We start from the raw sequence: 474,315 nt of genomic DNA, 5'->3' as shown, positions 1-474,315 counted from the left end.
CACCCTCTCGTGCCTGGACGTTGCACTGGCCTCTGGACTCTTCTCTTTGGCTGGTCCACATGCACATGCTCCCAGATCTAAACTTTCTGGAGCACAGCCCGGGTCATACCATGCCCCTTCCTAACAACACCCACAGCGATGCCTCCTTAGCATTCATAGGGCCCTGGACACAGATAACCTCAGGTAGTCCTTGCAACAGTCCTATGAGGGAGGTACTATCATTCCCATTTTATAGATTAAAAAAAAGGCACAGGGAGATTTAGTGACTGGATCCAAGTCACATGCTTTTTAAGTGACAGAGTTGGGCTCTGAGTCCTGGCACTGTGGCTCCTGAGTTCAGGTTCTAACCATTTGAACACTTACAGCTTTCTTTTAACTTTTTTACAATTTTTTTTCATTTGCTCTATTTATTCATGACAGTAGAATGCATTTTGATACAACATAAATAAATGGAGCATAACTTCTCATTCTTCTGGTTGTACATGATGCAGAGCTACACAGATTGTGTAATTGTACATGCACATAGGGTAATAATGTCTGACTCCTACCTTCATGCCTCCTCTTCTCCCCTTCCTTCCCTTCTCTCCCACCCTCCAGTCTAATCCAAAGTACCTCTATTCTTCACTAGCCCCTGCCCCACTACTGAAAATAAACATCCCCATATCAGAGAAGACACTTAGCCTTTGGTTTGGGGGGGGATTGGCTTCTTTCTTTTAGCATAATAGTCTCTAGTTTCATCCATTTACCAGCAAATGCCAAAATTTCATTCTTCTTCATGGCTAAGTAATATTCCATTGTGTATATGTAGCAGAGTTTCTTTATTTGTTCATCTGTTGAAAGGCATCTAGGTTGGTTCTATAGTTCAGCTATTGTGAATTGAGCTGCTTAACATTGAAGTGGCTGCATCACTAAAATTCTGATTTTAAGTCCTTTAAGTATAAACTGAGGAGTGAGATAACTGGGTCAAATGGTTATCCTAGTTTTCTGAGGAATCTCCATACTGCTTTCCAGAGTGGTACACATACAGCTTTCTTAGGATGCTTATGGCCTTCTACGTCCACAGACCAGAATCCCTAGGCTGCTCACAGCCTCCGGAATCCAGGTCCAGTCCCCCTGACCCGTCACTCACTCTTCCCATCCAGACGGACCTTTCTGTTTTCTGGAGAACCTTCACCTCCTGCCAGCAGCTGTTCCCTCCGCCTTGCTTTCCAAGGGAATTCCTGGAGTGGCCAGACTCTGAACTGATTAGGTTGTCATTGATTCATTTATTCATCATCATTTAATAAATATCTACATATCTCCTCTGATGACACACCATGCAGAGCAAACAAGACAGATGTGCTGCCAGCCATATGCCATAGCCTGTAATCACAGTGATTTGGGAGGCTGAGGCAGGAGGATCTCAAGTTTGAGCCAGCCTCAGCAATTTAGCAAGACTCTGTTCTCAAAATTTAAAAAAAAAAAAAAAAAATTAACTGGAGGTGTAGCTCAGTGGTGAAGTGCCCCTGGATTCAAGCCCCAATACCAAAAAATAAGAGAGAGATGCTAGCAACCCCATGTGCTCATGCACTGGTGACCTCAAGCCTTGCTAGCTTCTTCTAACCTTCCCAGTTCAACTCCACATGGAACTGTCCGTATTGCCTCCCGAACTTTTGTAGGGTGTTGACCCTCTGAAACCATAATCCCTGCGAGGACGTGCTAATCCCCCTGCGGCAGTATTGTCCTGAAACCAGATGTTATAAGAAGAGAGAGGGGAATGACACTCCCTCCTGCGAATGATAACCCCCAGCCCCTTTCTGCTCAGGAAGTAGTGATTCAGTGATGACAGCCAGCAGTAAAGGGAAGACTTTGAACTCCAACCTGCTGCCAGGCAAGTGCCTCTTATGGACATCATGACAACCTATCGGGTAGATACTAACCTGTCAGGTAGATGCTATGGTTATCCCTACTTTATAGAAGAGGAAACAGAGGTTCCCAGAGGTTCCCAGGTAGGATTCAAACTCAGCTCTGACTCTGAAGTATTCATTCTCTCCACCCACAACATCCTGCAATATCCATGTTCCTTTAACTCTCTCTCCCCCAGGCCACACAGGCTGGAGGGAGGTTAAGACCAGTGTCAGTGAATCAGTGTTCTTTTTAACACCACCACTATTGTTTCCAAAAAAAATCAAAAGCTGAAACTATGTTTCCCCTTGAATTTATGTATCCTGTATTTCCTTAGTTCATGCCAAGCAGAGGGGAGGTGTGGGGAGGCTATTCTTCCCTGGCTAACAGAAACTCTGAAATTGAATTTCCAAAATGTAACACAACTCCAAAAGCCTCCCAGGGTGCACTCTGGGCCTTTTCTGGCCAAACACCTGGCTATTTGGGGAACGCTGAGAAGAGGCCTGGCGCTGAGCACCGGAAGGAACCTCGCCCCCCCCTCCCACTGAGGTAGCCGCCATGGCCTGGGGCTCAGGCCTCCTTTGCACAGAGAGCAGGAGGCAGGCTGTGCAGAGCTTCTGGGCTGGAGCTGGTGGGGAAGGAAGAGCCGGGGTCTGGGCAGGCTGGGGGAAGGGGCCCAGCAGTGACCCCATGGACCAGTGCTGGGCCCAGGGAAAGAGGCCTGGCTCACTGGGGTCTCACAGCAGGCCGGACACAGTTCAGGAAGGTGTATGAGGGGTGGGTGGGTAGGAGGAGGAGCCCAGCAGGTGGGGCCACAGGTAGCAAGCAAGGCTGGAGAGCAGGGAAGTGGCACCGTTCACACAGGGGGCTGGCCTGCTCTGGGACCTCAGAAAGGGGACCGGCCAGAATTAGGGCCTTCGGAGCCCACTGGGGAAGTGCCATGCAGGCCACCAAGGCAGGAGTTCAGGTCCATGAGCTGGACATGAGCGCCAGGGAAGAGGGTGCGGCCATCAGCCACGCTCTGAATCTCTAATAGCAGGACTGTCCCTGGTCTGCCCAGCTAGCCCATCTGGGGACTGGCTCCCGAGTCTGCAGCTGACCACACGGTTGAAGCCAGCAATGGGGAACTGGAAAGATAAGATGACAATAATCCTGACATGGTCCCTGCGGGCCCCAAGCTCTGCCTAGGGACACACAGCTCCTTGGCAGACCCTGTGTCACTGAGGGTCTCTGTTTCCTCAGTTCTTGACTCAGGTTTACTGCCACCAGCCTCTGTGTAAGTGCTGTTTGAAAAGCTAAGGATGTGGCATCTGTGCATGTCCCCAACAGCCCTCTGAGATCGCATTTCAAAATGGAATCCTAAGGGCAAAAATAAAGCGATTCGCACGCAACTACCACCTTCCCCTCTGATTCCCAGCGTGGAAACTGGGAGTGAGTTGGGCAGCTGGAAGCTGGACTCAGGAGAAGTCCCGGGAAGAGAGTAAGAAATACTTTATAGGCACAGCCACACCCTGCACCTCTCACTGAGAAGCAGGGAGCCTGGGCTCCAGCCCTAGCACTGGCCACTGTGCGACAGAGGGCAAGCTGCCTTCTCTGAGCCTTGCTCTATCCACAGTGAGGACGAGAGGGGGCGCGTCACATGGTGAGCACTGGGCTGCTGGGTCTGAAGGTGTCACGCCCTCATCTCATCCCCCTGAAGCTGTGCCCCGACTACAGTAATAACCACCCCAGGTGGGAGGACCATCCTCCTACCCAGTGGCCCTCAAGGGGACCAAGTAAGGACGTCAGCACCAAGTGTGAACCCAAAAGCTCTACTGCACACTTGAGCTCGCGCAGTTCTCGTTATTCCTGCCCACATCAGACCAGGCTGGCAGACAGAACCCTTCCCACTGCCCCTCACACACCTGTGGCTGACACTACTAATCCATCCAGCACTCCTTCCCCACAGATCGACTAGTGATGTCTGCAGGGAGTGGGAGGGAGGTGGGATACTACAGGAAAGCTACTTGCCATTGTGATTGGGTACAAATTGTCTATCTTACGACATCAATAATAAAAGACTCCCAAAAAAAGTGCTGGATGCCCACCCCGGAAACAATTAGTCATGCCTGGGATGGGAATGGAGGCAGAATCTATAAGAAGGTCATAGCTACCATTCAGACTACATATTGAGAGAGAAGAAAACATCTAGTAGAATGTTGACCTGCCCAGGGAAGCCCCTTCCCTGAGTTCTGACAGCAGCACCACACCCCTGTTAGACATGAGCCAGCAAAACTAGACAGGTTGAGTGGGGGGCCCAAAAGAAAGGTGTAGAGCCCCCAACTCCAGCTCTCCTGCTTCTTACTTTGCGGCTCGGAGGCAAAGACACCACACACACACACATACTGCCCAGCCAACCTCACAGAGGTGGCAGGGGACTGGACCCAAGCAGGTCTAGTATGACCCCTGCAGCCAGAGAATGGCTCTGAAGAGTGGGCTCAGGGAGCACTTGGCCAGGTTCTAAGAGCGGAGGAGCAACCACAATGAAATCCAGAAGGCTCTTTGGAGAAGCCTGCCATTTGGGATCTGCTAAGTCATAAATGCTTTGAATTCCTCAGCTTTTGCCTTCCAAATTTCTGGCAGCCCCAGGCAGTAGACAAGTATTCATGGACACATTCTGAATTCTCCTGCACTGGGAAAGGCCAGGTCAGGCCAGGCTCAAAACCCAGAAGCCAACAGACAGAGGCTGGACTCTAGAGAGGTCTAGAGGCGGAAAGGGCTGGTGCAGTGGTTCCCCACCTCCCTCAAATCCTGCCCAGGGCCAGGCCTCTCTAACTCCCTCTCTCCGCTTCTCCCACAGCTGCCTCCCACTCCGTCCTGGGCCTCTGCCCACTCCGTCCTGGGCCTCTGCTAAAATCAGCCACCCAGCCTAGTAACAAGTCCACACATCCTCCCTGGGACCCAACGGCTGGCCCGTCTTACCCTCGTGTCACATTAGTCTCTCTGTGTCATTCAGACACTGTGGCTGTGACGGGTGCCCCCAACCAGTGTCTGCAGCACCCTGACAGGTGATCCCACGCTCATGCCCCCATAACCTCCTGATGGCTCCATCTCAGAGCCTGTTTTCTGGAGACCCTACCCAAGGCCGCTTGTGAAGTAAAGGGAACGAAGATTCCTGGGGGCTGTGTGCCCAGAGCGCTTAGGCACCATCGAATCCAGCCCCACACCACTCAGGGGGACCCAGCTCACCCCAGGTGGCAGAGCTGATTAGTGACAAGACTGGCATCAGGGGCCTTTGACCCCCTTGTCTCCTTCTTCGTGGAGTGATGATAGCATTGCTGGCCTGGTGAAAGGCCGTCCGCTCCCTGCTGTTCACAACCACGCTGTGAGGTAGGTCTGACCTCATTTCTTACAGGCTCTAAGGGGTCATAAAGGAGCTGCCCGAGGTCACACAGCTTGGCAGCAGCGGGTAAAAGCCAGCCCACATCCGTGCAAGCCCTGAGCGCATGTCCTTCCAGAAGCCACAGTGCCTCTGGCTCTTTTGGTCTGTTTATGATCCAAGCTAGACCTGCTTGGGTCGGGTCCCCTGCACCTCTGTACAGTTGGAACCCCCAGGGAGGGCCTCTGGGGAGGGTGACACACCACACACCCACGTCTCTTCAGGCCCTGCCCCAAGAGTGTCCTGTGTGAGCTGCTCTTCAGCATGTCAAGTTCCCACCTCTTCCTCGGGGGCAGCCTGAGGCCAGCACCCAGGGATCCAGAGGTCGTAGAGACGGGACTGAAACCCAAGGCCCTGCCACTCCCAGGTATGTGCCCAGGGATGACAGGAATGTGTCCCATTCATGTTCTATACACAACTCAGAACTGGGATGGTCTAAAATGTGGCACATTGAGGAGGCACTAGGAACCTTCCAGAATGATGCCCAGGAGGAGACATGAGCATAAGGACAGTGTGGGGACACGTACAGTTCACAATGCATTGTGTTTTTATGAATAATCAGGAGGGAGGGGCTCAGGGCTCCGAACACCAAGTCATGATCAAGAACACGGAGATGGAAACATTAGTTACCCTGATTTGATCCATACCTAGTGTATATGTGGATTGAAATATCACCATATCCCCAGCACCACAAAAAAAAAAAAATAGAAATATCACTCTGTATCTCATTTCTAATATAATGATGACGTGTTAAATCAAAACTTTTTAAAAATGCTTAAGAAACGTTAACTTCCCTGATTTGATCATTACACATTGTGTTCATGTATTGAATCATGACGCTGTCATCCATAAACATGTACATTTAAAACACTAATATGAAAATTAATGTAAAATAAAGAAAGACTTACTGTACACCAGCCAGGGGACAAGAGAAAAGAAGTGGGGGAAAGGAGGAGGAGAGACCTGCCCGTCCCCACAACCCTGCACCGTCTGGGCATCTCTAGTAATGAGGCTCCCACTGGCAAGTTCTCTGCGCTGCCGTTCCTGAGTCATAGGAACCTGCAGTGACCACAGCACCCAGTGCCGTTATGTCCTCAAGCCTGGTGGCTAAGGCCTGAGAGGCCATGGACCCAAGCAGCAGCCTCTCTCCCTCCCAGTGCACTGAAGCTGCTGCCTCCTTGGTCTGGCCTGGATCTCCTGTTTCCCAAAGGACCCGTTGCTGTCCCTGGGTCCAGACTTCTCCACTGAGGCTCTGATCCCAAACTCAGCTCTCGGCTTCATCCTCCAAAGGGCTAGGCATGGGGATGTCGGTATTTATGCTCCAGAATCCGACCATTGGTGGTGGATGGAGATCCCAGCATTCTGCCACCGTCATTGGCATCAGAGGATGGTATGAGGGGAGCCGTGCCACAGGGCTTCTGACGCCCAGACAAGGTTTGGATGGAGTGGGCCTGCAAGAAATAATCCTGGAGGCAGACGTGGTACCCAACATCAGACAGAAAGTAGGGGTTCTGACCACCTGCTACCGGTGGACAAGGAGTTCAGCTCATTGGAAGCTACAAAGATGTCCCCAGGTCAAGATGATCTGAGCAAAAGTGTTCAAGCTAGAGCCTGGGACTGGTCCCAGGTAGCACACTGAGATGATCGTTGGAAATGGAGTCCTGAGATTTGTGTTCAAGAGCCAGCTCCCAGGTGCTAGGTGACCTTGGGCAGGTCACTTCACCTCTGTCTTAGTCCAGTCCCTGCAGGAAATGGACAGACCACTAAAACAGGAGGAGAAAAATTAACAATGAGACTGTTAATGCAACGAAAGGGCTATTTTCAAAGCAGGGACAGGGTTAAGGGACTTCGTGCAAAGAGATGATATGGCCCCGGGGGATCACAGCCATGGGCAGCTGGTATCCTGCCAGAGGCAGAGGACTGGAATTAAATCCAAGATCAGTAGCTACAAGAAAGGGCCAGAGGACAGGAGCTGTGACTTTGTGGAGGAATCTACTCTCTGCTGCTAGATGGGGAGGGAGCAGGGTCAGAAACACCCCTGACCTTCTCCAACCCTCCATTTCCTGCCAGTCTCTTCAAGGGAAAGCCAGAGGCCAGGGCACCCAGCTATTGCTGTCCATAGGTCAGCCTCCTGAGACACCGGAGGAGTTGAGAAAATCTACAAGTGGAACTGTGGAGCCAAACACCCCTCTGCAAACATTTCTCCATCCAAAAAGAAAGAGGACTCAGTGTCTGTCAGGCTCACCTCCCCAAAGGCTCTAAGAATCTGTAGGAGGTTCAAGCCCTAGGAGCAGGGGAATGGTCTGAAGTCCCTTTGGGATTCTCAGTAAGTAAAATCACTGGAAAGAAGGAGCGGGATTCTGCCTGTCCGGGGAGCCCAACAGACCCAGCCTAGAGATGCAGCAGAGCTCAGTGTGAACTGGAGCATGAGAAGTCACCACAATTGGAACCAACTTCCTAGGGGACATCTCCTCAGGAGAGGGGCAATCATGAAGCCAGGCCCCCTAGAAGAGGACCAGGGAAGGACTGAAAGAACACCAGAAGGGCTGAAGTCAGGGACCATAAGACTAAGGTGCCATGATGTCACCATACAGAAAGGATCTACTGCGTTTCCCACAGGTGGTATATTAGTCAGTTTTCCATTACTGTAACAAAGCACATTACTGTTCCAAAGCACATCCCAGACAAAACCCCAGGTCCCCATGGCAGCTGATCTACGATGTCTTGGCAAGCAGGTCCCCCAGTGGTTGGGACAGGTGCAGAAGGAAGCCCCTGAGCGTGTGCTGTGCCCTGGATGAGGGCCCGGCTCCTCGCTAGCTGACTGAAGGACATGAACTGGGCGCTGAGGAAAGCCCCGGATGCAGAGCCAGCAGTTCCAGACTGGTTACCAGCCCTGACCTGGGTGCAGCCTCTGCTTGAGTCTCCTTTGAGAGTACAGAATAGGAAGGATGATGTCTCCACTTTACAGAATCACCGGGAGGGCTCAGCAGGAGCACGGGCAACAGGTAAGAGGGTGGCGTGATCAGACAGCAGTGCCAGGCGTTGCCCACGCCGAGGGGCAACAGGTAAGAGGGTGGCGTGATCAGACAGCAATGCCAGGCGTTGCCCACGCCGAGGCTGCTGCAGCACAGTGGAGAAGCCACAGTGGAGAAAAGACTCCCTCAAAGACAGGGAAGAGCTCATCCATCCCAACCCTGGAGCAGGAGGGGACTCACACCAATTGACATCCAGACCTCAAAATTCTGGGGCCAGGGTCACAGGGAGAAAAGTTCTTCGGGGGCCTTGAGGTAGGGCAGGTGGATTAGACAGATGTGACCTCCATGGTAATTAACTCACCAAGACTACTCAGCAAACTGTGCCACTGCGGAGATTGAAAATCCCCTGCATATCCACAGAAGGAGCTGCCTAGGGACACATGGGCAAGGCATGAGATCCGGGACAATAGGAGCTGAAGGAGAGGAATCCTGCCTGAGCCAGGACGACAAGACTCCCTTTGCAATTCTCAGGTCTCCTCCTACCTCCCCACCCCCACCAGTGTGCGGGACGCAGGGTGGGCTGGGTCATTTATTTATGACTAAGGATACACACTATAAAGCACTTCAACGTTTTTTCCTTTGATCCTTCTCCTAAGGCAGGGACTGCTTTTATCCCTGTTTTGCAGATAAGCTCCCTGCAGAGCTGGGATCAGTCACTCCCAGCACACCCTTCTCTTAGCCCTACAGGTGCTCTCCAGGTACCGGCAATAAGGGGAACCAACCCAGGGAGACCCTCACCATCAACTTAATGAGCCTGGTTCTCAGTATAAGCCAATCCACCAAGCTGCTCACTTCCTACTCTTTGTCTGCAAAGATGGTGTCATGGAGACTTGGCCCTCTCTGGATACCAGGCCCAGACAATTTCTCTAAGCCCAGAATTGATGAGGTCAGGTGTGACCATGCAAAGAGAGGAGAAGAGGCCCTGCCCGCTCCCACAGCTCCTGGAGCCCCCAGGCAGCAACACTCCACACCAGAGTCTGCCCACAGGCTCAGAGCCCAGCTGCCAGCCGCGGGTCAGGGCTCTCCAGCACAGTTCACCCACGTGGTCCCCTTACTATTCTTTCTGGCATGATCAAGAGACTTAAGTGACCTTGTTGGAGGTCCCAAAGGCACCCAGATTTCAGGATGGAATACAAACGTCAGGACACTAACCTTGGACACAGGCTGATTGCGTCCCAACCCCCAATGCCCGTGAGCTGGGTTCTGTTTCTGCACAACGGCTTTGCTCACTGTGGCAAGGGTGCAGTGAGATAATGTGTGTCAAGGCCACTTGTGTGGCCTGAAGATCCAGAAAGAGGTCAGCTAATGCTCACTGACCGTGAACCTGACCAGCAGTTCAGGTTTGGGTCTCGGCAGGAGGCAGCTCAGCAGGCCCAGCCCAGCAGGCCAACAAAACCCTTAACAGGCAGAAATCCGAGGCCCACCAGGGTTCTGCAGACCATATCAGGCAGTGCTCTGACCCCTCTGCCGTCCCCAGGGTGGGAGGAACTGGAGCTCCACTCCAAGGATTTGCAGGCTATTAATAGTGGGTAGCAGCAGGTCACTGTCCAAGGGACTCCGTGGCCTCTCCCCTCTGTTCTCAGCTGCTATTCTGTAGAACGACCTAGAAGGAGCTGGGCTGTTTGGCAGAGCTGATAGGAGAGAGGTCATGAAATGCCCCCTAGAGAGGACCTCTGCTGCCCCAAATCGCGTTCCAACAAATATCCGTGTATTTTATCTCTGTTTCCAGCAAGATACACAAAAACTTTACTTTCCTGCTCTTGTTTAGCTTCATGGGTTTTCTTTAGAGTAATTATTTATGACTAGGGGTACACACTATAAAGCACTTCAACGTTTTTTCCTTTGATCCTTCTCCTAAGGCAGGGACTGCTTTTTTCCCCATTTTGCAGATAAGAAGCTTGAAACCATGGGAGGACGTGTGTTTGGGGGAAAGCTGCAAGACTTGAAAGGAATTGCCAGGACCAAACTCAGGATTTCTGTCTCTACATCCTTCACTATTTCCAGTTCTCCATGCTGCCTGGCCTTCCCCTAAGGAGCTCCCTCCAATGGAGCTGCTCTATGAACAACTCAGAGCAGAAAACACCAAAGTTTGAAAGGATCTACTGCATTTCCCACAGGTGGTGTATTAGTCAGTTCTTCACCACTGTAACAAAATACCCGAGACAGGCTATTGATCAAGTGAAGAGAAGTTTATTTTGGCTCATGGTTATGAAAGTTCAAGTCCAAGATCAGGTGACCCCACTGGCTTAGGGTGGCTTGTCAAGGCAAAAGCACACAAAAGAGTGGGTACTCACATCTTGAGCCAGGAAGGAGGAAAGCAGTAAAGTGAGGGACTAGGGCCTCAAGATCCCCTTGGAGAGCATGCCTCCAGTGACCTAGGGACCACCCCCTAGGCTCTACCTCCCCATACCACCACCCCAGGGACCAAGTCTGTTTATGTAAACCTTTGGGGACACTCATTCAAACCACAACAGGCAAGAATTCCTCCTATAATATTCCTGGAAGACGATTTGTCCTGCTTCCCAGGAGACATAAGGAGGAGAACCAGTGTATTGTGTGGGTTGCCTTCGTGTACGAAAGTCGACGTTTTAACTTACCTGGCCCAAACTGTAAGAAAAAAATCACCTCCATAACAAGAATTCCAGGGCAGGTTAATCCAGAAGCTCGGTGATGTTGTCAAGGACTTAGGTTCCTTCTAACTTTCAGCTCTGCTATTCTTAGAGGGCTGGTCCACATAGGCTCAATACAGCTGCTCATTTCCAGCCATCACAGGTATCCTCACTAATAGCCAGTGATAAAGGAAATAATGTTTTGTGTGCATCTCTCCCTCCTATATGTCATCTTCTTCCTCGTGTTTAAAGCAACAAAATCATTCTTGGCAATCTTTAGCAATCCTCATGTCTCTTTGTCCAGAACAGAGCTTCATGGTCAAGGTCCTAAACCAATGTCAGGCAAATGGAATGACATCACCAGACTGACTAATGGGGTAATGAAGATTTGCCCCTGCAGTACAGGGGAAAGACCTGGTCCCTACACACAAGCAGGGCTCAACCACGCCAATCAGGAAAAAGGGCAGAACACGTTCTGACTTACCTGGCCCAAACCTTAAGAAACAGTAGTAGACCAGCTCTCACTGATCCCAGCAGTGTCTCTTTTCTCCATTTTATGGGTGGAGAAACCAAGGCTCAGAAGCGCTAATTGACTTGGATTCTTATCTGTTGCACTTACTGGTTTCTCATTTGCTTCTCTAACACCAGGAGTATCTGAAACAATTATTTACACACATGCTGTGCTCAGCAAACCACAGCCTAATGCAGCAAGCATTAAGGGGTGGCCTACTAGGTGCTGAGAAGTTTTTGGGGTGCTGGGGTCACAAAGATGAAAAAAATCCATCATCCCTACAACCTGGTACCTTCTGGCTATTACTATTTTTACATTATCTATTTTTTTTCTATATTTTCTTGTCACTATTCACTAACACTTACTTAGCCCACTAAGGCACTAGGAATTTTGAAAAATATGTGATGTTTGTGTCAAGATTCAAGATAATTACTTGTATTCCATTGTCAGATAAGAAAGTGACATGCGGGGAGAAGTAACTTGCCCACAGTCACAGAGCTCATTAGTGTCACACCAAAAGCAAATTCAGGTCCATGTAACTCAGAGCCACGGTTCCCCTGCGAATCATGTTCTGAATGTCTCTCACCCTGCCGGCTGTCCCAGATCATAAATACAGTCCAACACGAAGCCAGTATGTGGATATGTGGGTCTCCAAAGTGACTGTCCACTCCGCTCAGCGGAGACTTTCCTACTAAGAGAGTCAAACTCGGGCAGCGGCATCTTTTTCTGCTGCTCCGGACTATCTGAATGCTGTGTGTTAAGTTTCCAACGAAATAATTCAATGATGAAAGTGTCTCCCGTCCCTTGGAGGGAGCCATCTTCCAGGGAGAGCCCAGGGTCATGGAGCAGGTGTGCGATGCTTCTTCTCTCTCCCCGTTTTTCATAATGGATTTTCCCCAGGTCAGGATCACTGGTGAGTGTTTCCAGAATCCAGCATTTCCACCCTTGTAAATGCCAGGCCTCTGTTTCTGCCTCTAGGCCTTCTGGAGTTACCTCGGGGTGAGCCACAGGCAAAACCCAAAGACATCTGTTGGCCAGCTCTGCTCAGAAGTGTCCCTCTGGCCATGCTGTGGGGTTCAGGCTACTGGAGCCTGCTGAGGCTGACTCTGCTCAAAGTCCATCACCCCACTCTGGGTTGAGGCTTTGTGCCCTAAAAACATCCTTCTGTCATCTTTTTGGCACCCCACAGTCACAGTGGGTTGGGAGGGCTAAGCACAGAGACCCCCTCCATTCCAGGATGTCTATGTTAAAGGCATTACAAAAACATAATAAACCTCTCTCCCTAAACCCCAGCGAGTCACACTGTAGGTTTCTCTATGGCCTGGGACACAGTATCCAGAAACCCGAACCCCAAGAGAGCATGAGTACTTCCTTGTTGAATGTACCCAGGAAGGTTTCTCCTGACCCTTGAGGTTAAAACACAAAAACTTCAAGTCAGATACAGTGGTGCACACCTGTAATCCCAGTTGCTCAGGAGGCTGAGGCAGGAGGATCACAAGTTAGAGGCCAGCCTGAGCAACTTATTAAAAAAAAAAAAAAAACGGATTCAAAATTAAAAAACAAAAAGGGCTGCAGATATAGTTCAGTGGTAAAGTGCTCCTGGGTTCAATTCCTGGTATAAAAGATAATTAAAAAAAAAAAATCAGAGGCTTAGAAGTCAAGGAGGGACTGGGCTAAGAGGCAATGAAGGAAGAAGGATGCTTGAACCCACACTGCCTTTGGCTCAGCCCAGAGTTGAGGGCAACCTGGAATCACCAATTCCCCCACAGCAGCTGGTCCCAACTAGACCTGCCAGAACCGCTTAGGGGCCAGATCTGGATTGCAGTGATAGCTGGGCCTGCTGAGAGGCAAGGAGAAACTATTTATCTGACATTTTTTTCAACCTCAACCATGAATTTTCTTTGGCTCCAAATGATGTTGAGACCGGTTTTCATTTGCACGGAGCTCATTTGAGGATCTGCGCCTCTGACAGCAGAAACTTCTTAGAAAGACTTCCATTCCCCTGCCTCCTTTCCACGTGTGCCTTGCTCGTGATTCAGGAATAATTATTCATCCGGGAAAGCTAATCCTCGGGTCTTATTTGTGTTTGGATGGCACCGGAATCTCACGTATAAGTCCCCCCTAACAGCTCCGTGAACAGCCTAAGCAGGCTCGTGCTTCGGCAGAGATAGCCACCAAGGGCCATCTGCCCTCCTTCCAAATTGGCAACCTTCATCTAATTGAACCCATGTTAACCGATGTGGCACATTTTAATACATTTCACTGTTTCAAGCTGTGGCAGCAAATTAGAGTGTGAATCTTCTTAACAGATGCTTCTAGAGTGGCTGTCTGGAATCTCTGCATCCTTGACTCTCTGCTGCCAAACACACACACACACACACACACACACACACACACACATGTCCATTTATTCTACATCTTAGAAGGGTTTCAAGACAGCTATGCCTGGACTATAATGCCACCATTTTTATAATATTGTTACATAGACTTTGCACCTTTCAAATAGGTAGCTTCTGGGGGTGACATAAGTAGCCTAGCAGTAGAATAGGGAGAAGTTTTTTGAGAAAACATCTAGGATGCAGCCAATCACATCAGGGATTTTTCAGTTTCCAAGCAATCACCTTATTCCAACGACATTTCCAGGAACAGCTACAAAGAGCCTATTGTATTTCTTGGGTTTGCTATTTTTCTTGGATAGGAAGTAGTCGAAGATAAGCACAAGAAAGGTCTCTATCATGGTTTGGATTTGCACGGTCCCCCAGAGGCTCATGTGTTGAAGGCCTGATCCGTGGTGCAGCAGTGTCCAGAGGTGGGTCCTTGGGAGGTGATTGGAGCATGAGGGCTTTGACCTCATGAATGGATTCGGCCACTGATAGGTTTGCAGCTAAGCATGTTTGCAGGGAGGGATTTTGTTATAAAAGCACCTTCTGTCCAGGCCTCCTGGCCACTACAAGCTGAGCAACTTTGCTCCATCCTGCAGTCTGCACTGTGACATTCTGCCTCATCACAAGCCCAGAAACAATAGATCCAGTGACCATGGTCTGCTACCTCTGAAATCATGAGCCAAAATAAATCTTTCCTCATCTAAGTTGGCTTTCTCAGATATTCTGTCACAGTAATGCAAAGCTGACTAACGTAGTCCTTGCCACATTGTTATCATGGCCAGTGATTAGACATAATTTAAATATTCATTTGTAGAAGAGTGGCTAAGTCAATTATGATACATCCACTCTATGGACTGCTATGAAATCATTAAAAGAAATGAGCGCTAACTACCCAACTTCAAGGAAATCCCTATTGAAACTCCAATGGCATCTTCCATAGAAATAGAAACAGCATTCCTAAAATTCTCATGAACACCAAAGACCCTGACTAGCCAAAACAATCCTGAAAAGGAAGAATAAAGCTGGTGGCATCACACTTCCTGATTTCAAAGTGTGTTTCTCAGCTAGAGTAATCACAGCAGTGTGGTCCTGGCACACAAGAATACAAGGACTGACAGAACAGAACCAAGAACCAAACCCCACCTTGACTAATGGCTGACAAAGGTGTTAAACACTTAACAAAAATTCATGGATTAAAGACATATATATAAAGTCTGAAATCACAAAAGTTCTAGAATAAAACCTAGGGAGAAAGTTCCTTGACAATGGTCTTGGCAATGACTTTTTTTTGGATACAACACCAAAAGAACAAGCAACAAGTTCGAAAATATACAAGTGCAACTACATCAAACTAAAATGCTTCTGCAGAGCAAGGAGACCATCACCAAAATTAAAAGACAACCTACAGGAACAGGAAAAAATATTTTCAAACTATATATCTGATGAGGAGCAGATATCCAAAATATGTACGGAGCTCATACCATTCGATGTCCAAAAGTGCCCAAATAATATGATCCTAAAGTGCAAAGGTACTGAGAGAGATTTTTAAAGTCTACAAATAGCCAACAGGTGCATTTTTAAAAAGATGCTCAATATTACTAATCATCAGAGAAATTCAAACCAAAAAACAATGAGGTACCACCTCACGTTTGTCAGGATGGTTACTATGAAAAAGACAGGCAGTGTTGGTGAGAAAGGATGTGGAGAAAAGGTTTTTCCTTGCACACTGTTGGTGGAATGCAAATTAGTACAACCATCATGGAAAACAGTACAGAGGTTCCTTTAAAAATTAAAAAGATTTCATTGTCATCTAATTTCTTAACACCTTCAGTCTCATATTTAGTGTCACCCATACTCACAATAAAGCAATGATTTTTCAGAAAGTACATTCAGAATCTAATCTGGAAAATAAAAAAAGAGTCAAACAAGCTATATAACTGGAATGATTATAATCCTAAGAGCTCTCACGTGCTGAGCATTTATCTGGATCCACCTCTAGTGAAGGCTACCAACTACATATTTCATCTGATTTTCTCCTCAAAGCAATCCTAGGAAGTTGATTTTACCATCTCCAGTTTAGAAACAAGGACCCTGTGAGTCAGAGAGTCTAGGAAACTTGCCTGAGGTTACACAATCCACATCAGGCTGCGCTGAGATTCAAACCCAGGTGGGGCTAACTTTTTCCACTGGTCCCCAGGAAGCCCTATGATCAGACCCTCAATGTGACCGAATCTTCATCAATGCTTTATCCTCAGGGACCAACAGAGTGCTTGGCACACGGGAGGTGCCGAAGAGATGCTGAATGAATGATAAACAGAGAGAAAACAATGAGCAACTGGCCAGTGATTCCCTTAAAGGAATCTCACGGGCGTTTGGGCATCTTGGATTGCCGGGCAAGAGCCCAGTGAGATTACTTGGAAGCCACCACCTTCCTTTGGATGGCTATATTATGACGTGCTCACTTGGAGGAAAAAAAAAATAGTCACATTGCTTTTAGTCACACCTCACAAAGCCTCTTTACTTCAAAACACCCTTCTCCTAGAGGAGGATTTCATAACAAACCAAAGAATGTAGTTTTCATTAGGCTACCTTTAAAATAGTTGTTTTTTTTTCAGATGGGATCCTAGGAATAAATAAATATTTCTGCTTTGTTTTACCTTCCTTTACCTTTTACTTTGTGTTTATGGAAAAAGTCCAAGAAGCCTGATGATTGCTTTCAGGGAGAATTTGGGACCCAAAGAGTTAAGCAACCAGCCAACTTGGCTTTCCCCTGCCTCCCAGCCAAGGAGATGAATGGAATGCACATGAGGTCGCTTGGCAGGCGTCCACATTCCTATGGGAACATTGCAGCAATGAGAGCTTTGGGACATTAAGAAGCAAATGTGTGGGAGTTATGGGGCAAACTGCAAATGATCCAAAGTCCTGGAAAAATGCATGGAGCCTCTTTGGCCCAACGATGCTCCGCAGAGGGCCAGCTCAAATCTAGGTTGGGACAGGACCCAGCACTGTCCTGAACTTTCTTACAGATGGCCAGGCCTTGAACTACACGGGCCACTATAGGACACTGGCTGGGAGTCCACCAAAAGCCTCTCACGGAAGAATCTACTCCTCCAACTCACCTTCCCACTCTTTCCTTTAGATCTCATACTCAAGAAAATGACAGGAATTTGCCCCTCTTCCTTTCACCTTCCCTCCCCAGCGCTCTCTGTCATTCCCTGTGAAAGTGTACTCGAACATTTCTCATTTTCCTCAAGTACTTCCTCTTACAGTTTCAAAGGTGCTTTGGAACCAGGTGAGCGCATTAGGATTCTGCATTACAACGCTCTTCAGCTTTTAGGAAAGGCTAGGATGGATGGCGAGGATGGTGACAGAGGTGAATTTTCAGGTTAAAATTAGAAACCATGATCTTTGCCCATCTTCCCCCTCAGAGCTCATATAAGTTTCTTTGTAACCACTTTTAAAAAGCGGTTTAAGCTGGGCATGTAACTGAGTGTGGGGGTGCTCACCCAGCATGCACAAGGCCCTGGGTTCATCCCCAGCACCTCAAGAAGGAAGGAAGGAAAAAGAGAAAGAGGGAAGGGAAAGGAAGAGAAAAGAAGCTTGAGCCTAGAATTTTCCAACCACTCAGACCCGGGGCTGGGGCAAGGAATGGGGTGGGGGCAAGACACCTCCTATGCCAGTCATCCTGAGAGTGCTCCCCACTTTGCAACCCCTTGTTCTGATTCACCTTCCCACTAGGTGGCAATGGCACCTGGGAATTGTAAACTTTTTAGACAACTGTCTCTGCAACTCTGGTTAAGGCTGTTTTACCTAGTGCCATTTAGAGCTGGGGAGTTTATTTTTCTATTTCAAATCTTATCCTCGGTGTTTACAAAAAGACACATTTCCATTCCATCTCCAGAGACTGAGAGAGGAGTCACTAGGTTGTTGACTTGGTTTGAGAAGTTGTGCCTAATTAATGCCCTTGACAGCAAAACTAGTTAAATCCTCCAAACTTAGCAAGGCAGTCTGAGAAACCTATGCGGGGGGGGGGGGGGGGACCATTTGGGGGACAAACAGTCGTTTCTTAGGGCGGGAAGGGGCATCCTGCTTTTGTTGTTACCCCAGGACACCGAAAGCTATAGGCCTTGAACAGAAAGGATAGAGGGGATTAGGTGACACAGAGCTGTCTCATTCACCTGTAACCCCAGCTACTCCACAGGCTGAGGCATGAGGATCACAAATTTGAGACCAGCCCAAGCAATTTACGGAGACCCTACCTGAAAATAAAAAAGAAAAAGAGCCATGGATATACAGCACCCCTGGGTTTAATCCCCAGTACCCTCCTCCCAAAAAAAGAAAAAAAAAATCAGCCAATTGATCAGGAGTGGACACCTGACCCAAACAGAATGAGTCAGATTCTCCCTCCCAGGAGCACAGATTTGGGATTCAGAGATGTTAGTCGTCCCTATGGTTCCCCTGAACTAAACAGATATGACTTGGTCACAGTGGGTGGCCATCTTCTATCCTAAAATTGAGAAGCCTGAAGTCCCTCTAGAGAGGGAGAAGAAGGAACCGAGCAGGTAAACAGAAACAAAATTAGAGAGAAAAGGACCATGAGGCACCACCGAGAGCCCCTCACCTTGGCTCCCGAGGGCATTCTTACACAAGTCAGCCACAGGTACATTCTCATAGCAAAGTTTCAAACAGCATAAAAATATATAGAATAAACACGGAAGGGTCTCATTGTACTCACCTAATCATATATCCTCCCTCCAAGCTAACCTTGCCAGTGAATGCCACATTTTGTCTAACATGGAACACCACTGATGGTAAGATACAGCCCAATCTCAGTGTAAGGAGAAATCAGACACAGTGGGTATTGGGTCCCTTGCCAAATATTTTTCTTGACATGCCACATGCCCATGATTTTTGGTATGGCCATTAGTTTTCATCAGTAACAGACTCATTCTATGCACATTGTTTTGCAACTGCCTTTTTAATATTTCTTGGAACATTTTCCTTTCCAGTAAGATTCCTTTTTATCTACCAGTGCATCTCCAGCACTGAGACAAAGCCTGACACGGAGGAGAAACTTAATAAAGTTTCTAAGCTAGATAAATAAATTGATGAATGACATGATTCTCAAGAATACATGACTACATGGTCTTCAATAGTATTTATTTAAACTTACCCCACTAAAGCAATGATTTGGGTTATTGCCCATAAATTTTTTTGACCTTTACAAACAATGCTATAGTGAACACTCTAGCTCCGTTGTGTTGGCATAATGGTTACCATCAGTGCACACTGTGATACAGATGCAGATCTAAGCGCTCTGTTCGTTTTAACTTACTTCATACATCAGCTATCCGAAATGGGTGTTTTCAGATGACAGTACTGCAAAAGAGTGAGCTTACATGATTTGGAGCAGAGAATGACAAGAAAGCAACCCTGCTCCAAAGGCCAGTTTCGTCTCCCTGTGCTCCTATGTTTGAATGAGTGTCTTGAAATTGAACTGTGATGTCAGAAGGAAAGAACATTTCACTCCAAAAAATACGACATCAATTTACACCCTGTCAGTGTTGGGGGGTACCTGTTTCTCAAGATCTTGGCCAATAATGGTTATTATCAGGCTTTAAAACATAGGTTTAAAAAGTGTCATCATTTATTTAAACTTTAATTGAAAATATTTTATTGTTCATTTGTATCCTCTGCTTAAGGGAAATATTGGGCTTCTTTCCATTGATCACTAGCCATTTGTATTTTTCCTATGAATTTCCTGTTCATTTTCTTCGCCCATTTTTTCCTACTGGGCTCTTTGTTTTTTTAGTCATTGATTATTTACTTTATAAATGTGGCAAAAAGCTTCTTTGATTTCACCATTGGAAAAAAATTTAATGTGATCAAAGTCATCCTTTTCTTTCTACGTATGGTTTCTGAGTTTTGTGGCCTTTCCAGTCCACAATATTCCATTTTTTCCCCACTAAATGTTTTACTTTTATGTTTAATTCTATATTCTATCTGGAATCTATTTTGGGGTAGGTATAACTTGGGCTCTCATGGAAACCCAGTGTTCTCATCACTATTCTGTGATGTGCTGTTTCTCATATATTAAATTTCCATAAATACAAGAGTCTATTTCTAGATTTTCCATCTTGCTTCATGGTCCTGTTCATCTATTCCTGTGTGCCACAACACGTACATGAAGCACAAGGCTCAGTCAGCACATAATTAACGTCAGCTATCTCCCTCGTCTCTTTTCAGTCTTTCTAGATGCTTCCCACAGTTTCAACCTACAGAATTATGCCAATGTTATTTTTTACCTTTCATAATCCCTCACCCTAAATTCTAGGGTACACATCTGACTACTCTCATGTCTAATGAAATGAGATGATGAGGTCACTTAACTAAATCACTTCTAAAGCTATATGGCTCTGTGTGTGTGTGCGCGTGTGTGTGTGTGTGTGAGACTTCCTTCCAATCCTATTAAACTAGCCACTCTTTGTTGATTGGACTTAACAGAGTTGAATTTTTTCAAGTTGTGTCTTAGCATTCCTGAAGATGAAATCATGTCCAAAGCTGCTGTCAATCATGATGCTTGTCAACAGAGACCTGCGGTTTTGGGAAAGGACCAGAGAGAAGATTGCCCATTGTGGCCATGCATGCCACCTGTGCCTTTTCTCTCGGTTGGGTCAGGATGGCATCATTCAGTGTCTCCCATGGCCATGTGGTCTGCCATCCTTGTCCCTTCTCAGGGACTGTTCCCTTTTAAATAAAGTGCCTCTTCTGTTGTTATATTCAAGTCCAGTTCCAGTCTCCACAGTGCCAATGACACAATTAGATCCTTCCCAAATAATAAATAAATAATCTCATTTTTTTCCCTACAAGTTACCCATTTTGATATTTTAATTTTGGGGGCTATAGTACTCCATTTTGCCCCTATCCCAATTGTCTTTCATATAACACATGTGGTCAAGAGCATGTCATTTGCAGCAATATGGATGGAATTGGAGGACATCATGTTAAGAGAAATAGATCAGGCACAGAACGACAAACACGGCATGTCTTCACTTACAGGTGAAAGCTAACATGTTGAACACACTGTTTAACTAGAGTTAAACAGTGGTTCACCAGAGCCTGGGAAGGGTGTAGGGGAGGGAGGGAAGGAGAGAGGATGGTTAATGGGTTGATGAGGATACAGTTGGATGGGAGGAATAATTCCTAGTGTTCTGTAGCACAGTGCAATAATTGCGGTTGACAACAATTAACTGAATATTTCAAAATAGTAGAGGGGATTTTGAATGTTGCCAAAACAAAGAAGTCATAAATGCTTGAAGTGATGAATATGCAAATTATCCATAGCAGATGATTGTACATTGTATACGTGTATTGAAATGTCACACTGTACCCCACAAATATGAACAACAACGTGTGTCAATTAGAATTGAAGATTTATATATATATATATATATATATATATATATATATATATATATATATGTATATGTGTGTCTTTGTATATTTATAATCATATAAATATAAAGAACCTGGCCCTGAAGCCAATCTGCTGTGTCTGAATCCCAGCTCCTCTCCCAACTCCAAAGAAACCAGCTGTGCAACCTCAGATCACTGGTATCTCAGTTTCCTCATTTGTAACATGGGGGTGACAGTGATGACATACCTATCTCATAGGGTTGTTGTGAGACTAAATGAACTAATATAATAACTTAAAACTACTTCAAAACAGTGTCTGACACAGTGCAATGCTGGAAGCATTAGTTAAAATAAATGAACCAACCCGTCAAGCCTTTCCTGTGTTCTCATTAATCTCTCTGTCATTCCCTTGTTCCACATAACAACTGGTTTGTTCATGTTTCTCTCTCCTTAAATTTTCATGCGAAAATATGCTCTAATTAACTAGGCTCAGAACATACATGCTTTTCCCCCTTCCTCTGTACAGCCCTGTAGAGTTCAATGAGTCTCACAGAAATAGTAGCTTAAGTGATGATATTACTAAAGGAATTTCCAAGTCCTATAGGAAGAAATTTTAAACCCTCCTGAAGGACACCAAAGAAGATTTGACTGAGTAGAAAGACAAACCACAGTCATGAGTGGAAAACCTCATGTCATAAAAATGTCAATTAGCCCTCCGTTAATTAGTAAATTAACTCAAGAAAAATACCAAGGAGTTTTTCAGAACAAGACAAAGTGATTCTGAAGTTTATATGGGAAATCATAACAGAAATATCCAGGGAAACTTTTTAAACTAAAAGACACAGGCAAGGAACTGAACTCAGCAGATTTTTAAATTTTTTATAAAGCCTCAGTAATTAAAGCGCTGTAGTCTCTGTGCATGAATTCACACACTGGTCAGTGGAATGGAGCAAGAAGGAAGCCCGTAGGGTAGGATGGAGGTGATATATCTCCCATCAGTGGGGAAAATGGGCTATCTCAGTGATGGTATCAGGGAAGCTACCTTAAGAAAACATAGTCTGTTCTCATGAACAGTTGTTCTCAAATACAGAATTAGTGGATGCTGAACTGTGACTGCTAGGGAAAGGCAGGGCTAGGTTTCTTTGAGCCTCTGGTCACAACAGTGTCATCAACTGATCAACGCAGAACCTTGTTTTGGGTGTGTTCAAAGACATCTTATTTAATATGTATTGTTGATTCATTCACATCAAACTCTTGCCAACCTCTCTATAACTTGTGCCTGAACAAAGTTTACTATTACGTTTTTCTGTAAGGCACACCAAGCCTGCTTATAGTTAAGAATACAAGATAGCACTCCAGCACTAGGCTTGGGCACCAATGAACAGCATGAAGATGTGAAAAATGTGGTACTAAATGCACTGTGAAAAGGACACTTGCTTAAAGAACAAAAGCTGAAACACAACTGTGGAGCCCGGCTCAGCTTCAGCTGGTAACCTAGACAACAGGCACGTCAAATTCCTCGTCACTCCTCATACACCTGAGAACGCCTGCAAAGGTGCCACAGGTATTGAATTGGGGTGATAAATAAATTTTAGCAAATAGGTAATTTTGTAAATACAGAATCTGTGAATGGTGACGATAGACTATAGTTAGAACTGTTCCCCGTTTGGTAAACTGGAATGGATTCCAAAGGCTCAAATCTGGAAATATAAAAGAGTCGAGCAAATAGTAGAGAGTTTTGGGGGTTTTTTTTGTGACCCCGGAACAGATGAGACTTTTAATTGAAACAAAATCCAAAAACCACAAATGAAAGTTGTTAAATTTGACTTCAATGAAAAAACAAAATTAATTCTTCAAGGCAAAAAGAACTATTATAACTAAAGTCCGATTGAATTTATTAAGTAATCAAAATAGCAAAAGATAAACAACAAATCAAGAAAATATTTTCAATTTATATAAGAGCAGAGGTTTAATCTTCCTAGGATATGAAATGCTCTAGACATGGATAAGAAAAGCCTAAAACTCCAGTAGAAAAAACCAAAGAAAATATATGAAGAAGGCACAGAAAAAAATGAACAACTCATACAACATATGATAAGATGCCCAACTTTATTTGTAAGAAGAGTAATACAGGGCTGGGATATAGCTCAGTTGGTAGAGTGCTTGCCTTGCATGCACAAGGCCCTGGATTTGATCCCCAGCACCACACATGCACACACAAAAATTGAGTAATACAAATTAAAGCTCTAGTTAGATATTATTTCTCACTCATCAGACTGGCAAAATCCCTCCAAATTTTGGAAAAGTGTGAGGCTTCCATGAGAAAACATGTCCTTTCACCCATTTTTATCAGGGGTTTTAATTGTTGCAATCTCTAGAAGACAGACTAGCCATAATTACCAGAATTCAAATGGGCATAAACTTTGACCCAGAAATTCACTCCTTGAGATTCATTATATAGTTGGGCACATGCAAAGTGACCAATGGACAGGGTTGTTCATTGCAAAATTATTGTCAGTAGCCAAAAATTAGAATGACTGTCAATAAAATCAGGATTAAATAAAATATGGCTATTCATACAAGGGAAAACCTCAGTTGCAAAAACACATGAAAAAGCTCTATGGATTGACATGAAAAGATTACCATGATATATACTCAAGTGAAAAGCAAGATGCAAAAAAAAAAAAAAAAAATGGCTTTCTGTCCCCTATGTATAAATGAGAGAGGAAAAACATCATATGCCCTTGACTGCATATGAATAAAAATCCAAAGAAAGGATTATTAAGAAAATAATAACCATAGTCACCTATTGTAGGAATTGGTCAAACTCAGGAATGAGGCTGGAAGAAGACTTAGCAGCTAGCTAAGTCCCACTTCAGAAAGATATGATAGCACATATAGCCTGGATCCTCATCACTGAAAGCCCCTTTGGACTGTGTGTGTGTGTGTGTGTGAGAGAGAGAGTGTGTGTGCGCGCGCATATGGGCGTGTGTACACATACACATGTGTATATGTATGAACAGCATCATACTGCTAGAAAATAACCGGAAATTCCAGAACAAGAAGTTCATTCAAAAACACGATAATAATCTCACCCTCACACTTGTTTCTCACAAGAATCATATGTGGTTTGTACACCTAAAGGAGGCAGCATACAACCCTGAACAAGTCATTTTAATAAATATAAATGTATGTGTATATGTAATAAATACAAAAATGTATAAAATATAGTTTATGCTATATATTTTATCTCTTTTTGTAAATATATATAAAATCTTCCAATATCTACTTTTTCTGTATCTATTTCTTTATGTAAAATTATTTATACATAAATTATATATGTATCTATCTACATACATATACAGTTTTAAATTAACTAGCTAATACAATAAGAAACAAGGAGACATTTCCATGTCTTAGAAATGAAGGACAATCTAAAAATCAGAATAATAAATATGGAAACTGACTGTGAAATTTCTACAGTAAGGGAAGAAACACAAGTTTCAGTAAGCTAGGGATTCAGATATCCACTCCCACATGAGGACAGAAAAGCCACATGTAGTGCTGGGAGCTGAACCTGAGGCCTGGCACCTTCCCAGGTGGGGCAGGGATCAGTGCACAAGATTATGAGGAAAGTTGTCTGTCGTTTCTTAGGTTCTGGGTTGAAAAAAAGAAAAGCCTCTTTTGGCAATTTGAACACATGGACCATCACCACCTGTAGGTTGGGACGTTGAGTTTACACCCTCCGTGTTATCTGAGGACATCAATGATGTCCAGTGTCTGAAACATTCTGTCATATATTTTGTGAGCTCTTCGTTAATGGGTTTTACCTATGAGAATTCAGTGCAGTTGAGAAATTAACATGATCTGTTAGATGGAAAAACCAAACTACTCCAGAGAGACACACCCTCAACGCAGAGCATGCAAGATTCTGATAGAAAACAAAAATCACTCATGAAGAGCTAACAATAAAAAATAACTAAAGCTAAACATGGCAAATTCATTCACCATGAGTGAAAACTAATATGCACCATGATATAATCAGTAAGAATCTCTGATGTAGTCAGCATCCATAAAATAGACACTTCAGCTATTAAAGATGAGGACTTCTGCCAGGTGCAGTGGCACATGCCTGTTAATCCAGCGGCTCAGAAGTCTGAGTCAGGAGGATCTTGAGTTCAAAGCCAGCCTCAGCAAAACAACTCAGTGAGACCCTGTCTCTAAATAAAATATAAAAATAGGGCTGGGGATGTTGCTCTGTGGTTGAGTGCCCCTGAGTTCAATCCCCAGTACCAAAAAAATAAATAAATAAATAAAAAGAAAGAAAGAAAGAAATGATGAGAACTACTTCTTTGGGCCAGTGGAAAATAACAGAGATAGGGCTTGACTTCTCAACTCAAACAACCAACATACATTTAAAAAATGGTTTTCAGATACTGGACATCAGGCAGTTCTCGATAGTGACAGTTGAGAGAGGGGAAACAAAAGTTTAGCCCAATAAGGTCACTACACGGGAAGAGAGAATCCAGGCAGAGGCTGCTGTCTCCTTGAGTAGGGGAGAGAGAGCTGGAAAGAAAGCCTCAAATGGCAGAGTACCAGAGGAGCGATGGATGGACCAAGAGAGCTCCAGAGACCTTCAAAACTCTCGAGTCTTCAGCAGAGTAGATCAAAGCATAAGAACAAGGATAGAGAAAGCAACCCTCAAAAAAAGCATGAGGAACAATCCCCCCAACTCACACAGAGCCAGAAACAGTTTAACCCCCATCCACCTAGCCAGCATGGAAATCCTCCTAACTTAAAAGGTATCATCTCATCAGTGATACCAAGATTTAGAACAAAGTAAAGAGGCACACATAATATTACTAGTACTATTACTAAAAAAAAGGGGGGGGGGGCGGGGAGGGTAGATTCATCAAAAAAAATAATCACTTTTGAATTGAGGAGATGTAGCTGAGAGTCTGGGAGACCAAGGCAGCTAGCATTTGCAGGACAGAGTACCAAAGAGTGTATCACGGAAAGAACTGCAGGATCTTCAGCGGGAAACCTGAGAATCCAGCTGGGTATGATAAGCACATGCGTATGAGAAAACTAGCAAAGGTTGAGGAAAGAACCGCCTAGAAGATTTAGAAGTAACACTGCTTCATCTCACACACAGTGAGGTATGGTTCCTGTTCCTAATAGACTGAAATGCCTTGATTCTAAGACTTGCCTCAATAGTGGAGTCTTAACCTCAATAGTGGAGAATACTTAATTAGTTTACTGCTGAGGACTGTTCTAGCTTTGCCTAATATAACTTTTTTTTTTTTTTTTGGTAGTGGGGATTTAATCCAGGGATGCTCTACCACTGAGCTGCAGTCCCAGTTCTTTTTATTTTTTATTTTGAGACAGGTTTCCCAGGCTGGCCTTGAACTTGGAATCCTCCTGACTCAGCCTCCTGAGTAGCTGGAATTACAGACAACTTCCACCACACCTGGCTTGCTTAAAAAATCTTAAAGCAAAACCTGAAAAAGACCAAACTGTTTTAACTAAGTGGACTGTATCCAGAATGAGGGGTAAGAACATTTTATAGGAACACAAAAATATTCAGCATCATTAAAGAAAAATTTACAATGTTTGGCATCTGACCAAAACTTTCCAAATACCAAAAATGAGATAAATACAATCTGTAATAATACAAAATAAGCAAATTGAAACCAAACCATAACTGACAATATAGCAAGCAGAATCATTAAACCAGTCGCTGTAACTACAAGCCACATGTCTTTAAAAAGCTAGAGATGTGGAAGCTATAAAGAAATAACCAAATAAAACTTCCAAAGGAAAAAAAATCTATGATGGGTGGGACAATACATTGGAGAGCACTAATGGCAAATTAGATCTTTTTAAAATATTTATTTTTTAGTTATAGGTGGACACAATATCTTTATTTTATTTTTATGTGGTGTTGAGGATTGAACCAGTGTCTCACACATGCTAAGTGAGTGCTCTACTTCTGAGCCACAACCCCAGCCTGGCATATTAGATTTTGAAGAAGAAAAAATATTAATGAACCTGAAGGTGTAATAATCATGTTTTTTTTTTTAAAAAAAAAAAAAAAAGGGAAAAAGAACTTCTTCAAATGCAAGTCATGAGAAAACTTCAAGTGGCCTAAAATACTCCTAATGAAATCTATGAAGAAAAAACACAGAAGCAGAAGAAACATTTGAAAAAAATAGTGGCTATAATTTTTTTCTGAATTTCTCAGTTGGATCTAATTTCCACAGATCCAAGAATCTTAACAAATTCTAAGCACCAAAAACAGGAAGAATATCATACCAGGGCCCATGGTTGTCAAATTGTCCAAAGCCAATGATAAAGAAAAAATTTAGGAGTAGCCAAATTTAAAAAAACAAAACAAACAAAAAACCACTCAGATCTGGAACAAAAGGGGGAACAAAGATAACTCACTAGAAACAACCCTGGAAAAGGGGGGTTCTGGCAGTAAACCTGTTCAATTCAAACTGTGCATTCAGCTTCATCTCCTCAAACTGTGCCTCTGATGTCCACTGAATTTTTAAAGACTTTACTATGCTCTACTGTGCTTGCTCCATGCCTGTTCCACTCTCTTTTGTTGATCCAGAACCTGGGCTGTGGATTACACTGTAGTTCAAAACCCGTGCTCTCCTTCTTTGGGTCCCTCTGAGGGATGACATGGGCTGGGTAACTAGCAGATGCTCTTCCCACTTCTCTTCTCTCTCAGAATTCCTCCTCTACCCGTTCTAGGAGCCAAGATCCTACCTTTCTTTGTTTCTTTGACCAGAAATACAAGTTTCTCTCTTTTAACCTCCTGAGTTTTCATGCAGTTTTACATGACTGGGGCCACATCCAGAATGAAAAGATGAGAGAAAATGGAGGAAGTTTGTGCCTCTCCTAGACCCCCGGAAACTTCTTCCAGGTCAGAGAGAGACCTTTCCTCTCGAGGTTGTAAGTATCTGTGCCACCACTGCTACAGCAGAGCAGCTTTGTAAGTGGGACTATCCTTGGGGAGGAACCAGGAGGAGGAAAGAGACGAAACAGGAAGAACCCTGGACCCTCCCCTGGCTTGCCAAGATCTCCTCTTTAGATTTCAAGTCACAAGGAATAGATTGTCTCTGCGTTTTTGCTGTCTGTAACTGTCATCGTCCTGCAGCTGGGGCTACCCTTGGGTCAAAGCTGGGAGATAAAGAAGGAAACAAAACCAGGAAATTCATTCTTATTCAGGTTGTTCTGCAAGATTTGACTTACCTCCCAACCTGACTACTATTAGCATCTTCAGGTGATTTGTGTGTTTTCGAATTCCATCCAGAACTACCAGTAGTACTCTGTGAGAAAGACAGACAATCATGGACTTTGTTCTTCTTGGCGGGCACCAGAAGTCACAAGTAAATTGTTAAGGCTGGCAAAGGTTGTAAATATATGTTGAACAATGACAGAAAAACATAATGTCTGATCGACTCCTGAAGATGCTTTGACCTTCACTTATAATCAGGGAAATGGAAATAAATGTAATACAATTTATATACAGCAACATGGCAAATCTTTTATCATTGGATAACATCAAGAGTAGAAGATGATGCAAAGAAACAAATTCCATTATATTTTAGGCAGAACTATAAATTTCTTAACCAATCCTAACCAAACTAATAAAGAGTAAAAGAATTAAGAGAATCACATCCTACTCTATAGCCACAAATGGTAAAATCTACAGAAAATAACTTCCTAACAAGATTAAAATTACTGACATTAACCTAAGAAGCAATAAGGTTGAATAAACCAATTATTAAAACCATTGATGAATAACAAGAAATCTACCACTGAAAATTGCAAGAGTTCAAGTGGGTTTAGAAATGAGCTTTAGCTAAGCTATCAGATGAATTCTTATAATGCTATTGACATTATTCCATGATACATTAAGTCTAGAAACTTCAACTAATTTTAATAAGCATTTGAATAACCAAACTGGTTGAAGATGTACAAAACAAAAAAAGACCACGTTAAGTGGTACATATTTAGAAAGAAAAATTTAAAACAAAATATTAGCAAAAAATTCAGCAGTATAAAAACCAGCAGTAAAATATGGCCAAATGGGGCTTATTTCAGAGATTCGAAGATGGCATGATAACAAGAGATTGATCGACATGTTCCATTATATAAAGAAGTAAAAGGACAAAAACTGTGTCATCATTAGGCATTATTTGTCAAGATGTTCACAATTAAGAAGCACAGTCAAAGGAGAGACCTCCTAATTCTCTTTTTAAGTTCCTGAATTCTAGTTAAGTATGTTAACTCTTCATATCAACCAACACAATTTTTTTTTCTCCTAAGCTAGTTTGAGTTGGAATGCTGTCACTTCCAATAAGAGCATATAACTAGTGTGAGCATCAACAGAAAAACAATTAGGTAGTAAAACAGTGTATACCATAAACAAGTTACCTACAAAACAAATGTTTTTAATTCCATGGAGAACCTTCACGCATTGCTGATGGGAAAGTAAAAATCGAATAACCATTTGGAATCCAGTATGGCAGTTTCTCCAAAAGTTAAATGTAAAATCTGCCATACAACCTAACAATTCTACTTCTAAGTAGCTACCCAAGAGAAATGAGAACATGTCCACACAGACTTCATATGAATGTTCATGGTAACATTAACCATCATAGTTCAAAAACTGAAAACAGTCTAAATATCCATCCTCCATGAATGGAGAGACAAAATGTGGTATAACCACACACTGAATACTATTATTCAGCAGTAAAAGAAATACTAACACATGCCACGTCACAGATGAACCTTGAAAGACATGCTAAAGAAAGCCAGACACTGAGACTACACATTGTAAGACTCCATTTACATGAATTGTTCAGAAAATCTATACAGAATGTAGATTGCCATTGACCTGAGAAGAAGAATGGGAATTGGGATTAACTGCAGAGAGGCATGAAAGATCTTATCAGATAATGAAAAAATATTCTAAAACTAATATGTGGGATAGTTGTACCATTTAGCCATGTTACTAAAAATCACTGAATTGTACTTTTGAAGTGGGTACAATACTATAAATATAACTCCATTAAATTTTTTAAATTAAAAATAAAGTAATAGATTCCTGGTAGACAAACAATAGCCAAGTAAAATAAAGATTGAAGAAAGCATTTCATTCAGAACCATAGAGTCTCCTAAGTTATATGGAAATAATATAACAAGAAATACTTGGTACTTATAGGAAACTATAAAAATTCTATCAATAAATATTAAATCTTGAATAAATATTTATTTCACTCGTGTAAATTTTTCCAAATTTAAACCATAAAGTCAATGTTTTCATAATTGAAATCCCAGTAGGATTTTTTTTTAGAAGAAACATGAAATGATTCTTAACTTCATGTCAAATCAAAAATGTGAAAAAGGCCAAGAAAATCCTCTACAGAAGAAGAGGAACAAGAAATGGAAACACTTCCCTAAATGCTTTATTATCATAAAGCTACGATGCTTACGACAGTACAATAGAATTTATAGATATATCAACAGAACAGAAAAGTTCATAAATTAGCGAATAAGTATGTAAACTTGATGCATTATAAATCAAATTTCAAAGCAAAAAGAAAAAATATGAAATATTCAATACGTGGTGTTTGGACCGGTGTCAAATCATTTGGAAAAATATAAAGCATGATTCTGACCTCACTTCTTATACCCAAATAAAATCCAGATGGATTCTATTTTTATAATAGCTGAGTGGGGAAGACTTTTTTAAGCATTTCACAAAGATCAGTGTCTACTGGAAAAAAAAAAGATTATAAACTGAATTGCCTTTCAGCTAATAGCATCTGAGAGCTTGCTCCATATGGGGTACTTCTTTAAGCATCTTGTTTAAGTACAAGTATTTACTTGACAGCACAACCCCCAGGAGGTGAGTCCTGTGGGGAGCCTCGTGAGCTGACCTCCCTTGTACACCTCCTCAGGTCCTCTCAGCCTTACCTGCAGCCATTGGCTTGGCCTCACTCACCACCTCAACCAAAGGGAAGCAGCCACCTCAAGTCTCTGCTCCCTCCATGATCTCCACTCGCAGGTGAAACACCCCTCCACAGGGTATAGGACTGACTACTAGCCACTGCCCACCACACTCCAGAGCTGAGGGAACCTTAACTCCCATTGGGGCAAATGCTGACCAGCGATAGACAAAACCCAGGGGAACCCAAATCTCTCTCCTGCCACAGACAGTGCTGAGACCCAGATGATCCTGCTATCTCTGGGGAGACTTTGTGGATGAATGACTCACCTGCTGAGCAGCTGGTTATGGCTGTGTAGCTAATCCAAGACAGCTGTTGGGCCAGCCCAGTAAGGCTCATCCCTGCGTCCCTCCCACAACTCCCTGTCTTCCTTTCCTTTTTCACTCATTCCTGTTGGCCTAGGCTTGCACCTCTCACCTAAATCATCAGCACTTAATCTTAGTCCCAGTTGTCTATTTATTATAGAATCTAAAGTAGGACATTCCTTTAGGGGCACTTCTCTAAGCATCTTGTTTTAAGTACAAGATGAGAACACTAATGAGCAGAGAGGTAAAGAAACTTACTAAAGATCAACCAGGTAGTTATTCATGAAGTTAGGGTTCAAACATAAAGAAATCATCAATCTTACAGAATGTAATACAGAGACAAAAAACTAACAGCAAACATTATACTTGTGATTGAACTAGGGAACATTATTTTGGGGATTGAGAGTGTATTAGTCAGCTTTTCATCACTATAACAAAATATCCAAGACATTTAACTTATAAAGAAAAATTTTTTTATTTTGTCTTGTGCTTCTGGAGATTCCAGTTCAACAAAAAATAGCCTCAAGTCATTGGGCCTCTGATGATGGTGGCACATCATGGTGGGGGTACACAGCAAACTTCTCACCTCATGAGCCAAGAAGCAGAGAGGAAGAAGAGACTGGGGTCCCATAATCTCCTTCAAAGCCATGCTCCCAAGAACATCCCACAATGGCACACCTTCACCACTTCCCATTAACACCACCCTGGGGACCACGCCTTTGAACACATGGGTCTTTAGGGGACACTCAATCTAACCATAGCAGGGAGTAAGAAAAGACTGCCCATTATTATCACCTCTATTATACTGGAAATCTCAGACTATGCATAATGACAAACAAAAGCAAAACTGATATTACTCAGATTTTATGATTGTGTGTATAGAAAAATTTTGAAACCTACAGATAAATTAGAAATAATATGCTTGAATTAATAAAATGTTGCTGATTGCAAGGGCAGTCGACAAACCTCAATTGTATTTTTACTTATAGGCAACAAATCACAAAAATACAAATCTTTTTTCTCCCCTTTTAGTACCAGGTATTGAACACAGAGACACTCTACCACAGAGCTACAAGCCCAGCCCTTTTTATTTTTAGGGTCCTGCTAAGTTGCCCAGTCTGGCCTTAAACTTGTGATCCTCATGCCTCAGCCTCCTAAGGATCAGGATTACAGAACTGTGTCAATGCACCTGGTTCAAATGCTACTGCTAAAAGCATAAAAATATCCAGAAATGAATCTTACAGTAATACACTTAGAAAAAAAACTATACAAAAGAAATGAATAAGAATTCCAAAATCAAGATAAAACTTCCATTAATGGACTATGAGACTCAACACACAATGATGTCATTTCTCCTCACACTGGTCTATAGATGCAATGCCACCCTAATCAAAGCTCGAGCAATGTCTTTGGGTGGGAATTTTGTGTGTGGGGGGAGGATAAATGTATACAAAGGGCCAAGAATAATCACAATGGCCTTAAAGAAAATAGGGAAGGACTTGCTATAACAGTTTCTTAGCCTGGATAGAGATTGCACCAACGTTCACTTAATTATAATTTATTAAAATGTACACCTCCATTTATAACACCTTCTGAATTTTCACATCACACCATTTTTAAACAGTGAAAAAGGCAGGTTGAGAGCAATATAATCTCATTTAATTTTCATATTTGTATGTGTTAAGTGCATATCAGTAGAAAAATTCTGGAACCTTACATAAACTTTTATTTATGGGGTGCTACCTCCGGGATTTTGAGCTCTTAAGTCTGTAAGATATTCATAGCCGATGTTATGAGAGTTTTTACAATAAGCACATATTACTTTGTAATTCGTTAAAATAAGTAACAACAGAAAAGCTATGCCAGGAAAAAAATGCACTAGGTATCCAGGCTAGCCAGCTTCATCCAAATGATTCAAACTGAACGACTCCATAAAGTTTCATACTCTTCGCCATATTGCCTGGGTTGCTGAGAATCAGATTTCAAAAGCCAACTAAAGTTCTTGAGGAAAACCTTCCATACAAGCACAGCCAAAATACTGGTGTTGACAGTGACTAACTATAATCCCACTATCACATCCCATTCACAGTTAGCTTTTTACCTCTTGTGAATAATTCTCAGCTTCTGTAGACAACATCCCAGACCCTCTTCCAAATAAAGCAAAAAGCCATAAACCTTCCAAAAACTTCACAAACATCTTAGAGTTTTCCATAGCCCTGGGCAAAGTAGTAACAAGTTGGGAGCAGGAGGGGCAAGTGTCAAATGGGTAAACATCAATCAAACCTCACACATCACCTCCAAGTTCAGTTAGATCAAAAAGAAAAAAAAATAGTCTCATAATCCCATCTGTAACAACTTAATATACTAATAAGATCACTAGTCCCTAAAACAATTTGGTGTTTTTTGTCATTGTTGTTTTCAGTGCTGGGGATTGAACTCAGGTGTTCGCACCTGCTGGGCAAGTGCTATGCCACTGAGCTACATCCCCATCCCTTCCTTGTTCCCTAAAAATTTTACCAATTAAATTTATGTTAATAATATCTAATTTCAACTTAATGACTACATTCTCATTAGCATCTTTTAAGATTTCAGGCAATTTTTTTCTAAAATTTTTATACCTTTATTTTATTGATTTATTTTTATGTGGTGCTGAGGATCGAACCCAGCACCTCATACATATGAGGCAAGTGCTGTTCTACCACTGAGCCACATCTCCAGCCCATCAGCATCTTTTTGAACCAAAGGATACCTATGCCAATTTTTTTTACTATTAAAAAATTAATTTAACAAAGTTTAACATGAAAATGTATATGACTGAATGTTTACATCATAGTAAACAGGCCCTTTGGAGAGGAGCCACAGATTTCCCTACCAAGCAGCCATTAGTTACGCTCATTCCAGAGCTTCTAACATGATCATTCTCTTTCCTCTTACTACCACCATTCCAATGTTGTTCTGTTGCCATTGCCGCACATTCATCTGTCACAGGATTCACACAGGGGTCAAATCCCCATGACATTCCTTAGACATATCTGTCACCTTTTGACTTCAATGATAACCTTTTGTCCATAAGTTTTTTCTCATCTCAGGGAGGGTGAGCTTTGCTCATGCTGTCTACTTGGCAGGCTCAGAGCTCCTTTCTAATGTTTCGATTTGTAATATATCAAACCCTATTCTTCAACCCCCTGACGGCTAGCTGTCCCAAGTAACAGAGGAAAACAACCACAGGCCCCTGATATTTTAATCTGGCCCTTGACATACCAGTCTGAAGTTGACCCTTTCCCCAGGGATTAAACCAGTGGTGTGCTGATGGTGACCATCAGCTTTCGGGAGGGTGGGAGCCATCCACAACCCTTGCCCATTTCCATGGTGCAAACACTACACAATACAGGATTTCAAGCTGCCATGTGTCATTCCTGGGAAGCAACGCACAGGGGCATACCACTGTAGAGAATTTTCACCCTTCAGTTTCAGCAGATGTAAACAACTCAAGAGCATAGATAAGAGTGAAATGTAATAAAATAATCAGGAAGTGACATGTTTGGGGTGTTTGTCACCTTCGCTTTAAATATAAAATTCTGATTTTAAGTTTTTAAGACTGCATCTGGGGCTGGGGATGTAGGAGAGTACTTGAGGAGGCATATGTGAGGTCCTGGGTTCAATTCTCAGCCCCACAAAAAATAATGATGATAATAATGACTCGCATCTAATAATCAATTTATAAATCTCCTGAGAATTTACCCGTCAGCTCTTGTGAGCTGGCACAGCACTGGATTCCACCTCCCAAACTTTCTTATGACTCATATTCACATTTAACTTCCCACAAAGACCTCTGTCGGGTCCTTGCAGCTAGGGGATACCCACGCTCCACGCTGGGCCTCCCAGGGGCTGCCCTACCCTTGGACCCTTGCTTAACTTACCTTCCACCTAGGCAAGAACATTCCCTGGAGATTTTCTGATATTTACAACTTAGGTCTTCTCTCTCTTCTTCCTGTGAGTTAGAAAAGGGGGAAAATACATTACACTTGAAATTAGTTTTTTATAAATACAAGTTAGTTGATTGACACACACAGAAAACCAGGGGTCTTCATCTTTGCTTTACTGCATTATGAGCTATAGGTCATCATCATTCAACTGCTCTGAGTTTCAGGTCCTCATTAGTAAAACGAGAATAACGACCATCTCTTAGGTGGTTGTAAAGATGAAATAAAATAACGTCTATAAAACAGCACAGTGCTTGGCAGGGGGTAAGTGTTCAACAAAGGGTAGCTGTCATTATCTGTTTCACAAGGCCACTTTTATGTGGTTCCATGTATGATGCAGCTTGCAAAAGTTTAGAATAATATCAACCTGATTGACCAGCTCATTACCAGAGCAAAGTACCTTCCATTATGTCAAAATGCCAAATCCCATTATCTTGATATTCACAAACATGAAAATCAGGAATATGTTCATTAACCACCAAAACTACTCAACCTGCTTTTTCATACTAATGAGTTGGAAAGGTGCATGCGTTTATTAATCTAGTTTTCCAGGCATGGGAAATACAGCATCTAATGAAGTAGACGTTAATTTTTACCCTCATGGAATTTATGGTCTAGTGGGGACAAAGACATAGAGCATAATTACATTAATATATAATTTCATTCAGCGATCAGTGCCAAAAAGAACAAGAAAACGATGTCGTGAGAAATTATTTTAGGTAGCTCTTCTGTAGCCTGGAGTCTTAGGGGAGATTTCTGTTAATAAATTAGTGCTAAGCTCTAAATGATAAGCAGGAGTTGACCAGCCACAGAGATTTGGGGCGGGCGGGGAGCATCTATGAAAGGGCTCAGCCTTTGCTAAGGCCTTGAAAGGGAAAGATCTTGGTATGTTCTAGAAACTGAAAGATACGAGCTACCTAGTGTAGTAGCACTTTAAAAAAACCTATGTTTGTTATTAACGTAAACTGTACTTGTATTTCTCCCTCACTCATCCACTTACTCCCCACATCCAGCACTTGCTGAGAGGGTGGGTCCTCGACCTAGATAGCCCTCTGGAATTCGTTTGACTGCACAAATTTAGAAGGAGACATTGTGATCAAGCTTCATGGCTCAGCATATTAATGCAATGAGGTGTTTAAGGGTGACCCAGAGAAAGAATAATATCAACCTGATTGACCTGCTCATTACCAGAGGAAGCAGGTAGCCAGTGAGACTGGGGGGGAAAAATATAGTAGTAGGAAAAACTTAAAGATCAGAAGCTAGAAGGGAGGAGAAGCCAAGAGCTTTCCCTCCTGCAACAACTCTATCTCCACTGTGATTGCAGATCCTGGCAGACAGCCCCCCCACCCCCGACCTCAGCCCCGCGCCCATCAGGAAGCCCTGGGCCCATGACAAGCTAGCACTCCCTGCCCTGAAACAGCTTCTTCCCAAGTTCCTTCAGTCCTAAGGGAAGTTTTGGCTTCCTGCTATTGCTAATCTCTGGTTTTCCTAACTTCTTCTACCTCCCAACTATTCAAAATATGGTTCAGGGACCACTAGCACAGACTTTCTCTGGGAATGCTGAATCTCACCGGGTGGTGCACACCTGTAATCCAGCAGGTGGGAGAATCACAACTTCAAAGCCAGCCTCAGCAACTCAGCAAGGCCCTAAGCAAGTTAGGGACACCGTGTCTCAAAATATAAAAAGGGCTGGGGATGTAGCTCAGTGGTTAAGTGAACCTCTGGGTTCCATCCCTGATACCAAAAAAAATTAAAAAATGCTGAATCTCAGGCCCCACACCCAAACTATCAAATTTGAATCTGTATTAAAAAAAAAAAAAATCCCACGTAGGTGGGGGAGTAGCTCAGTGGTAAAGTACTTGCCTAGCATGCATATAAGGACCTGGGTTTAATCCCCAGCACCACAAGTAAAAATATCCCACGTGATTTGAATACACATTAAAGTTTGAAAATCAACGCCTGCTTTGTGTCTTCAGGAAGACCATTTCCCTAAGTAAGTGGCTTGTGTTAAGTTCCCTCTGTTTATCTGCGATTTCTTTTTCCCAGCAGGAGGCTGAGTTAATGTTCATGCGTTCACCTGTTTTTCGGTGCTTATCACCTATTCAACTGTGTTACAGTTTAACATTCTTGAATTTCAATTCCCCTCTCACTTGATTTCTTGGGTCACATTTTTTTTTCCTTCAAAACTACAGATGCGTTGCTCTATTTTCTTAAATTATTCACGGTTGCCAAAGAGAAATCTGATTTTTGTTCCTTTGTTGATAATATGTTGGTTTTTTTTGTCCTATGGTTTGTTGCATGGATTCTTATAAAAACTTTATTGTCCTCAAAAATTTAAAACTGTCACTTGGAATAAATACTAATGTCACCTGGAACATACCAAACCATATTAATCTCCAAACACTATCCTTTTCTCTCATAAGTTTTAATAAACTTACGTAATTATCTTTATCCTGTTTTAATTTTGCCTACAGAACACTTCCATTTTATAAGATCATGTTGCACATCCATGTGAATGTGAGTCCTGCTCTAGGTGTTGGCTCTGGGCTCCTCTTCCTCTCTCGCTATTTTATGTGAATCCTTTTTCAGGGAGATCATGACATCTTTTTTAAATAGCAATTTTTAAAATTTTGTTTTAGTTGTACATGACAGTAGCTTGGCATATTATACATATATGGAATATAACTTCCCATTATTGTGATTATACCTGTTTTTGAGTTACACCAGTCATGTATTCATATATGAACATAGGAAAGTCATGTCCAATTAGTCTTTCTCATTCCCATCTCCCCTCCCTTCCCCAATTCACGCCTGTCCAATCCAGAGAAACTCCTCCCATGCCTATTTTGAGTTCAGCATACGCAAATCAGAACATTCAGCCTTTGATTTTGGGGGGACTGGCTTATTTCATTTAGCATAAGTGCCTCCAGTTTCATCCTTTGCTAGCGAATACATTATTTTATTCTTCTTTATGGCTGAGTAATATCCCATTGTATATATGTACCACATTTTCTTTATCCATTCATCTGTTGAAGGGCACTTAGGTTGGTTCCATAGTTTAGCTATTGTGAGTTGAGCTGTTCTGAACTTTGATGTGGCTGTGTCACATCACACATCCTTTGGGTATGTGCTGAAGACATGGGTAACTGGGTCAAAGGGTGGTTCCAAGTTTTCTGAGGAATCTCCATACTGCTTTCCAGAGTGGTTGGACCAATTTGCAGTCCCACCAGCAATGTATACATATGCCTTTTCCCCCACATCCTCACCAACATTTGTTACTTGTATTATTGATAATTGCCATTCTGACTAGAGTGAGATGAAACCTCAGTGTAGTTTTAATTTGCATTTCTCTAATTGCTAGTGATGTTGAACATTTTTCATGTATTTTGTGACCATTTGTATTTCATCTTCTGTGAAGTGTCTGTTCAGTTCCTTTACCCATTTGTTGATTGGGTTATTTGGGGTTTTGTTGTTGTTGTTGTTGTTTTGTTTGTTTTTGGTGTTAAGTTTTTTTGAGTTCTTTATATAACCTGGAGATTAATGTTTTATCTGAGATGCAGGTGGCAAAGATTTTCTCCCATTCTGTAGACTCTTTTGTTTCCCTTGCTGTGAAGTTTTTTAGTTTGATAACCTCTCATTTATTGATTTTACTTCTTGCACTTTCAGGGTCTTGTTGAGGAATTTGTTCCTAAGCCAACATGATGGAGAGTTGGGCCTACTTTTTCTTCTAGTATGCTCAGGATCTCTGGTCTAATGCCTATGTCCTTGATCCACTGATTTTTTTTAATAGTTGTAGATTGACACAATACCTTTGTTTATTTTTATGTGGTTCCTGGAATTGAACCTAGCGCCTCATGCAAGCTAGACAATTGCTCTACCACTGAGCCAAAACCCCAGCCCCCTTGATCCACTTTTGAGTTGAGTTTTGTGCAGGGTGAGAGATAGGAATCTAATTTAATTTTATTACATATAGATTTCTGGCTTTCCCAGCACCAATTTGTTGAAAAGGCCATCTTTTCTCAAATGTATGTTTATGGTGCCTTTGTCTAGTATGAGATAACTGTATTTTTGTGGGTTTGTCTCTGTGTCTTCTATTCTGAAGAATGGTCTTCAGGTCTGTTTTGAGTGCTGTACCATACCTTTTTTTTTTTTTTTTACTATAGCTCTGTAGTATAATTTAAGGTCTGATGTTGTGATGCCTCCTGCTACAATTTTGTTGCTGAGGATTGCTTTGGCTATTCTGGGCCTCCTATTATTCCAAATGAATTTAATGGCTGCTTTTTGTATTTCTATGAAGATCCTCATCAGAGCCTTAATAGGAATTGTATTACATCTATATAGTGCTTTTGGTAGTATGGCCATTTTGACAGTATTAATTTTGCCTATCCAAGAACATGGGAGATCTTTCCATCTTCTAAGGATCTTTCCATCTTCTAAGAGTTCTGTAGTATTCATTGTAGAAGTTCTTTCACCTCTTTTGTTAAATTGATTCCCAAATATTTTATTTTCTTGAGACTATTTCTCAATGGGGTAGTTTTCCTAATTTTTCTTTCAGTTGATTCATCACCTGTGTATAGAAATGCAATGCATTTATGGGTGTTAATTTTATATCCTGCTACTTTGTTGAATTCATTTATGAGTTCTAGAAGTTTTTTGGCAGTTTCTTACTGAAAACAACAAGCAAATGTCTTCAAAAGAGTTTGACTTTGTAGTGAGTACTTTTGAGAGTTACATTTTTCCCCTGAGTCTAGACAATAAAAATTTCCCATTTTCTTTATGCCACAGTAACTTTTTTATAGGGTACTCATTTACTGTTGACTTATCTTTGAATAGAACCCAATTTATGCCAACAAATAGAGGCCATGGGATCTCCTTGGTTTCTCTCCCTGCCCCCTTGGGTGCTAAAGTATTCTTTAAAATTTTGATTTATAGTTGGAGTGGATATGTTCAGTCTAGGCCTGGGCTGGGCAGACAATCATCTCAGTTGACTGCACACGTCTCCAGTGAACCTCCTCTTGCTATGTTTGGGTCAGATACATTTAGTTCTTGTTGGGAAAACATATAACGGCAGCAGCACCCCAGAGAAAAACCCCAACATGGCGCCTAACAACCCTCTTTCTCCTCTTTTTTTTTCCCACTGGCGCGAAACGTTCCCGCCGGTGCCAATGTTCAAATCCTGCAGGTGGAAAACCTTAGCCCCAATAAGAATTAACTTCTTGGGCTCCGGAACTGACATATGGAAGAGCTTGTCAATAAATAGGCGACCTGTTATCTACCTCAGTCCTGCTACCTGTCCTTAGACCTATATAAACACACAGCCTTTTGTAATAAAGCAGAACCTCTTCAGTGATCTGTGTCGTGTGGTGTCTCCCATTCGTAGCGCAGTGAGGCGTCTTCCAGTCTTACAGTGGTGCCGAAAACCTGGGAGATGGTGTGCTCAACAAACCAAGCCCTGTCTCCGCCACCGCCATCACCAACTACACATTTTGCCCTTGTCTGTCTTTTTGGGCGCTGGCTCCCTGCACTCACCACTGATCAGGTTTAGGTAAGTTCCCCCTCCCCCCCCCCACTCGCCAACTCCCTTCAGGCTAGCAGCTGGCGACGCGACCGTGATCCTCTGGCAAGCTCCTGACGCCCAGTAGGGAAGAGTGAATGCACCCCACTAAGACCTTCATTGGTTGCAGTAGACCCTCTGGCGACCGCTTCCCTTTGGGGCGTGAGGCTTCTGGGTTTACACGAGAGAGGCTCCCTGGTTTCTTCCTCCTCCGCGGAAGCTGCGTCCTGCGGGAGCTGCGTCCCATGGGAGCCGCATCCCGCCAGAGCCGCGCCCCACCGGAGCTGTGTTCAGCCCAGAGCTGAACTTCCGGCCTGGAGCTGCGTTCTGCTGGGGCTCTTTCCTTCCTTCCTTGACTCTCTCTCGTTCTGGTGGAAAAATTTTCCTGGGGAGTTCATAACCCACTTGAATCAAATGTGTGAAATATGATATGTCAAGAACTATGTAATGTTTTGAACAACCAATAATAAAAATTTTAAAAAAATAAATAAATAAATTTAAAAAAAGAAAAATTTTCCTGACGGCAGATTGCCCGTGGCCTGGACCTTACAGGGTCACACAGACTGCACTTCGTCGGTGACAACCGAGCTATGCCCTCTGTGCCTACTCGCAGTGGACTGGTCACTTTGGGGACGCCCACATGACCCTCCATCTGCTCTACGCTCTCAGAAAGCCCCTACGGCCGGGTTAATTCTTTTTCTCCCTTTGCTGTCCCCTCCTCCACTCTCTAACTATGGGTGCCTCCTCATCTATACCAGAAACCTCACCACTCAAGTGTCTCCTTAAGAATTTGGCTACTCTTTCTCTCCCCGGACCTCAAGCCCAAACTTCTTATCAGATTTTGTACCTAAGATTGGCCTACATATCCACTAGATAATGACAATCATTGGCCTCCAGAAGGCTCGTTAGATCCAAATTTCCTCCGGGACCTTTTAACTATTGCCGGAGCCTGAAAGGGTAGAAAGAGGTTCCCAGGTCTCCCTGTCCTGCCTTCTGCTCTCTGTTTCCAACCTTCCCCTCTGTGCCCTTCCCTCCGCTCTTCATGTCTGCTCTCCCTCCCAGCAGTACCGCATCCACGTCTTCTCCCTCTCCCTGCTGCAGCCGCCGCCCGCGGCCCTGCCTGTGCACTCCCCCTCCTCTTCCTCCATGGAGACATCCCCCTCCCCTCCCTCTTCTTCCTGTCTGCCGCCGCCGCGGCCAGTGGGCCTGTCTGTGTGCTTCCAGTCTGCCTGGCCACCAGACACGTGCACTGGTGCTCCACCTTCCTGGTGCGGTGGGCGAAACGGGCCGGTAGTGCACCCTCGGCAGCCTGGAGAGGCTTCGGGATCCCACCTCAGCTGGTGGGTGAGCCGCTGTCCTTCACCTTCATTGCTCCACAGCAGCTTTCGCGCGAGCCCCCGACTTGCGTGCGCTTCCCTTTGCCGCCAGGTTCCAAAGGGCAGGCAGGATGGGTCCCACCTGGCTGCAATGGGTGGGATCTGCAGATCCCTCCCAGCCTCCTCACCCACTCTGCTCACCTCTTCTACTGATAAGCCCTTCCCCTCCCCCTACTCATGCCTCTCTTCTCATGTCAGTGCTTTACTGATCCCTCTTATCAGATAACTCACAGTTCCTTTGTCCTCTCAGGGAAGTAGCTGGTGCTGAAGGGATAGTCCGCGTGCATGTCCCATAACTGAACCTAACTGGGACTGCATGCAAGCAGTTTCTAATAAGGTAGTTAACTTTGATAAACTGAAGGACATTACCCAGAACCCTGATGAAGATCCATCCTTATTTCTCAACCGCCTTACAGAGGCCCTAACCAAATACACTAAGCTAGATCTTGAGTCTCCCATCAGGGCTACAATGTTAGCAACCCATTTCATTACTCAATCGGCTCATGATATTAGAAAAAGCTCAAATGAGCTGAGGAGGCCTCTCAGACCCCTATCTGAGATCTGGTGAAAATGGCTTTTAAAGCAGGCTCCATTGCAGAAAAGAAGGTAACACCCCAAACTCAGGCCTTGACAGCAGCCCTGAGGCCTACATCTCCAGCAAAAGTTTCAGAGGGGAACCAGCATTCCTCTCCACCAGAGGCTTGCCTCAAATATGGATGCGAAAGTCACTGGGCTCGCCAATGCCCAAACCCACGGCCTCCTTCCAGGCCATGCGCCACCTGTAAGCAGACAAGACATTGGAAGATTGACTGCGCGGGGCTGGCCCTTCCTCGGCGCCTCTACGCAGGGGTATGACCAGTCAGGCAGTCCCTTCTCCTGAACTTTTGGGGTTTGCAGAAGACTGAAGAATCCCAGATTCGAAGAACCCCTCAGCCCTCTCTGAGCCCAGGGTAATGTTCCAGGCAGCAGGTAAGTCCATAACCTTCCTTGTGGACACGGGGGCTACCTATTCTGTCTTGCCTGCCCATTCTAGGCCTCTGTTTCCTTCCCAGGTCTCAGTTATGGGGATTGACAACAAATCGTTCCCCCCAAACAGAACTATAAAGCTGGCCTGTGCCCTGGAGGGACACCCATTCACTCACTATTCTGGTTATTCCATCCTGTCCAGTTCCTCTCCTCAGCAGAGATGTTCTCCAATTATTAGGAGCCACCCTCCAATTACACCCCAAGAATACTACCACCCATCTCCTTTGGCCTTTAACTCTTACCCTCTCTAATGACCTGACAGTACCTACTGTGCCATTGCCCCCTGATCCCTAGGTCTGAGACATCTCCATGCTGGTTATTGCCTCCCACCACAAGCCAGTCCATACCCAGCTGAAACACCAAACTAAACTTCCTTGTGTTCCCAATTTCCTATCTCCAAAACCCATAGGGAGGGATTTAAGCCCATTATACACCGGTTACTGGCCAAGGACTCCCAAACCTTACTGACTCCCCCTGTAATACTCCTATATTTCTGGTACGCAAACACTCAGGAGCCTATCACTTAGTCCAGGAACTCCGCCTAATTAATGAGGCAGTTATTCCCATCCACTCGGTGGTTTCCAACCCTCATGCTTTTCTTTCTCATATCCCCCTTTGACCATTCACTTTACTGTCCTGGATCTTAAAGCTGATTTCTTTACAGTGTCTCTGCATCCTGACTCTTATTACCTCTTTGCCTTCTCATGAGAAGTCCTTACATTCTTTAGGTTTCAACAGCTGACATGGACAGGCCTAACCCAAGGCTTCAGTGACAGTCCCTACCACTTTGGTCAGGCCTTGACACAGGATTTAACTGTTTGTAATTTGGGGATAGCACTCTCTTACAGTTGGATAGAAGCCTTCCCTACCTCCAGGAAAACTGCTGACACCATCAGAAACTGCTGACACTGTCGCCTCAATCCTCATTGAGCAGATCATTCCTAGGTTCTAACTTCCTGCCTCCATCCAGTCAGACAACGGTCCAGCCTTCACTTCTCAGACTGTTTAACTAGTTTCCAAAGGCCCTAACAGCACTTGGAGGCTCCACATCCCCCACTGACCCCAATCCTCAGGTAAGGTTGAGAGGCCTAATGGCATTCTCAAGGATCATCTCACTAAACTTGCTATTGAACTCAGACTGTCCTGGCCCAATCTTTTTCCATTGGCCCTCACCCAAATTCGGGCAACCCCTAGAGCCCCCTCAGGCCTTAGCCCCTTTGAGCTGTTCTATGGATGCCTTTCTTAATCAACTAAAACTTTCCTGTCACTCCTCCTCCCCTTGTGTCCTACCTGCCCTATCTCATGCTTCTATACAAACTCCTAAGAGAACACGCAGACCAGTGTCTTCCTGCACCATCTGTTACTTCTGTTCCAGCACAACCTGGAATTAAATAGGACCCTCTTCAACCGGGTGATGCAGTTTTACTTCGAGAGCTACATTCTCAGTCATTGAAACCTCGCTGGACAGGACCCCATACAGTCATATTTCCACCATGCTGGGGCCCACAAAACTTAAAGTTTCTCGCCAACCCTCTCCTGTTACTAATCATTAATCTCTCTCAAGCTTCTATCCCAACCCACAGATGGCGCTTCTACATCCAAGCGACATGGCAACAGGATGGCACCATCAGCTCTCAGTTTATGGGCCAAGGCAATTGCCCTTTCACTGGCTGTAATCGGGCCCTTAATGTTACTGGATTCAACTGGGCCACCTCATCCCACTTATGTTCAGCAATGCTATGCTTCACAGCAAATCAAACTGAGGAATCCTGTTGAAGCCATATCACCAGGAGGCCTCCCCATCTGCTGACGACAAGACTACCACAGAGGAGCCTCAAGAGTCACCCCCTAGACCTCCCCTTTACTCCTGCTCTCCACATCCCAACTATCCTCTAAAGCTTCGCCTGTCTCGCGTAACCGCCCATACTCCATCATGACTCCCACCCTTCTCCCGGGGACATCATTGTCCTCTTCTTATACTTGGAGATTCAAAGTCAGAGAGACATATGTCCAAGGCAGCACTCATTACACTCGCCTAGTTTCTTCAGTTGATTGCGCCCCTACGGGATGTAATGCATCTATCTTCCTTCCCCTCTCCTCCCAGAATTCTGAACTTTTAAAAACAGCCACTAGGCCTTACCTTTGCTTCTTATATGATCAGACAGAGGATTACTGCAAATGGTGGCCCGAAACCTATGGGGGGTGCCCCTACTGGTCATGCAACATTCATAACCCACGTGCATGCATCGGGGATTCCTGCATTGGAAATTTCAGATTGATCTCGGGGGGCTATCAATTGGCTATCACTGACCCTAACCATCCACGCTGGACCTCTAGGGTAAATGCTTCCTTCTACTGTGACATATCCTCTCCCACCCCCTGTGGCTCCATCTCCATCTCCCGAGAGCTTCAACCCTCCCAGCCCTCAGTAGCTATAATCTCTACTGTCATAAAGCATTCCGAACAGCAGTTGTTAGACTCCATACAGGATCCATATGAGCCTAATGTCAGGAGTTCACCACAGTATTCATGGCTACGACTACTTACTGAAACTGTAACCTTCTTAAATCTAACCCTCCCCGCCATCACACCAACTGATTGCTACTTATGCGCCTCTCTGACTCGACCTTTGCTTGCAGCGGTTCCCTTGAACTTCTAGGCTTCTGACCTCTCAAATTTCTCCACTCCATCTGCCCCCGTTCTCTCCGAACGCTTTCACCTGATGCTCCATTATGGGAGCCCGAGGAGTCTAACCATACTGTGATTCCCCGGCGCTGCCTCCTGGGCTTGGGTGTCTCCCAGTCAAAGTTTTGCCACTCTAACATCACCTTTAACTTCACCCTCTATGCACCACCTGGCTCATTCTTCTGGTGTAATGGTTCTCTCATCACTATCTTATTCACCAACACCTCTACCCCATCTATACTGGTGACGCTTGTCCCACAATTGATTCTCTATACCCCAGCTGAAGTGCAGGCCCTCTTGTCTCCCCCAGTGCGGAATAAGCGGGCTGCTTCCCTTCCAATACTGGTGGGTCTCTCACTGGCTGCATCTGCGGCGGGAGCAGGAATTTCTGGTGGAGCTCTAGGACACTCCTTATGGGCTGTACAGGATTTAAGTTCTAAACTTGAACAAGTGCTCACTTCTACGGCAGAATCTCTAGCATCTTTACAAAGGCAGGTCACATCCTTGGCTCAAGTTACTCTTCAAAATCGACGAGCTATAGACTTACTCACAGCCGAAAAAGGTGGAACCTGTCTTTTCTTGAGGGAAGAATGCTGTTACTACATCAATGAATCAGGCCTTGTGGAAACTAATGTAGTCAAGCTCACCGACTCGGCTACCTCTTTGAAAAATCCACCAAACCAAAACCCATTTGCCACCTTCTTTTTAGCCCACTTCCAATTGTGGCTGTTGCCTCTTTTAGGGCCCATATGTCTCCTTTTCCTGATGTGTCTGTTCCTGCCCTGTCTGCTTCGCTTCCTACAGGGCCAATTACGGAAGATCTCTAACCAAACTTTCAACCAGCTTCTGCTTAGACACTACCAGCCTCTGATGACCAATGAACCCCCAACATCTTCAAGAGAACAGCTCACCCATTGCTGAAGCTCACTACAAGGCGCGATGGAATGCAATGGACATCGGACAGTGGGAGACAATGAGCCCGGAGAACCTCTTAATCTGCCATCCTGGATTCTTGAGCCTTTATGTCCTTTTAAACCTCCTCATGGCCCTTGGCCTCTTCTCTGTCAGTCCCCCGACATGGAACTTCTGCCAAAAACTGACATTTGCTTTAATTTTTATCTTCATCCTGTTTTTGTTCACTCTGATTTTCTTCAGTTGCTGGTGACGCCATATCAAGGCAACGCTTCCAGTATTTCCTAGAGTCTTGTTACAGGACCAGTGGCTGATACTGACTATTTCCTCCATCCAGGACTGGTCCGACGCCATCAACGACTTGTGGTTTCAGGGAACCTTCATAGACTTCACCCCTACAGAAGTAGCTGTCTATAGCCACTGGATTTTATTTCTGGTTGCCATGATATCCCCAGACCTGCCCCCCCCGAACATTACTCCACTTCCCCTTCTAGGCCCTACGCCGCCCCCGCACAGCCGGAAGCAGCCAGATCTGACCAACAACGCCCCAATTCCTAAGAAAACATAAAGGGAGGAATGTTGGGAAAACGTATAACGGCAGCAGCACCCCAGAGAAAAACCCCAACATGGCGCCTAACGACCCTCTTTCTCCTCTTTTTTTCTTTCACTGGCACGAAACGTTCCCGCCGGCATCAATGTTCAAATCCTGCTGGTGGGAAACCTTAGCCCCAATAAGAATTAACTTCTTGGGCTCCGGAACTGACATATGGAAGAGCTTGCCAATAAACGGCGATCCATTATCTACCTCAGCCCTGCTACCTCTCCTTAGACCTATATAAACACACAGCCTTTTGTAATAAAGCGGAACCTCTTTGGTGATCTGTGTCGTGTGGTGTCTCCCATTCATAGTGCGGTGTGGCATCTTCCAGTCTTACAGTTCTCTTGTCAGATGGAGCATTAAAAGACCACATCCTTGTTGGGGACCGCAAATCAAGTCAAGATGGCACCTGGCAGTTTGCCAGGAGGAGTGGTTTGTAAGGCAACACCACCGAGCCATTAAGTTGATGGAGATTCCTTATTGGCTGACTGTGGTAACTGGATGATGCTAATTGAATCAAGCTGTGTGTAACCAGTTAGGTATATATACCTCTGCTGTTTTGTAATAAGGCGGCTCCTGCTAACTTGGGTGCCTGCTACCTTGAGTTCGCGCTCAGTTCCTGCTGAGTTTCCCCGCAATAAAGCAGTTCCCGCTTCAACCTTCAAGTTGCTTGTCACCTCCCGGTTATTCTGCCCAGCCGGACTGCAGCACATCCTTTTCTCCTGCCTTTTCCTCCATCAATGCCCCTATCTATTGTGCTTCCCTTGGAAACCTACCGTTTCTACCGGATGTCTTTCCTTAGATAGCTACTCACTTCAGGATGTAATGCATCACATATCCTGAAAACTGTAGTTTCTGATTGTGTGCAAAGTAGAATTTATGAAAGTGAAAGGTGAAGACCTCTTCTATCAAGCTCAAAAGATGATACCCCACAATACATGTACGGATGTAGTTATATGATGTTTGTGGATATTTCTGATCAGTTTAAAGCCCTACTTTCCAAAAAGGGGTTGAATGCTTTCTAAAAAAGAATGTTACTGTTTTAGTGAGCTCTTTTGCTGATGGGACCAAAAGACCAGACAGTAAGAATTTTAGAGAAGGAAATGTTTATTTGGTGCTCATGGTTTCAGAAGTCTCAGTCCATAGACTTCCAACTCCATTGCTCTGGGCCCAAGGTAAGGCAGATCTGATATCATGGTGAAGAGATGGAGAGGATAGCAGCTCAGGACATGGCAATCAGGAAGCAGAGAGAGTGTTACATTCACCAGAGACAAAATGTATACCTGAAAGGCATGTCACCACACTACTTGCCTACAGTTAATCCCCATCAGTAACGCACTGATTAAGCTAAGGTTCTCATAACCCAATAATTTCACCTCTGAACATTCTTGCATTGTCTTACACATACGCTTTTGGGGAACACCTCATGTCTAAACCATAGTAGTCACCCAAAATGAGTAGATCTATGGAAGGGCTGGAAGAAATTCCCTGAAGTCTTTGGCATAGGATCTTCTCTTTAGCCTTCAGTGTGTTTATTTCTTTTTATTTAATTATTTTTATTTTTTAGTTGTAACTGGACACAATGTCTTTATTTATTTTATTTTTAGGTGGTGCTGAGGGATCGAACCCAGAGCCTCACACGTGCTAGGTGAGTGCTCTATAACTTAGCCACCCTCCCATCCCCTCCAGTGTGTATATTTCATGGCTTCAAGGCTATGTTGATGAGAGGACCTCCAACAACATATAGGGTCCTGCTAATTATTGCCAGGGAGTATTTACTATGAACAGGCCCTGTGCTTAGTACTATGTATATATTACCTCATGTTGAATCTTCACAAATCTTTGCTGTAGGTGTTAGAAGCAACTCCCTGCCATTAGGTTTCATGATTCCATGTGGTATGAAGGCTCTCCATTGGAGTAAAGCTCTTAGTTTTTTGCTTACCTTCTCATTTTCCCTGGGAAGAGTCCCTCATCCCATTGGTTACTTGGGAAGAGGAAACCAGCCACACTTGGCTCAGCCACCTCTTGGGTCATCCCTGGAGCCACCTGCCTAGAGAAAGAATGTGCTCTGGTCTGCTCACTAGGCTCAGTCAGACTTAGTGCTGAGAGACCTACAATTTATACTTCTGCCTGTCCCTCCTGGGGATGGTTAATGCTGGCTACATGATAAGGAAGCCCATCATTTCTAAGCATGAAAGTTTTCTATACTGTTTTAGTCATACTAAGCTGACATTTTCATACCTATCAAACTTCTGCCCTCTCAATTAGTTCCAAACCTAAATGGGGAAGATGGTAAATTAAGTATTGATCCCTTAAAATCTACAAAATAGAGTAAAGGTGAGCACTGAGCCCCCCATTCAAGATTCCTCAGCTCCTGGGGGCATGGATTCTCACGAAGTTCTAACTAGAAAATGAACATGTACCTGGGGGTGGAGGTCACGGTAACTTCACCTCCCACAACTGAGCTCACAAAGCCTCATCACATCTCTAAGAGCTGGAGCTGACACCATTAGAGGAAAATCTGACCTTACCCTTCAAGAGGTTTCTGTGGGATCTCTTCCAGTTCTTCGAGCAGAGTTAGTGACTCTGTCCTCAGTGCTCTTTTGTACAGAGCAAAGATCTGTGTCCATGACTGATTTATGTGTTTACCTCTCTAATGTTTGCATCCAGCACAACATAGGTGCCAGTTCAATTTTCTTAAGTTATTATTCACTGGAATGCATAAAAGAATACCAAACTCTTCAAAGCAACCACTTCAAGCAATGACATCTCTACTGATTCCAGGATGGATACGGTTGCTCTCCAGCAATATTTAAATGAAAGAGCCTGTTTTTGTTCCATTTAGGTTTGGGGTTTGGGGATTTTTTTTTTTCTTTTTGTCTTCCCTCAACCCGCTGCCAGGGATTGAACCCAGTGGTGCATAATCCCTGAGCCACATCCCCAGCTCTTTTTATATTTTATTTAGAGACAGGGTCTTGCTTAGGACCTCACTAAGTTGCTGAGGCTGGTTTTGAACTCACAATCCTCCTGCCTTAGCCTCCCAAGTTTCTGGGATTACAGGTGTGCACCACCACACCCATGTAGGTATATTTTTGTGTGTGTTTTTGTTTTGTAAATCCCTCCTACTCTTGTGTTATGGGTTGATGTAAGGTGTACCCCAAAAGCTCATGTGTGAGACAACACAAAAAGGTTTACAGAAGAAATGATTGGGTTATGGGAGACTTAACCCAAGCAGTGAATTAATCACCTGATGGAATTAATTGAGTGGTAATTGAAGGCAGGTGGGGTATGGCTGGAGGAAGTGGGGCTTTGAGGCACAGCTTTGGGGTATATATTTGTATCTGGCAAGTGGAAATCTCTGTCTCTGCTGCCTGATCATCACGTGAGGCACTTCCCATCACCACCACATCCAGCCTCCCCTTGAGCCACGGGGAATGGAGTCTGCTATCTATGGACTGAAACCTCTGAAACTGTGAGCCCTCAAATAACCTTTTCCTCCTCTAAAATTGTTCTGGTCAGCTTTTACTCACAGCAGTGAAAAAGCTGACTAAAACACCTTGCTTTCAGAAGATGCTATCCCGGAAAGCATTTGATTGGCAACATACAGGTTGTCCATCCGCATTATTTGACTGCACTACTACACCTCATCTAACCTTACCCTAAAATGCTGCAGGACCCCCAAATAATTACAATGTTAATAAACATGGAAACAATAACAATGATGCCTACTATGTATCAAGCACCTGCCCTGTGCCAGACATGGTGATCAATGCTTTTACCCAGAAGTCTTTGAGGTAAACATCACCATCCCCCCTTTTCCAAATGAGAAAATCAAGGCTTGGTGAGCTGAAGACATTCACCCACCGCCACGCACCAGTAAGTGACAGAGCAGGAGCGGAATCGGTGCTGCCCGGCTCCAGAGCTGGCTCTCTTTCCTTTATTCAGTGCCCTCTGGAACACATCGCAGCTGTTGTGATGATTAGAAAAGATAATGGGTAGGAAAGTGCTTGGAAAACTCCACTGAGAACCAAGCATGTAAGAGATGATGAAGACTTGTGGAGAGCTTTGGCAGGGGCACTGTGATAACAGCCCTGGGGAGGGGGAACAAATTGATCTGGCCGGGGTTTAGGGATATTTCCTATTATGTAAGTGCTCTGAATTCAGTATTTCTGAAGTCGTGGAGTTGCAGCCCATTTTTTCTTTGTGAAGTCAAGGCTGCAACTCTGGGAACAAAGACAGGAGAGGTTAGTTTGGCTTAAACCATTTTTGTTGTTGTTGTTGTTGTTGTTGTTCTTTCAAGACAAACGGAAGAGTGAAGGATGAGTGGTGGTGTTATCCACTTGCTGTTGGGTCCTAGACATTGATTGATTCCGGACCCCACTCTGAGTAAGAGCAGTAACTTACAACACATGCTGAATATTTTTCCATTTAAGAAGCATTTTAAAAACACAATAGGCCTGCATGTTTATTCCCCGAAATATAGCACAACAGCATGCACAGATTGTTGCATATGTTCTGAATTTTTCACCAGACTCCAGGGGCAGAGAAAAGCCTTTGTACTCTCATTCGCCCAGCAAACAGTTATTGAATGATTTCTAAGTGGGAGGCATTGTACTAGGCACCAAGGAACAAGACCTGGTTCCTCTTGTTGAAAAACTAAGGCTACCATAGCAAAGACAGACCTATGAGCTAATTTTTAAAAATATTATGATGTACCATAGTTGCAATAATAGCAATACACACAAGGCCAAGAAAATGGAATGAATGATAGTCAAAACAGAATGTGTCTCTAGCTGTAGACTCTCCTTCCAAGAAGAGATGTCTGAGCTGGTTTTTGGTGATCAATTAGAAATATTAAACCCAAGTCATCTTAGGTACACTGTTCTTTACATAGATAAATCTGGTGCTTGAAAACACACTAAAATGTTGTTTATTATTTTAATACCCAGAAACTAGTCAACACCATGTTGGTATTTGTACAGCACAAATAATAATAATAAGGTACGGTTCTATTTAAGTTATCTAAACAGACTATATTTGAGAAAACAGGACATGCTCCAAAATAATCAATAAGTGAATAATGGGGAAAGCATTTAACCTTACACTGGCTATCAACGATGAAGCAGGCAAAATGTAAATCTGAATCAAATAGCACAGCATGGAGTCAATGACCTAAGCTTCCACTTAAGAAGCTAGAAAAAGGAGAACAAATTATATCCAAAATGTGTAGAAGGAAAGAAATAGTGTAACTATGAGCAGAAAACAATAACAAAAGCAAATGAGTAATAGGCAAAAATCACTGAAAGCAAAACCTGCTTCTTTAAAATGATCAATAAAATTAATAAAACTCTAGCTAGACTTCTCAAAAATAAAAAAGTAGACCAATTGCTAATATCAGGAATTAAAGAGGGAACATCACTATAGATACTTCAGCTATTAAAAGGATAATAAGGAAATATGAAAAACAATGTCAACACATGAGAAAACCTAGATAAAATGGAGAAGTTCCCTAAAAGAACATAACTTACCAAATTGACTCAAGAAGAAATAGAAACTTCGAATAGACCTATTTCCTATTAAATAAATTGAATTTATAATTAAACATCTTCACACAAAGATATTTCAGGGGTCAGTTGGCTTCCCTGGTGGATTCCACATTCAATGTTCAAAATTTCAAGAAGATATAATACAAAACCTACCCAAGTTCTCTTAGAAAATAGAAGGTGAAGTCAGTATTCCCTGATAACAAAATCTTCCAATGACATTACAAGAAAACAAAATTATAGACCGCTGTCTTTTATGAACATAGATACAAAATCATTCAAAATCAAGTAGCAAATTTTATCCACAATTTTTTTTAAAAGGAGAGTAAATCATAATCAAGTGGGGCTTACTTCTAGAATACAAGTTTGGCTTTCTATTGGTGAATCTATTAATCAATTTATTAGTAGGATATGGTACACTTCTGTAGATGTAGGAAAAGTGTGACAATATTTAAACTCCATTTATGATTAAAAACTGCTAAGTGAAGTTGGCCAATCCCCAAAAAACAAATGCTGAATGTTTTCTCTGATATAAGGAGGCTGACTCACAGTGGGTAGGGAGGGGGAGCATGGGAGAAATAGACAAACTCTAGATAGGGCAGAGGGGTGGGAGGGAAAGGGAAGGGGCAGGGGATTAGCAAGGATGGTGGAATGTGATGGACATCATTATCCAAAGTACATGTATGAAGACACGAATTGGGTGTCACCATACTTTATATACAACCAGAGATATGAAAAATTGTGGTATATGTGTGTAATAAGAATTGTAATGCATTCTGCTGTCGTGTATTTAAAAAAATAAAATCAATTAAAAAAACTCTCAGCAAATTAGAAGAAGGAATTTCTTTCATATGAAGAAGGAAGAGGAAAAGAGGAAGAGGAGGAAGGAGAAGGAGAAAAACAACATATTTAATGGTGAAAAACTGAATATTTTTCCCATAAAATTTGGAATAAGGAAGTATATTAGAGATCTTAAACAAACAAACCAAGGGCATACAATTTAGAAAGAAAGAAGTAAAGCTATGTCTAATCATAGATGACATGATTATACCTAGAAAGTCCTCGAGAGTCTTCCTATAAGAACAAATAAGTCGGGGCTAGGGATGTGGCTCAAGTGGTAGCGCGCTCGCCTGGCATGTGTGCAACCCGGGTTCGATCCTCAGCACCACATACAAACAAAGATGTTGTGTCCGCTGAAAACTAAAAAAAAAAATAAATAAATATTAAAATTCTCTCTCTCTCTCTCTTTAAAAAAAAAAAAAAAGAATAAGTCAGGTTAACATGAATACAGGACACAAGACTCCAACATACAAAAATCAATTATATTTGTATATATTAGCAATAAATATTTAGAAAAGGAACTAAAATATCATTTATAAAAATATTCAAAAGAGGAACTACTTAAGAATAAATTTAATATTGTTACTCTTCCCAAATTAATTTATATTTTTACTCAATCTCTTTCCAAATCTCAGAGATTATTTTGGGTATTGATGTGCTTATTCCAAAATTAACAAAAGAACATAGGAGAGTCAAAGAAATTTGGAAAATAACTATGTTTGAGGGCTTAGACTACCTGGTTTCAAGATTTTTTTGTTAAGCACTGGGCTCAGTGGCACAAGCTTGTGATCCTAGCTCCTTGGGAGGCTCAGGCAGATTATAAATTCATGGCCAGCCTGGACAAGTTAGTGAAACCCTGTCTCAAATAAAACTAAAAGGACTGGGGATGTGACTCAGTGGTAGAACATACATGTAACATGTTCCCAAGCATTGGAACAACTGCATATTCCATTGGAAATCTATGACCTCAACCCTTACCTCAAACATACACAAAAATTAACTCCAAAATTGTCAGGGCTGTAACAAAGAGGTTAAAATGATTAAACTTCTAGACATGAGAAAATCTTTGCAAACTTGGAATCATCAAAGTCTTTGATGATCTTCTCCCTCCCCCACAAAAGATATTAAGCACAAAAGAATAAAATTAATAAAATGCACTTACTCAAAACTAGAAACCCCTGCTCTTTAAAAGACATGGTTCTTAAATATGAAGGCAAATTTCAAATGTGTATAATGTATAGGTGCACAATTATTCATGTGTATATACATTTAGGTATATCTATGTAGAATTTTTATACACAGACACATATATATTCATCTGACAAGGAATAGAAAAAACTCCTAAAAATCATTCAGAAAAATTTAAATGGCCCAAATTTTTTTAAAATGAGTAAAATAGTCACTTCACAAAAAGTGAAGTGACTATTTTATTTATGTAGCCAAATAAATACGTGAAAATTATGCTCAACATCACTAATGTTCAGGGGAACACAAAGTAAGATCAGAGTGAGAAATCACTACATATAAACTAAAATTTATGTGTTAAGGCTAAAATTTAAAACACCAATGATACTAAGTGTTGACAAGGAGGTAGAGCAACTGCAAGTCCATCAGCACCAGTAGGAATACAGGATAGGACCACTTGGGAAAACAATGGAGCACAGGGTTGGGGTTGTGGCTCAGTGGTAGAGCGCTCACCTAGCATGCATGAGGCACTGGGTTCGAGCCTCAGCACCACATAAAAATAAAACATATTGTGTCCACCTAAAACTAAAAAATAAATATTAAAAAAAAAAACAGTGGGTCAGTTTCTCAAAATGTTATACTTTGCATACAAAAAACAGACTCATTTATAGAAAATAAAGCATATGTCTAAACAAAATATACAAAAATGTTCACAACAGGATTTTTCACAACAGTTCAAAACTGGAAACCACACAAATGTCCACCCAAAGGATTAAAGAAAGAATAAGCAAATTATTGTATATGGACATGAAGGAATACTACTGAGCAATAAGAAGGAACAAACCCACCAATATATGCATCAATATGGACAAATTGCAAAAGATCATACTGAGCCAAAGAGCCCAGACTCAAAGTGTACATGTTGTATTATTTCATTTATATGAAATTCTAGAAAAGCGAAAATTAAATAATGGAAAGCAGGTCAGCAGTTACCTGATTTGGGGGGTTGGAGGAATGTGTGGAAGTGACCACATAGAGGCACAAGGGAAATTTTTAGGGTAATGGAAATATTTTGTATTTTGATTACAGTACTGATGGCAAGGATCTAAATTCACACGGCACACTTAAAATGGGTACCCTTTACTGTAAGTTAATATTATCTAACCAGAAATGACTTAAAAAGAAAAACTGAAAATGGGGAGAAAGAATAATCACAGGAAGTAGATGATAGACGCGTAGTCAGACAAACCAGGTTCAAATCTCAGCTCTCCTATCTCAGGAATGCAACCTTGGTCAGATCACTTCATCTCCCAGATCCTTAGTTTTCTGTATACTAAGAATTTGCCTACCTCGAAATTAACTTATAGATATGTAGTGTAATTTATTATGTATACATATATATAATTTGTACAAATATATATATATATATATATATATATATATATATATATATATATATATATACACACACACTCAGAATATGATACTTAGTTTGGCTCCAGTAATGTCACTTCTCTCTATTTAACTTCCATCAAAGAGATGAAAGACACAGAAAGTTGTGGTATTTCTTGGAGATGGGTAGCCAGTCCTTTGGACCCAAACAGTCCAGAAGTAATTATGGCCCTGAGTTACAGATCAGGCCAGCAGACACTACTTTCTTCCCTGGATAATAAGACAAAACATAGGAAGCTGTGGCTTGGCAGTGGTTCTTAGATAAAAGGCAGGCTTGTAGAACAAACCATAAAGACAGAGGCAGGGAAGGACAGAGGGAGACGGGTAAGAGTCAGGGAAAGGAGATACAAGCAGAATTGTGGACAATGAGGCTTTTGCCTTCTGCTGTGACTCCAAGCTTTTTCTTCGGTTCTGTGATTGATGGTGTCTGTAGGTAACAGACAGTTGCTATGTTCAGTCCGGGGTAGCCTGGTGGAAAGAAAACAGGCTTTGAAGTTCTCAGAAGTAGGGAGCTTCCATGCCAGCGTGCATGTGATCCTTGGCAGGAGAGTCGGGATCTCTGAATTACAGTCTCCTTACCCCTAAGACAGGGAAAATGAAAGAATCTAGCTCACAGGGTGTACTGGCTATCACAGGGCATAGGCGTCCTCTGACATCTATTAGGGACAGGGTTCTGAAAGACTGGCATCTGGGTGATCAACACAGGTACAGGCTGCACAGAGCTCAGGAGTAGTCTCTAGGGACAGGCCAAGATTGGACAAGAATGTTCTCAGTCAAGTCAGATAAGCACTGTGGCACTATGACCCCCCCCCCACCCCCCGAAAGGGGATGTGGGTGAGCTACTTCACACTGAGCAGGGTCCTTAAAGGCCTTGACCTCTGCCCTGTTCCTTAAGCCATTTTCCTCCTGGAAGGCCTCAGCTCTGTCCCCTACCAGTTTATCCTCTTGGCCCCAGAATCTCCTAGAGCAGAATGAGTGCATTCTCCCCCTGGGGAAGGATTGCATCAGAATCTGGGTACATTCTGTGAAGTGTTTGTTCTGCTTGGACTTAGTAAATACAAACAGCTGCCACCCTGTGTCTTGACCCCTCTTCCCCATGGGCACCAAGGCTTCCTGTCCCAGTTGGCACCAGGTGCTTTTCCCCAGTAGCCACTAGGGGGAGCCTGGGCAGGAAGCTCTGGGAAACCAGGTGGTTGTGGTAGGAAATCCAGACATGGAGTTAGGTCAATGCCTGTGAGGACCTTATTCTAAATAGACCAGGATTGACAGAATGTTTGAGAAAGGAAAATCATCCAACCCTGAAGGAAAATCACATCTCCGCTTTACCTTCATTGGGCCTGCTGTGAATGTCCTCTGAACAGTCGAGGCTGTGTAGTCGTGAGAGAATCAGAAGTCATGAATTCAAGACTGTTCTAGACTTCTCTGGTCATGTGAATTTGGGACATGCCTGAATGAATGAGCAAAGGCTCAGGAAAATAACATCTGTTACCATTGTCTCTTATCATGTGTCATACTGCCCCAGATGAGCACATTTAATCCTCACAACAACTATAGGAAGTGCTTGTTACGCCCATTTTATAGATTCAAAACTGAGGCATGAGAAATAACTTCCTGAGAGATTTAATCTAGTACAGTTGTTGAGATCTTTCTGACTCTGGATCATGCTGAGACCCTCTTCCCTCTCCAGGATACTGTCTCACTTTCCAAATGAACCTTAATAATAGTAGGGCTTTACTTGAAAGTTTTATATTCAGATTTTCTTGCTACGTGTGTTTCAGGGTCTACCATGGACTGAATATTTGTATCCCACCAAAATTCGTATGTTCAAATCCTAATTCTATTGTGATGACATGCGGAAGTAGAGTTTCAGGGAGGTGATTAGGTCATGAGTATGAGTGTCCTCAAGAAGACAATTTGTGCCCTTATAAAAGGGACCTCAGAGAGCGTTCTCACCTTCTTCCATGTAAAGATTCAACAGGACAACAGCAGCCTGCAACCCATAAGGGACCTCACCATGCTGTATTCATATCTGAGAATTCCAGCCTCCAAAACTGTGAATAATAAATGTCTGTCGTTTGTAAGTCGCCCAGTCTATGGTACTTTGTTATAATAGCCCAAACTAAGGCAGGGTCCACAGGTAAGAGGGCTGAGATATGGTACATAAGAAAGAGACGCGAGGAGAGGGCTTGAGGCCAGACCACGATCCTGAGCATCACAAGAGCCCATCCTGGGAGCACACAGTCAGGGCAGCTGCCTCACCCCTCCGCCTCTCTGCTTTCTCCTGTCACCTGGCACTAGCACCGGGATATATGGGACAGCCCCTACATCCTTGATGGCCATTCTTCTGCCCTGGAGCAGAGGTTCCCAGTTCTTCAAATACAGAGTTCCTGAAACAATCCGCTCACCTGGGCTCAGCCATCCAGGCTCCAAGTAGCCCCCGGATGGATTTGTTCTTTGGAAATCCGCTGCTGCTCCCCAACAGCAGGCCCTCCCATCTACTCATCCTCCTCCTCTGTTCCCCTCATCTCCACCCACCCCAGGTGCTGTATGAAAGCAGAAACTTGAAACAACTGAACTGTCCATCCACAGAGGACTGATTCAGTAAGACATGCTCTATCCTCGTGATGTTAGATAGCCACCTAAAATTCCATTTCAGTTGAAATGCATATTGCTCAAAATACCTACAGCCAAAATATGGGATCACTGGCTCATGTGAGTGAAAGTTCCAAAAATCTACACCTTCAGGTCCAGGAAGATCCAGGTTTCAAACAATGTTTTTAGGATCCTGCCTTTTTTCAATCTTATGTCTCTACTTTCTTTGTATCAACTTAATTCTCAGGCAGCAAAGATGGATGTCATGTTTGGATGTGTTTTTTTCCACAAAGTTTCATGTGTTGGGAGCTAGGGTCCCAGAGTGATGGTATTGAGAGGTATTCAGGAACTTTAGGAAATGGGTATAGTGGGAGATTCTTAGGTCATTGGGCTTGTACCCTTGGAAGCGACTGTAGGACTCCAATCTTAGTGGGTTCCTGTTTGGAGATGTGATTTTCTCCTCACACACGTTTCCACCAATGCTATCTGCCATAAGGTGATGTGGCCAAGCGGGGATACTTTCCAGATCCTGAGTCATGCTGCTTGGACTTTCAGTCTCCCAAACTGTGAGCTATATAAATCTCTTTTATTTATAAAGTTAACCTGCCTCGGTTATTTTGTTATAGTAACGAGGAAAGGACTAAAACAGTAGCCATTTACATCTCTGGGCTTTAATCTCATAAAATTTACCACTCCCCAGAATCCTGTGAGTGCCCATTTTTGGACCAATCTCTGAGACTCAAATCAAGCCCTGTTTTAATCAAGGAACTAATATAACTCAAAGTCTAGACCACTACACTGCTAAGAGAAAACATGAGAATGTCTTTAGAGCCTTAGGATAGGCACAATTCTCTTATCTAAGACACAAAAAAGCACTAATCATAAGAGGAAAAAAAATTATAAATTGGGCTTAAAGTTAAAAACTATTCAACAGACCATTTATAAATGAAAAGGGGAGACCTACAGAGAAAACAAAAGACATCTCTCACACTATAAAATAGTTCTTCCACTGTTTTAAAAAAATGACACGAGTCTACGTATACCAATATGAAAAAAATTTTAGAGAGAAGAATTTACTTCTGTTTTATTCTCTACTATCTAAAATAATGCCCTTGCCATGTGGGGTGGTGCACACCTGTAATACCAGCAATGAGAGGCTCAGACAGGAGGATTGTGGATCCAAGGCCAGCCTGGGCAACTTAGCAAGACCCTGTCTCAAAATAAAAACTAAAAAGGACAGGGATATAGCTTAGTGATAAATCATGCCTAAATTCAATCCACAGTAATGCTAAATAAATTAAATAGTGCACCACAAATATTTACTGAATCATAAATATATAATTAAATTTAGAAGTATAGACATTTTATATGATTAGTATTACATTTTATATAAATATTATACAAATTATATGTGCTATAATTTACATATATACATAATTTTTTTGTGGGCAGTGCTAGGGATTAAACCTAGAGCCTCACACATGCTAGTCAAGTGCTGTAACACTGAGGGTATAGTTACACCCTCAATCCTTCAAAATATATCATTAAAAAGAATGCTATAGGACTGGGGATGTGGCTCAAGCAGTAGTGCGCTCGCCTGGCATGCGTGCGGCCCGGGTTCTATCCTCAGCACCACATACAAACAAAGATGTTGTGTCCGCCAAGAACTAAAAAATAAATAAATAAATAAATATTTAAAAAAATAAAAAAAGAATGCTATATACAGATTTTTTTTTAGTAAAAGGCTTTTGTACACAAGTATAAAGTAAAAGTCCATCTTTTGAGAAAGATGGACTTTTACTTTATACTCCTTATATTTACGTAGAAACTGAATTTTATACTAAAATAAATTTAAAATATTAAAAAATCAAAATCATCAGGATATCTGAAGCCCTCAGACCACACCATGGGTGGCATAGAGTAGCCACATCTAGAGGTTCTGGGAATTTCTCCAGACCCTGCCTCCTAACCCCCTTCAACATTCACTCACGATTGATTTTCAAAATTTTAGTCCAATGTGTGCACAACTGAGCTGCTTTAATGTGACAAATTGACGACCTCACTTTAAAGTGGCCTTTCCCGCCAAGATACTGTATCACTGGCCATTCCTCACTCCACCATTCCACCTCTTGAATGGATGATGCTCCAACCTGTCATGGACCTAGGCTCCCTGGACATTATATCCCACTACAGGAAGGTCCCCCGCAGACTGAGTGCAAAATTAACCTGACCCTCCAGCGGGGCTGAAAGCTTGCAAGATGCCTTGGAATCACTGGGATTGTGAGAGATATAAGAGCAGGAGGAAAACTACCATGTGTTGAGCATTTTGCTGTTATGACCAAGTATGAATAGAGAAGATTCCTTCATTATTCCCATTTGAAATAAAGAAAAGAAATGGAACCACCAAGTTTGAATAACACATCACATGGCTAGTGAGTGGCTCGGGCAAGTCTCTATGACTACAAAGTTCACTCTGTCTGGTTTCACTACACAAAGCTCCCTTCAGGAGCAGATAAAAGGATCTTAGTTATTCCCAAATTTCCCAGGTAAATTTGGAACTAATAGAATCCTTCAAAAATGAAGAAAGTTTCTACTCTGATCTTGTTCGTGGGGACCATATAGATGATGATGCTTTGAGAAGTCTGTTATTAATCATCCCTAAGCAAAATGGACATCCCATCATCTGAACTGTGTGCCAAGTTGGCCTTCTGAAAACTTTTAAGTTCCTCAAGATAAACTGATTACTTCCCCACTTACCCAAATCAAGAGGAGTGGGGTTCCCTGGAAATATAAAGATTTCAGAACTTTCAAAAGTGCTTCAAGTGCCAGGCGTGGTGGTACATGTCTGTAATGCCAGCAGGTTGAGAGGCTGAGACAGGAGGATTGCAGGTTCAAAGCCAGCCTTAGCAATGGCGAGGCACTAAGCAAATCAGGGAGACCCTGTCTCTAAATCAAGTACAAAATAGGGCTGGGGATGTGCCTCAGTGGTTGAGTATCCTTGTGTTCAATCCCCAGTAGGCCCCCACCTCCTGCAAAAAAATAGTACTTCAAGTAAAACAAGTTAAGAAGTAAGGGTGTGCCTTATGAAGACCATGTCCATAATTTCTTCCCATGCAATATTCTCTTGGAAAAATATATTCACCTCACAGCAAAAGTGTCACCTCTAAATACCATGTGACCAGGTTCCCTAATCACAGTTAATTGGACCAGAGATGGACACCAGAAATTGAGCTGATCAACTCTGACCCCTACTTGAGATGATCTAAATTCAGGGAGCAACTCAAGGTCAAACATTGGCCCCAATATTGAAGAAATAAGAAACAAGTTATCACCCTGAATGGTGAGTTCTCCCAGGACACTGGCAGCTAAGAGAATAATCCTGCTCAAGAGAAAATAACTGCATATACTGACATTTTCATATTCCTCCTCCCTAGAAAATATCAAAGTTAGTCCTGATCACTAAACATAAACAACTTCTTCTCTCACCCCTCTTTCCTACACACACACACACACACACACACACACACATATACACACACAGGGTTTAACAGACATTTGAAGAAAGACTTTTAGCAACAGAGTAATACAAAAAAAATGAAGAAAAAGAACAGAAACAGAGAGAGAAGAGAAAGAGGGGAAATAAATTAGAAACAATTCAAGAAATGAACAAGCTTAAAATTTATAATACACACAAGAAAATTCCAGATAAGGTCACTGAATAATACAGGACTCAATAATACAACAATTTTTCAACTGAAAACACCTACAAAGTTTGAATTTTTTAAAAAAGTTTTAAAACTGACTTAAGAGTGATGGAGAGCCTAAAAAGCAGTTAAGAATTGGTGGTCCAACATACATAAAAAGATAGAAGTAGCATGAAATTTGGAATCCTATTTAATTCAAGACAATTAACAATTCCAGAAGAAGTTTAGTGGCCTTTTGGTAGGCCTAGGGACAAAAAGGGATGTCCAGGGCCTGCTAAGAGACAAGCTGATCCACTTCCTATTCATTAAGTTAGGATCCTAAAGAACTACAACCTAGAAGTACAGATAAATCAGAAGGCAATTCAACTGCAAAAATGAAAGTCAAGCTTCACATCGTCTCATATGCTGAATTCGACTAAGGTTATCCCAGATTGCCAGTGGCTCCATAAATTTTGCAGAAGAAAGCAAAACTCCTCTATAGAGGAAAAAAACAATTATCATATCCTCACAAATATTTAAACATAATTTTTAAACAAAGTCTGACACAAAATTTAAGACAACTATGCATGCCATGAGGTAAGGCAACATAAATAAGAAACCCAACATAAATTACGTAGAAAAAGACTCACAGAGATCACATATTTAGACAGCCTTTCAAATAATTTGGATTTACAATAGACAAGATTAAGATTGAAGTAAAAATCTAAACCATGGTAGGACTGTAGGATTTTGACTGCATTTATGAGGAACTCTTTTTTATCAAACCAACCTTTTGCCAAAACACCTAGGAAATATGGTGCTTTAAATTTTTCAAAATATTGTTGAAGACAATGGAGAGCTCCCAACTTGGCCAAGATGTGAAGAGATATGAGCCCAAAAAAGTTAATTGTATAATTGGTCATGCATTTTCCCTTTGAATTTGCTGATGGATAAGTAGATGCAACAACACAAAGTAGAAAACACTGGATTAAGGGGTATGAGATTAAGTAGAGCCTTTTGCTATCCCACATACTAAAACAAATTATATTTTAACATTTGCCAGATTGTCAACAATTTTTTAATAAGTACTTCTAAGAAACTATACCTTAGAAATAAGGGCAAATCAGGAATACACAAATCCTCAAAAGTTTAAGACATATCTTGAAATAAGCTCAATTCCCAAATTAAAGATTAGAGGCATCTGAAAAAAGGATTGGTGAACTGGAAGGTAGGTCAGTAAAATTCACACTAATGCAAGGAGAGAAAAGAAAGGGCCAAATAATATGGAAAAATATGAGATTAAGAGTACCAAAAAAAGTTTAATGTATGCATAATTAGAACATAATTACCAGTGCATTTTGCTGATCTGAAAATATAATTGAGTATAGTTTGTTTTCATAATTTCTTTGCTTTTCTATAACTTGGATGTGAAATACAATGTTATGAAATGTTAATTATTTTATTGAGGTCAAGAAGTGTTTCCTTAAAACAACAGTTGTAATGTTTAACATACATTGATACTTTTTCTCCTGGTATAGTTAATAAAATCATAGATTAAAAATATATTAGAACTAAACATAAAATTATGATTTTAAAAAAGTAAATATTAAGTCTTCAAAATTGACAAAAAAAGAGGGAATGGAGGAAAAGTAATACTACAGAAAGCAATAGCTATAATTTTTTATTTTTTGTAAAACTGACTAAAAAAATTACAAAATCAATAAGTATCATGAATGCTAAGAGAGGATAAAGGAAAAAAAAGTAAAATCCATACATATTACATTAAAAGTACTGAACGACAAAATCATAAAGAAGAATTTGAAAGCAATCAGGGTCAGAAAAGTGAGAAGACCTGATCCAATAAAACCCTGCAACAAATTAGACTTACAGCTGACTTCTCAGTTGAAGTTATGAAAGCAAAAAGTCAATGGAATGACATGTTCAAAGTGTCAAAGAAAATTAAGTTTCCGTAGAAATAGAAAACAAGAGAATTCTTGTCAGCAAAATAATGTAAATCAATAATACTAAAAACAATAGGGAAAAAAGTAATGAAGTCAAAAGCTGATTAATCCAAAGGTCTCAATATAATTGATAAGTTTCTGGCCAGACTCATTAAGAAAAAAATGAGGATACATTTCATGCTTGTATAATTATGTCAAAATGGATTCTACTGTCATGTATAACTAAAAAGAATCAATAAAAAAATGAGAAACATAGTAGGATGTGGATATAACTACAGATCCTTCAGATTTAACAGGATAATAAGAATACTATAAACAACTTTATGCTGATATATTTGATAATATAGATAAAATAAGTTCCTGAAAATTGTGAACTGTTCCAATAACACAAGAAATAAATGACACAAAAATCCTATATCTATCAAAGATATTGACTATGTAGTTTAAAAAAAAAAATAGAGCCCCATAAAGAAAACTCCAGTCCTGAGAGCATTACTAGTGAATAACATTTTAGGAAAAAGTAATAATATCAATTCTGCACAAAATATTACAGAATATAGAAGAGGAGGGATACTTTACAACTCATGCTGTAAAGCCAGAATTTTTCCTGATTCTGGAACAAGAAAAACATATACAAGAAAACTGTACTGCAATTTCCCTCATAAATATAGACACAAAAATTTTCAACAAAATAATCATTCTCTAAAGGCAACATATTGTATAATTTCATTGATGGAAATCTAGAAAAGGCAAACTCTAGAGGAATAAATCAAATCAGTAATCCCTGGGTACTGGATAGGAGAAGAGGATTAATTTAAAAGGGGCCCAGAGAACTTATGATGATGAAAAAGTTATCTATATTGCAGTAGAATTTACATGACTATATATTTGTCATATATTGTTGAACTGTACCCCTAAAAAGGGGAGATTTTTAAAGCAGCACTTAAAAAACTTTAAAATTTATACCAGTTAGAAGTATCACTCAAATTGGTCATTTTTCACTCACTGCCCCCTACTTTCCAGAGAGCCACATCCACTGCAGTGGGGGCTTTTGTTGATAATGAGTGGAGAAAGTATTTAAGAAAAATGTACTGACTTTAATAACCTTGTTCTGTTTGTAAATGTTAAAATTACAAGCACTTCATATCAAAACTTTGACTTTTGCACATGTCCATTAGTGATTTGGGGAAATGATAAGTGAGCACATACTAAATTTAATGGACACTGGATAAGTCAGTTTTCTCTGAAGGCTTTTGTCTCATCTGTGATCTGCAGAGCATGACAGTATAACTAGTTCTACTCTTTGGCTGATGTCCAGGATGTAGCTGGCTCACTCAGTGATTCCCTCAGGTGAGGTGTGTATTTTTTTTTTAAAGAGAGAGAGAGAGATAGAATTTTAATATTTATTTTTTAGTTATCGGCAGACACAACATCTTTGTATTATATGTGGTGCTGAGGATCAAACCCAGGCCGCACGCATGACAGGCGAGCGCGATACCGCTTGAGCCACATCCCCATCCCAATGAGGAGTGTATTTAACCTCACTATCTCTATCTACACAAATGGCCTTGGGACCTCACTCTATTGTGATTTAGCAAACAATACAGCCAGCAATCTGAAACAGTTGCCTATATAAGTAATAATGCCACTGGACTGCATCTTTCTATGTGACACCTAAAATTAGTACTTCCTTCTGTTATGATTAAAATAAATAAGTAATCTTTATTGATTGCAAGAAGAAGTGCCTGACATTAATACATGATTACTTTCAAACTAAATTGAATACAGTATTATCCAGAATTGATTATTCTATTAAAGTGACTTTAGTCCATGAGATAGAAAGAAATACTGTCATAGACAATATCCAATAAACCAATAACCAAACTGTACTAATGCATTAAACATAACTAGCCTTGATTATTTTTCAAATGTATTTAAAGGCAAGGCTAACTCATCGCCTGGGAAGATGCTGCTGTGATTGCCAAGAGCAGCAATAAGTCACCCTGTATATGAGGCAGACAGAAGCCCAGAAGGGAACACACTGTTCAAGAACAAGGCTGAGGGCTGGGGATGTGGCTCAAGCGGTAGTGTGCTTGCCTGGCACGCGGGCGGCCCAGGTTTGATCCTCAGCACCACATACAAACAAAGATGTTGTGTCCGCCAAAAACTAAAAAATAAATATTAAAATTCTCTCTCTCTCTCTCTCTCTCTCAAAAAAAAAAAAAAAAAGGCTGAGGTAGTGATCATCTTCTTTTTTGTTCCGTTTCCACTCATTCAGGTCTTTGTCACCAAACATAGATTCCTTTTTCTAGGCTGTGCCTCCAGCCATCTGTGCTACATGCCACAAACAAAACTAGATCCATCCTTTACCAACCTGAAATTCCTTGCCTCGGGATGGGTTAGATTAGGTTGAGGCAGCAAATATCTCCAGGTCTTAGTGGCTTAACATAAAACAAACAAACAAACAAAAAACTATTTCTTGTTTATTCTATATGTTCAATGCTGGTTACCACTGGGGCTGTATTATTTGTAAGTACTCAGACCTGGATGGAGAAAGGCTTTAATGGGTCATGGTCCCCACAACCAAAAGAAGGAACAGGGCAAACCCACACTGAAATTTTAATCTGCCTAAAAATGCCCTCCATGATGGCTACACATGATGCTTGGGCCAGGGCAAATCACATGGCCGTTCCTAACTTCCTACCATGCGCTTGCAGAGAGAAAGGGGACATTTGTGGACAGTTCAAATAGCTCTTACCTCTATAATAGAATTCATCTTCCTTATTATTGTTCTGTTTTGCAGTACTGGGGAGCAAACCCAGGGCTGCGCACACGCTAGGCAAGTGCTCTACCACTAAGCCACACCCCCAATATATAGTAGGAGAATTCAAATATAAGAGATATTTAACCTTATGAGGAAGTGCAGTGAGGACTTAATATTTTTAAGCTTTCGATAAAAATAAATTAATTCAGCACATCAATTTTTTGGGGGGGTTTGGTTTTGAAACAGGGTCTCACTCTAATGCCAGGCTGGCCTTGAACTTGCAATCTTCTTGCCTCAGCCTCCTGAGTGGCCGAAATTATAGGCATATACCACCACACATGAATTCCTTAGTTTTTTAAATATATTAATTTGGCAAGGAGTCTATACAAGTAATTTTCTGTCATTTTGATTTTCCCTATGGAAAATTTAAAATTTCTCTTTTCAGTAGTTTTTGCATTAGCCATATATTCCTTTTGCTTAGTAGTAAATATAATGTATGTGAAAGGGTTTCTTTTTCCTACTAATTGTATTCCACTAAATGTCCTATTTTATTCTTAACTTCTTATGGTGACAAAAAATATGTATTTTCAAATATGTTCACAGTACAAAATGATATACATAATTTTATCTTTAATAACTCAAATTGTATACAGAAGATAGTAGAGAAATAGCTAGAGTGGTTTATGGCTTTTAATTCACATTTCTGCACCTTTAAAAATTTCCATCAGCCTCCCATTCAGATCCAAACCCTAATCTTGGGAAAAGATGACTAGCTATTTACCAAAAATTAGAAACTTCCCCTTCCTGCTTCCATAGTGTGGAGTTGTCACTGGGAAACAGCTGCAGTATGAATCCCATACTACCTGCCAGGTAGAGATGAGTGGTTGACAAATATGAACATTATCTAGTGGGCATACCAATGCTGTAAGTTAAGTTCTATTATTGCCTATGTTTTACAGATGGGGAAACCTAGTGTCAGGGCAGCGGAATAATAAAGAGGAACAAAGCAAATAAGTGGCAGAGATGGGATTCCTGCCCAGAAAGTCTAATTCCATGTTCTAAACTCTTAGTTTATGTTATGCTTCTTCTTGGGCCAGGGAACTAGAAAATGGGGGAGGGGGTCTCCACACTCTTGTATCTACTCTGTGGCCTCAGGGAATAGCAGAGCCTCACAATTATAAGAGATTGGGTTTGTGATTAGAGATAGAGAAGCAAGCTGTCCACTGGCTATGAAATCTCACATGGAACTGCCACATGAATGAAATATAACTTCTGTTGAGCCAGACACTGAAATGTGGGGGTTGTTTGTTACAGCATCTAGTGTTTCCCCCTGCTAATGCCCATGGCACCCAAGACCCACCATAATTTTCTTGGTCTAGGATCAGACCTGGATTCTAGCCACTCTGAAATCTATGACTTATTTGGTAACCTTAAGCAAGCACTTCCTCCCTCGAGGCTGAGGTAGAAAGTGAGGGGTTAGATGAGACTGACAATTTGTGACCTGAATCCCTCAGGTCACTCTTATCTTGAATGTGTTGAACCTTCTTAAAAATCAAAACTCCATGGACAAAGAATGTGGGGAAATTCTAGATAATACATCTTGCTTTGGAGATTCATAATGCATGTTCATTTAACAAATGCTTCCATGAGAACTTTAACAGTGTTCACCAGATGAATTTGACTACAGGACCACTTTTCATTTTTAATTGGAGTTTTCCTCAATCTGATAGAGGACATTTGTGAAAAACCCACAGCCAACATCATACTTAATAGTGAAAAAGAGCTCTGCCCCTAAGGTCAGGAATAAGAACAGGATATCTATCTTACCACTCTTATCAGCATTGTAGTGAAGACTCTAATAAAGAACGCAGGTAAGAAAAAGCGATGAAAGTCATCAGACTGAAGAGGAAAAAGTAAAATTATCTGTATTTGTAAATGGAATACTTAGGAATAAATTTTAAAAAAGAATGGAACCAACCTAAGTGTCCCTCAATAGATGAGTGGATAAAGAAAATACGGTATATATACTCAATGGAATATTACTCAGCTTTAAAGAAGAGTGAAATTATGGCATTTGCCGGTAAATGATTGGAGTTGGGGAATATCATGCTAAGGGAAATAAGTCAATCTCACAAAACCAAAGGCCGAATGTTTTCTCTAATATGCGGATGCTAATTCACAATAAGGCGGAGGGCACTAGGAAAGAACAGCGTTACCTTAGATTAGGTAGAGGGAAGTGATGGGAGGGAAGGGAAGGGATGTGGGGATAGGAATGATAGTAGAATGAAACAGACATTATTACTGTATGTATCTACATGACCAATACGATCCTGCAACATGTACACTCAGAAAAATGAGAAAATATATCTGATCTATGTATGATATAGCAAAGTGCATAAATGCATTCTACTGTCATAACTAATTAAAACAAATTTTAAAAAAGTTTAAATCCCTCCCCCCCGCAAAAAAGGAGACTTGTACACTGAAAACTACAAAACATAGTGAAGAAAATAAAAGAAGAGACAAAGAAATTCCATGTTCATGGATATGAAAATACAATATTGTTAAGATGGCAACATTATCCAAAATGCTATACAATTTCAACACACGCATTATCAAAATCTCAACTGGTATTTTTCAAAAATTAATAAACTGATATTAAAATATAGGAATGCAAATAATCTTGAAAAACAACTAGATATTCTTGAAAAATAAGAGAGAGAATACTTCAAAACTAACTATAATAATCAAAACAGTGTGTTACTGATATAAATATAGACAATTAGACCAATGGGATAGAATTAAAGTCCAGATAAATCATATATCTATGGTCAATTGATTTTGGAGAAGAGTGCCAAGACCATTCAATGTAAAATGAAGAATATCTTCAACAATGGTCCTGGATATTCACATGCAAAAGCATTCAGTCAGCTTCTTCCCTTATACCAGACATAAAACATTAACTCCAGATGAATTAAAGACCCCCATGGAACACCTAAAACTGTGAAACACTTTGAAGAAAACAACAGATTAAATCTTCAAAACTTTGGATTTGACAACAGATTATTAAATATGACCCGAAAAACATAAGTAACAACAGGAAAATACATCACTCTTCACCAAAATTTTAAAAATTGGTGCATCAGAAGATACTATCAAGAAGTAAATGGACCATCCAAAGAATGGGAGAAAATACTGCAAATTATATATCTGATAAATACCTAGTATTTAGAATATATTAAAAAAAAATTACATCTCAATAACAAAAAGTAACTCAATTTTTAAAAAGGGTAAGACATTTCTCCAAAAAATACATACTTATGGCCAGCAATCACATGGAACTATGTTCAAAAGTTGTCATTTTTCTTTAAGAAATTACAAATCAAAACCACAATGAGATACCACTTCATATCCACTGAAATAATTACCATGAAAAAGATAACATATCAGTAAATATGGAGAAAATGGAACTCTCATATATTGCATTGGGAATGTAAAAAGGGTAAAGTCACTTTGGAAAACATTTTGGCAGTTCCCCCCAAAGTTAACCATCATATTATCATATGAATAAACAACTCTACTGCTAGGTATGCCCAAGAGAATTGAAAACATATATCCACACTGAAACAGGTTCACAAACCTTTAGAACAACTGTACTCACAACAGCCAAAAAAGCAGGAACAACCAAAACTTCCATCAACTGATGAATGGATACTATATCAACATGATGGGCTATCATTGATCCATACAATGGAATGAAATACTGATGTACGCTACAACATGAATCCTGAAACATTATGCCACATGAAAGAATTCAGACTCAGAAGGCCACATATTATATCATCTGATTTATATGAAATATGCAGAAAAGGCAAACCCATAGAAACAGAGCAGATTAATGGTTGCCAGGGACTGAAAGCAGACAATAGGGAATGACTACTAATGAGTATAGGGATCCTCTGGGGTGCTGAAAATATTCTGGAATTAGTTATGCAGAAGTGATGGCTGTACTTCTTTGTGACTATACTAAAAACCAATTAATCATCCACTTCAAAAGGTGAATTTTTTTGTATGTGAGTAAATTAAAAAGTAATAACAACACAGAAGATGTACCCACTGCTTGGAAAGAATCCCAGCAACTTGTCAGAGTGCAGGGTAGCCTTTCAGAGCATGCTTTCCTCATTTGCCAATCAGACACAACATCATCAGCCCACTTACAGTACTGCCTGAAACCTAGCCTCACCATCAGATGTGTTTTTGGTTCTGTGGTTTTCTTTGTTTTTTGTTATTGTTGTTGTTTGGGGTTTTTTTGTTTGTTTTTATGTTGTTTGTTTGTTTGTTTTTTAAATAGGGCCTCTGTTTCTGAAAATCCTGGGCATGGAGATTAAGTCACAAGTATTGAAGATCTGTCTTCTGGCCTAAAATACCATATTTAATCTAGACCTTCCTACAATGCCATACCCTAAATATCTTCATTTCTACTTTACAGGGAAGGAAACTGAATCCTGATTTTCAAAAATTCCCCCGAAGTCCTGCTGTTAAGGGTATGGATATTGGATTTAGATGGGCCCAAGTTCAAATTTCATGAAATCTCCAAAAAGTTTCCCCAAGCTTCTGCATTTCAGTTCCTTGTCTACAAAGTGAGCACAATAGGAGACAAAGTGGAATTATGGGATGGTTTTGAAAATTTAAGCAGCCAGGCATGGTAGTGCACTCCTATAATCCCAGCAGCTCAGGAGGCTGAGGCAGGAGGATAGGGAGTTCAAAGCCAGCCTCAAGGAAATTAGGCCCTTAGCAACTCAGCGACACCTTATTTCTAAATAAAATATTTTTAAAAGGGCTGGGGATATGTCTCAGTGGTTAAGTACCTCTAGGTTTAATCCCTGGTACCAAAAAAAATAATAATAATTAAATAATATAGAGTATAGACTTTGCACAGACCCTAAATACTGCATATAATACTTGACAAACATTAGCCAATATTACTCTTACATGGAGCCAACTGGTAGCTAAATGTGGGTTAAAAACTAGATTTCTGGTGTTTGAAAGCTTTCTGTCCCACTTCCATGTGCTGCCTCTTTCCTCTCTTCTCTTTACCTGTCCAAGCCACTCACCTTATCAACAAGAAAGTATGTGTGAAAATGTAAGTCATCAGGGACAACTGGGGGACAAATTATTAATAGACATGTGCATCCAGTGTCCCTAAAACTTCAGTTACAGCAGTTTCTTCAGGGTCTTCAGGGATGCTTACCAAGCTCACACACACAGGCACACGCATGCACATCTACACACACACACACACACACACACACACACACGGGTTTTCTTGACATTCCTCAATAACCAACACTGATAGCTTCTTGGAAAAAAAAACAAAAAACGAATGCAAGCTTGATCCAGATGTTCCATGGAACATCCCCCGAAAGTCTCACTTCCTTGGTCTTTCACAAAAGCTCCAGAACATGTTTTAAAAGCTTGCCCAAGCCTCTCCACTCCCTCCATGTGTCCTCGTAAACCCTGGCTTCTGGCCTCTCCTAGCTACATCGGGCCTGGATGGAATGTGCTTATCAACCCGACTCTGGAGAATGAGGCCAAATTGCCTGGGACCCTGGTAGCTGAGGAGGCTTGTACAAGCTTGTGACATGTCATCAACAAGTGGGCTGACACAGGATTTCAACTTCTTATCTCCTGGTAACTTCCATCAGACTCAGAACACCTCCTCCCCACGTGCACCCACCCTTCCTGACTTGGTGTCCCCTATTTTCCCAGTCTTACTTTTCTGATCAGTCCTATCAGCATTAACAGAGTATTAACTCCCATGGTGATCATTATGGACTATCACTATGACAGCCCACAGTAAGCAGTGACCCAGCTGGGCTCCCTGTATAACTCGGCCATAGAATTTGCCATTCCCTAGGGCAACAGCTTGAAATAGGGGTGGGTTTGGGTGTTGGACAGGCCTGGCTTCCCTCTGTCAGAACTTGAATAAGGTCCTTCACTGCTCTGAACCTGTTTTTCTCATTTGTAAAGGCAGCTATTTATACCCACCTAGCCAAGTTATAGGTGGGAATTAAATGAGGCGATATAATAGTCACCATGGTAGTTATTAATGTTGTTATTATGGTCATTGTTATTGCTCTTGGCTGCCAAGAACTACATGATCGGAATCCAGTTCAAATCATACTCTTTTGAAATGTACTACTTTGTTGATAGATAATTAACTGTGGGGTGTGGTAATCTTTAGAGTATACACGCTCAAGCTGGGCATGTGGCTTATGGGTAATCCCAGCTACTTGGAGGCAGGAGGATTGCGAATTTGAGGCCAGCCTGGGTAATACAGAGAAACCCTCATCTCAAAAAAAAAAAAAAATCAATCACACTCTTTCTACCCAAACTCTCAACTCATGGGACCACATCCAAGTGTATAGAAAAATACAGACGAATAAATAAGAAAATAACCAAAGTAGCTAGTCTCACTGTACTTTTTCAGTTGTATTTTCTAAGTTTTTATGATGAAAATATTGAGGAAAAAACAGTAAAGGTTTGTAGTAGCTTTCAATGGAACAAAACATACAGAAAAATCACACAAATTCTTGAGCAACATGATTAAATTTTGATAGTGACCTGATGACTAATCACACAGGTGTGTTCACAAGATAATTCACCAGCACCCAGAAGCCAGTCTTTTGTCCAGTACTAGTCACTACCCACTCCTAAAGATATCACTTCCTCTGATTTCTAACTTTTTTTGGGGGGTGGAGGTACTGAGGTTTGAACCTAGGGACACTTGACCATGGAGCCACATCCCCAGCCCTGTTTTGTATTTTATTTAGAGACAGGGTCTCATTGAGTCGCTTAGTGCCTCACTTTTGCTGAGACTGGCTTTGAATTTGTGATCCTCCTGCTTCAGCCTCCTGATCTGATTTCTAATTTTAAAATTTATTTATTTATTTATTGTAATTAGTTATTTGCAGCATAACTTTTCATTTCTCTGATTGTACTCGATGTAGCGTCACTCCGTATGTGCAGTCATACATGTACCTAGGTTAATAACGTCCATCTTGATTTCTAATTTTTAAAAAAATTAATATATATTTTTAGTTGTTGGTAGGCCTTTATTTTATTCTTTTATTTATATGTGTTGCTGAAAATTGAACCCAGTGCCTCACACATGCTAGGAAAATGCTCTACCATGGAGCCACAATCCCCACTTCAATTTCTAATTTTGTAGATTTTTTTAGTACTTTAAATATGGAACCATCCCCTATGTTTTGTGCCTCTTTTCTTTCATTCACCATTGCCAGTGACAGTCATCCATGCTGTCGCATGTAACTAAAGTTCTATCCCATGAACATACAATTCATTCATTCTTCTATAATTGTACATTTACATCATTATTCCTTTTTGATATTATGGATATTACTAGGAACATTTTCTAGACAGTCTTTTGATGAAATGTCTGGCTATAGAAATCTTAGGATTTCTATACTTACTGTCAGTTTTCCAAAATAGTTGTTCTAATACACATTTCTAATAGAGTATGAGAATTCCTGTTGCTTGTCAACACTTGATATTGTCTGGTGTTTTTATTTTAGCCATTTTAGTGGCATCACATTAAAGTTTTAATTTATATTTCTCAAATAACTAGTGGAGTTTAACACCTTTTCAAACATTTATGGGCTATTCAGATATGTTTTTTGTGAAGCACCTTTTCAAGATCTTCTATTGGGTTATCTGCTTTTTAAGAATCTGGCATGGAAGAATTTAGAATTCATATGTTCTGTACACATCACATTGGATGCATGTATTGCAAATGTCTTTTTTCATTATGTCAAGTATTTGGGGAGAGACTACTGAGGATTTGAGGATTGAATATAGGGGCACTCAACCACTGAGACACATCCCCAGCCCTATTTCCTTTCTTTCTCTTTTCTTTAAAAAAAAAAAAAAAAAAAAGACACAGGGTCTCACTGAGTTGCTTAGCACCTCACTTTTGCTGAGGCTGGCTTTGAACTCACAATCCTCCTGCCTCAGCCTCCTGAGCCGCTGGGATTACAGGCATGTGTCACCGCACCTGGCAACTATGTTTTAATCCCTTAATAGTATCTTCTGATGAAAGAGGGTGTAAATGTTAACGCTCTATGGTTCATTCGAGCTCTTTCTTGTCCCCTTGGCAAGAGTAAGCTCCTGATCTTATCACCTGCCACACCATACAGAGGCAGGAAAGGCACACTCATGCTCAGAATAGGTATTTATTCCTATGAGGACCAAGGTGGAAAAGGGCCAGTCGTGCCACTACCCATTAACAATACTACTTCTATTAGTCTGAGTCCTTGAGAAGGATGCCAAGATGGTGCAAATATTTTATTGGAGAAAATGGGGAAAGAGTTTAAAATTCTGGAAGAGCTATCAGACCACAAGTATAGGAGATCCCCAGGCATTGAAGTTAAAGGGGAAAGATTGGGGAAAGCCTCCTAGACTGTCATGTGGTGTGTGAAAGATTCCACAAGGCAGGAAGTCCTTGAGCCAAAGTCCATATTTCCCAGTATCGACTCTGCCTCGGTATCTTTGCCAGGCTCTAGCATTACTGGGATCAAGCAGCCCTGGGAAACATGGTCTCGGCAGCCAGTGATGCATTTTAGAGCACAAAACCTGGATAACTACATCCTTTGCACTTGGAGTTCTGCTAGGTACACTCTCATAGCCACGGCACGAATATAGAAAATATGGGAAGAAGAGGAGGAGGAAGAATAGGGGTGAATTGGGGAAGGTGACTGATGTGTTCACCCCAGGGACATATTGAGTTTGATAAATCTTTTTCTCTTAGATATTGCACATCCAACCAAATATACAAGCCCAGAATTCAGCTAGGGGAACTGCTTTGCTCAGGAAGGACATGAAGGAGTGACCCCTATAGGGAACTTATGAGAAAAGGGGTCTAAAATATCTCCTTAAATGGGACATGACAGTATTCAGGGTCTCCAGGGACTTCAGTGACTTCCTGCTCTTTCTGCCCAAAGAACTTAGTGGAAGAGGGGGAGAGCAGAGAAAAAGGTAAAAGAAAGAGGTCCCGCATGGTAGATCATAGGGCCTTTCCCAGACTTGGGCCCCTCGTTACTAACTCTTCCCCAAGGGCCGGACGGTATAGCTCAGTGGTAGAGCCCTTGGCGAGCAATCTGAGGCCCTGGGTTCCATCTCCAGTTCCACAAACACTTCCCCAAAACATGGCAGCCAAGGCTGGCTGACACATTCCAACTATATTTGTCTCACCAGAGAAAATTGGCTTTTCCCACCTTAAACCTGAATGTAGCCAAAAGTAATTTGTATCTGTATTTCAATAAGAATTTTAGAGGAAGCCAATGTGCATTCATTATACACATGAGTAAACTTGCATGAATGCTTCTACAAACACACACACACTCACACACACACACAGCCAAGGATGTGAGGAGTCAGATGTGTCAATCACAGAATCTCTGCTCCCCAACCTGGGAAAAAGCACGTGGGGCCATGAATTGGGATTAAACACCATAGCGACCAAGTCGCTGAAGCTTGCAGAGTCAGGCAGCAATTTCTGCTTAATAGAGCCCTTAGGTCTCAATAATTACTTTGAAATCCACACACATCAGCATGCAGTTCTCATACCTAGAGAAGACAGAAACCCAAGAGTGAGACCTGAACTGATAGTGGCTCTTATATACAAGTGAGGTGCAGGAAAGGTTCATGGGTCTGCCTCCTACCAGTGAAGGTCCATCTGAGACTATCTTTTTGGTACTGTCCAATCCCCTCTGCTCACCTGCAGGAGTTTCATGGCAGACTGGGATGGCTTGCGGACAAGAAAAAGATATTGGTCCTAAATTATAATTCTATATTTTCTTATAGCTGCTACTGACTCATATAACCAACCCGAACAAGGTCCCTTACTGGAAGACACTTTTCTTCCATTTTGTTAAAACCATTTGCAACTATCTTACAGAAAACTTGTAATCAATATGAAAATTAATGTCTGCTTTATGAATGATACTCTCCTAGAAGTAGCAGTATACAACCTAGATAACAGTACATGGTATCTTTCTCAGCAGTACACACAAACCACTCCAGTATCCAGGTATGTCCTTCCTCTGCCCTTTGTTTTTACACTATTAAATTTAAGACTACATGGTGCTCCACTATCCACTTTTGAAGGAAAATAGCTATTCCAAAGAGCCAGGGTCTTGTGCCAGGAACTTCACAGCTGAAGGCATTTATGGTCTATGTGGAGTAGCAGGCAAAGCCCTGGAGAGAGAAGAGGCAAAGACTTCTTGCAATGGAGACACTCGAGAAACCTCAAGCAACCTAGGAAGAGTGTTTAGTAGCCTAGAGCACTGTTCCCCAAGCATCTACAGCCTAAAGCCTGCTCTGTGCTGGGCTTCCCTCCCCCGCCTCCATATTTCTGGCTACTCCCAAAACTCCCATTCTTCTTCTCCTCACTCTGGGTTCCTCTGCTGCAGCAGCCAATGTGGCTGTTTCAACAGGCTGAGGTCTTTGTTGAAAAGCAGTGCCAACTGCAGAGAGCGCGCTCGCCCCTGCTCTCCATGCCAGTGGATATGGCACCGTGGGGCTGAGCCCACTGTGGCCAGAGTGTCTGGGACAGGTGCTCCTCACTGTGCAGGAGCTTGAAAATTTTTATTTATTTTTCATGTTTATAAGTAGTGAAGGGCTGGGGATAGGGGATAGGACCCAGGAGCAGGGTGCTTGCCTAGCACATGCAAGGCCCTGGGTTCCATCCCAAGTGCTGCAAAAAAATAATAATAAATAAAAATAATACGAAACTATTACAGGGACTGGGGTTGTGGCTCCGTGGTAGAGCACTTTCCTAGCACGAGAGAGGCCTTGGGTTTGATCCTCAGCATCACATAAAAAAAATTAATCAATTAAAGATATTGTGTCCAACTACAATTAAAATAAATTATATATATATAAATAAAAGAAACTATTATGGAAAAATACCAAAAAGAATGGAGAAGCCAATACGTTTTCTTTAATCTTATTAACTGAAATTAAGCTGCCTGGTTCTTGTTCTGACTATAGAAATATATATAATAGAGTTGCAGAAAATCTGCAAGACAAAAATATAATGGGAAAAAACTTAGCAATCATTCAGTGTCACTTTGGTGTGTTTTCAGTCCTTTTTGCAATGTACATTGCGTTTAATACAAATGAGATTATGCTATAAATATGGTTCACTATGGTATTTTTCCATCTATTTTTATACCATGAGCATTGCCCCAGTAATTTTTAAATGTATTTGTTTTGTTTTTTGTTGTTGTTCTTTTTCTTCTTGAGGCAGCGTCTCACCCTGTTGTCCAGACTAACCTCAAGCTCCTCACCTCAAGCGGTTCTCCTGCCTCGGTCTCCCAAGTAGCTGGGACCACAGGCTAATGCTACCTTGCCTGACCTCTACCTCTTTTCCTTTACTTTTAAAATCAATTTTTTTAAAATCAATTAAGAATAGATGATATGTTTATATGATAAAAAATTTGAGAAATACAAAAATAAAAAATAAAAAGAATAATACGTTTTCCCTTCGTTTCTACTCCCCAAAGGGACTACGAGTGTTAACAGCTTTTTATATGTCCGTCCTGAGATAGTCTATAAATTTTTACACACCACAAACTATTTAACGCATTTAGGACTCAGTTCCACAATAATAAAAAAAATGAGTGAATGCCCTCAAACTTTAACAGCTGCCAAGATGGTCCCAGGAAGCCCCACCTGGTTTACATCCCTCAATCTCCTTCCCACATGGAATCAGAACTGGTCTATGTGACCCACAAAGGGTAGTGGAGATGACTATAACCTCTGAGGCTAGACCATAAAAGGCATTCTGGCTGCCATCTGTCTCCCAGATAGCTCAGGAGAAAGCCAGCCCCCATGTCATGACAAACCACATCACAAGAAAACCCTGGGGAAGGCCCCCAAGGGGAGAAATGAAGATCTTCTGCCAGCAACCAGATCGACCCACCAGCCCTGTGAGTGAGCTGTGGTAGACAGCAGTGCCTACCTTCAGTCAAGCTGTTAGGTGAGTGCCATCTTATGGGCCACTCTCATAGATGGCTGGAAAGATCAGTCATGTTGCTCCAAAATGACAGACCTACAGCAAATTGAGAGACAATAAATGTTTGTTTTTTTTTTTTTTTGGAGGGGAGGTACTAGGGATTGAACTCAGGGGCACTCAACCATCGAGCCACATCCCCAGCTTGATTTTATATTTGATTTAGAGACAGGGTCTCACTGAGTTGCTTAGTGCCTCACCATAGCTGAGGCTGGCTTTGAACTTGAGATAATCCTGCGTCAGCCTTCTGAGCTGCCAGGATTGCAGACATGCACCCCCGTGCCTGGCTGTTGTTGTTTTAAGCCACTATGTTTAAGAGTAAGTTGGTTAACTGCAAAAAAATAGAGTGCACGAAAGTTCCCATTTTTCTCTTTTTCAACAACAGTTTTCAAGCCTTTTAGTATTTCACTAGTGATTATGGCTTCTCGTGTTTTAATTTGCATTTCTCTTACTGAGGATGAACACCTTTTCATGTATTTAAGATTAGTATTTTCTGTGAATTGCCTATGTATTTTCTTTATGTCATTTCCCCCCAGAGGCATAATATTCTACTGTATGAATTTAACACAGCTTATTTAACCATTTCCTTATTGGACACTTATGTAAATATCCATGTTCTGCTATTAACTACACTGGGACAAACATCCTCAATCTTTGTCCCTAATACCTGGTCATTTCTTGAAGAGGGATTAATCTAAGGGGAATCACTGAGCCAAAGTACATTATGATAAAAATATCTATAGTTGGAACTGTCTCAAAATCTAGTTTTATGATTCTTCAAACTGATGAACTTCTTAATATACATAATAAGTTTTATTATATATATTCTTACTTGCAACATTCATCTCTCTTCCTTCACCAAAGTGAATATCATTATTTAAAAAATAAAATAAAAAATTTAAAAAAGGTTGCTAGTCTCAAAAACAAAGCAGCCTCATCCTACCAACACTGCATTTGGAAGTATCCTCAGCAATAACCCTAGAAGAACTTGGGGTTGCACCAAGGCATGACTAGTAGAAGTCTTTAGGGCCTCTGGCATCATAGATTTCCATTGTCACCTGCCTGTCACCCCAAACAAACCTAGCTTGGATAATAATGGTAATAAGCAGCAGCCACTGGGTTTAATAGGCCCAGAGAAGTTGGAGTCCTACAGCTCAGAGCTTTGACCACAATGGATGTCAGGTTTCTGGGATAGCTCTGATTATATATATTCTGATCATAATTCCAGAAGCACTCAAAACCTGCTCGTTAGACCTTGTGTTCCCAGAGTGTGGAAAATGTGGGTGCACATCTTATTATATATGCATTTCCTTGGCCCACAGTCCCCAACCTAGAAACACCAGGGCAGACCATGGTTGGGAATCAGAACATTCCTACAAATGGAAGGGTGGTTCTAGCCCAAGGTCTTGTCTACCAGTCCAGGAGCAAATGGCTCCTGGTAGAGGATCCCGGGCCCCCAGGGCTGTGAATTTCCCCTTCCCGGAGGTTCAGAATTCTCCATGCTATTTGATTAAAATTTTACACCCATGGGATGTTATTTATGCTGCAGGCTCCCTTCCTGTCCGGTCCCACTCCTGTGCTGCTGTTCCCTCAGGATGCTGCCCTCTTATCTGACATTTCCTCTCAACCCCACCCTGAACACTCTCACAGGCTCACAGCAGCCTGTTTTCAGCATGTCACAGCCCCAGTCACTCTGCCTGCCTTCCTCACTGGGAAGCATGGATCACAGACTTTCCATAAGACCTTGGGATATAACAGAAGGAGGAAAACAGCCTGCTTCCCACACCTCTGGTTAATCCAGGCACCTTAGCAAAGGCTCCACTTTCCGGAGACAATGGCTGGGAGGCAGAGCCTCCCTAGCCCATACGGTGACCACATTATCTAAACAAACCAATCAGGACACCTAATAAAATTGGGCTACCTCTGATTGTGCTACTTCAGAAAATTCTCAGAAAGATAAGAAATGGTTTAGCAGGCTGCTTTTAGGTGGGAAAGATCACTTAGGAATAAGGGAGGAAACGATCTCAAAATATTGTTGTCTTTCTTTCCTTCCTGGAACTTCCTGACCTTTTACCTAGCAAACTAGGTCATCCGTTGTCTGGAGAAGCAGGGAAGCCCTTGAGGGGATGGGTTCAGGAGCTTGAGATTTGAGCCCAGAAAAAAGAGGGTGATAAGGCTGGTTCTGCTGCAATCCCCTCCCCCATTCCACCCCAATAAATGCCAGTAGTTGCCCCAGCCACTCCACACAAACATACAATTTAAGTTATAATTGAACTACGGGTGAAAACTCAGCTTCTAGATCATTTTCCCTGCCCCCTTCCATCTTCCCAACAAGATTGCTCCTTCTATACAAATCTCTTCCTGCTCCAGGTGCCTACCCTACCCCAAAACAGCCAGCAGGACTATAATGATTGAACATCTAATGGTCAAACATGGCACATGGCAGGCATTCTGTTAGCTGGACCTTTGTGTGCTGGTCCAACTTCTGCCTCGTTCTGCTTCATAGAACTTTTGAGACTTAAAGACAAACAAACAACTGACTTTCAAACACTTATCGAAACTACTGAATTATTTCTCGAAATATTCTCTAGTCTAAAATTCCTAATCCTTCAGCTCTACTATATGTGATAGTCACTCATACATTCATTGAATTGCCTACTCTGGGTCAAGCACCATGGCAACGTGACAATCAAATAACACCTCGTGAAATACACGGTGACAGTGAACAAGACTCACTACCGCAGAGCTAGTGTCTACATCTCATTAAATCAAATAATTTTAAATGGAAATAGAAGCCAGATTTTGGTGGCACACACTTGTAATGCCAACAATTCAGGAGGCTGAGGCAGGAAATGCAAGTTCAAGGTCAGCTTCCGAAATTTAGCAAGATGAGATTCTGTCAAACATACACACTGAGAGAGAGAGAGAGAGAGAGAGAGAGAGAGAGAGAGAGAGAGAGAGAGAGAGAGAGATACTAACTAGAGATGTGGCTTAGTGGTTAAGAGTCCCTGGGTTTATTCCTGGTACCAAAAAAAAAAAAAAAAAGTAACTCAGAAAGCACCTCCAAACTACTCCTATCTGGTGTGTTGTGTAGGTAATTCTGAAATCCACAGGTAGGTATGATGCACTTTAAGATCTGCTTGTTAAGCAGAATTTGCTTTGTCCATAGGCAGAAAAAATGGCACATGTGGAGGTGGCTCTTCTACCCCCTAGAAATCCAGTGAAGAAAGAAATCCATACTGAATCCAACATGCTAGACATTTGCACTGAATTCAGCTACCAGGCATTCTGTGGCCACACTTGAGGTTATTACACCAAACAGGAAAGCAACAACACTCAATAAGGAAATGTTTACTTATTTTGCAAGTCCTCAAGGATAAGCAAGTATTGTTCATTCATTCTTTCAAAAATAATTTATTGGATTTATTAAGACAAGAAAAAATTTAGCTGGCAACATTTGCAGAAATTCTGAAAGGTACTGCCGGCCACTCTCAAGGCCTTCAGAGTTCTGCTACCTCTTTAAATGACATATAGTTTCCCTGCTGAAGTCACCATTCTCTTTTCCTTGACACAGCTATACTACTGCAATATTTCAACAGTGAAGGGTGCATGGCCATTTGGGGAGCTGTAAGACAAACAGAATCAAGATTGTTATTGAGAAATTGACCAATGATAACTAGGCGAAAGTTTTATACAATGGAAGGAAGTTGAAGAGTCCACGCATGTGACTGAGATAATTAACTAGGTTCTGGAAAAGAAATGAAAAGAGGGATTTGTTGATTTGAGGCATCATTTATTCACCTGTGCCAATAAATAAGACAAACATATTTTCATCATTCTATAGGAATCAGAGGAGGTGATGGGAAGAGGGGAAAGTCAGGCTCTTTTCAGACCTGGTCTCACAGGTTCCTGTCAACCAGAAGGCCTCATTTGATTTCAGGAAGGGATCTGGGGAAGGAGCAAAGAGCAGCCTTCCCTGTTTGTGATGGCAGGACCTGAGGTATGCTACCGCTGTGCTGCCTAACTCAGGCACCCAAACAACATGCAGACCCAAACATGGATGCAAAGGAGTCTACATGCGTTGATCAAAACACAACTGCCTTAGAAGAGGTGCAGAAATTGTGAGATGAAACATATAAAATAAGTTTCATACATGTAACTGTTTTATTCTCCCCCCCACCCCACCCTGTGTTATACACTAACCCTGCATAGTTCACCAGGCATTGGGGCACTGCAGAGGATCAGTCTATCTATTGGTCAAGTCTTTGCTGGGCACTGTGGAAGTAGAAAGGATAGAAATCCCTCAGGGAGATTATGATCAAAAAGAAAATAAATTATTACATAATAGGTCAAATTATTCTGGCTGTGGAAGGGAAGGTCAAAGTTCCAGTGGGGCACTGGACCTATACAAGTCAGGAGACAGAGTGGACCTTGCTGAAGAGTGACACTTAGACGAGTTCTGGATGATGAATAGAAAGGAGCCAGGTAAAGAAAGGATGAAACACCTTTCCAAGCACCTGAAAGAGGCACAGGAAGGTGACGAGGCAGAAGAGAGCCTGGTATTTTAGGGGACCTGGGGGAGAGACCCATGGTCAGTGGGAGAAGAATAATAAAGAAATTGGCTCCAAATGAGGATAGAGGGGTAAGCTAGATTGTACACATTGACCAGGTGAAGAATTTTAAATTCTACTCTAAAAGCAATGGGGAATCATTAAATGGCTTTATCCCATTAAGTCTCAAGTTTTCAATTGTGCAAATTCTCAATGAAATTGACACAGGTGCATTAATTGACACAGGTTGAAAATCATAATCTACAGCTTGTATACTGTACTAATTAATATTAATTATCATGCTATAATTACATAATTTTATTATTGTCTTATATAATTATGTCATTACATAATTATGCTATATAATTATATATTATATACTATATTTAAGTTTTTATAGGTGTTCCACATCTGGGACAATGGGACAAAATGGTTAAGTTAGACAGTAGGAAAAGCTTCAGGGCAGAAAATTCATTGTTGGATATCCATTTTAAAAGATCACCTTAGGTGCAGGACTTCCGAAATGACAGAGTAAAGAACTCAGAGACCCCCATTCCCCAAAAAAACAAAAATTTTGCTGGTGAAAATTATTTTAAGAAAATGACAATTTAAAGTCTCTGGAAATTGTCTTAAGGATATATAGCAAAACAGAGAAATATTCATTCAAGAAAATCTACTCAATCTTGATGAGTCCTCACCTACTCTTTTACCCACCCCTACCACCATGGTTCTCTGGTCCAGGTGGAAATAGCTGTCAAGAAGCAATCAAGTCAGGCATGATGGCACATGCCCGTAATCCCAGAGATTCAGAAGACTGAGGCAGGAGGATCTCAAGGTCAAGGCCACCTCAGCAATTTAGTAAGATCGTGTCTCAAGAAATAAAGGGGCTAGGGGTATGGTTCAGTGTAAAAGTCCTCTGGGTTCGATCCCCAGTACAAAAAGAAAAAAAAAAGAAGAAGAAGAAGAAGAAGAAGAAATCAAGTCAGGTGTGGAGGCTGGGGCTTGTAATCCCAGCTACTTAAGAGAAAAGAAAATAGCAAGTTGGAGGCCAGGCTTTAGCAAGATGCCATTTCAAAATTAAAAAAACAAAACAAAACAAAAAAACAAGCTGGGGATGTAGCTCAATGCTACAGTAGTTGCCTACCATGTGTGAATCCCTGGGTGAGATGCCTGGCACGGTGTGTGTGTGTGAGGGGGGGTGCATTATCCAGACAGTGAGCTCCCTTTTCCCCCATCTCCCTGCCAAAGATTATGGGTTCTACCCGGGAGAGTCAGGCTGCTAGGACTTCTCATCCACCATTCTCCACTACCACTCAGCCTTGCACTGTAGAAGTTCTCTTCTAGGCAGACATGGCCAACAGGACCAGGGCTCTCTTCCCTCTAGTCCTTACTCGTAGGGCAGAAACAACTCCAGGCATGGCAAGCTGCAAATTCTAGTGGTCCAATTTCCTCCTGTTCCTACTCTGTGTTCTCATAGGGAATAATTTCCATATCAGGAGGGTTCAGCAGGAAAATAAGGGAGTGCCACCCTCTTATCCCACCCTGCTTGTGTTCAGAGAGCAGAGGCTGATAAAAGTGGGTCTCCACCACAGTAATGGTACCAATAGCTCAAGAATCCTGCCCAGAGGGAGAGGTAGGCCATGAGATGAACAGCTCTGCATTTCTGCCAGAGAGGACCAGCTATTTGGAACAGAGGTGAGAACTCCTGCTCAACAATGTTGACCTCATGAAGATGAGATGGAGAACAATTAAGAGGAGGATGTTAGCTACATATCTGAACAAAATAGCAGAACAGACAAGTCTAATAGAACCTGGGGAAAAGATGGCCAAGAAGAAGCATTGTAGGATCACAGTCAGCTCTGGGGGTGAGGGAGGTCGTGAGCATGCTGCACAAAGCTGCCCCGCCACATACACCCAGGAGCAATCAGAGCGGATGTGGGGGTGACTTGAAAGCATTCCCTAAGCTGTGCATGGACTCTCAATACCAGCTGAAGTTTCACTGGAACATGGAGCCTCTGACCACATGCTCACTGAACAGTGAGCTACTCTGCCCCACAGGCAAAGCCTAAGTAGTCAAGCTTGAAAATAAAGTCACACTCATCCCTGGCATCTGGAAAACGGTGTGCGCACACAAGATTGTACCCTCTCGGGAGCAATCAGAGAGGAGATTTCCAAGTTATAAGTCCCTGGTCAAATGTGGAGCAAAATATGTAAACTTCCTGAGCTGGGCTGGTGGACTGCAACCCACCCACATACCCAACGGGAAGGTAACAGCTAACAGGAAATTTCTGGTCTGGCATGTAAGAAGCATGGAAGTCATTACTCTGTCTAATAATAATAAAAAGCTGAACAAACTAAAAAAAAAAAAAAATCCATACTTTTTCCTAGATCCAGTAGGGGAGAGAGGTCACAGTGCAAACCTCTGCCCCAAAAATTAGAGAGGTTGAAGGGTTAAGACATAAAATCACAACTTACCAGAGCAGAAGCGCATAGCCACAACATTCTCAGAACCAGTGTCAGGGCAGGGAAGAACCAAACCATAGTTGACCCAATGCTGGCAGCTCCGAGTGGGCTCTTCTTAGAGTTGGAAACTCCAGGAGACCCACTCACTGGGCTCCCTCACTTCTGTGAGTTTTACCTCCCTGAGCTCTAATAGGTTCTCACAGTGAACATCACAGAAAAGTCCCCTTGTGCTCCTGGCAGAGAGAGAGGGTGAAGGATCCATTTTGAAAAACACCAGTGCATTCCATTCTTCTTAAAAAGTACTGCCCTCAGGAGAAACTATTTAACTAAAACATAACCAGCTGGAGTTTTAGCAGAGCCTAGTTAATCAGGCGAAAGGGAAACACCCAACCTCAGCTTGTTCTAGCCTTCCAGATAGAGGAAGAAAAATGCCTACCTCCAGTCCCCTCTAACTTCCACATGGGGGGAGAGAAACCCCCACTCCAGCCCACTCTACTAATCCTGCCCACCCAGGCTGGTGGCCCAGAGAAGCACAGGTTTAAGTTCACAGGCTCACTCTACAACTGGTAGCTAGTCATGGACCTCTAGGATGCTCTCCCACCCCCAAAACTTACTACCACCTTATTGGAGGTCTATTTGGGATAGTTCCTTGTACCCAGTTATCAAGGAAAAATTACAAGGCAAACTAAAAGTCAAAGAACACAGTTTGAAGAAACAGAAAGCATGGGAACCAAATCCAAAGATGGCAAAGATATTGGAATTATCAGAAAGGGAATTTAAAACAACTGTGACTAATGTGCTGCAGGCTCTAATGCCTAAAGTAGACATCAAGCAATCACAGGTGAGCAATAAACTGAGAGCTAGAAATTCCAAGAAATAGCAAAAGGAAATTTACAGACCAAAAACACTGCAAGAGGGCTGGGAGGTAGCTCTGTGGTAGAGTGCTTGCCAAGCACATGTGAGGCCCTGGGTTCAACTCCCAGAGTGCAAAACAAACACTTTATGTATAAAGATACATAAATATTAGATGGAAATGGATAGAGAAAGATATGCTGTACTAAAAGTAATCAAAAGAGAGCTGAGGTAGCTATATTATTTTCAGACAAAGTAGACTTCAGAGCAATAAAAGGTATTAGGGATAATTCAGGGCATTGCATAATGATAAAAGTATGAATTCCTCAAGAATCTATAAAATTCCTTAACATGTGTGCGACTAACAACAGCATCAAATCACATAAGCAAAAACTAGATAAGCAAGGAGGAAAAGATGAATCTATTATTATAGTTGGAGGCTTTAATATCCCTAAATTTGAAATGGACAGAAGCAGTATACAGAAAATCACTGAGAACTTAGACAAACTTAACATCATCAATCAGCTGATTACAACAGACATATAAAGACTGCTTTATATCACAACAGCAGACTATACATTCTTCTCAAGATCACATGAAAATTCACCAAAACAGAATACATTATGGGCCATAAAACGCACCTTAACAAATTCAAAATATTAGAAATCATACAATGTCTGCTCTCACCTCAAAAATCACATAGAACTCAATAACAGAAAGACAGATTTAAAAATCCCAAGATGTTTGAAGATTAAATGACCCACTTCTAAATAATACTGAGTAAATGAAGAAATCTGAAGAGATATTAAAAAATATTTCAACTAAATGGAAATTAAAATATCTCTTCAAAATGGATGGAATGCAGAAAAGTAGGGCTTAGAGGGAAATTTGCAACACTGAGTGCATATGTTAGAAAAGAAAATATCTACACCTGGCATGCCTATAATCCCAGTGACACAGAAAGATTACAAATTCAAGGTCAGCCTTAATGAGGCTCTAAGCAATTTATCAAGACCCTGTCTCATAAGGCACAGTGGCATATGCCTGTAATCCCAGTGGCTCATGAGGCTGAGACAGGAAAATCGCGAGTTCAAAGCCAGCCTCAGCAAAGGTGAGGTGCTAAGCAAATCAGTGAGACGTGAGACCTTGTCTCTAAATAAAATATAAAATAGGGCTGAGGATGTGGCTCAGGGGTTAAGTGTCCCGGGATTCAATTCCTACTGCAAAAAAAAAAAAAAAAAAAAAAAAAAGAAAGATCTAAAATCAGTCTCCTAAATTTTTGCCTTAGGAAACTAGAAAGAGAATAATAAGTTAATTCCAAATTAAGCAGAAGAAAGAAAAAACAAAAATTATAGCAGTGGGGCTGGAGATGTAGCTCAGCGGTAGACCATTGCCTAGCATGTATGGGGTCCTGGGTTCCCAGCACCACATTCACATACTCACAAATGATAGTGGAAATCAATAAAATTGAAAACAGGAAATCAATAGAGAAAAATCAATGAAACCAGAACTTGTTCTTTTAAGAGATGAACAAAATCAGCAAGGCTTTATCTAGCCAGGTGAACTAAGAAAAAGACAGGTCACAAATTCCTACTATCAGAAATGAAAGGGGACATCATCACAAACAATAAAAAAAGAAAATAAACACTATGAACAATTTTATTCACACATATTTATAACCTAGAGAGAATAGATCAATTCTTCAAAAGATAATTGTCAAAACTCATAAAGAAGAAATTAACAACCTGAAGAGACCTATATCTATTAAATAAATTGAACAAATAATCAATTTCCAAAGCATCTGGTCCAGTCAAGTTCTGCCAATTCTGCCAATTCAAGGAAACTCTGCCAATTCTCTATAATCTCATTCACAAGATAGAAGCATCTATGCACTTCTTGTGCACATAGATGTAAAAATCCTCAACAAAACATTAGCATATTGAATCCAATAAGGTATAAAAAGAATTACATGTCAAAACCAAATGGGATTTATCCCAGGTGTGCAAGACTGTTTCAACATTTAAAAAATCAATTAATATGGTCCATCATATCATCAGATTTAAGAGGAAAAACTATATGCTCATAGCAAAAGATACAGAAAAAACATTATACAGAGTCCAGCATCCATTCATAAAATTTTTAATAATTAAGAATAGAGAGTGGGGGCTAGAATCGTGGCTCAATAGTAGAGTGCTTGTCTGGCATGTGTGAGGCCCTGGGTTCAATTCTCAGCACTGCATATGAATAAATAAAAGATCCATTGACAACTAAAAAATTTTAAAAAAGAAAAATGGGGCGGGGCTGGGGTTGTGGCTCAGTAGTAGAGTGCTTGCTTGCCTGGCATGTGTGAGGCACTGGGTTCGATCTTCTGCACCACATTAAAATAAAATAAATGGGCTGGGGCTGCAGCTCAGTGGAAAAGCGCTTGCATCTCTTGTGAGAGGTACTGGGTTCGATCCTCAGCACCACATAAATAAAATAAAGATACTGTGTGTTCATCTACAACTAATAAAATAAAATAAATAATATAAAGGTATTATGTCCATCTACAGCTTAAAAATATATATATTTTTTATTGGTTATTCAAAACATTACAAAACTCTGGACATATCATATTTCATACATTCAATTCAAGTGGGTTGTGAACTCCCATTTTTTACCCCAAATACAGATTGCAGAATCACATCGATTACACATCCACATTTTTACATAATGCCATATTTTAATTTTTTTTATTTTTTAGTTTTCGGTGGACACAACATCTTTGTTTGTATGTGGTGCTGAGGATCGAACCTGGGCCGCACGCCTGCCAGGCGAGCGTGCTACCGCTTGAGCCACATCCCCAGCCCCATAATGCCATATTAGTAACTGTTGTATTCTGCTACCTTTCCTATCCTCTACTATCCCCCCTCCCCTCCCCTCCCATCTTTTCTCTCTACCCCATCTGTTGTAATTTAATTCTTTCCCTTGTTTTTTTTTCCCCTTCCCCCTCACAACCTCTTATATGTAATTTTGTATAACAATGAGGGTCTCCTTCCATTTCCATGCAATTTCCCTTTTCTCTCCCTTTCCCTCCCACCTCATGTCTCTGTTTAAAGTTGATCTTTTCCTCCTGCTCTTCCTCCCTGCTCTGTTCTTAGTTGCTCTTATTATATCAAAGAAGACATTTGGCATTTGTTTTTTAGGGATTGGCTAGCTTCACTTAGCATAATCTGCTCTATAAAAATATTTTTAAATATTTATTTATTTACTTTAGTTTTAGGTGGACACAATATCTTCATTATATTTTTACGTGGTGCTGAGGATCAAACCCAGTGCCTCATGCATGCTAGGCGCATGCTCTACCTCTGAGCCATAACCACAGCCCTACATCTTAAAAATATTAAAAAAAAAAAAATAGAGGGCAGTGCCAGGTATGGCAGCATATGCTTGTAATCCCAGGCATGGAAGCTGAAGCAGAAGGATTGTGAGTTCAAAGCCAGCCTCAGCAACTGAGGTGCTAAGCAACTCAGTGAGACCCTGTCTCTAAATAAAATACAAAACAAGGGCCCTGGGGATGTGGCTCAGTGGTTAAGTGCCCCTGAGAGCCCTGGTTTCAAAAAGAAAAAAGAATAGAGGGGAAGGGCTGGGGTTGTGGCCTAACATGCGTGAGGCACTGGGTTCCATCCTCAGCACCACATAAAAATAAATAAAGGTCCATCCACTAAAAAATATTAAAAAAAAAAAGAATAGAGGGAACTTCCTCAACTTGACAAAGAACATCTGCAAAACAACTATAGCTAACGGTAAGTAACTTGAAATTTTATGACTAGAATCAAGACTTGGCAAGGATGTCCCCTCTCACCATTGTTATCTTGTTCATTTTGTTTGTGGTACTGGATATTAAAACCATGAGTATTCTGCCACTAAGCCACATAACTAGCCTTTCTTATTTTTTATTTTGAGACCGGGTCTCTTTAAATTGTCAGAGTGTAATCCTCCTCTCTCACCCTCCTGAGAGCTGGGATTGCAGGCATGCACCTACCCTGCCCCGCTCATCATTGATTTTTGGTATTTTACTGGAAGTCTTAGCTATCACAAGAAAAGGTGATGGGAGTTTCATAGATTAGGAAGGAAGAAATAAAACTCTGTTCACAGATGGCATGACCTTCTACGTAGGAAATCCAAAATAATTGACAAAAAAAAAATCCTGAAATTAATGAATGAGGATATCAGTGTAATAGATACAGGGTTAACATTCAAAAGTCAATCAGTCAATATGCCACAAGTAGAATTCCCAATATGAACAAGTAAAATTTGAAATTAAGAATACACTGCTATCTACCTTAGCACATGAAATACTGAGGTGTAAATCAAACAAAATATGTGCAAAATCTACATGAGAAAAGCTTAAGAAGCTCTGATAAATGAAATGAGAAAACTAAACAAATGGAGACATATTCCATGTTTTATGAATAGGATGATTTAATGTTATCAAGATATTTGTTCCTCCTAACTTGATCTACAGATACAAAGCAATTTCAACCAAAATCTCAGCAAGTTATCTTGTAAGTATCAATAAACCGATAAACATTTATATGGAGAGGCAAAAAGACTCACAATAGCCAACACAGTATTGAAGGAAAAGAAAGAAGTTGGTGAATTGACTTTAAGATTGACTCTAAAGCTATAGTAATCAAGACAATATGGAATTGTCAAAATAATAAGAAAAAGAGCCCAGAAACAGATCCATGTGAATATGGTCAACTGATGTTTGACAAAGGTGCAAAGGCAATACAGTGGAGAAAATAAAATCTTTCAACAAATGGTGTTAAGACAGTTTGCCATCCACATACAGAAGAATGAATCTAGACATGAACCATGCATCCTTCACAAAATCAAATCACAATAGATCACAACCCTGAATGCAAAACACAAAATTATAAAATTTCTAGGAAACTTAGATGAACTTGAGCTTGACAAAGACTTTTCAGATATGCTATTGTCAATATCCAGGAAAGAAAGAACAGGTAAGATGGATTTAATTAAAATTAAAATGTTATACAATTCAAAAGACAATCTAAAGAGAATGAAAAGATAAGCCACAGAATGTGAGAAAGTATTTTCAGACACACATCTGATAAAAGACTTATCAAAACAAAAACCTCTTAAAACCCCCAAATGAGAAAATAACCAATCTAAATAAAAATGCATCAGAGCACTAACGGGCATCTCACCACAAAAGATGAACAGGTGGGGCTGGGGCTGTAGCTCAGTGGTAGAGCACTTGCCTTGCATGTGTGAGGTACTGGGTTCAATCCTCAGCACCACATAAAAATAAATAAATCAAGATATATTGCACACACATGTCATCAGGGAAATGCAAGTTCAATCAACAACGAGATACTACTACATGATTACTGTGTGTAGTGTGAATGGCTGACTATTGGGTGAATGGTCAAAATACAGAACACTGACAACACCAAATGCTAGGGAAGATGTGAAGCCACAGAAACTCTCATTCATTTCTGGTGGGAATGCAAAATAGAACTAACACTAATTTGGCAATTTCTTAGAAAGCTAAGCATACTCTTACCCTATGATCCCGAACCATTACTCCTTGGTATTTATCCAAAAGAGCTGAGCACTTATGTCTGTACAAAAATCTGTTACCAAAACTTGGAAGCAACTTTGGTCAATATGTGATTATCCAATCTTCAATGAGCAAATGGAGAAATAGGTGATGGCATATCCAGACAATAAAATATTATTCAACACCCCAAAATAAATGAGTTATCAAGTCACAGAAAGACATGGAGGAAACTTAAATGCTTACAAACTGAAAGAATGGTCTGAAAAGTTTGCATGCTATAAGATTCTAAGCATGTAACATTTAGGAAAAGGCAAATGTATGGATACACTAATCCGGCTGAAAGATAAAAGACAAGGGGCGGGGGAAACCTGAGCAGGTACATTAGAGGCTGTACACTAAAGAGGAAATAGAATTCACATAATTAACTCAGCAAAGTCATGAAAGAAATATGCAAATGACCAAACAAAGAAATAAAGCAACAATTACCTGGGAACTAGACAATAAGCACCCAAGTTGCAACAATAAGATATCTACAATGACCAATGTTCAACAAAAAAATTAAGAGATGTGAAAAGAAACAGAAAAATGTGACCTATATACAGGAAAGAAAACATGCAATAAAAATTACTGTCCCCGGGACCCAGATGGTGGGAAGAAACAGAAAGACTTCAAAGTAGTTATGGAAAATATGTCCAAAGAACTAATGGAAACCATGCTTAAAGGATTAAAGAAAGGTGTGGTGCTGTCTCTTCGAATAGAGGATATCAATAAAGAGGTAGAACATTATAAAGAACCACAGGAAAACAATGACTCAGTTGCTTTTCTAGGAAAAATTACGAAAGATGGAAGACAATGGAATATCTTCAAAATGGTGAGATTTTAAAGACATCTGCCAACTTAAAATTTCATGCTTCAAAATTAAGGTAAAGCTTTTCAGGCAAACAAAAACTAAGAAAAGATGTGACCCGAATACTTGCACCAAGGGAATTCTTCAGACTGAATTGAAATGAGCCCAGTCAGAAACATGAAACTGAAGTAAGAAATAAAGACCCCCACAGGAAAGGATAAATATGTAGGTTAGTAAATGAATTCTTACTGTCTAAATAATAATAATGCCATGTAAGGATCAAAACATATGGATCAAAACATATGGATTAATAAATTGTGTGACAACATAAATTATGAGGTGATAAATGGATAGACTGTTGTAAATATCTTGCCTGGTTCAGGAAGTAGCAAAAGTATTCCTTTAAAGTAGACTTTGATAGACCAAGGATCGTTTGGTCTATCTATTGTCATTTACTTGGTAAATGCTGAATGAAGAATAAGAGGATTTATTATTCAAAGGCCAATAAAGAATAAAACGTAATAATAAAAATATTTTATTGATCCAAATACAAATGAGAAAAGATCAAGGAAGAAAACAAGGTAATAGAATGCATAGATAGAAAATAAATATGCTAATAGATTTTAAATTCAAATACAGAAACAATAAGAGAAGAGCGACTGACATTCCAGTATCACCTTCATGGGCACACCCCCAGCCACCCAACTTTTCTCCAGGAGGCCTCACATCCTAAAGGCACCAACACCTCCCAATAGCACCACAATATAGTCACCAAGCCCAAGCACATAGGCCTCTGGGGAACACTTATCCAAACCGTAGCACTTAGTGCATTTTTGTCTGGTTGTTCTATCATTTCCTGAAAGAGACTTACTATTTCCAACAATAACTGTGGGCTTGTGTAGTTTTTCTTTTAGTCCATGGATCTTGACTTCATATATTTTGATAATACATCATTGAGTCCATGTGCATGTCAACATGAATGTGTATATAGGTGGATATGTGTTTTTCCATAACTATATTAAAAACAAAATGAGACAGACCCTAAGGAAATAACAAATATTACTAAAGTTAAACGGGGAAATTTAGTATATCAAAAGATAATCAGGAAGATTAAAAAACTTTTAAACAGGAAACATTAACAAATATCAGGAAAGGTAGAACACATAGACAAAAACTCACTAATGATATAAAGTATTTGAAAGTTTGATTAACAAACTTGATAGACGTTTATAGAATAGCACACCCACATCCATACTGCTCAATGCACATTCCCACGTTTCACTGAATCACTGTCATAGATTTTATGCAAGAAACATGGGACACAACCATTATGTAAAGCTTGGTTTTTTTTTTTTAATTATGCCAGTATTGCTTTAAAATCATTTGCCACTAAACTGTCTTTGGTGCAAGATTAGGACGCACAGAATTCTTGCATATATATATTAATATAATAATGAAAATTATGTGGTGAAATATGGTTATTTTCAAGTACACATAGATTTAAACTGAATAAAATTTAAACTAAATAAAATTTTATAAACAATTACTAGATAATCCTTAGAAACCTTTAAATTACGTACTCATTTTTTTAAATAGCCCAGCATCAGAGAAGTAATCATGACGGATGCTAGAAAATATTGCATACTGAATAAAGAGGAAAAAAATGCTACATATAAAAACTTTTAGGAAACACTAACGTGGTACCTAGAGAGGAATTTACAGTGCTCTATGTATGTATTAGGTAGAAGGAAGAATAGGTTGAAAATAATTCATAAAAGCCTTCAACTTATGAAGCCATAAAAAGAACAGGAATTCTACCTAAATAAAGTAGGATAGGTAAGAGAAAAAAAAAAAACACAATAAGACAGGAAGCAGGGACTAGGGTTATGGCTCAGCGGTAGTGCACTCGCCTCAGCACCACATAAAAATAAATAAAATAAAATAATTGTGTCCAACTACAAAAATAAATGTTTAAAAAAATAAGACAGGAAGCAAATATTAAGTGGAGAAAGTTAATAAAGCCTAAGGTTGCTCTTGGAAAAGATTATTAAAATCATTAAGTACATAAAAATGTTGGTGTGAGAGTACAAATTATAAATTTTCAAGAATTCTATGAATCCTATAGATATAAAGATAAAAATAATATCATGAAATTCTTATAGAAATGAACTTGACGATAAGGATAAAATGGTTGTTATTGCACACCAAAATTTAACAAAATTGAAATAAGAAGAAATAGAAATTTTGAATAGTCTCACATCTATTAAAAAAATGGTATTTGCCATTTATAAACTAGATTCAGAGAAAGCCCCAGGTTTAAATGTTTTCATTTGTGAATGCTTCTAAGTATATAAGAAAGAAACATTGCTATCTTTACAAAAACTCTCAGGGATGATGAAAATATGATACTTCCAAACTCCTTTTATGAACTGGTATAATCTTGAGACCAAAACTTGAAAAAGACACTAGGAGAAGGGAAAATGATAGCTCACTGTCTTTTATGAACTTTAACAAAATAATTATATTTTAAATAATAACAAATTTAAATCAGGAATGTGAAAAAAATGCTTAGGTAGGCAGAGTTGTGCACGCCTGTAATCCCATAGACTCTGGAGGCCAGGGCAGGAGAATGACAAATTCTAGGCCAGCCTGGGCAACTTAACATGACCCTCTCTCAAAATAAAAAAAACATAAAAAGGACTGGGGATGTTGCTCGGTGGTTAAGTGCCTCTGGGTTCAAGCCTTGGTACCAACAAATAAAATAAAACAAAGAATAATACAAAAGGACCAACTGTATTTATTCCGGGAAGGCAAGGGTATCAGTTACCTTTGTGTTGCTATAACAAAATACCTGAAATGAACAACTTAAGAGGAAGAAATAACTGGGCTCATGGTTTCAAAGATTTTTGTCCATAGCCAGTTGGTCCCATCGCTTTGGACCTGTGGTGAGGCAGAACATCTGGCAGGAACACATAGTTGGGCAAATTTGTTTATCTTATGGCAGCCAGAAAGAAAAAAAAGAGTGGATGGGGCCAGGTTCAATAACCTAACTCTATTCCACTAGGACCCACCTCCTGAAATTTTCAACCTCTCCCAATAGACCATCAGCTGGTAACCAGGTTTTTAAGATATGGCCTTTGGGGAACATTTCAGATCCAAACATAATAGCAAGGGAATTAGTTATCGATCACTGCACAATAGATTGCCTCAATTCTTAATGATTTAAAGCAAAAAAATATTTATGATGTCATAGTTGTTTTATTGTTGTTGTCTGCATTAGTGGGGATTGAACCCAGGAGTGCATTGCCACTGAATTACCTTTTTATGTTTTATTTTGAGTGTTGCTCGGGCTGTGTTGCTGCGGCTGGCCTCAAACTTGTGATCCTCTTATCTCAGCCTCCCCAGTTGCTGGATTACAGTAGTGTAACACCACACCCTACTTGATGTAATAGTTTTTGTGGGCCAGGCATTTGGAATTTGCTCAAACAGGTAGATTTGGCTCTCAGAGTCTCTCACGAGACTGCTGTGTCAGTATGTGAACTGTGTAAGAAGGGACAAGACAATTTTCTTCCAAGATGGAGTATGCATAGTTATTGGCAGGAAGCTCAGTTCCTTGATATGGGACACAAAATTTATGATTTTAATTCATATACAATTTCTAAAAATGACTCAATTATACAGATAGAAAACTAGGCCTGTAAAAGTAATAGTGTTGAAATCAAAAGAAGAACAAGTTTTGAGGTGAAACTTGTAATAACAGTAACAGTATAAATTGATAAAAACTCATTAAACTGTATTTATAAAATGGGTAAATTTAAAATAAATGATGCCCCAATAAATTCGTTGAAATATCCATCAGTAAAATTCACTTACTTACAAAATATGTGAGAATTACACAAGGGTCTCAATAAATGTAGAAAAAGTGATAAAAATGAACTCCCTTGAATGATAAAGTCCCACAGCAGATTAGGAATAGAAGGGCACTTCCTTAGTCTAAGAGAAAGGTTATTAAAGGGAAAGGAAGGAAGGAAGAAAAGCTAAAATGCAAAAAGACTAACACCAAATGTTGTGGAGGATATGGGACATTTGGTACTCATATATGACTAGCAGTAATAGAAAACAGCACTATTCCTATAATAAACTGTTTTAAAGTATTTTATAAAGTTAAACACAGACTTAATCTGTGACCCAACATTTTCCATCTTAGGTATTAGCTCGACAGAAATTAAAATTTAGGTTTCTAGAAGGACTCATGTGGAAATATTTATAACAGTTTTATTTATTATAGGAAAAAAACTAAAACAGAAATATTTTTCCTATTTTTTTCATCAAATAGAAAAATAAACAAAAATTTGTTATGATAAAAAGATTTTGTTGAGCAAATAAACCCAAACACAAAAGAATGTATGCTCTATGATTCCTGGTATGTGGAATTTTAGAATGGACAGACTGAATTAATGACAGAAATCAGAATGATGGTTGCCTCATGGGCATGAGCAGTGGCTAAATTCAGGGAGGCAAAATAAAAATGGGGGAAGATATAAATAATTCTATATCTTGATGGCTATAGGGGCATATTAAAATTCATAAAATTTGTGTTTTTTTATGTATGTAAATCTTACCTTAATCAATTTAAAGCATATTAAAATTTTAATTTAAATATTTGCTGCATTCTCACTCATAGTGATGTATGACTATAATCCCAGCAGTTCAGGAGGCTGAGGCAGGAGGATCATGAGTTCAAAGCCGAACTCAGCAACTAGTGAGGCCCTAGGTGAGACCCTGTCTCCAAATACAATACAAAAAAGGGCTGTGGATGTGACTCAGTGATTAACTGCCTTTGAGTTCCATCCAATCTACCAAAAAAAAAAAAAAAAAAAAAAGTAAATTACAGAACTGGGGATGTAGCTCAGTTTTAGAGCACCTGCCTAGCCTGTTTGAGGCCCTGGGTTCAATTCCCAGTACCATAAAAGAAAAATACAGTATATTGCTTATTCTCTGTGAGTTATATTTTATAACTAGCCTTTGAGTTTACAAGGGCAGATCTTGATAGGTTATGTGGGGGACTGAAGGATATTTCAAAACATTGATTCTGATTTTTGCACATGGAGAAAAACAAAAATCTAGGTCAAAACCTGTTGAGAGGTACAATATCGATTATTTTCTCACATTATTATAAAAAATAATACAAGGATGTCTACCATTCCCACTTTTACTGAGTTTGTACTGGATATCCTAGTCAGTGTAACAAAGCAAGAAAAATAAATGAAAACTGAGAGTGGTGGTGCATACTGTAATCACAGTTCAGCAGGCTGAGGCAGGAGGATGGCAAGTTTGAGGCCAGCCTCAGCAACTTAGCAAGGCCTTAAGCCTTCTGAGACCCTGTCTCAATATAAAAAAATAAAAAGGGGGCCGAGGTTGTGGCTCAGTGGTAGAGCGCTTGCCTAGCACACGTGAGGAACTGGGTTTGATCCTCAGTGCCACATAAAGATTAATAAATAAAAATAAATAAAATAAAAATGGCTAGGAATATAGTTTAGTGGTAAAGTGCCTTAGGTTCCATCACCAGTACCAAATAAATAAATAAATAAATAAGAAGAAAGAACTAGGGCTATTATTATTTGTAGAAGTATGATTGAGTACATAGGAAAGAAAAAAGAATCTATATAAAAACCATCAAAATTATTAAGTAAATTTAACAAGTTTGCTAGATAGAAAGATAATATGTAAATTAATTTATTTTAAAATCCTAATAACAAACATTTAAAAATAAAATTAAAGAAACAATTTCATTTACAAATAAAGCCTCAAATACATAGGTATACGTCTCATCAAAGATCTTTAGGTCATGGTGGCACATGTCTGTAATCCCAGCAATTTGGGAGGCTGAAGCAGCAGGGTCTCAAGTTCAAGATCAGCCTCAGCAGCTTAGTGAGACTCTGTCTCAAAAAAAATAAAATAAAATAAAAAGGGCTGCAGAGATAGCTCAGTGGTACAGTACCCCTGGGTTTAATCTCCAGTACCAAATAAGCAAATGGATAAATGTTTAAAATCATCATATTAATGACCTAATAAAGAAAAACCACATGATCATATCACTTGACACACACATACAAAAAAAAGAGCACTTGACAAAATTTATTTCCTGTTCATGACAAAAACACTCAGCAAACTAGAATAAAGGGGACCATCTCATTTTGATGAAGAACTTGCACAAAAAGAAAGAAAGCCATGCAGCTAATATAGTACTAAGTGATGAAAAACTGAAGGATTTTCTTCTAAATTCCAGATGTTAATTTTCACCATTCTTTTTTCAGTACCAGGAATTGAACCCAGTGATGCCCTACCACTGAGCTACTTTTTTATTTTCACTTTGAGACAGAGCCTTGCCAAGTTGCTGAGGCTAATCTTGAGCTTGTAATCCTCCTACTTCAGCCTCCCTTACAGATAGGATTACAAGCATGTGCCTGCACACCCAACACTCTCACCACTTCCTTCACTAGAGTTCTAGAAGCATTGGCCATGCATAAAAGGAAATAAAAGGCAGACAAACTAGAAAAAAAAAAAGACAACGATTTTAGTGATAATTCCAGTTGCTGTTGTCTTAGATGAAAAAAGGTACCTATTGCTTTTGTAAAATCGACAAAAGCAACAACAAAAAACTAAGAACTATGATGATTGTGAAAAAGTCACTGAAAAAGGAAAACTTGGCATTATGATCAGTAAGACACTAGTGTGTTAGCCATTTTCACATTACTATAACAAACACCTGACACAATGAAGTTACAGAGAAAAGATTTATTTGGGCTCATGGTGTCAGAGATTCTTGTCCATGTTCAGATAGCCCTGTTACTTTCAGGCCTGTGACAAGACAGCACCTCATGGGGTGAATGCATGTCTGAGCAAAATCTCTCATCTCATAGCCCAGAAGAAAAAGGAAGAAAGAGGAAGAAGCCAGGGTCCACTCCCCTCTTAAGGGCATCCCCCATTCATCTCAGAACCCCCCACTAGGCCCTACCTCCTTTCAGCAGCCCCACACTGGGGACCCAGCCTTAATACATGGAGCTTTGGGGGATACTAGAGACCCAAACTATAACACTAAGTGTATGAACATCTGGAACATCGCAATATTATTAGTGATTTTGCTGAAATGGAGGTAAGGAAAGAAAATGCTGTGGAGAATATCTAATTGTGCATAAATTACACATATTTTAGTTCATTTTTCACATTCTTTATTGGTACATTATAGTTATACGTGATGATGGGATGTGCTGTTACATATTCATACAGGCACACAGTATAACAATATAATTTAGTCAATATCATTCTCCAGTATTTCCCTCTTCCTTATCTACAACTAAAAATTTAAAACAAAAATTTTGTCTAAAAAATTAAATTAAAATAAAATGAAATATTACAAACCTAACCACAAAATTCTCACACATATACAATAATAATTACAATTCGATCATCTCTCTTATTTATTAACTACTTAGTCTTAAAAAATATTGCTTTATGCTTTTCTGTGACAATATGTTTGCTGATATAGAAAGATAGAATGTAACAGACTCCTCTCTGATCTTAAAAAATTAGTCATAAAACATGTGGGCCTTTATTTGTAATCTACAGTAGGCTCTGAAAATGGAAGCAACTATCTATAAGTAAATATGACAAAATGTTAGCAATTTTCAGTTTTGAGATGTGGAAGCACACCTATTTGTTATAGTAATCTATTTGTTGTGTTCTATGGATGGTTCAAATTTTTTAATTTAATTAATTTATTTTTTTTAGTTGTAATTGGACATGATACCTTTATTTTACTTATTTTTTTTTTTTTAATTTTTTTCAGTTGTTGATGGATCTTTATTTATTTATTAATTTATATGTGGTGCTAAGAATCGAACCCAGTGCCTCACACATGCTAGGCCAGCGCTCTACCACTGAGATACAACCCCAGCCCCAAGTTTAAATTTTCGTTTGGATTATTGAGTGGTTACTTTTAGGATATGCAGTGGGTGACACTTAGTTTCTTCTTTATATTTTTCTCAATTTTCTAAATTTTAATTTGATTACCATGTCTCCTCCTCCTCCTCCTCCTCCTCCTTCTTTAATGAAGAAAAAGGAAAAGCATTCTAAAATTACAAAGTACTATGCGGGGTTGGGGGTATAGCTCAGTGGTAGAGTGCTTCTCCAGGGTTTAGTTTCCAGCACTGGAAAAATAAATAAATAAATAATAAAACAAGAAAGAGAGGAGGAGGAGAGGGAGAAGGAGGGGAGGGTGAGGAGGAGGATCTCAAGGAGGAAGACTATAGAACTGTGTTGGAATGAGGAGGATTTTAAGAATCCCATCCTTGTGTGGACCTGTTAGACTTTCTAATATTTAAAGAAAAACATGACCAAACAGGTCATGTCAGTCTTTCAAAGATCTCTGCTGTATCAACTAAGATGGAATGGGGCAGGGGCATGGGTTTGGGATGGAGAATTTAAAGGGAGAAGGTGAGAAGACATCTAGTGTTAGAGTCTGTAAACAAGTCAGGATGGCGCCTGGCATTTTGCCAGAGAAATGTTAGGGTCTCTAAACAAGTCTGGATGGCGCCTGGCATTTTGCCAGAGGGAGTGATTTGTGAAGTAACGCCAGCGAGCCATTAAGTGTGGTGATTCCTTATTGGTTGACTGCTGTATCTATTTTATGTTAATTAAGATAAGCTGTGTGGAATGTATATATACCACTCCTGTCCTACAATAAATGGCTCCCACTCCTGCTGTATCAATCTACACAAGTTGTTCGTCACCCCCCGGTTATTTTGCTGCAGCCGGACTGCGGCAATCTAGACAGATCAATGCAAAACAAGTTGCAGCACAGCCCTGTAGGGATGGATGATGGAAAAGTGTGTTGGCTGTTGGGCGGCAGAAATCAAGGGGGACCCAGCGCAGGGGGACCCAGCGCCCAACTTGTATGATATGATTGCACAGTATTTTAATTCTATCCAGTGTGCCTCCACAAATCAATCTTTGTTTTTAAATTTTTTTCTGTTGGTTTAGAGTTAGTGACATGTTTACAAATATCTTTGTTCATGCCCTCAGATTTCTATGCAGGTTTATTTTCCTTTGGGCCAAAGTACTTCTTTTAAAATTTCCTTTAGTGGAGGTCTGTGGTTTATTCAATCGCTCATAATTTTATCTGAGATTTTAAATTTCTAATCCATTCTTGAAATTCTTTGAACTTGTACACCCGTGGGTATGTGGTTTACAGTTGTAGTTTAGCTGGAATGGTGTTGCTTGCCTGTTATCCCAGCAATTTGGGAAGCTGAGGAAGAAGGATTGCAAGTTCAAGGCCAGCCTCAGCAACTTAGTGAGACCCTGTCTTTAATAATAAAAGGGGCTGGGAGTGTAGCTCAATAGTAAAATGCCCTTGAGCTCAGTCCTCAGTACCAAACAAACAACAAAACTAAGCAACAAGGAGAAAAGAAAATAGAAAAATGAAAAGAATTATTGTCTATTTTTCTCTCAGCACATCGAAGATAACTATTCTACATCTAGTTACCATGTTTGCTGTTGAGAAGTCAGACAGCAACCAACAGACCTCTATTAGGTAATGTTGTTTGTTTCTGGATACTTTTAAAATCTTTGGTGTTCTTCAGTTACCCACTGAACTGTATAGATTTCAGTTTTGTTTTTATTTATCTTGTTGGGATTTATTAGAATTTTTGCATTTAAAGATGTATGTTTTTAAGAGTTCTGGGACATTACCAGTCATTATGAGTTCAAATATTAACTCTTCCCTATTTTCTCTATCATTTTTTAAAATATATGTTTTTAAGTTGTCAGTGGACCTTTATTTTACTTAGTTATATGTGGTGCTGAGAATCAAACCCAGTGACCCACACATGCTAGACAAGCACTGTTCCCCTGAGCTACCACCCCAGCCCTCTCTATCATCTTTGAACATCAGTTTTACTGATATATAATTTATATACCACAAAGTTCACTGGTTAAAAGCCTCAATGATTTTTAGTATACATGACCAAAATCTAATTTTATTTTTAAAATTTATAACTTTTACTTTAACTGATACATTAAATCTAATTTTAGAACACTTTCATCATTTCAAAAACAATTCTGGAAGCTATTAAAGGTCACTCCACATCTCTATCCCATCTTCTCTCACCTTATCCTTGAAAAACATCAGTCTTATCTGTTTTTCTATGCCTTTGCTTATTTTGTTTTTTTTTTTTTTTTTGCTTATTTTGAATATTTCCTAGATTTGCTTACTCTGGAAATTTTGTATAGATAGAATCCTAGAGTATGTGATCTTTTGTGATGGTCTTCTCCCAGTTACCATAATGATTTTGAGAGTCATTCATGTTTTAAGATTAATCCATACTTTATTCCCTTTATTGACCAAAAATACCTTATTGTAGGGACATGCCATATTTTGTTTATTCATCATTTCACTTGTTTCTACTTTTTGTCTTTTGTGAAGATGTTGCAATGAATATTTGTGTCTAAGTTTTTTGTGTGGATTATATTTTCATTTCTCTTGTATAAATACCTAGAGGTGAAATTTCCAACTCATATGTTCACGCTGTATTTAACATTTTGAGGACGGGCCAAACTGTTTTTCAAAGTGGCTGCATAATTTTACATTTCAAACAGCAATGTATGAGGGTTCCAATTTTTCCATCCCCATTATTTTCAAAATATAACTAAACACATGTTAGACATTCTCATTATACCCATCATTTCTCATATTCCTTCATATTTTCCATCACTTTATATTCCCCATAAATCCATTCGATCTGTCATCCAGTTCACTGATTCTCTCTCCAAGAGTGTAATCTGACTTTTTTCAATAAATCTTTTGCTTTCAACCAGTCTGGATTGCATTCTCCCAGAGAGGATTTACAGTCAGTCAACTAGGGGCCTAACAATAAGAGACCTCTTTAAATAATGTCATCAGTTTGCATTTTTCTTTTTAGAAAACACTGTAAACTCATATGATGGTCTGTGTGTGGCATCAGATTTTCAGATGATTTCTTTTCCTCTAATATCCAACACCAGTCAGGACATGGATGCAAGGTTTTTTGTTGGTTGGTTGGTTGGTTTTTTTTTTGTTGTTGTTGTTGTTTTGTTTTTTTCTATCTCCTTTCTTTGATGTGAGGTTATTTTACTCACTATTATCACTATACCCTGAAGGTCTCACATTGGATTCTTCACTTTTGGTGGCCTTCAGCTTTGCTTTCTATGGCCTCCCCTCCACATACACACATATTACATGGTTATTAAGATAGTATCTCCAAGCAGGGCATGCTGGTGCACACCTGTAATTCCAGAAATACTGGAGATCCTGAGGCAGGAGGATCACAAGTTTGATGCCAGCTCAGCAATTGAGTGAGATCTTGTCTCAAAATTAAAAGGGCTGCGGTGTAGCTCAGTGGCCCGTTTCTCCAGTGTTTTTCTCTATCTCCAGTGTTTTTCTGGTCTCTCAGTGTTCCTTCTCTATCACTTAGTGTTTTGTGAATTCTTTATGTGTTTACCTAGCTCAGAGAAATGGTTTTAAGGGGCACAGTGGTGTGCCTGAGCCCTGGCTTCTTGGTAGGTGAGGCTAGAGAATGGCTTGAGCCCAGGAGTTCAAGACCAGTGAGACCCCTCAAAGAGAGAAAAAAAAAAATGGTGAAAGTGTGTTTTCAAATAGCATTTATGAGGGCTGGGGATGTAGCTCAGTGGGAGAGTATTTGCCTAGCTTGCACAATGCCCTGGGTTTCATCCCCAGTACCACAAAAACAAAATTAAAAAATAAAATAGTATTTACCAATTCAGTTGGGAAAGTATGGCTAGTTATCACAGTAATGGCCCCTGGGAAATTATGCCCTGTGCTGTGCCAGTTCTGGTCATCAATAGGTAAGGGCAATATTTGCACCCCTTGAATTCATACTGCTTGACTTCACCCCTGTGACTTGCTTTGTTGTTATTTTAAATTTTTAATTGTTTTTTTTAAATTTTTTTTCAAAAATTTTTTAACCTTTATTTTATTTATTTATTTATTTTTTTATGTGGTGCTGAGGATGTAACCCAGTGCCTCACATGAGCTAGGCAAACGTTCTACCACTGTTGTTATTTCCTATTAATTATTATTTTAATTATACAAATTTGGTAGTTAACATATCTATCTCCTTAAATATTTTTAAAACTTTTAACACATTGTACATATTTCTTTTTAAAAATATTTATTTATTTATGTATTTTTTTTTTTTAGTTTTAGGTAGATACATTATTTTGTTTTTATATGGTGCTGATGATTGAACCCAGTGCCTCATGTATGCTAGGTGAGCACTTTACCACGGAGCCACAACCCCAGCCCACATTGTACATATTTCTGAGATATAGTGTAGTTTTTTAGTCCACATATGCAATGTGTACTGATAAAATTAGGGCAATTATTGCATCCATCTTCTTATTACTTTGTGTTTGAAAATTTTGAGCTCTTCCCTTCTCGTTATTCATAAAACATATAATAGGTTATTGTGAACTATAATCACCCACTGCTGTGGCTTGCTTTGACCAGTAGAACACAGTATAAGTGACATCATGTGACTTAGAGATTTTGGCTTTGAGGTTTGTTTGTTTGGTTTGTTTTTTTTTTTTACACGTACAAATTTTTATATTATTGAGGTTCTGTGTGACATTTCAATACATGCATACAGCATGCCCTGATCAAATCCAACTCCCTTTGTCCACCCTCCAGCACTACCTTCCCAGTCACTATTCTACATTCTGGTCAATGTTTTTTGTTTGTTTGTTTGTCTGTTTTATCAATACTGGGGGTAGAGCCCAGGGGCATCGAGCTACATCCCAGTCCTTTTTATTATTTTATTTTGAGACAGGGTCTTGCTAAGTTATCCAGGCTGGCCTTAAACTTGTAATATTCCTGCCTCAGACCCCAAGTCTCTAGGATACCAGGTGTGTACCACTGCAACTGGCTTCAGCTTAAAAAACACAAACAACAAAACTTCTACATGTGAAAGAGAATATGACATATGCAGTATTTGCCTTTCTGTATCTAGCTTATTTCACTTAATATAATATTCTGCAGTTCTATTCAACTTGGTTCAAATGACAGGATTTCATTCTTCTTTATAGCATTTATATATATTATCAGCCATATACCATATCCATTCATCTGTTGATGGTCACCTAGGCTGATTCTATCTTAGCCATTGTGAAGTATTGCAGATATGTCTTTGGGTTTTGCTTTCCTGTAAGACTTCCAGTGTCATGTGAAGAAGTCCTAGATGAAATACATGAGGAGAGAGGCTAAGCCATCCCCACCATCTACTTGTGGCCCATTGATGGAATGCAACTTCTTTAGTTAGCTCAGGTGACACAAGTAGGACCTCTCAGCCAACCCAAGAATTATGAGAAATAATAAGCCATTGTTGTTTTAAGATGCTAAATTATGGTAGTTCATTACACATCACTTGGGATATCTAATTCACCATGTTGCTGGAAAATGTCTCTGGAGTAAAGCATCAGAACCTAAGAGGGGAGAAGACAGCATCCATGTGGAGAGCAGGGGTGTGGTAAGTGGTGGGGAAAAATTGGTTACGATAAGGAGATTAACTAAGTAATATATTTAAAGTAACAAAAGCCAGTTTTCTCACTATTGGTGAAAAGAATGAATCCAAGGGTGTTTCACTGGAATTGGAGGTACCAAAATAAATTCATGATTGTGTGTGTGTGTGTGTGTGTGTATATATATATATATATATATATATATATATATATATATATATACTTACACTATACACATAGTACCTAACTACCCAGTACTTCAATAAATAGCATCCCAAGAGCAATGAGTATAACTTGCACTGGATCTTGACTTCAAAACTTTTCACCAGTAAAAGGGATAATAAAAGAAATGGCTGATTTGCGGATAGCTGAGGAAAACAGTAGATATGTTTGGAATATGTTTGGTGCCAAAAGTTGCAAAGTGCTCTAAAAATGATGGAGAAATTTCAAAAGGACACAGAAGCTTATTGAGGGGCTCTGATAGGCCAGATATGACAGGATGTGATCATCAAAATCAATAGTTATAGTAATGGATTATAACTCATTGAATAAAATAGGAGTCCAAGCATCTATAGATACATAAAAAAAATTAGTGAACACACTGATGAAATACAGTACATTTGCATAGTATCACAGTAAATCTACCCACAAATGATATATTATACACATGAACATAGAGGAACTTTACAGTGGAGGAGCATGGCAGCTATCACTTTAATGAAGTGGTTGAACTTAACATCCCCAATAAAACTAAAGGTTGAGATTGTGCAGGACACGGTGGGGTGCAAGGAGAACACCATCACCACCTGCTGTGCCTGGCAAAGATGGTACCTTGATGAGGAGGCAGAAAAACCTGTAAGCTGGCTATTGCTATGCATAATATTACCTCCAAATGTTATGGATTAAAACAATTTATTCTCTTTCAGTGTCTGTGGGTCAAGAATTTGGGACCTTGGCTTAGGGTCTTTCTCAAGGTTGCTGAAGAATCCACTCCCACCGTAGTTGACTTGCACAGCAAGCAGGTTGGTGCTGGCAGCTGATGAGGGCCCTGAACTGTCACCATGTGGGCTCTCTGGGCTGTTTGGTTGTCCCCATGATGCAATGGCCAGTTTCCCCAGAGCTCTGCCTTGGTCTCTATGGAAAGATACTCATATCTGTAATTTTTTTTTAAAAAACTCAGATATGTTTCTTAGCTGACCTTCTCTATAAAACTCACCATACTTTAAACTTGAAAAACACAGAAAAGGCCAAAGAAAACTATTTTGAAATCACCTATGATCTAACAACTTGTCAATATTTTAGCATGTAACCATCTGTTCCTTTTTATATGCATACATATGTATCTATATATTTAAAAATTACAAATATGATAGCACACCATTTATATTTTTTATTTTAAATGTCCCATAAACATTTCCTCAGACTGATAACCTTTTACAATATAGAAAGAGATCCCTTACATGCTGTCAAACATCAAGTAAGCAATGATGCTGAGATTCAACCAAGTTTGCCTGACGCTAAATCCTGTATTTTTTCTCCCTGCTCCCTTTTCTACCTCAAAGCATGAAAAACAGTACAGATTTTTCCTCTACTCATCAAAATGTATCAATAAGAGCAAGGATACTTGTCATCTGAGCACTTCTTTGCAGTTCCCAGCACCCTTTCATATTGGTCATCCCAATGATCTTCCAAGAGGTGATTCTTTTTTAATGCATTATCTTCATCCATGGGAAATTTACATAACATATAGTTGTGACAGTCTCTATTTCATGATATTCTTTTCAAGAGGTATATTTAAAATAGTGCTGCATAGTTTGCATTGGCTCTTTTTGAGGTGATGTTGGGATATGTCAGTGTATTAGTCAATGAATATTTGAACAGCCACTGTGCATAAAATTCTGCACCTGAAAACTCTTGGGAGTGCAAAGATGTGAATACTAAGTCCTTGCCAGGAAGCACTCTGAAATTCAAGCTGGGTGGAGGAGACACACATATTTACACAGTAGCATTAGGCAAGTCAGTGTTGCCAGAGGAACAGAGGGCACAAGAAGATTTGATTTATCCTTAGAAAGACTTCTTTAAGCTGGGCACAGGAGCATATACCTGTAATCCCAGTAGCTGGGGAGGCTGAGAGAGGAGGATCGTGAGTTCAAAGCCAGCCTCAGCAATGGCAAGGCACTAACCAACTTAGTGAGCCTTTGTCTCTAAATAAAATACAAATTAGGGCTGGGGGATGTGGCTCTAGTAGTTGAGTGCCCCTGAGTTCAATCCTCTGGTACCACCCCCACCCCCAAAAAAGAAAGACTTCTTTAAGATGTAGGAACTTGAGCCAGGTGTGGAAGCACAGCAACATGGGAGGCTGAGGTAGGAGGATCATATATTCAAGGCCCTAAACAACATAGCCAGACCCTGTCTCAAAATAAAGAAAGGCTAAGGATGTAGCTCAATGATAAAATGCCTTTGAGTTCAATCTCCAGGACCAAAAAAAAAAAAAAAAAATGTTTGGGGAGACTTGGAGCTGAACCTCCAATAATGGGTGGCATGTATATGAAACAAGTATTTCTGGCAAAAGAAATTATATTAATAAATATACCAGGACAGGGCTGTTTTAGACATGTGAGGTGGAGAGTGACAAGGTGCATGTGATTAGAAGGTAATGAAAAGAAAAATGGATAAGTAGTTAGACCAGGGACCACTCATGGAGAACTTTCAATGCATAACCAGAAGAGATTTTATCAGATGAGAAGTAACTGAGTCATTGAGAGCCAGTCCTCAGCAGGGCGATAAGTACATAGAGCATGTACAGTCGTTTTGTAGACAACCCCCCAGAGCCAATCTGGAAATAGGGGAAAGAAGGGGAAGATAGGAGGTAGACTCTAAAAGGGCAACTAAAGTTATTAACAATGTCAGGGAAATTGTGCATCCTTGAAAAGCAGAAGAGACAGATCTAGTGGAAAAGGAAAGATGGAGGATGAGAGAGTGAAGCAAGTTCTCCAATGAGGTGAGGGGCATAGAAGTCAGAGCACATACATGGATGGAGATGTAGGGGGAAGAATTATTTTTGAGTAGAGAAATCACATACTCTGAGACAGAAGGGATGAAGACCGGTTGAATTGTTGAGATGAATAGTTTTGAAGCATAGAGGAGAATAAAAGAGATGTCCTGGGCTAAGCCTAGGGTCAGCGGGTTCAGGGTAGCAGAACATGAATAATCTGTCTTATATAAAGTGAGATCAGTAGTTCAAATGGAAAAGAGGCAGAAATGCTGGTGAGAATACACAGACCTGCAGAGGAGAATCTATGCCTCAGGCCACTTGATTAGAGACCATTCCCACAGTGGAGTTGGTGCTCTGTGTGGAGTGGATAAGTCCTTCCCATTCATGGGGAGGGCTGCTTCCATAACTTAAGTTCTCTGGAAGCTGTGTATAGTAGAATTTTCTATAATGTCGCATTTTAAGCCCTTGAAAATGTGGCTCGTGTGAACTAGGAACTGATTTTAAGTTTTATTTAATTTTAATTAACTTAAAATTTTAAAACAACAAGTGACTAGTAGCCACATTCGTTAGGCGTACTATTGAATGATCCCAGCAAGAGACCAGATGAAGGACTCACTGTTGAAAAGCACTCATTTTCCTAATGACTGCACTGGCTGTGCCAAGAGTGGGTTTGTAGTTTGACAAACTCCACATTCTTGTCTCTTTGCTCATGATGAGCAAACTCACAAAGATCAATCATTTTGGGAAACTTGTTTTTTTTTCTTTCTACTAGATTCTGAGTATTCTCTCACATTAGGGATAGTCCTGTCTTTAAAATCATGTACCTGTTTTTTTTTTTGGAGGGGGGGAGGGAGTACCAGGGATTGAACTCAGGGGCACCTAACCACTGAGCCATATCCCCAGCCCTATTTTGTATTTTACTTAGAGACAGGGTCTCACTGAGTTGCTTAGTGCCTCATCATTGCTGAGGCTGGCTTTGAACTTGCAATTCTCCTGCCTCAGCCTCCAGAGCTGCTGGGATTACAGGTATGCACCACCACACCCAGCCTCCCAAAGATTCTTTTTAAGGAAATGTGGAAACAAAGAAGAACATTTCACTAAGGCCAAAGCAGCTTCTGTTCCTCTTTTGTGGTCACAGGGAGGAAGTCTGGAGTCCTAGAAATAGTCCTGGCTTAGATGTGACAGATCTGGATTCAAATTTTGATGCTAAAATAAATTACCCAACCATTTGGACTTTCCACTTGACATCTGAAAAATGGAAAGAAAAATGCCAACCTAAAAGTGCTGTTGTTGATGTTGCATACAATTAATAATATTTGTATTTATTCTTTTCTGATGTGCCAGGTCATATATTAGATTATGAATAAAATGGTGGACAAAGCAAATAAGATTCTTGTTCCAAAAGAGTTCATGTTGTAGTGTCGAGAGACGTTACTCAAATAATCACACAAGTATATCCTATATCTTTATATTATAATTTGTTACATAAAATTACAGACTTCCATAAGTCCAGGATGGAAGAGCAGAGGTGAGGTAATCTTTAAAATATGCCTGCAGATTTTTTGACACTCTCCTTCTAAAAGGTAGATTCTAATCCCCCTTTAATTGAATGTGAGCCAATCTAAGTGATTCATTTCTAAGAAGTAGAATATGTTAGAAATAACACTCTCTGGTTTCTGAGTCTAGTTTTTTAAAAAGAATACACCTTCTTTCTGTGTTCTCTCTCTCTCTCTCTCTCTCTCTCTCTCTCTCTCTCTCTCTCTCTCCCTCCCCCCCCACCCCTCCCCCTCCCCTCTCAATCCTTGACTCTGAGATCAAGTCAACAGGATCTGAGGAAGCCCAGGAAAATGGAGAGGCCTGTGAAGAAAATAACTGAAACATCTTACCAACAGCCAACACCAACTTACCAGCCGTATGAATGAGCAATCTTTTTTTTTGTTTGTTTTGGAACAGGGATTTATCTCAGGGGCACTTTACCACTGAGCTACATCCCCAACCCTTTTATTTTTTTATTTTGAGACAAGATCTTGCTAATTTGCTGAGGACCTCACTAAATTGCTGAGTCTTGGCAATTTAGTAAAACACTTTCTCAAATTAAAAAATAAAAAGAAGAGGCAATGGCTCAGTGTAAAGTGTCCATGGGTTCAATCCTCAGTACTAGAGGGGAAAAAAAGTTATTCAGTGTGGAACAAACACAATTGAGAGATGCAAGATGCTTGAAAGGGAATGGGGAAGCAGTTAGACCTCAGAAAGACTTTATTCTAAATGTGGCTTATGATAGTCTTGAAGGGTATTCACCAGGTAGGGATGTATCAAGTCTGATATCAATCTAGATTTCAGGTGCTTCTTCCAGAGATGGGAATGCCTAAGTTTAACATTTTTTATTGTTGTTGTTTTAATATTTTTAGTTGCAGATGGACACAATGCCTTTCTTTCTTTCTTTCTTTCTTTCTTTCTTTCTTTCTTTCTTTCTTTCTTTCTTTCTTTCTTTCTTTCTTTCTTATAAAACTGGAACAAGACTGGAATGCCCTCTTTTACCAATTCTATTTAACATAGTTCTTGAAACTCTAGCCAGAGCAATTAGACATGTGAAAGAAATTAAAGGGATATGGATAGGAAAAGAAGAACTCTATCACTATTTGCCCATGATATGATTCTATACCTAGAAGATCCAGAAAACTTCTAGAACTAATAAATGAATTCAGCAAAGTAGCAGGATAGAAAATCAACACCCATAAATCAAAGGCATTTCTGTACATCAGTTGACAAATCCTCTGAAAGAGAAACTAGGAAAACTACCCCATTTAGAGTAGCCTCAAATAAATAAATAAAATACTTGGGAATCAACTTAGTGAAAGAGGTGGAAGACCTCTATAATGAAAATCACAGATCGCTAAAGAAAGAAATTAAAGAAGACCTTAGAAGATAGAAAGATCTCCCTTGTTCTTGGATAAGCAGAACTAATATTGTCAAAATGATTGTACTACCAAAAGCACTATACAGATTTAACGCAATTCCAATCAAAATCCCAATGACATTCCTTATAGAAATAGAAAAAGCAGTCACGAAATTCATCTGGAAACATAAGAGACCCAGAATAGCCAAAGCAATCTTTAGCAAGAAGAGTGAAGCAGGTGGTACCACTATACCAGATCTTAAACTATACTACAGAGTAATAGCAACAAAACCAGCATGGTTTTGGCACTAAAATAGAATTGTTGACCAATGGTAGAGAATAGAGGACACAGAGAAAAACCCACAATAATATAGCTATCTCATGTTAGACAAAGGCACCAAAAACATACATTGGAGAAAGGATAGCCTATTGAACATATGCTGGGAAAACTGGAAGTCAATATGCAACAAAATGAAATTAAGCTCCTATCTCTCACCATGCACAAAACTCAACTCAAAATGGATCATGGACCTAGGAATTAAACCAGAGACCCTGTGCCTAATAGAGGAAACAGCCCTAATCTTCATCATGTCAGATTAGGCCCCGATTCCTTAATAAGACTCCTATAGTGCAAGAAATAAAATCAAGAATCAATAAATAGGATGGATTCAAACTAAAAAGCTTCTCAGCAAAAGAAACAATCAGTGAGGTAAATAGAGAGCCTACAGAATGGGAGCAAATCTTTACCACAAGCTCATCCAATAGAGCATTAATCTCTAGATATATAAAGAACTCAAAAATTTTAACACCAGGGCTGGGATTGTGGCTCAGTGGTAGAGTGCTCACCTAGCACGGGCGGGACGTGGGTTTGATCCTCAGCACCACATAAAAAATAAATAAAGGCATTGTGTTGTGTCCATTTACACCTAAAAAAAAATAAATATTAAAAAAAATTTAACACCAAAAAACCCCAAATAACCCAATCAATAAATGGGCCAAGGAGCTGAACAGACACTTCTCAGAAGATGATATGCAATCAATCAACAAATATATGAAAAAAAAGTTCAACATCTTTAGCAATTAGAGAAATGCAAATCAAAACTACTTTATAATTTCATCCCACTCCAGACAGAATGGCAGCCATTAAGAATACAAACAACAATAAATGTTGGTGAGGATGTGGGGAAAAAGGCACACTCATACATTGCTGATAGGACTGCAAATTGGTGCAACCAATCTGGAAAGCAATATGAAGATTCCTTAGAAAACTTGGAATGGAACCATCATTTGACCCAGCTATCCCATTCCTCGGTTTATACCCAAAGGACTTTAAAACAGCATACTACAGGGACACAGCCACTTCAATGTTTATAGCTGCACAATTCACAATAGCTAAATTGTGGAACCAACCTAGATGCCCTTCAGTAGATGAATGGATAAAGAAACTGTGGTGTATATACACACAATGGAATAGTAGCATTAAAAGAGAATAAAATCATGGCATTTTCAGGAAAATGGATAGAGTTGAAGAATATGCTAAGTGAAGCAAGCCAATCCCAAAAAACCAAATGCCTAATGTTTTCTCTGATATGAGGATGCTGATCCATAATGGGGATGGGGAGGGGGAGCATGGGAGGAATGGAGGAACTTTAAATAGGGCAAAGTAGAATCAGGGGAAGGGAGGAGGCAGAGGGTAGGAAAGATGGTGGAATGATACGAACATCATTACCCCAAGTACATGTATGAAGACAAGAGTGGTGTGATTCTATTTTGTGTTCAACCGGAGACATGCTCTATATGTGTACTACGAATTGAAATGCATTCTGCTATCATATATAACAAATTAGAACAAACAACAAACAAACAACACCCATGATCCTTAAAAGGTTACACACGAAGTTGCCACATGATTCAGAAATTTCATACTTAAATGTATGCCCAAGAGAAATGACAATATATGTCCACACAAAACTTGTATGAGTGTTCATAATAGCCCAAAGTAGACACAACTCAAAGGTCCATGATGAATGGATTAAAAAATAAAAGCGCATATCTATGTAATGGAATGTTATTCTGCAACAAAAAATGATTGAAATACAAGCCCATGTTACAACTTGGATAAATGCTGAAAGTATTATTCTAAGTAAGAAAGAGGCCTTTAACAAAACATCACATGTTATATGATTTACTTAATATGAACTGGCCGTATAGGTAATTCTATAGAGGCAGAAAGTATATTAGTGGCTACCTAGGGAGGGATGGTTGGGGGTAAAGAGACAGTGAGTGCTAATGATTATGAGGTTTCTTTTGGAGTGATGAATATGTTCTAAAAGCAATTATTAAACACATCTGTAAATACATTAAAATCATTAATTGTACACTTTAAATGGGTGAGTTGTTATTGTATGTCATGCAAATTACATATCAAATAAAGCTATTATAAAAATGAAAAAAATTAGGTACCACTAAATGTATCATTGTCTAATTATTTTCTCCTCAGGGAGCAGACCAAACATTGATATATATATATATATATATATATATATATATATATATATATATATATATATATATATATGAAATTCCAAGAGAGTTATGGATTGCTTGTGCCTGTTTAGAAGACAACAGCAAATGGCCATTGAAACCAAATTTTAGTGAAATATCTTAGCTGGAGGCAGGCTACAAAGTGAGAATAGACGAAAGCCCATAATCCACAAGTACAAAATTTAATAGCTAGCCAGAGAAGACTGGATCAGCAAAGGATAAAGAGAGCAGCCAGAGAAGCAGGAAGAAATAGAAGAAATTGTTTCAGGGAAATGATGGTTAGTACTGTCAAATAGTTCAAATAAGATGAGGTGGATGAAAGACCTACACTAGCTACACTGCACCACGAAGGCTAGAAGGACAGCTGTTTTGATGGAGTAAGAGATGAGTACAGAAGCCCAGTTGGAGAGGAATGGATTCCAGGTGAAGACAGGTAGGCAATGAGGTCAGACGATTCCTTTCAGTAAGTTTAGCTGTGAAAGGGAAGGGAGAGGACAGTAGCTGCGGATGACGTTAGAAAAATGGAAGGTCATTTGTTGTTGTTGTTGTTTTTAAAATGGGAGACAGACTTGTGCATGTTTAAATGTTCATGGAAAGGATCCCGTGTAAAGTGAAGTAGATCTGGAAGAGAGAGGGAATGATGGATATAGAAAGAATTAGGAAAATGTGAGAGAAGAATGGGGGTTAGAACCAAGCGAAGCCCCTGGTACATGGGAAGAATTGGAAACTTGGCATGCATATTTAACTTTTAAAAAAATTGTGAAATAAAACAGATATGTAGAAAAGAGTACTCAAAACAAATACATAGCATAATGAATCATTGCAGGGAATATCCATGTAGCCAGACAAAAATAGAACATTGCCAGCACTCCAAAAACCTCATTCCCATTTTCCCTTCCCCATCATATTACCCTACCCCTACTGATAGCCACAACCCAGATTTACTGGTAATTACTTCCTGTTTTTTAATCTAATTTCCCCCTTCTTTTTTGTTTTACTTACTTAAATACATAGTCTAATATGCTGTTAAATATTGCTTATTTTAGCATTATATAAACACAATTATACAGTGTGTATTATTTTAGTTCATACTTATTTTACTCTATATTTCAAGGTTTCATTCAAATTGTTGCAAATAATTTTTGTCCTTGTGTAGTAATCCATGGTATGATTATATCACAATTCATCTGTCTTTTCTAAGTATTAGTGGACATTTGGGTTGTTTCTTATTTGGGGTTATTGCAAAAATGCCCTGTAAGTATTCTTGTACACATGTCCTGGTATACACATGCCAGGTTCTCTTGGGTATATTCCAAAGAGTGAAACTTCTGGGTCATTGAGTATGCATGTCTTCACTAGCCAATATCAAACATTTTCAAAATGCTCAAGCCAATTCTCACACCTATAAGGAAAGGTGCTCAATTTAATTAGAAATGAGCCAAACTGTACTATTATTAATAGGCTTTTACTTGCCTTTGAAAGCAATGCCTTCCTGATCCAGGTGCTTCCTCAGATAAGTTCTAACTGGCTGGTTCTTTTCTGGCTTCAGGCAGACTGAGTTTCTTTCTCATCATAATTTGTTACCATTTAGCAGATCACTGTTTCTCTTGTATGTTACAAGTTAGCTTTTTCCTTGGTAAGCTTGGGGGTGGGGCTGCTGCAAATTCTCTTGTATAGTAGAGATACACATGATTGTTACATTATATCTCAGGATAAATCTTGGGTTGAGTCACTCCTGCAGATGATGGATCTGTCTGACATGTAGTGCTGCATTTGGGCATCCCGGCGGATGGCTAGGAGCAGATATGACCTCTGGAGCTGGACTGGCTATACTTACTGGTTAAACGACCCTGACCAAGTTATTTCACTTCTCAGGTCCTCAGCTTGCTAATCTATAGAATGAGAGTAATAAAGTTCTGGCTCATAAACTGGCTATGGGCATCAAATGAGGCAATATAAGGAGAGTATTTTGAACAGTGCCTGCCATTCTACTAGGGTTTTGATTTATATCTGTTTCAGCTTTAGTGGCAATAGATAAAGGGTTATGAACATAGGTCAAATATATAGGTCAGAAGGAATTCAGGTCCTGGCTGTATTCTCTCCTGGTTCTGTGACCAAGAACAAGATGTGCAACCTCTTTGCATCTCAGTTACTTTTCTGTGTAAACTGAAGTAATAATTTCTACTTTATAGAGGTGCTATGAGGTGAGGATTAATTGAGATGGCAAATGCAAAATTCCCAGTGTTAAGTATGGGCCCAAATACATGGTAGCCACTGTTATTTTAGCAGGAGGCAGCTACTGTCCTGCCTTCAAATGCTGGCATGGAACAGCTCATGGACCCTAAACCTATAGGTCTTATGCATTGACCAATGTGAGGCTAAGGAAAACGAAAATATATGGAACAGTAGGGTAGAGAGACGACAATGAGTCATTTCACACATGTGAAGAGGTCTTGAACAAGACCCAGCCACTTTCTAGGAGCTAATAAAGGTATCATTGGTAATAGGCAGAAAACAAGTAGTATATACGGAACAATGACCTCAAGGTCGTAGGAAGGAAGTATCTAGTTGAGCAGACTTTCCCGAGGAAAAGGTTTTAAGATGAATATCAAAAAATGGTGTACATGGGAGAAGGTGGAGAAAATGCTGGTAATGAAGTTAGACCATGTCATGAAGAGCTTTGAATCTAGGCCAAGGAATTTTTCCTTAATTCAATAAGGAATGAAGAGACATTATACTGCCACAGGGCTGTAAGTCAGGAATTAACATCTGAAGGGTGCAAGGGTATCCCAGTCCAGACAAATAGTGGATCAGAAATCCTATTCACAGGGCTGGGGATATAGCTCAGTTGGTAGAGTGCTAGCCTTGCAAGCACAAGGCTCTGGATTCCATCCCCAGCACCAAAACCAAAACAAACAAACAAAAAGAAATCCTATTTACTAGCTGACTGGTACTGCCATCAGACTTTACTGATGCTTTTAAAAGCTAATATTTAGAGACAGATATGTCTACTACAGTTTTAATGTTAAATCAATTATGTGTTTTCTAACACATTTCCAAAAACTAGTTCCAAGGTGGCTGGGTCAATATTGTAACCCTCATGATATCACCCATTATTGCATATAAACTGGAGATAAAATGTGCATGAATTGACTGTGGTGAGCAAATTGTAAGGAAGGAAACAGAAGCACACAAAAATGAGAACAGGCAAACTGGACAGATCTGAATAAGATTGGTGGGTGTTGTATAATGTCAACTCCTGTTTGTGATATTATAGTTTTGGAAGACATGAGTTTGGGGAGAACTGGGCAAAATGAAAAAAAGGATTTCTTTGTACCCTTTCTTTTTTTTTTTTTTTTTTTTTTTTTGGTACTGGGAGTTTGAACCCAGGGCCTTACCCTTGTTGGGCAACATTTTAATAGTGAACTACATTCCCAGTCTTTTGTATTATCTTTTACAACTGCATGTGCCTCTTCAATTACTTTGACATAAATTAAAATAAAAAATGCATTAGTAAAATTTACACTTTTGTAGAAAACGTGCTGCAGTGAGTAACATTCACATTCCTTACTGATCCATATTTAAGAGTTCCTGGGGCATAAAACAAGTACAATTACTTATCCTGAAGCCCCAACTGGAAAAGAAAGCCAAGTGTCTAGAAGGAACGAGGTCTACAATGTAGGAATTTATATTGAAATTGAAGATTTCCTCTCCCCCAAACTTTAGACAGTTCAGTCCACCTTAAGTCAACTTTATCCATTTCTGTTTTATCAAACCAGCGTCACTATTGCCAGAAGCCATGTTAAAATAACTTTTATTATTGAAATTAACTTTCTTCACAAAGAATGGGATGCCGGGATGCCATGAAATTGCCATGCCAGATGAAGCATATGACACAGTTTAGGAGTTTTTTTTTTTTTTTCCCTGGACCCAGTATTCTAAAAAGTACAACCCACATGGATAAGTGAAACATAACTTCTTGAGTGACTTGAAGACCATGTTAGCACAGGGATCATTATGAACTCTGTAATTATCCTTTTCTGCTATGCCAAAGATTCCCCTTCCCGACAGCAGGGCAGTCTTTGACTTGCGCTAGAGCCGAGAACTTTTATAAAGCAAAAGGGCGAGCGGAGGAAAATGGCAGGCTGGGAATACCGCCCGGGGTAGGCGTCCACCGCGCTCCACAGCAACAAGCTGAATTTCCAGAAAAGAACTTCTCTACACTTGCAGTCTTCCGTGAGTCCGGATCGCTCAGCCCGATAGCCAGAGCTTCTGCACCCGGAATGAGGGAAACTAAGGCACAAAAGGTACCGCGCGCGCAGCCGGGGCCTCGGCGCCCGCTTTCCGGAGGGAACCCCGGCTGCTGGAGCTCGGCGCGCGACTCCAAGCCGTCCTGCTCCCTCCGCCCCGCCCCAGCCCGGGACAAAGCCCGGAGTCCGCCCCGGGAGGGGGAGGGCGGCTCCCGCGCGCGCCCCGTTTCCCGGTGGGCGCGAGACTCCGCCCTGCTGTCCCTCCGGGGGGAGCCCGCGCCCCAACGGCAGGGCGGCCCCGCCGGGCCCGCCCCGAATCCCCATGACGTCACCGGCGGCGGCAGGCCCCGCCTCCGGCCCCGGGCGGCAGGCCGCATGACGTCACCGAGGCCCCACCCCTCCGGAGCGAGTTCGGTCCTGGCGTTCATTTCATTCCTGTCCTCATTCCGAACATTCTTAGCATCGCTCGCGCTGCGCCGCGCCGCCCGAGCCGAGCCGAGCCTCTGCAGCCGCCGCCGCGGCCCCGCCGCCCGCCGCGGGCGCCCACCAAGCACTTTGCAGACTCGCTTCCACCCTGCGGGCCAGTCCGCGCGGCGGGGTCCGGGCCCGGGGCGGCCGGTTCCGGGGACAGGCCATGCAGTGACGCCCCCCCCACCCCCCGTCCACCTTTGCCCGGAGCGCGGGCAGCAGCCAAGCGCACCCAGCCGGCCCCGGGGCAGGAGCGGTGCTAGGCAGGGGTGGGGTGGCCCGGCTCGGGGATCGGGAGCCCGGGAGGGAGCACCGAGCGGAGGACGGGGGAAGCGGCGCCGAAGTTTGCTTTGGACTCCCCGGGCGCTGCGGCGGCTCCAGTGTTCGAGGTAAGTTGGCTCGCGGGGCAGATGCAGGGGTGCGGGGCGCGCGGGGCGCCGGGTGGCGGGGGGCTGGTGGCTCGTCCCGCGCGAGCGGCTCTTTCTCTGCGGGCTGTGCTTTGTGTGAACCCGCGGCGAGCCGCCGCCGGGCTCCGCACCCGCCTCCCCGCGCCCCCTCCTAGGTGAGCGGCCCGGCGCCGCTGGGCGAGTTGCCGGGACGCCAACTTGGGCCGCGCGCTGGGAGCCCGCGCGGCAACAGGCGGCCCCCGGCGGCGGCCCCGGAGGCTCCCGGCCGGCGGCGCCGCGCCCCCCACGTCCCCTCTCCAGCCGCCGGCACGCGCACACGCACACACCCTCAGGCTCTTTTCACGGTGTTCGCCGAGAAGCCAGAAGTTCGGAGCGAGCGCGGGCGGGGAGAACTGCCGTCGCCTCGGAGCCGGCCTGAGACCCCCGTGCCACCTCTAGACTGCCCCCACGGCGCCGCGGCCCCCTGAGGCCCGTCTGGGGACCGTGACGACTAGTGCTGCGGCTGGGGGCTTCGTTCCTTCTTCCCAAAGATGAAAGAGGGCACGGTCGTCTTTACCGCCTCTCCAGGACTGTTGCTGCCGCCGCCGCTGCCGCCGCCGCTTCATTGCACATTCAAGTGGAAAATTTTCAGGAGTCAGCAGAAACATTGTGTCCAAAAAAGACTGAGTCGCTGTTACCACCAAACCCAGGAGGAGACTCTCCCTGGAAAACTTCCCTTTGGTAGGAAATACTGGGGGATTTGTTTGTTTATTGGAAGAGAAATAATCCCCAGGAGGGAAAGAAAATCAGGGTACACTTTTAGCCTTTGTTCGTAGCAGCAACACTTGTTTTCAAAAGTCCAGAGGCCCGCTTTAAAGAAAGTTCAACTTCTGTGTCTTTTTTTTTTTTTTTATTTTTTTTTAACAGTATATTTTTTAAGAAAAAAACCCGAGCAACATTTTTAAGGAATCTAAAACAATGAGGGGTTTATATCTCCCTTGTCTTCCTCCCACGAAAATAAAACCTAGATCAGAATTTTCTTCGCTCTTTAATTGTCCTTCTTTTTAAAGATTTATTTAAAGTTGAATGGTGTCACTGTATAAAAATATTTATGAAACAATGAAATACCAGCCACCGGCGTTTCTCAGGAGGCTTGTTAACTTCTTAGAAGCAAGTGGCTGCCTGTGATTTGCAGAAATGAAAATTGACCTCAGCGAGCACTGGAAACAGACAGATGATGTTCCAGGAACTGGGAATGTAAAAGGCCGGGTTTAAAAACAGTGCCTGGGAGGGGAGCCCAGGTCCTGAGACATAAAGGTCTGAAAAGCCTATCAAATTTCAAAATAGTGAGAATTTTTTTTTTTTTTTTTTAATTGCTACAGATACAGCAAAGGGGCAGACTGTCCAGGACAACCACTTATTTCTCCCCACTTATCACCTTGATTGTTTTTGGAAGTTTGGGGTCTGATTGGGGTTTGCTGAGTGCCTGCAGGTGGTTACTAGCAAGGACAAATCCTTTTCTTTAAAGTACCAGTATCATCAACTGCATTGTCAAAGCTGGGAGTGGGCTCCTTTCTCTGCAGCCTATCTTGATGGTCTCTTCAGCGAGGTGGCTTCTCTGCCAGGGTACTGTGAGGCAATGGTTGGGGAATAGTCTTCAAGCTGTGCTGGGTGGTTTATCCTGTCACTGTTGGATTTGGGTCCAAGCACTACTGAATGCTTTATAAGGGCCAGACTTAGGTTCAACTTTAGTAAGAATCTTTCCTCTTTAGAAGGAAATAGTAGAACTAATTACAAAGTGACTCCAGAAAGACAAATGGGTTTTGTTGAACCTTTGTCAACAGTAAGGTTTTGAATTTTTGATTATTTTGGGGAGAAAGGCTTATTTTTCTAATCTCACTATTTCCATAAATGGTCACAGATATTTTTGTTTAGTATTTCTTTGTGTGTGCAACTCTGTGTTGAGCTCTTAGGTTTCAGGTTTTTAACAGAGTTTACAATTCTTTTATTTGTTGTTGGTATTAAAAAATGAACTGATAAGCTGTATCCATTACTGGTTTTTGCTGATGTGCCAAGGTAGACCATTTTACATTTACTTTAATGACAAGTATTATTTGATCTGCAGTTTTAGGGAAATACTAGAATACTTTTTACTTTTTAAAATGACTTTGAACAAAACTGACATGACACTTTGATTTGGAAAAAAGAGTAAAAAAAAAAAATTATAGGAAAGAATCTGTGTAGATTCCTTTTCTGTGTGATCTTTATAAATAAACTTTAGGGGATATGTCAGATTATTAGTTTTTTTTTTTTTTTTTTAATTTCCCCCCCAAAACCCCAGGACTCACCAAAGATGAATAGATAATAAGATTTAATTTGAAGGAGGACATCCTAGCTTAGTTTGTGCCAGGCTGAAACGCATCTCTCACTGAGAAGCTCTGCCTTGCACTGTGGGACAGTGTGTGCCTAGGTCCCAGCAGCAAACTAATTACACATGAGGGTGGGCTTGGGAGGGTAGACTGGGGAGGCAGCTTCCTCCTCCTCTCCTCATTTCCTCCCGCCATTTGCTGAATACAGCAGGAATTATATATGCATATACTTAGTTTGGAAGCTGGTGTCCCCTTCTATTTAAGAAGAAGACACATAAGCCATGAAGAAAAAATGTTTTGAGTTTTTTTCTGCCTGAGCTCCAGCAATTTACAAACAGTTTTGAGTTTGTTGTTTCTGACTACAGAGAAGCAAGTAGAAGAGGGCTTTTTTTTTTTTAAATGGGAAAAATTGGGAGACATATACTTGTAGTGAATCATTTGGGTCTAGATCATACTTGTTGTCATATTTTCAGTAGAAAAGTGTGTAACATGAACAGTTAAGAGAATGTAGATCCAAAATATCAGATGGGCCTTTGAAGAAATGAGCTGTGCCATTAACAGCATTAGCAGGTTGCTTCCTTAAGAAATGGATTGCTCTCTCATATATGGCGGTCATATGAGAGCCTGTACATTTGTAAGATTAGTTTTCTCTCCAATCTCATGTGTTGTTATGTGTTAATTGTGAGCATAATTATACTGCTTGCAAATGGAAATTGTGATGCCTTATCACTCATACAAATAACTGTATGACCCGGTGAACTTTAAAAAATGGTCATATTCATGCATAGATTGTAGGTTGATAACACTATTAAGCTTTTATTTTGGCATTTTATTCTGTTCCCAATAAAGAAATTAGGAAAAAAAGAAAAAAAAAATAGATGTGTATGTGTGTGTATTTCTGAGCTAAAACTGTGTGTAATCTGTTTTGTGATAAAACTTTTAGGGTCTGTTTTCTCCAAAGGATTAAAAATACTGGCTAAAGCAAGTGTCCAGCTTTCTCTGTAAAACTGTGAAAAAAAAAAATCAGTCATTCTTTCTGTTAATGCAGGCATTACAGTTTGCCTTTGGAGTTCAGTGACTGGAACTGCAGCCTGTTAATGTCCTACTTCTGAACTCAGCAAGAAAAATATATTGTAAGCTTATCCCCCTTTGACAAACTTGGGCTCTGCTGTTGGGCTGCTTGGGGACTGATGGCTGGCATAATCTTTTATAGCTGCATAGTGCTTTTTCTTATTTTATCTGTTGAAGGTACAGATCACCTTGTGGTATTTAAATAAGATTCTAAATCATGTTTGAACAGTACCTGTGATATATTTTCTTCTTTCAGATTCATCAAGGTGATAAAATCAAGCATTTCAGGTCTATCCTAGCCCTGAATGTTTCTGGGTTGGGTTTTTTGACAGATACCTAATTTAGACCCTGTTGAATTGCAATCACTGTATACATCTGAAACTAGGAAACTTTATGGGCCTTCTCTCTTTTGGGATGGTTTGTGTAATGCTAGAACATTTGGATCTAAAATTTTGGAGTATTTTTGTGTGGATTTTTAAAATCTTATTTAAAAATTGTCAACTATTGCTAGTCCTCAATCTGTAAGATTCTATTTACAAACTTCCTTAACTCTATACCATACTTGAGTTTGGGATTGACATTCAACCATTCAAAAAAAAATCCTTTTTTTTTTTTTTCAGAAATGATCAGGTTTTGTAATGTACAGGAAATATATGAAATATGTATTTTAACGAGTTCAAACAAATGGGGTTCTCTGTTGAAGGGGGTGCAGGGTTTCAGGACAGGTTTCCTACGGGGTGGGTTACTCTCAGCTCTTAAGTTCTTTTGTCTACTGGCTTTTGAAATAGTTGGGAGGATTCTTAAAAAATGGTTTCCAGTCTGGGAGTCCTGGGTGATGGAAGTACACTGGTCTATCTTCTGAATTGGACAGTAGTGATGGGGTTCCTCCCAAGAGACCTGTTTTTTCTATTTTTGTGACAGGCCAAGGGAAGGCTGGGATCCACTCCCCCGCACTCCATTTAAAACCATTTTACTATCCTGATATGATGGTTTTTACCATTTTTTCATGATTCATATTAGTTTTAAAGGTTCTATCCAAGTATTTCATTAGCGTTTTTAAAATGGGTAGGAATAGGGCCCTGGAAAATGAATTTCAAAGAAAAAGCTGATGAACAGATTAAGCATCTGTTATCTCCAGTGGGAAATTCTGCTTGCTTTTAGGCATCTGACAGGTTTAGATGTGTGGGTAAGGTGACTGCCACACTATTGACTAGGGGTATACAACTATAATGAGTACTGTTGTTTTTACTGATACATAAACCGAAAAACTGCTGCTAATGGTGGGAAATGTTAATTATGTGAGAACATATTGAACTTATATGCTCTGGCATGAACTTTTAAAAAAAATGCATCAACCGTGCTTTTGTTTTTTTTTCTTTTTCTTTCTTTCTTTCTTTTTTTTTTATAGGCACAGCTTTCTAATTATCATAATTCAGTTCAGCTCTGTTCTTGGATGGAGTTCAAGTGCAATCTCAATTTAACTTGATATTTTTTTTTAACTGAGAATGTTTAAGAAAATTTGAAAAGTTCATCCAAGAATGTTGTCTGCTTAGGTGTGGATAACTTGGGCAAAATGAAATGAGTATCTTGCACTGTAATAGTTCTGGAGCTCTGAATATTAAGAAATTGTTTGCCTCTTTTTGATTTGCACTTTATCCAAATCTGCATTTTGTGCATTTTTTTACATAACCTGATGCTACAGCTGCTCAGTTCTCTTTAAAAGCCAGTGTCTTTCTCTAATAGTGAATAGATAAATGAACATTTTATCAGTATTTGCAAAGATAAGCCTTTAAGAGAATTGAGAGAAAGAAGTGCAGAATTCTTATGAATTCATTTGACCAAAAAAAAAAAAAAAAAAAAAAAAAATCATGGTCAATCTTTTACACCAACCAAGCCTGTGGAAGGTGATAAATAGCCTTATCTGTTCTTTACACTGTGACTTGATGGCATTTCATGAAGGGAGTTGTTTTTGACAACATTCCTTCCAGTGCCAGATGATCCTTTACTTTTTCTATGATCTGAACCTCTTTTCAAAGAAAAAAAAAGTTGATGAAACCTAAGTGCCAAATCCTCTGGGAAATCAATTTTAATTGTAAGAAAGAACAACTGAGATGGACCCTCCGACTTTCAGCCAGTCTGACTCCAGCTGCCGAAATGCAAAGAGAGCCCGCGGAAGCCAAATGACTTCATTTGCTCTGGCACTTAAGAACCGAATTCACTTCCATGGTGGTGAAATAAAAGGAGCCAAGTGTTTTAAATAGCCACTCCCCGAGGCCCGCCCGCCTGAGTGTTTTGAGAAAAGCGCATTGTCTGCTTGCTGCTCTAGCTGGGAGACTGCCTGGCTTGCCCTCCCCCACCGGGCAGCTCCATTTCTGAAGTTGACATCTGGTTTTCTCTCTGTTCACCTGATCTGTCCCCACACATGTGCACACACGCGCAGTGGGCACACACTCATTACGCAGGTAATGCAGATTTTTGACACTGAATGTGTGTATGTGTGTTTCCAGTCCCTACCAGGACAGGGGGAAGCATGAAGCTTAATGGCACAAAATAAAATGTAAACACAGTGGCTGCCCCACATGCCGCCGCTGCTGGGTTTCTGTCCGATGGTGCTTTCTGTGTAGGCGTGCCTATTGTTGTGGCAGCAACAGGCAGCAGAAGTTGGGGCACCATATGGCGGATGTGGGCCTCAGATAAGCTGTCTGGTAATTTAGCTTATCAATAGCATTTTGATATGCTTCGTTTTCAGATCACCCAACACGGGGGATGGGGGTGTCTTGGGGGTTACTGATTCTGAAAACCATTGTGAGCGGATGCTTCCTTTGGAGGAATCTCTTTCAGTCCTTTCTTCTTCGCTGCCTTTTCATCTCCAAAGCCTTCGGGAGACAATGCTAGTTAGAGTCAAAAAGAGAGCCCTATCAGCCGAAGAGACCATCAGCCCCATCCTGAAATAGTCCTCAGGTATTGAGAGAAAAACAGAAAGTAGGCTACTGAATTTCATATTGGCAGAAGTAAGAAATTCCCTTAATTCAAAGTTGGCTTTTGTTTTAAATATCAAAGAAGTAAAGTCAGTATATTGTACTTTTGTATTCTGATAAAAAGTTTCAATTTTTTTAAAGAATTCAGAATATCTTCCTAATTCTCTTTCATCTTTAAATTTTACCTTAATCATAGAATGCAAACGTGATCGACATCTTTATGTAACTTGAAAATCTATGCCATCTGTGATTTGGAGGCAAGAAACAGCTTCTTTGAATGACCAGAAATTGTTGAGTGGGAGAACACCTCTGGCACACTACCCTCGTGTCCAATAATGCTGAACCCAAATCATAATCCCTCTCACCGATGAAAGGGGAATCTCGATGGAGCTGAAACCAGCTCTGGGATTCTGTGCACCAAAGGTGGTGATACTCATGACCATGTGCTGATCAGCCAAGTAAATCTCCTTCATCAAATACTTGTGACCTGGAAATGTGCCAGGAAGCTGGGATGAGACTGTATGTCCCTCTCCCAGCACTTCCATGCCTGCGTGCTCTCACTCGGCTTCCCAGGTGTCTCACCTGTTCTCACATTTTGACATTTGGGTTTGTAATTCACTCTACACAGATTTGTTTACACAGTGAATTCAGGACGGTTCAGCTTCAGATCCAGGTGACCCTCTTTCTACTCCTGTCACCTACAGCCTGGACACCACTACCAGTGGAGACTTAGGAGGGGTTAGGTGGGTGCACTGTTAGTATATTCCAAAAAATCCCCATGATAGCATCTGCTCTTGGTAGAGATCCACTGTTCTAAATAATCATTCTAATTTTTATGCTGTGTTCAAGTTAGATTAAGTTTAACCACTATTCCTAGGCGGATATATGTGTTTTCAGTTAGTTGTGAGGTGGTGACCTAGGAAGTTATACAGTATCTTTGTGGAAGTCACTAAGATATTCTTGGTTGGTTTCAAAAGTAAGGTTGCACAAGAATAAAGTCTCACCTTTCCATGCAGGAAAAGCAATAAAATGAACCCAAACCACCTTCTCTGGGCCTGGCACTCACCTGTTACTCTTGGCAGTGCAACCGTTGTTTCCAGATGTGATTACAGCTGTGTGAGTCGGACCTCCTAGTGAGGGGTTTGAGGACCAAGCTCTGTTCTGGCTGCACACCACCCCCATAGTGGGTTTTGAGTAGTGGGGATTCTCCTAGAGCCCCCCTCCCCCCCATGGCATCCCTGGACACTGGGGAGTGAAGGGAAAAGAAGAGTGATCCTAATACCCATATCAACATACCTGTGGATAAAAGAGCTTACTTCTCTCTTCCTTTCACTCTGGACACTTCAGAATCTAGATTATCTGATTTCATGAAGCTACTACTTGCCACTGGACATTTAAACATTTTCTGGTGCTACTTTTTGCTAGGGATTTGGTGATCAGGAGAAGGTAGCCAACGAATGGTGATCTGTAAAACACTTCTGCCCCTGCAGAGTTTATAGATCAGCAAGGAAACAGGCATGCAAAGTGGTAATCATGATTTAGTGGGGGTATTACGTACATCTTACTTCATGAGGGTTTTGGATGTTTTGGATATTTTTGGTACTGGTGATCGAACCTAGGGCCTTGCACATGGTAATCACATATTCTTAACACTGAGCCACATCCCCAGCCCAAGGGGCACGTTTTTTACATACTTGAACATTTTTGAAACTGGATGTGTTGAACCATCATGACTGGCTAGGTGGTCATGACCTTTGATGTGATTATCCAAGCCTGTAGAATGAGTGCTATCCAACCTGTAGAATGAGTGCTTCCGGAGGAAGAAAACCCCAAAGTCAGTACCGGGCACACTCATGTCATTGAAGGTGATGTTGTGTGAGAAAGTGTGGATGTTCATCACTGAGTGAAATTGTTTTGGGTATATCCTACTCAATTTATTTAGCTTACAATTTCCTTTTTATATATGCACAAAGATAGACAAAGGGTAAAAGTTTCAGTATGTATAAAGTACTATTTCTAAATTGTAAGGAAGCAATCTGGCATCGTTTTTTTTTTTTTTTTCCCCCAACTGTATGTCTTAGAAGTAAAATCAAGCTGCATTTTAAGTTGAGTGGTGTCTTAGGGTTGGTCAAGTGCTGATGAAACGCATTTGTGTCTCTAGCCAAAAAGGACCTGGGAGATTATACGCTATGATAATGGTTGCTTTGAGGGAGTGGAATGGTGTAGGCTTTCATTTTTTTACATGTTTGTACTTTTTAGAAGCATGCATATCTTTTCGTAATATCGTCATAAAGGGGTAAAAGCTCAGTGGGGCAAGTGCTCATGATATATCAAAAGAACTGTGTTGCCCAGGGGTGGGACTAAGGAAAGCTTTGCAGAGGAAGTCATGTTGGAACTTTGAAAGAAGAGGTTTCATCTATCTGTCTATCTATCTATCTGATGCCATTTTGGGAGTGGAGTGAGACTCAGTTGTTAAAAAAAAAAAAAAAAAAAAAAAAAAAAAAAAAAAAAACCAACCCCAACTATATTCTGAGTAATAATCTCAGTCCTCAGATGTCGATAAAGAAGGTTATTGCCCAAAACAGGCTAATATAGATTTGAAACTTGGCTGTGAGCAATTAATTGAAAAGCAATTAATTGAAAGGATGGAGGGAATGGTTGACATGAAGGGTAGGATGTGTCCTGATTTTGGTTTGGGCAAAGTAGGCAGGATAGTATGGGTTTGCCAACAGATTTGCAATTGGCTATGCTTTGGGCTCATTCTGGGCTCAGCCACTTGCTAGTGTGACCTTGGATAGATTGCTTCCTTTCTTCAAGCTTCAGTGTTCCCATCTACATTCATTCATTCAATCAGTCATCACTCAATCAACCAATCTTTCTCTTTTCTTTTCTCCCCCCCCCCTTTCTCTTTTTTTCTTTTTCCCTCCCCCACCTCCTTTGTACTGGCTATTGGTTTTACCACTGATCTACATCCCCACCCTTTTAATAATTTATTTTAAGACAAGGTCTCACTGAATTGCTGAGGCACTCACTGAGTAGCTGAGGCTGGCCTTAAACTTGGAATCCTCCTGCCTCAGCCTCCAGAGTTGCTGGGATTATAGATTTCAGTAGAGTGCTTACTGTATATTGGATATATGGTGTAAGTGGATAGTAACTGCATACCAGATCTTTAAGGATTTCCTGCTGAGTCAGCCTGGACTGTGACTCTGGAGGAACAATCAAGACTGAGGCATTTGTAGAAGAGCCTGGCTTCTGGTCTCAGGCAAATGGATTGAAATCCAGGAAAGGTTGGGGCAATCCCAAAAGTCCCTTGACCCTTCATTGCTTTGAACCATACTTCCCTCATGCAGTAAGTGGAGGAAATCCATCAGCAAATACACAATATTTGAGGTTATTCCTTGCCAAATGGTAGTAATGAATTAAATGGAAATGCTTCAAAAAAGTAGGTAGCATGGTACAGCTTTATCTGTCCAGTAGAAGACCCTTTTATCTGGTTCTGTGTGTTCTTTTCTGTGGCGATGGCTGGGACTCAGACATTGCTGAGGGCATTGGTCGCCCACTTCAGGTGACCGAAAGGAAAGTGCCACCCTCCTGCCTTTGCTGCCCTCATGGCACCTGAGCTCCTGCTAAAAGGCAGCCTGCTGAGTGAGCCCGCATGCCTTTGGTTTCCTAATCCAGAAAGTGGGGATGACGTTGTGGACTTTGGGGAGTTGCAGTCAAGTTTAGATAAGTGCTAGCTCTGCAGGCTGGAGCGGCAGCTGTGCCACTGTTACAACCTAGCAGGTCCTGTTCCTCCAAGGACTCCAAACTCTGTAACTAAATCTTTGTCCTTTCATAAGACTTCCTTTCTCTGGGCCTTAAATATGATTCCGATGATCATTCACCCTTGGGTGTGAGGGAATGGTAGCTCTTCTTTTTCCACCAGTGCATTTGCGTATTTAAAAGGCTGTTTACTAACCCCAGTGGAGTGTGTAACTCCAGGTAAGTCCTGGGGAAGTGACCTGGATCCAAGAAAGCTTGTGAGTGGAAACTAGAGTTTTCAGTCAGCTGCTCTGAGCTGGTCCTGCTTAGCTGATTCCCAGCTACACCACTTCAGGGTGTGTCCATGTCCTGTGTGTTTAGACCCTGGCCATTTCCATGACTGGTCTGAGCAGTGAAGATTGCTTTGTGTGAGCTTGGGCGAGGGACCACCCACATTTTTATTGACTTATTTTCCTGTTGCTCAAGCAGCTGCCCAGAAGGGTGGTTTACTCTGATTTCCCATTCTTTTTTGGTACTGGGGATTGAACCCTAGGGCACCCAACCACTGAGGCCACATCCCCAGCCCTTTCTGTATTTTATTTAGAGACGGGTCTCACTGGGTTGCTTAGGGCCTTTCTAAGTTGCTGAGGCTGAACTCGGGATCCTCCTGCCTCAGCCTCCCTAGCCTCTGGGATTACAGGCCTGTGCCACTGTGCCTGGCACTGATTTCCCATTCTTAAAGTTAAAACAAAAAATTGTGGGATGGGAGGCCGCCTGGTTGATAAGAGGTTTTAGAGGTAGCAGATTGACAGCTGACAAAACATTTAAAAACAGATTCACAGCCTGTGAACCTCTAGGAAGCCACTACATTGTATGTTTTAAAAGGGTAACTTTTATGACATGTGAATTCCATCTTATAAAAAATAAAATACGGAATCTGGTTCTCACCCCATGCTACCTTTCACTGTGCCTGCCATGGTAACCCCGCCTTCCCCATGCCTGGGTCTTTTAAAAAAAAAAATTTGGTCGCCAGGTGATTAAGATTGATGTGCAGACCTAATGAGAAGAGCTTGCGTTTCTGTTAGTTTGCTGGGTTTAGTGAGGACATAGGGAAACACATAGTTCCTTTCAAAGATACCCATTAGAAGTGTTTAAAATTGAAGAATCTTTTCCCAAGTTTCAGTGATGTGGAGTGACTGGCTTCCAAATGATGAACACTTGTGGCTTATTATGCTTTAAATAGTCCAAGAACTTAAGTCATGAAGGAGAAACCAGGAGATGAGGGGAGGATCAGGAAGGCACCGGAGGCCACAAATAAGTTGTTGCATCTGAATTGTAAATTGATTGAAGATGGAGAAAGGAACCCCTGAATCAACTAAATTTATACCTCGAATTTCAGGCTCTCTTCTGTCCAGCTTCTTCTTTCTTTGTTAATTATTATTATTATCATTATTATTATTTTGGTACTGGGGATTGAACCCAGGGTTGCTTAACCACTGAGCCACATCCCCAGCCCTTTTTGTATTTTATTTTGAGACAGGGTCTCACTAGGTTGCTTAGGGCCTCCCTAAGTTCCTGAGGCTGGCTTTGAACTTGCCATCCTCCTGCCTCAGCCTCCTGATCCCCTGTGATTATAGGAGTGTTAGGAGTGGGCCACTGTGTCTGGCTTCAGTGTTTTGTTTTTTTCTTTTGGTACCAAGGTACCAAGGATTAAATCCCACCCCTTTTTAAAATATGTTATTTAGAGACGGTGTCTTCTGAGTTGCTTAGGGCCTTGCTAAATTGCTGAGGCTGATTTTGAACTTGCGATCCTCCTGCCTCAGCCTCCCAAGCCGCTGGGATTACAGGTGTGTGCCATTGCGCCTGGCCAGTTTTTTCTTAACATGAACTTGGTCTTTCTTGTGTCGTCCTGCCAGATCCTGACTGCCTTCCTGTAATAGCCATTTGTGTCTGCTTTGTCCATTTGTATTTCCTGAAGGTTGTCCTTTATCCTTCCTCCTACCTGTGTGCTGGTTACAGCCCTGGTTTATGCTGCTTGTCTTGGCAGAATCCTTTATTGCACCCTCTTTTACTTTCCAAATGCTGCAGTTTGGATGATACATTATATGGTCATTCTAATGGGAAATTGGCCGACTCCCTTTCATTAAGCAGAGTAGAGAGAAAATTCGGGGCAGGAGGTATTTGTGGGCATCCTGGTATTGAGCTCAGGACAGTATGATTCTTGAAGGATTGTCCCAGGCTCTTTCTGAGCCAGAACTACAATAGAGGGGAAATTTAGAAAACATTGTTTCCTACAGACGGTATTAGTTTCAGCCAAATGGCTTCAAATCCTGTGCTAGGCTGTGGATCAATTCATAAGGATTTAAATAAAAGAAAAGTTTCTCATCATTCATCGGAGTGATTCAGCCTTGGTTCATTTCCTTTTAGACCAGCATAGTTTAATTTAGAAGTTTTTTGTGTTTTTTTTTTTTTTTTCCCTCCCAGTTGAGTTCAGAAAGGTTTGTACTTTGCAGAGGGTGTGTGGTGGTGGGGGTGGGGTGTTCCTAGGTTTCAAACTCACCTTCCTCTGTTCCTTTGGAGTTGGTGTCCTGATGTCCTAAGGTGAACTTAAATATATAGAGTAGGGAAAATCAGGCGGAAAGTTGGAAATTATGAAAGACATTTTTAGTTCTTTGCCCCATACCAAAAGTAATTGGGGTGACACTGCTCAATTCCTGGTGGTCCTTTTGACAGCACTATTTGGTTATTTAATCTTGTGCTTTAGACAACAACTTTGGGCAGGAGCAGAGGTGTTCAGTCCAGTAGATTAACTCTCAAGTCCTGCTGACCCAGCAGCTTTCAGGCAGCCTTTGAGAGCTCCTTGCTGCGGCTCTGTCAGGAGAGGGCACTGAGGCCATTCAGGTGCTGGCATCCTGATGCCTCCTACAGCTGGTGTGCTAGGAAGGCCTGGCTGGGGCCATTGATTCCCCTGATCTTGGGCAAGTGTGATTTTTTTTTTTTTTTTTTGGTGGAGCTGGGGATAGAACTCAAGACCTCACATGTGCTAGGCAAGTGCTCTTCCACTGAGCCACATCCCCAGTCTGGTGGGCAAGTGTCCTAAAACATTTTGTTTCCTTTCTGGGAAGGTGATGCTGGGCTCTAGCTGCTTTTGTGCTGTGCTTTGGATTATTAGATAAAATGTGTGAGCCTAGAAGCCCTTGGGCAGAAAGGTCCTGGAGAACTCTGCTATTAGATTTGTGTCATTCCTTCCATAAACCCCCAGGTTTCCCTCCCAAAGCATTTGTGGAGGAGGAGCAGCACTGCTGAATTCACTCTATAACTCTGTTTCTAGTTGTGCTAATTCCTGGCCTCCAGTGGGAGAATTTGGATAGAAAAGGAAAGTTGACAGGCTAGGTTCTTTCTTATGCAAATTCTTCCGCATTGATTCATTTAAGCTAAATAACTCCATTTGTAATTGAGGAAAGCAAAGCTCAGAGAGGCTTAGTAAACTGACAGAGAGCACACAGCTAGTTTATGACTGTCAGAATTTGAAACATCTTCCTATGTCTGTGGCTCCATAGCCATCAGACTAACAAAGGACGGCACATTAAGTCACCTATCAGATTTCATTGTGGCATTTGAATGAGTTAAGGTAGATTATGATGTTGAAACAAATCCTCTGGGTGGATTTGCCCAGGAAGAGGGGAATGTTATCTGTGCAGCCCATTTTACTCTATCTTCAATAAAAACACGTGGCTAAGATAGTAAAAAGTTGGGTGTGACCTGTTGAACCTTTCTTTTGTCTTGTAGGGAAAGGGCAAAGGTCAACTCTCCCTTTTGATTTCAGTTCTGTGGGGGACCCAGTGCCCCTCACTCCCTGACAGGTTACACTAGCCTTTGAAAATGAGAGGGTGGGATATTGGGGGCTGGCTTGGTGCAGACCGCTGCACAGGCGTGCGCATGCATGTGGGTACATGTGTGTTGGGGGATGGGGGCTGGTGTGGTCTTGTCTGGGAAGCTGGAGGCAGGCCTGCCGGTCCATCTGGTTTTGCTTTGGAATGTGCTTTGTTGGCAGTCTGTCAGAAGAAGTTAGCCCCCTTCACCACCTGAAGGCCCAAAGTGGAAATGTGGAAATGGCTGGGGCTGGGGGGCAGATGATAATGGGAGTGTTTAGGAAGGAATCTTTGAGATGGGTGGGTGTGTCTCCTCCCCACCCAGATGATTGCTGGAAAATTTATCTTAACCTGTAATATGTGATACTAGTGGGCAGGGGGCAGTAATCAGGCCTCTGAAAAGACAAGGGCTTTGGAAATGGGGTGGGCAGTAGGGTTGACACCCTTCTTGGCATCTTGGTTGATTTTTAATGGAAGGGCTCTCTTTTTCTCCTGGCCCCTTCCTTCTGGTTTCTGTGGGCCAGAAATTGTAGGGGTTCCCTCATTGACATTTGCTAGGACCGTGTCCTTGTCCTCCTTCATCTTCTTGGTTATCTCTCTTGTATTTCCGTATATATTTTTTTGGGGGTACTAGAGATTGAACTCAGGGACACTCAACCGTTAAGCTACATTTTTTTTTTTTTAAGAGACAGGGTCTCACTGAGTTGCTTAAGGCCTCGCTCTTGCTGAGACTGGCTTCGAATCCGCCATCCTCCTGCCTCACTCAGCCTTCCAAGCCTAGGGGATTACAGGCGTGTGCCACCTTGCCGGCCCTCCATATTACTTTTAGGTGCTTCCATTCATGACTGGTTCGTTTTTGCCCTTTTGAGGTCTCTTTCGTGATGAATGTATTTAGCAAAGTGGTCTAAAATCGTAGCTTTGCCTTCAGATATTGTGGTTCGAACATAGTTCTGCTTATTAGCTGTGATCCAACCTGGGTAAGGCAGATGCTCTCTCTAGGCCTCAATTTCCTCATTGGCAAAGTGGAAAAATCGGTAGGACCCATCTGGGTGTGTGTTTCAGTGAAGCCTCGTGGCTGGCCCACAGAGAGCCTCTCCGTCTCCAGCCCATTCAGAAGGTGGCTCCCACCACTTCTAGCTCAGGGAGCAAGCAGTGTGCAGATGTGCTTCTCCTTTGGCTCTGATTTTAAGCATTTCCCAGCTTCTTCTCAGGCTGGAATTCCTACTTTGTTGTTTTTCTCTCTCTCTTCAGGCAGTTTCTCTTTTGCTTTCATATTTTCTGTTGTCTCTCCTCCCCTACCCCAAACACACACACACACTGGCCCTCTGTTTCAAGCCCTCTCTTTTCTCCCTTTTAGTTCTTAGGGACTCTGCTCCTGCAGTTTTACCCTAGGTTTCACCAAAAATGGTCATCAGAAAAGCACCACTTCTCCATTCTGTTCTCTCTCAATGCTGGATGGAAGCTTTTGACTTACAGAGTTTCTGGCACTCTGAGCAGAGTTTTGCTATTTTGAAAAGACATAACTCATTCTGATTCTCATTGAGCTCATGGACCTGTGGAATTACATTTCCTTCATTTGACTTATCCCTGAACCTTGGCAACCTCATTAGTACCTGTAAAATGGACATAAGTGTTACCTTCCTTGCGGCTCTAGTGAGATTGAATGAGAGTGAGTATAATACTTGGTTGAGAAGCCAGTGTCTCATGAATGTCAGCTGCTGATTGTGATTAGGGTTGTGATTACTGTCACCCAGTAGCTGAGGACAGGAGCGGGCAGATACCTCTTCATTGCATTGTTCTCTTTGAAGGAGGGGGACAAGAATAGTCTTTTGAAAGAGAAGAAAGTTCAGAGGCTGAGGCTCAGGGCTAGAGCGTTTGCCTAGTACATGTGAGGCACTGGGTTCAGTTCTCAGCACTACATAAATATAAACAAATACAATAAAGGTATTAAAAAATACAATAACATTTAAGAAAAGAAAGTTCAGAGCTTAATTCAACTAGTATTTACTGAAACAGATGTGATGAAAATGGCCCCAGTACTGAATCAACGATATAAAGATTTTCAGTTTTTGTAATGGGAAAATTTATAGTCGAGATTAATCGACCCCCAGGGACCATGACCACCCAGCAGCACACCAGCTCCTGGCCATGCTGGTACTTCCAGAACCCCGGCTTCTTTCCCACCAGATTGTTTCGAAGTAATTCTAGATGTCACAGTGCTTTAGCTTTCAGTACGTCTTTCAGATTTGTGGCTGATTTTTAAAAAAAACACCAACTACAATTTCATTGTCGTACCAGCACTTCAGTTCCTTGATATCAGAGATCTAGTAACTGTTTTGATTTCCTTGATTGTCTCATAAATATTTTCTCATAGTTGGTTTGTTCAAATGAGGGTCCAGACGAGATCAACAGGTTATGCTTGGTTGCTGTGTTTCTTAAAACACTCTACAGATATTCTCCCTTGTAATTGATTGCTTGCCTTGTTTTCGGAAGAGTCCCTTCATTCTGAACTGGCCCTTGCCAGCCTTGGCGCTGCATGCCCTTCATTCTGGATTTTGCAGGTGCATCCCCATGGTGCCGTTTCTCGTGTTGTCATCTACGGCAGGTCCAGTAGATGGGAATTTAGATCTGGAAGCTTCATCTAATTCAGGCGTATTTATTTACTTTTTTCAGGAGGCACAAAATGTCCATTGTGTCTCTCTTTGTGAAGGAGTTCGTTACCCTGTTTGATGAACTCTGCCCCTGTGTATTGTATCATGTAGGCTTTGCAAATTGATGGTATTATAGTTCTTTTTATTAGCTAGGATACTTTCATATAGAGAGGAACTTTCATCAAGTATTTGGTGAGCCTGACATAGAATTTGTACACGAAAGGCAGGTTTTTTTGTTTTTTGTTTTTTCCTTTTGGATCTACCATTATGCAATTATGGATTTTAAATTATTGGATATGTTTGAGTCATTCTAGTTCCTCCTCCCATTGATGCTCTGGTGGTCTCATTCTGGCCAGTAAAAGTTTCTTTAGTTGGCTCCTGTGTCCTTTGGATGTGACCCTTTTGTCTTTGATGCTTTTTTTTTTTGATGTTCAGTCTCTTGTTTATTCTGAGGCTGAGAATGAACACCTTTGGAGAGTTTTGGTTTCTTTTAGTGGGAAATTATATTTGCATGCTACATTGTGTATGATAGGATCCCTGCTCACCACCCCCCGCCCCTATTCTCCTTCAGTTGAAGAAGCCCCTGTTTCTCATTGGAAATGGGTCCTTACCTACTGCTGCCACTCTGATCCCTGGTACAAGCTTTTCTTGTACACTTGTCTCATGCCTGGCCCCTTTGGCTCCCATTTACCACTTCCACGCCTGTGCTGGTCACCTTGTCCTGTCCTTGGTTTGACTCTGCTAAACCGAACATTAATTTAGGCTTCATGGAAGCCCTTAGTGATTGCCGTCACTCATGTCTACCTGATAGTTTTGTTCCTCCTCTTGTGAAGGAGGTGAGAGATTCCTTATCTTATTACCACTCTGAGCCATTCAGACTGCAGGCTTTACTTTGTTGATATAGTACTAGGGCCATTTACACACATCTGTTTCAGTAAATACTTTCTTGTCTTTCAATGTGTTTAAAATAGAATATATTTAATGTTCCAGTCATTTAAAGAATTTATCACTAATCCATTATTTTTATAAGCTAAAAAAACGTTAACGCTTTGTAGTTTTAGGCAGATTTATGCATTGGAGTCCTAGGGAACTCTGCTATTGTTTTGCTGCTGTGGGAATATGATAGTAAGCCTGTAAGACTAAAATGAGTGTTTTTTGTTTAACAAGTCTGCTATTAAACTTATTTTTAGTAATTCCTGCCTTTGCTTCTTGGAAATTATTTCATGCCCATGTTGGAGTATCATAGAATATGCACTTAGGCAAAGGGGGGGAAAAAGGCTCATTTTAAAGACAAGCCATAATGCTCTCTTTAGAGGTTCCCTTCTGGCCTGGAGTTTCAGCTTTTAGTAGTACTTTTTTGTTCTATGGGTGAGACAAAGCCATTCGCATTCACAGTCTAGCCAACACAACCTCAGAACAGCATGAGTGAATGGTCCTGAAATTATCATCATTCCTGACACCGCTGAGAAATTAACCAGTATCCTGGCCTGTGAAATTTTTAATACATGGTGAATGCCCCCACCCCCACCTTGGCCTTTTTTTTTTTTTTTTTTCTTTCTCTCTTTAAAGGCAGCAAGCTTCATTTAATGGTTCCTCTGTGTTAAGGAGAGTACAGTATTGTAGGGGTTGCTCCCCTCCCCTTTCCTCGGGGGTGCACCAAGAGAAGGGTGAAGAGTCCTGTAATTCACAAGGCAGGCCTCTGTGCCCCGAGGTAAACTTGGTTTCACAAAGGGAATTTTCATTATGGTCCTGTGGCTCCCTAACAGTGGAGACTTCAGGAGGCAAGTGGTAAAAGCTACCAAAGAAAAATCTGGACTGGAGCCACTGACGTCATGTCAGTAAATCTGTTGGAGGAGCCCAGCCGTGCAGCGCCTGCCAGCCAGCCCCTGCACTTTGGCCTCCCTGGTCACTGTTCTGACTGCTTCCTCCACCCCCGCCCCCCAGGCCAGCCTGTATTCTTGTTTTCTTTTTTCTTCTTTCTCTCTGTGCAACTGGGCTTGTGTTGAAACCTGAAAACTACCCCTGCAACCTGCCCAGTGCTCTTTGCCCTGTGTTGGGGGCGGGCTAAAGAGGCTTGAGAACCTTTCCCCAGGGGGTTTTCTCCTTGATGAGTACATCCCTGGGGACCACGAGGGGAACAGCCAAGAGGTGCTAGCTCCCGACACTGTACTTGTAGAGAGCTGTGCTCTTCAGTGCAGCGCTGTGTGTGTGTGCACTTGTGTGTGCCAGCGTGCATGCCCGTGTGTTCTTGTGCATGTGTGTGCGTGCATGCCTACAGAGGGAGAAAGTGGAGGCTAGTCAGAGCATGAGTGGAAATATAGAGTTGCAGTCTTGCTGCGGAGGATGATTGAAGAGAATAAGTTCTAGGGAGTTCTTTATTGCTCATTACTCATTGGTCAGCTAACCCTGCACTCTCCCTCGTTTGCAACTGGAAGAGTTAAATCTGGAGCCACATGCTTCTGTACATCTTAGTTATTTGGAGTCACAACCCCAGATGGTCCTGAATTAAAATATTGCGGTGCTGAATCTATTTTTATATCTAAGTGAATGACATCTAAAAATAAACCCTATCCCACCTGTTATCCTCTTTTGGAAAGTTTGGATGCTATCAAGTCCCAGCCCAGGGATTAAGCTTTGATCACAGCTCCCCATGTGATACCCACATTCCACGTTCCCTACGGTTGGCATGATGTTTTCATTGTTGGAGTAATTGTTGTCCTCGTTTATTTTGCTGTGAATGTTCAGTGTGAAAAAGAGTGGAGCATAGGTTCAGATTGGTTTTGAAGTTCCTGAGTCTTCTGGTCAGAAACATATTAAAAGCAGTATCTTATCCATGAATCATGGGATGAGTCAGTTCCTGAAACCACTACAAGCCTCATAGTTCTTGGCTACAAGCAAAAGCAGGAAATCCAGGCTTCAATAACTTCCTTTCCCAGTCCTGGCTGTAGCCGCGGTGGTGGTTAGGTTCTGCTGCCTGCTTTGTAAAGCGGTAGGAAGATGTATGTCTGAGGAACAAAGGCTCTCGAGTCCATTTACTGAAACTGTTTATAATTTGTGGTCTTGATCTGAACGTCAGGCTGCGTTGGCACACCCTGTCTGCTGAGCAGCCCTGCACAACCCGGCCAGGAGAGGCGGCAGGCTCAGTCCAGGAGTTGCCACGGTGCTCGCACACACAGTCCGTGAGGTGTCGGTGTGCCAGCGAGTCCTAAAACTTGGGGTCTTGCAAGAGAATGGGAGGCAGGGGACGCCCTGAATTCTATATGCAGAGTTGCCCTGTGGACTTCTTTTGTTTGTCCATCCAGTTGGGAGTGGGAGATGGAGAGAGGGAGAGAATGAACCAAAGACCCTGCTTGCCAGCCGCCGCCTGCCCGGGCTCTGGCCTGCCTCTCGCTTTTACTTGAATCTACTTCCTTGTACACAGAGTCTTTTTGTTGGTGGTGTCCCTCTTGGAGTGCTTCAGCCAGCCTTCCTGACTGCAGAGTCACTTTGATAACTGTTCCATGGTGTTTTAAAGAGTAAAGGAGAAACACCAAGTGGTTGGTGGCCTCCCGGTGTTGGGGGGGCGGGGGGGTGGTGTCAGGGGTCGTGGGTCTGCTGGGACTTTTCTCCTTTCGGAGCAGCTTTGTATTTGCCAGGGCAGACCAGGGTGGGTGCTTCTGTCTGAGTGGGGATGGTCCTCACTGTTGCTTTAGGCTTTATTTGTGAATTTATGGACTTTTTCAATCTTGGAGAAAAAGTCAAAATTGAGTGGCGAGTTTTTGTTTATTGACTCTTGTGTTTTCCTACGCTAGTGAGTGTTAGCTATGGGATTTTAAGAAAATGGGACTGAAAGGAGACCCCCCCTTTTTTCCTACCAGAGGATTTTATGGAGTCATTGGAAGTTCTGATAGAGTTCTAAAAATAGAGTGGGTAGACAAGCCTGTGAAAAGCCACTGAGAAATAAGGGGAAAAATTGAGATGATGAGCAGTTATATACTGATGCTGCCTTTTAAATGGAGCTTGTTTCCAATTCATGGCTGGCAATTGCTTAGAAAGGTCAAATACTATTTCAGCCTTTGTGAAGAATAAAAGAAAAGCAAATGAAAAAGTTTGCCTGGCTTTTTAATGAAGCATGGCCAATTCAGCTCACAGCCAGGCTGTGAGCCGCTCTGCTCCTACCTGTTGTTTGGATTTTGCATGTGGGTAATTTTCTGTTCAACTTCAGTCCAGATTAAAAGGTTCTGATAAACTGTTAAGAAAGACAGGCTCATCTGGATTTTAGAGGTTTGCCTGATAATCATAATTTCTGGTAGCAGCTTTCCAGATTGCAGACCGGTTCAAAAACCCCTGAGTCTCATGTGAGTTTGTAAATCACTGTGAAAATACGTTCCTTTTATCAACGAGTGAAGGGTTACTTCCTAAACTTGGAAGATATATATATTTTTTTTCCTTATGTTGCAAGAGGCACAAATCCAATTATTTTTATTTGTCTTGCATTGATCTGAGAGTTAATGTCTTTTGAATGTAGATTTCAGACTGGGATTAGAAACTGAATCTTGAATTACTCACCCTCTCTGAACCAAGTTGTGGGGGGCAGGGATTGATTCGTTAATTAAAATCAATGTAAATGGATTTGTAAGCCTCCTGTAACAGATTATCTTATTAGCAGCCACACCGAGCAGCCCATGATCTGTGAGGAATGTACTTGCTGCCTTAGGTGAAATGGACCTGGACTGGTGGACTCTTTTCATAAAGCTTTGTGATCTTTACTTAATCTTTACATGGAACAGATTTTTTTCTATGAATGGAAAATTATTTTCCAAGTCTGCCCCAGAATGCTTGGGTTCCCTGTGTGTTATGTGCGTGTCTTCACCGTGCGTCTGCCTTCCCTCCACCTGTGCCTTCATGCTTTTAGGATCTTTTTATGTATTAGCCAGCTTCTGCCCTTTCCCTAGCAAGATTTCTTCTGAGAACCCTCCTCTAAAGAGAAAAAGAGGAACCAGGAATAAATTCCTATTTGATAACAGCAAAACGCTTTTTTCTCTGATCCAAGCAACCAACAAACAAGCTACAAAGAAGATGTTTATCTGTTATTTGAGGGTCTGGCTGTACAGCTGTGCTTCCTTGGAGTGATGATAAGAAGACAGGATGATACCTTTGCAAAACCCTGTGGCTTTAAGAAAGGTCAGAGTTCATTCAGCTGCTGTCAGTTATATTATTTTTTTGTAATTGTGTTGGACAGGTAGATACTGTCAATAGTAAGACCAGCTCACCCACCTTTTCTCTGATGTTTGGATCAAAGGGGGACTTCTGACCCAAGCCAAGTTAAACTCTGCCTCCTGAGCATTTTGGGATTAAGGCAGTTATCCCGGTTTCTTTGATGGTCATGGCTGCAGTTCAGGGAGACGCTAACAGGGGAGGTGATGTTTGACCCATGGATGTAGAGATGCATTGGTGAAGCTGCTTGGCAGAGGGGCAGACACAAAGCAGTTGTGCAGAGGAGGAGAGGAGACCTTGGGAATGACTTTTATTTGCCAATGGGTTTCCATTTACTGGTTTTCCTCTCATAGGAGGACTGGTTACTGTTCCTGATTCAGTGGTCTCCTAGTAGACCCCTTGGCCTTATAATAAATCCATATTCCCTTTCCTTTTTTCTTCCTTAAGTTAGTGGGAGTGACTTTCTGTTAATTGGAGTCTAATGGTCTCTGGCCAACTAACTTGTAGGGAAATAAGTGCCGCCTGATGTTCTGGTGAGGCCTGTTCAGCCAGGGCAGCACTGTCAGGTAGCACACGGCTTCCGCTTAGTCTGTCCTGTGGCGTTGCTCCCTCAAGCATCTAAGGCTGTCCTGGACCCTGTTCTCCAGTAGGCGTTGGTCAAGGGGACATCATTTTGGTCTCTGGACTGCTTACCTAGCTGGGGAATAGCAAGAGGGACTAACCCCCACCCAGTGTTTTAGACTGGACCATTTCAGCATCTTTCTTCATCCTTTCTGCTCCCTGGGGTGCCTCGTGGTTTTAGGTTGTGTGCTAGGTTTGAGTGTGTGTGGCAAGTGAAGAATTTCCCGTCAAGCCTGGGGCCTCTAGAGAGTTCTAGTTGACTGAGCACCTGGAAAGAGGCAAGCCAGGTGTGTCATTAGACCTGAGTGTCCTGCCTGGTGGCCCCACCTCCCACTTCCTCCCCTCCCATTTCTGAGCAATGTGGAAGGCATGTGCTCTGTGGCCTTTGGCAAGTGCATCCTGATGATAAATCTGATTAATATATAGTGCACAGGCTGAAGCCTCCTCTGTCAGGGAATCTTGGACATTCAGTGGAAGTTATTAGCAATTGGATTCAATAGCAAATGCCTCTTTCAAGGACACCAATAAACATGGTGCCCACGGGGACAGTGCTAGAAACAAAATGCCTGTTTCCTTCGCTGTTCCCCGGATTGGGGAGGCGGTGGTGGTGACAGTGTATGAGGAGAATTCAGAGGAGACTTTAAAATTTTGAAATAACAGAGTAAGATTATTTCAGAGGACAGATTTTATTTATTTTTTTGAAAACTCTACATTCACCTTATTTGTTGGCATCTTTTGCAAATTTGAAACTTTTTTTAGTTTAGTCTTTATGACATCATGTTTTTACCTGTTGTGCTCATGAAGTTTAGCTTGCATACATGGAAAGTGGAAATAATAAAGTTCTTTTTTTTTTTCTTTCATTGAGTTGAGAAGGACACAGGAAAGAGGAAGGACGTGGAAAGTTCTTGGGAGGTAAACGTGAAGGGTTCAGACTTTGGTGTGTGTTTCCAGCCATCACATAATCCACTATAGAGTGGCTGATATCCGTGTGATGTTTGCAATGTGCATGGCTTTTTCTGTAGGTTGACTCATTTCTCCCTCACAGTGGTTTGGCTTTTGTAAGTGAGTAAGTAGAGTCTGAGAGTACAGGAGGCTTGCCTAAGTCCACGCAGCCAGCAGAGCCTAACTGGAGTGGTGTTCTCCAGGCTCCTGGCCCTCTTTGGTGTGCTTTCTCCCCTTTAGATGGCCTGTGTTGTGGGGAAAGGTGACTTGGGGTGGGAGACAGGCAGTGGGATCTGCCAACATTTCAGGAATGGTTTTCAACTACCAGTTCATACAGTTCTCTTTGTAGCACTCAGAGCACAGAAAGCGAGAAGGGACTCACTCAGATGGTCTTCACTGGTGTCTGAGTTGGGCTAAATAATTCAGATCTGTCTCTCAGGGAGTCTTTTTAAAAAGCACCAATTCCTACTATTCACCATGGATCTTCTAAATGGAATCTCCAGTGAAGTTGGAGGCTTGCATGGTCTGCGATCTGATACCAGGTGATTCTGAGGTGGTGTCTGAGTCCCACTCATTTCTAACACTGTGCACCATTACCTAGGAAAGTTGCATAGGATTCAGCTATTTGATGTTTGCTGAGAGCTTGTTAGAGCTCACGTGGTGTTATATCCTGCCCCAGGCCTGCTGAATTAGAATCTGTGTTTTAACAACAGGACTCCAGACTCCAGGTGATTGGTATGCACCTTAAAATTTGAGAGCAGTACTATAAAGATAACTCGGGGGAAATGTCAGGGAACACAGGGCGGAGGGATTAGGTAATTGCACATATTCTTTTCAGGTATGTCATTTGTCTTTCAAATAACATATCCATGCAGAAATTATTCTAAGTCAGATTTATCATTTCTTCCTTTATGGTTTCTAAGACTACTTAAAGACTTCTGTACTATGAAATTGGAAAAATTTCTTCCACTTAAATAGGCAATCATAATATACTTCATCTTTTGGATATGTTTAGAATTTGTTTGGGATGGTATGAGAAGTGAGGTAGGGATCCAGACTGAAAGGCTGGTGGCACTTATCCTATTCTTTTTTTCCTTACACTGACTTCTTTTTTTTTATCTGCACACTAACTTCATGTATATTCCAGTTATCCACCTGTGCGTTAATTACTCTAACTCTGTAATGTGTTCCAGCATCTCATAGAGCTACTCATTTCTCATTACTCTTTTAAAGGTCCCCCACCCCTGCCTTTTCTCATCCGTTTATTTATTTAATGAACTTTAGAAACAGTTTATCTGGTTAAGAGATTTCAAAAGCTGTTTTTATTGGGCTTACATTAAGTTGTAGATTAGCCTTACTCTACTTTTTTTTGTGTGTGTGCACAATACCTCTATTTTGTTTATTTATTTTTATGTGGTGCTGAGGATCGAACCCAGGGCCTCCAACGTGCTAGGCAAGCTCTCTACCACTGAGCTACAACCCCAGCTCCTCACTCTACTTTTTAATATTTTTGTCTTTTCTAAATTATATGCAGTAGTGCTTCAGAACATTTTCCAGTAATAGTCACATCAACCCTTGAAATAGATATTTTGGAAGTTTTATCTTCTGTGGGGTTTCAGATTAGATAGCTTTCCACTTGCTGTTCTGTATCATTGCACCCTTTTTATTTCTTTCAGTAAAATTAGTCTATTATCTGATGTACCATCTAGATTGTAAGCCTCACAAGGGAAGGTTCTGTGTCTGTTATTTACCAATGTAATTGCTCAGTATCTACAAAATCTCTGTCATGTGAATGCTTCATGCATATTTTTAAATGGGTTAGACAAAATGGAACCTCATAAGGCAGAGCCTCTGGCCGTCTAGGTGAAGATCTGTGACATGTAGAATTGTGTAGACTTAGATTCAATTGCCTTCAGGATTGAACCCAGGGGTGCTTAACTCCTGAGCCACATTCCTATACCCTTTTTATATTTTATTAGAGACAGAGTCTCTGTGAGTTGCTTAGGACTTCCCTAAGTTGATGAGACTAGCTTTGAACTTGGAGATCCTCTTTCCTCAGCCTCCCAAGCCCCTGCGATGACACTGTGCCCAGCAGGAATGTTTTGAACTATGAAGCCTGACAAAGTGAAGTGAATTCATTGTGCAGAGTGGTGATTGATGACCCAACACAGGCCTGACCACCTGCAGGTCCTTGGGAAATAATGCTTGGAATCGCATCCTGCCACTTTGGGTTTAGAAACATCTCCCCGTTTTTAGATTGTTCTAGTGTTGTTCCTATTATTATTATTATTTTTAATTAGGGAAAATAAATAGTTTTGTAAAAAACTTTTTTTTTTTTGTAAGTGGATATCCCCAGAGAAATCAGCGTCTCCTGTTAAAATCCTTTCATTTTAGGTACAAAGTCCCAACTTGAGCTCCTTGTGGACTGGAATGGAATCTTCATTTGTTTTTATAATCAACATACAGGTGCTCAAAGATAAATTGCTCCAGTAGCGAGAGAAACCAAATTATAAATATATAGTGCATTTGAAGTTATAAACAGAAAATGTACCATTATATCTGCAAGGTAAAGGGGAAATAAGTTTTGCATATATTTTAGTTTCTGCTAGCATTCCTTTTTTAGGTAGGGGGGAGGTGGTTTACTGCGGATTGAACTCAGGTGTGCTTAACCATTGAGTCATATCCCCAGCCCTTTTTATTTTATTTTTTAATTTGGAAACAGGTCTCACTAAATTGCTGAGGCTGGCCTTGAACTTGGCAATTCTCCTGCTTCAATCTACCGAGTTACTGAAATTATGGGTTGGTGCGGTAAGGCTCTGCTAGCATTTTTCAAAGCCATGTGATCTTAGAAACCTTTCCTCTTATAGTGGGAGAATTTTTTAGAAATTGTCCTTCTTGCCTCTCATTTTTCTTTCCCTTACCCTGGGACGAGAAGTGTAGGATATTTGGATGGAGTTGGTCAGTTATTTTACAGTACTATTGCTTTTTTCTTCTTAGTTTACAATTTCAGCTCTGTATGTGGAATGAAATGAAACTCTAGTAGTATTTGAGGCCTTTGATTTATAAGGTGCCATGGACTTTGGTTTGGAAGATTATAAGTAGTTCAGTTGATTATTTTTTTTTTTTTCCAGTAAAAATCACTTTGAGGTCAATCATAGTAGCTCCACTGCAGGGTTTTGTAGGCATCTTGCTCCATTTGAGGTTCCACGGGAGAAAGAACCTTGGACAAGATAAAGTGGGAGTCTCTTAGGCTCCAGCACAGGACTGCCTGTAGTTAAGTATTTGAGTCAAGGTAATGGTGGCCCCTCCCTGGGGACCCTGTTCCACCCCTTCTGATTCTTCATGTGTACAGTGTACAATGTTTGAAGAGTGTTTGTAAGGCTGTTATGTTTTCTTTAATAAAAGTGCATTTATCCTTGTGTGGACAGATTGTGTTCTTAGAGTATAAATTCGTTGAGAACAGTGGGAACTGTTGACTTAGATTTTTTTTCTCCCCTTTTCTTTAAATACAGCCTTCTTCCATTTTATCAGCTTTAAAAGTATTGAAAGTCAGCCAAAAAAGTTGGTTGAAGGAGAAGGCAGGATTCTGGAGTGTTTTGAATTTTAGTATCTGTATTTGGAGAATGGTAAGTGTTCTTACTTTTCCAGAAAGTTTAGCAAACAAAACAAAAATCAAGAAGTCAAACCTAAAGTAGTCCTTTTCTTTTTATTAAGTAGGAGTTTTAGAAAATCAAACAGGGCAGTCTTAAACAAATGAGGGGCTGCTGTGTTGAAAGTCTCTTCTTAGGGAGTAGTTGGGGGGGGCGGGCGGGGAGGTGTCATGCCTGAGGGTTCTTACCCACTGTCTTTAGTTCTATAAGGTGGTGTTAAGTTTCAGTCCATTGTGCTGTGTGGTGGGGGTTCAGAGAAGATTTAGAACTCCAGGCATCAGTGGTAAAGGGAGTTGTGTCAGAAGGGGACCATTCCAGTCCACAGTGGTGAGTGATGTGACTGGGAGCAGTGTAGCCTGCCAGACTTGGGCTGGGGGTCTTGAATTCCTACTGAAGCTAAAATAAATAAAATCGCATGGGGAATGTGAGCTCCTGATGGCCTCCCGGGCTACATGAACTACACTCGACATAAAAAAGATGAATTTCTATAAGAAAACGATTTCCAGCGTGTGACAAGATAATGCAGGAAATGTAAACAGACATTTGGTTACAGCACACTGCTGGAGGGCTGCCTGCCATGGTACTGGTAGACTTGCTGTCTCATCCCCAGCTCCCTCTGGCTGGCTCCAGAACCCTTCTTTTGATCTGCTCACAGACTTTATAACTTTATGACTGCAGAGCTGGAGTAGATAGAGCCAATGGTGTTATTTTTCTGTGTACTTCCTTAATCCCTGGTGTGCCCTGCGGTGGTGCATTCTGTTGCTGGCAGTTGGGGTTGCCTCTTGAACACACCCTTTGTATGTTCTCCCCATGGTGCCATGGCAAGCTCAGGTGCCAGTGGTTCTAGGTAGTGCAGGGAGAGGATGTGGGAAGTGGATCCTGCATGTTACTGTCTGGAACATCACGGACAAGGTTAATTGGAGTTTCTCTTTCTCCCTGGGCTCATTCCACAGACTAGTAGTACCTTACTATAACTCCCCCCCTCCTTTTTAAAAAAATATTATTTTTAGTTATAGGTGGACACAATAACCTTTATTTTATTTTTATCTGGTGCTGGGGATCGAACCTAGTGCCTCACACGTGCTAGGCAAGCGCTCTTCCGCTGAGCCACCACCCCAGCCCAACTCCCTTATTTTGCATTATGGTTTTCATCTCTAGAGTGCTTTATGTCTTGAACCTACTCTGCTGGGCTGGGGGTGTAGCTCGGTGGTAGAGAAGTGACTTAGCACATACAAGGCTGGGCTCAATACCCAGTATCTCTCTCTCTCTCTCTCTCTCTCTCTCTCTCTCTCACACACACACACACACACACACACAGATTTAAAAAAAAAAACAAAGCACTATGGCCAAGTTCTTCTTCTTGAGCTTCATAACTGTGTTGGGCAAGTATTATTAGTTGCATTTTGGAGATGGAGAATAGAAGCACAGAAAAATGCACCTGGATATGTAGAGTCCAGCAGAGACTGTTGAGTCTTTATTGAGTGCTTTTGTGGCCAGGGGCTCCTGCAGCAGCATTACTTTTCTCCTAGGCTGCAGTCCTGGGTGAGACTCTTCTCCATGCACGTTTTCCTGTGTCAAATCAGTTGCTTCTTTGCATTCCGCCTGAAGCTATGCTATCCTCCACTTGTCTGTGTTCCTCCAGTTGCTTCTCAGATAATCTCCTGGCTCCGTATATCCATCATCTCTCATCTGGTTAATTAAATTGCTGCATCATCCTCACCATCATTATCTCATGATACTTATTTAGCCATTCTTGTGGACTGGCACTTTTCTTATTGCTTTGTAGTTCATTTAATTTTCATAATTATTTGCTGCAAAGTAGGTAGTATTATCCTCCTCATTCAATAGAGAAAGAAGAGGAGTTATGGAGAATTTCTACATTGTTCAAAGTTACACAGCTATTAGTGATTGGAGCTGGGATTCAAACCCAGGCCACCTGGCTCTAGCTCTCTGCCACTCCACCTTAACCCAGGACTGCCGTTCTCCAAAGATTCCTGTGTTCTGCTTTATCACCCAACCAGTGGGTGCATTCTCAGGGTGGTCTCTGTATACCTTTCTAACTTGGTATTGCACAAGCCGCCCTTCCCACACAACAGACTCTCACCGCTTCCCAAATGTGTGCTCTACTCTTGACATTTCCTTCAGCAGGACAGTTACCCTCAGTAGAGAAGAAGGGCTTTGGTTCTCAGCTCTGCCACCATGCTGGTGATACATATGTGATATGCATGGACTTGGACAAGTCACTCAAGTTCACTGAGCTGGGCTTCCCTATCCAATTTGTGGGGATGTTGGCACTTAACCTGCTGGTTTGCTGTGAGATTTGAGTGATGCAAGTCATCAAAAAAAGACTATTGGGCTGTGGCTGTGGCTCAGTGCTAGAGCGTTTGCCTAGCACATGTGAGGCACTGGGTTCAATCCTGGGCACCACATGAATATGAAAATAAATAAAATAAAGCTATTTAAAAGTTGTTTTTTTTTTCCTGTCAAAACCTCTCTATAGTTTCCTTAAAGCATGCTCCTCCAGGAAGTCTTCTCAGGTCTTTCCCTTCTTCAACAGAAGGGGTCTTTACTGCCTTTGGTCCAAAAGTATAACAGTGGTACTTTTACCATCCAGAGTATTTTTACTATCTTTTATCTTCCTGCTTCCTCCTAAACTATAAGCTTTTCCAGGGTGGAGTGTGTGGCATGAACATCTTTATATTCCCCATAGTACTTTGCATATAATAGACATTCAGAATATCTATCTATATGAATATATATGAATATATAAACGTATAAGCATACATAGATACATGTATATCTTCATGGAGCAGGTGCATTAGAAACCATGAGATTCAGTTATTTGCTCCATTAAAGAGCTCTGTGAGTGATGCCCAGCCTGAGTTGACCTGAAAGAGCATCCATGGGTTCTGGGTTTTGCTTTTTATTCTTTTTTATTCTAGCTGGAGATTGCCCTCTACCTACTTAAAATCCAGGCTTACAGGGTAGTGCAAATTTGCTAACCATCTTCAAAGCAGATTGCCTAAAACCTAAATCCCCTGTAAGCACAGTGGCCCTGGATGTGTTATTTAAAAAAAAAAAAAAAAAATGGCATGGATTTTAGAACATGGACAAAGTTATGTTGAAAGAACTTGACTTCTGCCAAGTTAGAGACATGTATTATATTTATCTTCTTTTTTACGGCTAAGTCAGCATTGTGGTTGGCATGTTTGGGAGATTCTTTCTAGGTACCTAGAGTAGAGTGAGATGACAAGCCTCCTGCTCGGGACAGGGAGAATATGTTGAGACTATCCAGTTTAGTATGTAGAATTTGCTGGAGGAGTCACTTTTTTTCCTGAGGAGTTGCAGACAGTCTAAGTGTATGAGGTGAAGTGGCCTGCCTCGCATTAACCATGCAGATGGGAAGGTCTCAGTTCTCTCCTGAGCCTCTTGGTCACCCACCCCTCCATCACACCACACACAGTTCCTTCCACCTTTTCCAGGGTGGAGTGTGTGGCATGAACACACTAGGGATGTAGCTCAGTGGTCCGGTGCCCCTGAGTTCAAGATTCCCAGTACCAAAAAAAAAGAGAAAAGGTGAGTTTTCTTCCATATATGTATCCTTATGGGATACCCCTCCTAACATTCCACAACGACAGACTAGCTCTTGCTTCTCTCCAGAGGTATATACTCCAGAGGTATATATATGATTTAGAAAAGCATGCCCCGCTCCAGCAGCATGGTACAACAAGCCTTCCTCCCAGTCCCTTAGTTCTCCTTACTGTTCTTTGCATCAGCACTTCACTCTGTGTTCTGTGTGCTGGATTTACCACATTCTCTCCCTCTGAGCCCCTTGAGGGCAGGAACTGGATCTTATCTTTGTATCCTGCCTGGTACACAGGAGCTCAAAAGCATGCTTGCACAAGTCAAAGAATTTAGACATGATGATGGCGAACATTGACCTAGTGCTGTGCTGTTTTATTAACAGAAATAAGTCCTAGTTCTGGTGTTGCTCACTCATCTTTGGTTATCTTCAAGTTGCCTTTGTGGCCAGTCTCCCAAGGAGAACATGCAATTGAGTCCATGGATGCCCTGTGTTGGCCCTGTTCTTTGCCTTGTGTAGTAGATGTCTGGGGGAGATCTGTGGAATGTCTGAAGGAGTGAGTGGATGGATGGAAAGAGCCTCCATCCTCTGGGAAAGAAAGAGGTGGACTGGGCTAGACATCCACGTAGCTTTTGAAGCTGAACTTGATTAGCTTGAAGGAGGGATGAAGCAAGGGCGAAGCTGACAGACACTCTCTGGGAATCCACCTTTCTTTTTAGTCATTTCTGTTTTGGAAAACCAACAAATTTTCTGAACCGTCCTGCATTTTCCTAGATCACAAGTTTTTACCCTGCTCTTCGGAATCCTTGAATTCTGCCACTAAGTTTCAGTCTAAAATGAAAATGGTCTTGTGGCGTCAAATGTCTCCCTTCCAAATCTGCTTATAAAAATAGTTGGTGTCTTTGTAAAGTGATGCATTGTAGAAAAGAACCCCAAACACTTAACCTGGTGAATGAAAACCCACTTGCTAGATTAGCAAATACGAGGAAGAACAATCCTTTCAAATACTTGACACATACAGAAATGAAGAAAATTTATCCATTACCGAAATAGTGGTAGAAAGGATCACAGAAACCATGGTTTGTGTACCCGCTGTTAACAAAAGTTGTGTGATACACATACAAATTCTGTTTATGATGTAGCTAGCCTTTTGAGAATGGAGGCAAGCATACAGTATACAAAGTATGCATTATATGAAGATGTGTTTCTCGTTTTGCTTTTTATGCTCTTTTTATGTGGTCAATAATTCTTATGCTCTTACTTTTTCATACCAGTTTGTTGACCACTCAAGGAAAAGTTAAACTACAAATATTTCAAATGAGGTGATAAATCCGCCCCCCCCCCCCAGTGACTCAAAGAAACTTCATTGTTCTATACCTCTCAAATATGACATTGCTTTCACTTGTGTGTCTTGTAGAATTTTAAAAAATTAATTGAGTGAGTTCCATTAGGCAATACAGGCTGTTCTTACTATGCTTACGAAGGCTGATAGAGTATCAATGATGAAATTGAAACTTAGCGATGAAATTGAAACCTAGTTTGACCTTAATGTGTGAAACAAAATAAATTTGGACCTTTTGACATTTTGTATGGGTATCTGTTGGAGCCTAGCATCAAATGTCTGGGGATGTTTAGAGCTGATTTCCTTGGACATTGAATTATAAGATACATTTTAACAGTATTTTTCTCCAGAAGTAAAAAGTTTACACTGGTAGAGGAAACCACTCTTCAACTCCCTCTTAGTTGAACATTTCCTAATAAAAAATACTATTCAACTAAAATTTCCTGTTGCTCTGCCTTTGAGAAGGGTTTAGGTTAGTTTAATTGAATGGATTCCTGAAGCTACAAGTAAAAGGTTAAATTGATACCATTTGCAACTTGTAATCTGTACATCAGGGTTTTCTGTATAGTATTAAGTGGACAAAATAGAATTATTAGAAGTTTGATTTGTGGTTTAAGCTATGTTCATGAGAAGAGTCTTTATTGTATTTGTAATAAATACTGTTTTGTACACTGGGATTTATGTGTAAGATTTCCTTTGACAGGGTGATCTGCTTAAATTGTTTGAAAGCTATCATCCTCAATATTCCCAGTGCAGTGGAGCGCTGGGCTGCAGCCTGCTGTGGGTGAATTGGAATCTTGTCATTGAGTGCCTCCGACCTGGCTCCTTGTGGAACTCTCAGGATCCTCTGGTGTGGCTGGACATGTCCTGCTGGCTTTGGTGAGCTTCCCATGCTTGAGTGGGAGGGCCACCAGGCAGTGTGGTAAGGGGAGTCTCCCCCTCCATAATGGTCTTCCTGGAGAGGGACAGGTGTTATCCCCATTTTACATTGATGGGAAAAGCCAGCCAGAGAAAGGCCACATAGTGGGCCCAAGGGCATCTCTTGACCTTGACACTAGCACTCTTTGCAACATGCTGTGTTACACTTGTGTATTAAATTGCTGGACTAGGAAGAGATCTCTGATTTGTAAACTTTCTCCAAGTTGATGAGCATTTGAGATTTTTCCAGAAAGATCAAACAAGGAAAGAGCTACTTGTGGCCCTTGTTTTTAGTGGAACCCTCAGCCAGGAGAAGACTTGCTTGCTCATGTGGCTGGTGTTTAGGTCTTTTTCTGTGGAGGAATGCAGTTGGTGTGTTCCTGTAAACACACTGAGCTGAGACCTGGGATTCCCCCTTCCACTCCTCCTTGTGCTTTTTGCTTTGGCGGTCTGCCAGCTGCTTGCTTCTATGCCTCAAAAACATCTCTCCACCCAAGGACATGGTGGAGCTGTCGAAGCCATTTTAAGGTGCAGGTTCAGATTTAATGAGGGTATCGGAATTACTTTTCACAAAATCTGTGCACCAGAACTCTACTACTGCACTCACAGGCCTCCTTCTGAAACTCGGCCACCTCACAAAGAGGTGATTCTTGCCAGACACTACCAATGTATTTTTAATGCATTTGCAATTCTAACCTGCTTAATTTCTGCTTTTTAAAACACAAATGCCTAGAAAGTAGAGGGGGGGGGGGGTGTTTGCTGGAGAAAGACAGGGTGATACATGATAAGGTAGGGCACATTTAGAAAGCACATTAAACTGGGTTCCTTAGTCCTAATGCTCTCTTTGGATCAGAAGGTCAGTGCTGTCATCTAGCACAGCAGGACACTGGTTGTTCACATTGTGACTTATGATCTTTAAGAAGCATCGTATGCGTCTAGTGAACTCTTTTTTAAGAGGAGTTCTCCTTGAACTCTTAAGAAATATTGAAAGAATTAAAAGTTCGTATGTTCAAAGTATTGATTAGTATTCACACTGGAGGACAGTTTTTCTGGAAGGTTACAGGCAGCATGGACTTTCATGCTACACTGCTGGATAGCAGTGCTTTTTTATTTTAAAGAATTATTGAAATCTGTGCTCTTGGCCCCAGCTCTGTGCTAGCAGTTCCCAAAGTCCCTTAGAGGATGATGAGTGAGGATACAAATCTCGGCTCTGGCAGCTACTCCCTCCTAGGTGTCTGTCTGTGGAAGCCTTTGTGGGTGTCAGCCTTGTGGCTTCTCATGTGAGGATCAGTGCTACCTGTGATCAGCTGGCCTTGTGGTCAGAGCCCGGAGCTCCAGCCCTCTCCGTGGAAAAGGCATCTTCAACCGGCGTCTGAGCAGTCGTGTGCACCTCTTATGGATTTCAGATTTTACTCTGGTGAAGCACTTGGACCCTGAGTGAGAACCTAACATGCCTGTTATTTGTTAAGAGCCGGGATTGGTGAGGGGAATAGGGATTAGTGCCAAGGACAGTTTTGTGGGTCAGAGACTCTATCCTGCTGAAGGAATTAACTCCAGTGATCGAAAACAGCTTTGATTGGGGTGGGGGTGGAGGAGATTTTCATACGCTGTTGGCAGGAGTCTAGGTTGTACAGCTTTTCTGGAGGGCATTCTGACAATAGGGATTAATGTGTCAGATGTGCATATTCTGTGACCTGACAGTTCCACTCCACAGAATTTATCCTAAGGAAAGAAGTGTGCGAGTATGTGCAAGGATGTTCCCCACCACACTTTTTTATTGTAGTGAACAATAGGAACTTTATTAATAGAGCAATAGTTAAGTAACTTCCAGTAAAACCATACAAAGGAAGATTGTAAAACTGATGAAAAGATGAGGCCAACTGATAGGTGTTGTGGAATGAAAGTGAAGCAATTATGTAAGTTATATAGGTCGATGTGTCTAATGTGACCCTATTTCTAATATGTGTGCATGTCTAAGGTGAGTACATATATAATGTTTAATGTGCATTCATTTTAGGAAGGGAAGTGGGTGCATGAAATGCTAATAGTGACCATCTATTCAGGATTTAGTATTATGTGAAGACTCATTTTTTAGTTTCTACATCTCTGTATTGTTTACACCCTTTATAAATGTAAAACTTGAAAAAAAAATTTTTCATTTCTGTTGGTTTGAACACATAGGCACTTTGTCACCAAGCTATATCTGAGAACTTTAAATTTTATTTTGAGATGGGATCTTTCTTGCTAGATTGCCAAAGCTGGCCTTGAACTTTTGATTTCTTTTACCTTGGCCTCCTGAGTGGCTGGGATTTTAGATTTTTGCCACAATACCTGGTAGAAGAATTTATAGAAGCCAGTCATCCCAAGACCCTTTTTAAGGTCTTCTAGTTTTGGGGCTTCCTGTCATCTTTCTGATTGCTCCTTTTTAAAAAGAAGCCTCTTCGACCTTTTTAAAAGTAGTGAGCATACCTACCCCCACCCCAAATAGTAATGAGCAAAGAAATAATACAATATTAATAATTAAAGAAAAAAAGAATTTGTGTGCGTGTCCCTTATGAAAATAATGTGGCAGATACCATTGGGCATCTCTATATATCAGGTATTTGGGGTTTAAGGATGAGTAAGACACAGCTTCTGTTTCCCAAAGAGTTCATAGTGGTGTTGCGAGTGTAGTTATACTGGTAAAGGATCCAACTTGGATATGGGTGCTCATCCAGTGAAAGGGGAGCTACATCTCCAGGATAAGGAGGGAGCACCTTACCTGACCAAGCACTGTTGGAGGTACTGGGATAGCAGTGAACAGGTATGTAGGGTCCTTTTCTCAGGGAGCTTCCAAGTGAAATAGACACATCAAGAAGAGCATGATCAGCGGGTGATGGAGAGGAAAGCTAATGACAGCTGAGGGGGACGTGGCACATGAGTTAGAGAACAGCACCCCTGAGAGAGGAGAGGGCAGATGCAGGAGAGGGCAGATGTTAGTACCAAGGAAAGTTTCGGAAGTGATGGAGATGACATTCTAAGCAGGTTCAGCTGGTGCAGAGACTTAGAGATGGGAAATGGCTTTATCTGGAAAGCCCAGCCATTGTGGTGAACAGCAGGACCAAGATGGGATTTCCAGACTCTACTTGCCAAAGCCATGTTTGGAATTCAGGATTGTGTGTCTTGGTGATTGGCTGACCTGCTGGTCTTTACACTGGAAGGAGACACAGTTGTGTCAGTGGGTTAAGTTGCCACTGACTTTTGAGTCAGGGTGGTCATTGTGGGGGCCACTGCAATGGCTCAGGAAGGAGGTGGTCAGGTGTAGCAGAGAGGGTAGAATAAAGAAAGCAGAACATGCAGGACTAGGTGATTGTAAGATGGAGGTAGTGAGTTCATCTTTGTTTATTTGAATCCAGGTTTGTCTGATATCTCCTCAAGATGTCCTCATAAGAGTCACCAGTGAGGGCTGAGGAAATAGCTCAGGGGCAGAGTGCTTGCCTAGTGTGCTGGAGGCCCAGGGCTTGATTCCCAGCTCCACAGAAATCACCAATAACTTCCTAAGGCCCAACCCTGGGCTTTTCTCAGCTCACCTTCACCTTGTGGCCTGGGATCTTGCCTACCTTGAACCTCCCCAGGAACTGCAGAGAAGCTTTCCTGGGGGTCTGTGACTGGTGTGGCTGAGGCTTGGAGGCCGCACCAAGTCTTCCCTTTATGGCTGCCCACAGCCATTTCAGTCTTTCAGTGCCCCTTTCAACCTGTCTGGGGGCGCAGTAAGGCACAATTTCCCATCTTCTCCCTTACTTGTCCCCTAAAGCCTAGCAAACAGACCCTTTACCCTCTGAGAATCACTGAGAGGAAACTGATAAAGAAGAAAAGGTAACAGAGTAACAAAGGTAAAGTAGCAAAGACAGCAGGGTTACAAATTAACAGCAGAAACAATGAAACAAGCAAGGCTCCCTCATTATTAGGTTCTCCTCCTCTTACAAAGTCATTATCCCTGACTCCTGGTTAGGTCCTATCAGGATTCCCAATCTTATCTGTTATTCCCCAGGGTTTACTGTGCCAAACTCTCCTCCACTCCCCTTCTCCAGCTCCTTCTTACCTCTGTCACCTCATTGATAACTTTTATGAGGACATCTTGAGGAGATATCAGACAAACCTGATTCAAATAAACAAATATGAACTCGCTACCTTCATCTTACAATCACCTAGTCCTGCATGTTCTGCTTTCTTTATTCTACCCTCTCTGTCTCCATGAAAGTTCCTCAGCTCAGTGCTTGGTATAAAGGTGTAATGAGATACTCAGGGATAAACTGAAGTTTCCATTTCTGGGCCCACTTGGATAGTGTGCATCTTTAAATATATGTGTATGTATGTGTGTATATAATATATATATATATATATATATATATATATATATATATATATATATATATATATATATATAATATATATTAGTAAAAAAAATATTTGTAGTTGAACACAATACCTTTTTTAAAATTTATTTTTATGTGGTGCCTCGCACGTGCTACGCGAGCACTCTACTGCTGAGCCACAACCCCAGCCCTAGTGTGCATCTTTTGAGTGACATTCTCCATAGTGGTTCCCAGGGGTAGCCTTTCTCGCCTTCCCATCCATCCATCCATCCACCCATCCATCCAGTAATTTGAGCTCCTTATTGGAACAAGTCACTGTTCTTAGCACTCAGGATGTAAAAGTACTCTCATGTTCCCTCCTTCCACCACTATTTTGTCCCTGGAAACTTGACCCCCTCAGCCTCTCCCTGTGAGACCCATTGACGACGACGACTTCTTTTTAATAGAGGATTTTTTTTGTGTGTGCTTTTATTTTATTTATTTTTATGTGGTGCTCAGGATTGAATCCAGTGCTTCACACATGTGAGGCTAGCACTCTGCCATTGAGCTACAACCCCAGCCCTCTGCCCCCATTGACTTCTTACCTGAATCAGAGCTTCACTTGGCATCTCTGTGCCATGACTGGTATCCCAGCTCTGCTATTTGCAGGCAAGTTGTTCAGACTCTGTCCTCCGTTGGTAAAATGGGAATAATAATGTACTTATCTAAAAGGTTGTTTTGAAGATGATGTTAATAATTCATGCAGTGTATTTGGCATACTTGCTAGAATAGATTAACTGCTAAAGTGTTATTATCATCACCACCATCATTAGTATTTCTGCTATCAACACCACCAGTTGATTGGAACATACACCAATCATGTGGGAGTATGAGGAAAATAATTATTTGTGTGAGAATAAATCAAATCCAGTATTCTTCGGATCAATTTGCAAGCATTTCAGGCAATTTCAGATTGTCTCTCAGAGAAGAATTAATGGTAAGAGGTGAGCCTTAGATCTCATTGGACTTGAATTAACCAAAAGTGGCATCAGGCTTGGACTCACACTAGATTTGGGAAGGTCTTTGGCCTTTTGTCTAGGTGGAGGATTCTTTAGTTGGGTGCGTGGTGTTTCTCAGGGGTGGCAGAAGCTGTGCAGTGAAAGTTCTGAAACTTTGCCAGGTTTATACCAGGCATTGGCTGTAGGCTCATTTAATGTGGTATGTGTTGTCTATGGTTATGTCTGAGTTTTAAGAGTTTTTAGATGTGCCCAGATGTGTAAAATAAAAATATACTTGACGATGTTGCTAAAAGTCCTATTAGATTCTTAGTCATTGGATCCTAAAAGTAGCACTGCTGTTTGCTGTTTGATGGGTGGTCTGTTTTGTGGTTAAAAGTAGTTCTCAAGCTAGAGAAAGTTTGGAAGCATAGATTTTAAAGAAAAAAATGTTTTTTAGTTGTAGATGGACACAATACCTTTGATTGATTGATTGATTGGTGCTAGGCAAGTCACAATCACAGCACCATGGAACTGTAGATTTTTGTCTAATAAAATCGGAGAGCTAACCCTGGCAGTATTTTAATGCATGCAATACAGCTAGAGGGCACAGCCTGACTCGAAATGGCTTTATAAGAAGTACATCTTATGTCTCGTAGGACAGAAATTCCAAAGGTCTGGTGCTCTGAGAGTTGGGTAAGCCAACAGCTCAGTGGCCTCACCTAAGACCTGGTTCTTCCCATATTCTTCCTTGCTATCCTTCACGCTCTTGGCATGCTGACTCCTCCTCTCATGACTGGCAAATGGCGGCAGTAGCTCCAGGTATCACATCCCTACACTCAGTCCCAGAAGTATTTATTCCCTGTCTGTCTTTTTCTCAGTAAGAAAAGTTGCTGGTCAGCCTTCAAGCTTCCATTCATGCTTCATTGGGTACTAAGGACTAGACAAAGTACTCATTTCCTAGACAAAACAAGGGCCCAGTGAGTGAATTTACTATACCCAGGCAGGGTCATGGATCCTGTTGGAAGACAGAGCACATAGACTGGGATTAGGTCTCTGCCAGCAAGAAAGGTGGGGTGTGAGGTTAGGACGGGCAATAATGTGTGCGGCAGGTGAGAACCTGGGAAGCTGTTAGGCCAGCACAGGGTGATAGATGATAAGAACACTTCCAAGCAGTCACTTTTAGGGGTTATTCTCCTGTCACTCTGGTTGGATCAAAAAAACAAAACCAAAACCAAAAAAAACAAAACCCCAAAACCCAAGTAGCCCCCCAGCAGGACCCAGGGAACAATGGAAGGTGGGAGGGTATAAGGGTGTGGGTGGTCATAGCACTGAATCCATAGCTCTGTTCCCAATAGCTCTGGGCCTGGTCTACCTCCAGATGATGCTCTGGGGAAAATTGTAACCATTTCTCTTGGATTTATTTATTTATTTTTAGGTACTGGGGTTTGAGCCCAAAGGTGCTTTTACCACTGAGCTATATCCCCAGCCTTTTTTATTTTTTATATTGAGACAGGGTCTTGCTAAGTTGTGGCAGGTCTTGCCAGGTTTCTAAGGCTGGCCTCAAACTTGCAATCCTCACGCCCCAGCCCTCTGAGTCGCTGGGATTACAGGCGTGCACCACTGTGTCCAGCTTCTTTTGGCCTTGGAATTGAGCACCCGCCATGTACTGGCACAGGCCTAGAAGGTGTGGAATGGACAGGCATGGGCTCATCCTTCCTTCTTTCATTTGTTTGTTTGTTCATTCCTATGGTGGTTTCCCAGGGCTGCCATAACAAAACACCACAGACTGGAGGCTTCAACAACAGACATTTATTTTCTTGTAGTTCTGGAGGCTGAAAATCCAAGATCAAAGTGAGGTCTGTCTCTGTGGCTTCTTGCTGTGTCCTCACATGGCCTCCTATTTTCGTGTGTGCTATTGATATTTCTTCAGGTGTCCAAATGTGCTCTTAGAGGGACACCAATCTATTGGGTGAGAACCCACCTCATAACCTTATTTTAACTTTGTCAACTCTTTAAGGGTCATGTCTTAAGGTATTGGCAGTTAGGGTGTCAAGTTTTTTTTTTAAGGTTTTGGAGGGGTGATACAATTCAGTGCAGAACCACCCCTCAGGTGTCTGTTGAGTGTCAGTCTGTACTAGGCAAATGGGTTGTAGCTGTGATTAAAGCAGTCCAACACCCTCACCTTATGAAGCTGACCGTGGAATGGAGGTCACTTCCCCCTTTCCAAGCTCCTTAAATTACGTGCTCTGGGCTCATTTCTATACAAGAGACAAACCCCAGGGATGGAAACACCTTTGAGATCTTGGGTAACCAATAGAAGTTAGGGAGAGGAGATCCTGAAGGGGGGTTTCCTGAGGGATCAGAGGATGGAGTGGGGACCAGGGCTAGGTGTGTCTTGGCATGGGCAGGAAAAGGGAAGAATAGTGTTCTTTTGTCAAGGGCTGGTTGTGCTCCCACCAGCTGGGTACTGGGAACAGGTGCTCTGCTCCAGGAGAAGCTCCTTCTGGAAGCAACAGAAGATGGGCACCCCCGGAAGGTACAAGCCCGCTGAAGGCAGGACCACCAGCAGGGAGACCCCTCCTGCAGGGGTTTTGCCAGCAGGGGCTGGGCTCCACGAGTCACTCTGAATGATTTGCCTTCTTAAATAGGGTTGCCAAGTAAGTACAGATGCCCAATTATTTGCATATCAGATATACAACAAGTACTTCTTCGCTGAGTGTCCCATGGTTTGAATTTTGGAGAAACAATAGTTGGGACAAATTTTTACTATAAAATCAATTTTATCTGGCATTCAATTTCATTCTGTATTTTCATGTACTAAATTTGGCAAGTTCAACTCCATGGGTTCCCAGATCAATAGAGGTGGTGAGGAAGATGGAAAAAGGAGAAGATAAAGCAGTTTTAAAGATAATTCTAAATCTTTAATAAAACAAAAAAATAAAAACTTGGCAAAAAAGTTGGCAAACACTTCCTTTATCACCTTACCCATCTGCCCCCAAACTAAGGCTGTCATTAGCCTCTTTTTCACCAAGAAACCTCACAAAGTGGTTGGCCACTAGGGTGGGCTTCCTGTCTTTCTCTGGTTCTTTGTCTGTCTGCTTCCCACTGGAGGCCAAAAGGAAGGGCAGTCTGAACTCTGGCGAAAACCTCTTATTCTCCCTACCCTGCCCTCACTTTTGGTTGCACTGGGGCCTCAGGACAAGCTGAGAACCACTAGGTTCCCATCCAACTTACCCTGCTTTTAGAAAAGGCAGGTGGCCGGTGGGGTGGTGGGAGCTACTGGAGAGCCCCGCTGGGAATGCACAGAGGTTCCTGCAGCCCTCACAGTGACTATTTCCTGCTGATACCTCTTGCTTTCCTCCTGGGATGTGGAGGCAGGTGGTCTGGCCATCACTGCTTCTGGATCCCTGGACCTGAGTCATCCATTGGCAAGTAACCGTTTGTATTTTCCTCCTGGACTCCTTTTTGATTTTGTCAGGGTCTTATTCCCAGTGGTGCTCTGGCACTCACTTTTAAGTCAGGGGTCAGCAAACTTGGTAAAAGCCAGATAGTAAATATTTTCTCCTTTGCAGCCATATGGTCTCTGCCACCACTATCTGGCTCTGCTGAAGCTAGAAGCACTCGTGGACGACATGCAAACCCATGGCCATGGCTGTGTCCCAACAAGAATGTATTGTAAACACTGAAATGTGAAATTTGTATAATTTATTATTTTTTGGTTATTTTTCAATCATTTAAAAATGTTAAAATCAGTCTTTCTTCCTGGGCCATACAAAAACAGATGGTGGACCAGATTTGGCCTGTGAGCCATAGTTTGCTAACCTCTTCTAAGTCATCAGCAGAGAACATTACAGATGGGAAGTGTGGCTCTCAGCTCCCCACTTGGACTAAGTGGTGTCTCACTCTGAGGTCACAGCTTCTGCTCTTAGCAGGTGACCAACCAGGCCAGGATCCTAAGCAGTGGGTTTTAATCTTTTGGCTGCCTTCAGTGCAGGTAGGTAGAAGCCCACATCCCATAGAAGCCCATATCTGCTCCTTTGTGGATCTGCAAATCTTAAGAGAGAATGATCTATTAACTGTCAAGTCTGGCCAAAGAATCAGTATTATAATGAATGTAGTTTAGAATGGTTGCCGACTACAATATCCAGAGTAATTTTGGGCTAATAAATAATTAACCACCAGAAGTGAATATGGACCAGTTTTGTGTCCCTGCTGCAAGACTGCTTTCTACATCCATGCTTGGTATCACACGTGTGTTTAAGTGAAAAGATCAGATTAGATTGGACTTCCTTTAACCAGTTGGGTCTAGCTGCACCTGAAACAGAAGAGGAGGCTAAGCCTTTCATTCCTGAGTATCATGATGGATGGAGGCTTTGTGCTTTATGGATAGAGGATGTGCTGGGTGCCATGCACAATGGAATTACACCTCCACAGAAATCACTCCTGGACTGAGAATCAAGTTTGCATGTGTGCCCTGTAGCATTCATTCTTGCAGAATGCTGGGAGACGGGTGGTTATTAGGTTATGTCAAAGTAGTGTTTGCCTTAATACACGATCCTCTTGCAGTAACCCAATAATGGAAAGGGGATGGATGGAGGGAAGAAGACTGGAGGAGGGAAGGTGGTGACCTTATTTCTGAAAGAGGGAAGTATCTAGAAGTCCAGGTGTGTGGTGTTAACAGTAGTGTCTTAGGGTTCTGCACCCCATCTCACACCCCAGGGTCCGGCAACTGTGAATCCACTGACACTGGCAATGAGGCAGTGTAGCTCAGTGGTCAAAAGAACCACATCTGGCCCCACTGCCTGGCACTCAGCCTACCAACTCTCCGTCTTTGGACAAATTACTAAACCTCAGTGTTCACCGAATTGTCCAGGGGGGTATAAAGTGTCTGAAGTGCTCAAACATGAGATAGCATACTTTATTGCAGTGGTGGTGATGGAGGAGGAGGAAGCAATGGCTCCCTTTCCCCCAACGCCCTGCTGTGAGGTAGGGTGAGTACCCCTCTGGTAATGATGCAGAGTATGCTCATGGTTCATCCCCTCTTCCCACCATTTCCCACAGACTCACCTGACAAGCGTGGGGAAATGTCCTAGATATCCTTTGAGTAGTAGTCATGGAGATTTTTGGCCCTCCCCGAACTGAGGTTCCCAGACTAGGCCTTTTTTTGGATGAACTTATTGACATTATTCAAGTATGAAGTTGAGTAAGGAGAGTGTTTTGATTTTGTGTCAGGGAGTTAGTTACTTCTGAGTCTTCTTCTTTCCATTGCTTTTTTCTTTAAACTGCATTCTTTTTTTTTTTTTATCCCTGTACAGTTCTCAGGTACAGTCCAAGTTTAGTCTGTGTTCAGTGATGTTTTTATGTTTCTTATGTTTTCTGTGACCCCAGAGCAGAAATTTTGTTGAATCCCATCCACCTCCATCCTGGTGTGATCTCACATAAATGTCTCCTCTGCCCTGACCGGGGGCGGTAGTATGGACGTCACTCCTTTACATCTGTCATTGCACCTTCTTTTATTAAAGAGCAGGAAAACTTTGCTGGTGGGGGAGTGATTATTTTGGGGGGATGCTCCGTGTATTTTCTGAAGAACCACTTTTGAAATGTGGTTCTTTCTGGGAAAGAACTTAGGACTTAGGAAGCTGTTTCTTTTTGATATTTCCAGGAATCAGGAAAGGACTGTTACCCTTGTGGCCTGTGTCACCCCTGAGTTCCTTTCTCAGCATTTCACCAAGAACAGTAGCCCCTGTTGAGCTCACCCTGACAAGTCAAACAAAAGCAACGTTCAGAGGTGACAGCAGTGTTGGGAGGTTGTAGAAGGTACCTAGGGACCTTCTACTGTGACAAGAGGATGCAGGACTGTGGTGGCCTGTCCTATGGAGGAAAGTCCTTTTCTTACAGTGGGAGGTCGAAAAGGTGCCTCCTAAACACTTACCTTAATGAGGGTGAGATATCCCCTCCCCTAGCCTCCAGAGAAGGAAATACTCATTCTTGCCTGTTGCAGGCAGCAGACCCCATCCACAGCGTGTCCTCAACCTCATTGGGGCTTTGCTACTCGGTTGATTTCAGTACATCTCCATCTCTTCCCCTTTTTCCTTCTAGTTTTTAATGGTCAAGAAGCCAGACTAGAGACAAGATTGTTTTGCAATGAAAAAGACAAGTCCTGCTGAGATAAATCTTAGCAACCTTTTTAGAATTTGATCTGGGAGAATCTGTGAATTGGGGAAAGGGTAGGGGGGGGGGATTGTTTCAAACTGCTAAGAGCTTGGTGCTCTGTGACTTGAAAATTATGCTTGGGGACATAGCCTCCCAAAAGAGGGGGTGGAGGACAGAGTGAGAGGGAGAAGAATAGCAGGTAGTATGGTCTATAATGAACATTCAACCCCTTCCTCTTCACCGTAGGGTGTGTCCCCGGGATGGACGGGCTTCAGTTTGCCTTCTCTGTTAACATGAGGACATGACTGGGTCTTTGCCCTCTAGAGCCTGCTGCTATGCAAATCATTACTGGAGTGACTTGAGAAATTTCTTTTCTTAGACTGTAAAGGATCTTTGAAATCTAACTTCCTCATTTTGTGGGGTCCCTGAACACGCTGTGACCTTGAGGTCTTATAGCCAGTAATTGACCCAGGTGGTGCTCCAGCTTTGAGCTCCTCCTGGTGTGGGCATATCTCCTTGAATCATGTTGCTCTTCTAATTAAATCATGGATAATGTCTATGGCAAACTTCATTTCTAATTAGGCTACTTTATGGATCAATTTGCACTTAATGTTAAATCTAACATGGAAATCATTAAAAAGTTAGATACCTAGGGAGAGGAATAGGTGCTTATTCTGTTCCTATTAAAAATAACAAGTCTATGCCCAGTGTTAATATATGATACTTTTTATGAGAAATGAGGAAAAAATTAGTAGAGAATGCAGAACATATAGGTGAATCAGGAGAACTTCTAGTGTTCAGATGAGATTTCACAATGCTTGTACTGACTGTTGCAGTAAGTCTCATTTGCTGTGATTTTATTGTGTGCCAGGCCCTGTAGTAAGTCCTTTAAATGCATTAATTTAATTCTCATTATTTAATTCTCAGAAACTTCCATGAGGTGAGCATAATGACCCGCTTTTTAGATGAGGAAACTGAAGCTTGGGAATGAAGGTGTCTCAGTGAGCAATGTGAAGGCAGGATGTTTGGACTGTGAGGTGCTCCTGTGGGTGCCCACTAACTGTAACCAACAGAACTCTACAAGTGGTCTGAGCTTAAGTGTGTTTGATTCTGAGGTGTTTGCTGCTGCTGATTTGGGGGTGACATCAACTCTACCATTATTGTTTTAAGGAGGAGGTACGGGCCCTGAAGTGACAGCCTCAGGCTCTCTCCTAGCCTGCATTGGCCAAGGGACACTCCTTAGGAAGTGTGTCCTTGTTCATGACTTGTCTGAGGTCAGCTCAGGCGCCTCTCTGGGAAGTTTCTCCAAGTGAACCTATTTAGTACCTGGCATCTCGTGTGTACTGTGGGGTTTTCTTTGGGACATGTGTCCTTCACAGGCCAGGCTTAAATTTTTTTTATACTCTTTATTTTTCACAGTTTACTACTCTGTATTTGGGTATAATGTGGTTTTGAGTCCAGGTCTCCTCACGGATTGCCTGTGTCCTATGTAATCCTGGTTGACAACTTGTCTGCCCCTTGGTGCAGTTGTGAGGTTTCCTTGAAGGTAGGTAAGAGTTGAAATGTTACGGCCAGTGCGAGGTGTGCTTTAGGAAAAGAACTTTGTTTTTGCTTTCTCGTCTCGTCCCCTGTAGGAATGTGAGCCTTGTGTTGACCAGTCCGGTAGCACCCTCATTTTTCCTGGCTCTTGCTAGTGCCTATCATGCATTTATTCAATGTTCCCAAGGGCGGACAGAATATCTCAGCCCTGTTCTAGCAGCTGCAGACACTGTGTAGAATTGGAAGGAGAATCTGCATGCACCCTACCCCTACGATCTGGAGCTCACCCCGTGGTGGGGGAGACAGACGACTCGGCAGACAAGTGCTAAATACAGTTTCCTACAGATGCTGCCTCCAGCACACCCCGTCGCTCATTCACTTGCCCATTCTTCCAACAAGCGTTTCTGAACACTTGTTAGGTTTCCAGTGCTGTTCTGAGCAGGGGCATGTGGAACTGAACGATGTTTGTTAGCCCAGGAATTGTTTCAGCAGGAAAAAATAAAGGAGTTAGGAAACAGACCATCCTCTTGTGTTCTTCCATTTTAAACATTTTTAGCTCATTTGAGGAAGTACAAGCCTCTCCATACCTCCCCACCCTGCCTGGCCAGCCAGTATTTTCATGTGAGTAGGGAGATGGACATGAGAGTTTGGGTGTTTGTCTTTGGGAACTGGTTGCATGATTCTTCGACCAGTGTTTCTCAAGTGTCCCAGTGTGTAGGGATTGCTGCTTGTATTTGAAGCTGGTGCTTTGCTTTCAGATACTCTGGTTTATCAAGTCTGGGCTGGGGCCAGTCATTAGGGCTTTAATCTGCAGCATAGGTGAGTTGGATGCAGATAGATGGTCAGTGAACCAAACCCGAATGAACAAGGTCAGAGTCACACAATGCTGGAACAAAGTTTAATCTCTTCCTTTATTGAGGAGAGAGCTATTTTCTGGAGAGGGGAGAAGCCTTAGAATTAGGGGCTACTGTGGACAGGATGGACTAGGGATTTGGACTGGAAGAGATCCGGGGCCTCATCCCGTTTCTGCCATTCCATAGCCTCATGCAGGCAGCCTCAGATAGGTCTCCCAGCTTCTGTGAGCCACCCCTTCCTCCTCAGCTTCCTTGCTGTGAAAAGATAGGATAGAGTCTCTCTGGCTAGGTATCGGTGTATGCCAAAAAACAGCATATTGATATCCCAAACCCTGACTTATTCTTTGAATACTTGTTGAACAGCTGTAAACACACCCCGTGATTTCTATTTCATGAGAAATACTATTACTGCAATAAAGGAAATCAAACGAGAAGGAAGGAAACTAAGAACCTGTACCTACAAGCTCAGCACCCTAACACAGCTGTGTTCATGTCAACTTCTAGCCTTTGTCTGTGTGCAGGCATTTTTCTATAAAGCTGTAATCATGTGTAGACTCAATTTTGTATTCTGTACTTTTCAGTAAACCTTAAGTAAGTGCTTTCCAAATGGTTACATAGTCTTCAAGATTATTTTTAATGGTCTTACAATCTATCATCCCACAGGCTGAATTTATTGAACCATTCATCTCTTATTGGACATTTGGATTTTTTTCCCCTGTAGTTTGTGCTATTATAAATAATACTTTGAGATACGACTTCATCCTTATTGTAGATGGTTATTTCTTTAGAGTGAATTCCCAGAAGCAGGATTTCTGGGTTAAAGGATACATTTTTTTTCCCCCTTCTTGGTGGCTATTGCTAAATTGTTCTACTAAAGGGTTGTTGCACACTTTACAGTACCCCCAGCAGTGCATGAAGGTATGATTTCAACATCTTGGCCTGCATTAGACATTGTAATTCTTCACAAAGGTATGGCTAAATGGTGCATCATTGTTCATTTGGTCTTTCTTGGATTATGAAAAGTTGCATATAGCTTTATTATTCTTTTTTAAATGACTTTTTGCTTAATTTCTTTGCTTTCTTAACAGGCAAGTCCTGCTGGTTGATGTCAGATTATCTCTGTAGAATTTTTCAGATTCTTCGATTTTATAGTTTAAAAAGCAAACCAACTAAACTAACAAACCAAACCCAGAGCCCATCTGTATAATAAATACTTTGAGCATGTCTTATGATTGGATTAGCAGTTTGTGATCTTAACTTCCTTGTAGGTCACAAGTTAATAGAGTGCTATCTGGAAGTAGAGAGTCTCCTTTTTAAATTCCTCTTTGTTCTCCCCATAGGCCCCCTCCCCTATTTCCTGTCTTCCTCCTTCCCTATAAGCACTGTTTTTCTCTCTTTGGAGATAAAACATGAAAGGATCAGCTCTTAGTCATGTTCCTTCAACTTACATAAAATGCAGGTTTCCTAAATTATGTCTTAGGGAACAAGGATAAAGAAGATCACAGCATTGTAACAAATTGCCTGTGCCTGCATGGCGAGCACAAACGTCTCCCACGAAATCTTAGAAAGGTGTGTTTGAGGGTGTCATGTTAGCTGGTTGGTGCAGGGGAGTCCAACTTGTTTTTCAAGTTGGTCTTGAATAACTTTGTTCTTTCTGGAATGCTCACCATCCTCAGTAAGGCAGAGGCTGCTTGATGGCAAACTCTCTCACTGCTGCACTTAGAGTGGCCACTGAACTGGTTTGTTTCTTTGCCCCGGGCAGACAATTGAACACCCTTTCCTGTACAGCAGCACCCAGCATTTGATGGGTGACTCTTGTCCCCCAGTCCCCATGATGGCAATGCCAAACCCAGGTCTGGCCCCTGAGGTCACACCTCACCCTTCCCCTGTAAGGATACTCGCTCCCTTGGGCATGAGACAGTGTTTCCATCTTCTGGGTTCTCTCCTTGGGTGATGCTGCCCTAAAGGGTGCCAGGGAGGAGAATCTGGAGTTGGCAGAGTAGCTGGGTCTCTGTTCAGAAGGCAGCGGCCGTGGCTCTGTTTCAGTTTAATTTGTTAATGAAACAAGACGGAGCGCATTTTCCCCTCCCGCACACCTCTCGGGCTGTTTGAGATGAGGCACAATTAATTTATTTGTGCTGTCTGTGGAGGCGTATGCCTGCTAATGCAGTGCAAGAGCTTTTATCTTTAGGTTTGTAATGAAGAGGGGCAGGCTGCTGGCAAATTGACAGGGATTACTGATGACTCATTCTCCGACTGCGAATGCTTTCTTCCGAAATAATAAAATGTGCGCACACACGCGCGCGCACACACGCAAGCCCAGTTCCTGTTTGAGACGGACAGAACCAGTTTGGAAAAGTGCAGGCGCCTCTGAAACACGCAGGAGAAAGAAAGGAAGAAAAGGCGCGAAGGGAAGCTCCTCCTTGGGCTACGCTGCTGCTGGGGCCTGCCCTTTGGGGCTGGAACGCCCAGCTCGCCTCCCCCTCTTCTTGCAAAGCTGGCTTCTTTGTGCTCTTCCTTTGTGCTCCTGCAGACAACCTCCCCCACAACCACCTCCCTTGGGGTCAGGCGCCAAAGCTGCTCACCTGGCCAGGCCCTCCTCCTGCGGCTCCCTGGGCAGCGCCCTGCGTGCCTGGCCCAGTGAGGCCCTGTGTTCTGGGGCTGTTTGGTGCCGGTTGCTAGTATGCATGGGGTTCCCAGGCCTACGAGCTCTGCAGACCTGGGCCTCGGTGAAGGGTGTCTTGGTTGTGGGTTGTGCTGCATCACTCCACTTGGACATTGCCTCAGAAGTAGTTCACAGAGTAACTGACATTGGCCTTTTCTAGAATTCTGGCATTAAAATCATCATGTGAGTTGGATACATTATTTCCCTATCCTCATTAGGGATGAGGAAATAGAAGTTAAGTGACATGTCCATGATCACATGGACAGGAAAGGGTGATCAAGACCCAGACTTTGAAGTCTTAAACCCAACCTTAAACTCTTTTCATGACATTCATTCATTAAGGACAAAAATGAAACATTTTCCCTGTGAGAGATACATAAAGAGCTGGCCAGATAAGCTTTTCAAGAATTAGAATAGCAGGAAGTTCACAGGGTACTTTTTGGAACTTAAAAGCAAAAAAGCACTGGTCCAGAGAAATAAACTCTAAAGTGTAGGCTAAGTAGAGTTTCTTTCCTGGGTTGGATCCTGGGTAGAGCTGGTTGTGTAGGAGGCTAAGTGGAAGTGTCCGGTCCTTCTGGTCACTTGGTACAAGCACAAACTTCCATGCGTGGCCTTGCATACTCTCAGAGCCTCAGAAGGAATTGTAGACATTTTACCATGAGGAAATGATGGCCTTGTGAGAGACGGTTTCTGTTAGGAGGAATTCTGTTAGTTTATCTAATATGTATCGGACAAATAATTATTGAGACAGAGTTTGGGCTGTGAATGAAACACACACAGGCCTGTCTTCAAGAAGCAGGAGAAACAGGGGCCAGTGACACTGCCGAGAAGGGCAGCCTGTTAAGGGCAGTCATGAGTTGAAGGCAGGATCCCTGGGGCATGTAGCTGTGGGTCACAGGGAGGACTTCTTTAAGGAAGCAGTACCTACTGTGAAACTTGATGGATGTTGCTGAAAATCACTTAGAAAGAGAAAACCTGTTGACTGAAAACTGGGACCTCAATTCTCTCAAGTTCAGGTGAAGTTGGTGCCACCAGAAAGGCCCTGGGAGCTTGGAAACAGCTGGTGTTAGGATCTGTGAGACAGAAGCGTGTGTGAACAGTTGCTCGCTCCTGGCCCCACTGTACGGGAGCCTTCAGCCCTGAGTGCTGCTCAGCCTGGGAAGGTGGCTAGTCCAGGCCGAGGTGTAAGTACTCAGTGGCCTGGTGTTGAAGACTTGACCACGGGGGTGGAAAAAGGGAGGCAAAGTACCTCACTAACACTTTTGTTTATATTGATCACAGGTTGAATTGTCAAGTGTTGGACATGTTGGGCTCATAAAAGTTACTGAAGTTAACTTCCCCTGTTTCTTGTACCTTTTAAAATAAGGCTACTGGAAAATTGTGATGTCGAATGTATTTCTGTGACTGGTAAAGCTAGATGGAGAGTGAGCCAGGAGAGGAGGTGGGATTGGTGGGGACAGAGACAGTTTTAGGGTGAAGAGGTGTGAACTGGCCCAGGGGCACAGTCTGTGGAGGCATGAGGCTCTACCTGTATCTAACAGGACCTTAACCTGACACCTGCCGTGCAGCCTGGTTGAGAGTCAAGTTAGAATGCCCGTGAAAAGTGCTTCAGAAAAAATATGAGGTCGAATGCACTTCCCATTGAAAGCAGTCATTCTCTTTATAATAAAACAGTGAGGATTAACAATATATACCACACTGTGTGCTGATATTTCCAAAGTCAGACAAGAAATTTGGTCAGTTACGAGTAAAAATCTGGTGTGTGGGGGAAACATCTTCGGTGCACAATGAATTACAGGGTAAATCTGTGCATGATGCTGTGGCTAAGAAAATTCCTTTTCTGTTGCATTTGGTTTGCTCTGCTCCAGGAACTCCCTCACCTCTTACATCGAAGTTCAGACCAGACTTTCATAGTTCTTGTTCCTTGTTTAGTCTCCAGAGACAAGAATCTCTCCCCAACTCCCGCTTTCTTTCTTCAGTATTTAATGATTTGGCTTCTGTCTTTAAGTAGTTCAGATTGTATTCCTAAAACACATGAGATGTCTGATGAGCGAATTGTCATTCTGCTGCTATTTCCTGAAAACCTTGTATGGGTCAGTGATCTACTGGGCTGCAGGGCTTTGTGGTGAGCAGGACACAGTCCCTGCCCTCACGGTGCTCTCTGTTGGGAATACAATGTGACCAGGCCAGCACAGAGGTGAGCCAGAGCACTGCGGGAGACATGGAGAGTGTTCCTAATTGCTAAATCCTGTGATGACTTGATCAAAGACAGCAAAGGCGGGAGCTAAGGGACGTTGTGGCTGCCTGGAGTACACTTCTTGTCATTTCCTCTTGGATAGTGAGACGGAGGACCTGTGTTTACCCAGTACCCTACCAGCCCATGGGGTTTCCTGCACTGTGGCTGTTCAGTGTTAATGTTGCACCTGTACGTTAATTACACTTTTCACTGCCAGTTTACCTACCTCAGAGGTGGAGCCAACAGATGGTTCTTCCTGGTAGGGAGTGACATGGGCCGTCTAGAAGGCTTTCACAGGACCAGGGGCAGAGACAGCTTGGCAGGGCTGAGCAGGGAGTGCTTGAGGGGCGTGAGGTAGCTGTGACCTGGTGTGGAGTTGGCAGGCAGGCAGGCAGGCAGTCATGGGAGATAGCATCTGATACTCATCCCTTTGGGCTAGTCTTGTAATAGTGGCAGATAAATAAGCTGCCTCTAGTGTGTTGCCAGAATATCTCTGTCTGCAAAATATCTTTGAGGAGATGTTTGACTTGCAAGCATGTGGTTGATAAAATAAATACATTTTAAAAATGTAAACCTCTCTGTGAGAGGTTTTAGTCTTCTCTCCCCAGGGAAAAATAAGGCTCTTCCTTAACCTCTTTGCTTCCCTTAGTATAGAATTCTTGCCATGCTTTGTAAGGAGAAGCATTTTTGGAATGTAGCACCTGCAGAAATAGAAAGGGGCTCTGACCAAACCACTGGGCTGGGCTATTGTGTGGGTGGTGTCTTAGCTGCTTTATGAAGAGGTGTCAGCCGTGACACCTGCAAAGCATTTGTGGAGCTGGAATTCAGAGGCACTTCTGTTGCTTTTAGCTGAATTTTGAGGGCAGGTAATGGTAATGAGTGATTCTCTCTAACATAGAAGGAGCCTTACTGTTCAGTGACACTTGACTAGAACAGGATGTGGTGCTTAGAAAAGTACCTGGAATGATAGAGGAACTTAATATATAGTTCTTGAGTGGGAGATCACTGAGAAATGACTGAATGAATAGATGAGGTCCTCTTCTGGGCTTTCACAGGCTGGGCAAAAGGTTCCAGGGACCCCCCACCCCCATGTTTGTCGAGGTAGTCTGCGGACCAGCAGCAGCAACATCACCTTGTTAGTGTGTTCACATCACCTGGGCATCTTGTTAAACTGCAGATTTGACTCAGTGTGGATCTAGGGTAGAGTTGAAGAATCTGCATTTCTAAGAAGCTCCCAGGTGATCAGAATAGTGTCGGGCCATAGAAAACTACAATTAAATTGTCATGAAATCTTGACTAGGTGCCCAGCATGCGCGAGGGGTCGTGGAGGAAGGTGGAAGCCATGTACCTCATCTCAAGAAAATTTGTAGTCATAGTGAAAAATCAAGACTCATCCTCATAAACTGGAGAAAAGTCATTTGTTACTGTGTTGTGTGGTGTGATACGCGGTCAGGGGGAAGCTGGAGGACTGAAGAGCCTTTTCATGGAGGTGGTGCTTGAACCACAGCTAGAATCTTGGGATCTTGGAATTGGTTGTGCATGGCTCCAACCCAGGGGGATCCCTCAGCCTTGCTGATAGTCAGCCATCCAACTTCTGCTCAATACTCTCACAACAGGGAAAGTTCCAGGTCTTTATTTCTCTACTCAATGTTGCCAGCTTTTGATGTCTTCTGAGTGGTCCTAAGAATGGGGTGGTCTCCTTTGTTGAATAACACAGGGGGTGTGTTGCCTGATACCAGTGCGTTGCAGATTTCTGGTGCAGCATATCGGAGAGGCCCTGTGTAGCTTGCAGTGAGGCAGCCAGTTTAACTGTGCATTACCCACGGCCACTGGGTCCAACATCTGGACCACAACTTCCCTTCCATTTTATTAACGCACACTGGCAAACCCGTAGTCGGAAGTTCATCACACGGAGTCAAAATCATGCTCATTCATCACTGATAATTAAGTAGCCACTGTATACCAGTCGTTACAGAGGGCTACACACAGGAATAAATCATCATCCCTTGCTGTATAGCACTTGATTGTTGACAGAGCACTGCTCGAGAGAGGTTTTCTCTTGAGGTGTGTGTGGAACCTCGGGGAGTCGTGTAAGTTTTAGTGCCAGTCACAGTTGAGGAAACTGAGGCTCCTAGAGACTAAGTCACTTTTCCAAGGCTATATTCCTTCCAGGAGTACCACTGGGATTTGTAACTTTAAATTTTCAGTTGAGTTTTCTTTTAACTCTCCTCCATTTGGCCCTGACTTGGTGAGAGAGCAGAGATGTAGATCTTAAAATCTTGACTGAGGATTTGAACTTACATGACAGAAAGGAGGTATGGTAGGTTCTGGAGCAGGAGTGGCCCAAGCTGTGGAAAGGCCCAGGAGTGAATGGATTAGGGGAACCTTCCAGGCCCTTTGGAGAAGCTACCCCTATAGTGCTGACCCCATGGAGTTCTCTCCGCCAGTGTGTTCCTAAGTAGTTTTTATGCAGCCCAGAAGCACAGCTCACTGCAACACAGGGCTGTTTATTTTCTGTGTGGACTTCTCCTGTTGAGATTAGAGGGGGTCTTCTAGACTCTGCCTGTTAATCCTCTTGCCTCTTCTCTACTGGAGCCATACAACACAAGCCTAATTCCTCTTATCACATGCTAGCCCATTTAGGGTTTTTCTTTTGAAAAATCTAAAATATTTTTTCTTGCCAGATTAATAATATATGTCCATTATCAGCCATTGAAAAAAACATGGAGAAGCAAAAGTGAAAGTTTAGAACTTTAGTTCCAGGCTAATTTTAATGCAGCTTTTGAAGTGACTATATATAATTGCTGTTATGTACTTTTTTAATAAACAAAATGAATCATATTATTTTCATAATATTTTATAATTTCAGGAAAACATAATTTTATTAATATCTTTTACATCAATGAATATTTATAATGTTGCAACTAATAAGAGTTTTATAACAATATGCAATTCATTCCCTTTTGTCAGCTATTTTACCTTTTTTCTATTTTGGGGGGGCAGGAATAAATTATGCTGTAATTAGTATCCTGTATTGTAATATATAAGTATAATAAGTATGTCTGTATTGTAGCTTAGACAAACTGTATTTCTGTTATCGAGCTCTGGATGTGGAATAGTAAAGCCCAGGACTCTAGTTGGGGGACTCTCATGGGTGTCTAAGTTATTTACTCTCCAGCATCACTGTCCTCATTCCTCTGTAAGTGGCTTCACCTGTGTTCCTGTTCATTCTCTTAAATATGTTCATTTGTGACCATGCATCCCTCTGCAATCTCTGGGACCCAGATTCGAGTGACTTTCTATACTCTAAGGTTGCATTTCTGATTGGGACAGTCTGATGCTGCATTGGTGTTTATTGTAGCCTCATTACACTGAGTCATTGAGCTTGTGGGCAATCCAATCCCTTCAGACTTTTTTGTATGATCTTCTCCATCCAATGCTTGTGAGTTGATTTTTTTTTTTTTTTTTTGGACGTAAGTGCATGACTTGACATTTATCCTTATTAAATTTCCACCTTGTTAAAGTCAGCCGGTCATTATATCCTTTGATATAGTATCAGGAACAGACTCTTATCATCCTTCCTAATCACCATCTCTTCCAACTCACAGGCACTGGCAAATTCCAGTATCAAATGATTCAGCAAATCCCAGCAATCATTTCTATCTCTGTCTTCCTTACTAGATTGTAAATTATTTGAGGATCCAAACCATATCCTATTAGTTCTCTTTAAAACCCTGTCCCTATTTTTATTTTATCACATGTGACCTCATAAGTACCCAGGAAATGTTGCCACATGGATATTAGTTTTAATTTAACTTTAGGGATGAAATATTGGTGACAGTGGTGACAAATTTAGAGAAGGCTAGGCCTGGGTGGCTGGGTGAGGAGCTTACAGTGAGGACAGGGCAACAAAATGCCTGTCGGTCCCTGTGGTGTAAATCGAAATTCAAGGCCTCTTGTGATGGTACTTGGGGTCGTTAGGGCTTGAGCTAATTCTTGAGATGGAGCTTGGTGTTTCCAGAAGGATAGGCAGTGGAGGGACACTTCAGGTAACATCGGTGCATGAATGTTCAAGGCAGTAAACAATTGAGGTGAGACCAAGGGAATGGTAGAGGAGATGGTGTCTGCTGGGAGAGTGGATGACCAGAAACCAGCCACCCAGCCTTGGAGAAAGATGTGATCCCACGGAACGGTCTCATCTGCCTGTTCTCTGAGATATAGAACCATGTCACTGTGTCTTTTTCTTTTTACATTCATTGAGATTAAGACTTACAAAGACCTACTCATCCTTTGTCACCCTTAGATCAGGGGTTGGACTGGAACTGAATCATGGATGCAGATTCTTCTCACCCGGCTGCCCAGTCAAGGTGTGAGGGCTGGGCCTCTTTGGGGCGAGCCTTGGGCCCCTGGTATTTCTTAGTCTTGGGTTCATCACCTGGAAGAAGGGGAGTTCCACCCTGCATCTCTTCTGGGTTTATGGAACATGATTAAGATGGTGTTAGGAGGAGTCAGCTCTAAGCCCCGGTTTTCAGACACACCCGGTTCTAAGTAAGTGGCAGTGACCTTGGCAGTGTTTCCTAGCCTGAGACATTGAGTGATGGGAGCCTGAGAGTTCTAGCTCCCCTGGTGTGGCTGTGGTCTTTTCCAGACCTGCAGGTGGCTCTGGGCCCCTTTTCCCACCCCTCAGCATTTTTCTGCTCTCCTGGTTAGCTGAAAGGGAATATTCCCCTGAGGCAGGTTTGCAGTTCCTTTTTGGTTCATTTACTCTGAGTCTTTTCTGAGTCAGTTCTGGAGAAGGGGTTACTGTCAGAAGAATTAGAAAAGGAAGAGGAAGAAACAGAAAAAGGAATACTCCCATGGTTCTCAGTCATTTTGGTCCCTGCTCTGGGCTGAAAGTAGAATCTTTCAGGAGTAGGGGTTGGAGTGGGCACCTTGGCATACACAGTATTCTGGGCATGTCTTCTCATCACACCCTGGGGATAGTACCTTAGGCCATTGAGGCATACAGGTGTTCCATGCATTGCCCTGGAGCTTATCCGCAAAGGGGTGGCATGTACAGTCACACTCAGGTCTCTGTGTTAGGGCCACACTACCTAACGGTCTCCAGGGTGCTTGGCAGATCTCTACTTGCCTTCCCATCTTCCTTTGGTGCTTTTTCTCTGCTGCTGTGTCTTCCTCTTCCTCTCCTCTCCCATTCCCCCTACTATGTGTTGTGCATGCTCTGGATTCTGGGATCACAACTGTGACCAAGGCCCATACATGTTTGACCCATGTTGACAAGTCTGCATCCTCTGCAGCTCCATTTACTCCTGACATTCTCAGTATCTTCCAGTCATTGCATTTACTGGGATTCATGATCATATTCTGTTGATGCCTCTGTCTCTGAGCTCTTTGAGGGAAGAGCCTGGTTGTTACCTACCTTCATCTCTTCAGCATAGAACTTGGCCTGAAGTTGGCTGCATGCTTGTTGAAGCCTCATTGAATGGATGCTTGCTTGTGTTTGGTGACACCCAGCTGAGTTATGAGCAACCTGGGTCTCTGCCTATTCTGTGTCTCCATCTGCCCTATACAACTGGTACACAGGAGGCCACATTGGATCCTTCAGTTAGACTTCTGTTGAAGATGAGTAAGGCAGCAGTCAGTTCCTCGGACTTCATCATTGTATATGAATGAAGAGAACAAAAATATTAATATGATTGCCGTGATTGTTTACTCTGGCAAGTATTTTGTCTCTCTGATTCCTCTCTATGAATCAGCATGTAATACCCTAAAATTCCAAATGCATACCTTTCTCTTCCTCTCTGCTACTGTTTCACTCAAAAACTTTGGAATAAGTGGCTATTTATAGCCTTTTCATACCCAGGCTGGCTTCCTCCCTTCCATCCATCCAACCATCCATCCTTAATTCCTTCCTTTCTTCCTTGCCATTGCCCCACCTAAAACAAGCTGTTCAGGCAGATAACTTTGCTTGGTGGCAGTGTGTCTATTATGGTTGAGATGTGGTGTCCCCAAAAAGCTCATGTGTGAGACAATGCAAGAAGGTTTGGAGGAGAAATGATTGGGTCAGAGCCTTAACCTAGTCAGTGAATTAATTCCTGATGGAGTTAACTGAATGGTAACTGGAGGCAGGTGGGGTGTGGTTCAGTGGGAGCGTGGCTATAGGGTATATATTTGTACTGGTGAGTAGAGTTGCTCTCTCTGCTTCCTGATCATCATGGGAGCTATTTCCTTCTGCCATGCTCTTCCGCCATGATCTTCTGCCTTAGTTTGAGCCTCGAGGAATGGAGTCTGCTGCCTATGGATTGAGACCTCTGAAACTGTGAACCCCTAAATAAACCTTTCCTCCTGTACAGTTGTTCTGGTTGGGCTTTCAGTTGCAGCAGCGAAAACGTTTACTAAGAACAGTATCTTAAAATAAAAATGAATTAAAACTGGGTGCAGTGACTCACTCTTGTAATCTCAGCTACTCAAGAAGCTGAGGCAGGAGAATGGCAAACTTGAGGCCAGCCTTGGCTACTTGGCAAAACCCTGTCTCAAAATAGAAAGGACTGGGATGTAGCTCAGTGATAGAGCGCTTGCTTGGTACACATGAGGCCCTGGGTCCTATCTCCACGTCTACTTGTTTTGGTGGAGAGGTAAAGGGATGAGAAATAAAATTGAGAGCTACCTAAAAGTTGTATTTCAGTTCTCTTGTTTGCAGATGAGGAAACGAAGGATTAGGCTGGAAAAAAGGAATTGCTCAAAGTTGTATTACTGTTACATTTTGTGTTACTCAGCAAAAGTTAAGCTTCTCAGAGTCAAAATGTGTTTAGACATCTGTTTCCACAATTCACAAAGAATGGTTTCATTAAATAAATGAAAAATAGCAAAAAAAAAAAAAAAAAAAAAGTGATCATTATCTACATTAAAAATGCCCTCTGAATCCTAGCTCCTCTATCTCAAATCTTCTGATATCCTTTACCAATTTGAACAAGACTCAAGACCTAAGGTTTGTGCAAGGCCTTTGCTTAATAATTGAGGATGCCCTGACAATGCACAAGCAGGTGTGTGCCTTTCACTCACTGTTGTCACTTGTCACCCCAGGGTTACCTGTTTGGAGCTGCTGCACATCAGTTTGCCCTAAGTCATGCTGGAAGCCCTTGGAACTTTTCAGTTGTGGCTTTCTCCCCTGGCATCCTGCTGCACTGTGGGGTTCAAGTCTGGATGAGTCTATTTTATGCATGCCTTTTTTTTTTTTTTTTTTTTAAAGGGAGAGAGAGAGAGGAGAGAGAGAGAGAGAGAATTTTTTTTAATATTTATTTTTTAGTTTTCGGCGGACACAATATCATTGTTTGTATGTGGTACTGAGGATCGAATCTGGGACACATGCATGCCAGGCGAGTGTGCTACCACTTGAGCCACATCCCCAGCCCTTATGCATGCCTTTTAGCATCACTCTTATGGTTTGTTCAGTAACAGGAGGGAAAATAATTTTTTTTTGGCTCAGAAGCAAATTCAAAAGTTTGTTTCTCTTATGTGAAACAAGAGTCAACTTGGAGGTGTATATAGTGGAAGACTTTTAGGGATGATTAAGTAATTTATGTGGCAGAAACCTGTAGAAGAAGAAATAGTATACATGTACCAGCTCCTCACAGAATGGAAAATGGAATTAGTGAAGAAAGGCAATTACCACCCAGTACCTTCAGATCTGACCTCTTAGTATCGATAAAGGGTTAGCAGCTGAAAAGAATGTTTTCTAATCTTAGCCCAAAGAATAGGTGCCCAACAATGGATCAAAATGCAATTTAAACTTCTGTTCCTGCAAAAGAGGAAAATACTCCCTTGACCTCATGAGAATTGGAAGAGGTGATGTGTTTAAACCCCTGCACGGAGCCTGGTACCTGAGTGTTGCCCCAGGGCTGTCAGAAGATGACAGGGAACTTTAACTCCATGTGTGTGCAGATTCTGGAAATCACCTCGCTCACAAATTGCTCTTTCCCTCATAAAGGAGATGTCAGGAATCTGTCTGGGACTTCTCTGGATCCTTTCCCTTTCAGTTTCAGGTTAGACAATTTTTGCATTTTAACTACTCCTGAAGACAGCCCTGCATAGGACCTCTGATAATCAGGGCAGTACTCAGCCCTTCCCTTTCAGCAGTTATTTTGTGGATTATGTATTTATTAAAGGTGCTAGGTGTGGAGCCAGGTCATGAGGACACACCCTCTCAGCGACAAAGGTGCTGCCTTCATGGAGCTCCACGCTGGCAGGACAGACTTGTTGATAGCCAATTCCCAAGGCATGGGACTGTGCAAGGCCATGAAGCCTCAGGAGCATGCAGAGGGCTTTCCAGGCCGACTTGGACATCCACACTCCACGGAGGAGGGAATGTCTCTGGGACCTGAAGATACTTGGAAAGATGCAGGCAGGCAACAACTGTGTGTATGTTAGCTACTGTGTTCTTCAGCACCGAGTTACATTTGGATTCTACTGTAGGTATAATTCAGTTTGATCTGATTTATCAATCTGTCTTTTAAATTGTAAACTCTCTAGACAAAACTCTTCTCATTTGCAAAATTGAAACTTTCCACTTACAAGGCTGAAGCTCCTGGCAACCACTGTTGTACTCTCTCTCTCTATGAGTTTGACTGTTCTAGTACCTCATCTGAGTGCCGTATTTGTCCTTTTACCACTGACTTATTTCACTGAGCATTGTCTCTTTAACCTCTTCAAGGTTGCCGTGTGTGTCAAAATCATCTTCCTTTTCAAGGCTGAATAATATTCAAGCTCCCATTTTATTTTAACCCCAAGCATGTGTGAAATAGTCACCAACCAGTGGTTAGCTCTTGAATCCCTTTACTGAGAAGTCACTCATTTGTCCCCCTCTCCCTCTCCTCGATTACATTTTTTAAAAATATTTTTTCAGTTGTAGATGAACACAATATCTTTATTTATTTTTAATGTGGTGCTGACGATCAAACCCAGGGCCTCACGTGTGCAAGGCAAGCACTCTGCCAATGAGCCACAACCCCAGCCCTCCTTGATTACGTATTAGTTCCCAAACATCAGTGCAGTCACAGGGGTGGTGGTGGTGGGCGGGGGGGATACAGAGAGCACCTGTGCCTACTCCCCACCCCAGACCAGACAGTCAGGAAGATCGTCACTGTCGATTACTGCACAACGCCAGTGTCAGCATCAGTGTGTATTAAGTCCTGTGGGACTTCAGAGGATCCAGACAAATGCTACATGCAGAGCTGAGGAGGGTGTTACCACAGAGGTGGCAATTGAATTGACCAAGGGGAGGAAAGGCGTTTCAGGCCAGAGGAGCAGCGTGGCAGGGGCTGGGAGTCCCTGTGTCCATACATGCGGTCTAGTGTGAGAGCTACCAATTTAGACTTGAATCAGGCTGTGTGTTCAAATCCTGGCTCTGCCTCCTATCTAAGCGATGTGGGGCGATTCATTCTCTCATCTCCAAAATGGGAATAACTGTAGTACTTTTCTCAGAGGATTGATGTGGAGATTAAATGAGTTCAGACACATAAAGTGCTTAGAACAGGCCCAGGTACAGAATGTACACTACCTAAGTATTAGCTGCTGGTACTGTTGCCACCGTAATGTTTGGGGGAACAGCAGGCTGTCATCTGTGTGTTTGACAGTTGTAACTACACAAAGTTAGAGATTGGCTGGGCAGGTCTGGAGAGGAGAAGGATTCAAGTATCCACTTACTTCTGACCTCCGAACTTTCTTCTTGTATTCAAGTGCTCAGATATTTCAACTTAGGTCTGACATTTACTTAAATTTTCTTTAAAAAGAAAGAAGTTGGAATCGTTTCTTACAAGTTGCAAAAACAATAGAATGAGAAAAAGTCCGATACAAAACCCTGTAATGTTACTGTTCTAACGTGGTAGCCATTTCCTTTTCATTTTCAATTTACGTAGCTCCTTCCATAAAAGTAAAGTTATGGTCACTGTAGATACATAATTTTGTTTTGCTTTGGGATTTATTTATTTATTTTGTGGTACTAAGGATTGAACCCAGGGCCTCATATATACTCTGCAAGTACTCTCCTTCTGAGCTACATCCCTGGTCCTTTTTTAATTCTTATTTTGAGACAGAGTCTTGCTAAATTGCCCAGACTAGCCTGCAACTTGGTGTCCTCCTGCCTCAGCTTCCTGAGTAGCTGGGAATACAGGCATGTGCCACCATGCCTGGGTGCTTGTCCTTCCTTCCTTCCTTCCTTCCTTCCTTCCTTCCTTCCTTCCTTCCTTCCTTCCTTCCTTCCTTCCTTCCTTCCTTCCTTCCCTCCCTCCCTCCCTCTCTCTCTCGTGTGTTTTTGGTGTTGAGGGTTGAACCCAGGGCCTCATGGCTGCTAAACATGTGATCTACCTTGAGCTATATCCTCACCCCCTGTTTTGCTTATTAAAATGGGATATTGGTTGAGAAACTTTCCCTCCTGTTTCAGCCTATTCTTTATTCTTGTAAGTGAATGTCCAGTTTTCTTTTACATTGATATATGGTGACTTTCCTAGTCATTTTCCTATTCATAGTAATATATAGATGGTTCTATAATTTACAACTTTTGCTCATAATTTTTTTTTTTCTCCCATGTAATTTTTCCTTTTTGGTGAACTTCTGGGGTCAGGATTAGTAGGTCAAAGTATTCGAGCCTTTTGAGGCTCTTAGTGTAGCTAACTGGCTCTTCCCATCATACCAGGGCCAGCACACTCCTCACATCACATCACTACTGGGGATGTGATTATTGTCTTTAAAGGCTTGCTCATTAGTCAGTATGAAATAACACCTTACATTGTTTGAATTTGCCATCTTTCTCCCTCCTACTGAAGATGCTTATTTAGCCATATGGCTGTTCTCTGTGTGAATTGGTCATTTATCTCCTTTTCAGAAGTTTTGCAATGCAGAGGTGAGTCATTTAGTGTTAGTTTTGCACTGGAGAACCGTTCACATGCAGGGAGTTAAAAAGAACAGGCACTCCTTCCCTGCCCTGTAGTAGCAGGCTCTGGTTCTGGCCACAGCTTTCTGAAGAAGCAGAAAGTAGCACCAGCTTTTGCCATGTGCCAGCTCTGCAGGGGTCACAGCGGCCAGAGTTCAGACTCTGCAGCTGCCTTTTTTGGTAAGCAGAAAAACAGTGTGCCTGTTCCTGAGCTTGGCTCTAGCATGTGCTCACTTCATTCATAGGGGTCTCTCCTCCTCCTTACATCCCATGGGCACCTAATGCAGGGTCAGCCCACAGTGGGAAATTTTTCTCCCATCAGAGATCAGAGGGTGGAATGAAATTTCCCTGAGGTCTGTCTTCCCCTTCTGAGTCTCTGCATCATTCCTGTTAAGATCTTGTAGCCATTCTTTGATTACTTCTAGTGGTGGGAGGTTCACTATGTCACAAAACCGACCTTGGGCTCAAGGTGTTGTGGACCTGGGTTTGAATTGCAGTTTGAGCACCAACTAGGAGTATGATTTTAGGTCTGACATTTACTTAAAGTTTTTGTTTTAAAACTTTATTTTATTTTTCTGATAAGGGAGATAGTATTACACCTCTACCTCATATTGTTGTGATGAGGATTGAATAAAACAATGAAAGCAAAGTTCTAGAATATTAAAGAGTCAAACTCATAAAGTGGGGAGTAGGATGGTGATGGGGACAGGCATGTGGGGGAAGGGTACAAAGTTTCAGGTAGGAGGAATAAATTCTGGGGATACCTTACATGATTTGGTGACTACAGTTATTAATAATGTTTATTTCAACATAATTAAAAGAGGATTTAAATTCTTCTCACCACAAAGAAATGATTTAATATTTGAGGCGATGCACATGTTAATTAGCTTGATTTGTTCATTCCACAATACACGCATATGTTGGAACTCAGATTGTACCACACATACACAGTTATTAAAAAATAAAACTGAAAAAAAAGTGAAGCCCTAGGCCCCATGCCTCACATACAGTGTTGAATCAGTGTTAGCTGTGAGTATTAATTTCATGGATGGCTGCAAGGTATTTTCCTTAAACTTTGGCCGCTATGTTTGTTTTCATGAGCCCAACGGGTCTTTCGATCTATCAGTTAGGATCTTGCTCATTTGGCACAGAAGTTGTAGTTCAGCCTCTAGCTCCCTTAGTGGCTTGGGTCTCTTCCCTAGCAGAGATGTGGGTGGGTATTACCTTTGTACTTGTTCCAGCTTGGGCCACGACCCAGCTGCTGGGCTGGGCAGGGCTCTAATGTGTCCAGGCTAGCACCTTCTCCACTTTCAAAGACTGATTGTACAGGCCCCATGTTTGTCTCTTTTCCCTGTCTTGGCTGTTTTTATTTTATTTTATTTTTTCCTGCCTTGCCTTCCCTAGTACAGGATGGACAAAACATTTACAGGAAATGAGACGGTATCTACTTACTAGTTATCTGTACCTTTCCACAGAAAATAATTTTGTTTAGCAAAAAACAAATGGCAGAGATTGTGCTTCTGGGTGTGTAGCAATACACCCAGCCCCCTGACCGCACTCAGTCAGTACCACTTCCACTGGCTTTGCAGATAAGCCAGGAGGAGAGGGGTCCAGGGACCAGGGAGGCTCCAGCTCTGACACTTCAGTATTCATCCCTAGATTTTTTTTTTTTTTTTTTTTAGCATTTCATTATTTTTGCTTTAGCTTGCTGAGAATATAGTTGCTGATCTGAGAGTGCCTCAAAGCCTCCTGTGATTTAAGCAGATAGCTTTTATCCTTGGGGTACCAGCACCACTGATATTAGTTCTATGTTCATGATTCTTACTATAAAGTTCACATTTGTGTCTAATCCAACTTACCGTGCTTTGTAGAGAATAACTTAGGTGAAATGGCCCCCACTAGGTGCCTTTGTAACTGCTTCCTAATAACTGTCAATTTTGGTTTTAAAAATAAAATATTAGGAGCCAGGCACAGAGGCACAAGCCTGTAATCTCAGCTGTTCAGAAGGCAGAGGCAACAGGATTACAAATTCAAGGCCATTTTTAGCAACTATGAGAGATCCTGTTGGATATAAAAAATATAAAAAGGGTTGGAGATGGAGCTCAGTGGTGGAGCTCCCCTGGTTTCAATCCCCACTATTGCCCCCTCTTCCAAGTAGGGAATTCAGTGAGTTGAAGAAACAGTGTTGAAATGATGGTAAATAAGATTTTAAACGGTGGTCTTTGAGGGATTGGTTCATTTGGAGATTAACACGTTTATAAACTTGGATCTGAAAAACTGCTGTGAACACAGGTGATATTTTAAATATTTAACAACCAATCTGGAAGGGCAGTGAGACAACGGAAATCTCTGGAAGCTCCAGGTTTGCCGAGCGTTCACCCTTCACCTGTTGAACCATAAGACGACTGCAGAGTACTGGGAGAAAGGTGGGGCATTCGGGTGGCTTGGGACATTGATTAGACTCTTCCAGTTCTTGAAATTGTTTCAATATTTTAAACAACCACTTTGGGTCTATTGGTGGGGTCCTGTGGGGGTGGGTGGGGATAGCACTGAATTGCCTTTGGCAGGTGGTCAGAGGTGCTGATGGATCCGATGTTTGCCTTCTCTTCAACTCACTGCTGAGGGGACTTTTGTTGTGCTGGGCCTGATTGTCTTCCAACAGGTGCTTGGAAAGTGTCACCTTGTAATTTAGGGCTGTCTGTTTGGAAGCACTAGACATGCCTGCTTGTTCAGAAAGCACTTCATATGTACACTGTGTGAGAGGCACACTGTCCCTGTCTTCTTGGGGTCCCCATTCTGCACTAGTGGCTTTTAAATTGTTCTTGTATTTGGACTTTAGGGACTTGTCCTTAGGATGTTGGTCACAACAGGGAGAAGTTGTGCCAAATCCAAATGTCCAGCTATGGAGAAATGGAGAAATAAATAATATTCTGGTGTCTCCGACCCAGAATAATATAATCTCTTAAAATTATCAATACAATGAATTTCTTGGGACTAAGGAAAATGCTGAATGTGAAATCCCCAAAATTATAATGAAGAAAAACAGCAAATTATTAGTACAAGAAAACATCAAAATGCATGGTTAACACGGATTATTATTTGGTGGTAGAATGTGGGTATCTTTTGTCGTCGTCTTTGTGTGTTTCTCTGTTTCCACATGTTTTTGTCATCTGTGGGCATTAACCTTATGAGAGGTGCCCCAGAAATAGTCCATCTTAAAAATCCAATTAAAGGTTTTAAAAATGATTGTAGAGTTCATGGACAAATCTGCTGAGTTTAAACCTGGAGAAGCACAACTTGCAGGTTGTGTTTTTTTCCTATAAAGGAAGGTGCTGACTAGGTGGGATAAAAATAAGAGCCTAGGTCAGCCTCTCGCTGCTGCTGCTGCTGCTGCTGCTGCTGCTACCGTGGTCCAGCTCCCCCAGGCTCCCAGACGGCCAGGCTTCCAAGAGGCCCTAATGGGCTTGTTGAAAGGCTCCACTTGGCTTCTTATTAATGTCCCTCTCTGAGCAGCGCTCTGCTCTGCTGGCTAACCTTGTCAGAAGGTTACCCCGGCTCTCCAGGGCTCAGCTAATTTTAAACCTGGTCAGCCAGTGTGGTGGCATCACACTGCAGAGACACGAACAGCTCCCTGGGAGACACGGCTGGGAAAGGATGAGTTGAGTCCACTGTGTTTTCCTCCTCCTCCTCCTCCTCCTCCTCCTCCTCCTCCTCCTCGTGTAAGTGACCAGGCCCACTGAACAAGCAAAGAGAGCTGGGATAATAATGAGAGTGTTTATGGTAAAAACCAGGATTATTAGAGATCTTTTAGCAATGTCAATACTGGTTGGTAATTGCTTGGTGTGATGTGCCCGCATGCAGTGTGTTAATTCCGACCACACAGGGAGCAACAAGGTGAATGAGATGCTGTCTTCCGGGGAGCTAGACTTTGGCTGTTTTTAAAGACAGGATGAAAGCAGTGAATTTCACTATTTATATAGTATTCTTTTAAATTTATAGGACTCCCAAACTCTACTGATGATAGTCCTTTGTGGAAGCTTTTGATTGATTTGACTGGGAGAAGGCTCTTTCTTAAAAGTTACAATAAATAAATAAATAAAAAGGAAAAAAAGACAACTATACGGTTTCTGCCTTTCTGCGTGTCTCCTGCTGGTCTGTCTGCCACTAAAATTGTCACTGAAAGCCATTTGAGCACTTGCAATAGGCAGATTCTTGTTCAGAATACTGCTGCATCTTAGAACGCTTGTCATCCTGATATTTTAAAATGAAACATGAATCAATAACTACAAAATAACATGGCATCGGGGAACCTTTCCCCAATCAAATTAACTTAAAATAAAAAAAAAACAAACCTGAGTTTATTTATTTATTTTTTTCCTTCTCCCCCAATTACCTATCTTTCAGCATCTTTGGGCTGGGAATCAAATGTGCCATGAGAGGTGTTCCAGAAACATTAGATAGGTCTTCCTTGGCCAAACCATTCACAGCTTCTCTCACACCCACAGGTTGTGGTGGGAAACTTTCCTGGTCTTGGGATTTACCTTCCTGGCCTGAAGGAGGGCATCTTTTCTTGTAGCTGGGTCTGTACCCACCCACTTATAAAACAGTTGGTAGGAGCAAATTAAAGAGGCCCTGTTCATGGAGCAAACCAAGATGAAAGAACAGTGGATGGAGAATCAATAACATACTAACCCCCTACAGTGATTGAAGTGAACTTTATTTGAAATATCTAGGCTGCTCCCGACCACATCAAGTCAGCAGCGTTCCTGCACGAGGGTAGCCCAGGAGTGGACTTTGATTTCATTTTAGGGGGGAAAAAAGAACAATGAATACATGTTTTTTATTAGCCTTTTCTTTCTTGAAGGTCTGCTTCTCCTAGAGTAGACCTAATTAGCTCTGTCATGTTTGGCTTTAGTTTGGAGAAAATTAAAGATGAGTAAGGAATTTGTAGAGTGGGGATACTTGTTAAAATCTTCTTTGACCCAAATCTGACTTTTATACATAGTATTATCTAAGCAGGCTAAAGAATACCCCATTTCCAGCTTGCCCTAAAACAATGTTTTTAAAAGCACGTCCAAAGTGGTTAAGTATAATGTAAATACATTACTCTGATTGTCTGCCAAGTGAATGAGTTATTGCAGGGACTATCTCGGTGATGCTAAGAACATGGTGATGAATTTAAACTACATTTCTTAAAACTCAGCTCATGCCGGGCTTAGTATTGCACACCTGTAATCCCAGCTACCCTGGAGGCTGAGGCGGGAGTATCCCAAGTTCAAGGCCAACTTCAACAGTTTAGTGAGACCCCTATCTTAAAATACAAAATAAGCTCAAAGGGCTGGGAATGTAGCTCAGTGGTAAAGCATCCTTGGGGACAATCCCCAGTAAGGGGGAGAGGTGAGGGAAGAAATCCAGGCTATCTTTGACTGCAGTTTGAATGTCTTCCGATTTTCTTCCCAGGACTTGTCTTTCTCACCTCCTGGACACTACTCTTCTGCTCTTGGCTGGATACAGGCAGGCCTGCTGTTATTTTTGTGGTAACCTGATACTTGAGCTGAGCACAGCCCCCAGGTTCCTGGGGGTTAACTAGCCCATAGCTGAGCCACAGTTCCCCCAGGCTGAGCAGCTGCTGAGGCAGGGCTGGGCACCTGGATAGGCTGAAGTGGTGTTGGGGATTGGGGTGATTGGTGAAGGCCTCAGATTGTGGCTTAGCAGGTGGCAGGACCTTTCCTGGTTGGGGGCCAGCCTGAGATTCAAGAAAAACACAGTTGGTTATTAAGGCTAGAGGCCAGCTAGTTAGGGGTTTTTTGGAAACAGAAGGAATATTTTGAAGCCAGTGAATTTTTTATTTTGCTCTGTGGGTTTAGTTTAGGGTATGCCTGAGGCAACACTTGTACTTGCTTAAATAAGGGTTTCTTAAGAGTCACCAGCATTGTATTTCTTTTTATGTTCAAATAAATTGAATGTACTAGGGTTGGTGTGGGGGGTGCAAAAATGGATAGCACAGAGTTCCCACCTTCTGAAAATCAGTGGTATAATAGGGAAGGAGACATATTTAAGCAATAATTATTAATTATAATTATATGCATTTGTTCAATAATTACTTGAGAGCCTGCAGTGTGTCAGGCACGGTTTTAAGATATGTGCCTGCCCACACACTAATCTGTAAACATTCAGGTAAGATAATGTTTATAGTGACTGTCATGGAAACATCCTGTTAATGCTTTACCTTGGTCATCTCCTTTAATCTTTATAGCAGGTAGACAAAGTTATTCATTCCAGTTTTGAAAACTTAGAGAATTAAAATCCAAACTCTTTGGAATTAAAAAGCCTTATGTATTCCTGATGGGCTTACTGTGCCATATGGATTTATTAGATGTACGTGTGATCCTTGCAACCATAGGGATGCTGACCTAGGACAGCATTTAGCAGATATTTTGAGAGTTGAAGCAATCCATCAGGTACTGGGAAATATTATGTGAAGAAATGCCCAGAGCTTACTGATGACCAGGGAGACAATATCTTAAGAGAAGTTAGAATGAAATGTACCAGCTATGGTGCTGGAAGTGTGCTTGAGGTGCTTCGGGAACACAGAAGTGATCTCTCTGAGAGAAGCCAGCTAAGGCTTCTCAGATGATGAGTTGGTGGCTTTAGTCTAGAAAAAGATCAATAGACATTCAGTAGACAGGCTGCCAGAGGGAGGAGAAGCATTTGAGCAGAGTACGCTGGACACCTGAGGGGTGAAGAGGCAGCCTGAGTGTCCAGGCACCTGTGTGTGTGTGGCTGGGATGTAGGGCTCCTGGACAGGTGGCTGAGGAGCAGGCTGAGATAAGGACCATGGGTGCTATATTGTGCAGTGGAGTAGAAAAGGCATAGGGATCTGTTGAAAGATTTTAAATGAGTGTATGATCAAAGTCTTGTTCGCATTTTAGGAAAACCTGCGTGGTTGCAGGATAGGATAGGAAAGAAGCTTGCAAAAATACATCTCCTGGGAATTCCAATTCAGTACTGATGACACCACAGAATCTATATTTTCAGGAAACTACCTATATCACCTTCACATGCAACCAGCCTTAGGAGCCTGGCAGAAGCTTGCTGGCATTGGGAATGGTGGAAGGAGGCAGAGCCCATTTAGGGAGAGAAGGTGAGGTCCTCTCCTGAGACAGGAGCAAAGTTAGAGGGGTAGAGGGGTGGAGAGGAACGGAGGGGATATAGCTGGGAGATGGAGGAGGGGAAGCAGAAGCCTGGGCTGCTGACCCTCCCTGGGTGCCATTTCACCCAGGTTCTTGGAGAAGCAGCATCTCTGAGAGGGTCTATGGGATTGGGTTCCCTCTCCTTGGACCCAGGAAATCTTTTTTTAAATTTTCGTGGACACTTTTACAGATAGACTCTTAATTAGAGAAGTGACTTTGAAAGTATCAATGCCCAGGGTGCCAGATCAGTGTTTAGGTGATGGTTTCCTTTTGATGTCTCAAGTCCCATCATATGTGTGGAGTCACTGTTAGGCAGTTGGCCCTAGAGGGAGTCAGCTCTGGCAAATGTCCTTGGGAGGGAGGACTTTAGTGGCCTTTTGTAGGTATAATTGGAAATAGATTACATTTTAATTCAATGTAAGGCATTGAAGGTTTATCTTCCTAGTTCCTTTACCAGAATTAGCAGAATCTACAGGAGGAAATGGTCCTGGAAGGAAATATAGGCTCCCCACCCCTTCCCCAAAGACTCCTGTGTGTGTGCCCAGGGGGGGGGCTGCAAAAATGTGAATTGAATCAAGATGTGGCCTTTGTGTTTTTCCCTTGGTATAATTCCCTCATTTGTTTCAGGGGGAGGTGGTGTCAAAGGTGAGGAGCAAGGAGTCTGATGGATGGACACTGTGCCCTAAAGCACCTTGGGCCCCTGGGAGGTGAAGGCAGGAGCAGTTGGGTACCTTGATGAGTGAGTCCCTCAGTCTTTCTTGGGCTGGGGTCTTGCCCCACTGCATGCCCTTAGAGTTGGTGCCTATGGTCTGCAAAATGGATTTGATTTAGAAGTTTGGGTTCCAGAGCTGGTCTGTACACATTCTGGTTGCTCATGGAAATTGGTTCACTTGAGTGAATGGCTAATTGCTGATGTGGGAACAGGTTACGCAGGTATGCTGCCTCATCCAATCTCCAACCAAACCAAGGTTGTTTCTCCTGCTGAATTTGAACTTGGTATAAACCAAGGACTAAGTTTACATTTAGAGGACAGGGATTGGCTTGAGAGTAGGGCTTTAATTGGCCCCGAATTTGCATCCCTCTCAATGTGAGACCTGTTTTACAGCTGCTCCATCACTGTGTCATTAGTAAATTGCAGATTGTATTTCTCATTTGAAGGGTGGGGACTTGGTTGTATCAGTGTCATTGGGAACCCATGGGCATTTGTAAATAAGCAATGCTGTATCTTTTTGGTTAGTTTTCACATCAGCTTTTGTTGGCATTAGAGGCCTTTGCTGACTGTGTGTATGCCTGTGAGTGTCTGTAGGCACAGCAGCTGGGTCCCATGCTGGGTTGAACATGACCATGCTGTCAGCTCATAGCCTCTTTTCAGGGGCCAAGGAAATATGTTGAGTGTTTGAAGACAAAGTGCAATGAGCATTTATCAGAAGAGCTGAGTGACTGGGTATTGAGCACAGTTAATCCCATGACTCTGAGCTGTTTAAGCAAGCACACCTGTATAAACTGTCACTGTCTCATGAATTGTCACTGTCATGCCTTTATAAATTTGGAGCACTTAAGGGATGTGCCACATTGTGATACTTGAATTTATCTAGAGAACTATTCTGGCCTCAGACCACCCTGAAAATGGATTTGATTTAAAAGTTTGGATTCCAAGTTGAAAAAAGGTCTATTCTTCATCCTTTATGTACCTAAATATGCACGCATAACAACGTGCATGCTCGTGCATGTGCACACGCCTTCAGGAGTTATGCACACAGTCCTGGTGTTCCTGTCCATTCTGTGCCACAGTCCAGACCTTGGTCATGGCCTTCAAGTCCCCTTGTGACCTGGCCCAGCTTAACCGTTCAGCCTTTTTCACCATAGCTTGGTCCTTCCAAGGCTTTGTGCTCGGCCCTGTCCTTGCTTCATTTGCTCCACTAAGGCTCTTCTCTGAACGAACCTTCTCATGTTCTTCTGGTCATCAGACTGGTAAGGCCGGCTCAGCCTTCAAAACCATCTTAAAGGCTGTCCCAAAAATCTGACATTGACCTGAGGGACAGAATAAACACCTGGTTCTGTGCCCAGCAGAATTTCAAGTATTCCTCCATTGCAGCATGTGACATCTTGTAGTCATTCATGTATTCATTCCTGTATTCACATTGACTCATTAAGTATCTATTCTTTTATCATTTGTGGGGCAGCAGTTAGCATGTGGTAGGCATTCTGTTGGATCTCTAAGGAATGAGGAGTCACTAAAGGCATGGACTGAACCATTACAGGTCTCAGAAACCTGGGAGGGTGACAAACACAGACAAATTATTCTGTGTGGTGAGTGAGTTTATGTGCACTGGCCAGCTAAGGTGCTGTCTGTGGGGACACAGAGGAGGCAAGGAGGGATCAGGCCAAGCTTCCCAGTATGGCAGGCGGTGGTTTGGAGTCCTGAAGAATAATTAGTGTCTCCCTTGAGATATAGGATGCCTGCTGAGGGCAAGGGAGAACATTTTCACTTATGTCCATTTCTGGGGACTGGCACATCGGTGGGAAAACACAGCAGGTGTGTGTGGGGTTTCAGTAAATGCTGCACCACATTAAATTGAAACAAGTCACTAGAAGCTGAATTTCCCTTCACATTTATACCCCATCTTATTTCAGAATGAATTTAAGGCAGCTTGCAAGATTATAAAATAGCATACATTAAAGAAAGAAGGAAACCATGGAATAAAATTTAGGGAACTCAGTAAGGAAATCAGATTTGCAGATTCCCGGCCCAAGTCTTCTCCAAGGGGCTAGCCTATAAATTTAGGGCTGATCTGTTGACCACAAGGTAAAAACAACAACAACAACAAAAACTTGGTTTTGTTGTTATAGAACTTTCCTTTGGGATCTTTGTAAAGAGCAATCCCTGTGATGTGATGAATGACATCCTCAACACCTTTAGAGTAAGTCAGGTAACCAATCTCAAAGAATATTTCTTCTAACCCTGGGTATGCTGACAGCAGCACATAAAAGTATAATTCACTAAAAGCAAGTTAATTCAGAGGTCCTGGAATGAGTTTCCTCTGAGGTAACTATAGAATCAGAAAGGTGCTAAAACAAACAGGTTAGCTTTTTTGATTGGATTTTTCCAATTTCACTGAAGTACAACTGACATACAGAAAACTCATGGGCCATCAGTAGTGAGTGCCTGTATTTTTCCGTTGTGAGCACATTTGCATCTAGAGCTGTTGATCTGTATCAACATGACCAGCACCTCAGAAGCCTTCCTGTGCTGCCTTCTGTCAGTACTCTGTACCTGCAAAGGGGCATCTCCAGACTGACTTCTAATAATATAGATTAGTTTTGTCGGTGTCTGTGCTGGGTATGAATGGATGTTGAGTATGTGTTCCTCTAACAGTTTATTTCTCTCAACCTTACCTTGGTAGGATTCATCCATGTTGCTACTTATAAAGGCAACCCATTTGTTCTTATTGCTGTGTAACAGCAGTGTCCCCTAGGAAACCTTGTGTGGTGACGGAAAGCCTTTCCGCCTGTGCTGTGCAGTACAGTAGCCACTAGCCACATGTGGCTGCTGAGCTTGTGCAATGTGGCTAATGTGACTGAGAGGCTGAGTGGTGTTTTTTTTTTAATCTTTCTTAGTAATTTGTGTTTAAATTTGCCTGTGACTCTTGCCTATGGTATTGGATAGTGAAATTGTGTAACGTTCTATTTTGCGAATATGCTGTGGTTTATATATCCTATTGTTAATTTAAAAAATTTGGCAGTTCCTCGCTATTATAAGTAATGAATATATAAACATTCCTGTATCTGTCTTGGTGAAGATAAGCATGTGTCTCTTTGGGTTTTATATATATATATATATATATATATATATATATATATATATATATAGGGTTTGGAATTGCTGAGTCAGAAGGTATACACATGGTCAGTTTTTGTACGTAGATACTACTAAAGAGTTTTCCACAATGTGTCTACCAATTCCCCCTCCTATCAGCTGGCTTGAGAGTTCTAGATGTTCTACCTCCTTGGTGACACTGGTATTATTAGTTGTTAATTTTAGCAATTGTAGTGGCTAAGTAGTGGTATCACATGATTTTAATTTGCATCTGTTTGGTAAGTAGGTTTGTTCAGCAAACCTTCATTGGCCATTTGGTTATCTTTTATAAAATACTTGTAACTTTTTTCCTGTTGTGTGATTTCTTATTTTTGTAGGAATTCTTTAGTATCAACATTGAGTCTCTTGAATACATGGGTTGCGAAGATCTTCATTTTGTGGCTTGCTTTTTATTTTCTTAATGGTTCATTCAATGGAAGGAAGTAAATAAATTTTAATGTCTATTTTACCTTTTTTCTTTTTTTTTGAGACGGGGTTTGAGGAAGGTCTTACAATGTTGCCTAGAGTGGTCTTGAACTTTTTTAAAAATTTATTTTATTGTCTTTATCAATTGCTTCTTAACACAGACTTCTTAAATTTGTTAGCAAGATCAGTCATTTAAAATACACATGAGTGATCTGATACCATGGACTGATATTTCTTTTTCAAGATGAACATGCTTTTCTGAAAAGCTAACAATAAAACCTCTGTTCAGTGTTACAAATATATAAAATGACACATGTACGAAACTTTTTATGATAACTATAATAACCAAGTGAGTCTTGAATTTTTAATTTTAAGACTATCCTCTTTCCTCAGTACTCTAGGTAGCTAGAATTATAGGCACACATTAACCATGTCCAGTTACATTCTGTTCTTTCAAAGTAATATTTGCATTCTTTAATGACATATAGATAAATTTGCTGGATTTTCTTCTGCATTCTTTATTGTTTTGCTTTTTACATTCAAATTTAAAATCCATTTTTGATTGGTTGTATGGTATGGTGTGAGGTGGGGGTCAAGTTTATTTTTTCCTGTGGGTATCAATAAATGACAGTTAAAAACTGTCATTTATTCAAAGCAGTGCAGTGTTAACCTTTATCACAAATTAAGTGAATGTGTATATATATTTGTTTTTGTTGCAATCCATTGGTTTATTTTGTATATCTTTGCTCCAATACCATCCTATATTCATGAGTATACTTTATGATGAGTCTTAATTTGGGCCACTAAAAGTCATTCAGCTTTAGTATTTTTCTTTATGATTGCATAAGAACTGGATTTATTCTAATAGGTCAGTTTTACCTGTCTCTCCCCCTCACCCCCATCTCATTTTTATACAGTGTCCTAATGTTATGTGACATTGTCCTAAGTCCTTGAGATTACACAGGTTCTGTTTCTGTTCCCTAGGAGTTAAATTTATGATCATGTTTTAGAATTCAAAAAATACCTATGTATGATTTGGGTTGATAATTAGGATATGTACGCTTGGATCCTGAGATCCTAATACCCATGTTAGAAAGTAATAGTCGAATGGGTGGGAAAGGGGAAAAAAAAGCATCATGATGAACCAACCATATGATGATTACCTGGGGCTGAGAGGAAATAGGAGTTTTTTTTCCTTGTGGACATACAGGAGCCTAGATATTGGATCTTGATGCAAGTGGTGGTGAGATCCATGTGGATCAATTGGACCTTTATTTTATTTATTTTTTTAATTGGAATGGAGGTTGCATACACATCGTGCTCTGGTAGGGATCACAGTATATTTATTTATTTATTTATTTTTTAATGTGGTGCTGAGGATTGAACTCAGTGCCTCACGCATGTGAGGTGAGCGCTTTACCACTGAGCTATAGCCTCAGCCTCGCCATTGGACCTTTAGAGGACATTTGAATGCCAGCCTCTATGGAAGAGGAACCAAAGAGCTGCTTCTTTACAACTTAGTCCCTTAAAGTGCTCTCTTGATTTAAGTTTTTCTTGTTGATTGGCTTATGCCCAATGAGACTCCCCGACATTCAGCATCCCTGTCTAAATATCCAGAATAGATGGAGGCATGGCAAGAGAGAGAAGTATTCTAAGTCATGGATCCTGAAGGAGGCAGGGGGCCATTTTTGCACATAGAATAAGGCCATTTCTGATGCAACACAATTAGAATTCTGAATCAGCCCAGGAGCCCGCATCTGGGCAGGTCAGCTGCTGGGCCCTGGAGTGAGTCCAGAGCTAACATATCATTAAGTTAGCTGGCAACAGACTGTAACACTGGGTGGTGAGTCTCCACTGGCCTTTTGTAAGTAGGGGTGACTCCCTAGCACTTACCCGTAGACTTGCCACCCAAGGAGTGCACCCTCTGGAAATGGTTGTTATAGGGTTTGTCCAAACACAGTGCGTATATTTATATGGCGTGTTGTTGTCTTTTAAAATATGAGCTTTCTATGTTTAATTTTTAATTTATAGCCATTGTCATTAAAAATGCTAACATATCCTGATAATCTGATGGTGAACCTTACTGAGAAAGTGATATTATGCATAGGTTAGTGGCTAAGGAGGGTTATTTTTCCTGGTGTTTGTTTTCTTTATTTTTAGTAAGCATCATGGTTGGTTGGTCCACCTGGAATGTTCGTTCACTCTGTAAACCTATTAGAACCAGGGAGCTATTCTTGGTGTTTTGACTCGTGAGACAGGGCCTACAAGTTTGCCTTTTGAATTACTGACAGCTGCTTACCATGGACGCTGGTGTTTTGAAGCTGGAAAGAAGTTTCTGTTTGTGGGTGTGCAGTGTATTTCTGGGGCTTAATTGCCCACCTCTTGGGGATCCATAACTTGGGCTGCAGGTTCATCCAGCTCAGGTTTCCCTCTAAGGCTCCCCGCCTTGCATCAGAATGGTCAGATGAGTAGATTGCCTGGCACTGAGAATGGGGCTGTGTCCTGTTGAAGGAATCCACCAATGAAGGAGGACAGTGATCAGCTTGACTGGTGGTGATGATGGGGAGAAAGGAATGAGCAGGCTTTCTATTCTCAATGGCTGGCAGGTTTGTTACGGGGAAGGGGAAGGTAGTTCCCCTAAAAGCTGATAACAAAGTGGTTCCATCAGAGCTGCATAGCATGAAATCAATTAGAGCTGTTCTTGAGCTGTCACCTGGGCAAGTACTTAGGGCTGATCAAACTGAGAATTAATCAGGGAATCTCAGGATGGTAATGTTAAGTCCTCTACTGGGTGCTCAGAATTGGAGTCTTGGTGAAGAGGTATGGGCTTGTTGATAGTATTCTGTTGATACGGAAATGATTTTTGAAAATGAGGAGTAATTATCCGCTCCTTCCTGCTGAAAGTAGAGGGAACCTGTTGACAATTGGAGTATATGACACTGAGGTTCACTGGCTGCGTGGCAGATGTTGCTTCAATTCTCAGTGTCTGCATTCCCCGCGAGTTCTGCTCTCTGACAGGGACGTATGTTGTGCAGTTCCATTGATCTGGTGGTTGCTGGCATAATCTAGGCTGCTGTTCCTCACCTGTATTACTCAGGCCACTTGTTAGCAAGGTTGGCTAGCATCTGAAATGGTAGGAAAATAATTACATGCCCCACTTTACATATGCAAAAGTGATTAACCATCATTAGTGCCTGACATTCCTCCCAACTGCTCAGGGAGGTGAGTCAGTATCATCACTATTCATTAGCAATTAATTAGACTGTGTTCCATGATGTCAGTCATGGACAGAGCCGAGAATTCAGCTCTGCTACCTCCCACTGTCTAGTGAGGGTGTAGTGAGTTGGAAATTCCCGCGGAATACGCTTTCCATCTGAGAAAAGGCTCCTGGAAGTATATGATTTGGGTAACTGTGAAGTATATGATTTGGGTAACTTATTCAGATCTCTGGAGCCCCTAAGAAGGGGATAACACCGGGGGTGTCAAGCAGTGATTAAATAAGATTCTGTAGGCAAAAGCTTCTGTCATTGTGCTTAAGACCTGGTTCCCTGGGAGAAGGTGGTATTTGTATTTGAAATGCCAGGTCACATTGGGAAGCAGATCATCTTTTCCCCTAGTTGTGTCCACACCCCTCCCCGCTTTTTTTTTTTTTTTTTTTTTAGGGCAGCTTTTCTCTTAAGAGAAAAATCTGGGCTTTCATTAAGATCACAGTGACCTTCGAGGCATCAAATGCTCAGTTGAGTTGTGTACTATAAATATCATTCCAGCCGTGTGACACTCTCTGGACCCTGTAGCGGCTCCCTCCCGGCCCACTGCTGTCGCCTCCTGATCTTCGGGTTCCTAGCCGATCTCTGATCTCCCCGAGTGTTTCCCACTCACCACTCACAGGTTGGCTTTGGCCAGCATTCATCCCTTTGGATTTCTCCCTTGGCCGTTTCTTTGGCTTCTGGTCTTCGCACCTTTGCCAGTTTGTGTTCCTTAGAGCTTTCCTGTGGTTGCCTTCTTCTGGTTCTTTCCTTCCCCTTGTGGTCAAAAGAAAAGGGAAATAGAGAAGGTAAGATAGTTTCCTTACAATAAGGCTTGTTCTTTATCGAAGAGGCTTACCTCTTAGAGGACCCAAATCTGACTCACCCCTGCAGCATAGAAGGACGTTTGCTTGTCAGAAATCGCAGTCAGTTCTTAACGAGGAGCTGGCTGGCTGGTCCAGACTCTATCTCCCCTGCATCCTCCTGCGTCTTCCTCATGTGCTGATTTCTTTCAGGGCTCTTACTCTTCATGTGGAACTTTGGCCAGAGTCAGCGTGAGGGATGGGAAAGTAGCCCAAACCCTTCCCCTTCTCACTTATATATAATCTGGGGGATGAGCTCAGTCCTGTTGTTCTCAAGGACTGCCCATGTCATCTGGTTGTTGGTTCATTCTTTCTTTTATTGACTACTTGTGAGCCGTGTCCTGTGTCAGCACTGGGGGGCTATGGTGAGCCTAGTAGTCTCAGTTCTCCAGGACACTGGGGTGCAGGTGATGGGAGCCGTGGCCAACTCACCCAATTCTATTATGGGCAGAATCTGTGGGAACACAAGAGGGTAAGTGACTGAGTTGTCTCCTTTGGGAGTTTACAATGGAAACTGAGGCATACAGATACTACAAGGGCCACAGGGTTCTGGGTGACTTGAGTGGACAGAGAGTCCTAAACTCCCAGGGCTGCCTTATAGGATATGAAGTAAGACACCAGCTAAAACAGGGTTTTTTGGTGACCCTCACATTCAGTGGCATTTCATTGAGTCTTTTAACCATCTGAAAGTGGGTGAGATTCTTAACGTTGTGGAAGACTCACAGGAATTAAGATTCAGAGGGAGCAGACCCCTCCCATCTCACCCCTTGGCGGGTGCTCGCTGAGTGGAATTGTGTCAGGTATACAGGTATCTGAGGGTCTCCCCCTATATGCCTGCCCCTAAGAGCTCAAAACAGAATGTGTGGGTCTGAGACACACATCATGCTCATTCCCCTGAATCCCTGTGACCCTTCTTGAAGGGTCTGTGGATTGTGAAGAGATTATCCATTTAGGGAATGTGGCTGGTGGGGCAGTTAGATTCACTCGGATCACTGGGAACAGCTGTTTTTGGAGTTTATTAGAGCGTGGCTGGGAAGAGTTTCAGGAAACAAGGAGCTTTCAGAAAAGTGTTTGAGGGAAGCTGAGTTACACTGGGTTACGTAATATTCTTTTTTTGGGTGGAGGGGGTCTATTTTCAACAAAAACTTACCACCTCCTTTCTTTTCCTTGGAGGTATGCTATGGAAAGGGTTGTTTCATTGAACCAACCCCTGTTCAGAAGAAGAGGGAAACTATTGAACCTATTAAAAAAAAAAAAAGTTTGGATTTAGGTGAATCTTAGAAATTTTTCATCAATTAAAAAAATTTGATTTTTAATTTTACTTTTATGGGTGCATTATGATTATACCTAATAGTGGCATCCATTGTGCCATATTTATACATGCACATAACATAACTTATCAGTCTCCTTCCCCAGTTTGTCACCAATTTAACTTTTCCATTTAGTCATCTGAAGACCTCAAGAAGATCCTTTGTAAGTCTACTTCCCAAAGTGAACCATGAGGAAGGGACATTCCTTTGCTTCTGCACCATCCCATTTTGAGTAGCTATTTTGGGATCATAAAGTGCACCATTGTCTAAGAGAGGATGGACTTGAAAATAAGTGAGCGACCGCCTGGTTTCACAGATGACAGAGTATCATCACTCTTCTCACTCTTTATGAGTTTAGTGAATTTTCTGTAGGAGGATTGAATTTAACTTCTAATCTCCTTCATTTTACAAGCGAGAACTTGAGCTTCTGAGAGGTGAGTTTAGTTGGGCTATGTGGCTCATGGGTGAGTCACGTTTGGAAGCCAGATTGGTTTGAATCTTAATACCACGTCACCCCCTGCCCTTGTACCATGTTCTTTTTTGTTGACTGGATTGAGGGAAGGTGGATTCCCTTGCTCAAAGGATGTGTAAGGGAGGTGAAGACATCACTTCTGCAGATGCAGATATTCTGCACATAATTTACTTAATTAGATCTTAAGTGGGAATTTATCCTATACATTAAATTCTGAGGCAGACTGGGTGGTGGTTAACCAGGTCTGTGTATTTTTAGAATACTCTGAAAGTGTGGCTAATACTCAGAGCCAGTGGATACAAGGACAGTTTCCAGGATGAGGTGGATTTTGAGCTGAGGGATGGAATGCCAGAATGGTTATTTCGGTATCCAGCCTGGGGAGTGTTTTCTCAGCCATTTCCAGTCTTGTGATCGGAAACTCTCTGCCCATACAGGGCCTCATCTTACAATTGGGTTGTAAAACCAAGGGCCTGAGTAACTTTGTGGATTATATATCAGGTGGTGTCTGAGGCTGTGTGCTGGCCCAAGTCCAGAGTAGGTTATTCCATCCTGCGGAACTCTAGTTGACCAAATTACAAGCGCCTGGATGCAGAATTCTTCCCTTTGCAATAAATGCATGAAAACATGGGAATGTTTAGAATGGAGTCTGGACTTCCTGCACAGGTGGAATAATTAATGCTTTTTGGTGTAGTGTTCCCCAACCAACCAAGGACTTCGGACTGAGCCTTTGCAGGAACTTGGAGGGACTGTTTGCAGCACCCTGCTGCCTGCCTTCTGTGATAGTTCACCTCTGTATAGTTCAGCTGGCAGAAAGTCTTTCCTTTTCTTGGGAACATCCATAGAATGGGTCTTCTCCCTCTACTGGGACAGACAGTTCTCCAGAGGTGTTTCAGTGTCTGAGGACTCTAGGCTTAGCTGTGAGGGTTCAGAAGGATCTTACCACCTTTGGGCCATGGGCTGAGGTGAAAAATAAAGAAATTTAATAAGCTCCGAAACCAATTGCACAAGACACAGTACTAAGGAAACTGCCCCTGAGGTGGGAGCTTGGAGGTTTTAGGGATCAGAAGTTCACCTCTGGGTGCCATTTATTGAGAATCATGGACAAATTGGAATGTGCTCCTGAGGGGTGGGCAGAGGATGATGGTGTCTGGTCTAAAAGACAGGTACATAATAAATAAGTGTTCTGGGAGAGATCTGCTCCCCTAAGGGATGGATGGATGTTCAAGGGTAGATTGGTAGAAGTTAGTTAATTAGGAAATGGTTTTTAGTCTAATAAGTGGAAGAATTTTGGTGTGCAGGCATGATGGAGGCTGTCAGTACTGAGGCCTTAGTGCACCCCATCATTGGTGGTGTTCAAGCGTAGACTGTGATCAGCGGATGAGATGTTTTAGAGCATTGCACGGGTTGTTGGTATATTTTGGTCTAGAGCTTGGCTTTCGGTTGTAGTCAAAATGTTCTTTCTAGGCAAAGGTCCTGAGCCCCTTCTGTTAGCTCTCACTGTCCTGGATTCAATCCCATTACTAGACTGGTGGAGCACAGGACACCCCTACCATTTATTTTAATATGTGGCTCTCTGGAGTGGATTCATCGCTGTGAGCTGTCTAGAGCTCAAGGCCTGGCCCGTGGTTCTGTAAGTTTTTTTTTTTTTTAAGTTGTAGATGGACATAATATCTTTTATTTATTTATTTTTAGTTTTTTTTATGTGGTGCTAAGGATCAAACCCAGTGCCTCAAGCATTCGAGGCAAGTGCTCAGCCACCAAGCTACACCTCTAGCCCTAGTTCTGTATATTTTGTTGTTCTGGTTTTTTGTTTTGTTCAGGGAGAGGTGAGGAGGGAGAAGATGGCTAGCCACTGCCAAAGAGTTCCCTCTAACTCTCCCTGTCTCCAGTAGGCCGCCCTGGTGCGGGAAAGACTCTAGGACAGTGTACAGTTCTATTCTTGTTTTATAAGACGCTTAGGTCCCAACACAAAATGTAATAGCTTGAGAATTCAAAAGGCCCACGCCGTAGGCATCATAGAGTTCACCTGGGGGTCAATTTAAAACCCTTACTTATAGCATAATTTATACCTTAAGGTCTGCTCGTTTTTGAAGTCCTGTGTAAATGTACGCCGTGTGTTGGTAAGGGGTAGGAAATACTTTGCTGACATGTTCTTTGAATGATGGCTCAGTGGCAACATTTAAAGGCCGACAACCCGAGAGTGGTTCTCCCCCACCCTCCCTCTTTCTTTTTAATCCAGGTGTTGCCAAATCTAGAAAGCTGTCAGGGTGAGAAGCCAAAAGCACCCATTAGTGAAACTATTGATTGTGTGATATTCATGTGCCTCAGGGTTTCTGTACCAGGGATCTGTTGAGATTTACTGGTGGCAAAGGACCGGGGCACTGGATGCAGTTTGACAAGCCACTTGCTCTCAGGTGATGGTCCTGGTGATGACCTTGGGATGTGGATTGATTGACCAGTGCTGCTTTCCTCCTGAGCGCTTCTTTTGAAATATTGCACATATTTGAGAGGGTGGGCGGGCGGGCATAAGCAGTGGTCACAGAAGCCCTCCCTATTCAGGCCCTGTGCCTCCCCCTTTACATTAATCCCCAGGAGCAGTTATTCTCCCCCTTTTAGGAAGGACTTTGAATTAATGATCTGATGTCTTTTCAACAAAGGAATATTGATATGTTAGTGTGTAGGACAGCAGGGAGTACTGGATTAGATCCTTTTCACATTGGTGTTAAGCCAGTGTGACATTTGTTTAGAAAGCTTATCCTTTTATGACCATAAGTTTCATGCATAATTCAAGGAGAATTAATTTTTGCAAAGATTTCTTTTAGTTCTCTAATCTTCAGTACTATAGAAAAATAAATGAAAGGGCCCCCCATGTGATCAGGAATCAAGAGACCAAGTGCCCCATGTAGGTGTGGAACACTTCCTCAAGTGTGCCAGGCACTTTTGGTGGGTGTTGTAGAAAGACAGGTGGGGATGATATGGTCCCTGCCATGAGGTTATCGTTTCGGAGCTGAGTGTTAAAGTGACCTGACTGTACAGACTAAGAGCCCTGAAGATCAATGCCATAGGTCCAGGTCAGCTGGCACAGCTGACTTGGTAGGATGAATAATAGGATAATAAAATCATCTTCTTCCTGCCTTCCTCGTTCCTGCCACCATCTTTCATGTGATGATCTCATGTTGGGATGCTGTACCATTTCAGTTATGATGCCAATTGCTACACTGGAGCTTTTATTTTGCTTTATTTTCTTATAAACAACTTCTTGTGCTATGGAGATTTGATTATCATTGAGCAAAGCATCTGTAGTAGACAGTGGCACTTAGTAAATGGTTTTCATACGAGTCCCTACAAAACTTGCAGTTCTGAATGAGTCCTATTTCGGGGAGAAAATTTCCTCTCATCTCTGAAGCCATCCAGCTCTTCTGCCTGGCGTTGCCCTTCTGTGTAGCGGAAGCCACTTGCGCCTCAAAATTCCATATTCTGTCCTAGGAGTTATTTTCCAAGCAAAGCTGGAGCCTGAAGAACTTGCAGTAGAATTAGCAATGTTTGTGGATACTGCGTTCTTATACTATTTTGTGATTTCTCTTTTAGGTTTATTTTCTTGAAAAGGCTCCAGGCTTCGGCTTGGAAAATCCAACCGCCAAAATTGAGCCCAGTAGCTGGAGCGGCAGCGAGAGCCCTGCCGAAAACATGGAAAGGATGAGTGACTCTGCAGATAAGCCGATAGACAACGATGCCGAAGGAGTCTGGAGCCCCGACATTGAGCAGAGCTTTCAGGAGGCCCTGGCTATCTATCCACCGTGTGGGAGGAGGAAAATCATCTTATCAGACGAAGGCAAAATGTATGGTAAGTGGCCTGGAACGTTCCTCCGAATTACTACCTGCTATTGTGGTCGAGGAGAGATTTAATTGGCCTTTGAGTGTGATCATCCATTGTACTGGGCTGAATGATCTTTGTAGAATTACAGTTTGTTATCCAGGTAACTCTCACCTGAAGAGGAGTGTCAGTAGCGGACCGCAGGGGAAGCAATCCCTGGGCTTTATCTTTCTGCATGCTCAGTGGTGTTACAGTGGAAGCTCCTGAGGTCTGGGTGGGGACATAGGTAGTTGCAGTGGTCTACGCAGTCCTCTTCAGCTCACTGGCTCAATGTAATCATAGCGCTGGCACTTATCTCCTGGAAACTGGTGCCACAGAGGCATGGGGGCCTGCTGCCACCAAATCTCTTGAAACCTGTACCCGTTTCCCACAGGAAGAGCCCAATATTCAAGATGTTTATGTGAAATCTCTTCTTACAAAAGCCAACAGGTTTTTAAAAAAAAATTTTTTTTTTTTTAAACAATGCTGTACAGGCCAGATACAAACACATGCATGGGCCTGATCAGATCCTTGAACCACTTGTTTGCATCTCTGCTGCCAGTTTGCAGTTGAATGCCAGATGAGGCATTAACCCCCAGACCATTCTCGCCAGCCTTCCCTTCTCCAGGGGGATGCCTTGCAGTGTGTTCTGAAGGAAACTCTAGGAGTGTGAGGAAGGTGAGACTCTGTTAACCAGTTAGCTTAGGATGCCAAGACAGCAGCAAGTACCCATCTATGAGGGTTGCTAGGTTGGGTTCGGGCACCGCCCCTCCTTCTATCAATGCTTCCAGCTGCAGATCAGTACTTTTTGGCTGCTTACCTTTGGAAAGCAGATGGAAGGTAGTTGCTTATACATTCTGCTTGTCTAATTGGGCACAGAGTTGACAGAGTTTGCACTGTAGCCGAGTCTAAAGAGATGCAAACAAATAACCTAAAACTCACAGAGAACAAGCTCAGCAACCTATCAGAGGTTGTTAACTTATCATAGGAGTGATTTATTTCTAAATAATTTGAACTCTTTTCCGGGACAGGGTGTTGTACCTTTACTCCTCTGTCAGGAGCTGTAGGAGGTTGCTGCTCTAGCCAGCACACACTGCTGAGGAGAAGGCAGATGGTGGTACAGCTGCCACCAGCTGTGCTCCCACCCCACTCTCCCCTCCAACTTGGATGATGTAATGGAAACAAGGACAGTTTTGCTTTCTGCAGTATTGGAGCCCCTTAGCCTGCCATGCACTGGGAGAGGGCGAGTCCAAACCTTCGGCGTTTGTTTTAAAGGCTCTCCTGATATCTTTCTTAGAGCAGCTCCTTCATGTCTAGTGACACGGAGTCGGGAAGGAACAGCTAACTCAGTTGCCGTGGGCAGAAGGTCAGGGCCTAGATGCTCTGTGGTATTTCTCTTCTGCTTTGCTTCTGCAGCCTGTTTGCTCCTGAGGGCTTGTCCTCATACCTGAAGATGTCTCCCCCAGGCCTCTTAGGCAGAAAAAAAATACTTTAATCTTCTAGCCTTCTTTGAAGATGGCTTTATTATATACAGGGTGGCTTTGGGAGCTAGCTGTATAGTTTGTTTCCCCAGAAATTGTTTTAATCTAAAATAATGGCATAAGATTGGAAGTCCTTGTTGGAATAACTACTTCACTTAATTTCTCACTAGGAATACCAAGAGAGCCCTGCCCCATCTAGAAGGGGCTTCAGGGCCAAGGACACAATTCAAAGCCAAAGTTAATTTTTGTCAACTCCAGTTTTGTTTCGTTCTCTGTTGAGATTTTACTTTTTAGATAGCAGCTCTGATATTCAACCACTTGGCTGATAACTTAATCATAAAAATATTTTCATGTGAAAATAATTGTGTAAGGGCTCTTGTTAGTAATTTGGTCTCACAGATAGTAAGCTAGGAAAACAATGAGAAACTTTGGACTTGTGTTGTATCAGCAATGAATTTGAACAGATTAACCTTTGGTCTTAATCTCATCCCCCCCACCCACCTGCAAAAAAACGGTAGAGTAGATGATATCCATGGAGTCTTTGATGGACTTTTCCATTTGGGAATGCTGGGATTTCAGGACGTGTAAGTCAGCAAGATGATCAGTTATTGCAAATGTACTGCTGCTTGTAGGAATGTGTCTTTAGCAACCAGGGGACTCGGACTCAGTGCTTCCTTGGTGCACATATTCTTGACCTGTGGATTCTTTTTCCTTAAGCCAATGATGCATTTACAGACCGTGGCCAGTCCATGAATTACGTGGCCGTAATTGGTGGCCAGCGTGATTTAAAATGAAGCAGTCCTTTTGAGGGAGCTGCATTGGGAATATAGCTCATTTGGTCGTGGGTTTTTCATCAGGCAGAGTATGCAGCCCATGGCGTTTTGTTTCTGGATCGGGGTACAAGAGATGGATTTGTTGCACTGCCCCTGTAGCCACCCCCACCTCCCTGGGGAGAAAATACCTCCACTCAACTCCCTTTCTTTGGTCCACCTGGAAGAACTGGAAAGGGAAACATTGGAAGCTGGGCTATGGCAGATGGAGATGGGGCACCTTCAGAGGAGCCCTGCCTGGGACTCTGAGAATGGGACAGAGTTGATTCTTCACAGCGAGCAAGGCCTGGCCACCTGGCGATGGAGTCATGCAGGGTCAGAAGCGCCGTTCTTCGGCTTCTGTCCTGTTCCCCATTGTACATACATGAATCAGGACACAAACCAGATCAGGAAGCAGCAGTTCTTAAGGCCATACTCTTTATGACCTTACTCTTAAGAGCATACTTTTTCTCTAAGGGTTTTAAAAATGAAAACATTGAAAGTATTTGGGATTCCGTGCAGTGAAATCAAAATAATTTAATGTCCTTTAGTGATGAAATACCGAGTGTTTTTTCTTGAGGGGGTTGGTTGTTCCGATATTTCTGAGCCTTTGTAGAGTGCTCTGTGATGTCACTAATCCTGAACCATTGGAGAAGCAAGGTCAAGTGATTTATTTTGGTAATGAAATTTCCTTCATGGTTGGCAGTAGAGCAAATGCAATCTCGGAGAGAAAGAATGGAAAGTGCTGTTTATGATGAGGTTTCATCCATTGGAGGGGATGGCTTGATTCTCTCTTGTTTCCTTGGTCTGCAGGGGAGCTGGGACTTTTGTCATTGGTCTCTATGTGGATAGATTGCTTCTGCCTTGGGCTCCCCAGTGTGTAGGCAGTTATTCTTAGATGATTAGGAGGGGGTGCGACCTTCTTTGACTTTGTTCCTAAGGGCATGCACACTCGTTCCTGTGGGCTTGCTCTCTTTCTCTGCATCTGTTTTCCTTTGGCATTTCTTATTTTTACATACTTGTGTTTTTTCCCCCTCCCCTGGTAGAGAGTGGGGGAGGAGATAGCAGGAGGACAAGATGGGAGGGAAGTCAACAGACTTCTGTGAAATTGGATTTTGGGGGAGTAGACCATAGTTTAAAACAAGACAAAACAAAGCAGTGAACCATGGGAATACCTAGACCTATTTCTTTTGTAATTGAATATACCAGTCTTGTAACGTGGTCAGATAGTCCCCAGAATCAAGCAAGGGGAAAGACAGAAACCAGCTTTTACTGATGGCCGTAGAGGCTGGCACGTGCAGTGCTTGACAGTTTGGACTTTGTAATTTCTGTGTATCTTGGCCCTGCACGTCTAGGTATTAGGCTTTGTGCAAGTTGCCTTACCTCTCACTGTCCCAATTTCCTCAGCTCCAAAGGAGGGTTAACTAGATCCTACTTCACCGGGATTGTCGCAAGAACTAAATGAACTAATTGTGATCTGGAATCTCCCTATGATGTTTAAACAGCATCTGGCATACAGTGAAAGCTTAAGTGTTTACAAACTGAAAACAAAGAAGTGCTCTCTGCCTCTCTGTGTGCTAAGTCCTTTACATGTAATTTCCAACTGATGCTCATAACCATGCCCTGAGGTGGATATTTTGGTCCCTACTTACTGATGAGGCAGACAGGGGTAACTGCCTTGCAGTTGGCTAGTATGGATGGTATAGCTAGAAGGTTTCAACTCTGGGTCCATTAATTCAACAAGTCAGTATTGAATACCAGCTGTACTTCAGCCCTGTGCTCTTAGTTGTCAGACACCAGTGAACCAGACAAACACAGACCCTGCCCTCATGGAGCTCTCACAAGTTCATTTGCAGTAAACTGACCTGAGGTCAGGGCTGTGTGCCAAAGATTTCTGGGAAGTCTGAAGGCTCTTTGAAGATGGTCACCTTCCACTTAGCCTTTTGAAGCCTGTTCTTGGCTACCAAAGTCCAGGACACCTGGCTCGATGCTGGCAGAAGAAAAGCATCTCAAATAACATGGCAGAGAGGGTTGCAGATCACAAGGCTGGCCCTGATGGTGTCCAGAAAGACATCTGGAAGGTTCTAGTGCCCTAGGATTGTACAAGGAGTCCCGGTGGGTCAATTGCTTGTCTGTATCTTTCTCCTTTTGTGAGCAAGTCCTTTTAGGGACCTTGCTCAGTACAGATCCAGAGAGGAACCCTTTCTTCCTGGGACATTAGGCCTTCTGGTCAGTCCTAGAGAGCTGGGGTAGAACTGACCAGGGGTATTAATGAGAGCACTCACTAGCAAACATGAGTGTATGCTGGCTGATCATCATGGCCAAGGAAGCTGCAGTTGTGGTCCCCAAGCTCCACCTGATCCAGGCAACACAGGACTGTCCTTTTGCAAGAGTGTACTCTCACGGTCTGTCTCTGTGGGTCAGTATGCCGGCTGTGTCTGTGGAGCCCCGAAGGCCCTGATGTGGAAGTGGGCATCAAACCCAACCGAGCCTATAGGGTCTCCAGGCCTTGGGAAATGCCCCTAGGGGCCTGAACTGTTATTCCTAGATCTCCATCTGACTTAGTGTGCCATCTTTGCTTTGGTTACCTCTCTTCTTTCTGACCTGTTGTTTCAAGTGGATTGGTTAGAAATGTGAAGCACCAAGGGCTGTGCCCCTCAAACAGGCTGGAAAGCTCTCTGAAGCAGGGCCCTGTCTATCCCTGTAGGCTCTGTTTCAGGGCCTGGGGTGCAGAGTGTTTGAATATGTGCACACAAGAAAGGAATTACTGGTTAAATGGAGAAAGGTGGATGATGAAGCCTCTGAGCTCTGAGGGCCTCTGTCGTCAGAGGCATTGGCTAGAAAGTGGGGTAAGAAAAAGAGGAAAGTGTTTATTTTGTTGTCTTCTTAAATGAAGAAAGAAAAGCCCCCGTTTTTTGCAATTTTGTGTTGACAAAAGTTAGTTGAAGAGGTGGGAGGGATTTGTGTTCCAAGTAGGAACAGTAGGAGAGCAAGGGTTAATTCTTGAATCCTCAGAACAGATGAGTAACGGGGAATTTTGAAATAGTTTGGTTCCTGTGAAAATAGCAAGGCCAGCGTCATCGGCATTTTGATTGGGAAGCTTAATGTGTGGGGGGCATGCAAAGGTTTATGTACAAGGTGTAAGCCCTTGTGCAACCAGGGTAAAAAATAACCAATTAAGGATGGCTCAAGACTTGGCCATGAGGGAGGAAACAGGAAAAGAATGCTACATTATTACCAAGTTATACTTTTCAAAGGCTTTGAGTGGCAGTGGATGTGCCCTGGGATTCAGGAAGAGATGGATTTATAAATTCCTTCACTGAGAGCCTGCATTGTGCTTTGACTGTGAGTGGGGACAACAGTTAGAAAATAATTAAAATGGATGAGAAAGGGTCTGAACCAGACCCTTTAACTATGTTTTAGACTGCCTTAGGCTATTTTATCTTGTTTTTCCCCCATAACAATGATAAAGGTGCTATAATTATCCCCATTTTACAGCCAAGAAGCTGAGGCCCAGCAAGGTCAAGTTACTTACTCAAAGACAGCAAATACTTACTCAAAGACAGCAAATACATTGTGAAGCTGACATTTATAACCAATCCAGTCAATGCAACTGGCTATAATACTGATAGAAAAGGAGTAGTATATTTTGTACTTGATGTGCACAGTTTAGTGATAGAGCAGCAAAAAATGTGATTGTTTATAGTTGGGGAATTCATATGTATATATATATATATATATATATATATATATATATATATATATATATATGAGAATGAATGAAGGAGCGAGAGAATCGAACAGAAATCAGACACTTGTCTGACTTTGAACTTTGGGAAAGTGATTTTTAAACTTCGATTAAATTATAGATCCTTTTGAGACTATGCAGAGAGTTGTAAATCTCACCAGAAGAATGCACATTTGTAGTTATGGGATTATTGCATATAACTTTAGAGGATTTCTGGAGCCTTGGTTCAGAATTGCCATGTTGGGGAGAAAGAGAAGGAAAGGGCATTTAACTGAAGGAAACGGCCTGGTAAAGGCACAGAGACGTGAAAAGGGGTAGCTCTTATGTGCTTAGAATGAGGGCATGTCCGAGGTGGAGCAGAACAGGAGCCTGGAAACGTGGGCTGGCCCCGTGTCATGGCGGGCATGCACACCACAGGAGGGTGTCGGTGCTAATTCTGAGGGTAGAGAGAAGCCATTGCATTATTTTAAGAGAGAAGATGTGGCACCCTATATTTTGCAAAGCCGTATCTGAAGGCCTGAAGAAAAGCTGTGTGGCTGTGGCAATAGTCCAGTGGGCGATCACGGACCTATGTTGAGGTGCTGGCGGTGTCAGTGGGAGGAAAAAGTTTCAAAGATGGAACCAACAGAACCGGCCAACTGGATGTGATTTGTGAAAGAAAATGAGGAGTTTGATGTCACGGTGCCACTTTTGCGAGATAGGTTGGCGGCCTATTAAATGAGATGAGGAGTAGAGACAGGAGAAGCAGGTTTATAGAGAAGACAGGAATGAGGACCTGAATTTTGTCATGTGCTTGAGGTTCTGGGCATCCATCCAGATGGGCATGGCCTGGGAGTTGGAAATTCGTGCCTGGAGCTGAGGCAGGTTGGAGATGTAGGAGTGGTTTGGGGCTCATCATTGAAGTGATTCTGAAAGCTGTGGACATGGATGGTGATAGCCTCACACTTTATCAAGGGCAAAACTGTTGTGGATTTTAAATGGAATGTCTGTAGCTGTGGGAACAGTGAAGAGATTGCCTTCTTCTGGAGACAGGTCAATGGTTCCTGTGCCCGACTGTCATCCAACAGAAATACTTGAGAGGCAAAAAAAGGCCAAGACAAATGGTAACGCAGAATCTCTGAAAGGATGTGCTGGGAACCTGTATTTCCAAAAGCCCCCTGTATAATTAGGGTGATGAACCAGGATTGAGAGTCACAGGGCCAGGCTGCAGTCTGGGTCCACACAGATAAGACCACATTTTCAGCGTTGGTTTAAAAAAAACAAAAACACACAAACAAAAAAATACAAGACAACAATAAAAACTAAACAAATGAGCAGGGAATGAGATGTAACTTTTCAAATGGTTCTTAAAAAATTGGGGAGCAGGAATTTAACTGTGGTTAAATTAAATTGCTTTGTGGTTCAGTTTGTCTGCCTTCTCTACTGAGAAGGAACGTTACCACTGTCCAGTCTTTGGAGAGATTTGGTCGTGCATGGAAGGAGACATGGTATCTTTTCCTTTTTTTGAGCTAGGACTTGAGTCCAGAACCTTGCACACATGAGGCAAGCACTCTACTCTGAGCTATGTGCTCAGCCCCTAAGACATGGTATCTTTAAGGGCATAGCAAGTTAAGAAAAGACAGGAGGTGACGCGGCCATTTGATTAGTTGCGGGGAGAGTTTGTAGGTTAAAGATGTGTTTGATGGAGCAAAACCCAGAATTGACTTTAAAGGAACTTGGATTTCTTTTGCTCCAATGAAGAGTGGAAGAAGATGGGAGGAGGGTTGAGGGAAGACCTGGTGATTGCTGTTCTTCAGATGAAGATTAGGCCACATGGGCTGAAGTGGGCTGTGGGCTTTTGAAAAGTAGAGCAGGCTCAGTATGACATTATGGGGAATGGGATCTGGATAGACAGGGTGAGCAAAGGAACTGCAGAGCCGTGAAGGCCCGAGGGAAGGTGGAGACATTACTTTTTTCCCTTTCAAATTGAAGTTTTTATTGAGATAATTGTAGATTCACAATGCAATTGTAAGAAATAATACACACAGTGATCATTATCCACAGAGATCCTTTATACACTGCTCATTTCCCCCAGTGGTTGACTTTTGCAAAACTACAGTGTGGTACCACAGCCAGAACATTGACATCTGTACAACCCACTGATTTTTTTTTTTTTTTTTTAAATTCACATTTCCCCAGTTTTACTTGTGCATATATTAAGTTCTATGCAATGTTGTCCCCCTGTAGGTTCATGGGTCTACCTGTACCGTCAGAACACAGAACTGTTCAGCACCACAAGGTCCTGGGAGGTTGCCCCATACCCATCTCTATCCCACTCTCTCCGACCTTATCCCTACCTAAATTTGAACATTTCAAATATGTTCTGTAAGTGGAAACATACTGGAGGTAACCTTTTGATATTGGTTCTTTTTCCATTCAGCATAATTCTTAGGAGATTCATCCAAGTTGCTGCATATATCAGTAGTTTGTCTCTTTTGATTGTCGAGTAGTAATCTGTGGTCTTGTTTGTCCTACAATTTCTTTAACCATTCATCCGCGTCAGGGTATCTGGGCTGACTCCAGGTTTTGGTCATCCTAGATCTGCTATGAATGTTCATATGCAGGTTTTGGTATGAACCTAAGTTTTTATTTCCATGGGATAATTTGCCAGGATTGTGCATTGCCAGGTCACATAGTATTTGTATGTTTAGTTGTTATTGTTTTTAAACCACCCAGCTTTTTTCCAGAGTACCATTTTACACGCTCACCTGCAGTCTAGTTTCTCTGCATCCTCACCAGCATTTGGTATCGTCACTCTCCTTTATTTTAGCCACTGTGAGAGGTGTGTAGCAATATCTCATGTGGCTTTAATTTGCATTTCTCTAGTAACTAATGATGTTGCATATCTTCTCATGTGCTTATTTGCCATCTGTGCATCCCTCTTCCGTGAAATGTCTGGCTATGTCTTTTGTGTCAGTACAATATGTATACTTTTACTATTGAGATTTGGGAATTCTTTACTCTAGACACAAGTGCCTTGTGAGATACGTGGTTTATCAACATTTTCTCCTTGTCTGAAGTTTATCTTTTCATCCTCTTCACATGGGTAAGGACAAAAGCACTTCATCAGAGCCCAACTTTTACCAGGGTAAAGTTTTAGTTTTCCATGAGGTTCATTTTATTGGCTGTAGTTTTATGGCTTGTGCTTTTGGTGTGAAGTCTTAAGATTTCACTGTCTAGTTCTGGGTCCTAATGATTGTCCCCTGTGTTTTGTTTTAAAAGTCATACAGCTTTGTTTTACATTGAAGTCTATGATCCATTCTGAATTGTCATATATATATATATATATATATATATATATATATATATATATGAGAATTAGTTGTAGTTGGGCACAATACCTTTATTTTATTTATTTATTTTTATGTGGTGCTGAGGATCAAACCCAGTGCCTCACCTGTGCTAGGCGAGAGGTCTACCACTGAGCCATAACCGCAGCCCCCTGAATTGATTTTTTTTTTTTTTTTAAATAAGGTGGAGAGTGTTCCTTTTGAGGGAGCCTATTGGTGTGACTGGATGACTTCTTAACTCTACTAGACTATTACTGGGTTGATCCATAGTTTGATGTCAGCTCTTGGGAGCTGGGGAGTGGGTGCATGGGTGTGCGTGGGTCTGCATGGGGAAAGGAAGAAGGTCATGGGCGTGTCGAGTTCCTGCTGAGTGTAGGAGAGGCTGTGGGGCAGGAGGCTGTGGTCATGTATCGGGGAGGCAGCCTTTGAGATTAGAGATGGAGAAATTTCAAGTGATGAGTTTCGAGGTGTGGCCGCAAATGTGGTCAACTAATGTGAATGTGGGCGATGGCCACTGGAGATGAGGAAATGAAGCACTGTGAGGCTCATCAGCACTGGGTTGGTCAATCATTTTGATTTTGAAGTTCACATTAGTAAATTTACAAATAAGTAACCCAGATATGGACGGAAGTGTTTTTTGAGAAGGACAAGGACCCTATGGATATAATGGAAAGAATATGATAGAAATGCATAGAATGGATCTAGTAAAACGCAGGTGGCCGAATGGTGGGATCAGAGGAACTCTAGGGTCAGAAGAAAATGTTCGTCTTCTCTAGCCGCCTTTCCCAAACTCCTTGGCTGGTCCCAGGTTAGACTTATTTGTGATCTATTGTTGGGCCAGTTGTAGAAGCTCTTTGTGCCTCGTTGCCATCATCAGTGGAATGAGGTGAGCAAATCAATGGATTTCTCTCTACCTCTCAGCACTGTTGAGAGAAAATGCAATTATATATGAGAAAAGTTCTTTGAACTGAATTCTAAAAATAATTCTTCAAGGTGGCCAGCCTGAGTGCTCAAGGGCCTGTTGGAAAGGAGGAAGAATATGTTGGAGCCACCTAGCAGGATTAAGCTTCCTGACTTAGAGGGTATTTAGTTAAGGGAGGAATTGAACTGCACCCTCTTTTCTCAGGGTTCCTGCCAAAGAAGCGGGTAGCTCAGGGGTCCGGAGCTCACAGATCAGAGTCACAAATGATGGCAGGGATGAGAGCCTGTTGCCAGGCAGAGGCATGTCCAGCCCCATAACAGCAGCTCTCTGAAGCATCAGAGAGGAGGAGGGGGGCGGCACTCCTGTGCTCTTAGCAGCATAGCCCTGAATTCTGACACTGCCTCTCTCTTCTTCCCTCTCTAGTGCCCACTTGTAGGATCTTGTCTCCTTGCTCCATTTCACATGAGAGGGTGTCTTTAGTTTATTACTGTTGTTATTTATTTGTGTCCCATTCCATTGATAATAAGGGGTTTAAAGTGGCCTTTTATTTTTATTTTTTTTTTTAAGGTATTGGGGACCGAACCCAGAGCCTCACACATGCTGGGCAAGCACTCTACCACTGAGACGCCCATACCATGATCTGAAATGGCTACAACTGTCATTATTATCCTACCGATAGCACTGTTCCAATGGTCTTTTTAAGTCAAGGTGCCATCTTGGAGAACGTTGAACTCAGTAAATTTAAATATATAAATGGGGGTGTGGGTAGCATCATAGAAAAAAATCCTGGAGACATTTACAACCTACTAAGTGGCTGCTGCAGGGAGACAGGATTACAGGAGACTCACTTCTATCATAGGTTTCTATATTATTGGAGGTTTTTTTTTTTTTATGGTGAACATATGTTACTTTTGGAATCGGGAAAAGAGATAATTATATCAGGTTTATTTTTTCCCTTTGGTTAAGGAATACTCATTAAAGAAAAATGTGGAAAACAGCGAGAATGAGAAGGCAGCCGCAGTGCCCGGGTCAGCTGAGGCGTGTGTTGCGGGGGCTGAGCCACGGAGCGGGGGTGACAGAGCAGCTCTCCCTTCCCGGTGGGGGTGGCTGGGGCGCTGAGCTTGGAAGACAGGTGGTCCCAGTGGCGGTGCTGGGGTGGAGAAGCAAAACAGGGAGCTCTTATTATAGGTTTGAGGACATCGGTCTGGGAGTTCAACAGGTGCCGCGGCCACTTGGATCTGTCAGTCAGCTGTCCAAACTCATAGTCACATTGTTCTAACCTCATGCCTTGTGGTAAAACGGTGGCACAGAGAGGGGAAAACATTCTCCACCATTTTTAAAGGTCCATCGGCTTTTGGCACAAAGTTGAGGAGAAGCCTTGCCAGTATTTATTGTTTTGCTTGCACCTGAGGAGTGGACCTGGTTTATTCCTGAGGGTTGGGGGCTCTCTTTTAAAAATGCCAGTTTTTCTGACGACCATGTTATTCTTTGTAATAGATTCCTGACAAGCAGTCTCCTCTTTGTGTCGCCTTTGGGCAGATGTAGGTGGGTTTGGAGCAGGAAAACACTCTTGGGGACTTTACAGTGTGCTACAAATTCTCGTTTGACTCTAATCATCAATCATGTTTTCTCACACACGTTGCATTTAGTTGACATTTCTGTTATCCGTGCCCTGTAGATTATTTCACCCACGCACCTTCCCATTCTTCAAATGCTTTAATTCCAGTAAATAATAAAAGTCAGATTTGTTCTTTGAAGCCCATATGGACCTTAATTCTTTCAGACTTCTTCCTATATCCTCTCCCTCTTTTCCTTTCCAGGATATAGTCTGCAACAGTGAAACCTGCTGCCCAGGACATTCATTTATTTAAAAATTTTTTTCATAGCTTTGCAGCCTGTTTTCATAGACTATAGAAATCGATCATTAGCTTAAAAATTTCCGTAGACCACTGTTTTTTTTTTATACAAGTCAGAGGAACTTTTAGGCTACTCGCAAAGATAATGTGCTGGAGGAAATCAAATTGATCAAAGTTTTGCAGCTTCTGGGGTAATATTTAACATAGGTGAATAAACAGAGCTTCTCAGAGGTCCCAGTCACTTGCTCTTGCCTGCCCTCTTCCTGGGCCTGCCTCTGTGCTGTGACTCGCTCGCTATTGTTTTGAGATGAGCTTTGGCAACTGTCTCCCAGATGAATGTTTCTATTACAATCACAGTAGCTGCTGTGACAGCTTAGAAGAGATTGTTGTTTATTGCTGCTTTTATTGAGAGAGGTTTGGAGCACACTAATGTCCTGATAAAGACATTTGTACCTATAAAGTAGCCACAGCCTTAAACATATTTGATTGTGAAAAAGGTATGGGGGAGGGTGACGTGCCAGATGTGAGGTATCGGATTGCGTGTTTATTCAACTGTTATTGCAGTCTCTGTACTAAGATGTGCCCTTGTACTTTCTGTCTCACAGCAACACACAAAATGCAGTGGCGATGTGATTCTGATTATGAAAGATGCTATTTAGGTTACTTGGATTGTAAACCATGCGTACTAGGAAGCATTCTGTCAGTCCCCATATGTCCTTACTAGCCACGAGCATGGGGTAGGTGAAGGGAATTGTCAGGTGGGTCTAACATATGTCTTATCGCAGTGGCCTCTGGAAACGTAGGACCTCAGTGAGGCAGGTGTTCTGACAGAGTTCATAGTAATAATAATGAGTATTTATCCAGTGCTATCAGTGTGCCAGCTATTATCCTAGACACTCAACATTAACTCACTTAAGTCTTGCAGCATCTTATGAATGGCTACTGTAATTATTTCCATATTCTAGCTGAAGAAACCACAACCCAGGAATGTTTAGTGAGTTGCCCAGGGTCACACAGTTAGTGACTGCCTGAGCCACGCTCTGAGGTGTAGTCGGTTGGGGTCCAGAGCCTGAGCTCTTGCCATACTCTGTGTTTTCTCAGAGTTCTGTGAAAGATCTGGTCCATGAAATTCTCACCTCAGTGTCTCCACTATGCTGCCTGGTTAGTGTGGAAGAGTTTTGTTTCAGGGTAACCAGTGGAAAAGGGAGAAGGGGTCTTGTCTTTCTGGGGTTTTGAGCCCCCTTTGACCTGCTTTCTGTCTGGTAAACTCCTACTGAACCTTCAAGAGCTCCCTGTTCTTGGAAACCTGAATCTCCTTTGGCAGAGCTGTTGCTCCCTCCTTGTGTTTTCATGCCACCTCACTGAACCATCCGTTGCAGAGTTTGTCAGACAAAGCCTTTTCAAGTTGTAAGAACTGTCACATACAGTTACAATGTCTATGTCAGTCTCTCCATCTCTCCTGAGAACTTTTCAAGGGCAGGTGCTATGACCTTGGCATCTCTGTATTTTCAACCTCTAGCAGGAGGACCTGGCACATGTGAGACTCTCAAAAATGTTTAAATTGGTAGAAATTGTTGGTGGGATAACTCCATTTTTTTTTTTTTAAATCTCTAGAAGGGTTTTGTACAATCTTATCCCGTATGTAATGTCCTAATGAAATAAGGGAAACTTTTAATTTCATAGGTAAGAAATAGACTGCAGGATATTTTCCTCTAGGTCATCTTCTCTTGAGGGAACTTCATGGTAAAACAAAACTTAGGGTAGAACGAACAGCATCCAGCCTCTATGTTGATTGTTTTTCTATTAGAGCCACACTGACACTATGTCTGGGATGTTATGAATGAGAGCAGTTTATTAGCAGTAGTAAAACATCTCTGGACAGCAAGTCTTTGACAAGTATTTTTTTTTCCTAGTATGTACCTGACATAATATATTTGTAAACGTGCACCTGTGTGTTCATATACACACACCATGTATGCATGTATACATACTACTTTGCAATTGACTCTGGGTTTAATTTTAGATGTCTGAAAATGACTTTCTACCATTGGTTCTTCTAAGATGACATGAGTTACTTAAGTTGAGCAGTGAAGCTATCAAGGTTGACAAACCATAATCCTGAATGAGTCACTTAAGTTGAGCAGTAAAGCTATCAAGGCTGACAAACCATAATCCGGCAATATATAAAAAAAGATTATATACCATGACCAAGTGGGATTTGTGTCAGGAGTGCAAGGTTGGTTTAACATCTAAAAATCAATTAATGTAATACACTATATCTATAAATAAAGAACAGAAACCACGTTGTCATCTGAATAGATGAAAAAGTAGCTGAGAAATTGAGCAACCCTTCATGATATAAACAAACAGCAAACTAGAAATAGAAGGGGACTTCTCACCTGACAAAGGCCATCTGTAGGAAAACCCACAGTTAACACCATACTTGATGATAAAGACTGAATGTTTTCCTCCTAAGATCAGGACTAAGGCAAAGATGCCTGCTTTTTCTCCTATTCAACATTATACTGAAGGTTCTTGCTAGAGCAGTTGATCAAGAAAATGAAAGAAAGTCCTCCCATATCTGAAAGAAAGAAATAAGACTGTTTCTGTTTGATGTGATATGTAGCCAAAACAAAGGACAAAGCTATTAGGACTCGTGCTTTCAGCAAGGTTTCAGGATATAAAATCACTATGTAAAAATCAAATTCTATTTTTACACTTAGTAGTGAACAATCTAAAAACATAATTAAGAAAGCAGTCCCATTTATAATGGCATGGAAAAGAATAATATATGCAGGAATAAATGTAACAGAAGGGAAAACTTTTACCCCCAAAACTATAAAATATTTATGAAAGAGATTTATAAACACCTAAATAAATTCTTTGTTCATGGAGTGGAAGACAAGTCATTGTACAGACATCAGTAACCCCAGGTGATCTACAGATTCACTGTAATCCCTATTAAAATCCCAGGTGACTTCTGTAACAAACCAGTCCTAAACTATTTGTAGAAATTTAGTGGATCCATAATATGCCAAAACAATTTTGACAACAAAGTTTGAGGACTCACACTTCCTATTTTCAAAACTTACCACAAAATTAGTCTGAATGAAAACAGGGTGCTGGGGTAAATTAGACACACATCCATCCATCCATACATCCATATATACATACATCATTGGAATAGAGTCTAGATTCCAGATATGAACCCTAACATTCATGGTTACTTGATTTACAGCAAGTCAGTGGGGGAACAGTAGTCTATTCAACAAATGGTTCTGAAATTATTGGATATTCATATGCAAAGAATGAATTAGACCCCATCTTCACATCATATTACCATAGTTAACCAAAATAGTAGGTCATAGACATCTAAAAGTGTTATACAACTGTAAATGAAAATATAGGAATATGTCTTTCTGACCTTGGATTAGGTAATACTTTCTTAGACATAACATCTAAAATATTAAAATAGGTCAAGTGGTACTTTATCAACATGAAAAAATTTTGGGCTTCAAATGACACCATCAAGAAGATGAAAAAAACCTGGAGAATAAGAGACACAATTTTCAAATCCTAAATCTGATAAGTAGTGAGTCAACTTTCCATCACTGTGACTAAATACCTGAGAGAATCAACTTAAAAGGAAGAAAAGTTTATTTTGGCTCATGGTTTCAGAGGTTGAGTCCACAGTTATTTGGCCCTGTTGCTTTGGAGTTGGAGCAGCGTATTACGTCATAACAGGAGTGTGGCAGAGGAAACTGTTCATTTCCTGGTACCTGGGAAGTAAAGACACACCGAGAGGCCTGGGACCTCAAATCCCCTTCAAGGGCACATGTTTTTTGTTTGTTTGTTTGTTTTGTTTTTAATTTTTTGTAGTAGTAGATGGACAGAATGCCTTTATTTTATTTGTTTATTTTATGTGGTGCCAAGGATCGAACCCTGTGCCCCACACATGTGAGGCAAGTGCTCTGCCACTGAGCTGCAGCCCCAGCCCAAGGACACATGTTAATGAGCTAACTCTCCCCCATCTCTTAAATGTTCAACCACCTCCCAGTAGCACTATGGGAGGAACTAAGCCTTACCACGAGGTCATTTGAAGGACATTTCATATCCAAAATATAGCAAGCAGCTTGTATTTAAAATGTGTAAAAAGCTTCAACCACTCTAATCAAAAGGTAAGTAATCTAATTAAAATCTAATTAAATGGCAAAAGATCTGAATAGATAATGCTTCAAAGAAGATATATGAATGGATAAAAGAAATGCAGAGATGCTCAACATTATTAGCCACCAGGGAAATGCAAATTAGAGCCACAGCTAGATGCCACTTCATATCTGCAAGGGTGGTTATAATAAAAATAGGCAGACAGCAGTAGTATTATGGGAATGTGGAGAAATTGCTCTCCTCGTACATTGCTGGTGGGATATAAACTGGTACAGCCACTCTGGAAAACAGCCTGGTAGTTCTTCAAAAGGTGCAACATAGTTATGGTAAGACCCAGCAATTCTGCTGCTAGGAATATAGCAAGAGAAATGAAAACAGACATCTGTTTAAAAACTTATACATCTGTATTCGTAGCATCGTTAGCGGTGTTATTCTCAAGGCCACAAAATAGAAACAGCCCAAATAGCCAACAACCGATGAATGCATATGTAGGTGTGGTCCCCACTATGGAATATTATTTGGCAACAAAAAGGAATGAAGTACTAACACATGCCACAATACGAGTGTCTTAGAAACATTGTGCTCAGAAAGAAGACAGTCACAAAAGACAACATATTGTGTGACTTCATTGATGTGAAAGGCCCAGAACAGGCTGGTCTGCTGTGACAGTGACTATGTTAGTGGTTGCCTAAGACTGGAGGATTGAGAGAAAACAGCAAGTGACTGTTAATGGTTATGCTGTTCTTTCTGGGCTGATCAATATGTTCTAAAATTGGTTGTGTGCTTGCACAGCTCTGTCATTGAATTGTTCACTTTAAACAAATGAGGTGTTTCTGTTTTTGGTGGTCCTGGTGATTGAACTCGGGGCCTCATGCATGCTTGGCAAACACTCTGCCACTGAGCTATACCCTCGGCCCTTAATGAGTGAATTGTATGATATATGAAGTATATCTCAGTAAGCCAGCAGAGAATGTGCGTGTGTACATGTGCGCGCGTGTGCATGCGCACACACACACACACACACACATACACAGAGAGAGAAAGGTGTAGATAGATATATCTGGCCCATTGTAAGTGGCCAATAAATGTTAGCTACCAGTGTAATGATGATTCTCTTGTTTGGGATGTGGAGCACTTGCAGTGTAGTAAAGCTGGCACGACAGGAGAGAGCTGAAACGGTGTTGATTCAGGTACCAGGTGAGGGAGGCTGTACCAGCCGAGGAGCTGGGTGCTGATTTGGGAGCCCTGACATGAAGGTCCATGAAGGTGTAGGGTGTGGGTGCCTGGCAAGCAGTAGGCATCTCAAAGCTGCTCAGGAAATCTGAGTCGGGTTACCTTTAGAGTGTGCTGGAACTCAGGATCGAGATGTCCCTGAACCAGGTGTTCTTCACGAGAGAATAATCATCACCAAGGGTGATAAAGGCCAGGGCTTTATTGTCCAGGTGTCATGAAGCCAGAGTGTGTGTGTGTTTCAGATCCCAGAAGGAGGGCAGAGGCCGGCTTTAGCTCTGGTGGTGTATTCCTTTTCTAGCAGTGTCTTGGGAAGCTCGGTCTCCAGTGCCAGTCCAAGGTGGACAGCTTTGCAGAGTGCCTCTGGACCTGAGTGTTAACCCTTTAGAAGAGACGGCCTGAGCCCAGCCCTCTTTACTCTGGCAAGTGGAGCTGGCACAGGCTTTGTGTCGGGCCCCAGGCTGGTTACCAGTACGTCCTCCATTAACACTTAACTGGGCAGGAAGGGGTCTCTTCGAGGGTGCATTTGCATGTGAACACATTTAGTTTCTTCTGAGGTTATTCCTATGGGGGTAATTGCCCATTTTAGTTTTGGGGAAATCAAATGAGTTTCTCAGATGTTTAGGCCACACACTGACTGTTGGAGCCAAGATTTAGAAACCGGCTGTGTCTGTCTGACTTCTAAGACAGTTTGCACTTGGTCTTAATCACTTGCTTAAACTCTCAGGGCTGGACAGAGTCGAGGATGAAAAAGGTGCAGGTAGAAAGGAGTGAAAACACAGCAGCATACTCAGAAAGAACAAGCACCTGGGAGAGCTGGAGTGTGGGATGTCTGGGACTGTGGACTGGACAGGCCGGAGTGGCTCGTGAGCTGGGATATGTGGAGTGAGGTGCCAGGCGATGGTGTGTCAACACCAAAGATCAGAAGTTCTCGACTTGCAGGAAGCCAGGTGGGAGCCTTTGTTTTAGGCTATCCCGCTATCTGAGAGAAATATACTAGAAGCTTCTGTCCCATAAGGAGGCTCTCACTGCAGTAGTCCTGGTAGGAGACGAGGAGGGCTTGAACCAGCACAGAGGCTGTGGGAGTGATAGGGACAGAGGGGATAGAAAGGGGGAAGGCATTTACGTCAGTACACTGGAGATAGAAGGCCTCCGCGGGGCTGATGACTGGGGAAAGTGGAAGGATTTTCGACTGCAATGAAGGTAGGGCCATTCAGAGTCCAGTGTACAGCACGGAAGAGCAGGTTTAAAGGGTGGGCTTGCGGTCGTGTTTGAATTGGTGGAGTCTGCAGGGTCTCGGGGTTCTCCAGGGAGGTTCAGTGCTTTGGTGGGCGTGAGAAGAGTTTGGAAGACATCGCCGTAGGGTTCGTAGGGTTCGGAGTTGAGACCTTGGAAGTGGATTACATTGTCTGTGAGATAGAAAGGGCAGAGATGGTGTATGGGGGAGAACCCCCTGGAAGCATTTAGAGTCATCTCCTGGAGCTCTAGCTCGGCCGTGTGGATGTCTTTGTAAGCACCTGCGTGTTGCATGAACCCTTCCACAGGTGGGAGTCGGGAGCTGGATTCGTGTGATTCCACTGTACCGAGTGTGCCGCCATGTTTTAAGTCCCTTCTCTGCTGGTGTGCTGATGGAAGTGTTGTTCTCAGGAGGTGCTGAGTGCCTAGGTGTGTTCCTCTCTGGCTCTCTAGGGGGTGTCTTCAGGGGTCAGACCCCATGAGCCTAATTTGGCTCCTTCCTTTTTCTTAAGCCAAAGCTGGTCTGGGCCCCACGTGTGAGTTCCTTCCTCCTAGCCTCCCTGGGAGTTTTGCTGAGCTCTCCTTGGTCATTTTTGTTGCATGGTGTCAGCCACGGTACTCTCCACAGCTCCAGCAGCTGAGCAGTGGTGCCTTGCTGTGTGCAGGTGACAGCTCAGTGGCCTGCAGCCCCTGGCCCTGTCAGCCTTGTCAGTGTGGGGGGAGCCTGGAGAATCGAACCCCTGCTTTCAAAGTCATCCTGCCCGAGGATGAGAAGACCGTGGAGAAAACCCAGAGATGGTAGGCATGACCTGTCAAAGGAGCAGGGTCTGCCCTCTCTCTGTGTCAGATCAAAGACTGACTTGTCAGTCATTTGACACCCTAATGCGAGGATGTGTCTGAGCCAGGGCTGGGGCTCCTGGTGGCCTGTGCCTGGGAACTCTGGGGACGTGTGGGCCTGCATGTGCTCTGAGGGCTGGGGTGGGAGTGGAGGACAAGTACTCTGCAGCTGCTCTTAGAATTCAGAGCTGGGGGATCTGGAGAGAGCAGCATGGCCTCCTCGGCTTTCAGATTGGAAGCTACTACCCAGAGATGCCCTTTTCCTGGTTCCAGTTCTAGGGACAAGCTGGCCTGGGTTGGTCACAGCTGCTTCTGCATGGCTGATCCCTCATGTTGCACTGGGTTGCAGGGTACAGAGGTCATTCCCAGTTTGGCCTCTGTGTAGGATGATCATATCATTTAATATCCAGACTAGGGCGCTTTGGAGAATAAATGGGGCAGGGTTAGTAATGACTCCAGGAGAACAGAAATAAACAGGCCCTCCCAGGTAAACCAGAAAATGTGACTTTTCTACCTGTGCTTTCCCTTTTAGCTCAATGTGTTTCCCCTGCTCCCCACCCCACCCAGGCCCCGTGACCCACATGATCCTTGGGTACCAGGGACTTAAAGATCTCGGTCCTTTGAGGTTTGGTCTGTGGAACAGAAACCTCAGGGCTCCTCCACACTGGAGGCCCAGGAGGTGGAGGACCTGTGGAAAGCCATGGGAGCATAGGTCTGAAAGCCCTCGACTCTGCAGAACCTGGGTCCAGAAACTTTAATTTTCAACAGGTAGTGCAGGTGTGTCATGATTAGCCCATATTTTTAATTCTAAGCACATGTGAAGTCTTCTCTTGTGTGAAGCATCAGGGGCCTGATGGTCACAAATAGTTCATGAGACATACGCCACTCTGAGAGCCTGTGGCCCTAGAGAGAACCCAGAAATTCAGACACACACAGGTGAGATGGAGGTCTCCAGGTTTAAGGCTCCTGTCGGGAGCATTAGGGGAGCAGGGGGTGGTCACTTGTTTCTCCTGCGTCTGTGGTTTCCTTGGGCACAGAGGAGGCTGTGAGGGACATGAACAGCTGGGCCTTGTTGAGAGGAGCCAAATGGGGATTTGGGCAGAGAAGATATCTCTTTGAGAGTAGAAGAAGGTGGAGAAAGTCCTCTGCCCGGTGGCTGTCTTAGTTCATACTGGTCTTTTTTTTTTTTTCAAATCCAGATGGGGCTCCGATCACTGTGGTTCCTCAATGACAGATCTGACAAAGTCACTGGGTCTTCAGACTATGTCCTCAGACCTTTGCCTCCCCTGGAGGACCTGGGTAGCCTGGATTTGACCCTTCTCTCACTAGTGAGTTAGGAGTAGGGCTGCCAGGTTGAGCAAATAAAAATGCAGGTTGTCCAGCTGAATTTCAACGGCAGATAAAGATTCGTTTTAAAAACATGTCACCTGCAATAGTTGTACTTTATATGGCATCTCCAGTAAGTAGGGACGGGCCAGGTTTGGCTTCCCTCTGGAGCATGGCGTGACCATTGACAGTGCTCCTTTCATTCCGTTCAGGTGGTATTTACTGAGTGCCAAGGACACGGCAGATGCTGTTCCAGGCACTGAGGCTTTTGCTGTGAGCAAAACCAGATGGGAGTTCCTGAACTCAGGGTGCTTATGTTCTATTGTGGGGGATAGAGAGGGGCAAGGTAAGTAAATAAGTTAGGCAGTCGGCGTGGTAAAAGGGAAGATGGGCAGGGAAAGGGGAGAGGAGGCAGAATCTGGAGGAGGTGAGGGATTAAGGACCTGCTTGCCCTGGGGATTAAAGGTCATCGCCACCTGGACAGCAGCACCTTGCAGAATCTTTGGCTTCTTTTCTCCTAAGTTTCTCTCTGCTCCACTGAAGTGAGATTTTCCTGCTAAAGGAAGGGAGGGATTTGTTGCAGTTATCCAGCTACTTTTGCCAACCTTTGTGTGATGTCCCCAGTTCCGAGAATGGCGCCTTCATGTTTTCCTGTTCTGCATTAGGGAGAGTGGTGCCTGGGTGGAACATTAAAGCTAAGGGCTCTAGGGCATTTGAAAGTGGCAGATATTTTTAAATATTGTTGGCAAGCCTGTTGACTTAGGTAGTGGATGGTAAATGGGTTTTGCTAAGCACTATTAACATGTTCACACTTCCAAATTATCCACAAAATTTATTTGAGATGTTTCAGAAATGAAACCTTTAAAAAAAAGAATAGTGTACACAATCCAAATATGGAAATGGGACTCCTGTTTCACAAGAGTTGTGAAGAAGATCTAAAGACTCGGTATTTAAAGTGCATCCTAGCAGACTTTTCCGAGGGACCATTTTGAGCTGCCTCGGGCCCTGGACACTGAGAATGTAGAACTGCACGGGGACCGCTGTGAAGCACATCAACCACAGGGGCAGTGTGTGATAAAATCCAGGTGTGGTGTTGTATAATTTAAAGGGAGGGCAGTAGGTTTACGTAGCCTAGACTACTGCAGGCCAGTGATTTTTTAATTTTTTTAAAATCTACTAAATAGGGATTAAAATTCCATTTAAAGTGCTTCAGCATAATTGAGACACCTCACCATGATGCATTCTGCTCACTTTAGAGTCAGAGAAATTCAGCATGGCCATCTCTGGCTGTATGACCTTGATATCTGTAAGGTTTAGTCTCCTCTCTGTAAAGTGGGGACAATAAAACATATCTGGGAGACTGGTTGTGCTACTTTAAAAAGAGAGTTCACATTCATTCCTCAGACAGTACCTGGCCCACAGTATGCCTTCAGTATGTGGTGGCCAATTGCATTTTTTTTTTGGCACTACTTTTACTATTTCCTGACTGAGATTATACCATTTATCTTAGCTAATGCTATCCAAGGGCACCTAAGTTCAAGGTTTGGGTGTGCTGCAAACAGCATCTTTTAAAATGTCTTGGGAGAGAGAGAGGTAGAAGACAGGAACTCCAAATGGGTAGGAGGCGGGAGCCCAGAGCCCTGGTGGATGTGCCTTTCCACCTGACATCTCCCTCCAGATGGCCATTCAGCCAGGTTGATAATTAGCATGAACAGATGCAAGCCGAGTGTCTCCTGGATAGCTCTTTCCTGATGCGGATATGTGTCCAGAGGAGCACGTTGCATGTGGAGGCCCGAGTCTGGTTGGGTTGTGCAGCTGGGCTCAGCTGGGCTGGTGGAGGCATCGCCCTGAGATGGGCCTGCCCAGGTCTCAGCTGGTGCCCAGACATCGCCTTGCTGCCTGTGGGCCCTGCCCAGGGGGCTCAGCAGAGCAGACATGCCCCAATGAGGGGCTATAACCTCCAGCTGCTTTGTGATTTCTATCAGACCAGGACTGCTCGAGAGCTTGCTCTGCTATTTAGATCTGTCACTGGCTGGTGACAGCTTCTCGCCTAAGCAGAGAACATATGTGTGCTACAGGTTTCAGCTCATTACCTCTGCAGGGCTCTGTCCCTGGGCTGCTGTGTAGGGAAAGGCCAGCAGTGCAGCCGGAGGCACCAGCCTCTGACTTACATGGGCAGTTGCTCAGCCTGGGCCCAGTGTGGGTCCTGCTGTCCATTTAGTGCCTGACCCCAGCCCTTAGGGGTCCTTTTCTTTAGCAGGGCCAGAGCCTGGGGTCTTGTCTTCTTCCGGCCTTGAGGGAACAGCGATACTTTGAGTTTAGACCTCAAGATCTGGGCTCTGCCACCCAACTTAAATGACTTGTTAATTTACCTGTTAGGAGCTGTTTTCTCTCTTTTAACAGTGAACTTTTGGGGCTGTTAACATGTTTTCTTCATATCCACATCCATTGGACATAGTAGCTGCTTGGTGAATGAAAGCTTAAAGTTGTTTTGTCCCATTGCCCCAGATGTAGAACACATAAACACTTAAATTATACTACAATTTTGTTTTTATTGTATAACAATATTAATATTAATTGACATACATATAAGTTCTGATCTCCAACCTATTTTCATACACCTGTGTCAGTTTCATTAAAATATGCGTAGAACTGAAAACTTGGGACTGAATAGGATAAATTTGCAAAATGTGAACAATGGTGCTCGTATCCCTATGATGTGCTGAAGTGAGACAATTTATGTAATTCCATTAAACTGTGGCAAAGGGGAATCAGGTGAAGGGACCTCTGTAGTTAACTTTCTGTGCTCCCAGTACCAGAGAAACTCAGACAAATTAAGACTTGAAAAGAAACCCATGTATATATTCTCATTTATTAACTTTCACTGGTTTTGCCAATGGATCTAACTAGGCAATCTGTCCAAAGATGGTATTAAAACCACACAACAAGCTATTTAATATCACTAGCCATTAGGGACACGCACATTAAAACCACAGCAAGACACTGCTTCACAACTGCTGGGATGACTATAGTCTACAAGACAGGACAGCAGCAAGTGTTGGCAAGGGACTGGAAACTCGTGGATTGCTGGTGGAAAAGAAAAGTGGTGCAGCCTTTTTGGAAAACAGTCTTGACAGTTCCTCAAAATGTTATACACAGAGTAATGTGCACGTCTCATAGAAGCATTGTTCCATAAGTTGCCTCTAAATACTCATGTTGCTGGTATGGACTGGGAATGAGTTCACTCTGAAGAGGCAGCTCTTCAGTGATAGATAGCTGTTCTCCTGTGGTTTTATGATGTGAGGTTCATAATGAGGAAATGCCAAACACTTGGCCTCCCTCATTTTTAACTTGCAAACAACAGCCTGTTTGGTCTCTGTTTTAAGCATACAGATGCATTGGTGCACACCTGTAATCCTAGTGACCTGAGAGGCTGAAACAGGAGGATTGCAGGTTCAAGAGCAGCCCCAGCAACTTATTGAGATCCTGTCTCAAAGTGAAAAGGGCTGGAGATGCAGCCCAGTGCTTGCCTAGCATGGGCAAGTCCCTGAGTTCAACTCCGCATTACTGCAAAAATAAGATGCCTGCAATCATAACTATTGAGAGGCTGTGGCAGGAGGATCAATGTTTAAGTTAGCCTGGGCAATATAGCAAGACCCCATCTCAAAATAAAACTAAAAAGAGCCAAGGGTAGCTCAGTGGTAGAGCACTTGCCCAGCATAAGTGATGTCTTGGTTTCAATCCCCAGTACCAAAGGGGGAAACCCCCCAAATTTGTAGAAGCCTTGTCCACTACAAGTATGTGGTGGCTTCCAGACTTTGGTCTTTTAACACTCCTTGCAAAGAGCATAGAAGGACCCCCTCTTGTTATGACATGAGATGCTCTTAATACTCGAGGCTTTTGAAGACGGAATTCCTGGTTAATGAAAGATTCTGGCAGAACCAGGATATCTTTGGAAGGCACTGATAAGGGCCTTGTCAGTTTCAGGGGTGGGCGGGTCCTCCTTAGAGAAGTTTCTTATGACTAAGATACCTGATCAGCAGGCTTTTCCTGGCTCCCACCAGTGACAGTTGCAGGTGGTGGGGTGTGAGGGCAGGATGTCTTAAATGTGTCCACACAACTTAGAAGTCAGTGCATATTACCCTTGAGGATGGGGACTCTTGATTGAGATTTGGGGCCAGTTTAAGCCAATTCTCAAATCAAATATTTTCTTGCATTTTGAGTTCTACTTATAAGGAAGTAGCGGGAATACTTCTTTTAGTAATGGCTGCAGCGAGGCAATGAAAAGCACAAGGAAGCCGCTCTGTTTATTCGTAGAACATAGGTGAAAAGTTTATTATATGCAAAAAGCAAGTTAAACCAAAACTTCTACATTAACTGTAGCATAGGATTACAGAAACCTAAAAGACTAGGAGTTGCAAGATTACCAAAGGAACAAATGAACTGGACATGCATTCCAGTTTTCCCTGAAACTAAGGCTAGGTGGACACTTTGATGGGCCTCCTGGGTGGGAGGTCAGGCTGCAGGGTGATGGGCATCAGGCATGTGCTTGGAGCCCTCCTTCAAGTGCATGGAACACTTTGAGATCATCTCCTTGATTAGAAAGATGTTTGGCGAGTACAGCATAGGATGAAGATTTCCATCAAACTGTGGTAGATAAATAGTGCCCTCTCTGCTCTGGAGCATTTGCTCTGTGGGCAGCTGTCATTGACCCCTCAAATTAAGTGGAGGAGGGTAATTCCAAAGATTTTACAAGAGTAACAAGTACCTAAGAGGAAATAAGCACAAAATGTCCTTATACAGTGCTGTGAAGACAGTTTGGGGCTCGACTTAAAAATATAGGCAAATCCGATCTTTAGTTTGCCTTCCTTCAGGTCAGTATATTTGTGTATGGCTCCAGATACGCAGATGTGGAATTGCTGTCAGGATTCCTGCTAGGAGTCCTGGTTCTAGAATACCAGGCCTGGGTATCTACAGCACCTCCACTTGGGGCTGAGCAACTCTGCACAAGGTTCCCAACCTCTCTTCAGTGTTAAAATAAGCAGTTACACTGGGCAGCTGTGTGGTTCCTGCCAAGAATAAAACAGACACATGGTTATGTGTCCAGGGTGATGCCAGGAGCATGGTGACATGCCCGGTAAATGTTAGTTCCTTTGTCTTACATGTAGATATTTCCCCTTGTGAAAATTTTAATTGGTAATATCAAGGTTTAAAGTACATACTCATTTATTGTATTTCTTCTCATTATAGCATTAGGAAAAAAAATGGAAAAGCATTTAAAAATTATCTTCTTATCATCTAGAAATTAATCAATTTAATATTTTGTTATGTATTTGGTCATTTTTCTTGTGCTTATTTATGTGTGTGTGTGTATATATATATGTGTGTATATATATATATGTGTATATATATATATATATATATATGTGTGTGTGTGTGTGTGTGTGTGTGTATATATACATTTGAACATTGAGACCACAGCTTGGATTTTTGTACATCATTGAAAATATATTCATTTTTTTAAACATTGCCTAGAAATATATAGTCTTGAATATACCTTATTCAATCAGTTGCTTACTTTTGAGAAAGTTGTTTTCCCTTCAATAGGTAACTAAAATGAACCAGTCCCAAGAAGTGAAAGGGCAGATTATTTTCTTCAACATCTTTGATAATATTGCCAAGTTACCAATATCCATTCCACTAAAGTAATGAGAAGGCTTATTTCTCTGGTGCATGAACAATGGTGAATATTTAGTTTTTAAAATGATTTTGTATTTTGATTTATGTTTCTGATTAAATAATTGCATGTGTTTATTATGTATTCACATTTCTTTCAAACATTATCTGCTTAGTACTTTGCTCATTTTTTCCTTTAGTTACTGTCTGTCCTATTCATTTATAGAATGTCAGCTCTCTTTATGTGTGATAGATTTATGGAATTAGCTATTTTACTCATTCTTCAAAAGTGTTTTTAGACACCTACTGACTTGGTAAGGAATTTTATTGAGAAGAAAACATGTAGGAGATGAAACATGAATCAAAATATTGCCATTCTGATGACCCCTCTGTTGTCGAGCCCTAAGGACCAGTGAGAGCCTCTCTGAGGGCTGAATGTCCAGAGCTCACTGTGGCTTCATGCAGCTCACCACTCAAAAGCCCTTCCTCTGTGGGAGAAGCCAGAGCATGGGATAGTCCGCCAATGTACATGAAATGTATTGGAGAACCAGTTTTGAATACTGCAGAGGATCATGTGAGCAGATATTTCATTCTTGTGGTTCTGCAGGGAGTAAAATGGCCATGACCTTTGGCTTATCCACATGCATCTTGCATTTTGCTGCTTTGGACCAAAGTGATGGGGGAATAACCTGCAGGTAGTAGGAAGGAAATAGAGTCGGAACCAGCACTTCAAATCCTACCTCTCCTGTCTACTTAATAGCTGTGTGACCCTGCATGGATTACTTAACGCCGCTTGTCTCAGTTTCCTCTGTTTGCTGTGATCCATTTGGCATGTCCTGAGCACCTAGTAAATGCATGTTAACTGTTTTTTTCTCTTCCCAACAGACCATGAATCTTTCCAGGTCTGGTCTGTGCCATGTTCATCTTTGTATTGTCACACACACAATGGTCCCTTAGTGACTTTCTAATGGCCAAGTGCAGCAGTTTTAAGAGCAACTGTATTTTGAACAGTAAAATTGGATCATCAGTATTCTCTCTCTCTCTCTCTCTTTTTCTCTCTCTCACACACATGGGCAGAGAATAGTTAAAAAAAAAAAAAAAAAAAGCCTTCATGGTATTGATGGCTTTTGAGTGATCAAAGTAGTCTGAATTTGGAGTGTTCTGCATATTTTGGGCTTAGAATTCTCCTGTTGGGACCTGTGACAGGCTGTCTGTAGGTGAGAGCCAGGGCTCAAACAGTGGTGCTGATTATCCTCTCCAGGAGGGTGCCTGAGCCTTGATGTCCATTCCCCCAGCCCAGGGCAGCCCATCACCTGCCTGTCAGAATCTCCCAGGCCAGAATGGGCCTATGGGCCCAGCAGGGCCTGTAATTGTTCCCACTCATGAGGGAGCAGAGCTGTTCTGTGACCCAGTGGGAGCGCTGGAGCAGGTGTGTGTGCACATAATGGGACCAGCTGCCGTGCTGCAGCCTGTGGATGCCCTCCAAGAGGCCAGGTGCCTGGACACAACTCTGAGCAGTTGTTTTTCTTTAAGGGGGATGCTCATTGCTCTAGGTGTTCTTCCTTAGACCTCTTGATGAGGAAATCTGTCCTGCCCTGGGTAGCAGGGTGGGCACCTTCACCTGTAGCCTGATTCAGTCTCACAGCAGCCTGACAAAGGAGACGTTCGTTTCCCATTGCATCAGTTTCCCAGGGCTGCTGTGACAGAGCAGCATAGACTGGGTGACTTGGAACAATAGACATTAATTTTCTCAGTTTTGAAGGCAGGAAGTTCAAGATCAAGGTTTCTGCAGTGCCTGGTTCTCTCAAGGCCCCAGAGGGTCTGTTCCTTGCCTTCCTCCTGGTTCCTGGTGTTGTCACCAGACCTTGGCTTTCCTTGTCTTGCAGCTGCATAACAGCAGTCTTGGCCTCTGTGTCATATGCTGTTCTCTTTGTATGTGTCTTTGCATTTTCTTTTAAGGACTCCAGTATGACCCTGATCAATTACTCTGCAGTGACACTATTTCCAAGTAAGTTCAAATTAGCGCAAGATAATTCTTTGGCTTTATGAATAAGATAACATTCTAAGGTACTAAGGGTTAGGGCTTGAAGATATCTTTTGGAGGAAACAATTCAACTCATAACACTTACATATATATTATAAGAAGGTTTAAAGAGGAGTATAGGGGCTGGGTAGTGTATTGCCTGGCATGCACGAGGCCCTAGGTTCAGTACCCAGCACCATCCCCTCAAAAAACAAACAAACAAAAAACCAAAAAAAACAGAGGATCAGTAGTTTGAGCATTGTTACAGTTAGAAGTGTTGGGGGCCAGGATTGCAACTCAAAGCAGTCTGACTCCAAAGCCAGTCTCTTTCTTCTGAGCTTTGGTGTGATTTTGGTAAAATCACCTGGAGAGCTAGTGTAAGACACTGAGGCCCAGGCTCTGCTCCCTTGCTCTTCCACCTGTGGTCCATGGACTGGAAACATCAACATCACCCTGGAGCTTTTTGGAAATGCAAATTCTCAGGCTGCATCACAGAACTTAAATGCCTTAGACTTGATTTTAATAAGATCCCCAGATGCTGATGGATGCACGCTCAGATTGATGAAGCACCTGCCTGCCTTGGTTGTGTGCTGCTCTTACCTTGCTCTCCAACCACCCCCCCTCGCCCCCTTTGCATATTAGATTCACTTGAGAAGCTTAAAAACAGCGACTACAACATCCTCATCCTGAGCTGGTCAAATCAGAGCTCTGCTGAGGCCATGGGCATTTGTACTTTGTCAAAGCTGCCCGAGCCATTCTGATACACAGTGCAAGTTGAGAACCGTGGGGGAGGCCTGGAGGTGCACTTGTCTGAAAGGATATTCGGCTTCTTCAGAACTGAGGTTGAGAAGTCCATCTGAATGGGCTCTTCTTTTTATTTCCACAGTAGCACAGAAGCCACGCGGGTGGGGCAGGATTTATTTCAATGAAGCTGTGAAGGCTATCGGAACAAAGACGATCCCTCTGTATTTCTCTTCTGATTTTTATCCCCTTCAGAGAGGGGTGCAACATACCTGTTGAGATGGGGAGTCTGGGGGAACCTGAAAGTGGCATGGACATAGCACATAGCTGAAAAGCCCCCCAAGCTGTGCCATCCTGCAAAGCATCAAGGTTAATTGCACTGAAGTAGGTCATTGATAATGAAGCCCTGGCAGTATGTTTGGCCAAAGGAACGGTTGTAGAACAGAGGACCACAGGAACACTCTAGGCCTTTACTAGTTCCTGATGTGTCAGCAAACACTAAAAAGTTGCTGGAAGGTTTGAGAGTGAACTTTTGAGTGTCCCTTAGCACCCACAGGTGCATGTCTTGTAGGTTTTGCTTTGGTGAGGGGAGGAGCTGGTGTTCTGGAGGGTGACGTCTTAGCTTTCAGTTCTTCACCAAAACAGATTTGAAGAGGGAAGGTGACCGTGTTCAGACCCTCTTGCCCAGCTCTTCCCATCAGTCTTTCACTTCTTAGTTGGTCTTTGGGAGATCACAGTGTGGGGAAGAGTCCCAGTCAGCCTGGGGTCTTGATTTAGTGTGCATTCATTCCTCAGACCAGGGCTTCCAGAGATGGTTGGCACACTGGTCACTGCAATTCCAGCATCCCTTTTCTTATTCCTGGACTCCCTGACTTCTGTGCAGCCTTTTGCATCCCTGCTGTGCCACCCACCTCTATCCCCAAAGTCTCTCCAACCTCAGACTCCATGTTGTAGCCTTTACATCTCAGATGCTGTCATTTTTCTAAATGAACCTTCTTCCTCCTCCTGATCCCAGTAACACTATTTTTAAGGTTTTACTTTAATCTTTCTAGGAGTTTCCTCCACTTTGCTGTTTACTGTCATGTCTGTGCACAGGGCCACCTGTTCCTTCCAGGTGATGTCCTTTAAACTGCAAAGCACTCCTTATATTCAGGATGGAACCCACCAGTTTTCTCTATTTGTTTTCTGCCTCCTCCTATGTGTGTGTGTGTGTGTGTGTGGGGGGGGGGGTATCTCCCACTTTTTACAACCCCATTGTTTTTGAAACCTCCTAGTTATCCCTGCTCAGTTTGCCCTGTGGATACAAGGTCAGTTCCTGATTCTTCCATCCTCCTTTGTGACATCTTACATATGTTCGTTTTTCCCCTTACCATTCCCATCACCAATATCCCAACTGTCTAATAACCTGGATAATCTTCCACTCAAGCTTATCCTTGCAATAGAAGTTAGAATTCCTCTTTTCGTTACATGGCCAGATGAATAGTCTTTTGCATAACATGTCAACTCTACCTATATTCCCACTTTCCCTTCCACTGCTGTCCTGGTGGCCTCAGTTCCAGCCACCCTGTTCTTTCTGCTTTCTCCATGCTTCTCTCCCATACCCATTCTCTGTGATTGGTAGATAAGCAGCTCACATGAAGGCTTGCTGACTGCTGATTGGAGGGGATGCATGCCCATCCTCTAGACAGCCCTCCTCTTCCTGCCTACCCATTGCTTTTCCTGTGTTTGGAGACTTCCAGTTCCACCTCTACCAGGGCTTTCCTGACCACTTCATCCTGCTTTGATTTTTTTTTTTTTTTTCTTCCACCCTCTCTTTCTGAGTTGAAGAGTACTCATCTGGCACCTTTTTATTAATTCTGTTTTGATTTTTCTTAAATTGATTTGTAACATGTGATAGGACAGTAATATGTTTTCCTAGCTCCCTGAAGTTAGACCTCAGTTGGGGTTAAACTGTCTTCACGTTGTGGGATTTGATTTCCCTTTTTTTCCCCCTTTCCTTGCAAAACTCTGTTCTACACATAGTAGGAACTCAGTGCTTCTGGTCAAACAACTGCAAGAATTGGAATCTGTGGTGGATATTTTAATTTAAATATGAACCAGTAATGCTGTATGCTGTATATGCGAAAACTTCTCTTCTGTGACAGAGAAAAACACCTTTTATTTACAGTTAAGTTTGGCACAAAAGCGACACTGGTCTCTCCTACTTTGGTACAAATGTTCTAAAACCCCCGAATGCTCTGTGTCCATAAAAGGAACATGAATTTCTGTGGAGGTGGTGATTAATGTCGACTGTCTCCAGGCGATGCTGTCCCACTTACCAGGGAAGCAGCACTGACCTGGGCTCAGTTGATGAATTGTTTTGCCTTCCCTGATCTCTCTACCTGAGGAAAAAAAAAAAACTAACAACTATGTTAAACTAGGCAGATCCTGGCAGTATCTGTCCATTCACTTGGGTGCAGTCTGAGATGTCCTGCTAGGCCTCTCTCACCTATGGGCCCCTAATGAATGGCTCAAAATCTGATTGAATAGATGTGGAAAAGTGAGAAATATTTCTTTTTTTATTTGCTTGTTTATTTACTTGTCTATACACCTATTAATCAAGTTGCAAGTATGCCAGACATTGATTTCAGTGCTTTACAAATAAATATTCCTCATTTAAATTTCACCACAGCCCTGAAAAGTGTGTTCTGTATTCTCATCCCAATTTCACAGATAAGGAATCATGACAGAAAGCAGCTAAGGGATATTACCCATCACATTTCTGATTTAGGACAATTAAAAGATAACAATTACCTTTTCATATTTCTCGGACTCCAGTATTTATTCGGATGAATAAATGTCTGCTATTCCCCATTTGGACGTTCAGTTCTATGACTTTTAACCCCATAAGTCATTCTGATTTCTTTTTATGGTCACAGGCTGTGTTCTTATATCCCTTTAAGATGTCAACAGATGGCTCTGTGTGTTTGTGCTTCTCTGCCTGCATTTTACCACCTACTTAGGGGGCAAAGAACTCACATAGAGCTTTACAATTTACAGTTGCCTTTCCAGATATTATCTTCCTTAGTCCAACAACTCTGGTAAGAAGAGTTGCTATTTATTTCCATTTAACAAATGAAGTGGCTCAAAAGATTGAGACTGAATTGTGTCCTTAACGTGATTAATTCATTGGAATTTGAACCCAGGGCCTCCTCATCCCTTGATCTTCCACACCATTATGATGCATGTAATTTCAGGAGTCTTTTAGTCTGTTTTTCTATCGTGAATAAAAATGACAGTTATCCTGCCCCAACATCCCACCCATATGTCGTAGAAAGTGTACACAGGGGCATTGAGAATGCAGTTTTCTTGAAAGATTATTGGATGTTACAAGAAATGTTTTCCTTTTTTGATAATAAAAGAGTTAAAGTTATTTTGTGCAGGGTTTTTCTTGGGGATGCCTGGCCTCAGAAGTCCCAAGAGAATAACCACATAATGGTAATAATTACATGCAGTTTCTAGTAAGGGTGTGTTCTCAGTTTTACCCACACAGGTTTACAAACCTGGGTGAGAAAAGGCTTTAAGGAGAGACTTACAGCCACAGAGCCATCTGTCAGGTAAAAACACCTTGTCTGAAGACGATCACTCCTCCCCTCCAGAGCTAGCTGTCCCTTCTGGGGAAGATCTCTACCGTGAGTGAGCCAGAGCCCTGGGAGCCAATCTCGTTTTATATCTTACTTTGTGATCTTGCAGAAACTGTCAGAAATCTGTAACCCTCAATTCATTTCACCGTAGTGACCTTTAATGAGCCTATGATCCACTTTGGTGCTATCGCAGGTGCCCCAGATTGAAATGCAGATGAACAGTGTCCTGCTCTTGGGTATTTCTCATGTCAGTGGGAAGACTGATGGGAAACATGGTGGTTATTCCTGTTGTGCTGCAGCTAGGCCCAGAGAGCTGATTAGGTGACAGGATGACACCCAAGCTGCGGAGCTGGGTGTCAGTTGGGAAGAACTCACCAATGTGCTGATTAATGGTCACCTTGATTGCTCCCCATCTTTTTTCTAGGAAGGCCCCAATCCTTGTACACATACTTTGGGAGGATAGGGAATGTGAGGAACAAATACTGTATCACCGAAAGGAAAAAAGGGCCCCAGGAGCCACAATAGTCTCCTGAGTGGGTGCTGGCTTCACTCTTAGGACTCTTGTGGTGGGACATCTCGTCTCCCCTTGTTCCTGGCTGTTGCTTGAGCACTCTATGTTTCTCCTTGCACAATTTCCAAAGGTCTTTTTATCCCACTCTAACCTACAGACCCCTTGTGGATAGGATCAGTTACACCTTGGTGTTCTCAGTATTGGCACCGTGCTTGGCACAGATATGGTGGCTGATAAATTCTGTTAAGTGTGTGGATGGATGGGGATTGCTAGAAGCACAGCCTGGAAGGAGCAGAGGAAAAAGAGATTGAAATGAGAAGAGGTGAGATGCCCCTGGGCAAAGGCTGATGAAATTTAACCCAGGCAGGGAGGGGCTGGGCCTGAAAGCCTTATTAAAAAGCTGCCGTCTGTAAAGTTAAGTTTTAACTCCTTGGTTTCACAAGGAAGGACTGAGTTTATCCCAGAAACAACCTTGATTTGACAGGCCCAGTCTTTGCAGTTTGTGCAGTATTGAAAGTCCATCAAGTCCTGTGTGGTGATCGGTACTGATGGGCCACTGTGGACAGAGGAGGGTGCTTGGTGGAGTGGAGAGAGTCACAACTTAGATTAAAAGCCCCCACCCCTTTTCATGAGATTGGCTCCAAAGGGGAAAACTAGAACCTCCAGCAGTTTACCCCATTTTAAAGAAAAGTAGCAAATAAATGGAAGCTTTAATTAATAGCTCTGATCTCTTGAGTACTTATTATAGGCTAGGATCTATAGTGAACACTTTAATTCCCTGAATTATCTCAGTAACTCTTTGAAATAGGTATTAACATCCTAATCTTGCAGATGTCAAAACCAACACCTGCAGAAGCCAGTACTGCCCAGCTAGTGCCCCTGTTGAGTTGGAGCCTGGGTTTGACCCTAGGCATGTCAAAGCTCCAGAGCCCATGCTCTTAGGTGAACTTAGTGATGCCAGACCTTTGGATTTTTATGAAGATGTTTATGTGCATTGTTGCCACAGAGTCAACCTGAGAATCACTGTTGTGTTCTTTGAGAATAGTCACACTCTTTCTTAATCCAGATTGTGCCTCAGGTAATGACAGTGGTTGCTCACTGACTGTATTGATCCATGATTCTTGTTCTTCTTCTTCTTGGTTTTTTTTTTTTTTTTTAAGCATTTGGTTTGTTTTGGGGAAGCAGAATTTATCAAACAGTAACTTGGTTGAGTTTGACATTTACTTAAAAATTGTTGTATTTAATGTAACCTAAATTTGGACTGGGGACTGAAATGGGCACTCTTGGGTCACTGTGCAGTGGACACAGTCCTCACAAGGCCTCTTGGCCACTGGAGGTGATCTTTGCTGAGCCCTGTTCACATTTCGAGCTTCAGTTTAAATGTTCGTGAGGGGAATATAGATCTGTGGTTTTAACTGGCTATACTTCAAAGGTCAACCTTTCAGAGCAGAGCATTTTAGTCTCAGGGCACCAGCATAACCTCCAAAGATGAAACCACGTTTGAACCAATCAGGTCAGCATAGCATGAGATAGTGACGGAGGAGAAAAATCCATTGGTGATGAGTCAGATCACAATTGGATTGTTTGTTATTATTTATTGAGTGTGCATAATGTGTGGAGCTTAGAAATATGAAATGATTGTGGGTTTGTTTGTGAAAAGCATCCAGTCACTATTTTTACATAAGGAACATGAATCCTAAACAAGGGGAGATTTATCTGTTCCTTTTGAATTTATAGGGTTTTTTTTTTTTTTTTTTGGTCATCTTTTTGAGGCATGTAAAGTAAAACATCATTTGAAAACTAGGTTTTTATGTTGTCTTCTGCAGATATAGCTCAATAGTAGAGTGCATGCTTGATATGTGCAGGACCTGGGCTGGATGGATCCCCAACACCCCCCAAAAGCTTCCCTCCTGACCCTTCATTCAAATAGTTCAATCTGATGAAGATCCTGTTTAGGAAAGTGTCTGGCTCCTGGTAGGTGGTGAGTTGGTGCCTGTGAATCTGCATTACTCCTGTGCCACTTTTATTCCCAGGAAGTACTAGTGGCCAGGTGCTATTAATCCAGGTCAAGATGAAGAAAATGCACTTTTGTCATTTCTCCAGGCATGTAGCAGACCCAGCCAGGTCTCAGGTATTCCAGATATGAGTGACGGTGCCGATTGCGCAAGCTTGAAGCATTGCTCATGCGGAGATATGGAGCCTGCCTGCCCCGAGCCCTTTGTTCTCCTGGTTGAAAGCAGTTAATTAGCAACTGTCTCCATAGCAACTACCTCATAGTCCAAAAACATTGTCTAGTTTTTCAGTTTAGCTTATCACACTGTTTACCTGAAGGGCTTTTCACTGCTCTGAGTCTCATTTGAGTTGGCTGCGTGCCTGTTGGGGAAGTGAATTGTCAAGATAGAAAAAACACCATGGTAGCAAGAAGCCGCAGAGCCTTCTCCCTAGCAGGACCGTCCTGGGCTCTGGGTTCTGTGAACACAAAAGTTGCACATGCCTACCATTTTCACCTGTATTTTTTTTTTTTGCCAGAAAGCTGCCGTTCTCTCCACCTGGCCCTGAATTGGAAGGATTTCCCCCCTTTTCCTGAGAGGCTTTCTGAGCTCTTTAATATTCCCTGTTTATAGTACATTTCCTTTATTAGTCATCTTGAAACCCCGGGTGTTCTCAGCTGCTGTACGTTCGAGGAAATTTCACTTCCCCGAGGGTCTTGGCATTTCTGAAGGCCCTGGGATGACGGATTATGAGCCTGCCTGCGAATTAGTCAGAGCAGCTTTGTTTTCAGTCCTAATGAGGAAGGGCTTCTCTTTCCTACCTGTGGCTTAGCTGGTTTAAGTTAATCATTGTGAGAACAAGGACAAAGCGACTTCAGGTAGCTTGTTGGTAAACTAGGAAGGGGAACTATGGCTTTTCCATAAGAAGATAATAATTTTCCTGGCTTTCGTTGATTGAATGCTGAGTGTGTGGCCCACCGTGGGTCCCACCGTGCTGGGAATTTGAGGAGCTTTATTTCACATCCGTGAATGAAAGATGGGCGGTTGGAAAAGAAAGAAGACAATTGCATTTCCTGCCTGCCTGCCTGCCCAGGGCTCAGACACTGTCTTTCATGGACTGGAGCCTCCTGTCCCATTCCAGCACCCCGCACACTACAGTCTAGATTCACTGGGAAGCCAGGTCCTGAGGAGTCGTTGCCCACCTAGGGACAGGGGATTCCAATCCAGATCTGCTGGTGTACAAGGCACAAGCTCTTGCTCCAAAGTCCAGTAGCATCATGGATTTGGTGGTGGCATTTAGGAGGTGTAACAGATCTCAGTGTGCTGGAGACTTTTGCTAAGGAGGTGGTGAGAATTCAGTGGAGCACTTGCTTAATCAGATCATTTAAGCTGTGCCTAGGAGAATCACAAAGCCCAGCTATTTTGTGAGTTGTGTTTATGTCCAGTGATAAGAGTGGAAATTACTTTTTAGGCACACATGGTAGAACTTATATACCTAAATAAATGTTGTTGTTTTTTGTTTTCAAAATACTAACTTGGAAAGACTATGCCTATGATGATACTGTTCTTCAAATCTTTTTGAGGAACTTCTATAGGGGAAAGTGCTTTCTGAGCTTGCAATGTATGGGTTTCAATTCAAATTGGCGGACAATTCTTGGGCAATTAATTCCTATAAATGTGGGTTGAAGAGTCTGCCTTTTCCCTGGTGGAGATCACTTGGTTCTAGCTAGCACTTTTCACTAAGGACAGGTCCTTTTTGTTTTTTAATTTTTTTTAAAAAAACTTATTAAACAGAAAACTCTAGTTAATGCAGTGGATAAACAAGGCATTTGAATGCGATTAATGATAGAGACATAGTCTGTGGGCTGAATGCAAGGATTATGACCTGAACTGCAGCTGCTTGAAGACCTAGGGTGGGAGTAGGTGATGGAATGGGAGCTTCTTTGCTGGGGTTGCTACGCTGTCTTCTGCCCTGGCTGACATTTACATGGAGCCCTGATTGAGACAACATGAAGCCAGGAGAGAACCTGAGTCTGATTCAGAGTCCAAAAAACCCCTCTGCCCTTGCTGGAAAAATGGGTTCCTATAGGAAGGAAGGCAGTTAAGAAGAATAAAAGCCCCCAGAAATCCCAGCATAGGACAGTAAGCACCTGACTCAGCAGTGCTACCTGATTTTGTTGGCTGTGAAATCACAGTGAGTTCATACACCTGGCTTCTGCAGGAGCACAGGTCATCTTGGGCTGTGAAGAGAGGAAGACCCTCTATACTAGAACACCTGGAGGTGGGCGCTTCACGTCACTTGCTCCTTCCTTCCTTCTTTCCTTCCTGTTGTGTGTCAGGTACCTTTCTTTGTGTTGGGGATGCAAGGGTGGACAAAAGAAAGCTCTCTTTAGAGCAAGTGCAGAAATTGTGAAGCTTCTTAGGCAGAGAATAGCTCAGCTATAAAGAGAACAACAACAACAACAACAACATAAAACCACTTTGTGTAAAAGTATTTGGTCCAGCTTATCTGAGACCTGGCAAAGACATGAAAGATATTTTAAAATATTTGAAAAATGCTCATGGGTCAAAAAGAAGCACATTTGCCCCATGGGCCCTAGATGTAAGGGTAACACCTTAAAAGGTGGTCGCATTTTGTCTCGATTATAAAATGATTATTTCCTAATAGTCCTATAAAGGTGTTCTAGGCTTCTGCTTTAGGATACAGCAAGGGGCAAATGACCATTGGTGGTTTGTTGGGAAGCTCAAATGATATAATGAATCTCCTGTAACATTTTTAGTCATAAAAATTTTATCACCGAGGAAGGTGTGTCATCTGCGTGAGAGACAAATGCTAGTAATTAAGAAAGATAAATAGCACAACATGCCTACTTCATATTATTTATGGATCTCTTTTGGAGGGGCAGCTGAATACAACAATTTAGAGACATTAGAATGTTTGCAAAAGCAATTTATGGGGTGGGCAGTTTTTATTACAAGAAATCCCTTTCTCCAGAATCATAGCCCAGGTCCCATTCAATGCAGTTGTTATGTCATAAATATATAGTGTGTGTATCTAATTCTTCTTTAAATTTTTTTCCATTAGTACTGGTGATTGAACCCACAGGCACTTTACTATCGAGCCATATTCCCAGCCCTTTTTATTTTTTATTATAAGATGGTCTCGCTAAGTTGCTTAGGCTGGTCTTGAACTTGTAATCCTCCTGCCTCAGCTTCCTGATCGGCTGAGATTACAGGCATGCATCAAAATGCTGACTTTCCAATTCTTTTTTTTGAACCTAGAAGTAATGTAATTATGTAAAATATATTTCTAGCCATTGTAAAAACATGATTATATAAAAACTGTTATACAACTTAGTTTTTATAACAATTTATATAACACTATCTCTGTAGAACCACTAAAGTTGAATTATTTGGTCTTCCCATATTTGAGTTCCTCTTTTTATTTGGGATGATAGGTGGAACTTGGTCCTCAGAATACAACAAATTGCCACAAGTGATAGATATAATCTTTTTGCTTTTGATAGCTATGTGTTACAGTTTTAAGACAACCCATAGAGATTTAGAAATTGAGACTCTATCTACAGAATCATGTGCTGTGTAATTAGATAAAGATTAGTAGGCACAGAAACTTGCTGAAGCATTGATTGATACACCTTGTACCTTCCAGAGGATTGATCTATTTAAATCAAGTTAGTTTTAAAGCTCCATTTGTTGCTTCTCTGGGTTGATTAGTTGGTTTTATGAAGTTTCTTTAATTTTTTTTATTAGGGATTTTGCTGAGTGTTTTTTTTTTTAAATACCTGAATTAACAGTGTAGTTTATAAATTCTGAAGGTCTGTGTGAGCTGCTTATTTGTCCATTTACAGGGGCAGTGCTCTTCATGTTTAAATGTGGCCAGACTTGCCCTTGATATTTATGGAGCCTGAGACAGGAGGATAAAAGGAAGCTCATGTACTAACTGTGTGTTGAAATATTTAAAAATTACAATTCAGGTTTGTGAACTGTTAAATATAATTTTTTAACCATTTACTCTGGTGGTTGTATTTTTTATAATAAGTTGGAACCCAGATTGAAATGTAGGGGTCTACCCCTTTCTTTTCCCACCCGTGGCTGCAACTCATAACGTGCACATGGATTCATAGACTACATAAGCAAACGCCCTCCACTCCTTGCCCGCCCAAACAATAGCCCTTCTCCTATTCCTTGCACCAAAGGGTACACGTACGGGTGATGTTTGAGGTCTACCAGAGGACAGGGTCAAGGAAGTGGCCTGCATAGTTCCTTTAAGTGGAATGGCGTCTTGGACTGGACATGGCTCCTACCTCATAGAGAGTGAGTGTGACTGAAAGACCAGATCAGGATTCTCTGAAGTTGAGGCATTTGGTGGGACCCTTTTGTTAAGGTCTAAGGACTCTACTGGATACGGGGGGAAAACATAGCCAACTTCCAACTGGCTTTCAAGATCCGAGCTTGAAACTGTAATTTTGTCAGTAACAGTAGTTGAGTTTATCCAAGTTAACTTTTGCCATTTAATCTTGTAAATAATGATAACATCACCATAGTCTGTGAATTAGGTAAGACAGAGTTGATCGTCATCAGGTCAGGTATGAATTCTCTCATATTCTTTAGTTTGTAGACATGAGATGTACATACACTGTAATATCCGGGCAATTGTGAGATCACCTATGAGAATTGCAGATTATGCTGAGCAGTCAAATGAATTGGTAGGTTGGCTCCCATAGGCAACCTACTGAGGCTGTTTTAAAAATTAGATCCCCAAATGTGAAAGCTCTCCATTTTTGTGAAGGCATTTGGAAGCAATAACATTAGTGTGCATAGCTGAGTTGACCAGGATAAGGTGATTTTTGTCCCAGGGATATTTTTTTTTTTTTTTTTAAAGGAATGGGCAACTGGTTAACCTCCTGTGTCTTTGCTATTGGATCTAGTTCTGTTTCTGTGAGATCTAAATACAAATCTTTGGGAATCAGATTCTCCATAGGATGTCTTCACATGTCTTTGTATAGAGTCCACAGTAGGAGGCAGTATAGTGTAACATGTGGATGGGTGGGTTCTGAGATTATAGTACTGGTTTTTGCTCCTGGTTCTCCCACTTCCTGGCTACCTGTGTGACCTTTAGTAACTTCAGTTTTCTCATCTGTAAAAATGGGTTGAATAATGGTGCCTCTGTTATGGGGAGATGTAAGGATGAGAAAATACATAAGGGCTTCTTAGCAAAAGTAACCCAATAAATGGAAGCTATTAATCATTGCGGACTCACTTTTGTAAAGAAGGCATGAGGGCTTGTATGGAGGTGTCATTTTATGGTAAAAGATCCTCTCCATGTGAAGCAATGTAAGCTCACAGGCTTGCAGGGAAAATTCTGCTGTGGATGATTGCCTTCCCTCGAGTCTACGGTTAAGGTGAGGTTGGAAACACTTGGAAGTGTTTGGCAGTGGTCAGTCCTGGATGGGTGCGGCCTCCCAGCCTTTTGTGCTGGGGAACAGGTTGTTGTCCTCACCCATCTGCAGAGTCCCACAGCCACAGTGCTAGATGTGATTTATCGCTTATCTACACAGTAGGTTTTGAAGGCTGTTTTCCCTCTTTGAATAGAAAATGTTAAGAGGATGAAGAAAAAGCTATAAGATTCTTCTTTTCTAAATAAATACAGCACACACCATCAGAAAATATAGGGAAAGGATGAGAAGGAAAATTACTTTTGTGTCTAAATGCATTATTTACCCCACTTCCCAAGTAACTTGTGATGCTCATTACTTTAAATAGCGATTTATGCTTAAATGGTCTCCCTTGGGAATAATCAGCTCCTGGCCTTGGATGTAGACAGGAGGTTACAGATCATAGCAAGATCATAAAATAGGGCCTCAAGTGAACTTGGGCTTGGCCACGGAACCGGGCAGCAGACTTTCCACCAGGTGCCGCTCCCCCTTCTTCAGCACTTCCCTGATGTCTTCTCCAGCTGGGGCCCAGATGAACCACCATCTGTGACACAGTCTGACCTTCTGTGGAGCAGTACTCCCAGGTTGGTGCTAGCATCCCGCAGTGAGGGTATTTCCCTTCTCTGTCTTCTTTCTTAGGCCTCTGTTTTCTCTTTGTGTAAGAAGGAAAACAACAGTGCCAGACAGGCAGGGGTGCTCTGAGAATCACCTGAGTGTCAAGGGACCGTCTAGAATGCTGGCCATCCTGCCCTCTGGTTTGTGGAGAGGTGAACATTCAACAATTACCGAGCTTTTCTTTGAAACAGTAGAGAGAAAGCAGCAAGTTAGATTGAAAGAATCTAACTTGAATTTCCTGAAGAGGCACAATTTCAATTTTTTTGCCTTTACTTAGTCCTTACTTTAAAAAAAAAAAAAAATATATATATATATATATATATATATATATATATATATATTTTAGTTGTAGATGGACGCAACGCCTTTCTGTATGTATGCATGTATGTATGTTGCTGAAGATCGAACCCAGTGCCTCACAAGTGCCAGACAAGTGCTCTACCACTGAGCAACAACCCCAAATCCTCAGCCCTTACTTTAAAGTAGTCAGCTGTGTTTTCTTTCTCATTCTTGGTGTTGACAATATTAACTTCTTTCTTTCCATTTGTTAATCTGTAAAATGGGAAGAACAGCTGCCACCTCATAAGGTCGCTGTGAGGATATAACAACATGGGCAGAAGGCTCTGTGATAACAAATGCAGTTCCAGTAGCTCAAAGGGGAGCAAGGGACTGCAGAATCCTATCATGAACTGGGAAATCTAAATTCTGAGCTTGTGTTAAGAAAGGAAGGAGCCCTGTCCCAAGGTAGAAACCAGAAATGTCCTTGCGGAGTATGGTGTAAGCACTGATTTCATTTGTAGTGAGGATGGTCACTGTTAGAGCTCAGCCCTTCCCTCTCCTTGCAAGCCTGACCGAGTCTGTAGACCTTGAGGATGCCAGCAAGGTCAACTTCAATGGGAAATCAGTGGACCTCCGTCACAGGTCCTCTAATAGTCCAGCCCTGGTCCCACCAGGTCCCTCAGGCCAATGGACCTTTAGTTTCAGGTGTTCAGTTTCTGGGTTCTTCACCCTTTTCTTCACACAGTGGTAGACTCTCTCATTCCACTCTGCATGGAGGCACATCAAGTCTGGAAGATCCAAACCCCTTTCCCTCTGACTGACAGAGAGAGATTGAGAGTTAGGTGCTCTGCTTCACTCATCACTGGGCCCTGTTTCTGAAGCTGGTCCTGTACCTGGTGGGTATTCAAGAAGTGCGAGCTGAAGAATGTTACTGACGTGCTTGATGTCCTCGCCTTCACATCACCAGGTCTTCAAAGATGGTATTTCTTTCTTTTAATTTTTTTTTTTGTGTGTGTGTATGTGTGTGTGTGTATAGTTGTAGATGGACAGAATGCCTTTATTTTTTTTTATGTGGTGCTGAGGATCGAACTCATTGCCTCATACATGCTAGGCAAGCACTTTACCACTGAGCCACAACCTCAGCCCCAAAGATGGTATTTCTCGATCTATCCGCAGCGGAAACCCTCCCCACCTGACCCCTGCTCCCAACAGCTTTAGATACAGCTGGGGTTTCAGGCCCAGTGTTTATCTTTACTTTCTTTTTTGGGGGGCTGGGTTTGGAATCCAGGGCCTCATGCATCCTAGAGAGGTGCTCTACCACTGAGCCAGGCCCCCAACCCCAGCTGAGCATTTCTGACCCTCGGTGATACTGCCTTTCTTTGTGGCTGGAGTAAAATGAAAGTACCACTACTTAAGCCTAAGGAGGGGCTGCCGAAATCCAGCTTCCTGTATATCACCACTGGAGGCTGGTTGGGCCACTGCCAAGGTCTGTGGAGGCTTCTGCATGCAGGAGAGATGACCGACAACCCCCAGCCTGCTCCTGGGTCCCGTGGTATGGAGGTGCTCCTGAGGTGTGAAGGTGGCCTTCTGGACCCTCCAGTGGGGAGTGGTGGGCGGAAAGAATAAGGAAAACTTTTCCTAATCCTCAGTAACGAGGAACAGATGAGAGCTCGATGAGGAGTGCAGGATCCTGGGAGTTCAGGTACAGATGTGTGGTTCTCTGAGCCCTGTCTGTGGGGATCTAAGCCTGGGAGGAGGGCCAGACTGCACTTGGAGATGTCTGCCGTTTTCTCAGGGGAGGGTGTGCTGAGAGAGCTGAGCTCCTTGCCCGCAGTCCTCGTCCCTGGCTGAGGTGTGTTTTCCTCCCTCTTGGCCTTCTGGATGTCTCTGTAGACTTGGGGTTCCGGGTGACCTGAAGGCTCTGAGCTTCCTGCTGTGACTGGGGCTGTGTTTGCACACCTGGACCTGGCAGGGTCACCAGGTGTGGGCTGGTGCTCAGCACTAGGCTCCTCATTCTGAGGAGCACAGTAGACAATGCTGCCATGGGGGTTCCCTTCCCTGTTGGGAAGTTCTTTCCTTGGCCTTTGGCCACAGATAGAAGTCTCAGTCTGTGCCTCCCAAACGGCTGCTTCCTCTGGTGGCTGCCCACAGTTCCTTTTTTTTTTTTTTTCTTAGACTGGTGAGAGGGCTGCTGTCATCCCGGCTGTGAGGCTGGGGTCATGTGTATGGAGGTAGCCAGAGGCCACTTAAATGCTCCACAGCTCTGGAGTTCAATCATTAGTAGTCTCCTCAGCATCTGTCCTCGTCTTACCAGAAGCACACGGGCTAGCCTTCTTCCTGGTCCTTTGTGTGATTTGAACAGCCTTGACTTCACTGGTGCCTCCAGAGGTGGACCGTGGCTGACATAAGCCAAACAGCCAGGTCTATGGTGACTGATCAAGGCATGGTGCCTGCCCAGTCAGAGCCAGCAAGAGAGGAGATCTCCTTCTGAGCTTCTGGAGAGGTGAATTTTTCTTTCCCTGAAGTTTTGGGAAGATATCTGTGCATCCTGTGGTTTGAGGACACAGAGTCTGTAACTGTGGCAGAAGTCTCCTTTTCTTAGGAACCTGCACACAGGTGCGGGTCTGGTCACTGATTTGAACCAGTAACTAACCTAGTAGGAGGCCTCCTGGCACTGGACTTCTTAGTTAAATGAGCCGTTTAGCTGTTTCTCTTTTCCTGTCCTTTGTTTAAAAGCCAGTTTTATTATTGTTTCTTGGAACACGGAAACCTGATATGCAGACTGTTCCTGCTGTGAATTTGTGGAGGACTTTGTTCAAGGTCCTCTTCAGTCTTATTGTGGCTGGTCCTCACCATCTAGTCCTCCAACTGGAGCATGCTCTTACCTTGTGTCAAGGGGGCATGCCAAGCAGGAGTTGGGGCTAGAGAAGGGGGTACCTATGTTCCCTGGGAAAGACCCAGAGAACCAGAGAGGAGTAGTGGGTTGGAGTAAATCAGTGTGTGTGTGTTGGGGGTGGGGGGAGTCTTATGGGAGAGGTTTTGACCACAGTGGCATAGCCCTGAATTAACCAAGGATTCCAGGATAGAGATGTAGGACCTCAGTGATCTTTGGGTGTGTGTGTTAGGGATGAGACCCACATTCCACCAGGTCTGAGGAGATTCTGGGGTATCATGGTAACTTCTTCTTAGCTGGGTCAATCACCAACAGGAAGTGGTCTTTGCCTGTTTTGCTTTGTGATCCCCTGGCCTTTCTGTTGAAGAGAGCCATCAGAGCAACTGTTTGGCTGTCCATACCAACACATGCCTATGATGGGCCAGATCATCTCACTCAGAGCAGCCACACACCAGCCAGCACTCACCTCAGGGCCAGGGCCGTGTGCAGAAATCCTGTCTTTATGATACATGTGGGCTTTTGAGCTTGTGGCTTTGGGCTTGTGGTTGTGGACTGAGAAAATTGCTTCCTGGGTTTACCGGGGCAGTAAGGGAAATGACCCTCTTGCCGCCACTTATTCAGCAATGACTTCCTGGGGTGGGCACTTGCGGATGGATGGGTGAAAGGCAGTATTTCAGCAGTTAATTGGAAGAGTGCATTATAACGTGCGCGGTTAATCCCTTCCTGGCTTTGTCACTAACATTCCAAAAAGGGCACTATTAAAAGGTCCCAACTATTGGGTGGTCATGAGGAGATGGAAACCATGAACATGTTGATCTTTATCCTGCAGAAGTTCTTAGCCTTGTAGGGACAACAGATCTGAAACAAATATGACAAGGGGCAGTAGAGGAGAAGATGCATATTGGCACAAGTTTTTAAAAAACAAAGGTCTTTAGACAGAATTCTGAATTATTATCAGTATTCAGTCTTCTTCCAAATACAGTCTCTTGGGTGAAGCCTATGAAATTTATCCAGAAAAAGCTTGATCTAGGACATGCTGGAAGTCCCCAGCTTTTCTCGAATCTCTCTGTGAGTCCATTACACTTAAACTAGAGGGTATCACCATGCATTTTCACTGAATTGCACCCTTTAGGGAAGAGGGGCTGAGTAGCCTTCTGGACTCAGGAATGCTGAGCTGAAGAATCACTCCTAATAGGCTTTGGTGCAGGTCACCTCTCTACCCAGTGAGATTTCAAATACAGTAAGAATTCAGCAGTTTTTGAAGGCACCTGGCCAGACTGGGAAGAAAAGGCTAACGGGTGCCTGGTATAGAGGAAAGGGCCCGTGGTTAGTGACCATGATGTGCTATTAGTGACAGGACTCCTGGTCTGTCTGAGCAGGGTGAGCATTGTGGACTGTAGAGCTGGTGTGCAGTGTTCCTGGTGAGGATTCATCCTGGGACTGTCTTGGGCAGACATACTTGGGAGGAGCTGGCAAGCCAGAGAGTGGGAGTTGCTCTGGGCTGGAAGGGAGGGGTCCAGTCCTGGTGAGGGTGTTTGCTGTGCAGGGTGAAGGGGTTGTAGCAGCTTAGGAAGCCAGGGAGGGCTGGTGGGGTTTCTTTTTCCTACGAAGTTAGGGAAGAGTCATCTTTCAGTCAACCACTGGGAGAGCCTCCTTTTTAAAGCTGCTTCAAGCGAGTCACAACTATAAGGGATTGGAGGAAGGGAAAAGCTGGTAAAGCAAAGGCAGCACCCTGGCTCACATTCTGCCCTCCCGCAGTCCATTCGTATGGACTGTGCATCCCAAGTGGGAGCCTGAGAAAATTTTTCCCATACTGTGTGCGTTTGTGCGCTTCATTTTTCCCAGCAGTGCATTTGATAAGCTGTACATGGTTAAAGCCAAGATGCTTTTCACTTCTGGAAATGAGAAGCCTCCTCTCTGATACAGAGCTGTGTGACTTTGAGTTACTTAACATCTCTGAACCTCAGTGTGTGCCTTCTTCACAAACTGTGTGGATTCAGTAGGACAATGTCCATGATGTGACTCAGGGTGGAGGGTTGGTGTGTGTCAGCTTTTCTTACTGTCCCTGGAGGCGGCTGTGCTGAGCTGTGAGTTCCTCTGGGATCCCCAGGTTCTCTTTGGATTTAGCTGGGGAAGGTGTCCCCTCTTCCTGCAGTCCATGTCTTGAGTCACACCCAGGGTGGAGGAGGAAGGAGGGTCAGCTCAGGCCCGGCTCTCCTGGACATGGCAAGAGGTACTGACCGCAAGGCTAGGATCTGCTACAAGGAGGGTGTTTCTTTCCCGACTGGCGCTGCATTGGGTCTCAACAGCTGGTCACAAACAAGCTGTTCTCGAGTCGCTTTTCATTCCCCTTCATCTCCTGCTTGCTGCCCGCCCCTCCCTTGCTGGTCACCAGGGCTGACATGTGGGAGGAGTGGAAAGTGGCCTTGCTGACAGTGTAGGTCATTGTTTGCTCTTGGTGGAAGGAGGACGTCTGGCAGAGGCCTGAGACCACACTCTAACTGTCAAGGCTGGAGTGGAGACCTCTGGGGGCCAGGGCTCCAGGGAGTACGTATGAGCTTCTGTCTTCACCTGGCGGAGTCCCGGGTCTCTGGGGCTATGTTTGAGATCTGGTTCCACTCCGGCTCTTAAAACAGTTTGTTCCCTTTGAAACAGATGTGGACATAGCCAGTGAGAACCTCTAAAGGTTTAAGAGCCAGTGTAAGAGGGTGTGTATGACGGGGTGTGGTTAAAATCCTTGATGTCCCTTCAAGCCCCTGCTGGCCTGTCTAGAGAACTTAGTATGAAGAGGACCTCTGTGGCTGGGCCAGGAGGGTACCTGTGGCTTCAGGGAGCCTGTCATGGATGTTAGCACTCTGCCACAGGGGCATGGTGGGAAACACCAGATCAGAGGTGACTCAGAATTCAAATTAATGAAGAACTGAACACACTGGAGAATTTTTTCACAGATTGTTTCATTGAATCCCCCGATGGCAGGAGGGTGAAGAGGGTTAGATAGGTTAGCAAAGTCATCAGATGGTAAGTGAGAGAGCCAGAAGTTCTGACCTCTAGTCCTACCACCCTTGGATTGTCCCAGAGCACTGTGTGTGTGTGTGTGTGTGTGTGCGTGCGCGCGCACGCCTGCCCACCCCTCGGGGAATGCTACCTCTACGTGGGCAAGATGTGTTTTTTTTCTTCCATTCCTCTCTGGAGAGGCAAAGAGAGCAGAACTGGGCCCCCTAATGGTTGCTGACTAAGTGCTTAATGGAGATGTTGCTGCTGATAAACCACAGCTGAGCAGGGAGCGATACAGGCAAGCTGGCCAACATCAAAGCCGGGTTTTGTTTATAGATAAGGGTAGGTTTCATTCTGCGGCTCAGAGCCCCTTTCCCCAAGCCTCAGCAAGAACAAGTTTAAACTGGAGGCTGAGTTTCTCTCTCCCAGGGGACTGGAAGGCAGGGCTGCTGGGGCCGGGGGGGGGGGGGGCCTTCCTTCTCCTTTCCCTTCTGGATAGTGGATGGGGAGACCACTGCTCCCCTTTGCAGTGGAGGCCTTGGAGGACAGAGGACTGCCTCCTCCAACAACGCTGTCCCTGCCCCAGGGGTCGCCAGTTGGTTTTTGTTCTTCAAAATTTTTCATTCGTACTTGATTATGGAACATTTAAAATACAGAAAATATGGACATTAAGTAGAGGAATCTGGAGAAGAAAAGAGGTTCTAGAGATGGAAGGGACCCAGGCTGCACAAGGTGCACTTATGTGACTGGGAATGCCTTGACCTTCCTCCTTAATGCTGGGCACGGATGTGATGTCCTGCCCCAGTATCTGGTGTTCTGGGTGAAAAGTTCGGCTAAAGGTGACCAAGTAATAAGTGGTTCCAACGACTGGGTGATGACTGAACTAATTGCAGTCTAGACAGAAGCACAGGGATTGACAGTTGTGGAGGTTGGTCTAGATGTGTGTGGGATGCATGTGTGCCTTGCTTCTGTGTCCTTCAGAACCTGGGAGGGGCCAAGGGAGAAGTTTCCTGTACTGTGGTGTTGGCTTCACCTACACATAGAAGTCGCTGCCTACCTTCCCTAACTTCCATGGGCTCTTTCCTGTTGTCTCACTGGCTTGGAGGAAAGAAGGCAGCAATTTAAGATAATAAATAGGGTCCTTTAAAATTACTTATTATAGCACTTTGGTTTTGATTTGCTTCCAACTGAAGACTTTTTCGTTTTCTAGAAGATCGAGGGTTCTTAACGAACCCTGGGCAGGATCAGTTGGGTAGCACCATGGGACTGATGCCAGGTGTCACATGAGTTACCCACCTCTGTACCATGCTTGTGCTTGGGTAGTTTTTAATCAATACGATACTGTTGTATCCATGACCCACCTGGGGTTACCTAGAAAGTCAACTGTCCACTCGCCACCACCTTACCTAGGGTCTGTGTGACCACATTCTCACTAGGCCCTTTGTGAACCCCAGGAGGGTTTTGGAAGAGTATTCTAGGAATCATTCTTACATGTGGTCCAGTTCTCAAGATACCTAAGTCAAGGTTGTCGATCAATTGCCCTAGGATTTCCTTTTTTTTTGGTACCAGGGATTGAACTCAGGGCCCCTTGACCGCTGAGCCACATCCCCAGCCCTGTTTTTAGACAGGGTCTCACTGAGTGGCTTAGTGTCTTGCCATTGCTGAGGCTGGCTTTGTACTACTGGGATTACAGGAATGCACTCCTGCTCCTGGCTAGTGTCTCCTTTTCTTTGCATTTATTTTTTAGGAGATTTCAGAATTAGTTCAATAGTTTAAAAGCTCCTTACCACCCATCATTTGCTATTACTAGTGGCTTCCACACCCAAAGTAATTGAAAGCATCTGCCTGTTGACTAGGGGCATTTCCACACTGGGCCCCTAATCCTTGAGATCAGGAAGATGTCCTTTTGAGTGACACTGCTGGTAATGCGATGGACTAGTACAAAATGAGGAAGAGTTTAGTTTCTGCACACAAGACAGGTGCAAGCCTTTCAGGGTAGGAGGGATAATGTATCCCCTGGGGGTATTTACCACATCTGTGTGTGTCTCTGGTGCCAGGGAAACTGATCTCATGCTGAATAAGACCCGGCTCCTGCTCTTGAAATGCCTGCAACCTAGTAGAGGAGGAAAGCTGGACACAAGTCACTCCAGTGATAGAACAGGAAGTAGACAGAGAACTAGAACTGCTGGCAGGCACCCTCCCTATTCTTCACAGTGCCTTCTCGAGCCACCAGGGCAACATGATCAGAGGCCTACTGGCTTGAAATAATAGCATTTATTCCACATCTGATGAAGAGTTTCCCTAAAACCTACATTAGGTTTACGTACACCACACAATTAAAGAGAAATTTCTCTTGTGTTCACAGCTGCCAGATCAGCAGAACCCCAGGAGGGGTGTTCCTTTGGCTCCCACCAGCCAGGAAACTTGTGCTTTCAGGCCTTGTACTGAATTACATTCTGTGCCACACTGATATTATCCCGACTGCTTTGAAATTAAAATTTATGATAAACTATTAATGTTCGTGGAATAAAGGGATTTCAGAGCAGGGATAGTTTGATGTAATTCTTCCATGGTCAAGAAATGAGTGATTTTGGGGCTCAGTGGCAGAGCAGTTGCCTTGCACACATGTGAGGCACTAGGTTCGATCCTCAGCACCACATAAAAATATAAATGGACAAAATAAAGATATTATGTCAATCGAGAACTAAAAAAAATTTTAAAAAAAGAAAAAGAAAAACGAAGTTAGCGTCTTTTACTTTTGAGGGAGGTATGGATAAACAGTGGTCGGTTGACCAGAGGGGAATGTGGCAGGCTTTGCCTGTTCTTGTTTGTGGAGAGGAACTGGCATGGACTTAATGCCCAACTTGTTGCTCTGTGGTACCCTGTTTGAATCTTTTTGTCAGACATAAACATTTTCCCTCTTTTTATTCCATCTATCTCTCTTAATGTATTCTGTGCCTGTGAGTGTGGACCTCTTCAAAACTGTCGACTTCATCATCCATGTGGCGTCCAGCAATGAGATCTTGATGCCCCCCAAATGAATTGTGAAAAGCTTTTCATAGTAATATAATTGATCCACTGTTGGCCACACTTATAAAAAAAAATCAATGTATCCTGTTAATATTTCATGAGTGCCCACGTTGCCAGCTCCTCGCAATGGGACTAAACTATAAAGAAAGAGAATTGTTTCCCAATAGCCTCGCACATGGACCGAGTGCCAGGAAAGAGAGTTTGGGGTTGACTTTAAAGTTGGAAGTGCAACAGGGCCATTGAGAAACAATCCTCTGACTCATGTCAGATTGTTATAATTATTTAATGCCCACAATGCAGCCTTGTCCCCATGGATTTATACTGGAGAGGTTTCTTACCCACACATTGTGGTTATTAGCTGCAAAGAAAGCGGCATTTGTTTATAATGACATGGGGTATATCTGTATGGCAAAGAAAACACTGCAGATTCTGTCTTCTTATGAAGGAGGCAGGAATTTGGCAGACAACCTATAGGAAATTAGGAGACGTGCTCTCATTACTTCTCATACATGTGGGTGGCTGCATCTAATAACCATTAAACACCTTTTATTTTTAACCTTTGTCCCAAAGTCTTGTTAGAACAAAATTGCACGCTTACTTTTTATCCCTACGTTGCACAGCTGGCGTGCTCAGAGCACATATAGATTGGAACTTTTGGATGTGTCCTGTATTTTTGAAAACTCCTCTCTAGGCTTTGCATCCTGACTCCATTAAGTGTGGGGTCACTGACATTACCTATGGAACCATTGTGAAATTTAAAAAATATATATATTTTTTTAAATTTTAACACCCGATATGACTTGGAAAGTTCTTACATGGCCACATTTCATTAAGCTCTAGAATCTTCTCAGAGATCAAAAATAAAGTTGAGGAAGGGAGTCTTTGGGGTCCGTCTAGGGACATGTCTGGTTTGGAGATGAGTGGTGGCAGGAATGGCCCGGAGTCGAGTGTCTAGCCTCTTAGGAGGTGATGGCCCTTCATGTTGGAGAGGGTCAGTCAAGGGCAGTGTTGCAGAGCTGCTCTTCTGTGGGTGCCTTCCTTGGGCACCCTGCCCGCGTCTCTCACCTGGAACTCTCATAATTGCCTTCGTTGTCGAAAGAGATTCAATATCAGTGGGTTCTCAAGCTTAGAGGGCAACTGGGAGACAGTGAACCAGAGTAGTGTGAAATTGTCCGGAGGCACTCACAAGCTGGGGTGTGCAGATGCGATTTATAATTGCACCGGAAATACTTGTAACCTTTATCATGCTTAGTGGTGGAAATGAGAAAACCTAGGTGAGTCAGCCTTGCCCCAACTTGGGACCAATTTGAAGTGACTGAATCCTCTTAGGTTTTTCAAGGGAACCACAAGTAGAAAGCAGAAGCATAGTGTAGGCTAGAGTAGCCGTGAGTGTTTTCACCCACAAAGTAGGGCTATTGCGTATTTAGTTATTTTTGGTTTTGGTTCACAGGAAGCCTGGGTGCTATATAAGAATTGGGGATACCTTGAATGGTCTATGGAGAACTCTTTGGAATGGGGATTGTCCTGGACAATCTGGAATGTATGTCAACTGAAATATAGACAGTAAGGTATTGAGGGCATTGCAGATGGCGAGCCAGTTAGGAGAAAGGTTTGCATCTAGGTACCTTTCTCCTATGCGAGGGGCTGGGTGGCTGCATCGGTATCCCTGATGCTTCTGCAGTGGTGATTTAAATTTTTTTTTAAAAAATTAGTTATATATGTGAGTATTTACTTTATAATCCATTTAAATAGTACAGTTATGTCTTAGGCACTTTTTGGTGTCTATTGTATTTCACCAGAAAAAAAAAATGTTTATAAAGCAGACTTATATGTTTTAGACTATTTCAAAGAATGAGTTCACAACATGTAATTTCACAGACAATGAAATCACTTAATGATTTTCAAATAATGAAAATGGTAGAGCCTTTGTTTTTCTTACTCTGATTGTGAACTCCTGGAGGGGAGGGCCAGCTTCTCATTCTTCCTGGGACTAGACATGGAGAAACAGAAAGAGCCAGGGGCTGGGTGGACAGGGGTTTGGTGATCGGAGCTCAGGGCCTGTGCAGTGAGGGAGGAGGGTCAAAAGCACAAAGGGCATCACATGTTGTGCCGTGGATCATGAACTCCTCTATGAGTGCAGGGCCATGGGAGGACCGTCTGTGTGAGGATGTGATGTGATCCCACTTGAAAAAGATGTGCCCAGGGCTCTTGGCCTACAGATCCTTTCAATCCACAGGATACTGCTGCTCTGGGGAGTGGAGAGTGGCTTTACCCTCACGGCAGCTTCATAGCTGTGTGTCTCCCCTGCCCCTCACCCACGGGGCTGTCCACAGCTTTGGTCTCTAATAGCACTTTGTCTCCTGAGAAGAAAGGCACAGTTGTTTTTTCTTTCTTCTTCTTCTTCCACCCCTAAAGCTGTCTCCTTCTCACCCAAACCATGACCTCAGAGAATTACAAGTCAAACATGTCACGAAGCCTGCTTGAGATCAGTTGTCTCATTAGTGATGAAATCAAAACACCCATGAAGAAGGCTTTGGAGGAGGAACTTGCCCAGGGTTATTGGATACGCTTGGGTTGAGAGAGGAAATGCAATTATATGAGCAAAGCAGAATACAAAGTAGTGCCTATGCTGCGACCATGGCTACTGTTTGGGGCAAGGACCAGAAGGGAACATAAGCAGATGAAGACCCTTGGACTTGGCGGGCTGTGGGTCAAGTAACTTTTCCTAAGTTAAACTATGTGTATTATGACCATGATTTGTTCTGCTGTTGATGCACATGAACTTAAAGAAATCAAGCGGAAGTGGTTTCAGGTCACACTGGGCTTGCAGCAGGTATACTGTGTATCCCAGTCTGCCCAGACTTCAAGGAGAGACTGGCTGATGGCAGAGAAGGGGATTCAAGGCAAGGGAAGGGTTCTATCAGCCTTTGGCTGCTCTGCTCCTTGGCATACTCTGTTTAATCTTCGTGTTTGCCCTTACACTGGGAAAGGTGGGTCCAGTTGCTGGTCCGGCTTTTGGAAGCACAGCCCCTGACCTTCAGTTGATCTGCTTCTCTGTTGCTGTCCAAAGCCGGATTCTTTATATGGGTGTTTGTTGAGGGCCTGGCATGACAAGCCATTGACTGGAAGCATCTGAGGTGATGCTTAGTGGCATTTGATTCTTCCAGATCAGGGATTTACCATTCCTTATGTGAAAATAAGGAGGTCAGATTTTTTTTATAATTCTGACATAGTTACATCACTTAACCATTCTGAGCCTAAATCTTTAAAAAAACAAAACAAAACAAAAAACCTAAATAGGGGCTGGGGTTGTGGCACCAAGTTTGATCCTCAGCACCACATAAAAATAAATAAAATAAAGGTATTGTGTCCATCTATAACTAAAAAAATTTTTAAAACCCCACATGAAACAATACAGTAAAAGTATTTAGAAATTGTTAAAAGCTATATCCTCCTAAAAGAGAATTTTATATTTGCATCATAATGTGGACATAGAACTCTGCTAGATTTTACTTTCTCAGTCTTTTCATCTGTAGAATGGGAAGAAAGGCACAATCCAGGCCTTTGTTGGGAATTCCTTCAGCATTGTAGGTGGCAAATGAGTACCTCATCTGTGCAACTTAGGGGCAGCTAGAGTATCTTCAGGATGGAAGTAGGTTGTCTCCTGTGCACTAAGGCATGTGGGTAGTACTGGGTTCCCAGCCATCATCTGCAGGGGGCAGCCTTTGGGTGGACTTGTAAGTTGTATCTCAGTTCATTCATGGCACATCTCTTTGGATTCCATGTTGCTGATGGGCTGGGGTTGTAATTGTGAAGTACTAATCAGTTGACCCCACTGTTACTTTTCTGTGATGTATAAAAACTGTGCCACTGAAGATACCAAGTTGGTAAATGATGTGGAAATCCTCGCAGATGAGCTGGGAGAACTGTATATAAATCTCTATAGTCAAGGCCAAGTTAGATTCACATGCCAGGAAATCCCTGTTTCAAGGAGAGGCAGAGGTAGCACAGTGCCAGGGACACCTGAGCGCCCACATCTGGTAGTGTTATGTTGACCAAGTGGGTCCACCTCTTTACAGGTAAGTTTTTCATCCTATAAGTTTACTTACTAAATAGGAAGATTAAAAGAAAATAAAAAGGTAAACCATTAATTCTCTGAGAGAGAACATACTTTAGGCTTAAGAATTTTGTTGTGTTCTATTGTGTGCATTGAGGAAACAATATACAATTGGCCCTCCTTCTATATGGGTTATATATTCTGTGGATTCAACCAACTGTGGAGAGAAAATACTCTGGGGGGAAAATGTTGCATCTGTATTGAACACAGACTTTTTTCATTGTCCCCATTCCCTAAAGAGTACTGTAGAACAAGAGCATCTACACTGCATTAATTATTAGAAGTATTCTAGAGACGACTTACAGTATAGAGGAGGAAGCATACAGGTTATTGCAAATAGTATGCCATTTATATAAGAGTTGAGCATCTGCAGATTTTGGGTCTCCTGGAACCAATCTTCCATGGAAGACCAGATATGACTATATATAAATTCCCATAATTTAAAGTATTTTTTTAACTCTTACTTTTTATAGAAGAACTAATTTTATTTCTCCCAGTTACCCTGGGAAATAGATACCATTTTGTTCCCAATTAATAGAGAGGGGAAATTGAGGGAAATGGAATTTAAGTCCTAGAACTAGTGAAGCTGGGATTTGAATCCAGGCAGTCTAGCTTTAGAGTCTTTCCTCTTTGTAAGCCTCAAGTATCTGGGTGTGATGTTTCTCACTTGATGGGCTCTCATTCATTTGGCAACTTACAAAATTTCTAAACTACTACAAAAGAATGGGTGTGGGGACACCAAATCCAGAGGTTGGCATCAAGGTGAAGAGTTCTGTGGTCAGTAGAACCTCTCAGTGCTCTGAACGGGGTAGCTCTCCTGAGCAGTGCCCAGGTTACACATTCAGCCTCATGGTACATTCTTGGGGGACTCGTGCTTTCTGGAGCTTGAGGGATTGTCACTTTCTGTGCTGGGGATATCCCAGACCCACAGGTCACACTGGTTTGAGCTGATTGGGATGCATATGTTCTCCTATGAAACATGTAGACTTTGTACACTCTCCTTTCTTGTTGATTACTTCAAAATTTTGGAACCCTGAGCTATGCTGTCTTCTGGAAGATCAGGAATTTTTTTTTTTTTTTGATCTTTTGACTCCATGGTACGAGGTCCATCATAGATGCTCAAAGATCATTTTAAAAAAAGAAAAATAGCTTCATAGAAAATGCTCAGATCAGTGTTCATGTTTTTTAAACTATTGATCAATGTGGGTAGAACCTGTAGCCAATTATTAATTGACTGAGCTTTGATAGGGCGTTTCAGTGAGCACATGGGTAAGCAGATTCTCTTACTTTACATACCTCCTCCTCTGTTCCTCCTCCCTTCTGCCTTCTTCTCTGCTTTCCTTTTTCTTTCTTTCCTTGTCTTTTCACATTACTGGGCATTGAACCCAAGGCCTCATTCATGCTAGGCGAGATCTCCATCACTGAGCTGCACCCCCAGCCCTTTTTATTTTTATTTTGAGACAGGGTTTCCCTGAGTTGCCCAGGCTGTCCTCAAACTTGCCCATCCTCCTGTCTGAGCCTCTGAGTAGCTGGGATTATTGACGTGCACCAGGAGTCCTAGTCCTTTCCTCTTTCTTTATCCTTACTCTCCCTTTTCTCTATCTCCTCTCCTTAACCACTGCACCTCAATAGTGGAGAACCTAGAGGTCTAATTTCTCACATTTGTCCTCTGTCAGTTGAAATATGGATCGTCTCTCTTCCACGTGCAGAATCAGTTAGCAGAATAACTGTGCTGAAGGAATCATTATGTACATGGCACAATTACCCATCGTTGGGCAGTGGCTTTGGGGAGGTGGGGTATGTGTTGTGTCCACCCTATCATGGCTGCCAGAGTGGGAGCTCAGATCATCCGTCTGAAGCCTCCCATCTCTACCTTCTGCACAGGAGTCCAGCAGAAGGTCGTGGATGGAGGTTGTGCCTGTAGCAGCTCAACTGAGCAAAGGACAAGGCAGGCATGTATCTGGAGCTGGAGGGTGGCAATGCTTTTTCCAGTGACCGGGCCTGGGCCATGTCCCCAGACCCACTCACCCAGCTGCCACAAGCTAAGGAGAAGACGGAGAGCTTTTCCCTGCCTTGGGCCTTGCTAACTGGTATGCAGGAGAGTTCTGCTAAAAGAGCTTCAGTTTCAGGGGCGCCCTCATTCTGATATCAGTGTGGTTGTACAGACAAAATTAGCATCCATATTAGTAACTCCCAACCCTGAGAACCATGCAATTATCTCATGATTTTATCTAATGACTGTGCTCTTTTCAAAGCTTATTGGGGTAATCTTCAGAGCATGTCCTGATTACATGTTGTACAGACAAGTGAACTAAAAAAGCAATTCAAATCCTAGCTCCAGTCTAATTTGTAGTTTTTACATTTCAAGACAACATTCCTAGTAAGTAATTGTCCAGTATTTTTTTTTTTTTAAAAACATACGTTAGTTTATTTTTTTCTTGTTTTGCAGTTTCCATTCCCCCGGCATAGATCATCTTTGCTGGAAATAGTGAAGAAAAGAGCAACTGTCCTGGTTCTTCCTCACTCTGCTAATCAGGCCATGTCTGTGAGCCTTTAGGAAATGTTTAATGATGAAAAAGACCTTGTAGGATGTGTGTGTGGCATTCTGGGTCCTTTTCCAAATGGCAAGACAAAGGAATGAGCCCTTGGTAGCAGCACCATTTTGGAGAAGTTACTTGACTTTTTTTGAGTTTTGCTTTCCTTGCCTGTAAGATATTCCCATTTTATAGAAGCAGGCGAGCAAGATTACCCCAGCCCCATAAGGGAATTGGAGGAAAAGTGCTTGGTTGCTTGGGAAGGCTTTTGGAAATTATTCCCCAGGGCATGTGAGAGACTGAGGCTTCTGTGCAAGTAATTATACTGAGGACCTTTTAGGAGACCATGTCTGCTTTACCTTTCCATCCAGGGATGTTTTCTCTAGTGGGGTCATTCCAGGGGGGTTGGGGAGAGTAGGCACTTCATGACAAGGAAAATTTATTCTTTCTCCAGGCTATTCTGATAGAACCAAGCTATAGGTAGGAAGAGGTGCTAGCTTGGGACAGGTGCTCACTTGAGGTGTGATAGGGAAATATCTGGTGTCATATTTTCTTGTCCAAAATACCATTAGCAGAGGGAGGAAAGAGGGAACATTTCCTTGGCCTCAGTTATGTCCCAGACACAGGAGTGACAGTTGGGGAGTGCAGAGGGGGTAAGGCTGGGGATAGAAACGAAGGCATTATGGTCCATGAAACATGGTATATTTTTTCATGAAGGGAAGCAAAGGGCCCTCAAGGACACCCTCACGGTGCCAGCTTTCTCTTTAGCAGATAGAGGCCCACACTCCCCACTCCCAAACAAATATTTACTCTGGTTCTTGGGGAGACTGAGTGAGGCCGCTCAGTTCTCTGAGACACTGGAAAAACGTGAATTTTTGTAAAATTAGGGCCAGGGGCTCTAGTTCTGCCTACATCTCCAACTTCTTCAGTTCTTTTCCTCTCTCTGGCTACATTTTAAGTCCCTTAAGGAAACCATTCATATTTATATTCTATGAAATCCCCATTTGTACTGTCTAGTTTGACTTCTCATCCATTTGTCCTTCCATATCAGATTGATTGTACTACACAATAGAATATAAAAAAAAATTAAAAACATTTGTGTGTACACTGTGGGCACTGGGTTCTGCGTACAGGCATTCAGGTACTGTGCCACAGGCTGGGAGTTGTGGACAGGATGGAGCGAGGGGGTGTGTCAGAGCCCGCGGTTTCATCCAGCAGACAGATCCTGAACACCCAGCTGTGCCTCTTACTGGGGCATCTAAACTTTGACCTTTCAGAGAAAACAAGGTCTTTGGAACCAGTGTGTTCTTTCAAACAGTGAGGGATGCTGTCTGATTGTTTCCATCCTGGAACCAAGTTTTTTAAAAGAAGTCCGGCTGCTTTGTTAAGATAAGAGACTGTTGTGTGAAAATTGCTGAGCGAGGGCTCCCAGCAGAGGATCCTTGTTGTCCAGCCCTGCAACTTCCCTCCCAGCTGGCTCCCAGGATGATGGGAAAGGCTTTGGGCCTGGTACCTATAGCCCCCTTCCCACCAATCCCCCCAGGCCTGGGCACTGGGTGAGCAGGGACTAGACGTTGTTGGCGAGGATGGGTTCCTGGCCTGGTACGCTGTGCCAGCCTGCAGCCTGTTCAGGAGCCAGCAGGGAGGGCGGCTCAGCTTTTCCCAGACCGTGGCTGCCCTTGCGTGCCCTCCCTTATGTCGCTTCTTCTGCACTTGGAGTCATTATTTGTGAGATGGTGACTCTTTTGTTGTTAGTAATTTTATACTTATCTACTAGATGGCATTTTCAGTCTTCCTTAATTTAAATGTTGATTTTCTTTTAAAAAAATTTTAAGTATGTTTTGCACTTGTGTGTGCTAAGGGGTCATTGTGATAAGAAAATATTTATCCAGTTCTGTTTTATAATTTCCTGGGTAGAAGACTTCTTCACCCAAATTATGAGTGCAGCCTCCTTCTGAAACCCAGAAGGGCAGTCTGGAATGTCCACTCTTGCTAATTCTATTCAGAGTTATGCTGCAGGCTCAGAAATGAAAGTCATTCCCATTGTACAGGAAGAAGTAAAACTGCCTTCATGTGCAGACAGGTTGGGCCTGCACTAGAAAATCCCAAGAAGCACACACCCCACAAACTCGAACCTACCAACAATATGTTTCTATACATGCAACACACAATCTGTAGATAGCATTTAGAAAATAATTCCATTCATAACAGCATCAAATAATACAACTCTTAGGAGTAAATGTAGCAAAATAACAAAAGACTTATATACTGAACACTATAAGACATTGCTTATAGTGTTAAAAAAATTAAAGATCTAACTAAATGGAGAGATCCCATCTTCCACAGATTGCAAGACTCCATACTATAAATTCTCCCAAATTGATTTATAAATTCAGTGTGATCCATATAAAAATCATAGCATTTGGTTTTTGGAGAAACTGAGAATTTGTTTCCTAACATTTATGCAGCAATGAAAAAGACCCAGGATGAAGACAACAATTCTGAAAAAGAAGAAATAAGAGGACTTATACATCTTGGTTTGAAAACTTACTACAAAAACTACAGTAATCAAGATAATAGTAATAGGGTAGACAGTGGAACAGGAATGAGAGTCTAGAAATAAACTATTGCTTTATCACTAATTGGTTTTTCTACAAAGGTGCCAAAGCAATTCAGTTCAGTGGTCTTTAGCAAATAATGCTAGAACAATTGATATTTACATGCAAAAAAAGATTAATTTAAACAACATGTACCAAATATAACTCTAAGAATCACAGACTTGGAATGAAAAATCTAGAACTAAATCTTTTAGAAGAAAACTTGGTAAAAACTTCTAAGTGACCTTGAGCTAGGGAAAGAATTCTTAGATATGCAACCAGAAGCATAGCATGCCAAATTGCTATTGGAAGGTTGGAGAGCATTAAAGATTGCCTTTTAAAAAATCTTTGCTCATTCAGTTGGTGAAAAGCGATCACATTATTGAACTCTATTTTCTTCTTCCTAATAAAGTTAATTTTTTAAAATTTATTAATGACTTAAAATCATTAACACTGTCTTGGGCTATTCTAGATCTCTGAACATCTTCTTGTAACCCATCAAACCTTTCTGGATAAAACATTTCCCTGGAGAAGAACATGAAGTTGGGGGCTTTGTACCCTGGAGGCTACTTTTCCCTACTGTGTGTTTAAGTATCCCTGGGATGAATCCATTGAATTTTTGGTTCTTCTGCAGAGAAAATTGTGTGAGCAAGTGTTTTTTAAGAAATGAACAACAGAGTGGGAAATGGACACAGACCAGACAAATATAATCATCGGGGTGTGATCAGAATTAGCATGGGACTTGAAATCAACCTGCTTAGATTCAGATCATGGCTCACAAACTCTTACCAGCTGTGCAGACTACTAACTTAATGTCATCAAGTCCTCCATTTCATCTGCAAAAGAGAGATAAGGAAATCACTTTTTTCTTAGGGTTGCTTAGAGCTTCAGATTAAAAAAAAAAAAGTGTTCAAAGGCTTATACTGGACCTGGCATATAGGAACCCCTTATTAGTTAATATTGCCACAGTTTGGTTTTTAGGCCTTGGGGGCTTAGCACTCAGGCCCCAGAGGTTCCCACCCTGGGTTCTCCTAGGCATTGCATGCAGTCTTATTTTGGAAATACAGTTCAGTTGAAAGGTTGGAAACAAGTTCTTTTTGTCAGTCCAGATGTGACTTCCTTTGGGGCTGCTGTACTCCCCATGGTTTGAATTCATAGAGTCACTAAAGGGCAAGAGGGAATTCCTCTCAACTCTCTGTCTCCGAGAATACCTCTGGGTGTGGGTGAGATGCCACTCATCAATTCTATTGTTATTGTTTTTAGGGCTGTGAGCCTTCTGGATTGAACCAGGTGGATTTTCTTGAGTGCAAAAGCATTAAAGGAGGTGAGGGAAGAACATTTAGACTTATTATCTTCTGTGAGCCATGCCTGATCTTAGTTTAGCGATGGACTTACATATTCTGACCAGCCTATGAGTTACACAGCCAGAAACTGTACCTTTTAGTTCTTGGCATCTCCATGGCATCATTCTCATTGCTAAACAGACCTTTAGAAGTGAGCATTCATGAGATGTCGGGATTGTGCCTGGCATTTTCCAAGTTTCCAAAGAGGTGAAGTTATCAGATCACATTCATGTCAAATGAAGTTCAGAGGCATAGCCTCATTTTCTTCTCTCAGCAACCCTGGGGGAAGAGGGGGTGTGGGGGTGTGAGATGAGAATACTTATCCTTATTTACAAACAGAAAAAGTGAAGCCCAGGTAAGTTAATGACTAGCTAGAAATGATATAGCTCTTGAGGGTGAGCAGAATTTTGAACTCAGATCAGCTGATTCTAGGTCCTGGGGTTGGGGGTGTTTGTATGTTGCTTGTATATTGTAGACTCCACGCATCAAACATCTCCAATGTTTTGGTGTTTTTTCCTAGTGGTAATTCATGCATCCTGCTGTCTTTATTTTCAGATTTATAGAACAAAGACAAGAGGGGTTTTTTTGTTGTTGTTGTTGTTGCTGTTTTGTTTGTTTTTTCATACTGTGTAAGTTGGAGAACAGGAAGGATCCTGGGACCACAGTGTTCTTGACACACTTTTATGGACTTGATATTGCGTTGTGCATGGCCCCCTTTGTGTCAGGACAGCTCAGATGGATGCTTCTATCACTTCCCCTTCCCCTTTGGCAAGAGTCATTGTATTCCTAGCCAATGAAAAAAATAAACGAGCGAGAGAAAATGACATTTCCTGGTAATGGAAAGGAGCAGTCGGTGAAACTTAGAAGTGTGTGTTCCAGCACGGCAGAAGTGGCCACACTGGAGTGAGTTGCGGCTTATCTGGCTGAAGAATGTTTGCTTGCATCCTGATTGTCAATAAAGATCTTAAAAAACCCCAGCTTGACTCTCCAGGGCCAAGGGTGCCACGCTGCTGCAGCAGGATGGAGACCTCTTCCTGGAGGACACTTGATTCACAAGGACGCTAATTATTCATTCTTCTCCCTGCAGCCCACTGAAACAATTGCCCCGCTTGTTTGGTGCACAGTGTGGCGTCGGACAGTCAGGCCTTTTTATGTAACTGATGGCTCTGTATGTTCATATTGTTCTTTATGTACTTATTTTATAGCTTATGCAGCAGACATTCGAGTCAATTAGCTTCTTGTCCTGCAAACTGGGCCTGCTGGTCTCTTTTTGTGCTGTGTGGGTTGGTTTCAAGTTACAGCATTTTTATTGGCTCTTCTTTGCTGGACCTTGGTTTCAAAAGCTGGTGTTTGTGAGTTGAATTTCTTAAAGGCATAGCTTTTTTTTTTTTTTCCACAAAATTGCAATAAGCATTGCCCACAGCAGTGTGGTGTTCTAAAACTGAGTGAGGTGTGTGTGTGTGTGTGTGTGTGTGTGTGTGATTTTTTTTCTTTTCTTTTTAACAGTATGTACTAACCAGAAATCTTAACTGAAAGCTGTGCTCTTTGCCAGTGTCAGCATGGTTTTCTTAGTTCCAGTGTGTATTTCTTCTTGATTTGCATATTCTGCAGTATAACCGTACTCCTGGCTCATATATATGTGTATATATTTATTTATTTAAATATCTACATTACACACACACACACACACACAGGTTTGCGTGGGGATTCTTGATTTTTCTCTTTTTTTGCGGGGGGAGGTGGGTAACTGCCTCAAACCCTTTTGGGAATCAGTTGGAGTAGAAATAAATGTTAGGTGTTGTTAAGTGTATCCACAGACTGTTTGTCTACAGATGATGATGTTTATGGAACACACCCGGATTCACTATTTTAACTTGTATTGGTTTTCAAATATCTGAAAGGAAATTTCCTGCTTCTTCTTTCTAATTTTCCATCACTGTAGCCCTCTGATTCCTTTTAGCCATCAGTTTGTTACTGCTGATTAAAATCATGGTAATGCAGGTAGAAGCGTCCACATCAGAGGAGCTTACCCACGACTGAAGAGCACCAGGAAGGATTTTTTTTTTTTTTTTTTTTAAATCTTAGAATCCAGTAGACCTTAAGATTCTGCACAGCAGAGTCTCAGATTTACCATTGACTTCCTGGAGTCAAGGAAGAGTTGTTTTGAAATCACAGAGGAGAATGATGGGTTAGCCCACCCACTCATTTCTACCCATCTTCTTTGTGAGCACCCCTTTAGCTTCACCCTGCCAGAGACTTTGCACCCAGCTGGTTTTACCCTGCCCTGTACTGTGGTCACGTAGGGAACTATTCATGTGCCCTGGGAAATAGCTGGATTCTTCTGAGCTATTAGTGCCAACCATGATTAAAACATAAGGCATTGCTTACCCTAATGCATGTCTTTAGAAGTAAAATCTTGAATTTGTTCTTGCTGATTTTGAACAGTGATTGGTATCTGTGGTGGAACAGTGGTCCATATATTTGTTGAGCTTCACTGTTACTGTGAGAGGTGGGACGCATGAACACATGGTGTGCTTCTGCTTGCCCCTTTCTGGCTATTTGAAAGATTAGTGAACTCAAGTGCTTACAGTGAAATAACCACCAAAGCTACGAGAGTTAGCTCATAAGTTAGGCGCAATGACTCACACCTATAATCCTAGCTACTTGGGAGGGTGGGTCAGAAGGATTACAAGTTCAAGGCCAGTCTGGGCAACTTGGTGAGCACCTGTCTCAAAAAGTAAAAGGGGCTGGGGATGTAGTTCAGTGGTAGAGTGCCCCTGGGTTGAATCACCAGTACCAGAAAGAAAAGAGCATATACCGAGTGTTTGTTTTATCCTGACCACTATCCCTGGTGCCTTACTCTGCTCAAGTCTGGAATATGTGTATTGACATTGTTAGACTCTGCTGAGGCCATCTTTATTCCTGCATAGCACCCAGCACAAGGCATGTAAGGACTTTTTGATGGACAGTTCGGGTGGGATAAGGGTTTGTAGCTGTCCATAGCGGAGGACATTTCTGAGAAAGTCAGAAGTTTGGTAGATGATTTTTGCCAACCTGGGCCTTGGATGGCAAGATTGAAGGCAGCCAAGCACAGGGACATGGAGGCCAGGAGCCACTGGAGAAAGGACCCAGGGATGTGGGGGAGTCCTTTCTGCCATAGAGAATGAGGAGCTTATTCTTACAAAAATTGAAGGAGAATCCAGAGAGTGATGAGGTGGTTGAGGGTGACAAAGATCAAAGGTGGGCAGAGGGTGTTGCCCTAGTTCCCAGGACCAAAGACAGAATGAGAGCATCCTCAGGACTGAGTGATTCTTCCCCACTCCTTCCACTGGGCAGGGGAGGTCAGAAAGGCTGCCAGGCTGCCAGTGGGTAATGTAGGCATAAACCAAAGCCCAGAGCTGGGAGGAGCCCTGATGTGTTTGGGGAGGTTAGCTTTCTCACTCTTGAATCTTGACAAATTCCAATATACTTCGTTCTTCCAGTGAATTTCTGAGCATCTCTTCATTATCTACTATGAATTCAAAGATACTACTTTTTCTTTTGTAATTATTTTAATTCTGAACCCCTTGGTGAAATCAGCACTGCTCATCTTATTTTTGGACTTATGTTATTTGTCTTACAGGAAGTGGTGCAGCCCCCCTTGGTTGGCTTACTTTGTTCATGGTGCCCTGGGGCAGTTTATTGCTGTCCCCAGATCCAGTGTCACAGCCCGAGTCCTGTATCCTAAGAGGATGCAAGCCATACCTGGCCACCCTTTTAGACATCCTGGGACTTGTCTTGGCCACTCTTTGAGACATCTTGGGACTTGGCCTGTACTCTCCTTTTCAGGGGTGGTCAGGGAGTGTGCCCTAGCTCCCGGGGCCTCATCTCATCTGAGACAGTGTCAACTCCCCACAAAGCCCAGCCCAACCCCTTTTGTTTTCCAGTGCCTGCTGCTTGTGTGAGCCTAATAAATAACACCTAAAATCTGTTCATTCAACAACAAAAAACCCCACCACTTTGTGTATAATACATATAACTGCACATTCTATATAATGAATATTATTAATTTTGTATTAGTTACATTTATAATTATAGTAAGCATGTTCTCTCTCACACACACATTTTAGTTTCCTTGGCCTGTTCAAATGGGAAATCCAAGAAGCAGGTGTGGGAAGTCCCCCCTTGTCTGCCTTCCCTGGCCCTTTCTTTCTCTGGGTTTAAGGACGGGTCTTTTCATTTCCTCCTCTTCTGTGCCAGGGTCCAGGGCTCTGCACGGAAGGAAACTGCTGGCCTCTCTGCCCCCACCTGCCACTGGTGGGAAGGCTCACCCCTCCATTCACCTCCATAAGTGAAGTCTCTGGCAGAGGAAGCTCTCTCTGCCTGGGTTTCCCCCTCCTTTCTTCTCTGGCTCCCAACCAGCCACTCTGGGTCCCTCCTCCAGGAAGCTTGCCTTGCCGTCTTCTCTTCCTCCTGTGCCTCCCAGCCCTGTCTAAATCTTATCCTTCTTTAGAGCTCATCTCCAGGATAGGATCTTCAGTGACTCTTTGCTGTGGAGCTTGTCCTTCCCTGCCCCTTCTGACAGCTAAGGGCTTTCTCCTCTCCCTGAATTCCCCCAGTGCCCTGAACTGATCTTACATCTGCCTCATTTACCTTTAATTGGGTACAGAGTCCCCTCAAACTCCTCGAGGGCGTTATCTTTGTGTCTCAGAAACCTTGCTCTTGTATAGTCAAGAAATCCTTGTTTGAATTAGTTTTTTTGTAAGTTCTGGAAAGTTTATTTTTTTAAACAAAAAGAAAATATTGTACAGTCCTAATTTTGGTCTATAAATACTTACTTTGGCCTTAAGTTTCATATTGCACAGTTAATGCATTTACTTATTGTTTTAACTTCTTGAAATATGCCACTCTGTTTAAAATAGGGTATAAAATGGGAACCTTTGCACCTCTAATTGATATGTCAGGCAGGGGATTTACTGCTCTCAACAGGTGTGAGAGGTAGGACACCTGTCCCAGGTTTAGAGTTTGGCAATAACTGATCCTAAAACAGAGGTGAGTGAGTGGCAGATCCCAGGTTCACACCACATCTCTCTGACTCCTAGTGATTCAGCTCATTACCATGCACACACAAAATGTATTAGGTTGCAGGTTTAATTGTTTACAGTTGCAAGTCCTCTTCATGTGTACTGGATCTTTATAATTTTGGTCCTCAGAATTCAAGCAAACTAATAAAACAACGTAGAACCTTGTTAAGGATCCTTGTTTAATTAATCCAGATGTTCAGCAGAGTTATAAATATTCCGGAGAGCAGGGCAATTAAAGTTTTGGTAAATTGTGCCCAAAGACACACTGTCTCTTGGTGAACAGAAAAAGCAGTAATGTTCTCAAGGTTGTGCTTAATCTATACATTCTTGGTCAGATTTATTTTCCCCCTCTTTTCATTGAGTTTAACGTTTTCCTTCTGCTTCTTGCACTAATCGTTAATAACTGTACTGTTGTCACAGCTCAAAACTTTCCTATTGACACTTCAATCATTTTTTAAAGATCTTGAATGTTCAACCTTTATAAAGCTAACCTTTTGCACTCTATTAAAATGTAAGAACCGCTTCGTTCTCAGTGAATGCCCCAGCTACTGGATCAGGAAAGCATTACCTCGTGCCAAGGGCATGATGCAGTACACTCATTCCTTTTTAACAAATAATAAGAAGTTTGACTTTTCATTTACACATCCTGCCAATTGCTAACAAGTTTCCATCTCGTTCAAACACCAGATTGATCCTAAGAAATTGAAAATATTGATTTAACCCTCTGTCTGATTTGTACTGCAGGCACCTGCTAGTGCAGTCTTAGCACATTACAATTGCTTGCCTGTAATTCCTCAGGGGACCACTAATAACTACCACATCTGTCTTTTCATCTTCCGAAATTATGCTAGCAGTTGTCCAAGTCAATTGTGATTCATTTGATACTGCTCTCCTTCAAGACATATTGCAACCAAATAGACTTGCTCACCAGTAATATATCTGATGACATAGTTAGTTCTCGTTAATTGACAGAATGATTCAGGCTTTTATGGATGGCATTAATTGGTCCCTTGTGTCCGTGCAATAATCGACCAGACAGAGAAGGCAGCATTAGCTTTCACCCAGTCAGGAGAGTTTTGAGATGAGGTAAATGTAGTAAGGATGACAAAATGTCTGTATTTTTAATCAAGACTTTATCAATGAAATGGGGGGAAAGAAAAGATGATTTGGGGGGAATTCAGATCATCTTAATTATGAACACTGCGTTCCAGCCTGCAGCCATGTGCTGAAATGCAGGTCTGCCTACTCCCTGGCCTTTCGTGTGCTGAAATGTTTTGAACTAGGGTACAGCTGGGATCTAATGCATGAAGAGCAGGACCGAGCTCTATACCCGAACTAAGGTTAGAAAACGAGAGCTCTTTTCAACCTTTGTCCTTAATAATTCAACATACTGGTCAGAGAAAATCTGAAAATGCACAATTTGTTCTGCCTCTTACTTGGAGAGAGAGCCGGAACATCTGGGTAAGTTGTGGAATCTTCCTGAAACTTAAATTCATTCCTCTTATCACATCACATGGAAAACTTTGGCTCCCTTCTTCCTACATGATCACGTTTCTTGTACATAGAAGTTTTACAACCTGCCTCTGCTGTTTATTCTCCTTACTATGCAGTTGCATGGACTTCCTTGGTATTTCCAAGTGATAATGGTAATTTGTACTATTTTTGTACTCGGTATGCCTTTTCTCCCAATAGCCATTTTATGAATTTCCACCCATTCTTCAAGAACTCCTTAGGTTGCCTCCCGGGTTCTTCAAACCAATTCAGCTGCCCCCTCCTGTGTTCACACATTTGGTTGTCTATTTCCCCCAATAGACCTTCAGCTTGCCTTGGATAAGGGCTGTGTCTAAATACTTGACATAGGTGCGCATGCAAGGACTTAATAAATGTTTATTGAATTGAGTTGCAAGAGTTACATTTTGAAGAAAGAGAATTTAAAGTCTGAATCCAAGAGAGATGACTTGGATAAAATTAGATGTCATGTAATACCTTTCATAGCTGGTGTGAATAAGTGGCTGTCGACCAGCCCTAGGGGATAATTACAATTTGGTGTAAAACAAACCATTTGAGGTGTGGAAGATACATTACTCAGTTCACATTTAGAGAGGAGGGTGAGGTATGAATTGGGAAGAATAGATTTTTTTCTCTTCTTTTTAAATGTGGTATTGGGGATTAAATCCAGAGGCACTCTACCATTAAGATATAATAGCCAGGGGCTGGGGTTTTGGCTCAGTGGTAGAGCGCTCGCCTAGCACGTGTGAGGTCCTGGGTTCAATCTTCAGCACCATATAAAAATAAAATAAAGATATTATGTCTAACTACAACTAAAAAGCAAAAATAAAAAAGATATAATAGCCAGCCCTTTTATTATTATCTTGAGAGAGAGTTTTAATAAGTTGCAAAGGCTGCCCTTGAGATTGGGATTCTCCTGCCTCAGCCTCCTGAATCACTGGGATTGTAGGCATATACTTCCATGTCTGCCAGAATACATTTTCTAGCATTTATTTACTTAGACTGTGCATCAATTTTTAGTCCTATGTCACGTGACTCAACAGTGGCTGTAACAGATATCCATGGATGCTTTGGACTTGTGAACATCTGATGCAACCTCTTTTTAAGGGCAGTGCAGCCTGACAGACCTGGCTGAAATCCCAGCTCTGCTGTTGATGTGTGCTTTGAGTGAGCTCTTCCACTAGTCTTAGGTTCAGTTTCCTCATCTGTAAAGTGGGAATGATAATAGTTCCTGTCTTAGATTTTTGTGAAAGTGTATTGCCTAGTGGTATATAGTAGGCACTTGATAAGTAGTACTTGTTACCAGTTAAAGATAAATCTTGACTTTTCCTTCTAAAAGGTCAGAAAGGTAAAAAGGAAATACAACTGTGCAGGTAGAGAAAATGGAGTGTTTTGGGTTTTACCCTGTCTCTAGTTGTGAGAGACTGCCATTGCCTCTGCATGTCACTTCCACAGGACTCAGAACTGCTATCACAGCTTGAGGGAGTTGCAGAGAGAGGGTGAGAGCACAAGCCCCAACACCAGGGTAAATATGTGTGATATCAAAGCTTGTTTTTGTTTTTCCAACTAGAAAGCAATGCAAATGCTGTTGTGATGATAATTTGATTGACCCTGGCTTAGGATAGAGTCTGGTGATGCCAATAGTTTATTACCCAAAATAGGTCTAAAATTTATACTTACAGAGCATTTTCATGTTTGCAAGAGAATAAATTTGCTTGGTAGTGAGATTTTAAATGATGAAATTAAGCAAGCAAACCCCCAGTTTTTAAGTTTACGGATGGCCTGGAACGTATTGCTTTTCTGTAACCTGCAGGTTGAGAAATGGAAGAAGATGACTTTGGTTTCAAGAGGTTGAGTCAGGGATTCTGTGTGTCTTCATGCTGCTGATTGGGGTTTTATTGTTGGGGGGAAGAGGTGAGTCAAAAGGTACAAAGTGTCAGGAGGAGTAAGTTCTAGTGATCTGCTGCTCAGCGAGTGTGTTGACTGCAGTTAATAAAATGTTTTTCAAAATTGCTTTTGGAAGAGTAGGTTTTAAATGCACTCACCATAAAGAATTGGTAAGTATGTGAGGTGACAGTTTATTAGCCTGATTTAGACATTCTACAACATGCATGTATATCATAGACTCACACTGTATAAAATTATATACAAACATGTTTATATGTATTTATATAAACATATATATCACAATGTATAAAATTATTTGTCAATTAAACGGCAAAGAATGTTTTAAAAAAGAAAAAAAAATATCTTCTTTTAAAATGTTACTCTTTCTGTAGTGGTGAATAAAAAGGTCTCTTAGTTCAGTGTGACTGACTTCAAATAGCATGCTTTCTCCTAGCCCCAAACTGGGATCTTGGTGTTTAGGGAATGGGAGTTTCACTTGGAGCAAAAAGGGCTTAGTCATTTTGAAACCTAGCAGACCTTTGATGCAGGGCATATGGGATCTGGGGAAAGAGGTACTAGAATATGGGAAAGAAGTAAAACCAAGAGGAGAGGCAGAAGAAAACGGTTGCCTCTTAACTGGATTAGGCAGAAAGTAGGCAAAGCCCCCTTCTTTCCTTTCATGCTGGGGTACACAGGTGGTCATGTGAGCAGCCTTGCTCTTGCAGGTCAGGTAGGTTTTTGTGGATGGGTCTTGCATTTAGGAGGTCTTGAAAATTTTGTGGACTAGCCGGAAATCAAATTATGCACAATGTTTTTTTCAGGGGAATGGTGCTACCTTGCCTTCCTCCCTCCTCCTCCAGCCTTCCTCCCCAACTGCCCACTTCTGGTCTCTCTCCCTTCCTACTCCTTCCTTTCCTTCTTTCTTCTCTTCCTCCCTCCATCTTTTCTTCTATCCCTCCCTAGCTTTATTGGGGCATATTGATAAGTAGAAATTGTATCTATTTAAGATGTTTTGATATGTACACATTGTGAAATGCTCATGGCTAGTTGGTGGATCCATCACCTTACAGTTACTCTTTTCTTGGGTGGCAGTAGTGGCAACAACACTGTAAGATCTACTGTGTTAGCCAATTTCAAGTATATAGCATGGTTTTGCAAAAACCAGATCTTGTATTGTACTTTAGGTCTCCAGAATTTATCCATCTTGACGCCACCTTTCAATTTCCGACTTCCAGCTGTGGCAAAGCAACCCATTCTTGTGCTGGTACTCCGCCAGTGAGTTTCTCTATCCTAAAAGTGATTTTGATTAACATTCACTACACCATAGACATAGTGAGGTAGACAGTGGAGCATAATGATACATTTGTCATGAGAAGGAAAAGTAGATTAGTTTTTTCTTTGGCAAAGAATCACCTTCCAAAAGTGTTGTATTAGCGGGGTGTGGTGAGGTACACCTGTATTACCAATTACTCAGGAGGCTTAGACAGGAGGACCACAAATTTTAAGGCCAGCCTTAGCAAACTTAGTGATACTCTGTCTCAAAATAAAAAATGAAAAGTGCTGGGGATGAAGGTTAGGGGTACAGCACTTGCCTAGCATGCAAGAGTCCCTGGGTTTAATTCACCTCGATACAAACAAAAGAACAAAAGAAAGAAAAACCCACAACTAACTCAGCCTTGTGTGTTTTTTTTTTTTTTTATGTTTAGCAACTAAGTACAAGTTAATTAACACAGCATCCCATAGTGACTCTTTTTCCTCAAGCCAGGCGCAGTTGCATATACCCTAGTGCATAAAGGCGAATGACTTAATTAACTTACTCTCCATCCGTAATTATCTTAAAATTAACCACTTATAGTGTCCAGGAGCTTACACTACTAGCATATTTTAAAATCTGTTTAGGAGGAGCCGTGCCTGGTTACCATCTCGTTCCTCTCTCTTTCTGTTTTGCTGTCCTTCTGAGATGTGGCCGCTCCTATCAAGCTCTTGGTCTCTGTGTTTCAATTCCTTCGTTTCTACAAATGCTCAGGGCTTTCTGTTATCTTTTCTCTGAGCCTTCAGGAGTAGACAGTGCACTTTTGGCTGCTGCTTTCTGTGAGGTTTGTCTCTTTGGAAGCTACAGACATGGTGCGTTACTCTGATGCTCCACAAAGAGCACAGACTGGCTGGCTCAAGCCCAAGCAGTTATTTTCCCCAAAGGTTGTGGTGGCTAGGAGTCCAAGGTCAAGGTGTCAGCAGGTTTGGCTTCTCCTTGAGGCCCTCTCCCACTTGGCTTGTAGATAGTTGCCTTTTCAATGTATCCTTACATGGCCTTTCCTCTGTGCACATGCATTCCTGGTGACTCTAAGGACACCACCCCTATCGGGTCATGGGTCCTACCCATATAGCCTCATTTAGTCTTTGTTACCTCCTTCCAGGCCCCTTCTCCAAATACAGTCACATTGGGGATCAGGGCTTCATCACATGAATTCAAACTGTGGTGCATGTTAACAGTCATTGACGTGGTTGGGGTGGTTTCCCATGCATCTCTGCTTCCCCCATCATATCCATCAGAACACACTTATTGGGGACAAGGTCTGATATGGCAGTTGACATAGAAGGAGGAGTTGTCCAGCAAAGAAGGGAGGGGACAGGTATCCAGTGCTGTGTTTGAAAATCCAGAGGACATCAGAGAATGTAGTGGATAGTTGATGGTGAGTTGGATTCGCAAGAGGTGCTGGATGTGAAAATCTGATGAAACGCAGTCACCTTTTACCTGTGGGAGGCAGAGTTCTGGGTGGGAGAGGCTGCCCTCTGATGGAAGCACCTGGCTCCTCTCCTCTGTGCAGCTGTGCTGCGTTGCTTGGGGTTTCTTGTCTCTGTTCCCATTCTCCACGGCAGGTGCTGCCTCTGCAGGTGGGTGTACAGGAGGTGAATGAGGAAGGGAGGTATGTGTGGCCATACAAAAAGTAGGAAGATAAAGAAGGGCGGAAAGCCCACCTTCACACAGAGATAACCACGGTTAGTGTTTTAATGTGTTTCTTCAGTGTGACTTTATTCTGTCAAGTCCAAGTCATTCTCTATGTGTTTCAACTTGCTTTCTTGGTTTAAATCTTTCCTGTTAAATTAATGCCTGTTTAATGTTCTACTCAGAGGGAGTTTATGAAGCAGTTCTTTGTCTTTTGTCCTTTAGTTTGCTTCCCACTCTTTTTTTGTGGTGTTGGGGATCGAACCCAGACCCTTGCACATGCAAGCTCTCTAGCACTTAACCACTGAGCTAACCACTGAACTACCTCCCCAGCCCTTTTATATATATGACTTGATAAGATAAAGTCATACCGACGAAACACATTAAAACACTACCCGTGGTTATCTCTGTGTGAAGGTGGGCTTTTCCCCTTCAAGTAGCTGGGATCACAGGCATTTGCCACCATCCCTGGGTTTTCCTTTTTTTTTTTTTTTAATATTTATTTTTTAGTTGTAGTTGGACACAATACCTTTATTTTATTTACTTATTATTATGTGGTGCTGAGGATCGAACCCAGGGCCTCACACCTCCAAGGCGAGCACTCTGCCACTGAGCCACAGCCCCCCGGCTTTTCCTTTAATCCCACTTAGATAACTGTGTCAAACATCTGAACCCCCAGACCCCAGACTGAGTCCAGATGCCATTCCTAAATTACCCTTAGTAGCGAGTTTGTTTATTTATTTATTTTTAAGACTTTGATTTGTGTCTGTGTTTATTTTTTTCATTAAAATATCCTAGTAGTTTAGGGCTGTCTGTTGGTAGAGTGCTTGCCTTACATGCACAAGTCCCTGGGTTCAATCCCCAGCAACACACACATACACACGCACACACACACACACACACACACACACACACACAAATCCTAGTTTAATTTTTACATAAGAATAAATCATACTGAGTGTTTTAATTCCAAAGGAAGATTATTCCCCAACAACTTTCATTTTAAGGCTCTTCATAAATATAAGAAAATTGTTATCCAAAGGGTTAAGTCAGTATGTGGCCCCAAGAGCAGTGTATGGTGTTGGCATCTCAGAGCAGTGATTGTTATGGGCAGCACTGGGTACTTTATTGGTGTGCACTGCATTGATGGAGTACATGTGAAGATGAACTTTTTCTCCTTTTATCAAACCCTTTGTTTCCTCTTTTTGTGAATGAGACTCCAGTGTCATCCGGCCAGCCCTTTTACTCATCATGCAGTGATGCTTTGAGGAAAACAGGAGTCTTCAGGGAAATGAGAGTTCTGTCTTCCTCATTTAACTGGCAGCGAGGAGTGCTGGAGACATGTGGGCCTGTTCCTGTTTGACAGAAGCAATAATTACATTAAGATCACATTTAAAACAATGTGATTGAAAAATTACGATGCTAATGAGTTGACACCTGATTTGGGAGTCAACTGATATTTACAGTGTAATCGTTGTGTGTCAGCTACTGTGTCATCTGTTGTCATAAAAATGTTCTTTATTAATCCTGTCAATCATTCTGTAAGGAAGTTTTAAATCCTCTTCTCAGATAAGAAAACTGAGGTTTAGACAAATACAAACTGGAATTAGAATTAGATCTCCTGATCCCTAAACCAGGGCCCTTCCTTCTAAATCATCAAACCTAGCCCCTTTTTTGTGTGTGTGTGGGGGGTTCTGGGGATTAAACTCAGGGGCACTTGACCACTGAGCCACATCCCCAGCCCTATTTTGTATTTTATTTAGAGACAAGATCTCACTGAGTTTCTTAGGGCTTCACTTTTGCTGAGGCTGGTTTTGAATTCACAGTCCTCCTGCCTTAGCCTCCCAAGCCACTGGGATTTCAGGCATGCGCCGCCTCGGCTGACCAAACCTGCCCTTTGTGCAAGGTGCTCTGTGGACTTTGTACAAGAATCCGATGGTCACTGTGGATTGGGCCCTAGAAGGTTGTGTGTAGTCCTTTGCACCATCCTGAAGGATGGATGTAAGGAGGCCCACACTGTCTTGCAGTGAAAATGACCTGCACTGAACACAGTTCACTCCTTCTCTCTGCAGGAAGGAAGCTGAAGGGAGCTCTGGTGGAGGTTTAATACCGTTAAAGGCTAAAGATAGATTTATCCAGTGCTTTCCTAAAGGCCTCAATGTAGATCCACTAGAAATTATATAGAGCTATTTTTAGGACATTCAAAGAATTATGTAAGATTTGTTACTTTGTAATATCTTTTTTTTTAAAAAATATTTTTTAGGGCTGGGGTTGTGGCTCAGCAGTGGAGCGCACACCTAGTACCTGTGAAGCTCTGGGTTCGATCCTTGGCACCACATAAAAATAAATAAAATAAAGGTACTGTGCCCATTTACAACTAAAAGTATATAATATATATTATATACATTATATATATATATATATTGTAGTTGGACAATATCTTAATTTTATTTATTTATTTTTTATGGGGTGCCTAGGGGAGCCGAGGATCGAACCCTACTCCTCGTACATGCTAGGCAAGCGCTCTGTTTGAGCCACAACCCCAGTCCACTCTGTAATATTTTGACAGCTAAAATTTAAATGGTCCACACTTATAATTTATGGATGAAGTAATGACCCACAGGGAGTTCAGAGAAGCAGCAAGCCTCAATTTCTAGGTGGAATCATAGGTGGAGGACCAGAAAACCTCTCTACCTACCCCAGCAGGACATTGAGGTACCCTCTTAGGGAGGCTTGGCCTCAGGGTTCTCAGGAGGTATTTGCTGTCACATCACAGATAAATGATCCTTCAGGGGTAAAGCAGGGGCTTAACATGACAGTGTCTGCCACTTTTAATGTTGCACTGGGGCTCTGCACAAAATCAGTCTTTCACCTCTGTTGTATCATCAGGTTGGTTATATGAAAAGGTATTTCATCCTCTTTTTAGAAGAATTTTTGAATATGGGATTCTGAAAATGCTGTCACTACATGACTTACAACATGCCCCTATGAGACCTGATGGCAGAAGTTCTGGGTTCTGGGTTAATGTTTTACTTCCTTTTGTGAAACATTCAGGAGGAATGTGTGAGAAGCAGAATTGCATTGCTTGGGGCATTTTGGGAACACTGTGTTGTCCTTGGGTGACACTGAACGTGGAGGATGCTACATGGCTTCCTGCAGTGTCCCTGGCCTCTGATGCTTTCAGGGAAAACCAAGTTTTACTTTTCAATTAGTACTTGTGTTTGGAGAAGGCTTAGGAACATAATTCTAAAAATTTTAAGTAATCTGGAGTAGCTAGCTCTCTCTGGTTAAGAATTTGGGATTTGAATTCTGTTGAGAGCAAAGTTAAGAATATGTTTTTATCTGTTTACTAAATGCTCTTTAAAGATTAATTTTACCATTTTAAGTAAGAAGTCCCTACAAAACAAAGGTTCATTATAGTCCAGATGTAAAATCAGCAGTCAGTCAGATTTTGGTTCTTCCCTGCTGTGAATGACCCAGCCTTGTGACCTTGGGCATGTCTTTTGAGTTCTCTTTGCTTTCATTTTTTGCAAAACTGAAATTGTTAGATGCAGTTATTCCTAATGAGCCAAATATTCCTGACTCTAATATCAAAGTCTCTAGAGAGTTCCTTTTAGTCCAGGAAGTACAGTTGCAGATATTTTTGCTGTTTGCTTGTTTGTTTTAGAGTGATAATATTCTGTAATTAGGAGACTTGGATAGATGAGAAACCACACACATAGAATTACAGGGTTTCTCAACAGAAAATCTGTGTGGCTCACACTGGGGAAATGGGCTTATAAATTTCTTTGACAGAAAACATGTCACCACACAAGCAACTCATAAAAGAACTCTGAGTATTGCTTTTCATAGACTTGGGAAAAATCCCAAAAATTTTTTTCCAAAATAATAATTTCATTCCAACTTAGTTTTTTTTTTTTTTTAATTTGAAGAGCGCAGTCTTTAGAAAGAAATACTATATGCACTTAGTTCTGGTCCATTCATTCAGTCAAACAATTATTGATCATGTCCTGTGGGCTAGGCAGTGTGTGGGGGGGGGCGGGGGTTGGGGATAAAGAAATGAGAAGTAAACTCCTTTGTCATGTAGTACCTTAAAGACCAGGAGAGAGGGTGACTAGAAACAAGTGAGTGTAGAACATGGTGAGGTTCTAACAGCCAGAGGACAGAGTGTCTTCAGAGAATCACTAACTACATGTCAGGGGAGGATTGCCTTCAGCTGGTACTGATGGCAGCCGTTAGAGTTGGCACTCGGGTGTAGGTACTGCAGGAAAGGAGGGAGCCGTTGAAAGTAAGGTGACAAGACTTATTTTGAGAAAGATCACTCTGTAGACTTATGGAGAGGTGAGAGTGGGAGGAGATGGAAGATAAATAAGGAAAGCAGTTCTGAGGATACTCCAATGGATCAGAGAGGAAGTGGTGAGACCAAGAAGCCAGGCTGATCTTAGCATTTGTAACTTGTGGCATCTGGTTGGCTCACCCCAAGTCACTGACAAGGGAGTGGTTCTGGGATACTCAAAGTGACATTATTTGCTGACTTAGGGACCTATTTCTCCTTTGGTGAAGCTTTTAGAGCAATGACTAGCATTAAGAAGTGGTAGCCAGCAGCATGCTGATAAATATTTTGCAACCATGTGTGTGCATGTACATACACACATCTGTATACAGACACACAGTATAGACTGATGAAGATTTCACTAACATAAAGCATTTGTGGTATACAATTTACAAATGACAAAATAGGCAATAATTTATACTGTAAATTCTACGTAGGGTATTGATGGTCACAGAATATTTTCAACCCTCAAATTTTTGTACCCATAGCTCAACAGTGATGGTACTTGACCATTGAGTGTGATCACTTGTTATCCCACCATTGACATAACATGTGGACCCCGTTACCTCCCCTCATTTCCTCTACCAGAGGCCTCTGCCTGACTGTACACCTCTCAGCCAATGTTCTTGGAATTTGTTTCCATTCATTCCTCCACACTCCTAGACAGTGACCACAGTCCAAGTGTGTGGGATTATTTGAGCCACACAAATCCCAAAGGTGCTCTTGATCCTTGGAACCTCACTCGAGAACCCTTATCTCAGAAGAGAATTCACCTTAGGTCAAACTGATGAGTAGTGGATGTGAGGTGTCAATCAAGAAGGCTCAGAGAAGAAATGACTGGGTTGTGAGAGTCTTAACCCAAACAGGGATTAACTCCTGATAGTGATTAACTGCATGGTAGGGTGTGGCTGGAGGAGGTGGGAATTGGGGGCATGGATTTGGGATATATATATTTGTATCTGGTGAATGGCATCTCTCTGCTTTCTGATCATTGTGTGAGCTGTTTCCCTCTGCCACACTCTTCTGCCATGATGTTCAGCCTTACCTTGGGCCCTGAGGAATGGAGCCTACTGTCTGTGGATGGAGACCTCTGAAACTGTGAGCCCTAGAGTAGGAAAATAAACTTTTCCTACTCTACAGTTGTTCTGGTTGGGTTCTTTCAGTCACAGCAGCAATAAAGCTGACTAAAGCAAGTGGCACCTTTAACCACAACTCCTTTTGCACTTGAGCATGTTCCTTACCACATTTAGGAATGGTCAGTTAATGTGTCTTATAACCTAGCCTCTGCTCTTGTCCTGTAGGACTCTTCTCCAGCGCTCCCCTTTAAACTCTGTCCACCCTGGGCTTCCATGATACTATCCAAGCCGGTATATTTCTCTTTTCCATTTCCCACTCTCCATTGCTGATGCCTTTCCCTCTTTTCAAGCCTCTTTCCTCCTCAGCTCTCTTTGCCTGGGTGTGGTTTGTTCCTCCCAAGGGTTCCTCTGTCAGCAGTAGGCTCTTGACACCTAGACCCAGATCTCCTGCTCTTCCAGACCCTGTGGGCATTTTTGAGCATTCCTTTTCCAAAGTTCATCTCTTGGTACTTTCTGTGGTTTGCTGGATGCAACCTAAACTCTAGGCATGATGTCCCACTATAGGAAACTTTTCTGAGCTCATTTTCTGTTCCTCCAGGTCATACATTTTGCTTAGATGTCCTAGGAGTGCACCAATACTAGAATAATCTAATTTGCTTCATAATTCATTTGCTTCAAGCTAAATAAATACTCCTACCTGCTCTCAATTAATCAAATTGTAGAGAAAGGTCAGTCAGCATATACTGGGATGATTGTTTCTACAGAATAGTCTTTCTCACTTAAGTTTTATGTATTTTTATCTTTCATAAAATAAATGACCATCTGTTGGCCCCTGATGCTCAGGTTGTAAGGGTTTTGCCAGGTGCTCTTCATGAATTTGGACTGGCTATCTCTGTTGTGAGATACCCAGTTTTCTGCAGGCCTTCTTTCAAGGGTGAAGGGACCTCATTCATATCACATACCTCCCATTTTTCTCTGAGGTAGAAAAATAAGAGAGAGACTTCATATTAAAGAAATTGATATGTAAGTGGCAACTCCCTGCATGTGACCTCATATGAGTGGAATGGAATTAGATATGCAGTGGTTCTAAGAGTTCTAGTAGATATTTGATTGCTCGCCCTTGGTAGTAACGATATGGCTTTTACAGCGAGAGTTTTACTGGAAATTTATCCTCTCTGTCTTTCATCTGGTTTGTCCCTGAGCCAGACCTGTCTGAAAATTGAAATGTAATACTTTCCTCTCTTCTCAAGTTATCAGCTGGAGCTGTCAGGAATTTGTTGCTGTCTGCTAAAGCCCTTTAGCCTGAAAACATGCTAAAGGCAGAGCATGTGTGGGCGTTATATGGGAGGTTACATTATTATGTGGATGCAGAGAGGCAGTTCAAGACGATTGGGGAATAGGCCATCTTCCATTGGTTTGCCTCCTTAAAACTCAGCTTCAGTGTTCAGAAGGAAATGGGAGGTGGAGAATTGAAGGATACCAAAGATTTCTAATTTTATTTGTATATGTTTGGAAGGAAAAGAAAGTAGCTAGAGCTCACTGCAGTGTGATAGCTTCATGTAGGTATTAGACCTTTGGAGAAACTGAGGGTCGAAGTTATTCACTTTCCCTGAAGTCAGTGACTGTTAATGGCAGAGTTCTTATCACTTTCTTGTTCATATGGGGCAGTCTGGAAAGACCTTGTAAAATGTATCATGACCTCACAAAGTAGAGATGTCAAGGTTATATGTATGTTAAAGAAATGTAGTCAAATTTCCTTAGGTGCCAATTGTGGTAATCGAGCGGATCCTAATCCCCAAATCACTCCTACAGAACACAGAAAAAACCGGACTACTACTAATCATGGGAGCCTATTATAATGATGCATAGCTTGTCATAACACATTATAATATTACAGCAAATATATTTAACTCACCAAACATTCTCAGGGGACTCTTAACTCTCTTTAAAATTGGTCTCCAGGCCTCTGCAGCAAGGTCAGCTGCAGTTCTGTGATACAGCCAGGTCGCTTTGGACTAAACCAAGGCTATGAGAATCCCTTTTAAAATCCCTGCACTGCTTCTCTGGGCTCTAAAAGTATGTTTGGTTTTGTCAGCACCTGCAAACAGGAAGTTGAGATTTGAGGAGAGACCTTTGGCAGTTGTACACTGAGCCTGCTGGAGAGGGAGTCTCTGTTGCCATGGAAACCACACTGCTGCCTCCTGTATTAATGGCGGCTCGGCTCGGTGAACTTCCCGAGGTACTCTTACCCAGTCCTGTGAATCATTCAGAGAAATGCAGGCCGACTTTTCAGATATTTCTCTGTCCTTTCTCAAGCATTCCCTCCTGGGTCTTCATGAGCTCAAGAAATTGCTTGTATGTAGTTTCAGACCCACTGATTTTCATCTGGCAAGCATATCTGAAGGCTGTCTCCTTCCTTTCATGCTTAAATCACATTGAAGCCTGCCTGCCTTGTTCCATAAGTGTGTTTTTTTGATCATGCTGGCTTTTAGAGTTCATGGGTTGAAAATGAAGGAAGAAGGGATGGAAAAACAAACCAAACGGATATACTGAAAACCTTCTGATACTCGCTTTAAGGAAGTTTTGTTTCTAAAGCTTTTCCTAACTTTTACATGTTTTAAACTTAAAAAAAAAAATCCAAAATGAATAGTTTTCCCCATCATTCTTATGAGACACTTTAAAAAAATAAAAATGCTATGATATATATATAATATTTTAAATACGTTTTTAGTTGTAGGTGGACACAATTCCTTTATTTTATTGTTTATATGTGGTGCTGAGGATCGAACCCTGGACTTCACACGTGTTAGGCAAGCGCTCTACTGCTGAGCCACAATCCCAGCCCCTGTGAGACACTTTAATATAATCTGTCAAAGGTTTTTAAAGTAGTCTAATTTCACTAAACTTACTCTCCTTCTGCCAGGCAAATCAACAGCATTGGAACTTGCTTCCAGAGAGAAAGGGGGAAAAAGAGTGTGTGTATGTAGTTTATTTTATGCATATATACTTAAAAAATACATGTAGATATATATCTATACCCCCAGCTCATTATTTATCTGAGAGGATGCAAATGGTGGTTTTTAAGTCCTTTAAGTCATTCATCATGCCTGGCAGCTTCTATTGTCTCATTTTTGGGTTTGAGCCAAGCCAGACTCTTTCTATGGGTCTTGGGAGGGAGATACATAGATCTGGCTCTGCCAAACCTGTGTTCTTCGGGAGCCCGAGCCCTGCTTTGAACGAAGGGAATATGGGCAGATTCATGAATCCCCTCAGATTGGGAAAGATCGGGGTCCTCATTAAAGTAGGAAGTTGCACTCTATTTAAAGTAGAAGCAAGGGGACTTGTTCCCTCAGTTCTTCCAGTGTCTGAGAATTACTGTTAGCATTTAAATGCATTTTTGTGGATGTAATAAAATACCGTTTATAGTTAGCTACAAAGTAAGTAATTACAATGCAGCAAATGAAATTCAATATAGCTTTGTCGTGGTTTTTTGAATTTTAATTAAACTCGACTTACAGTAAATTATAAATGCCGCTGCTTTTGTTGTGACAAGTGACATTGACAAAATATTAATCTAATGGGTTGTTATTCATAGAAGCTAAATGTCTTCTCTAGTTTGCAGGCTCTGCATGTTTGTTTTGTTTTGTTTTAGTTTTCAGTTTATGCTTTAAAAAAATCCACAGAAAAGAATAAAGTTTTAAAACCACATGAAATAAGTACTTCATGTATGGAATATTCCATCATTGATATTCTGCCAGCCATAATTGCATGCATCTCATTTATGGCACTGAAAACTTTTTTTTTTTTTTTTTAAACCAGATGTCTCTGTGGTCACTTTTTTAGTATCATTAAATCTATAACTGGGATAAATAACTAACTATTGACTACAAAGCCTAATATTAAAGGAATAATCAGTCCATGTTCCTATTAGATCACTTCCTTTTTATTTTACTTTATAAATTACCTTGTGGTTTAAAAATGACATTTTATTGGTTGTGAAAAATTCCTTTTATGGCTAAATTACTCAAGTTATTTTCTTTGGGGATTCTTTTAACTTCAATTTATATAATTACCTATAAAGAATATACATTAAACATTCAAAAACTAACTTTTCTTCCTGTCGATTTCTTATTTTCCCTCTTGATGATTTAAAAGTTTTTCATTGTTTTAACATTTTGATGTTTAAAAAGAATGTGAATAAGTTAATTACAGATCTTTTACATTAGTACTGTAACAGCATTGAATAAAATGAATTTTAGTCCAAGGGTAAAATCTTTACATTTGCTTATTTCTTTCTTTTTTTTTTTTAATTTTTTATTTTTGGCTGTTCAAAATATTACATAGTTCTTGATATATCATATTTCACACTTTGATTCAAGTGGGTTATGAACTCCCATTTTTACCCCATATACAGATTGCAGAATCACATCAATTACACATCCATTGATTTATATATTGCCATACTCGTGTCTGTTGTGTTCTGCTGCCTTTCCTATCCTCTACTATCCCCCCTGCTTATTTCTTTTTACCCTTCAAAGCTGACCAAAATCCAAAAGGCTAAGCATAAAATCAATTTTAGCTTTTGTTTTTTTTTCCTTCATTGTGTTAGAAATTCTTATTTGAGTAGAGCTAGTTACTCCCTTTTCTGTGTTTGGGGGGGGGGGTGTTGGAAAATCACATTATTCAGCTTCCATGTACAATTATTGTATTTTTAATCCAGAGATTAAATTGTTGCCTCTTCCATCACCACTATCAGATCGTGGGGGGTCAAGGCTGGGGAGGGTGCGAGACAGTTGGCTGTAGTTGGCTGTAGATGTCCAAATATGACAACAGAAAAATCTCTAAAACAATATGGCAGTGGAGCATTTGCTGACTTCTGAGTGCCAGATCAACCCCAATATTTTTTCAGGGATGCTAAACCTCTTGTAACTGCTAAATTGGATTTGTCACTGAATGAAGTATCAGCTGCTGTTGGACAAGGCCATAAAAGCCAGACGGCTGGCCCTTTGTGGGCAGGGCTTACCCAACGATTGATATGTTTTAGCACTTTTGGGATTATTGTGATTAAGAGGAAACCGTTCTGAATGAGAGAGAAAAGGGGGTAAGGACACAACCCACAGCTGGTGAGAGCATGTGTTTGCTCCAAGGAAGTCAGCATTATGGCTCTCTCCTGGTTCCTGCCCTGATTGATGGGTGTGAAATCTTTATAGGAGGAAGCAGTGTCCCTACTTCCTCTACCCATGACTCCGTGCAGCAGGGCAAGAGGCATTCAGAATGTTGTGGACTTGCGAATTCTGAATGCTTTATAAAGCACACCCCTGCGCGTGCGCAAGCACACCCACAGTGGCTCAATGCGGTCATCTAAGCACGCGAGTTAATTGAGTTAACGTGTTAGGGATTTCAGTTGTAACAACAGAGTGTCCTCTTTCATTTCCCAGACCTGAGGCTCTGTGACATGTATTAGAAATGCACCTCCATGTAGTTTTGCAGAGTGGGTTTGTGCAGGCTGAATTGTAAACTGCACAGGCAGTGGGTTTGTAAACTTGAGCACCTGGCTGAGGGAGGGTTTAGTAAGTATAGGAACCATCCAGTCTTTTTAGAACAGGTTTGTTTTGAAGAACCACCTGGCCCTGTGAGCGGTGGGCTTTTTACACCAACCAAGAGGCAGCTTATTGAGTGGATTGGAGTTTGAAGTTTGCCCAGTACTCGCAAATGCACATGAAATTGGTCCCCTCTCTGGCTCTCTGGGGAGGGGTAGGGAGTGGAGGACCCCGTTCCTGTTCAGAGTTTGCTTAGCATACCACACAGGAAAGAAGCCAGCTTGCCAGGTCCCGCAGAGTGTCTTTCCAAGCCTGTGAAAAGCCCGAGAATCATCCAGCATCCGAGCATGCTTGCAGCTGGCCCTCTGCTAGCTTTGATCTGCGAGTCAGGCCGCGCCATGAATGCCCTTATTGTCATGTTATGTGTACACAGTGTGCGAATTATTGAAAATAGGGAGGCCTGAGCCTCATCTGGTAGAGATTACAGTGCAGGCATGCTGGGCGAAGGTCTGTAATTGAAAATCCCCAGATGCTGTTTATTTGGCCTTTATCACATGACCTGCTGCAGGAAGATTGTCTGAACAAAATGTTGCCTGCACTGGAGAGTGGAGCCCGCCCTCCCCCAGCCCCCAGAGCCTCCCCAGGCTCAGTCTGTACACAGCTTAAACACCTGCCCAAAGGATTTTTAAAGGCTTAAAATAGATTCACTCATAGCATTTAAATAGAGGGCATCTTGCTTGTTGGTTTAAACTGCTTAAGCGGTTGTTGACTTGTGGAACCTTCTATCCACACAAGGGTTTGCTGGATAATTTCACTCTGAGATATCTTTACAAAGCAACCTTCAGGGCTAGAGCCACATATGGATAAGTAGTTTGGGCTCTGCCTTTTAAAAAACAATCAAATGTGTGTCCTGAAAGAGCTTGCAGATGAAACCACACTGACCATCTATATTCCTTCTGCCTTGAGAACATATTGTATCTATCAGGAATATGGTCCTGGGATGACCCATTTGTTTGCTGTTTGTTCAGTTCAATCTTACCTATCCTACCCATGAACAAGTAGAGATTTTCTTAAAAAAAAAAAAAATTCTTTTTTCCTCAATGAAATACTGAATGTTAGCCTTTATGTTGGTGGTAGATTGAGGCAGGATGCTAAATCAGAAATTAATGAAGATCACGAGAATTAAAAAGGGGGAAGCCAGGCCTGGTGATGCAGGCCAGCTAAATCAGGAGTCTGAGGTGGGAGGATCACCGAAGCCCACAAGTTCAATACCCGCCTGGGCAACAAGTTGTGACCCTGTCCCAAAACAAACGACAGAAACAGGGAAGACTGAGTGAATCTTGAAGAAGGAAAGGCTGTAGGTTTTCTGGGTCCACTCCACTGGAGAAGAAAGCAGCTGCTGAGCCTGGGTTGTTTGCTCTGTCCCTGCTGATTGCGAGCTCCTCGGGTTCTGGGGGCTCAGGGTGGGAAGTCTGGGCTTCTGCTGGCATTCCACAAGCCTTCACCCTGACCAAGGGTTCCTGGAAGGCAGATGCCCAGCCTTATGCCTCATTGTACCCTGTGCCTGGTCACCTGGGCTCTTTCTCTTCTCCCTCTTCATCTTCCTGCCTTTTATCACCTCCTGCATGCCATGATAATCACCTATTAATCTGACTCTTTTTTCTTCCAGGAAGAGGATAAAATGAGCACTAGCAACTATCAATAAATAGCATGTTCTAAATTCAGTGCCAGAGGTTGGGAGGACAGAGAACTAGGGACGTAGAATGCAACTCTTTCCTCCACCAAGCTCATAATTTGTCAAAGAAAATAGGCAAAACCACTTGTGGGCAGAGTTCAGCAGGGCAGGCACTGTACTAGGGGCATGTGGGAAGAACCTGGAGCCAGAGGGTGCCGCCTCTGCAGGCGGTGGCCTAGACACAGGGTCTTGGGAACTCAGAGATGAGTGTTGAACAGGCTTGGGCAGGGGCCGCTGCAAAGGCATTTCATGCAAAGGGAACAGCACCCCGCATGATGAGGAATAAGGATGTTTTAAGGACAGTAAGAAGTAGGGGGAGAGAAAAGGCAAAAAGTGCTCTGTTCATTCAACAGTTTTGTGAGGGAGATTTTGATCCCAGGTACTTAGAAATCTAAAGGAGAATAAAAATGACCAGTTTCTTCTGAATCTAGAACTCAGTCAACAAAGGCAAACATTGGCTTTGTTGGCCATCATGTGAGAGGGAAGGCCAGTCACGGGCCAATGCTTTCTCCTTGGTGCCCAACCGCAGGTTTGCCTTTGGCTGCTCCTGGGTGTGAAACCACTTGGGAGTGGCCAGGGCACTTGGGTCAAATGATTCAAAACATGACAGCCAGAGGAGGGCAGGGCTCTGGACTTTGCATGTCAGACTCTTCTTCAGTATATTTCCTCCTGCCTTCCCAACACTCCTTTACGACTCTGGTTTGGCATCTTACCTCAGTTTCCCTTCTAGACCTTGAGCTTCTTGAGTGCAGACAGAGTGTCTTATTCTGGGGTGCATCTCCTACAGAGCTGGGCACCATCCCTTCTATGTGACAAAAGTTCTGTGACCAGGAGGGGAGCATCTTGGAGCCAGATTGTGAAGACTTTGGATGCATGAAGAACAATTGGGACTTTATCCTGTGTTATAGTTGTTGAATAGAGAACTTTTAAAATGGCGCACATAACGTTCAGTCCATTTCGTGGTCGAACTCTTCCTCCTCCTAGGATTTTGTTCTCTTTGAGCACTTAGTTATGATCTTATGAGAAGGTCAGTTACTGCAGTGGCTATTTTCAGAGTACTGGGTCTAAGGTTAAGAAATGATGAGGGCTGGGGATATAGCTCAGTTGGTAGGGTGCTTACCTCAAATGCACAAGGCCCTGGGTTCAATCCTTAGCACACCACACACACACACACACACACACACACACACACACAGAAATAATGAGCATGGAAGACAAAGCTGGGTTCGGATCCTAATTCTGGTGCTTGCTAATTTGGGAGCCTAACTTCTTTGAACCTGTGTTTCAGCATTTGTAAAATGGGAATTAGTTCAGATTGAAGGTTATACGTGTGAGTATGGAAGCACAGTGCTTCACATGGTGCTGGTACATAGTAGGTATTCAGCCATTTATGGTCTGGCTTTCAGCCACTTCATACCTTCTTCTGCCTCCACACAATAGGATTTTATTTAGCTTAACTCCCAACTTTCAGTTTCTTTGAGTACCTTTTAAAAATGTCCTTTAGATCACAGTTTCCATATTATCTTTAAAAGAATTGCTGAGTGTCTTAGACATTTTTCCTTAGCATGTTTTCTAAACACCAGATAATTCCAGGTGAGTGTCATTTTATTGAAGTCTAAAAGACTCACCTGTGTGTATTGTTTAGTGTTAATTCTTTTGGGAAGAGTTACGTTTTTATGCGGAGAACTAAATTCTGCAAGTCCAGTGGTACTGAATGCAGTGCCTCCAGCCTACCCAGAGAGATAATTTTACACTCTGTCACAAATTTTAAGAAATATGGCCACAGTAAGTTCTGGTAAAAAACCTAATTCCTGCTATTTTATTCAGTGAATAATCCATTTCAAATTAAAAGATTACTGTACTAAGAAAGTAGCTTGCATACTGACCTTGTGATGTTAATATGCCACAATAAAGTGTGTCTTTTACTTGGAGACAATTTTGATGGTCATGTAATTTTGAAAATTGAGGGTGATGCAAAGATTTTGAAAACATTTTCAGTGTAACATGGAGAAGATGTTCAATTTCAACTTCATTGAAAATAAGGAGCATTGTAGGTTTATACTAGATGCCAAGTGGTATGTGTCCTAAACTTATTTTTTATTTGTAGATGGACACAATAACTTTATTTTATTTATTTATTTATTTTTATGTGATGCTGAGGATCAAACCCAGTGCCTCACATGTAGGCACTCTACCATTGCTACAAACCCAGCCCCAGAAAGCCTTTTTAATCCTTCTTTAGGACCTTATGTATTGGTTCAAACAAGGAAAACATGTAAGCCCAGTGCAGTGACATCACATAATAGTTATAGGATCCTTTTACAGCATCTCGAGGTTACCAGAACCTTCACGTTTGTTGTTGCTAATGTATACAGCAGCCTTTCAGAGTGAATGCTGTTAGCCCCATTATATAGATAGAAAATGAAGTTCAGAGGAGTTTAGCTGCCTAACTCACTCAACTAATAAGTCACCTTTCCCCAGAAGGATCCAGGTTGACATGCATATGAGTAAAAAAATACAGAAGTCTGACTTGGGGTCTTGGCTTCTGTCCCCAGCACCACAAAAACAAAACAAATCCCCCCAAACCTCCCAAATCTGCAGTGTTGTTACCATTAAAGATTCTCCATTAAAGAGCAGTTGTTAGCACTTCTGATGTGTGGATTTCACACTTCTCTAAAGCCAAATCACAAATAAACAGAGTGTTCTTGGAGTTTTTCATTAACAAGACTTTCCTAGGTTAATGTTGAGTAATGTTGAGATTAGGTTTTTTTTTGGACCAGGTCCCTAGTACTGTGGCAGGGGTGGGGGTGAGGCATGAAGAAGGAAAGGGCACCTATAGGTCATGCTTGTGCCATTTTTCACACTTGTGCTGAGAGACCAGAATGAAGGTGTGGAAAATCCTGCCACCTCTCTCTGAAATCCTATTAATGAGAAGGACTTACGGACTTCAGGTGATGTTGGCGATGCTGGCCAGTTTTCATAATCTTATTTTAGATCCTGTCTTTTGATGTTCTTCATACAGAAGGGGCATGCTCATTCATTTGTTTATTATAAACATTTATCAGGGACTGGGGATGTAGCTCCATGGTAGAGCACTTGCCTAATGTGTGTGTGAGGCCCTGGGTTCCATCCTCAGCACCACCACAACAAAAACAACAACAGAAAACATTTGTTGAGCATCTGCTTAGTAGGTGCCAGATCTGGGGCCAGAGAGAACCAGATGGATGCTTTTCCTAGAGCAGTCCCTGTTCTAAGAGGGGATGGACAGTCCTAGGGATAAGTAACTACAGCCAGCCCACCAGGGGTGTGTGCTCAGTACTTGAGGGTACAGAGAAGGAACTGAGAAATTCAATTTGGGTGGCTCCCAGACTTCCCTGGGTGTGTGGGGGGTTATTCCAGCTAGGGCTTACAGGGATGAATAGGAATGCAGGTAAAGAAGAAGGGAATGAACAGTTGAGGGGAGATAGCTGCAGAAGGCAGAGGTGTGGGAAAACACAGTGATTTTTGCAAAGTCCTATGAAGCTCCTAGTCCTGGAGTTGAGGAGTCCTATACAGCAGTGCACTGAGGAGTAGGTGTTTTTCTTATAGTGGATGAGGTCCTCCTGATGTTAGAAGGCCAAATTAGTCACAAGTGGACCTGAAAGAGATGAAGAATAAGAAATGTCGGGAAGAAACACTGCCCTGAGAGCCTGTGGATTGGGGTCTATTTAGGTCACAGTTGGACAGCAAGTTCAGATTCCATTCAATGCCATACACACCTTGAGGTGTGGGATTCCAAGATGCTGGAGGCACTGAGCTGCCTCGTGGATGCTCACAGCCTGTTGCACAAGGCACTCTGGTGAGACCCAGCTTGTAGGTAGGGCCCTGGCACAGGAGGAAGTGGAGAACTGTGCTGACTCTCATGCTCCTTCCCGAGCCTGAGCCAAGCCCTCATCCCTTTCTTTACCCATGGTATCTTTTGTTTCATTTTGCTTTATAAAATCATGGTCTCTCCCAGCCACTGGCCCATGAGGTGAGCTCCAATCACCCAGCTCCCAGGCTCACACCTCCCTACTTGCACTAATGTCAGGTGCATATTCCAGGCACATTTCAGGCAGGGTTTCATGGAGGACATAACATCTGCACTGGACCTGGAAGGATGTTGATTGATTATCTTAAGGGGCACTTTTGCTGTTGAGTAAGACTGTAGGAGGGCAGCATGGGTTCAGGGAACAGGAAGCTATGTATGTGATGTGGATAGCTGGTGGCGGTAGGGGCCAGATGGTGAGATAACATTGGATACCACACTAAAGTAGTTTATGCCTTTAGCCTATAGGAAATGGGGAGTCATTGAAGGTCTTAGATCAGGGGAGTCACTAACCTGGAGCTATTTCAGGAAACTCTTGTTAGGTACAAAGAAGAATGGCTAAGGGGATAGTGAAAATATTACAACTAGTCAAACTATTCACCTGTTAAAAGGTGACTGTATGACATATATTTATTGCTTTGTAGCAAATGAGCCATTAGAAAACTTCATATTTAATTTTGTTCTAGACATAGTTGCAACACAGAGAACTTCTGTCCAACGTTAGAGGTGTTGTATTCAGTATATAACCTTAGACTTTTTACTTGCTTGTCCCTTTTCAATCCTTGTAATCCAATGCAAATGTGTAGTGGGTAAGCTGGCCTGCTAAGATGGAGAACACAGTGTTTTATGGAACTGTCACTTGATAATGTTATCAGGGCCATTGACAGATACAAATTCCCTAGAAGGTGGAGCTTGAGTTATTGCCAGGCATTTTACAGAGATTCCAGACAGAAATTCGGACTGAACAGGGTTAATACAGCTTTCTTCTGTATTTTTTTTTTCTTCCAGAGCTTTTCTTTATGTGCCCCTGGGCGAATGTGGAGCAGTTATCTCAGAGTTGTCACTGCTCACCTCCTGAAACCCATCCGTCCTTTCTGTAAACCTTTAGTTCTGGAACATGCAGTGCTCACCCCTGACAACCCAGAACAGGCTGCCTGCCCCTTTCTGGTGATTTTCCACATTGGCCTGAGTTTCAGTCAATGATTTATATTGGGATTAACTGAGGCACTGGCCCCACAGCTTCCTCATGGGCGATGCTCAGGACAGATTCTGTGCTCTTTTTCACGTACTTTTCCTTACCCTCTAGCCTCACCGCCTCTTCTGCTGATTTCCACCCCTCCTTTGAGTTCTTCTGTTTAGTTAGAACCTACTGAGGATCCACTGTGTTCTCACCACCATGGCACTTTGATGAGCTGAACTCCAGCTCCACCCGAGCCCTGGGGAGCTTCCTGTCTGGCAGCTGGGGGGTTGGGTGTTTAAACAGACCCTGGTAGCTGGGTGCTGTGAATGAGCCCTGGGCGGCTATGAGAGCACTTAGTGGGAGCATCCCGCCTGTTCTTCCAGGTGAGCTCTCAAATGGCCCTCGGTGGTGGCAACTTTCTACTCCCCTAATTCTAGCATGTCGCTTGCCCCCAGCCATGTACATACAGTTGGTGTCTGACTGGCAGGTGTCTGGCCAGCCCTGGCAGACCTTCCTTCTTTCCCAATGTTGCTGGGGACAAGATGCAGTGGCAGCAGTGTGAAAGAAATGGCTAATTTTTAACTCCTCACAAGTCAGTTGGTTAATAAAGATCACGTCCTGCCTGCTCAGATTGGCCCCCCACCCCCCAGGTCTTCAGGAGAATGTTTGGATGGCTTCATTGAACAAACACCCCCCTCCTATAGACCCCGCCCTGGCCGGTAACACTTGGTTTGCTACCATTTACCCCACACCTGTGAATTCTGATTGTCGCCCTTTTGTATCCTAAGATATTTTTTCTCTTCAGCTAATGAGTTGGGTCCTGTGACTAGCAACTATTCGAACACCATCTTACTAGAAAAGTCCTCCACAGTGCTGTCTCCATGTTTCATGCTGCTGCTGGCATGGGAGGACAGTGCCACTGGGGTGGCCGTGCCCCGTGATCATGTCACCTTGCGGAGGCATCTGTCTTTTCTTCTGCCCATTGGGTCCTCTTTTCTCTTTGTACTTTATGATGATCCCGTGCCAGCCCAGATCGTAGGGATGGGGATGTGGGAGCCTCTTTTGTGCTGTGATGGAGGATGTCCTCCACACACGGCTGCCTGGGAAGGGAGGTCTGAGAAGAGATGCATGTGGACATGTCCAGGGAAAGGGAGGCCTGGAGGACTTTTCCAGCTCAAAGACTCAAGAAGGACAAGGCCTTTGTAAGGCAGGCGGAAGGCAGGCAGAATCCAGGCGTGCAGGAACAAGGACAGTCAGGCCATGAGAGCCATTGTCCACACAACACAGAGCTTTGGAGGCTCAAGGTGTTGATAGAGGACATTCTAGTAGCCTGATAGCCTTTGGGGCTGTGTTAGAATCTGGGGGGTGGGATGGGGTGGCAGGAGCCCACTGCAGCTGTAGCAGCGCAGTCTGTTGACACAGTGTGTTCTAGCAATCCCGAGAAGCTCTGGCTTTCTCTCTGATTTTCAGTCTTTTAATATGGAAAGAAGGGGTAGGGAATCTTGGCACAGCTCTCCCTGCTCATGAGGGAGGACCTCAGAGTACAGGAGCTAGAGCCCCTTCCCCAGGCTCAGGGCAGCTCGGGCCATGCAGGGGTGAATTTGCCTCAGAACTGGCTGTGGCCAGGAAAGAGGAACCTTCCTTTTGCTGCTGCTTTCTTTGTGGCTCCCTGACTCCATTCAATTACAAAGTAGCTCTTACACTGTTAAAGCTGAGTGTCTCTGGGCTACAATTTCTAGCCACAGACCCTACATTTGCTGTGCCTCAAACATGACCTTAAGGCCACATCCCATTACACTCACAGCCCACAACAACGTTAACCAGTCTTCTGTCTGGGGAAGGCAGGCCGAGTGCAGACTCCATGCCTTTCTGCCAGTCTCCCTGTCCTGCCCCTTTTGGAGGAGATTTCATGGCAATCCAGGATGCTGGAGAAGCCAGTGATGGGTTCACTTTCAGCTGTGTCCTGCTGTTTATGAGAAAGGAAAGATCAGATCAAACTGAGATCACAGTGCCCCGTGAGGATGGTGGAGCCACAGTGGCAGGCCAGGTCCTGTTGGTCTTCTGAGGAGCAAGGGCAGCTGCAGAATCTGACTTGAAGAAGAATGCTGCTCCTTTGGCACTAGAAATTTTATGCTCCAGAGAAGCTATAGAATGGTGACACTCTGTGGTGAAGTGTGACATGGTCACTCAGCTCTATAAGTGATTATACTATTTGCAGAGAGAAAACGAAGGATATGAACCAGAAATACTGTGGATGTCATGATTGACCTGGAGAAATTGTGGGTGGTGGGCTAAGGAGCTTGAGTGTCAGGAGACCATAGGTTTTTTGTTTGTTTGTTTGTTTGTTTTTTGAGTCCCAGTTTCCTGCTTGTTATTTAAAGAAATGCAACTTCCTCTGTCTCAAGTAGTCTTCAACCTGCCCTGCTCCATTCTGTCATATCAGTCTTGGCGCTGTAGTTAATGTGTACCCTGAGGTACACAGGGAAGGTGTTACCGTGCTGGCAACTTATTTTGAAATGCAGCAAAAAACATCTAAATAAGATGGCTTGAGCAGAGGATTGGACAGATGGGAGGAAAGGTGACAGAGCAAGAATAGAAAAAGTGAATATAGGTTGAACATCCTCAAGCTAAATATTTGAAATGCTCCAAAATCCAAAATATTTTGAGTGCCAACTGATACCTTAAGTGGAAAATTCTACATCGAATCTCATGCAACAGGTTGTAGATAAAACACAGGTGCACTAAAAATCGTGTATAAAATTACCTTCAGGCTGTGTAAGGTGTGTATGTGAAACATAGATGAAATTCATGTTTAGACTTATGTCCTGTCCTCAAGATACTCATTATGGATATGTACATTTTCCAAAATACAAAACCCCCAAATTCAAAATACTTTCAGTTTCCAGCATTTCAGATGGGGGATATTCAACCTGTGGTAGAATCTGGATGGGGGAATATAGTGTTTAGCGTAAATTTTTTTCTGTATGTCTAAACTATTTCATGATAAAATGTGGGAGGAAATGTAACCTGTTGTTAAGGGCCTGGGTTATGTTCCAGTACTGTGGGGAAGCCTTTCTAGATTTTTGAAATTGCTTGTGATCTGTTATCCAGGCATATTTCAGAAACTCTTTGAAGGCAATAGCTGCCACTGGGTGTGTGAAGCTGATTTGCTGTCTGGTTGTAGCCCTTGTATGAGACAGTGAACCTGTTGTGGGCAGGCATGCCGTCTTCTTTCGTTATACATCCTTCCCTGATTCACCAAAGAGGTATGATAGAAAGCACGGAGGAGATCATCCCTGAGTGACTGCAAGATTGGCTTAAGAAAGTAGCAATTAACTTTAAAATTGACCTTGTTTAAAGTCATTTTTTGTAATATAAGGCTTACTGGATTAAGCATGTATGTGCTTGTGTATGAGAGAGAGAGAGAGAGAGGGAGGTGGGGCTCACACGCATGTTCATGTGTGCATGCACAAGAAGAATTGGAGAAGCAAGGGTTAAAATTTCTAACATCTAAAATTGGAATTGTGGCTGCAAACCAAGATCATGCTGTGCAGGCTAGAGACCCCTCCCCAGTTACTTCAGTGATGGTTGGTGTTGCTGAGCCTCTGCTCTTGGTCAGGGAATTCTGCACCTTAGTAACATGATTCAAATCCAGGGCTATATAGACCACTGCATTTAGAGAGCAGGACTGTAGAAACGCAAATAGATCTCAGGGTGTCCAATCAGAACTTAATTGATATTGCTAATATATGTGCAATCTAAGCAATGAAAAAGATATTCCAAAATTGTTTGGAACACTACACTTGTTTCTCTAATGTGTAAGTATATCTTAATTCTGGGAAGATTTAGAATTAGACCCAGCAAATTTTAATAGACTCAAAGCCATACCATTGATAGCTTTTATTTAAAGGATTTTGTATATTTGCTACTTTAAGAAATTATTTAAAATAATTTGATCTTGATAACAGGCTAACTTGTACTTCCAAATTAAAATGTTCAATGAAGTTATTAATTTAGATTACGAGAGTTGAAATCTTATTAGTTTTTTTAAAAGCAATATTAGAGCATTAGAGAAAATGTGTTAGGTTTCTATGAGTCAAGAATGGGCTTTCTTAGTTAAAACAGGCAATTCTAATATTTAAAATAATTACTATTCATGCCTTGAAATGTGGTATGAAAGAAAGAACACAAGCGATTGAAGGGTGGTCTTGCTCATCTAAAGAACAGGCTTATGAGAGTTGAGATGAGCTTTCAAGAAAATGTGGCTATGTTGACTACTCAGGGCCCGTTGTAGAAATAGTGAACTTTTTGCAGAGGGTGGGGGGGGTGCGCAGGGGTATATGTACTGGAGATTGAACCCAGGACCTTGTGCATGCAAGGCAAGCACTCAACCAACTGAGCTATATCCCCAGCCCTAGAAATAGTGATTCTTTTTTTTTTTTTATAAGTGATTTAGTTAAAGTGTGATTAAAGTACAGTCTTGTCTAACCCCAGAAGGTTCCATTAGCATAGACTACAGGCTATACCTGGTGTCCAGGATATTGATCTTATTCAACAAAATGCCATTAAAAAATGAGAATAGTTGTATAGGTTCTATGTCTCATCTATTAAGCATTTTCTGTCTACATTCACAGAAAATAAACAAGTTTGGGGCAGGAGACCTCCCCCCCCCCCCACCGCCACCGCCCCCAGTCTGGATAAGGTTCAGATGAAATTGCATGTCATACAGAGCCCTGGATTTATTTCCTCTTGGCCACTCAGACAGCCCTGAACAGGGAGCACAGTGCAGCCTGAGCTGGAGGATGCTTGGCTTGTCTGCAGACATTGTCTTCTAGGTCTGGCTCCTGGTAATTAGGCACTCCTAGCTAGGCTTTGCTGTCAGTGAGCCTTTGAGACAAATTGCAAAATCTGTACAGCCATTTGAGAGATGGACAAGTAGACCTGATGACACTACAGGAGATATTGGTAGTTCTCCAAAAGTCAGAAAGAGAATGCTTATCAAAGCAATCCTGGAAACTGAATTTTGGAGGTCTTTACTCTTAAAGGGTACATTTAGTTACAGAATGAGACCTGAGAAGATTTTGACAGGCTGAAATGATAGGCTGAATTTAACAGGACGAAATGTAGTAGAAATAAATGTAAGGTTTTGCATTTGGCTCTGAAAAATACCAGCTATGTATAAAAAGACTGGGAACAATGGTAGGGAGGTATCTGAGGAGTAGCCCATATGAACAGGACTTAGAAGTCCCAAGTTTATCATGATCCTTAAAAATCTAACACAGTGTTAGGCTGCATTTACAGAGGTAGAATGTTTTAGGAAGAGAAGGTAATAAGCGTACTTTGCTGTCATAGCAGGATTATTATGGCAGTTCTGAATTCCAGGCTCTGAAAGGAAAGTAGACGAGAGATGATCACAGGATGGTATCTGGGAATGTCCCAAAGCCTTTCACAGTTATCAAAGGAATAGAAGTTTAGCATGTGTGTAGCTCCAGGAGGAATTGAGCAGTTATTGATATTCGAAAGGCAGCTAGGCACATGAAGGACTAGCCTTATTCTTATTAAGAGGAATAAGAAGGACTTGGATGAAAGTTACAGGAAGCCCAAATAAATAAGATCATTTTATTCTTAAACGTATTTCAAGATTCTTCTTCAATTCGCAGAAGTGCTGACTTTGGCTTATGCAGATTTGGAATTTCAGGGTGGAAGTGTATGACTCATTTTCTACCTCCAAGAATCCATGATTTATTTGCCTTCTGGTGGTGACCATGTCCTGCACAATCCTAACATGGGCAGGAGGTGGGCAGGGAGTGCCATGATTACAGGACATTCTGGGTAGTGTTGGAGATTGGAATCTCAGACACAACGTCCATGCGCATACTGTCGTGGTGATCCTCATCCGTGTCCTTCTTTGTTGACTCTGCTGGGGAGATCTGGTGACATGGTTACTCCTTCATAAGGCTGTGTTATTTCCCTTTTCAGTCTTTGTGTACTTGCAGGGTACTAGGGGGATCCTGGGGAGCAAGACATAGTTCTTGCCCTCTTGGGGTATACAGTATAGTTGGGAAGTTAGAACACAAATGACATAGCCAGCTCTGCCATTCGGACTGTAGCCACAGAGTGGAACATGTCAGGAGGGAGAAATGCAGGTTGTGCTGCAGGTAGAGCAAGAAAGCCAAACCCACTTGGGTGGTTCAAGACTTCCTGAGGGGTGGCCCTGGAAGGAGAACTGGACTCCAGCTTGACAGCCCCCTGGCGGGCAATAAGCATGTGAAGGAATGCTGCAGCCCAAAGGAGTTCTCATTAGGATGGAATTGATTAGTCCATCAAGACCTCTGTTTTCAATTTTGTGAGGATTCCAAGGAAATTGACCCAGGTCCATTAAAATAGTTTGGAAATAATAATCCAGAGCTTATATAATATTAATATTACTATATTATAACGATCCTGTTATACTATAATTATGTTATTATATAATTATATTACATATTATACTACATATATTTAAGTTTTATAGGTGTTCCACAACATCTGGGACAGTAGGATGAAATAGGTTACCGGCAGCCAAAAGCAGTGCTGTGAAGTGAGAGTTTTCCATTTATTGCACAGAGTATGTAAAAATATTTTCAGTTCCTAGTGAAAAAGTTGAAGTCATAAATTGGACCCTCTTGAAGGCCCACATCTTGCAGAGTAGGCTTTTATTTCACATGGGATCTTAGTAAATACGTTTCTCTGCTAGCCTCTGGGGATGTATTTTCCTATTATAGTTCTTCCAAGTTAAGCTCTCTGTGTGTAACTTCACAGCCTCCTGGTGGGGTAGAGATGGCGGGTTTTTGTTTACTTTTAGGTAGGGGTGTGTGTGTGTGTATGCCTGTGTGTTTTAAACCCAAAAAGGTTCTAAAGCTTGGAGTTTGTCAGGTTTCCACTGGCACAATCTTGTGCCATTAGTTACTGCTTTCACTCTGCTCAGCTTCTTGTCACTGTAGGGCTTCTGTGGCCACAGGGATTCATTCTCTTGTGGCAATAATGACTTTAACTGGACATATCTACAGGGAGGAGCCCTGATGAGGGATGAGGAGGAAAATGAACCTGAAAAATAAAAGATTAAAACAGAGCTGGGTTTGTTTACTTCCAGACTAATCCTTTATATTTGTTACTTTTCGAAGTGACTACCCATTTAGATGCAAACAAAAAGGCACAGTTTACAAAGATCCATTTCTGGCCTCAACAGAGCAAAAGTTTAAAATTAAGTGCCCTTTCTCTTTATTTCCCCTAGTAGATATTTTTTTTCAAAGAATCCTACTGAAAAAAAAATTGTAGTTGTAAATGGGCAGCATGACTTTTATTTTATTTGCTTATTTTTGTATGTGGATCGAACCCAGTGCCTCACGTGTGCCAGGCAAGAACTCTGCCACTGAGCCCCAGCCCATACTGATTTTTTTTTTTTTCTTCTTTCTATCATGAATAAACTCCTAGGTGTAATTTTAAAATTCTTGATGCTGATTTCTGGCTTTTAGGGGCATGCATGTGTGTTGGTATGTGACCCACCTCACTGGAAATGCTTCTTTCTTTCAGGTAGGAATGAACTGATAGCCAGATACATCAAACTCAGGACAGGGAAGACGAGGACCAGAAAGCAGGTACAGTAACCACCCTGGGAGTTGTGCATGTCCGCGAATGGCCCCAGGAGGCATCTGGCTGCAGTGGCTGCTGTGCTTTGGCTCCTAGGAGCCCCAGTCCCAGTTCCCTGTAAGGACATCAGCATTGTAGGTGTTTCAAATTGGCTGTTTTCACTGTTCATCATTTCAGTGACCCTTGAGTATGTGGTCTCTCAAGTTCTTTTCATTTGATGTGGGAAAGTTTCCGTGCGAAGGACAGTGTCTCCGCTGTCCCTATGCTGTATTTCAAAACTGGCATTTCTTTCCCAAAACATGTATGTGTCAACATTGCAAAAGCTGCAGGTGTAACTACACCTGCAAGTCATGCAATTTTGAGATTTTGTGCACTGTAATATCCTGGAGCAATTACACATTAGTCATCCTTTCAATGCAAAAGTAACGCTGGCAGCCTTGAGTATCGGCCCAAGCGTGATACTGAATGATGTGCATCCAGGGCACTGTCGCTTAAGCAATGGCTTTTTGTCAGTAGCTGCCGTGACTGAAATGAAGTTACAACTTAAATACCTCTGTGCAGGGCAGGGGCAGGGATTCTCCTCTGCCCTTTGCCAGGGCTCTGCCTTCCCTGGCCCTTTCAGATGTAAAGCAGCCCAAATCGCTGATGTGACCCAGTTCAGAACTGGAATGGATGAGAAGTTAGTTAGTGTTTAACTGAAAACAGAAAGAGAGAAAGGAAAACAGAAAAAACATCTCATGGGTGAGTTATTAACCAAAAAAAAAAAAAATTGTTTTTTCAAGTGTTGACCTATGCTGAATGATATGGCACAACTTTATAAAATGTAGTTTGCCAGGTGTGGTGGCGCACGCCTGTAATCCCAGCAACTTGGGAGGCTGAGATGGGAGGATCGTAAGTTTGTAGCCAACCTGGGCAACTTGAATCCCGTCTTTAAAAAAAAATAATAATAATCAAACAAAAAAAAAAACAAGCTAACCTGTGGTCTCACATTACCACCAAGCAACAGCCGGTTCCCTTCCCAATGAGGGGTTGTTTTGTGAGTGTTGGTGAGGGGCTGAGGCCTTTTCCTGGGAATGCTCCATTTACCCCCAGGGCCTGTGCTGACTCAGCACAAGGGGGTGGCTGCCTGCCAGCACAGAGGCAGGGCATTGTCTGCTTGGGGGATGTCCCCCCACGGTGGCCCTCATCAATTCAGAGAATCACAGAGGAACAAAATTCGGGTGAAAACAAATAACAGCAGGAGCCAGATGGAGGGGTGAAGAGGATGGGGGAGTCCCTGCTTCTCTGTACTTAAAAAAAAAAAAAAGTACAAAAGAAAATTGAATAATTGAAATGCAAAGACATTTAAAGATCAAAGGATCTTTTATTACCATAAATTCTGTTTTTAGAGTCACTAGAGTTTGAAACGAGTTAATCGCCCTAAAGTCTGAGCCCCTAAACTCCTAAATGGAAGGTTCTGAATTTTGGAGATGGGCAAAGCTAATCCCTTACCTGTTGAAAATGCTGGACCTGGGCTGTCTGCTGGCCGGTGAGCTCTGGTCCTTTGCCTGGTGACCCCCTTCACTGGGGGACTCTTCTAAATTTAACCAAGTCTCATTGAAAGAGATGCAAATTTGTTTACCCAGTGGAATCATTGTGTTTCAGAAGCTGGACTTGGCTACGTTTCCACACCCCGGCATCCTGGGGATGTTTTTAGGCAGCAGTTGGTGATACCTCTCCAATGTGAATTTGTTGTTCAGCAAATCCGTGTGGTTTTCAACCCAGATTTTTAACAGGATGGCTGGCTGGCTGGCTGTATTCACACATTTCGCTTTGTAATAATATGCAAATCCACTTGGCACCCAGTCAATACCCAAAAGAGTGGAAGGATTAAAGATATTTATAAGGGCAAAGAAAAAAAAGGAAAAGAAAAAAAAAAAAAAGCTCTGCTAACTGGGTCTTTCCATTTCTCTTTGAAATCTAATTTACATGTCAGTATTATTTTAACATTTGCTACAGAATCCAGAGCTCTTAATGAGATCAGAATACAACCGACAGCTTCAGCTTTTTGATTCTGTACTATGTGCTAATTTATGGATCGTCTCCTCTAAATCGAGAAAAAGGGATTTTCCCTACTGATGCTGAGAAGCTATAAATATTTTCATTTACCACTACCCCCACCTTTTTTTTTTTAATTTTATAAAGAAAGCAATCCTACTCTCCCCCTCTCATCCCTCCCATAATAAGTTTTTCCCAATGCCCGTGATTTTTCCCGGGTAGAGAAACAGAGGTGAGCCTCAACTTTAGTCCTGAATCAAGTCACTGCAGTGATGACCCAGTCTGAAAAGCTTAGAGCAGTGCTGGGGGCTTGGTGTCTGGCTGGGACTGTGTATTCCTAACTGCAGAGCTTTGTTGAGATGCAAATAACCTCCCCCCTCCCCACACCCCTCCCGAGGAGTAGCGATTTTATCTTTGATTTCCTTTTTTTGTTTTGTTTTGTTTTGTTTTTTGTTTCCCCTCATAAACCCGAACAATGTAGGTGTCTAGTCATATACAGGTCTTAGCAAGAAAGAAAGTTCGAGAAATTCAAGCCGCCATTAAGGTACGTCTGGCTTGCCCAGTTGTAGGGGGCTTTTCATCTCCATGGTTACAGGCTTTTCCTTTGTTTTCCTCCCTTCCCCTACCCTGCAGGTGTCTAGTCACATTCAGGTTCTTGCCAGAAGGAAATCTCGTGATTTTCATTCCAAGCTAAAGGTATGCGCTTTTCTGCTTTTTGGCTTGTGGTTGCTATGCATCTCACTTCCTGTTTTCCATGGTGACTGGTGAATGCCTGGTGCTGGGATTCTGGTAACCTAGTTTCCTCGCATGTGAGAGCTGTTTACATTTCTTTGTGTCTAATCTCTCTGTTTCTGTACTAGCCTCACATTAAACTCAATGTGCGGGTGAGAGAGAAAAGAGAGAGAGAGAGAGTGAGTGTGTGTGTGTGTGTGTGTGTGTGTGTGTGTGTGTGTGTTTTCCTAATAACAATGCAAATGCAGCAGAGAGCTGGCCTTGATAACTTTTCAGCACAGAAAGACTATTTTTTTTTTAAACGCCTTTGAATGTCCACCAAGCAGCCCTTGGCTAGGAGAGCTTTAAAAACAAGAAGTTGGTCCAGAGATGCAGAGTTGATGGAGATGTTATTTTTTAAAAAATTGATTTCCAAAGTGATCACAAATTACTTGTTAGAAATATTTAGAAATTATTTTGATTTGTACTTTTGATGCATTTTTTGAGAATACTTATAAAAATACATCTTCATGTATGTCTCTTCCAACATAGAGTATTTTTAGCCAGATTTCTTCCACATTGCTTAATGTTCTTTTAAAAGTGAATGGCTCTCTTATTAAAAGGAAATTTAAAGTGTGGCCTTAAGCAAAAAAGATGGATCTTTGGCATGGAAAAGCTCTTGATCAAACTCATGTTTGCAGTACCAGTTAAAATTTTTTACCCGTGCCTCATTTTCCAGTTTCTTAAAACACATTTCATAGCAAAAATGAAGGCATGGACAATTATAAAATAAAAAACTCTCCCTACTTTTCCCCTTTTAAAATTCACAATAAAACTTGCATGACCTTTGTTTTTCTCTAATGCCGTTTTAGAAATGCAAAAGGACTTACACTTCACATGAAGGGATTATAGTTTAGAGTAAAAAATAATTTTTAGAGCACATCATTGCTTTTCCCTCCCCCCATACATTAATTAAATTTATGGTTTTGTTCCACACTGAAAAACAGTGTCATCTCACAGCCCACTGATGAGCACTGGGCCTCTCCCCAAGTCCTCCAACTTTTTTAATGCAGGCGAGGCTGGCTGTGGCAGAGGACTAGATCTAGGAAGAGCATTTGGTGTGCCCTCTGCAGTGGGCAGCATGCTGGCTCGCTTGCACGTGTGGCTGATGGTGGCTGGCTTGGAGCTGCACTGGCTGAGCAGTTGAAAAACTAAGATAACTTCATAGATTCTGCTTTTTAACCAAAGGTGCGGTACTTTCTATGTGGATGTAACTACCCCAGTATTTGCTCACGTTCTGACTCTGTTTCTAGTTTCTCTGAGCTAATGAATTAATGATGTACAAAGAAGTTTACAGATACCAATTTTGTGTTTTCATCTGAGATGGTCATGCATTGCTTCTGTACTGTGTGTTTCCTCTTGACTCACAGGGGCACACAGCCTTAGGCTGTGGAAGCCCTGTTAAGAGATGAACGATGCTCTTCTGTTCATAAGAAATCACCGTGAGATACAGGGAAATTGTTTGATGACTTTATGAATTTTATTTCATGAAAACAATTTTGCAATTGCTCTATACATGTACATACAGGCTGAAATTGGTGTAAATCCTGCTTGAGAGTTCAGGCATGGTGCTCATCTTGGTGGGCAATTAGTAACCAACACCCTAGCACAGAATTGGCTGTGCAAATGGGAATGTGAGATGTTGGGTACTGTTAATTATTCCTTTAAAACAAAACAGAACAAAAACCTGACAAACTTTCTGTCAAGGGTTATGTTTTTGTCTCATCTCTGGAAGCTAGAGAAGAAAAAAGGAAAAAAAGGGTGGGGGGTGGTGTCTCATGAAAATAGAAGGGAGTTCAGTAGAGCAAAGGGACCAGGGGGAGAGAGGAGGAGAGGGAGAGGGGAACTACTGGGGCATGATATTGGCCAAATTAAATTGTCATGTTGTGTGCATGTATGAATATGTAACAATGAATCACCCCATTATGTACAGCTCTAATGACCCAATAAAAGAAAGAGAAGAAAACTTTCCCCACACTTTCAGCATTGTCCCACTCTTTGGGGCAGACACAAAGAGGAGGTAGAAGCAGGCTACAGAAAAGCAACTGATACAGCATGTAAGCTCCCAAACTACCTCTGTCTTCTTTTAGTTCCTTTCCTTTTTCCCTACCACATTATTCTTGGAACTGGAGTTTTTTTGTTTTTCCATCAGCTAATACGGGTTGAGGGTTCCAGGCATAGAGCTCATCCTGATGGGAAGTCAGCAGCCAACTCCCTCTACAGTGCTGGCCGTGTGAATGGGAATGTGAAACCTAGGGCACACTGGGGTTAGCATAAAGAGCCACAATGAAACGTGCAGGGAATCTTAGGGATGGGCTCATAAAGAATGTGCTTCTGAGTTTGGGAATTAAAAGACAGCAGTTTTATTTTGGTACAGAGCTTCTTACATGCTCTCTCATTTGAGCTCACTACAATGTGAGACTCGGTCACCCAGCTAGTAAGGGGCTAAGGCAGAGTCTGAACTCAAATCCTCCTGAATTCTAAACTACTTTCCTTTGCCGTGGGCTTTCATCTAGTGGAGATGGGAAGATGTTTTCAAGCAGAAGGCGCCATACCAACACACTTTAGATCACGGGTTCTCCCCATGCTTCTTGGAGCTGAGTGTACAGACTTGCTACTGGCTCGCCACTGGGAGCCCATGTTTTCCCTTTGAGCAGTTGGCCAGAATTTGGACTTCATTTGGGACTGACACCATAGTGATCATCAGTAATTTAGGGGATGGTCCTGGCTGGAGAACCACTGTGTCACCAACTCAGAGGATGTTGCAACAGTTGTAGGAGAGTGGTGGCTTTTACCTGCTTGATGGCAATATTGCTCCTGCCTTCTGTGGACATTTTTCATCCTTCATCGTCCTGATCAACTGGTACAAGGATGAGCCTCCAGTCTGTTGATTCTTGGAGAGGTTGGGCTCATTGCCCCATCTGCACTCGGCTGGGTTTTGGTGAGGAGATAGGGAGGAGACTCTTGGAGTTCATCTTGGGGCTGAGAGCATGCTAACTAAAGAAATAAACTCATAACACGAACATGAAGTCATCCCAGAAGGCAACAAGGGTAGCTTCTGGGCAAGAAGTTTGGGGTGGAAAAAGTACCCAAGATTACATGACATGCTGTACTTTGCAGAAGAAGATATTGGAGTCTTCCTGGAAAAGGTGACTGATGACTCTCCATCCCAGGGTCTGTCCTTGGTGGACTCTCGCTCCACCAGGCTGGTTATCGCTGTTCCACATGTTCGAAATCAGAGGGGCAGACAGGTCTGTGGTTCTCCTGTGGAGACCAAAGCCATGCTCACATTTCCCTGTCCTCCCACAAAGTTTGAAAAAGTTCTGTGTCCACACCTGGGCCCAGGGGCTTGTGCAGCTTCCTTGTGAATCTTCTTACTTCTAAGCCTCTCCTTACTTCCCAGGGAAGAGTGTGGCACAATCCCTGAGGCTACTGGTTTGACATTCTTTTTGAAAGGCAGCAGAACTCATTTTTCAAATTGAAATTCTAATAAAACCTTCAGTCTATGAATGAGTAAAAACTGTTCTAATTGAAGCTCACTCTCTCACATATGTAGCCATGTCCTCTTTGGCTGTTCTATGGAATAGAGTTTGAGAAACCACCCTAGTTTAGGCAGAAGGAAAAGGAGACAACTCTCATGCTGTTCCTGTCAGCCTTTGGACAGTCCCACTGGCCAGTCCCACTGAAGCTCATGCTCTAAGTTCTGTGGACTGCTCTCTGCTTTTCCCCTGAAGAAAAGCCTCATAGAGATAGCGGTCATTCTTCTGTCACGCCCACAGATGAGTCATCCTAGCTGCAAACTCTCTCTTAAAAATCTGTTAGAATATGTTCCAAAGGTCAGCTCTGCACTGCTAACTGCAGTGGTTCTCAGAGTGCTTGTTTGCAGGCCAGTTTCACCCCCAACGTGTGGACTTTTATTTTAATTTTAGCAAAAGAAAAATTACTGTCGTAAATGTGTAAGACTTTCTCATAGATTTGAACTTTAAAAGTACAGACATGATGACTGCGGCCCACAAACATTTCATGGGAACCCAGTGTATTCTAGGCCCTCATAAATATCAGGCATACAGAGTTGAACATACACAGCCTGTGTTTTGGGGGGACACTAACCCTTTCTCTTAGTTCTCTGGTAGACTGTCCATAGCTAGGTGCTCTGCAGGAGAAATTAAACAGGGTGATGCAGAGGCTTCCAGAGGAAGCAATGATTAATTCTGAGAGAATTGCGGAATGCCTCATGGAGGAGATGTCCTTAGATCCAAGCATAGAGTAAAGGCAGAAGATTCCCATGGAGGTGAGGGGTTTGGGGCACCATGAAGAGCACATGGAGGTGGGCTGGGGGAGCCCCATAGAGAGGCCTGCATCATCCCCCTGAGGAGGGGGCTTCACTGGTCCTTTTGGGAATAACCCAATGTTGTTCCAGTGTGTACTTTGGAAAGATCTCTCTAGCTGTTTTTTGGAGGATAGTTAATAAGAGGGAGGTCAAATTGGAGGTAGGAAGACTTGTGGTTGAGAGAAGTGGGGGCCTCCACCAGAAACTGACCCAACTCTGTGGCCTTTACCAGTCCTCTGGTTGTCCATGGCTGCTTCAGTCCACCATGACTACCTTTTTGCTCTTTCTTGCTCATTGTTTTAAACAGTGAATTATGTTTATAAGTTTTGAAGTCTGCAAAATATACATCAGAACTTTCAGAAAACTTTTTAATACTAATGCGTAAGACTTAGCGTATTAAAGTTGGATCCTTAAAGTAAAAGTAATTAACTTGGAGTGGGCATCAAAATTAACTATGAAGTTGTTATTGTTGCTAAATTTTAGATACATAGAAGTTAGTAAGGAGAAGAACATATTAAATACTCACATTTCATATGATCCAGAAGTGATCTTTTTCATTATGACATAATTTCTTTTGTCTCTTGATGTAACAGATCAAATGGTAAAACATTATTCTGTACTTTTTCTAACTTCCTCTACCCACCCTCCTTTCCCAGTCAAAACCAGTCCCCCCACTAGTCTTTTCTTGCCCTTTGTGTCCCTGAGGAAATCAAATCCAGTGAAAACTCTCCACCCACCCTCTTAAAATTAATCTAGACGTTTACCCGTTGTCAGCCACGAACTTGTGTTATAGCCATTGGCACCAACACGAGATGTCTTCTCTGCAGTTTGTAGCAGACTAAGCCAAGATGGCACCTAGAGCAGAGTGGTGAGAGGAACCCACAAGTCACAGTTGAGAGGATGGAGAAGGGAATACAATGCATTTGTGGCCTGACCACCGGAGTTTTGGAAATTAAACATGTACAGTCAGAGTTTGGTTTTTCTGGGCCAAAGTGTGTAGGAGAGAAGCAAGAGTGCTGACTGCCAGTCTAAACGCAAGCTTGAGCTGTCCCTCAGTAACAGGAGTGCTGCAGGTGTGACTCCTGTGCAGACAGAGTCTTTTTGACTCAGTGACTTCCAGGCCTGATTCCAGTTACAGAGGAAAAATCCATGCAGTTATAGTGGGCAGGCGGCTTATAAGCCTAGGGAATATGCATTTAGGAATTCCAAGGAGGAGAGTAAGGACTCTGCCTTGGATTTTTGTGCATCTACAGCAGTGTCATCCACATAGGTTTCATTTATTTTTATCTCTCTTCCCCTTTCCTCTAGTTTAGCCTCTTAACTGGCATCTCCAATTGAGTTGTGAGAAACTGCAGCATGGTGTGAGGACTAGATTGCGATGTTAGAAGTTGTTCTCCAGTTTGATAGTTTCACTCACCATTAATTCATGAAAAAGTCATCCACGCCTCCCACTCCACCCCCATATTATTATTTGTTTGTTTGTTAAGTTCCAGGAATTTATTGTCTCAACATATAGAAAGAGTGTAGAAGTATTCTTAAGCAGTCTCTCTTTCCTGTTCAGAGTGCCTACTGGGTTTTCTGCTCTGAATCTCTTTGTAGATCAGTTGTCCTGACCTTGCCTGGGGGCCTCTTTCCCCATCAGCAGCACAGAGGTCATCCTTTATTTGCTGGTGTCGGAGGCTGTGGAAACCACAGCCCAGCTCTGCAGACACCATGGCGCACCATGGACCATCTTCACCTTCAGAGAAGATGGACCAAGCCACTTCCAGTTCATGTTTTGTGTGTCTGGGGAAGTACATGAGGTGGGACTACTTGGCCCTGCCCTAACCTCAGCAGGAGTACATCTTAGGAGATGTGTTTATGATGACCCTGGGTACGACTGGAGCGGCTCCTCCTATACTGGCTGACATTGCATCATCCCAATAGCAGAAAAAGGCCCGAGCCTCTCTGATTCCCTCCAGTCATTGGTGACTAATTTACAAGCAACATGCGCTCCCCCAGGGCCATTTTCATTCTTGCCCCGGTGATCTTTGTGATTTGATTTCTGAACAGGCTTTTCTTTCCAATTTACTGTTCCTTCCGATAAGCAAAGAACTTAAAGTTCACGTTGCCTATTTCATTCCCTTGAGTTGAAGAACTTCGCTGGGGCGTCTCTCACATCCACCCTGCTGCTTCCTGTTTGTATCTCCACTGAGTCCACCCAGGAAGGGCCTGCCACCGAGAAGATAGACCTGCTTTACTTCCCCTGCCTGTGATTTTGCTGGGCCACTCTGTTCCCCTGGAGAAGGTGGCAGAGAGGGTCTGCACAGCAGCCTCCTCTGTGTGCCAGCCACCGAGCTACTTAGCCATCACAGGTTGAGAAGTTTTGCGGTTTTCCTGGCATTTCCCAGCCTTCGCCAAGCTCTTTTGCTTTCGTGACGTGTACCCTTTCTCCTAAAGATATTTTCATTACCTTATTTTTAGTTTAACTGAATTAAAACTCAGACGGGAGGCAATTTCTTGTTCTAAATATGATGCAGAACCTCTCATCAGCAGTGTGGCCTTGCACATTGGGCCTGTTGACCTGTGTGAACTGACTTGTTTTTTTTGTTTCTTTCTTTTTTGGTACTGGGCCTGAACCTATGGTACTTTACCACTGAGGTACATCTCCACTCCTTTTTATTTTTTTATATTGAGACAGGATCTATCTAAGTTGCTTAAGGCCTTGCTAAGTTGCTGAGTCTGGCCTTAAACTTGTGATCTTCCTGCTCCATCCTCCTGAGTAGCTGGAATTATAGGCTTTGCCACCATGCCCGACTTTTCTATGTGAACTGAGCTAGGTCTGGATTTTCATTTAATGGGCATTAGAAACAACCTCATTCTACATTTTTATTCCTAAATAGAGACATCCTGTTGTCAGTCAACTTCCAGTGAAGAACCTGCAATGTAGAGAATGCCCTAGAATAATATCCATTTCCAAGATTCTGTCGTGAGGACCCAAGTTCCTGGGCATTTCAGGTTCCTGAGCAGGGTGAAGGCTGGATAGCAGGTCGGTTGGTCTCAAGGGCCCTGCGTAGAGTGCTTGAAGCAGTCCTGAGCAGGGCTGTTCTGACACTTGCTTCATAGAAAAAGAAGCCTTGGATCAGTATGGCTGTGTCTTGTCGAGGGCCACAAATTTGAACTTGATTCCAGGGCTGTCTGGTGCCAAAGCCCAGGCTCTTTGCATAGTGCCATGCTCCCTTCCCAAAGAGCGCTGGTCACGGATGAGGGTTGTTTCTCTGACTTGAGATCTGGGCACCGGCTCTCCGCTGAGCCCTTCTCCTATGTCTCTGTATCTGAGGAAACAGGAGATGAGCAGTGGCAGCTAGTGCTCACTCTGGAGCTCAGCTCCAGCCAGCTGCCAGCTGGGTTCCTCCGGCCTATCAGGGGAGCCACCTTCTGCCCCATGCTGTCACCTCCCAGAGAAGGGACAAAGGTCAGAGGGTACCTTCTCCCAAACACTCAGATCTGGTCTGAAGCAAAGCTTGTCGTCCGTGGCATCCTTCCTGGAAGGCCATAAGGCACACCTACCAGTCTCCTCCTCTGAGGTCCTTTATGATACTAAGCCCCACATCAGAATTAAAAGAACCGCTGTTAACAATTATAAAATACTAAATATAGCTCAGTATATTTAAAAATGAACAATGGTAAAAGCCTTGAAAATTTTTTCTTTGATGTGAATGGAGTCTTTGGCATTTGGAAATACAATAAGATGAATTAATTGCTACTCATTAGGCGGCAAGTCAGGAGAAGTATGAATGTGGCTTCTCTCCTCCACATTAGAGGCTGCCTGACCAGAATAGCCCCCTTTTGTATTTACTCCTGCCTTCTCTAATAATAAGCAAATTAGAGATCATGGCTAGAAAAAATTCAAGTGCCCTCCGTCCTTTCTCTAAAACCATCATATAGTTTAGTGATGTTTATCTGCGCCAGGGTTATGGCTGATAATTGCAGAGGGCATGTCAATCCGCATAACACAAGGTTAGAAAAAATTACTTCTTAGGGAAATATTTTTTATCTTTTTCTGAAAAAGGTGATTTTTCAAGCAAACTTGCATCATACTTCTGTATTTGGTTTTATATTACTGTATATTCCAAATGTAGTTTTGGAATGACCTCCCACCCCCACCTGCTACCCTGTGTTGCTGGGAGTTGAACTCAGGGCATTGTGCATGATAGGCAAGTGCTCTCCCAGTGAGCCAGATTCCCAGCCCTTGAGGCAAACATTTCATAGATATCAAGAATTTTCAAATTCATAGTTTTTTTTTTCTTTATATGTTTTTCCTGATATGTTGGTTGGCTTCCATATGAATAAATTTAATTGGAATCTTTAAACTTTGAAATGTTGGCCCACGAATAAACTGTTTGGATACGCTGGTTTAGTATGCTATTCATTAACATTCCATATATGGCAGCTGTGATATCTTGTATATGCAAGCTTGTGACCTTTTTATATTACCTTTAAAATTTGTCTATGATTAATGCCTAAAGAGTATGAGGTAATTGATATTGCAGGATAATCAGAAGCTGGGAAAGCAGGGAGGAGAAGGGAGGATAAGACCCTCCTAATATCCAGTCTGATCCCTAAGATGTCCTGTTGTTCTGAGAGCACATGCCTGCCTGTCGTGGATCCTTGTGGGAGAGCCGTCACCTGGGTTCCATGCAGGCATTTCCAAACCCTGTGTCCACTGCAGTCCTGCAGAAGGAGGCTGTCGGGGAACAGGCAGAGCAGCAGCCCTGCTCTGCTTCATGAAATATGAAAGCCTGTTTACTTAGTAACAATAACAATTTGAAAAGCTTCAGGCTGAGGAGTTTCTGTCTGACCACAGCCTGCTGGACCGTGAGGCCGGGGCAGTGAGGCCATTGATGGCCCTGTGAACCAGAAATTGGATTGTGAAGAAAGTAGGGTCGGTAATGAGACACGCACCCTGGACAGAGTGCTTCATCTGCCCTCATTCTCAGGTCGCTTGGACCACTTGTGCTTAGAAGTACAGCCCACCCACTTTCCTATCAGCAGTCTAAAGATTCACAATTTCTGCCCTTAAGTGTTTCTCGGATTGCAGATCAAGGCATCAAGTTAGGGTTGATCTGGAAGATGGTGACTTGCCATTTCTTTCCTCAGTTCCCATTTATCTTTTTTGTGGCTTTATTCTTTGTAATCTTAAGAATAGAGGGTCTAGAAATCAGTAAGGAGGAGGCATTGTGAACTTGTCCAAGCCTTTTTCTAGCACACAGTTTTCTTCCCTTGCTCACATATGTACACACACGATACTCAAAGAGTATTTCCTGTAATCTCGGACACTGGGGATTCTAACTCTGTAGTGACTTAATCGCAGATTTTCAAGATAAATACCATGGGCTCATCCTTCTCAAATCTCATCCACATCTCAGAAATGTTGGTGTGAATACATCTCAAGATAAAATTAATTTGGAGTTCAATGTAGCACACACTTTTAGATGTTCTTAAAACCTTACTTATTGAATAGATTAATCCCTTTCCCCTTAGCGGGATGACAAGAGGAAAGGATAAAGTTGAATGTGTAAAAGGCTGGGATGTAAGACTAGAGTGACAGAGGGAAGCTATTTACTGGGGTCTGACACTTACAGTTATAAATTTTCCGAAGCCAGGCATGTGTCTCTGGCTGAAAATGACAATTGAGAGATCCATCCATTGAATCTCTTAGCCCGGCATCCTCCAAACTCCCCTTTCAGGATAAGTGGGTCTGCAGCGAACCTCTTGGTTCTCATTTCCAGGTAGCCCTGGCTGTGCTTATTATCCATCTCCAGGGTTACTTTAGATTTTAAACAAAAAAAATTAGTCCTTTTAATTTTCACATCTATATCATAGATAAAGGATTGATGCTATAAAATTAAATGAACAGAGCAGATCCACTACAAAAGGTAGGAAATCACTGGCATAGACATTTTAGTCCATTTGCAGAAAATTGCCTATTCTCCAATAGGTAGGTCAAGTGCAGAAAGAACCACTACTTGAGGTGAAATTTCCATTCCACACTTGGCTTTCTCTCTATTAGGATAGGCAGCCAAGAGCTGCCTAAATGTTAACATCTCCTGTCCTCACACTAGTATTTTTTGTTGTTGTTGTGGCTAAATGTATTTAGATGTATTTGTTTATAAGGGAATGTACTCTCTTAGGTAAACATACTTTTAGAACCATTAGAGAATAAAATGCATCTTTTTGATTTGTAGATGAGGAGAATCTCATGGTGTGAAATGACTTGTCCTAGGTAACCCAGCCCATTTATGTCATTTCCCTAGCAGGTGCACCCTTCACCATCGGAGAGCATGTGGATGTGGTCAAAGTGATTGCCCACCTGCTTTTGAACTCTCGTTTTCATTAAGTACCTGGTGCAATGCTGCGTAATGAGAGAGTCAAACTTTAAACAAAAGCAAAACATCCATGTTCTGCAGCTGTGTGACACACACAGCAAAGATACTTTTCTTCTTTCCCACACTGACTGATTTCCCTGGTGCAAACAAGATGAGCTTTTGTGAAAATTTTCAAGAGCTTTTCAGTAAGCCAAGCAAAGGGAACCATCTCATGGAACCCTTAATAGAGAAGGGTTATGGAGATACAGAGAACTATTTTACACTTGGACCTGGACTTTCTATTTGTAAGTTTCCTCACCCAAGTATGCCAAACATCTTGTAGTTGGGCAAGAAGAATCCCTGTCACCAGCATAAACACAGACCACGCATGTCTGTAAGAGGCCCTGGGACCTTTTTTTGGAATAGATCCAAGCCCACAGCTCTTTATTTATAGTTTGTCAGTCTTCAGAATTCACATCAGTCAGGTGGAGAGAAGTTGTCCAGGTTGCTGTTTTCCAAGCTCCCCTAGCTTGGGCCCCAGAGAAGTTGCAGGGCATGTTGTGGGCTGAGGAAGGCGCCTGTGGTTACACCTGTGCCATTACCTCAGTTTCAGAAATCACTTTGAAAGCATTTGTAACTTCTTATAAGGGGTTAAGAGGCTTGGGGGCTAGAGTCCAAAGTGACTGATCCAAAGAGAAACCAACATGTGTGGGTTGATGTCAAGGTATTCTTCCTCTGAATGGAGTAGGTATGACTGGATGGGCCAGGGAGCAGATGAAGCCACAGGACATTTAAAAGTGGATTGACAGACACTGACATCCATCTCTGTTGGGCCCAGTTCAGCTCTAGGGCATGTTCACACTCCTAGTCAGTTTATTATAAAATTTCATCAACTTCAAGACTTTTTTTTTTCCCCTCTTATTCTCACAATGTGAGATGTTTTAGGTGTTCTTTGTTGTTGTTGTTTGTTTGTTTTAACTTAAAAAAAAAGTTACTCGAGGAAGCTGGCTTCAGGTGAGAGCATTTGGTGAGTTAGCAAATGGAGCTTTACCTGGAAGGATGCCATATGATGAGAAGAGATAACAGGCAACACTCTGAGTCACCGGGGTCCATTCCCATGGGGACTAGTAATCCTGCAAGCTTCCAGGGCTGCACAGTGTCATTTAGCTACAGCAGGTGCCATTGCAGATGTTCATAATGACCATGCACACTTCTGAAAGGCTATATTTGCAGCTTTTTAGTTTTTCAGTTGTGGGCCACAGAAATATATGAAATATAAAAATTCATGCAAGTGTTAGACTTTTCTTCTTCCTCTTTCCCCCCATCCCTCCTCTTTTTCAAGGATTAATATGAGCATTTTGAAAAATTCACATGGTGTTCTTGGTGATTATGGGGCAGAGTTGTGTCTATACCTTGGCAGTACCTAGCAGGTCTTTCTTAGAAGCCCCTAAAGTTGTTTAATTTTTGGTTTTTGTTTATTTGGTGCTGGGAATGGAACCCAGAGCTTCATACAAGCCAGGGAGGTGCTTGTAGGCTCTGATTTCTTCAGTGTCCTCTTGACCTTGCCTTTGGCTCCACAACGTGTTTATTCCTCACCTCTGGTGAGATATGTAAACATGGAAGCTGCCTCTCAGCTGGCACTCAGCGTCTCAGCCTGCAGCTTCCCGGTGGACCATCCCTCACTATGAATTCTGAACGGCAGCTGTGGAGGCACACCCTTGATTATGGTGTTTCCATTTTATTTCTGCTTTAATGGCTTCTGGTACTGGTATATAGACCCTCTACCTACAGCCCGGAACCTTCACGTGCTGACGTAGTGCAGCCCTGCCAGCAGCAGTGGGGGCCTGTCGCCATTGCTCCTTCTGTCCTGGGGAAGCATAGGACCAGCATGAAGGAGTGGGGGAAAGTTTTTTGATTGTTGTTGGGCACTCTTGTTGGTGATGGATTTTCTAGATAGCCATGTAGATTATACATTTCTCCTAAGATATGGCGAGAGGTGGGAATGCCAATGCTCCTCTACATTTTATTGTATCCAAGTGTTGTATTTGTATACATATATATTTTTTTAACTGAAGAAGAAAAATAATCCTGCCTTTGTACGCAATCCTTTTAACAAATTGTTTATTGTTGTATCCAGGTAACAAGCATGGTAAGTATTTTCACCAAACTGAGTATTCTGTATTTTAGCTGTGCTTGGCAGACTTTTTTTTTTTTTTTTCGGCTAGCTTTGTGTTACCAGTCTTGGCTTTTCTAGAAAAACTCATTTGGGAAAAGGAGAAACCACCCACCTGTAGTGTCCCTTACCTCCTGAGCTTTTGTAAGAAGCCATGTAGCCTTAGACCCACGGCGGGGATACTCGAGAAAGCATGCGCCCCGCCAGCATGCTGCTTGGCTGGTCCCCCTTGTCCACCCCGCTGCTTCTGAACTATCCCCACCAGGTGTCTGCCAGGGCTCCCCGGCCTCGCATGACCCCAGCAGCTCCTGGGACTGTGGCCCTGTGACAGCCGGCACACACACAGGCTCTCCACGCTCTCTGGATGATCCTGCCCCCAGTTTATGGCACATTTCTTCTCTGCTCCCCTCATCTGTGTACTTAAAAGCAGGGCCTCTCCCACCGGATTCCCCTAGTGTGTTAAGTAATTGGAGAAATCTCCTTCTGGAAGCTGAAAAAATAAATACATTGTCTACTCTTCTCAAAGGCTTCCCCGTTCTGTTAGAAAATGGATTCAGATTTTTAAAAAAAACACCTCTCCACTGGGTGTTTTCCGCGAGTGTTCAGCGTCTCGGTAGTGGAGCGCGTTCTAGCCTCCTGGCCGTGTTCATTTATCCATGCATGTCTGCTTTCTCGGCCTCTTTTGTGGCTCTGTATTTTAGTCCATGTGCTCGTGGCTGTGGCTGTCTAACCTGCCTGGTAGCCGTGCATTCTGTATTAAGTCAGTGTGTCACTGTCACCTTCAAGGATCAGACCGCAAAGGACAAGGCCCTGCAGCACATGGCAGCCATGTCATCAGCGCAGATCGTCTCCGCCACTGCCATTCACAACAAGCTGGGGCTGCCTGGGATTCCACGCCCCACCTTCCCAGGGGCACCGGGGGTAAGTCAGCAGCCAGGTCTGGGAAGGAGAGCTGCTCTGGACGCCGGGTGGGTGCGGGCCGGCCTCCTCCTCCTGGCACTTCTTGCCAATTGGGTCAAATATAAAAAGGATAAAGACTACCTTGTGGTGAACTGAGATGCTGGGTGCAAAGTGGTAAGAGAAAGGAAGGGAGGGAGAGCAGATAGTGAGGAGGAGTGGAGGAAGAGCAAAAGCAGGTGGGAGGCAGGAGGGGGAGAGAGGAAATCCTTAGTCCCTGCAGATGTGGAAGTAAATATCACTTTTCTGATGCAACCTGCCTCTTCTGCACTCTTTCCTGGTCCATGGTCCTGTCCCTGTGACCTCAGGGTCACTGTGTGAGCTAGTCCCAAAAGGGACAACATATTCCCTTGGTGTTTTCATTTCGACACCTACCAAGGGCTGAGAAGCATTATGTCATAATCTCGTTGAACCTTACAGTCATAAATGCCTCTTGCTGTCATTGCCATTTTACAGATGAGAAAGCTGAGGTTGCTAAGTAGCAAGACAAGAGCTAGGTCACAGGCAGATGCACAGTGATGCCTGGATTCAGCTCCAGGGCTCTGCGGTGCCAGAGGCTGCCTTTTCCCTTTATCTCATGATGCCTTGGGCTGGGGAATAGGAGGTGCAGAAGGCCTCAGGGACGCCGGCAGCAAAGCAGTTGCCCTGTTTCTTCTCTGAGCTCCTGGCCCTCTTGTTGCAAGCTTGATCCACTGCTCCACCGGGGCTTGGGTGCCGGAAATCACGGAGGCAGAGTAGTACATAGGGAGTGCTTCAGAGCAGAGGGAGAGGAAGATTGGGTGCATGCATGGGCAAAGTGGTCCCACCCAGTGCTCTGTTGAGTGGCACAAAAGCTCTGAAGAGCAGCCACTTGTCCCCTTCCCTCAGAAGGATTTTTCAGGACAGAGGTGCTGGGGGAGTCCTGGGTGGCAGTTGAGGGACAGTGATGACCACATATGCACTTGGGGAGGTGATGCTGCTGCTGGTGGGTGACTGAACCTGCTGCCCTTCAGCAGGGGCTGCAGTGCATTTGCGTCCTGTGAACTCGCGGTCCTGAAGCCTTTGCCTTTTGTCTTCCAGTTCTGGCCTGGAATGATACAAACAGGGCAGCCAGGATCCTCCCAAGAGTAAGTCTCAAGAGGGCCACAGACAGCAGGGTTAGGGTTACCAGGGTACCTCTGGGCTTTGCAGAGAAAGGAGAGTTAACTGCCATCCTTAGTCATGACCTCTCGGATTCAGAAGAAGTGTAAGCCCATCACTTCTGTGTGGAGGTCTTACAGATGGAATAGGAAGTGGGTTCCTGTCCCTTTATGGCTTTAGGAATAGGAAATGGGTCCTTGTCCCTTTATGGCCTTGGAGGGCAGAGCATGGGCCTTCCTTGCCTGTAAGAGGGCAGCAGAGGTGATTCTGTAGCCCTTTCCACTCTGCTTGCCCAGTGGTAGTGCCTGTGTGATGCATGTGTGTAGGGGATGTCTGTCTAATAGAAAAATCCTACAGATGCCTCGGGGGCAAGGGAAGCAGGCTCAGTCAACCAGAGGATAAGGGCAATTTGGGGCTAAAAGCTAGAGGCAAATCCAACCTGTACATTAAGAGAACTTTATTGGCCTGAAGAAGGAGAGCCTGAAGCATGTCCTAAACCTTGCCTAGACGCAGTGACTGCTGACCTCTGTTTTTTAGGGACGAAGAGAGGTTCAGAGACAGATGTCACAGTGCACAAGAGTCAGGCTGACGTCTGTCCAGCAGGTGCCACTGAACTGGCACAAGGCCTGGTGGTTGGATCCTCAGCAGGCTCCCCACAGGCAGGGACTAGTGTCGGGGGTCCCCATTGGGAGGCCAAGGCCAGGCCTGGGTAGGGGCCACTACTGCTTCCATGATTTCTGATTCTTGGCACCTGTTTGTCCCCAGCGTCAAGCCCTTCGTCCAGCAGGCCTACCCCATCCAGCCAGCGGTCACAGCCCCCATTCCAGGTGAGTCTCCCCATTCTCCCTCCTCGGGGAGACAGTGGCCTCCACAACCAATGGCCAGGCCTGTTCTCAAGAGGGGTGATGCTCTTCTTTGCCACCGCTGTAAATTTCCTGTCACCCGTGGAAACTTGCCTGCCCCTTGCAGTCCCATCTCCTATAGGGTAGGGATCAGAATGGAGCTCGGGAGGGTCACAGGGGAGTCCCCCCGCCTAGTCCCAAATAGCTTCAGTCATCTCCCAAGAGCTCTTCAGATGGGTTTGTGAAAAACAGGAAGCCTGACCACTTTCACTGAAGATGCTAGCTCATCCTCAGAAGAGGACGTTGATGCCTGTCCCTCCTCACCATGAACTGGCTGCGTTGGGCCATCCACATCCTCAGCACAGATAGTTTTCCTTGCCCTTTCTTAGATACATAGATTTCAATTTCTGCTGCACTTTTTGTGAAGGAGCACTTGCACAGAAACCAAAAGTAGTAAACAAATCTGGTTGGCCCCCTCTCTACCCCGCTGCCGCCACTACCCACCGCCGTGTGCACATAGTTGAGAAGTACTTGTGGTGTGGTACAAAAATCATTGCTCAACACCATAGACGCCCCACACCAAAATTGTATCCACACATTGTCCTCTGCTCCAACACTGTGGGGCACCCTGAGGGAAGATTCTAAAGTGCTGGCCACAACAGTCTTAACAAAGAAGATGGGGGGTGGGATTGTGGCTCAGTGATAGAGCACTTGCATAGCACGTGTGAGGCACTGGGTTCGATCCTCAGCACCCCATTAAAGTGAGTAAATAAAGTAAAGGTATTTTGTCCATCTACAACTTAAAAAAAAAAATTACAAAAAGGAAAAGAAAAGATGTTACCCACAAAGATGGGTAAACACAGCACAGCCTGTCTCCCAGGATGTCTTTGAAAACATTCCCTTGGAATTGTCAGCCATTTTTAGCTTGGTCTCTAGCTGAGCCCCTTTATCCAGGATTTGAAGTCCTCTGCCACAGTCCTTAACCCCTTCGCTAAATGTGGCTTCTTGTATTATGCTTGTCCAGCTGGTCACTGCTATGAGAGCCTCAGCCAGAATGTCACCCCTGCCCAGCTGAATTCTGCCCCCTAGACCTGGGTGGGAGGACACTCTCGGCCTTTCCTTCTAGATCACATTTTGTGGAGTCCTGCCCCAGTACCATCCTGAGGTCTGGGGGAAGCCAATGGCCAGGTGTAAAGGTGACCATTGGTCTTTCAGGGTTTGAGCCTACGTCAGCCCCAGCTCCCTCGGTCCCTGCCTGGCAAGGGCGTTCCATTGGCACAACCAAGCTTCGCCTGGTGGAATTCTCAGCTTTTCTTGAACAACAGCGAGACCCAGACTCGGTGAGTGCGCCCCAGAGGTGTGTCTTGATCCAGGACTTACTTGCGTCTCCATCTTGTTCATCTTCTCGCTCAGCTCTGTCTTTTGTCCTTCTCTTTCCCTGGTACCTGTCAGATTGATGCGCTGTGTGAAGCCAACTTGGAGCAGCCCAGCAACTTCCCCTCTAGGAGAAGGGCATTCCTCCTGGCAAGTGGTAGAACTCCAGAGCTGGGTGTTTATTGCTGCTTACACCATAGTTCTCTGGGGAATACTTAAGCTGGAGGGACAGCCCTTTATAGGCTCTTGTGCCTAGTAAAATTTAACACCAGGTGACATTTATTGAGTCTTGCCATGTGGCGGGCACTGTGCGAAGGTATTTAGGTATCTGGTCACATTTTATCTTGTAGAAGCACCGTGAGGGGAGTACCGCCTGGCACATGAGGAAACAGAAAGGCTGAGCAACTTCTCCAAAGTTACCTTGTTGAATCCATGGGTCAAAGATTCAAACTCAAGTCTTTAAAATTCTCAAGTCCAAGTAGTCATTCTACACTACTTTTCCAAGGCTGTGTTTTCTCAAAATAGCAAGTTGTTATCTCCTGAAGGAAAAGTCACAAAGTGGTACTTTTGAACAGCCTCACATAGAATGCAGTGCATTTTAATATTGTAAATACCAGTACCACTGGCATCTGGACTCTATTTGTCATCTTTCTCTCCCCGCCCCATCTTGTACCCATCATCCCATCGTTTCCCATACATATGTGATCCTCCCTTCCTTTCCACCCCACGAGCCCTGTACCCTTTCTCCACACCCACTCCTTGGCTGTGCTTATAAGCCTTGCATCTGTGTGTGGGTGAGTCCAAAGCAGAAATCAAAGGAATCAGGAGTTTGTCTTTGGGATCCTCACCAATTCCTTTCTGCATTCTCCCTCTCCCCCTCCCACCCATCTCGGGGGCTACCAAAAGCATGTACGTCCCGGGCTCGATATGTGTTGCCAATGCTGCTGTCATTCTATCAGGAAAATATGTCATGCAAGCAGTCACAGTCCGTGCTAAATAACCAAGATCCTGAGCAATTGGAAGGGCCTTCCCAGGAAAGTTTGTGTTCTAGCTAGGTGGGAAGGCTCCCATGGGTGGGTGCATAGGGAGATGCTGTGGGCCAGAGGGACTTGGCAGCCATCACCAGAGCAGGGACAGGACAAACCCATGTGTGGCCCACTGATGTCCCCATCCATGAATCCTAAACCCTAATCGCTGGTGGAAAAATAGAATTGCTTCTACGTTAGGGGAAAAATAAGGAAAAAAGATGTAAAGTAGGTCATTGAGCCCATCAGGGAAGTGGGACCAGGGACAGAAGAAGGCCCACAGGATCACTCTTCTCCAAGAGCTGGGTGCTTTTGGAAGACAAGTGGTGCTGGGGGTTAAAATCCATGTACATGGGGGCATTAAAATAAAAATCAAAAGAAGGATAACCTTCATGGCCTAGGCTTCCTCTTCTTGGCTCTTTGATGGAAGGCTGGGCTTTGGCCCTCTTTGGCTGCTAGGACGCATGTTTGTGTGACTCCCTGGTGTTCACCTGGTGCTTCGTCTTTCATCCTTGCCTTCTGCCTTCACAGCCCCCCATGAGGTAGGTTCTGTTGGCTTCGTTTTACAGATAGAAACTGAGGCCCCAAACAAAGCCTTCCTATTTAGAAAGTCTCTTAAATTTCCTGTTCAGTTCAAATATTGCCTCTCCAAGCAAATCTATCTATCTATCTATCTATCTATCTATCTATCTATCTATCTATCTATCTCTCCCTCTCCCTCTCCCTCTCCCTCTCCCTCTCCCTCTCCCTCTCCCTCCCTTCCCCCTCCCCCCTCCCTCTTTCTGCATATGGTCATTTATGTTTTTTAAGGACAGTGCTCTAAGGTGCTTGGAAGTAAAAGCCCCAAGATGATTTCACCCCTGGTAATATATATTCTTTTAATTAGAGGAGAATCTGGTAACCCCCTTCTTTTTGCTACATTCTCCAGTTGTGGATCTTGTTTTTATTCCTAGTTGTGTTGATGGCCTTGACATTTTTGAACCGCTGACAGATTCCTTCAGTCTGTTCTATCCAAATTCACATGCATCTACAAGGAGAAGGGGCTGCAGAGAAGAGGGGCCGCTACCGCTCAGAGAGCCACAGCCTGTGCCCTGGTGGGATGTAGTGCCTGGTGCAAGATAGACAGTTACATGGGAGAGCTCTGTGACATTTAGTGGCTGCTAGGAAGGCAGGGTACGAAATGCCTGAGTGAGGGACCAGACCAGGCCTGCTAGAGGATGTGACCCTCAAGCTGAGAGGTGGAGGATTGGACAAGGAAAGAGTAAGGCACTAGAACATTCTAGAGATGATGAATCTGAAGTATTTAAAGCAATAAATGAAATTGGTGACTATTTTAATAATTCCAGAGCTCACCAAATTTCAGTGTCCAGAAATACGTATTTTATGCATGTTTAGAATGATACCTACCAATCTGAATGTTGAAACTAGATTTAGAATTTTTGTTTAGTTAAAAAAGAAAAAAGTTGGCTAAATATTTGAGTCCCCAACAAGTGATTTCAAAGGTACTTAAATAAATGGAAGGGCTGGTGTGAGTCAACACCCTTGGGCCCCTTGAGGAAATAATTATTCTATTTATGAGCTGGGAGCCAGGAGAGATTGGAGCCTTTTGAACTACTACTTGCCAACCAGTGTTTCAGGCCCTGGGGACCCAGCAGCAATGGAAACTAAATTCTTACTGTCTGGAGCCCACGCTGTTAGAGAAGGCAAACCACCATGCAAAAAGTACATGTGTAGACCTTCATGGGGTCTGCCTCCATGGGGCATGCCAGAACCCACAGCTACTCCAGTCCCCTGTGTAAAATGGAGGAGGAGGATATGCATATAACTGGCATGCACCTCCTGTACTCTGAATCATCTCTAGGCCATTTATATTATCTAATACCTGTCAGTGCTATGTAAGTAGCTCTTTAATTGTTAGGGAATGATGACAAGAAAAAAAAAATTGTCCATGCCAGGACAGATGTTGTTTGGGGGTTGTATTTTCAATCTGCAGTTGGTTGAATTGAGGATGTAGAACCCATGGATACAGAGAGCCAACCAAGTAATGGTGATTGCTAATATGAGATAACAGACCTTCTTCACAATTGGAAGTTCCTTGAATTGGAAATCTTTGAAAACAGTGATACCATCTAATATGTATGTTGATATTTATGACTTTGCATTATGATACTAAATGACATCAAATATTGCCAATCAAAACCATCATACTACTATGAAATTATTTTTCTACAACCTTAATCTCAGTTGTGGATATCGCTTCTCGTAGTTTGATGTTATGAGCATTTATTTTGCAGTCGAACACAAATGAGTTAAAAGTATGCGAATGAGTACAGCACAAGTCAGAAATAGGGTATGTCTTTGGTTTTAGTGGAAATATGAGAGCCTGAAGGGTGGTTCTACTGCTAGAAGAAAGTCGTGGTTGGTTGACTAATTGAAATGAGGGAGAATTATCAAAATTATTGACAGCTTTTGACACATTCTCAGGCACCAGTCTCTCATCATATAATGCATTCTTGACTTAGCAAATCTCTAGTGCTCTTACAGTAACGGAATAGTACTTCAGGACCAAGGCTGTGCTAAAATGTGTGGATGCTTTCTTTGGCTTTGAGATTTTTTTGTGACTCCCTGGACATTCATTTACTATATTTTCATTCCATTGATAGAAAAATTAAAGCCATCTAAAATATTCAGCTGGTACATTTTTTTTTAAAAAGTTGGATATGCTATAGTTAAAATTTAGGAATCAATATTAAGCTATTGATTTAATAAGGAAGACAAAAAAGTGACTAATAAATGAAAGGGCGCTGAACAATCTAAACTTCACTTTTGGATTCTCTAAATCTTCACTGCAGGCAGATACATACTTACATGATACATTTCTTCTCTATTGTTGGTGGCCTAAGCTCATTGGGATCATGGAGTTACTAGGTTGTTTTGTTTTCTGTTGTGTAAGTGGAAGAGAGATAGTAGGTATTGTGGGCAACAAAGAAAGAAGTCGACTAGCCGGGAGCAGTGAGTCTTGTAATGCTTGTCACACTCTCTGTGAGGGACTAGTTCTGTTCCCTTCTACAGAAAAGCTTGGAGAGATTGCTGTCTTGGAGCTAGTGGCAGCCAGCTCAGAGCCAGTGTCCTTTATGATCTCCGAGAGAAGACACAACTGCATACCTATGTCCTAGGTATGAAGCAAAGCCAAGAACCTCGATTGCTTCCTCCTCCGCCTGGGACTGCTGCCCTTGGAGCCAGCATTTCTTGAAACTCACGTCTTTGATTGATTGCATATTTCATTATTGCCATCACTAAAGACTTCACGGTCCTGTTACTTCTACCAGGAGTGGTGTTAGCCAACAGCTTTTAAATGTTATTTGTGTGTGCCAATGCTATGCATTATCTCATTTAATCCTTATGAATTAGCTTGCCCAGTATCAGACAGCCATCTGATAATTGGAAATGGGATTCAGATCCAGGCCTGTCTTCTGACTCCACATCCTGAGATTGTGACTGCAAGGCTGTTGGGTCCATTTGTATCTGAGGAGTGGCCTGTTTTTGTCACCCAAGGCTATAAGAAGCTAATGGAAGAATAATCAGGGGATGCTCGCCCCCTGCTGGTTCCGTGTCATGTGTGCACCAGAAGGCCGCTGCCTCCCCAAGTTGGTGGTTGTTTATGTTGGTAGAGAACCAGCAAGTCAGTCCCTCTGTTACCTTTGGCTCCAGTAGAAGCTAAGAGAAAAACAGCAGAGGGTGAAGAAAGGAAGGAAGAGTCTAAAAAACAAGGACTATTTTAGAAGTGGTTAGTAATGCTTGAAAATATACTTTGTACATGATTTTAATGTTGCCTATCAAAGGAACGTCAAGTGCTAAGTGCGGGATCCTCCACCCAGGGGTGGGTTATTTAAAAAGGCTTGGCCTGAAATCAAGGCCCAGCTCTGGAGACAGTTGGGCAGCTGCTGCTTTATACACACACAAACTCATCTTGGGAAGCTAGCTGCATCCTGTATGTGTCTGGAGAGCGGTTTTGCTGATAAAGCTTAGATGATTCCTCAACCCCCACCCTCTCCCAACCCCGGGGCCTGGTGGGCTCCTTCAGCCCCTTGGTGCAGCCGCATCCTGCCCCACGGCGTGCAGCTCAGTCCATTCACACTTTGCAGGCAATAGCCTGGATGATTGATGCCTCCTGTGGTCCGGATGCCAGAATGAACAAGAGCAGGAGCAGGAAAGGAGCACGGGAGGGGTTTGCTTAGGTAGGAGTTATGTAACAGGAGAAGGCAAAGCTTTGGAAGGGAGAACAAGAGGGACAGGTGAGGATATGCAGACTGTGAAGCAGGGAAGTTTTCTGTGATGTGGTTCAGAAAACCCTAACCAGGAAAGGCTCTCCACAGCACAGCGGGAAGCCCCTGGGTGTCTTCCAGCAGTGGTGATCACGGGCACCTGCTGAGCCGCATGGTGAGCTGGCTGCCAAGTCATCTGCTGTGAGTACAGGAACCGAGGCTCAGGAACACTAAGTAATTTTGTCAAGGACCACTGCCGTGAGTGGTGGCCATGACAGCTTTGGCTCCACTGTGTATGTACCCTTAACCACTTCACTCAGCTTTTGAAGAAACGATGACACTATGCAAGAGTGAAACGGCTACCTCCAAGTGTGAGCTCCCCAGCAGGATTGGCTGTCACAGGACCTTCACGTTGGAGGGAGCTGGGCTGAGCTTTCTCTGGGTTGCTTTTTCAACCTGCTAGTTTCTAGGTTTCTTCCCAAAGCCCGGGGCAAGGAGCAAGAGAAGCAAACTGTTCCCACCTGTATTCTGGAACTTCCATCATGCTATAGTGGCATCCTCCCCCTGTAGAAGGAGAGGGCTGATGTTTGAATTTGTACCAGCCATGTGGTTCCTGGGGCAAATGACTTTGCAACTTGCCTTCAGTTTCCAGTCTGTGAAGTGGACATAATAGATTCTCTCTCACTTTTTTCCTGTGGTAATTACACTTAATAACACATCTGAACACTCTTGAGTACTCCACAAATGGCTTTTGAACTTGTCTTATAGTAATATATTGGGAGATCAGGCTAAAAACCTGAATGGGGAACAGGCTTGGGAACTGTGCTTACCAGATAGTTTGGAGTCTTTTTTATTATTATTATTATTTTATTTTTTATTTATTTTTTTGGAGTCTGTTGAAATTCAGGTTGGATCCAGAATTTTTTTTATATAAATAAATTTTTGTATAGGTAAATTTACATGGTCAAAAACCTACAAGCATAAAAGAACAGGAAACTTCCCTTTCTTCTAGTTTCTGTCCCACATCCAAGAAAATAATCATTACTACTATGTTCTTAAGAATATTTCCAAATGCTTCTAGAATATGAATATATATTCTCCACCCACTTCCCTGTTTAAAAGAGGCTGTGATCTAGCATATGCTTCAGGAGAGGGCAGCTGTAGCATTGAGAGGATGGGTTCGAGAAACAGAAGTGATGTTGCTAGTTCAGGCAGTTGGTGACAAGGACCAAAAAAGGCCTTGGGGATTAATTAGCTGTGGGAGATGGGAGTGGAGGACTGAGCTTTTGAGGCTGAGTCTGCTGATACAAGCTGAAGAAGAGTCATGGAATAGAGGAGGAGGCAGGATTGCTAGGAATCGCCCAGGTGATAATGTACTTTGTTCCCGTACGTGATAAAGGTGTTGAAATTGGTATTGGAAACAAACTCGAGAGTTTAAGTAACGTAGCCCAAGTCCCAGTTACTGCACAGCAGCGTTGGCTGTTTGAACTTTGTCTGAATCAAAAGCCAGTGGCTTACAGGAATTTTAGGGAAAGTGAAAGCAATAACCATGCAGGGAGGGCTTGTCATTCACTCATGCCTTCCCACAGATCATCTCAGTGTGGGAAAGTGACACTGACCCCCCCCCCACCACCACCACCACCACCACCACCTGGGGAAGTGAGGAGGCTGAATGTAAGTCTCACAGTTGAACATTTGGAGTGAGAGGAAAGTCAGGGCGCTTGATTTGGGCTCCAAGAGAGAAGTGAATTCCTGAAGGTGGCCTCGGCTTGGGCATTACAGCACCTCAGACAGGAGGCAAGGAGTTCTTTCTCCTGCCGCCTCTGGCCCCTTACCTTTATTACTAAGGGTCTGGAACAGGCCAGAAGCCTGGGGCTGCTGGGATGTGGGGGTGGGAGCCAGCAGTCCTCCTGGCCGGCCGAAGGAACCCAGGTTCTCCCCCCTGGGGAACTGCAGGCCTCTGGCTGAGACTACTCTGAAGTTCTGCAGAAACTTCCTGCAGATAACCTTACTCCTTCCCATAAAGCAGTCCATCAGATGATTTAATGAGCCCAAGGATGGTTTAATTCTCATATCTTTATAGCTTCTTTCGAAGGCCTATTTAACCAGATCGACTAACATTCCTTTGTCAGGCCTCAGATCTTGACTTTGGTTTGGAAGATGTGAACCAGTGCAGCTCGATGGAAATGCAGCATTGATGAGCTCTGCACAGGGAAGCAGGGGTGACGGTGTATGAGGATTAGGCTGGAGAAGATCAGAAGCAGGGTTTCAATTCCAGATTGCCAGGAGGAGCCCTGCCTCTGTCCTGGACAGGCTGGAGAAGGGCAAGGGTCACTTGGGAAGCTTTTGAACAGTGGCTTCTTCTTGGAATGGGGGGATCTGGGCAGTTCCCATTTCTGGTCCTTGGTTTAGCAGCCTCTTTCCCTCCATTCAGTGTTTGCCTGTGGCTTTTATAAGCGTCAATAGCACCCCAGCACCTGTGCAGCTCTCCAGGGCCTGCGTGGAACTTTCACATATGTTTCACATATGTTTCACCTTATGTTGGCCCCTAGAGGTGGACAGACCAGGTGCCTCCCTGTGTTGAGATGAAGAAGCCAAAGCCCAGAAAGTTAAACAACTTGCCCCAGGCCACATAGCTCAAAAATAGCAGAGCCTGGATTCTAACTCGTGTGTCATTAATGTGTCCATCACATGCATAGAATAAATGGTCAGAAAGTACATTTGGCATTCCATGCTCCTAGAGGAAGGCTGCAGCTGGTTTGAGGGTTGGCTGTGCCCAGTCGTTGGGCCTCTCCCAGGATTTTCCTCTTATGTTCCAGCAAGCTCCGTCTTCCACTAGGACATGGGAGGTTGAAGCCTTCCCAGGATGGAGGCGATGGTGAGGCGAGGCCTGGGCCCCCGGCCCCCGGCCCCCTGCCCCCTGCCCCCTGCAGTGCTGAGCTGCCCTGTGAGCTCATCTGCACTCAGCACACACACACCCTCCCGTGGCAACAGCCTAACTGCTGGGTGGTTTATTCTCAGTGTCTCTGAACAGGTCTGGGAACTTACCCTCTTTCTTCATTAGCCTTTGGGGATGAGGCAATTGAAAGCATCTGGAAATACGGGTTTTATAGACATTTGACGGAGCCCCAGCCAGGCCTCCATCTGCTTTCCTTGGCAGGTCAGTTCCCCACCCGCCTGCCTTCCCAGTGGCCGTTCCACACTCAGCCGGGAGGGCCTTTTTCCCTGCACTTCTCCCTCCTAAGAAAACAGCAGCCCCTCTGTGGATATGATGGTGGAAATGGGAAGTTGGGAAGGTGAATCACTGCGTGAGATTCTAGAAATGTTTCCAATGATGTTTCTCTTCTGGGAAGAGCACAGGCCAAGAGATGCACCAGCATGCTGGGTGGGGTGGCCAGGACAGGACTGATGCCCTGAGCAGTTAGCAGAGGAGAGGACGCTCACTGCAGATTCACTTCCTCCCTAGTAGGAGCAGAGTACAGCCTCCCCACCCCCAGCCCCATCCGGAGCTGTGTGTGCAAGTCACTTTCTTGGGTTGGCTCCATGGCCATTCCTTGTTCCTGCAGGGTTGGGGGGCCATCAAAGTCTGCCCCGGGGATGGCCAGATCCTCAGTCCAGTGGGAACGTGACAAGATGCAAATGTAAGTGATTTGTCCTTGCTCTGTTCCAACCTGTACATTAGCATCCCTTGACGTGAGTTATTTGTCTTGGTTTCTTTAAATTCTTAAGTGGATTATAATTTTTTTCTCTTGGTATTATTTGACAGCAGTCATTTTTCAAGGTTTTACTACGTTCTTCAAATAGTTGGAATTTTTGGGACAAGTTTAGGAGAAGGCTGCCACCTTCAGGCCAGTGCACTGCACCAGCATATTGTAAGACACGGGTTTGTAGGGCTTTTCTTTCCTCTTCTACAAAAATGGAACTGCCTCACCAGAAGTCTCTAGAATAGATTAGCAGTGCTTTTAAAAAAAAAAAAAAAAGTACACGCGGGCGCGACAGAGAGAGGGGAAGAAAATAAATACCCAGTGACCATTTTTGTAAGTTCTGTTCTGGTTTGTCTCATCTGCAGTGACGGGCAACCTCCCATCCCACTTTTGAGTACAGTTGCTGGGTGCTGCTGAGAAGGGACCTCAGTATGCAGAGATCTGGAGAAGGCACTGGGTGTCCAAGGGAGGTGCAAGGGCCAGCTCAGAGGCCTCCCTGCTCAGGCACCCTGCATTCCAGTGCTCACAGTATTATCTGAACAGTAGGAATCACCCTTTATTTCTGCTTTAAGTTTTAGTATTTCCATTTTGTAGCTGTCAAAGGGACAGCACTAGTTTCAAATTTTCTCATTTAAAAAAAAATGATTACAAGGGCAGATAACAATAGTGACAAACTATGTGTTAGGCATATTGTTACATAGGGAGCATGAAGAAAGGGACCTGAAGAATAGCTTCAAGGGAATAGGAAGGACCTTTCCTCAACTCCCAGGGAATCTAAATAACCATTCGCAAGCACATATGTTGAGCTTTTAAGATTCCATTCACCGTTATTATTGTTTGCAACTGCTTTGAAGAATAACCGGAGAGATGACAGCTGTAGAAGGAGACAGTGGGCATTTCCCAAAGTCCTAATAGAAATCTGTGAGCCTAGGTGTCAGGTGCGGCCATAGTCCCAGGTGGTTTTGTTGCAGGTGGGGTTTTGCCAGTATAGCATCTGTCTTTGGGGGGCTCTACATGCACCCAGGTGCCCTAGCTCCTGCTCAGCTGCCTGGAGACCTTGAACTGTATGAAAGCTTTGCAGTCTGACCCAAGTTACATTGCAGTCCAGGGAACTTGTGGCCAATGTAGAATAAACATCCTGAAGTCATATTTTTGTTTCCTTTTATAGTTTGTACCCTTCCTTAAAACTCCATGTTGTACCAAAATAGTCTTTGATTGATGAGTTATTTAAGAAAGTAACACCTGCACATCATGTAGAAGCCAGGTTGAACTACGGGGCCCATAAGAAAAAACAGCGGTCTGCTGCCCTGCACCCTCTACCTCCCAGTTCCACTCCTTAGGGACAGCTGTGCGTGGCCCTTTCCGCCACTTCGTGGTGTATTACTTCCACGTGTGTAGATAATATATGAGATATTTCATGTCTCATTCCATCAATTTTAGACAACCTCTATTGATGTCTAACTGTGAAAGACTAGAATTTAGCTCTCTCATTTGGCCTGCACCACCTACTCTCCATTCTTTCTCTCCACTCTCTTTCTCACTCTCCAAAAACTTTTGATTTAATTGACATTTAGTGTTTGTTACAAACCTGTGTACATTTTGCACAAAGCACTGTGATATATTAGAACCACTTTCTTAATTAGAAAGTTTTTGGTTTTTTTTTTTTTCCTAAGTAAATCATTGCCTCCTCTTATTCACCCTTAAGGTTTCCTCCAGCACTCTAATACTCTCCAGATGATGGTGTCAATCAGGGAATCTCGCAGGTCCATTCTCCTTGGTGACTTCCCTCCAGGAGCCTTACCCTGTCCACTCTAGACTTGTTGCTGGACAGGTCAGTGTCCAGCTATTGACCTGGTTAGTTCCTCAACCTTTCTTCTGGGACCAGCCCTACCTCCATATTTTTTTTTTTTATTTACTTTCACATCTTTTAGCTGCGTGTTCTTCTTTAGCTGCTGAGAAAAGATGCTAGGAAGGTCAGTTTTTCTGAAACCTGATACATCCAACAATGGATTCTGCTCTTGTGTCATGGGTAATTTGATTTTTACCTTCGACTTGTAAAACTTTATTCACATTTTCTAGGTGGATTCTGCATATGTTCTTTTTAACGAATAACACTGTACTGGAGAATAAGGTCATTTTTATAAAAAAGAGCAAGTAAATTCTATTTACGTTATGTGATTTGCAGGAGAGGTGGAGATGACTTTCTTTAATGTCTGCTGCATCTTCTCTGTAGGAATCTGTGAGAACACAGGTTTTCATAGGCACCATATCATTCTGACTATGGAAGCAATGAGCAAGTTCCATATGGTCACTTTGTTGAGTCTGAAGATGAACCTTGTGGTATTAGGACATGGATTTCCTATTATATGCCAACACAGTGCCTGGCATATAATAGATATAGGTCTGCTGGTGGCTTTACTAAACTTAACTCCATCAAAGAAATGTGCAGAGAGGCCAGGTGCAGTAGTGCATGCCTGTAATCCCAGCTGCTGGGGAGGTTGAGGAAGGAGGATCATGAATTCAATGCCAGCCTTAGCAATGGCAAGGCACTAAGTAACTCAGTGAGATAAAATAAGGCTGAGGTTGTTGCTCAGTAGCCGGGTGCCCCTGAGTTCAATCCCTGGTACCAAAAAAAAAAAAAAAAAAAAAAATGTGCAGAGAGAGTATCATTTCTGTTGCTGTTCTTGATACATTGATGACTAATTATGCCTCTAGTGAGTGCCTTTGAGACTTTTTAAAAGTAAATGAGTCAAAGTAACCTGTTTGTGATATTAAGAAAATCTAATTTTGGGCTTTGACACATGTATTTCTGCTCATATATTGTCCCAGATAATTTTCTTAGGAGAGTATTTGTTTTCTGCCCTATGTAATCGCCCAACCCTCTTTTGTGTGCCACCTATAGTTTTGGGGAAAAGTATTATAGATGGAGGAAAAAATGACATTTATTTCGGAGGAATGGAAGGAAGCAAGTGAAGGATCTAGCCTAACTTGATGTGGTGGTGCACACCTGTTTGACTTAGGAGGCTAAAGCAGGAGGATCAAAGTTGGAGGCCAGCCTCAGCAATTTAGTAAGGCCCTCCACAACTTAAACCCTGTCTCAAAATAAAAAGGGCTGTAGAGTATCCCTGGTTTCAATCCCCAGTACCCTTCATACCCCGCCCCAAAAAGAAAAGAAAAATCTAAATCTAGCCTTTTTCCCTCATAAAGAGAACTGGCAGAATAGGGATTAGTGACAGCCTCACCAAATCGTTTTATAATTTTAATTTCATAAAAACTTAAACCTCAGTGTATCAGGTAGATGCTTTTTTTGAACCCTCTGGATTTGGGGACAAAAGTATCCCTGCCGTACCCAGGTTGAGTTAAGGGGAAAGTGAGTTCTGTTTGTTTCAATGTTGTGGTCTCCAGGACACCTTTAGTCCTTTGTATTCTTAGAAACAAAGTCACCTCTTGGCAGGAGTAAAGCCGCTCAGATGCCAGTGGTCAGGGTTTGGTTTCAAGTCACCAGCCTTGGAGAGGCAGTGCCTGATTTCCTTTGGCAAAGACATCCTGCCCCTTCTCAGTTCCTTTCAGCCACTTGGGCACAGAGGTAATGTCCTCAAAATAGAGAGCTTTGAGGACTCTTGTCTGATGCATCTGTGAATCATTATGTTTATCCTGAGTTCTAATTTAATTTCATAGAATTTTGGAAACACTATTCAGTCCCCCGCTCCCCCGACACTTGCTTCTCAAATGAACTTTCAGGAAATGTTGATTGAGCAGAATTAGCAGGGCTCGGGCAGTTTCTTCTGACAGACAGTGTGGTTGATATTTGCAGCAAATGCAAGGGCTGGGGCGTTTACAGATCCAAGTTTTATTCTTGACTTCAGGACTATTTCCGGCTGTGTGACCTCAGGCAACTCAGTTAATCTCTAAGCTCATATTTCCTCATCTGTAAAATGATTTTAATAAAAGCCACCTACAGCATTGATGTGAGGTGAGGATAACCTGAGATCACACACACGAAGAGCATACCGCTCTGGCCAGCCAGTGGGCACAGGTGCCTCCCCGTCCTGTAGCACAGGTGAGAGGCCCCACCCCAGCCAGGTCACGGGAGGCCATAATCAAGGACTTGAACTGTCACGGGGCTTCGGTACTTACTTCTAGCTCTTGGCTTATTTGTGTTTATTTTTCTTCACTAGGCAGGAGGGATAGCTAATGGCAGGAAAGTTCTTTTGCTTCTACCCCAGGATCTAGTTAATCTCACATGATAATAACCATAAGGATAGTAATCTTAGCAGCTCCTATTTATTGAACACTTCGTGTCTGCCAGGCCCTCCGCCAGGCCCCTTCTGTGTGTTATTTGAGTTTTACAGGCATCTTATCCCCATTGTACACGGGAGAGAACTGAGATTTCAGATCAGGCTGGCTCCAGGGCTTTCTATTTTGTTCTCAGCACCTGGTTTTCAGCTACACCTTCATGACCCCCGTTGAAGTATGGTATAATTTACCTTCCTGACCTCCTGCGCCGTTGTCTTTGAGTCCAAACAGAGACATCTCAATGTCCAGAGCAAGAAGACTTCAAGTTTTAAAGCTGTTTAATGTCAGCCCCCATCCCTGACTCAGCCTGCTGTGACTGTCAGGGCAGGAGAGCTGGGAGTGTGGAGCTCAGGTGGAGAATCAGATTCAAGTCACTGTCCCCAGGCTCTGCTGTGCTCCATTCTGTCCCATGAACTGTCCCTACAGGAGGCAGCAGAACTGATGGAAGTGGTGTCTCCCAGAACCAGGTAGGGTTGGGAGTTAGTGTAGGCAGAGATTATCAACCAGAGTTGGATGCATACACAGATAGCCGGGTGTCTGGATAAGGAAGGAACAACGCCTTTGCCGTCAGCTCCTGGGGCACACACTCCACATTCATCATTTCATCTCTGATTGCCTTTGCACCACTGTCTGTGCCCCTGAATTGACTGTTTTTTGTTTTTAAATCCTTTTGCTCACTAATGAGACTACATACAGCTCCTTAGTAGCTGTAATTGTGCCTCATTCTTTCCACAGGTGTGTGTGTGTGTGTGTGTGTGTGTGTGCTGGGGATTGAACCCAGGGCCTTGTGCATGCCCGGTAAGCTCTCTACCAACTGAGCTATATCCCCAGCCCCTCTGTAGGTTTTGTTTGCTTATGGTTAAAAAGATGAGGCAACATTTGAGAAAATCTGTACAACAAAGACCTGCATCCCCATGATCTCACACTCCTAATGCAACAGCCTTGGCTTTCTACTTTTTAAATTTCTTCCACTGCAGGCTCACTTTGTTCTTCCGGAAGTGGTCTGTAGCTTCTCATCTACCCATAGGCCACCAGGCAACCAGTCCCTGTAGAGGGTCTGTGTAAGAGTTGGGTAGGCTTTCTCTTCTTTATTTACCTGGAATCTTTTAGGTCTTGGAAGCTTTGATAGAACACTCTAGAGTTGATAGGAGAGGGCTTGACCCTCCCCTAGAAAATACCAGCCCAATCACACTGTCCATATGTGGGACAGTGACTTGAGATAAGATGTCTGGCTTCCTGCCTTTTAGCATCATGGCCAGAGATGATTAGCAGGTTAGCACTTCCTTAGGCTGTGCTTGTAGGATTTTGTGGCCAATTGAGTTTGAGAAACTTTAGGTTATACACAGTTTTAAAATGTTTCTTTATGGTGGTACTCTTAATACATTAGTACTTTATTTTATATATATATATATATATATATATATATATATATATATATATATAAAATTTTATATAATATATATTTTATTTATTTATTTATTTATTTATTTAAACTCTCTAACAACCCAATGAGAGAGAGGTCGTCACTGACCCCATTTTAGAGACTAGGGAGGAACTTGCTGCTATCACAGCTAATTGGCAATGAAAACAAAGTTTTGTGCTTGTGTAGACTGTCTGGACCCTATGTTCTTTTTTATTTTTTTGTACCAGGGATTGAATCCAGGGTTCTTCTACCAATGAGCTTTATCCTAGTCCTTTTTATTTATTTATTTTTTTATTTTGAGACAGGGTCTTCTAAGTTGCTGAGGCTGACCTTGAACTTAAGATCCCTCCTGCCTCAGCCTCTGCAGTCCCTGGGATCACAGATGCCTACCACCACACCCAGCCAGCATTGGTGATTTTTAAGTGCTCCTTGGGAACTGGGATGTGGCCTGGGTTGAAAACAGTTACCTTGACCACAAAGAAATATATGTAAACTATCATGTCTTAAACTAAAGTAAGGGAAGAAAGGGTGACCTTTGTATGTTAAATGATACAGCAGAGTCTGAGTTTTTTGTTTGTTTATGCACAAGTCAGTGACATATATTCTTTTCTACTGTCCATATAGACAGTAGATCCTGCCTTCTTGGGACCCTGACTTTACACTGATGACCATGTATTGACCAACCCTTATGCAGAAGTTTCAGATGGGTTACTAAGGCGACTGATGGCAAAGAGGCTCAGTGCTCTTACTCCTGCTAGAGGGAGGAAGTCTCCAGGTACCATGGCTTAGATCACAGCCTACACGCTACTGCTCGGAGACCTGAGGCCAGAAGTGCATTCTGGGTGATGACATCATCTAACTACATACACATGTTTTTGTTGGGCTTACATTGTAAATAATGGGCTCCAAAAAGTGTCCCTGTCATCTTCAGCTGAGTCAAGTAAAACTGGATGGTAGAAGTATTCCTTGCTTTGGTAGTTTGGCAGTTATGGTGTTGTTCATTACTATGTCTGCAAAAAAAGTCTTTTTTAGGCACTTCAGGAAATATGACCTTGTCAATAAAAGCCAATGACTGTGTTCACCCTAAACTCTGCTGGCTTTTCTTAACATATTCATCTTTTCAAAGGCACAGAACATAGGCTATTCAAGGCCTCATGCCTGAATTTCAAGATTGCCTCACTATCCAATTCAAGACGTGTGAGCCCCTGCTTAATCCAAGGGTTTGTAATGGGAATGTCTCTGTTGGTTTCTTACAGTACAACAAACACCTCTTCGTGCACATTGGGCATGCCAACCATTCTTACAGTGACCCATTGCTTGAATCCGTGGACATTCGTCAGATTTATGACAAATTTCCAGAAAAGAAAGGTGGCTTAAAGGAACTATTTGGAAAGGGCCCTCAAAATGCCTTCTTCCTCGTAAAATTCTGGGTGAGTAAAGACATTGCTGTGATTTCTGTGGTTTGTGTCTAAATGGTCGCATCTTGGGTGTGCGTGCAGCAGGGCACCGTTGGCCATCGGCTCGCACTGACTGCGCCTCTGTCTGCTTCTGCAGAATTGCCAGGGGAGCACAGACTCGCCTCTGTAGGGCTGTCCTCCTGCGGGCATCTACTTGGTTCGCCTGGAGGCATTTGCAGTCTCTACTGAGGGGTGAGAGCCGGGCGGCCTCTTTGGCCTTCTGAGCTTACTCACTCAGTGACTCACAGATGGCTGGAGTCACAATGGAAAACATGGAGCACTGTTGCCTTTCTGTTTCTTCTCACCCCATTAAGCTAAGTGACCTATAAATTTCACTGGAGCCCATGACCTGGAGCTGGGATGAAAATAAAGTTATGTGTATCAAGAACTTGTATCAGAGAAGGTACACACTGGCTTTGCACAGTAAATACTTTATTCATGCTTTCAAAAGGACCTGGGTGAATTCCCTTTACTGCAGGAGCTTTGCTGGTGTTCCACAGGCTCTGAGAGCAATTTTGCTGTCCCTTTTGCACTAGTCAAGCTTGGACCAGAATAGGTAGAGATATACGAGACCAAATAACCTGCTAGCACTGATTGTAGCCGTTTGTAATTCTTCATTCTTCACAAAAATAAAAAGGAAGTCATTTTAAATGTCTGTGCCCCTTTACATGTCACTAAAGGCCCTAAATGACTTGGTTCCAGGGAGTGGTCTTTGGGTTCTGCCTGACCCCCTTTGCCTATCTGTCCTGCACCCCACCTTGTGTATGTCTGGGTGCACTTTGCTTTTTCCTATTCCTTCCTCTGCGAACAAGCCAGCTCCTCCCTTGTTAGAGGACTGTCCTCATTTAAGCAGAACATTGATTTTTCTTTTAGTCCCATTGCATTTTGTAGTTAATCAGTTCCCATGCTGGGTCATAATTATTTGGATGTGCATCCCACTCCCATCTGGACTCTGACTGCCCCCGGGGACCTTATTCATAGCGTAGCCTCCATTTATTGAATGCCTGCTGTGTGCTAGGAGCTGCATTAAATGCTTTACATGCATTTCATCTAGTCCTCACAGTTTAAGTGGAATTTGCCTTGTGTCCAATTAAGAAAGGCAGCTCAGAGATGACAGGGGAAAGGCTTCCTGTAGGTGGGGACTCTGACACTTGAAATCAGATCTGTCCAACTTTCATGCCCCTGCTCTGGTTCCTGGCTTCGTAGGCCTTTGTGGACCCTGGCCACAGAGATTGTCAACTTTAGACACTATTTCTAACACCAAGCAAATGCCCAGAAAATGTGGAACAAATGGATGACTTAAAGAAGAATTCACATTTTAAAGCCTTTGGGGGAAGTTTGCATATTAAATTTAGTTTGTTTAGTCTATCCTTCCATGACAACTGGATTTCAGTTTTTGTATGTCTATATTGAAACTTGGATAGAGGTGTTTATGGAATTGGTAATTCATGTGGACAACCTGAAAAGGCAGGAGCAGTTACTTTCCTTTTCTAAATCAGTGACTGGCTTCTAGTGATTGCGGTGGTGGTTGGAAATCAGTGATATGATAATATAGCAGTTTTCACAGGTTCACTGTTCCTCAGTATCCTTTTAATGGATCTACAAGGTCAAATTGTTTTTATTAGAATACTAAGCCATGATTTGCCTTTTCCACTCTGCCGACATTCACCCTGATGATACAAAGGTACAAAAGCAATTACAGTGGCATACCCCTGTAATCCCAGCAACTCGGGAGGCTGAGGCAAGGAGAATTGCAAGTTGGAGCCCGGCCTCAGCAACTCAGGGAGGCCCTAGTGAGACCCTGCCTCATAATGAAAAAGGGCTGTGGATGTTTCCAGTGGTAAATTGCCCCTGGGTTTAATCTCCAGTACCACCACCCCCCCCCAAAAAAAAAAAAAGCAATGGGGTAAAAGTGCTGGCAGTTTAGTAGAAACAGAGGCATCAGCTCTACAACTAAAATGTGTGCACCATTCAAAGCAAGAGCAAGTCCAGCCAAGAGTGTCCTTTATGAATTTTATTACATCATTTTAACACATTAAAAGTGATTGTGACTAGCCTGTCACATCACAGAAAACAACCGACATTATTTGTTGCTGAAGATCAAATTCAAGCTCACAAAGGAAAATTAGAATTTTGGGAAATTCGTATCCACTTCAGAGAACTTGACAGCTTCCCAATACTTTAAAAGTCTCTGATGAGAAACATGGTTTGATATGGTGCTGGATAGGTCAGTGGATTTTAGTGTAGCAGAGATTGAGAAAATGGCTTCACATTCCACACTGCATCTAACCTTCAAGAATTTTGATATAGTATTAAAGAAAAATGACTGCAGTCCTTGAAGAGCCTAATGCAAATTGTAAAACAGTGCTGCCCTTCCACTGTTTTTTTTTTTTTTTTGTGTGTGTGTGTGTGTGGTGCTGGAGATAGAATGAACCCAGGGCCTTGTGCATGTGAGGCAAGCACTCTACCAACAAGCTGTATCCCCAGCCCCTGCCTTTCCACTTTTGAAAAATATAGGCATGCTTAAATTTTTAAAATGATGTATATTAGCATGTAATGAATTTATTATTTTTTTAGTTTATTATTTTTAAGCAATATAATAAATTTTTTGAAATTTTCTCAGTGTTAATGTCCAATGCTGAAAATATAGGCACTTATAATTCTCAGTAAACAAAGACTTTTCAAAGTATATCTGGTCATCCTACTGGAGGGGTCCTTAGAGCAAAAAAATTGAGAGGCACAACTCTAAAAGATATAAAAAGAGGTTATTGTCAAGTTAATTAAAAACTTACTAAAAATTATAAGATAATGAAAAACCATGTTCAGTACTTTCAAACAATAATAGTTTTTACTGATTATAAGATTACTTATAATTAGCATTTTATTTGAATATAAATTGTTATAGTATAGAGAATATGCTTACAAAGTGGTTTTTTTTAAGTTTTTGCTTTCAAAATTGTTTTACTCAGTGGGTGATTTTAATAATAGTGATTTTAATAATAATGATTTTAATAATGCATTTAATTAGGAATTCCCAAGTAATGCAGTCTTCATGGCAGATGTTCAGTGTGCGGCGTCCAGTGTGAGTTGTGCAAATACAGAGGCAGTTACTCTGAGATCAGATATGCACTTATTAAATTAAGACTTACGGGATTAAAATTGAACACTTCTATGAATATTACAGGAAAAAAAAAACTCCTTCGGTATGATTGTTGGGAGTACTTAACCTTTATCAGGAAATTCAGTTGTACCTATGTTAAAATAAAGGAGCGAAGGCAATTTAAATTAGGTTTGCAATTTGACATCTCACTGGTTTCTTCTAATGGCTCAGTGAGAATGAATGACATTTAGAACATCCGTCCTTGAACCTCTGTAGGTTCCCATGGGTACTTCTTAAGTAAGTCTAATGCTTTCTTTATGCATATTAGCAACTTGCTTAGCAGATTTCCCTGTCTTTTCTGTAAATTCCATAAATTACAAATACTAAGACCATTCTCCTTCCTTTTTCTTCTTTCTCAAAATGCCTGGAGTCTCTAGGTTGTGAAAATTAAGAAGTAGACTCATAATTTGTTCATTTGATCGTTTCTGAAACTTTGTTCTCAGAGCATCTGCCACCTCCAACCTGGGCTCATTTGGGCTAGACCAGGAGAGGGGTTTGCTATGGAAGAAAAATCTGATGCTCCATGAAGGACCCACACTTAAGCCCAAGGTGTGGGCACCTCAGCTCTTGACCATTTGATACTTAGATATGAGAGGGATGCAGGGAGCCAAGTAGAAGCCAATCAGTGTTTCAGGGTGGAAGGTTTCAGCTGACCCCATGATGTAGACCCTAGTAACAGATGAGTGTTACAGCCAGGGATGCCACCTGCCTATACCATGCCACCTCGCAGTCTCTCAGGACTTAGTGGTATAGACACCCAGTAACCCTCTTAATGTCTGTGTATCTGGTGAGATCTTTTTTTTTTTTTTTTTTTTTTTTAAAGCCTCATTGTGGTATGATTTACATACCAAAAAAAATCATTTGTGCTGTGTACAATTTAATGATTTTTTAAAAAAAATTGTTTGCAGAGTCGCATAACCACACTATTATCCATTTTTAGAATATTTCTGTCACTCGAGAAAGATCCTGTGTGCCCATTTGTAGTCAGCTCCTGATTTTCACCCCAGGCCCAGGGAAGCATTACTTGTCCAGATTTGCCTTTTCTGGACATTTCAGGTAATGGAATTATTCAATGCCTAGCATTTTGCATCTGCCTTGTTTCACTTCTAAAAAAGGTTTTTGAGATACCATGAGTCAGTAGTTAGCTCCTTTATATTACATAATAGTGTATGGATATGCCATATTTTGTCTAGATAATAGGCATGCAGATTGTTTCTACTTTATGCTATTATTAATGATGCTGCTAGGAAGTCTGTGTACAAATCTTTGTATGGACCTATGATTTCATTTGGGAAGGGGGAGTAGATACCTAGTGGTGGAATTGCTAGGTAGCTTGCTCTATATTTAACTTTTGAGAAACTGCCAGATGTCTTTATACCACTTTACATTCCCACAGGAGAGATCTCAGGGGTTCACCCCCTCAGCCATTATGTTTGCATGTGTTGGGGTAGGAGGGAATTCAGGGGACCTTTTAGACAAGGTGCATGTGTGCTGAGTCTCAGGTGCATTGCAGTGTTGCAGCTGGGGCCCCACCTGTATGGGTGCAGGTTTTGGAAAGACAAGGAATCTGGGTTTGCGTGTGTCAGCAGTAGGGAGTGGTCACAGGCTTTAACTCTTTTCAGCCTAGACAGTAATGGTATTCTTGTTCCTCAGTGTTAGACTTCCTCTGCATTCTATGTATTCTGATTTAATTCTTTCCCTTTCCCTTTTCATGGCAGCCTTTTGTAAGTTGAGTATCCCTTATCCAAGAGGCTTGGGACCAGAACAGTTTCAGATTTTGGAGTTTTTGAATATTGAAATATTTGCATAGACTTTACCAGTTGAGCATCCCAAATCTGAGAATCCAAAATATTCCAGTTCCATACTTGATGAGTGTTATATTGATGCTTAAGTTTCAGATTTTGGAACATTTCAGACTTCAGATTAAGGATGCTCAGACTGTATTTGTTTTCTTTCTCTTTGTTTTTGCCTTTTTAAAGATTTACTCCTGTACCTTTTAATTCCACACCCTATTTAATTTCAAAGAGAAGAAAGATGATTTTGCAGGAGTAAGAGGGAAGGGGCCGCTCTCTTTTGCAGCAGAGTGTGAACCTGACTATCATTGAGAACCTTCTTTAGGCCAGGTGCTGTGTCAGGCATAAGCACTTCCTCCGTATTAATTTAACCCTTGTCTGGTACTCGTGATCATTCCCACCATGCACTTGATGAAATGGAGCCATAGTGGCAAAGTGACTTCTGTTAAGTCACACAGCTGACAAATGCCAGGTCAGCTTGACTCCTAAATCCACCTCTTGCATCAAGTGTGTGGCCTCTGCCAGAGTCACCAATCTGTCATTAAAAACTTACATCATTTCACTTAAATAGAAGCCAGTGGTGGTGACTGAAGTGTAGCAGCTCAGTGGTTTCTTGTCCTGAAGTCCTGTCATTAGGAGAATGCTCTGGTGTGTATGTGTGTGTGTGTGGGGGGGGGGGGGTGAGAGAGAGAGAAGGGGGGAGGTATATTGTGATGTGTTGTTAGCTTAAAAAATAATAAAATAAAAATCTTGCTGACTGGGAGATTGCCCCTTCTGGGCCTAGCCAGCTCTTAGAGATAGCAAAGGTCTCATTCAGGAACATGGCTTTGATACGTAGACTAGATAGTCCAAAGGCAGACCTCCTTCCTCTGTGTGGCCCAGACACCCTAGGAGGCAATGTCCCTCCACCTTAATCATGCCAGGGCCAGGTGCCAGCCAACTAGGGAACACCCTACAGCCCAGAGCCGGTCAGAATCATTCCAACTATGCAGTCCTAAACTGTTCGCACTGCTCTGCCCAGCTCTGCCTCCTGAAACCCCAGTAACATCCTGGGCCCCAGCTCTCCCCTTGTCCTCTGCCTCCTGACCCACCCCTGTGCCTGAATAGCCCTGCAAGCCATGCAGCACCTCCCATCCCTGGGATCTGTGAGTCTAGGTGAAGTCTGTTATTCTGAACCTCTCCTGTGCCACCTCTTGTGGCTGCAGCTGGCTGACCATCTCATAGAAGGAGACCAGACGCCAGGTGAATAAACCACCTCTACAGGTTGAATATCCTTTGTCTAAAACACTAGTCACCAGAAGGGTTTTAAATTTCAGAGTTTTTCAAATTATGGAATGTTTCCAGAAACTGCTGTTTAGAGTATCCCTAATTAGGAAATCCAAAATCATACATACATACTCCATAATATTTTTGAGCATGTGTCAGCATGGATCAAGTTTCAGATTTCAGATTCTTATTTTCAAATGAGGGATGCTCAACCCCTACCAGGAAATTTAGATTTGACTAACTCTTACTAGAGATGTCAACAAAATTCTATTACCTGCCTTTGGCAGAGATGGGAAGAAGCATAATGTTTACATTATAATTATAAAGTCAGCATAATGGCATTTAGATGGTCTTGGGAATAAGTAATTTTTAATTCAAACCTGAATGCACCTTAAATACAATCTAATATGGTACATGTGTATGTAGTTTCAGTGAAGGAATACATTAAACAGATACCCTGATTTGTTTGTCCACATCCTTCCATGTAGCCATATCCCTAATTATCATTTTTAATGACTACATCATATCTGCTTTACTGGATGTATCATAATTGAACTTATTTTATTAGATTATGTGGCTCTGTGTGTCGTGTATTTGCACACGTATATTTGTAAGTGTGGAAGTAGCCAAGTTGCCTTCAAAAATACTGCAGCAGTTACTCTCCCATGCCAGGAATGAGTAGATCAGTTGTCTTAATCAGGCTTCCTGGCATAATTTAGAATAAAACAAAACGAACAACTTTCTATTGTCACTTTATTTTTTTAATTCCTCCACATCCCACAGTCACATTTTCTTCCTACTCTTTCCTTATTCTCCATGGAAATAACCATTATTATTAAGGTTACACATACCACATTCCCTCAGTTCTGGGACATGCTTGTTCCCATTCCAACAGTTGTAAAAGTGGGATGATTCCCACAACTGAAACACCTTGCCCACCCTGGGCAGAGGAGTATGGTTAATACATTTAATTATTGCTTGTGTAGCCAGCATAGAAGTCATCTCGCCATGCCCTTGTCACCTCAATTGAGGTATTTGAACTGGTAATACCACAAACTATTGAATCTTAGCTTAAATTTGAATCCCTATTTAAGACATCTTAGAAAAATTGCATATCTATGTAGTATTGAAATTGTGATTGTGACTGAAGAAGACTGTGGAGCCAGCTTTTTTTTTTTTTTTACAAGTGAGGCCAACATTTGTCATTAGTAGATAGCCATACTTTTTCTTCCTTATAAAAACAGTAATTCGGGCTGGGGATGTGGCTCAAGCGGTAGCGTGCTCGCCTGGCATGCGTGCGGCCCGGGTTCGATCCTCAGCACCACATACAAACAAAGATGTTTGTCCGCCGAAAACTAAAACAATAAATATTTAAAAAATAAAAATAAAAACAGTAATTCATGCTGGGTGGGCACTGGAGGCTATCTGCCGCGGGTGGACGTTGGGCCTCCCTGCAGCATTCAGAGTCATGCACATGGGTTTCCAGTGACATTGCAGACAGTACAGCTGACTTAGATAAAGACAGGGCAAGGGTTGTGGGATTGATCCGAGAATTCCCAGAGCTCCAAGGCCAGAGTGTGGCTCAGCGGATGTGTGCCCTGAAGAATGAAGACCCTAGTACAGCTCACACCTGTCAAAAGGAATTCATTTCCAGCCCCATGAAGTTTATGAAGGAGATAAAATTATATATGGATTTAACCAAATAAGGAATGCAGATGAAAATGAACATCTTTGGAGAGGGTTCAGGAACACTGGTTGAAAGAAAGCTATATGTTTTTAGCCTGCTATTCATAAGCCTTACAGCTAAAAAGTATTCATAATAATCTTTGGTATGGTAAAGACTTAGTCTTAATTGGAATAATAAGACTTAATTGGAATAATAAAGAAGGTAATATGAAATGGAAATTGTATAGATATGTGTCATTGTCGGGTTATGACATTTTAAAATATACATTTAATACGTTTCTTCTTCCAAATTGTTATTAGTTATATCTTAGAAATTAGGATGTATGATGTTATGCTGTAACTATTTATAATGCTTTTCTTTTTACAATTCATGGAATTATGACCATCATAAACAATTAATGATATGTTCAAGGTCACTTAATTTACTTTCTTAACCTTATTTATTTTTTAAGGAACAAAATTTAAAGTTACCTATGCTAACCACAACAGATGTGAGAAAATTACACAAAACAGAGAAAGGGGAAGGAAGATATCTGGGAAGGGGGCAGCCTTTAGAAGATACATCTCTCTTTGTAGGAATAAGATCAGATTTGTTCAACAAAATGAATGACGCCACTGGAAATAAAACAGCGGGGCTGTATTTGAGAAGAAACTGGGTGCACAAGTGAACTGGTGGAATGGACCCACCATAAGAGATTCAGCCTGTTTCTAATTGGATTCTGCATGATTTAGGTTGGAATTATAGACTTGAATCTGTCACTTGGAGCCGAATGTCCCGGTTACTATTCATGGAAGAGGGAGCTGGCAGTATGGAGTCATGTGCTCCCCACATGTTCTGCACTGCTATCAGTAACAAAAGGCCTCTCATCTCAACTTCTCCATTTCTCCCTACTTCTATCTCATCTCAAAGTGTGTTAAGTTCTGAAGTTCCCTGGACAGTAGTGATGAAATGACCCAAGGGGAAGAAAGATTAACCAGGCCATAGCACCACATTCAGAGGTGTCTGTGGGGCTAATGTTCAGTGTTCCCCAGGCAGACTAGGGCTATATGATTGCCTTCACCCAGGCAAATCGTCTCCTGATAGGCTGGCCTTCCTGTCTGTTTCTTTCTTCCTTTTCTTTCTCTCTCTCTTTTTTTTTGTACTGTAGATTGTACTCAGGAGCTCTCAACCACTGAGCACATCCCCAGCCCTTTTTTGTATTTTATTTAGAGACTGGATCTCACTGAGTTGCTTAGTTGCTTAGGCTGGTTTTGAACTTGCGATCCTCCTGCCTCAGTCTCCTGAGTTGCTGGGATTACAGGTGTGCACCACTGTGTCTGGCGGCCCTCCTGTTTCACGCAGAGGAATAGGAATCAGTACATTTGCACATCCACTCATTTTGGTTCAATATGAACAGTGCCTGGGGCTTATTAGCTTTGGCAGCTGCCTGGCATTGCTCCCATTCTGCTCCCCAATCCTGTGTCCTAAACTTCTCTGTAGGCCTTCCCAGGGAGCAGGGCCTCTGTCTGTAGCCTTTGTTTGTCCAGCAGTATAATGTATGGAATAGACTTTCAAGTTTGTTTTCTAATCGAATGGCTGAAAAGTTACTTTATTTCATTCAGTGAACAGGCCTAGAGGAATTGTTGTACCTTGGGAGTGTGGCCACTTTGCCAGTTCATATTAACACCTGATAGTATGTTGAGGAATCATGCTCAAGGTATTTACAGAAGAAAGGGGAGACCTCAAGAGACTCATGCAAAACCTCATCCTGCTGTCTCAGCCTGGAGGAGATAGATAGATGTAAGAGATTCTGGCTTGCAGGCCTCGGGTCTGCGGAGGGATGGCAGACAGTGGCACACACACACAGCGGGTGAATACAGTACTGTGGGGTAGGACTGGCAATGGAAATGTGGGCAGAAGTTATTGTGGAAGCACAGAGGTGAGACCCTTTTTGCCTGAGAACATTCTGGAAGTCCTCACCAAAGACATGACATTTGAACTGAATCTTGAATGAATTTGATCAGCAGAAAAAAACATGAGAAAGAGTTTTCATTGCGGGTGGGGAGGGATACTTGTACAGAGACTGGGACTTCTATTGGAAGGTCACAAGAGGTCCTTGTAGGTGCTGGAGAATGAGGAGAAACATGGGCCCAGGGGGGCACCTGCTTTATAGTATCATTCTTGAACCCCCTGCATAGAAATGAATGAAATCAAAGGATGGGACAATCTGGGAAATGGGTACAAAAGCTTACTCTGCTTTTTTCCAGGCTGTTAACTTCTGCTGCATGCCAGATACTGTTATTACTTTTAGACCTTGAACTCTTAGGGCATCCAGAAACAATCTCTTAAATTGAGAGTTGTCTTGACCTCACAACCCATGCTTTCTTTCCTGGGTGGGTGGTTGCTAATAGCACTCGGGTCTGGGGCGCAACCTACATATGGCTATTTAAACTCTGCTCCCTGCCATGATGCCAGACTGAGCCACTGTCTCCAACCACTACTAGCCTGAGGTCCAGGAGAAAGCAGACACTGAGGCGCCGGCACTTCCTGGTACTTGCTCTCTCAGCTTCACTGTGGACCTGCTGGCATTCCACCTCAAGAAAGGCCTGTGAAGGAAAGAATTGATGTGGCACAGTCAGGGCGGCTGCTTATTTCCAGACTCAGTTTTTCAAGGAGTAGATGGATTATCTGGTTTATCAGGGATCATGCTTAGTTGTTTAAAATTGAACCTAGACCCTTGGTCATATGGGAAGTCCTCTCTCCCTGTGCTGATGGAGATTCAAAGTACATCCTCCTGCCATTCCAATTTACGTTTACATTTCAAAAGCAATACAGGTATGTTATGAGTAGTCCAAGCAGTTAAAAGAATACACAATAAAAAGAAAGAGATCCTCACCCATGTACATGTCAGCCAGATTCCAAGATATGGAATATGTCCTTCCAGATCTTTAAATTTATGTCTGTGAACATAGTACATACACATGGTATGTTTTTACTTGGGGGGGGGGAGGATTTTTGCTCTTTTTATTTTGCAACTCATCCCCCCCCCCCACACACACACCCCATTTAAATTTCTTGGGTGCAGGATGTTTCTTAAAACAGTCAGAATTTGAGGGTAAGTTTTTTCTTTTTTTATAAAGACAACTTCTTAGTAAAGTCAGATTTGGCAAAACAAATTGCAGGCTGCCCAGTTAAATTTTAATTTCAGGTAAACAATGATTACTTTTTTGATGGCCATGCAGTATTTGGGACATGCATTTATTGTTTGGAGGCCAGGGGGTGTAGCTTACCGGGAGAGCATTTGCCTAGCATGTGGAAGGCCATGGGTTCCATCCCCAGCACCTCAGGGAAAACAAAAAACAAAAACCTAAAATATGGTGTGGTGTTTATCTGAAATGCAAATTTAACTGGGTGCTTGTATCTTATCTGCATATAATTGTTACTTAACTATAAATAATTGGTTGCTTTTGGGTTGTTGCTGTTCTAAGACATTTTGTGCACAAAGACTCCAACCCAGAAAAATGTCCTGTTTTCAGGAAAGGGGGGTCTCTAAGCCAGTGTTCACACACCTGGTGAACACAAAGCGGTCAGGGCCGGCTCAGCTGGGCGCCCAGTCCTCATTAACTGTCTCTGTTGGAAAGAACTGGCCTCAGCAGCTCTGTAGTTTGGGCTGAGACCTTGACTCTTTCATCCAGCCGCTGGTGTAGTTGCCAGTAGCGTTACCTGAAGTTGTGTGGAGGATATTAATTGAATTTTTTTAAATGAATGCTGGTATTTGTCGGAATTTGCAATGCAAACAGACAGCCTTTCAAGCAGTGCATATTGTAATTAGAGCAAGCTTTTAAGATTCTTTGAAGTACTAAATGTTTATGAAATTCAAATAGGGGTGCCAATCTGCACAATAAAGGGGCCCTTGGTGGTGTTTTTAAAAATCGTCTATTTTGTAGATGTAAATATATGCCATAATTAGTGGGAAGTAACTTGAAGCGCTGGGCCGGCTGAGTTTATTTCTATTATTCTTATTTAAAACAGCTGTGGCCAGAGAGCTGCATCTGCTGTCCCGTTGTGTTGGACTGGGACACAATGGCTTGAAGTGAACAAAGTGAATGTGCTCCTCTGAGTACTTCCCTGAGGGCAGCTCCTTCACTCTCCCCAAGTGCTGGCTGTCTCGCTGGGGAGGTGTTCCACCACCACCCTGACTTCCCCCACCCCAGGACTCTGCATGCCAGTGGGGGTCTGGGCCAAGATGCAAATGCATGCAAATGAGACGTCCGGAGGGCTTAGGGGCTGCCAGCTTTCTCCAGACCCCCCAGCTCGGCACTGTCTCTTAGGGCCCTTCTGCCTAGCGGCTCATTGCCCAGTGCAGAGCAATTGTCCTTTGGCGCCTGTGGGAGCAGCTGCGAGGCCCGCGCGGCATGCCCTGCCTGGCCGAACCTCACCATGTGGCAGGCCTGGACAGCCGCCCACAGCAGGGCCAGCTCCCAGTGCCGCCTGCCAAGGAGCCAGATGCTGCCATTGGAAAAATTGCTTCACAATTTGAAATCTTGGTCCTTTGATCATGGCTCAGAGAGGATGCAGAGGAGAGGTTCAAAGCGGTGGTTTGAAAACGCCCGCGTCTCCTCGCATCCATCAGTGCCTATTATACTGTCTCTTGTCAGGGACAATCCTCTTGATGTTTTCATTTTTGCAACCAAGTAATTCCTGCCCAGGCCTTCCAAGCCTTCAGGGTGGAAGGGAGAGATGGGTAGGAAGGGAGTGTCCATAGCCTGCTCCTGCCCTGGCCCCTGCCCTCCCCCTGCCTTAGGGGTAATCTCCCTTCCTTTGTTCCAGCAGGCTTTCCCCCAGTGAAGCAGGTGACAGAAATAGTGGTCACCAGCCAAGTGCTGCTGCTGTGTGGACTGCGCTCCGGACCTTCAGCAGCAGCTGGGTGTTCACTTCCTCCCACTTCTGCCCCTGCAGCCAGGTCTCCAGGGGCCAGAGGAGCTTTTCCTGGGGCAGTCACTCTGCTTCCCCCCCCCCCAGCTCAGCCCTCTCCCAGGAATCTGGATCCCACATCCTGGATGAGGTCTCACTTTTCCTTACCCATGAAATGGGAAGTATCCTTTTTTGAAGATGGTTGTATTTAAAATATTTACTAAATAAATAAAGAAAAGGCAAAAACGTGAAATTAAACAGTGGGACACATCTTTGCACACACGTGCTTACTGAATGAGAGGTCCTAAATGCGAAACGAATCTGAACTCCTGCCAGGTGTTTCTGTTGGAGTAATGAGTCTAAGGAGAAGGATGGTTAGACAAGATTTGGGGGACTTTGTAGGGGTGTGTGTCTTGTTTCTTGCTGTGTGTCACAGTCCACTTCCTCTGCTTCCGCCCTGTGTTGTTTTCCTGGCCTGCAAATAGAGCTCAAAGTCTTTAATTCACTCAACACACCCTTGCCAATATTTGGCTCTTCCAGAAAGAATTCTGGAATGTCTGTAATCATCTCTGTAGAAAAGGTGGTGATTTTTGTACCTGTTTGAACCATCATACCCAGTGTGTAAGACTTGTCATAAGACCCAAATCAGAAAATGTCCCATGTTTTCTGTTTGGAGAAAGCCACTGTTGGGTGTGTGCCACACACTGATGAATGAGGATCTGTTCTAAGGCTGTCTTGACAGCCTTCATGTTTATAGATTCTGTCTACACTGTCTACACTCCGGAGGTCTCGGTAGATGTGACGTGAGGCTCTGTCCTGGCCAGTATTTCAACTTGACAAGTTAATAGGAGTGATTGTTGGTCTTATTAACAGCTGCCAATGTACAGCACATTACAGTTTATAGATGAGTCTCATATGCATTATCTCCTCACCTCATCACAGTGGCCTTTGGACACAGGTCGCCTTCTCTGTGGTGAGAAAGACCTTGCTGCCAGTCAGATGTCTAACGTGAGATAATGACAGACGAGAGGCAGCATTTCCAAATGACTGGAGAGGTGGAAGTCTGAAACCAGGATAAGGCTTCATAAAAATAGATGCAAAACTTGAATCATGGGAAACGGTGAGAATCTGAAGGGCCCCATGGGTGAGGAGGGAGAGAGGAAAGGAGAGCTTAAGGGAGACGTGAGAGAGAATTGCAGAAGTGTCTTACAAAAAAAGGTCCTTAGGTCTGCAAAGATTTGGAGGGAGGTGATTTCAGCTTAATATGTGTGGAAGGCAGAATTATGGCACTGCAGAGTCATCCACATCTGTATCCATGGTGTCTGAGAATGTCACATTACAGCAAAGGGGAGGGACATAGCTGATCCACATGTGGGAGGATGCCTTGCATTATCTGAGTGAGCCCAGGGTAGTAGCAAGCTCCTTAGAAGTGGAGGAGGGAAGCTGGGTGTGGAGATGCATCCCAGGGACTGGGGAGACTGAGGCAGGAGTAAGTTCAAGGTAAGGCTTATCAACTTAATGAGGCCCTGTCTCCAAGTAAAAAGATCTGGGGGTTTGGCTCCGTGTTAAAGCACCTTCCACAGCCCCCATCAAGATTAAATCCCTAGTACCAAAAAAAGTGGATGAGAGAGAACAAAAACAACAAAAAAATTCAGAGAAATAATAGCTGGCAGTGTGGAAAGGACTTGGTGGCTTTGAGAATGAAGGTAAGGACTACCAGATGAGGAGTGTGCACCCACAAGAAGCTGGAAGAGCAAGGATGCAGATTTCTCTCCACAGCCTCCAGAAAGACACACAGCCCAGTGCATACCCAGTGAGACCTGAGCTGCACTTTTGACCTACCAAAGAGCAAGATGGGTTAGTGTTGGTTTAAGCCACTAAATGTATGTGGCAATTTGTTAACATCAGCTTTTAGAAAGCACATTTGATGGGAAGCAGGACTACCTAATAGTCAACAGTGCCCAGCAACATTACTGAAATAATAATCTTCTTGGGTCTGAAAATACTTAACAGCAGGGCCGTGTGGGTCAGGCTGCTGTGGAAGGACTTACACAGTATGGGCAGGAGAAAAGTCATCCTCTGAATGTCATTCATACTGGGGTGGACTGGGAGAAGATTTCCCAGTAGGGCCCATGTCCCAGGACTTGCCTTCCCCAGCCACTTACTTACCAGCAAGTAAGTATTCTTTAACACATCAGAACCTGGCCCGTGACCAACCTGTTTTGTCTAGTCCAAGGTACAGAATATAGTTTGAATTTGGCATGTATCAGGAAGGTAATTTGCTGAGTTTTAGCTGTTTCTTAGATTTTTTTTCTCTCCCAATTATATGCTTTGGAAAACATCCTGTGGTCAGATGAAAGCCGATTAGGCAGAAATAGTTTGAATCCTAAGAGCAGTACATTTTTTTCCCCTTATTTTCTTGCCTTCAGCATTACATAAAATAGGTTTGCTTTACCCCCTGAGTTTTCATTTGGGGTGAATGTGTCAGTAGGGTGGGTAATGAGCTCTGCACGGATTCCAGACTCATTAGAGTTTGCCTCCTTTGTTGTTGATTTGACGCTAACATTCTTTCTTTGATATTACCTTTGCTCCATGGGAGTTCGGTGACCACATTTCTTTCTGGAAGAGTCCTAATACCATCAGCTGACAGATAATTATCTTTCACATCAATACCTCCTCCTAGAAATTCCTGAAGAGCAGCTGCAATATGGTTGAATGGCTGCGTGATTATTTTCCATGTTCAGGGGTAATTGCAAAGCAGTTGATAGCAAATTGCTTATGACCATTAGTTGGGAAGCCTTTTACCATCTAACCTATTAAATTCACACTAATAGTTAAATATAAAGTTTTCTCAAACTGCAAAGAAAAAGCAGCAGCAAGATAATTCAAAACTTATTTGTACCTGTTACTTAAACGAAGGATAGATGTGCATAGACCTTACAACCCAGCAGTTGTAGTCCTAGGAACACCCGACAGAAACATATTTGTGTTCATCCAAAGCATATCCAAGAATGTTCTCGGTGACATGCTTCATTAAAAAGAAAAAAAAAAAAAAAAGTCCAATTTGGAAACATCACAAATGTCTATCAGTAGTAGAATGGATAGATTATGGCATTTTTCATCCAGTGGAATATTTAATAATGAGGAGGAACACACAGCCACATGATGGAATCTCACAAAATGCCAGGCCAACAAAACTAAACATGGGAGTGAGCACCATGAATCCACTGATTTAAAGCTCAAAAATACCCAGAACTAAGGTATGATGTTTTAGACTCATAGTCACCCTTGAAACATGGGGGTGGTTGTGACTAGAAAATAGCTCACGTCACAGACTTTGTTTCTTCATCTGCATGCTGGTTCACTTGAAATGTAATCGAGCTGGAAAATTCTGATCCATGCATGCACTTCTTTGAATATGTGTGATGTTTAATTTTATGTAAAGAACTTAATTCTGACAACTTTAGAACTTAGTTGTCACCGTGGTTTCTGAGGGTGGGTTTTTATAATAGATAACTCAAATCATCTATTAATAATTCTCATCATTATAACCAAAAACCATTCATTCCTAACTAAAACTATAGCAGAATTATTTGGGGAGTTCTAAGAGACAGTGGTTAACCAAAGGTGAGGCAGGATCTGAGCAGGTGCAGGTGATGAGGGCGTTGTTTGTCTCTAGGGAAGTTACAAACAATGGCAGAAGCATCACCAAATAAAAAGGCTCCCTTTTTATTCTCACCATGTACCCGCGGTTCTAAATGATGTCATGGATAAAATAGTCCTAAAAAGACTATCCCTTCTTGGTCTAAGTCATAAATAATTGGCTAAGTAAGTGTTGAGTTTTTATTTTACATATGCATTTTTATAACATACATGCTTCCAACGAGCACACACACCACTTGTCCATTATATTACTTATCCTTTAGTAATGGGGATACAGCATGGGATTCATTTGCAGAGTAAGTTCTTAACAATTCGAGTCACTTGAACCTGCTTTGGGTTCTGCAATCACACCATGCTCTTTTTTCCATGGGCTCAGTTAAACGTGAGCAGCCACAGCACAGTGATCATGCAGATGAAAGCGTGGAACTGGAGTTGCTTCAGTTCTCTCATTCTTCATTTCTTCATTTTTGGAGGCTTGTGTTTAAAATTTTAAGCAGCTGAAATAGCTGTCAAAAAAAAGTTGAAAGAGCGAGATTTTCTAGCCCACCATTCCTGCTTAACATGAACTTCTTCCAGCCACATTGTTGGAGAACATCCTAAACATTCACCAGCAGAGCATGTGTTAAATTATGGTGTGTCTGTGCTGTGGAACAGTATGCAGCCCCTAGAAACTGTTTCTTTAAAAAAAAAAAAAAAAAGTTAGTGTTAATATTTTGTATCAGTAGTGAGTACTAAGATAGTTACTTTTTAAAAAGCAAGATTTCAAAGTGTGACTACAATTACGTTATTATTTGTGCAAAAAAAAAAAAAAGTACATGTGTGGACATCTGCTAAATAGTTCTAAATGGACATTTGAGAAACACTAGTTACTCCTGTCAAGGTTGAGGAGTTCATAAGTAGAAATGTAATTGCACACCATTTTTACAGTTTTTCTCTACTTACTATGCACTTAATTTGACTTTTTAAAAAGTCCTGAAACTTTTTGGCCTAAATTACACCAGAGTTGTAAGAGCATAATCCTCTCTTGTGCACGCTTGCAGATGCACACATGCAGAACCTCACTAATATCCCTCCACTGCAGAATGCCAGAGCTGGAAGCAGAGCAAAGCAAGGGCCTCTCTTGAAGGCCTGCTTTAATGCATGCCACTCACAGGTGCCATGTGGGAAGCTTGAGAGCGATGTCCAGAGCACCTGTGTGCCTAGGATGCTTCCCTGGCCTTTCTGTCCTGGAGGCTGGAGCACCTGCAGCCTTGGGAAGCTTAGATGCAGATCTCAGCTTGCATCAGTTCCCACTAAGCAGCTGCTCTGTGGAGCCAAATGTTAAAACCTTAAACGTGAGAAAAATGCACCTCTGGGTATTTTATTTATTTATGATTGATGCCCCCTATAATTCCAAAGAATAAAATGTGAGAAAGTTCACTCCCTGTATGGATAGTATAAAACTGGACCAAGAGGAAGTGAAAGCAGATTAGAAATCAGTAAAAGGAGCTGTATGGGGTTGCCAGCTACTACAAGTACCTGGGACAAGGTAATTGCTGAACACTGAATTTGGCTTTGGATTCTTGGCTTGAAAAGTGAAGGGGGAAATGTAGAATGTATGCTTCTCTTTATTTGAAGTCAGAAAATAGGAAATGTTGCCTATGAGAATGAATATTTTCCTAATATTCAATTCAGAAAGGAAATCCAAATATATATTTTTGTTGAACACATATACGACTTAGGTGTCCGTGGCGGTTGGAACCTACCTAAGTATTAAAATCAGCTAGTCAAAATGTGCTAAACCTCACAAAATATAAAATCCCATTTGAGTATTAAACCTGCCCACCTCTGTCTCAACAGGTCATGATACCATGTGTATGACCATCTCATTTGGGTGGCAGTCGTGTCCTCCTCTGTCTGCACTCGGTGCCTCTTGGATCTTGGCACTGCTCCCACCCCATCTGCTCCACTCCCAGGTGCCTTTGGTCTGAGGATATAAGACCCCAGCCCTCCCATTCTCTCCTTCGCTGTCTCTGTCCCACCCTCCCCCACCTTTTTTTTTTTTTTAATTTTTTAAGTCCTTCTTTCTGGGTGTGTACCCTCCCAAGACCTTTTTCTCGCGCCTAACCATGTCTTCTTTCTTTGGATCCCAGCTGCCTCAGAGGCTCAGAGCCTTCCTGACCCCTAGGGGACCTTCTCTACTGTTTATTTCCATGTCCCTCTGTATCCCTCTCAGTGGGGGCTTCTCTCTGTTATGATACCTTCCTTGCTAAATCACAAGCCCCAGGAGAGGAAGCACTAGCCCTAGCCCAGCTTTTGATCCAGGGCCTGGTGTGTAGCAGGGAGTTTGGGTGGAGGGACCCATTTCTCAGTGACTGCCTTGGTCTGTTCTTGGCTTGCTGCATCCCCACATTTGGGGAGAGGAACAGGTGCAAAAGCCAGCTCCTGGAGACCCCCAACCCCTCTTTGGGGGTACTGGGGATTGAACCCAGGGCCTTGTGTATGCAAGGCAAGCATATTACCAACTGAGCTATATCCCCAACCCTCCTGAAGGCCCTTTTATACTGCATTCATCCATTCATGAGGGCAGGATCCTAAACACCTCCAAGAAAAACCCACATTGTTGTCTTGGAGATTTAAGTACCCAACCCACAAATGTTGGGGCACACATTCAGATCATAGCAATGGCCTGAACGCTTCAGCAGCCTTCTCCAGTGCATGTTTTATCCTGCTGAGACACTATTCTCTGAAGCACAGCTCTAATCTCTTTGCTTCTTGGCACTAAAACTTTCCCTGGTCCCCATTTCCTACAGGATACAACCCACACTCCTTATTTAACTCTCTATGACTGGGGCCCAAGTTGCATTTCCAAATTCCTCTCCCCCAGTCCCCTTAGTCTTTACACCATAGCTGTAATGAAGCACCCTTCCCTCATCTAGCTGTCTCTTAACTAAGACTTGGCTAAAAGCAATGCTTTTCATTGTCTGAGCTCTGAGTGCCTTTGACATGGTATTTGTTTTCTGTTTGCATGGTAACTAATTTATGTGCCTATCTTCCATGTTAGGTTGCGACCAAGTCCTATCTAGCATCCAGTATGAACCTCATACAGTAGGTACTTACTAACAGTGTGGTAAATGAATGGCAGTTATTTAGCATCTTTGTAAATCAGCCATTTGTAGGAACTGTTTCCCCTCCAGATGCCCTATTTCTTTTAAAGTTTCTGTTTAACATATATAACAAATGGCTAATCAGCTACATAGTCTCCTGTTCTTTTAAATCTCTCTGAAGACTAGTGAATATGAGTCTAATTTATGTCCCACTCTCTGTACACATTTCAGAGAGTGCTAATCTTATCTTTGGTTACAAAGGCACAGTTTTATTCTGATACCGAATGCAAGAAAGCAACACAGAATGGAAACACATAGCATGAGCTTTTCAAGGAAGATGCCCAGATTAGCACCCTCCACAAAGTGACTGCTGGACATTGGCCTTGTTTCTAGAAGATCATCTTTTCCATGTGGCTCTCCCCTGGGCTTAGTCGCTGATGGCCTTGCCTTGGCATTGCTGTCTCAGTAGTGAGACTCCTGGGATGAGAGAATAACCCCGCCCCCATTTCCTTTCCTACAGGCCGACTTAAACTGCAATATCCAAGATGATGCCGGGGCTTTTTATGGTGTAACCAGCCAGTATGAGAGTTCTGAAAACATGACAGTCACCTGTTCCACCAAAGTGTGCTCCTTTGGGAAGCAAGTAGTAGAAAAAGTAGAGGTAAGTTGGTCTCTGATAACGAGAACTTCACTCAAGGGCAGCCCATTGCCTTCTTCAATCTTTCATGGGGACAGAGAGTTGTGCTGTTTTATTTTTATTTTTTTGTGGTGCTGGAGATCAAACCCAGGGCCTTGTACATGCGGACCGAGCACTCTACCAACTGAGCTATATCCCCAGCCTCAAGTTGTGCTTTTTTGATGTCTCCTCCTTTTCCTCCCACTTCTCCTCCTTTTCTCTATTACTTTCAAAGGCAAAATGATTTGGAAGTACCTGAAAACAAGTAGGAAGTCTGGTGACAGCCCTCTGTGTCTGAAGCTAGCGCTACTCACTTTGGGGTGCAGCCTCCTGGGGTCCCCGGGAATGTTGGGTTGAGCCAGGCTCTCCCAGCCCACTCCGGGTCCAAGGGCACTTCCAGCATTGTGCATTAACAGTCAGGTTGGCTTTTAGCTGATTGGCATGTCTCTTATAAAATCCTGACACCTGATGCTTTTACTATTTCCACTCCCTTTATTTTAATTGCTTTTACTACATTTCATTCTATATTAGGATCAAATATGTACTTACAGCTTTTATACTTCTTGCCTCCCTCCCTTTAAACAAATGTTTGTTTTATCCGGGTGATCTGTTTTGCAGTTGACTTACCTTTTGAAGTTCTCCTTTCCCAGGCCTTTCACCCTCCTCAAATTGGTCCATGTTTAGTAAATAGTTTTTATTTGCAGCAGATCTGGACCTCTCAGGTCCAGGAGCCCAATCTGGCTGACAAAGACTCTGTGTTGCAGGGTGAGCAAGGATGCCTTGTGGAGTCAGGATGAGAGTCAAAGGTCACTTTCACATTTTATGCTTGCTGTTAGGTAGAAATAAGAATACAAGGTATTCAGGAGGATATAGGGGAGGATTATAGATGCAACAGGTAAAGACTGGAAATCTCAATTGGGAATCCTGAGTATTAAGGCTAATTAGAGCTGTGGAAATGGAGAACTAGCCACCTGAAGGGAATAACAAGACATCAGGATGAGGATTAAGTTTGAGCAGCAGCAGCCGGTCCTGGGGCAAGTAGCAGGGAGGCATAAGCAGCAGAGCAGGGATCAGAGATCATAAACAGAATGAAGAGGCAGGGCAGGGGCTCAGCACGATGCCCGGGAAGCCCAAGGAGAGGGGAAGAAAGAGGCTGTATAATAAGACAGGACTGGGAGACCCGGAGGAAATGTAGTTACCCCTCACTGGAGGGTCTGTGTTAGGCAGTGTTAGTAAACAGCCACGCTGTGAGGGGTATTCTCTGCACGTGGGCTTCTCTGCCTGGACCAGGTGCATGTGAGAAAAGGTGAACCAGGTAGTTTATTTATTTTCCCAGTTTCAAACTATTCCTCATGGTGTCCTCAGATGGTACAGCCAAAGCTCTACAAGTTCAGGGTTCAGGGAGAGGTTGCTTTTGATTTGCAAAATCCCAGGAATTTTCATGGAGAAGATGGTCTGAGTGTGGCAGGTATGCTTTAGAGTAAAGATCTGAATTCATTCAGAATGTATGCCCGTATTTGGTGGGAAGTAGTAAGCTTGCTTATATTTTCTTCCAAATACATAGGCATTTGTGTCTAACCAAATGTGTTCTTTTCCAGTTAAACAGATCTGTCCCCGTTAACTTGCCATATATATTGGGAGCTGCTCCTAGGCTCCATTCTAGTGAATCCACTATCTTTACCATGTGAATTTAATTACAGTGGCTCAATAGTAGGTTCTGATATTGATGAAGCAAGTCAATCTCATCATTCTTTTTCACATGTTTTCTAAGCTAGCAACTGGCTTTTCTATTTCAAAACAATGAGCACTTTTTAAACAAAAAACTTTGAGCAATTTAATTGTAATTGCACTGGATTTAGATATTTTGGAAAAGTTGGCATATTATTAATATTAAACTTTGTAATCAAGAACCTATTTCCTCCAGGCATGGTGGGGCACACCTGTAATCCCAGCAGCTCTGGAGGTGGAGGCAGGAGGATTGCAAGTTTAAAGCAAGTTTCAGCAAAAGCAAGTTGCTAAGCAACTCAGTGAGACCCTGTCTCTAAATAAAATACAAAATAGGGCTGGATGTGGCTTAGTGGTTGAGTGCCCCTGAGTTCAATCACTGGTACAAAAAAAAAAAAAAAGACCTATTTCATATTATTTCATATTTACATTTCTATCTCAATAAGGTTTTATAGCTTTATCATACTGATTTGCCATTGTTAATGTATTTCTGAAAATTATATAATTTGTCATAATTTCTGTTTCTAGATTCTAATTACTCTGACAGAAAAGCCCTTGGATATTGCAATCTATATTTAAGATCTATCTGAAGATGTCTTCACTGTGGTTATCTTAAGATCTCTTAACTCTGGTGGGTTTTCCCCTAGATTCTTGGGTTTTCTGTGTACATAATCTTAGTTATAGCAGAAAAACCCCTAATTTATTCTCCTCTTTGCCCATGTTTATGTCAAATTTTTTATTATTTTCTCACTTTTCATTTGCTAAAATTTCATCGAAGTTGTATCAGGCAATATTGATGTAGGCATCTTTGTATAGTTCTGATGTTAGTAGAAATAGATTTGGTGTTTTACCATTTATGATTAAGGTTACTATTGGCTTTTGTAAATGGTATTTATTACATGTGTAAGGGCTTTTAATTTCCATTTTGCTTAGGGTTTTTATTAGGAATAACTGCATTATTTTATTAAGTGCCTTTGAGCATCTCTTGCTACATGATTTTTCTCCAATTTGTTGATGTGAGTTGAGTCAGTGAGGTTTCTGGGTATGAACCTCTGCAGCATTTCCTCCTATTTGCTTTTGGATATGTTGCTAGATTTTCTTTGCTGATATTTTACATCTCACCATATTTTTCTATACTTCTTTTTTTTTAATATAACCTATCAAGTTTCAGTATTGAATGTATACTCATTTAATAAAAGGAATTAGTATGTGTACTTTTTTTTCTCTAACAGAATAAATAACATTGAAAATAACTATTCTTTAAAGAGTACATAAAACTACCTTTGAAACAAATTTTTTTAAATATCTTTTGAGTTATCAGTGGACCTTTATTTTATTTATTTATATGTGGTGCTGAGAATCGAACCCAGTGCTTCACACTTACAAGGCAAGTGAGCCACAGCCCCAGCCTACAATTTGTTCTTTATCTTTTTAAATGATCTATTTTTAATTTACAAGTAAAAATTAAATGTATTTATTGTACACAATGTGAAATTTTGAATTATGTATACATTGTGGAATGGCTAAAATTGAGCTAATTAGCATACGCATTACCACTCTTTTTGGGGGGGGGGTGAAAATGCTTAAAATACTTGGCAATCTTCAAGTGTACAATATATTGTTACTAACTAAAACATCACTGTGTGTAATCAATCTCTTGAACTTATTCCAACTATCTAAATTTGACATCCTTTGCAGTCTCTGTATCTTCTCCAAGGGTAGATATTGAAGTCACTTTCTAGTCCTGGTCATTTCCAGTCATTGATCTATTGACTTTTTCCACTTCTTTTTTGTTTGATATTAGCAATTTGAGTTTTTCTGGGAAAGTATCCCTATCCTCTAGGTCCTTTGCTATGTGAAGCAGATGTGAAGTACCCTGTTGGATCTCATGGGTGCATTGTAGGGGAGGCATGCTGGGGACCAAACCGTAGGCCTTGTGCCCGCACATGTTCTTAAGCACTGAGCCGTGCTCCCAGCCCTTGTATGGCTTCTCATCTCTACTACAGTTGTGGTTTTGCCTCTTTCTTTTCTTCTTCTTTTTTTTTTTCTTCAATCTCCTTTTTAAATGTGTAAAGGGCTTATTTTGTTTTGTCCTTTTAAAGAACCAATTTTTAAATTTATTCTGTCTGCATTTTAAATTTGTTTCATTGATTTGAGCTTTTATCTTTATTAATTTCCTATTCCTGGTTTCCTTTGGTTTCTTTGTGGTTTGGATTTATTTTGTGGGGTTTGTGCTTCTTTTTTAAACATGTCTTTAGTTCTGCAATTTTTTGTCTTTTAACGGTGAAGACATTATGAGGCTGCTTCATTAAGTTTCCTTCAAGCAGAGGTTAATTGTGCCCCCTAAGTTTGGATACATTTTCCTTTTCACAGCTTATAATTTCCTTTTTAATTCCTTTTTCATCCAGGGTGATCTGGAAGTGGTTTTAATTTCTGAGTACTTCCATAGGGTCTTCAAAGTGCATATATGTTAGCTCTTCCTTTCTTCCTTCCTTCCACCCATCCACATGATAAATGTGAGGTGACCAGTTTTTCCTGAAGTAAAGAAATTAACTATATGAGTTGTTGGGGCTTTAAGACCTTATCACAGTAAAGAGGGGCTTCTCTGGGCTCTTTAAGAACTGTAACTTGCTGGGGGCTGCTCTTACATCTCCAGGAAGAGAATCACTAAGCAGCTAGTTTGGGGTTTTGGTTTTTTTTTTTTTTTTTTTTTTTTTGCTGAAATGACCTATCAGATTCCTCTTTGAAGGTATCATCTTTCCAGTGATCTTTTTAAAAATATTTTTTAAAAGTCAACTACCTGAAGAGCATGGCACATAACAGACAATTCATGTTGAAAAAGCAAAATGCTTTTATAGACAGTAATAGCTGTTTCTGGTATTTTGAGGTCAAAGTATAAAAATGCTCAAATCTTTTTTCTTTTAACAGACGGAGTATGCAAGGTTTGAGAATGGCCGATTTGTATACCGAATAAACCGCTCCCCAATGTGTGAATATATGATCAACTTCATCCACAAGCTCAAACACTTACCAGAGAAATATATGATGAACAGTGTTTTGGAAAACTTCACAATTTTATTGGTAATTCTTTTGTTTCTTCCTTCTCTAGACAGATTCTGCCACAAGGCTTGCTTGGGATAGTAAGAAAGGTGGCTGGGGAGCCACCAAGGCCTTAGCCAAGGGAACTTGGATGGGGCCCCAGGTGGTCAGCTAGCAGTGGAACTCACAGCTTCCATCTAGCAAAGTTGGGCCATATTTGGGCTTGAGTTATTAGAAGTTCTCTTCTAATAACTCATCTGGGGGTCTCATCTGGGGGTTTCTAAATTTGGCAGAACCGGAATTCAGGTGGGTGTTAAAAAGTGGTGACCCTAGGTTCTCAACTCCAGCTGCACGTTAGAAAGACCTAAAGAAAATGTTTAAAATCCTGATACCCAGGCTGACCCTTGGTCCACTCATTCAGGCTCTCTGAGGGCTGGATGCAGGCATGTGTGTTTTTTGAAATTCCATGGGTAATTCCAGTGTTAGCCACAGCTGAGTCTCAGCAGCTATGTAAAATGCAAATCATAAATGAGGCAGAAGCTGAGTCCATAGGTTTGCATTTCAAACATACCTTGACTCACTTCATGAAGGATTTGCAAGGCCTTATAAGAGGTAACATATATTAAGAAAATATAAGCTCTCCTGCGAGAACTATAAAATTAGAATAAAATGACCAGGAAGGGGAAGAAAGTGTTCTTCACAAACTGAAAAAAAATATGGCAAAACTTAAGGGGCAGCTAAAGGGAAAGGAAAAGATGAATGTGCTCAAGACCATGACAGGAAACCTACCAGTCCCCCCACACAGTGCAATACAGGGGATTAAGTGATGTTTGACTTTAGGCCAACTCCTCCTGGGGGCTTCATTTGAGAACTTTGAAAGGTTGTGAGGCATAGCATTTTATACTTAGAGAATATACATTAAGAGGTTTTTTTTTTTGTTTTGTTTTGTTTTTTTTTTTATAAGGCTTTAAAATAAATACCAAAACAAAACTTGGTAGAAACAATTTCATTAAAGGGGTACCAAGATAATACTCCAGTCACACACGCAGCCCTCTGACAGCTTACTCTATTACTCTTTGTTACTAGGATTAAGAACTAGAATACTTAGAGTGGAAATTCTTTACCTGGAGCTTTGGTTCTATTTGGTCAGTGGTTCTCAATCAGGGATATACTTTCTTTGTTATTTTTAAGCACTCTTTCCTAAACCTGCACCCCATTCCAAATTCTGATTTATACTTTTTCCCTGTTTCCATAGTGTAAATATACCCCCCGTGAGCAATTTCAAGCTACCAATTGTTGTCTAGCTCATGAAATTTCTTACTATTAACTATAACATTCAAAGCCAGTAGAATCCAGCTCCCATGTACCACGGTTGCAAAGAAAAAACAATAGGTTTTTAAAATTAAAGCCCTTCACATATTAAAAAGTTTAACACGTATGAAAGAGTAAAGGGTTTATCCAGGACACTCTATAATCTGAGGCCTGGGCCCCACTCCAGATGAATCCCTGAGGTGGGGCCCAGCATCATGTCTTTTTGTTTAATTGTAAAGCTTTCCAGGCAGTTGAAGTGAGCAACTAGGACTGAAAGCCACTGCTATAAGCAGACTGGCAAATGAGTTTCAGAGTTCACGGGGACAAGACTGGCATGCAACCGGCAAACAGTTTTGCATGTAAGTGTCATAAATTCTAGGGAGAGAACTTAGTGGATTCTCAGATATTCCTACATGCCTCTACACTTCAGAAGCCAGCAATCAGGAAAAAGAATTTGGAATACCTGTTCATAGTAGCTATTCATTAGTATCTTTTCCTCTAGAGGTCTTTTGGTGAAAACTGAGTGGTTCTAGTATGGGCGCTGGCAGGGAGCAGGTACTTGTCAGAGATTTTTCTCTACTATTTAAAGAACAGGCACAGCAGCTTAGCATTCACGTGAGCAAGCTAGAATCCTGCTGTGGACTTCATAAACAGTTTCAGTTCTTGGTCAGAACTCTGAGTGGACGGCCACCACTTCTTGGAGGGCATCTTAGCTGATGCTTAAAAACCAGCCTTGTCTGTTTCTGTACATTAAGGAAGATGTTATTCCCAGGTCCTGACTTTCTACCTCACAGTGCACAGTGGGATAAAATGGCCAGGAAAGGTCCGAGTGCCTATTTCCCCCAGAGCCCAGGTAATCATCAGGAGTGCTTTCTCAGGACATGTGGCTTGAACCAGCATGGCTGTCCAGGAAACTCAGGTTCGATTAATAACTTCACAATGTGTCACTAAACAGTTAGACATTCCTTTGATATGAGGAATTGGTAACTACCAATAAGAATCTGCTGGAAATATCATAGCCTTAGAAAAACTGCAGTTAAGCCAGCACTCCTGGATTATGAAAGTCATGTCATCTAATTGATGAACAGGAGAAATTACGCTTTCCAGCTCTTCCTCAGGGACAGGCCATTATGAAATCTCCAACTGGACAAAGTTGGAGGGACTTTACTGGGTATTTTAGATACAATCCTTGTGTCATCAAGGCCAATTCCCAACCATGCTGGCTGATGGAATGGGTTATCTGATTGCATCAAGTTGATTCAGAAGTTGAGCTGACCTGGTTCAAGAGGATGGAGAAGCCTTCCTGAGGGAAAAGGAATTGAATAGGCCACCTTGAACAAGTTGAACCTTGAGTAGATTAACCCCTCAGCTCCTTCTCCAAGGGGAATAGTAATACCACTCACTCATAGAGTTGTTGGAATGTCATATGCAACAATCTATAGAAAGCATTTAATGCTTGAGTAGATGTAGAGAAGGCAATCAGTATGTGTTGGCTACTGTGTAAATTTCCATTCATTCAGCAAATATTTATTAAATGACCATGTGTGTTGTGCACTGAGCTAGTTACTGGGAAACATGGTCCCTGATCTTCAGGAATTTATAATCCACTGAATGAGATGGATATTTAAAGAAAAAAAAATCACACAATTCTTTAGGAAAAATCAGAAGCATTATGAGACTTTAATCAGGGCATATTAATTTGAATGCCTCTAAGAAGCAAATACAGGAAGCAGCCTGGCACATAGGAGGAAAATAGGTCTAGGATGGGCCAGACAGGCTCTTGAATCTAGAATGTTTTCAAATACCAAAGTAATAGGAGAGGGCTGAGGCTGTAGCTCAGTGGTAGAGCACTTGCCTCATATGCATGAGGCCCTGGGTTCAATCTTCAGCACCACATAAAAATAAAGATATTGTATCCATCTACAACTAAAACAATATTAAAAAAAGAAAGAAAGAAAGTAACAGGAAAGTAATTGAAGTGGCTTGAGTAGGGAAGTATAGTTGGATTTGCATGTAGAAACTTCCTCTGAGGATGGTGTGGGGACTGCAACTGAGTGAGGAGAGAAGGTAGCAATGACTTGGGCCAGAAGCTGTGGCCATGGGGTGAGGAAGGAAATGGCTTCAAGAGCCATAACTGAAGAAGTAATAGATGGAGCTTCAGCATACATGTTGAAAGGTAAAGCCTGTGCCCACGGAAAGATTGTCACTGGACATGATTCCACCTGTACCTTGTCCTTTATATGGCAAATATTTTGCTGAGTCTAGGCTCTGCTGGTGAATACAGTGATGAGCAAGGCACCCACAGAGCTCCTGCCTGTCACTGGCTATTGTGAAACAAAATGTAGCATGAATTTAAGAATAAGGTAGGAGAAAGAATACATTTTAAATGTTTTCATCACAAAGAAGTATGTGAGGTGATGAATATGTTAATTAGTCAGTTAATCAATGTATACATGTACCATGACATCACCTATTATTTGACACTTAAAAATATAATTAAAATAGGGCTGAGGATGAAGCTCAGTGGTAGAGCACCTGCTAGTATGCATGAGACCCTGGGTTTGATCCCCTTACGGGGAGGGGGTTGGGGGGGAATAGCTGCGTGTGTGTGTGTGTACACAATAAAAATAATAAAGTAGGACACAATTGCTTAGGATAAATAGTTATACAGTGGGACAGAATTATAGAAAATTCCCCTAATTATTTTAGAAATCAGGCTTCAGAAAATACCCAAACACATAAACCATACTGATTCTTTTGCTCTCTTCTTGAGCTTAGAAAATAGATGAGAGACCATCTATAAGGTCTTTCTTGCTTATGGCATCCTGCTTGGACGGGATTCAAGTTCTCGAGATATGTGTTAGATGGTGCAGAGGGAGGCCGACTGGATTCCTAACCCACTGATCTGACTTAAGACTGCTCTTCTCTAATTCAGTCATGGTCCTGGGACACAGCGGGAGTGTGCCTTCCTCCATGAGGTGCCATATATATGTACCTTTTCTTTTCTTTTTTAAACAGGTGGTAACAAACAGGGATACACAAGAAACTCTCCTCTGCATGGCCTGTGTATTTGAAGTTTCAAATAGTGAACATGGAGCACAACACCATATTTACAGGCTTGTAAAGGACTGAACATGATTATTTATATATATAGATATCTGTATATACACACACCTATGTGCACACACACACTCTCCATTATTGAACGACTGACTGTAAACCTCACCACGTGGGTGGTGTCCTGGCCCCGAGGTCACCCCAACTTTTCTAAATCCTGTTTGAGTGAAGTCATTTTTTCATGTGTTCATACTATCATTGTAGCTGTGAAGTTCTGGTACAGTTGTAAAGAGAAATCGAGTTGTTTCTATGTGTTCTTCAGATCTGCAGCCCATAATTCCTCGGGAAAGGAAAACCTAAACAACCCAGGTCTCTCTCTACAGAGACCTGTTTCTTATTGTGGTAGAAAATATTAAGACAGAGCATTGCCCATGGGACATTTACTGCCTTTACACAAATGTATTTAGTTCTCTTTTTTTTTTTTTTTTTCAACATGAAATTCTTGTTTTAAGATACAAGTAAAATTAATCTTTAAATATAAATGTAAATTAGTACACAAAACTAAGAATCTTTAGACTTATCTTTGTAACTAATTAGGGTGGAAGTTATAAAAAGAATGTAATTCACTAAATTATTTTTTAAATGAAACCTTTCTTTCTTTTTGAAACCAAATGTTAAACTATAGCCTTAAGAAATGCTTGGTAGAAATATCCTAATGAGACAAATTTGTACTTCTTTCCTCAAGGTTAAAACTAATCTTCTAATCCATTAAACTCTTGAACAGGTATTACAGAGGAAGAAAACTTCACCCCTTATCCTTAACATATATAGTATATTTAAAAATGTAAAATTGTATTGTACTAATGTGATGGTTGATTATTTAATGAAAAAAGAAAAGATGGCTCTTTTTGCAATAAGTAGATAAATACTGAAAAATCTAAACTTACAATGTTTATAGTCTTGTGTGTGCAGTTATATTTTATATGGACAACCAAATTTTTTATTAAGAGTAAACATCTGAACCATTGAAATTTAATAGCAAAATTTTAAAATTGGCATGAATACTGCACTGTGAGCTGCAAAGTATAGAGAATCCTGTGGCTGGGAGAAAATTTCAACAACCAAACAAGTAAAAGGCTCATCAGGTTTAGCAACTTTGCTCCCCAGAAAATTGTAAGCATCCCTACCAGCCTGTGGATAAATTCTTTATTTCTGGTGACCCAATATGCGTAGGAACCTGATGTGACTATATGTGTATGAATGCCATCGCATATGTACACATATACAGACATGGTTATTCAACATTTGTAACATCTGTTTAGTGTTGCTCAGTTTGCTAGGTGCTGATACCTATGTGTATCTCAGTCTGCATCTATACTTAGATACGTTCTCTCTAAGGATATTCATTTTCTAGACATCTCTCAGTAAGATGCAATGGCCCTTGTAAGACCTAGGTTTAAGAGGCCTAATGTTTGTGTTCTCTCTCTCTCTCTCTCTCTCTCTCTCTCTCTCTCCTTTTCAAACAGGCTCCTTCAGGAGGTTCTCTCTTTGGGAGAGATTCAACTTTCCAATTCACATATTCCAAAGCATTTCCCAGGCAGAGTTGGTTCCTTGTGGCCGCGTGTCTTGGATTATTTTCATAAGTGCTTCACTGGGGAGAGAAAAGGGGCTACCTCTCGACTTTCTAGAGGAAAATGATGATCTTATAACCATCAGGAATATGTGAACACAGTAGAACATAAAATAAGTTTTGTAAGGTGCAAAACATCACCAATACTAGAACATAGTTTACCACATCCAAGTTTACCACATCTGACACACCCACTTCCTTACCCTGCCATATGCTCGGACTGTGCTTGTACATTGTCTCATATCTTGTGGTCATGAGTATAAGGGTTTGCCTTGGCTTATGATGAAAGGAAAACACTAGACTAACCCTGATGTCTCTCAAACACATCACTGGTCACTGGGAAGACCAGAGAACATGCAAAACTTTCCCACTTGGAATGCACATCCTTGCATAAACCAGTAGGGTGGTGCTCATCTTCCCTCCATAGTAAGGCCTGCCTTTGTTCCCTGGTTCCAAGCCAGCCTCTGAGGAATTGCCCTAGTTTTCTGCTCTTCTGTCCGGTCTTCAGCCCAAGCACTTACGCATCTTTCATGGTCATAATATTCATAATGGCTTCTGTCGGGCACCCCTCTTAGGAAAGTTACTTTGGCTCCCATTTCTTGCATTTTTCCTCAAGGGAACTCCCCATACACATACACCCCCCCACCCCCAGAACAAGGACTATATGAGTAGGTGCAAATTACCTCATGTGGTTTTAGAGCCAGGCCAGCCCAGAACTTCAGGGGCAGAGATGTCTGGGTTTTTTTTCCCACATGAAAGTGCACTTCTAGTGTGCTACCAGAGGGACTCTTGGGATTCACTTTCAAAGCACAAAAATTCTAGAACCCAAGAAGACCAGCTACAGGATGAGCGCTACTAGCTGCAGAGAAGGCCACAGCTGGCCAGGTGTCTTCACAGGGTCAGGCTAGGTCCTCTTCTGCCTGGGTTCCCACATCTTTCTCTGAATGTCCTTGGAGTTTAATTTGGGGGGTTTACCTAAATAACCTTGAGAATGACTCTTGATTTAAATTTGCATTTAAAACAGCTATAAGATTTTTTTAAATTTTCCACTAAAGCTTTCATCAGGACAGATATTTTCCTTGTCTTAACTACTGGTCCAGTTACTCCAAACCCTTGGGCTTGCTTGCTTAGTCTCTACCAAATTAACCCTTTGGGTGAAACTTGTATCGTTATACCTAATCCAAGTCTCTGATGCTTCCTATATGGTTCTTCCTTCTGTCTGTGTTTTAAGTTTCCTAAACCATAATGAAGCCTTTGCAAAGTCAGTCCTCACCTCTCTCCCAGGTGCTCTCCCCTGGTGACCTCCAGAACCAGGTTTGCCTGAGACGCAGTGTGCTTTCACTTCGGAGCTCAGAGGCCAACTTTGCCTAGGGAGGAGCTGAAGTACAGGGCTCTGTTCTGTTGGCATTCATTTCTACCATCCTTAGATGCCTATGCTAAAACCAGAGTCACTTCAAGACATGTCCCTGGCCAGAATCTCTGGCATGTCCAGGCTACCTGAGCTCAGCCTTGATGCTGTGGACATCTTGGACCAGATCATTCTTTGTTGTGTGGGGCTGTCCTGGGCATTATCAGAGGTTTACTAGTGATCTGGCCTCTACTTAGTAGCACCACTTTGCACAGTTGTCACAAGTCAGTGTCCCCTAGACATTGCCAGTGTCCCCTAGGGTACACAGTCATCCCTCATCAAGAACAACTGTCCTGCATCTTACAGGCCACATCTCTATATTGGTAATGGTTTCTCCTTGCATTTCACCTGTAGGATCTTCTCTCCCGGGAGCCTTTATCAGATCTTCAAGAGGCAGGTGGGAATATGTTGATCAAGTGACATTATGTCCATGTTTCCTCCTGCTCTAAAACTTCTCTGATTTGACCTTCAGCCCTTAGTTACCAGAGGCTTTGAAAAAAAAAAAAAAAAAATCCCAGCAGTTTTTGTTATTTCTCATAAGTTCTTGGGTCTCCTCATCAAACCTTTAATCCTTCTGGTTTATTTCCTCCGGCTGCTTCTACTTTCTGCCTTATAGTCAGTGCTGTTTGTAGAACTTATTGAAACCTCTCAAACATTTTTTTTTTTTTTTTTTCATCTTTGGGGATGGATTGGAGAAGAATCCATTCCAGAAGGGGACTTGCAGAGTTTTTCTTTCTTGAGCTAAGAGAGAGCACAACATACTACTTCCCTGCATTTTTTGAATGAAGAGGTTGAGGCCAGAGGAGAGATGAGATGACTTGACTAAAGTCACCCAGCTGTCTCGTGACCAAGTAAGGCTGAGGACTTCTAGGGCGCTTGCCTCTTTAATCCTTGGCCTCTTCCACGCGAGGCCATTCTTCTTTGGTGCTCTATGCTTACATAATCCCTAAGAATATTTGGACAGGGTTGGTTCAGAAGAGAGGGGAGAGTCAGAATCCCCTGTGCAGATGCACCATGTTACCCGTGCTGCTTCTCCTGGGGTAGTGCTGCGCCTGACCGCGGCTGTCTGAGCAACCAGCACAGGTAGGAAAGCTGATGAGCCTTTTCGCCTCCTTTGAGGACAATGCACCTGCCACAGGCTCTCAGTCAAATTTTTATTTCCTAAGCATCCCAGCAGCAAAGTCCTGCCCTCAGACCAGCCAAATAAAAAAACAGTCCCCTATTCTGAACACTTGGTGTTTGAAAGTCCCCAGGTGACTTTTAAACCCAAGTCTTCATTAGATTTCAATACTGTGGTGGCTTTAGCCATTGTTTTTGTACAACCGTCAATTATTTAAATCACACGACAGTCAATTTTACAAACCAGGTACATATCATTTGTATAATTTTGTATATGCTCTGGTACACTACACCTGTCCCAACGAAGAGTAGAGCTGATTGTTTGTTGGTGTTCACACCTGTGACATTAGGGGGACATCTGCATTGCTGATTTCTCTATGTTGATGTTTCTGTGGCAAATCCCTGCACGTGTCATTTCTGAAAAGCCTTAAATCTTGGAGACGTTGCGTGTCGGGTCTGTAGTGCAAAAGGCTGCCTCGGAACCGTGAGCCCTTTTGTAAGCTGGAAGCATTTCTCTTACTACTGTTACTTTTTTAGGAAGTTTTCAATTCAGAGCTGCCAAAGCGTTCCAGTAAGCAGTGCCTTAGCAATACCTTAGTCGTACCGCCAGCCTTTTCTCACGCCTAGACTCCCTGTCCACTTACCAATTGGCCCAGTATTTGAAACAGGACAAGCAAAAATTGTTTTCGTTTTGTTTTTGAAGCCCACCATTTTTCTTCAGTTGGGTAGGAAACTGACGACTTGGCCTGAAATCTGAAACCGGAATCCAAGTCGGTTCTTTGACCACTGCTCTCAAATGTATATACCAAAACAGAAGGTTGCAACTTTGTAGTTTACTATGAAAAGCAAATTGTACTTTTATTGTTGCCTTTTAAATTCATGACCAAATACTTAGCTATTTGTGAATCTTCTGCACTCCAGCATGAAAGTGCCTTTGGTTTGAGATTTCCAGCTTAGAAAAGGGCTGCCATAATAACGATAATTTGTAGAGAGACCAAAAATATTTTGAGATCACCGTAATGCCTTTGGTTTACCGGGATGAGTAACCAACCACAGGCCTCTGTTCACAAGAGCACCACGTGGTCGCCACCTGCCTGCCAGTGGGGGCCCCACCACCACCCGCCATAGCACACCGCTGCAGGAGCGACCCAGAAACTGTTGTGTTTGTGTGTGCCGATGGCCCAGCGTGCCGTTTCCGCCCGTCACCCAGCCCTGCGTCCAGATGAAGGAATTTCCGCACAAACAACAGAATCTTGGCCGGTGGACAGATATTACAGCTTTTGCCTTCTCCGTGTGTTCGTGTTCAGTCTCCGTGGAGACTCCTTTCCATTCAAATGACAGTGCGCACTTATCTGGTTTACACAATGACACCATTTCGAAAGTTGGAAGCCTCAAACTGAGATGACAGTGCAGAACAAAAATGTGTTAGGGTCATTACAATTGAAGTGTTCTTCTTAGGGCAAAAGTGTTGCCTCTGAGTGTTGTGTATGGATGTGCTATGAGAAACTTCCAAAGAGCACCATTCACAATTTGGCATTTTCAAAGAATGTTCCAGCCCTCAAAGGGGGCAACTCCTTAAAAGTCTGTTTCGGCTTATATCAAAACCTTGTGTAACATGGGAAAACTGATAGAGGTGAGGTTAAAAAAAAAAAAAAAAGGAAAAGGAAAAACAAAACACCAGCCAAAAAGAAGCCAGGAAAAAAAAAATCAGTTTTTTTCTTTGCTAATATAGATGTAAAAATAACAGACAACTTTGAAAGCCTCTTAATACATATGTTCCATCTGTCTCTACCTGGTGTCTTTAAGAAGAGCCTCTCTGAACTGATGTTTCAGGAGTGGTTTTTATCCTTCAATCCACCCCAAGTTGTTAGTATATATTTATAAAATTTCTGTGTTTAAAAAAAAAAAAAAACAAAACACTAGCAAATGAAAAGGAAATTTATACAAGTTACAGTCAGCTACTCAAATTCTCTGCTCCTCCCTGTCAGGACTATAGGACAACTTGGAAGGAATTAGTCAAATGTGTGTTTTCCTGCTTCGCTTTTCAGCTGTTACTGTGTTTCCTTTGAGAATAGTTTTCTCCTAAACTCTTGGCTTTTGTCATTCAGATTGAAGGTTTTATGTTTAAAAGTTGACTACATTGCAGAGGGTAGTTTCACTGAAGTCATGCACCATTAAGTAAGATGAAATATTTGTATTTATTGCCCCACTTCCTAAGCTGTAACTGTTTACTCTGTGAATTTGTATCAAGTCACGCTGCATCCTTTCCAGTTTAGAGACAGCATTTCCACTCCCTCTCTTCATCATCAGATAGGGTAGATTCCGTTAGATTCCACTTCTCTCGGGTTGACTCTGTCTGCCTTCCACAAGGAGATTGATTCTGCTTCCCCTTTCTCTAAGAGAGGTGGACAGAATACAGATGTCAATTAATTGGAAACCAATCCAATTGGGTTTCTTTTTCCTTTTTTTTTTGGCATTGTTTTCTGTGATTAGTTTCACTGTGTAAATTAGATATTAACTGCACTTCTTTCAAAAAAGATGTACATCTCCCTGTTACCTCCTTGAAATATTTACTTCTGTAGGCCTTTTTCAATAGGCTTCATGACTGCAAACAAGGAAAAAAAAAAAAGTAAAAACAGTACGTGCCTGAAAAATGACAAAAAAAAATTTTTTTGTAACATTTAAAAAAGAAACCTGAATAGCCTTTACTTCTTTAATATGCTCAAATTTTATGTAAATTGGTTTTTGCCACGTGTGTTTGTTCACATTCTAAACGACTTAATGGATTCTCACAGTCTGTGTCTTCGTGTCTCGTGTGTAGGATGGGCTTGTGATGTAAGCGTTTCATCTGGTCAGTGGTTCCTTTGATATTGTACTGCTGTTGGGACTGGGCTGGGGAACCTGCCTCTGGGTAACTGGGTTCCTCTTGGGTAGATTGGAGAGGTTGGGGGTGGGGGCGGCAAATTCACACACATTTTCTCAACCTATTTGCAGAAATTTTCAAAAGGCATTTGGTTAAGCCTCTGGGCAGTACAGTATTCTTGTATTCGTTAACGTTTGTGTTTAGGTACTGGTACCTTTTTGTTTAAAAATGTTCTAAGTGTTGGCTTTAAAGTGAATTTATCTTTAGTATGATAGTTATATGAAAATTATAGGGTTGTGTGCAGAGAATTTTTTTATAAAGTGCTTTGTAAAAAAAAAAAATGTATTCTAGCTTTCGCGGTACATATGTGTGATAACTTTAATATCCATGACAGTCAAGTGCAATTATTTCATCACTCTAAAAATGCTATTTTTGTGTCAGTTCCTGCAGGTGTTTTCATGTCTTTGCAAAGTGACACATTTTGATGCCTTCTTGATAAAGTGGTAGACATTTTGTAGCTTTCTAGAAACTTTGTATTCATACGGTATCAATGAAAAATAAAGAAAATGAAAGTGTGGGTCACCTTTCTTATCTGCAGAAGTGTGTGTTGTTGAGAATGAAATGTGCGCTGTGTGTTGTGGGGAATTATATGAAAGAGAGAGCAAAGTAACCAGGCTCAGTGGTGTGCACGCTTGTAATACCAGCAACTTGGGAGGTTGAAGCAGGAGGATCACAAGTTCAAGGCCAGCCTCAGCAACTTAGCGAGACCTGGTCTCAAAAATTAAAAAGGACTGGAGATGTAGCTCAGGGGTAAAGTGCCCCTGGGTTTAATTCCCCCTATCTCTGTCCCACCCTCAAATAAATAAAACAGAAAAGGAGGTTGAAGCCTTGATCTATTTGACATTATCATATCTAACAAAGTTTCTTAAAAACAGTCACAAGTCAGTCCATCTGTTTGCCTGTCTGTCTCTTTTTAGTGCTTCATTAAAATTGACAAAAACTGTGTTGGGGATATAGCTCAGTGGTAGGGTGCTTACTTAGCACATGTTCAGTACCAACCAAACCCCAGTCCCCCGCCACACATGCACAATTGACAGAAATTTTGCAGAACAACTTGTCTGTGGATGCCAGGCACAAACTGAGAAGCCAGATCCCATGGGCCACAGCAGGGTACAAAGGAAAAAAAAAAAACACACTAGCTGAAACATTGGGCATTTCTTGTTAATTCAACTTGCTGGGCACACACCAGGAACTAGCAGTTAAGCATGTGTGGGGAGCTGAGATGGGTGCAGCAAGATCTCACCTGCGGCTGATTGAAAAATGTTGAGCTGTAAGCCCCTGCCTGGCCTCAGATCACCCCTGGGTTTGTGCCTCACGGGTAAAGCATACACATGCATAACAGCAGCTTCACTTAGTGTTTGCCTGAGCACTGTGCCAGTTGTGTTGGTACAATGCCCATACATTGTGTCCTTTAATTCTCATCAGAGACCCAATGGCATTGTTGCCCTGCAAACCACGATTCAGAAATACTAGTTCATCTAAAGTCATAGCTAGTAAAGGGTGGAGCCCTAAATAAGGTCATCCTGACCCTTTAGCCTGGGCTTCTGCCTTTTGGTTAAGCCTAAGGGATAAATGTAGCTTGGGGGAAAAGAATTTTATTGAATCATCATGACCTTGAACTTCTCTGACCGTGAGACCAAGTGTACCTGGGATTCCTTCCATTTGTGAACCAGACCTCAGAGGGTCTTGTTTCTCCCTGTTTCCTTGAAATAACAGCCTGCCTGAAATTCCAAGAAGCACCGGAGGAGTGCACAGGGAAGAAATAATACTCCCTCTCGTTTGCAAAAAAAAAAATGTCTCTGCAGAGGGCTGCTGTTGGTGAGGAATGCTCTTGTCCAGTGGGTTGCTGGGGCTAGGGGGAGGGGAACAGAGCATTTTGTTGAGGGCCTGTTATATACCAGGCACCTCCCAACCCATAGACTCTAGGAGAAAGGAACCCTTTCCAGTTTTCCTATAAGGATATAAGATTTTGTTAAGGTGTTTTTTTGTTGTTTTTTTGTTTTTGTTTTTGTGGTGCTAAGGATTGAACCCAGGGCCTTGTGTATATGCAAGGCAAGCACTCTACAAACTGAGCTATTTCCCCAGCCCCTAATGTTAAGGTCTTAAATATTTCAGTTGCAAGGATCTAGAGACAGAAGAGCCTCGCTGGTGATGCGGCTCTGCTACTTCTTAAGTGGCACCTTTCCACCTCCTCTAAAACAAGGCCCTTTAATACATCAAAGGCATACTTTGTTAGAGCCTCGGGTTCCAATCACCTTGAGTTCAGCAGTGACAGCGAGTGAACCAACATGGCTGAGCAAGGGGACAGAGAGCTTCAGATCAGACCAGGGAACGAGATATGCTGGAAACCCTGACCATTTCTTGCCACGCTGCTTCCAGTTGCTAATAAGCATAGCTAGTACTTACTGAAAGACAAATTAGCTATTGTCAAATAATCAGTGTGAGTAACTGATAGAATTCCAATGAGAATACAGTGTTGTGTGAGCTTAAGAAGCTGTAGGGTTAGTAAAACTGCTTTCAGAGACACCCTTGTTCTTTGGAATGCCCCATTTGACAGATAATGTAGGTTGTCACAATTAGAAAATATGTTGCAGACAACCTAACTGCATCTTTTCAGTAAACATTCTCCCATTTGCTTTGGCTTCCAGGAAGCTGAGACTTAGGATTTGTGCTCTGTGCTATTGATAAGGAACCAATCAAAATATAAAGGCAAAGAAAAATTGAAAATAAAGAATGAAAAATAGACGTCAGCAAACAAAACACCAAAAGAAAGCTGATGTAGCAATATTGATCTCAAGTTTAGCTCAAGACAAAAATTCGTGCAAAGTTAATAAGATTTATTTCAAGATGATACACATTTTGATTAGCCAGGAAGAATAAAGATGTTTAACTTGTATGCACCTAATAACATAGCTTCAAATATCACAAAGCAAAATTGGACAAAATCATGTCCATATTAGGAGGTTTAAAAAAAACAAGTTACAAATAAAGCAAATCCCACAAAAATGTATAATATACAGGACTTAAAGAGCATAATTAAATGTGTTGTTCTAATATGCAAAATACAAAGTAATAAGCCCCACAATTGGAGACTGTACATATTTTCAAACATGCATGAGATTTTTATGAAAAAAATTGGTTATGTCCAAAACCAGAGGTCAGGAAATCCTGGGCCAAATCTGGCTGTCTGTTTTTGTAAATTAAGTTTTATTGGAAAATAGCCATTACTATTTGTTCCTGTCTGTGGGTGCTTTCACACTACAATAACAAAGTTGATTAGTTGTAAAAGAACCTATGGCCTAGAAAATGTAAAACAGTTGTTTCTGACCTTTGACCAAATAAATAATAACACTTGCCAATCCCCATCTTAAACCAAAAAGTGAGGTCCTATATCCAGTAGTCCCAGAAAGATGGTCATGTTTCCCTTCTCTAGGTGGTAAATGTCTTCCATCTGGTAAATGGCTATAGATGTCTTTAGGACGGTGCCCCCCTTCCTCGAGTCCTCAGGCCTTCCTTTTGGTCAACAGAGTGTGGCTCTGGGGACAAGTCTGGAGGAATGTTGATTTTTTTCATTACAGCAGTTGACATCTGCTCACCCAATCTTGATATTTGATTATTAACACAGTCAAGCCCCAGACACCTCTCCTGCTGCCCATCTGTCCTCTCCCTGCCTTCCTGACCATTTCCACACACCTGTAGGGCTGACCTCTTTGCTGCCCGTTGTAATTACTACTTTACCTCCAACAGGAAGTTTTCCACCTGACCTCTATTGTTCCAGAATGGAGTTGTCTCCATTTACACAAGGGAAACCAATTCCATATTAGTATTTCCTACTGTCCACCCTGGCCTGCAAGCTACCACTGAATCAGCCATGCTGGTGCTCACTCACTACTCCATTCTGCGGCTCAGCGAAGGGAACATCACCTTGGACTTCCTTAAAAGGCCTGAGACAAAATTAAGAGACAAAAATGCCAAAAATCAAAATGAGACATCTCTGTCAGTAATTAATGAAATGAGCAAATACCAAGAAACATGTAGAAAATTTGAAGTAGTGTATACATTGGCATGTGTGTGCTGTGTATGTACACCATATCCCCAAATTACCAAATTCATGTTTTTTTCCATCACATGTGGACCAATATGAAAACCACATACTTCCAAATTAAGCAAGTCTAAATGTATTTCAAAGGAGTGCCAATAATACAATATCTCTGGCCACTATTCAACTAAGGTAGAAAGCACTACAAAAAGGATCTTTATAAAAATTCCATATAATTCAGGATTAATAAATATGTTGAATCCATAAGAAAAAGAAGTCTTGGCAATTAAAACTCCTTAAACTTTGTTAAGGAAATGCTATGTGGGGATATGTGGAATGTAGCTAAAGCATTAGTTAAGGAGGCATATTGAGAGGGCAGATAGACTGACATGCTTAGAGAAATGAATAGGAGAAAAGAAGAGATAAAAAATGGGATGGGCTTTTAATTAGCAAAATCAATAAACACCAAAAAGAAGGGAAGAACTAATAATGATAAGAGTAAACGAATAAGGCAGGAAACAAACGTAATAGAGATCAACAAAGCCAAAAGTTGGCTCCTTAAAATTTCTATAAAACACTGATAAAGACTGAAAGAGCCAAAATAAAAAATAATTGGAATGAAAATGGAGGCATCACTACAGATCTCAAAGATATTCATAAAGGCATAATAGACGATAGAAGTGTACTATTATAAGCTGTATGCTAATAAATTTGTAACTACAGATAAAAAGAGTGAGTTCTTTGAAAACTATAACTTCAGAAAGTTTTTTCACACAGATGTTTAGAAACAGAAGAGTGGTCTTAAACTCACTAAAGAAAATGAAACAGTAGTTTGACACAGAAAAACCTAGGCCCAGATGGTTTACTAGCACTATGAAACTTTAAAGGAACAAAATCCTGCAATCTGACATACAGTATCCTGATGCATAAAACAAAGGAGACAGCTCTGGTCTTTGCTTCCTTAGATCTTCTAGAATGCAGCATCTGAAGCTAGGATTAAGCTGCAAATACTTTTTCTGGGACATGCAAGTCCTGGATGGTGTGGATGAAAAGAAAATGGAAGTAAATTAAGGGGAATCCATTGTGTTGTGATGCATTAAAAATCTAACCACCGCTGTATGACAAGTCAAAAGAGGCATTTGGTAGAGTACACTTTATCCAAAATGTTTGGGACTACTGGACAGGATGACACACAGCTCTAATCCCAGCAACTAGGAAGGTTGAGGCAGGAGGATTGCAAGTTCAAGATGAACTCAGTAACTTAGCAAGCCCTGTCTCAAAAGTAAATACATAAATAAATAAATAAAGGACTGGGGATGTAGTTCAGTGGCAAAGTGCCCCTGGGTTTAATCCTCAGTACCAAAACAAAAAAAACAAACAAAATATATTTGGGACCAAGGTATTTCAGATTTTTTTTTCAGATTTTGGATTGTTTGCATGTTCATAATGAGTTATGTTTGGAGATGGAACCTAAATGTCAACATGAAACTCATTTATGTTTCATATACTCCTTATACATGGAGTCTGAAGGTAATTTTATATATTTTTAGTGCACCTGAATTTTGACCGTGACCCATTACATGAGGTTAGGTGTGGAATTTTCTACTTGTAGCTTCATGTCAGCACACAAGTTTCATAATTTGGAGCGTTTGGGGTTGTGGAGTTTGAATTGGGATTGCTCGGCTTGTACTAGGTCACTCAGCCTGAGTGTTTCTTGGCACATGGGCCTTTCTGTTAAGATTCCAAAGAGGGAGAATATCTTGGAGTGATCAATGGGAGAAAAAAAAAAGAAGAAGAAGACAGTTTACCTGTCAGATAAGTTCGCACTCCGGGTTCTTATTGAACAACCTTCACCCAATGGGGACATTGCAAGACCATCTGTGTCATAGCGTCCACCCCTTAGTAGATCCATGTCCTGTGATGTGGTGCTTCATAAAATTCTGAACACGCATGGGATCATAGATGTGTGGGATGTCAAGCAAGGGAGGAAATGGAGGAAGCAATCAAGGGAATCTGAGGGTGTGTGAAAACTTCACGGAGAAAAGTCTAAAAGTGTTATGGAAACACTTCAGAGAAGGGAAGTTAATAGAGACACAGATGCTCCTGAACTGAAAGAATCTAGAGTGTAACGCTGTCAGTCCAACCAATTCAGTCTGGAAAGGAATGTAATCCACGTAAAACTTTAATACTTTCCCTTCATGTCCCCTAACTTGATGGGAATGCAAGGAACCAAAAAAATAACCAAGAAACTCTTGAAGAATAAGAACAAGTTAAGTTAATTTATCAATTCATTTTCTCTGCTCTCAGCCCACCCTTCTTTGCCTGCTTTGTTCTGTTGAAGCTGTACCCTGGCAGCATTTCTTCCTTGGCAGCTGGTGCCGTGTTAAGCTTTGTCACTAGAAAGCACCAGGGTTACACTGTCAGGCAATAGTGACGGAGGGAATTTCTTACCTGGGCTTCAGTCCTTCATTATTATTCAGGACAACATTGCCCATGAGCCCTGCTGGAATGTTTCTGCTGTGGCCTGGGTCACCATTTCCCCCAGGTGGTCACTTCTGTGCGGCTCCACCAGACCACTTCCACAGCACCTTGGACTGCATTTCGGCACCTGTCTCCCCACCAAGTGGGCAATTTCTGCAGATGACTTCCATTCCACCCACGCCCCAAGGCCATGGGGGACCATTTCTCCACATAAGCTCTGACCCGTGCTCTACTGTCAAGCTGCGTGTTCTTGTCTCTGAAAAGCTACAAATCTTAGCCTTTGATGGAGAAGGAGTGGAATTCTCCTAAGTCTTTAGGTCCTTCACTGCTCACTGTTCCTTACTGTAGAGGCAGGAGCTGCCTTCTTTTTAATCTGCTACTCCTGCACACCTTGAGGTCCTCTTTTACCCATTTAGCAGTTGACCACTTTGTACGAGGTAGCAGATCTTCATACTGGATTTCTTCTGTGGTCTCTGTGTCCTAATTATATCTTGGTTGCTATAGGGCCCCAGCCCTGCCAACATATCAATATTTATAATATCCCTACTAAATAAGACTGCTTAGTAGTAGTGCAGGATTAGATAAATTAGCCAACAGAACAGGGAGATGACATAAATTAATTCAAGGTAAGTTGAAAATTTACATGAGAAAGGCAAAAATTATGAAGTAAACAGATTTTTTTTTTTTTTTGTACCAGATATTGAACCCAGGGGCACTGAGAACCTGGGACACTAAGCCTCATCCCCAGCCCTTTTTATTTTTAACTTTGAGACAGGGTTCTTCCTAAGTTGCTTAGGCCCTCACTAAATTGCTGAGGCTGGCTTTGAACTTGTGATCCTCCTTCCCCTGTTTCCTGAGTCACTGGGATTACAGGCATGCACCACAACACCTGGCATATTTTCAAGACTTTTGATTAGGCAAGTAGTTCTTAAAAGAAACAAAGAGAAGCTGCACACAGTGAAATGCCTGTAATCCCAACAGCTTGGGAGGCTGAGGCGTGAGAATCTCAAGTTCAAAGCCTGCCTCAGCAAAAGCAAGGTGCTAAGCAACTCAGTGAGACCCTGTCTCTAAATAAAATACAAAATAGGGCTGGGGATGTGGCTCAGTGGTCGAGTGTCCCGGAGTTCAATCCCCAGTACCAAAAGGAAAAAAAAAAGGACAAAGAAAAACCAAAAGGGAAAACTTGATAAGTTAAAATAATTATAAATAAAATATTCTGTTAAAGATAGTATAAAGAGAATAAGAAAACAGCTACAAATGAAAGAATATTTGTAAAACATATGACAACAAAGAGTCATATTAACAATATGCAAATATCATCATAAATCAATACATAAAAGAACCCAATTGAAAATGGAATGGGGCTGTGTGTGCTTAGTGATAGTGATAACACTTAGAGATAACACTTGCCTAGCCCATGTGAGGCCTGGGCTTGGACCCCAGTGCTGCAAAACAAAAACAACAATGGAAAAAGTCTTGAAGAGTAACTTCCTCCACAAAAGAAATCCTCATGGACAGTATGCTGTGAAAATATCCTCAACTCCATTACGTCAGAAAAATGCAAGGGAAAACTTCAACAGCATTTGTCCAGCAGATTTAAAATTGTAGAGTCTGACAGCATCAGTTATGGGTAAGGCTGTGGGCCAGCGAGGCTTTCATATGTGCTGGTGGACATGTAAATTGGTACAACCACTTTAGAAAACAATTTTGCATTACTTAAGAAAGGTAAGTACATTAATAATCTTACAACCCATCAAAAATTATACGTATGTTTAGAAGAAATGCAATAGTGCTCAAGGAACTTGTTCAAGAGTGTTAGTACCCCCATTGGAAAAGAGAAAACTTAGAAACATTGCAAATTCCCATCATCAGTAGAATTAAAAATGAATAAATTATAACTTATTGACATGATGAACCATGAAATGAGTAGAAAGGATACAACAATATGAGTCCAATATCTTGCAACCATGAGGAAAAGCCTCTTGGCTGTGATTTTTTTGTTTACTTTTTAATGCAGTCTTGTTGAAGTATAATTTATAATACAGCAAAAATCACTTGAAGTACATAATTTTATGAATTGGGGCAATTGTACACAGACGTTTAATCATTACCACAGTGAAGATGTAAAACATGTCTGTCACCCCACAAAAGCCTGCCATGCTTCCTTGCAATCAGTCCCCTCCCCAGGCTGCCAGATACAAACACACACACACACACACACACACACACACAAACACACACACACACTTCATTTTCAATTGTTCTAGCACCATTTGCTGAAAAAAAGTATCCTTTCTCCATTAAATTGGTATCTTTGTTGAAAACCGACTGATCATGTAAGCGTAGGTGTGTTTTTTAAACTTTCTCTTCTGTCCCATTGATGGATGTCTTTCTTTATGCCAATAACACACCATTGTGATTAATGGTTGGTTTGTTTTCTCTACTGGGGATTATTGAACCCAGGGTCACTCTACCACTGAGCTATTTCCCCAGCCCTTTTAATTTTTTATTTTGAGATATTTTGAGATAATTTTTTTTTTATTTTGCTAAGTTGCTGAGGCTGGCCTCAAACCTAAGATCCCCCTGCCTCAGCTTCCCAAGTCACTGGAATTATGGGCATGCGTCACCATACCCACCTTTGATTAGTGTTTCTTGATGATAGGTCTTGCACTCAGGTAGTCCAAGTCCTCCAGCCTTGTCCTTCTTTCTTAAAATTATTTTGGCTATTTTAGGTCCTTTAACTTTCCATAGAAGTTTTATAATATCATTTTTTTAAAATTCAGTTTAAAAAATAAATACTTTTATGTTAGGGTCTGTAAACAAGTCAAGATGGCGCCTGGCATTTTGCAGAGGGAGTGGTTTGTGAAGTAACGCCAGCGAGCCATTAAGTGTAAGTGTGGAGATTCCTTATTGGTTGACTGCTGTATCTAGTTTATGTTAATTAAGATAAGCTGTGTGTAATGTATATATACCCCTCCTGTCCTACAATAAATGGCTCCCACTCCTGCTGTATCAATCTTCACAAGTTGTTTGTGTGTGCCCCCCCCCCCCCCAGGTTATTTTGCTGCAGCGGACTGCGGCACTTTTAATTGCCTAACATTGCTTTTTTTTTTTTTTTTTTTTGGTGCGGGGGATTGAACCCAGGGCCTTATGCATACAAGGCAAGCACTCTACAACTGAGCTGTATCTCCAGCCCGAGACTTTTTTTTTTTTTTTTAAAGTTGTGGTAAAATACACATGTAAAAAAATTTCTCATCTTAACTGTTTTTGGTATACAATTCAGTCACTAGTACATTCACATAACTGTGAAGCCTTGGCTGCCATCCATCTTCAGAAGGCCTTGTACGTTATGAATGCAAACTGAACCTGTGGAACAATAATTTCCTATCCCTCCTCCATAGCATTCAGCCACCACCAATTTGCTTTCTGTCCCTATGATTCTGTTCTGGGTCCTTCACAGAAATGGCATCATGCATTTCATGACTGGATTATTTTACTTAGCATAATGTCATTAGGTTCATTCATGTTGTGTCAGGATTTCCTTTCTTTTTTAACACTAAATAACATTCCATTGTGTTTATGTGATACATTGTGTTTACCCAGTCATCTGCTGATGGACACTTGGGCTGGTTCTGTCTGTTTCCTTTGACAGACTCACACATGCATGGAATATAATTTTCTCCACTTCAGTCCCCAGTTTCTCTCCCCTCCTCCCTCCTCTACTCTACTGGTTTTCCTTCTATTTATTTCTGTTTTTTTTTAATTGGTGCTTTATACATATGCATAAAGGTGGAATTAACTGTGGTGTATTCCCATAGCATAATTTTGTCAATTTCATTCCAAGAATACTCCCTGTTCCCATCCCTCCCCCTTGCCCCTCAATCCCTTTCCTCTCCTCCACTGATCTTCCCTCTATTTGTGTGAAATCCACACCTGCCCCCACTTTTCTCTAGCTTCCGCATATGAGAGAGAACATTTGACCCTTGACTTTCCTGGCTTATTTCACTTAGCATAATTTCTCCAGTTGCATCCATTTACCACCAAACGTCATAATTTTATTCTTTTTTTTATGGCTGAATAAAACTCCATTGTGTGAATGTACACATTTTCTCTATCCATTCATCAGTTCACAAACACCTGGGCTGGTTCCACACTTGGCTGTTGTGAGTTGTGCTGCTATAAACACTGATGTATCTGTATCCTATATTGCTATAGTGTGTTGATTTTAGTTCTTTAGGATAAATACCTAAAGAACTAAAGAGAGTGGGATAGCTGGGTCACATGTGTTTTTTTTTTTTTTTTAATATATATTTTTTATTTTGAGACAAGTTCTCACTAAGTTGCTCATGGGCCTCACCAAGTTGCTGAGGCTGGCTTTGAACTTATGATCCTGCTTCCTCAGTCTCCTGAGCAGCGGGGATTACAGGCATGCACCACGAAGCCTAGCCTCATATGGTGGTTCTATTCCTAGTCTTTTGAGGAATCTTTATACAGTTTTCTAAAGTGGTTACACTAATTTGCATTCCCACAAAGAATGTGTGAGTGTACCTTTTCCTCCACATCCTTGCCAGCATTTATTATAATTTGTATTCTTGATGACTGCCATTCTAATTAGAGTAAGAGGAAATCTCAATGAGTTCTGATTTGCATTTTCCTAATTATTAAGGATGTTGAACATTTTTTCATATATTTGTTGGCCATTTGTATTTCCTCATTTGAAAAATATCTGTTTAGTTCTTTTGCCCATTTATGGATTAGGTTATTTGTTTTTGGTTTGGGGTTTTGTTTTTGTGTGGGTGTGTTAATTTTTTGAGTTCTTTATGTATTCTGAATATTAATCCCCTATCAGAGGAGGAGCTGGCAAAGACCCTTACCCATTCTGTAGGCTCTCTCTTCATGTTCTTAATTGTTTTATTTGCTGGGCAGAAGCTATTTAATTTGATGTCATGTCCCACTTATGTCAAGAAATAAAAATTATTTTCAAGGATACTATAAATGGGGTTTTAAAAAATTCCATTCTGAATGGCTCACTGTGAGAATGTAGAAATCCAAGTGACTCTTGTAGATTGACCTTGTATGCTAGGCAAGCTCTCTACCACTGAGCTACACCCTACTAACTTTTCTTTACAGCATTTTATGACCTTGTTATCTGCAAATTTGACAGTTTACTTCTTTCTTTCCAGCCTGCATGCCTTTTATATCTTTTTTTCTGATTGAGCCAGACAGAACCTTAGTACAAAATTCAACAGAAGTTATGAAAGTGGGTATTGGCATCTTGCTTCTAATCTTAGGAGGAAAGAATCCACTCCTTGAATGTGATCTAAGCAGTAGGATTTATACCACAAGAACAGTTGTGATAGCCGCTTTAAAATCCTGAGTTGATAATTTTAACATGTGGCTCAACTTGGAGTTGGTCTTGTTGATTGTCCTTTTGTTTGACAATGGCTCCCAGTTTTCTAATTCTTCATATATTAGGTAACTTTGGATTGTATGTATTAAAAATGGCAAGTTGTGGAGGCTCTGCATTTTGATATTTTTCCCTAACAAGTGTTCTTTTTATTTCAGCAGGTGCTGCCCTTGATTGAACTGTGATCACACACTTTCTCAGGTGGCAGCCTTAATCTTTCTGAGATTCTTTAGTCTTTAGAGGAGATGCTTTGAATTTGCTCTGTACATGCAGAGTTCAGGGGTCAGCCAGAGACAAGAGTAGGTAGAATTTGAGGATCACTTTTCTGGCTCTTTTCCTTCCAGAGCTTGCTCTTCACCTTTTGGCAGCTATCATTGCTCTGAACTCAATCTTCCACTTTTTCATGGGCCAAAAAGATGACCAAAAATGGTTTCCACAGCACTAACTGTGGCAGTCCCCAGGTTAAAACAGCAAAATTTTGCAGATTCCATCCTTCATGCATGGACTCCCCCAGCACCTGGCCGCTCTGCTCACACCCCAGTGCTTTTAGGAAATTGCATTTTAAGATTATATCAATTCAGTAAAAATGTATCTAGTTCTTACTGTAAGTGGAAGTTTAATTATAGTTTATGAAAGGCAAATATTAAGGGGCTGGGGATATAGCTCAGTAGGTAGAGTGCTTGTCTCACAAACATAAGGCCCTGGGTTCAATCCCCAGAACACATACACAAAAAGGCAAATATTAAGATGCTTTATTTTATGCAGTATTTAGATGCTTTGTCCTTACTTTTCTGCACGCTTGAGCTTGCAGGGGCTTCCCACTTCTGCTGTGAAATCGACATGACATCTAGTGGCTTGGTAGAGAAAGTTGAACTGGTTTTCATCAGTACATTTGTATTGGAGGCTTCCTAGGTGTGAGGTGGGGTTGGGGTCAGTGATTACATTATGCTTTTATACACTAGTCTCCCTTTATTTAAAGGGAACATGTTCAAGTGGTGCCTGAAATTGTGGGAAGTCCCAATCATTATGTATACTGTCTTTTTTTTTTTTTTCATTATGTCCTGAAGCATTGCCACATAGTGCCAGAGTTCATTTGTCCTTCCATATTTTATGCCCCTTGCATTACTACTCTTATGCTTTGGGACTGTTAATAAGTAAAATCAGGCTTGCACACAATCACTGCGGTATAACCATAGTCAATTTGATAACCCACATGGTTCCCAAATGATAAAGGGCAAGTAGTGTAGGCAGTGTGGATACATTGGATAAAACATTCCAGAGGGACCGAGTGGGACAGTGTGAAATTTCATCACACTGTTCAGAACTGTGTGCAATTTAAGAGTTATAAATTGTTTATTTCTGAAATTTTCCATTTACTATTTCCCAACCCTGGTTGACCACATGTAATAAACCTCAGGTAAGCAAAATCACTGATGGGGGTCGGGGGACTACTTTGGTTGGTTTTAAAGAAATATATATATTTGGAAAATAACAACGACTAACATACATAAAGACCCTTGAGTTCAATCTGTACATTGGTAGGAAAGAAAGAGGGAGGGAAGGGAAAGAGATTGGAAAAGAAAATTTTAAAAAAGAAGAAGAAGAAGAAGAAGGAAAAAAGAAAGAAAAGCGAGGAAAGAAAAAGGAGGAAAGGCATGAAGTGAATTTTTGCAGAGTGGATAAGAAACAAGGGGAAGAGGACTGGGACGTAGCTGAGTGAAGGAGTGTTCGCCTAGCATGCTCAAGGCCTGCGTTCAAATCCTTAGTACTGGGAGTCATGGGGGCAGGAGGAAGAGGAGATGGGGATGATGTGGGCAAAGGGTATTCCAGGAAGAAGCAGCAAGACTAAGGGCCCAGAAGCAGGTAGAACCAGGAAGTATGGCTTATAGAGCAGTCTGAGCCTGTGACAGGCTGTTCACATGATAAAGTGGAATTTATACTTTATGAATGGACAATGGCAGCCATTTGGGTTTGTAGCCACCGAGGCAGGTGCTCTGGTCCTGGATGGTCTGTGACATGCCCATCTTTACCTTTGCCTTCCTCTGTCCTGCAGGGGAACTGGCTTTCTTCTCCAGGCTCCTATGCCAGATGCCTATGAGTGTGGCCAATGGAAGATTCTAGAAAGAGACTGAGGGTGGGAGAAAAGAAGGAGCCAGGGCACTGTCCCCTCTCTCTCCATTTCAGGTGTCCTCAACAGCAGTGGCTGCATTTCCTTCATGGCCCCAGCTCCTGTTGGAAGGACCCTCAGTGGTTCCAGCTCTTCCTAGTGACCTGGAGATCTGGGGACGCCATCTTGTCCTTTTGCTCCTTCATCCTGAAGGGGGAGTGAGACCTATCCCTCGGTCCTCATAATCGCCACCCATGGAACCAGTTCCTGCCATCTGACTCCCTTGGTTGTAACTACTTGAAGTGGTTTCTATTTTCCTAGTTAACCTATGGCTAACGCTAGGACCGGGGGCAGGTCACTCCCTGCCCACTGCTGGGGTTTCCACAGAGAGAATTTTTCTCTAAACCTCCTTGTTCTGCTCCTTTCTTCTCCCATGGATGTGCACAGAATTGCCTGCTGAGTGGGTGACAGCAACGGTCCCATGTTCTCTTCTGGGTGGAGTTCTTGTGGGATTTGGATTTTGGCTCTGCGGTCATTGACAAGGTCTGTCCTCCAATATAGCCTAGGCTGTAATACAGGGGGTGTTGGACGCTCCATCTAACTCCTGATACTGTACTGTACTGGTTCCAAAGGATCACAGGCAATATATATATATATATATATATATATATATATATATATATTTTTTTTTTTTTTTTTTTTTTTTTTTTTTTTGCTCCCTTCAACTCCAACAGGAAGTGTAAAATAGATTGGATTTGTGATCCAAATGCAGAAAGGTCAAGAGAAGCAGATTCCCCACACTGGGAGGGTCTTACTTCCATCTCCTCTCCCCAAACATATCCTGCTAAATTGCAGTTCCTTCAGGAGATTATGGAGACTGTCACAGACCTAAAAGTTTAATGTCAGGAGCAGGCAAAAGTGAAGAAAAGCCAACCTTAGGGCATGAAATACATGGGGTACAAAGGACCCCATCCTCAAAGATGGGGTCGTTCCATGTCTTGAATTTCTTAATACTTTTTAAACAAGGTGACCCACATTTTCACTGTTCATCTTGGATTATGCAGCCATTCTGGGTACTGTCCTTTCCTTGGGCACCCTTTTTGGAAGGCTTGGGCAAGTTCTGCATGGTTGGATGAGTGCTGGGTGCCCAGGGAGTCCAGGCAACAGTGCCTCCAAAATCTCCCAGGTAGTTCTCTGCATGGACAGCAGAGGGCAGCAAACCGCCATGCCAGCACTTCTCACCCATGAGCTTGGAGCCCTCTTTTCTGAAGGTTTATGAAGGGGTAAAGGCAGGAGCCAGGGATGGAGGCTGGTGTTAATTATCTACTTTTTTCCCTTTTGTGGAGGCATACTAAGGATTGAACTCAGGGGTGCTTTACTACTGAGCTACATTGCAAGCCCTTTTTATTTTTTATTTTGAGACAGGGTGTTGCTCAACTGCCCAGGCTGGCCTTAAATTGGCGATCCTCCTGCCTCAGCAGCTGAGTTGCTAAGATTACAGGCATGCTCACGGTGCAGGACTGTGTTTTTAATCAGTGAAAACCAGAAACCCTCAGTTGAGGTGGTGCATGGCACTTGCTCCCCCGTGAAGCCTGCCCATCCATTCGGAACCATTGACATATAAGCCAGTGGCATATAGTGCCACGTGTCCTTCCCACTGCCAGCTTTAGTGCAGATCCTTCCAGGGCATCTGGCAAGAGATCTGCTGCAGATTTCCTCTAATCCTTAGAGCTTCCCAGAGAGGTCTGTATTTTCCTCTGCGTTTTCCTGATGGGAAATCAAACTAAAAAATGTAACTTGTTGCCATTTATCCAAGGTTACACAGCTGCGCCAGGTGAAAACGTGGATTTGAACCCCCCCACCCCACCCCACCCCCCGCCTTGTTTCTCAAAGGGATGTTCTTTCCACAAATCCAGTTTGCCTCTCTGAGAGGAAGGAAGGAAGATACATTCTCACCTTTGCTCTGTCAGTAGTCTTCTTGTTTGAAACAACCACTGTGCCCCAGCTCTTTCCAAGGCGCAGTAGACACACGCAAGCAAGATGACTGGCATCTACCGAGTGCTGTGATCTGGTATGGCATCTCATCACTCAAAGGAAGGGCGATCTTAACCTCTCTGCTGTTGTTAAAACCATCCTGCAGCCTGCTCTGCTCTCTCTGGCAGTCCTGCTGCTCTAAGGAGAAGCTCAGCAAGGATTTGTGCCTAATGAAAACTGTCTTTGCTGAACACTCTCCCATGTTGCCAGGCAGCTCATCCCGGTTCTACAGAAGTGGATTCCATTAGAAGCTCCTTGGGGGACTTCACGGACTCCTAAGAAAGCCCCCAAACATACTAGGGTCGAAGTAAGACAGAAGTCACATTTTTCATATTCGGTGGAAATGTTGTAGTCTGAAGATTGCAAACAAAGGTGTACCAAGGGTCAGCAAAACTCATCAATGAGAGAAGCAGATGGGATGTAAGAAACCTTACATGCTTCCCCGATGGGCTTTCACCATTAAACAACACAGCCCTGTGCTCGCTCGCCCATCTGAAGGCAAGATTCATTTAGCCTGTGTCTATTTCACTTTGCCTTAGCAGCTAGGGGATGCAAGATGGAGAGACCTAAGGTGGGGTGGGTACCGGGAGGAGGGCTGTGCAGGCTAACACGGAGGGCTCTAGAATCACCCCACCTGGGCTCAAACCCTGACTCGCCACTAGGAGGCTACTGACTCCAGTTCCCTGAGCCTCAGTTTCCTTACCTATAAAATAGTGATGACAACATGGAGCAGAGAGTTGTGAACATGAATAGGACAAAGAATGCCAAGTGTTGAGGGGACGCACACAGGGACACTCCTGGCCTGCTCCCCTCCTTGGGGGTCAGTCTGGGGTTGAAAAGCAAGCATTCTGGCAGAGCCTGCATCTATGCTCCATTCTCCTGTGTGGTGACTTATGTAACCCCTCTCCTATATTTTCAGAAGAAAATCATAAATTATAAATCGATAAACAACCCCAAAGTGATCAAAATGCCCTTACTTCCTCTCTTTAGCCCTCTGGACTGAGGAAAGAGCAGATCTTACCAAGGGTCCCTGGCACAGAAGCCCCCACTCCTTTCAGGGTTAGCCTTGCCTGGACTTTGTAGGGTCTCCTGGAGATAAGTCTGAACCCAATAAATGTAAACTCTGCACCTTCCCATGGTGAGGGATTCCCCAAGGATGGGTCTCCCACAGAAGCTTCCCAAGAATTAAGCGGACCCACCCCTGCTAAGCTAAGCAGCAACCAAGAGGACTTTTAGCAAAGAATTACAGTCGCAGCTCCAATCAATTGACTCTCTGCAGGGTGGGACCCAAGTTTGGCTGTGAAAGGGTCTGAGTTAGCAAGATCAAGGGCAAGGCAGGGACTCCTCCAAGGGATGGGTACCTTCCTCCTTCAATACCCCCACCCTCCTGTTCCAACCTCCCAATATCATCTTCTGCACCTAACAAAGGAAAGAATGTCAAGGAGGTCATACTTCCATAGGTCTCAAATGCTGAATCAAAACCAAAGGATTAGCATCATACTGGGAAGGTCACATTTTGGGGACCCTAGGATGTCTCAAACTGCCCTGAAATGCAGAAGACAGGTCACTCCCAAGTTGAGTTTTCTGTGGCCAAGATACTCAACAGTCTCTGGAACGTCTTGGGATACTGAATACCCTGCACATATTTTAAAACTTGGAGCCAGGCTTCAGCGTTGCTTCACAACTGATTTTACGATTGAACTAGAAGAGTCTAGCTTTGAGGTTGCCGAGGTGTGTTTGTGAAGGGAGTGGCAAGAGGAGCTACCAAAGCAAGTTATCACCTGGCAACTCTGGAGGTGGCCTCCAGTCCTTTGTGAATGAGGCTGGGTTTGAAAATCGGTAGATAAATGCACATTTGATTAAGATTTTTGTCACAAAAATGTAAATCAGTGTCAACTAGATCCGAGATCAAAACTCTGAAAGGGGCTTTATGCAGGGGAGGAAAAAAAAAAACAAGTGTAGGTAGGTTCAGAGGGAGCGAAGGCATGGCTTTCTAGATTTGGAGGGGAGATAGGTGAGGTGCTGGGTGGGTCTTGAATGCTTCCCTCCCAGCTATAGTCTCTGTGGGTGGGTGGCCTGGTGCAGGCTGGGGGGATGGGGACCTAGGAGTCAAGCCCAGGATAGAAAAAGGAACCTGAATGGGGACTGAATTTCCCCTGAGGAGAGACAGCCTGTGCTGGGAACCAGACAAGGACAACTTGAGAATTTCACCCTTGACTCTTCTCTTCCTGCTCTTTCTTCTTCAGGCTTTTCCTCCGTAGCTCCGGTTCCCCTCCTTGACGTTCCCCAGGGGTTCAAGTGGCATTCCACACCTCCCTTTTCCTCCCCAGCTCTCTGCCCTTGGGTCAGGAGCTATCCTCAAGTGGAAACTTGAAGCCCTTTTCTCCTGCCTCTTGCCTGGGTCATTGCACACCCTCCCACCTTTAATTTAATCTATCTTTCTTCCTTTAATAAATATTTTCTGGATTCCTATACCCTGAGTACTCTTTTAAACTTGGGACCTGTCCACAGAAGAGCCAAACCTGAGAATCTGGTCATTGGCGGGCACAAGCAAAATCCCTTTTCAGCCCATTTAATGAGGAGTTCTGACACCCTTAAGATCCTTGTTGCCATATTACTGACCCTATTTTAGGACTCCCAAGTGGCACTTCTTACATACCTCCTGGAGGCCTGTGTGTTTTCTTAAACCACAGCAGAGCTCTGACATTTGTTGAACACTTCACTATATGAATGCTCACTCCATGCAGCTTCCCTGGAGGCTGTACAAGAGTCCTTGTTTCTCCTGGTGCAGGACTTCGGGAGATATTTATTTAAAAAAAAAAAAAAATTCCCCCTATATGTTTATATTGCGGTGCAGCCAATTTGGAAAGCAGTATGGAGATTTCTTGGAAAGCTGGGAATGGAACCACCATTTGACCCAGCTATTCCCCTTCTGGGTCTATATCCTAAAGACCTAAAAAGAGCATGCTACAGGGACACTGCTACATCGATGTTCATAGCAGCACAATTCACAATAGCAAGACTGTGGAACCAACCTAGATGCCCTTCAATAGACGAATGGATAAAACAAATGTGGCATTTATACACAATGGAGTATTACTCTGCATTAAAAAATGACAAAATCATAAAATTTGCAGGGAAATGGATGGCATTAGAGCAGATTATGCTAAGTGAAGCTAGCCAATCCCTAAAAAACAAATGCCAAATGTCTTCTTTGATATAAGGAGAGTAACTAAGAACAGAGTAGGGAGGAAGAGTATGAGAAGATGATTAACATTAAACAGGGATGAGAGGTGGGAGGGAAAGAGAGAGAAAAGGGAAATTGCATGGAAATGGAAGGAGACCCTCAGGGTTATACAAAATTACATACAAGAGGAAGTGAGGGGAAAGGGGAAAATAATACAAGGGGGAGAAATGAATGACAGTAGAGGGGGCAGAGAGAGAAGAGGGGAGGGGAGGGGAGGGGAGGGGAGGGGGGATAGTAGAGGATAGGAAAGGCAGCAGAATACAACAGACACTAGTATGGCAATATGTAAATCAATGGATGTGTAACTGATGTGATTCTGCAATCTGTATACAGGGTAAAAATGGGAGTTCATAACCCACTTGAATCAAAGTGTGAAATATGATGTCAAGAACTATGTAATGTTTTGAACAACCAACAATAAAAATTAAAAAAAAATAAAATAAAAATAAAAAGCAATCATTAAAATAGAGGTGTGAGATGGTCTGGGCTCAGGCAGTCCGGTGAGAAGTTGGAGGCGTCCTCCTTCGCTGTTGGCTGGGGATTGTGGTGTCCGTTTTGCATTTCAGCCCTCACACAATGGAGTTCCTCTGAAAGGCCCTCCACCTGAAGCCTGGGCTGTGGGTGCCTCCATGCTCCACCCGCTCTGATTTGATCCAACCTGGAGTGATGATCTAGAAAATAATTTACAAGCCGACTCCCCTGACATGGGCTCCAGCAAGTCCTGGCGGGTGTCTGCTGGCTGTGCTGGGGTGGGGGGAGCAGCCCTCCCTGGCTGGCACGGGAATGGAACACCTGCAGGCCCCAGAACTGTCCCCAGCCCTCCCTCTCCTGCAATCTCACACTGATCTCACGTTCCAGCTCAGATGCAGGAGAGGGAGATCAGACATAAAATTCCAGGGGCTGAAAATTCCACCTGCAAGGACATTCCCCCTCCCCTCTAATTTCTAGTGAAGCAGAAATTTTAACTCTTCGGGGCAAATTTTCAAAGCTGAGTAACTACTCATTACACACTTGTGTCCGGTTATTTGTTAACAGCATCTGAATGAGTAACTTGCTTTCACTGCTTTGAAAAGTATCTTTTAATAGTGGAGCAAGAGCCATTAGAGATGAAAAGTCCCTGCACAGTGCCTTCCGCAATGCCAGAGGCTGTCCCCAGCTATAGCATTCCAGGACTGGGGCAAATAACTTTCTTCAGGAGAGAACCCCAAGACCAGGTGACTTCCAGGGAGAGGAACAAAGAGCTGATCCTAGCTGTAGGGAGGGTGGGGGATTGCCCTGCTTGATCACTCTGTGCCTGTTGCTGGGGACCTGCCTTCTCACTACCTGTTTTAGCTGTGCACAAGTGTTTCTTTTACCCCTAGATTTTTCAGGCTGTTGGAGGAACTGATCTAGGCTTTGAGGATAGTATCAATTGGAAGGAAAGTTTCCTAAAGCATCCTTAGGGGTCTTTTCCTACTTCCTCCCTCCTGTAGCAATGCCAGTAGCAATGCTTTCCCCAGAGCCAAGGGTGGCTGTGGAAACCCTGGAACAAATAGATGGTTTAGATAAGCCTCGGGGCTACACTTCCATGCACCCTGCATCGCTCCACCCCAGAGGGGAACTGCAAAGCTGTCAGTCCAGGAAAGGTGCTCCCTGACATCAGGGAATGGTGTCAGAGACCTGGGAGATGTCTTTTACCACAGGTTTGGGTCATATTCCCCAAAGACACAATCCCAGATGCCATAATCTCAGTTGTTGGAATTTTGAAAGATCAAAATCTCAAAAATATTCTGGAAACATGATTTTAAACAATTTCTTAAAAGATATTTGTTTACTTTTCCTGGTGCTGAGGATCCAACCCAGGGCCTTGTTGCTTACTAACTAGGCAAGTGCTTTACCACTGAGCCACACCCCCAGCCCCTTATATTTACATTTTTAAAAATATGATTTATATTTTTTAAATTATTTACATTAAAAAAGGATTTGAGAAAGATAAAAACATGATAGACATTATTATTGCTGTGTGTATATACGTGACTGCATGTCCAATGTGATTCTGCAACCTGTACCCTCAGAAAAATGAGAAATTATATCCCATCTGATTCAAATGTATGATATATCAAGGTCATTGTACTGCCATGTGTAACTAATTAAAACAAATAAAAAATTTAAAAAAAAACATGATAGATACTTCTCAGGCCACTTCACACAATAAAATAAGCAAAAATAACATACATCATTTATGTATCGGTATTCGCTATTTAGCCCAGGGGCGCTTTACCACTGAGCTACAAGCTACATCCCTATCACCACCACCACCACCGGCCCCTTTTTTTGAGACAGGGCCTAAGTTGCTGAGGCTGGTCTTAAACTTGTGATCCTCCTGCCTCAGCCTCCCAAGCTGCTGGAACTGAAGCCAGATTTAAAGTTAGGTAGTCAGTGTAGTTAGGTAAATCGGGTCTAATATCGAGTAAAATCGAAAATGAAGGCCATGCTGACAATGATTCCGGGGAAACTCAGGACAACTCATGGAATGTTAATGAAGTCCCAGAAAGGCCCTAGGCCAAAGTCCACCCCAAAGAAATGCTAATGAACCCAGGAAACAGCCCCCAACAGATTTGGAGATAGCCCATCCCAAGTGATAATGAAGTCCTTCCTGCCCAGATTACTTGTTTGGGCCACCTGTGTCCCACCCCTCAGGCCTTTCAACCCACATTCCATCACCAAAACTATAAAAAGGGGAGACAACCGCAATTTCACGGATTCCACCTCTTGGGTCCCCTTCTTCCTCCGGGAGAAGTCTTTTCTGCTGTCCTTTAATAAACTTCTAATTTCTACTCTGACCTTGCCTCGGCGTGCTTTTCTGGTGTTATTCTTCAACATCGGGGAAGCAAGGACTCGTCACCGGTCAACAGCGGTAACAGAATTACAGGTGTGCACCCCATGCCCTGCTAACATACATGTTTTACCAAGTATAATGCTCAGGTGTACTAATCACAGTCACACAGCTAAAATAATTATGAGCAAATGAACTATATTAATAAAGAAACAAGTTAAAAAGCAAAATACTTGTCAATGGTTGGTAATTGTGTCCACTCAGTTCTAAAACTGCCGCCAGCCATTTGAAATACCATGATGGACAACCTAAGCTTGGGAACAAAATCCATCAAAAGCCAGGATGGGTTGCCTGAGGTTTCACCAGCTGGAAGGAATGCCAACATAGACAAGTGGCACGTTTTTAAACCAAAATTTTTGTCATTGTCCTATCTCATGGCCAATCCCTTCCTCAGAACTGAGCTGTGTACCCCTCTTTGGATATCTCTTTTCCCCATGGGAACTGTGGTTTCGGGATTTCAACATTTGGGATTTGAATCTTTTGGGACTGTGATTTTGGGGGTTGTAGACTCAAGGGATTTTGCTTTCAGGATTTCAACACTCAGGGTTATGGCGCTGAAGACTGTATCTTGGGATTATGACGGACACCAGTGGCACCCCTGGGACCCCACTGGCTTCTGAGGTCAGCTCAGAGCAGGAGGTAATACAGCCCAGATCAGGGGGTTCTCCAAGTTGGCTGCACAGGAGAATCACCTGGGGAGCTTTAAAAAATCCCAATACTCAAGCCACACACTCTCCTTCCCTACTCCCCACCTCCCCAGCTCCATACTCAGTGGAGGCAGGACCCAAGTGGCAGCCACTTACCAGCTTGGCAGTGATGTTGGGGTGCAGACATTTCTGAGAACCAGGGATGTCCCATAGCGGGGATGATCCGGGCCCAGCAGGGAACAGAGGAAGACATTGCTCCTGGGTGGAAAAGGAAGTGCTCAAGCGGAGAAGGCCCCTGTCCTGTGAAAGGTTAAGTGGGATGGGGTGGGAATGCTTCCCTTAGCAGGGGACTCTAAGGCTTGACCAGCTTAGCTTTTTTTTTTTTTTTTTTTTAACTTGACTTTGGACTATTTATAAAACGTTTTAAAAAACTTTAAAGAATTTCAAATATACTGGAGAAGTTTCAAAAATAATACACGCAACCCTTGTAGACTTTTTAAAACATATGCATTTTTATAACTTAATTGATATACTTTTTTATGGGGTGCTGAGGATGGAACCCAGTGCCTCACGCATGCTAGGCAAGTGCTCTGCCACGGAGCCCCAGCCCCAGCCTCCCTGGTAGACTTTTTATCCAGAAGCACTAATTGCTAATATTTTGCCACGTTTGTTCTTCCTCTTACACACACATGCACACACGCATATACATTTACACATACGCTTCTCTATACTCACACATGTGTACATATACATATGCAATCTCTCTATATATGTGTGATACATATCCATATATGGGTTGTGCCTATTTTTTTTTCTGAATCATTGAGGGTAAATTCCATACATCATGTTTCCCTAAGTACATGTGTCTTCTAGAGTACTTCCATGTATATTTCCTAAGACCAATGATGTGACTTTTATATAAGTGCACTGTAGCTCAGGAATTCCGCATTGATCCAATATTTATATCTAACCTATAGTTTGCATTCCAATATTGCCAATTATTTCAATAAACACCTTTTATAGACACCCCCCCCTCCATTTAAAGCCCAATCCAGAATCACACACAGCATTTTGTTTAGACCTTAAACTTCCTTAGAGCAGGGAGAAATTTATCTTAAAAAGTTCTTACTGTAAAATATGACAAATAACATAAGAAATAAGGCCATCTGACTTAGATATATTATTTATCAGTCCCCACAGGCCTAGGCCAATAGTTTTTTATTAAAAATTTCTTTGAAGGTTTAAAGTAAATGTTTTCCTCATGGTTCTTTGAGCCCTCAGCTCTTCCAGAACTCCCTTCACTACCACGTTGCAGTCACTCTGCTTTTCTTCCTGAGCATGGATGCGGCATGTTGTTCAGGGGAGGCCCCCCAGGAGCTCAGTGACATAGCACACTCTCCTTGACAATGGCTTCTTAGGCTGGGCAGGACCAGCTTGGCAGTGAGTGGGGGAAGGACTGGTCTCTTGTGTGGAAAAGACTCCTCGCCTCCACCTTCCTCCTCTTTGCTTTTTCTCTCTGCTCAGTATAATCAGAATGATCCTTGAAAAAACATGTCCGTGTGTCCCTGTCTACCATAGCGTCCTCTATAGCTTTCCAGCCATTGAGAGTAAGAACAAGACTCTTCCAAATTACTTACAAGGACCAGGCCCAGTGTTGCCTACTTATAATCCTAGTGACTTGGGAGGCTGAGGCAGGAGGATTCCAGGTTCAAGGCCAGCCTCAGCAAGTTAGCAAGGCCCTAAGCAACTTATTGAGACTCTGTCTAAAAATTAAAAAATAAAATTAAAAAAGGCCTGGGGATGTGGCTTCATGGTTAAGTGCCCCTGGGTTCAGTCCCTGAACCAAAAAAAAAAAAAAAAAAAAAAAGAATGACTCACAAGGCTCTGTGTGATCTACCTGCTCTAAGATCATTCCATGCCCATTTTCCCTCCCATTCTGATCCTACTACTTCTATCACTGGCATCCTTGGGGTTTCTTGAAGGTAGTAGGCATCCTTCTGCCCCAGAGCCTTCACACTTAGGGCAACTCTGCTCTTCCCTCATAGATCTAGCTGCTTGTCCCTCAGGTTTGGTTTTTTTTTTTTTCCAGGTCTTTATTAAAATTTTACTCCCACTACTCCTCTATCCCAATTCTGATCTCCAGGGGATTCCTCCTGGTGAATTTACTCTTTCTCTACCTCTGAGTGCACTCTTAAATCATTTAGGAGAAGTTGGAGTCCCCAATTTCTGATTTTCTATTTAATTGCTGTTTGCAAACCAGCCAATACTTTGGTTTGTTTTGTTGGGTTTTGTTTGTTTGTTTTGGTCCTGGGGATTGAACTCAACCATTAAGCCCCATCCCCAGCCCTATTTTGTATTTTATTTAGAGACAGGGTCTCACTGAGTTGCTTATGGCCTCGCTAAATTGCTGAGGCTGACTTTGAACTCACAATCCTCCTGCCTCAGCCTCTCAAGCCACTGGGATAATAGGTGTGTGCCACCATGCCCGGCAATACTTTGTAAAATGTATCTCTTGATTGTAATTCCTTGTCAAATGCCACCAATGGTAATAAAAACTTAACATTCTGTTTTCCCAATTCTCCTAGAGATCAATAAATACGAGCTAAGGAGCTAAATCCCAACTGCTACCTGCTTTTGCAAATAGTTCTGTTGGCGCGCAGCCTCGCTTACTAGTTTCCATAGTGTCTATGCTGCTTTCACACTACAAGGGTAGAGTTGAGTCATTGCTGAAGAGATGTTACAGGCCATAAAGCCAGGAGTCCTCACTGTCTGACTCTACAGAGCAGTTTCTGGCCTCTGCCTTTGAAGTACAAACTTGGTTGGCTCATGATCTGCCTTCTAAGCTATCTTATAGGTCTAGCTTCCTACGATTTTTTTTAAATGCATATTATGGACTGCTCTCTTTCCAATCCAACTGCTAAGCTAATGCCATGTCTCTCAGATTTTTCTTTGTTATGGTAATATTCCATGCCTGGTTTTAGTCAGGATAATTGAGAATTGACATCCCAATGATTTGGCCTGGCAAGTATTTGTTTTCTGCTCTTGCAAAGTCTGAAGTCAGGTGGGCAACCTTGGTCTTGGAGCTGCATCATCTGGAGGATACAGCTTCCGACTCACTGCAGCAGATTAGCAAGGGAGAGAGGAAGGAGGCTCTTCTTAACTGCTCTGCTTTTCATTGGTCGGCACTAGTTTTAAAGCTCCAATTTAAATAAAGAGGCTGGGAAATCCAATGGATCACTGGTCTTCACAACACTGACCCTTTCCCCCTGTCTCCATCTGTTTTCCATGGCTACAATAAAATACCTGAAGCTAAATAACTTACAAAGAAAAGAGGCCCTTTGCCGTGTGCCGTATGGTCCTTATGTTATTTAACTCTGTGACAGGTGCTGTTACTTTTATTTAACAGATGGAACTGAGGCCCCAAGAGTTTATACAACATATTTTATGCATAGTCATTGGTTTATTTGACAAATATTTGCCAAGTGTTTACTATATATCACTTGTCAAGTCAAGGAAAGACAAGTCAAGTCAAGTTTGATGGAATTATTACTAGTAGAATCAGCTATCCAGACCTAGAGTATATCTAATAATAATTCAGGATTATTTTGCTCACAGTTTTGAAGGCTGAAAGTCTGAAGAGTATGGTGCAGGCTCTTTCAAGGACTCTCTGGCTACGTTACATCATGAGAGATGGCATCATGGCAGTTGTGTGTAGAAGGGACACAAGAAGGCACAGAGCTACTTTGGGGTCAGGCTCACCCTTTTATAACAACCCTCTCATAAGAACGAGCAGGGTATCCTGAGAACTACACCGACTCCTTCCAAGGGCAGCGCCCTCAATGACCTCCCACCACCTCTTCATATCACCCACCCTGAGGAACAAGCTTCCAGCACACGAACCCTGGAGGGGCAAATTCAATCCTTATCCACACGGTAGCAACTTCCAAATGAGATTAAATCCAAGTCCATCCCCATCAGAGCCTCATGGAAGATGCCCAGGGAAGGACATTCCATGGCCCATTCCAGGGGTCCTGGAAGTCGTGGTCAATATTCAGGTAGAGTAAGGAATTTCCTCCATCCTGAAGCTCCTGATGCATAAGAAGAAACTCTGAGATGAGAAGGGCAACATATAAGTGGAGGGATGGAGGGAAGGGGAGAAAAGATCGATGAGAAAGAAAGGGAAATTCGAGGTTGAAAAGGGATGGCCAAGAGAGACCAAAGGTCTTGAGAAGCCTGTGAACTGCCTTGCTTTTGAGAGAGCAGGCACTATTTAACTCCAAGCTATCATTATGACTACAAAGCCATTCACTCATTTCAATGTTGGGATTTAATATAGTGAATCAAGCATTTTATGACTTGAAGTAACTTCAAAAATAAACGTCGGTTTTCCTGTGTCATTGAAGAAGGGCTAGAGTTCATGTCTGCTTAATAGTACAAGGTAGCAAAATGGAAAGTTGAGAGAGCTTTGGGGTGAGGGCTGGGTTTGGGGAATGAGAGACAGGAATTTGGGCTTGGTGCCCAGTTCTTTTTTCTGACCCTGAACTTGACCCTTAGAAGTCACATAAACCTTGTTGGAACCTCAGTTTCTCTCTCTAAAACAACCACTTGCTTACCTTGGGCAAACTGGGTGATTAATAATGACACAGTGTGAACAAAATTTCTTTGAGGTCTTTGGATGAAAGACAGCCTATAAACTCTGCTGAAGATTTACTGTCTTATTAAAGGAATAGCTGCCCATACTACTCGACTAATAAATGTTGACAAGGTAAACATCCTTCATTCATCCTGGACAGGACAGGGTATTCATCTATTGCAAGAACAATGAGAGAGGGTGTGTTCCCAAGTCATAAAAATTTCTATTAATATTGCCTAGAATCATATTTTGGATCTATATCGACATTGTCACCTGGAGATATTAATAATAGAATAAGCCATCCAGATCCTAGCATATCTAACAATAAGCAAAACAGGTATGTAACCTAGATTTGTCCCTTGGCTTGGATATGAGAGGAGTCACAAGGATTGGTACCCAAAATGTTAAGACCTGAAAACTGATAAAAGAAGAAAAAACTGTGAGGGGAACATGGGGCATTGCATGAGGACTGTCCTTGAACAGGGAGGTGAATGCTGACCACAGAGAAGGTTTGAGAGACTGCAGAGCTGGCTAATGCCTAGTAGCCAGATTTCTCAAAATCTCAATCTACAGAGGCTTGAATACACCCATGTCCATATTACCTGGGCATCATACTTGATTTCTCTAGTTATTTGGAAAAAAAATAAAAGAATGTGAGTCCAAGAGACCTCTGTGGCTAACTGTGCAACCTTGAGCAAACTATTTTTCTGGGCCTTGGAAGCCTTATCTGTAAAACAAAGTCATTGGGCAGTTAATAACATTACCATTGTCTAAGCAGATGTTAAGCAGCAGGCCCCGTATGGGCCCTATATTATTTAATCCTCTGAGACAGATGCTGTTACTTTCATTTAACAGATGCAACTGAGACCCCAAATGTTATGCATAGTCATTGGTTTATTTGATAAATATTTGCTAAGTGTTCGCTAGGTATCACATGTCAAGTCTTGACCTTATGATCCTCCTGCTTCAGCCTCCCCAGACGCTGGGATTCCAGGTGTGCGCCATCATGCCCCACTGCTCTGCGCATTTTCAGTGCGCTGGGTCAGCACCCAGACATGCCGGGTCACTCCCATCTCAAACAAATGGCTTGTCTTGACCCCACTGACCCCGCCAGCTACCATGTTCTTCTTACAAGGCTCCGTAGTGAGTGTCTACACTAGAGTCTCCAATGCCTCTTCTCCTATTCTCTTTTACACTCATTCCACTGAGGCTTTTGCCACCACCATGCCTCTGAGGTCCCATCGTGGTCACTGAGGACCTCCACATGTAAAACCCTACAGGTAGCTTTCACCCCCCATCTTACTCTGCTTATCCACAGCACTTGACACCGTTGGACACCCTCCTCCTTGATATGCTTTCTTTGCTCGGCCTCCAGAACTTGCCCCTTTTTCTTGGGGTTTTTCTCTTCTCCTTGCTTGTTCTGTATCAGTCCTATGTGTTGGTGTCCCCTCTTCTCTCCAGGTCCTCACTGTTGCAGACCTTGGACCTCTTCTTGCTCCCTTCCCTGGGTGATAACACCCAGTTTCAAGGCTTTTCATATCATCTTTGTGCAGATGACTCCCAAATTTATCTCTTGAGCCCAAACCTCTCTCTCACATTTCAGACTTGGAAGCTAACTGCCACTCAGCATCTCCACGTGGATGTCTCTCAGACACTTGCCATCAGCGTGCTCGAATGTGAACCCCTGATCTTTTCTCTGAAGCCTGTCCTGCCTCCAGCCTTCTCCACCTTAGATGGTTGCAACTTGACCCTCCAGTTTCCTAAGCCAAAGACCTTGACTCATTCTTTACTCCATTCTTGCTTACCTACTCCATACTCAACCCATTGGGAAATCCTTGTGGGTTCACCTTCAAAATGCATCTAGGAATTGACCCATTCTCACCAATCCACAGCTACTGGTCTTACTCAGGCGTCTTACTCTTAACTTACACAGGCCTCAACTCTGTGCTGGGATTTGTGCCAAATTCCAGGGAGGTAGGTAAATAGGATACAGCCTCTGCCCACAGAAAATACAGTCTAGCAGGGCAGATAGAGATGCCATATGTACTCTTCATGCATCGTGGTGGAGATGTGGATGTTTACAGGACAGGATCTGACTCTACACCTCCTTCCTGTTCAGATGGTAAAGTCACTCACCTTAGCCCTAAATCTTTGAACTAAGGTGCCCCACAATGTGCTAGACACCTGCAAGCCAGATAGAACAGCCCCAGGCCCTTTCCTGGATGCTGGACCATTCACTTGCGACACCCCAATAGCTGTCCTTTCAACTTTCACTTTTGCCTCCTCATCCTAGGGTCTTCTCACCCAGGAACTTAGATGTCGAACCTGAAGTTCTCAGAAGTGACATTTGCTTGTGTCTCCCTGGATGTGGCCTATGATGACCCTCTTCCTCCTGGAAACTTTGGCAAAGTTTCCAGTGGGCCAACTCTGACCTCAAGAACTCAGCTCCAGTGGCCTGGCTGGTTTTGAGCCCATGGAAGATGACAGTGGCCTTTAACCCCATGACACCTTGAATTCCCATTGAAGTGACCAGCTGTGATGCTTAATAAGAATGAATGGCCCCAGCAGCCTCCGTATGCAAAGCACCTGTTTGCCCCTCCTTTTCATTTGGTTGTTACTGATTCCCTTAATCCAGGCTCTCTGCTCCCCTCCCTTCTCGCCATAGCCCATCCACCTTATCCACGGCTTTCCACATGTGCGTTCCTAAAGCACTGCCTTGGCCACACTGTCCTCCAGCCGGAAGTCTCCCCAGGCTCTTCACTGCCTGCCCAGCACACTCCAAACCCAAGGGCAATCAAGGCCCCCCATTCTTATCCTCAGTCTTCTCTCATCCTCTCTCAGTATCCCACTCTGTAACCATGACCTCATGGAGTTCATATCATGCCTGTGTCCTCCCATCTCTGTATTTCTCGTGCCTTCTCCTCTGCTTGGAAAGTTCTTCTCCATGGAGGCAATGTCTTTCAGCCCAGGCTGAGTCTCTCTCTCCTGCTCTCTTGGTCCGTGGATCTCTGCCTTCCCTGAAGTCATAGCCCTCTGGTCATCTTCTTGTTTCCTTAACAAATCTTGCCATGTAGTTTTTATTGTTTTATTTTTCTTCTCTCATATGGATACTGAGACTTTTGTTGTCCATGTCTTCTTTCCTGGGCTCTGTCATGAGCCCTTGGTGTGGTGTAGAAGAGGCTGAGAGACAAGGTCATATAACATTGGGTCTCAGCTTTCTTATCTATAAAATGGGTTTAGTAACTATCCCATAAGACTTGTGATAATCAAACAAGATAGCATATGTAAAACTGCTCAAAGAGTGTAGTTTTTCTCTGTTTGTGGTGCACAGGGAGCCTCACACATAGCGTGTCCAGAGCAAATCTTGAGACTCTGTTGATTTAGTATTGAAACAATGTATCTCTAGTTACCTTGAATTACAAACAATTAGAAATGGTCATAAAAGAAACAGGGACACTATTTCTGCAATACACATTAGTGCTACATAATGCCTTGAAATTATAATTAAATTCAACATACTGAATTTGCACAAGGAAAAGAAAAAGGAAGGAAATAGTCAGGGTTCAGGAATGGAGTGGACTCTGACAAAGGGAGATGCAAGGAGCAGCTGATACCTTCGATGTCCTCAGGCGTAGGAGTGTCAATTTTGGGTTTCACTGCTCAGTCAAGGACAGAGTGAGCCCCTGCATAAAGGCAATACCATTTAAGAGGTCATTTAGACAGATTCTGCCCACCTGTAAATGGATGTTTCCAAATCTGCTTGGTGACCAGTTACAGAAACAAGAACTGTAACAACCGTGCATGGCTTCTTTCATAATGCTAGGTACACATTGGAATTCGCAAATCAGTACCTCTTGACACAGGGACAGTTTCCAGCATAAATTTGTGTTCAATAAACCTAGGCTAACAGCAAGAGCTGGCTCAAGTTTGAGTTTAAGTTCCTCTGTAAACTTGGGTTCTTTTGGAGCTGCCAGTTTTGGTAGCCCAGTCCCTCTTAGGGACCCTGGGGGAGGGAGTAGTATAAGGTGGTGTCAACATATTTGTAGAAATGTCCTGAACTTCAAGATTCCCCAAACCAAGTTCCATCTCTATGTGAGATTTAAGATTCTGCTGATCAACGGACTCATCTCTGGCTTCCTGAGAATTTCAGCATACAAAGGGAAGTTTTCCCACATGGAACCTTTAGAAACAAAGGCAGAGTTTGAGCAGGGTGGAGGAAACAATTGAGTATTAAGCCTCACCAATAAAACCAGAGCTTGCATTCACCTTTGAGGGAGCAGCCTGGGCTTCTTTCCGGAGGCTGTTGACAAAGGAACCTGAGAAAGAAAGAAAAAAAAAAGAGCTTTTTAAAAAGAGGAGACTCTGAAGAGCCTGTGGGGTGCCTGGACAGCCTCGTGGTGCTAATCATGGTGCCCAAAGCCAGTGCCCAGCTCCCGCCTGCCCAGGGCCATTCTTACAGTGCATGGAGCCTTCCAGAACCTGCAGAAATGATTTCTGCCTCCTCTGCAGCCTGGGAGCCCTGGGCAGGTGGGAAGCCTCAGTGCAGGCAGGAGCTCTCTGCGGGGCAGAAACGCTTCTCTCTAGTCCTGGTCTCAAGTCCACAGGTGTCCTTAGCGTCCTGGAAGAAAAACTCTTTCATACTTGCAAATTCATATTGTTCAGACCTCAAACTTTCTCTTTCTCCCTGTGCAGAAAATAAGGGGGATAAAAGGATTCTACTTTTCACAGAATAGGTTTTCCTCATAGATTACAGGTTTTCTCTGACAATCAGTGGTCGTTTCTATTAGGACTCCCCCGCCCCCTTTCTCCCTCACACACCCTCCTTTGTGTTGAACCCACAATTTGTTCTGACAGTTTTATTCTGTATTTGTACCCCCCACCCTGCTCCATCCTGCCCAGGTTCATGCTTTCAACATCTGTCACTAGTGCAATATGCCTCCAACCAATTTCCATCCTCTGTGATCAGGCATCTTATTTTTTTTTTAATTAAAAAAACACTTTTGGTCACTGCCCTTACTATTTTTTTTAATTAAAAAAACACTTCTGGTCACTGCCCTTATTATTATTGGTCAGTAGCTCCATATTACTACAGAACAGGGTCCCAACATATTAATGTTACCGCTGTTGACCGGTGACGAGTCCTTGCTTCCCCAATGTTGAAGAATAACACCAGAGAAGCACGCCGAGGCAAGGTCAGAGTGGAAAATTAGAAGTTTATTAAAGGACAGCAGAAAAGACTTCTCCCGGAGGAAGAAGGGGGAGGAAGAAGGGGATCCAAGAGATGGAATCCGTGGAAGTGCGGTTGTCTCTCCATTTTATAGTTTCTTTCAGTGATGGAATGTAGGTGGGAAGGCCGGAGGGGTGGGACACAGGTGGACCAAAGAAGTAATCTGGGCAGGGAGGACTTCTGAGTCAGCACCTTCAAGTTTGCTGGGGGCTGTTCATTAACACTTCTTTGGGATGGGCTCTGGCCTTGGGCTTTTTCTTGGACTTCAGTAACATTCCATGAGTTGTCCTGCGTTTCCAGGATTCATTCTCAACATGGCCTCCATTTTAGATCTTACTCGATATTAGACCCGATTTATCTAACTACACTGACTACCTAACTTTAAATCTGGCTTCATTAACATGAACAACATCCCATAATCTGGTTCCCGCTGATAGTCTTCCATTTTTTTCTCTTCTTTCAGCTGAAGCATGCCATTTAAGAGCCCAAAGGCTGAACTGCCAATTGTCGCAAATGCTGTGCCCTTTGTTCCTCTTTTCCAATGAGCTCCTACTCATCCTTCAAAGCCCAGATTAAAAACTCTGGAACTTGAGACAAACACTAGGCTTCCAAGCTTGTTTTGGTATTGTAATATTATATCCCTTACCTATTTCTGCATAGTGAGTTACTTAAAAACTTAGTGACTAAAAACAACTACCATTTATTAGCTCACCCTCTCTCCCTACAGTTTCTGTAGGTTAGGAATTTTGGGTGTGGGTTAGCTGGATGGTTCTGATTTACAGTCTCCCATGAAGATGTAGGCAGAAGGTCAGGAGGGACTGCTTGCTTCCAAAGGCTTGACTGGGGCTGGAGGACCCAGTTCCAAACTCATTCGTGTGGCTTAGCAGGAGACTGGTTTCTTGCTGGCTGTGGCTGGAAGCCTCAGTTCCTCATTATTTGGGTCTTTTCTCATGATATGACTGCTGCCTTCAGCAGAGCCAGGAGTGATCCAAGAAAGAGAGGCCGAGACCACTATGTATTTGATGACCTAGATTTGGATATCATGTGATATCACACCATCACATCTACCAGATTCAATGAGTCACACGGACAGGGGAGGGGACTGCACACAGCCACAGAAGATGGCTACCACAGGAAGTAACTAGGAGCATAGGCTCAAATGCCATTAGACCTTGGTTCAAATCCTAGATCCACTATATTGCTGTTCAGCATGGAGAAGTTATTTAAATTTTCCTAATTTTCACATTGTTGGGAAAAGTATAAACGGCAGCCATACCCCAGAGAAAAAAACCCCAACATGGCGCCTAAGCACCTCTTCTTCCTACCTTCTTCTTTTCTGCAGTGGCGTGAAAAGTTCCCGCCCGTGTGAACTCTCCCACCGGCGCCAATTTCAAATCTCACTGGCGGGGAACCTTAGCCCCAATGAGAACTAATTCCTGGGCTCCGGAGCTGATATCTGAAAGAACTTGCCAATAAACGGGTTGCCTGCCATTTATCTAAACCCTACCATCTCCCCCTTAGTTCTATATAAGCACACTGCTTTTTGCAATAAAATTGGAATTCTCCCGGCGAAGTGTCTTTGCGTGGGGAATTCTTTCATTCTGGTGCCGTGACTCGGATACGGGTGAGCTCTTTCCAACAAGAGCCCCATCCCCCGCTCCGCCGAGACACTCCGCCCTGGTCCGCTCTTTTCAGACTCCGGCTGCCTGCATTCACCACTGATCTTGCATGGTAAGGATCCCCTGACCCCGGCTCGCCAACTCCCTTCGGGCTATCGCTGGATTTGTGACCGTGATCGTCCGGCACACTCCAGACGCCCGGTGGGGGGAGGGAATCCACCCCACTAAGACCTTTACTGGTTAAAGTGGACCCTCTGGTGATCCGTTTCCCTTTGGGGCGTGAGGTTTCTGAGTTTACACGAGAGGCTCTGTGGTTTTTTCCCTCCTCCGCTGCCGCTGCCGCTGCCGGCTAAGAGTTGCTGTTTCCTGCGGGGCTGCTGTGTCTGGCTGAAGCTGCCTCTCTGCTCGGGGAAAACTGAACTCCCGTCCTGGAACTGCGTTCTGCCAGAGCCGGAGTTCTGTTTTCATTACTGACTTCTTCCACTGCGGTCGAAAACTTTCCTGACGTCAGGTTGCCCGTGGCTCCGACCTCATTGGGTCTCACAGATCGCACTTCACTGGTGACGACCAGGTAGTGCCCTCTGTATTTCCTCGCGACGGCTGGTCATTTTGGGGACGCCCACCTGACCCCCGTTCGCCCTGGGCTTCCTGGAAGCCGGTCCAGCCCGGGTTTTCTCTTTGTCTCTCTTGCTTACTCTTATTCTGTCTCTCTCTCTCTCTTCCATCTTTCCCTGTGACTATGGGCACCTCTTCGTCTGTACCTGAAGCCTCACCTCTCAAATGTTTAATAAAAAATCTGGCCACACTCTCCCTCACACCAGACATCAAGCCCAAACTTCTAATCAAATTCTGTACCCAAGATTGGCCTACATATCCACTGGATAATGGCAATCATTGGCCTCCAGAAGGCTCCTTAGATCCAAACCTCCTCCGGGACCTTTTTAACTATTGCCAGCGTCTGAAAAAGTGGAAGGAGATTCCCTGCGTTGAAGGTTTTAGCCTTCTCGCACAGCACCCTGCTCTCTGCTCCTCTTGCCCTCCCTCTCAGGTCCTCCTTGCTTGCAAACCCCTCTCTTCCCCTACTTCTACTCCTGACTTCGCATATTCTTCCTCATTTGACCCAGCAGATGAACCCCCACCTTATCCCCCAGCCCCATCTGCCCCTTCTCTCCCACTATACCCTCCTCTTCCTCTGCCTGATTCCACAGATCCTCAGCCTTCCGTTTCATCCCCCTCCTCTCCGCCCTATTCTGCCTGCTCCACCTCCTCCTCCTCCACAGAGACACTCCCTTCCCCTCCCTCTCCTTCCTGTCCGCCGCCTGCCTCTTTCAGTCCTCCTGTTACCAGGTCTAAGGGACTCCTTCCCACCCCCAAGACAATCGCACCCCTTCGTGAGGTAGCTGGTCCCGAGGGTGTCATCAGAGTCCACGTGCCCTTCTCCATGTCGGACATTACTCAGCTAGAGAGGAAGTTAGGCTCATTCACCACTGACCCCACCACTTACATTCGGGAGTTTCAATGGGTCCTACAAGCATATAGCCTCACTCATCATGACATCTACACGCTCTTGGCCAATACACTTCTCCCCGAGGAAAGGCGACGGGTCTGGGAGCTAGCCCAAGCCCATGCTGATGAAAATCATAGGACCAATCCTAACCACCCCACGGGCCCTCATGCTGTCCCAGAGCAGGATCCCCTATGGGATTACAACACCCCTGAAGGCTTACAGTCTCGTGACCTTTTTACATCCTGCCTCTTGGCGGGCCTAAAAAAGGCCACCCGCAAGGCTGTTAACTTTCAAAAGGTGCAGGAGGTCATTCAAAGGAAGGAGGAAACACCTTCAGAATTCCTGGATAGACTAACCAAGGCCCTTCAACAGTACACAAACCTCGACCCAGAAACCCCTGATGGCCGTCATGTCTTAATGACATATTTTCTGGCCCAAAGCTACCCTGACATTAAAGCCAAGCTTAAAAAGCTTGAACAGGGCCCTGCTACTCCTCAGACCGAAATCCTCGCTGTTGCTTTCAAGGTCTTTCATGGTAGAGAAGATGAAAGTGAACGGCGTAGGCAGAGGGCTGAAAATGCCAAATTCCAAATGTTGGCCCAGGTCATTCAGAGAAGGTCATCACCACGCTGTCCTAATAAGACACCCCCTGGAGCTTGCTTCAAATGTGGTAAGGAGGGACATTGGGCCAGGGATTGTCCTTCGCCGAGGACACCCTCCAACCCCTGCCCAAAATGCCATCAAAGGGGACACTGGGGGGCAGACTGCCCAACAACCCGGAAGGGAGGTTGGTCAGCTGCCCGGCAACCCCAGCCTCTCCTGGGCTTGGCAGAGGAGGATTGACGGAGCCCTGGGCCTTCCCTCCCGACTATTACCATCAAGAAGCAAGAGCCTAGGGTCACCTTCCTGGTGGATGGACGCTTCATTACCTTCCTCTTGGATACTGGTGCCGCTTTTTCGGTCTTGAGGGAGTATTGGAGTCCTACCACACCCTCAAAAACTCCTATTGTCGGGGTAGGAGGTAAACAGATTTTCCCTCGAACCCCCCCCCCCCCCCTATCATGTTATATGCAGGGATCCCTTTTGTCCTTCACACACTCCTTTCTTGTTATGAGCCATTGCCCCATTCCCCTTCTGGGAAGGGACATACTCTCACTATTGAAAGTCACCATTCACATATCACCCCACACCTCTCCTACCTCTCATTTCCTCATGATGTTCCTAGGGGCAGATACACCTCCTTCATGCACTCTTCCACAACTATCTAAACCAGTTAACCCTGAGGTTTGGGACAAAACTACACCCTCTATGGCTAAATGCAGTCCTATTCATATTGTCTTAAGGGACCCTTTAAGATATATTAGTCAACCACAATATCCACTCACAACCACAGCCCTCCTCGGATTAGAACCCATCATCCAGGATCTATTACGAAAGGGGTATCTTAGGCCTACACACTCTCCTTTCAACACCCCCATTCTGGCAGTTAAGAAACCTAACGGGTCCTACAGGCTGGTTCAAGACCTTCGCCTTGTCAACTCCTCTGTGGTCCCCATCCACCCGCTAGTGCCCAACCCTTACACCCTCCTCTCTCAGATCCCTGCCACTACTACCCACTTCTCGGTCCTAGATTTAAAAGATGCATTCTTTTCTATTCCCTTGTCCTCAGAATCTCAGGATATCTTTGCTTTTACGTGGACTGACCCTCACACCCGCCATTCTCGTCAGCTTACCTGGATTGTCCTCCCACAGGGATTCAGGGATAGCCCCCATCTCTTTGGCCAAGTTCTTGCCCAGGACCTCACATCCTTTCACCCCACCTGTCCTGGCTCTACTCTCCTTCAATATGTCGATGACCTTCTTCTATGTAGTCCCTCTTGGGAACACTCTCAATTCCACGCCGCCCAGCTTCTCAATTTCCTAGCAGATAAGGGATATAGGGTGGCTCCCCACAAGGCCCAGGTTTCCCAGTCTTCTGTCACCTATCTTGGTTTTCGTCTTACACCTGGGAAAAAGGAAATAACACTGGATAGGAGGCAACTCCTCTCTAATCTTCCAGTGCCCCATACGAAAGCCAAAATACTATCATTCCTAGGACTAGCAGGTTATTTTAGGGCCTGGATCCCAAATTATTCTCTTCTAGCCAAACCCCTGTATAACCTAGCAAAGGGACCCCCTAGTGAATCTCTTGCCTCCTCCCCCAACTACCACTTCCGCAGGCTTCAGCAACTCCTCCTAAAGGCACCCGCCCTTCACCTTCCTGATCTTTCAAGACCATTTCATCTATATGTCCATGAAAAAGGGGGACAAGCACTTGGGGTCTTAGGTCAAAACTATGGGCCTACATTTGCACCTGTGGCATATTTGTCCAAACAACTAGACCCTACCATCCGTGGGAGGGCCCCTTGCTTAAGAGCTCTGGCTGCTGGACAAATTTTACACAAAGAAGCCTCTAAGCTGACTTTTGGGGCCCCTTTAACTATCCACTCCCCACATCACTTGAAGGATCTTTTAGCTTATAAGGGCCTTCAAACCCTTCCTCCATCCAGAGTTCTGTCGCTCCTCACTTCCTTTCTGGAAAACCCTAATATTACTTTCCTCCCCTGCTCTGCACTGAACCCTGCCTCACTGCTCCCAATGACTCCCACGTCTAACACACCAACTCATAATTGCTTGGAAACCTTAGATGATTTCCTCCCCTGTCATTCTTCCATTTCTGAGGGACCACTCTCCAAGCCTGACCTTATCTGGTTCACTGACGGCAGTTCCTTTAGGCAGAACGGCACTCATTACTCTGGATACACTGTAGTTTCAGCCACTGAGATTATAGAGGCCAAAGCTCTGCCTTCAGGAACTACCAACCAGCAGGCTGAGCTTATAGCAGCCACTCGTGCCTGCCTTCTAGCACAAGGCAAATCCCTCACCCTTTATACTGACTCAAAATATGTCTTCCATATCTTATTATCCCATGCTGCAATATGGAAGGAGCGAGGCCTACTTACCACCAAAGGTAATGCGATCACTAATTCGGCTCTTATAACCAATCTGATAGAGGCCTCCCACTTACCCACCCAGTTGGGAGTTGTCCATTGTAGGTCCCATCAGAAGGACGGCTCTCTCATCACTGAGGGCAATGCCAAAGCTGACCAGGCGGCACGAATGGCTGCTACCACTTCCAATTATGGCCCCCCTGGGGGACATATAATGGCCACTTTAGACAGCTCATCTGAAGTCCCTACTTCTTCCAGTAAGAACAAGGATCTTTTCAAGTTCCTTCATACTCTATTCCATTCCAATTCTCAGTCTTTAACCCTCTTTTTACAGAGCTTCTTCTCCCTCACCCCCTCTGACAAAGCCATGCTCCAAAATATAGCCTCTAATTGTCAGATCTGTCAGCGGACCAACCCTCATACTCCTTTAAGGCCCAAACCTTTCCCTTCCCACCAAGCCCGGGGACACATTCCCGCTGCTGACTGGCAGGTAGACTTCACCAACATGCCCACAGTACGGCGCACTAAATACCTCCTTGTCTTTGTGGACACTTTCTCTGGTTGGGTTGAGGCATTTCCCACTTCCAATAAAAAGGCTTCCACTGTAGCTTCAATCTTACTGACAGACATTATCCCCAGGTTTGGTATGCCCACTTCCTTACAATCTGACAATGGCCCTGAGTTTATTTCTAGGATCACACAAAAGGTCTCTCAAGCCCTCTCCTTCAAGTGGCATTTCCACTGTCCATATCGCCCCCAGGCTTCAGGGAAAGTGGAAAGGGTAAATCGTACTCTAAAGGAAGTCCTTACCAAATTGACAATGGAATTAAACTTAGACTGGGTCAAACTCCTTCCCTTGGCTTTGCTTCGAATCAGAGCTCTCCCTAAGAAACCATCTTTACTTTGAGATAATGTATGGAAGACCTCTTATACCCCCTGGGCTGGTCGTTTCACAAGGACCTCTCACCCGAGATTTGTCTTTGCCTCTCTTGTTTCATCTCCGCTCGGAACTCTGGAAATATCAGGACTGGCTTCTTCCGGACCCAGTCTCCTCTCCAAACACTCCTCCCTTAATACCTGGGAGTCTAGTCTATTATAACACCCCAGAGGAGAAAGGGCCTCTTGCCCCAAAATGGGAAGGCCCCTATCCTGTCATTCTCTGTACCCCCACCGCGGCCAAACTCTCCTTACCAGACAACCGTCTCACTCCCTGGATTCACATTTCTAGGTTGAAGCCATATCACCAGGAGGCCCCACCTGCTGACGACAGGACCACCCCAGAGGAACTCCAAGAATCACCTCCTGAACCTCCCCTTTACTCCTGCTCTCCACACCCATCTCACCCCTTTAAGTTGCGGCTCATACGGTGTTCTCCTCAGCCCAATTCCTCTTAAAGAAGGCACAATGAGCTCTCCCAACACCCTAGTCTTCTCTCTCTGCTTGTTTTTTGTGCTCTGCTTATTTTCTGTGCTCTGTCGGGACTGGCCTTTACCCTCCTCTCCTACCATGTATTTATTCACTCTTCGGGAACGATACTCAGAACATGGCATGCAGAAGGTCCGCGCAGTGGATGCAACTACTTGCTTCATCCACAACTGCACCTCTACTTCCCTAAAATTGTCACCTTCAAGGACCTTCGTCCCTGGTAGCTGGAACTGGCCTTTCATTTGCTTCCTTTTTGATCAAACCAAAGACTATTGTCATTGGTGGCCTGAGATATATAATGGGTGCCCCTATTGGTCATGCAGGTTCCATGATGAACGTGGTAGCTATTCTTACCACTCACTTGGTTACCCTGAAGGGTGGACTTCTAGTTACCTAAAGTGGCATAAAGGCTCTTCATCCGATAACAATGGATGGTATACTTTAGATATACCTGACCCCAAGGCCAAACGTTGGGACTACGTTGAGTTTGCTGTCTATGCTCGGACAACCTCAGCCAGACCCACAGGGTGGATGACTGTTGGCCGCACCCTGATTACGCCACCTAAAGCAACCATCCAGGTAGTCGAACACATCAAGGAGTCAGAATCAAAGCTTCGAGATCTTATCCATAGCCCATCCAAAGAAGATTCAAAGCCTTCAACCCCCTTAGGCCCCCCTCCCACATGGCTCAATTTGCTACACCAAACTCTTCGATTATTAAACTCCACCCCTCTTTCTGTGCCTACTTTTCAGTGCTTTCTCTGTGCTTCACTTAGTCGTCCACTTCTAGCAGCGGTCCCATTAGCGGCAGGAAATATTTCAGCAAAAACCTACAATTTCTCTAAGAAAGGACAACCCCTACATGTGACACGTATCCTACTGTGGGAAAGTTATTCCAATACTTCATTTCCTTTCATCTGTTTCCACCTGCCAACAATGAATCCTTTACCCATTTGTTCCTTGAGCTATAGCACCCCATTGAGCCCTGCGTTTATGCAACCTGGACATTTCCTCTGGTGTAACGGGTCTTTAAGTACCTCAACGATCAATGTCTCTGGCACCTGTTTCTTGGTTACTGTAGTTCCTCAGCTGTCTTTGTATACTCCCACCGAATTCCGGCAGCTGGCCCTACCTTCCCGCACCCGTAGGGCAGTCTTTCTGCCAGTTCTGGTAGGCCTCACTTTAACAACCTCAGTGGCAAGTCTCGGACTCTCTGGTGGAGCTATAGGTCATGCTCTATGGGCATCCAATGACCTGCAACAAAAACTGCAGGAAGCACTCGATACCACTGCTGAGTCTCTGGGCTCCTTGCAGCGGCAGGTTACTTCATTGGCACAAGTGGCTTTACAAAACTGAAGGGCGATTGATCTTCTCACTGCAGAAAAAGGGGGTACATGCCTGTTCCTCAGAAAGGAATGTTGCTACTATGTTAATGAGTCTGGGCTAATAGAAAAAAATGTTGTTAAATTGCAGGAATTATCGACCCAACTGATCAAACCCACCTCCTCTAATCCCATAACGGGGTTCTTCCAATCCTCTCTTGCCACGTACTTACTACCTATCTTGGGGCCCCTTATTGGGATGCTCCTTTTTTGTGCTCTCTTGCCCTGTATAATGAAGTTCCTTCAAACCCAATTGCAAAAAATTTCTAATCAAACTTTCAACCAGCTTCTGCTTAGGCACTACCAGCCTCTGATGACCAATGAACCCCCAACATCTCCAAGAGAACAGTTCACTCAGTGCTGAAGCTCACTACCAGGCACGATGGAATGCAATGGACATCAGACAGCGGGAGACAACGAGCTCGGAGAACCTCTTAATCTGCCATCCTGGATTCATGAGTCTTTATGTCCTTCTAAGCTTCCTCATGGCCCTTGGCCTCTTCTCTGTCAGTCCCCCAACATGGAACTTCTGCCAAAAATTGACCTTTGCTTTAATTTTTATCTTCATTATGTTTTTATTCCCTCTGATCTTCTTCAGGTGCTGGTGACGCCATGTCCAGGCAACGCTTCCAGTATTTCCTAGAGTCTCTGTTACAGGACCAGTGGCTGATACCAACAATCTCCTCCATCCAGGACTGGTTCGATGCCATCGACAACTTGTGGCTTTAGGGAACTTTCACAGACTTCACCCCTACGGAAGTAGGTGTCTATAGCCACTGGGTTTTATTTCTGGCTGCCATGATATCCCCAGACCTGCCCCCCCCCCCAGCATTCCTCCACTTCCCTTTCTAGGCCCCACAGCGCCCCCACACAGCAGGAAGCAGCCGGATCTGACCAACGACGTCCCACTTCCTAAGAAAACAAAAAGGGAGGAATGTTGGGAAAAGTATAAACGGCAGCCATACCCCAGAGAAAAAAACCCCAACATGGCGCCTAAGCACCTCTTCTTCCTACCTTCTTCTTTTCTGCAGTGGCGCGAAAAGTTCCCGCCTGTGTGAACTCTCCCGCCGGCGCCAATTTCAAATCTCGCTGGCGCTGGCTGGGAACCTTAGCCCCAATGAGAACTAATTCCTGGGCTCCGGAGCTGATATCTGAAAGAACTTGCCAATAAACGGGTTGACTGCCATTTATCTAAACCCTACCATCTCCCCCTTAGTTCTATATAAGCACACTGCTTTCAATAAAATTGGAATTCTCCCGGCGAAGTGTCTTTGCGTGGGGAATTCTTTCACACATCTCCAAAAATCCGAATGATAGAATAGACCTTATGGGAACCTAAAAATATGACTGCCAAAGTACCTAGTATGGTAGTAAGCATTTAAGAAACATTGGCTGTTGGGGGTCTCACTGATAGCTTCCTCAGGCCAGTGCCCAGAGGGTGCTACCACACGACTCACTCATGCTCTGCCTGGCTCTCTGCCTGGGAACTCAGACTCAGACTCAAGTGTGTTTAGAGCTTCCTGTTTAAGGCCTCTGCCCAGCCCCTTCTCACACTGCTGTACATGAACAATTTCAGGTTTCTCTAACAACATTAAGCTATAATCCCATCTTCTCCCATCCCCGTCCCTAAGATGTGTGTGAGATCATCTTTGTATCCTCATATTAAAAGTCCAGGTTTATCTTGTTAACTCCATCCATGTATGGCCACCTACTTCAGGTCTCTTCTCCCCCACTGGAATTGTTTTTATGTCATTTTGATTTATCTGTCTGCTCATGGTAAGACCCAGGCATTATGCCAGGGAGGATAAGATAGAGGATGGGGATGTAGTCAGTTAGAACCTCAGCATTATTTCATATCATTTTTCTATTTCACTTGGATTTTTTTTCTTCTCTTCCTTGCTTATCTCGTGAGATTGCAAGTTTTATTATTAATAGCCAGTGATTTGGGGGCACTAGCTCCATGTCAGACTGTATGTCCATGTCATCTCTCTAACATTCCTGCCAAGTGGATATGACAACGCTCTCTCTATACTGTGGAAATAGGCTCCTCATTACAGAGCTCTCTGACCCCAGAGTGTCAGCTCTTTCCCAAATGGCAAGTTGCTGAGCTAAAGACTCTTTTTAAATTTTAATTTTAATCCTTAAATGTGATTCGCTTCTTGCAGATTGCATATCTGCAGGAGCAGCCGTGTCCATGGCCCCTGAGACACATGTGTGCCAATCTGCAGGTGTTTGTCCAGAGGGTAGAAGAACCCCTTCAAGTCTCTGTTTCCCCAGGAACGGTGCAGCCAGCTGTTCACTTCTGGCTTCAGTCGACCTTCCACAGAAAGAAGAAATGAGCATAGGAACCGGGATCCTAAACCTCTGTTTCCTACCTGGAACTTCAAATCCCAGGGAAGTCCCTCCAGTTCTCTTTTGCCTGAATTATTCTTTCTCTGTCCTGTCCTACTCCCACCCAAGCCTGCCATCTCCCTCTCTGCCATCTCTGGGCCTGGGAATTCTGACCCCTCTGGAAAGCACTGCCATGGGTCTTTTGCCATCTGGTTCCCTTCAGAACCAGAAAGACACTGGCTAAAGGCCAAAGGGCAGCAGCAGAAGGAGACTGGAGTATTTCTTTTCTGATTCCTTTCTACTTTTGTCTGTATCTTTGGCTGTAGCTGCCTCCCTCTGTGGCCAGAGCTGCTGCCAGGTAGGGTGGGAGGGCAGTACCTGCTCTGAGTCCCTGGCTCTCACTTGACCCAGAAACCCAAGTTCTTTCCCTGGTCCTTTCAGGCATATAGGTGCTGATTCCTTCCAGCTGATGCAAATTATGTCCGACGTTAGGTTTAACTCCATGAACTTGTCAGATAATTATTGGCTGTCATGATTTTTCTCAGCATTAATTTTTATTAAAAAAAAACAAAAACATTTCACAGTAAAAGAAGGAAATGAGGCCTCATCCATGTCAGATAGAATGGTGGAACAGAACCAGCTGGGAAGCAACATCAGGAAAGTTTAGGGTTCTATAGGATGCAGTATATACTGTGTGTGTGTGTGTGTGTGTGTGTGTGTGTGTGTGTGCATGTGTGTCTCACTCACAGAATCTTATTTTGTTTTGGAGGTCTGGGTACCCAAGGGAGGAAGGCCTCTACCTGGAACATGACACATCAGGTCTCATTAAATTGAACCATTATGGGCTCCTCAGGCCACTGAATTAAAAGGCAAAGAGGGGAGTTGCCCTACCTGCTGGGGTGGCTGGTTCTGATGACCAACTCATTATAGATGGCTGCCATTGTGGATGGTGAGGGCATGGGTGCCTCTGCCTGGAACCCAGGGGATTCACAGGGTTCCTCTTACTTGTGCTCCATAGTTAAGACTTTCAAAAAATCAGGCAGAACCACTGAAAATTTAGACCCTTATAGAAATGAAAGCGGGGAACATCCTACCAGGTACAGAACCCCACTGTAGTGACATTCTGGCTGAGAACATGAGAGCGGAACATGGGATGAGTAGTGGGGATGTTTCCAAATCTGCTTGGTGACCAGTTACAAAAACAAGAACTGTAACAACCGTGCATGGCTTCTTTCATAATGCTAGGTACACATGAAAAATCTTATAAATATCTATGCCTTTCTCTGTTTTTTTTTTTCTTCCCTTATCATTTGCAATTTATATATGGTGGTGGTGGACTTTAAAATTTAGTTTTTAGTAGGGGGAGACATCAAAAGCCAAATAAGAAACTTTTGAGGAAACTGGGAATGGTCAATTCTGTTAAAAGTTCCATTTTCATTTCTACACCTGCTTAAGGGCTTAAGAATCCCCTTGTCTTGGAAGCTTCTTTGAGGTCCTTTGACCACCAGGGTTACTAGACAAAAGCTACCATTAACTGAGGATTTTCGTAAGTACTTCACAGACACTCTCTCATCCAGTAAAAGCCTCTTAATTTCTCCAGAGATAGGAACTGTGATTTCAGCTTTCACATTTGAGAGCCGAGGTTTAGAATACTGAAGTCACGAGTTCAGGTTCACTATCCATGGTGCTACGTGATCCACGCCAAGTCTAAGGCGGTGTCCCGTTTTTCATTGCCCCAGGATTTGATTTCTTTCTTACTTTTCACTAAGATAAATACTACTTGTATAAACATATAAAATAAATAAGACAAAAATTAGTCTAGAGGTTACGGAACATGGGTGGGACCGATAGTCACATTATACAGTGACAAGATTCTGCAACTGTCATTCAGAAATGGACACAACCACTTTTGGGATTTTGGGACTCCCTTCTGGAAGAGGTAAGAGTGTCTTCATCTATGTAAAGGATGGGTATATTTTATTAGGTGAACGTGTAAAGCTGCCATGTGGAAGTTCAAGGGTGCGCAGAAGGCTGGATTATATGAATGCTGAGTAGCCAAAGGTGTGGGCTGTGCCATCTGGTAAGCTATGACCTCTCAGCTCCAAACCCAGCCTTCCAATCTCTGAATCTCGGTGCTGAGCTGGGACTCTATAATCACATTACTCCTTCCCCAGATGGCTCCCTATTAGGTTCTGGACAAAGAGCTTGGAAGGAAGACAGACAGGCAGGAAGAGAAAGAGCAGACTCCCTTCTCTGATTTGGCTTTCTGTCTCTCTCAGCATCTTCTCATGGCTTGTCACCCTGGAAGAGGCACGGAGATTGGTTCCAACTCAGGGTTTTTTGACATTTCCGGCATCAGCTATGAAAGATCCTCTCCAGGACCCTTTTCTTTGGGCTGCTGATTTATCTTCCTAAGGGTGATTATAGATCACTAGCAAAATATTTAGTATTCCCTGAGGAGATACCTGACCCAGGTGAGCATGGGAAGGCTCAGTGGTGTCTCTTCTTTTAGCTCAGGAGCTACACAGACTCGCTGAATAGTGCTTCCTCCTCAGAGGGCTGGGTCTATAGGCTTCTTCCTCCAGATGAATGAACCCAATCCCTTCCTTTTGTTTCCCTAGTTCTAAGAATAGCATCTGCCTTTGTGGTTACTAAATCCAAGTGTATTCGTCATCTATTGCTGTGTAACAAATACTCCCCAAACTAAACAAATGAGTACCTTAGTATACCTTACTAAGCCTGAGTACAGCTCAGCTGGTGCCTCTGACTCAAGATCTCCAACAATGCTGTACTCAAGGAACTGGTCCAGCTGCAGTCATCTCGAGGCTTGATGGGGATAGGGTACACTTCCAGGCTCACTTATGTAGTTGTTGGCAGTTAGGGTTCTCTGCTGGCTCTTCTCCTCAGCACGTGAATGTCTCCCGAAGGCAGCTTACCATAGAGAAGGCTATTGTAAGGCTGCCATCAAGAAGGTGAGAGGAACAGAGGGTGAGAATACAACAAAATGATTAGATGTCACTTCTGAGACTCTCAGAAGTGACATCTAATCATTTTGTCATATTCTGTTCCGCATACAAGGGGATTATCAGGAGGCTGGTATTTGGGGAGACCATCTTAGAGGCCGTCTATTATATGATGTTACTTTGATGTTCTCTTTTGCCTTTTCAGTATTCCAATAACCCGATTAACCACTTTGTTATGTTAAATTATTTTTGTTTGTGAGCTGGTGTGGTGTCTGTTTGTTCTACTGGATCTTGATGGTCTCTTGACTAATACTTTACCCTGCTTTGTAAATGGTCCTTTCATTAAGTTTTCCACCATGTGAACCAACTGGGACAACTGACTTCAGCTGCTGGGACCCAGACTGATGAGTGAGCGGATAACCTAAATGGGTTGCCACTGCTCCAGGTGTTTGGGTGGGTCTTGGCATTGTGACATACTGTGTTTGGAATCAGAAGACCAAAGCAGAGATTTAGATGTGTCTCTAACTGGTTCCATGACCTTAGATGATTCTCTTAACCATCTTAAACCCTAGGGTCCTCATCTGCAAAATGGGGAAAATAATGCCTCACTTTCAGTGTGACAGTGAAGAGTAAATTAAAATTTAAATACCTGACAGAGTATGTAACACATAGTAAATTCTCAATAAATGGCTTTGAAAGGTTAATAAAATAGGTACTTGTCACTCCGTTTTTCTGTATGCTTAACAAAACACTGTTGAAATCTTGAGAACTGTTTGCTAATCTTGTTCCCAGAATGTGCTGTCCCCAACTGCCAAACTGCAGAATGTACTCCCTCACTCAGTTGCAGGCAAACTGCCCACTCGCCCTGACCCGTCAATGAACTTCCCTCCCTGCCCTCTCCAAGGAAAGTATATAAGCTCTGCTTAAGCTGTTCTCAGGGCTCTTTGCTCTATTCAAGTGAGCTCTGAGCCCCAGCATGCTGGACCTCCAATAAACCCTTTGCTGTTGCATGAGACAGTCTCTTGGTGGTCTCTTCCTCTGACGCTCGCCCGACCTTTACAGCTTCTATTACTGTTAGAAAATGTGTCCTGATGTTTAATCAACTTAACTGAAAATACCTACTTCACAATCTGGAAAATTTGCTTAGTTATATGATTGCCAAGTATCCAGAATACATTAGCACTAAGTCCCTTTAAAAAGCTTTCCTAATAAAATTTATTGTATGTCACAATGTACATTATATTATTTAAATATTTCTTCTTATTTTTATTCTTTTTTTTTTTTTTTTTTGATGCTAGGAATTAAACCCAGAAATGCTTCACTACTGAGCTCCATTCCCTGTCCTTGAACTCGAGATCCTCCTGCCTCAGCCTCCTGATCATTGGGATTACAGGCATGTGCCACTGTGCCTGTTTAAATATTTCTATTAAAAAAGGAATTAACTTGGCACTGAAATTAAACAATAACCCATTTAATTTATGATTTAGGTTCTAAAATTCTAAAACAGAGAATCAAATACTTAATTTTCTGCCTCCGTCTCTTTTTGTCTTCTATCCACCAGCAAAGCTTTATTCCAATAATGCTTTTTAATTTTTTTTTTCAGTGCTGGTATGGAACTTAGGGCCTCCATATGCTGAGCAAGCAGTCTATCACTGAGCTACACCCACACTCCCAAGAATGCTCCTTTAAAAATTAATTTATAAAAGTGCTCCATGTATTTGACTTTATTATTTCTGAGAAAAACTTATTTATGTAGATTTTTAAAAGTTACAGATTTAAAATATATGGTTGAATTGATGATAGGTTAAGATGCCATCAGGACTCTGAGATCAACACACACATTTGGGAATGTCAATAAAAATTTAACAAAGCAAAAGATATCTAAAAGTAAAGGTCTACTGCTGTACTTTTAGCCAACATAGCCAAGAAAAACACTTTGGCTGATTCTTTAAAAATTCACTTAATATTGAACTCCATAATTTATAATGTTTTTCCTTTGGGCTGCTGAGTTATGTTCCTCATTATGATTATAGATCAGTAGCAAAATATTTAGTATTCCTTAAGGAGATACATAGCTTAGCTGAGAACAAGGGCAGGTGTGGGTGGGAGACGGACAGTGGGTGGGAGACAGAGAGTGGGTGCAATCAAAACAAGCCAGAAGAGGACTCTAGGAAACAGGGGTGCAACCTGGGGTGTTCATGTGATTGACTCAGCCCTGATAAACTTCAGAAATCTGGGCAACAATCTGGCATTGACGTACTCAGAGGTTGGTGTAACAGGGAATGGGGATCCGGAGGTCATGAGGTCAAGCAAGGCATTGACCTGACCTGAAGGCAATGAGATCAAATTTCTGGTGCTGTTGAGCCTCCAAAGAATAGTAGTTCTCACTCTTCAGGTCTTTCTGGACTGTGCTTTTGAATGTTTCAAAGCCTTTTTCCATGTATCACTTTATTTGAGGCTGACATAGACCTGACAAGGTAGGCAAGAGATGGCTCCTCTCGGCTCCAGGTAAGGAAAGTGAGAGCCAGGTGGAGTGAAGTAATTAAGTGACAGAGCTGTGACTAGGGCCTGGAATTTCTGACTCCTAGGCCAGGAGGGAGAGGACTCCTAGAGGGAAGGACATAGTGATGGTTGTCAATGGAAATTGAGGGGAGAGAGAGGACCAGATGTAAGGATTCTAGTGGCACAGGAAAGACACATGACCCAGCAAGGTAAGTGGACCCTGGGGCCCAATTTCTGCTCTTGACCATGGCCAGGAGACCACTGGTGGAGCTGATGGACATGCACCTGGTCATCTTCCGAGATGTTTGCTTTCTGGCTGTTAGTGTCGAATCTCCATCCCTCTTACTTCTCCTAAAGGTCCTATAAATGGATCAATTTATATTTTGAGCCTATACTCACAGTAGAATGTAGAAAAGCCTTTTTACTACTGAGTACCATAAAGTAGTGATTATTATTATGTACAAGTTCTTTGTAAATTATCAAGTACTACATGAATGTCCATTGATGATGATTGATGATGATGATAGTGATAATATTATGCTTTTATTCAACCAGAGAAGTGCTTATTCAGTCACCTTTTCTTCTTCAATTTAAGTTCTATATCCAGAAGCAAATTCTTTAGTGTTGTGTTATACCCTTGGCATAGAACCTTATCCCTGTCACAGAGTCATGAATGAGAGACAAACTTTTGACGGTTGGCTTGGTGCTCTTTCCACTGTGCTGAGCCCCCTTTTATGGTCTCTCCTTCCCTCCACTGGCAGGCTGCGCAAGTTCCAGGATCTACTTCTTTGTCTTGGTTACCCTGTTTGGTTCCATGAGCATATTTCTTAGTGCTCCCTCTGGGGACACTCGTGTGGCAAATTTGTCAGGCCTTGAGATTCGGGGCTGGTGAGAAGTCAATGGTTTGCATAGTGTGGATCAATAATCCCTAAATGTTTCTTCTGAGTGCCTTCAGAATCCAAAGTCCATTCATGTATTGGTTTGAAGATGCTTTGAGTTTTGTCTGAAGTGAATATTTTCAGCCTTAACAGCACAAAAGAGTTACCTAAAGATTCTTGAGCCTCATTTAAGATCAATTGGATCCAAATTTCTGGGGGGAAAATCAGGGCACTGGTAGCTTTGAAAAGCTCCCAGGTGATTCTAGGGTGTAGCCCAGACTGGGAATCAAACCTCCATAATCTAGAGAGCATGCTTAATGGTTTATAGATAAGGTGTCTTTAGTTTGTCTACTTCAACATCACTCTTCAAATACATTGTTATTCATTCTTGGGGGGTGCCTCACTTGTCTTATGTTCAGATAAACCTACAATCTGCCCCAGTGGAAGAGTGCTCAGCCTCCTGGGTCACCTCAGCATCCACCCCTTGGACAGATGCCCTTTGTGGAGAAGCTCATCATTCATACATTGGCTTCCTCTACCCCAAATACCCCCACTTCTAAGTGATCTCTAAATCTGCCTCCTTGCCTTCTATAAGCAAAGATTCTGCCTCCAGCAACCAAGGGGTAGACATTCATCAGATGAGGAAATAAAACAAATGGGACTCAGATCTCCTGAATCCATAATTAGCCCTAATTTACACTGCATTGCTTATTCATTCAGTCATTAAATATTCATGGAATGCCTTTTGCCAGATTCAGCCTCTTCCCTTCTGAATATCCTGACTAACCCCGCTTGAGGGTGACTGTCTTTGTAACTGTCAGACACATCGCCATGCAGCTTCCTGTGATGTTGACATACAGCGAAGGATTAGGCCTAATGAACACACCAAGCAGCAATTTCCCTGCCTGCCGTCTTGTGCCATCTCCTTTCCTGGCATTCCCAGGTCTTTGGAGAGAAAGCTGACCACTGCTCACTGATGACTTGTGTACCAAGAAAGACCCTAAGCAGGGGCATAAGAACTGGCTCCTCCTAAATGAGTCACTCCAGAGAGTGACATTCAGGCACGTAAGAGCCTCAGCATTGGTCTTGCTGCCCCCGTGTGCTTTATACAAAGGTGTACTGGTCAGCTCAGAATCTGGGTTTTTCTCCTGCTGTGGCTCATGATTCACCTCCCAGCAGACAGCAATTAACCACCTGGCTTCCATATATAAACAACAAATGCAAATTCAACTTCACTTTCCCCAACAGACTCCAGTTCACAAACTTTATGGCTTGACTCCCTGGTATACCTCTTCTTCCAGGGAAACCTCTAACTCTGGCTGTGTGTCACAGGCAGGTAGAGAGGTGAAATGTGTTGTGGGTGGCTTATCATTCTTCCCTCCACCAAGCTTGGAAAACATCTCTATTATCTTTCCTCTCAACCTGAATGAGGCTTCCAGCTACTCAACACTAGATCCAAATGGTCATTACCATTTGGAGCTGGTGCAAAAGGGTCAAAACCTGTGGCCCAACCCAAGCAGTGGAAGGAAGTGTCTTTGGAACTGTACATGCCGAGGTCTGGAATGCAACTGTGACAACTCACCTAACCTCAGCTTCCTTATTTATAGCCTAGGCCACTGCTGCCCACTTCCCATGAGATTAGAAAAATTCAATGAGAAAATACCTGTAAAGCATCCAGTACTTCTCCTGGAATAATAAATATGGTTCTCCTCTCCTTTCTTCTCCATTTAATGCGGCATTTATTTGAGGATTTGATGAGAAATTTCTTGATTAATTTTAGGGTAGGATGGGTAAGAGCAACGTCTGGGTGAGGGAGATACTATGCGTAAATAAAAATGGAAGGAACCCAGAGTTCATGGAGCAAGAGCCACAGAATTGGGAAATTCTAGCTGGAGAAGGAAGTCCCAAGGCAGGATAGTGAGGCTGAGCTTTTGAAAGATGAGAAATGGCAATGAGAGATGATTATCAAGAAAGAAAAGTGCATGACAAGTTTGGAGAACAATGCTGGACACGTAGTTGAACTTAGATTGTTAACAAACCAGTCATAAATGAAATAAAAGTCTTAAGCGTGGGCCCCACACCCTCTCCAATTATTTCAACCTTTCTTCTTTCTAATAAATCATGAGGGCCCATAATACAGGGCGGCCATAAAGCAATGAGATTGGTTGCCAAAAATCAAACAGGAGGGAAATCAGTGTCAGTATTTCAGAGCACATCCGATTAGTGGTTAGTCATAAGGAGAATTAGCATTGTATGCATTGTTGCCAAATCCATCACAAACATGCTTTAAATGGCTAGGAACCGTAGAAATAAAAAGGCCTGGGTCTGGGAAGGCTAATCCTGTCAACTGGCCATGTAGCATCCATGAGTCTTAGTTTCCTTGCCTGTAAAATGAAAGGGGCATTTGACATGGATCAGTGGTGTATCAGAATATTTTTGGTTCTAAGTAACAAAAGCTGGCTTGCAGGGGCTTAAATAATGAAGGGAATTTACTGGCTCATATAATTGAAAAGCTCACAAGGATTTGAAAAGCTTCAGGGCCGGTTCAAACAATTTACCAGGAACCAATATCCTCCCACCATTTCTTGGCTCTTCTGACTGGTGTCACCTCTTAGGCAGACTTTGGCAGAGCCTTCAGGTTGAGAATGGCTTCTAGCTCTTTCCTGGGGCCACCTGCCCTCAGTCATGTACAGCAGGAAGAGCAAACCCTTGTGCCAATATTATCAGCACATCTTAGGTCACATGCTGATCCCTGAACCAATCACTGGTCCAGGGGATGAATGTGATGATTGATCAGGCCTTGGTCATGTGACACTAGGTTTAGTTCCATTGCTAAAGATGGGTTCAGCTTCCCTCTAGCTGCATGGATTCCCACATGGAATCAGGATAGCTGGAAAGTGGGAAGGGGAGAAGGAAGGTACAGAGTCAAGCAACACATTGTCAGGGTAGGTGGATTTTAATTTGGGGGGTGGTGAATCAAATTCAAATGCAGTCATGCCAGGTGCCACATAATGATCATGAATTATTTTCTCAGCTACAGACTGCATATACAAAAGTGACCCTGTAAGATTTTAAAGGAGCTTAAAAATTGCTGTTGCCTTAGCACAAAGTAATGCTCACCTGTTTGTGGTGATGCCAATGTAAACACACCTACTGCCTGTTGTATAAAAGAATATCACATATAATATAGGATAGAATACAATAATGAAAATAAATGACTGTTACCGATTTCTTTGTTACTATACTACTATACTTCCATCATTATTTTAGAGTATATTCCTTCTACTTATAAAAAGAAAGGTTCATTGTGAAAGTGTATGCTGTGTTAGGCAGCCGGATGCGCCTTGTGTTTACCTTGTCTCTTGCATCAAGAGGCCAGCCACACTGACTGATTGCCCTGCACTACTTAGGTTAGCCTAAGTACACTCTGCAAAGTTTGCACAACGACAAAGTCACTTAAGGAGGCTACTGGTAGCATATACAAAATAGATGCAAATGCAGCTTCCCTAGCTGACTGAGAAATGGGGGTGTGGCACTTGTTCTTCTGTCACTCTTGAGAGATCTTCTTAGAAACCTAGTGCTCCTGAGGACAGAAATGAAGATCTCTTTGGGTCCATTAGCTCTGTTTCTTGCTATTGCTTAATTAGCAAAGATCTACTAGGATCACATGTGTTCCTGACCCCCATCTCCAGGCACTTAGGTGGGCCTGTACTATTATTCTGTGAACAGCTGTGTGAACAAAGTAGAACACTAATCTTATTAAAAATAAAACTACGTTATATCAACATAGAGGTGTACATGTTTCTCAAAGTAAAGACTTACCCACTATTATTCTCAAATCCAACAAAGCTTGCAACTGTTGACCCAAGTTTCTGATAAAGACCAGAGCAATAAAGCACCAGGTCAGCATAAATAACTTATAAAGCTGACCAGTACACAGAGCTGGGGAGAAATGGTCCGAAAGGAAAAAAGAGACCAACAATTTCTTCAAATTAATAGTGACCACAAACTGGTTTTCTGGAAAGACCCAGGTAATTAACCAAAGATAGTATTTACTTTATACATTATGGGAAGCCTTTGACATGTTCTTGAAAGAGTTGAAGTTTCTCTTAATTAGAAGTTTGGCATAAAATCTGTAATGCTTTAAAAAAATAAATAGTGGTAAAATATACTTAACATGAAATCTACTGTCTATACCATTTTTAAATGCACATTCAGTGGCATTAGTATGTTCTCATGTCATGCAATCATCCCCACTGTCCATCTCTTCTCATAGTTTTCAAAACTCTTTTCTCCTTGTAAAAGTCAAACTCTATATCCATTCAACAATCACTCCCTATTCACTCCTCGCCTCTGCCCCCTGTAACTACCTTTCTACTTTCTGTCTCTATGATTGATTATTCTAGATTCCCTCCTGTAAGTAGAGTCCTAAGTATTTGTCTCTTTTTTTTGTTTGTTTGTTTTTTTAATAACTGCCTTAACATAAGGTTCTCAAGGTTCGTTCATGCTCCAGTATGTCTGGTGGAATCTCATTCCTTTTAAAGGCTGAATAACAATTCCTTGTGTGTATATACCATGTTATTTGTCCACTCATACATCAGTGTGCACCTGGGTTTCTTCCACCTTTGGAATTGAGAATAAGGCTACAGACCCTGCTTTCGAGTCTCTTGGGTGTACACATACTCAAAAGAGGAATGGCTGAACCAAAGGAAGTCTTTCTTCAGGCACAGTTTTGTTTTGTAAAATTCTTAAATGCATATTCTAAAGTAGCAAACAACAGACTGATGATTCTGTGATTTCATCTCATAATGTAACAATAGATATAAAAGGGAAAGTGACCAGGCAACACTTCTGTAAGATCAAGTGGCTTCTTTCCTATTCATGGAGATGGAAGTTGATAAGGGTTCGATTGTGTTCTAGGCCTGCATTTGTGTAGGTCTCCCAATCACAAAATCAAGTGTAAGGGATCCATAGTCTAACCCAGGTTTAACCCAGAGCACAGACCCAAGAAAACAAGGCTGTGCTTCAGGAGGGAAACAAAGAGGAGCTTCTTCAGCAGGCAGGGGAACACTGCTGGGCTGCCCAGATGTAACCTATTTTTCTTATCTGGCCCACAGCCTTCCTTTTCTATTTGGAGGGATGTAATGGCAATCGAAAAATGTCTCCGTTTCTTCCTCAGTGGAGAAAGTCAGAGCATCTCCTTGTGAATATGGTTTCATTGTTTGGAAGTGATTTGCACCAAAGGTTCCATTTAGTCAAATTTAATTTCTTCTAAACAGTATTTCTTAAATAGAGGTGTCAAGTTCTTGCAGTTGACACCCACTACTAAAACAACTACACTTTCAAACCAATAAATATGGTATTGAAACTTCTCTCAACTCAATTAACTTCATGGAAAAAGAAAGAAAGAAAGAAAGGTTAGCATTCTGCACATAGAAAACAGCAGTAACTCAAGCACAGAGTGCATATTGTGTTCCCGGTGACAAGCAGCTGACACACAATAATTTGGTGTCAGGGAACTTTAAAAGAAAGAATAGTATTTCTCTACATTGAAGAAAAGGCTACACTTTGGGTCAGGCCTATTCTACCCTGAAAAAGATGGGAATGTTTCAGAGGTGGCAATGAAGACACTGTCTCGTTCACACACTCATTAATAGTATCATCTTTCATTAACCAAGTAACAACTAATAATGAAAATTAAACAAACAAAACCCCTTTGACACAGGCCTCAATGGTGATGTCATAGACATTGAATATGTGATGGGTTTTGCTCCAGAGCGTCTCTCTGATTGTAAGTCTTATGCATTCCCAGGATGATTTGTGAATCTGACACTAGGCTGGTCTAGTTGGAACAAAGACCAGGAATGCCAACTATCCTGCACAGTGTCTTTCAGATACTGAAGTCACTGCTACTTCAGATTCTCTTACCTAAACATTTCTATGTTATCATCTTGCAATGCAGGCTCCCACCAAAGAGACAAGATTCTAAAGAGGATAATGAATGAGCAGCTCCTCCCTTACTCGGCCCTGTCTCTTTCTCCCCTTCCCAGGGCATCTCTCTCACCTGTCATATGTTGCCCCCATCTTTTTGTGTATGCATGTGGTGTATCTGTATCATTGTATCATTGCCATCTATGGGGCCAAGATGGCTAAAGAGCATTCTTACTAAGAGCCCTCTTGTCTCTGATTCTTTCCTCTTCTTTCAGTTTGGGTCAAATCTTAGCGTGTTGACAATCACCATCAGGCACTTCTTTAAATGCAGATTCCTGGACTCACACCAAGGAATTCTAATTTACTAGGTCTAACATAGGACCCAGAAAACTGTCTTTTAATAAGGCAATTCTGGATAGGAGGCTTTTGGACCTCACTTTAAGAAGCCATATCCCTGGGATAAGAGCCCAGCAACTCTGTCCCAGCTCAGCGCTCAGTCTCATCACTGTTCCCCTGGATGAATGTGGCAGTCCCCAGGTACTTCCAGTGCATTTAAGAGCAACCAAAATTTGTTCTGTCAAATTGTGTTTGACAGATTATCTGGGGTTACAAGGGACTGATTCAAACAGAAGAACCCAGTCACACTTCTGCATGGTGCAACCTAATTAAGGGCAGAAGTTCCTGTTTTGTGTGTTTTGGCTGCCATGACTGTGACTGACAGACTAGACAGGTAGAAGTTCCAGCAGAGCTGTGTGAGCTGGGAAGCTGGCCAACCCCCTTCCCTTGGCCTCAGTTTTCTCATGCGTATTAGGAAGACATACAAGTAAAACTCCACAGGGTTAAAGGTCACTCTGCTTTTGAGATCCAACCTGGGAATTTAGCAAAAGGCTCTGCCATGGCTCTGAGAGCTGCTCTACTTCTAAGAAGCTTTCCCTAAGAGGAAGGAGTGATGTGTAAAACGTGCAGGGTGAGGCACACACCACAGCTCCAGAGTCCCCAGGACTTGCCAGCCCCTGCACACTTCCTCTTCCTAAGCCTCCGCGATAAAGTCATGGACTTTCTAAGGTCCTTCAGGGCACAGGGAACAGAGTCACAGCAGAGGTTATCCTGCTGGCTGGGTCCACAGAAAGGAGACACAGTCAGGGAAAGGAAAGGTCTAAAGAAGAACTAGGATTTAGTGATTCCCAACCAGGCCCTTCTGCTCCGAAAAGGCACACATTATAATTGCATAATTAAGTAATATGTGACTAAATCTTCTTGTAAAACCATTGCAACATGAAGCTGAATTTTCCTTTCACACTCCCTCTGCAAATGTCTACATTCTTCCAGGAGAGATTTGCTGGGTTAGTCTATTTGTTATGACCTTTGTGTATACACATGCAGACAGATATCTCTATCCCTGAGAAATACAAGGAGAGATTTTAGGTATATGCCTATGTGTTTTCTCTGTGTGTGTTGGTCTTTCTTTCTTCCTTTTTTGGAGATGATGGGGGTGGGGTATCTCATTAAATTACTGAGGCTGGCCTTAAACTTTTGATCCTCCTGCCTCACCTTCCTGAGTTGCTGGGATTACAACATATGCCACAGTGCCCTAGCTATGTATATGTTTTAAAAATATAAATGGGGCCCCTAGCTCATTCTGAAACTTGCCTTTTGCACTGAATAATACATCTAGAGATGTGTTATTGCCTGTACATATAAATCTACTCCATTCAATATGATTTTTTTAAATGTCCTGTCAATGAAGGTCTCCCCAAGTCATGAGTTTATTTTCCCATGTCTTTTTTTTTTTTTTTTTTTGGCTCCAAGCACTGCCCAAACCCATATACAGGTGACCCTCAGAAATAAGATTCTTTGGCTAAAGGAAAAGGCTTAGGTTGAAGCAAGAAGCTTTTCTGAGGGGGAAAAAAAGAAAAGCAATATTTAAAGCAAAAAGAAATACTTAAATTACAAATCCAGAAAAAGTATGGAATGACCTTCCGTGGAAGTGGCCAAAACCCAGACAGACATGCATTATTTTAAGATATTTAGGATAACTCCACACTTGGGAGGTTTGAATCATCGCCTCTAAGTTGTTGGAACTTCCTGCAGGCAGCACTCTCCAGAAGAAATATAATGTAAGCTGCTTCGGTGTTTTTGTCTAATAGACACATACACACTAAGTAAAAAGAAATAGGTAGGAGCATAGGTGTGACTCAGTGATAGGGCACACGGCCCTGGGTTTGCTCCCCATCATTGAAAGAGAGAGAGAAAGGGGTGGAGGGAGGGAGGGAGGGAAAAGAAGGGAAAGGAGAGAGGAAAGGAGAGAGGAAGGGAGAGGAAAGAAAGAGAACGGGGAGGGAGGGAATAATCTTAATGATTTAACCCACTACATCCAAAATAGCATCACTTTAACATGTAATCAACAGTATATTTAGGTATTTTACATTTTTTTTTTTTTTGGAATGAGTCTTTGACACGTTAGTGTTTCCTTTATCCTCACAGTACAGCTCAATTCTGATAGCCACAGTTCAAAAGCTTAAAAGCTACACTCATCTAGTGCCTATTATCTTAGATGGGGAAACTCTTAAGAATTAAGACTGAACATTTGTATGATGTGCTGAAAGACATCTTCTCAATTTATTCTAAAGTGGCCAAGTGGTCACATTCCGACTTTTTTAGTCCATTTTTCACCCTTCCCTACCCTATTTTTCTTCTTAACTCAAGATTAAACAGAAAACAAAGCAGAAGGAAACTCCTGCCCACATAGAGCTTCCATATACTAGCAGGGTATACATATACATATACATCCATATACTAAATGGTAGGGGAACCAGGGTGATGCTCAAGTTTCCGGAATCTCTTGGTGAATGGTGGGACCATTGTTTGACACAGCTGTTACAGGAGGCAGAACAGATTTTGGAAGAAAGATGATGGATTATTTTGCTTTCATTTGGGTGTTTGGAAGACACCCAAGTAAAGCTAGGCAGCAAGTTTTGGGCTGTGCATATTCAGAGATCAAAAAGAACTCGGGAGGGGACACATAGATTTGGGAGCATCAGCATATTCATAATATTAATTCCCTGGGATTGAGCTACCCAGTCCTGGGTGGACATGTGAAAGCAAGAGTCACAACCCAGTCTGCTAGGCTCGAGTAAGTTGCAAACATACATGAATCGGGTCATACGTGAGACACAGAGAGTGTTAGGTTCGTGCTAACTGGAAAGGATGTGCTCTAAGGCAGCCAGATTTGGCCTGTAGGCCTCTAGTTTGCAATCACCAGACTTCTGGAATTTCTCTCTCTGCCTCATCTTTCATTTTTAAGAAATAAAGATTGTTCTGGCAAGAGGTTAGCTGTTCATGAAAGCCCATTTCTTCCTGGGTGAAAGTGGGAGTCACAATCCACTGCATTTCCCAGCCTTCTTTGCCATTATGAGTGGCCATGGGACAGAGTTCTTGCAATAGGAAATGAGCAGAAGTGACATGCTCCATTCTGGCCAAGACCCTGAAGAGGAGGGTGTGCCCTGCGTACACTCCTTTCAGATACAATACTGAATTCTAGGGGACTTGGGAGCCAGAGATAGCAGGAAATAGGATCTCTGTGTCATGGTCTGGACAAAAGCTACTGACCAACTAGGACATCTGCTTATGACTATTACAAGCAAAAAGTAAACCTTTGCTATGTTTGGGCCATATACATGTTTGGCTCTGTTTGTTACTGTAGCTTAGTCTAATCTAGCAAGTACAATCGTATACCGAACTCACCCTGGCTGTAAGCTCTGTAAGGGTGGGACCATTCACCATCAGTGAATGACACTGATGTACTCTCAACCCCAGGCCCAGGACACAGCATGAAACAGAAACATAATCAATAGCCTAATATAATGCCAGCTATATTTTATTGAGAATTTGTTTTGTGCCAGGCACTTTTATATACTAGGCATTATCTTATACATTGTAAATTATTTTATTTCATGTAATGGCATAAAATTCTTTCCATATAAGTTTTTTTTTATATTGTACATAGTTTAATGTAATATGCTTAACAACAGGGATACATTCTGAGAAATGCAGCATTCGGCAATGTTGTCATTGAGCAAACATCAAGAGTATACTTACACAAGCCTAGATGGTATAGCTTACTACACATCTAGGCTAGGAGATATATATATATATGTGTGTGTGTATATATATATATATGTGTGTGTGTGTGTGTGTGTGTGATCTATATCATCACTATTTCTCCTAGGCCCATGATGGAAAAAATAACACAAAACCAAGGCAAGCCCAAGAGAAAAGGATGTGATCCAGATATGTGGCAAACACAAGATATGTGAGTCTGCTGCTAGCATACTATGGCATAGTGTTTTATAGTAAATCTTTTTTTATAAGTAGGAGTTCACTCTAAAATAACAATAAAAAGTGTAATATAGTAAGTACATAAACCATAAACATAAGTCTAACAGTTGTTTATTAACATTATCAAGTGCTAAGTACCGTACATAATTGTATGGGCTGTACTTTTAAATGCCTGGCAGTACAGTAAGTTTGTTTACATCAGCATCACCACAGATGTAATGTGTTGGGCGATGATATTATGACAGCTGCTACATCATCAGGCAACAGAAAATTTTCAGCTAGATTATAATCTTATGGGACCACCGTCTTATACGTGGTCAATTACTGAAGGAAACGTCATTAGTAGTACATGACTGTACATACTTCAGTTTTCCTTCATGGTTTCAGGTTCACAGCTCTTACAGTCTTTGTAATTTCCTAAATGACTTAAAGCAATCAGGTATTTTATGTGTTGACACATTTATCCTTTGTCCTTGATTCCTGAAACAGCTCCAATATAGATTCAGGATGATAAAGGTGAAAGACAGTTTTTTGTTTTCCTCGGGTCCTTTCAAACACACTCAACCTTATGCTAGTGAGGTAGTTTTGGGGAAAGATTCTAGACAAGTCCAGGATGGGGGTCTGGTTTCCAGAGGAACCAACCATGTGCTCAGAGGGCTGGAACTTTCAATCCTACTCCTCAACCTCGTGGGAGGGGAGAGGGATGGAAGGTTAAGTTGACCCCTCATGGCCAATGGCTTCATCAGTCATGTCCACATATGAAGCTTCCATAAGACCCTCCAAAAGGACAGGCTTAGGAGAGCTGCTAGAGAGCTGACCACTGGAGTTCCTACAGGAAGGCTCTCCTGGAGGAGGCGTGGGAGTTCCTCCTCATTTTGCCCTGTTCACCTCTTTGCCTAATGGTCATCAGTAATATCTTTATAATAAGCCAGTAAACATAAGTTTTGTGAGCCAGTTTAAAGTTAATCATACCCAAGGAGGGAGTTGTGGAAACCCCCATGGGCAGCTCGTGGGTCAGAACACGGGTGAAACAAGGGGGGGCTTGTGATTGGCATCTGAAGTAGAGGCAGTCTTGGGGACGGAGCCCTTAACCTGTGGGATCTGATTCTGTCTCAGGTAGACAGTGTCAGAATTAAATTGAATTAGAAGAGGCACAGCTGGTGTCTGCTGCAGAATTGATTGCTTGCTTGGTAGGTGGGGGAAATGCCATACACATCTGGTCACAGAAGTGTTCTGAGCTGAGTGTTGAATAAGTACAGGAGACACTGAGGTTTGTTTTTTTTTCAGGTTGGTATTCTACCCTCTGAAACACTAATCCATGACCATGTGCATACATCTTAATGTTTTAATTAATGTAATTTCTCCAATCAAGGATGCTCTCAACCCTTCTCTCCATTTACTTAAGTTCTGCCTTCTTCATCTTTCCCAGGACCCATCATTCATTCTATCCTTTAATTAGTTCAGCAGAAATATGATATCATTCTTACAGCAGGGATTTCATGTATCTGTCTGCCTCTAGAAAGAAGTTGCCATGAGGGTAGCATCTTGGTGTTTCCTAGAGCACAGGAGAAGATCAAGAGCCTACCATGTGTGTGGCACTGGAGGTGCTGAGGACTAAGACAGTCAGTTCTTTCTCTTGGCAATCTCTTCATCTAGGGGAAGACTGACATTAAAAAAAATGAATCACAGCATATGAAATCCCTGCATTGATGAAGACAGGAGAAGAGCAAAGAGCCAGTTCTTCTCTGAGAAGGAAAGAAAGGACACCCAGAGCAGGTGATTTTTGAGCTGAGTTTCTGAAAGAACAAATAGCACCTCTCTAGTTATGTAAGATGGATCCTAAGGAGGAGGAAAAGTGTGTACAATGGTGAGGACACATCAAGATGCAGGGGTTCTTCTGGCTGAGCGAGGGGTTGGCTTGCTAGAATGTAGGCTTTATTCATTGATCCACATATTTATTCAGCAGATAGTGCATAAACCTAGAATGTGTCAGCAATGTGCTAAATTCAGAGGATTCAAATGTGGGCAAAACAGATAAGATCACTCATTCTCCTGTGGAGTCTGAAACCTAGGAAGTTGGGTGTAGTGGGGTATACTTGTAGTCCCAACTACTCGGAAGATGGAAGCAGGAGGATCCATGGAGCCCAGGAGTTATTTAAGGTTAGCCTGGGCAACCTAGTGAGACTCCAATCAGAAAGAAGAAAAAGAAAGAAAGAGAGGAAGGGAGGGAGAGAGCACAGGGAAAGAGGAAGTAAGAAAGCAAGGTTCATCAGGGACTGCAGCTGATCACAAAGTTCTAAAGCACATATGAAAGGGGAAGGAGGAAAGGATAACCAAGCATGCCAGGGAGGAGTTGGGGGAGTGGGCTGGGCTAGACTGTAAGAGACCTCTGACATCATGCCAGGGAGAAGGAAACTCCCTCCCGTCTGTCACTAAGTCCTGCCTCTCCCTCCTCTGTGATAACTCTCAATTGCGTTCAACCTTCCACCATTCTTGTCACATGGCTTCCTTAAATGAATGGGGCAGTCTTGTAAAAGTGATCCTTGCTTCTCACCCCCTCCCCACATCGTTCCCAATGCAAACAGATAATCTTTTAAAAGAGAAAATCTGTTATATTATTCCCTATAGTAGGCAGAATTCTAAGCTGGTCCTGTAATCTCCCTGGCTTTACTCTGGTGATTACATGACATTGTGAAGCAAAAGGGATTTTGCAGATGTACTTGAGGTGACTAATCAGTTGACTTGAAGATAGAGAGATTATCTGCCTCATGAAGCTAGTCTTTGAAAAGCAGAGTTTTCTCCAGCTGGTAGCAGAAGAGGAGGAGGGAAAGGTTGGAAGAGAAGGAGGGATGGATGGATTTGACCTGCCACTGCTGATTTAAAACAGGGAGGGGGTGTTCCATGGGAAGGACCGGAGAGAGGCCTCTAAAAGCTGAGACTTTTCTGACAGCTAAAAAAAAAAAATGGGGGCTTCAGTCCTACAACTGAAAGCACCTGGATTCTGGAAACAATCTGAATAAGCTTGAAAGTAGATTTTCCCCAGAACTCAAACCAGCCAACACCTTACCTTTAGCCTGAGACACTCTGGGCAGAGGATGCAGCAGCCATGCCAAGCAAGTCCTGCAACCTATAGGACAGCAAAATAATACATGGGTGTTGTTTTAAGCCACCAGGTTTTTGGTAATTTATTATATAGCAACAAAAAACTAAGGTACCTTCAAAGTCTCCAACCCTCCAGTAAAACTCTATTGAGTTACTAGGTCCAGGAATTTAATCCTCACAACAGTGCTATTATGCAGGCATTTTTATTATCATCATTTCATAGATGACAAAACCAAGGCTCAGATTAAAAACTTCTCCTAAACTCACAGCTAGTAAGTAAACAACCAGTCTGACTCCAGTGTTGCTACTCAATGGCTTCTTCTTGTTCCTAGGGTAAATTCAAGTAGAAAAGCGTAGAAATAAAATCCTTTCCTGCTTAACCATCATTGCCTGCTAGACACTCCTCTCACTGAAACTCTTTATAGCCCCAGTAACTGCCATGTTTTCTTGATTCCTTGACTTTACAAGTTGATTCCTTCTGTCTGGATTGGGGCTTGCCCCTGTCTTCCATCCGTTTTTCCTTTGGCAGGCTCAAATGGTCCTTTGGGTCTTTTGGAAGATGCTATTTAAAGTGGGACATCTTCTTGATCCTCCCAGATGAGACTGGATTCTACTACAGCATGCAGGTAGGTTCCTCTTGCACCTTATGCTTCCCCCTATTAGAAAACAGAAGACACTGTGTTAGAAATGTTTATTCAGCTGTACTCATCACTAGATAGTGAGATTCCTGCAGGCCAGTACTGGTGATTTGTTTATCATCAAAGCCTTAGCATAGGACCTGGGGCATAGTAGGAACTCAATAAATATTTACTGCATGAATCAGTGAACTGACACAAGTGCTTTTATCCAAGAAGCAATGAGAAGCCATCCAAGGTCTTGAAAGAAGGGAGTGAGTTTATAGATCTTTGCTTCACAGGGCATATACTTAAAGCAAATCTTTCACACAAGAGACTGTCCTCATCAGCTGAAGATGAAACAAGTTCACTGGCATTGTGACACTGGCTTTCTTGTGCTGTGAAACTTGGCTCTTACCTCTTCTGGGCCACATGGATTTTCTGGATACTAGAAAATGTCAGAAACCGCCATGGTAGTGTCCTCGGTTTCCCCTTAAGGAAGCAGGACACATAAAAGAGTTTATAACTTGGGTCTGCGCCTCATACTTCCACCACAATCAGGAGTTTCCCTGTTAAGAAGGCTGTGGGAAGCTCTTTGGAAACCAGCAGACATGACCTGCGGAGAACTGGGAGTGGCCTCTGAAGGTCCCGCTCCAGTGGCGAACATTTCCTACCTAAACTTGCTCACCGAGCCCACTGCCCCTTCTAGTTCTGCTTATATATGCAAATCTTGCTTCCTGTCAAGGAAGAGTGGAAGATCTTTTGCTCAGATTCCGAGCTTACAGCTCCTAGGTGGTCTTACTAAGGCGATTACAGCGTCTCTGTTAGAGACCGCTGAATGCCTCAGTTTCCCAGGTTGTGCAAAGTGCACTCCCCAGAATACGCTTCCCTGAAGGACCAGGGCCACATTTAGGGGCGCCTGGAAGGTGAGATAGTTTGATCAAGACACATCCAGTCACCTCTAGATGCAAGGGGAGGAGGCAGTAGGTGGACACGCAGAGCTAATACCTTGTAGAGGTGCAGAGAGGTCTCGAGTTCTTCCTTGCACCCGCTCGCGAAAGAGCTGCAAATTGGACTTCAGACGCCAACAACTCCAGCGAGGGACAGACTTGCGCGGCGAGGCTGGGAGGGGCGAGTCTGGGCGCCGCGCCTCGGGTGCTCCGGGCGGGAGCTCTGGGCGCTGGGGCGGGAAGGGGTGGAGCCACATGGGGAGGAGCAAAACCCGGAGGCCTCGGGCACGGTGGGCAGAGCCAGAGCTGCAGGAACCAGAACCCCGGCGCGCGGCCTCTGGAACGCTGGCCGTCTGGGCCGAGCACAGCATCTCCAGCCCGCGCCGGAGCCTGCCTTCGGTGCGCAACCAGGGAGAAAGGCCAGCGCTGCTGGAGACCGGGATCACAGATTGTTCTTTAATCTCAGAGCCGCTGGCAGTTGGTGCTGCTCCTGCCGCCCCACCAGGGCCGGGCTAAATCTGCAGTTTGTGTCCCGTTTGCACTATGGATCCTTCGGAGAAGAAGATATCGGTGTGGATCTGCCAGGAGGAGAAGCTGGTGTCCGGTCTCTCCCGCCGCACCACTTGCTCGGATGTGGTGCGGGTTCTGTTGGAGGACGGCTGCCGGCGAAGACGGAGGCAGCGGCGGGGCCAGCGAAGGGGGATGGCCGGAGACCCGCAAGGCCCAGGGGAACTGCCAGAACCCCCGGATGAAAACGACGACGACGACTATGAGGCGCTGTCCCAGGGCATGCTGTGCGGGCCCCCGCAGTGCTATTGCATCGTGGAGAAGTGGCGTGGCTTTGAGCGCATCCTGCCCAACAAGACGCGCATCTTGCGCCTCTTATCCGCCTGGGGCGACGAGCAAGAAAACGTGCGCTTCGTGTTAGTTCGCAGCGAGGCGTCGCTGCCCAACGCAGGTCCGCGCAGTGCGGAGGCGCGGGTAGTGCTCAGCCGGGAGCGCCCCTGCTTGGCCCGGGGAGCCCCGGCGCGGCCCAGCCTGGCCATGACCCAGGAGAAGCAGCGGCGGGTGGTGCGCAAGGCCTTCCGCAAGCTGGCCAAGCTCAACCGGCGGCGCCAGCAGCAGCCGCCGCCTTCTCCCTGTTCGTCCACTTCATCGTCCACTGCCTCGTCTTGTTCGTCCCCGCCGCAGGCCCTTGAGAGTGCGTCTGTGGAGCGCATGGAGACGCTGGTGCATCTGGTGCTCTCCCAGGACCACACCATCCGCCAGCAGGTGCAGCGGCTTCTGGAGCTGGACCGAGAAATCGACCGCTACGAAGCCAAGGTGCATCTTGACCGTATGCGACGGCATGGGGTGAACTACGTGCAGGACACTTACTTGGTGGGGGCAGGGATAGAACTCGATGGGCCCATCCCGGGCGAGGAGCCCGAGGAAGTAGCGGTAGCGGAGGAGGTATCAGCGGCGCCCCTGGACGGTGAGGCTCAGGCGGCAGCGCTGGAGGAGCTGGCCCGGCGCTGTGACGAACTGCTGCAGCTGCAGGAGCAGCGAACCCAGCAGGAGGAGTTGCTGGAGCGTCTCTCCACCGAGATTCAGGAGGAATTGAACCAGAGATGGATGCGGCGGCGCAGGGAAGAACTGGCGGTGCGAGAGGAGCCCCCGGAGCCCGACGGCGGCCCGGACGGCGAGCTGCTGCTGGAGCAGGAGCGGGTCAGGACGCAACTCAGCACCAGCCTTTACATTGGGCTCAGGCTCAACACGGACCTGGAAGCCGTCAAGGCGGACTTGGATTACAGCCAGCAGCAGCGGGACAGCAAGGAGCGTGAGCTGCAGGGCCTTCTCCAGACTTTGAACACTTTGGAGCTCACCATAGTGCAGGAGGGGGCTTCTGGCCCCAGCGGACCCACGCGGGAACCCCAGCCTCAGGCCTGCGCCGAGATGTGGGTGGACCAGGCTCGCGGAATGGCCAAGAGCTGTCCTGGCAACGACGAGGACTCGGATACTGGACTGAGCTCTATGCACAGCCAGGACTCGGATTCTGTGCCTGTGTGCGAATCCCTGGTGTAGGAGAAGCAGGGAGGGAGCCGGAGACGGAAATGTCTCCCTTTCTTGCAGCAGGCATTGGACCCGCCAGCTCAGGGACCCCAAATTAGGCTGGGGTGAGCCCGGAGCTGCTGCCTGGCCTCAGATCTCCAACCGGATCGGGGAAGGGTTGGGGATACCTGCTGGGCACTGGCTCTTCTCTGGTTACAGGGTGAGTGTGGAGGAGGGTGAAGGAGAAGGAAGCCTGGTCTGTGTTCCAAGTTCTTTCAAGAGAAAGAGGTAGTGAGGCGGTGGAAACCCCCTATACTGGAAAACTAATATAGCACTTCTCAGTCTAGGGATGCAACCTCTTCCTTCTCCACCACCCTGGGGAAATAGACGTGGTCCAAACCCATTTTCAACACAAGAAATAAGTATTATGGAGATTTCACCACTCCTCTGAAGGGGAAGAACTGATGGCAGCTAGAACTATAGTCTGTGGCATAAAGTGCTCTTAAAAGAAACAGTTGGATGAAAAGGAAATTCCTTGAATGTTAATTGTGACTGTAAACGTGTTAAAACTAGCCAAAGAGGACACAATGGTATTGGTCTCAGCCTTACTTAACATCTTTGATAAAAACCCATAGGCACCAAAAACCCTGCCTGTTTACATTTCTGCAGATTTGGGAATTACCCCTTGGCTAAATCATTTGCCTTTTCTTTCAAAGGCTAAATTGTATGGAAGTCTAACTCTGTATTTCCTCCTAGAAAATACAGTGTAGGTTGAAAGGGGATCTTTTTTTTTCCAATGTAGTCTTTTATTATTACAAAAGCCAAACATATTCTTTTGGAGATATCAAATCCTGGCAAACATAGTCCCTGGTTAAAATTTAATCTGGGCTCTTTGGGGTCTGTTCCTGCAAAGGCAGGTGTATTGTCCTTTGGTTCATGCTGCCACTTTGTTGACCCAATCACTGTTATTTCAGAAAAAAATAAAAGGGAAGTTGCAGAACTCAAGTTACACACAACTTAATTTGCTGTTTAATGAGCACTCTAGTTTAAACTTAAAAACAAAGATCTTTGCTCATGTTCAGCTTTGAACTTGAGCTATAAGATTAAAACCAACTATGACCTTCATGGATTTTACCCAAATTCAAGTCTGACTTCAGTATCTTCGGTCAGAGGTTAGTTACTTGTTCAAACTTAAATCGAGACAGTGTAAATATCAGGGTTTACTAGATAAAGGCCTCCAAATAAAAGTAAAATAACCTCATGGTACACCTTAGGTGAACGAGTTGATTAACCATAGCACGTAGCTTACAAATAAAAGCGTATTCAAGTGAGCTAAGGATTTGGATTACTCTTGTCTGATGCACACCTGTGCACATGCCAGGGGAGGGTGACATGTTCTCTGTGGCCAGTGATAGAGCTGGTGGGCATTCGAGTGTAATTGTTCCAGTTATTTCAATTAAAACTTATCAGTTGTAGCGAGTTGTTGGCCCCCGTGGAAGGAGTCTGCTGGCTGGTTTCCCTTTGGAGTTGAGTACTTCTGAGGAATGTGACTCTAATCTGTCCTGAGGAGGTATTAACAATGGGCTGTGTGTGTGGTGCCAGCATGGTGCGAGAGCCTGGTTATCAACCTAACTGTTGAGGATACTGGGGCTGGCTCCAGTTTCAACACTACACGTAAAGATAACTTAAGAGGCCTTGTTCTATAGAGAAGTTTCTTCCCTTGCAGGGACCCTCTGTGTTGCCAAAAGGAGCCTGCCCTCCTGACCTCCTCAAGCCACCATCTGTGCTGTCTCCTTCCTAGAGACAGCCCCACCTTGGATACTGCCACTGCCATGGTATTACAACACGTGTGTGTGTGTGTTTTCAGATTTTCAAGTAAAATCAGAATTAAAAGGCCGTTTTCTTAATTGATGTTTTCAAAAGACCTTACTTGGCATAATTATGGTTTTTTAGTTTCATCTGATGCAGCAAACATCTATGCATTTGGTCTTGGGCATGATTAAAATGAGGAAGGAACCCAAAGAAACCCACTGTCCTCAGACAATCATTTGATCCCTTAAACTCAAAGTCTAATGGTAGCTTTCATTTTGAGGCAGAGGTAAAATCCTCATTAGAGTGTGACAAATGCTACTTGTCTGAATGGTTTATGCTGGCAATGGGCTGACCTGGTGGTTTTTAAATTATTGTGCTTTTTTCCCCCCAGGGTGGTAGAGGAGGTGGCTCTTGGATGTTTATTAACTTAGAAAGAACACAGAAGTTGGCAGAACAGGACTGCCTGGCAGAAAGGAGCTGTTTTTCTTTTCACTATTATTATTTTAAACTTTGATGGGCTGCTGACGTCAGCAAATATTCTTGAAGCCTATAAAGCAAACAAGCCACATCACAGGGAGAAGGCTTGTGGGATTTTCTCTGTTGCTGTCTTTCTAGAACCCTTCCCTCTCCCAACCACCTGAAGATATTTCTCTGGTCAGCTCTCCAAGCAGCGAGGAGTCTTTATATATAACAAAGGGCTAGCCTAGCCTGCTGAGTTTTGCTTTCATCCAAATCAATTATATTCCTAAAAGGCACTCTCTGTGTGGGTAGGGAGGGGAGAATGGGGACAGACCAGGAGGAGACAATAGGTACTTTTACGAAGAGCTTTTTGCAAAACCTTGCAAAACTGAGAAAGATATAGGTATAAAAAGCACCAAAACAGTGCTTGTGTATAGGAAGTGCTAAGTAAATAATAAATAAGTTTGGTTTCATTCACATGCACTGGGCATGGGAGCAAGTGCATAAGTGATGCTCCAGTCCCTGATGTCAGCGACCCTGTGTTCTCCAGGCCTCCCCAAAATCCTGGGAGGAACCAGCAAGCTCTGGGAGAAGAGGAGGGAGTGCAGGTTCCACATCAGCCAGTCCCATGCTTTTTTTTGGAACCGAGACAATCAATTGTGTATTGATGTGAATTATCCCATTCTTGGCCATCTCCCAAACCCAGAGATTCCATATGACATCTCTATGTTTGTTTTTTCTCCTACATAGAATATGTTTATTATTATATTTACTATCAGAAAAGTTACATAATCTAGTCCTTGCGAGAAACCTGAAAGTAAGAGGAATACAAAAAAAAAAGTTACCCTAAATCTCTCACCACCAAAAGCCTGTCACTTCCAAAGTTTGGCATTTTTTCTTAGGGACTTTTTGAATTTTGAAGAGTTCATATTTTGCTCTATTTTTAAAAATACAATTTTGATAAGAGTGCCTATATCCTATGATACTCAGGTTTTGACAGACTCCTTGTAAACAGATCCATTCATCTGGTAAGTATACCATAGTTTATTTAACTGCTCATATTATCAGGTTGTTTCCCATACTTTTTTACTATTATAAAATAATATCATGATAAGCTTTTTTGTGCATGTGTCTGTTTCCTAATTAGACTCCTTCCATCCCTCCCACAAGAGCCCTAGAGAGACAATTCCAGACCAAAGAGTACAAGCATTTAGAGGCTTGATATTGCCAAGTTACTTTTCCAAAGACTTATTCTAATTGCAATAATCAAAATTAATTAATTACTCCTTTGTGGCCTCAGGAAGATAGGGTGGACAATCACTGTCTTAAAATATATTTACAGTAGCAAGCATGGTCAGCTGATAAGAACTGTTAGGGGGTATGGTATTTTCTCTCTTTTTTTTCCCCTCTCTTCCCTGAGCACCTGCTTAAGGTAACAGCAGTCTGGGCTCTCATTAGAATTGGCCAGTGATCTAAAAGGAGGAGGGACAAAAATCCACATTAGCAGGATTAATGAGATGACAAATATAAGTGTATTTATATAGAGAAAATACTCATTATATATTTTTTTTGTCTTTAGTGGAAACATTTTTCTAGGGAGATAGCATCATAAAACATTTGTGTATTTCTCACCTAGTTGTTTATCAGCAGTCTCTGCAGCTTAGGTTTTTCCTAGAAATTTCTTTCTAGATACATCACTGCACTTGAGCTTATTTTTAAATTCTTGAAAAGGGAAGATTTGATCATGGCAGTCTGTGAAATCTACATTGTGAAAATATTTGCAGAATTTGTTTCCCTAAACAAAAAGGAAGGAAGATGAGGAACCCATTTTCCTTGAGTGTTCCCCAAATGCCAGAACCTTGTGCTGAGTATCTACATGTGCATTTTTTTTCTGCATTCTTCTTGTGTGACGGAACTTTTTAACCTCCAGTTTTTACAGAGAAACAAAGTTCATCTAGCAGATCATCAGCAGTAGATGCAGGGTTTCAACCGTAGTCTGATCTCAGATGTGCTCTGGTTGCCACCCACATGAGGCACATACACAGGAAGTGTTTGGCACCTGGAAAAGGGAGTCTTCTTGGGCCCCAGGGTGTTGGCATTGGAAAGGCTTAGAGACTATCAAAGTTTTCCCTCAATTCCAGAGCTGATTATTATCTACTAGGTGAGGATTTAGTAAAAGACCAAGAAGGAGAAATTCCTATGTAAATATTTAAGTACTTGATTATGAGAAGTGAGTGTTTTGCCAGTGAAAAAGAAAACTTGCAAAAAAGTTAATACCCCAAGTATTAGCATAGAACTTTTGACCGATAGCCCCAAGGGCTGTAACTGCTGCAGAGCACAGTCAACAACATGGAATCCTTGGACACCAGGGTAGGTGCCTGTGCATTAGTCACATTCACATCCTGGAAGGTGGTTCTAGCTGTGCTGCAGCTGTTCCTACTGGACCTCTTTAACTGGACTTTCCTTCTGGTGAGCTTCTGTGTATGCAAGTATCAGGGAAGAGTAGACGGTCGGAGTTGTGGGGCTCCCAAGGACTTTTGTACCCATGATGTCAAGCATGCATACCTGGCTTAGGGCATCTTTGACCATGTTAACTCCACTGCACATGAGGAGACCTGGGGTGGGTTGCTTTGAAGGAGCACTATCCCAGCATCTGCCTTCTCATTCATTCTAAGGCAAGTCTTTCAGACCCATAATTTTCAGGATAACATCACGTTTCTTAGCAGGATTTACAAAGTTGTTGATTATCTGACTCAAGATCCCTCCCTAAAGTCCACACATTTCTCACTGAAGACTACAGAATTGAGTTGATCCTATGTCTTCATTCAAGTCACACTTCCATTTGTACAAGATCCCTCCTCCAAATTATTTATTTTACTTCTCTGTTAGTCAGCTTTCCATTACTGTAACAAAATCCCTGAGATAATCAATTTGAAAAGAATATTCATTTTGGAGGTTTCAATCCATGGTCAGTTGGCCCATTACTTGTGGGCCTATGGTGAGGCAATACACCATGGTGGGAGCATATGGCAGAGCAAATTGTTCACTTCATGGCTGGGAAGTAAAAGAGATGAGACCAGACCCTTTGAGGGCTTGCAACCAGTGACCTAAAACCTCCCTTTAAACCCCACCTTTCAAAGTTTCCAATAGCACAAAGTTGGGGACCAAACTTTTAACATGGGCCTTTAACACTCTAGATCCAAATGAGAGCAAGCAGTATTGTCATCTTAACAATATTAAGTCTTCTAATCCATTAACAAATGGGGTGTCTTTTCATTTACTTATGTTGTATTTAATTTCTTTCAGAAATGTTTTGTAGTTTTCAATCTCTAAGTCTTTTATCTCTTATTAAATTTATCCCTAAATATTTTGTTTTTGTTTGTTTTCTTAATTTTCTTTTTTGGAATGTTCATTGTTAGTATATAGCATCTTTGTGATGTGTGTGTGTTGATTTTGTATTGTGCAACTTTGCTGAACCTGTTAATCAGCTCTAAGAGACAAAGAGAGGGGAGGGGAGGGCAGGAAAAGAGAGAATGTGTGCATTTGTGTGTAATCCATGTCTAAGATCATGCCATTTGCAAACAGAGATAATGTTACCTCTTTCTTTCCAATTTGGACTCTTTTTATGTCATTTTCTTGCTTAATTTCTCTGGCTAAAACTTTTGATATTATGTTGAATAGAAGTGGTGAAAGCTGACATCCTTGTTTTGTTCTTGATCTTAGAGGAAAAACTTTTGGTCTTTTCACCACTGAGTATAATGTAGCTGTGGGCTTGTCATATATAACCTGGATCATGTTGAAGAAGTTCTTTCTATTCCTAGATATTGAATGTTTAAAAAAACAAACACACACATCAAGAGAGATGGAGATACAGCTCAGCTGGTACAGTGCTTGCCTCACATACACAAGGCCCTGGGTTCAATCCACAGCAACACACACACACACACACACACACATGAGAAAAAAATTAAGAAAGGATGTTGAATTTTTTCAGTTTCTTTTTTTCATCAATTGAGATTTTCATATGATTTTTCTTTTATATTGTTAATATGGTATAATGCATCAATTGATTTTCATATGCTGAATTATCTTTGCAATCCAGGAATAAATCATTTATCATGGCATAAAATCTTTTAATATACTCCCAAATTTGGTTTGCTATCAATACTATTGTTATTACTATTATTGGAGATCTTTGCATCAGTATTTATAAAGATACTGGTGTGTAGCCTTTTATTCTTGTGGCATCTTTGTCTGATGTTGGTACCAGGGTAATGTTGATGTAGAATAAGTTGGGAAGTGTTTCTGCCTCTTCAATTTTTTTGAAGAGTTCAAGAAGGATTGGTGTTAATTCTTTTAAGTGTTTGAGAGGAATAATCACAAATGAAGCCATCTGATCCAGGACTTTCCTGGGAAGCTTTTAAAAAAAAATGATTCAATTTTTTTACTAGTTATATAAAGTATAATCAGGCTTTCTACTTTTTCATGATCCAATTTTAGTAGATTGCATGTTTCTAGAAATTTGTTTCATCTATTAATATGATTAACACACACAAACTCTTAAAGCTAATTAACAAGTTCAGTAAAGTTGAAGAATAAAAAAATCAACACACTCACACAAAATCACACAAATTATATACACTAACAATGAACAACCCCAAAAGGAAAAGATGTTCGCATGCAATTGTTTGTAGTATTCCTTTATAATCTGTTTTTCTCCTGTAAAATCAGTAAGCATTCCCATCTTATTTCTGATTTTAATAATATATCTTTTTTTCTTAGTCAATCTAGTTAAAGACTTGCTAATTTTATGATCTTTTCAAAGAAACACTTTTAAATTTTCAGATTTTTTCTTTGTTTTTCTATTCTGTTTTATGTAGATATGTTCGCATCCTTATAACTTCCTTGGGCTGTTGTTTAGTTTGCTCTTCTTTTTCTAGATTTTTATCACAGCTTTGCATTGCTGTGATAAAAATACCCCACAAGAACAATTTAGAAGGGGAAAAGTTACTTTGGCTCAAGGTTTCAGTCCATGGCTGGTGGGCTCCTCTTTGGGCCTGAAGCAAGGCACAATATCATAGTGGCAAGGTGGGACAGAGGAAAGCTGTCAGCTCAGGACAGCTCAGGAGCAGTGGAGAAGTTCAACCCTTCCAGGCCACACCCCCAGTGACCACGCCCTCCCCGTAGGTCCCACCTCCAGTAATTCCTTTGGTTCACCCACTGATAGGTCAGAGCCCTCATGATCCAATCATCACCTGAAAGCCCCACCTCTGAACCTTACTGCATTGGGGACTATGCTTTCAACCCATGAGCTTTTGGGGAAACTTCAGATCCAAACCGTAACAATTCTTAGGGTGTAAAGTTAGGTTGTTTAGAGCTCTAAATTTCACTCTGAACACTGCATTTTGCTACATCCCATTCCATACCATCCTGTGGTTTTGCTATGTTGTGTTTTTGTTTTCATTTGTCTCAAAGTCTTATAATTTCCCTGATGATTTCTTCTTTCATCCATTTGTTGTTTAGGAGTGTGTTAACTCCACGTGCTTGTGGGTTTTCTAGCTTTCCTTCTATTATTGATTTTTGATTATTCCACTGTGATCAGAAAAGATCGTTTTTATGATTTCCATTTTTATTGCCTAACATCTATCCTGGAAAATGTTTCCTTCGCACTTGAAAAAGATGTGTGCCGGGTTGTCATTGGGTGCAGTGTTCTGCGTGGGTCTCCTAGGTAGAGTTGGTTTAGGGTGTTGGTCAAGTCCTCCGTTTCTTTATTTCTTTTTTTTTTTTTTTAATATTTATTTATTTATTTTAGTTTTCGGTGGACACAACATCTTTGTTTGTATGTGGTGTTGAGGATCGAACCCTGGCCGCCCGCATGCCAGGCAAGCGCACTACCGCTTGAGCCACATCCCCAGCCCCTCTTTATTTCTTTTCTGTCAGGTTGTTCTATCTCTTATTGAAAATGGTCTACTGAAGTTTCCAGCTATTATTGCAGAGTGATTTCTCCCTTCAGTTCTGTCAATGTTTGCTTCCTCATTTAGGGGCTTTGATACTTGGTGCATATGTCTTCTTGGTAAATTGACCTTTTGTCAATATTTAATGCCCTTCTCTGCTTCCTTGTAAAGTTTTTGACTTAAAGCCTGTTTTGTCTGAGAGTATAACTACCAGCTCTCTTGGTTACTATTTTTTTTCCATCCTTTTACTCTCAACCTATTTTTGTCTTTAAATCTTTATACTCACTGTCGGTTGTGATATTTTCATACCTTCCTTTCATTTGTTTAGATTTTGCTCTGCTTCTTGGATATTTCTAAAATAGCCATTAGTCTTTGTCTACTAATTTCTACATCTGAGCTCCTCATAAACGGTTTCTGTCGGCTGCTTTCCCCCTATGAATAGGGCATCCTTATTTCTTTGGATGTCTCATAATTTTTTGTTGAAAACTGGACCTTTATGACAACTAACATAGCAATTCTCACAATCATCCTTCCGTCTCTGGGATTGGCTATTGTTGCTATTTGTCTTTGACATATTTTTCTTTCCATAGCTTCTCTTTGTTTAACTATTTCTTGAATAATTCTGTGACGTGGCCACTGAAGTCTCTGCTTCTGTGGTCACTAATGATGGGACAGAGATTTCCTTATATGCCACTCAGTCACCCAGCCTTTTCTGAGGGGCTGCATGTGAGTGATTTTAGGCTGTTGTCACGGTTCAGAGACTCAGTTCACAATTCACTTTAGTCCTCACTTCCTACTTGCTCCAGGTCTTATTTGCTCACTCCCCTCACTTGGATGGTCAGTTGGAGTTGAGAACTCGGTGCCTTCGTTCTTTTCTGGGCACGTGAATGTCGCCTTAAGCTCCCTGTGGAAATTTCATTCACCAGCATTTCCTCTTCAACTGTTTTTGATCAACTTCTTGTTTTTCACAGCTATTATCACTGTTTCAAGCAGTTATGATGTTAAAAAAAAATGCCTGTAATTGTTTTTGGCAAATGACTCCAGGGGCAAAAAAGTTGTTTGCACTGTCTGAGATCCAGTCCAGTCAAATAAACAGAGAACTGCTGAACAGGTCCAATGATGGTGACCTCAGAGAATGGTATTTTAACCAGCTCCAAGCCCGTTCTGTCCCCTTCAGTGGCTTCTGGTTTTCACTGTGATTGTAGGGTTGCTGGTTTTCACTGTGATGCTGGGGCTGCTGGTTTTCAAAGCTACTGTGGAGCTTGGGGAGGGGGATGGGAATAGGGCAAGTGAAACAGCAGAAAGTATTTATGTTGTTCTTACTGAGAGTCCATCTTTTTTTTTTTTTAACTAACAAACGCTCTTTGGATTGTTGTTATTAGCCCTTGGTTAATTTGCAGAATTCTGGGAAAGATTTTACCCGTGTTCTTGTTGCTTTTATTGACAAATGGCTTTTTGGAGTTCTTGACTCTGCATACCCACTGACATCTCTTAACAAGATTTTTCCCCCTTCTTTTATTGGATGGATAGAAGTTTCTTTGGCGGATTCAAAAGCTGTACATTCAATTTTGCTCTTCTGTCTCTCCAAATTTCCTAAGAGCCACACTTAATTTTTCTGACATATATATATATATATATATATATATATATATATATAAACTTATCAACTCTGTGTTTGCTCTCAAGTAAGACAAGAGCTTTAACATATTACTCTTACTTCTCTGGTTTCTCTCTCCTTTCATATTGATATCATCTAAAGGTTTAACTCTAGAAAGTCTTATTTAGCTAATAATAACCTTTCTCCACATATTTTATTGGGATTGCATTAAATGTGTACACTCCCTTGAGCAGAATTGATGGCTTTATGACGCTGAGTCATTCTACTCAAAAATAAGATAATAATACAGTACAGCAAATCACCTCAAAATTCAGTGTGTTTTAAAGTAACAATAATTTATTCTTACTCATGCCTCTGTGTGAGTCAGCTGGGGATTAGCTGGCCCAGGCCAGGTTCAGGTGAACTTAAGGCTCCCATCTACCAGGTTGGGCTTGATTAGCTCTGTGCATCTCTGGTCTTCCCTGAGCCAGAGGCATAGAACTTTCTCAAAGTTCCCTTGAACTTGTTACAAAGAAGTAACCTTTTTTTTCTTTTCCAATTCTTTGGTATTGTCTCAATTAATACAGGTTTAACACACAAATATCATGTATATGCTGTGCACCAGGCATAGGGTAAAGGCCTGAAAAAGCAGCAATGAATAGAACAGCTCATGTTCTATCATTAAAACTACTCTCTAAGATTCTGGCATTGTGATTTTAAATGGATTCAATCCCTTTGCATTCATACTTTGTAAACAGCAACTCCACTTTTAGGAATCTACAGAATATTTATGCAAGTGGGCAAGGATATAAATTCATGATTTTTATTATGGCAAAGTTAGTAATAATGAATGAGAGGTTATTTCAATAGGAAACAGGTTATATGAACTAAGTTGTGATCATATTATTTTATATTATATGACTATTAAAATCATGGAGGTCTCATTGCTGACATGGAAGAACAACTATGATGCACTATTTTTTTTTAAAGCAAGTAAGTGGAAATAGTATAAACTCATTCTACTCAAAAATAAGATAATAATACAGTACAGCATTTTTATAACTCTAAAAATGACAATACCTAGGAGTAATGTACACTCCTAGTACCTATGATGTAGCTTATCTAGCTGGTGTGGGCCAGCTAATATCATTTTCTATTAAAATAATGGCTGATTCCAAGCCCAGGGCAAGAAAGAGGTAAGATGGGCTTGTTACATCTTATGTACTAGAAAGCAAAGAAACTGTTAAAAACTTGTTATGTATAAAAACTCACGGACAACCTAAGGGGCTCCCAGTGACTAAAATGGGAAATTCTGTTTTAGGGAGAGTAATAACTACAATATAGAATCATTGAAAATATAAAAGCCTAGAGTTCCACACTGATACAACAAAAAGCAAAGGAAGAAAGAGAAAGAACAAAGAAAAGAAAAAAGACAAGAGGAAAAAAGAAATCATTTCATTAATTACCTTTGGAGGTTGCTATGATACCAAGCTATTTTTCTAGAGATCAGTAATAAAAAGAACACGTATTCTGAATTTTCTGTACACACTGTTTCTATCATCAAACAGTTGATGAGAAAAAGTTCTTCACAATAGAATGACAGCTAACAAACGCAGCGGGAATTACCGATGTGGATGTCACCTTTATGCAATCCCTAATGAATCACCACGTCTAGTGACCACTAATGGATGCTTTGAAAATGAGGGTGTGTCAGAAAAACATGGTAGTGATACCCCAGCCGACAACACGGAAATCCACAATCACCCTGCCATATCCTATGATAAAACAGGAAGTACTCAGCCCTGCTTAACTGACATTCTACCCCAAATAACTGAATCTGCATCAAACCCAGAGTCCAGTTCTGTCAAGGAGGATACAGGAAATAGGTAGAAATTGAGGAGCATGTGGAATATTACTCTGTGTATGTAATCAGGAAAATTCATATTGGGGGAAATGCTACAGCACACACACCTGGATTAAGAAATCAATAGCCTCAAAGAAGGAGGGGAGGGGGCTGGGGCTGGGGCTCAGTGGTAGAGCACTTGCTTCCCAAGTGTGAGACACTGGGTTCAATCCTCAGCACCACACAAAAATAAATAAATAAAGATACTGTGGGGGGGCGGAAATAGAGGGGAGATGTATCTACTGAGACTTTTACAGATGGAAAGAGAATTAAGAGACATATCAACCAATTATGGACTGTATTTGGATATAATTCAAACAAACCACACAGTAACATCTAAAAACAATGTAACGACTAAGAAAAGCTCTATAATTTGGTACAAAGTTTAATCTTTGGACCCAAAGGTTCAAATCCCAGACTGTTCCACTTACTGATTCTACGACCTCTATCCAATTATTTAACCAGAGAGGTTAGGGATAATCAGAAGTGCCCCATGGTGTTTTGTGACCACTGAGACAATGTATATGCAATTGATTTGTAAACTCAGCTGTTGCAGATGTATTATTTTGAACTTAGAGATGCTAAGCATCTTGTCCCATTTGCTCATTCTCTCATTCATATAGTCACAAGCGCCTAGTCGAGCACCTTCCATGTGCCAGACCGTCTGGAAGCAAAGAGGATGTTAGGTTGAATAAGATGGGGGCCGCAGAGACCAGATGGAAAACAAAAGCATGAACCCAGTAGTCAGGTGGGTTAATAGTCTAATAGAGAGAGCAGGAGGGCTGAACCAAGGGATGGAGAAAAACAGTCAGATCTGGGACACATATAGGAGCTGGTCTTATTCACAGTTCTGACTGATTATTAGCAGAGAATGAAAGAGACGGAAAAACCTACAGTGACCCCCAAGGTTTCCAGCCTGGTCATGTGGAAGGATATAGTGTGAGCTTTCCTTGGATGGTGTGGAACAGGTACTGTCAGGTACTGTTGTAAAAACTAAGTTTTTTGTTTGTTTGTTTGTTTTTTTGAGGAGTGAGTTTCAGGACCAGAAGTGGGAGGTGGTGGACTCAGTTTGGAAGATGGTAAGTTGAGGAGCCTGTAGATGTCATTGACGACGAGACAGCGGGAGCCCTTGATAGGGATTCAGTTGCTCAAAGACTGTGTTTTAGTCAGCTTTTCATTGCTGTGACCAGAATACCTGACAACAACAACTTAGAGGAGGAAACGTTTATCTTGGGCTTACAGTGTCAGAGGTCTTAGTTCGTGGTTGCCAACTCCATTGTTGTGGGCCTGAGAAGCAGAACATCATGGCGGAGGGGCTTGGCAAAGGAGAGTAGTCAGCTCATAGTAATTAGGAAGCAGATGTTGGGGTCGGGGGAGGAGAGAGTGTAAGCAAGAAGGAGCAGGGATAAAATATAATCCCAAAGTGCTCGCCTTGGTGACCTGCTTCCTCCAGCCGTGCCCCACCTGCCTAAAGTAACCATCTAGTGATCCATTTAAATTATTAATCCATCAGATGGGTTTATCCACTGATTAGGTCACAGCTCTCATGATCATTTCTCCTCTGAATGTTCCTGCATTGTCTAGCACGTGACAGTTTTAGGGAGCATCTCACATCCAAACCATAACAGAGTATGAAGTAAAAAGATAAAAGAACCAGAGAAAACTGATATTTAAAAGTCAAGGGGAAAAGATGAATCCAGAAAGACTAAGGAAGAACAAAGAACTAAGAAGGAAAAAGTAATGTTGTAAAAACTAAGGTTTTTTTTTTTTTTTTTTTTTTTTTAGGGGTGAATTTCAGAATAAGTGGCCAGCCATATGGGCCCATCAGGTTTGGCAATTCATAAGTATAAATATGTCTTTGGAGAAAGGAATGTCCCTAAACTGGTGGAAGCCATGGCCACATTCTGTGACTTGAGGAATGAGTGGGAGATGGAAAGTTAGAGAATTCATTTGAGAAATTTGGGATGATGGGGAACGAGCTATGACTAGTTGTGAAAGGATGAAGGATTGTTGGTTTTGGGTGACTGTGACCAAAATCCCTGGCAAGAACAACTTAGAGGAGGAAGTGTTAATTTTGACTCATGGTTTCAGAGGTTCAGTTCATGGTCAGCCGACTCCATTGCTCTGGGTCTGAGATGAGGCAGAGCATCATGGTGGAAGGTTGTAGCAGAGGAAAGTGCTCAGTTTGTGGCATCCAAGAAGCATAGAATGCGAGAGACGAGACAGGGGCAAGGTGTAGTCCCCAGGGGTATACCCAGTGACCTGCCTCCTCTAGCACACCTCCTGCCTGCAGGGACCACTGAAATTATTAATCCCTCACATGGATTAATCCAATGACGATCCAATCTGCTCACCTCTGAACATTGCTACGTTGCTAATAAAGGAGCTTTGGGGGGACATTACTCAATCCACACCTCAACAAGGCCAAGGAAGAAGGGAAGGGAAGAGGGAGGGTGGCCCAAAACGAAGCTGGAGAAGCAGGAGGGTCGGTGTAGGTAGATCCCTCTGACGGCACAGTCAACTGCAGAGGAAGGGATCTACTGTGCTTTGAGTTTCTCCAGGTGGAGAAGGTCCATGATATGGCTCTGCAGGTGGATGGCTGAAGGTGAAGGTCGCTGCCGATGAGAAGCAAAGGTATTGACAGATACATCTCCAAGGACGTTGAAAGCCCCAGTGGTGATGTCTGGAACCAGGATGGAAAGAGGAAAAGGTCTGGGATGAGAACAGAGAGGAAGCAGGACGGTGGCTCTGGGGAATTTGGGTTCAGACAGTGACTGAGGAGGAAAGGGGCAAATGAGCCTGTAACCACGACCATGTTCCTCGTTCGAGAAGGCCAAGTCCCTCAGCGCAGTCCTGCATGGCACATCCTGACAGCCTCATCTCCTCCCTCCACCTTCGCTCAGCCTCATAGAATCACTTGAAGTTTCTGGAACATTCTCTGCTGTCCATACCTGCCTCCCTTTGCACACATTGTTTCTTCCACCACCTAAATGTCTGTCTCTTCTTCCTGCCCTTGAAAGAACCCCTTTTCATCCCTTATGACTTAGTTCTGGGGTCACTTTTCTCTAAACCCTTTCTGGAGTGCCCCAGTCATTTAGGAAGCCACTTATCAAACACCTGCCACATGCTGGGCTCTGCACAAGGCGTGGCTCACGCTCACCATGCCTCCCTGGACACCCCTTAGCCTTCCAGGTGAGCCAGCAGAGCAGAGGCCAGCTCAGCATCAGAGCTTCCAGACTTAGCTCAAGAATCGCCAAGCCTGAGAACAAAGCTCCATAGGAATTTCACCAACAGGAAGGGTTGGGCAGGTTTCTTCTCATTTCCTTACCTTCACCCCAACCTCAGCAGCTTCTGCAGCCATAAACAACAAAAGACACTTACCCAAGGAGACTCACTGGCCAGTGAGGCTGCGTTGTGATTCATTAGGACGTTATAATCAGCTTTTATTGCAGTCTGCGTTTCATAATTTGCCTTCTAAGCACCTGTGTGTGTAACCCTGTCTTTTATTTTTTTCTTACCAAAAGTTGGTGCTTTGCCCACTCCTATTCCACATACTCCTCGAAACCCTAGCCAGAGCAATCAGAAAACAGAAAGAAATTAAAGGGATATAAAGAGGAAAAGAAGAGCTCAAACTATCCCTATTTGCAGACAACATGATTCTATATTTAGAAGACCCAAAAACTCTACTAAAAAGCTCCTAGAACTCATAAATGAATTCAGCAAAGTAGCAGGGTTAAATCAATACCAATAAATCAATTGCATTTCCATACACCAAGGATTTATCTGCTAAAAGAAAAATCAGGAAAACTATCCCCTTTGCAATAGCCTCAAAAGTAAAATAAAGTATTTGGGAATCAACCTAATAAAAGAGGTGAAAGACCCCTATAATGAAAACTACAGACCACTAAAGAAAGAAATTGAATACCTCAGAAAATGGAAAGATCTCCCATGTTCCTGGATAGGCAGAATAAATATTATCAAAATGGTCATACTATCAAAAGTGTTATACAGATTTAGTGCAATTCCTATAAAGATCCCAATGATGTTCTTCACAGAAATACAAAAAGCATTCATGAATTTTATTTGAAAAAATAGGAAGCCCAGAATAGACAAAGCAATACTTAGCATGAAAAGTGATGCAGGAGGCATCATAATACCAGACCTTAGATTCAACTACAGAGCTATCGTAACAAAAACAGCACAGTATTGGCACCAAAGAGACACAAAGACCAATGGAACAGAACAGAAGACACAGAGACACAACTACACAAGTACAGTTTATCTCATCCTAGTCAAAGGCACCATAAACATGCATTGGCAAGAAGATAGCCTCTATAACAAATGGTGCTGGGAAAACTGGAAATCCATATGTAACAGAATGAAATTGAACCCCTATCTCTCACCCTGCACAAAACTCAACACTAAGTGGATCAAGGACCTAGGCATTAGACCAGAGACCTTGCACTTACTAGAAGAAAAAGTAGACCCAAATCTTCATTATGTCAGCTTGGGAACTGAATTCCTCAACAAGACTCTTAAAGCACAAGAAATAAAATCAAGAATCAATAAATGGGATGGTATCAAACTAAAAATCTTCTTCACAACAAAGAAAACAATCGAGAATGTGTACAGGAAGTCTACAGAATGGGAAAAAAATCTTTGTCACCTGCACATCAGAGCATCAATCTCTAGTGTGTGTGTGTGTGTGTATATATATATATATCTCTCAAAAAACTTCACACCAGAAAAGTAAGTAATCCAATCAATAACTTGGCAAAGGAACTGAACAACACTTCACAGAAGTGAATATATAAAATATTCAATATCTCTAGCAATGAGAGAAATGCAAATTAAAACTACACTGAGATTTAATCTCATTTTAGTCAGAAAGGCAGTTATAAAGAATACAAGTAACAATAAATGTCAGCAAGGATTTGGGGGAAAAGTACACTCATACATTGTTGGTGGGACTGCAAATTAGTGCAGCCACTATGGAAAGCAGAATGGAAATTCCTTAGAAAACTTGGAATGGAACCACCATTTGACCCAGTTATCCCACTCCTTGGTCTATACCCAAAGGACTTAAAAACAGCATACTACAGTGATGCAGCCACATCAATGTTTATAGCAGCTCAACTCACAATAGCCAAGCTATGGAAACAACTTAGGTGTCCTTCAACAGATGAATGATAAAGAAAATGTGGTACATATACACAATGGAATATTACTCATCCATAAAGAAGAATGAATTTATGGCATTTTCCAGTAAATGGATGGAACTGGAGACTATCATGCTAAGTGGAATAAGCCAATCCCCAAAAAACAAAGGCAAATGTTTTCTCTGATTTGCAGATGCTAACTTCCAATAAGGGCGGGGTGTCTAGGGTAGAATAGAGTTATTTTAGAATAGGTAGAGGGGAGTGAAGAAGGGAGAGGGTGTTAGGGTAGGAAGACATAGTAGAATGAATCAGACATCATTACCCTATGTACACGGCTACATGACCAGTGGGATTCTACATTGTGTACAATCAGAAAAATGAGAAATCATACTCCACTTATGTGTGATGTATCATAGTGCATTCTACTGTCATGTAAAACGAATTAGAACAAATATATATATATATATATATATATATATATATATATATATATATATATATATTTTTTTTTTTTTTTTTAAAAAAAGGATGACAAAGAAGAAAGAGAAAGCTGAGAGACTTCAAAATGACTCTAAAAGTTCTGGAATGCCAGATTTCATGTCAGTAACAAACCTTATATTAAGCTACCCTCATTTGTCTTGTCTGTCCTGTGCAATTAATTAATTCTAACCAATGCTCACCCCCAGCCCGTTTTATCTTCCTTACCCTGATTGAGTTTTGTCATGACACCACCACGTAACATTTGTATTCGTCTATGTCCTGGTTAGCGTGTAAGCGCCATGGGAATAATAATGTCTTAGGCCTGGCACATAATATAACGTCATTTAAAGGTGGCAGCAGTAGCTGTTATCCACAGCCAGCTTATTTCTTCCATACGCCCTCTATCATAACACTCCTCATTCCGGCAACTCTGTCTCCCCCTCCTAGGACTCTGCGTCTCTCATTGACAGGTGGTGCATCTGCCTGGTCTCTATCTCATCGCCAGCACCTGGCTTAATGCCAGTATGTAATGACCAGTGAAATGCAATAGTCAGAGGGAATTTTCACCTGCAGAATCCCCGGAAGAGGGGTGGCTGAGAAGCCGGGAGGTCTGACAGGGTTGTGTTTGAGAGGGTAGCCATCCAAGTCGGAGCACGAGGGGGAGCTGGAAGATGCCCCAGGAAGCTAGGAGTAAACGGAGGGTCTCTTGGGAGGATCCTGGGAAAACTCTTCAAGCTTCTGGAAAGAGAGGGAGTGAGAGCAATGGCAGGTGTGGGACGAGCTCTCTCCTGAAACCAGCTCCCTGCCTTCAGCAGCCACCAAATGCATGACATCCCCGATCTTATTGAGTTAATTGTTGAAGATTTTGAAGGTGTGTAGTTGCAGATCTGGGTCATGTGTTGGAGCTGAAACAGACTTTGTGGATAATGGAGAGGAAACAGAAACAGAGATGCGGCAAAGGAAGCCTGGATTCCACAGAAGACTTCTGATGGAGGGTCTGAAAGGTTATAGAAAAGGAGATGTAATTTTCTGTGTTTTTGGCTTGAATTATCCCCCTCTCCCCTGCAAACTTCCCCCAAAGCTTCATTGAAGTCCTAACTCTAGCAGTTCAGAACGTGACCTTATTTGGAAATAGGTCTTTACAGAGGCAACTGAATTAAAATAAGGCCTTTGGTTGATCCCTAGCCCAACATGGCTGCTGTCCTGATAAAAGGAAAGTTGAGACCCAGAGACAGGCGCAGAGGGAAGCTGATATGGAGGCAGAGGGAGAAGACAGCTATGTGACCCCAGTGACGTTTATACAGCGAAGACTATCGAGGCTTGCCAGCAGATGCCAGAAGCTGGGAGAGGCCAGGAAGGATCCTCCCCGAGAGCTGCCAGAGCATGACTGGAAGACACCCTGAGTTCAGGCTTCCAGCCTCCAGGACTGGGAGACAATAAATTCCTGTTGTTTTAAGCCACCCAGGTTGGGATGCTTAGTTATGGCCGCCCTAGGGAACGAAGGGACTCCTGAAGTAGGTAGCTCGCAGACACCTGGTCTCAGAACTCAAACGGAATCCAATTAGCGAAGCCTCCTTTTTGGTGGAGTGACAGGTCTGAGCTGCCCCGGGCTGTGATAGCAGGAAGGAAGTTGCCTGTTTCTGCCTGAGAAGATCAGGGTGGGCTTCAGAGAGGGGAGCCTGGAGGAGAGTTCTAACAGTAAAGAAGAAATGCCAGGTGGAGGCCAGAGACCAGGTAGAGACAAAAGAGGTCACAGGTATGGTCAGAGGATGATGTGTGATTTTACACAGTGCCAGTGGCCCTGGGGGAATGGTGGAGAAAACACTGCAGGGGACAGCAGGCCACTGTCTTCATGCATGCTCCTGTTTCTATTAGAAGTGTTTCAATAGTGACATTCAGACAGAAAGGTTATAGGTAGCAGAATTATACCATTTTATCTGGCTCTGGAATGCTAACAGTGGCAAAAGGGAAGGAAGGTTGGAAGGATGGGTTGCAGGCTGCAGGCTGGAGACTGGTTGGTGCAATAGTCCAGGGACATAATGATGATAATCACTTAGTACACAATGGACATTTGCCATCTACATCTACTTTCCAATAGCTTGGTGGACACTCCCCCAAAACCTGAGAAATACACATTGATCATAATTACTCAGGATTCAGAGTTGAGGAAACCAAAGAAACCTACAGTCTAGCTAGACACATGCACTCCACAGGGAGAGATGAACCAGGGAATGGTGAAGTCATGGACTTCAGTGGAAACTGTTGTCTCACAGAGTGATCTGGGATAAGGTGCTAACTCTAGTCTCAGCCTCTTTTTAAAAATATATTTTTCTAGTTATAATTGGACACAATACCTTTATTTTTATTTGTTTTATTTTTATGTGGTGCTGAGGATCGAACCCAGGGCCTCATGCGTGCAAGATAAGCGCTCTACCACTGAGCTACCACCCAGCCCCTAAGATGCTATTTTTAAGAAGTGTTTTGAATGGGTACTTATAAAGGGCTGTGTAACACAGATAACCATGTCACTTGACCCTTTTGGGATCTGGGAAAGAAGAGGAGACGGGACCCAAGAAGTATGGGGGCCTGCTGGTGGCAGAGGAGGGAAAGCATTCCCAGCAAGGGGAACAGAGTGTGCAAAGGCAGGAGGTTGAGAAGAACACTGCATGGTGGGGGAGCAGGGCTGGAGGGTTGGAAGCTCAGATCATGTTGAAGCTCTGAAGATGTTGGTCAAGACAGCTGGGGTGCACAGTGTGCGCGTGATAGACGGGGCAAAGGTTGAAGATGCTAGAGTTGAAGGTCAGCGAAACATCCTCAGATCTGTCTTATCAAAAGTCAGCAGTGGTGGCCATGAGTGGAGGGAAGAAACTGTGTGCAGAGAGATCCAGAAGAGATCAGTGATGGATTGGGGTCCAAAGAAGGGCACCGTTTGTAAACATGGACACAGATGTGAGGGGCATTTCTGATTTGGAAGGTACAGAATTTGATGCCTAGATGTGAGGGGTGAAAAATGAGGAGGAATCAAAGGTTGACAGACGCCATTCATGTCAGCAAAGAATTCAGAGGGGTGTTTAGATTTGAGTGGGGCTGATGCAGTGGGTGGGAGGTGCTTTTCCACACCCACCTTGGTGGGGGGTGCAGAAGGCAGTTGCCAAAATAAGTTAAGAGTTTGAAAAGCAGAACTGGAACAGGAAGCTGATTGGAAAACCATCACATGACAAGAAGAGAGGGGACCAAACCTTCCACAATAGGTCACGGCTTCTCGACTTGCCTCATTTGCCAAAATCCCCATTCAGAATAGGCATGAGGAACTCGGCAATTTTTTCCCCCTTTCCATTCATAAAGGAAATGATCTGGGGATGGAACAGGTTTGGATTTTGAACTAGAAAATTCCAGGAGCCAAGGTGCTTAGTATCTAAAGGAAATGAGCAGCAATAAATGATCATTATAATATGCTTAATAACTCACTCTACTTAATAACCGCTGGCATTAATACAGTACCTTTCTCCTGAGAACTGGAATCTCTGCCCAGACACAGCAGATCTCCACAGGAAGTTGGGGAGGCCGGTGAAAGGAGAGGAAGGTTATATTAACTTGTGGTTCATAGACAAAATGGGGGGTTATGGGAAGACCAGCGCAGGGAGCAGAGGCCCACACACCCCTTGTTCTCAGCCCTCTCCTGTGGCAGCAGCCTGCTAGCCTCCTCCTCTAGATCTGATGATATAGTCACAAGCACCCGTGGGGTTGCTAAGTCCTCAGTCTCTACTCCCAGCTCTAACCAGCTCAGGCATGCAGGTCGCCTGTGTTCGAGGAGGACTTGAGTGCTGCGAGGCATGTCCTAGTGGAGAGAGTATGTTCAGAACCAGGCAAATCTGGGTCTGAGGGCCACAGTTGCCACTTACTAGTTGAAATGTAATGCTGGGCTGTTGATTTTATATCCCAGGCTCAGTTTCCCCAAGCTCAAAATGAAGAAAATGCTGCCTGCTTTAGGTTTGTGGGATGATGTATTAAATCAATGAATGGTTATTGAGCATTTACTGTGTGCCAGGCATTTTGTACTCTCTTGGGATACATCAGAAAACAAAACAAAGACTCCTGCCCTTGAACTCTTATCTCTCAAGGAGAGAGGCGGGAGGGAGGGATAGAAGACAAACAATAAAGTAATGATCAGCAGAACATTCGGGCTATTATCTCATTATTACAGGGTTTAGAGCAAGGCATGTGTAGTCCTCGTGCTCTCTGCCAAATGATCTGTCAAATGATGAGCTAGGAGGCTGTCATAACTCTTGGGAAAGAAAGGACAAGGCCTGCCTGGCACCTGGCACACTCTCTAGAAGCACATAGTAGGTACTGTCTGAACGGGTGGGTGTGCTATTACTGAAATTTAGGAAAGCGTGAAAAGCCTGAGGCCAAACAACAGTCTGTAAATTTCTATAAAAAAAAAAAAATGTGTCTCTCTTTGAAATTTCCATCAGGAGTAAGCAGAAAAGTTGCCAGGGAAGGGATAAGGGTAGAAGATTACAAAGTGGAAAAAAGAGTCCTGAAATGCTTTTAAGCGGTGTGTAATCAGCTGCATCTATTCTAATGACCACCAATTAAGTTGTCTCCTACAGGATCCTGGAGAAAAATCACTTGCCCAAACAGGTAGACTACGAAACGCACATTCTAAGACCTTCCACATTAAGTGGAGTTGCATTTTTTACCGTGACTCTGGCAGCAGTTCAGAAAGGTCAGGAGAGCTTCTTCCAACAGGCATCCTCCCCAAGGGACTGTCTGAAACACCCTACTTGTATTTTATTAAAAAGTGGACGTTACATCAATGACGTTTCTACTCCATTCATAATGCGTCTCCTATTCTCATGAAGGGGTCAAGACCCGAAGTGTGGTCATTCATTTATTAATTTGACTAACAAACATTTAGGCAGTTGGTAATAAAAATGAAAGTTCAGGATTCTTCAGCATAAACTGGTCACCATGTCCAACTTTCCTGTGTGATGCCTAATTTAATTCTCTCAACCACCTTTAGAGGCAGACGTCTTTTAGTTAAAGAAATGGAGGTGTAGAGAGATTAAGGAACTTCTCCTGGTCAAATAGGTTGTAAAAGGGGATGTCAGGATTTGCACCCAGTGTGACTGGCTCCCAATCACTCAGGTATGACCACTGTTATGTACAACAGTTGTCATGCTGGACAGAGTAGGTATAGGTCTGGTCTTGGAGAATCTAGATATTCAATGGGGGGAGACATACAAGTAAACTATTAATTATAAGGCAAAGTGGCAAGTACTAAACTAGAATTAAGAGACATGTTCTGGGAAGCCAGAAGGAAAAGAAAGACAGAGAGAAACTGCCTACTCAAATCAATTGCATTGGTGAATTATTTTTTCCAAAAGTGATGTTAAAGGTGGGTGTTAATGGATGTGTAGGAGTTCTTCTGAAAGCAAAGGGCTGGTCATGAAGGAAAGAGCACATTGAGCCAGTGCTTAAAACACCGCGCTGAACTACCTCCATTCATCTGGTGATTAGTCAAATGTTCGCTGGATATTCTCTGGTACACTAAGATCTTTTGTGGAGACAAAAAAGAGAAAAAGGAAACTGATTTGAGTTAATATCAGTAATTAACCCAGAGAATTCAGGTCTTAGAAATGCACATTTTCCTTGTACATTTTTGCCCCAAGACTTTTGAATATGACAAAGAGCACCTCTGACAGGTAGGGTGCGTGGAGACTGGGCTATGTCTCCACACACTGCTCACAGAGGGTTCCAACCCTGAAGCCCCTCAGCAAGTATCTAGTAAACTCTCTAGCAATAAAAGTTTGTAACAAGGAGGAGGTTAAACAGGGCTGATGCAGAAATCTCAGAACAAGGTCCAATGGGAACATGGCGACACTCACTTGGTTTTGCATTTGTAGTAGTCTTTGGTAGGAGGGAAGATGAGTGCAGGGGGTTCTGCTTAGTCTGGTTCCCCAAGGAAATGGTTGAGTAGAGAAGAATTTTTCTGTCCTATGGGAAACGGAAGTGTGTTTGCATTTCCACTGTCACCCGTCCTGGGGCAAGGATAGACTTAGCTACAGACCTTCCTGTCCTAAGGGCTGCGATCAACATGCAAGATCTTCTGCAAAGCTGGAGCAACTGGGTGGAAGTCCTGAAAGCCCAACAAGGAAAATGCAGCAAATGTGGTTCAGGTTCAATGGATGTTTGCCTAATTAAATCCATGAATAAAATACTAAATAAAATAAATAAGAACAATCCATCACCATATTTGATCATCTCTTAGTGTGGGCATTTTAATGAAGTGTACGGGTTCTTTCTGATTATGAAAGAAAAGAATCCAGCATTTGAAGTAAGAGGAACAGCTTGTGCAGGGGCCCTGTCAGGTGGGGAGCATCAGGCTCCCAGAAAATGCAAGGGCTCTGGAGTGGGGTGCAGAGGGAGGGAAGATGGTCCTCCAGATGAGAGCTGAGAACTTTGAGATAGGAACAATTTATGTCTTTGCAAGACCACTGCAGTAGGTATAAATTGAGATTTTAGGCATTAATTGAATATGGGAATGTGGGGCCTGTTGGAGTGGTTTAAAGTAGAGATAAAAATTTGAGAGAGAGAGAGAGAGAGAGAGAGAGAGAGAGAATGAATATATATGAATCCTATGAAGCAAAGTAAATCAGAGTGTCCTACTATACAACAACCTGTTCTATATAGAATTCTCTTTTTTTTTTTTAAAAAAGTGGCTACATAGTATATATGTGTGTATGTATCCATGATATGTGTGGAGATTATTTTTAAATTTAAAATGTTAAAATATTTGAAAAACAGAAAAGTACAGCAGATTTCCATGCACTTATCAACTAGCTTTGATGAATGTTAACCTTTTGGCATTTTAGCCCCAAATCTCTTTATTTGGGGTTTAAAGGCTTCAGCCCCTGCTCCCATCCCTCCTCCTCTCTTCCTTCATCCCTTCAGCCGTCTCCAGCGGTAGCTCACTATCCTGAGCCTTCGTGCATGGTTTCTGGGCATGCTTTATACTCTCTGACACGTATTGTGTGGCAGAGTTTATTTTAAAATCTGCGTACATCACTTCCTACTATTACACATGCTTTTGCAACCCTCTCTTTTCACTCAACATTACATGTGTGATGATTATCCATCTTTAAGAGAAGTAAGTCTTCTAGCGATGGACACTTTAATTCCATTTTCAATCTGCCTTATTACAAAATTCGTGTAGGATGGTTCCTGTGAATGCAACCTCAGGGGCATAAGAAATTTCTCTTTAACCAGGTCCATCAGTGAACACTGGTAGGAAGCCACTCTGTGTTCATTTGCTGAGCCCTGGAGTGCCAGTCTCGGGCCTATTAACCAGAGACACCTGCAGCAGGCGTGCAGAGCAGGTGTTATATAATGTTACCTTCTGTTAGGAATGTGCTGGAAGCTGCTTTGTCATTACATTGGTTCACAAGAGGAACCAGGACTGGAGCTGTTGAGTGAGAGGTGAAGAGCAGGGCCTGGGCTGTTTCTTCTGGGTTGGGCATCGATCGGCTCTTGCTAGCATCACCCCACTCTTAAACTTGGCCCTTCTCTGTCTTAATTGCTTGACTCCAGAGCTGGCTTACCAGTTCCTACAATACTCATTCTCTGTCCACAGGACTTTTCTCCTCCTCCTCTTCCTTTTATTTTTCTTTGTTCTTTTTTTTTTTTTATGTACACCTAGCACCTCCCAGCTTAAAAAAAAATCTGGATGCTTTTAGTCTCAAACAAAGCTTTATAGATTTGTTGGCAGGAAATCTAGAGTGGAATTTGCCATTAAATTGTAGTAAAGCAGCTCTTCAAACAACATGGACTGAACAATCAGGCACTTTTAAATGCCAATCTCCAACAGAAGCATGCATTGTCCCCGGAGAAGCCCGGGTGGCAGTCACCTTCTTAGAGTGGGAAGAGTTTACAAAAACATAACCTATTTCATCTCACAGGTTGCGTGCTGAATGGAACTTTCCACAATCCATCACAAGTAAGCCCTACTGACAGCACATTTCAACTCAAGTGGCTCCTTACCTCACGAGTTTTTCTCCTCTTGGGGAAAAATGACTGCATTCTTTTCTTCACTGAAAAAAAAAATTGGTCATGATGTCAAAGTCAAGGAGAAAGTACAATCTCGCTCCAAATCCCATGCCTCACCACTTCTGGAATATAACAATGGAAATTTATTGAGGTCCTACTATGTGCCAGGGACTGTTATCTCAACCAGCACAACAACCCTGTGGGGTAGGTATTGCCACTGTCCCACTTCCCAGAGAAGGGATCTGGCACAGAGCAAAGCTAATGAACATGTTAAGGTGATGAAGATTATAAGAGAGGGAAATGAAATTTAAGCCCAGGGAGCTGAACTGTCAAGCCCACATTCCAAAGTTATTGTATTCATTTAATGAATTCTGAAGAAGCTCCCACATTATCAGTTAGCAAAGAACTAACCAGTAATACCCCATGAGGGGCCAAATTTTGTGCATATACTCTCTTATTTAAGTGTCTCAACACATTTATGGGCACTAGGTGTTATCTTCCCTAATTTATGCATGATGGGGAGGAGTCTCCCAGGGCTCACCTGCCAGAGCAGGGAATCAGTGATCAGTCTACCACTGGAACCCAGGTGCAGTAACAGAGCGGGGCCATCCTGCCCCAGAGAAGATTGAGCACATGGAAGGGCCTCAGGAATGCTTTAGTTTGATGGGTCTCCTCTGTCTTTTGCTCCCTCTTTCCAAGGCAAACAGTACACACATGATGCAGTGGGAGAACGTCTCTCTCTCTGTATTTTTGTACTTGGGATCAACCACAGGGGCACTTTACCACTGAGCTACATCCCCAACCCTTTTTTATTTTTTATTTTGAGACAGGGTCTCCCAAAGTTGCTTAGGATCTTGCTAAGTTGCTGAGGCTGGCCTTGAGCTTGTGATCCTCCTGCCTCAGCCTCCAGAGTCACTGAGATTACAGTGGTTTACCACTGTGCTCGATTAGAATGTCTGACTCTCACAGATTGTAAATTTAAAGAAGAAAAGTATCTATCTATCTATTTATGTATTTATTTCTGGAGTACAGGGATTGAATTCAGGGGCACTCAACTACTGAGCCACATCCCCAGCATTATTTTGTATTTTATTTAGAGACAGGGTCTCACTGAGTTGCTTACCACCTCACTTTTGCTGAGGCTGGCTTTGAATTTGTGATCCTCCTGCCTCAGCCTCAAGAGCTCCAGGGAAGACATGCACCCTGCCCCTGGGCAAAAAGTATCAATTTATGACCCAAATGTAATAATCTGCAAATAAAAAAATGTCTTATTACAGAGGTCAGAGAAGAAGAGCCCGGCTGGTGAGAAAATCTTTGGGGACTCTGAGGAGGCCCCACTGTTCATCACTCCACCTGCAACCTGCATGCCTCGGAGCACCTAGCTAGATGTGCGTCCCACAACCGGGATTTTCATTTCCCTTACTTTGGACGTTCTTCAGTGTTCTCCCAAATCTCCAAACCCAGGAGCACAGAGGCCTTGTGATGAGTTATTTTGAACATGAGCCAAAGTTATGTAAGGTTAAGGATCAGACAGAAGAAAGAGACTGAAACTAGGTGACTGGGTGTGACGCCACTGGTGTGGGAGCGGCGGGCCCTCGGTGGGTTGGGCCCCAGCACGCTCAGGAGGGAGGCCAGTCCCCACCTCTGTTTCCTTCCGGCTCCAGGCTCCAGGGCAGTTGTCAAGGGACTACATGGTGGAGGAGGCAACCTGTGGAAGGTCCTGGCCCCCGTGAGGACCAGCTGAACTCTCCTTGGAGGAGGTGCCAGGCAGTGGGTGGGGGCAGCCAGGAGAGGCCGTGGCCCTTGCAGCCTCTTCTGTCAACACGGGGAGAGGATGTGTCATCTGTTGAGTTTCCAGGGCTGGCACAGAGGAGAAATGGGAAAGGAGGGGCAGGGGGAGGAAAGAAATCGTTCCAGCTACAGAGCTAGCGAGGAAATGCGGCTAGAAAGGCAAACAGGGAGCTTTTACAGTGGAGTGCCTTGGCCACTTTTTAAAGGTGTATATATCTATCATGAAACTGCTCAGCGAGACAAGCAGGGCCCAGTGTCCATCTTGAGGGGGCAACAGGCTCTGTCGGTCGCATTGACTTTTTCCAACTCCTAGAAGGGAACCTGGTGCCCTGACAGGGAGAGCCTCTTTCAAAGAATGTAGGCTTCAGAGTCTACTGGATGCACCTCCTCTGCAATGTGGAGGTTAGCAGTGAGTCACACTCCCATTTTCCTTTGTCCCCTACACGGTGGCTGAATAGCACATACTGGCGAGTTGAGGCTGAGACCTCTTTGGAGGGCTTTGAGCAGCTGAGAGGCACCTTGGGGGCAGGCATTTGGACAGCACATGAAAGCTGAGCTGACCCACTTCTAAAATCTTAATTTTGCTAACTTCAGATTTATAAATCCCCCAGTCCCACAGAGTTCCTTGGTGTTAACACAGATTTTTTTAATATTAGATTTTAATTGTGCAAATTTGTGGGGTAAAGTGTGATAAATCGATAACATGCATATGGCTAGTAATAACCAAATCAGGGCAGTTAATTAACATTTCCATCTCCTTAAACATATTAAATTTTTTTTATTAACATACAATAGTGGTATATTTTTATTGAGTACAGTGTGAGACACTTCAACGCATGTATGCAGTAGGTACTGATTAAACCAGGGTGGTTAATATTTCTACCTCCTTAGCGTTACTTTGTTTGGAGCCTCTCTCTTCCAGTTCTTCGGAAAACATACAATTTTAAGAGAACTAGGTTCAAGGCCCTTTCACTCTTTGGGAGCTCAGAGCTTCTGCTTTTTAAAATCTAGCAAAGTAACAGTGCAATTGTCCATTGAATTACTAAATCAAACTTCAGGATTCAAGGGGGGTTGCAACCTCTGCATTTTGTGGCTATTGAGAACCACCCCCAACTCCACAGGGGCACAGGAAAGCTTGGAAACCGCCCTCCAACCCCAGGAGTCCCCCCAAAGGCTCTGGCTTCCAAGCACCACAAGGTCTGGGGAGACCAGGGAGCTCTTCCTGGCGGTAGGCGGGGTTTGTGGGTTGACAGGGCTGTGAACCTACAGAAGGGGAGCCTCTCTCTCTGGGTAGGGCCAGGGCAGCTCCGCTTTATTCCCACCATCCCGGTGTGTTCTCTCAAGGGCACGAAGAGCATTTTTTTTTTAAATTGAGATTTATGTCCTCTCATCACAATGGAGTGCCTGGCACACAGTCAGGACTCAGGTGATTGTTCCTACATGAATTAAATAGCGCTTCTAACTGGACTTCCAGTAACTACCCTTGACTCACCAACACAGTCACAGAAGAGGAGAGGACAGCCACCTGAGCCCGCCCATCTGCTGCAGTATCATTGAATGGGACAAAGACACTGTTGCCTGGATGTGGCTCCTCGTGAAGCACTTGGCACCACCTGGAAGAGCCAGTGACACACACACACACAAAAAAGCAAATGGATCAAATGTTTAAAGCCATCGTCCTGTTGATAGGCATTACAGGGGGAGCAAGGACAAGTTAAAATCCACAGCAAGAAAACAAGAGACTAAACTGAATGTGGGCCTTTCTGCAGGACAGTGGACCTGGTCCCCACCAAAGTGTTGGCATTAAACCAAAAGGGAGGGCTAGGGGAGGAGAATGACTCAAGAGACAGTACCCATGGACCGTGTAGGTCTGGGACTGTGGCTCAAACATACCAATGGGGGTAGGAAAAGAGAAAAGGAAAGAGGAGGAAAAAGGAAGAAGAGGAAAAGAAAGGAAGAAAAAGAAAGAGGGAAATAAAAGAGAGGAAACAAGGAAGGAGAAAGGGAGGGATAGAGGAAGGAAGAGGGAGAGAAGGAAGGAAAAGATAAATAAAAGTAAGATAATCAGAGAAAATTGAATATGGATTTGGTATTAGATGATATCAAGAGATTGTTGTTAAATTAAAAAAAAAAAAAAAGAGATTGTTGTCAAGCTTGTTAGGTATAAAAGTGGCCCCATGGTTGGGTTAAATGAATGCACCTGTTTAAAAGATGCAAACTAGTAGGGAGTGAAGCGATAAGAAAGCAGGGAATTGCATTTTAATGAGAATTAACTAGGCCTGGGGTGTGGCTCAGTGCTGGAGTGCTTGCCTGCCCCACCTGAGGCCCTGGGTTTGATCCCTAGCACTTAAAAAAAATACATACATAAATAAAAATTAGATGGAGCTAGTGTGGCCAAGTCTTGAAATCTTCCTAATTGTTAGATACATGGGTTCATAATACTAGTCTCCCTACTAGGTCATTACAAAATTATACTAGTATAAATTCTATTTTTTAAAAAAATTCATTAAGCCAGGCACAGTGGCGCACACCTGTAATCCCAGAAGCTTGGGAGACTAAGGCAGGAGGATGATGAGTTCAAAACCAGCTTCAGCAATTTAGTAAGGCTGTAAGCAACTCAGTGAGACCTTGTCTCTAAATAAAATACAAAAAAGGGCTGGGGATGTGGCTCTGTGGGTTAAGCACTCCTGGGTTCAATCCTTGGAACACAAAAAAATTAGATTAAAACTTGAATAAATAAAAAGGGGACAGAACATATAAATCAAAAGATTCAGTTTCTCCCTTGACCTTGAAATTCTTTCCTTTCTTTTAAAATTTAATTAATTTATTTTAATTGGGTTATATATGATGGCAGAATGCATTTTGATTCATTGTACACAGTTGTAGCCCAACTTTTTATTTCTTTTGTTGTATATGCTGTAGCATCACACCATATGTGCAGTCATACATCTACCTAGAGTAATGATGTCCATCTCATTCCACCATCTCTCCTGCCTCCATGCCCTCTCCCCACCTCTCCCTTCCCTTTGCCCAAAGTTCCTCCATTTTCCCCATGCCCCTCCCCATCCCATTATGGATCAGCATCCACTTATCAGAGAGAACATTTGGCCTTTGGTTTTTGGGGATTGGCTTACTTTGCTTAGCATAATATTCTCCAACTCCACCCATTTACCTGCAAATGCCATAATTTTACTCTAATGCTGAGTAATATTCCATTGTGTATATATACCACAGTTTTTTAATCCATTCATCTATTGAAGGGCATCTAGGTTGCTTCCACAGTTTAGCTATTGTGAATTGAGCTGCTATAAATGTTGATGTTTGCAGTCCCACCAGCAATGTGTGAGAGCAACTTTTCCCCCACATCCTCGCCAACATTAATTGTTGTTTGTATTCTTGATAACTGCCGTTCTGACTGGCATGAAAGGAAATCTTAGAGTAGTTTGATAGGCAAAATTAATATTCTCAAAATGGCCTCACTACCCAAAGTGCTTTCCAGATTCAATGTGATTCCAATTAAACATCATCTTTCCTTATGGAAATAGAAAAAAAAAATTCATTTGGAAAAAAAGAGACCCAGAATAGCCAAAGTAATCCTTAGCAAGAAGAGTGAAGCAGGAGGCATTAAACTATATTACCTTAAACTATATTAGAGAGCAACAGTAACAAAAACAGCATGGTATTGGCACCAAAATAGACATGTAGACCAATGGTACAGAATAGAAGACACAGAGGCAAACCCACATAAATACAACTATCTCATCTACACAAAGGTGCCAAAAACATACATTGGAGAAAAGATAGCCTCTTCAACAAATGGTGCTGGAAGAACTGGAAATCCATATGCAAAAAAAAAAGAAAGAAAAAGAACCCCTATGTCTCACCAGAAAACTCAACTCAAAGTGGATCAAGGATCTAGGAATTAGTCCAGAGACCCTGCACCTAATAGAGGAAAAAGTAGGCCCAAATCTTCATCGCTTCAGATTAGGCCCCAATGTCCTTAACAAGACTCCTAAAGCACAAGAAATAAAATCAAGAATTAATAAATGGGATGGATTCAAACTAAAAAGCTGCTTCTCAGCAAAAGAAACAATCAA

At 42.7% G+C, this 474,315-nt stretch overlaps 2 protein-coding genes and 1 pseudogene across 5 annotated transcripts; 2 read left to right on the top strand and 1 right to left on the bottom strand.

Moving 5' to 3' along the window:
• Positions 1–34,482: 34,482 nt before the first annotated feature.
• On the bottom strand, positions 34,483–34,699 carry LOC114098134 (small nuclear ribonucleoprotein G pseudogene; annotated as a pseudogene).
• Positions 34,700–121,117: 86,418 nt separating this feature from the next.
• Positions 121,118–376,391, top strand: Tead1 (TEA domain transcription factor 1). Of its 4 annotated transcripts, none has more exons than XM_071616382.1 (13): positions 121,118–121,236; positions 204,827–205,082; positions 303,142–303,206; positions 305,717–305,779; positions 305,869–305,931; positions 319,643–319,777; positions 320,873–320,919; positions 321,698–321,759; positions 322,990–323,114; positions 339,118–339,291; positions 359,387–359,527; positions 364,196–364,348; positions 368,636–376,391. In XM_071616382.1, exons 2-13 carry the CDS (start codon positions 204,926–204,928, stop codon positions 368,747–368,749), a joined length of 1,299 nt encoding a protein of 432 aa, XP_071472483.1. In that variant the 5' UTR covers positions 121,118–121,236; positions 204,827–204,925; the 3' UTR covers positions 368,750–376,391. The 4 variants fall into 4 exon arrangements, with proteins under 4 accessions (XP_071472483.1, XP_027798166.1, XP_071472484.1 ...); XM_071616383.1 differs by lacking the exon at positions 121,118–121,236 and adding an exon at positions 121,933–121,974; XM_027942365.2 differs by lacking the exon at positions 305,717–305,779.
• Positions 376,392–441,526: 65,135 nt separating this feature from the next.
• On the top strand, positions 441,527–443,047 carry Rassf10 (Ras association domain family member 10). The gene has a single exon (XM_027942253.2). It carries the CDS (start codon positions 441,527–441,529, stop codon positions 443,045–443,047), a length of 1,521 nt encoding a protein of 506 aa, XP_027798054.1.
• Positions 443,048–474,315: the final 31,268 nt, after the last annotated feature.

Source organism: Marmota flaviventris, chromosome 9 (assembly GCF_047511675.1).
Source record: "Marmota flaviventris isolate mMarFla1 chromosome 9, mMarFla1.hap1, whole genome shotgun sequence".
NCBI lineage: Eukaryota > Metazoa > Chordata > Mammalia > Rodentia > Sciuridae > Marmota > Marmota flaviventris.
This window is presented reverse-complemented; position numbering and strand designations above follow the sequence as displayed.

What these genes read in the sequence shown, in the direction of transcription:
- Tead1 (XM_071616382.1), top strand. Translation starts at nt 204,926, where the DNA reads ATGGAAAGGATGAGTGACTCTGCAGATAAGCCGATAGACAACGATGCC. An exon ending in ATTTTCATTCCAAGCTAAAG is followed by an intron (nt 305,932 to 319,642) that starts GTATGCGCTTTT and finishes GTCACCTTCAAG; the next exon opens with GATCAGACCGCAAAGGACAA. An exon ending in AAGTAGTAGAAAAAGTAGAG is followed by an intron (nt 359,528 to 364,195) that starts GTAAGTTGGTCT and finishes TTCTTTTAACAG; the next exon opens with ACGGAGTATGCAAGGTTTGA.
- Rassf10 (XM_027942253.2), top strand. Translation starts at nt 441,527, where the DNA reads ATGGATCCTTCGGAGAAGAAGATATCGGTGTGGATCTGCCAGGAGGAG.